Consider the following 576,716-nt stretch of genomic DNA (forward strand, 5'->3'; position numbering starts at 1 on the left):
CTAGAACAATGAACTGTCAAACCGATTTTGGAATTGAAAATGTTGAATGAAATATTATTTAAATTTGTAAAAATTGTTGAAAACGCTTATTATAATAACCTCCAATTGACGTCGTAGAGGAAAACATATAAAAATCTATTTATTTTTGAAGTAACATAATTGCAGCTCAAATTAATGCTAGGAACACAATTGGAGCGAACGACGAATTTCGCCCTACGCGGCGACAAAATGAGCCGCAAAAATTCGTCGTATGGAACACAATACCGACGAAATTATAAAACAGCTGATGAAGTTGTTTACTTTTTGCTCATTTGTTGACTACAATGAATTATACAAGAACACATAATTCTTTACGTTCTCTATTATAATTTCACTTATGTCCATCTTCTCTATTATAAATTCACTGATATCCATCTTCACTCAGGCGCAAGTACACAAATAAATAAACAAATTAATTATGTTTTTTTATACGAGTAACAGATAGTAGAGTGACCATAACAAATTTTAAAGTAAAAAGTAACTTTATTTACTGAAACACATAAAATTCGTACAAGTATGGCCACCTTGTACTGTTTTGTTCGCCGGTCGCCGGCGTATGAAATAGAAATAAAGCTAATTGAGTTCGCGGCGACCGACGAAATTTTCGCCGGTGCCGTGATTGTGTGCACTTCCATATACACATATGTGTTTTATTTTTGACGACGAACATACGCCGCGAAAAAATTCGTCGTTCGCTCCAATTGTGTTCCTAGCATAACATATGATTTGTTTGGCACCATGATTAAATCTTTTAATACAGTACAAAGCAAAAATATTGTAGCGCCATCTGTATTTGGTTACATATAACATTCATAAGAAGGGTCAGTCTTTAATGTTTTGTGTGTGTCTTGACTAAATAACGTTGGCAACTCTTGCTATTCTGTTCGCTTTGTTTGTTTTAGTTGTCTCTACGGTGGTGGGGTATAGGGTATAAACTAAATATATAGTTTTGTATTTAAAAAAAAGTTTTTTCATAAATAAAACAACAGTTTTCTTTTTTGTTTTTTACATTTTTTATTTATTAACAAATTTCCTTTTATTTTACTTTCTCATTTTCTTGTTCTCATATACTTTACTAAATTTTTAAAATTTAATGCTATTTTAATATATTTTTCTCATTTCTTTTTGTAATTCTAAAAAAACGAAAGGAAGCACAGGTTCGCTTTAAAAAATATGTGTTTTGTTGTTGTTAGTTTTTTTTATATATTTAATAAAAAACCATTTATTTGTGATGACATAAATATTGCAATTAATAATAGTAATAATAATTAAAAGAGAGAAATAAGTGGAGAAAAAGAGAGAATTGAAAGCCACAAAATGGCGGGGAAGGGGAACACAAACAAATTAAGGCGAAAGATAAAGCTAGGCTTTGTTTCTTTCACAAAAGCTGCTAACGTGAGGGGGTTTAAAGAAAGAGAAAGAAAAAACACAGAATTATTAAATGCTCTTAGTATTCTCCTTATAAATTTGCTCCCTTTACTTATTTCTCCACAAAACGTGATGTCTTTTTTTCTTTGTTGGTAATAAAAATATAAGGTTTAATCATACAATACAATAATAAATCAAAAACAATAAATGAAATACTTTAAAGATATATTTTAAATAAAAAAAGTATTTTTAAAGGAATGTTTAATCTTCGTATTTTTCTTAAATTTTCTTAATTTCCATTTAGAGTTTACAAATACAAACTTAATAAAAAGTTTTTAAAAACTTAATAAGACACATATATAATATTTATATAAAAATTTAATGAATTTAATTGTTGTTTTTTTTTTGTGTAGAAACTATGTATATTTAAAAAAAGAATGTATATGTTTTATTTTAATATATATATATATAAATTCACAACTTTAAATAATATTTAGTTATTGCTTTGTTTTAAAAAAGATGAAATAAAAAAACAACAACAAATAGAAACAAATTCTTTAGAGAGAGAGAGAGATGGGAAACAATTTCAATTTTGACGTAGCGGGATCATACTTCTTTTGAAAAAAAAAAAAAATAAATTTATATTCTTTGTAAAACAAGAGTTTGTGCAATGTTGGAAGGTCTTCTTATGGGGAAAATATTTAAATTAAATAAGAGCTTTTGGGTGATGTTATAAAATGTGATGTTTTCAATTTTAAATTACTTTTCAATCTCAGTTTTTAATGTGTATTTTTCCAATATTTAATTAAAAAGGAATATGAGCTCTGGCTCCAGACAAAATCCGCTTGTTTATTTCATTTTGAATGAAAAGATTTTATGTAAAAATTTAATTTTCCTTTTTTTTGTTAAAATAGGCTTGTCTCTGTAAAACATTTCTTGCAAAAATAGTAACTTTTATGTCAGTGAAATATTAAAAAAAGTATTTTTTCAAACCCTTTGTAAGAACCTTTCCTCCATTGCACAGGAAGGGGGTGTTGAGTTTTATAGTTGTTGTTCAATAATAATTTTTTATGTTTAAATATAATCTAGTAATAACAAAAATTGGATTTTCCAAAAAAAAAGCTTTTCATTTAACTGTCATCAACGTTTAACAAAAGGAAAAACATTGCAAATTTGTTGTTTTTTTTTAACTAAACCTCATTTTACATTGCTGCTAGTTTGTTTCTGGTTTGTTTTTAGGTAAGATTTTTGTTGTTATTTTTTTTTGCGTTTTGATTGTGTTTTTTTTATAAAAAATATATAAAATATTTAGAAAACTATTTTTCATTCTTTCTTTTTACCTCTGTTTCAATTTTTTTATACATACAATTTGTTTTTAGCTTGCATTTTCATTTTCTAGTTTTGTTTTGTTTTGCTTTTGCTCTTGGTTAATTTTTACAAAATACACAAAAATGTCTTGGGTTTTTCTTTTTTTTTCACTATATAGAGATTCTGGTTTTTGTTTTTTAAATATTGTCTTTTTTTCATTTAATTTATAATAATAAATATATATATTTTATGTATGTATATGTGATATTCTTCCCAAAAAAAAAAGAGTTTTCATTTCATCCCAATTCATACTCTCAAACGATCGATCGTTTTCTCTTGATCTAAAATAGTATAATACAGGTTCTTGAGAGTTGACAGTTGGGACTTCAAATTACATTTTGTGGCCTATATCACTATCCGTGTGTGTGTGTGTGTGGGCATCATGGTGTGTGTGTTGTGTTGTATATTTTCAAACTCAAACTTTAAGTTCAATTTTTCAAAATTTTGTTATACATCAAAGATATGTTTTTGGATTTTTTTTGTTTGTTTGTTTCTTGTTTTCTCCGTTTTTTTTTTTTTCATTCTTCCTTCCTTTCCGTTTTCCATCTTATATATTTTTTTGTTTGTTTCCTTACATAGCTATATATTTATATAAAAAAGTATGTATATATAAATAATTTATATAGTTTCTGTTCTTTTGTTTTTTTTTTCTGACGTTATCTAAGTGTTCTTATTGACATCAACGGTTGCTGTCACTTCTAGCTGTTGTTGTGGTTGGATTTTATAGTGGCTGTAATAGTTGTTGTTGTTCATTATTTTACTTTTCCTGTTCATGCTGTTGTTGTGGTTGTTGTTGCTGGTATTAACGTTATGTTAAATTAAATTTAAATTTGTTCTCTTTATCGTAGTTGTTCCACAGGTTGTTAGTGTTATTGTTGTTGCCGTAGCTAAAATCTGATGTTAGGGTTTATATCAGCATTCAGACTTATCTTCTTCCACCAAATACTGGGTATCTTTGCCATTATCGGCGGATGGATCTAATTCGCGGGTTCTTAACTGTAGTTGCGGTGAGGATTTGTGCGTTATACTGCTAGGTGCTAAAATGGCTGATACGGGTTCCGTAAATGGACCGATGGGTTTTGTTTTGGAGGGATCGTGTGGCACTTCGTAAATTCCTGGAAAATAAAAAGAAAAAAAAAACATTAGAAAAAAATGTAAATATTTATATTTATTTTCAGGTCCTATAAAAGAAAGGAGAAAGATAAGAGTATAAAACGAAGGGTACGAAAAGTACTAAAATGTACTAAAAATTGAATACCTTGTATTGGACAAACTAAATGAGCTAGAATTCTGAAATTTGGAATGAGAGTATGGAAGTACCAAAGGGTTTTGGGAAATTCGAACTTTAGGGATATAAAAAGTCCTTAAATGGTACTAAACTTCTAAAATTGTACCATTTGATATTAACTTGAAATTTGGTATGAGAATCAAGGTTGGCAAGTAAGTTTGATATATGATGGTGGTTTTGGAAACGTGTACTAAGTGTACAAACTGTACTAAATGGTACTAAAAAGATACCGTTTGGTACTATGTGAACGTATAAATCCAAGAACATGAAATTTGGTATGATAATCAAGGTTGAAAAGTACGTTTGATATATGAAGGTGGTTTTGGAAATGTGTACTAAGTGTACGAGCTGTACTAAATGGTACTAAATTTGGAATAGGTTGGTTCAGGGAGATTGGATGAAGCTAGAATTTTGAATTTTTTTACTGTGGTCCTTTTGGTGATATGTTTCTCATAAAGAGCTGGTTTTGGAAATGTGTACTAAAAGTGAACGAAATGTATTACATCGTACAATATTTGGTACAATTTGGTATTGCGTGAACGGTTACGGCTTGAAATCTGAAATTTCGCATTTATATCACTGAATCACTGAATCTGAAATCGAAATCTGAAATTTCGCATTTATATCACTGTTATTGCGTACGGTTGAGATTTGGAAGTGGTTTTGGAAATTCGTGCTAAAAAGTACTAAATGGTACTAAATTTGCAATTTGGGTAAATATTGAGTTGGATGTGTAAAATTTGGCATTAGAACCACCTTTTGTGTGGTTCGGTTGATACATGGCGGGAGATTTGGAAATACGTACCAGAAAGTGCGAAAAGTACTCAATGGTACTAACTTTTGTATTTGGGGAACGCATAGAGCTTAAAATCTAAAATTTGGACTTAGTCTTTGATGTTGTGTAGGAAGACAATCTTGAGGGGTTTTCTGAGATCCTAACAATACGTATACCAAAAGTACTAAAATGGACTAAATTTGGTACCATTTGTAATTATGTGAACGGTTAGAGGTAAATTCTTAAATTTTTGTAAGAGAATCTATTTTTGGTAAGGAGGCTGGTTTTGGATATGAGTACTAAGCGTAAGAACTGTACTAAATGGTACTAAATTTGGTACAATTTCATTTTGGATAAACAGAAGAAGAATGGAATGTTGTTACTGGGGTCAATACATGTGGGTAGGTTTAAGATAAAGATTTGGGGTCAGGAATTCGTTCAGCAAGCATACGTAAGGTACTAAATGGTACTGATATTGCTTGAAATCTGAAATTTGGTTATAGAATCACTGTTAGTGTATAAGATGGAGAATTGGTTTGGTTTTGGTTGGTTTTGAAAAGGTGTACTATGAAGTACACGAAAAGTACTAAATAGTACTATATTTGGTACAATTTGGCATTGGATGAACATATAGTGTTTAAAATCTGAAATTTTGGTATTAGGGTCACCGTTCATGTGTATCCTTGATATAAGGAGGTGGTTGTAAAAATGTGTATTATAATTGTACGAAAAGTACTAAATGGTACTAAATTTGGTATTGTGTGAAGGGATAGGATTGAAATCCAAAAATTTAATTTTGAAGTCTCTTTTGATATCTGGAATTTAGATATGGAGGTGGTTTTTGGAAATGTGTACCAAAATTGTACGAAAAGTACTAAATAGTATCAAAAATGGTATTGGATGAAGGGATAGAGCTGGAAACCCAAAATTTGATATTGAGGTCTCTGTATGTACCTGTGTTGAGATCTGGCTGTGGTAATTATTCGAAAAGTACAAAATTGTACTAATTTTGGATCACTGTTGGAATGGAGAAATTTAGATTGTTTTGGAAATGCGTACTATATGTTACCAAATTCGGTATTGAACAAATTGTGCATTTTGAGTACTAAAAAGGCCTAACACGAATGTTGGAAAGAATCTAAAAATTTAAGATGGACTTTTCGCTGACGAAATAGGAGGTACTTGCTAGCCAGGTAGAAATCCGTAAAATTTTGAAAATTTTGTTCAAGGATCACCAGGGACAATATCGTGAATTTTCTTCAAGTTTGTAATCTTGGATTTTTATAAAAAATTTCTTCAGGGTTATACTAGTGAATTTTGAAGACTATTTCTTTAGGGCTATAAAAGTGGGATTGTAAGGAATATTTCTTCAAGGATTATCAGGGCTATAATCGTAGATTTGTAAAGAATATTTCTTAAAGAATTATCAGGGCTATAATCGTGGATTTGTAAAGAATATTTCTTAAAGGATTATCAGGACTATAATCGTGGATTTGTAAAGAATATTTCTTAAAGGATTATCAGGACTATAATCGTGGATTTGTAAAGAACATTTCTCCTAAAATTAATATCCTGATCTTTTCAGTATTGTAACTGGCATGGCTAGTTATCAATTGTGTTCTTCAGAGTTTATAAGGTCAGATAAATATTTTATGTGACCGCTAAAATCTAATCAGAAATATATTTAATATTCTCTAAAACATACCTGATCCATTGCTTATGCTTGGATCCGTTGTACCCGATTGTACAGCATCGTACATGGGATTGGAGAAATCACGGGTCTTGCCCGCATTCACTGTTTGTAAATTGTAGCCTTCCAAGGGTGCAACATCGCCCGTTGAGGTACCAACTGGGGCTGTGGGTCCTGGGAAGCCAGGAGCATTGAATTCAACATTGGTACCCTGGCGGAAGGTGACACTTTGTGATGAAGTCAGCGTAGGTAGGCGGGCCAGTTTTCCACTAAAAAAAAGAAAATTGCGTTAATCATTTGAATCTTTTTCGAGAACCTTCAAAAAATACTCACAATGGCTTCTTGCGTATCACGAACCAAACACCACCGGCAGCCAGAAGCACCAATAGAATTACCATTATGGGCACCACTACGGCTGTGACATTAGCACCACCATGCCCAAACATGCCGGCAGCATTTTGTTCACAATGATCACCCTTGAAATCGGCCAAACATTCACACATCAATTCGCCGTTGTTATCCTCAACACAGAAACCACCATTCTGGCATGGGCAGATGCGTGGAGCAGGTCTGGGACGTTCAGCAGCAGCATCACAGATAACCTCAACAGTGCTGCGATGTGATGGCAAAGCACCCGAACTGTCGGGACAAGCACAACGATGTCCTCCGGGCACCAAGAGACACAAATGCGAGCAGCTGGAGCCAAAGCAAGGATCTTTCAAACTGGTATTATAACGTTTCTCGTGATATATCTTCAAACCCGAAGGATTGACAAGATTGCGATGAACCGCAACCTGGACACCACGACCGAATTTGTCTTGTTTCAGTAGCTCTCCGGTGTCACGTGTCACCCAGTACATATTCGATTCGAAAATATCCAGTGAGACGGGATGTCTAAGTTGATCGCCTTTCACAACGGTCTTGCGGGCCGAACCATCTGGTTTGATGGACTCAATGGTATTAAGTTTGGTGTCCACCCAATAGATGACATGATCTTGGGCATAATCGATGGTGAGACCAGCTGGGTGTCGTATGGCTTCGGTAATAATTGGTCGACGCTTCGAGCCATCCATCCATGAGACCTCAATCTTGGGAGCAGAACCAGCATCAGACCAATAGATACGACCCAATTGGGGATTAACGGCAATGGATGTGGGTACTTCAAGACCGGCATTGACAATTGATCTTCGGTAACGGCCATCGGTGGTGGCAACCATAACACGGCCACGAGGCTTAGATCCTGTTCTGTCCACCTCAGCCCAGTAGAGATTGTTGGCCAACCAATCAACAGCCACTGCTGTGGGTTTGGAACCTCCCTTCATATTCAAGTCCTGGGCAAAACCAATACGAGCCTGACCATCCACAGCATTTACCATGTAGGAACGTTTTATGGTCTTGTCATAGCTATCGGCCCAGAAGACAATCTGCTGTTCGGCATGATAATCCAAAGCCTCAATACGTTTCTCCGACAAGATGACATCGTATTCGTCCTTCTTTTGTAAGTCTAAAGCTCTTATCTCGGGACCATTTGAGAATATCACCACAACATCTTCCTTTTCGGCCTTGCACACCCCTGAGGTGCTGTCCACCAGGCGGAAACCATCCCGACAGGAACATGAATAGGTGCCATTCAAATTGTGACATTGGTGGGAGCAGGTGTGTTGGCGTGTGGCACATTCATCCACATCCACACATTTCTTTTTGTTGTCGTTGGAAATAATATAACCCGGATAGCAGGCACAAATGTAACCACCATCGGTCAGATTGTGACAATGATGTTGGCATCCGCCGCGGGTGTCATCCAGACAACTGAGATTATGATGGCAACCCAATTCATCGGAAGCATCACCACAATCATCGGAGTAGTCACAAACTTGGGCACGATCGATACAGTTCTTGTTGGCACACTGATACTGGGTATAGAGATCACAGGGCTTCACCTTGGAGGCACATATGGTCATATTGTTTTCATCCGAACCATCACCACAATTGTCCACACCATCACATATCTGATAACGGGCCACACAACGATGATTGTCGCATTGGAATCGTCGCAGCGTGTCACAATTGAAATCGGAACAAACTTTAGGATCTTCATCGGAACCATCACCACAATCATCAGTACCATCGCAAAGATCCGAGGGGGAAACACAGAGATTATTCGAACATTGGAAGCGTGATTCGGGGCAATAACGGCCGCCTGGGAATCTTGGAGGACAACCCATTTCATCGGACATGTCACGGCAATCCCGATCACCATCACAACGGAAGTACGAGGCAATACAGTGACCCGAGGCACATTGGAAGGTGCCGTTCTTGCACTGGAAGCCCTCACAGTTCAATTCATCCGAGTTGTCACCGCAGTCATCCTCATGATCACACTGCCAGCGTGATGAAATACATTTGCCATTGCCGCAACGGAATTCCGATTCGGAGCATTCGCGATATTTGCCCTTGCACACGGCTTCGTTTTCGTCCGAACCATCACCGCAGTCATCGGCAAAGTCACACATCCATTGTCTGGAAGAGAGAGAGAAAAAAAGGGAAGGTTAGAAAATGTTCGAAAACATTAAAAAAATCCGGGAGGATCTCCCACACTTACTTGGGAATACATCTGTTGTTGCCACACTTGAAGTCAGTTTCCGAATTACAAGATGGACAATTCTCCGGCAACTCATCACTGTTGTCACGGCAATCATCCTTGCCATCACAGAACAGCCATTTCGGAATGCAACGATAGTTGGATTGTCCAGGACATCTCTGCCAGCCAGTGGTGCAGTTACGTTGGCGACACATATAGGCAGGCTCATCGGAATCATCACCACAATCATTGTCGAAATCACACATCCACAGCTTGGGAATGCATCGGCCATTTTTGCAGCTAAATTCGGTTTCAGGATCGCAGACACGTTTATCTGTTCCAGTAGAGAAAGAAATAGGTTTAGAAAAATGATAAACTAGGGTATGAGGTTTTAAAACTTACTGCACACAGCCGGATCCTCATCGGAGCCATCCTTACAATCCGCATCGCCATCACAACGCCAGCTATCCAAAATACAACGGCCACTGGACTTACATTTGAAATCAGAATCGGGACAGGGTAGATCACAGTTTTGTTCATCGGAACCATCACCACAATCGTCGATGCCATCACAAATGGTGGCCGAAGGAGTGCAGTTGGTATTCTTACATTGGAATGTGCCGGCCCGGCAATGACGTTGCGGACAAGTGGTGGGCTCATCTGAACCATCCTTACAATCCTTTTCACCATCACATTTCCAGAACCAGGGTATACATTTCTCATCATCTCCACCGCAACGATGTTGGCCAGTGGTACAATTGGCAATACAGGTCTTACTATCACGAGCCAAATAGAACTGGTTGGGACAGGCACACTTATAGCCGGGAGCACCTTCTTCAATGTAACCCTCAATATTCAAGTAGGTCGACTCCGGGGGAGGTGAGATCAAACACAAATGTGAACAGCCACCATTGTTGGTACCACACGGGTTATTATAGGGCACTTGACGCAATGGATGATTGATGTGGATATCATAGGGACGATGAGTGGTGTTGCGTAGCACGGTAAAGTTAGCACCAGTGAATTTATTCGCCCTGGCAATTGCCTTCAAATTCCAATCACTCCAATACAAATGATCATCGAACAACGAGATGGCAAAGACATGAGGAACCTTAGCACCGGACAAGACAATGTGACGATGACGTCCTTCCAAATCAGCATAGGCTATGTAATCCAAATGAGCATCAGCCCAATAAATACGATCCGTAAAGTAATCAATGGCCAAGGCATTGGGCCAGGCAATATCATTTTCCCATGTCAAAATCCGGGTAAAGTTCGAACCATCCATACCCATTTTGGCAATGTAGGCCTGCAGATGCCATGAGGTAAAGTATAGGAAACCAATACCTGGATGGACAACAATTGCCCTAGGATCGACCACACCACTGCGCAATGTCTTGCGTTTGGTACCATCCAGCTCCGCCACATCCAGATTCTTGGAATGTCTATCTAACCAATAGAGTTTACGGCCCACCCAATCAATGGCAATACCCTCCAGGCCATGTGAATCGTGACGTATAACAGCTTCACGTGGTGGTTTCTCACTTGGATCGGTATATTTCGAACGGAATATTGTCTTGGCCGTGACATCACAGAAATACATGTACTCCTCCTTAATGTCAAAGTCCAAAGCCACAACATTCATTAGATCCTGATGCATGAGATTATATTGATGGCCATCAACGGACATGTTGCGTACATAGTATTTGTTCGTAAAGATTAACCAGGCTGAGGTATTGTCCTTACGCTTGCATGTGTGTTCATCCAGCTGGCGTTCGTAATAGCGTTCATCACATTTACAATAATAGCTGCCCGGGGTGTTGGAACAATGTTGTGAACAGGCACCGGGTAATTCAATACATTCATCAATGTCCGCACAGGCTTTGCCATCGGCCAGGAGTCTATGTGGGGAGAGGGAAGAAAATTGAAAAATGTTGTAATATTCCGAAAATTAAGTGATTTAAATAATAAAATACTTACTTATAACCCTGATTACAATCACAGTAATAGCTGGTCGGCGTATCGACACATTTATGACCACACTGGTTAATTTCCACCTTGGCACATTCGTCGACATTACAATGGGCCGGTTCATCTGAGTCATCGGAACAATCGGAGACCTTATTACACACCAGTGACATATCTATACACTGACCATTGGCACAAGTAAACTGGCCAGTAGTACATGTGGAATTATCCTTTTTACAACCGACCTCATCCGAATGATCACCACAATCATCCTCTCCATCGCAGCGATATTGATTGCGTATACATTTGAAATTCTGGCAGGTGAATTCATGTTCCGAACACGTCTTGTATTTCGAGTTACAGAATTTACCCTCATCCGAGCCATCACCGCAATCGTTGTCGTGATCACAAACCCAACCCTGGAAAGGAGAGAGAGAGAGAAATACCATTATAATTTTTGTTTTTTGAGAGAGTGAGGAGAGATCGAAACATTTTGTGTGAGAGAGAGAGGTTTTTATACCCTCCACCATACTATGGTGGTATATTAACTTCGTCATTCCGTTTGCAACTCCTCGAAATACTCATGTCGGATCCAACAAAGTATATATATTCATGATCCGCGTAAAATGCTAAATCCGTATGTACGTCTGTAGGTTGTTGAACGAATTGAGATTTGATGATGATGTTTATATTTCAGCGGGCAGGTTAGGTTCGAAAATGGGTCATATCGGTCCACGTATTCGTATAGCCACCATATAACGATACCTCCTCCCGATATTCTGTATTTTCATGATTTCAGCGACATTTTATAACGGAATTGTTTCAAATTTAGCCTTTGACATAATTTTTCGCATGAAGGTCCAAGTCTTCGAATAGCCCCCATAAAACGGCAAATTTCGTATTCAAAGTTCGTAATAGATACTACAACCTTTGCCAAAAAATTTCGTATGCAGGTCCCCGTCTTCGTATCGCGCTCATATAACGGAATCTCCTCATATTCGGTATTTTCATGATGTTACCGGCATTATTCACCGGAATTGTTTCAAATTTCATATTCAAAGATCTTAATGGGTACTAAAGCCCATGACAAAAAATTTCGTTTGCAGGTCCACGTCTTCGTATAACCTCCATATAAGGGTACCTCCCGATATTCGGTATTTTCATGATTTTAGCGACATTATTTACCGGAATTTTTTAGAGTTTCGTATTCGATATTTGTAATGGGTTAGTACCCTGCCTATGAAAAAAATTTCGTATGCCGGTTCACGTCTTCGTATAGCCCCCATATAACGGTACCTCCCAATATTCGGTATTTTCACGATTTTAGCTACCACATTCACCGGAATTGTTTTAAATTTCGTATTCAAAGTTCGTAATGGGTACTGCAGCCTATAACAAAAAATTTCGTATACAGGTCCACGTCTTCGAATAGCCCCCATATAACGGTACGTCCCGATATTCGGTATTTTGATGATTTTAGCGACAATATTCACCGGAATTTTTTCAAATTTCTCATTTGAAAATCTTAATGGGTACTACAGCCTATAACAACAAATTTCTTATGCAGGTCCAAGTCTTCGTATAGCCTGGTATTTTTTAAGATGTATTTTTCGAATTTTTTTTGAAAATTTTCAACTTCCTTCCAAATGGTGGTGGGTATTCGCCCCGCCGAACTTAGCTGTCTTGTTTATTTGTTTCCCCTTACCTTATTAATACATCTGCCATTGCCGCAGGTGAACATATCCTCACCACATGGTTGCTGGGTGGCACAGTTATGCAAAGTGACATTCTCATCGGCACCATCCACACAATCTGGATCACCATCACAAATCCATTTCTTGGGTATACACTGAGCCCTGCCCCATGATTTGTTTTCGACACAGGTAAATTCGGTTTCCTCATCACATTTGCGTTCATCTAAAAAGAAAAACAAAGAAAAATTCGGTGAAAAATCCTTTCCAATTTTTTAAAACGTTTCCAACTTACTGCACTGATGCCGATTATCCTCATCGGAGTTGTCCAAGCAATCATTGTCACCATCACAGATATAAATTCTGGGTATGCAATTGCCATTGTCACAGGTGAAGAGATCTCCAAAGCAAGTTCTTCCCTCGGATTTGCAATACTCTGGTGGCTCATCCGCCCCATCACCACAATCATCATCACCATCACAATACCAGGTGGCGGGAATACAACGATGATTGGGACAACGGAAACTATTTGCAGGGCAAGTTCTCTGGCCACAATGCAAAGGATCTTCATCGGAATTATCACCACAATCATTGTCACCATCACACAGCCAATAGGGTTCCACACAGATGTTGGTCTTTTCACATTTCAAGTGATTGGCCGGGCAAGTGGTGTTAGTGGGACATCTCTCATGTGTCTCATCCGAGGTGGCATTATCCTTGCAATCGTTGACACCATTACAAACCTGAGACATAGGTATACAACGGCCATTTCCACAAGTGAATTCACCATCAACACACGGCGGGTAGGTACAATCGATTTCATCCGATCCATCTTTGCAGTCATTTTCATGATCACACTTCCAACTCTTGAAAATACAACGGCCATTGTTGCAACGGAACTCATTGGGTGAGCAGGAGTGATAGGCACAGTAGTTGGGATCTTCATCGGAGTTATCACCACAGTCATCGTCACCATCGCAGGACCACATGCGCGATATACATTTACCATTCTGGCAATAGAATTTGCTGGCCTCACAGGTGTTGTTGCGTGGAGCACACATACGTCCCTCATTCACCACCTTGGAGTTGTCATCACATTTACATTCTGCCTTGCCGTTTGGCGCCGGATGACAGGATTGGGCACAGCCACCATTATTGATCAGGCAAGGATTGACATTACACTTTTGCCTATCGGCACTGTAGACCCTAATGTCACGCGGTGAGTCTTCCAAACGTTTAACCATTTCAATCATATTCGCCCCGGTATGCTTCTCGGCACGATAGACACCTCTCAGCTGCAAATCAGTCCAGTAGATATAGTTACGGAACACCGTTATGGAGAAGGGATAAATTGTGGCTGCCACCAGCAGTTCGCGATTTTTACCATCCAAATCGGCTCTTTCAATTTTCTCCCGCACAGCATCGGTCCAGTATAGCTTACGTTCGTCATAGTCAATAGCCAAGCCGCTGGGTTGCGACAAATCCTTATCCACAATTGCTCTCTTTAACGATCCAGCCATGGTGGTCTTGAAAATCTTGCCCGATGTACCAAATCTTCCCCAGTCGGTAAAGTACAAGGTACCATTACAGGGATCCAAAACAATGGCTCGGGGTCTTTCCACACGGGCAATCATTACCAAATCACTGCCATCCAAATTCATGGCATAAATCGAGTTATTCGAACTATCGGTCCAGTAGATCTTGTTCTGTGTCCAATCATAGGAAATACCCTCGGGATTAATGCCCTTGCTTAGAACGACTTCCACATCACTGATTGAAGGCTTGTCGGCCTTGGTGTAGGCTATCTTAGCCCATGGACGGATTTGTGTATAGAACATGTGATTGTCGTGGAAATCGAAATCCAAGCCCACAACATTGGTCAGGTTTGTCATGGGTGTGAAGGGTATCTGGGTGGAGCGGGGATCCAAATTGACGGCACGTATTTCGGTACGGGTGGCGAATACCAAGTACTCATTTACGCTTTCACATTTGCGCTCATCACTGGCCAATTTTCCGGTGGCACAATCACAGCGATAACTCAAACGCGAGGGATTGGATGCATCAACGGGGAAGCTAAAGCACAGCTGATCACAGCCTCCATTACCCAGTCGAGTACAAGGATTACTTTCATCTTGAGGCTGATTATTGATGCTATAGATGGCAATGTCACGTAGCTTGGGCAAGTTGGTCCTAACCTTGGTGGGCAGGGTATTATTGCCAGGCAATTTCGAGGCCTTAAACACCGTCATCAGATTGCGATCTACCCAGTAGACCTCTCCCAAATGTATGGCAATACCCATGGGATTCGGCAGGTTACGTCTAATAATTTGTCGATTGCCTCCTGAATAGGAAATCTTTTGTATCGTATCCAATTTCGAATCAACCCAGTACACATCATGTGTCAACATATCCACGGTCAGATCACGAGGATTGGAAATTCCGGAGGTCACAACCGGTGTCCATTTACTACCATCCAAAAAGGCCTTGCCAATGCGAGGATATTGGCCATAATCAATCCAGTAGAGTAGACGTTTAATGGGATTTACAGCCAGTTCACGGGGAGCATCATTGGTGGTCTTGACCAGAACCTTGCGATGGCTGCCATCCAACCAGCAAACCTCCACATAATTCTCATGCGGATAGACATTGGTGAAATACAAGTTACCGGCAACCCAATCAATGGTCAGACCACGGATACCATTACTTCCAATACCATCCTTGATAATGTGTTCCAATTCCGTGCCATTGGGCCTGGTACGGAAGATACCACTCCAATAGCCACGATTATATTCAGCCCAGTAAATCCATTGTTCACGGAACAGCACATCCACATGGAGTATGTGATGTCCGGTACCACTAATGGGCACCATGGCCTCGGAGCTGTCGGTCAAGCTATAACCTCTGGTCACATCCAGCTGTGAGACTACAGCAAAGGTCTTGTAGGCCACACAGTTAATATCATTCTCCTTGCGATATCCAATGCCACAGGAGCAGGTACGCGAAGCTCCATCATCCGGTATGCAAATGTGTTCACACCCGCCATTATTTGTCTGACAGGGATGCTGCATCATGGGACGTTTCTTGTAGATCATCATACTCTTCAGTTCGGGTTCATTGTCCACAATGATCTTGGGATTATCGCCTCGCGGTAAGTCTACTCTTACAATATTTTCATAGGTGGGATCCAGGAAATACAAACGGGAGTCCAGGACACCCAAGCTGCGTGGTTTGGCAATGGCATTCTCTTCGGTCAGTAGCAGCCGGAAATCATCACCATTATAGTCCATGACACAAATCGTGGCCGGGAATTGGGTGGAATAATACACCTGCTTCTTGTCAATATCCAGGGTAATACTTTCCGGTCTATCGATATCCTCCTTCAGCACCACCGGATTACGACCATTCATATTTACACGGGCAATTTTCACTGGCACTCCAAAGCCACCCTCATCGATCCAGAAAAGTTTTCCCTCATTGGGATCCAGGACAATTTGCTTGGGTTTCGAGACAGAGGTACGATTGCCATCATTGGCCAGAATAATGGTGCGATATTTGATTTTACCATCCACACGTACGGCCTCAATATTGCTGGCAATGCGATTGCCCATATACAGATTGCGACCCAACCAATCGAAAGCAATGGTGTAAGGAGCTCCCACAATACCAGTATCGAGTCCCAAAAATTGGGTCTTATTACCTCCACCATAGGGTGTGGTGAAAATGGTACAATTCTCATCATCATCTTCACGTCCCTGGATCCAATACAAAGTCTCGCCCTTGCGATCAAAGTCCAAGCCTGTCGAGCTTTCAATGCCAATTACCGGAGCCAAAGAACCAGCTCTGGCATCACCACCATTCAATGGAATATCCACAATCTGAGTGCCCTTGACAACCATCAGGAAGGGATTCTCCTCCTCCACACAACGACCTTCACTCAGCAGACGATAACCGGGTTTACATTTACACGAATAACCCTCACTGGCCGAGGGACTTAGCAGACACAAATGTTGACATTTGGAGTTCTCACATGGATTCGGATGGATGGGCTGCAGCGATGGGTGGTGGACATGTATGGACAAGGGTTGGCTTATCAAATGCGACACAACGGTTTGATTATGACCCCGGAACTTATTGGCCGACAACACACGATTCAATTGACGATCTGTCCAGTAGAGCGTATCTTCGAACAAAGACAACGAATGGGGATGCAGAAGATAATGGCTACCAGCCAAAACCTGTTGCCGTCCCGTACCATTGTAGTAGCAGAAATCAATGAAATCCAATTTGGAATCGGCAAAGTAAACCCTCTTCGTGGCGGTATCCAAAGTCAAGCCATTGGGCCAATAGATTTTCGTATTGATAATTGTTTCACGCATTGTGCCATCCATGCCGATACGTTCGATACGTGGATTTTCACCCCAATCGGTCCAGAAAATAAAGCGTGCTCCAGGACTGGGATCAATGCACATGCCACGTGGTTGGGTAATATTTTCGCGCACCAAAACCAAACGATTTGAACCATTCTCCGCCGACACTTCGATCGTATTCAGTTTACTATCCAACCAATAGAGATTCTTAGCAATCCAATCGTAGGCCAAACCCTCAACCAAATCCAAGCCTGTGGTAATAATTTCCTGGGGATCTGAGCCTCTGTCTAAACGGGAGATCTTTTTCAGTTTCATATCACTCCAGAATATCGTGCCAGTGTGCATGTTCGAGGCTGTGGCCACAACATTTTCAACATAAATCGGTACACGTTCCAAACCCTGGTCCTTCAAGTCAGCCACCAAAATCGAATGACGATTGGAAATAATCAAAAAGGCAGCGGTATGATTGACAGCCTTGCAACGATGCTTATCCGGTTCCAAAATGTAACCATCCGTACAGGAACAGAAGTACGAGCCCTTGGTGTTGGTACACATCTGGGAACACAAGCCGGGTGGATCACATTCATTTGTATCGACACAGGTATATTTATCTTCTCCAATCTCCGAGCCTGGGGGACAAACACAGGTGGCGCCCAATGGTGTCTTCTGGCAACCATTCGAACACAGACCACTTTGATGTTCACACTCGGCCAAATCACAGCCTTCACCTTCATCCGAACCATTTGGACAGTCAGGAGTTCCATCACACACCGAAGTGGTGTTGACACAACGATTAGTTACACCCGGACATTGCCATTGACCATGAGGACACCTGAATGGTGGAGGTACACAGGCATGCATGGCACTCTCATCCGACCCATCACCACAATCATCTTTACCATCACAAATATAGGCCTTAAACACACAATTACTGTTGTTACACTTGAAGAAGTTCGGGGCACAGGTTATCTGACCACACTCCTCTTCATCCGAATGATCGGAACAATCATTCGAGCCATCGCAGTGCCAGGCAATGGGTATACAAAATCCAGAACTCTTACATCTGAAATGTTTCTCGAGATTACATTGATTTGGTCCCATCGAAGGACATCCCTCCTCATCACTGCCATCGTTACAATCCGGAATACCATCACATTTATACGATTCCTCCACACATTGTCGCAAATCGGCACACTTAAATTGATTCGCCAAACATGTTATGGGTGGACAATCCTTTTCGTCCTGCTTATCGAAACAATCATCATCGCCGTCACACACCCAACTCTGAGGAATACAATGACCGGTACGTGGACACGTGAACTGGAAGTAGGCACAAGTCTTTTCGGCACAAAAATCACCCTCATCGGAACCATCACCGCAATCGTTTTCGCTGTCACATTTCCACATGTTGGGGATGCAGCGTCCATTGGCGCAGGCAAATTGTGCCGTGCCACAGGTTACGTTGCCGCATTCGAACTCGTCGGAATTGTCGCCACAGTCATTCTCCTGATCACAGCGGAAATTCAAGGGGATGCAACGACCAGATTTACATTGGAACTCATTGGAGCCGCACGTGGGTTCTATAAAAGGAAGAAAGGTGAGGAGAAAGAAATTTTAATTAAATATAAATTGTTGAATGGATAAATTATCTACCCCTTGGATACTTTATCCACGCCCTGAAATTGTCATGGATAAGTTATCCATGTGTTGGATACTTTATCCACGCCCTGAAAATGTCATAGAAAAGTTATCCACATCTTGGATACTTTATCCACGCCCTGAAATTGTCATGGATAAGTTATCCACATCTTGGATACTTTATCCACGCCTTGAAAATGTCATGGATAAGTTATCCATGTCTTGGATACTTTATCCACGCCTTGAAAATGTCATAGAAAAGTTATCCACATCTTGGATACTTTATCCACGCCCTGAAATTGTCATGGATAAGTTATCCATGTCTTGGATACTTTATCCACGCCCTGAAAATGTCATAGAAAAGTTATCCACATCTTGGATACTTTATCCACGCCCTGAAATTGTCATGGATAAGTTATCCATGTCTTGGATACTTTATCCACGCCTTGAAAATGTCATGGATAATTCATGCACGCCTTGAAAATGTCATGGATAATTTATCCACGCCTTGGATACTTTGTCCTAACCTTGAAAATGTCATGGATAATTTATCCACGCCTTGGATACTTTATCCTGACTTTGAAAATATCATGGATAAATTATCCACGCCTTGGATACTTTATCCTAACCTTGAAAATGTCATGGATAATTTATCCACGCCTTGGATACTTTATCCTGACTTTGAAAATATCATGGATAAGTTATCCACGCCTTGGATACTTTATCCTAACCTTGAAAATGTCATGGATAATTTATCCACGCCTTGGATACTTTATCCTGACTTTGAAAATATCATGGATAAGTTATCCACGCCTTGGATACTTTATCCTAACCTTGAAAATGTCATGGATAATTTATCCACGCCTTGGATACTTTATCCTGACTTTGAAAATATCATGGATAAGTTATCCACGCCTTGGATACTTTATCCTAACCTTGAAAATGTCATGGATAATTTATCCACGCCTTGGATACTTTATCCTGACTTTGAAAATATCATGGATAAGTTATCAACGCCTTGGATACTTTATCCTGACTTTGAAAATATCATGGATAAGTTATCAACGCCTTGGATACTTTATCCTAACCTTGAAAATGTCATGGATAAGTTATCCACGCCTTGGATACTTTATCCTAACCTTGAAAATGTCATGGATAAATTATCCACGCCTTGGATAAATTATCCACGCCTTAGATAAATTATCCACGCCTTGAAAATGTCATGGATAAGTTATCCACGCCCTGAAAATGTCATGGATAAGTTATCCACCTCTTGAATACTTTATCCACGCCCTGAAAATGTCATGGATAAATTATCCACGGTTTGGAAAAAGTTATCCACATCTTGGATACTTTATCCACGCCCTGAAATTGTCATGGATAAGTTATCCATGTCTTGGATACTTTATCCACGCCTTGAAAATGTCATGGATAATTCATGCACGCCTTGAAAATGTCATGGATAATTTATCCACGCCTTGGATACTTTGTCCTAACCTTGAAAATGTCATGGATAATTTATCCACGCCTTGGATACTTTATCCTGACTTTGAAAATATCATGGATAAATTATCCACGCCTTGGATACTTTATCCTAACCTTGAAAATGTCATGGATAATTTATCCACGCCTTGGATACTTTATCCTGACTTTGAAAATATCATGGATAAGTTATCCACGCCTTGGATACTTTATCCTAACCTTGAAAATGTCATGGATAATTTATCCACGCCTTGGATACTTTATCCTGACTTTGAAAATATCATGGATAAGTTATCCACGCCTTGGATACTTTATCCTAACCTTGAAAATGTCATGGATAATTTATCCACGCCTTGGATACTTTATCCTGACTTTGAAAATATCATGGATAAGTTATCCACGCCTTGGATACTTTATCCTAACCTTGAAAATGTCATGGATAATTTATCCACGCCTTGGATACTTTATCCTGACTTTGAAAATATCATGGATAAGTTATCAACGTCTTGGATACTTTATCCTGACTTTGAAAATATCATGGATAAGTTATCAACGCCTTGGATACTTTATCCTAACCTTGAAAATGTCATGGATAAGTTATCCACGCCTTGGATACTTTATCCTAACCTTGAAAATGTCATGGATAAATTATCCACGCCTTGGATAAATTATCCACGCCTTAGATAAATTATCCACGCCTTGAAAATGTCATGGATAAGTTATCCACGCCCTGAAAATGTCATGGATAAGTTATCCACCTCTTGAATACTTTATCCACGCCCTGAAAATGTCATGGATAAATTATCCACGGTTTGGATAATTAAACCACGCCTTGAAAAGGTCATGGATAAGTTATCCACGCCTTGAAAATGTCATGGATAAGTTATCCACGCCTTGAAAATGTCATGGATAAGTTATCCACGCCTTGAAAAGGTCATGGATAAGTTATCCACGCCTTGAAAATGTCATGGATAAGTTATCCACGCCTTGAAAATGTCATGGATAAGTTATCCACGCCTTGAAAATGTCATGGATAAGTTATCCACGCCTTGGATAAGTTATTCACGCTATGGAAATGTCTTGGATAAGACATCCAGGCCATGGACAATTTTCCGGGCCTTGAAAATGTATTGGATAAGTTATCCGAGCCTTCAAAATGTCTTGGATAAGTTATCCACGATTTGGAAATGTCTTGGGTAATATATCCACTCCTTGGAAATGTCGTGCATAAGATTTCCACGCCTTGGGAATATCTTGGATAATTTATCCACTGCTTGGATAAGTTACCCATGCTTTGGAAATATTTGGGATATGTTATCCAAGTTTTGGAAGTGTCTTGGATAAGTTTTTGAAGCCTTGGATAATTATCCAATGTCTTGGATAGTCACAGTTTTGTCTTGTAAAATTTATCCATACCCTGGATACATTTCCATACATTTTCTGCATTTGGGTAGATTATCCATACCCTGGATACATTAAGCATGGCTTCAAAATAATTTCAATAAAAATATCCCCCTCGCCTCTACTTACTTGTACAATTCTGCTCCTCATCACTGTTATCCAAGCAATCATCATCTCCATCACATACCCAAGATTTGGGTATACATCTCTGGTTGTTACAGGTGAAATCCCAAGAATTCGGACAGGGTTGTACCGGTGGCTCAGCACTCTCATCTACCACACAAGATACCTGATCATCAGCCAACCGCTCACCATAGGGACAGGAACATTTAGGCTGCAGGACGCCAGTATCATTCGATGGCACAGCAAAACATATCTTCTCACATTTGCCATTATCAAAGTGGCAGGGTTGGGCATCCGACACAGTTTGGACATCGTGGCTATAGACCTTGACACCATACAAACGATTTGTTTGTGGCTCGCGAACCATCATTTCCTCTTGTTCTCCAGTTAGTTTGTGTAAGCGTATAATTGCATCCAGACGCCAATCCGTTATGTACATCCAATCGTTGTGTATGACAATTGAGAAGGGATGACGTACTAGGCGGGAATTAACGGTTTTTATGTCAGTACCATCCAGTTTCGAGTGTTGCACATGATCGAGTAGAGCATCACACCAGTAGACACGATCTTCTTTAAAATCAATGGAGAGACCATTGGGCCAACCCAGGGTAACATTTTTGAAGACCAGCAAATTAGAGCCATCGGTGTTGGCACGTGTAATATTGGCTGGACGATCCCATTCGGAGAAGAAAATGTAACCCTTGTTGGGGTGGACAACAATGGCACGTGGACGTTTGAGATTCTTCAATAGCGTACGGCGATAGGTGACATTGCGGGTGGAGAGAACATTGAGGGTTCCCTTGCGGGAATCAATGTAGTAGAGATTCTTTGAGACCCAATCGACGGCTAAACCTTCCACACCTTCATTCTGCGAGGCCAAGACAATTTCACGTCCCGTTCCATTGCGATGTACCCGATAGATGACATCTTGCAGAACATCAGAGTAGTAAATGAACTCATCACGGGCATCAAAGTCCAGGCCAACAAATCGCGCCCGACGCGATACCACTGGCAAAATGGCATCACTGAAGCCCTCAATGACGGGCTCCAATACCTTGCCCTTGATGAAACGTTGCTGGGAATACATGAGGAACTCTTTGACAATTTTACAATTTTTCAGATCCGATTGCAACTGGTAGCCAGTGTGGCAGGCACAGCGATAACCCAAGTGGTTGGCTCCCTTGACGGCAGTTACAATGCACATGTGGTTACAGCCTCCATTGTTGCTACCACAGGGATTGCTGGCCTTGGGTTGACTCAATGCATGAACGGCCACAATACCCTTGGGTTCACGTATGTCCTTGGCCTTGTAGGTCACCTGGATGGAGGTGGGACCGGCATATTTATCCACTGACATAATGCCCTGTTTGGTGGCATCGGTCCAGAAGATGCGATTTTCAAATAAGGCCAATCGAGAGGGACTGGGTACCTGCTGACCCCTGAGAACCATAACACGATGATTGCCTTCATAGTCGATTGCTTCAATGTAGTCCAGCAGGGAGTCGCACCAGAAAACACGTTTGGAGATGATGTCAACGGTAACACCGCTGGCCTTGTAGGCAGCTTCGGAAACAATTGAGCGAACATGGGTACCATCCATGTGGGCCTTCAAAACCTGGCCACCATCGGCAACAAACATGAGACCCGCCGTGGGATCCAATGCCAAATCAGCAGGCCCAGTAAGATTGGAACCCAAAACCACAGCATGCCAGTTTCCGGTTAATTCGAAGACATCAATCTTTTGGCCCACCAAATCGGCCACATAGATTTTATCACCCACCCAATCGACGGCCAAGGCCACGGGAGCCCAGGTTCCGGGTAGTGTTAGATCCAAGGGTTGTATGGCACTGCTAAACACATCCAGCGGCAAACTTTGTACCTTACGCGTCTTGGTGTCCGACCAGTATAAGGTATTGCGTTGATAGTGATAGGCCACACCCGAGGCAGCACTGGCATTGGCAATGATGCGTGGATCACCACCATGCGACGACATCCTGACCACAGCACGATCATGGGCAAATATCAATTGTAAATTATTGGCATCGGGAGCAATACATTTGGCATTGTTTATCAGGGTATAACCATGCGTACAGGAACATGTGTAAGAGCCCTGGGTATTGGTACACAACTGGTCACAGTGACCCCACTCGGAACACTCATCAAAATCCACACATGTACGATTATCGGGCGCCAGAGATTGGCCGGGACGACAATAGCAAACACCACCCGTCAACGAGGGACCACATTTGTATTCACAGCTAAGGGCCGGACAGGAAGAGGTAGCTGGAAATTGGGGAAAACACACAAAACAAACAATCATTGAATTCAAATCTAATGTCTCTCCCTCTCTCTCTCTTTTAGTTAATACTTACAACATGCCTCCTCCTCATCACTGCCATCCTCACAGTCTCTTTTGCCATCACACAGCTGGGTCTTCAATATACATTTGGGGGTACCATTAACACCGCCACGAGGACAAAGGAATTTATTATCGGGGCAGGCAATCGCCGTACAATTGGCTTCATCACTCTCATCAGCACAATCGTGATAACCGTCACAATAGAAATTCGAGGGTATACACAGGGCATTGGTACAGCGGAACTGGCCATGGTGACAGGGTGGGAAATCTGTAAACAGAAATATGGGGGAGGTAGATTGGTGAGTGGGTGTTGGAGAGTAAAAATGCAAAAACTGTGCGAATAATAATAAGGGCGCTGATAACGACATTGTTGCTATTTCATTAAAAGGCATAAACGTGGAAACGTGTTGCCATGCTTGCATTTCAGCACATAAAGGACATCGTGACCATTGTTGCCCATCTTTGCACAGGGGTTCGGAATACGATATTTTCTGATGAAAATTATTTTTTTTATGTCATCAGCGATATTTAAAATATTTATTTAGAATTCGAAATAAAACATATCAAGACAAAGATAGCCAAACAAAAAATTGAACTCTATGTGGAGGAGGTACCAGAAGGAATGGTCCGATCTTCACCATCTTTTTAAAAAATCTTGTGTTGATAGAAATATTGAGATTTACCTAGTCTAAATGGAATCGGATGTTAAATTCGCGTTTTATGAGTTTCATAAATATTCAACATTTTGACCCTTTGTGGAGGAGGAGGTACCAGAACGAGTGAATTGATATCTACCATATTCTCATCCGATGTTATGTTAGTAAAAATATTGATACGTGTGAAGTTTTAAATGAATCGGTTGCTTATTTCGCATTTTATGAGACATATAATTATTCAACATTTTGACCCGTTGTGGGGAAGGTACCAGAAGGCGTTGTCCAAAATACTTTGTCTTCATACCAGAGCTTGTGCTGGTAGAAATATTGAGATGTGAAGACAATCGGACTCTTTTACATTTTAAAATTTTGACCCTTTTTGGGGGAGCTACTTGGTGGAGTGGACCGATATTGTCCATTTTCGCACCCAATTTGGCACTGATACAAATATTAGGAGTTATGAATTTTAAATGAATCGGTTGCTTATTTCGCATTTTATGACACATATAATTATTCAAAAATTTGACCCGTTGTTGGGAAGGTACCAGAAGGCGTTGTCCAAAATACTTTGTCTTCACACCAGGGCTTGTGCTGGTAGAAATATTGAGATGTGCGGAATCTGAAGATAATCGGACTCTTTTACATTTTAAAAGAGTTATGATTTTTCATTCCCACCCAATCTAGCACTGATACAAATATTAGGATTTTCGACCTTTTGTGGGGGATGATTTACCACAAGGAGTGGACAGATATTGACCATTTCCGAGTTCGATCTAAGTTAGACAATAATGCTACGATGTACCAAGTTCGGATCAAATCGGATATTCCTTTCGAGAGTTATCGTGCCCATCAATCCGAAACGGATTTGGTCCAAAGAGACCTAGGGAGACCTAAATCCGTTATTTCGAGTTCGATCTAAGTTAGATATATTCCCTTCGAGAGTTATCGTGCCCATCAATCAGAAACGGATTTGGTCCAAAGAGACCTAGGGAGACCTAAAACCGTTATTTCGAGTTCGATCTAAGTTAGACAATAATGCTACGATGTACCAAGTTTGGATCAAATCGGATATTCCCTTCGAGAGTTATCGTGCCCATCAATCAGAAACGGATTTGGTCGAAAGAGACCTAGGGAGATCTAAAACCGTTATTTCTATGAGGTAGCCATATGGCTGAGGGTATAAAAAAATTGGTAACAATATTTTAAGAAGAGGGTGTAGTCTGCTCCCCATGAAGCGTACTCTCTATTAGAAGTATGGATTTCATAAAACCAGAACCTTTTCATACCTTTGCAGCCAGACTTATCTTCATTCCAAATTTAAGAGTCTAAGCTAATATCGTTTTCTTAGTAACAATTTTGTACGTTTTAGTACCTTTGGAAGGCTGCTTTGAAAACTGCAGTTTAATGCAACAAATTTCTTCGTCCCTTTGCGGAAAGGTTACCTCCATGCAAAATTTCAAAGATCTACATATTTTCGATGGCAATGTTGTACCCTTTGGTACTCTTTGTACCTTTAAAGTACAAATTTCAAAAAGTCCTACATTATACCACTCTTTCTGACTCGCCATGGTGGCCTGCTCGCTAAGACGCCTACTCTTTCTTAGAATTCTGGATTTCATAAACCCGAGATTTTTTCATCCATTTGCAGCTGGACTTATCTTCGTGCTAAATTTGAAAATTCTAGCTCCTATCGTTCGCTTAGTAACAATGTTGTACTTTTTAGTACTTTTCATATCTGATTTTCAAATGCAGTTTTATGCAACAGATTTCCAAAAATCCAGACTTGATTCGTCCCTTTGCAGCAGCTATACCCTCATGCAGAGTTTCAAAGATCTACATGTTTTCGACGGCAATGTTGTACCTTTTAGTACTTTTGTACCTTTAAAGTACAAATTTAGAAATTTCCTGCTCGCTAAGACGTCTACTCTTTATTAGAATTGTGGGTTTCAAAAATCCAGGCCTTTTTCATACCTTTGCAGCCAGACTTATCTTCCTGAAAAACGTAAAAATCCAAGCTCCTATCACTCGCTTGTTGTACCTTTTAGTATTTTTCGTACCTTTGGAAGGCTGATTTTTAAAATTCAGTCTCAAGCAACAAATTTCCCAAAAATCCAGACTTCTATGGTTGATTTTTGAACATATCTTAAGTATGATATAATTTAAGTTTATTCTCCACTATTTCATTTTATGCGGGAGGTCTTGCGATTCATTCCTGTTTGAAGAATGAGGGTCGATATCCTACTTGAATTCGAGCCAGCATTTCTGAGATAGGGTTTTAAATATTGAGTTTTGAACCACTGTGCATCGTTAGTTCGCTTGCTCTCCCCCATACATTTGCTGCTCCATTTATGCGTTTGCCTTTGTGAATTTTAAGCCAAAGATGTAAAAAGGATAGGGGAGGGGTCGCTGTGAAGGGAAGATGCGTCTGACTTGCTGCTATACCGATGATAATGATTGTTGTAAAATATGTTAATGGCATCGTTGCCATTACGCATCAAGATGCGCACAAATTTACCTGTATTGAAGATGCAGGTGCAGAATACCAAAAACAAAAAAATCCTGCTACGATGACACAACAACAATAGCAAAAAAAGTCGTGAAAAACTGAAGAAAAATTAAATATTTAATTTGAATTTTCACAGTTGTGCTCGTTGCATAATCACTTTGTAATTGCATCTTTCGAGCAGATTGATGACGTGGGGGTGGGGGTGTGGAGAAAAATGCTTGGTTATGACATTGATTGACATTCCGGGAAGACGGTAATGACAGGGAATTATGTCAACAAGTGAACTTATTTTCGCTGAGTCCGAAAAAGAGACAAAGCCAAAGGATACTTCATTAAGTTTAATAAAATCATACTTGGGATGTCTTCGTTTGACTTTGTGGTCAGGAAATGTATGTCCTTCATTGAAAATCACTGTTGTCTTAAGGATACAAGAGTAAGGGGGAGGTGTGGTGGAAAAATTATTTAAAAATGTAAAGGGTTTACATTTTTTTCAGGGTTTACATATTATGACCTGGGACAATAATATTTGCATTGTGGTAGGACATCTTAAGGAAAAAGAAGCCAATAAATCAACGCTCAGACGAAATATGTAATCCTGAAATTTGGTACAAAGGTAAGCCTTGGTGCGTAGGTGTATTATAAAGCTGGGGTTTTTTGAAATTTGTACCAAAAAGGAACAAAAGTATTAAAATGTACTTAAAAATGGAAACCAAATGAGCTAGAATTGGGAAATACGAAAGTACTAAAAAGGTATTAAACTTCTAAAATGGTACTATTTGGTATTATGTGAAGGGGTAGAGATAAAATCTTAAATCTTGAAATTTTGCACGAGGGCAGTCTTCATGTGTATGCGTGTGACAAGGCTCGGTTTTTGGAAATTCGTAATAACAGGGTACGAAAAGTACTAAAATGTACTAAAACTTGAATACTTTGTATTGGAGAATTCTGAGAGTCACTGATGGAATGCAGTATATATATACCAAAAGGTTTTTGGAAACTCTTAAAGTTCGAGTTTCCAAAAACCTTTTGGTATATATATACTGCATTCCATCAGTGACTCTCACGAAAAGTTATAAAATGGTACTAAACTTTTAAAGTGGTACCATTTGGTATTATGTGAACGGATTGAGTTAAAAACTTGAAAGCAAGTTTGATATTTGAAGGTGAATTCGGAAATGCTTACTAAATGTGCGAACTGTACTAAAATGGTACTAAATTTGGTGCAGGTACTAAATAGTACTATATTTGGTAAAAATTTGGTATTGGCTGAACAGATAGTGCTTGAAATCTGAAATTTGGTATTAAGGTCGTTGTACATGAGGCTACACATCGACTAGTGGAGGTGTTTTCTGAAATTTGTACTACAATTTTACAAAAATTACAGAATGGTACCATATTTGATTTTGGGTGAAGGAATAGAGATAAAATTCTGACAATTTATATTCAGATCACTGGTGGTATCTGTGTTTGAGATTTGGCGATGGTTTGGAAATGCGTTCCATATTTGTACGAAAAGTATTAAATGGTACTAAATTTGGTATTGGGTGAAGGGATAGAGCTGAAATCCTCAAATTTGTTCGTATCGTGAATATGAAGGTGGTTTCGGAAATATGTACTATATATGGATGCAGGGAAAGACCTAAATTTGATATGGATGTCACTGTTGGTGTCTTTGGTTGAGAAAAGAGGCTGGTTTTAAATATACAAAGTGGTGGTAAATTTGGTAATAGGGGAACTTAAAGACCTGAAATCATGAAATTGTATATTGATGTCACTGTTGGTATCTGAGGTTGGAATTTGGAGGTGGGTTTGGAAATTTGTACTATATTTGTTCGAAAAGTGCTAAATTGAACTAAATTAGGTATTGGGTAAAGGAATAGAGCTGAAAGTCTGAAATTTGATATGGATGTCACTGGGTTTGGATATGCGTAATATAGTTGTACTAAATGTACTAAGTAATGGTAATGGGGGAAATTACAGAGCCTTTTAATTATTACAAATTTTTACCCGTTGTGGGAAGTGGTCCAATAGGAGTGGTAGAAGATCTTGTGTTGGTAGAAATATTGAGATGGGCGAAATTTAAAGGTAGTCGGACTTTTATTTAAAATTTTATAGAAGTTATAATTATTCAAAATGTTGACCTTTTATGGGGAACGTATTTGGTTGAGTGGAACGATGTTGTCCATTTTTGCACCAGATCTAGTACTGCTAAAAAGGGCCGATGTCGCCCTTCTCCGGACTTCACCTAAGATATACCAAGTTTGGACCAAATCGGATACTCCCTTCGAGATAGAGTGCACCAGCCACTCACGTAGAATAGATCGACTCCAAATGTCCTCAAATAGATTTGGTTCCAAGACCCCTGGGTCTAACACCATTATTTCGATAAAGTACGTTTTGGCCCTATCAAAATCGATATACACCATCTCTAGCCATATGGTTGAGGATATAAAGAAATATCCTCGATTTTTCGACAAGGATCAAAAACTCTTTAAAAAAAATTATTACAAATCCATTTTTTTGGGCATAGAATACAAAAAAATCCTAAAAATACAAAAATGTCTCAACAAACATTTTTGAGCCTGAAGTCCTTGAATCTTAAAAAATTACAGATTTTCATGGAGATTTCAAAAAATTTAAAATTTTGAATAAGTCATGTTCATTATATCCTTAAAAATCTGATTAAAAAAATATTCCTAAAAAATCTAAACATCTCTTGAAAAATATTAAGACCTGTAAAAATTGCACCGTATTGGACATCTCTTACTCATAATACAATATTCAGGTATATCAAAAATTTTATATTTTGTGATGGAAAACTTAATTTTTAAAATATTTAACCTAAATATTGGGGTGTTCCCTTTTGCCGTTAATGTGGGAGATGTCAGAAGTAGTAAACCCCATTCTTTCTTTAAGTTGGTTTTACATACAGTTTGGCTTCTTAAGCATTTTGAGTGTTTGTGGGGACGTACCAGAAATTAAAGGTTAATATGGGTCATCTACAGAAAATCTAACATTGTCGAAAATATCAACGAAGTTCGAAGAAAATTGGTCACTTATTTCAGATTTATTTATGAGGGGTTTGGAGGGTACAGTTTAAGAGTTCAGTTTTGAGAGAGGAGTATGAATAGGAGTAGCAAAATGGTCCATTAAACAGGTGGAATTATTTTTTTTTAAATCGTGGTAGCGATACCAGAATGTGTGGTGTGATATTTTCCGTTTAAAGACTTGACCTAAAATTGATAAAAAATATTATAATTTGGACCAAATCGGATACTCCCTTTGCGAATTATTGTTCGCACCAGCCAGGCAGATAAACGGATGGACGGTATTCACAATACCTCTATTAATTTTGAAAACCATTTAAAAAATCGTGAGTTTTTTGTCTGAAAACATTTAGTTCCTTTTTTCAATGTAGTTTTGAATATCACCAAACATGTAACATGCACGTGTTAGCAATATATTCCATTAACATAAAAACAAATACTTTTTATTTATTTACTCAATTCCCGTTTCGATTATTTCAAATTTTTTGTCTCATTATTCCATTTCGTGCCCTCCCCATGGCGTATAAGTGTTGCCAGTATGTATACGTCACCACACAAAAAATTCACATAATATTCGTACACGACACACACCCAACCAAACAAATTTGACAGGTGACATATCAATAAGTACGAAACATTTAATGGATTATAAATGAATTTTGACATTTCAATTTGGTTGGTTGAATGGCGAAGATACTTATTTGCCAGCAAACAAGCCATTAAATGAAACTAAATTTTTGGCTTGTCAAAGTCAATACAAAGCAATTAGGCTTCTGTGGCGTTGATTTACAAGTTTATTAATCCAACAAGTAATTTATTTAAATATCAATATGGATGTATGTATGTTTGTTTTATTTCATGATGTATTATGACAAACATGTCACCTGCAACATTAATATTCTCTTTAAATGCGATATAAATCAAAGCTTATATGGTTTTTTGTTTGTCGCATGATTAAATCCAAATTAATGGCAACGAATTACTACAGCTGTAATTATAATAGTCATTTCGATAACGACAAATATTTCCATTAATTTGTCTTATTAATTATGACAAGTGACAAAAAAAAAAAAAACAAGTAAAAAAGCTGTAAGTTTGGCCGGGCCGAACTTTGGATACGCTCCACCATTTGGAACGAATTTGAAAATTCTCAAAAACAATAAAATCCATTAAAAATTCTGTTAAAATCTAAAAAATGTCGAATGTAGCTCTTATATTAGGGTCTATACGACGACATGGACCTGTATGGGCAACTTTCGTCATAAGCCATTACAAAATTCAAATGTGAAACTTGAAAAAAAATTCGGTGAATAATGTCGCTAAAATCATCAAAATACCGAATATCGTGGGATACCGATATACGAAGACGTGGACCTGCACAGACAATTTTCTCTCTTAGGCTGTAGTATCCATTTCGAACTTCAAATGCCAAATTTGAAACGATTCCGGTGAATAATGTCGCTAAAATCATCAAAATACCGAATATCGGGAGGTACCGTTATATGGGGGTTATACGAAGACGTGGACCTGCACAGACATTTTTTTCTGTGATAGGCTGTAGAAACCATTACGAACTTCAAATACCAAATTTGAAACAATTCCGGTGAATAATATCGCTAATATCATCAAAATACCGAATATCGGGAGCTACCGATATATGGGGGCTATACGAAGACGTGGGCCTGCACAGACAATTTTCTCTCTTAGGGTGTAGTAACCATTTCGAACTTCAAATACCAAAGTTGAAACGATGCCGGTGAATAATGTCGCTAAAATCATCAAAATACCGAATATCGGGAGTTACCTTTATATGGGGGGCTATGCGAAGACGTGAACCTGCACACACAATTTTCTGTCTTAGGCTGTAGTATCTGTTACGAACTTTAAATACATAATTTGGAACAATTCCGGTGAATAATGTCTCTAAAATCACCAAAATATCGAATATCGGGAGATACCGTTATATAGGGGCTATACGAAGACGTGGACCTGCACAGACAATTTTCTGACTTAGGCTGTAGCATCTATTTCTAACTTCAAATACCAAATTTTAAACAATTCCTGTGAATAATGTCGCTAAAATCATCTAAATACCGAATATCGGGTGGTACCGTTGTATGGGGGCTATACGAAGATGTGGACTCGCACACACAATTTTCTGTCTTAGGCTGTAGTATCCATTTCGAACTTCAAATACCAAATTTGAATCGATTTCAGTGAATAACGTCGTAAAAATCATCAAAATACCAAATATCGGGAGTTACCGTTATATAGGGGCTATACGAAGACGTGGACCTGCACACACAAGTTTCTGTCCTAGTCTGTAGTATCCATTTCGAACTTCAAATACCAAATTTTAAACAATTGCGGTGAATAACATAGCTAAAATCACCAAAATACGAATATCGGGAGATACCGATATATGGGGGCTATACGAAGACGTGGGCCTGCACAGACAATTTTCTGTCTTAGGCTGTAGTATCCATTACGAACTTCAAATACCAAATTTGAAACGATACCGGTGAATAATGTCGCTAAAATCATCAAAATACCGAATATCGGGAGGTACCGTTATATGGGGACTATACGAAGACGTGGACCCACACGACCCATTTTCAGTACCAAAAGTCCTGAAGTCATAATATACATTTGAGTAAAATTTTATCAATCTACTTCATTTCGTTCGGAAGCTAGAGTGATGTCCACAGACGGACGGATATTGCTAAATCGACATAGAATTTTATGCTGATCAAGAATATATATACTTTGTAGGGTCTAAAATGTATATTTCGAGGTGTTACAAACGGAATGACAAACTTAATATACCCTACATACTATGGTGGAGAGTATAAAAATAAAAACTTCATTTATACGCACAGGACTTTTTTCGGATGTGCAACGAAGGCAAATAAGCAAGCGTTAAAGAGGAGGGGATCATCCACTAGCCATGGATGTCGATTTCCCATTTTGGAACAAAAAGGAAATTTTTTTGTCAAAAGTTGTGAAAAATCTATTCTATGCGTTATATGTGAGCTACATCAAAAGTGGGTCAATTACAATATACCTGAATGTCAGGCAGACTTTATCGAAAATCAAATAGCTCTATTGTTATTCTGTTAATATTTCTAACTCCACCAAATTTCTAAAGAAAAAAGTTCTTTCAAATTTTCCACAAACTTTGAAGTTTAAATAAATTTAGTTTAATTTCCATTTCTGGCCTTTACATAATGATTGCCGGCCTCATTGTATGAGTGCCCTGTCACAACGTATACGCCCAACCGTCATCATCAAGTTGATTTTTTTTCTTTTTAGGTTGGTACATTTTGCAACAAAGTGCCACATCAATTTGTAAATTGCCAAATGGATTACAAATGACATTTGACATTTTCAGTTAACTGCACATGTAGACCCAGTACAGTTGTATGTGTTCAAAAGAATTCAACTGTCAATAACAGTGACTGAAAAAAAAAGTGACTGAAAAATGAAACATATTTCGTTTGGGGATCATTTACAATATAATTGAATGTGAATTTTGTTTTCCCAAAACAAACCTTTCCAGGCTCATACCGTGACTCAGATAACGTTATAAAACGTCTTGGTGTAAAAATACCAAAGTTATTGGTTGGCAAATTTTGAATTTTCCCTTTGTCATGTTTAAAATCGAAATTGGTGCATTGAGAGGCATAATATTATTACAAAATCAAGAATGTCTTTGCATTTTTGAATACTTCTAAGAACATTTCTTATTATTCTTCTCATTATTTTAAGAAATCATGTAATACTAAGTGACCTTTGCTTCGGCTATACCGGCTGGGCGTTGAAAATGTGTCCCTCAACACCTCAAAACCAATCTCATTTAAGTAAATTTGTTTTTTTTTTTTAATTCTGTAAGCTTAACACATTTTTCGAATTTCATAATATTGTTGACCTTGGTAAGGAACAAGACTATATCCTTCAGTGAGTGTGGAACAATATTAAAAAATTCAATTGACAAAGTTAATCTTTAAGAAAAAATTTCACTCCATCAGCCTTCTTCTTGATTAAAGCAGTTTTGTCCTTAAAGAACTTTGATAGTTTGAAATAACCTATTTTTGTATTAAAACCCCATATTTTTGATCGATCTGAATCCAGGTGTGTGATACCACATGGCTATCTCCATCGTCTATTTTAAATTTATGTTGAATATTTTTTGGAATTTTTTGCACAGCGTATTAGTTTCAGCATAATGTATAAGCCACTCAGCAATTCAGAATTTGAACTTTCTGGCCGGGTAGCCAAAAATGTCGGTTAACATATTTTAAGGCATGAAAGTGTCTTACTTCTAAAAATAACGATTATCTTATTTTGGAAGAAAATCTTAATCTTTGTAAATTTCTGGTGGCAGTTATTTCTCGAAAACAATTATCCATATCCGGTTTCTCTTTGTATGAAAAGTAGGTGCTACCTTTGTCTTTCTGGAACTATTTTTGGTCAAATTCAAACTTCAAAGAACTAGAACTTTAAAAGGATCAGAAGATATATTTTTGGTTAAACTTTTCGATCTTTTGGCCCTGCCTAGACCCGTTCGATAAAATTTATAATTTTATTTAACATAGTTTTTAGCGAATTTTGCCTTCGGAACTACCCTTGAATAATTGTGTCCGTTTTTTTATTCTAACTGAAGGAGGCCACCCTTATTGCCCTCTTCCGAACTCATAATAATATTACGATGTATAAAGTGTGGTTGAAATTGGATACTCCCTTTGAGGGTTATCGATTGCACCAGACAGACAGAAAGACGGACTGAAGGACACCCATAGGTTGACACCAAATGTCCTGAAATGGATTTCATCCAAAGAGATATGCATCTTTTGGTCGTATCAAATGTAGCTATATTGCTGATGGTATAAAAACATAAGTGTTGAGCCCACTGTGCTTTAAAAATATCTTAAGCCGTCTAATGTGTCTAAAAAATAAAGTTCCATTCCCTAGTAGGCTTCGAAAAATTTCTTAAAAAATATATATTGCCATTTTTTTTTTAAAAAGCAAAAATATTGCCAAAGTTGTGAAAATTCCATCAACCATTCCTAAAAAAATGTTTAAAAAATCTTAAAAACCCTGAGTATGTCGAAAAATAAAAGATCTTCAAATTAAAATTCTCATCCCATGTATTTATATATCCCACGTATATTCTTAAAACTCCACGAGTATTACCCTTAAGGTATCTAACAAATATCATTTTAAAACTTAGATTATTGGTCTCAATATATTTCTAAGGGAACCCATTAAATCCACTAATACTGCTACCAACATCCACAAGTATTACTCCGAAAGCCATAGTCATAAGACAACTACAGTATTACGCCTTATATATCTCTAATTCCCAAAATAATTATCATTGATCTGATTATTTTAATCGCACCCATTGAAAAACCTCTCAAAACTTATTCTTGAAAAAAAAATCTAAAAAAATAACTCCCCCCATGGCATTTTAGATATCCATAATTTCTACAAAATCCTGCATTTTTCTGAGTCTAAGTCTTCCTTGAAGATTTTTCTTCACAACAAAATTTCCTGTCCCATTTCAACTAAATTTGGATAAAAATGCCAACTCCCCCCTAGATCCTTCTTTATTTTCCCAAAATTTTCATATAGTTTGTATACATTTACATAATACATTGTGATTGATCATTTCCGGCTATGACTCAATGCCATTTATCGTATAAGAAATATATTACTTATACCATAATACATTATAATACTCATACGCCTCTTTTGTCACAGATTATTACCCATACGCCCCCTACACACTCTAGCATTTGTTTGCCCCCAAAACCTTAAATGTCAAATACACCCACAGAAATCTAACAATCTCTATTATCTTCCAACGAAGCCTAATAGTGTTGCAGTCATCACACATGCCATATTGTCCTTGGTCACCCTGGCTCTGTCATCATGTCTGGGCCGTGCCTTCTTAGAATTGGAAATCAATCAATCCAATGCACTGTAATCAAACAAATCTTCTTAAAAGCAATCACTCGGCAAAATATGCATGACCAAAGGTTGGAAATGCATGGGATTTTCCCTTTTTGACATTCCGTAAATTTTCCACAACATTAAATTCGTTGCCAGAACACCGCATGGGCAGCGGCAGCAACAATAACAGCAGTGGCAGCTTCAGTATCTGTTTGTGAGCAAACGAAACAATGCCGTACCAAAATCAGAATCAAAGGACACAAACACAATGGTCATGTCAAATGGACGCCACAAGCCATGGCCGACAATAACAACAACAACAGCAACGACAATGGCAACTGCCGGTGCAGCTAAACAAATGATGATAAAACGAAGCAGCAACATAACGGGGAGGAAACCAAAGGACGTACTCGCAGCCATCCATTCATTCATACGCACACATATACACGTACATATCGTGCATAAGAAGATATTGATAACATAAGAGACATATATATACTTACTGCATCCCTGTTCATCAGAATTATCGCCACAGTCATCCTTGTGATTGCACTTCAATGAAGCACTAATACACTTTAAGCCATTGGCACAACGAAACTGATCCAGGCGACAGGCGGTGCCCAGGCAGTCCTCTTCATCACGACCATTGCGGCAGTCCAAATAGCCATCGCAACGTTTCTCCGTGGGCACACATGGACCGGACAAACGACTGCCATCCGAGGGTGGTAAACCGCCGGGTTGATTGCAAAATACATCGGTTCTTTGACATTTTCTATAAGCTGCAGTTGCAATGGCGAGAGTTGAGGATTCGGTAGACGAGCCAAGGCCAGATGGAGTAATGTAATCGTGGAAGTGGTAATGGTGATGGTAGTAGTGGCGGTGGCATTGTCAGTATCAGCAGTTGCATGTTTGGTTTTTTTTTCGCAAAGCCCATAAAAAATGTTTGCAGACGTTGAAAGAATTCCAGAGATGGAGCAAAAAAAATTATCGAAATGAACAAATGAAGAATTGGCATCCAGACAAGTAGAATTATATATAAAAGGCGAGAGCGAGAGATATACCGATATGTATGTATATGTTTATATATAGATTATTGACAATTTATTGCATCAGATTGCATTGCATTGGGTGTGTGTGTGTGTGTTTGTGTGTGGAGTGTTTGGGTGAGGGCATGTCGTTAAGATGGGATTGCACAGTTGATTGTTGACATGAATGCAGTTTGTTTTTTGTTTGTTTGTTTGTTTGCAAGTTGCAGCAACAGCAAACATAATCGAAATATATTTGCCAAGAGGAGTGTCATCATCATCAGCAGCAGCAGAGGCATCAGCCACATTGTGAAGAGTTACAAGAGAGCATAAGGATGTCAAACAGATAATATTTTTGTTGTTGTTGTTTTTGTTGACATAAGCCAAAAGAAAAATTGATATGTAAAAGAAACAAGCGACAGATGCCGTTAAAACAATGATGATAATACAGTAAAGGAAAACAATAAAATGGAATGGAAGGGAGGAAGGATGGAAGGAATCGAGGAAGGATGGCAAACGAAGGAAACGGAAATGATAGTTGATTTCATATTGACCAAAAGAGGTAACGAAAAGAAGCAGCAATTCGCGGAGTAACAGCATCAGCGTCAGCATTGATATCAAAGTTGTCATCGTCATCATCAGCATCATCGAGGAGTAGACAGCAAACATGAAATGAAAAAAGAGAGAAGAGAGAAAAAAAGAGAAAAAAAAAAACAATTAATAAGAATGTTTGTTTGAGAAAATACAAAGAATTAAAATTACATTAATAAACAATTTAAATTAATTTAAATGATAACAAAAATTAATTATTTTTCATTAATATTTTTTTAATTATTAATATTAATACATTAAATAAAAAATTATAATAAATAAAATTTAATTTATCTGATTGGAAAAATTAATTATTTTTATTTATATATTTTTTAGTTAATATTATTGTATTTAATAACATAAATGAATATACATGGCAAATAAATTGATGTGTAGTATTTTGTACCCTTGATTGAGTCAAGTAGTTTGTTACAATTCAAAATATTTGGCCTTCCAGAGCTTATTTCCTCGAAGAAGACTCTCTAAAGAAGTACTTTCCCAGATTAAAAACTTTAGAGATACACGAGAATTTATCACATATTTGCATAAAATATTGAGTCCAAATATGGATTAGTATGCCGACATCCATAACCTTTATAAATCTTTTTTAATTTTTCAAAATTTTCATATATAAAATGTATATATTTTCATATTTTGTGATTGACATCCTCCGGCTGTGTAAAAATCTACGAGTATACATCTGAAATTTCTTAAAGAAAAAAAAAATCAAGTAAAAGATAAGCTAAGTTCGGTCGGGTCGAACTTTTTATACCTTCCACCAATTGAAAGGAACTTGAAAAAATAAAAAAATCCGTCCAAAAATACAGCTTTAGCGGTATAGGTCCCTATACGAGAGGTATGTAACTATTTTCTAATTTTCTGTAACTAATTTTCTGCCATAGCCTATTGTACCGATTCTGAACCTTAAATACGAAATTTTAAGCAATTCCACTATCCTATAATCATCAAAATATCGAATATAGGGAGGTATAGTTATATGGGGGCTATACAGACACTTTTTGGTCATTCATTGTAGTACCCGTTACGAAATTCAACTACGAAATTTGGAACAATTCCGGTTAATAATGTCTCTAAAACCATCAAATTACCGAATATAGGGAGGTATCGTTTTAGGGGGCAATACGAAGACGAAATTTCACTCCCATACGCTATTTTTAGTCGTAGAACTTTAAATACGAAATTTGAAACAATTCTGGTCTAAAATTCTACACAAGGAGTTCCTTCTGAGAAGTTTGCCGCCTGAAAGAGAATTTTCTATATAGATCCTCGATATCGTATATCCCCCATACAATGGTGCCCCCTGATATTCGGTATTTTGATGATTTCAGATACATTTTTCAATGGAATAGTCTGAAAACCTACACAAAGAGTTCCCTCTGAGCACTTCATTCCCTGGAAGAGAATTGTCGATACAGGTCTGCGTTTGGTATAGCACCCATGGTATAGCATACCCGAGATATTCGGTATTTCCAGGATTTTCGCTACATTATTCACCGAAATTGCGTCAAATTTCGTATTTGAAGTTCGTAATGGGTACTACATTTTTCTATTGATTTTTTTGTTGACAATTTTCAAATTCCTTCCAAAGTTCAGCCCTGCTGAACTTAGCTGATTTTTTACTTGTTTTTTTTTTAATTCACGATTTTAGTTCATATGGCCTCGCGAAGAAATATTTTTAAACATAATAAATATTTGAAGGAATATTAAAATTAAAATCACTCCAAAATCTAAAAATCCTCATAGTCCTCTAGAAAAGACTCTTTAAAATCCAAAATTATTACTCTGAACAGACCCTACCCTGTTCTACTTATTTCCTTAATAATTGAAATCAAAGCTCTTTGTTCCTCAAAGACGTGGACCTGCATCAAAGCTCTCTCTTTTTCTCCTGTTCCACTTATTTCCTTAATAATTTAAATCAAAGCTTTTTGTTCCGCCAATAGTTTCCTATAATCAAAATCCATTTAATTAAGTTATTTTTTTATTGACATTACATAAAGGCAGTAACTTTTCTAATTAATTAATTGCTGCATACACGGTTTGTTATCGTCCTTATCCTTCTCTATCTTCTTCAGCCATCGTCATCTATCATGTCATGTGCAGTCGTAGTGCATCTAAAAGAACTTCATTCTCTTTGTTGTGTGTATCTGTGTGTGTGTGTGTACGATGTATTTTTTATTGCAACATTTCAATTTTTCAAATGTGCTCTCTATCAACCAGACGACGACTATAAGTCATTAGTAACATTCAGGTTATTGTTGTCGTTTTTGTATTGTTTTTTTTTTTGTTGTTGCTGTTGTTTCTACTGTCAGTGCAAGGAAATAAATCCTTTTCAATTATTTCCTTGTAACGAATATTTCTCTTTTGATTTTTCCATTTGGAAAAATGGCAAAAGTTATTGTCGATGTCATTGCAAGGTACAGAGTACGTGAGTTACGGAACTTGAGTTTGTCAGTGTGTGTATGGGTGTGTGTGTGTTCGATGCCATTGCATACCAACCGTTTCGGTTCGATCTTTTCGAAACAAGTCTTTGGAATCAACTTAGATTTCTTGTCTTATGATTGTCATGCTACGGTTGTTGCCTTAACTCTTGCCTTCTTCTGGCACCATTCAACTTAAAAGTTATGTTGTAGTAGTTGGTGGTATTGTTGTTGTTTTTGTTAGATATATATATTTCTGCCTGTCAGAGTTTTGTCCCACTTCATCGTTTTGATAAAGTTTTTCTTGAGTTCTGTGTTCTTCTTTGGTTTTGTTTTGCTTATCCTGTTGTCAGATTCATTCATTCGTTTCTTAGTTATTTCCTTCCGCTCTCTACCGTTCTCTATGATGCCCTGTCATTTCATGCTATTTCTCTTCTTGGCATTTTTTTCTCCTTTCTATACCAAATGAGTTTTCTATTTACTGGGGTTTTGTGTGCCCGTTCTCCACGTTCACTTTTTATTTTGTTGTCGAAGAAAAATGGTACAAATCAAAAGCACATTCATCGCAAACTATTGTGTTGTTTATTTCACCGGCTTTAGTTCTTCTTTCCTTCGGTTCTGTCGAAGTTTACTTCTTACTTAGTTTACTGTTTGTGATTTCTTAATGTTTATTGTTGTTGTTGTTTTTTTTTCTGTTTTTTTCTTCTTCTACTTCGAGATAGGAATAAGATAGAAAACTGCATCGTAGAACTTTATTTAATGAAAATTGAAAATGCTACCTCTAAACTTTGATTTTACTTCAGAAACAATTTTGTGTTGAGCAATGTATCTGCAGGAATTGTTTTGAATCGATAAATTTAAAGTTGTCATGTTTTGATTTAATTTTTTATGAAAATTAAATAAATATTAAGATGAGATTTTAAATTTCAAGAAACCATTTGAATTTGAATAAATATTTTTTGTTAGAAAATATTAAAACAACATTCAAAGGATTAAAAGACTTTCGTTACTACCGACATTTATATTTGTGGGGGAGATACCAAAAGGAGTGAATGGGCATAGGTCATTTACTGCTCAATATTTATTGCAAACTCTCTTTCTCTCTCCTCTCTGTCTTATGTTTTGATGCCGCAAATTCTTAATTTGGCCTCTTAATTCTTAATTTGAGATGTGAGATAGACATCAGGTATGTTATGTTTAAAAATTCATTGATGTAAAATTTGAAAATTTTGAATTTTAACTCAAATATTTTTTTTTAATCTGGGTCTGGATTGTTTTTCTACTGAAATATGAAATGAAGAATATCTCCTTTTAATTTTGAATTTTAATTCAAATATTTTTTTAATCTGTGTCTGAATTCTTGTTCTATGGAAAAATGAAATGGAGAATATCTCCTTTTATATGTTTACTTCTCTTTCGAGATGAGCTAAATTATCTGAAATCTACAGTGAAAAGGAAAGCCGGAGAGACACCAGCACACGCTCACCACTATATGACTCCTTTTGCTGTTGGTTAAGCCATTTCGTTCCAAGATTTAATTTTTGTACCCTCAGCCCTATGGCTCCAGAGGGTATACAGGGTGAGATAAAAAACTGCAACAAAGTCAAACGCCATAATTTTTACATTTTTTTAATTTTATTGAATGAAAGGAAAAAAAAGATCGGAAATAGCATCAAATTTTAGAATAAGTTTAGATTAGTTCCAATTGGTCACCTTTGGCACGAATTATGCCCTTCAAACGGCCAATGAAACCGTTAAACGCTGCCCGAATGTTGCTCTGCGGTATTTTGGCCCATTCCCGGCGAAGTGCTTGCTTGAGGTGATCGACACTTTGGTATTGTTTTTAGTGCCAACCTTGCATTCCAAAATACTCCAGACACAATAGTCGAGCGAAGTGGTATCGGGAGATTTTGGTGGCCATTGTTCGCTGGAAATGAAGCGAGGAACCTCATTTTGTAACCATTTTTCGGTAGCCCGTGCCCAAGGCTTTAATACACCCTCCAGACTATTTTCGCGGTAATATTCGGCATTTATTCTGATGCCATGGTCGATTAATACGAGCGGAGAGCGACCATCGGCTGTTATGGTGGCCCACACCGTCACCATGGTCGGCGCTTGAGTTCTGGTGGCCAACCGAAGGTGCACATTTTCAGCTGATCTCTTTGGCGAGTAGGTAAACCCGATCATTTTGTTTGTTTACAAACTGCTGGACAACGAACGTTTTCTCATCGGAGCGGAGACAACCAAATTCGGCAGTTCACAATATTTGGCCAAGCGATGCAACTTTTTAGCTCTTTTGAGTTTATTTTCTTTCTGTTGCGGTGTAAGTTCTTGCACTTTTTGGAATTTCAATGGCTTTACCCCGAGCTCATTTTTCAATATTTGCCGAATGGAATATTGCGATATGTTCAGCTCACGAGCCATTTTTCGGCCACTGCGACGCGGGTTTTGATCAAGTCGCTTCTTTACTTCTCGAACCATTTCTGCTGATGCTGCTGTTTTCTTCCCTCCAGGTCCTTGCCGTCGGGCTACGCTATCAGTTTCGCGGTAACGAGACACAAAAGATTTATTCACATTTCAATGCTGGAGTTCTCTAACGATAGCCACTTGTGGTTTCCCAGCCAAATATTAAGAGATCACACTATCACGCTTGAATTCCATTACGAATAACTTCTTGTCTGGAAAATTCTCACCAAAATTCTTATGTACGCTTGTAAACAATATAATATGTTGTCACTGGAATATCTTCAACAGCTGTCGGATGAGTGGCTTAGAAATGACAACAGTCTGAAGTTTACTGCAGTTTTTTCATCTAACCCTGTATATCAAAACGTGCCTTTGTCGCTTTGAACCAACTCCGTTTCAGGATATTTGGCATCCATCGAAAGATGTCCGTGCGTCTGTCTGTCTGGCTGGCTGGTATGCACGATAACACTCCAAGGGAATATTCGATTTGATCCAAACTTTTACCTTACTATATATCTTCGGATTTTTTTTATCAAATCCAATTTGAAACAACTTATTTTTAATGATTTGCTAAATTTCTCTTTCATTTAATTGTGTGGAACGCATATTTTTAATTTTTTTTATAAAAGTTGTCTTTTCTCTTCTCTTCATTTTCCTATTGTCAAAGTTTCAAAATTAAACAAACGAAGAGAATATCACATTTTATTTTATTTATATAAACTTTTTGATGGTAGTTTTTGTGTTAATTACTTTTTAGTTAAGATTTTAAGATTGTTGTTTAAATTGTTTAAGAATTGTCAAGTTTTAATGGGGTTGAATTTCGACAAAGCACTCAAGGAGATAAAAATAGCATGAATTAAAAAAAAAAGATTTTTTCAGGATGCAGCCATACATAATAACAGAATTTAGATAATGGAGTGTTTGATAGATGTACAAAAGGTTTTTTTTTGGATATTTACACTATATGTGTACGAAAATTACTAAAATGTACTACATTTGGTACCATTGAACGGTTCGAGCTAAAAACTAAAAATTTGAAATGCGATTCAACGTTGAGGAGTAGAGTCAATTTAATTTATTACAATTTGAAATTTGAGGAACGGGTGGAGCTGGAATCCTGAAAGAGTGTAGAATATGGAGAAAGTTTTCGAAATGTGTACTTTTTATCACGAAAAGTACTAAATTTGGTATAATTTTGATTTTGGTGAACTGATAGAGGTGGAATTCTCTAATTTGGAAATAAAATTAGTCTTTTTACATTGTAGGACTGAGGTGAGGTGTGTACTAAACGGTACTAAATTTGGTACATTTTTTTTTTGTAAACCGGTAGAGTTGGCCTCCTGAAAATTTGTACTTCAGTTTACTAAGTGGTACTAAATTTGGTACAAATAGGATATGGTTCACCTAAATAGAGATGGTATCCTTAAAAATTGGAAATATGATTTTTTTCGGAGTGTAGAATTAGGATGTGTAGGTAGTTTTGGAAATTTGTTCGATGAGATAAGATCAAGTTAGAGAAGCTGTGATATAGTTGGAAAACTTGGATTGAGCTCCAACGTTTATAGATTTTCAACAAATTTGACAGAGACTGTTGTACCTCTAGTACCGGATAACATTGATGCATAGTGCATCACCGAGCTTTGCCGAATGGTAAAATTCGGTTGAATATGAAGAAATCTATTCAATTTGGGCTGATATTACATATATGGTGGGCAATAACCGTAAAATCGGATGAAGATTTATATCGAAGCTGCATAAAAATCTGAACCGATCTCGATAAAAATTGGCATACGCATTTTCGAGCAGGATGTGATGCTCTGTATCAAATATCATTGTTGTGGAGTGCATATTACGAATGTGAGGGACTTCAACACCAAATCGGAAGAAACATATGTGTAGGAGCTATAGCTATATCTGAAGGGATTTCCACCAAATTTGGATATATGCTTCTAGGTTGCATTCAGCCGGAAGTGCCACAATTCACTCCATTTGGATTGATATTGGCCATTTGGTGCACAATTAACCCGAAATCGGTTGAAGATATATATGGGAACTATATTCAAACCTGAACCGATCTTGATAAAATTTGGCAGAGGTATATCTAAGCTGTATCTGGTACCAAATGTCATTCTTGTGGAGTGCATATTACGAATGTGAGGGACTTAAACACCAAATCGGAAGAAACGTATGTATGGGAGCTATAGCTATATCTGAACCGATTTTCACCAAATTTTGATGTAATGGCTTCTAGACTGGATTCGGTCGGATGTGTCAAAATTCAGGTCATTTGGACGGATATTGGCCATTTGGTGCACAATTAAATGGAAATCGGTTAAGGATATATATGGGAGCTATATCTCAATTTGAACCGATTCTCACCAATTTCAATGGGGTTCGTCCTTGGGCCAAACAAATATTTTTATCTCAATCGGATAATAAATGCGACCTACATTTTATTCACAAAAATACATGTATAGACGGATGGACGGATGAACGGAAGGACACGCGGACTGACATGCATAAATCGACTCAGAAATTGATCCTATTAAGATCCTTATGGGTCAAACTCGCTTCCTTCTCCATGTTACAAACAAATGCACAAAGACATGATACCCTTACCTCTATGTGGTGTAGGGTAAAAAAATCACCCCAATGCCTCTCTCTCATTAATACGATTCCGATTGCTATAATTTTCAACATATTGGTTAGCGACGTGTTGAAATGTTTGTTCACACTTTTGCGATGCGGTGTAAATGCTCATAGTCTGGTCTCCTTTGTTACATTGTTGTCGCGCTATTCTCATTGTGGCAGCTCGTAGTTGAACGTTGAATGCAACACTTTATTGTCAGTGTTGCAATGTTAGATAGTTGTGCTAGTGCTGTTGTTGTTGTTGTTGTTAGTGTCGTCGTCGTTGTTTTTTTTTTTTTTTTTTTTGGCACAGTTTAACTTCTTGTTCTCTCAATGTTTGTTTTTCTGCTTCATTGTTGAAAATGGAGAACAGGGGAGAGGGAAACTAGTTTTTTTGTCTAGTGGCGTTATTGTTGTTGTTCAAGGAATTCTTTCACTTCAATGTCATTACTTGGTATAAAATGCTTGCGGAACGTGCAAAACTTTGTATAGCTCAGGCTGAATGTGTAAACATGAATAGTTTGATGGTGCTCCCTCTCGGGCACTTTTCCCCTTCCCCTTAGGAACACATGACTTTTTATATTTTCCCCCTTGCTTTGGTTCGGTTACATTGCTTTTGTTGGAGCACCAGGATAGGGTCCTGTCGTTCGTTTGTTTGTTTGTTTACCATTCGCCAACCACCAGCAGCCACATTTCGTGGCACTTGTTCAAAAGGTTGTTAAATTATTCACAGGGAAAAACCAACACACACACATAAAAAATGTAAAGAAAACAAACCATTTCACCACCTCATCTAACCCTAGTTTTTGGTGTGAGGTGGCGGAGGGGTGAGGGAGAGAGATGGAGAATGAGAGAGGATTCTTATTCTTCACATTGCATCACATTCATTTAATTTGAATTATAAAAACTTAATGTGGCAACGAGAGCATGTCTTCAAAATTACAATGCAGGGCGAAAAAGTAATGAAGGACAGGGAGATTTCCAAAAAAAGGGAACAGAGACACAAAAAGTTGGCAACAGTTTTTCCTATGTTTTTTTTTTATTTTACTCTTTCTGTGTGGCATTTTGAACATAGTTAACTGCTCACTGAAGTGAGTGAGTGTTTTGTCACACTTTCAACACTGCCGGCCGTGGCGCTGATGCTGTTGCAAGACATGAAAGAAAGAAAAACGAAAACAAACGTTGCAAGGTATTTGACTGAAGAGGAAACTGCAAGTTGAAGTACTGACTTGATGAATGAGGAATTATCTAGTGCTAAGTTTATTAAGGAAGCTGTTGTCAGGACTACTTAGCCGGCACAAGGTACAAAAAGATTATCGCGCGTTGTTTTTTACTTTAAGATGAAAAGAAAAGTTTTTGGTATTTTAATGTTTTTTTTTTTTGCATTTTCAATTTTCCACTTAATGTTGAAATGATTTCTATTTAAGCAATTAGAATTAAGATAGTAGACAGCGTCTTCAAGAAGCCATTAGGGTTTTATTCTAATCCTAATTAAATAATGGTAAGGGTGCAGAGTTAAAGAAATTTTTTTTAATATTGCATTGAAATTTGCCTCTCTTTTCCATTACTCTTTTTTTTCCTTCCACAACCAACGAGGCTAATTAAAAAAGAAAAACTCACAACATATGCTTTCCGTGACAAACATAAATAAACGCTATTTCGAAATTGAATAAAGTTTTGACTAAATCAACAGAATATGAAACTAAAATAAAACATATTTACCAGAGCAAACAAACCGTCGCAACAACCATAATTATGAGCTATGCAAATATGGTAAATAAAAATGGTATTAGAGTCAGTCGGAACTTATTCGGATGCCATTGAAAACCGATCTTTGGCAAAGACAACGAATAATAAATTCTAATGGCTTTCAAAATCTCAATGATAGCCAAGTCATATTGCATTTAAAAAAAAACTCAAATACTTTCTTCAGTTTACTCTTAGAGTCAAAGCGCCATGCTTTGCTGTGAAATTTTGGAATTATTTTGATTTTAAGCCATTAAAATCCTAAAAAGAAGATGATGGCCAACTGTCAAAGTCACAATGGCTGTCAAAATCTCAAAAGAAAATGATGGCCTTTGAATGAGTGAATTCCAACTCTCACAGTTACGATGGCACTCAAATTTTCTCTTACAATTAAAGCAACTCTCATATCGAAATAGCTCTCAAAGAGGAAAATGGCTCTCATAGTCGCAACGAACTCAAATATTATCTACTAAGTTTCGTAGATTTAATGGCCAGATCGTCAACATCGAATCGCTGCAGATATCTCGAGAGGTTGTCTGGAAGAAGCAGAGGGCGGATGAAACTTGAACGGGTTAATTCTCAAAGAACCCAAGTCCTGTGGATACCTCAAAGGATAAAAACAAAAGATCCCGAAAACTATTGACATCTCAAGGGGTTTAATCACGTAGGCTCTAAGGCTGTTGGAATCTTAAGATGTACATTTTAGAGGCCCAAGAGCTTTGAATACCTCAAGTTGTTAATATTCGAAGAACCCAAAGCCTGTGGACACCACAAAGGCTACAAAATGAAGGCTGGGGACAGATCTTGGGTTTGAAACCAGAAAAACCCAAAGCCAACGAACTTTTTTGGAGGTTATATTACGAAGAAAAAGAAAAGAACCAGAGGACATTTGACCTCAAGGGGCTAAGTCACGAAAGAGCAATGGGTTTAGGACACTCAGAGAGGTTGAAACACGAAATTCAAGGGCTTCGAGTGCCTCGAGAATAGTTTAAGGGGTAAAATCTAATGTACGTGAGTAACAGAGGGGCTACGAACACCTCTATATACCTATGATTAAATCCTCAACTTTGTTTTCATTGTCTCCTTCACTGTAGCACACTATTGGTTTACTATCTTTCGGCGCAATGACTTCTGCAGTCATAATGACTCCTAAAGTCATAATGACTCCCGTAGTCATAATGACTCCCTTAGTCATAATGACTGCTCCAGTCATAATGACTCCTCAAGTCATAATGACTCCTAAAGTCAATATGATTCCTGTAATCATAATGACTCCTGAAGTCATAATGACTCCTGAAGTCATAATGACTCCTGAAGTCATAATGACTTCTGAAGTCATAATGACTCCTGAAGTCATAATGACTCCTGAAGTAATAATGACTCCTGAAGTCATAATGACTCCTGAAGTCATAATGCCTCCTGAAGTCATAATGACTTCTGAAGTTATAATGACTCCTGTAGTCATAATGACTCCTGAAGTCATAATGACTCCTGTAGTCATAATGACTCCTGAAGTCGTAATGACTCCTGTAGTCATAATGACTCCTGAAGTCATAATGACTCCTGAAGTCATAATGACTCCTGTAGTCATAATGACTCCTGAAGTCATAATGACTCCTGTAGTCATAATGAGTCCTGAGGTCATAACGACTACTGTAGTCATAATGACTCCTGTAGTCATAATGACTCCTGTAGTCATAATGACTCCTGTAGTCATAATGACTCCTGTAGTCACAATGACTCCTGTAGTCAAATTGATTCCTGGAGTCAAATTGACTCCTGTAGTCAATTTGACTCCTGAAGTCATAATAACTCCTGTAGTCATAATGACTCCTGTAGTCATAATGACCCCTGTTATAATGACTCCTAAAGTCATAATGACTCTTGAACTCCTAATGACTCCTGAAGTCATAAAGACTACTAAATAATGACTCCGGGAGCCATAATGACTCCTGAAGTCATTAAGACTGCTAAAGTCATAATGACATCAATAGTCATAATAACTTTTGAAGTCATAATGACATCTATGTTCATAATGACTTCTGTAGACAGCAGAATTCAGTAGGAGTCGATATGACTTCCTATATTCGAAATTATTTCTGAACTCTTAATGGCTTCTACTATAGTTTATAACCCTATTATTATTTCCCCTCATACTGAATGGATTCAATTCTATTTGGTAATCCGGATTTATGTTATCTTCCACATCACTAAAAACTTATAGTTAGCAAAACCCGTTAAATGTTCTGTCACATCTTAACATGCATGTATACACGTGTTCTATATATGAAAATGGAAATTCTAAACTAAATGGAAATATCCCCATTATATTAGTGTAGACAATTTTCCTAGTTTATTTAACAACTTATGTTGTATGTCATCAAATTAAAACACCCACTCACACACGAACACACACACACACACATTTACATGCATGTTAAACGGGAGGAGAGGTTTCAACGTTTGCATAACTGTCGAATTTGACGGAAGTATAAAAACAGAACGATAACATCTTCTGGCAGTCACTATGCAGTGCAGACACATGCCAAAAATTTCCATTAAACTGCACACTACAAAATTTATGCTCTTTCGTCTCTCCTTTCTCTGCCCCACTCTCTCTCTCCGTTATGATAATAAAGTTAAGAGTGAGAAATAGTTAGCATTGTTGTTACATCTTTATGATAATGATGTTTCTTTAAACGAAGACAACACAACTAAAGAGAAACATGCACACATATGTACATACATGTGCATGTGAAAGAGGATAAAAGTAAAGCATGGTTTTAGGAAAATGTCATTTAGATCCATGTTTGTATGTCGACAATGATGTTAAAGGAAATGTTCGAATAGCATGTATTTACAACTGTCATACAAAATAAAAAGAGAAAAGCAAAAGGAAACAAGAAACAAAAGCAACCAAATTCGACTTAACTACTTAGTATGTTTATCTCTCTCTCCTACTCTTTGACTTTCTTCTTCTCCATCATCTTTTCCTGTCATGAATTCATGTTGTTGTATGTTTATATTGTGTTTGTGTGTTTCGTAGTTAGGTCCTATTGTTCCATAAAGAGAACATAACAATTTTTGTTAAAAGTAATTATAATAGTTTTCTTATCTTGAATCATTGTTGTTGTTGTTGTTGCTGTTCGTGTTCGTTATGGCTATTGTTGACTTAGTATCCGTTCGTTCCAATTTCATTATATTAAGTTTAATACTACATATATTGTTTCCTTTCGAAGTACATGTGTGAGTGTGTGCATCCGGTATTTGTTCGAATGGAGTGACAACAAAATTGATGGCAAAATTTAAAAGCAGATAGTTCAATATATAAAAAATATATATGTACCCATTAAAAAAAAATTGAAAACTATTGTATTTCTTCTCAAAATCTTCTTTCCTAAATTTGTTGATTTTCATTACCCCCTAATGTATGCATCCTAATGGATCTACAATAATAGTTTGTGTACACTTTCCGTAATATTCTATGACATTTTGCAAAGAACCATTTAAATGTTATTTGTTAACAATAATAGGGATGATTATGGGAAATACCCTCGATGTAAGACAATGCGAAATAAAGTACACAATTAAAGGATACTTTAAGTTATGTGTGTGTGGGTGAGTGTATGGGTGCGTGACAATTACTTAAATTACATTGGCAAGGAATAAATACATTACAAGAAATGTGTGATGTTAAATATAATTGGTCTTATTATTAGAGGAGTTTAAACTGGGGGATACATAGTGACTATATAGGTAGTTTTGACTTTAGGAGTCAATATGATTACAGGCGTCATAAACTACAGAAGTTATAAAGAAGAGGACTTAAAATAATTCCAGGCCCCGGGAGTGATTCTGATTACGGCAGTTTTTAAGAGTTCCGTATTCCTTATGCCTACAGAAGTCATTATGGCTTTAAGGGTCAGTATGACTACAGAAGTCAATTTGGCTAAAGGAGTCATTATGATTATAGGAGTCTTTATTACTATCGGAGTAATTATGACTTTAGGGGTCATTATAACTTCAGAAGCCATTATGACCACAGGAGTTTTGACCGCAGGGGTCATTATGACTACTGGAGTCATTATGACTACAGGAGTCATTATAACTACAGGAGTCATTATGACTACAGGAGTCATTATAACTACAGGAGTCATTATGACTACAGGAGTCATTATGACTAAAGGAGTCATTATGACTACAGGACTCATTATGACTACATGATTCATTATGACTACTGGAGTCATTATGACTACAGGAGTCATTATGACTACTGGTGTCATTATGACTACAGGAGTCATTATGACTATAGGAGTCATTATGACTACAGGAGTCATTATGACTACAAGAGCCATTATGACCACAGGAGTTATTATGACTACAGGAGTCATCATGATTACAAGAGTCATTATGACTACAGGAGTCATTATGACTTCAGAAGCCATTCTGACTACAGGAGTCATTATGACTACAGGAGTCATTATGACTACAGGAGTCATTATAGGTACAGGAGTCATTGTGACTACAGGAGTCTTTATGACCTCAGGAGTCATTATGGCTACACCGAATATGAAGTAAGTGCTCACGATTTCTTTAAATGGAAGGATTCGGCATATAAGGACTTATTGTGAAACATTTGTTCTAATTTGTGCGAAGAAATCCTTCAGAAAAATTCACAATCTCTGAAGAACCAATTGATTATGTTACAGGCGTCATATACGGTAGCCCTGCTTTTGCGAGTTTGTTTTTATTACTAAACTGACGAGGTCCATGGGAGGATAAGGCGACGGTATGATTGAGGAGATAACCACTAAATTAAGACCTTTTCGAGTACTTAAAAAAATGAAATAAGATATTCCTGAAAAAAATAGTTAGTGTAGAGAATACTTTTTGAATATAGCCTCGTTATTATTATTATTCAAAAAAAATTCCGTAGAAAAATCTCCTCAATTGATATGGGGTTATACCAAGACGTATTATATGGGGTTATACCAAGACGTATTCCTTCATAAGTAATTTTTTGTCACAGGCTGTAGTACCCATTACGAACTTCAATTGCGAAATTTAAAACAATTCTGGTGAATAAAACCGCTAAAATCATCTGAATACCGAATATCTGGAGGTATCGTAATATGGGGGCTATACGAAGACGAGGTACAGCTTACGCGATTTTTTTGCGATACAAAACTTGAAAGAATTCCGGTAAAAAATGTCGCCAAAACCATCCAAATACCGAATAGTGGGAGGCACCGTTATATGGGGGCTATACGAAAACGTGGACCTACATGGCCCAAAATTCACAAATACATGTGTGCAGAATTTTAGCCATCGATCTCAATTCGTTCGAAAGAAACGTTGTTACAATAGAAAGACAGACAGACGGACATGACGAAATTTGCTCAGAATTTAACACTGATTAAAAATATATGTAGTTTGTTAGGTCTGACATGTGTATTTCGAGGAGTTACAAGCGGAATGACAAAGTTAAAATACCTTCCATAGCATGGTGGAGGGTTAAAACATTAACTAAAAAAGGCCAATATGGGGTATTCCCAAAAACCTATATTTGCATCTGATTTTGAATGTCCTTTTAATGTGTGTGTGTTTTTTTGGATCCTTTTTTCAGATATTGGCAATTTTGTTAAACGAAGAGCCTAATTTCTTCCATTTTTGATTCTCAGAGGATAGATATTCCCTGTATGTATTATTGGCTGTGGAGACATAGTTTTATTCTGATCTAAGTTCATAACACCCACAAAAATGTTTCGATCCTTTAAAAAAATGTTTTCTATAATATATGCTTTGGGTGCTCTTCCCCGATGTATGTCTTCATAAATACACCTATTAATTTATCCTTTTATTTTTTATTATTTAATTTTTTATTTAATACCTTTTTACGCACATTACCTTTAATTTTTCCTAATCTTATCTTTTAATATCATCATTATTGCTCGTTATTATTTACAGAACATACATCCCTTGAGGGATGGAACAAATGTACTTAAATTATCTCCATATTAATAAGTATTAAATACACAGAACACACAGCTACATAAACACGCACGCACACACATACGCCCACTCCAAACACACAAATATTTGCGCAGAACTCTAAGGCTTATAAAAGTAAAGCTGTAATGCATGTAATAATTGTCGTTGCCTTCATCTTCGGCATCTTTAAATATTACAAATAATAAATTACAAATAATAAATTATAACACAAACACATGCACATATAGGTGTATGTGTGTGCATTTAGGGTAAATATTGTATGCATGTACAAGAAATGTAGGAGGGAGTGTGTGGAAAAGTGTTGTCATTTAAAATTTAATTTGAATTTGCAAATAAAAAATTTCTTGAAAAGAGGTCCAAATACTACTTTGAGGTCCTTTTAAACCCTGCAAAGGTCCTAAAATATATTCCACTCCCATTTCGAGGAGAACTAATAGAAAACTTTTTCATATCAAACGTATAATTTTCAGAGGTTGGATTTTAGAGTCCCCAGGACAAGACTAGGGAACCTAGTCAAAATATGGCCTTGGAAATCAGGGGGCCGATTCTCAGGGTCCTCCTGCGTACGTTCCTGATTAAAACAATATTAAATATCGATTGTGTTCAACAAAAGTTTATAAAGTTTAAGAAAACCTCAAACCATTTTAACTCCAGTTCAAATTCTTATACCTTCCACCATGCATAGTATGGAGGGTATATTAAGTTCGTCATTCCGGTTGTAACCCATCGAAATAATAAATTTAGACATAACAAGGTATATATATTCTTGAGCAGCGTAAAATTCTATGATGATTTAGGAAGGCCCAGACCTTCGTATAGCCTCCATATAACCGTATCCCCTCGATATTCGACATTTTGACGTTTTTAGGGACATTATTCACCGGATTTGGTTCAAATTTCGTATTTAAAATTTTTAATGGGTGCTACAGCCTATGGCAAAACATTGCGTATGTAGGCCAACGTCTTCGTATAGGCCCCATATATCATTACCTCCAAATTTTTTGGTATTTTGACGATTTTAGGTACAATAATCACCGATATTGTTTGAAATTTTCCTATTTGAAGTTCTTAATAGGTACTACAGCCTGTGATAGAAAATTTTCTATGCAGGTCCAGATCTTCGTATATCGCCGATATAAAGGTACCTCCCTATATTCAGTATTTGGACGATTTAAGGTACATTATTCACCGGATTTTTTTCAAGTTTCGCATTTGAATTTTGTAACGGCTTATGAAAAAGTTGCTTATGCAGGTCCAAGTCTTCGTAGAGACCCCAATATAACGGCTATATTCGATATTTTTAAAATTTTAACCAAATTTTTAAGGCATTTTATTTTTTTTTGGAAAATTTCCAAATTTGTTCCAAATGTTGGATGGTATTCAAAGTCCGTCCCGGCTGAACTTACTGCTTTTTTAGTTTTCTCTTTTTTTTTTTTTAATTTGACATTGCCACATTGGTCCCTTTTATTCGAAAATTAGTTTCTATTGGCAACCCTGTAACGAGTTTTTAGATGAAAATTCACACCAAAAAGTCAATATGTTCTGGGCTATAAATAAGACACTCACACTACTCTTAACAAAATAGACAGGAGATGAACAAAAAGAGTATAATTGGGCGAAGGAGTGGGAGTAGGTAGGATATTTCTAATGACAAAATATTAATGCCTCGATGTAAGGTAGTAGTACCTTCCATACATCGAATTATGTACAAGGAAGACTACCAACATACACACACACCCATACCAGCCATATGACTAAGACCACACGAGCTGGCGACATTGTCATGGAAAGATCAAATTTCACAACAGTTTGATATTTACCAAACTAAATGTGTGTAAGTGTGATTTTCAGCAGCTACATAACTATTTACTGATGTCACTTTGTATATGTGTGTGTGTTTGTTAATATTTTGCAAGTAATTTATGTAATTAATATTCGATTTTGCCTAATCCTGCTATCTGTATCTGAGTTTATTTTAATCATAACGATAATTACCAAATGGAAAAATAATATCAAAAGTGAATGGATAGTTGAAGTAGAGCAAAAAGGAAATTAATATCACATACACAGTTGTTGTTGTTGGTTTTAGGTCCTTTTGAAGAAATTCGAGTAGTTTTAATTAAATTTTGCTATTTGTTTAAGGGCATGTTTGTGAGTGTGACAGCTGCAAATTTAGAGAGTAATTTGAAAATTTCTGTAAACAAGAGACAAGTCCTGACACTCAGTTCAAATTGGGGTTGGCAAAGGAGAATGTCAATACATTAGTGCGATTTATGGCTAATTTTGAATAGCAATTGCCTATTTTAGTTCAGCACATAACTAATAAATTAACAAACTCCTTTTTGTAAAATATCCAAAAGTGGGTCTTCCTAACTAAGCAGAGACATACGTTTTGGAATATGTATAAACGAATAGATTATATCCTATATTTGAAAACCCCCAAAAAATGTTCAGAAAACAGGACTTCTATATAAGGTTTTAAACAAGTAGAAGATTCATGAAACGTCCTCTATATAGGACCCTTTGAACTGTAACTGTAGATCTAAAGATAATTTTCTTTCTTTGCCTCTAAAATCTTGTAGTCAGATACTACCTTAAATAGTCTTCTGTCTGTATAAGCCCCAAGAAAGTCATTTATGTTTGAGAGGTGTCTGGAAAAGTCGTATATTTATTCGTATAATCCATTCAATATACAAGAGATGTTTGGAAGGTTTTTCTTGGTTTCTAAGACAGTCTCCTCAGAGAAAACTACTTGGGAAGACGTTTTGTTACTAGAAGACATCCAAAAGGTTTTAAGTTTCAAGATTGCTCCAAAAAGGTCTTCTAAAGGACTAAAGACGAAGAAGGGAAGACCAAGAAGGGTGCCTATAGACTTTCTTTAGAAGACTTTCCGGTCATGAAACACCCTTCAAGTCTCTCTAAATAGAAGAGATCGAGAAGATCTTTGGTCTACATAGGGATTATAGAGTTATATTACAAGAACTTTTGTCTCTTACCTCTATAGAAGACCTCTCAAAGAACTTAGAGCTAAAGTTGTGGCAGATGTCTTCAGTCAAAAGAAGGTATTTTTTCGTCTATGCCTAACCTTTCAAGTCTTATGAAATAGGTGACCTTTCAAATTTTCATTCATTTCATCAAATTTTCAAAGGACGCCTGTCAATAGATCAGCTTTAAATTGTCTTAGGTCTATTAAAGACCTTTCCTAGGTCCATAGATGACCTTTTAAAGATCTTCTGTATGCAGGTGATTTTTTAAAGGTCATGAGTCAACAGATACCCATTAACGTGTTCAGTCTACAGAGGGTATTGTTTTTAGAAAACCTATAGATGATCTTTCAAAGGCTTTGTTTCTGTAAATGGCCGTTCGTAGGCCCTCTGTCTCTATATGACCTTTGGAAGAACTCCTTTCTATTGGAGAACCTTCAAGAAGCTACTGTTTATAGAGAACATATCAAAGGTTTAATGTATATGTGTAAACCTCTAAAGGTCTTCGAAATAAGTCACTTCTTCGAGATGTTCCGCTTATAGTTGACTTCTCAGAGTTTTCATGTATATAAAACCCCTTTCTGGCTATACAGGTCTTATCAAAAGTCTATAAATATCTTAGCATTAAGATGACGTAGGTCTAATCTCCACAGAAGACTTTAGGAAGGTCTTTTGAGGCTTCCAGTCTTCAACATATTTTTGTAAAATCTGATGTCTATAGAAGAGAGAGAGAGAACCTTCGAAAGGGGTTTTTTTTTCCTAAAGTAGACCATTTAAGGTTCAAAAGCAGGTCTTTAAAAATATTTTACCTATTAGTCTATAGAAGACCTTTATAAAATGTTCTTACTTAAAGGACTTCTGTTTATAAAGGACTCTCGAAAGTGCCCTCTGCAAGGACTTCTGTACATAAACAAAAACCCCTTGATAATTATAGATTTATGATAGACCTCTAGAGGTTCACATCAATTGGAAACCTTTAAGAGTCTTTTGTCTTTTGCCAATTAAAAGTCATTGAAAGGATCTCTAGAGAGCCTTTTTTAAGTAAGGGAATCTAGAGGGATCTTATGGGTATAGAAGATCTCTACGAGATATTTTACAGAGGGAAGTTTTAAAAGTACTGTTGATAAAAGCCTCTGGAAGTTCTTCAGGGGCATTTTTTTCTGTGGAAAAAATCAGGACTTAATTTCGGAGAAATTTTTTTCTAAAGAAAAGAAAATCAGGGTACAGATTTGAGTCATGTTTTTTATAGACAAAAATCAGATCTAGCTTCGGAAGCATTTTTCATGAAAAAATATGCCTAAAGTGCTGAGACATTTGCTTCATATAAAAAAAATCTTGTCTCAGTTACACACAGACCACAGACAGAATATGTACCTCTAATGACATATATATCAATCAAGGGCTAAGGACATACTTCCTCTTCATATTTGTCCATATATATCCTAAAGTACTGAAGGCATATATTTTTTCTTTCAAATATGTTGCTGGGTATTCTATCAACATATGTCCCTTGCCATCAATTCTCTTACCGATTTACAATCATCCAGACATATGGTGGGCCCCTTGTCGTATTAGATAGATATTGGTCATTTGTCCATAACTAAACATCTGCATATGTGGCACACACACGTACACAACTCAGCAACCACATCAAATATGGACACATACATTTACTCACACACACTCACACACATCAAACTTCACCACCACCACAATTACTTATTCACACTTGGCAAGTTTAATATTCAAATAGCCTTAAATTTAATGTATGCCCAGGCATGTACACAAACACTTATAAACACACACACACACACACACACTTAAACTCCTGCTGCTGCTCTTCTTGCCTTCGGACAGCCGACTGGCTAGCTTATCTAAAGGACATTTTACATTATATTAGCAGTCAGGGATCTTGTACACTTTAATGTTTATTATGCTTAACACAAGACGGAGAGAGAGAGAGTAAAGACAACATATGAAGATGTATGTGTGTGTTTGTGCCACATTCTTAGCCACGATGTATGTGTGTGAGTGCATGTGTGAGTATTTGACATTTTGTTGGCGACATCTTTCATGGGGCATTTACTTAGAGTTATGGTTTGTTGAGGTTAAAGCGATGCACACACACATAAGTCCTTGAGAGCTTCGGCTCCTGCATACCTTCAATCTTTAGAACATCCTCCTATTCTACTATCTATCTCTCCATCGTGTTGACATAATATGAATGTAATTAATTTTAATTTTGTCTTATCCAATGGGGTGTCATTAGTTATTAGTGTTAATGGAAAAGGAGAGAGAGAGAGAGAGAGAGAGGGAGAGAGATCCCTTTTAAATATTCTCTTTAAAGAGTACACTCAATGCAATCAGCTAATGGTCACCAAAACTATTGTAAATTTAACTGAGAAGCAGGATTTTGAATTTTTAAAGAAATTTAAAAATTTCGAAAAAAACTAAAATATTTAAAATAATAATACTCATTTACAGTCCTTTCACCACACGCACACAAAACCTACATTAAAGAGAAAATATCCTTAAATTTATTTTCAATCATAAATTTTTCATTATTTAATTTTTCCTTTTTTTCCTGAGAACCCCTCTTGAGTACTTCCCAGAATTATTCAATATCCAATAAAACCAATTGAATAACTTCAAACGAAAAAAAATCAGTAATAATAAATAGATTTCCTCTTTGTTTAAATTCATCACATCAAATATTTATCAACAACAACAATAACCGTAACTACCGTAGAAAGTCACAACCCCCAAATAGCGATAAATGAATTTCCACCAACACTTATTGTCACCGGAAGTTGTTTCATTACATTTTATACTTTACCATCAACGGAAGAAGCAGAGTGAACGAGAGGAGCGGGGAGAGAGAGAAAAAAAAACTGAAAAACCAACCAATACACATTCATATATAAATTACAATGTTCTTCCTTCCTTCCGTCTGTCTGTCCGTCATCAGATATATGAAATACAGAGAGAGCGAGCGAAAACAACAACGAAATGGCAAAGTGTCAGCGTGTGTGTGTGTGTCTGCACATGCACATTGACACATTCCCCAGTGGTTGCACACAATGCGTATGATTAATGTGGTATTGTTCATTCGCACCATGGGTCGAAATGGGGTATGCGCCCAGAAATTATCAATATGCTGGTTATTTATATGCCGGTTGTCATCTTGTAAATTTTTATGACATTTTTTAATGGGTTCTCCAAAAGAAAATGACACATAATTTATCATATTTTCTATCAATCCATAAAATGCGTGTCAGAGTGGTGTATGTAAAAGGTTATTAAGAAATGTGAATGTAAGGAGAAAGAGGCTTTTGGGCAGAGACATTTTTTCTATGGAAAAGTCGAGCCTTACCTGTTTAAGTATTTCGTTTCTTATAGAACAAAAATTGGGGTTTAGAGACTGAGGCAATTTTTTCCAGAGAAAACAAAACAGGTCAGACTTTTTATAGGAGGCATGATTTGTTATAGGAAAAATAGCTTCTAAGCAACTGAGAATTTTTTACAGAAAAATCTGGCTTCAAGATTGGCCTCAGTTTCTCGGGTATTTTGTTGTAGAAAAAATCAGTTTTTTTTTTTATTTTTTAATGGGTTCTCCAAAAGAAAATGAGACAAAATGAGAAAGGTTCTACAAAATGCATGTCAGAGTGGTGTCTGTAAATGGTTATTAAGAAATGTGAACATAACGAGAAAGAGGACTTAAAACAGCGACAATTTTTCTTAAGAAGAAATTCGGGTCTGTTCAAGTATTTTTTTCATATAGAATAAAAATCAGGCCTTAGGGACGGAGGCATTTTTTCTATAGAAAAAACCAGGTCCCAGCATGTTTTTCAAGGAAAAAGAGATCCTAATTTTTTACATAAAAATGTGGGTTCAAGTTTGGCCAAAGTTTTTTTGTTGAAAAAATCTGGTTTAATTTTTTGAGGCATTTTTTTATTTTGTAGAAAAAAAAAATGTGGTGTCAGTTTCCGATATATTTTCTTATTTCTATGAGAGAAAAATCAGGCCTCAACTACTAGGACAGTTTTTTTTCTATAGAAAACAAGTAAAAAAGCTGTAAGTTCGGCCGGACCGAACTTCGAATACCCTTCACCATTTGGAACAAATTTGGAAATTTTCCAAAAAAAAGATCCGTTAAAAATTCTGTTAAAATCTTTAAAATACCGAAAGTAGCCCTTATATGGGTCTATATTACAACGTGGACCTGCATAGGCAATTTTTGTCACAAGCCATTACAATATTTAAATGCGAAACTTGACAAAAAATCGGTAATAATGTAGCTAAAATCATCAACATACCGAATATAGGGAGTCACCAAGGGGGCTATACGAAGACGTGGACGTGCACAGACAATTTTCAGCCTTAGGCTGTAGTATTCATTACGAACTTCAAATACCAAATTTGAAACAATTCCGGTGAATAATGCCGCTAAATTAATCAAACTATCGAATATCGGAAGGTACTGTTATATAGGGGCTATACGAAGACGTGGACCTGCACAAATAATTTTTTGTCATAGGTTGTAGTATCCATTGCGAACTTCAAATACCAAATTTGAAACATTTCCGGTGAATAATGTCACTTAAATCAACAACATACCGAAAATAGGGAGGTACCATTATATGGGGGCTATACAAAAGTCCACACTATGGTGGAGGGTATAAAAAAGTATAATAATTCAATAAAAAAATGATTTTTGGGTTCAGGATGTTTTTTACAAAAGACAATGTCAGTGCTCGGATTCCGAGGTTTTTTTTCTATAGAAAAAAATAGATCTCGGGTCTGAATTTTTTTCGGGTGCCTAAGAAATTTTTTTATTGAACAAATCAGTCCCAGTCACAAAAAAAAAAAACGAAGAATGTTTTCTATAGGCCTCAGGGACTTGGAATTTGTTTTATTGAAAAAGAGAAATTTTTCGGTAAAAAAATGGTTCTTGGGTTGAGGTTTTTTTTCTTCAAAAGAAAATATCAGTACTCGGTTCTGAAGTATTTTTTCGTATAGAAAAAACAGATCTCGGATCTAAGAATTTTTTTCTATTAACAAAAACCAGACCCCGGGGTCTAAAGCATATTTTTTATATTAAAAAACCGAGAAATTTTTCGCTACAAAAATTGTTTTTATTTTGATATTTTTTTCTATAAAAGAAAATATTAGTGTTCGGTTCTGAAGTATTTTTCCTATAAAAAAATGAGATTTTTTTCTTTGGATAAAAATCAGGCGCCCGGTGAGACATATTTTTATTGAAAAAAAGTTTTAAAGGAGTGAGGCATTTTATATAAAAGTGGTCAGTGGCCTTACTAAGGCACAGGCAGAATATCTTCATCATAATTTTTTATTTTTTACTTTAAAAAAATATTAAGTTTTTTTCTCTTACTCCTATTTCGTTTCGCTTTCCTTAGAAAAATGATTAAATTCAAAGTATTTTCTTATTCACTTCTCACCAAGGTAAATGACTTTTATTTAAGTTCATAAATTAACCTTACAGCCAACATTCGAATACATTTTACCCTTCGAGAAGAAGTTTTGTTTCCGTTTCCTGTTTTTACCAGTTAATTTGTGAGGTTTGTTATTGGAGTGCAAAACAACAAGAGCTCAAAGAAAAAAAAGAGTAGACTCCAACAAAACTTAAAAATTTCCGGTTGTGGTAGTTTTTGTTTCACAACTTCCCTCCCTGCCCCCTCCAGTTACAATTTTGTCCAATGCCCAACATTGTGGCAAATATTTGCCAATGTAAAAAAATTTCATTAAATACCAGTTTAAGCTGCCGTTTGGAGGGCGATATTAAGGACTTTGTGTCCCATTTGCTGTCGTTGTTGCTGTGAGAAACTGGCAAACTGTTTACCCGCCACCATGGGTTTCGGTGTAAAAATAACAAGGACTTAAGGAGTCAGTCACCAACTTACAAACACTCGGTTTGCAAACTCTCAACATTGTAATCCTTTCAAGCACTCCCACACACACATATGCATGGGGCCGCACTAATATTGGCCACCACACCTCACCCCCTGCCTAAGCTCGGCGAAAGTATTTATGGTGACAATAATTAATGGTATTAGGGTTAAAAATGTCACAAACAATTAGTGTTTCATTTGTAGCGAGCGTATAGTGTAAAAATAGAGCTAGCTACATGCCATCACGTCAGCATTCAGGATTCCTTTATGGCCGCCCTTGCACAACAACAACACCAGCAGGCTGGCAGCTGGGTTTTTTTGTTGTTGCTGCTGCTGCTGCTGCTATTGTGTTCTCTTTCTCTGCGTTTATGTGGGTTAATGTGTTAGCCTTTTGCATGTTTTGTTGTTGTGTGGGTAAGAGGGGAGGGGCAGGGCAGAGGGTTTATTTTGAATGATTTTAAAATTGCATTTTTACTCGATGTAAACAACACCAGCTGGTGCTGAAATTTATGGTACCCCCCCGCCCCCATCTCCAACGACTGGTTCATAACAACGGGCCGCATAAATTAGATTGTTAATGAAAATACCAGATCCCCGGAAGAAAAAAAATGAGGATTTAAGAATTTTAATTTTACAAAATGAAAAACTTGAATAGGAGAGGAGAGCATGGTAAGGATTAAGATCATGTTAAAAAATTTTCCCTAGGTACTAAAAAAGCGCTTTAATAGCAAAAATACGAATTTTTAGGAAGATTTTACATGAAAAAAATGTGAGGCACTGAAAAATCCTTAATTATAGAGGACTTAATTTTTTCATAAAAAAAATTCTAAGGGTCGGACTAATTCTTTATTGATATGTGCCATAAAAAAGTACCTTTGACCCTGAGGATGAATTTTTTCTTTAGAAAATAGAAACTCATTCCATGAGGACAGATTTTTTCTATAGAATACCTTACTCTCTAAGGATGGATTTTTTTTAGAAAAAAGAAACTCAGTCCATGAGGACAGATTTTTTCCTTGAAGATAGATTTTTTCTACAGAATACTTTACTCCCTGAGAGCAGATTTTTCCATACAAAAAAGTACCTTTGACCCTGAGGAAAATTTTCAATGGACAAAAAGAAACTCAGTCCATGAGGACAGATTTTTTCCTTAAAGATACATTTTTTTCTATAGAATACCTTAGTCCCTAAGAACAGTTTTTTTTTCATACAAAAAATTACCTTTGACCCTGAGGACATGGTTTTCTATAAAAAAAGAAACTCAGTCCATTAGGAAAGATTTTTTCCTTGAAGATAAATTGTTACCTAAGTCCCTGAGGATGGATTTTCCATACAAAAAAGTATCTTTGACCCTGACGACGGATTTTTTTCTTTAGAAAAACAGAAAATCTGTCCATGAGGACAACTCTTTTTATACCCTCCACCATAGTATGGAGGGTATAATAGGTATGTCATTCCGTTTGTAACACCTCGAAATATACATATATAAAATTCTATGTCGATTTAGCGACGTCCGTCCGTCGTCACTCTAGCTTCCGAACGAATTGAAGTAGATTGACTTTACTCAAATGTATATTATGTCTGCAGGACTTTTAGTATTGAAAATGGGCCATGTAGGTCCACGTTTTGGTATAGCCCCCATATAACCTCCCGATAATCGGTATTTTGATGATTTTAGCCACATTATTCACCGGAATTGTTTCAAATTTGGTAGTTGAAGTTCAAAATGGATACTACAGCCCAAGACAGAAAATTGTCTGTGGAATACTGCAGCCTATGACAGGATTTTGTGTGCATGTCAACGTCTTCTTATAGCCCCCATGTAACGGTATCTCCCGATATTTGGTATTTTGATTATTTTAGTGACATTATTCACCGGAATTGTTTCAAATTTAGTATTTGAAGTTCGTAATGGATACTGCAGCCTAAGGCAGAAAATTGTGTGTGCAGGTCCACATTTTGGTATATCCCCATGTAATAGTACCTCCCTATATTGATGATTTTGGCTACATTATTCTCCGATTTTTTTTGAAGTTTCGCATTTGAATGTTTCATTGGCTTATGACAAAATTTGCCTATATAGGTCCACGTCGTCGTTTAGACCCTAATAAGACGGCTACATTTGGTACAGAATTTATATCGAATTTTATTTTTTTGAGAATTGCCAAATTCGTTTCAAATGGTGGAACTTACAGATTTTTTACTTATTTTATAAAATAGTACCTCAGTCCATTATGACCAATTTTTACTAAAAGAGACCTGAGGACGGATTTTTTCCGTGGGAAAAAGTACTTTTGTCCCTGTGGAAAAATGTCTCTTTCTCTGAGGAAAGAGATATCCAAACCTGAACTATTATTTGGTTTTATAGACAAATTTGCCGAAAATGTCAGGTTGGTATTTTCGTCATATGTTAGATCCAACGTTTTTCTGTAGAAAAAAATCGACAAATCCATGCTTCAATTTTTTTTTCTATAGAAAAAACTGCAGAATATCAAGTTCGAAATTGTTTCTATTAAAAAGTTGGCAAATCTGAGGTTCAAATTTTTTTTATAAAAAAATGTCAAATTTGATATCTTTGTCCGATTTCGGGTTAATTGGCCAATATCTGTCCAAATGACCTGAATTTTTGGCACATCCGACTGAATTCACCTTAGAACCAAGTACTTCAAATTTGGTGAAAATCGGTTCAGATATATCTATAGCTCCGATATATATGCTTCATTCGATTTAGGATTTTAAGTCCATCTCATTCGAAATGTGCACTCCACAAGAATGATATTTGTTAGCAAATATCAGATACAGTCCAGAAATACCTCTGACAAATTTTATCAAGATAGGTTCAGATATAGCTTTCATATATATTTTGGCACTTCCGACCGAATACAGCCTAGAAATATTTTCTTCAAATTTGGTGAAAATCGGTTCAGATATAGCTATAGCTCACATATATATGTTGCATCCGATTTTATGCTAAAGTCCCTTGGACAAATATGATATTTGATATCGGACATCAGATACAGCTCAAAATAATTCTGCCAAATTTTATCGAGATCTGCTTAGATTTTTATATACCTTCGATATACACAAATATATCTGAGAAAAAAAAAATAAAACAAATCTAAAAACTTTTTTTTGGAAAATATTCGGTATTCGTATTTCTAGACCTCTACAAGAAAATAAGAAACACTATGGGATTACCAAGCTTAGACCTCCAAATATTGGGGAATAATATAGTAATTTTTGCCTACGAAAGTTTATTTTAAGGACTCCTCCAGGAATCTGAAGTCTCTAACAAGCTATCAATTGATTTGCCATTTAATTTCCAATTATAAATATGCAGAAAAAAAAAATAAATAAAACAATTCACTTACTGCACTGTGCTTCATCCGATTTATCCTCACAATCATCGGTCATATCACAACGGAAATGCGGTGGTATACAGTAGGTCTTATTAAATACATATTGGCCACAGTTTATTTGGCCGGCCTCACATTCGGGGGGTGCTGCACCGAAAGAAATTAAATTAAAGCAAATTATGTAACGAAATACGTAAAGCTCACAGGAAATTAAAAACAAAACAGAATCTCAACTTACGACACGATTGCTGTTCATCCTCGCCACCCTCACAATCCTTCTGGTAGTTGCACACCCACAGCGATGTTATGCACTTGCCATCGTTGCAGCGAAACATACCGGGTGGACATGGCACATTTGGTGGTGTAAAAATACCGCCTCCAATGCTGCCACCACTGGTGCGTTCGTCACTGAAACCGATGCGTCCTCCATCGGCTAAGCCACCTGAAATTGAAAAAAAGGAGAAAACAAAAAATTAAAAACCTTGTGTAAGTATAGTTTTTGTTTATTTAAAAACAAAAATGTTGCATTATTTTATTTTTTTTTTTGTTTTGTTTTAAGAAAACAATTTTTGTCGTGTTATGTGACTGGAATTCTTGGTAGCTTTCCCAATTCATGGTCATTAAGGGAGCAGGGAGAAGCTTTATTCTGTTTGCCTGAAAGTGTGCTGTGCACAATCTGTGAGAGAATGTATGTGTGTGTGTGTGCGAGTGCGAGTGCACTATAGCCATGGGAATTTCAGAGAGTATATGCAAAACTGATTGCTTTGGTGATTTATTAAAATGTAAATCCTGACGACTGGTTAATGCCCTCGATATAAAGGAAAATTTAAATGGGAATAGTACGTTGCAAAGGACTGATTCTAAAAAATATCCCAATACTAAGTTTTGATTTTTTTCTATAGAGAAAAATATTCAAAACCGGGTTTTGAATTTTTTTTCTATAAAGAAAAATCTTCAAATCCGAATTTTTAATTTTTTTTTCTATTCAGAAAAATTTTTAAAATCGAGTTTTGAATATTTTTCTATTGAGAAAAAATTTCAAAATCGAGTTTTGAATTTTTTTTATTGAGAAAAATCTTCAAAATCGTGTTTTGAATTTTTTTCTATGGAGAAAAATCTTCCAAATCGAGTTTTGATTTTTTTCTATTGAAAAAAATCTTCAAAACCGGAGTTTTGAATTTTTTTTTCGATTGAGAAAAATCTTCAAAACCGAGTTTTAAATTTTTGTTCTATTGAGAAAAAATTTCAAAACCGGGTTTTGATTTTTTTTCTATTGAGAAAAATCTTCAAAACCGGGGTTTTGAATTTTTTTCTATTGAGAAAAATCTTCAAAACCGAGGTTTTGTTTTTTTTTCTATTGAGAAAAATCTTCAACACCGGGGTTTTGGATTTTTATTTCTATTGAGAAAAATCTTCAAAACCGAGGTTTTGGATTTTTTTCTATTGAGAAAAATCTTCAAAACCGAGGTTTTGAATTTTTTTCTATTGAGAAAAATCTCCAAAGCCGGGGTTTTGAATTTTTTTCTATTGAGAAAAATCTCCAAAGCCGGGGTTTTGAATTTTTTTCTATTGAGAAAAATCCCCAAAGCCGGGGTTTTGAATTTTTTTTCTATTGAGAAAAATCTTCCAAGCCGGGGTTTTGAATTTTTTTCTATTGAGAAAAAAATCTTCAAAACCGGGATTTTGAATTTTCTTCTATTGAGAAAAAAATCTTCAAATTCGGGATTTTGATTTTTTTCTATTGAGAAAAAAATCTTCAAAACCGGGTTTTGAATTTTTTTCTATTGCGAAAAATCTTCAAAATCGGATTTTGAATTTTTTTCTATTGATAAAAATCTTCAATACTCCTTTTTTTAATTTTTTTTCTATTGAGAAATATTCAAAACTGAGTTTTGAGAATATTTTCAAGGATGACACCATCCCTGTGTATTGTAGTGTAATCCTATAATATACTATCCACATGTTTGAGTATAACTCAAATATGCAACTCTCCAAACAACGGTTTTATGATTGTGCAGCATGCCGAAATCGTGTATTGTTTGTGTATTGGTAGCATTGTATTGTTGTTGTATTTTTTGTTTTGTTTTTTTTTTTTTTTTTTTTTTTTTTGGGAAAAAGGACGCCGGTTGTGGTTGGATTACTATGGCGTTATTGCAATCTCTCCAAGTGTTGTAAAAGAGTATTCCACTGTTGTTGGCCATATTTTTTTGTTGGTGTTGCATCCATCAGCATAACAAAAGACAGCCAAAAGGGGAGTTTTGTTTTGTTTAATTTCCAACAAAAGACAACATATATAACGTAGAAAAATAACAGCAGCAACAACAACAACTACAACGAACGAGACAAAACAATCACAGTTAAGTTTACAATATCTCGGCCACAAGAGCAACAGCCAACATCGTTGCCGTCATCAACAATGGTATTATTGCCATGGATATGCCACAGAGTGTATGTGTCTGTGTGTGTATGCGTATGCTACTGCATATCTGTTACGCTGTAAATAAAATCCTATCAGTGTGTGAGTTACAAGATTTATTCATTTACACAACATGGATTTGTGTGGCAGTATTCATGTTTCTCCGATAGTTGGGATTTAAATAAAAAAACCAAAAAAGTTGTAAATAAAATAAAATCGAAGATTCAAAACCAAATTATATTCGCCTCTTCCTCCCTTTTTTTGACAATCGTAAACAAAGCAATCTCTCTTTCTTTTGTTCTTCATTGAATCTCTTTTCTGTTGCTGGGAAAACTTTACTTATTGCCAGTCGTTTCTTTTGAGACGTTTTTTCATTGGAATTTGTTTTGGCAATTTGTTGTCTTAGAAAAGATAACACAATCAGTGAAGGATTGTTTTTCCTCCTTTTCTAAGTTATTTTTGTTTTCGTCTCCTTCTTTGCCTTTGTCTGCGTCTCGCCTTTTCCAACTAAATTCAAAACAAATTGTGTTTATTTTCATAGGATTTACAGGGCAATTGAGTGAAAAGTAGGCTGGAAATTGAATGAAATAAATCCGAAAAATTACAAGAGCTTTATTTTGGGAAAATGTATTGATTTTATTTCTTTGTCTCGAGGAGATTAGGGCAAATGATGTCGATTAGAGAAGATTAAAAAACAAACAACAGGGAAGATTAAAAATGAAATACAAGAAAATAAATTTAAAAATAATTTAATGACCTCCAATCTGTCAAAGATTTAAAGTATGAAATGTGAACACAAATTCATTACTTAAAAAATAATTTCATTGAAATACAGATGGCGCTCAGTGTGATTTTCAATTTAAGAAAAATGACATTATTTTTTCCTTTCGGGGGTGAAATGACAAATAAAAACTCATTTTTAAAAAACAAAAAAAAATCTTTATTTTTAAACTCTAAATCACACGAAAATAACAATTTTAACATTGAAATATAGGTGGTGCTTTTCAAGGTGATACCTCTAAGAGCTTGGTGGCTTGAAATATAAATAAACAAGTAAAATAGTATCAGACCGACAGATTTATACCCCCCAACTTTGAGTTATGATCATTCAAACTGTTGACTCTTTATGGGGGAGGTTCTGAAGAAGCTGACGAATATTTAACAATTCATTTCTGACCTAAGACTGATATACAGGGTGAAATGAAAAAAACTGCAAACAACTTCAGACTGCTGTCATTTCTATGCCACTCGTCCGACAGCTGTTAAAATTATTCCAGTGACAGCTCATTATATTGTTTACAAGTGTACAAAAGCATTTTGGTGAGAATTTTCCAGCAAAAAAAAAAATAATTCGTGATAGAATTCAAGCGTGATGGTGTGATTTCTTTATATTTGGCTGGAAAAGCACAAGTGGCTATCGTTAGAGCACTCCAGCATTTAAATGTGAATAAATCTTTTGTGTCTCGTACCTTCGCTCGTTACCGTAATACTGGTAGCGTATCCTGACGCCAAGGAAGTGGACGGAAGAAAACAGCAACATCAGAAGAAATGGTTCGAAAAGTAAAGAAGCGACTTGATGGAAACCCGCTTCGCAGAAAATGGCTTATGAGCTGAACATATCGCAATATTCCATTCGACAAATATTGAAAAATGAGCTCGGGGTAAAGCCCTTGAAATTCCAAAAAGTGCAAGAACTTACACCGCAACGGAAAGACTGAAAAGATCTAAGGAGTTGCTTCGCTTGGCCGAAAGTGGTGAACTGCCGAATTTGCTGTTCTTCGATACGATGAGAAAACATTCGTTGTCCAGCAGTTTGTAAACAAACAAAATGATCGGGTTTACTTGCCAAAGAGGTTAGCTGAAAATGTGCTCCTTCGGTTGGCCACTAGAACTCAAGCCGCCATAACAGCCGATGGTCGCTCTCCACTCGTATTAATCGACCGTGGCATCAGAATAAATGCCGAATATTATGGCGAAAATATTCTGGAGGGTGTTTTAAAACCTTAGGCACGCAGACCTTGGACATTCCAACAGGACTCAGAATGGGTACAAAATGAGATTTCTAGCTTTATTTCCAGCGCATAATGTCCACCAAAATCTCTGAATACCAATCCGTTGGTCTATTGTGTCTGGAGTATTTTGGAAAGCAAGGTTGGCATTAAAAAATACCAAAGTATCAACCACCTCAAGCAAGCACTTCTCCGGAAATGTGCCAACATACCACAGAGCAACATTCGGGCAGAATGTGGCGGTTTCATTGGCCGTTTGAAGGCCATAATTCGTGCCAAAGGTCACCAATTCGAACAAATCTAAACTTATTCTAAAATTTGATGCTATTTCTGACATTTTTTGCTTTCATTCAATAAAATTTAAGAAAAACGTGTAAAAATTATGGCGTTTGACTTTGGTGCAGTTTTTTTTTGTATCTCACCCTGTAATTAGTGATTATACTTGAGGAAGTCCAGTGGTTAATAATTTACTCGAGTGTAGTCGATGTATACTTTTTCACATGAGTAGAATGATTTTTTCTTGTAAATATTTTCAAATCATTTTTGGAAGAGCCCGAGCGCCCTCAATTGGTAGCGTCTATAAACTTTGTTTGGAAAATTGTGAAATTGCAATCACGGATTCAATATAACTCTCATGGCTCTCAGTTTCACTTCATTGCTGATATTGCAAAATTATGGCGCAATTTCTATGGATAATCTATAATTTGATTGCTCCACAAAATTTTAATTACGTTTTTAAATCTTAATTTCAATTTTATTTACCACATACAATTTTTACTTACTATGGAAGTGGTACCCATTTTCATCACAATTCCGTTTTATTATTTTTTTCTTCATAAAATTTAATAATAAAATCGTTAATCTTCTATTCACAGCCTCTCCTCCTTCATTTATATTAGCCCGGGTGCCACCTCGTTTGCAATATTGCAAAATAATGGACACATTATTAATGTCACAAGTCGAAAACAAAAAAGATAAAGCAATACTGGGGGAAATCACTGTCATAAAAAGACATCACAGCATTATCATCGTCTTTGATTGATGATTCGACTAGATATTGTGGTGATGATATTTTTGTGATGTTTCTTGCACTTCGGAAATATGTACCGAAAAAAATAAATAAAAACAGCAACAACAAGATATTAAATGTCACGCTAATGGTCACAACGGTGACATTATTGGAAATTGGATATTAAAAATTTGGTTGGGAGGGGGAAGGCTGGATAAAAAACGCAATTTAATAATTTTTAAAAATGAAAATATTGTTAATAAAAGATGAGAAGGATGCCCTTGGAAGGGGCAAGGGGGAAGGCAGGAGAAAAAAGAAACGCAATGTAATAATTTTTAAAAGCAAAAAATTCTTTAAAAAAATATGAGAAGGCTTTGGGTAATGACAAATTAAACAATATATTTTTTCATTTATGGTATGACTCAATAGTTAAATCCAACATAAATATTAGTATGTTGGATATACTTTTCCTAAAAGTAGGCTAATCAATTTATAGTGAGTTTTGTTTTTTCCCAGAATCAATATTAAGATGGCGCTCGTGAGCATATTTGGTTCAGCAAGTAATTATTGGAGGCTATCGCAATTTAATAATTTTTAAAAGCAAAAATTTTTTTAATAAATTATGAGAAGTAATGACAAATTAAAAAAATGTTTTTTTTTTTAATTTTTGGTATGACTCAATAGTTAAATCCAGCATTATGTTAGTATGTTGGATTCACTTTGCCTAAAAGTAGGCTAATCAATTTGAAGTGATTTTTTTGTTTTTCCCAGAATCAATATCAAGATGGCGCTCGTGAGCTTATTTGGTTCAGCAAGTAATTAATGAAGGCTATCGCAATTTAATAATTTTTAAACGCAAAAATGTTTTAAATAAATTATGAGAAGCCCTTAGGTAATGACAAATTAAAAAAAAACATATTTTTTTCATTTATGGTATGACTCAATAGTTAAATCCAGCATTATATTAGTATGTAGGATTCACTTTGCCTAAAAGTAGGCTAATCAATTTAAAAGGTATTTTTTCTTTTACCCAGAATCAACATCAAGATGGCACTTGGGAGATTATTTGGTTCAGCATGTAATTAATGGAGGCTATCGATATTTTCTTTCCTTCTTTAATATAAATTGCTTGTTCTGAAAATGCTAATTTAAGAAAATTATTTTCAAAATATGTATTCAAAATAGTGCAATGGCTGCAGTTTGCTAAAACTTTGCCTAAAAGTAGGCTAATCAATTTAAAGTGAATTTTTTGTTTTTCCCGGAATCAATATCAAGATGGCGCTCGTGAGCATATTTGGTCCAGCAAGGAATTAATGTAGGCTTTACGTCTTAAATATTAAGTGCATGTTCTGAAAATGTTAACTTAAGAAACGAATTTTCAAAATATGTTTAAAAAAGTTAGAGGACAACAGTGTGATAAATGCAGTTTGCTAAAATTTTGCCTAATTTAACGTGATTTTTTTGTTTTTCCCAGAATCAATATCAAGACGGCGCTCTTGAGGATATTTGGTTTTACAAATAATTTATGGGGGATATCTAGATTTTCCTTTCCGTTTCAATATCGTACATTTTTCTAAAATTTTTCATTTGAAAACGGATTTAAAAAAGGAACATTTGTAAAAAATACAACAGTGTGTTGGCTACAAATTGCCTTAAAGTCAATTTAGATTTTATTTCTTCAAAGACTAAAAACAACAAGAAGATGGCGCTCGGCTAAATATACAACCTTAATTTTCGTTATCCGTATTTAAAAAAGTTATAAAGTATCACCCAGTTTGGTCAGCCAAAGTTCGATTATTTAAATATATTTTGACTTTTATTATTACTATTCAAATGATTGACCCTCTATGGAGTAGGTTCCGAAGGAATGGGCCAATACTGTCCATTTCGTATCGGACCTAAATAAATAAAATATAAATATTGCGACGTGCCAGGTTTGGACTATATTGGTTACTTCCTTCAAATTTATTTGAGATATGTCATAATTTTTAGAAAATGTTAAAATGTGCATACCCGATAAATTCGACCGAAGTATTCCATTTTCATACTTCAAATAAAAAAGAGGGTACTGGCAAAATTTCAAGAAATCGAACATTTATATCCAATACCATATCCGTTTCAGGTTTCTTGTTGAGACAAATATTTAGATATAGCAAGTTGTAAAGAATCGCCGACTTGTCATGACAGATAAAAGTACTGAAAATTGTAACCCTTTGTGGGTGAGATACCATAAGTGGTTCGCAGATATACAGGATGAAATGAAAAAAATGTAACCAACTTTAGACTGCTGTCATTTCTAAGTCACTAGTCCGACAGCTGTTAAAATTATTCCAGTGACAGCTCATTATATTGTTTATAAGCGTACAAAAGCATTTTGGTGAGAATTTTCCTGAAAATAAGCTATTTGTGATGGAAATCAAGTGTGATAGTCTGATTTCTTTATATTTGGCTGGAAACCACAAGCGGCTATCGTTGGAGCACTCCAGCATTTAAATGTAAATAAGTATTTTGTGTCTCGTAAAATCGCTCGTTACCGTGATAATGGTAGCGTAGCCCGACGTCAAGGAAGTGGACGGAAGAAATCAGCAAAATCAGCAGAAATGGTTCGAAAAGCAAAGAAGCGACTTGATCGAAACCCGTGTCGCAGTGGCCGAAAAATGGCTCGTGAGCTTCCTTCAATATTCCATTCTGCAAGTATTGAAAAATGAGCTCGGGGTAAAGCCATTGAAATTCCAAAAAGTGCAAGAACTTACACTGCAACATAAGGAAAATAGACTAAAAAGAGCTAAAGACTTGCTTCCTTGGCCGAAAGTGGTGAACTGCCAAATTTGGTTTTCTCCGTCTCCGATGAGAAAACATTCGTTGCCCAGCAGTTTGTAAACAAACAAAATGATCGTGTTTATTTGCCAAAGAGGCCATGGGCCGCCATAACAGCCAATGGTCGCTCTCCGCTCGTATTAATCGTGGCATCAGAATAAATGGAGGGTGTATTAAAGCCTTGGGCACCCAAACATTTTGGCCGCAGACCTTGGACATTCCAGCTGAATTCAGCACCATCGCACTAAGAATTCTTACAAAATGAGGTTCCTTTCCTCATTTCCAGCGCGCAATGGCCACCAAAATCTCCGGATACCAATCCGTTGGACTATTGTGTCTGTAGTATTTTGGAAAGCAAGGTTGGCACTAAAAAATACCAAAGTATCGATCACCTCAAGCAAGCGTTTCGCCGGGAATGGGCCAAAATATCGCAGAGCAACATACGGGCAGCGTGTGACGGTTTCAGTGGCCGTTTAAAGGCCATATTTCGTGCCAAAGGTGACCAATTTGAACAAATCTAAACTTATTCTAAATGTTGATGCTATTTCCGAAATTTTTTGCTTTCATTCGATAAAATTTAAAAAAATGTAAAAAATATGACTTCTGACCTTGTTCCAGTTTTTTTTATCTCCCCTGTATATCAACAGATCTTGTGTTAGAAAAATGTTTGTGTGTGTGAAATTTAAAGAAAATTGAATGCTTATTTTGCTTTCTTTGAGCGTTTTGTGTTTCAAAATCTTGAACCCTATGTGGGGGAGGTACCAGAAGCAATGGTCCGATATCCACCATTTTTATAAAATATCTTGTGTTGATGGAAATATTGAGATGTGCAAAGTCTGATTGGAATCGGAAGTTAATTTCCCGTCTAATGAGCCTCATGGGTATTCAAAATTCTGACCCTTTTTGGGGAAGGTACTTAATGGAGTGGAGCGATATTGTCCATTTTCGCATCTGATTTAGCACTACTGCAAATATTAGGATTTGCCAAGTTGGAGCAAAATAAGGTAATCCTTTCTCTTTCTGTGCAGTAAAAGATTTTTTTTTTGAAAATTTCGGTTTTTTGTGGCGGAGGTCCCAGAAGGAGATGGCCTATGTTGTCCATCTCCGAACTCGATAAACCAAGTTTGGACCAAATCGGATACTCCGGACGGACGGACGGAAGGACGGACGGACATCGCCAGATCGACTCCAAATGTCCTGAAACGGATTTGGCCCAAAGAGACCAATGATCTATAACCTATATTTCTATGAGGCACCTTTTGGCCGTATCAAATGATATGTATCTCCTCCAGCCATATGTCTGAGGGTACGAAAACTTCTTGTTTTGTTGGCTTATGTCTCTTTTTAGAAAATATTATTAAGGAGAATCTGTCACAAAAAGGTTATCTTAAATAGCCATTGAGTACATATCAAAGCCAAAATCTCAACAAAGTAACAGAAATCCATTAAAAAAGCCTACTCATTAAACATTAAATATAATGACAATACAAATACAAGTTTAGCCAAAAATTAATCTAATCATCATTGCTTTGTTCACAGGCCTGAACAGAAAAAGAAGTCAAAAGAAAACACAAAAGAACTGTTATCAAAAATCATAACTCATTCCGTGAATAAACAAAAGAAACAAAGATAGAAAGACGGAACAAAAAACCCCTCTGATTGCCACAACTCAATTTAGACAATTAATCTAGTCAGAGATACCTTCCCACCACCACTGCCACAACTGCGGAAGAAAGCCTTTGGAAAATAGATAGACTATAAAACACAATATGGCCCAGCACCGGAACTAAATGAGAATAGGCCAAGGTTGAGAAGTGAAAAGTTCTGCTTTTTTGAGGCTGTCTCTACTCTTGTTTTTTTTTCTCCTCCTTTGTTGTTAATAGCTCCAGAAAAAAAGGATAGAACTCGTTAAAAGCAACCCAAAATGGGAAAAGAAAAAGAGGAAATAAAAGGAAACAGCCTGTAAACAATGAAGACAAAACAAAAAAGTTTTTTTTTCTATTTTTTTCTCCTTATTTGAGAAATTAGAATATTTCCCCTTAAGCCATCTCTCGCTTTTACTGCTCAGCTGGCTAGAAAAATGGTGCCAGGAAAAGAGTATTTAAAAGCGAACCATTCAAAGGCAAATAGACAATGTAGAGAGAAAAAAATAACAAACTAAACTGCAAAAGTTCACAGAATTAACAATAAAAAATTGTTTAACTCGTAAAATAAACGCTTTAGGTGTTTTGCATCTAAATGCCGGACTAATTGCATGAAAAAAGAAAAACGGATGAATAGCTTAGCATTTTGTACAGAGAGTTTGATAAAATGGAAAAAATAAATGTTTTTAACAGGTAAATGGTGGGGGAATATGGGAACAGAATCGAGGACAAAAATATTTAAGGAAATACATACGATTTCACTTTTTTTTAATTTAAATTTAAACTTAGTTTCATCATTTACCTTTTTTTATTAAAAATAAAATATTTTATTTAATAAAAAATATCCCCTCTTTAAAGCAAATTTAATTTTAAGCCCATTTTTATTTTAATTGATAAAAATGTTGAGGCAGATACCATTCCGCATGCCGCTTTTGTAATTAAATTATTAAAACGCTTCTATGTTTGTATTACCATGGGTTATATGCGAACAAAATTTCCCTGCTACTCGTATTTGTAAACAAAATAGCGAATGTAAACAGACACCACAAAAACATGGGGATGGAACGGACTAAAAATTCTACAATTCTATTATTTCGAAGTCTCAGAGAAAAAATTGGTGTAGTATAAAGAGGGAAGAACTCCCATAAATGTTGGGTGGATATTCGAAGTTTTGGGAGTATTCGATGTTAGCAGAGCATCTGCCATTGGCCTTTGGTGGGTAGAGGAACCTCCATGGGTCTTCTATAAAGAAAATACTTTATACAGGCCTTACATAGGCAGACGTACATCCACATGTCTGATACAGAAAGAAATATTTGAAAGTCTTATAGACATGAGCTATTGAAAAGTTTTCTAGGACAAGATATCTTCCGAAGGTTTTCAATGACGAAGTCCTTTCCCAGGTGTTCCATATGGAAACCATTATCCAGGCAGAATATATTTAGAGTCTTCCATAGGAAATTAACCATTTACAAAAACTTTACACACAGGGTCCTTTTACAAGTATTTGAAGGATAGAAGGACTTTCACAGACTTTCTATGGACAGGAGACCTTTGACGGGAAACAAAATAGCTTTTACCGATATTCTCTATGGAGAACATTTTTTTCAGACCTGTTAAGATCTTCTATAGACAGAAAAACTTTTAAGGATATTTTATAGACAGAACTGCTTTGAAGGTCCTCTCTAGAAGACTATCTTCCAGGCCATTTTATAGACCGAAGACCTTTTACAGGTTTTCTATAGATATTAGACTCTTTGCAGGATTTCAATTGTCAGAAGACCTTTTAAAGGTCTGAAGACCATTTACAAGTCTTCTGGGGTCAGGAGATCATTGAAAGGCCTTCTGTGGAATAAAGAAAAAAAAAACTGTAAAGTTCTTTAGAACTTTAGAAGACCTCCAAAAGCTTTATAATGGACACAAGACCTTCTAAAGCTCGAGTGTTGTAAAAGAATGTTTCTGTAGCCGCAAACCCGCTCAGGTAAAAGACCTTTAAAATATCTTCTTGGGAAAGAGGGCTATCTAAAATCTTTTGGGACCAAAAGACCATCTCAATCTATTTTGGCCTTAGATTACTATCAAAAGTCTTCGGGAGCCAGAAGACACTTTAAATCTATTTTGAAGGTTGAATACCATCTGAAGCTCTTGTAAAGCTCTTCAGGACAAAGAAAACTATATAAAGCTTTTTCTGGAGCCTAAAGACATTCTGAAGTTTTTCGGAAGCTGGAACACCTTATAAATGTTTTCTGGAGCCTAAAAGACTTCTAAAGCTCTTCTGGAACCAGAACAATTCTAAAACACTTTTGGAGCCAAAACTGCTTTTCTGGGGTCATATGATCTTCTAAATCTCTTCTGGAGCCAGAAGACCAGAATACACTCTTGTTCTTCTGGCAACACGAGACCTTCTAAGGCCAGAACATTTTCTAAAACTCTTTTGGAGCCAAAAGAGATTTTCTGAAGTTATTTGATCTTCTAAAGCTCTTCTGGAACCAGATGACCCTCAGAAGCACTTCTTGAGCCAAAAGACCTTCTTAAGCTCTCCTGAAGGCAGAAGACACTTTAAAACTCTTTTGTGCACAGAGGAGCCTTCTAATGTTCTTCGGGAAACACGAGACCTTCTAAAGCTTTTTTACAGCCAAAACATTTTCTAAAACTCTTTTGCAACCAGGAGACCTTGTTAAGGTCTCTCTCTTCTGAGTACAAAACACCTTGCCATGCTTTTCTGGGTATGGTATACATTTTCAAGCTCATGTGGGTACTAAAGACCATCTGAAGATTCTCTGGGGACAGAAGAACTTATACAAATCTTTTGTGGTCAGAAAACCATTTAAAGCTTTTCTGGAGCAGGAACACATTTGAACATCTTATGGGTACAGAGTACCAGAAAACATTTTCTAGCTCTCTTGGGGTCAAAAGACCATTAAAAGTTCTTCAGGGGTCATGAGAACTTCATAAACTCTTTTGGAGTCACAATAACGTCTAAAGCTCTTATCGAGGTTGAAGATCCCTTGAAGCTCTTTTGTGGATAGAAGATCCTTTAAGTAGTTTATACGGACAGAAAAGCAAAGGCTGAAAAAAAGCTTTAGAAGGTCTCGTGTTTCCCGAAGAACATTAGAAGGCTCCTCTGTGCACAAAAGAGTTTTAAAGTGTCTTCTGCCTCCAGGAGAGCTTAAGAAGGTCTTTTGGCTCAAGAAGTGCTTCTGAGGGTCATCTGGCTCCAGAAGAGCTTTAGAAGATCATATGACTCCAGAAAAGCAGTTTTGGCTCCAAAAGTGTTTTAGAATTGTTCTGGTTCCAGAAGAGCTTTAGAAGTCTTTTAGGCTCCAGAAAACATTTAGAAGGTGTTCCAGCTTCCGAAAAAAATTTTGAATGTCTTTAGGCTCCAGAAAAAGCTTTATATAGTTTTCTTTGTCCTGAAGAGCTTTACAAGAGCTTCAGATGGTATTCAACCTTCAAAATAGATTTAAAGTGTCTTCTGGCTCCCGAAGACTTTTGATAGTAATCTAAGGCCAAAAGAGATTGAGATGGTCTTTTGGTCCCAAAAGATTTTAGATAGCCCTCTTTTCCAAGAAGATATTTTAAAGGTATTTTACCTGAGAGGGTTCGCGGTTTTCAAGCTCTTCTAAGCATAGAAGATCTTTAAAGTGTACTGCATGTTTAGACGACCTTTTGTAGCTCCTCTGAGGACGGAAGACTTTTGCAAGCTATTTTGGGAACAAAATACGTGTTCAACCTGTTTTGGGTACAGAAGACATTTTTATTATTATTTTCTGGGGGAAGATCTTTTCAAAATCTTCTGGGTACAAGAACCCTTTTTCAAAATATCTTCAATGGGTAGACAATTGAAACACCTGGAGAAATACACCTTTAAAAGCCATTCTGTCCACAAAATATCTTTGGGGCTCGTTTTAAAGCTCTTCTGTAGATGAAAGACCTTTTGAGGCTTTTTCGTGGACATATTAAACTTTCATGCTCTCCCAGGGACAGAAGCTCCTCTGAGGACAGAATATTTTCAAAGCTCTTCTATTAAAGTTCTTCTAGAAGACTTTTTAAACTATTTGGTGAACATAATAGCTTCTGTGAAATCAAGAACTTTTCTATAACCGAAGGTCTTTTAAAGCTTTTCTGTAAACAGAATTCCTTTGAAAGCTCTGCTATAAAGTTCTTGTGTGGAGAAGTTTTCTTTTAGGGTCTTTCAGGTTGGAGATGTAATTTGCGATTCGTTTCACCCTAGTACCCCGTAATGTGATGTGGAATATAATATACATTTCACATTGCGTACATGAAGATATAAAGTATTGTTTGAATTATACCAGTCAGCCAGTTATGCAGCTATACAGCCAAACCGACAGCCAGCCCACCACCCAGACCGGCAATGCGTAATAAAAATTTCACGGAGGTTTGCTTTATAAATGAGTTATCCCAAAGGATGTTGGTTAATAATTGTGTGTGCCATAATGATAGGAGCGAAAACAGTGGGTATTGTGGGATTAAGTATTTAACAAAAATAAATAAATAAAAAATAATATATGTCACAACATATATATGACATATAATAAAAAAAATGGTCGATTTATGTGACCTTATCCTTTGTCATTAATAAAATTATGAAAATTTTATAGAAATTTTGTAAATTTCTTTTCAAATTCATTCCACCACTGTTTTCCGGTATCCATTGAAAATTGTGCCCTTCTTCCTTCAAGCCTTTTCGATGGTTGTTTTTTTACGTGTCTTCCCACATTTTATATAAAATTTCATACTGAATTTTATTTTTCTTTCTCTCATGTTGATTCTTAAGAGTCGAAATGAGAAAAATACAAATGTTGTAGCTTTGTTGTAACAGCAAACAACAACAGCATACGGAATAATGACAATCGTCTCATATTCACATAATAATGTTTGTATACTTTCTTTTGGTGTCTGTTTGTTTCGTTGTTGGCTGGCTCCCGGTTTATAAACTCATCACTGTCATTATATGGAGTAATGTAATGTTATGAAAGAGTCAAATGAAAAAAAGCAAATAATAAAAGGAGGAGGGAAAAACAAATACCAGGAAAGGACGACTATGTGTAACGACGGAAAAAACAAACCAACCAACCAACCAGCCAACCAAGCATCACAATAATAGACCCCAAAGACAAATTAAATCAAGTAGACCATGGTGTATAGAATGCTTGCACATGTATACAGATATGTAGCTATGTAATTGTTGTTGGTGTAGGTTTGTAATTTTACCTTAATATGACTGGGGTCCATATGAAGAATATTTTTTTTTTATTGTTTAGCTCCCACATGTAATTATTCACGTTGGCATAGAATTGTTGTAATTTGTAATATTTTTCCAAATGAGCATCATCTATTTTTATTTTAATTATCCAGAAAATAGTTAATGAAACATGGCGTGACGTATGAGTGACGTTATTGTTCATACGACAGAAATACCAGAAATATTATATTATTGTAAGAAGAGGAGATTAAGAGAAATAGGTTTTGTTCTACATGTATTTAAAGATAATATAATTTTTTCTTTAATTTTACATTTGTTTTGGGACTTTTTACAAATTTTCTTAGAAGGAAAGCTTTTTTTTTACTGGGATAGAGGTAAACGTAATGATGAATTTTTAAATTTACTAATTGTTTTTTAAAATTAATTATTATTTTTTTAATAAAACATCTCCAACTAAGCAGCAAGCTAAAAGGGGGTACTTTTAATTCAATGCTTATTGTCACTTTTAGTATGAGTTTAAATCGTATACAAAAGCAGCGTATGAGTATTGTCATTAGTTATACGCCATGATGTACGCTTTAAACAGTCACTCTGTGCTACAAAATTCAATTTTATTATATTATTTTATTATATTATTTTATTATTTATTATATTATATTATTATATTAAGTTCGTCACTCCTTTTGAAATTCATCGAAAAAAAGACCTAAAAAAGACCTTGTTCAACGTAAAATTCGAAGGCGATTTAGCCCTGTCTGTTGTAATCACGCTAGAGTCAAAGATAATTAGGAAGATAAAATTTTTGCACAAATCAGTCTTTTGTCTGAAGGCAGGTCAAGTTAGAAGATGGGCTTATCGGTCCACGATATCGTATAGCCGATATAGAATATCGGTACCCCCGATATTCGGAATTTTGATGATTGTAGCCAATTTTTTCAAATGAAATTGCTAGAAAATCCCAAAAAAGGAGTTCCTTCTGAGTACTTTACTCCCTGAAAGAGTATTGTCTATATAGATCCACAATATAATATATCCCCCATATAACGGTACCTCCCTATACTCGGTATTTTAACGACTTAAGCTACATTTTTCAATGGAATTGTTTAAAAATCGATACTAGAAGTTCTTTCTAAGAACTTTACCCCCTGGAAGAAAAATGTATATACAGGGTGAGATGAAAAGGCTGCAGTCAACTTCAGACTGCTGTCATTTTTAAGCCACTCGTCCGACAGCTGTTAAAATTATTCCAGTGATAGCTCATTATATTGTTTACAATCGTACAAAAGCATTTTGGTGAGAATTTTCCAGAAAAAAAGTTGTTCCTGGTGGAATGCAAGCGTGATAGTTGGATTTCTTTATATTTGACCGGAAACCCACAAGTGGCTATCGTTAGAGCACTCCAGCATTTAAATGTGAATAAATCTTTTGTGCTAGTTACCGTGATACTGGTAGCGTAGCCCGACGTCAAGGGAGTGGACGAAAGAAAACAGCAATATCAGCAGAAATAGTTCGAAAAGTAAAGAAGCGATTTGATCGAAACCCGCGTCGATACCGAAAAATGGCTCTTGAGCTGAAAATATCGCAATATTCCATTCGGCAAATATTAAAAAATGAGCTCGGGATAAAGCCATTGAAATTCCATAAAATGCAAGAACTTAAACCGCAACTGAAAGAAAATAGACTCAAGGGAGCTAAAGAATTGCTTCGCTTGGCCGAAAGTGGTGAAGTGCCGAATTTGGTTTTTTCCGCTCCGATGAGAAAACATTCGTTGTCCAGTAGTTAGTAAACAAACAAAATGATCGTGTTTACTTGCCAAAGAAAATGTGCACCTTCGGTTGGCCACCAGAACTCAAGCGCCGGCCATGGTGATTGTGTGGGCCTCCATAGCAGACAATGGTCGGTCTTCGGTCGTATTTTTCGACCGTGACATCACAATAAATGACGAATATTATCGCGAAAATATTCTGGAGGGTGTATTAAAGCCTTGAGCACGCAAACATTTTGGCCGCGGACCTTGAACATTTCAACAGAACTCAGCACCATCGCACTCAGCACGCGCCAACCAAGAATGGTTACAAAATGAGGTTCTTCACTTCATTTCCAGAGCGCAATGGTCACCAAAATCTCCGGATACCAATCCGTTGGACTATTGTGTCTGGAGTATTTTGAAAAGCCAGGTGGACATTAAAAAATACCACAGTGTCGATCACCTCCAGCAAGCGCTTCGCCGGGAATGGATCAAAATATCGCAGAGCAAAATTTAGGCATCGTGTGACTGTTTCATTGACGGTGTGAAGACCATGATTCGTGTCAAAGGTGACCAATTCGAAAAGATCTAAACTTATTCTAAAATTTAATGCTATTTCCGACAATTTTTGTTCTCATTTAATAAAATTAAAAAAAATGTGGCGTTTGACTTTGTCGCCAGGTTAGATTGTGGAACATTCTAAATGGATTGATAATACTTGTTTGTAAATCAAAAGCTTAAAGGAATATCGGGTTCTATGGTCAAACTTTGTTAAGACCTTTTCCATATACAAAGGGACCGCAATATTTTCAGATATATTTCGTAGAATTTATGATAGAGCTTTGACATTTGACAGAGTTATTTGGATTGCATCTACGAACATAGGCAAATAAAATGGGTCATATCGGCCCACATTTTGAAATAGCCTTCTTGTAAGGATAACTCTTTCCATTTAATTTCGCCAAATTCTAGCATTTTAAGTTCTTATTATTGGGAAACGTTATTTACAAAAGCTTATGAATGTAAGTCCAGCTTTTAGTATTTCCGTTATATAAAGATGCCCCTGCTTCTTATTGTTGTGAAGATTTTGGACATATTTCCCTATCCTATTTGGGTAAAATTTACTTTCATAAGCTAAATTTTTTAATTATATCAGTGTTTATTTTTTTTAAATTTTCAAAACATACTGAAAAAGAAAACTAAATTTTAAAATGAAGATGTTTGTACTAATATGGCACAAAAGGCACGAATGCACTTTTTGAGCATTTTCAATAAGAAATTAAAATATTCCTTGCATTTCCCTTTAAAATATTCAAAATTGAATGCATTTTGTTAATTCAATGCATTTTATCTTGCACTTGCATTATCAGTTTAAAGCTTTAACAAAAAGGAGCGTATGAGTACTGCCATTAGTCATACGTCATGACGTACCGTTTGAATAATTATTTTCCTATTCCCTCTGGCTATTTTAAAAACGTATTTCAAATTGGTCATACCGGATTAAAATGTCTATATTTTTAGATTTTTCCAACATTTTATTTTAAAATTTATTGTCTAAATTTTTTTCTTATTTCCCGAAAGCTATGAATCAAATTTTATGTTTGTTTATGTCTGTTTTATTATCGAGTGTACAAATACATTCACACACAAAATAAACAATACCTGTGACTAAATAATTAATTATTTTAAATGATTTTTAAAAATCGTTTATTTATTTATTCATAAAACAAACATAAATTCTATGCCCAATTCCCCTGACATTGGTGAGGAAAATAAAGATAACAATACGAATGATAATAGATAAAATAAGAGAGAAAAAAAATAGAAATCAATTTTGGTATTGTTGGAAATTGCGAGAAATTGAAATTTAATAAAAATTATTTTGGGAGAATTTAAATTAAATTTATACAATAAATTTATAAAATACAAGAATAATACTTTAAATTTCCAAGACAGAAAAATATATTCAAAAGCAATTATTTGGGTGTATGGGGCGTATGAGTGTTGCCAACACTTATACACCACCTTGGAAGTATGTTTTCTCAAAATATCTATTAATTCCCCCTAGAACACAATTTTTAAAGGAAAATAAATAAATTATTTATTTAAAAATATTTACCAAATGTTGTTTATCTAATCTGAGAAAAAACTCTCCCTACAGGTGCCCTTTAGCAGGACCACTGAATCGCTTTTATTTCTCAATTTTTTTTGTTCCTTTTCATAAATTTTCCTCCTCTCTTTTTTCGGTTTCCGTTGATGCGAATGATTATGACGACTGTAAATATTGTTGGCACATTCTATCATCGAATATCAACCGTCCGTCCATCCATCCGTCCATCCCTACAACAACTTTGTATAATGGCTTTTGGCAATGCGGATGGATTTTTAATGACCTTCTAATGGTTCCGGTCGTAGCATCGACTTTAAAGGTACATGTTCCCTTTTTTTCGTTGTGTGTACATAAAATCTCAATTTGCTGCCAGCTTCTGCAGGACCATTATTGTAAGGGAGAGCAACAAAAATAAGATAAACATTTTAAATATCGTTAAAGATGTTGATTTCTGTAGCATACTTTATTTTTCCTTGTATTATGAAGTTGTAAAGTTTGAATGGTCTTCTTGAAGTTTTGATGGGGAAGTTTGAATGGAAATATATATTTTTTTTTTGAAAAGCGCTGGAATAAGTGAATTAGAAGTATGCTTGAATAGTTTGAAGACATAACATCTTAACATTGCTAGAATGTTCAATATTGGTATAAGAAAATAAGTATTACAGAATATTTAAATTGTCCAAAAAGGTGGGAGGGCAAATAGTCCACAACGAAGTTATATAAATGACAATTTCTGTAAAAAAATTTAAATGAAAAAAAAAAAAATGATTGAGAAAATATTTTTTCATAATTCCATGGAACAAGGCATCAATTTTGTAGAAGTTATATTGGAGATTTTCTTAAGATACTAGAATCGGGTAATTCTTGAAACCCGAAGAAGCGTTAGGAAAATACGGTGCGAAATGATATTCCGGGAAATGACATTCTAGCCGGAGATGATTTCTATAAAATTGTCCTTTGGGGGGAAATTTAATAAAAAAGACCCCCATATCCATTGTCCATAGAATGTCTGAAGACCGTATTTTACCAATGGAAGACACCCAGAAGGACTACTTCCTATTCAGAGTCTGTAGAAAAAAGAAAAATTAAAAATGAAAAACGGAGTCTGAAACAATTCCGGTGAATAATGTCCCCAATAGAAAGACGCATATCGCTAAATCGTATTAGAATTTTACGATGATCCGAAATATATATTTTGTAGGGTCTATCATAAATATTTCGAGGATTTATAAACGGAATGACAAAGAAGGGTATAATAAAAAAAGGGTTTGAAAAATTGTAATTTGAAAAGTTTGCTTTTACAGATGACAATTTTATGGTTTTCGAGCGATAGGGTACTGGTATAAGACCTTGCGATCCGAGAATCCTAGCCGAAGGTTTAATAGCTACACAAGTCCTAGGAAATTTGCAATACTTCTCCAATTCACTCTTCCTATAGAATGCCTTCTACTTTCCATATAGGGTCAGGAGGAAAATTCCATGCGTAGAAATGAATTTTATTAAAGTCCCACTGTTAGATCCCTAAGAGGGGTTTTCTGTAGAAACCTCCAGGAGATGTTTAGAAAAGTAAAAGGCCACCTTTCTACCCGTAAATATCTGTAAAATAAATTCAAAGTATTGAAGATACTTGCAAAGGTGTCTTATGTACCGGAAATAATCTTCCATCTGTGGTAGACCATATTTTCTTTCTCACTCTCTATTATAATAAATAAATCCCGAAAATTTGCAATTCATACCGAATTGTCTCTTCTTATTGAATGTTAATAAAACACATTCTACTACACATACAGGACCAATAGAAAAAAACCACGCATAGAAATGTCACTTATTAAAGTCCTACTAAGATCCCTAAAAGAGTTTTCTTCAACAACCTACAAGAGATGCTTAGAAAAGGTAAAACCCCTCCTTTCTACCTGAAAAAAGCTGTAAAATAAATTCAAAATATCGAAGACCTATACAAGGACTTGAAAAGGTTTCCCGTGCGCCGGAAACAATGAAATAATCCTATATTTCTGAAATAATCCTATATTTGAGGACGACCCAAAAGGCTTTCTTTGAGCATCACCTGCCACTTTTCTTGTACCTATAGAGGATCGGAAAACTCCTCTTGCCAAAAGAAGGATATGCAAAAAGAATTTAAAGGGAAAGAGGTCCTGTAGAAGGTATTTTGTATTTAAAGTAGCAATGAAATGCCTTTTGTACACTGAAGACTTCTGAGAGGTCTTTAGTCTACAGAAGCCCTATAAACAGAATTTTGTCCATAGAAGACCTGTAAATGGTTTTCCGAATAGAAAAGGTATTTTAAATGGCTTCCACTTTTAGAAATTCCTCTCCAAGACCTTTCCTATAACAAAAATCTCGAAAGAGATTTCTGATGTTTGCAGAAGCCCTGTAAATAGTATTCTGCCTAAAGAATACCAATAAAGGCTTTCGATTAATAGCAAACATCTAAAATCTGTTCGTTTATCGAAGACTGAAAAGATTTGTACGAAAACTTCTGTCTAGAGAAGACCATAGAGACCTGTATGAGGTCTTCTGTTTTTAGATGACCTACTTTAGGTTTTTTTTGTATAAAAAAGGCCAGTAAAACCACTTTCATTCATAAAAAATGTTCTTCGTCTATAAAAGGCCTATAGAGCGTCCTTTATCTCCAGAAGACAGAAAAAGACCTGTAAGATTATATTATCTATCGAAGGCCCCTAAAATATCGGGTCCACGAAATATTTACTTGTACCTATAGAGGATCTGAAAATTCCTCTTGCCAATAGAAGACATGTAAAGAGATTTATAGGGAAATAGTTCCTGTGGAAGGAATTCTGTACTCAAATGCCTATGAAATGCCTATTGTCCACAGAAGACTTGTGAGAGGACTTTTGTCTACAAAGAGGTCTTTTGTCCCAAAAACACAATTTTGACCATAGACGACCTGTAAATGGTCATCAGACTAGAAAACGTCTTTTAAATGGCTTCCACCTTTAGAAATTCCCCTCCAAGACCATTCCACTAGGGAAGACGTCTAAAGAGATTTCTGATGTAAATGGTATTCTGCCTAAAGAATACCAATAAAGGCTTTCTATTAATAGAAAACATCTGAAATCTGTTCGTTTATCGAATACTGTCTTTAAAAGACTTGTGCGAGGTCTCCTGACTAGTGAAGACCATAGAAGACCTGTATGAGGTCTTTTTTTTTTTTTGGATGGCCTACTTAAAGTCTTTTATATATAAAAGAAGGCCAGCAAAACCACTTTCATTCATAAAAGAGGTTCTTCGTCTATAGAGGGTCCTTCATGTCTAGACTTTACCTTATTTCTTCCATAGCCTTCTTAAGATTACAAATTTTTTTAAATTTCTTTATTTCACAATTAAGATTATATTTCACTTTCATGACACCCTCACAGCAACATTTTCCAAAAACTTTTCTCAATTTGGCAGGCCATTCTGCCTTTAAGACCTCAACATCAATGCCATTGTTGAAGACGACCTTAAAGTTCTGCTTGCCAAACCACAATTACACTTTCGTTTTGCAGTGGCGCATTATTTTCGCAGTCAAAAAATATATAATTTCTGTTCTAATGACACAATTCAACATTTGAATTGGAATTTTCTGGGTTAGTTTGCCACGGAAATGCCTCCATAGCTGCTGTTGCTTCTTCTTCTCCACCACCACTTTAAACATCATTTGGAGCAACAACAAAAACGAAAATTGTGTAACAAGTATTTAATTTATGAGTCACACATATTCTCACACTCACACACACACACAACTGTGGCATTTGAGTATGTGTTGAAATGTGTATTTAGCTCACAATAATGTCTCTGGCTATGGAAATGTAAAACCAAATATGGAACAAAAAATAAAATGAAAAATTCCCTCTAAGTACTTAAATTGTTACAACGAAAGATCTGTGATTTGTTACAGCAGCTGCTGCTGTACCGTTTGTTCGTCCCCTTGCTGATGTTGCCAGGACATGCTTAATGTTGTACAATTATTCTGTCAGTGGCAGTTTAAATGAATGCCTTCCAGTGAAATGTTTATGTATGTATGTAGAATACAAATTATTTCTTTACACAAATTGTACGGAATTTCGGAAAAATTGCCTTTTTTTCTTCTTCGTCTTTGTGTATAAATTTCCATTGCAAAAAACAAAAAGGAAAAGGCAATTTGAGTTTAAAATAATTCTGTTTAGAACAGAAATTATTTTCACAGTTAGGATAAGCAAATGAGATGTAAACATGACATAATGCCATTAATGGCCAAGTTTTTTATTTTTATTGGGATCAAAAATAAATCTCCAAAATTTTGTAATAAAAATCAATATTTTCACTAAGATATACCAAGTTTTCAGATTTTCAAGATCTTTGAAGGGTCTTATATGTGGAAGCTTACCTAATGCCGACGTTTCTATTACGATGGTCTCTTAGAACAATTCAATAAAAAACAAGTAAAAAATCCGGACCGAACTTTGAATACCCTCCACCATTTGGTACAAATTTAGCAATTTTCAAAAAAAATAAAATACGTTAAAAATTCTGTTAAAATCTTAAAAATATCGAATGTAGCCGTATATTAGGGTCTGTACGAGGACGTGGACCTGCATAGGCAACTTTTGTCACAAGCTATTACAATATTCAAATGAAAAAAATCTGTTTATAATGTCGCTAAAATCATCAAAATTACGAATATAGGGAGGAACCATGGGAGTTGTAAAACATGGACTTGCACAGACAATTTTTAGTCATAGGCGGTAGTATCCATTACGAACTTCAAATATCAAATTTGAAACAATTCTGGTGAAATATGTACCTAAAATCATCAGAATACCGAATATCGGGAGGTACCGTTATATGGGGGCTATATGAAGACGTGAACCTGCACAGACAATTTTCTGTCATAGGCTGCAGTGTCTTTTACGAACTTCAAATACCAAATTTGAAACAATTCCGGTAAATAATGCGCTAAAATCATCAGAATACCGAATATCGGGGAGTACCCGTTATATGGGGGCTATACAAAGAAGTAGACCTACGTGGCCCATTTTCTGTTTTATGCTGTAGTGTCTATTATGAACTTCAAATACCAAATTTGAAACAATTCCGGTAAATAATGTCGCTAAAATCATCAGAATACCGAATATCGGGTGGTATCGTTATATGGGGGCTATACGAAGAAGTGAACCTACATGGCCCATTTTCAATACCAAAAGTCCTGCAGACATAATACACATTTGAGTAAAGTATAAAAAAAATCTTCTATAAAAAGACTACCTTTTCCACAAAAGTGTTCTGAATATCATTTAGAAGCCTATCTATAGACCGAATACATTTTAGAGATTTTCTATAAAAAATAGGTCTTTTCTACAGGAGTATCTTTAAGGGGTCTTCTATCGACAGGAGATATTTTATCTATAATGCATTCTATAGACTGAAGACCTTTTAAATACAGAGGATTTTACAGGTTTCCTTTAAACAGAAGGCCTTAACAAGTAAATGCCGATAGATAAAATTCTCTCCCAGGTCTTCTTCTGCGTTTTGGGTATACATATTCGTTTTTACAGACAAAAAAATTATACAGATTTTCTAAGGTTACAAAACTTTTACTTGTTTTCTATGGATGGAAGAATTTTCGTGGCTCGTCTATAGACAGAAGAGCTTTAACAGGCCTTCTGAAGAGTTCCTTCTGGAGAGGGCGCAAAATTCTCTCCAGCTCGATCAGATTTTACTTTTATCCTTTTTACATTTTTTTTTTACTTTAAGCCTTTTTACATCTCGGAAATACTTTCTCGATTTCGAGCAAAGAGTTAAGTTCGGTGAGATCGAAAGAGAGCGCTCCTGGGCGTAGAAAAAATATCGAACATACTCTATTTTCTATGTCGATGTTATTTTCCTAACCCCCAGTTGTAAACGAATCGAAACCAATCTATCGCCATTTAGTGAACAGCAATATTAAATCGGTGAAGAGTAAATAACTCGTGCACTTCGAGCACTCCCACTCGCACTCGTTTCCGAGTACAAACGAACATACCCTTGGTTTTTTCAAAAGTAATAGGTAAAATATTCAGTACTTATAGGTATTGACACCGCAACATTTAATGTTATCTCCAAACTTCAGGGATTTGAAGGACACGCGGTTTGATCATTCTTTGAGTTTTTAGAAGACGTTAAAAAAGGCTCGTTTGAACCTAGAGCTTTTCACAACCCTTTTATTGTATAATGCTAAGAATTTGAATATTTCGAGTGGCATAATTGAAAATTTTCGAGTAGCATATTTGAAAATTGAAAGTGAATTAACTTACTAATATCTGCTTCGATATTTTTTTTTACCTGTAAAGAGAAGATAAATATAAATTAGAAAAAAATTATATTAAAGAAGAAATCAATAATTCTTAGAATATTGAATTACATGTACAAAGAGTGTCCTACTAGGGAGTGATATTCTTCATTTAATTCACTGTCATTGTTAATCCCCATTTTTAGCTTTTGTTGTAAGGAATGGTAGTGGTAGGAATGGACTGGTAGAAATACTAAGATATGCCAAGTTTTAAAAGAATCGTTGAGATATATCGCAAGATATGAGCGATATAAGTATTGGAAATGTGAGGAAGGTACCAGAAGAGGTGGGCCAACAAAATTTGACCATTTGTGGCGGGAGGTACTTGATGGAGATTTCCATTTTCGCATCTGAACTAACCCTGATAAAAATATTAAGATTACCGTCAAACGGAATTTGATGATCCTTGTTTGTTCTATGAGGTAAATTATTTTCTGAGAAAATGTTGACCTTTTGTGGGGGAGGTAACAGCAGAAGATGGCCTATATTGGACCAAATCGGATTGTCCTTTCGGAAGTTATCGGAAGCGGTTTTGGTCCAAAAAGACAAAAATAATCTAAAACCGTAATTTGAGTGAGGCACGTTTTTATGTAATTTGACCTGTCAAATTTTTCGAAACTATAAAAGACAACTTAAATTTAACCCTAAAATAAATTACGTGTGGCTGGAAAAATCCCCAAAATTGTAACATATGTTGCTAATAGTAATTCAACGTCAAATTTAAGCTAAGCTCATCTACAAAACAAAAAAATATAAAAAATAAATGTATTTTTTCCACATTTATTTTTTAACGAAGGTAAAATGTGTCTGTCACTTGATTTTCTCTCACAACATGATGGCAGATTTCATATTTTTTCCTCTAAATTCTATTTCGTCCGTGACTGCAGAATAACAACACACTGTCATATATTATTAAAATAATTTATAGCCAAATGTAGTTTATCCGATTAAAGGGACATAATTTTTGCATAACACATAACAATGTCCTGTCCTGCTCTGTCCAGCCAGTAACGCGACAACACACGCCAAATGTGAATGCCGTAACAACAAATCCAGGCAAAAATGTTGCATAAATATTTCGTTTTGAATTTTAGTTTTTGTTTTTTTTTTTTTCAAAACAGATGTCGTCATTTTGTGCATATAAATCACATCGCATAGAGATTTTGTTGCTGTTGTCTCTGTTATGGGGATTTTTGAAAGGATATGGATTTTTGGGGTTTGCGTTTGGTTTATTTTGTGTTTCGTTTTTGTTTTTTTTTTTTTTGTGGGGGATGTTGTTTTGATGGAAGGATCTAGTAGTTTGGTTTAGTTTTTGTTGATAAATGTATCAAAAAAAAAAAAAAAAAAAAAAAAAAAAAATTAAAATTGAAATGAAATATTTTGTTGTTGCAAAATGGTCTGGCTTTATCCCTTTATTGTTGTTTTTATAAAAACAATGTTTGTTTATTAGTGGAAATTAAATATTTAAAAATTGTGAGGTAAAGGGATTTAGGAAGAAACCAACATTGGTCCATTCTTTATAACATACATTTACGATAAAGCCATTAAATTGATGAGTAGCCCCTATGATATAATTACAGATATTTTTTGATAACAATTATAGCAATTTCACATCTGACGGCTACATCGTTCCGAAATGAAATTTTTATTTTTGTTTTTAAAATATTTACTTTTTTTAGGAAGATATGGGCCCACTAGTGTCAAGAGTTTGCTCAGGTAATTTTTCTGTTTCTCGTTTCTCCGGAAACCATTGTTAGAAATTTCGAAGAGTTAAGTTCACACATATGTAAAGTCATGCTCGTGCATGAAAATCTTGCTTTATTATACCCTACACCACATAGTGGTAAGATTATTATGTCTGTGTGGATTTGTTTGTAACATGGAGAAGGAAGCGAGATAGACCCATAGATACATTTGAAGATCTTCTTAGAATCACTTTCTGAGTCGATTTATTCATGTCAGTTCGTCCGTTAAAGTATTCTTGTGAACAAAATGCAGGTAGCATTTATTATCCGATTGAGATGAAAATGTCCATAAAATATTAGTTTGGCCCAAGGACCCATATATATCTTCAATATCTGTCCAAATAACCTGAATTTTGGCACATCCGATCGAATTCCGAGATTGACCCATAGTTACTTTTGAGGATCATCATAGAAGCACTTTCTGAGTCGATTTATGCATGTCAGTCTGTCTGTCCACCTGTCTACATATTTTTTATAAACAAAATGCAGGTCGCACTTATTATCCGATTGAGATGAAATTTTCCAAATAATATTTGTTTGGTCCAAGGGTGAAGCCTATTGAAATTTGTGAGAATCGGTTCAAATTTAGATATAGCTCCCGTATATATTTTCAACCAATTTGAGGTTAATAGTCCACCAAATGATCAATATCAGTCCAAATGAGCTGAATTTTGGCACATCCAACCGAATTCAGTCTGGAAGCAAGTTCGTCAAATTTGGTGAAAATCGGTTCAGATATAGCTATAGCTTCTATATGCTTGTTTCATCCGATTTGGGGTTTTAAGTCCCTCACATGCGTAATATGCACTCCAGAAGAATGATATTTAGTACTAGATAGCAGATACAGCCTAGAAATACCTCTGTAAAAGAGATCGGTTCAGATTCGGATATCGCTCCCATATATATCTTTGTCTGATTTCACGTTTTTTGTGCACCAAATGGCTAATATCAGCGCAAATGGACTGACGGAATTCAGCCTAAAACCAAGTGCTTCAAATTTTGGTGACAATCGGTTCAGATATAGCTAATAGCTCTCATATACATATATTCTTGGTTAGCATAAAATTATATGTCGATTTAGCGATGTGCGTTCGTCTATCCGTATGTCCGTCTGTGGAAATCACTCTAGCTTCCGAACGAAATGAAGTAGGTTGATAAAATTTTACTCAACTGTATATTAAGTCTGCATGATTTTTGGTATTGAAAATGGGCCATGTAGGTTCACGTTTCGGTATAGCCCCCATATAACGGTACCTCCCTATTTTCGGTATTTTGGTGATTTAAGCTACATTATTCACCGGAATTGTTTCAAATTTGGCATTTGAAGTTCGTAATGGATACTTCATTCAGCCTAAGACAGAAAATTGTCTGTGCAGGTCCACGCCTTCGTATAGCCCCCATATAACGGCACCTCCTTATATTCGGTATTTTGAAGATTTTAGCGACATTATTCACCTGAATTCTTTCAAATTTGGTATTTGAAGTTCGTTATAGATACTACAGCCTATGACAGAAAATTGTCTGTGCAGGTCCAAGTTTTGGTATATCCCCCATATAACGGTTCCTCCCGATATTTGGTGTTTTGATGATATTAGCGCCATTAATCACCGGAATTATTTGAAATTTTTTATTTGAAGTTCGTAATGGATACTACAGCCTATGACAGAAAATTATCTGTGCAGGTCAACGTTTTGGTGTAGCCCGCATATAACGGCACCTCCCTATATTCGGTATTTTGTTAATTTTATCGACATTTTCAACGGAATTCTTTTGAATTCTTTGGTATTTGAAGTTCGTAATGGATACTACAACCTATGACAGAAAATTTCGTATGCAGGTCCACGTCGTCGTATAATTCCCATATAACGGTACCTCCCGATATTCGGTATTTTGATGATTTTATCGACATTATTTAACGGAATTGTTTCATATTTGGTATTTGATATTCGTAATGGATATTAAAGCCTATGACAGAAAATGCTCTGTGCTGGTCCAGGTTTTCGTATTGGATGATTTTATCGACATTATTTACCCGAAATGTTTCAAATTTTGGTATTTGAAGTTCGTAATGGATACTGCAGCCTATGACAGAAGGTGTGCAGGTCCGAGTTTTGGTATATCCCCCATATAACGGTACCTCCCGATATTTGGTGTTTTGATGATATTAGCGCCATTAATCACCGGAATTATTTCAAATTTGTTATTTGAAGTTCGTAATGGATATTATAGTCTATGACAGAAAATTGTCTGTGCAGGTACCTCTCTATATCCAGTATTTTTTCAAGTTTCATATTTGAATATTATAAAGGCTAATGAAAAAGTTGCATATACAGGCCCACGCTGTCGCATACGGCTACCTTCGGTATTTTAAAGATATTTAACGGATTTTATTTTTATTGAAAATTCATTTTAATTAATTTTTTTTTAAGTTCGGCTCGGCGAATTTACAGCTTTTTTTCTTGTTCTTTAATAAAATCATGCGTTATTTGGTACTAGAGGTACAAACGCCTCCGTCAAATTTGTTAAAAATTGATTCAGAGTTGGATATAGTTCTAAAATTGTGACTAATTTAAATCCATGATACGCATTCAAATAAGGTTCATAGTTTTCTTTTTGTTACGGAAGGTCATATAGTCTGTTCCGCCCGCCTTTTGAACTTTCCTTACTGATTTTATTTAGTGGGACGGTTATCGACAATAATTCCTCATCATTATTTTTTTATTTATTATTTTTTGTTATTTAAAAGTATCCAAAAATATGTGTTTCAGAATTGTACCCCAAGGGGGTAGGGTGGTGTGAGTATTTTTAGAGAGGATTTTTCAATTACTGACAGATGACTCTTACACAAAAATTTGTTAACAAATTTTACCCTTTTCATACAAAAATATTTTTTTTTTGAAAAAGGATGTTTTTACTGTTCGAAAAACCGAATTGAGGAGGGAAATGGGTTAAGAAAAAATATTTTAAAATTTGAACTTTAAAAAAAATATATTTTTCTTAAAATTTTCCCAAGGATTTAGGATTCATATAGACAGCCATAATCATAGACTGCTTATATTTTTCAAAAATATATAAAATCCAATAAAATAAGTTCATAAAATAATGTTTTTGGAGTTTTCATTAATTAGCAAATCATTTTTGTTTGAATCCGCAAAATTGACCATCAAAAACCATTAAATGACATCTCATCCCCAACAGGATATTAGCATGTCAATCATAATTCTAGTTGTTCTTTTTTGCAGAATTTGCGAATATTTTGCTCACAAAGCCTGTCGAGGCTTTCTATTTCCATCAATTTTTAATATTTAATTGAAAACATTATCCTAGAACACACAAAAAAAATGAAAAAAATCGATAATAAATCATTTACAAATCAATTTATCACGTCGCATCTTAAAACCGCTGCGTGACACAATGTCACTTGAAAAATTCTATTTTAAACTAGGCCGATTCGATTACAGCCACAGACAAAATGAAAAAAAAAAAATGTTCAGACTTGTAATGGCATCGAGTGGCAGCATGTGTTTTGTTTTGCCACCATCAGACGCAGCTCAAACCCAGCAAAGTGAAATAATTGACAACCTTTCCTTTACCAGGCATCAACATAATCGACACCTTCGTTTGGTGTCATGTCCTCCCATCTATCCATCCATCCATCCGTCTATTCATCCTTCTGCCAAGATGTCAGTGTGTGTGTGTGTGTGCGTTTCTGAATTCTCCTAGCAATTTAATTAGATATTACAGTCACGTCTGACAATTGTAATACTGCTGATTATATTGCGTACATATGTTTCTCGACAGCGGATTTTCCTTTCGGGGAGGATAATGTTTGAAAATACAATTTACACGCAAATACGTTAATGCGAACGCGAGAGAGGGAGAGAGAGAGAGAGAGAGAGAGACAGACACAAACGTCTATTCCGTCTAGAAATATGTTGAAAACGTGCCTGAAATATGAATGGGAATATAAGTGGCATATAATTGCCAATTTTTATTTATGTGGAGTACTTTTCTTTTTAAAGGGGACATTTTTAAATGGATATTAAATTTTAGGGAGAGTTTTGGGAAAGGTTTCATATTTTCAGGGGAAAATGGGTTATTGAAAGGATTTTTTTTAAGATAAATTAAAAAATTAAAAAAATCTTTCCGGTAGATATATAACCTCAGCCTATGCTCTTTTATCTATATATAAAAGAGTAGTGAAATATATGACTGACTGAGACTCAACGCCCAGACGAAATGACTGAAACTAGAATCTTGAAATTTTACACGAGGGCCAGTTTTGATGCGAAGCCGTGTGATAAGGCTGGATTTTTGAAAATGGTGCGAAAAGTACTAAAATGTACCAAAAATTTAAATGAATTTGACAAACGAAATGAACTGGATTATCAAATTCCGAATAGGAGTCACTGATATAGTGCAGGATATATGTACCAATGGATTTTTGGAAATTCGAACTTTTAGGCTATGAAAAGTTCTAAAATGTACTACATTTCGTACCATTTCGTATCTTGTAAACGGTTAGAGCTAAAATGGGAATCAAGGTTGAGGAAGGAGTACAGTCGATGGAAGAAGGTAGTTTTGGAAGTGTGTACTAATGTATACGAAAAGTACTAAACGGTACTAAATTTAGTACAATTTGAATTTGTAGGAACGGATGGAGCTGGAATCTTGAAACTAATATTATTGGCGGAGCGTGGAATTGGGAGGCAATTTTTCAATATTTGTAGGTGTGTGCACGAAAAATACTAAATGGTACTAAATTTGGTACAATTACGATTTGGATGAAACGATAGAGCTGAAATGCTGAAATTCGGAAATAAGATTACTATAGCATTGAGAGACTGAGGTATGTAGGAGTTTTTCCTGAATTTTCTTAATAAAGTACAATTTTTATTTGGGCGAACCAACAGGGTTGGAATCCTAAAATTTGGAATTGGGATTACTGTGGGAGTGCAGGATTTGGAAATTCGTATTTTTGAGTAATAAATTTTACAAAATTTTGTACAAATTCGAATTGTGATGAACCGATAGAGCTGGAATTCTGAATTTGGAAGAGAGTAACTAATGGAGTCCAGGATAGATGCACCAAAGGGTTATTGGAAATTCGGACTTCAAAGTGAGGAAATATTCTAAAATGGTACCATTTGGTATTATTAATACGGATAGAGCTAAAACTTGGAAATTTGGTATGAGAATCAGGGTTGGAAGATTAGAGGTTTCGGAAATGTGTACTAAATTGGAACAGTTTGGTTTAGGGTGAACGGCTGAAGCTGGTATTTTGAAATTTTATATTGGGGTCCCTGTTGGTGGTAGTTTTGTGATAAAGAGGTGGTTTTGGAAATGTGTACTACAAGTGCACGAGAAGTGCTAAATAGTACTTTATTTGGTACAATACTGATAGTGCTTGATATCTGAAATTTGGTATCAGGGTCGCTGTTCATCTGTAACCTGGACATATGGAAATGGTTTTGGAAATGTGTACCATAATTGTACGAAAAGTACTAAATGGTACCAAATTTGGTATTGGTTAAAGGGATAGAGATATAACTCTGAAATTTGATATTTAAATAACTCTTGGTATCTGTGATTGATAATTGGCGGCGTTTTGGAAATTTGTACCATAATTGTACGAAAAGTACTAAATGGTACCAAATTTGGTATTGGGTGAAGGAATAAAACTGGAATCCTCAAATGTGATGTAGATGTCACTGTTGGTGTCTATGATTAAAATATGGAGGTGGTGTTGGATATGTGTACTGTATTTGTTCGAAAAGTGCTAAGTTGTACTAAATTTGGTATTGGGTAAAGAGATTGGAGTTGGAATCCCGAAATTTGATATTGAGGTTACTGGTTGCGAGAAATATTTAGATAAAACAATTTAAAAAGATTTTTTTTTCGCACATCGTGAGAGGTATAAGAATCGAACCTTTCAACCCCTTTGTGGGGAAGGTTATAGATATTTTGGGATGTTCTGATTTTGAAAGTAGCCATATTCTCTCTTCGCGTTTTATGAGCTTCAAATTCCAAATTTTGACCCCTCTGTGGGGGAGGTACCAGAAGAAGAGGACCGATATCTACCTTCCTTACACCATCTGCATGTGTTTTAGTAAAAATATTGAGATTTGTAAAATGTAAAGAAAATGGGATGCATTTTTAATTTGCGTTATTTAAAAATTTAACCCCTTTGTGGAGGAGATACCAGAACGAGTAAGTCGATATTTACCATCTTCACACTTCGACTTGTGCTGATAGAAATTTTGGAATGTGTCGAATTTGAAAGGGGCCGGATTATTATTTCATTCTTTAGGAGCTTCATGATTATTGACCCGTTGAGGGGGAGGTACCAGGAGAAGTGGTCGGTTTTCTTCGTTCTACATACCAGATATTATTTTGGTGAAAATATTGAGATGTGTGAAATTTGAAGACAATCGGACTCATATTTCACATTTTATAAGTGTTATAATTATACCTTTGAGCCTTTGTGGGGGAGGTACTTGGTGGAGTGGACCGATTCATTTTCTTACCAGACCTAACCCTGATGTATATATTAGGATTTACAAGTTGGAGCAAAATCGTATTATCCTTTCTCGTTTTGTGCAGTAAAATATATATATATTTTTTTAAATTTCGGACATTTGTGGGGAAGGTATTAGAAGGAGTGGACCGATATTGCCCATCTCCGAACTCGATAAAAATTTTTATAATAATATTTCGGTGTACCAAATAGGGATCAAATCGGATACTTCCTTTGAGAGTTGTCATGTGCACCAGGCAGACAGAGAGACAGACAAATGTCCTCCAACGGATTTGGGCCAAAAAGACCCGTTATTTCGCTAAGGCACATTTTGGCCGCATCATATGATACATACCCTCTGTGGCCATATGACTGAGGGTATGAAAATACTACACTTTTCAATGGGTTAATACTTAAGGAAGGTGTGGGCTTTTCTGAAATTTTGAACTTTCAGGAAAAGGACACAAAAAAGCCAGGCAGACAGAGGGACGGACGGATGCCCCTAGATCGACTCCAAATGTTCTGAAACGGGTTTGGTCAAGGAGACCTAGAGTCTTAAATCGTTATTTCGCTGAGAGACGTTTTGGTCGTATCAAATTCTATATACCCCAGGTAGGAATTCTCAGGGGGTGTCAGGAATTTCTGGATTTTCCTGAAATTTTAAACTTTCAGGAAAAGCACATTTACTGATCCGTTTATCCCCAAAATAAAATTGGCACTCAGAAATAGTTAATAGTCGGTGTAGCATATCATTCCCACTATAATTTTCATTTCCAGGCCATTAAACCCTTTGCCATCCACCCCATTGCACTTGCCAACATGTGTGGCCAACCAGTTGGGTGTGTTAGTGTGTGTGTGTGTGTTAAATTGCTAGCATTCAAAGATTACTGGACTACACATATATCATCGCTAATATTAACGGCTTTACAGATGTTCATAAGTCGATACTTTATGTGTTCGCTTTATTGCCATCGGTGGTAATAAAGAGTTATGATAGCATTTTAGGAACAATTAAACGGTTATGTCCTTGATGCACTTGTTGGAATGCAATCTTCATTTGGAGATTATTGGGTGGCAGTTAAATGGGAGTGTTTTGAGAAATAAAGTGATAAATAAATATAATGCCAAAACCGAACAACTAGATTAAAAAGAAATTTTTCTAATTTTATTTTTTTGTTTAATTAAAAATTAACAAACATTATTTACGTTTGTGGCATCAAATATTTAATTTTTGCATTTAAATTAAGGCTTTATTGTTTTTTAATTTTTTGGAATTTTAATTAATGGCGGCTTTGGCATTAATTAAAATTCCCAAATGAAAAACAATAAATCGTATATTTAGTTATATAAACATTTATTTTGCATTAATATATCATTGTATAACATTAAGCTAAAAATGTATTATTTATTTCATTAGTGTATGGTCTTTTGACATTAGAAAACAAAACAAAATAAAATAAATTTATACAATTTAAACTAAAATTCGAACAAATTAAATTTCTGAAAATGTTAGATCCACCACCACCTTGTTTTTCTTACTCTGCTGGTGGGCATATTCGGACAACAATATATACCAGCAAAATTTATAATTTATTGCCAAAAACGTAGCATTCTAACAACAATAATAACGACAACAATCGTTTAGTTATGTTATTGTCCCCACCCATTTGTTGGTGGTGGGTGGCAGTGTTGGCGGTGGCAGTGGCAGTCGTTGGTATTGGTGGCATACCAAACTCGAAATCAAAATATGGTCAATATTTTAGTTACATGAAATATTTATAAAATCCATTGGTAACAATGTTCGTTTTATTGTCGTTATGGTCAAATGACAGTGCACATTGCCACAGGAGACAGAACAATTGTTATACTTCAAAAAAAAAAAAAAAAGACAAAAATGCTATGACAAAAAAAAAAAAAAAATAAAACGAATAACCACAAGAGCATGAACGTTTTGTAAACTTTTTTTTAGCAAATAATAGAAAATCAAAAATCAAATAAAAAATATTTTGCCAAACATTTTAATAAACAAAATGGGAAAATTGAAAACAATTTTAAAGAAATTGAATTGTTTAGAGAAATATAATCATTGCCTCATTTTTAAGGTAAATATATTTTATTGATAATCAAGCTCTACATCCTTCATTGTATTTTCCTTACTTCTTCTATCGATCTATTCTTACTTAGATTCTTTAGTCCACTTTAGTCTAAAACATTTGTAGATATGACGGTACTTTAATGTTCATGAAAATATTAAAAACTAAAAACTATTTTTTTCTTTCCCCTAATATATCTGATTACCTGCAAAACCCTAGCCCTTTCAACCTCTCACAGGTATTATTAAAAACTGTACGTCTGTAGATAAGATTTATATTCAAAGTTTTAACAAAAATCTACGATTTAAAATTTAAATGGCTCGATCCCACAATCTTTTTATAACCTTAATTATATGGAAACAGAGGGAATATATCATTTGATACGGCAAAAACGTGCCTCAACGAAAAGCCGGTTGTAGACCAAAGGTTTCTTTAGGCCAAATACGTTAAAGGACATTTGAAGTTGATCTAGGTGTGCGTACGATAGCTCTCGAAGGGGCTATCCGATTTAATCCAAACTTTTTTACATCGTAATATTATTATCAAAATTAAATGGAGTTCGGAAGTGGACATAGGACTACCCCTTCTGGTACCTTCCAACCAAAAGGCTAACAATTTCACAGACAATAATTTACCTTATAGAGCAAAAAATTATTATAGAGAAATGAAATGATGATGTGCAAACATTAAAAATTCTAATATTTTTATGACCCGCAAAGGGTAGTAATTTAGAATAATTATAACTCTTATAAAATATGAAATAAGAGTAGGTTTGTCTTAAATTTTTGCACATCTCAATATTTTTTGGCTCAAAACCAGGTCTAAAGATGGGATGTATCGTTCCATTCTTTCTGGTACCTCTCCAACAAAAGGGGTCAAAATTGTGAATAAGCAAAAGACTTACAAAAAGCAATGTAAGCTTTCGGTTATCTTCAAAATTTACACATATCAATTATTTTACTAACAAAAGATTTAGAGTGGAGAGTACCTCCACCACAATAGGTCGAATCCGACTGTCTTAAAATTTCACTCATCCCAATATTTTTACAAACCCAAGATCTGGTGTTAAGATGGAATATATCTGCCTACTTCTCCCCCACAACAGGTGAACATTTTCAATGTCTATGAAGCTTATAAAACGAGAAATTACCATCCGAATTCATTCTGATATTTCCATCAACACAAGATCTTTTATAAAAATAGTAGAGATCGGACCATTTCTTCTGGTACCTTCCCCACATACGGTTCAAGTTTTGAAAGTCAAACGCCAGAATTTTTACTTTTTTTAAGTTTATTGAATGAAAGCAAAAAGTTTCGGAAATAGCACAAAAAATTTAGAATACGTTTAGATTTCACGAATTGGTCACCTTTGGCACGAATTATGGCCTTCAAATGGCCAATGTAACCGTCACACGCCGTCCGAATGTTGCTTTGTGGTATTTCGATCAGGTCGCTTCTTTACTTTTCGAACCATTTCTGCTGATGTTGCTGTTTTCTTCCGTCCACTTCCTTGACAGTCCGACATCGCTACCAGTATCACAATAACCAGCGATGGTACAAGACACCAAAGATTTATTCACATTTAAATGCTGGAGTGCTCTAACGGTAGCCACTTGTGGTTTTCCAGCCAAATATAAGGAAATCACACTATCCCGTGGGAATTCCATCACGAATAACATTTTTTCTGGAAAATTCTCACCAAAATGCTTTTGTACGCTTGTAAACAATATAATTAGCTGTCACTGGAATAATTTTAACAGCTGTCGGACGAGTGTCTTAGAAATGACAGCAGTATAAAGTTTGTAGGAGTTTTTTCATCTCACCCTGTATTTCTCATAATAAACTCAATCGCATAAAGTTCTCCTATAGATAATCCTTACAGAATTTTCTCAAGGAATCAGTTGTTGCAGCATTTTCGGCGATTTTTCTTCAGAATAGAATTCTTCCCTGTCCTTAACTCTCTTCACAGGCGTGTCGATTGGCTTCAATTGTGTGATTGGAAAAACATTTCTGTTTTTGGTTAATTTGAATTTGAAAATATTTGCAATCATCTCCAAAAGTAAGGGCCCCTCTGTATCACCAAATTTTGACTCATCTATAAGATTCGATTGTCTACGATAATTGGCTATATTCGTCAACGAAATCAGCATAAAAAGCCAGAAGTTCGCATTTTGTGTATTTCTGATGTCGCCTGTAAGAAATGCTTGTATTTTTTCACACAAAATTAGTGGTCCATTGTACCCGCTATCCTAAACTCTAACTTTATGCGAGATTCCGTGTCCTTTGGTTTCTATTTTTGACCTTTATTTGTGACCTTTCTAGTTGTTGGTCCATTTCAACTCCCTAATATATTGCGGACATATTTGAAAACAATAGGCCTAGCCCTTCTGAGCCCAACCCTACCCTTGTGAAAATTTTCGTGAGGATCGGACGATATTTGCAATACTTAGATAATATCCCCAACCTGTGTTGTAAGGCGAAAAAATATTACAAAATATTAAAAGTCAAATTGAAAAAATCGTATGCGATAAAAAATATGAAAAATCAAAAAAATGTCAAAAAATGCTACAAAATCTATATTAACATCATTATTGGAATATTTTTCTGGTATTTTTTTACATTTTATACTTTTATGTCAAAAGAGCATTCTGAATTGACAAAATTTGTCAAAAACGTTCCAGCCATTCTTGAGATATAAGTATTCTAACTAACATCCCCTTCCTTTGTATATACACATTGTATATATTTCACTATATATAACCGATATATGTACTATCGGCATCTACGTAACGGTCAGAATTGACCTGTTCGTCTATTTGTGATTTCGCCGGGATTAAAAATATTCGTTGTTTTATGGAACATTTGACTTTTCTTTAACACAAATGTTGTGGCCTTTTTCACCCACTAAATATTACCCGATGACCATCAGCATTGGAAGGTTTCTGCCCAGCACTAAGCTCTACCCCCTTGCTAACTTCGGCGTCGACCGGTATATAATTGCGGCCTGTATAGCAACTGCAAAATCAGGAAAATTTTCAGTTTTTGGTCCATTTCGACCCTAGCCCCACCTCCATTCTAAATTTCGTGAAGATCGGGCCATAATTGCAACCTGTGGAGTGATTACAAATTAATATGGACAGACGGACGGACGGACATACATAGCTAGATCGACTCAGCTCGCCGAGATAGGAAGATCCATATATACTTTTTCGTGGTGTTACATAATTTTTGGCCCAATCAAACTTATAACAACAACACATAGTGTTGTAGGATATAAATATAATGGGCCTGGAACAATTCGTTTCTTTAAATTCACTATTATTGCTATGCGAGAATTTGAAAAAAAATATTTGAATAATTTAAAAATTTAAAAAAATAAGTTTCACACAAAAGTAGTGCATCATTAATGCTGAATAATTAGAAATCAATAATGATTCGATTTTCGTGGGCCTTCTGGGAATAACGAGTCACGTAATTTCAAATATTCCACATAGCAGGATTTTCCACTCATCGGATATAAAGAATGAAGCACTCATTGGCAATTTCATTAGGGCAAATCGTCAATATCATTTGGTTCATTCATTATATCCGATGAGTGTGCAAAAGAAGTGAAAAACAATACAACTCCTGAAAGTTGGCAATTATTTTGTTATACCATGGCGTGCAATGAATTAATTTTCATTAAAATTCATTAAAAATACAAAAACAATGAGGAAATAAGAGATTCTATATTGTTACTCGTTCCTGAATTCTAAGAAATTAGAAAAAAAAAAATAATATTTTTTTAATTTTTATATTTATTTTAATTTTTTTTTTTAGTTTGGTGTTGAAATTAGTTTGAAAATGGATTCTTCTCTAAAATTTAAAACAAAAATACCCAAAATCAATCACTAATCTACCAAGAAACCCCGATTTTGTCCGCTTTAATAGTACGATAAAGCAAAGTGCATCATTTAAATGCCCACTTATTCGCTGGCATACATTTAGGCATAACGATGATGATAATACATATATACGCTTACATCGATGCGATACAATGTTCCGGCAAAGACATTTTAACCTTATAATGTGGTTTAAGGCAACGTTAGTCTTCTTGTTGTGGTGTGGGCGCACCACCCACAATTTAGTTTTCAGCAGGACAATGAATAATTTAGCAGGCTATAATTTTGAGCATGTAATTGCGAGAAAGTGGGCATGTGTGGGTATGCAAGTGTGTGTAAAGTAATTTAAACTGTTCAACAATTGAACACTTTAGTTTGGCCTGGAATAACGAAACAATGAAATCCATGACCGCCCAACCATCATTTCCTTGAGGATATGAATTTGAGTGTGTGTGTGGTTGTGTGAGGGAGAAAGAGCCCATTCAGTGTTGGATTATTCATAACATTGACTCCATGAAATCCATATGGATTTTTGTGCCTCACGCACCGCTTCGCCCCGCGTAGAGGGCTGGCGTTAGATTTACACTGCATCTGATTATGTAGCGTAAAAATACAATTGAGGGGATCTGAAGATAGGCATCGCCAATACATTGATACGCACACACACACACGCGCGCACACACTCATATATTTACACAAAAAAGCGGAAGGATATGGAACTTTTGCACTTTTGGCCGAGCCACATCACAATGCCACGCAACGCTCCGGACACTTTTGTCATTGCTTAAAACTATAGAAAAAGTGAATGTCCTCCGGATATGAGCTGGTGAGTGCAAAGGATGTACGTACGTCTGTCTGTATGTATTGTGCGAGTACTCTGTTTCGTCCCAACATGCATGGATGTAGGTGTGTATGTGTTGCGTTATTGAAAAAGTTTTTTTCTTACCACAGTTTTACAGAAAAAAAAAATTACAAAAAAACTTTTGTAGTGATTTTTACTTCGTTGTCTGGGCGTGAGGGCCAAGGCATGGCTTGGCTACTAGTGGCAGTTAATAGGAACATGTTGAGTAGTTTACTGCCCTCAATTCCGGATATTGTTGTTGTTGGGAGTATATTAAATTTTGTAATTCCGTTCGCAAAACCTTAAATGATATTCTGAGACCCAATAAAGTACGGCTATATTTGATAACAAAATTCGAAGTGGATTTTGATAAGTTCTCCTGTTTGTCAATTTGTCCGCCTATTTGTATACCTGTCAGTAGAAATCAAGTTCTTGACTTTAAGCCCCATATCGAAGGACTCTAGGACTATAATCATAAAATATATTCACGAATAAAAAAAATTCAAACGTTTTAATTTCGAATTTTTAAGAGAATTTCTTCCAGGACTATCCGAGCCAAGATCGAGGATTTTTTTTAAGGATTTTTAATTTTGAAAATTTGTAGGACAATCTAAAATGTAATCGTGTTTAAAAAATATGTACTATCTGGCCTAGAAACGGAGTGATTTTCGTGGGAGATCTATTCTTTTTGCAACACCTCAAAATATTCGCCTGAGACCCAATATTCTTGGACAGTATCAAATTCTAAAACATGAGGATGTATCGGCTATGTCTGCCTTTTTGGCCGCCTATTTCTGAAAACCAAGATAGATGCCATATTCTTCTCTGTAAGGCTGTGAATTTTGTTAAAAATGTAATAATTATTCCAGGGATGTGCCATATTGTGCCACATATAGTTAAAGTCTCTACTTTTAATGGAACCTCCTGATTCTTGATATTTTGAATAGTTTCGGTACATTTTCTTGTCGAATGAATAGTTTTTTTTTTGACATTTAGGGTTCTGAGGGTATGAAGAATCCCATTCTGGACATGATCTTTGGTCTGGTACCTTCATACGTAAGTATTTTAAAGTTGTTAGACACATTTTCGAATAAAATTAATTGTACATTGGCCTATCAGGTTCGAGTAGGCTATATCCGATTACTGTCCAACATTTTCAGTATTGAGTCATTATTTTTGAGTACAGCCCCCAATTACGATACATCCTTATGTTTTATATTTCTACAGAATTTGCTGTTATTAATGCTCGATTTACGGAAAATTTTCAATGTAGGTTCACATTAACGCCATAAAGTGCCATACTGAACACTTTTAAGCGTTTTGAAGGTCTTGACTTTAACTTCCGCCCATTTTTTTTTTTTTTTTGAAATCATATTTTTATACCCTCAGCCATATGGCTAGATATACAGGGTGAGATAAAAAACTGCAACAAAGTCAAACGCCGTAATTTTTACATTTTTTTTAATTCTATAAAAATTTTTTTCGAATTGGTCACCTTTGGCACGAATTTTGGTCTTCAAATGGCCAATACTTCTGACACAATAGTCCAACGAATTGGTATCCGGAGATTTTGGTGGCCATTGTAGGCTGGAAATGAAGCGAGGAACCTCATTTTGTAAACATTCTTGGGTGGCGCGTGCTGAGTGCCATGGTGCTGAGTCCTGTTGGAATGTCTAAGGTCCGCCAAAATGTCTGCGTGCCCAAGGATTTAATACACCACCCAGATTATTTTCGCGATAATATTCAGCATCTACTCTGATGCCAAGGTCGATTAATACGAGCGAAGATCGACAATCGGCTGTTATGGCAGCCCACACCATCACCATGGCCGGCACTTGAGTTCTGGTGGTCAACCGAAGGTGCACATTTGCAGCTGACCTCTTTGGCAAGTAAACACGATCGTTTTGTTTGTTCATAAACTGCTGGGCAACGGATGTTTTCTCATCGGAGCGGAAAAAACCAAATTCGGCAGTTCACCACTTTCGACCAAGCGAAGCAAATCTTTAGCTCTTTTGAGTCTATTTTCTTGCTGTTGCGGCGTAAGTTCTTGAATTTTTTGGAATTTCAGTGGCCGAATGGAATAATGCGATATATTCAGCTCACAGCCACTGCGACGCGGGTTTCGATCAAGTCGCATCTTTATTTTTCGAACCATTTCTGTTGATGTTGCTGTTTTCTTCCGTCCACTTCCTTGACGTCGGTCTTCACGATAACGAGCGATGGTACGAGACACAAAAGATTTATTCACATTTAAATGCTGGGGTGCTCCAACGATAGCCACTTGTGGTTTTCCAGCCAAATATAAAGGAATCAGACTATCACGCTTGAATTCCATCACGAATAACTTTTTTTTTTGGAAAATTCTCACCAAAATTCTTTTGTATGAGCTGTGACTGGAATCAGTTTAACAGCTGTCGATCGAGTGGCTTAGAGATGACAGCAGTCTGAAGTTGGTTGCAGTTTTTTCATTTCACCCAGTATAACTCTTATAAGACGTGATGTGTTTTTACTAACATAAGATCAGGTGTGAGGTTGAGTTATGTCGGAGCAATACATCAAAGATTTTAGATTCAATTTTCAAAAGAATTGACTATAATTTATCATTTCAGTTTTCCATTGAATAAAAATTCGATCTGAACAAAATTTTAAATTTTTCAAGATCGCTGGTGAAATATCCCATAAAGAGCAAAATTATAGATTTTAAATTTATTGAAGGTCCTGAAGCTTCCGACCACTTCTAAAGCCCCTTAATTAATGCTCTTTAAGATTCAATATTTAAAAAAGTGTTCAATATTTTCAAAATGTCTACGGTCTCTGCTTGGATATTAATAACGAAAAATTTGTCCATCGCAGCGACAGAGTTAGATAATCAAAATTTATTCTTTTAACAATTTTACAGACTTACACATGTTAGCAAGTTGATGTAAATCCTTTTAAAATCTTAGATTTCAATGATGTTGAATATTTACCTGCAATGAAAAAAACATTTAAATTAATATAAATTCTCAAAAAAACCTAAATAATTCCCAGAAATAATTATTTTAATTAAATTATTTACTGGTCATTTGAAAAAAAAATGTAATAGTATTAAAATACAAACTGAATTTAAAAAACAAAGGAAACGTTATTGCATACCTATAGGGCATGCAAAAAAATGTTGTATGGACTAAAAAAAAAACATTGCATATCATTAGGCTTTATTAGAAAAATTCCACTGAACAGTTTTTACGCAATTAAATCTATTAGCAACAATTAATTATTGAAATGTTTGTGGAGTTTTTATTAAAAATAATGAATATAAAAAAGATTTTTCATTCGTGCTATAATTAAATTACGCAACAAACTTTCATACATTTTTATGTTTATTCACCGAAAGTCAAGGAAGTCATTTCAGTGGTCAGCATTGAAAAAAAAAGGAATCTGCCTCATGTTGATTTGCACAACTCTGTGTATTGTTAATAAAATCTGTGGCTGTGGGTGCGAATGGTGTCATCGCGCCATCATCACCGTCAACAATATCGCCATTGTCAACATTGGTGCCATATATCCCTTTGCCTTCCACCCGAAAAAAAGAAGAAGAATATTGCTTATTGTTGTGACTGTTGTTCGTGGCAAATTGAATGGAACCTATGAAATTTTTATAATTGCTGACAGAAAGGTATACTGACGATGGGTTCTTTCAATATTTCGACTGTTAAAAAAAAACACACACAAATACACAAAATGTGAGGACCTTGAATGGATGTTTGTTGTCGTAACAATTTCACCATAAATTGAGAAGGTATGAATATGAATGGAGAGGAATGTGTTGGGGTTAACGAGGCATTTGTCAAATAAAAATTTTTGGGACTTTTTTTTTTGTTAGAAAATTTGTCAGAGGAAATATGGGTCACGAATTTTTAATGCAAGGATACAGGTGTCATAATCAAGGATTTTTAAGAGTATTTATTGACTGGTTGTTTCCAAAATTGAACTTTAAAGATAAAATACACGTTCTTAAAGTTGAGTTTATTTTTTATTTTTGATTTATTTATTATAAAAATGACCTCAAGCTCGAAAAAATGTGTGTCCTGTTAAAAACCTAAAAGGTCGAAATATACCATTTAACAAAGGAATATTGGAATTATAAAATACTCAAATAACTATGAACGTTCTTCAAAAAATATTCTAAAAATATGCTATGCATCAACTTCAAAAGGCATATTTTTAAGAAATATTCTAAAAAATCTAAGGCTTCAGCTTGGATAGTCACTGAGGAAAAAATGTATACGATTTTTGATCTGTTATTTTAAAATTCGATTATATATAATTCGTTTCTTTAAATATATTTTAACTAGTGTTATGATTATTCTAACTGAAGACCCTTTTTGGGCGAGGTTCCGAAGGGCCTATATTGTACATTTCATATCACACATAAGTCTGATATAAATATTAAAATATGCCAGATTTGGACCATATCGACTACTTCCTTCACTATGTTATAATTTTTGGAAAATATTGGAGAGTACAGCAGGTATCAAATATAGTGGACCGAAGTATTCCACTAATCATCCAAAACTGATAAAAAAATGGGATATACAAAATTTAAAGAAAATCGGACCCATATTACCAATTTTTTGTCAATAATTGTTAATGAAAATGTTAACTTTTTGAGGGTGAGAAGGATTGTGCCAATAAATTTAATTTCAGATCAGATCTTTTAAAAATATTGGCATGTGTGAAATTTGAAGAGAATCCGATGATAATTCCACATTTTATGAGAGGGGAAGGTTCCTGGAGGACACCCCCTGATCGACTAAAAATGTCCTAAAACGAGGGAGAGGTTCCAGAAGGAGTTATCTGATATATTCCATCTTCAGGCCACATCTTGTGGACACACCTAGTTCGCAAAACATGTCTTGAAAAGAATTTCTTCCAATTTTTTTTTAAAAAGTTTTCCAAGTCCCTTAAAATATCCACATATATTTTATTTTATTTATATTTAAAAATCCACAATTATAGTTCAGATAGTTCTTCAAAAAATGTCATAAAGATCCATTAGATAGTCCTTTAAGAATATGTCCTTAAAAATCTTTAAAAAAAATCCACAATTATAGCTCATATAGTCCTTCAAAATATATCATTAAAGATCATTCAAAATGTCCTTAAAATCCTTTAAAATATGTTCTTAAAATTCGTTTTTAGAAATCGACGATTATAGTTCAGATAGTCCTTCAAAATATGACCTTTAAATATTTTTTTTAAAAATCCGCGATCATAGCTCAGATAGTCCTTCAAAAAATATTCTTATAAATCTTGTTAAAATCCAGGACTATTATTCAGATAGTCCTTAAAAATGTCCTTTAAAATTACAGATTATAACTCAGACCGTGCGTTAATATATCTTAAAAATCCACGATCATACCTCAAATAGTCCTTCAAAAATGTCCTTAAAAATCATTTTTAAAGATCCTTGTCCTTCCAGTCCTTCGAAATATGTAATTTAAATTTTTTTTGTAAAAATCGACGATTATAGTTCAGATAGTCCTTCAAGTTATGTCCTTAAAAATCTTTTTTTAAAAATCCACGATTAAAACTTTGATAGTCCTTCAAAAAATGTTCTTAAAAATCCACAATTATATCTAGAATAGTTTAAAAAAATATTCTTAAAAATCCACGATTATGGCTCAGATAGTTCTTTAAAAGACGTCTTTAAAATACCTTTAAAATCCAAGATTATTGTTCAGATAGTCCTTCAAAAATATCCTTTAAAATTCAAGATTATAAATTAGACCGTGCTTTAATAAACCTTAAAAATCCACGATTACAGCTCAAATATCCCATCAAAAATGACCTTAAAACTTCGGGATTGTAGCTCAGATAGTTCTTCAAAAAATATCCTTAAAAATCTTCATTCAAAAAATTTCCCTAAAAATCCACGATCAAAACTCAGATAGTCCTCCAAAAAATATAAAAATCTTTTGAAAAATCCACGACAGACAGTCCTTCAAAAATGTCCTTTAAAATTTAAGATAATAACTCAGACCTTGCTTTAATAAATCTTAAAAATCCACGATTATAGCTCAAATATTCCTTCCGAAATTTCCTTAAACATTTTCGATTGTAGCTCAGATAGTCCTTCCCAAAAATATCCTTAAAAATCTTCATTCAAAAATTGTCCCTAAAAATCCACAGATAGTCCTCCAAAAAATGTCCTTAAAAATCCACGATCATAGCTCAAATAGTTCATAAAAAATATTCTTATAAATCTTTTTAAAAATCCTCGAATATTGTTCAGATAGTCCTTAAAAATATCCTTTGAATTCAAGATTATAGCTCACACAGCGCTTTAATATATCTTAAAAATCCACAATTATAGAAAAAATCCAAGATTATAGCTCAGATAGTTTTTTAAAAAATTTCCTTAAAAACTTTTTTAAATCCACGATTAAAATATATCCTTAAAACTTGCTTAAAACTTCAAGCTCTGAAAATCCTTTAAAGAAAAAAATCCTTTAAATTTCCCTAAAAATCCCCATAAAAATCCACGATTATAACTCAGATATTTATTCCAAATCCACGATCATTACTCACATAATCCTTTGAATTATGATGCCCTTAGAAAAGTCTGATAGTCCTTCAAAATATATCCTTTAAACCCCAAAATTAAAAAAACATCCTTGAAAATACACGATTATAATTCCTCTAAAAGTTCTTCTACAAAAAATATCCTAAAAATACACGATTATAATTCCTTTAAATGTTCTTCTACAAAAAATATCCTTAAAAATCCACAATTTTTGCTCAGAAAGTCTTTAAATAAGTAAATTAAAAATTTTCGATTTTTTTTATTTTTAACAATCGACCATTAAAGAGAATTTAATTCTTCAAAAAATTGGATTAAAAATCTGTTCAAAATACTTCAAATAATATTCTAAAACATTCACGATTATTGTTCGAAAGGCTTTTCAAAACTATTTTTTAGAATCCGATATAATATTTTTAAAAGTAAAATCCACAATTTTAAAAATCCGCGATTATGACTCTGAGGGTTCTTCAAAAACTATATAAAAAGAATCCATGTTTATAGCTCACAGACAACTTTGAAACTTCAAGATTATAGTTTTGAATCTATTTGGAAACTATTATAGATCTAAATGTTATTCAAAAACTATTTTCAAATATCCACGTTATCGGAGCTACTATCTCTGATAAAAGGACATTCCTTTGAAATTTATGATTTAAGCTTCTTTGAATAATATTTTTAAATTTTACAAAATAGTCCATCAAAAACTTACAGTTATAGCTCTGAAGATGAGAATATCTTTTATGAAAATTCCAAAAGTCCTTCAAGAAATTATGAATATTAATATCCTTACCCGCCATTTAATTTCAACAACTTTGTAGTTTTTTCGTTATTCTTAGTAGGTCAGAGACACATTACCATATATGTATATATGTTTTTAGGCCAACATTAAAAGCATACTTTTGGTGTGCCCAATTAAGTATGCTACACAAAATAAAAATTGTGGCTGATAAAATAACAATCCTTCGTTGTTCCACTTTGCCAAAAAATAAAATCAAGTGAACAAAAGAAATGAGAACATAAAATTTTTCTCCAATAATAGGCAAGCAAAAAAATGTGGGCCATGTGGCCCAAAAAAAAAAAAATATCTCAACATCATAAAAGCTAAGCAGTTATGGATCGAAATTTTATGGACCAGTCGGTCGACATAAAAATTTAAAACATAATATTATGATAGCCGAGCAACTTCGGTGCTGTGAATGGGATATAAAATTCCATATATATTTCATGTATATGTATGCGAGAGTATATGGTGTTAAATCAGCTGGAACTCCATAAAGCCTAAAAGTATGCAGACATTATGGGAAGTATTCAATGTGTTTGCAGTAAAATATGCTCAAATATTAGTTTACTCTTAAAAGTATAATGGCATGTGAATTATTTATTGACTCTCTTTTTTCAAAATTAATGACAAACATTTTAATTTATATTGAATTAAGTTTGCATACATATTTTACCAAAAATTTTTATTTTGGAATAAAATATGAAATTGACATATTGATATTTTCTAGAATTTTTAAATATCCAATGGAATAACAAATTAAATTTCTTGTCATTAATTTTAAAGAGTCTTAATTTATTATTTAACAATAACTTACAAAGAAAATTATTTTTGCCAAAATTTTGCAACTTTGCATCTGTTTTCGACAGCAAGTTTACAAGGATAATGGCTAGGATATTGGATAGCTTTTGTTTTTGTAAAATATCATAATTTTATTTACAATGCACTTTACTAAAGTTAAGTAAACGTTTTCTCTTTGATGCCAAAGCATACCTTACGGCGCTCTGTAATATTATGGCATAACAAAGCAAACAAACTAGGAAATATAATTTCCATTGCATACTTTTAGTCGCAACCATAATTCAAAATGCAAGGAAACCAAATTTTTATGAGATGAATACTAAGTATGCACTATTTTCCAAAGTTTTTTTTTTTTTACATTAAAAAGAGGAAATCGACTTCCCCTGCTTCCCCGCATAGTCCAAGAAAAATACTTTTGAATCCCATCGCAAAAAAAAATGAAGACTCCAACGCCTTTACAAAATAAATCCAATCAAGCATGAACAACAATCTCACAGAAATGCAACAAAAAAAATTGACAAAAAGAACAGGAAATGAAGTTTAAGTTATCTGCTTTGCTTTGCCATTTTTTCGACATTCGTCTCTTCTTCAAAATGTCTCCCTTTTGAAATCAGCTAAAAAATACAGCACAAAATCGTGGAAGAAGCAGAAGAAAAAATCGATACTACCTTAAGCGGATAAAATGATATTAGGTATTTCAGTGGCAAATGATTGCGCCGAGCAAAGGAAAATGCAATGCAATTTCCCGTTATTTTCAAGAGAAAAGGTGGAGGGAAAAAGAAAAGCTCTGCAATATCGAATACATGGTTGAAGGTATCTGTGATAGAAATTTAGTAAATGTAGCGTAAAAGAGCTGGGGGTTTTGTACTTTTCTTAAGCAGCTTAAAGTAGAACATTTTCGGGGAAATAATTTAAATAGAGTGTTAATTAGGTAGTATTTACAATTTTTCGGAGAATTAACAGCGTCAAAAATCGATAACTAAATATTTATTCTGTAAAACATTTGTTTGCTTGTTCTTTTTAAGGGTTGGGCAGGAGTAATGAAGTTTTTACTTTAAATGTTAGCTGTTAAGGAATTCATTGGTTAAGGCATTTATCTACTAAAGTTACGACAATAAGTACCTTCTTAGATCACTGATTGGAAGAATTACTCACATCAACACTGGTCCAGAATGTGCAGAATTTCAAATGGGGTCAATAAGAAAAATGTCTAAACTTTGGAAGAATTAGACAATAAGTTCGGAACATGAACTGGCAAGTGGTCTGTTCATCTCTTCCTAATAAAATAGTTTAAAAACGAGGTTTTTACTTCTCTTAGTCCTTAAAAATATTTTTTTTTTAACTGATCTTTTGGCTTTATTCGTCTTGAAAAGATTTACTTAAAAATCTCCCTTTCTAGCTCAGTTAATGCTTAATAAAAATTATTAAACAAATCCAAATTTTAGGATGTTTTTGTTCCGCTTTTGTTTTCTTGGTTCTTAAACAAAGTGTTTTTAGTCAAAAATAATTCAGTTATTGAAAAAATGCTCAGTTGATTTTTGAAAATGTGATATGATACGTAAGCAAGTGCCCGGTACTTCGAAAAGTCCACTTTAAAATGTTTTAATGGAAACAAACATACATCGTACTAAATTTTGGGACTTTCAAGATTTTCTCCTCAATATCAAATTTCGGGATTCCAGTACTATCTCCTCAAGCAAAACCAATTTCAGTTCAATTTAGTACTTTTCGAACAATTATAGAACACATTTACAAAACCACATCTATGTTTTAATTCTAGATACCAAAAGAGACCTCAGTATCAAATTTGAGGATTCCAGCCCTATCCCTTCACCCAATACCAAATTTAGTACCATTTACCACTTTTGGGACAATTAAAGTACTTATAAACAAAATTTAGTACCATTTAGTACTTTTCGAACAATTCTCTAAAATTATTTCCCTATCTCAACCTAAGACACCAACAGTGATCTCAATACAAAGTTTTTCAGCTTTGTAATTTCCTCCATTACCAAATTTCGTACCATTTAGTACAATTATAGCACACTTTTCCATAACCACCTCCATATCTTAACCACATACACCAACAGTTATATCGAATTTCAGGATTTAAGTTCTATCCCTTCACCAACACCACTATTTGGTACTTTTCGTACAATTATAGTACACATTTAAAAAACCAACTCCATATCTCAATGCCAGATACCAATAGAAACTTCAATACCAAATTTGAGGATTTCAGTCACATCCCTTTACCGAACAGTACATTTAGTACTTTTCTTACAATTATAGTACACATTTTCGAGACCAACTGCATATGTCGAGGCTACACATGAACAACGATTCTTATGCCAAATTTCAAGCTCTACTGTTTACCCAATACCTAATTGTACCAAATATAGTACTTTTCGTGCACTTGTAGTACAAATTTCCAAAACTACCGCTTTTTCACAAATTTACCAGCAACAGGGACCTCAATACAAAATTTCAGCTTCATCCGTTCACTCTAAACCGAAGTGTTTCAAATTTAGTCCTATTGAATACTTTTCGTACAGTTATAGTACACACTTCCGAAAACCACCTTCATATATCAAACTTATTTTGCAACCTTGATTCTAATACCAAATTTCGAGTTTTTAGCTCTAACCGTTCACATAATATCAAATGGTACCATTTCAGAAGTTTAGAACCAGTTTAGAACTTTTCGTAACTCTAGAGTTCGATTTTCCAAAAACCTTTCGGTACATCTGTCCTACACTCTCATCAGTAACTCTCATTCCAAATTTGAGAATTCTGGCTCATACTCTTTGCCCCATACAAAGTATTCAATCTTTAGTACTTTTCATACCGTTTTAGTAAAAACCAAGAGTGACTGGTGGGAGGTATTAAAAATCGCATTTTTGGATACTGGTTCTTAAAAATAATTTGATTCAAAAGTGAAAGTTTTTGAATCAATAAAATTGTTTAATAACTGCAAGTTTTGGCTTTACTTGTTCTTTATAGAAAATTGGCGAGTTTTTCTTCATTAGTCCTGATTGATTTTTATAAATTCAAAATTTCGGTTATGTTGGTTCTCGGAGAAATTTGTTTAAAATATGAAAATTTTCAGCTGTGTATATCCTTGAAATAAGTTGCTAAAAATCCAGGTTGTTGGCAATTCTATCAAAAATTATCGCTTGCCAATATAACTGAAACCCCACAGCGTCCTTTGACTCCTTTTGAGAAGCCTCAATACCAATACCACTTTAAGGTTTAACTTTTTTACCCAATTTATCACTCAAGATATTTATCTTCCATCTTTTTAGTGCCATTGTTTTCGGTTAAAGCAAATATTGAATTAGAAGTAAGTCTAAGATTTAACCTGCAAACTATGGTTGTATGTATGTGTGAGTCACTACTAATACTAGAAATTTGTTTGGATGTGTAAATCACTGGTAATCCTCCAACAGTTATTTGTAATTCAAATGACTTATGTCTCTCACTCTGCAGTCTCTCTCTGATATTGGCAACGTCCAACATTGACATTGCAGACAAAACGAAAAAAAATTGATAGGACATTGACACCGACAGCAGGAGAGAAAAAAGTAGATGAGATGAATTTATTATAAATGTGAAGGTAGATTTAGGCACAGTGGGGGATATATTATGAAAAAACTGATTTCATTTTTTATGCATATATTATTTCTGATGCATATATTTAATATGTACACAGGGTGAGATAAAAAAACTGCAATCAACTTCAGACTGCTGTCATTTCTAAGCCACTTGTCCGACAGCTGTTAAAATTATTCCAGTGACAGCTCATTATATTGTTTACAAGCATCCAAAATCCTTTTGGTGAAAATTTTCCAGAAAAGAAGTTATTCGTGATGGAATTCAAGCGTGATAGTGTGATTTCTTTTTATTTGGTTAGAAAACCACAAGTGGCTGTGTGGTGTGGGCCGCCATAACTACCGACGGTCGCTCTCCGCTCGTATTAATCGACCGTGGCATCGGAATAAATGCCTAATATTATCGCGAAAATATTCCGGAGGGTCTATTAAAGCCTAGGGGACTCAAATATTTTGCCCGCAGACCTTGACATTCCAAAAGGACTTAGCACCATCGCACTCTTGGTTTGCAAAATGAGGTTCCTCGCTTCATTTCCAGCGCACACTGGCCACCAAAATCTCCTGATACCAATTCGTTGGACTCTTGTGTTTGGAGTATTTTGGAAAGCAAGTGTCGATCAGCAAAATACCGCCGAGCAACATTCGGGCAGCATGTGACGGTTTCATTGGCCGTTTGAAGGCCATAATTCGTGCCAATTGTGATCAATTCGAACAAATCTAAACTTATTCTAAAATTTAATGCTATTTCCGGCCATGGTTATGGTGTGGGCCGCAATAACAGCCGATGGTCGCTCTCCGCTCGTATTAATTAGAATCAGACCGTGGCATCAGAATAAATGCCGAATATTATCGGGAAAATATTCTGGAGGGTGTATTAAAGCCTTGGGCACGCAAACATTTTGGCCGCAGATTTTGGACATTCCAACAGGACTCAGCACCATCGCACTCAATGCACTCTTGGTTTACAAAATGAAGTTCCTCACTTCATTTCCAGCACACAATGGCCACCAAAATCTCCGGATACAAATCCGTTGAACTTTTGTGTCTGAAGTATTTTAAAAGCAAGGTTGGCACTAAAAAATACCAATACGATCACCTCAAGCAAGCGCTTCGAGGGAATGGGTCAAAATACCGCAGACCAACATTCGAGCAGCGTGTGAAGGTTTCATTGGTCTGTTGAAGTCCACAATTCGTGCCAAAGGTGGCCAATTCCAACAAATCTATACTTATTCTAAAATTTCTATTTCCGCTATTTCCGACATTTTTTGCTTTCATTCAATAAAATTAAAAAAATTAAAAATAATGCCGTTTGACTTTGTTGAAATTTTTTTTTTATTATTTTTTCCAATAGTTCTCCCATTGTTTTACATCGAATATTACTTATCGGCCATAATACCAATGAGAAAAAAAAAAAAAAAACATGACAATACAAAGTTAAGTAAATACGAAAAATGACCCCATAAGGTCAATGTATGTAAGATACACACATATATATTAAACAAATATATAATAAGCATATATAAGAAAAAATACTGAAAACGAACCAGACACAACAGAAGATGGATGACCAAAGCCATAATGTATCTTTGTAACAGCCATCTTAAACAGGATATGTTCATAAGGATGTGTAAAGATGTGGCCATACATAATCGAAATCAAAACCAATAAAAATAATCGATTCCTTTTTGGTGTTCCTACGTTTGTTTGAACATGCTAGTTATGTAGCGTTAAAGATCTTATTCTTGGCTTAGAATAATAAAACGCTTGAAGACAACCGGCTTTGCACATCTTCTTCGTAGTCTCTGCGGTTTAACTTAGTATTCAAGCAAAAACAAAAAGAAGAATGCCATTAAATTTTTATTATCCATAACAATCATAAAACACACACATACACGTATATATGAATATAAAGCGTGTGAGTGTGTGCGGGTAGGAGTGGCTATCACATCATTCAGCAAAGCTGTCTGCAAGGAATACACATGAAAACCCTTGGGAAGATAAGAAGGAAATTGAGCGAACAATTGAAGGTTTCGGTAAGTGGGTCTGGTGGCGACATAAAGGATTCTTCAGTTTTGGGGTCATTAAAGGATAATATTTTTATTGATATATTGCGTTGTTGATTTTTCTCTCATTGAAAAAATGTTTAAAAATGGTAATTTTATTTGGGGATTTTTGGGTCGTATTAATAACATTTTGGGTGGATATATTGAGAGTTGTATAGGTGTCGTAGAAAGCATTTTTATGAAAGTTGTAGTACCTATAATTCTGTAAAGGATTTTGTTTTCAAAAATATTCGTAATTTACTTTCCAAGTCGTGGATAAGATAAGCTTAGTTCGAAGGAATAAATCCTACAATATTTTTATACCCTACACCACAAGGTGGTCAGGGTATTATGTCTTTGTGCATTTGTTTGTAACAGGCAAAAGGAAACGAGATAGACCCATAGTTCCTTTTGATGATCTGCATAGAATCACTTTCTGAGTTGATTTATGCATGTCAGTCCGTCTGTCCATGTATTCTTTTACAGGACGCATTTATTATCCGATTGAGATGAAATTTTCCAAGCAACATTTGTTTGGCCCAACGACGAACCCTATTGAAATTGGAGATAATCGGTGAAAATTTAGGTATAGCTCCCATATATATCTTCGTCCGATTTGCCTTTTATTGTGCACCAAACGTGTAATATCAGCCCGAATAGTATGGACATATAACCAAATTACATATATAACCAAATTAGGCCTGAAAATAAGTATGCCAAATTTGATCGAAGTCGGTTCAGATATAGCTATATCTCCCATATATATTGTTCATCCGATTTGTTATTTTTGTCCTCCGCAGCCGTAATATGCACTCTGTAACAACAATATTTGGGGAAATATATCAAATGCAGCTCAGAAATACCTTTGCTAAATTTTATCGAGATCGGTTCAGATTTGGATATAGCTCCCATACATAACTTCGTCCGATTTACGTTTTATTGTGTACCAAACGTCTTATATTTGCCCAAATGGGATGGAATTTTTCACATATGAGCGAATTGAGTCTAGAAGGTAGAATGCCAAATTTAGTGAAGATCGGTTCAGTAATAGCTATAGCTCCCATATATATTGTTCATCCGATTTGTTGTATTTGTTACCCACAGCCGTAATATGCACTCCATAACAACGATATTCAGGGAAATATATCAAATACAGCTCAGAAATATATTTTCCAAATTTTATCGAGATCGGTTCCGATTTGGATATAGCTCCCATAAATATTTTTATCCGATTTCAAATTGATTATACACCAAATGGGCAATACAAGTCCGAATTTAAAAGATACAAATGCTTCGGCATATTTAGTCCTTTGAATTTCAAATTATAATTATAATCATAGGGTGTATGATTGAATTCTCCCATAAAAACTTTTAATTGTTATGTGGAGGCCCCGCCCGACTTTAGGACTTTCTTCTCTGGTTTTAATGATTTTTCCTTCGAAATTCTATTTTCAGCCCGATTTTTTAAATATGATTTAAACATTCAAAAAATTTCACCCAACAACTTGTGTGAATTAACTATGAAACACACTGATGCAACCACTACAATGCAACCGCAACAGAAAAAAAACATGTGAGTAAAGACATGAATTGAGAGAAAGAAGAGCATTTGTCGTTGTTATCGTCTCATGTGGCGGTGATGATGAGGACGACTTTGGATAAAGAGGCTTATGTTTTTCTTTCTTTTATATTTTACCCAGTAATGCTCGTGTGTGTGTGTGCAGTCGGTCTATCTGTCTCGTCCCTGCAAGCATTTGGATGTGAGGTTTTAACTCCATCACCTAATATTACACTACTTTGTCGCTTCCTGCTTGTGAAACGTCGATAGTTGGTCGGTTTACAATAACAATTCTATTGCCCCACTACAGTCAACTACTTTTCATCTCCAATAGTAACTTTTTTGACACTTCCCGTAGATTAAAGAGCGATTGTTTTGTTTTACTCCCAAAACGGAGAACAAAATTAAACAGTTCAGTTTGTCGGAGATCGGCATAGGTGCACGAGTGAAAGAAAACTATTAAATGAAAAAATATATTTAAATTATTTAGCGAAAAATAATTGTGCCTTTTTTCAGTATTTTTTAGTGTATGTGTTCAAATAATTTTTTAAAAATTAAAAAAGAAGTGATATACAAAAATAAAAACATTATTATTATTTAGTGAAAAAATAAAATTTAATTTTGTGTTAATAACTGTGTTTTACTTATGTTTTTTGTATGCGTTTTACCTATTGCTTAATTACGCTTATTTATTTGAAATTATATTAATAATGTTATACAAATAATAATTTTATTTTAAAGACTTCCAGCTCTTTTTTACTTTCTGAAGGCATTGCATATCGCATACAAATCAATAAAGTCACCAACAGTCGATGAAAACCCACGCCCTCAATCTCGAATCTTTAACGAAAAAGGTAATCCGTTCGGGAAGAAATGAACCACGCTCTCGTTACTTCCTTAAATTATCTTTATTTTAACGACTGAACGTTACTAAGTCGTCAATTTCATCTGCCACTTAAAAGTCAATATTAAGAAGTAACGAGTGCGTGGTTCATTTCTTCCCGAACGGTTTACCTTTTTCGTTAAAGATTCGAGATCGCCGGCGAGGGTTTTCATCGCCTGTTGGTGACTTTTTAGTTATGTCAGCGACAAAAAATGCTTGCTGGGGTTTGTCGTCTAGAATTAATCCATGAATAAATTGTGTGTGTGTGTGGGAATTGTGGGAATAATGGCATCCCCAAAGACTTGTAAAGTTAAAATAACATTGAAAATGGCAGCGGGTGTGTGTGCGTACATTTCATAATATTAGGGGAATTTAAGGGGAATTCTTCTTGAGCGGAAATGAGGAAAAGGAGAAGGTGTGCCACTATGGACATGTGTATTTATAAATAAGGAGAGGCTATAAAAATTGGCAAATTTTTATTGCTTGAATATAAGTCTAGTTAAAAAGTTTGACTATGTCCTTCAAAAATATTGTTTTAAAATCCAATTTTTTTTAAATACTTTTAAATTTTTTATAGCCTTGAAAATATTTTTTTCTAGAATATTTTCAATTGAATTTTTTATTCTTTTTTTTTAAACTTGTAAAAAATACAAGTTTTTGCCTTATTTTTTTTTCTTGGATAAAGGATTGGCTTTTATCTAACTCACAATTGAAGATCTTTTTATGTTATATTATTACAGTGCTATTGCTTTCAGTTAAAACAAGGAATTTAAGATCTAAGCTACATATTTGGCTGTATATACAGGGTGAGATGAAAAAAACTACAACCAATTTCAGACTGCTGTCATTTCTAGGCCACTCGCCGGACAGCTGTTAAAATTATTCCAGTGACAGCTCATTATATTGTTTACAAGCATACAAAAGCATTTTGGTGAGAATTTTCCAAAAAATAAGTTATTCGTAATGGAATTCCAGCGGGATAGTGTGATTTCTTTATATTTTTGGCTGGAAAACCACAAGTGGCTGTCTTTAGAGCTATCCAGCATTTAAATGTGAATAAATCTTTTGTGTTTCGTAACATAGCAAGACGTCAAGGCAGTGGACGGAAGAAAAACAGCGACATCAGCAGAAATGGTTCGAAAAGCGACTAGATCGATACCCGCGTCGCAGTGGCCGAAAAATGGCTCGTGAGCTGAACATATCGCAATATTCCATTCGGCAAATATTGAAAAATAATCTCGGGATAAAGCCATTGAAATTTGGTTTTTGCCGGTACGATGAGAAAACATTCGCTGCCCAGCAGTTCATAAGCAAACAAAATTATCGTGTTTACTTGCCAAAGAGGTTAGCTGAAAATGCGGACCTGCGGTTGGCCACCAGAATTCAAGCTCCGGCCATGGTGATGGTGTGAGCCTCCACAACAGCCGATTGTCCGCTCTGCTCGTATTAATCGCACGTGGCATCAGAATAAATGTCGAATATTATCGCGAAAATATTCTGGAGGGTGAATTAAAGTCTTGGACACGCAAACATTTTGGCCGCAGACCTTGGACATTCCAACAGGACTCAGCACCATCGCACTTAGCACGCGCCAACCAAAATTGTTTATAAAATCAGGTTCCTCGCTTCATTTCTAGCGCACAATTGCCATTCAAATCTCCGGATACCAATCAGTTGGACTATTGTGTCTGGAGTATTTTGGAAAGCAAAGTTGGCACTAAAAAATACCAAGGTGTAATGGGCCAAAATACCGAAGAGCAACATTCGGAAAGGGTCTGACGGTTTCATTGGCCGTCTAAAGGCTATAATTCGTGCCAAAGGTGACTAATTCGAACAAATCTAAACTTATTCTAAAATTTGATGCTATTTTCCGACATAAAATAAAAAAAATAATAATAATAAAAATATTGACGTTTGACTTTGTTGCAGTTTTTTTATCTCACCCTATATGATTGAGACACTGAAGGACCAATAGAGCCATAAACGTGGACTTTTAAAATATTTTTTTTAAAGGACCAACAGAGCCATAAACGTGGATTTTTAAAATAATTTAGAGAGATACACTACTAAGCTCTCTTTCTATTCCCGAAAAATTTGAAAAATCCACGTTTTATCCACGTTAAATTCGGCATTCTTTTAAAAAATCTTGTCTCAAAAATTTACAATTTATCCTTGAAAAATTAATAAATTAAAAAATCTGCTAAAAATAATGTTTAATTAAAAAACAAACATCTATCCTTGGTCCTTGGAAAAAATAAAAAAACAACTATCATAAAAAATGTTTATAACATCCTATGTCCTTAAAAAATATTAAAAAAAACATTCTACCTAAGTTCTGAAAAATATTTAAAAAATTCACGTTCTATTCTTGGTTTTTAAAAAATAAATGTTTTATCCTTGGTCATTAAAAATGTTTTTAAAAATTCATGTTTTGTTCTTGGTCCTTGAAAAATATTATAAAAATAGCTTTTTTCATTTAGATCTTTTGGCTCTTTAAAAAATTTTGTGAAAATTTTGAAATCGCAAATATAATCCAAGAGGTCAATTTAATAAGTCACACACATAATTCATCTACTCCATATAAACTTTGTTCCGTAATCGTATCAAAATCGGACATTTTAACGATTTTTGTATCGAACTCGCTGGGGTGTTATTTTTCTTTCTTTAATTTTTATTGCCTACTTTTGGGATCACAAAGTTTTCAAATTCTAAGCCATATATTTGATGGCTGCAAATTGTGCTTCCGATTTTCATTTGAGCTTGGGGAACTCATTTCCTATAGCTCATATTCCTAGCAACTTTTCTAGAGTATATATCATAAACTTTTGCATTCCACTCTGAATTCATATTTCCTTCCTTCCGTGTCTCTTTGACCACATACTCACACACTCACTCACAACATGTATCAACCTCATGATATGCATCGCTCGTTATATATGTATGTTACTAGGTATATAAATAACCTGAGCTTTATTTGGCATCTGCAGATAACTAAACTATAATGCGACGATGACACAGAAGCACGCTGTTGAGGTCGAGCGCGCATTATGTACGTGAGCAAGTCACCGGGTGAGTTATGAAGAACAACAACAACATAATACATACGTATGTATGTATTTAAAAGTGTCGCTGTAAATGTATTTTACTCGTTAATAATTGCAACAAATGCAATTGACAACATAAACATCGACAACGTGTGCCATTATGGCGGCAATATGTTCTGATGGCAAAAGGGAGGGGGAGTGCATGTGAAGAGGACGAAGTAGTGGTAGAAGCGACAGCAACAGCCACATCCGCAACAATGACAGCAACGAATGACAGCTTATACCTTTGAGGGTTAACACTTTGCGCTGCAGTGCATAATTTCCTGGCAACTTACGAGCGTGACGTGTGTCTGTCCGACTTTCTTTTGCCTTTGTGTATGCCATGATGAAGGAAATTTTGTGTGAGCAAAAGGATTAACCGTTTTACAATGAAATTGCTCATTTTAAGGCGAGATAAAATATTTTCTTTACAGTTTATCTTTGTCATGAATGCGATAAGGGTGTGTAATTAAAGGTGAGAAAAGAATACTTTCAGGACACGCACCTAAGTTGATAATTTTTGGTACAATAGTCGTAGTCTGAAAAATGTCTGAAGGACCAAAAAAGCCATAAATGTGAATTTTTTAAAAGAATTTTTTTGAAGAACCAACAGACCATAAACGTGGATTTTTAAAAGAATTTTTTGAAGGACTATTTGAAACATAAATGAGGCTTTTTTAAAAGATATTTTTGAAGGACCAATAGAGCCATAAACGTGGATTTTTACAAGATTTTTTTTTCAAGGACCAACAGAGCCATAAACTTGGATTTTTAAAAGATTTTTTTCAAGAACCAACAGAGCCATAAATGTGGATTTTTAAAAGATTTTTTTTCAAGGACCAACAGAGTCATAAAAATGGATTTTTAAAAGATTTTTTTCAAGGACCAACAGAGCCATAAACGAGGATTTTTAAAATAATTTTTTTCAAGGACCAACAGAGCCATTAACGTGGATTTTTAAAATATTTTTTTTCAAGGACCAACAGAGCCATAAACGTGGATTTTTAAAAGATTTTTTTTTCACGGACCAACAGAGACATAAACGTGAATTTTTAAAAGAATTTTTTTTCAAAGACCAACAGAGCCATAAACGTGGATTTTTAAAAGAATTTGTTTCAAGGACCAACAGAGCCATAAACGTGAATTTTTAAAAGAATTTTTTGAAGGACCAACAGAGCCATAAACGTGGATTTTTAAAATATTTTATTTCAAGGACCAACAAAACCATAAACGTGGATTTTTAAAAGAATTTTTTTCAAGGACCAACAGAGCTATAAACGTGGATTTTTAAAATAATTTTTCAAGGACCAACAGAGCCATAAAAGAATTTTTTTCAAGGACCAATAGAGCCATAAACGTGGATTTTTAAAATAATTTTTTCAAGGACCAACAGAGCCATAAGCATGGATTTTTAAAATAATTTTTTTCAAGGACCAACAGAGCCATAAACGTGGATTTTTAAAACAATTTTTTGTCAAGGACCAACAGATCCAGAACGTGGATTTTTAAAAGAATTTTTTTCAAGGACCAACAGAGCCATAAACATGGACTTTTTAAAGAATTTTTTTCAAAGACCAACAGAGCCAGAACGTGGATTTTTAAAATAATTTTTTTTTTCAAGGACCAACAGAGCCAGAACGTGGATTTTTAAAATAATTTTTTTCAAGGACCAACAGAGCCATAAACGTGGACTTTTTAAATAATTTTTTTTCAAGGATTAACAGAGCCATAAACGTGGAATTTAAAAAAAATTTTTTGAAGGACCAATAGAGCCATAAACGTCGATTTTTTAAAAACATTTTTTGAAGGATTAACAGAGCCATAAACGTGGAATTTAAAAAAAAATTTTTTGAAGGACCAATAGAGCCATAAACGTCGATTTTTTAAAAACATTTTTTGAAGGACCAACAGAGCCATGAACGTGGATTTTTAAAATAATTTTTTGAAGTACCAGCAGAGCCATAAACGTGTATTTTTTTATAGAATTTTTTTAAGGACCAACAAAGCCATAAACGTGGATCTTTTAAAAGAATTTTTTGAAGGACCAATAGAGCCATAAACGTGGATTTTTTAAAAGAATTTTTTGAAGGACCAATAGAGCCATAAACGTGGATTTTTTAAAAGAATTTTTGAAGGACCAATAGAGCCATAAACGTGGATTTTTTAAAAGAATTTTTTGAAGGACCAATAGAGCCATAAACGTGGATTTTTTAAAAGAATTTTTTGAAGGACCAATAGAGCCATAAACGTGGATTTTTTAAAAGAATTTTTTGAAGGACCAATAGAGCCATAAACGTGGATTTTTTAAAAGAATTTTTTGAAGGACCAATAGAGCCATAAACGTGGATTTTTTAAAAGAATTTTTTGAAGGACCAATAGAGCCATAAACGTGGATTTTTTAAAAGAATTTTTTGAAGGACCAATAGAGCCATAAACGTGGATTTTTTAAAAGAATTTTTTGAAGGACCAATAGAGCCATAAACGTGGATTTTTTAAAAGAATTTTTTGAAGGACCAATAGAGCCATAAACGTGGATTTTTTAAAAGAATTTTTTGAAGGACCAATAGAGCCATAAACGTGGATTTTTTAAAAGAATTTTTTGAAGGACCAATAGAGCCATAAACGTGGATTTTTTAAAAGAATTTTTTGAAGGACCAATAGAGCCATAAACGTGGATTTTTTAAAAGAATTTTTGAAGGACCAATAGAGCCATAAACGTGGATTTTTTAAAAGAATTTTTTGAAGGACCAATAGAGCCATAAACGTGGATTTTTTAAAAGAATTTTTTGAAGGACCAATAGAGCCATAAACGTGGATTTTTTAAAAGAATTTTTTGAAGGACCAATAGAGCCATAAACGTGGATTTTTTAAAAGAATTTTTTGAAGGACCAATAGAGCCATAAACGTGGATTTTTAAAAGAATTTTTTGAAGGACCAATAGAGCCATAAACGTGGATTTTTTAAAAGAATTTTTGAAGGACCAATAGAGCCATACACGTGGATTTTTTAAAAGAATTTTTTGAAGGACCAATAGAGCCATAAACGTGGATTTTTTAAAAGAATTTTTTGAAGGACCAATAGCCATAAACGTGGATTTTTTAAAATAATTTTTTGAAGTACCAGCAGAGCCATAAACGTGTATTTTTTTATAGAATTTTTTTAAGGACCAACAAAGCCATAAACGTGGATTTTTTAAAAGAATTTTTTGAAGGACCAATAGAGCCATAAACGTGGATTTTTTAAAAGAATTTTTTGAAGGACCAATAGCCATAAATGTGGATTTTTTAAAATAATTTTTTGAAGTACCAGCAGAGCCATAAACGTGTATTTTTTTATAGAATTTTTTTAAGGACCAACAAAGCCATAAACGTGGATTTTTTAAAAGAATTTTTTGAAGGACCAATAGAGCCATAAACGTGGATTTTTTAAAAGAATTTTTTGAAGGACCAATAGAGCCATAAACGTGGATTTTTTAAAAGAATTTTTTGAAGGACCAATAGAGCCATAAACGTGGATTTTTTAAAAGAATTTTTTGAAGGACCAATAGAGCCATAAACGTGGATTTTTTAAAAGAATTTTTTGAAGGACCAATAGAGCCATAAACGTGGATTTTTTAAAAGAATTTTTTGAAGGACCAATAGAGCCATAAACGTGGATTTTTTAAAAGAATTTTTTGAAGGACCAATAGAGCCATAAACGTGGATTTTTTAAAAGAATTTTTTGAAGGACCAATAGAGCCATAAACGTGGATTTTTTAAAAGAATTTTTTGAAGGACCAATAGAGCCATAAACGTGGATTTTTTAAAAGAATTTTTTGAAGGACCAATAGAGCCATAAACGTGGATTTTTTAAAAGAATTTTTTGAAGGACCAATAGAGCCATAAACGTGGATTTTTTAAAAGAATTTTTTGAAGGACCAATAGAGCCATAAACGTGGATTTTTTAAAAGAATTTTTTGAAGGACCAATAGAGCCATAAACGTGGATTTTTTAAAAGAATTTTTTGAAGGACCAATAGAGCCATAAACGTGGATTTTTTAAAAGAATTTTTTGAAGGACCAATAGAGCCATAAACGTGGATTTTTTAAAAGAATTTTTTGAAGGACCAATAGAGCCATAAACGTGGATTTTTTAAAAGAATTTTTTGAAGGACCAATAGAGCCATAAACGTGGATTTTTTAAAAGAATTTTTTGAAGGACCAATAGAGCCATAAACGTGGATTTTTTAAAAGAATTTTTTGAAGGACCAATAGAGCCATAAACGAGGATTTTTTAAAAGAATTTTTTGAAGGACCAATAGAGCCATAAACGTGGATTTTTAAAAGAATTTTTTGAAGGACCAATAGAGCCATAAACGTGGATTTTTTAAAAGAATTTTTGAAGGACCAATAGAGCCATAAACGTGGATTTTTTAAAAGAATTTTTTGAAGGACCAATAGAGCCATAAACGTGGATTTTTTAAAAGAATTTTTTGAAGGACCAATAGAGCCATAAACGTGGATTTTTTAAAAGAATTTTTTGAAGGACCAATAGAGCCATAAACGTGGATTTTTTAAAAGAATTTTTTGAAGGACCAATAGAGCCATAAACGTGGATTTTTTAAAAGAATTTTTTGAAGGACCAATAGAGCCATAAACGTGGATTTTTAAAAGAATTTTTTGAAGGACCAATAGAGCCATAACGTGGATTTTTTAAAAGAATTTTTTGAAGGACCAATAGAGCCATAAACGTGGATTTTTTAAAAGAATTTTTGAAGGACCAATAGAGCCATAAACGTGGATTTTTTAAAAGAATTTTTTGAAGGACCAATAGAGCCATAAACGTGGATTTTTTAAAAGAATTTTTTGAAGGACCAATAGAGCCATAAACGTGGATTTTTTAAAAGAATTTTTTTTCAAGGACCAACAGAGCCATAAACTTGGATTTTTAAAAGATTTTTTTCAAGAACCAACAGAGCCATAAATGTGGATTTTTAAAAGATTTTTTTTCAAGGACCAACAGAGTCATAAAAATGGATTTTTAAAAGATTTTTTTCAAGGACCAACAGAGCCATAAACGAGGATTTTTAAAATAATTTTTTTCAAGGACCAACAGAGCCATTAACGTGGATTTTTAAAATATTTTTTTTCAAGGACCAACAGAGCCATAAACGTGGATTTTTAAAAGATTTTTTTTTTCACGGACCAACAGAGACATAAACGTGAATTTTTAAAAGAATTTTTTTTCAAAGACCAACAGAGCCATAAACGTGGATTTTTAAAAGAATTTGTTTCAAGGACCAACAGAGCCATAAACGTGAATTTTTAAAAGAATTTTTTGAAGGACCAACAGAGCCATAAACGTGGATTTTTAAAATATTTTATTTCAAGGACCAACAAAACCATAAACGTGGATTTTTAAAAGAATTTTTTTCAAGGACCAACAGAGCTATAAACGTGGATTTTTAAAATAATTTTTCAAGGACCAACAGAGCCATAAAAGAATTTTTTTCAAGGACCAATAGAGCCATAAACGTGGATTTTTAAAATAATTTTTTCAAGGACCAACAGAGCCATAAGCATGGATTTTTAAAATAATTTTTTTCAAGGACCAACAGAGCCATAAACGTGGATTTTTAAAACAATTTTTTGTCAAGGACCAACAGATCCAGAACGTGGATTTTTAAAAGAATTTTTTTCAAGGACCAACAGAGCCATAAACATGGACTTTTTAAAGAATTTTTTTCAAAGACCAACAGAGCCAGAACGTGGATTTTTAAAATAATTTTTTTTTCAAGGACCAACAGAGCCAGAACGTGGATTTTTAAAATAATTTTTTTCAAGGACCAACAGAGCCATAAACGTGGACTTTTTAAATAATTTTTTTTCAAGGATTAACAGAGCCATAAACGTGGAATTTAAAAAAAATTTTTTGAAGGACCAATAGAGCCATAAACGTCGATTTTTTAAAAACATTTTTTGAAGGATTAACAGAGCCATAAACGTGGAATTTAAAAAAAAAATTTTTGAAGGACCAATAGAGCCATAAACGTCGATTTTTTAAAAACATTTTTTGAAGGACCAACAGAGCCATGAACGTGGATTTTTAAAATAATTTTTTGAAGTACCAGCAGAGCCATAAACGTGTATTTTTTATAGAATTTTTTTAAGGACCAACAAAGCCATAAACGTGGATCTTTTAAAAGAATTTTTTGAAGGACCAATAGAGCCATAAACGTGGATTTTTTAAAAGAATTTTTTGAAGGACCAATAGAGCCATAAACGTGGATTTTTTAAAAGAATTTTTTGAAGGACCAATAGAGCCATAAACGTGGATTTTTTAAAAGAATTTTTTGAAGGACCAATAGAGCCATAAACGTGGATTTTTTAAAAGAATTTTTTGAAGGACCAATAGAGCCATAAACGTGGATTTTTTAAAAGAATTTTTTGAAGGACCAATAGAGCCATAAACGTGGATTTTTTAAAAGAATTTTTTGAAGGACCAATAGAGCCATAAACGTGGATTTTTTAAAAGAATTTTTTGAAGGACCAATAGAGCCATAAACGTGGATTTTTTAAAAGAATTTTTTGAAGGACCAATAGAGCCATAAACGTGGATTTTTTAAAAGAATTTTTTGAAGGACCAATAGAGCCATAAACGTGGATTTTTTAAAAGAATTTTTTGAAGGACCAATAGAGCCATAAACGTGGATTTTCTAAAAGAATTTTTTGAAGGACCAATAGAGCCATAAACGTGGATTTTTTAAAAGAATTTTTTGAAGGACCAATAGAGCCATAAACGTGGATTTTTTAAAAGAATTTTTGAAGGACCAATAGAGCCATAAACGTGGATTTTTTAAAAGAATTTTTTGAAGGACCAATAGAGCCATAAACGTGGATTTTTTAAAAGAATTTTTTGAAGGACCAATAGAGCCAAAAACGTGGATTTTTTAAAAGAATTTTTTGAAGGACCAATAGAGCCATAAACGTGGATTTTTTAAAAGAATTTTTTGAAGGACCAATAGAGCCATAAACGTGGATTTTTTAAAAGAATTTTTTGAAGGACCAATAGCCATAAACGTGGATTTTTTAAAATAATTTTTTGAAGTACCAGCAGAGCCATAAACGTGTATTTTTTTATAGAATTTTTTTAAGGACCAACAAAGCCATAAACGTGGATTTTTTAAAAGAATTTTTTGAAGGACCAATAGAGCCATAAACGTGGATTTTTTAAAAGAATTTTTTGAAGGACCAATAGCCATAAACGTGGATTTTTTAAAATAATTTTTTGAAGTACCAGCAGAGCCATAAACGTGGATTTTTTAAAAGAATTTTTTGAAGGACCAATAGCCATAAACGTGGATTTTTTAAAATAATTTTTTGAAGTACCAGCAGAGCCATAAACGTGTATTTTTTTATAGAATTTTTTTAAGGACCAACAAAGCCATAAACGTGGATTTTTTAAAAGAATTTTTTGAAGGACCAATAGAGCCATAAACGTGGATTTTTTAAAAGAATTTTTTGAAGGACCAATAGAGCCATAAACGTGGATTTTTTAAAAGAATTTTTTGAAGGACCAATAGAGCCATAAACGTGGATTTTTTAAAAGAATTTTTTGAAGGACCAATAGAGCCATAAACGTGGATTTTTTAAAAGAATTTTTTGAAGGACCAATAGAGCCATAAACGTGGATTTTTTAAAAGAATTTTTGAAGGACCAATAGAGCCATAAACGTGGATTTTTTAAAAGAATTTTTTGAAGGACCAATAGAGCCATAAACGTGGATTTTTTAAAAGAATTTTTTGAAGGACCAATAGAGCCATAAACGTGGATTTTTTAAAAGAATTTTTTGAAGGACCAATAGAGCCATAAACGTGGATTTTTTAAAAGAATTTTTTGAAGGACCAATAGAGCCATAAACGTGGATTTTTTAAAAGAATTTTTTGAAGGACCAATAGAGCCATAAACGTGGATTTTTTAAAAGAATTTTTTGAAGGACCAATAGAGCCATAAACGTGGATTTTTTAAAAGAATTTTTGAAGGACCAATAGAGCCATAAACGTGGATTTTTTAAAAGAATTTTTTGAAGGACCAATAGAGCCATAAACGTGGATTTTTTAAAAGAATTTTTGAAGGACCAATAGAGCCATAAACGTGGATTTTTTAAAAGAATTTTTTGAAGGACCAATAGAGCCATAAACGTGGATTTTTAAAAGAATTTTTTGAAGGACCAATAGAGCCATAAACGTGGATTTTTTAAAAGAATTTTTTGAAGGACCAATAGAGCCATAAACGTGGATTTTTTAAAAGAATTTTTTGAAGGACCAATAGAGCCATAAACGTGGATTTTTTAAAAGAATTTTTTGAAGGACCAATAGAGCCATAAACGTGGATTTTTTAAAAGAATTTTTTGAAGGACCAATAGAGCCATAAACGTGGATTTTTTAAAAGAATTTTTTGAAGGACCAATAGAGCCATAAACGTGGATTTTTTAAAAGAATTTTTTGAAGGACCAATAGAGCCATAAACGTGGATTTTTTAAAAGAATTTTTTGAAGGACCAATAGAGCCATAAACGTGGATTTTTTAAAAGAATTTTTTGAAGGACCAATAGAGCCATAAACGTGGATTTTTTAAAAGAATTTTTTGAAGGACCAATAGAGCCATAAACGTGGATTTTTTAAAAGAATTTTTTGAAGGACCAATAGAGCCATAAACGTGGATTTTTTAAAAGAATTTTTTGAAGGACCAATAGAGCCATAAACGTGGATTTTTTAAAAGAATTTTTTGAAGGACCAATAGAGCCATAAACGTGGATTTTTTAAAAGAATTTTTTGAAGGACCAATAGAGCCATAAACGTGGATTTTTTAAAAGAATTTTTTGAAGGACCAATAGAGCCATAAACGTGGATTTTTTAAAAGAATTTTTTGAAGGACCAATAGAGCCATAAACGTGGATTTTTTAAAAGAATTTTTGAAGGACCAATAGAGCCATAAACGTGGATTTTTTAAAAGAATTTTTTGAAGGACCAATAGAGCCATAAACGTGGATTTTTTAAAATAATTTTTTGAAGGACCAATAGAGCCATAAACGTGGATTTTTTAAAAGAATTTTTTGAAGGACCAATAGAGCCATAAACGTGGATTTTTTAAAAGAATTTTTTGAAGGACCAATAGAGCCATAAACGTGGATTTTTTAAAAGAATTTTTTGAAGGACCAATAGAGCCATAAACGTGGATTTTTTAAAAGAATTTTTTGAAGGACCAATAGAGCCATAAACGTGGATTTTTTAAAAGAATTTTTTGAAGGACCAATAGAGCCATAAACGTGGATTTTTTAAAAGAATTTTTTGAAGGACCAATAGAGCCATAAACGTGGATTTTTTAAAGAATTTTTTGAAGGACCAATAGAGCCATAAACGTGGATTTTTTAAAAGAATTTTTTGAAGGACCAATAGAGCCATAAACGTGGATTTTTTAAAAGAATTTTTTGAAGGACCAATAGAGCCATAAACGTGGATTTTTTAAAAGAATTTTTTGAAGGACCAATAGAGCCATAAACGTGGATTTTTTAAAAGAATTTTTTGAAGGACCAATAGAGCCATAAACGTGGATTTTTTAAAAGAATTTTTTGAAGGACCAATAGAGCCATAAACGTGGATTTTTTAAAAGAATTTTTGAAGGACCAATAGAGCCATAAACGTGGATTTTTTAAAAGAATTTTTTGAAGGACCAATAGAGCCATAAACGTGGATTTTTTAAAAGAATTTTTTGAAGGACCAATAGAGCCATAAACGTGGATTTTTTAAAAGAATTTTTTGAAGGACCAATAGAGCCATAAACGTGGATTTTTTAAAAGAATTTTTTGAAGGACCAATAGAGCCATAAACGTGGATTTTTTAAAAGAATTTTTTGAAGGACCAATAGAGCCATAAACGTGGATTTTTTAAAAGAATTTTTTGAAGGACCAATAGAGCCATAAACGTGGATTTTTTAAAAGAATTTTTTGAAGGACCAATAGAGCCATAAACGAGGATTTTTTTAAATATTTTTTTTTAATTTTTGTACGCTTGTAAACAATATATTGAGCTATCGCTGGAATAATTTTAACAGCTGTCGGACGATGATCAGAATTAACCATTTTTGCTTCTATGATTTTTGCCACTATTTTCGCTTTGACCGAAAATTGCATTTTCTAATGAAATTTATTTTTTTTTTCTTAGAAATTATTTGGAAAGTTAAGGTCAACCCGATTCTAAGAATTGTGGTAAAATGTTATAATATTAAATTTTTATGATAATTTTCAATTCATTTATATTTCTGTGGCTTCTTCATTGAAAACATAACCACCTAAAAACTTTTTCAAGAAAGTTCAAGGTCAATTCCCTTCGAAATAATTTACCAAGAAAATATTAATGAGATTATATGGCTTTTATTAATCAATACATGATTTGATTGAAATCAAGAAAATGTCTAGACATTTACTTATGTTAAAATAAGAAAACAAAAAAAAAAAAAAAAAAAAAAAAAAAAGACAAAAAAAACAAAAATGATTAATAAAATCCGAAGACAAATCAAGCAACATCTGTTATTTCGAATGACTTATGTAGATTATTGGAATATCTTTCTCTTTGACATTTTTATCACAAAGAATTTTTGCATGAGACAGTTGCAAGTTTTCAAAATTGAAAAAAAAAAAAAAAAAACAAAAACTTTGCTTGACATTTTATGTCAACAACGATTGGACTAATATCAGAAATAGCAACACACGACGGCAAAATGACAAGAACCTATTTGCAAATGAAATCGGGGTCAATCGTTTTGGCTTTTTTGTTGGTGATTCAAATTCCAGCAGAATGACAATAGCAACATCAACCTCTAGCATTGAAAAAAAAAAAAAAATGGACAAAAACACATACCCAGCAGGACATTTCAAAGTGACAATATTCAGTGAACAGTGAAACACCATTTTTGTCATCGCCAACATCGTTTCGTTCTATCATCAGCCCAGCCAGCAATGGCATCGAATTCAAAACTAAAAAAATTCAACGAATAACTATTTTTTTTTAACAAAAAAAAGGAAATCCAAAATGATTGCTAAGAACAACAAAACGGCGAAAAATGTCAAACACACAAAAACAGAAAGTGTCAACAAAAATATTATACAACTGTCAAAAAATAGAGAAAAAAGCATTGCCGCTCTCTACAAATGACTTGAAACTAAAAGTTGATGGGGATAGCATAGTTTGAAGATAAACCTCGTTTTTATGACGGGAGGTGACTTGGCATGTCTGTGAATTTCGTATTTGGGCTAAGGAGTTGTCATTGTAGCTGTCATCATCATCATCACCTACAACAACAACGACAACAAAACATCATCGTTGTCGTTATTGTCACCATTTTGCCTAGCAAAAGTCATCAGTAGTCCTAATTGAAGTCATAGTTGTTGGAAGAAATGTTAGACTAGTTGTTAGATCCAGTTAACAGTTTTTTGTCTGTCATCCGACAACACAAAAGGAGGTCGATGTGAAAAGTAGAGGAAAAATGATGAAGATTTTTTTTAAAGAAATTTCTGAGCCTAAATTTAGAATTTGTTGAAGGACCCACTCATCCCTAAGTCAGATTTTTTTAAGAATTTTATGAAGGACCACCTGCTTCATAAACCTGGATTTTTTAACAGAATTTTTTGAAGGATTCATTTTTTTAAGCAATTTTTTGAAGGACCAACTGAGCCATAAATTTGGATTTTTTAAAAGATTTTTTTGAAGAAAAATAATTTTTTGAAGGACCAAACAAGGCATAAACATGGATTTCTTTAAAAGAATTGTTTCAAGGAACCACTGACTTGGATTTTTCAAAAGAATTATTGAAAGACTATTTGAGACATAAACGTGGATTCTTAAAACACTTTTAAGAAGTATTGGATGATCGGAGCCATAATCATGGATTTTGAGACAATTTTCGGAAGGACTATTTCTGACATAAACTTGGATTTTTTTGAAGGAGCCATAAACATGGATTTATTAAACAAATTTTTTGAAGGAGCCATAAACGTGGGTTTTTTGAGCAATTTTTTTGAAGGATCCACTAAGACATAAACTTGGATTTTTTAAACAAATTTTTTGAAGGACCCACTAAGACATAAACGTCGATTTTTTAAAAGAATTTTTTGAAGGACCCACTAAGACATAAACGTGGATTTTTTAAACAAATTTGTTGAAGGACACAATAAGACATAAACGTGGATTTTATAAACAAATTTTTTGAAGGACCCACTAAGACATAAACGTGGATTTTTTAAACAAATTTTTTGAAGGACCCACTAAGACATAAACGTGGATTTTTTAAAAGAATTTTTTGAAGGGCCAACTGATCCATAAATGTGGATTTTTTAAAAGAATTTTTTGAAAGACCAATAGAGCTATAAAAGTGGATTTTTTAAAAGAATTTTTTGAAGGGCTAACTGAGCCATAAATGTGGATTTTTTTTTAAATAAATGGGGATTTTCAAAGAATTTTTTGAAGGACCAACTGAGACATAAGTGGGGATTTTCAAAGCGTTTTTTGAAGAACCAACTGAGACATAAATGGGGATTTTCAAAGAATTTTGTGAAGGACCAACTGGGACATAAATGGGGGTTTATTAAAGAATTTTTTGAAGGACCAACTGAGACATAAATGGTGATTTTCAAAGAATTTTTGAAGGACTAATTGAGAAAAAAATGTGGATTTTTTATACAATTTTTTGAAGGACCAACTGAGATATAAATGGCGACTTTTTAAAAGATTTTTTGAAGAACCAAAAGGGCTTTGGATCTGGATTCTTTTAAATAATTTTTAAAACATTTTTAAAGGACTTACTCAGCCATAAATCAAAATAATTTTTTGAAGGATCTACCGCGCCTTAAACTTGGATTTTTTAAAATATTTTTTTGACCTTAAGTTTTTTAAAGAAATTTTTTGAAGAACCAACTGAGCTATAAACTTTGATTACTGAATTGAGCCATAAACGGTTTTTTGAGCCATGAATTTGAATTTTTGAAAAATTTCTTCTTTTTTTCGGATCTGAGCCATGACCGTTAATCAAAGTCCTTAATTTTTTAAAAAAAAAATTAAATTTAATAATATTTAAAACCAAATTTTAAATTCTCCACCCTTTTTGACCTCCTATGAGTCTTGACGATGTAACAACCCACCAAGAAACAAATGTTAAAGGGAAATTGAAAAAAAAAATGGAAATTGTAATACCACTTATTTACAACGCTTTGAAATAGCAGCATAGGGATACCTAGCCGACAAAGAAATTGGATAACAATGTTATGGAACAAAGTTAATTTCAGAAAAAATAGCAAATATGACACCGCATGCAAAACATAGACAAAGAAAGAGTGAGACATGTAAAATAAAGGAAATTGCTAGACAACAAGAAAAAGAATATAAAAAGAAATAATGGAAATAACTTCAAACATCTATGTCGTCTAGAAAATGTGGCTGGCAGGTCTTTGGCCGGAATAGAAACTCAGACACACAAGTCAAATAAATATGTAATTTCCAGCGATTTCTGTTCTTTAAGGCCCACCCACATGACATCGTCCTCTGACCTATGATTTCCCTTTTCGTTCAGATTTCTGTGTCGAAGAATAAGTTGACTTGGTAGCTGGTAGACCTTTTCCGTTGTCATGTCACGGCAAAATTATTTCATATCAAATTGACACTTAAAGTTGACACTTCATTATAATGAGCTTTTCGTTCGACCATTGGAAGTGAAAAGGACATGAAAAGCCATGAATTATATTTCAAAGGAAACAACAGAGAAGGGCCCACATATACATATTATCAAGAGGGTCATTATAAATCTCCATTCTTGCGTTTGAAAAGAACCTGAACAAAGCCAATTTGTTTTCAAAACAAGATTATTTGAGAAAATTACTTTATTTCTTTTGTTTTTCCAGCCAAGAAATCTGCCTGCAGGTCCTTGGGGTATAATAGAACAAGAAATTTTGTTGAAAAATTAAAAGAAGATTATTTGTGTAAAATGACTTTAATTTGATTTTGTATATTAAAAACAGAAAAAATTTAAAAACAAAAGCTTCCCTTAGGGTGTCATAAAGTGTGTTGTTGAGAAAGTAAATCTTGTTCTAGAATACTGAAATTTGAGGCGTTGAGACAAAAAAGGGGGAATACAATGGCGACTGTCTGCCAAGTTTTTTTTACTATTTTTTCGTATTTTTTTTGTTCATCCCTACTCCTTGCATAAACAAAATAATAAAAGCATAAAAAAAACGTTAAATGCCACACAATGGGCAAAGTTGACAGGATCATCGTGTCAATTTGTCACTATTTTCAAAAATTTGTTGAACTACTTCTTCCACTTTCTGCCGCTCCTGTTTCCTGCCAAGTGTAAACTTTAGCCAACTCCTTTTGTCGTTTTTTATTTTTGTTATGGTGTTTAGCTGTGGGTTTTGTTGGGTTAAATCGTCATTGTTTGGCCATTAGCATTTTTGTTGTAGTTATTGTTGTGTTTTTGTTGAATGGTGCCAAAGCGAAATATTTGCAAAACTCATTTAAATTTTTATGACAAATAAAGAGGTGTCAATCCGCCCACCTCAAAGAAAATGTGACCAAAAACTTGACTAGTAAACCTAAAATTTCAACATAATTTTTTAAGGAATATCAAAAGCCATTGAGTCTTAAACGTGGATTAAAAAAATAAGGATAAGGAACTGAGGCATAAATGTGGATTTGTCAAAAGAATTTTTGGAAAAATTATCTGAATTTTTTAAATAATTTTTTGAAAGACCAACTGAGCCATAAGCGTGGATATTTAAAGAATTTTTTTTCAAGGACCAACTGAGATATAGACGTGAATTTTTTAAGGAATTTTATAGAACTATTGTGGCCATTAACATGGATTTTAAAAAGACGTTTTTTAAATGACCTACTGAGCCATGAGTGTGGATTTTTAAAAAGAATTTTTTGCAGGACCAAATATCCTATAAACGTGGATCGTTAAAAAGGACCAACTGATATATAAATGGGGAATTTTTAAATGGTCAAATGCGACATATACGAGGATTTTTAAAATAATTCTTTGAAGGACCAAATGAGCCATAAACGTGGATTTTTTAAAAGATTTTTTCGAAGGACTAACTGAGCCATAAACGTGGATTTTTTAAAAGAATTTTTTTGAGGACCAACTGAGCCATAAACTTGGATTTTTTTAAAGAATTTTTTGAGGACCAACTGAGCCATAAACTTGGATTTTTTTAAAGAATTTTTTGAGGACCAACTGCGCCATAAATGTGGATTTTTAAAAAATATTTTTAAAGGACCAATAGAGCCATAAACGTGGATTTTTAAAAGATTTTTTTTTAAAGGACCAACAGAGCCATAAACGTGGATTTTTAAAAGATTTTTGTTAAAGGACCAACAGAGCTATAAACGTGGGTTTTTAAAAGATTTTTGTTAAACAGACCTATAAACGTGGATTTTTAAAAGATTTGTTTTTAAGGACCAACAGACCTATAAACGTGGATTTTTAAAAGATTTGTTTTTAAGGACCAACAGAGCTATAAACGTGGATTTTTAAAAGATTTGTTTTTAAGGACCAACAGAGCTATAAACGTGGATTTTTAAAAGATTTTTGTTAAAGGACCAACAGAGCTATAAACGTGGATTTTTAAAAGATTTTTTTTAAAAGACCAACAGATCCATAAACGTGCATTTTTAAAAAAAATTTTTGAAGGACCAACAGAGCCATAAACATGGATTTTTAAAATAATTTTTTTAAAGGACCTACTGAGCCGCGTGGATTTAAAAAAAAAATTAAAAACCAACTTAGCCATAAAGAATTTTTTGAAGTGCCAACTGAGCCATAAACGTGGATTTTTTAAATAATGTTTTGAAGGACTATCCAAAAGCAGAAACTTGATTGTTTTAAAAGAAATCTGTGAAGAACTGACGTAAATTTTTAAAATTTTGTTTTGAAGGCCTTTCTGTCCTATGACCGTGGATTATTTTAAAGATTTTTTTTAGGGACTAACTGAGGAATATTGATGGATTTTTGAAAGAATTTGTTCAAGGACCATCTGAGACATAAACCTGGATTTTTTGAAAAGAATTTTTTGAAGAACTATCTCAGACAGTAAATTGGATTTTTAAAGTATTTCTTGAAAGACTATCTGAGACAAAAACTTTTATTCAAAAAAATAAATAAATAAAATAAAAATGAAAATCTGTTGAGAGATGACATGGATTTTTAAAATATTGCTTCGAAGGACAAACTGAGCCATTAAGTTAGATATTTTTTAAAATTAAAAAAATTCCTAATAGAAATTTTGAAGAAATTTTCGGCACATAAACGTGGATTTCTTTTTTAAGACTATTTGGCCAAGGCCAAGTACTAACTGAGTTTTAATTTTTTTTGAAAGAATTTTATGAAGGACCAATTGATACATTGACATGTATTTTTTGAAGGGCCCTCTGAACCATTAAATTATTTTTTTTAGGATTTGTGAGAAATAAACGTAGGTTTAAATAAAGAAGGGTTTTTTGAGACATGAACGTGGATTTTTTAATAGATATTTTGAAGGATTTTTTTTGGACAAAAACGTGGATTTTTTAAAAGGACTATCTAAGTAATAAATGTTATTTTTTTAAAGAATTTTTTGAAGTACTATCAGGCCACAATATTCGATTTTTAAAATAATTTTTTGAAGTACTATCAGGCCCACATTCGTCGATTTTTAAAGAAATTATTTTGAAGTAAAATTAGGACCATAAGCTTGGATTTTTATCAACAATTTTTGAAGGACTAACTGAGCTAAAATCATTGATTTTTAAAGGAATTCTTTGAAGACATTTTTTTAAGCAATTTTTTTGAAAAACTATCGAAGACATAGATTTAGCTTTTCCTTATGAACTTTTGAAGAACAATCTACAAAATTGGATGCTTTAAAACATGACGAACGGAGCTTTATACCTTGATTTTCAATTCAATTTTTGGGGCCTTTCCGAGCATTATACTTTCAAAAAAAAAAAAAAAAAAAATTGAAGGCCAGTTAGAGGTAAACATTTGGGTATTATGAGGGGTTTTTTGTAGGGCTAACTGACCTAAGAATAATAATTTTTTAGAATATTTTTTTGGACTATACAAGCTGGAAATGCCACTTTCCTGAATTTTATACCTTTCAGTATTAGGAGCAACTTCCAGAACCACACATAAATTGGGCTTTCTTTCGGCAATATTGTCTACCTATTCAAAAAATATTAAATTACCAACGTTTCGGGTGGAAATCTTCAACATATCTAAAATCGGATGGAACTTCTTTTTGGAGACTTATGTCAAAATTTGGTTTGATTTGGAAAATTTTTGTTGACAAAAGTTTTATTCAAGGGCATTAGTTGGGGGATTCGGAAAGAACTTTAAAACGGCCATAATAAACCCGGATGTCAAAGCCGAAACCAATGTTGAAGAATTTTCATCAATAATTGGTGAAAAAAAATCCAAGGCCTTAAAATCTTGAAAATCTTTCGTCAAGAAGTGTCAAAAATGCAAAATTAGAATAAAATTGTGGTAGACACCTTCAAAATACCGATATCAGGGGAAAAAAATATCGGTACATTGGCCTGTGCATAAAAAGTGTACTTATATGGACAATTTTCATCGGAGTGTATAATTGTCTTCTAAGGACTCGAATTGTAGGACCATTTTGGCTAGAACTGTCAATGAAGTATTAAAATATTACAAATCGGGAAGTCTATTAATGAGCGCCCATTGTGGATTCAAATTGTGCACCGAAAATTTGAAAACGCAAGATGCCAAAATAGATCGTCGCTGAAGCATTTGAAAAAAGCCCCCTGCAAATAATTGATTTTCTATTACATTTTTGACAATCGTAAATACTTACAAATCATCTTATTAACACATTACTTTTACATCCACAGTCCACCTCCAGAATCCATTAGTTTCAACTGGTAATGCAGATGGCACTTTGTTTACATTATCTTTAAGGGGTTACTATGCAGCTCCCAAGTTTTTAATGGGCGATAAGCTATATGCGGGATTGTGGTGCATTTCGCACCTTTTGCGTCCTCTAACAAAAATTATTCATATTTTTCATATTTTTCAAAAAATGTCCAAGTATGTTAAATTTCAAATTTAGCGCAGAGTATCCTGTTTTAACTAACGAAAGGACGTTATTAACTAATTAATTTACCGGAGTTTAATTTCCAACCCCAATTTTCAGATTTTTTTTGCTACCATGTATTTAAAGCCCTCGGCTAAATAAATTACCAAAAAACAAAAATATTATATACCATGTTCACAAATTTGTAGGTTCCTTCAACACTCCATTAACGTTAAATGTTTCCCCCCTCCCACATGGGATTGAGGGCGTAAGGTGTTTATGGATGCTTAAAGTAGCAGCCACCACCGACTCACATACCTTCCTACATACATACACATATGCATAATAAATGAGCACAGTGTATAAACCCATGAAAACAATAATGCTTAAGGCAAATAGGAGAAAAATATAAAAAAATATGTGGAACACACACACACATGTATATACAGAGATATGTTACATACATATGGTTTTTGGCATAACCCAGAAAATGAACAAAACGAGAACAATTGAAATATACTTTAAATGAGAGCACACAAATAATACTCTTGAGACCTCGAAGTGGAAAGAAATGATGAGAGGAGAAGAAGACGTTTGGAAAGTACAACTTTTGTAGGTGGATGGATGCTCGTTTGAAATCAGGTGAATATAATTCATATGAAAAAAAAAGAAAATAAAACACTCGTACCGAAAGTGAAGACAGCATGAGGCGTTTTTCACGAAGAAAACTAAAGAATGAAAGTAATAAAATGACTACTATTTTTCTTCTACTCACTATGCATATTTGGTTCGTGAAGCTTATATGCGTATATATGAATGTAAACCTGCTTGCATTTTGGGAGAAAAAGTGCAATTTTTCCTAACAAATATTATGAGAAAAATATTAAAATGCATTTTGCATTCTATTTTTTAAATGAACTCTTCTCAACATCATTATCACCCACAGCGTTTGAGAATATTTTCGGGGAAAGAAAAAAAATTCTAAAGAATAGTTTACATACATACGTTCGGCATGCCTCCAGAAGGTAAGTAAATTGAAATTAAAAAATCTTTCACTAGAATATATTAAAATACATAAATAATAAGGAGCAGCAGCATGGCTCAAGGAGTCACAAGGTGGTTGAAGAAGAAGTATTTCCGGAATATATCTATTGAAATGTTGATGGTGTTAAATATCTTTGGAGCTGTTGCAGAAGTAATATATTAATGAAATATTTCTAAGTGCTTTCATTAAATTGTGAGATGAAAAAACTGAAACCAACTTTAGACTGCTGTCATTTCGAAGCCACTCGTCCGACAGATGTTAAAATTATTCCTGTGACAGCTCATTAGTTTTTCAGAAAAAAAATTTATTCGTGAAGCGAACATGATATTGATCGAAATGATCTTGCCAAAGAGGTCACCTGAAAGTGTGCGCCTTCGGTTGGTCACCAGAACTCAAGCGCCGGTCATGGTGATGGTGATGCCATAACAGCCGATGATCGCTCTCCGCTTGCATTAATCGATCGTGGCATTAGAATAAATGCCGAATATTATGGCGAATATATTCTGGAGGGTGTATTAAAGCCTTGGACACGCAAACATTTTGGCCGCAGACCTTGGACATTCCAACAGGACTCAGCACCATCGCAATCAGCAGGCACCACCCAAGAATGGTTACAAAATGAGGTTCCTCGCTTCAATGGCCCTCAAAATCTCCGGATACCACTGTAAGATACCAAAGTGTCGATCACCTCAAGCAAGCGCTCCGCCAGGAATGGGCCAAAATACTGCAGAGCAACATTCGGGCAGCGTGTGACGGTTTGATTGGCCTTTTGAAGGCCATAATTCGTGCCAAAGGTGACTAATTTGAACGAATCTAAACTTATTCTAAAATTCGATCCTATTTCCGACATTTTTGCTTTCATTCAATAAAATTTAAAAAAGGTTTAAAAATTAGGGCGTTTGACTTTGTTGCAGTTTTTTTTATCTCACCCTGTATGTTCAAGATCAGCATAAAAGTCCAATTAACGATGCCCACATTTTTTGTCGTAGAGATTCACAATTTTTGCAGAACAATTTCTATTGTTTCTAGGATGGTTGGTATTGAAAATGAGGTACATCCGTCTTCGTTTTTTGTATAGCCCCCAAACAGCGATACCTCCCGATATTTGGTATTTTGATGATTTTAGACAACTTTTTTCCCACGGATTTGTCTAAAAATTGGTATTTGCAGTTCGCAGTGGGTTCTAGCTGCGGTGGCGGAACATAGTATATATTGGTCCACGTTTTGGTATAGCCTCCTCATAACGGTATCTCCCGATATTCGGTATTTTGATGATTTTTGCCACATTTTTCCATGGATTTGTCTAAAATCCACGTTTTCCTAAACCTCACATTAACGATACCCAACGATATTCGGTATTGTGATAATCCTAGTCACATTTACCTACGAAATGTTTTCAAATTTGGTGGTCTCTACCACATATAACGGTCTTCACCGGAATTGTTTCAAATTTGATATTTGATGTTCGTAATGAATACTGCAGCCTAAGGCAGAAAATTGCCTGTGCAGTTCCACGTCTACGTATAGCCCCCATATAACGGTACCTTCCTGTATTCGGTGTTTTGATGATTTTAGCGACATTATTCACCGGAATTGTTTCAAATTTGGTATTTGAAGTTCGCAGCCTATGACAGAAAATTGTCCGTGCAGGTCCACATTTTGATATAGCTCCTATATAATAGTACCTCCGATTATTACCGATTTTTTTCAAGTTTCGCATTTGAATATTGTAATGACAAAATTTGCCTATGCAGGTCCACGTCGTCGTTTAGACCCTAATATGACGGCTACATTATTTTTTTATGATTTTAATAGAATTTAAGACGGATTTTTTTGAAAATTGCCAAATTCGTTCCAAATGGTGGAGGGTATTCAAACTTACAGCTTTTTTACTTGTTTTATATAAAAATGTTTTTTTTACCCAAAGTTGGAGGGTATTAAAAGTTCGGAGCGGCCGAACTTATTTTTTTTACTTTTTTTTGTAGGTATCGTTGTGTTTAAATTTTCCACTAGAAATTTTTATAATTGTCTTACATACCCTGTTCAAAATTCCACACAATTACGGTTGTATGAGACCCTCCAATATTTTGATGTTACAAGTTACATACCTGAAAATATAGAAAAATAAAAAATATTATAGATAACTTCAAAACAAGAAATATAAATCAAAAGTAAAAAATCTCAATGTGTTCACCATTAAACTTAAATATTTGAAAAAAAAAAAATACAATTAACACTCTTTAAAAAAACTTTCAAAATAAACATAGCAATTTATTGTTTAAAACATTTTCACAAAATATTTCAAAAATGTTGTGAAAACTCCACTCTATTCTTCCATTTGCAATTTGGTGCGAAATTCTCTTTTGTTAAATATGAGCCAAGTTTTGAGCACCAGCATAGAATTCTCTATAACTCCCCTCTCCATTTCTTCTCCATTTCCCAGAGAGCAATTTACGTGAACTATTCTAACAATGACCCAAGGTATCATTGTTACAAAACAATAACTGTTGTAAATTAACAAACTGTGAAAAAGAGGAAGAGCAGAAAAAACCGACAAAAATGGGGAAAAAGCTGCAGAGAATCGGCCAACGCTAAAAGCATCAACAACACAAAAAAAGAGGGGAATTAAATTTTCCACTTGGTTTTTACAAAGCCTGAAGTGAACTCAACACAACTAAAAACCTTAGAAACGAAGATGTGAAATACCAAAAAAAAAAAAAATCAACTCACAGATTGTTGATGATAAGGTAAGTGAAAAGAATTTTCTTTTTTTTTTTTTGGGAAAATTGAAAGTGTTGCAATTGAGTTTGTTTTGGGTGTGCGAACAATTGGTTGAAGTTGGAATGTGTTTTTTTTTTTTTTGGTTTATGGAAATAGTTTTCGAAATTGAACGAGAGCGCACAGAATGAAATTATTTGAAATGAATGGTTTTATTTTGCAAAAATTTTTTAACTGGTATTGGATTCAGAAAGACAATTATTGGGTCCGACTATTATCGGAATTTAAATATGTGTATAGGAATTTAAATTTTCGAGTTTGAATATGTCGAGGAAGTTTGGACCATATTGAAAGCTTATATTTTGGTTATACTACAGGGTTGTCCATATTCGACGGACCCATCTGGCAACGCCATAACTTTTGACAGAGATGTCACACCGCTTAATGACATACCGCGTTTGAAGCGTCAGTCCAAGCAGATTTTTACCATGAACCAAGACACGCCACGCGAGCGCTCTGAAATTTACATTGAACAGAGGAAGTCAATTGTGAAAACTCAACGTGCTTTTAAAACATTAAAAAATGTGAGAAGTGTGCCTTATAAGAACACCATTAAGCGTTTATACGAAAAAATTTCGACTGGTAAGGCTCTTTATAATCCGAAGAGGCCATATAGAAGTCGACCAAGGCGATCGGCCGAGAATATCGCTGCCGTACGAGCCAGTGTTGAGAGGTCCCCAAGAACATCCCAAAAACGCCGTTCTCAGCAGCTGGGCATGGCTCGGTCTACTTTATAACGGATTATTCGCATTGATTTGCATTTGTTCCCGTACAAAATTCAATTGACGCAAAGAATGTTGCCTGCGGACAAGCCTCGTCGATTGGAATGGGCCCAAAAAAAAAAAAAAACATGGGTCCGTCGATAATGGGCAACCCTGTATATGCCCAGGAAAACATAGGACTTAAATAATTTTTTTATACCCCTCCACCATTCATAGTATGGAGGGTATATTAAGTTCGTCATTCCGTTTGTAACTCATCGAATTATTTATTTTAGACATAACAAAGTATAGATATTCTTGATCAGATAAAATTCTAAGACGATTTACTCCTGTCCGTCTGTCTGTCATTCTATTCTAATCACGCTAGAGTCAAAACGAATAAAGATAGGAAGCTAAAATTTTACACAGAACAGTCTTTTGTCTTCAGAAAGGTCAAATTTGGAGATAGGACATATCACGTACAACGGTACCTCCCAATATTAGGTATTTTGATGATTTGAGACACATTTTTCAATTCTCTGAAATTCTACACAAGGAATCCCTTGCGGGTACTTTGCCTCCTGGAAGAGAATTGTTCACGATATCGTAAATCCCACCATATAACTGTATCTCCGGATATTCGGTATTTTCATAATTTTAGCAACATTTTTTAATGGAATTGCCTAAAAATCCATTCTAGAAGTTCTTATTAAGCACTTTACCCCTAGAAGAGAAATGTCTATATAGGGGGTGAGATGAAAAAACTGCAATCAACTTCAGACTGCTGTCATTTCTAAGCCACTTGTCCGACAGCTGTTAAAAATACTCCAGTGACAGCTCATTATATTGTTTACAAGCGCAGAAAAGCATTTTGATGAGAATTTTCCAGCAATAAAGTTATTCGTGATGGAATTCAATCGAGATAGTGTGACTTCTTTATATTTGGCTGGAAACCACAAGTGGCTATCGTTAGTGCACTTCAGCATTTAAATGTGAATATATCTTTTGTATCTGTACCTTCGGTCGTTAGCGTGATACTGGCGTAGCGTAGCACGACGTCAAAGAAGTGGACGGAAGAAAACAGCAACATCAGCAGAAATGGTTCGAAAGGTAAAGAAGCGACTTGATCGAAAAGCGACTCGCAGTGGCCGAAAAATGGCTCGTCAGCTGAACATATCGCAATAATCCATTCGGAAAATATTGAAAAATGAGCTCGGGGGTAAAGTCATTGAAATTCCAAAAAGTGCAAGAACTTACACCGCTACAGAAAGAAAATAGGCTCAAAAGAGCTAAAGAGTTGCTTCGCTTGGCCAAAAATGGTGAACTGCCGAATTTGATTTTCTCCGATGAGAGAACATTCGTTGTCCAGCAGTGTGTAAAAACACAAAATGATCGTGTTTACATGCCAAAGAGGTCAGGTCAGCTGAAAATGTGCACCTTCGGTTGGCCACCAGAACTCAAGCGCCGGCCATGCGCTCGTATTAATCGACCGTGGCATCAGAATAAATGTCGAATATTATTGCAAAAATATTCTCGAGGGTGTATTAGAGCCTGGGGCACGCAAACATTTTGGCCGCAGACCTTAGACATTCCAACAGGACTAAGCACGCTCCATCAGGACTCAGCATGCTCCACCCAAGAATTCGTGGGTTACGTAAAGAGATTCTTCGCTTCATTTCCAGCGCACAATGGCTACCAAAATCTCCGGATACCAATCCGTTGTACTATTGTTTCTGGAGTATTTTGGAAAGCAAGGTTGGCACCAAAAAATACGAAAGTGTCGATCACCTCAAGCAAGCGCTTCACTGGGAATGGGCCAAAGTTCCGCCGAGCAATATTCGGGCAGCGTGTGACGGTTTCATTGGCCGTTTGAAGGTCATAATTCGTGCCAAAGGTAACCAAATCGAACAAATCTGAACTTATTCTAAAATTTCATGCTATTTCCGAAATTTGTTGGTTTCAATCAATAAAATTTAAGAAAAATTTAAAAATTATGGCGTTTGACTTTTTTATCTCACCCTTTATACAGATCCACGATAACGTATATCCCCCACATAACAGTAACTCGATATTCGGTATTTGAATGATTGTAGCCAATTTTTTAAATGAAACTATCTGAAAATCCACGCCAGGGGTTCCTTCTGAGAATTTCAACCCCTGGTAGAGTATTGTCTGTATAGGTCCACGATATAGTATACCCCCATATTATGGTACCTCCCGATATTTGGTATTTGGATGATTGTAGCCAATGTTTTTTAGTGGAATTGTCTAAAAATCCATACTAGAAGCTCTTTTTAAGCACTTAACCCCCTGGAAGAGAATAGTCTATATAAGTCCACGATATCGTATAGACCACATACGACGAAACCTCCTGAAATTCGATATTTTTGCGATGGCTAACACAGCCTATGACAAAATATTGCGAATGCAGGTCCAGGTCTTCGTATAGCCCCCATATAATTATACCTACCAATATTGCGTATTTTGACGATTTTAGCGACATTGTTCACCGGAGTTCTTTCAAATTTCGTATTTAGAGTTCTGAGTGGGTACTACAGGCTATGACAAAAAACTGCGTATGCAGGTCCAGGGCTTTGTATAGCCTCCATGTAACAGTAGCTCCTTATATTCGGTATTTTCATGCTTTTAGGTACAATATTCACCAATTCACCATTCGTACTTGAAGTTCGTAATAGGCACTACAGCCTGTGAAAGAAAATTGTCTATGCAGGTCCAGGCCTTCGTATAGCCTCCATATAACAATACATCCCAATATTCGGTATTTTGATGATTTTTGCGACATTATTCACCGGAGTTGTTTGCAATTTCATATTTGGAGTTCCTAATAGGTACTACAGTCTATGTTAGAAAATTTTCTCTGCAGGTCTATGTGTTCGTAAAGCCCCGATATAACGTTACCTCCCTATGTTCGGTATTTCGAGGATTTTAGCTACATTATTATTCACCGGATTTTTTTCAAGTTTCGTAATTAAACATTGTAATGGCCTATGACTTAAGTTGCCTATGCAGGTCTCCGTTATTGTATATACCCAAATATATCGGCTATATTCGGTATTTTTAAGACTTTAACAGAATTTTTTAAGGATTTTTTTTGTGTTTGAAAATTTTCAAATTCGTTCTAAATGGTGGAGGGAATCCATAGTTCAGCCCGGCCGAAATTACTGCGTTTTTACTTGTTTTTTCTAATTTGGGTATAAAGTGAGAACTTGGCGGGAGTCTTTAATTTTATCAGAGATATGTTAAATAGACTTCCAATATATAACAATTTATTGTAAAATTACATTTCAAGCAAATTATATGCATCCTCTGGCTATTGACTTCCTTTCAAAAATTCGCCAAACTTAATGCAAAAAAAAAAAAAAAATACTCTCAAATTTCAAAAAAAGAAAAAGAAATAAAAGTTTTTCATTTTATTTCATACCTAAATTAATACACCATGCAAAAACCCTTAATTAAATCAAAAAGTTTAATAAAATTAAATAAATTTTAAATAGCCATTTTATGGGGGGTTTGGTGGGTAGGGCAGAAATCCAACCTCTACTTTTATTTTCATAGCAACACCGATCCGTGGCAGCACTCCAGTTTAGTCGCACTCCAGTGCGTGCTTAAAGTTAATGAAACTATCTATTAAATAGAGACACAACCGTCCAACCGACCGACCGACCAACCACCATCGTTTTGTGGTATCCCCCGTTTTCTTGGAGTAGAACAACAACCTCATCATCATCACAACGGATTCGCTGGAAAACTCGTTTGCACACCACTTCAATACGCTAACCAATGCTGCCTCCATGCCGCATCCATTCATATTCCTTTGTGTATAATATTTGAAAAAAAAAAATGAAAAACACAGAAAGAGGATTCCACTGCTGAAGCACCAACGCGAAAAATATTAAACTGGAACGGATTAAAACTTATAAATTAAATTTCATTGTAGAATTTAAGGAAATAATGGCGGCGCAGAGGAAAAAAACAGGCAATGTAGCATTAAAACTTTCTCCAGTTGTTGTTCGGGTTTTTTTTTGTTTTTGGTTCTTTTCTTCTCTTTGTTTTCTTCTGCTGCTAAGAGGTCATGTGGGTCCAAAGTGCAAAGAAGTGGATAAAATTAGTTGCTATTGTTACCTCCTCCCACACTCGCATACACACGCTCACACTCTTGCCCACATTTTTCCGGAAAAGTTTTAATTAAACGGATGTGGGTGCTCGAAATAAGTGTGTGTGTGTGCACATAATAGGGTTAAGGCCACGAAGAATAGTGGATATTGTTTTTTTTCATGAAACTGATGCCTTTTAAAAAGTTATGATTTAATATTTTTGCCAAGTTTGGGGAATGGGGGAAATTGAGGGCAGAGCACCATTGTCTCAGAGGTAAATGGAGGTCAAAGAATTTATCCAAAAATATATGCTTTCCTTGGGGTTCTAGGTACGAGTTCACTAAAAGTTCCTTATATATCGCACGCCCTCTTCTTTTCAATATGATTACTACATTTTTTTTTAGCAAATATTAAGGAATATTGTAACCTCTAATTTAGTATTAGTTATATTAGTTAGAAACCAATACATACATACTTTTTGGCACGGCATTCAGATTTCAACGTCTTTAGATATATGGGTTATTTAGAAAATAATAAGTAGTGTTACTTCAAAAGTCATCCATATTTTATGGTGCGCCATCTATATTTCACCATAAATAATACAATATAACTGCAATACATAGTGAATAACTAAGAGAGAAAGTCAATTTGCCTCTTCCAGCAAATGCCATCTATATTTTAACCTGTTCAACTAAAGGTTGGGAATTTAAAAAGGAATACAGGGTGAGATAAAAGAATTGAAACAAAGTCAAACGCCATAATTTTTTACTGAGTGCGATGGTGCTGAGTCCTGTTGGAATGTCCAAGGTCTCCGGCCAAAATATTTTCGCGATAATATTCGGCATTTATTCTGATACCACGGTCGATTAATAAGACAGAGAGCGACCATCGGCTGTTATGGCCATCACCATGGCCGGCTATTCCATCTTACGATTTTTCGTAAGGGACACATTACCGCAAATTATTAAACTTTGATATTCGGTAGAAAAGGGTGTGAATCATGAATAAACTGAATATTTAGTAGATGCTATGATACTAACGCCATCTATACCTCACGATAAAATATTTCCTCAGGATCAGTGTTATAACGCAGATTACATTGATATTCGCTACCGAGGGCTACAAAACTTAAAAAGAATATCATCAGTAACTCCTCAGTGGAAATTATCAAGTAAAGATGTGGTTCGCGCGTATCCAATCCAAATTTTGACATATCATGGCGGGAATTTCTCATCATGAGGAATTGGGCGCCATCTAAACCTCACAGTTGGGAAATGGAGTAGAAATGCGTTCATATTCATTTCTATATTTTGCAATTTTTCTACATCGAACGCCATCTATACGTCATGATATGTCTGGATCAAGCGTAGATTAGAATTTATTGGAAAATAGATTTCTAACAGTATAAGCATTTGTATTAGTAATTCTGGGCAAACAATATTAACAGGAGCTAACACGATATAGGAAGTAAAACGCATGAGAATAACGAAATAAAGATATCGTTGTTTAAGCAATGCAATTCAATGAAAAACCTAAAAAATTTTACCATATCGGTGTTTTAAATTATTCAACCTCACCCAATCAAGAGTCGCTGTAAAAAATTCAGAAAATATAAAATGGTAAATAAATGTTCGTCTCCCGTTAAACTCAATTATTTCCCCATATTAAAATACTCATTCACCTTGTACAAATGCCGACAAAAACAAGTTCCAAACGAAAAACTAAAGCATACTTTTAGTCTAGTCAAAAAGAAAACACTACTCAATGTTGCATATGTAACAGGCAAACATAGAAAGAACTGCATTGTGTACCTAACCGTGTAGAGCTTAAGGGGCTTTATTGTATTGTAAATATATGTAGTATTTCGGTTTACAACAATGGTCTTATAGTTCAATGAACCGAATCCTGACAATGTATAAAATTCTCTGGCTCATTCACTCGAGGTTGTACATGTGCAGACAACCATATAAAAGTTTTGTGTTGTAAAGAATAGGAAAAGAAAAAAAAAAATAAAATGAAATGAAAAAGCAGCAGCACATGCAAGAAGACTTGACAAAGCTGGTTGGGCACTGTGGTTAGAAGTTAGGGCAAGTTTGCTGTGTTCCAAGGCGGTGGAGATTAAAAATTAAATACTGAAGAACAACGTCATCTTTATATCATTATTGACATACATTTTACTTCCTATATCGTGTTCTCTTCTGCTAATATTTTTTGCCCAGAATTGCTAACACAAGTGTTGATAATATTAGAAATCTATTTTTATTAAATTCTAATCTATGCCTGATTAAGGCATACCACGATGTATAGATGGCGTTCGATATAGAAAAATTGCAAAATATGCTGTTTTTTAAGTTTGGATTTATCTTCAACGAATATGAATGTACTCTACTTTATTTCAAAAAGAACACTTTTTACCAAGTCGAATTTCAGGACTTTTAGTTATGGAACGCTACGTCTCGTTGCATACGGTGAGGTATAGATGGCGCTACATTTCTCAAGAATTAATAATAAATTGTTTTAAAATTTAAATACGAAATTAATTAATACAAGATATGAAAGTAAGGTAAACGTATGTAGGAAAAATGTTTCTATAAATGAAATAGTAATAGTAATAATATTTATTAGTAAAAAATACCTAGGTTCGGCTGGGCCGAACTTTTAATACCCTCCACTATTTAGAAGGAACTTGAAAAGTTTTGAAAAAATTGTCGTCGAAAAATACCTCTTAAATGAAAACACTTTATTAGGGGGTTATACGAAGACGAGAACCTGCATAAGTAGTTTGTGTCACTGGTTCCGATTCCGAACTTTAAATACGAAATTTGAAATAGTTTCGGTAAATAACGTCGCTTATATCATCAAAATGCGGAGCAAAGGTAGGTACCATTATATGTGGTCCAAGGCGTGGACCTGCGTAGACAATTTTCTGTCATACGATGTAGTAACCATTACGAACTTTAAATACAAAATTGAAAACAATTCCCGTCTATAACGTCTCTAAAATCATACAATTATCAAATATTGAGAGGTCTGTTATATGGAGGCTATACGAAAATGTGGACCGATATGATTCCTTTAGAATCTAACCCGGGTGAGATGAAAAAAACTAAGCCACTCGTCCGACAGCTGTTAAAATTATTCCAGTGACAGCTCATTATATTGTTTACAAGCGTACAAGAGCATTTTGGTGAGAATTTTCCAGAAGAAAAGTTATTCCTGATGGAATTCCAGCGTGATAGTGTGACTTCTTTATATTTGGCTGGAAAACCATAAGTGGCTATCGTTAGAGCACTTCAGCATTTAAATGTGTCTCGCACCATCGCTCAATACCGTGAAGAAATACCGAAGAAAACAGCAACATCAGCAGAAAAGGTTCGAAAAGTAAACAAGCGACTTGATCGAAAGCCGTGTCGCATTGGCCAGAAAATGGCTCGTAAGCTGAACATATCGCGATATTCCATTCGGCAAATATTGAAAAATTAGCTCGGAAAAAAGCCATTGAAATTCCAAAAAATACAAGAACTTACACCGCAACGAAAAGAAAATAGACTCAAAAGAGCTAAAGAGGTACTTCGCTTGGCCGAAAGTGGTGAACTGCCGAATTTGGTTTTCTCCGCTCCGATGAGAAAACTTTCGTTGTCCAGCAGGTTGTAAACAAACAAAATTATCGTATTTACTTGCCAAAGAGGTCAGCTGAAAATGTGCACCTTCGGTTGGCCACCCAAACTCAAGCACCGGCCATGGTGATGGTGTAGGTCGTCATAACAGCCGGTGGTCGCTCTTCGCTCGTATTTATCGACCGTGGCATCAAAATAAATGCCGAATATTATCGCGAAAATATTCTGGGGCCTGTATTAAAGCCTTGACCATGCAAACATTTTGGCCGCAGGCCTTGGACATTCTTACGGGACTCAGTCCCATCGCACTCAGCACACGCCACCCAAGAATTGTTACAAAATTAGGATCCTTCATTTTCAGCGCACAATGGCCACCAAAATCGCTGGATACCAATCCGTTGGACTATTGTGTCTGGAGTATTTTGGAAAGCAAGGTTGGCACTAAAAAATACCAAAGTTTCGATGATCTCAAGCACGCGCTTCGCCGGGAATGGGCCAAGATACCGCAGAGCAACATTTGGGCAGCGTGTGACGGTCTACGTGCCAAAGGTGACCAATTCGTACAAATCTAAACTTATTCTAAAATGTTATGCTAGTTCCAAAATTTTTTGCTTCCATTCAATAATATTGAAAAAAAAAAAAAAAATTAAAAAATATGGCGTTTGACTTTGTTGCAGTTTTTTTATACCCTCCACCATTCTATGGACGGTACATTAACTTTGTCATTCCGTTTGTAATACCTCGAAATACTCATGTCAGACCCAACAGAGTATATATATTCTTGATCAGCGTAAAATTCTATGTTGATAAAGTGACGTCCGTCTGTCTGTCTGTCCACCTGTCTGTTGTAATCATGCTACCTTTCGAACGATTTGAGATAGAAGGCTAAGATTTTGCCAATAAGTTCATAAATGGGTGATGTAGGTCCACGTTTTCATATAGCCCCCTCCCTATATTCGGTATTTTGATGATTTTAGCGACATTATTCTCCGGAGTTGGTTTAAATTTGGCATTTGAAGTTCGTAATGGATACTACAGCTTATGACAGAAAATTGCCTATGCAGGTCCACGTTTTCGTATAGCCCCCTGTGACGGTACCTCCTAATATCCGGTATTATGATGATAATGTCGCTAAACATTATTCACCGGAATTGTTTCAAATTTGAAGTTCGTAATGAATACCACTGTCTATGACAGAAAATTGTCTGTGCTGGTCCACGTCTTCGTATAGCCTCCATATAACGGTACCTCCCGATATTCAGTATTTTGATGATTTTAGCGACATTATTCACCGGAATTGTTTCATATTTGGTATTTGAAGTTCAAATTGTTGATGCAGGTCCACCTTTTGGTATGGGCCCCATATAATATCCGGTATTTTGATGATTTTAACTACATTATTCATCGATTTTTTCAAGTTTCGCCTTTGAATATTATGATTAAAGTTGCCTATGCAGGTCCACGTCGTCGCATTTTAAACGATTTTTGTTGTTTGAAAAATTTCAAATTCGTCTCGTAATGGTGGAGGGCATTCAAGGTTCGGCTTGGCCGAACTTCCAGCTTTTTTACTTGTTCCCTCTTCCCCTTCGAGTCTTTCAAACCCCTGTGCAATATTGGAAATTAAGTCTTTCATCCCCTGATATTGCCTCCCCACTTCCCCTTGAATTGCATTTCTTCCGAACTGGGGAACAGCAGAAAAAGAAAAGAACAAAACTAAAACAACAAAGCATAAAATACCAATAGCTAACGTGTGACATGCAACATGTTGCATGCTTAACATGGCTTCAACACATATATATGTGAGTATGCATGTATGTGAGTTGGCTAGAAAAATAGTGCTTCGTTGAGATAATGTCAAGCATGATTTTTATGGGGAGCTCTCTCTCTCATACTCTCTTCATACATGTTCTTTTTTTCGTTTGCTATCAAATATTACATTTTTGGCAACATTAGTCAATATGGTATGAAGTTGTGGAAACAAAAGTCGAGGAAAAACCAGCAGCAGCATCAACATCATTGCCGGCGATATCCTCATCATAAGGCCATCATCGTGTGGTGTGTATGTCTGGGATTTTTTCTATGCTGCAATATCTGTATTATCAGAACAAAAAATGGTGGTAAGACCTTCACACGAAGCCTTTTACATAAACTTGGCTTAGTTCGGAGTTAGACGATAGACCAGCAGTCAAACATCATGGCTCCTGTTATTTATAGTTCAGTTTCATTGTTGACTTAACTCTGCTCAGTTGGTTGGGTTCGTTGGTTTGGCAAACATTTTTTTGGTGCTATGACATATATCAAAATTTAGAAATTTGGCCCCCAAAGCAACACTAAAATGCAGCAGACTGACTGCACTGGGCTGTCGTTGTATATATCTGATGGATGCTTTTGTTGTACGGCAATATGCTTGTGTACCCGAGTCTACTCCTGTTTTTTGTGCTCTTGTTTGAATTTTATTGGCCAATGTGATAAAAATTTCCTTTCTCTCCAAAAAAATTTTGCAACAATTACTTTTTGTTCCAAGGATTCTGTTTTTCCATCTGACAGAACGAACAAAGGCATATTAACTTGTGCCAGGATATTGCATACTAAATTGCCATCCATGTCAATGAATTTTTAGTAAATGATAAGCCATGCAGATACGACATCCAAAGAGAAGTTACAAAATTTTAAAGTATTTAAGTTTTGTTGATGTTAATTGTTTTTTCATTTTAAATAAATCATAGTTTTCCAAACATCCCTTTGATGTCGGAAAATACCAACTTGAGCTCCGAGTAATGCATGAAAATGCTACCCAAAAGTATTTTACTTAAGGCCACTTGCTGGGGATTATTCCAGTGGTTAGATGGTAGGGATTTGTGGTTTTCAAAGTTAAGATATTTTGTAAATAATTTGAAATTCAGAGAGGGTATAGGGGGTTACATTAGACATTTTTATGACCCTCTGTCATATAGACGGCAGAGTCATATAAATATATAAAGCGTAGTGAAATAACTGACTAACTGAAATTTTGCACGAGGGTCACTCTTGGTTCGTAGGCATGTGATAAGGCTGGGTTTTTGAAAATTAGAAAGAGAGCGAAAGCGTACGCACCAAGAGCGACCATAGTCCAAAATTGCAAGATTCTAACTTCAGCCATTTCGTCTAGGCATTGATTCTCAGTCGGTACTAAATTTTACTAAAAACTTAAAACTGTACTATTTTTTTAATGAAATTTGTCAGTATTCTTGGAATGAGAGTCACTGGTGGAGTGCAGGAAAGATGTACCAAATAGGTTTTTGGAAATTTGAACTTTAAAGTTACGAAAAGTTCTAAACTGTTACCAAACATCTAAAAAAGTACCATTTGGTATTATGTGAACGGATAGAGTTAAATAATTAGAAATTTGGTATGAGAGTCAAGGTTGGAAGGTAAGTTTTATATATGAAAGTGGTTTTGGAAGTGGCGGTAGGTTTGTGATAAAGACGTGGTTTTGAAAATGTATATTAGTTCTAGTGCATAAAAAGTACTAAATAGTACCACATTTGATACAATTTGGTATTGGGAGAACAGATAGTGCTTGAAAACTGAAATTTGGTACAAAGGTCGGTGTTCGGGTGTAGGAGATGATATCGGAAATTTGTGCTATTAAAGAACGAAAATAACTAATTTCGTTTTTGTTTAAAAGGATTTCGTGGTGGTTTGGAAATGCCGCCTATATTTGTACGAAAAGTACTAAATGGTAACAAATTTAGTATTGGATGAAGGGGTAGGGCTGGAATCCTGAAATGTGGTATTGAGGTATCTGGAATTGATCTATGAAGGTGGTTTTGAATGCGTTTAATAAGTGTTTGCGAACTGTACTAATTGGTACTAAATATTGGTATAATAGTTTGGTTTAGGGAGAAGGGATAAAGTTGGAATTTTGAATTTTTATATTGGGATCCCTCCTGTTGGTGTTAGGTTTGTGATAAAGAGGTGGTTTCGGAAATGTGTACTACAAGTGCACGAAAAGTACTAATAAGTACTATATTTGGTACAATTTGCTATTGGGTGTACTAAATTGTACCAAATTGGGTATTGTGTGACGAAATAGATCTGAAATGGAGGTCAATGATATGGAAGTCAATGTTGGTGTCTGTGGTCGAGAGAAGAGCTAGTTTTGGAAATATGTCCTATAATTGATCGAAAAGTACTGAATGGTACTATATTTGGTAGTTGGTGAAGGGATAGATATAAAGTACTGAAATTTGATATTTAGATTACTGATGGCATTAGTGTTTGCGATTTGTCAGAGATTTGGAAATGTGTCCCATATTTGTACGAATTTAGTATTAAATTTGATATTTGCACGAAAAGTGCTAAATGGTACCAAATTTGGTATTGGGTGAAGGAATAGATTTGAAATCCTGATATTTGATATAGATGTCACTCTTGGTGTTTGTTTTAAGACGAAAAGCACTAAAGAGTGCCAAATCTGTTTTTGTGTTAAGTAACAGACCTGGAATCCCGAAATTTGATAAAGATGTCACTTTTGGTTCCTGTGGTTTTAGAAGTGCGTTCTATAATTGTACGAAAAGTACTGAATGGTACTAAATTTGGGCTTGGATGAAGGTATAGAGATGAGATTTGATATTTGGATTACTCGTGCTCTCTGTGTTTGAGATCTTGATATATTTGAGAATTTTAGATATGGAGGTGGTTTCGGAAATGTGAACTATAATTGTACGAAAAGTATTAAATGGTACTAGATTTGGCATTGGGTGAAGGGAGCTGGAATCCTGACATTTGACTTGGATGTCAATGTTGGCGTCTGTAGTTGACAGATAAAGCTGGGCTTGGATAAGTGTACTATAATTGTTCTAAATGGTACGTTATTTGATAATATAGCGGCAAAACCCTGAAATTTTATATTAAGGCCACTGTTGATATCCGGATGAGATATGGAGATTGTTTTGTAAATGCGTTCAATAATTGTTCGAAAAGTACTAAATGCTATTAAAATTTTGTATTGGGTGAAGGGATGGAGCTGGACCAATAAAATCTATATAGATGTCACTAATGGTGCCTGTAATTGAGAGGAGGAAGTAGTTTTAGGAATTCATACTATAGACGTACGAAAAGTGCAAAATTCTACAGAATGTGGCCTTGGGTGTTGGGATAGAGATGCCATTCTGAAATTTCATATCGAGGTCACTGTTCGAAATGTCACCAAATTTGGTATTGGGTAAAGGGGTAAAGCTGGAATCCTAAAATTTGATATGGATGTCACTGTTGGTTTCTAGGGTGAAGATAAGGAAATGGTTTTGGACATGCGTAGTATAATTCTACGAAAAGTATAGTTTGAGATTGGGTCTTAACATATAGCTGGAATTCTGAAAATTTATATGGAGACCAAAGTTGGTAAATGTATAGCATTGTGAGGTGGAGGTGGATTTGAGAATGATTGCTATGATTGTTCGAAAAGTACTAAATTTGCCTTTGAGTGAATGGATAATACTTGAATCCTGGAATTCGATATGGAGGTCATTGTTGGTCTCCTCGTAAATCGGAAAAAATTTTGTACGATGTAAGAAATTTCGATTTAAAATGTTTGTCAAACTGGGTAAATTGTGCATTTTGAAAACTAAAAAGGCCTATTTCGAACTGTTGGAATAAATCTAAAATTTTAAGGCGAATTTTCGCCCATGCAGTAGTGGGAACTTTCAATTTTTTTAAATAAAAATTTTAAATTAAATTTATTTCAAAAATATGCTATCTTAATTTTCTTACACATTTGAAAATTTCATTACAAAGAATTTTTCAATAATTTTTTATATGGTTTCAAATATAACTTCAAATTATTCCTATTTCTCGTAATATGCCCTTAGAAGCTGCAACTTAAACTTTATAACTAATTCAATTTATTTATTTTACTTTTTTCCCCTTTTCACTAGCAGATGGAAAATATCTCTTCGTCATCAATTGCAAAACTCAATCATATTTCCCTATCCTGACTGGTTTCCATGCCAAGGAAGAAACTTGGATTTAACATTTGTATCCCTCAGATGAAGAATATGGTAGCATTGATGTGAAAAGGAAATGTGTGACTTTCATGGGAAATACAGATCCTGATTAAATATTTTGTAAATTACAAAAATATGCTTTGCGGTAGTCGAAGGGAGAGTAGGGATATGAATTATGGGTGGGGGGGGGGGTTTAATAAAGAAAGGGAAATAAGATAAATATGATTTGTGATGTAGAGACCAAATCAATAAAATCATGGAGATGATATGGAGACCATGGAGGGGAAAGATTCTATTTTTCTAAATTAATATTATTTAAAGGGTTCATAAAGGACAAATTCATGGGGGGTAATATTTCACAAGTAGGTACTCGAAACATATGGAAAAATGTTAAGTCTGATTTAGGACAAAAAAATGATTATTGCCATTTTTATAATTTTGTCATTATCATTTACGAGAATTTTCTCATTCATTCATTACATTCATTCATTAGGATTTATTTTTTTTTTTTAGAATTTGGAAAAAAAAATTGTTAGGCGATAATTGTAGATAGTCCTTGGGACCAATTTGCTCAACACAAATTTCCCATTTGCATGAGCTTTGATTTATGTTGACAAATTTCCGCAAATTGACTATCTCCTATATTTTTTGTCTCACATCATGTCTCTTGAAAATTTTACCACAAAATACCATTTGTGGTGTTATTGAGAAAGGCATTTTATGGCGAAGTTCTATTGTTTAGCAGCAATAAAATATTATATTTCAATATACATACATACGATATAATTCGACTTACTTAAAATTCATTGGCTTATAACAACTGCTGCCAATGCAATAAAACCGAAAAAGCCGAATATATACTGTGACCTAAGACACAGCTGAAATATTTCCCATTATATGACAGTTTTTTGTTAGCGAACGTTTATGAACGAAATAAACGCCATTGGAAGGAGTTGGCAGTTAAACAATCTTACAGGAAGTGTAAGTTGTATTTTTCTTAAAAAAGGAAACGGAAATACCTTCTCTGGTTGTGGGAGTTTTCAAATTCAGGGTAATGAGTTTAACTTACACCAGACAAACAAGATCAAATATTTTTTGCCATGAAAAAAAGTCAGGGAAAAAATTGTCTAATACCAAAACAAGACCTTTTCAAAAGTTCTCCCAGAAGTGCAAGAATATTAACATATTTTTCTATAGCAAACGATTATCCCTGTATGATATCGAAATAGATTGCAAATATTGTAGATTCGTGTAGGTTCTAGAATATCAAAATATCAAAAACCAGCTCCTTTTCTCAACCGCAGACACCATAAGTGACATCCACATTTTTGACTCCATCTGTATCTCTTCAGCCAATATAGTACTACTCAGTACTTTTCGAACAATTATAGTACACATTTCCAAAACCAGCTTCTTCTCTCAACCACAGACACCATCAGGATTTCAAATTTCAGGATTTCAGCTCTGTAATTCCCCAATTACTAAATTTAGTAATATTGAGCACAAATATACTTCGCGTATTTATCCATATCATATTTAAGGATCTCAGTTCTATCCCTTTACACAATATCTAATTTAATAACATTTGGCACAATTATGGTACGAAATCCTTCTCTCAACCTCAGACACTAACATATAAATTGTCAGGATTTCAGCTCAATTTCTTTATCCAATACCTAATTTAGTACCATTTAGAACAACAATAGAACGCATATCCAAAACCAGCTCCTTATCATCCATATCAAATTTCAGGATTTTAGCTCTATTCCTGCGCTCAATACGAAATTTAGTACTATTTAATACTTTTCGTGCAATTATAGTACACATTTCCAAAACCACCACCAAATTTGAATTTTAAATACCAACAGAGACCGCAATATAAAATTTGAGGATTCCAGATCTATACCTTTACCCAATACTCAATTATGTACCACTTAGTACTTTTAGAACAATTATAGTACACATTTCTAGAACAGCCTCCATATCTTAATCACATAAACCAATAGTGACATCTATATCAAATTTCAGAATTTCTAAATTAAATTTCGGGACTCCAGATCAATCCCCTTTACCCCTTCACCCAAAATTTCAGGAGTCCAGAATTCCTTCACATAATAGCAAATTTAGTACTGTTCGTACAATTAGAGCACACATTTATAAAACCCCTTCTATATCTCAATTCCAGATACCAATACAGACCTGAGTATCAAATTTGAGGATTCTTCATATAATACAACATTTAGTATCAGTTAGTACTTTCCGTACAAATATATAGCTCGCTTCCAAACCACGGCCAAACCTCAAACACAGATACCATCAGTGATCTAAACATGAATTTTAAGAATTTTATCTCAACCTCTTCACCCAATACCTGATATAGCACCATTTAGTACTTTTCGTACAATTATAGTAAACATTTCCAAAAACCACTTCCATATGACAAGCCTACACATGAATGGCGACCCCAATACCAAATTTCAGATTTTAAGCACGATTTTTTCACCCAATATTAAATTGTGCCAAATATAGTACTATATAGTACTTTTCGAGCACTTGTAGTACATATTTCCAAGACCATCTCTTTGTCACACGCCTACCTCCAAAACGGATCCCAATACAAAATTTCAAAATTCCAGCTTCCTCCGTTGAACCTAAACCAAATTGCTCCAAATTTAGTACAGATCGCACACTTCGTAACCTTTCGTTTTCAAAACCCTTTTCATGTGTCCCTTTCATATTTATCCTGTTCTTCATCAGTGACTCTCGTTTCAAATTGCTAAAAAATGGTACCATTTTAGAAATTCAATACCATTTTAGAACTTTTCACAACTTTAAAGTTTGATCGAAGCCCGAGTCGCAGTGGCCGAAACATGGCTCATGAGCTGAACATATCGCAATATTCCATTCGCCAAATATTGAAAAATGAGCTCGGGGTAAAGCCATTAAAATTCCAAAAAGTGCAAGAACTTACACCGCAACAGAAAGAAAATAGAGTCAAAAGAGTTGTTTCGCTTGGCCGAGAGTGGCGAACTGCCGAATTTTGTTTTCTCCGCTCCGATTCGTTGTCCAGCAGTTTGTAAACAAACAAAATGATCGTGTTCACTTGCCAAAGAGGTCAGCTGAAAATGTGCACCTTCGGTTGGCCACCAGAACTCAAGCGCCGGCCATGGTGATGGTGTGGGCCATAACAGCTCGAATTAATCGCCCACCATAACAGCTGATGGTCGTTCTCCGCTCGAATTAATCGCCCATGACATTGGAATAAATGCCGAATATTATCGCGAATGTATTCTGGAGGGTGTAATAAAGCCTTGGACACCCAAACATTTGAGGTTCTTTGCTTGCTTTCCAGCGCACAATGGCCACCAAAATCTCCGGATATCAATCCGTAGGACTATTGTGTCTAGGGTATTTTGGAAAGCAAGGGTGGCACTAAAAATAACCAAAGCGTCGATCACTCAGGCAAGCGCTTCGTCGGGAATGGGCCAAAATACCGCAGAGCAACATTCGGGCAGGGTGTGACGGTTTCATTGGCCGTTTAAAGGCCAATTCGAATAAATCTAAACTTATTCTAAAATTTGATGCTATTTCCGACATTTTTTGCTTTCATTGAATAAAATTTAAAAAACATGTAAAAATTAAGGCGTTTGACTTTGTTGCAGTTTTTTTTATCTCACCCTGCATGTATATGCTCTTCTATACGAAGAGCCTTCTTGTTCTTGTATAGGCAGAGCTTTCTTGCTCTTCTATGAGAAGAGCTTGTTTGCTCTTCCATGAGAAGAGCCTGTTTGCTCTTCCATGAGAAGAGCCTGTTTGCTCTTCTATGAGAAGAGCCTGTTTGCTCTTCCATGAGAAGAGCCTGTTTGCTCTTCTTTGAGAAGAGCCATTTGCTCTTCCATGAGAATAGTTTTATAAATTAAAGAATTAAAGAATATCCCTAAAAATCCTGATGGCTCAAATAGTCCATGAAAAATATTTTTGAAAGCAGGATGTAATGACTTTGACTATATTTGAAAATTAGTCTTAAACATTTCTCACTTTTAGCTCTGGAAGTTTTTTTTTAATTTTCTTTCGTTTTGTTCCGCAAAAAGTTAAATAATATTCTTCCAACTTCATAAGTCATTGAAAAATATGGCTATGGAAATCCTTGTAGTCCTGTGTTTTTTATAACATTATCGTGCAGCAAGTCATATAGAAATGCTTTTGACATTCAAAGCTAAAATTTATTGATATTTTTCATTATATTAAGCCATAAGCTCTCTCTCCCTCTCTCTCTTCCCCGCCCCCTCTTGGTATGGAGCCGTAACCAAAATAAAGTCATTTCAAATAAATGGCAGCAATAGAAGAATATTCATTGGCAAATATCAAATGAAACCAAGAAATTGAATAAATATTTCGACACTTTTGAGGTTAAGCGGAGCAATCAATGCCGGAAGGCAAACATACACACACTTTCATTTGCATATTAAGTAGTTTTTAGCACCCTTTACTTTTCCTCTCTCTCCCTCCTTCTGATTTTATCACTTGGAATAATTTTAATTATACTGTGAAAATATACTATTACGATGATATGACACAAAAGGACTTCCCATAGAGAATGGCAAAGAGTCCTTTTAATTAACAATAATAAATCTTGAAAATGACACAGAAAGATGTTTTTCTTGATGCCAGCTTTTCTTGTTGGCGTTTTTTTTGGTAACCACCAACAAAAGAACGTAGAAAAAATTAAGGAGGAGAAAATATGTCAATGAAAGAAAATGAATGCTCTTTGTTTTGACTTCAACCGCAACAAAAAGCAGGGAAAGGCCTCTTGCATGAAGGCTGCTTTAACAAAAATTTACACAATTCATTGGAAGTCATCATGGCACCTAAAACGAAAACAATAGGCAGGAATTTTTCCCAACTTTTCCATTATCCTTGTGTTTTTATTCTCTCTTACTGGTCTCTGTGAGGGATGAGCCCATAATTTTAATTCATTATTTTTTTGTTTATTTTTGTTGCTCTTTTGGTAGGATTTTTTTCTTTCCTAATGATTTGTATTAGGAACCTAAATTTGTTTTTCTTTTGTCGCCTTATCCTTCTTATCCTTTACTGCTCCTTCTTCGCCGCTTATTTTTTTAACCAAAAATTAATTAATGAATTCATAGCTAGAAAATTCTTAATGAAAATCCAACATGAAACCAGAGTATCTGCCTAATGGATGAAATGCAATATTTGCTTTTAATTATATTTTATAATTTTCTTTTTTTGTTTTAAAGAAAACTTGGAAATTTAATTTTTTTTTTGTAATGGAAAAAAATGCCAAAAAATATTGTTTGCAATTTGAGAAATATGATTTTTGTTTTGTAACAAATAATATCTTTTTACAATTCTTTTAATTTATTAAGGGATAGCGTGGATAAGTAATACCCTTTTTTTTCTAAACTTAGATAAGGATAATTATTTTCTTTTTGGCTGAATTAAGAGGATACCCCGGGATCCCTTGTTTGCTAAGAAAATATGTTGTAATTAAGAAGGTCCTTCTGGGAATTTAACAAATTTATTTTTTGGAAGATAATTGCAAAATGTTGTAATTAATTAGAAATTTATTTCGAAATTTAACATTAAACTGTTTTTTAAAGGATTTAAAACAAAGGAAGATTGTTCGGAACTGTAGATTTTTTAAAGTCGGTGGACTTTCTTATAGAGAAGTTGTACATTTTTTACAGAAATGTGTAGATTTTCTCTATAGAAAATCTGGAGATTTTTTCTGCAGATTTTCTGCATAGAAAATCTGGAGATTTTCTGCATAGAAAATCTGGAGATTTTCTCCATAGAAAATCTGGAGATTTTCTCCATAGAAAATCTGGAGATTTTCTCCATAGAAAATCTGGAGATTTTCTCCATAGAAAATCTGGAGATTTTCTCCATAGAAAATCTGGAGATTTTCTCCATAGAAAATCTGGAGATTTTCTCCATAGAAAATCTGGAGATTTTCTCCATAGAAAATCTGGAGATTTTCTCCATAGAAAATCTGGAGATTTTCTCCATAGAAAATCTGGAGATTTTCTCCATAGAAAATCTGGAGATTTTCTCCATAGAAAATCTTGAGATTTTCTCCATAGAAAATCTGTAGATTTTCCCCATAGAAAATCTGTAGATTTTCTCCATAGAAAGTGTGGAAGTTTTCTCCATAGAAAATCTGGAGATTTTCTCCATAGGAAATCTGGAGATTTTCTCCATAGAAAATCTGGAGATTTTCTCCAGTGATAATCTTGAGATTATCTCCAGTGATAATCTTGAGATTTTCTCCAGTGATCATCTGGAGATTTTCTCTATAGAAAATCTGGAGATTTTCTCCATATCTCTAGATTTTCTCCATGGAAAATCTCTAGAATTTCTCCATAGAAAAACTCCATATTTTCTCCATTGATTTTTTCAATATCCAAATTTGAACCAGTAACCCTCAAATGTATATGAATGTTACACCTCTTGTTTTCGCAGCTGCACTTTAATACATCTCCCTCCCTTCGTCTCTAATATATTTACATAAGAGTTCAACTAAATTATCCTTCAAATTTGTTCCTTTTGCTGGCTTGCGTGCGTGTGTGTTTGTTCTCTTCTTTTTTTCCTAGTCATAATTCATTTTTACATCTTTTTAAGAGCTCCAAATGAATGTGTTTACAATATTTTATGTGAGATGACAGCACCGTATCCTCTTGCCCGCGAACAAACATGCATAGTAGAGATACCGCATAAATTATGCTCATCTTTCACAAAAATTCAATGGTCGTTTAACCTTCGAAGGTCACATGAATATGTGTGTCAGAAGCAGAAGCAGCAGCCGCATTAGCGTTAACTACTTCATGTCAAGAATATTTGAATGGAGAAGCGTCCTTACGAACATGCAAAAAATGCTCAGTTTCTTATATTCCTTAAAGCACTCGCTTAAAGATATTTTTGCGCAAATGAATTCATGGTCGAGTGGCTACGTAAATGAGTATTGGGTGGGGTCGCTTGGAAATCGGGGAAAAGTTCTGAATGATTTTTAAGGAAGGAGGATGGATCCTTTAGAAATATATTTAGATCGATATTGTCATCCTTAAATTTCATCGGAATTAAAATAATATCACTAATAAGCCAACTAAGAAGACAGGAGTCATGGTTCTTCACATGGAGCTTTCGGCAATTTTTAAACAAAAAATCGCATATTTCGGACAAAAAAGGATAACCAGCAAACAGGTTTACTAAGACTAATTTTGAAATCCTGACACACTGATTTTGTTTTCATCTTTAAAGAAGATTTTACTTCTCTTTTTTATATTTGGCAAAGGAAAGCTAACATCCTATTATCCTTAAATAATATTTCAAAAAACATCATTCTACAAATACAAAAGCAGCTGCTACGGTTTCCATAAATAAATATTTAGTTGGAATTAAAGATCTTCACAAAAAAAGAAGAAGAAAAAAAATACTAAACACAAAGTAAACGAGGCAGTGAACATCAAAGGCCAGTAATGCCCTCCGTTTAAAAAGTCAATGAATGGAATTCATAATATGGCTTATATAAGTACTCTCTTTAAAAGAAAAAGAAAAGCAACATACAAATGGAGGATGAACATCCACACACATATGTACAGAAAAGAGCCATCTTACATAGCTAACATGTGAAGCCAGAGCGAAAAAAAGAAACATAACAAGAAATAATAATTTGCCCAATAAAGGCAATGGAGAGTGGTAGCATATCGTAGGCAAACTGCCAAAAATATAATTGGGCAGAGTTAAGCATAAAATGGTTTTATGATTCCAATTTCGGAGGAGGGTTGTTTCATTTAAACATATATTTTCTACTATTATGAGTTCACCCAAAATGTAGAAAATCATTGAAGTGCTCTTCACATTAAATGAGGTCAAGCTATCAAAAATGATTCAATGATTAAATATGTTTCGAAAAGTCAGTATTTATGAAAGGAATCCAAAAAGAGAGGGAGAGAGGGGACTATGATTCAAGACAAAAGTATAATTTTTAATGAGAAAATCAATAGATTTTCTATGGAGAAAAACTTGAGAATACAGATTTTCTATGAGAAAGGAAATCTAGAGATTTTCTATGGAGAAAATTTAGAGATTTTCTAAGAGAAAATCAAGAGATTTTCTATGACAAAATCTACAGATTTTCTATACGAAGATCTGCAGATTTTCAGAAAAGAAAATCTATCTGTAAGAAAATCTAGAGATTTTCTATAGGAAAATTTAGAGATTTTCTATATGAAACTCTAGAGATTTTCTATATGAAACTCTAGAAATTTTCTATATGAAAATCTAGAAATTTTCTATACGAAAATCTACAGATTTTCTGTGAGAGAAAATCTACAGATTTTCTGTGAGAGAAAATCTACAGATTTTCTGTGAGAGAAAATTTACAGATTTTCTGTGAGAGAAAATCTACAGATTTTCTATTAGAGAAAATCTACAGATTTTCTGTGAGAGAAAATCTACAGATTTTCTATTAGAGAAAATCTACAGATTTTCTATTAGAGAAAATCTACAGATTTTCTATACGAAAATCTACAGATTTTCTATACGAAAATCTACAGATTTTCTATACGAAAATCTACAGATTTTCTATACGAAAATCAAAAGATTTTCTATACGAAATTCTACAGATTTACTATACGAAAATCTACATGTTTTCTATACGAAAATCTACAGATTTTCTATGGAGAAAATATAGAAATTTTCTATAAGAAAATATAGAAACTTTCTATAAGAAAATATAGAAGTCTTTTATTTACGAAAATCTAGAGATTTTCTATGACAAAATCTAGAGATTTTCTGTGAGAAAATCTACAGATTTCCTATGGAGAAAATCTAAAGATTTCCTATGGAGAAAATCTAAAGATTTTCTGTGAGAAAATCTACAGATTTCCGATGGAGATAATCTACAGATTTCCTATAAAAAATTACAGATTTTCCATGGGAAAAACTCTACAGTTTTCCTATAGAGAGATAATCTATTGATTTTCTATGGAGGGAAAATCTACCGATTTTCTGTGGAGAGAAAATCTACAGGTTTTTCATGGAGAGAAAATCTACAGATTTTCTATGAAGAAAATCTACCGATTTTCTATGAGAGAAAAACTACCATCTAAATAACTTGTATTTTTATGTTCTCAACATCCTGTTTCCAAGCTCTCATTCCCTTTGGAAAACATTCTACCAGCTATCCCTACAAATCCACGGATGTGTGTGAGTGTGAATGTAACACGAAGACATAATACCCAAAAGCGAAACACTAAACCGATAAACGTGTGAATGTTTTTCTTTTGCCTCGTTTTTTATTTATTTCATGTTTTGTTTGCATGTCATCTGTCTTCCACTACAATTCCGCATCGCAGACAATGGCGAAGTCTCGACAAAGAAAGACATCAGGAACAAAACTAAATACAAAAAAATACATCAGCAAATGGCGAGAGAACGAGAGCATTGAATTGTAATTGTTTAGCACTAACACAATGATATTTACAACACTCATACATAGACAGGGAGGTGTACATGTGTTTGAAATAATCTTTTCCAAGAGGATATGTGGAAGCGTTAGATCAGTCACAGTAATATGTAGTAACATGTCTAATACGCACACATGCACACCAACACATGTATGCAAATGGATTTTTCCTGTTAGCAGTAAAGCAGAATTAGACAAAAATAAAAATGTAACAAAACACAACAACTTAATCCATCCATAACTATTAGAGCGAACAACTAAAGCATATTATTAGTAGTAGTTGTCTCCATCTCTGTGTGTGTGAGTGGGGGGTGTGTGTGTGTGTAAAATATTACAGGGTATTTAATTCATCAAAAGCGAATAACAGACAATGACGTAGCTAGAAAGGGTTCTCTTCCAGCTGCTGGGAAATTCGTATTCATAATAGATGCGAAATTACATGTGTCTTGTGCAAATGACAGAATATTAGTAAAGACTGAGCGCCAACAAAGCTCATATTCAGATGTGCTGAAGCCATATGCAACGAAAGTAAAGGAAGAGTAGATGAGGGAAACACACACACACACCAGAGAACATAAAGATTAGATGATGTGCATGGCATTTTGAGCAGAACATCGTAATTATAAAGAAGGGAGACGAATTGCAGTCATTAATAAATGGGGATATTACGGAATTATTAACAGATTGAAGGGATTGGGGGAAAATTAGATGCATTTCAATGGAAGGGAAAATAATTTAAAAAAATGAAGATTGCAAGAGAATAGCTCCTAAAATAGTGTAGAATATATGATGGTGGTTTAATTGGACATTAGTAATATACAAACAATTTCAGAAAAAATTGAATATTGCAAAAAAAAAAAAAAAAATTAAAAAAGAGCAAACATAATCTCAGGCTTTTTATTTTTGGTATTTTCCAGTCTTTTGCCCCAACCTTAAGAAATATCTGGATTTTATTTTGTTGTATTAAAAAAAACCCGCATTTTGTTTTGCTAATTTTGTTAAGGATACTAAGCCACCCTTCAGAAAATATAACCTATCCGTGCGGTGATTTTTTTATTTATTTTGAAGGGTTGCCTTACTCACGGATTTTTGCAATAAAATAGCTTTTATTTGTAGTTACCTGAAAAAAGAGAAGAAAAGGCGATTAATGATGAATTAAAAAAAAATAATTAAAGTGAATAATAAACTAACAACGTAAAAATTATTAGTCGGTTTTGCCGACCATCAGCCGAAGTTCGTTTATTTAAATATATTTTGTCTTCCGTTGTGATTATTCAAACTGTTCACCTTTATGGGAGGGGGGTTTTGAAGGAGTGTGCTAAAAAAAAAACAAAAACAAAAATAGTTTGAAATCCGAATTTTTCCTCAGACATTTTTCGAATTGAAGCCTAAAAGTAACATAAAATTTCATTTTAGGCGGGATATGTCAAAAGAAGAAATATTCTACACAAAACTTCGCTATAAACATCAGAATAAACCATAAATTTCGGAACAATAGTTTCTTAAAAAAATATAGTCGAAATTTGTGTAAATATTGTGTATTTGCTTTTTCTACTGTTAATTTAAGACGTTTCCGATCCGAGGACAAATTAATCTAAACAAATGGGATTTGCAAGGTTTTTACAATGTCGAGTGTTCCTTTCTCTTTCGGTGAGGTACATTTTCAAAGAAAACATTAAATTTTGATCATTTGTGGGAGAGGTACCAGAAGTAGTAGACCGATATTGCCCATCTCGGAAGTCGATCTAAGTTCGATAAAAATACCAAGTACCAAGAGACAGACGGACTCCCCTGGATCGACACCATATGTCGTGAAATGGATTTGGTCCGCAGAGACCTGGTTCTGAAATCGTTATTTAGAAGAGGCACGTTGAGCAATGAAATAAGATCCTTCAAATAATTACAATTTCACAGGGGTGTATTCATATTAAAACAAGTAATGGGGCAGCTTAGTTCGGCAGGGCAGAATTTTCCAAACAAAAAGTCCGTCGAAAAATACCGCTCAAAGGAAGTCCGTTATTTGAGGGCAATATGAAAACGTGGACCTACATAGACAATTTTCCGCCATAGGTTGTAGTACCCATTAAGAGCTTCTCATATGAAATTTGAAACAATTCCGGTGACTATTGTCCCTAAAATCCTCAAAATACCGAATATCGAGAGGTATCATACCGAATATCGAGAGGGGTCTATACAAAGACGAGAACCTGCATATGACTGATCTGTGCATAATTTTGGCTTCCTATCCTTATTCGTTTTGACTCTAGCGTAATTACAAAAGACGGACGGACAGGGCTAAATCGTCTTAGAATTGTACACTGATCAAGAATATATATTGTATTATTATGTCTGAAATGATTATTATTATTATTATTATTATTTGCTCCACACACACACCCTATCCAGCTCATTAATATTTCGATTGATTACAATAATGAGGTGCTACTAATTAAAAATTTCTCTGCCAATGTAAACAATTTTTGATTGCATCGACTTAGTTTGTAATAGACTCCATTACCTATGATTTAATGTGTATACATACATACATACATACATATTTAAGTATGTATAACAACAATCAGCAGCAGCAGCTAGACAAAGGACTATAAGTTTTGACGCATAAATTGTTGTCCATTCTACTAAAGCAGCAAAGCCGTGTTAGCCCACAAATAACAATTATGAAACACACACACAGCCGGACAATGGCCAGAATGGATTGTGATGGAATTTCAGCCGTATAACAAATTGCGTTCTAATTATAATAATGCCAAATAAAACTTTGCAATAATATTCCGGTGAGTGGTGTATTTGTTATTTGAGGAAAAACAAAAAACACACACATACACACAACGAAATTTAATACAAATATACATAATTATTTGAGGCGGACACAGGCATATATTTCAAACATGTTATATTGGGGGATGTGGGAGAATAATAATATACACCAATTTAATGGAGCTCCTCTCTCCAAAGGATATATGTATGTTAATGGAGATTAGATGATACATCAATGTTGTACAATATAATTTATATATACACAAAATTCGGACATAACATGTTGTATAGAATCTATAATGAAAGAAGTTTTTATACCCTCCACCATAGTATGGAGGGTATATTAAGTTTCTCATTCCGTTTGTAACACCTCGAAATATACATTTTAAACCCCACAAAGTATATATATTCTTGATCAGCATAAAATTCTATGTCGATTTTGCGATGCCCGTCCGTCTGTGGTAATCACACTAGCTTCCGAACGAAATGAAGTATGTTGATAAAATTTTACTCAAATGTGTATTATGTCTGGTCCATGTTTTGATATAGCCCCCATATAATGGTACCTCCCTTTTTTGGCATTTTGATGATTTAAGCGACAGTATTCACCGCAATTGTTTCAAATTTGGTATTTGAATTTCATAAAGGATACTACAGCCTAAAACAGAAAATTGTCTGTGCAGGTTTACATTTTCATATAGCCCCCCTATAATGGTACCTCCCTTTTTTCAGTATTTTGGTAATTTAAGCGACATTATTCACCGGAAATGTTTCAAATTTGGTATTTAAAGTTCGTAACGGATACCACAGCCTAATACAGAAAATTGTCTGTCCAGGTCCACGTCTTTGTAAATCCCCATATAACGATACCTCCCGATATTCGGTATTTTGATGATTTTAGCTACATTACAGGGTGAGAAATAATTGCAACCAACTTCAGACTGCTGTCATTTCTAAGCCACTCGTCCGGCAGCTGTTAAACTTATTCCAGTGACAGCCCATTATATTATTTACAAGCGTACAAAAGAATTCCGGCAAGAATTTTCCACAAAAAGAAGTTATTCGTGATGGAATTCAAGCGTGATAGTGTGATTTCTTTGAATTTGGCTGGAAAACCACAAGTGTCTATTGTTAGAGCACTCCAGCATTTAAATGTAAATAAATCTTTTGTGTCTCGTACCATTGCTCGTTATCATGATACTGATAGGGTAGCCTGACGTCAAGGAATTGGATGGAAGAAAACAGCAACATCAGCAGGAATGGTTCGAAAAGTAAAGAAATGACTTAATCGAAACCAGCGTAGCAGTGGCCGAAAAATGGCTCGTGAGCTGAACATATTGCAATATTCCATTCGGCAAATATTGAAAAATGAGCTCGAGGTAAAGCCATTGAAACTCCAAAAAGTTCAAGAACTTATACCGCAACGGAAAGAGAATAGACTCAAAGCAAAGAGCAAAAGAGTTGCTTCGTTTGCCGAAAGTGGTGAACTGCCGAGTTTGGTTTTCTCCGCTCCGATGAGAAAACATTCGTTGTCCAGCGGTTTTTAATTTAAGCAAACAAAATGATCGTGTTTACTTGCCAAAGAGGTCAGCTGAAAATGTGCACCTTCGGTTGGCCATTAGAACCCAAGCGCCGGCCATGGTGATGGTGTGGGCCGCTATAACAGCCGATGGTCGCTCTCCGTGGCATCAGAATAAATGCCGAATATTATTGCGAAAATATTCTGGAGGATGTATTAAAGCCGCAGACCTTAGACATTCCAACAGGACTCAGCACCATCGCACTCAGCACGCGCCACCCAAGAATGGTTACAAAATGAGGTTCCTCCCTTCAAAATCTCCGGATACCAATCCATTGGACTATTGTGTTTGGAGTATTTTGGAAAGCAAGATTGGCAATAAAAAGTACCAAAGTGTCGATCACCTCAAGTAAGCACTTGGCCGCGAATGGGCCAAAATACCGCAGAGCAACATTCGGGCAACGTGTGACGGTTTCATTGGCCATTTGAAAGCCATAATTCGTGCCAAATGTGACCATTTCGAACAAATCTAAACTTATTCTAAAGTTTGATGCCATTTCCAACATTTTTTGTTTTCATTCAATAAAATTAAAAATTATGGGATTTGACTTTGTTGAAGTTTTTTTTTTATCTCATCCTGTATTCATAGTAGGTCTGGTTTTCTGTAACCTTGGGTTTCCTTTGAGTGCTTCTTTTTACATACCTTCCATTAGAATGATGAAGTGGCTTTTATTCAAAAAGTGCCTTTTATAGGTTTTCGATTTGTCTTCCATTTAAATGCTTTCAATTTTTAATGGAAAGATCTCACATAGAGTAGATACTGCCTTGAGAGTAATTTTGAAAGAAAAACTCTTTGTAGTTATTGTAGATATTTTAAAACTTAGTAACGGTGCGTGCTTGTTTCAGTTTCCACTTCAAGATTTTCATCTTTTATTTCTGTTTCTTTAAAACAAGTTACGCTGAAGTAATTTTTTTCGTCGTTTTCTTTTTGCTGCCTCTCACATCTAGGGTTGTCGGTTTTGAATAAATATGGGGAACAAGAAAATTTAAATTTCAAAACCGATGGTTATTTTTTCAATGTTCTAGGGGATATTTTGAAGTTATCTTTTTTGTGAAAATAAAATCGCCATAACAGATTTCTTTAGCAGAGGCCTATGTTTTAGGTCAGGACCCTAAACATGTTCCGGATGTAAATAGTGTAATAACAAACTATGCAGTTCTTTAGAGACAACTATCTTAGAACAGCATTGGCATGTTTGTTCGGGATACCGTAGTATTTTTTTGTTGTAAAATTGTCAGGCTTAACATCATTATTGTTGTTTTTATAAAAACAACGTTTGTTTTTTTGGTGGAGAACGATGGCAATGTTTACCAGGGGGTAAGACAGGGAATACTAGGTTTCGGACTGAGCCACCAATCCTCATCTGTGCGCTTGTTTTTTTGTCTGGGAAATTCTCCGCAGAAGTTATTTAAAATTTTTTTGTTTTATTCAAGTGACGAGATCGTAATCTCAATAGAAAATCCTCTAAATCTTACAAGCGTACTTATAAACATTTTTATCTCTTTCCACTTGTTATGATTTCGTTTCAAAGCCCCACTGTGACGTTTTATAAAATGAGCAGTTCCTCGCAAAGTTCGATAATATAATATAAAGTTTTGAATATAGTTGACCAGATTTGTAAAATCTTGAAATATTCGTCTAAAATTTGGATTCGCAATAACAAGGTTCGTCTGTCTGCCCGTTTGTTGAAATCATGAAAGTGCTAGCACAATAAAATATCAAGCTAAACAGAAGGAGTTGATCGACATATTCCATCTTTACAGCAGATCTTGTGTTATGAAAAATAATGGAATGTGTAAAATCTGAAGAGAACCGGATACTTATTTTGGATTTTATAATCGTTTTTGTTATTCAAAACTTTGACACTTTTGTAGGAGTTACCAGAAGGAATGGTCCGACCTCTCCCATTTTCATAATGGATCTCGTATTGACGCAAATATTGAGATGTACCAAGTCTGAATGGAATCAGATATAATTTTCGCGTTTTATGAGCTTTATGGATATTCCAAATGTTGACCAGAAGAAGTGGACCGATATATTCCAACTTCACACCAGGCCTTGAGTTAATATAAATGATATGATGTGTGTAATTTGAAGACAATCGGAGTCTTACATCACATTTTATAAGAGTTGTAATTATTCAAAATTTCGACCCTTTGTGGGAGTGGCCCGTCAATTTTGTCAATTTTCGCACCTGATTTTACCATCTTCAAACTCCATCCAAGTTTGATAAAAAATATTACGATGCACCGAGTTTGGACCAAATTGGATACTCTCCTTGAGAGTTATCGTGAGCCCCAGCTACCTGACGGACGGACATCCCTAGGTCGACTCCAAATGTCCTGAAACAGATTTGGTCTTGGGTTAAAATCCGTTATTTCGACGAGTCACGTTTTGACCGTATCAAATGATATATGAAGGTCCGGCCAGTTCCTAGGTATATGGTCATTTCTGGAGGTATCCTTGGAACAGCATAACTCCATTGGCCAATATGCCTTCCAGGACAATTCAGCCGGTACAATATGGGTATCTACGGAATGCTTTTGAAGTCTACTATCCATTGGCATTAACAAAATTATAGGAAGGTCCGGCCAGTTCCGAGGTATATGATGATTTCTGGAGGTAACCTTGGAACAGGATAACACCATTGGTCAATATGCCTTCCAGGACAATTCTGCCGGTACAATATGGGTATCTACGGTACAATATGGGTATCTGTTTCCATCCAAATTCCTTAACTAATTCCGATATAATTTTAAATTTTGGTTTCTCAGAGGGTTGTTTTGTTCCTCTCAAAAATATTGTCGAAGTAATGCTTCCAATTTTCAACAAAATCGGTTATAAATAGTTATTTCGGATTCTCAAATGGTAGTTTAACTCCTTGTAAAAAATGTTCAATGTGGGCCAACTTTTGCTGCCTCCAGATTTGCGATATTTTGGAGGATTCGGTCCCTAATTTCCAACCAAATTAACTTTAATTTGACATTTGGGTTCTCTGTGGGTAGATTAACAAAAACATCAATGTATAGGTCCCATAGAAAGAAACTCCCACATTTTAGGGATTTGGAGGATAACCAATATATATGGTCATAAGTTTACTTTTCACGTGGTGGCGGGTATAAAAAGTTCGGTCCGGATAAATTTAATTTTAGAAAATAAAAAAAAAAAATAGAAATCCAAAAATAAATTTGATCTGTAATATTGGAACTTTTAGATATTCTTAAATTTCTGATCTGTAATATTCCGTATTTTCCCTACGACATCACTACTTTTACTTCACATGCATTACTACTAACTTAAAAAAAAAAAAGAAAACCAAAAAAGGTTGCGCTGTGGAAACTTTACTTTACCTAGCCAGTTAGCATCTTGTCGATATTTTTTCTTCTTTTTTTTTCTTGGTTGCTGTGTTTTTTCTGGCAATCACGAAAAGCTTTTCCATTTTTTCAACCGTTTCTGTGTGTGTGTGTTGGCAAAGCCCACGCCAAAGTGAGTAGAAAAACGTTTTATTAAATGGACGACGCACTCCGGCGAAAAACTATGAAGAAGTGTGGAGAAGAAAATGTTGAAAGTTTAAATGCAAGTGGAAATCTTCTAGTATTTGCAAGTAGCAGCTGTAGCAGCGACGTTTTTCTCATATTTGTTTTTTCTATTTTTTACAGCAGTGGCTACACTTGCTTTGGCAATTGGTACTTGTCCGTCTGACAGCCAACTTCCAGTGTGGAAGTTAGCTAGTGTTGACGGGAAGGAGGGAGGGTTGTGTGTAAGTTTGGTTTTTCTTTCTGGAATACCAAATGTGGTACTCAAGCAGAAAAACACTTTTTTTGCCTCTGTTTTGCTTCGAGGATTTTTTCTTCTTTGGTTGGCTGTTGGAGAAGTGTAAAACGCAAATAGTAAACGCTCATCATCAAAATAGCCGCAACCGCATGAAACACTGTACACCAACCATCACGGGCCACAGCCAACCCAAGAAGCTACAAATGTTTAACAAAGTGTTTTTGGTTTGAACTGCAATCTATTGAATGGTGGCTTTGGTCCGCCGAACTGGCAATTGGCAGAAGAGGTAACGTGATTGCAATTTTTGTAATGTATAGCTTAAAAGAAGAAACGAAACAATGCCTTTGGGCCAATGACATTTCAGGCGATTACCAAATGTGGGGAGGAAAATACGATTTTTTTTTTTTGGAAATGGATGTTTAAGCATTCATTTTTCGAAATATGAGAGGTATAGCAAAAAATAAGAATTCAAACCTGAAAATCACTCTCAGAAACATTTATTGATATTTCTTTTTGAAGCGAGGCCTTCCCTTACGTATTGAGTATTATTTTCCAGAATCTCATTCCAATTTTGAAATCTCCACAAGCGTGTTCCTTCTTCGCCCCAATTTTTTTTTTGCAAATTTCCAAAGATTTAAGTTTCAAACTAATTTGTGAATTCATTCGATTCATACCCTCATGGTCTGAGGCATTGCAACAAAGTATAAATCCATTTAGGCTATCGGAATTCTTGGCAGAGATAACAAAGCTGAACTTTCAGAAAAAAGGCCAATAATTTTTCAGTTCAGCAGAAAGCAAAACAGTATCAACCACTGGCTATGAAAATTTTCGAAACGAGAAATCAATAAAAGTTCTTTGCAAAAGGCCATGGGGATTTGAGGTTGTGATCTCTTAAAAGTTGTTGGTCAAACATGTATGCAGACTCACACATTACGCTGCATACGCACACACAATAATGGCCACATACATGCTGGGGAGGAAACATATAAATTGAAGTATTTGTGTGTATTGATATTGCAAAATACACACAAACATATAAACCCAGAAAACAGAAAAAGCAGCGTTCGGAAATAGCTGAAGAGCTTATAGAAGAGCAGGTAATCCTTTTAAAGAAAACCTGGAGACATTATCATTGAAATCCATCAGGTGTTCTCTTTGGAGAATTATATAAAAGACCAAAATGTCTTCTCATAGAAAAGCCGAAGGTTTTCTCATAGAAAAGAAGATGGCCTTCTCATAGAAGAGCTGGAGGTCTTCTCATAGAAGACCAGGAGGTCTTCTCATAGAAGACCAGGAGATCTTCTCATAAAAGACCAGGAGGTCTTCTCATAAAAGACCGGGAGGTCTTCTCATAAAAGACCGGGAGGTCTTCTCATAGAAGACCAGGAGGTCTTCTCATAGAAGAGCTGGAGGTCTTCTCATAGAAGAGCTGGAGGTCTTCTCATAGAAGAGCTGGAGGTCTTCTCATAGAAGAGCTGGAGGTCTTCTCATAGAAGAGCTGGAGGTCTTCTCATAGAAGAGCTGGAGGTCTTCTCATAGAAGAGCCGAAGTCTATCTCATAGAAGAGCCGAAGGTCTTCTCCTATAGAAGAGCTGGAGGTCTTCTCATAGAAGAGCCGAAGTCTATCTCATAGAAGAGCCGAAGGTCTTCTCCTATAGAAGAGCTGGAGGTCTTCTCCTATAGAAGAGCTGGAGGTCTTCTCCTATAGAAGAGCTGGAGGTCTTCTCCTATAGAAGAGCTGGAGGTCTTCTCATAGAAGACCTAGAGGTCTTCTCATAGAAGACCTAGAGGTCTTCTCGTAGAAGACCTAGAGGTCTTCTCGTAGAAGACCTAGAGGTCTTCTCATAGAAGACCTAGAGGTCTTCTCGTAGAATGCCAGAAGGTCTTCTCATAGAATGCTAGAAGGTCTTCTCATACAAGAGCTGGAGGTCTTCTCATAGAAGACCAGCAGGTCTTCTCAAAGAAGACCTGGAGGAGATGTTCTCATAGAAGACCTGGAGGAGATGTTCTCATAGAAGACCTGGAGGAGATCTTCTCATATACAAGACCTGGAGGAGGTCTTCTCATATAGAATACCTGGAGGAGGTCTTTTCATATAGAATACCTGAAGGAGGTCTTCTAATATACAAGACCTGGAGGAGTCTTCTCACGTAGAAGGAGGAGGAGAATACCAGGAGGAGATCTTCTTATATAGAAGACCTGAGGGTGGTCCTCGTATATAAAAGACTTGAAAGTGGTCTTTGTATATGGAAGACCTGATGGAGGTCTTCTTCTTTAGAAGACCTGCAGGAGGTCTTCTTTTTAGTAGACCTGCAGGAGGTCTTTTTCTTTAGAAGACCTACAGGAGGTCTTCTTCTTTAGAAGACCTGCAGTAGGTCTTCTTCTTTAGAAGACTTGCAGGAGGTCTTCTTCTTTAGAAGATCTGCAGGAGGTCTTCTTCTTTAGAAGACTTGCAGGAGGTTTTTTTCCATAGAAGATCTGAGGGAGGTCTTCTTCTTTAAAACACCTTCAGGATGACTTCTTTAGAAGACCTTCAGGAGGACTTCTTCTTTAGAAGACCTTGAGGATGACTTCTCCTTTAGAAGACCTAGGTCCATTTAAAAAAATATTTTTCTTGATTCTCGAATAAATTTCCCTCCAATCTCAAACCGTTTGGTTTGCTGGGTTTTATCTTGCATATGTATGTGTTTGTGTATGTGGATATGGTGTTGAAGTTTTAGTTTCCTTTGATAGCATTAAAATTTAAGTATGCATAAACTTTAGAGGCTGGCTCGCACAAACTCACACACAAACTCACACACAGAAACACACACACACACATAGAGAAAACACACACATAGGTATACACACAAAAACAAATTTGCATGTTTAAATGAACGCTTAACAGCCTGGAAATATGTGCATGTGTGCTCGATTATCTTAAATTAGAAAACTATTCGATGCGATCGAACCCTCCACAAAGAGAACCAATACAAGTTTGATAACAAGGATTGAACTTGGATGGAAATGCTGAAATGCTGTATTTTCAATATCCTTAAAAATTTATAGGAAAATTTGGTTTTGTTAAAAATTTGAATTAGTCTGCTGAGTCTGCTGAGACGATTGTGGGAGATGCTTTACAGAGGAGTTGATAGGAGGTTTGATTTTAAATCTTTTCTACAGACAAAGGATTTGTATCTGCAAGATTTTCTGTAATTTTCAAACTTTTTTTGTTAGAAAAATAACTATTTAATATTTGAATATAAATTTTAATTTTAATAATCACTAATCATATACAAAAGATCTGACACTTGACAAAATTCAGTCAAAAAAATTATATTTGGAAAACAGCAAGGAGATGCCTTAGCTTCTAAATATTAAAAAAGTGTATAATAGGGTAAGACTCAATAGAGTAGGACTCGGTATTCAAACTCTATTAATTTTGAATCATATTTTCAAATATTCATAATATATATCTCCTGAAGAGCTATTAAAGCCTTAGTAATCCCAAACACAAAACTAAAATCCTTCTGTCGTCTCAAGCACTTAATGATGATACCATGTGTATATCATTTCTTTATGTCATATGCACAGCTAACTACAAAAACGAATATGTAAAGGTTATAATATTGCAGCAGACTCAACTGGTGATATGTTTTGTCTTTCTATTTCAAGTATAATCCCTGCGCCCCTTTTTTGTGGTGCACACAGAGACAAAACAAAGTTTGGAGGATAAGGACGAAAAATTGTAACATCAGCGAATGCAAATCACATACCAGACATAGCAACATTTACAGACACATTCACATCCACACCCTGATCATCATCATCAGCAGCAGGAGGAGCAGTCACATTTCGACTCTTCACATTTTGAGAAGGACGAAGATAGGTGCGTGTAAGTTTTGTGGTTGAGGTTGTCTTTATTGCCATGGAACCTGTATGCTGATATAAGCCAATGCTATTCTTCCTCTGCTGCTCCCCCTCACAACCATAACCATAAACTTAAGTTTAGACAGACATTTTAAAAATTTGTTTCACAACAATTTAGAACACATGTCAGGCATTCACTGGCTATGTTAGTCATGTGTCCTTTTTGCTTAAAATTTCCGTTTTGAAATGTTCGTCGTTGAAGGGAGAGGAAGAGAGGATCGAGGTGCTAGGGGTGAGAGGTTTTTATGTTTAGTTTTTGTTTTGTAATGTGGTCACAAAAGTTATGCAAATATATGTATGTGTGGGTGGTGTAGGTTGGGTTGCAATGGTGTTTGGATTGAGGAAGTGGAAAAATAACACAGAGTTTTTGCTGCTGTTTTTTTAAATGTTGCTAAAACATAAAGAGGAAATATATAAAATTTGAAATCTAGGCAAACGATAACGGAGGCCACACAGTGGGAGATGAACATTTTTTTAATATTTCCATAGAGGTCATAAAGAAGACCTAAGAGTCTCTTCACAAACTACCAGCGGGTCATCTCTTTAATTACATGGTGGCCTTCTTAGATTTTCTTTTAGAAGAGAATTTCGCATAGAACACCTAAGAATTTTAATTACAGAAGACATAGAGGTCTTCCATAGAAGATGATTAGGCATTTCATATAGAAGACCTACAAGTCTTCCAAATCTTCGAAATCTATTGACCTTTTATACGGACCCCCTAGATATCTACCTAGCGATATTCTTATTGAAACCCTTGAGGTCTTCTTTATGGAAGATCTATAGATTAAATGAATACTTCCTGGGAGTCATTTTAGAGAAGTCCTTAAGAACGTCTCATAGATTTTCTTTAAACTTTGGTCTCTTTATAAAAGTCCCAGGAGTCTTCTTTGTAAAAGAACCTGGGTATTTCTTGGAGGACACCTTGAGGTTTTCTCAAAGAAGTCTGGAAGTTTTCCTAGAAGACCTGGAGATCTTCTTCATAGAAGAGCTGTTGGAGTTCTCCTTCTTCTTAAAGGAGAGATACAGATCTTCTCAAAGAAGAGCTACAGATCTTCTCAAAGAAGACCTAGAGGACTCCCACATAGAAGAACTAGAGGTCTTCTCATAGAAGAGCTACAGTTCTTCTCATAGAAAAGCTACAGATCATGGCTGGAGGTCTTCTTCATAAAAGAGCTGCTGCATGTCTTCCTCATAGAAGAGCTGCTGCATGTCTTCCTCATAGAAGAGCTGCAGCAGGTCTTCCTCATAGAAGAGCTGCTGCAGGTCTTCCTCATAGAAGAGCTGCTGCAGGTCTTCCTCATAGAAGAGGTCTTCTTCATAGAAAAGATACAGGTTTTCTCATAGAAGACCTGGAGGTCTTGTCCTAGAAGACCTGGAAGTCTTCTCCTAAAGTACTTGGATGCCTTCTCCTAGAAGAATTGGAGGTCTTCTCATAGAAGAGCTGGAGGTTTCCTCATAGTAGAACTGGAGGTCTTCTGATAGACGATCTGGTAGTCTTCTCACAGACGACCTGGAGCTCTTCTCATAGACGGCCTGAAGGTCTTCTCATAGATGATCTGGGGGTTTTCTCATAAGAGACCTGCAGTCTTTTCATAAGAGACATGGAGGTTTTCTCACAGAAAAGCTGGAGGTCTTCTCATAAGATACCTGCAGGTCTTTTCGTAGAACATACCTATATATCTTCTTTTAGAAGACTTAGATCGCTTCTTTACAGAAGATCTTTGGAAGATTTAGAGGCCTTGTTACGAAAGACCTAGATGTCTTTTATAGAGTACCATTGAAAACTTATTTCATAAGACCTAGAGGTCTTCCTATTAAAAATTAAAAATATTCTAAAAAATATAGGATTGTAATTCGGATTGCAGTTCAAAAAATAATATAAAATAATATTTTTTTTCAGGGAGATTCTAAGCTACAATTGCAGCTTAGAATCTCCCCGAAAAAATACAGGAATATTGCTCAAAAAGTTCTTTAGAAAAAAATCCATGTTTATAGCTCAGAAAGTCTTCAAAAACTATTTTTAAAAAACTTCAAAGGTATTTGAAAATAAAAAATAGCCTTAGAAAAATATCCATTTTAACTTTTGTCTCCAATAAACATTGAATTTTGATTTTCCAATATTAAAATCCGAACAATTAAAATCCCATTTTCCCCAAAATCCACCCCACTGTGCACTTCCGAAAACATTTTCCTAGCACAACTTTAACTAAATATTGTTCCATCATTACCATTCTTATGTCTTTGTTAGTCTTGAGTATTTTTCCTGCAATCTTTTTTTTTTTTTTTAAATAATATTTTACTTGTCCTTGTTGTTGCTGTTCCTTCTCTAATATATTTGTGTTAGCTGAGATTATGTTGTACAATTTATTTTGGTTATCATTCTCCGTTGCAAGACTGCACACACAAAATATAAAACAAAAATAAATAAATATAATATTGTTCAAAATTCGTTTTGAATTAGAAATTATAACTTTGTTGGCAAAAATTGTTATTGGATTTCATTTTCCACTTAATTGGCCATAAATAAATATTGTTTACTGATGGAAATTTGTGTTTTATTGAAAACCGAGAGAGAGAGAGAGAGATTATTGAATAAGAAATAAGGAATATACATTTTTTGAGAAATAGAAAAAAATTAATATGGAAGATTGGTTGCTGTTCAATATTTTGGTAATTGGATTTGTTAGAGTAGAGAAAGGGTGTTGAAGAAAAATAAGCAGTTTAATTCAGAATTTGGATTTATTGTTATTGACGCTAATAAAGTTTAAACCCTACGAGAATAGAAATAATTTTCTAATTTTAAAAATAATTTTTTTAAAACATATAATCCTTATCAAATATATCCATTGTTGTGAAGGTCCTCTAAATTTCTTTCTTAATTGAAGAAGTTCCTCTTTTGTGCAAAAATATAAAAAATTACGTTGTAACAAAAAATCCAAGTAATTTGTTCTTCTTCCTGCGAACCTTGAACCAAAGACTGGAAATGAAATGAAAAAAGGAACTACAGAACAATTACTTGCACAATGACTTTTTGTCTAGGCAATTAAATGAAGTTTCTGCAGAAAACAAAAAATCGGAAAGAAATTGGTAACGATTAAGGAGGAGAAAAAAATTGGTAACGATTAAAGAGAGTAGAAACCAAAACGACAGCCAAAGGTTTAATGGGAAAAAGGAGCTGTAAATGCCAGCAAGATATAACCGAGGAGACCAGTTAAGAAAATTTCTGCCACGGATTAATTTATAATTTAAAACCTATAAAAATATATAGATATTGGAAAAGAAATACAAAAGCTTTTATATAAGACGAGCTGATTGGAAGTTTTTTGGGCGAACTGGCATGATGAACAGGTCTTCATAGAACAGTCAAAATCTATAAGTGCATCCTATAAACGAACTGAGAGGAGCCTCTATAGACCTGTTGTAGGCAGAAGCCCCTATAGACTATCTGAAGTCCCTACAGGCAATCTGAAGCCCCTATAGACGATCTGAAAGCAGGGTAAGTCTTTATAGACATGTTGCTACCAGGGGAGATTTTATAAAAGTGTTATATGTAAAAGAGTCGTTGTAGACGAGCTGAATGCAGGCAGTCTCTATAGTAGTGCTGGAGCAGGGCCTTCTAAATAAATAGATCGAACGAAAAAAGTTATCTGAAGACGAGCTGAAGGCAGATGGTATGAAGGTAGAGATTATCCCTATAGATGTCAGGAAGGTAGGAAATCCTTTAGAGACAAAATTAAGGTAGGAAGAAAACAGGAAGTCTTCATAAACGAGATTGACGGCAAGGAATTCTTAATAGATGAAATAAAGGCCGAAGGTATTTCTATGGACGATAAAGCCGTGGAATCCTCCATATACAAGCAGAAGGCAAAAGGAATCTCTATCGACAATCTGAAGAACATAGCTGATTTCAGAGGGATTATCTATATATGAAATTAAGGCAGGGAGTCCTCTAGAGACGAATTGAAGGTATTAAGTTCTTTAGATATCCCTCGATAGACTAACTGAAAGCCGGGAGTCCGCTAGAGACGAATTGAAGGCAGGGAGTCCTCTAATGACGAAAGGAAGTAAGATAGTTATATAGAGACAAACCGAAGGTGGAGAATCCTTTGGAGACAATTTGAAGGCAGGGGAATTATAGAAACTGAAGGCAAAAAGTCCTCTAGAGACGAACTGAAGATGGGAAGTATTCTAGGGACAAACTGAAGGCAGCCAGTTCACTAGCGATGAATTGAAAGCAGGAAAACCTCTAGAGACGAACTAAAAGGAATGAAGCCTTCTAGAGAATCTCTATAATCGCACTGAAGGCAAGGGTTCCCCGAGAGTCGAAATGAAGGCAGAGAATGCTCTGGAGGCGAATTGAAGGAAAGGAGTCTTCAATGGACGAAATTAAGGCAGGGAGTCCTCTAGAGGTGTACTGAAGGTAGGAGGATCTTTCACCTCGGACTGAAGTCTTCTTCTAAAGACTAACTGAAGACCAGGCGTCCTCTGGAGATGAACTGAAGGCAAAAAAGGCTCTAGAAGCAAACTGAAGACAAGGAGATTTCTAGAGACGTACTGAAGAAAGGGGGTCCTCTGGAGACGAACTGAAGGCAAGGAGACCGCTAGAGGCGAACTGAAGAAAGGGAGTCTTCTGGAGACGAATTGAATCCAGGGAGTTTTCTAGAGACCAATTGAAGGCAGGGAGCCGTCTATAAATTATATGAAGGCAAAAAGTCCACCACAGACAACTTGAAGGCAGGGAGTAATTTAGGGACAAACTGAAGACAGGAAGTATTCCAGGGACAAATTGAAGGCAGGCTGTTCTCTAGAGACAAGTTAAAAGCAGTTAATTCTCTAGATCCGCACTGTAGGTACAGAAAGAGGGAGTCTCTTGCCTATAGACGAAAGAAAGAAAGGAAGCCTTTCTAACTTCTGTAGAAGATACGAAGGCTGTCTTTGAAATTTTGCATGATGATTACTATTGGAGCGGAGGTGTGCCACAAAAAATTCCTACTGAAAAGATAAAAGTACTAAATGGTACATCAGCGTTGGAAAAAGACAAGACTAAAACTGTAAAATTGGTTGAGATAAAATGGAATTTTTGAAAATTCGTACTTTAAGGATGCGTAGTTTACTTTGAGTACAAAATGCTACAACATTGCTATAGGGAGATCAATGATGTATAATTTTGTTCCTACTAGTAATTTTTATCTCCTTAAGGTACGAAGTTCCAAAACTATCGCCATATCTCACTCCTTTACACAAGAGTGTACCTTAAGCTACAAACGATTGTCCGATTATTTCTCCGCCTTAAGACTGATCTCTTATTGTACTTTTTGGCACTTTTTGATAACGAATGTGTGGCCTTATATCACACCGGTACATTTTGTGTAAGCCCCTGCCAAAATTTTAAATTTCTAGAAAATGCGTCGGCCATGGTGATGGCGTGGGCCGCCATATCAGCCCATGGTCGACCGTGGCCTAAGAATAAATGTCGAACATTATCGCGAGGTTCCTCGCTTCATTTCCAGTGCACAATGGCCACCAAAATCTCCGGATACCAATCCGTTGGACTATTGTGTCTGGAGTATTTTAGAATGCACTAAAAAGTACCGAAGTGTCTATCACCTCAAGCAAGCGCTTCGACGGGAATGGGCCCAAATACCGCTGACCAACATTCGGACAGAGTATGACGATTTCATTGGCCGTTTGAAGGCCATAATTCGTGCCAAAGGTGACCAATTCGAACAAATCTAAACTTATTCTAAAATGTGATGCCATTTCCGATATATTTTGCTTTGATTCAATTAAATTTAAAAATTATGGCATTTGAGTTTGTTGCAGTTTTTTATCTCACCCTGTATAGTGTTAGAAATTTAGAAATTTGTATAAGGATCACTCAGGGTCGCTGTACTAAAAATGCACGAAACCAAGAGGTATGCGGTATAAGGTATCTTTTGAAATTTCGGAATAAAATTGATGGTGTGTAGGTTTAAATAAGGAGACGATTTGTGAAATTTTTACAGTGGGGACAAAAGTACAAAATATTACAAAATTCTTATACTTGTCGTAAGGAGGGGGATTTTCAAATGGTATTTTCACAGTGCGGACAGCACGAAATGACTGAGTTCTAGTGGGAAACTGTATAGGGTTAGTAATCAAATGATACTTTTCATAGCAAAAGCTAGATTTTGAATAAAGTGGATCGATCCTTAGACAATTTTTGTAAAAAATTATAATCCTCCAATTTTTACTAAACAAATATTAACGTCTTTAGGGTGACACTATAAACATATGGGTACTTATCGCTCACTTGTAAATTTGAAAACGAAGCACTATTATATATTTAGTTATTAAAATTGGTTCTCTAAATTCAAAATACATCATTTTTCTATCAAAAAAAAAAAAAAAAAAAAAAAAAAAAAATTGCCAAATTTGGGCACTCCTAAATTTGGCAAAAATATTTTTTCGATGATAATTTGAATTTAGAGAATGTTAATAATTGAATATAGATAAGTGCTCTGTTTTCAAATTTACGAGTTTTTCAATAGTTCTTAAATTCAAGAAAGGCTTACAATTATCCCTAAATACAACAACAAATTATCATTTAAATTATATAACTAGACATAATTTGTAATTATAATATTTAGTATATTATAAAATTGATTATTTTTATTTGATACGATTTATTCATTTCCCCTCTTTGAAAAATTATGTGAAATTACAAAATTTCCAATATCCACTGCACTACTTGCAGTTCCAATTAATTGCAATTTTAATTAAAACATATCGAAATTTAATTGCAATTTAATAAAATGGCAAAATTTCACCATTCACGTTTCAGGTTAAATCAACATCCGGCAAAGTATTCGAACAAATTAAAAAAAATCGGTAAATTATCGACATTTATTGTAAACATTTAACCACAGCCTCCTGGTAATGGTTGCGTGTGTGTACGTATTTGTATGCAACCCCACCTTTATCTTATTTCGTATATCCTGCAGCACTGCCACATTAATTTTTAATACTGCAATACAAATAATATATAGACACACACACACACGCATATTTGCAACTGCATATCAGTGTATGCTGGTGTCATTGTGTACATGCGTTCGCATATGTGTGTGTTTGTGCTTTTGTTTTCTTTTACGTTTTCTTTTGAATGGCTTTATAATTCAATGTGATTGGAGCAGACACTGCAGCATTCAATTGTTAGTTCGGCATTATTGGGTGCTTACCAACCATACCAAATAAAATGCATTTTCAAATATATTTGTGTGTGTGCATGTAAATGTGGGTTTTTGAATTTCAAAGAATTTGTTTTTTTTTGTTTTTGAGGTAGACAATAAAGGTAAATGGTATTACGGGAATAATGAAATATTTTGTAAGAACTATATAGACAAAGTATATCGAAGAAAATGTTCGTATATGGGTAAAAAACATGTCAAAAAAAAAAAAATAAAATAAAAATTAAAAAAAAAAAAAATTAAAAATTATTGATGTATTTAATTGTAATTGTAAGCCACTCATCCGTCAGCTTTTAAAATCATTTCAGTGACAGCTCATTTATAAGCGTACAAAAGAATTTTGGTGAGAATTTTCCAGAAAAATAGGTATTCGTGATGGAATTGAAGCGTGATAGTGTGATTTCTTTATATCTGGCTGGAAAACCACAAGTGGCTATCGTTAGAGGAGCACTCCAGCATTTAATTGTGAAAAAATCTTTTGTGTCTCGTACCATCGCTCGTTACCGTAGCGTAGCTCGTAGCGTAGATCGTCGTCAAGGAAGTGGACGGAAGAAAACAGCAACATCAGTAAAGAAGCGACTTTTTCGAAATCAGCGTCGCAATGGCCGAAAAATGACTCATGAACTGAACATATCGCAATATTCCAATCGGCAAATATTGAAAAATGATCTCGGGGTAAAGTCATTGAAATTCCAAAAAGTGCAAGAACTTACACCGCAACAGAAAGAGAAAAAAATAGACTCAAAAGAGCTAAAGAGTTCCTTCGCTTGACCGAAAGTGGTAAACTGCCGAATTTGGTTTCTCCAATGAGAAAATATTCGTTGTCCAGCTGTTTGTAAACAAGCAAAATGATCGTGTTTATTTGCCAAAGAGGTTAGCTGAAAATGAACATATTCGATTGGCCACCAGAACTCAAGCACCGGCCGCTAGCATTAATCGACCGTGGCATCAGAATAAATCCTGAATATTATGACGAAAATATTCTGGAGCCTCAAGCAAGCGTTTCGCCGGGAATGGGCCAAAATACCGCAGAGCAACATTAGGGTAGCGTGTGACGGTTTCATTGGCCGTTTGAAGGCCATAATTCGTGCCAAAGGTGACAATTCGAAAACATCTAGATTTTTTCTAAAATTTGATGCTTTTCCGACTTATTTGCTTTCATTCAATAAAATTTAAAAAAAAGTTAAAATTATGGCGTTTGAGTTTGTTGCAGTTTTTTTTTTATCTCACCCTCACTGGTAAAAGAAAGAAAATAGACTCAAAAGAGCTAAAAAGTTGCTTCGCTTGGCCGAAATTGGAGAACTGCCGAATTCAGTTTTCTCCTATGAGAAAAAATTCGTTGTCCACCCGATGGTCGCTCTCCGCTCGTATTAATCGACCGTGACATCAGAATGCCGAATATTATCGCGAAAATATTCTGGAGGGTGTATTAAAGCCTTGGGCATGCAAACATTTTGGCCGCAGTCTTTGGACATTCCAACCGGACTCTGCACCATCTCACTCAGCACGCGCCATCCAAAAATGGTTACAAAAAGAGGTTACTCGCTTCATTTCCAGCGCACAATGACCACCAAAATCTCCGGATACTAAACCGTTGGACTATTGTGTCTGGAGTATTTTGAAAAGCAAGGTTGGCACTAAAAAATACCAAAGTGTCGATGACCTCAAGCAAGCGTTTCGCCGGGAACGGGCCAAAATACCGCAGAGCAACATTCGGGCAGCGTGTGACAGTTTCATTAGCCGTTTGAAGTCCATAATTCGTGCCAAAGGTGAACATTTCGAACAAATCTAAACTTTTTTTAAAATTTAATGCAATTTCCGATATTTTTTACTTTTATTCCCCCTTTGTGGGGGAGATACAAGAAAAAAAAATGTCGTATCTCTACCATCTTTATAACAGATCTTGTGTTGATAGAAATATTAAAATGTACCAAGTCTGACTGGAATCGGATGCTAATTTCGCGTTGTTTTAAGCTTCATGGAAATTCGAAATATTTACCCTTTGTGGGGGAGGTACCAGAAGCAGAGGACCAATATATACCATCTTCACAGACGATTTTGTTTTAGTAGAAATAATGGCGTGTGTCAAATATGAAGAGAACCGGATGCTTATTGCGGATTTTATCATCGTTTTTGGTTATTAAAAATTTGATCCTTTGTGGGGGAAGTACCAAAAGGAATGGTCCGATCTCTACCATCTTTATAACAGATCTTGTACTAATGGAAATAGTGAGATGTGCAGAGTTTGATTGGAATCGGATGTTAAATTCGTGTTTTATGAGCTTCATAGATATTAACAATTCTGGTCCTTTGTGGGGGAGATACTAGCAGGAGTGGACTGGCTTTTCCCATCTTTACACCAGATCTTGTGTTAATAAAAATATTGTAGTGTGCGAAATTTGAAGACAATAGGACTTTTACATCACACTTGATGGAGTGGATCGATTTTGTTCATTTTCACACCTGACCTAGCATTGACGCAAATATTAAGATTTGCAAAGTTGGAGCCAAATCGGATTATCCTTTCTCTTTCTGTGCAAAAATATATTTTTTGAAAATTTCGATCTTTTTTGGGGATGGTACCAGAAGGAGTGGAGTGATATTCCCCATCCCCGAACTCGATCTAAGTTTGAAAATAATATTCCGATGTACCATGTTTGGATCAAATCGGATACTCTTTCGAGAGTTATAGTGTGCACCAGCCAGACAGACGGACGGAGGGACGGACATCGCTAGATCAACTCCAAATGTACTAAAATTATTTCGTTATTTCGATGAGGAATATTTTCTCTGCCAATGCCCAGCGTTTGGAAATATCAATTCTTAGGGAACGACTCCATACCAGACCTCAATCAGATCATGGTAAGTTATATAAAACCGTTAATGAATTTCATAAAGGCAACTGAATTTCAAATATAACAGACTGTAAACTGTCCGTCTTCTTCAAAAATCCTTCGTCTAGAGCGCCCAAACAGACCTATACTGGCTTAAGTGTATGCCCAATAGGGCCTGCGGCGAATTATTTTGCCCCTCTTTTCAACCTAACCTATTTCGATGAGGCACACTTTGGTCGTATCATGTGATGTATGCACTCAGTAACCATATGGCTGAGGGTATAATAATAAGAAGTGGATCATGTCTTCAAGCTTGTTCTATAATACGTATACGTTATGTAAATTGTTAAGATAATATTAATTATACGCCACAAGGAAGCATTATTATTTATTGTTCTTATTGCCACAGAATTGACAAAAACGTTATTCCTAATTTATCCAAAATTTTTCTTGGCTAAAAAATGTGTTTTTATTAAAAAACTCTCTTTTTAGAAAATATAATTATTTTCTACAGATTTTAAAATTAAATTTCCAAAAAATATGATTTTGTAAATTTATGTGAATTTTTTTTATATCAAATCATTAAAATCATGAATTATTTATATTTAAATATTCAATTTTATTTTGAAATGAACATTTCTCATTTAATTTGATATAGTCTATTCACATTTGTCCCTTTCATCTCTTAATAGAAAAGTCTCTTCTTTTATTTGTTATGGAGAAAAAACGTAAATTAGAAAACATTAATCACCTCTTGGGGATATTCAGGTGTTTTTCTCTGCACCTGTAGGTTCTCACTCTCTGCATGGGTGTGTGTGTGTGAGAGAGTGAATTCCATGCAATGTCCTGTGTTAACAGAGATGCAAAGCCAGTTGAGCATAAAAAGGGTTTCGGGCAGAGAGTCGTTTTGTGAAATTTTAATTTATGCCAAACCATAAATCACATTGAAGAATTATGATATCCTTTGGTGTTCAAGAACCGGTAGTTATCTATGTGTGTCAGAGAGCTAGGATGGGAAAACTCCGGAGTCATAAATATGAAAATAAAATAGTAGGATATTAAAAGACCATTTACCAACCGACAAATGTGAAAATTTCATAATACCATGGTTGGGATTTGATAAATTTTTCATTTGAATTTTTCGATTTAATGAAAATTGAATATGAAGATGTGTTAAGGATTTTGGGGAGAATGTGTGTGGGTGTACGCACCTCTGTGTGAAATGTTTTGCTATCTGTTGACAGACAAATCATGATAGTCAGTGGGGAAAGAAAAAAACCCTTATCCATTTCAATATTTGAAAAGTACATAGCCTTAGATGGGTACCAACAACAGAAGAAGAATTCACAAATGAATTGATGTTTGATCTGTAAAACTGTAGCAGAAATCATTGACTGGCATCATTTTCTATTTTGAAATGTTCAATTTATTTCCTGACATGGCATTGAAGTTGTAACAAAATCATTTGTAAAATGGGTGAAATAGTTCACATTATGTGGAGGAGAGAAAAAATGAGAAAAAGAAAGGATTTTAAGTTCGTATGACTGCTTACAGCTACCCAACAAATGTTAGGTTTAGCTGACATAGTAATTAACTAAATTGCATTTTTCGAAACGATTCTCCATTATTTCGTCAATAAACATGCCAAGTCCATTCATAATAAAAATGATAATACATTGTTGACTCTTTGTGGGGGAGGTACCAGAAGGGGTAGGGGGATATATACCATCTTTACACCAGATCTTTTGTTAGTAAAAATATTGGTATTGGAGAATTTTGAAAAGAATCGCTTAATTCTTACCTGCTTTTATAAGCGTTTTAGTTTTTCAAAATTATGTAGATACTTGACGGAATGGGGCGATATTGTTAATTTCCGCACTGGAACTAGCACTGACAAAAATATTGGAACTAGCAAAGTTTACACAAAATCGGATGATTATTTCTTATTCTATGAGGTAAATTATTCTCTGTGAAAGTTTTGACCTTTTATGGTGGAGATACCAGAAGGAGTGAACCGATATTTTCCATTTCCCAACTCGATTTAAATTTGATAATAAAAATACGATGAACTATTTTGGAGTAATGAGAGTTATCGTGTGTACCAGCCAGTTAGTGCGACAGACGGACGAACTCCGATAGATCGACTACAAATGCCCTAAAACGAATTTGGCCCAAAGAGGCTCTGAAAGCGATATTATGTTGAGATACGTTCTGTCCGTATAAGGCTTACCAAATGATTTTCGTATGGAAGAACAAATAGTGTTATCGGTTTTCGCATAGAATATTGAAAGTTTTCGGATAGAAGGCGAAATATCTTCGGATAAGAGGTCGAAGGGTCTTCGTATAGGGGGCTGAAACGTCTTCGTATAAGTGGCCGAAAGGTCTTTGTACAAGAGGACGAAAGAGCTGCGCGTAGGAGGCCTAAAGGTCTTAGTATAGGATGTCGAAAGATATTCGTATAGGAGACCGAAAGGTTTTCGTACAAGAAGCCGAAAGATCTTCATATAGGAGGCCGGAAGTTTTTCGTATAGGAGGCAGAAAGGTCTTCATATAGGAGGCCGAAAGGTCTTCGTATCGGGGCCGAATGGTCTTAATTTAAGGGGGCCGAAAGGTGTTCGTACAAGAAGCCGAAAGTGCTTCGTATGGGAGTTCGAAGGATTTTCGTATAGGAGGCTGAAAGGTCTTCGTACAAGAAGCCGAAAGTGCTTCGTATAGGAGGCAGAAATGTCTTCGTATAGGAGGCCGAAAAGTCTTCGTTTAAGAGTTTGAAAGGTCTTCGTGTCGGGGGCCGAAAAGTCTTCATTTAAGGAGCCGAAAGGTATTCGTATCGGAGGCTCAAAAATCTTCGTATGGGAGGTCGAAAGATTTTCGTATTGAGGGCCGAAAGGTCTTCGTGCAAGAAGACGAAAGTGCTTCGTATAGGAGGCCGAAATGTCTTCGTATATGATGCTGAAAGCTCTTCGTATAGGAGGCCGAAAGGTTTTAGTACAAGAAGCCGAAAGGGCTTCGTATGTGAGCCGAAGGGTCTTTGTATAGGAGGCGAAAGGTCTTTGTATAAGAGTTTGAAAGGTCTTCGTATAGGAGGCCGAAATCTCTTCGTGTAGGAGGCCAAAATGTCTTCATATAGGACGCCAAAAGGTCTTGGTATAGGAGGCCAAAGGTCTTGGTATAGGAGGCCCAAAGGTCTTCGTATAGGAGACCGAAAGGTCTTCGTACAGGAGGCCGAAAGCTCTTCGTATAGGAGACCGAAAGGTCTTCCTTAGAGAGGCCGAAAGGTCTTCGAATAGTGGACCGAAATGTCTTCGTATAGGAGGCCAAAAAAACTTCGTATGGGAGGTCGAAAGATTTTCGTATTGGAGGCCGAAAGGATTTCGTATAGGAGGCCGAAAGGTCTTCGATTAGGAGACCGAAAGGTCTTCGAATAGGAGACCGAAAGGTCTTCGAATAGGAGACCGAAAGGTCTTTGTATAAGAGGCCGAAAATTCTTCGATTGGGAGGTCGAAAGATCTTCGTATGGGAGGTCCAGAGGTCTTCGTGTAGGAGGCAGAAAAGTCTTTGTATAGGAGGTTGAATGGTCTTCGTATAGAAGACCGAAAGGTCTTCGTGTAGGAGACCGAAAGGTCTTCGTATAGGAGACCGAAAGGTCTTCGTATAGGAGACCGAAAGGTCTTCGTATAGGAGACAAGAATACCAGAAGATCTCTAATGGTAGACCTCTATAAAATACAGAGGATTTTCAGCCAGTCAAAACATTGATTTAATAGGTATTTATTTGTATGAAGAATTTATTTTTTGCAGTTCATTAATGGAGATTTATTCCTCGAAGGGAATTGAGTAATCAAATTTACCATCAACTACCTATACTACTTATCTATACTACTTATATTTCGTTTATCCTACGATATTCTTAATTGCATGGTTCTCTACTTTCACTGACCTTGAAGACGAAATAATTTGGGAGTAAATCATGCCTTGGGTAGTGCATGGGATCGGGAGGAGTTATAAAATAATTTATGTGAATGTGTTCTCGTCTTTGTTGTGGCAATTCAACTAACAACGAGTATCAAGGATGGAAAGTTGAGTGTACCCATGGCGCTCAAAAATGTAATTAGGACCTTGACTTTTATTATTTTTTTCCAATCAAGTACCCCCACCTCATCGGCAATATTCTCTTTTCTTTTGTGCTTCCACTTTTTGGTTGTGGTTTGTTGTAGAATTTTATTTCTGTTTACCACTTACCTCACTGCTTTCTTAATTAGCATCAATGATTGCTAATAGTTGTTATTAATTACGGCTTATAATTGATAAACGTACCTGAAATGAGATAAAAAAGCAAATGATAATTAATTATAATTATTTGAAATTGAAAGAAAAGCAAATAGAGATAATTGTATAGATGGCTAGACGTATGAGTAATTTTAATTAATTATTTCGCTGTGGGGTTTATAATAATTATACGCACTGTGGGTTAAAGTTTAACATGAATTTTTAGGTTTTCTTACTAGAATTAAATTTCAATTTCTATCGACATTAATAATTTCTAATTTTTAGTAATGCCATTGTTCACCTCCTGCCTTTGGAATCTCTTTAAAATACTTCTCTGAAAACCCAAAAATATTATTTAATCCAAACATTATATTTGGATTAAAACGTAAAAAATAATAATCAACATTCTTTTGTGACACAACACAACAAATGTTAAACCGCAAAAATGTTCACTGCAGTCAGATAATTATGAATCTGCAAGAGGATATAGAAAGGAAAACACACATACACATTTTCCCTCATTTACATACACACAACATATTTAGAGAACAAAAAAAAAAAAAAAAACCGTAATTAAAGCAAATAAGTTTTTGTTTTGCCCCCCCGAAAAAAACGCATTGGATAACAGCTGTGGTATCAACAACAAACATCAACCGACGGCTTTGTACGAAAAATGTTGAAAAGTCATTTAGCATTAAAAACCCAACAGAAATCCTGCAAAATTGCTCATTAACTAGAATAGCAAAAGAAAGAAAAACAGAGCAAAAAAATAGGAAATAAAGCAGCTCAAATGCGAAAAACGTTCTTAGAAGAATAACTGGAAAAAAGGGAAATAGAAAAGTTAGACGAGGTAGAGTTGGAATTATTTGGAAATTATATGATGTCTAGATGATTGATATGTGTTTGTCATAAGCCATTGCATTTGGGAAAAGTATTGACCCTTTGTGGGTAGGTACCAGAAATATCGATGGGCTTCCATCTATGTTTTATAAAAATAAAATAATGTCTAAATTTTTAACTGAATCATGGAGCCCCATCTCAGCTTTGATTTTTGAAAATGTTGACAATTTGTATACCCCAATAGCTGAAGCTACTAAAACAATTAAAATAGACGGTTTTGTCAGCGGGTGTATACCCCCAGCCTTGAATTATGATTATTTACACTGTTGAGCCTTAATGGGGGAGGTTCCGAAGCAGTTGACTAATATTGCCCAATTCGTATCTGACCTAAGTCTTCCTATACTTTATATGAGATATGTGCAAATTGTTGGAAAATGTGGAAATAACGTGAGGTACCACATTGAGCGGACCGAAATATTCCACTTCATTTAATACAGATAAAAATATTGGTATGTGCAAAATTTAAAGGAATTCGGACATTTACATCCTATTTTATAAGAAATCATAAATTCCGATAAATTACATACTTATATCTGATTTCTGGTTAAGAGAAAAAAATTAGACACAGCAAGTTATAGAGAATGGCCGACTTGTTTCGCAAGTTATGCCAGATATGAATATTGGAAATTGTGACCCTTTGTGGGTAAGGTATCAGAAGAGGTTGGAAGATATCTATCATCTTCGCAAAAGATTTTGCGTTAACAAAAATGTTTGGATGTGTGAAATTTGAAGAGAGTTGGATATTTTGTTTGTCAAAATGTTTAACCCTTAGTGGGGGGAGTACCAGAAGAAATGGTCCGATCCCTACCACATTTTTAAGAATTCCTGTGTTGATGGAAATATTGAGATGCACTAAGTCGGAATGGAATCATATGTTAATTTCCCATCTTATGGGCTTCATCGATATACAGAGTCGTGACCCTTTGTGGGAAAGGTACCAGAAGGAGTGAACCGATATATCCCATCTTCACACCAGATCTTGTGTTATCAAAAATGTGGAGATTTGTAGAATGTGAAGAGAATCGGATGTTTATTTCGCATTTTATGATCGTTTTGGTTATTCAAAACTTTAAACCTTCATGGAGTACCTCTTCGAAGAGGTACCAGAAGGAGTGATCCGATATCTTTCATCAAAATATCTAATGTTGAAAGAAATATTGGGGTGTGAGGAGTTCGAAAGGAATCGGATACTTATTTCCCATTTTACGAGCTCCATGGGTTGTGTGAGAGGTACCAGAAGGAGTGGATCGATATATTCCATTTTTATAACAGATCTTGGTTTGATAAAAATGTTGGGGTGTGTAAAATTTGAAGACAATCGGACTCTTATTTAATATTTTATAAGAGCTGTAATTATTCCAAATTTTGACCGGTTGTGGGGAAGGTACCTGAAGGAGTGGGCCGATGTCATAACAGATCTTGTGTTGATAGAAATATTGAGATGTGCCAATTTTGATAGGAATCGGATATTAATTTCGTATTTTATTATCGATTCAGTTATTTAAAAATTTGAACCTTTGTGAAGGTGTGGCCGGATATCTACTATTTTCATAACAGATCTTGTGCTGGTAAAAATATTGGGATGTGTGAAATTTGAAGACAGTCGGACTCTTATTTCATATTTTATAAGAGCTATAATCATTCCGAGCCGATGTATACAATCTTCAGAACAGATCTTGTTTTGATAGAAATATCGATATGTGCCGAGTTTGAATGGAATCGGATATTAATTTCGAATTCTATGATCGTTTCAGTTATTTATTAATTTGAACCTTTGTGGGGGATGTACCAGAAGGAGTTGGCCGATATCTACTATTTTCATAAAAGATCTTGTGTTGATAAAAATATTGGGATGTGTGAAATTTGGAGACAATCGGACTCTTATTTCATATTTTATAAGAGCTATAATTATTCCAAAGTTTGACCCGTTGTGTGGAAGGTACCAGAAGAAATGGACCGATATCTACAATATTCACAACAAATCTTGTGTTGATAGAAATATTGATATGTGCCAAGTTTATGGACGTTTCGGTTGTTCTAAATTATGACCCTTTGCGTGGGAAGTACCAGAAGGAGTGGACCGATATATCCAATCTTCACATTAGATCTTGCGTTGAGAATCGGATGCTTATTTCGCATTTTATGAGAGATATAATTATTCAAAATGTTAACTCTTTGTGGGGAAAAAATTGAAGGGGACAGAGTGGGCCGATATGGTCCATTTTCTCTAAGTTTGCTCAAAATCGAAGTATTCTTTCTCCTTCTATGAGGTCAAATATTTTCTTTGGAAATGTTGGCCTTTTTTGGGAAGGTACCAGAAGGAGTAGGCCGATGTTGCCCATTTCCGAACTCGATCTATGTTTGACAAAAAATACTACGATGTACAAAGTTTGGACCAATCGGATACTCCCTTCGAGAGTTCTAGAGTATGCACCAGCCAGACAGCCGGACAGACGAACGAACTCTGATTTTTGAAAATTTTTAAAATTTGCAACCCAAGACAGCCCTAAAGACGAAGGCACTAAAATACAATCGAGTTAGAAAAACCTTACCTTTGCAAATTTATTTACGTGACGAAAAGCCCATTCCATCCTCAATATCACATTTCAGAATTTCAGCTTTATCCTTTCAAACAAAACCAAATTTAGTAATATTCAGGACGAACATCCAAAATAATCAGTTAAGTATTTTAGAACGTTTCAAACGCATTTTCAAAACCCATATGTGAACCTCAGACATCAATAGGGATATCTATATCAAATTTCAGGATTTCAGATGCATTCCTTGATCCAATACCAAATTGAGTACTTTTTAGTACTGTTCGTACAATTAACACAAACACATTTCCCTTCACCCAATACCCAATTTAGTACCACTTTTCGAACAATTTTTGTACATATTTCCAAAACCACCTCCATATCTTAACAATAGGCAACAACCGTGACATCCATGTCACATTTCAGGATTTCAGCTCCATTACTTCACCCAATACCAAATATTGTACGGTGTAACGTATTTCGTAAAAATAAAGTACGCATTTCCAAACCCATCTTCAAATTTCAATCTCAGATACCAAAAGTAATCTAAACAACAAATTTCAGAATTTCTTTTTTATCCCTTCAATTATGACCAAATTTAGCACCATTCAGTACTTTTCGTACAATTGTAGGATACATTTTTCTCAGTACACAACCTCAGATACCAACAGCTATCTGAATATCAAATTTCAGAATTTCATTTCCATCTCTTCAACCAAGGCCAAATTTAGTACACATTTTCGAAAATATAATCTTATATCCGGTTTATTTCAGATTTCAAACACTATCTATTCACCCTATTCCAAAATGTTGACAATTTTTATACCCTAATAGTCGAAACTACAAATATGCAATAAAATTCCTCCTCCTTTACCTTGCCTCCTTAAAATCATTTACTTGACGAAAAAACTCAGCTCACAAGTAAATTACTTGACCACTTTGAAGTCGACATCAAAACACTGCAGACAAATGCAGAAAAGCAACGCCAAAAGCAAAAAAAAAAAACATGTTCTCTTATTCGTACCCTACATTCACACTGATTCTCTCACACAATCACAGTCCAAAAGTCCTACACAAATAAGTGCATACTCGGAAAGTGGTATTAACGAAAATGTCCTTGCCGGTTGGTCGACGTTTTTGCATTTATCCTTTACCACGAGGACGAGGCTGTGGCAAAGAATTCAAACACCAAAAAAAAAAAAAAATGGAAGGGAACAAAACCTGCTGTTAAGTTGATGTTAAAGGACAAACAATTTGAGAGCTTACGAGTTTTTCTTTTTTGGTTGTTTTTTGAATTTGTCCCCTACTAAAATTACTGACCCTCTCCTCTCTCCCCCTGCTGGCTTTCTTTGCAACTTTCAATTGCCTGCTGGCCAGAGGACATACAAAGCGAAAAACGTGTATGCTTTCCAAACAAAGTTTATTTTTTCCGCTTTATCACCCTCCCCACCACTGCAACACGCTCTGCATTGAGAGCAATTGTATTTTTGCCGCTTTTACCCGTATACCCACAGGGGTCTTAATCTCAGCTTTACCTTTTTTTCTACTTTGGGGCCAACTCAAGTTGTTTGTAATCGTTTGACCGTTTTGCTTTTTTCACACGATTTGTTTGCGTAATACGACAAAGTATTATTCAAGGAGATAGAGAGGGGTGGGGTTAAAACGTTTTGAGTTTTAAGCTTAAAGGCTTTTGAAGAAAAACAACAACAGCAACACATCGACAACATTTATGTGAAGCAATTCCCATACGCTTCGGAACGTTAAGAGCGTAAACATGCATGTATTGTTTGTTTACATCGCTTTCGAGAGAGTAGAGAGCTTTTGCTGGAGAATGAACTGTTCTTTCTATTTCCCAGGAATTTGACAAGTGAATTTAGCAAATATTTGTTAGCATGACAGGGTGGTAGAAATGTTGATCCTGTAATTCAGAGGTTGTGAAAAGAAAGTTCCATAGAAAAAAACATTTAAAGAAGTTGTTGGTGAAAAATCCACTTAAGTGGACAATAGAAATTATTATTTCGTGGAAAAGCACAAGCACTCAACAGTGCAACTTAACGCGCTTAGTCCAGGTTGAACAATATTAGAAAACCAGGACTCGGCAATTTAAGCTATATAAAAAATATAAAAGTGATTTTTTTAATTATAACAATTTATTTGTCATAATGAGGATTAGTAGCTTCTTCCTAACACAGCATAGGAGTCAAACTGTGCGATAGGAACTTCCTAGTTCGTGGGGTAGTTTTAGAGTTGTGAGGCACATTTTTTTCATGGATCTGGATTTAAAATCGTTTATGCTTTAGTATAAACTAGCAAACTAGCTCGCTACTTCGTCAGCGAACAGGCCACCTTTAAATTTTAGATTCGTTCCAATAGTTCGTGTTTCTGGAACTCAAAATGCACAATTTGTTCAGTTTAGCAAAGACTTCCAATCAAAACTTCAAAAAAGAAAAAAAAAAAAAATCGACTAAATTCTGAAACAATCACTGTTTAATTCTTTATTCCTTTCATTCCTTATTCGGAAAGAATAATAGGAAAATGTCTTCAAAATCTTTCAAATTTGACCAATTTTCCTGCCCAAAACTATTCTAACGTCTCAAATTACAGGTCTAACATCACCCAAGACCGAATTTAGTACTTTTCGTACAACTAAAGTAATTATTTCCAAAAGTACCTCCATATCTCAATTCCAGATCCAACAGAGATCTTAATATCAAATTTGATCATTCTATCTCTTTTCTTTCTCCTAATACCCAATTTAGTACTTTCCGAACAGTTATAGTACACATTTTCCAAAACGCATCTTCATTTCTTAACCACAGGTTCCAACTACGACATCTATATCAAATTTCAGGATTTCGGTTCCATTCATTCACCCAATACGAAATTGAGTACTATTTAGTATTTAGTTCAGTACTATTTAGTACTATATATAGTACATATTTCCAAAACCATTTTCATATCTCAACTCCAGATCCGACAGAGACCTCAATATAACATTTGAGGATTCCAGCTCTTTTTCTTCACCCAATACATAATTTAGTCCCACTTAGTACTTTTCGAACAATTATAGTACATATTTTCCAAAACCACCTCCATGTCTTAACCACACACCAAATTTTCAGGATTCAGTCCCATTTCTTAACCCCATACCAATTTGAGTACTATTTGGTACTTTTCGGACAACAGAGACCTTAATATAAAATTTCTGGGTTCCAGCTCTTTTCCTTCGCCCAATACCCTCATTTTAGTACCACTTAGTACTTTTCGAACAATTGGTAGTACACATTTCATAAATCAAATCCATATCTTAATCACAGACAAGATTCGAGATTTTAGCTCCATCTTCCTCCAATACCTAATTGAGTACTATTTAGTACTTTTCGTACAATTATAGTACATAATTCCAAAACCACCTTCATATATCAATTCAAGTTCCAACAGTGACATCAATATCAAATTTCAGGTTTTCAGCTCCATTCCATTCCATACCAAATTTAGTACCATTTAGCACTTTTCGTACAACTAAAGAACGCATTTCCAAATCCACCTTTAAATCTCAATATCAGATACCAACAGTAATCTAAACATAACATTTAAAAATTTCATCCCTATTTAACCAGGACAAAATTTGGTACCATTCAGTACTTTTCGTACAATTTTTGTACACATTTTCCTCAGTACACAACCTCAGATACCAACAGTAATCTAAGTACCAAATTCACACTTAGTTCACATTTCCAGAACTACCTGTTAATCGAAAACCCACCCAAAAATAAATTTCAAAATTCTTGCTTCATTCATTCACCCTAAAATTTAGTACTATTTAGTACACTTCGCATAATAAGTACACGTCCTTAAACTAAACTTATATTCCAACTCGATTCTCATACCAAATTTCAAGTTTCTAGCTCTTTCCGTTCACATAATAGCAAATGGTACCATTTTAGAAGTTTTGTACGATTTTGGAACTTTTCGTAATCCTAAATTTCGACATGCCCTATTTTCAAAACGTTGAAAGCCTAATTATCTTAGAATTTCCAGATTTTTTTGTATGAACACATTATTAAAAAATATTTTTTTTTACTTCTTCATTACCACAAAGGCTCTGTCCGGAATATATATCCCTTAAATGGAACCCAAAAACATTTTTCATCTCACACATGGCTACTTTATGTGCTTGAATTATGTTTTCAAACACCTTCGAGTGGCCAGCCATAACAAAAGCAACACTAAACCACAATATAGGCTATTACATAGGTGTCGGGTGGATATTAATCAAAACAATTCCGACGCCCCCCATCTTTGCTAGCTGCCACTTATAAACAAAAAAAAAAAATCATTCGAAAGGATACTCTGTGGTAACATGAAGCCACACGCCACCACACTCAAATATTTGCTTGAAGCACCGACCATATTATTATAAAAATGGGCACGGCTAGAGAGGAAGAAAGAGAGAGAGAGAGAGAGTGGGTGCAGGAAAAACAAAACGTGTTTACATTATAATATATGGTTACAACAACAAAAAGCCAAATGATTGGTGTTCGCCTGGTAGTAGTCATCATGTGACATTTAGGTGCGCTTTTCGAGAGGGTACTTATTAGTGGCAGTATCAGCTAGCATCTAACGCCTTCATTCTCTCTTCACCGCAATTTGATGGCCATTCTCTTCATGATGTTGGCATGCAAGCCATTGAACAGCATTTTACTGGAGCGAACATAAGTAATGTTTTCGCAATGTTTGTTTTGTTGTTGTAACTGGAAGAAATAAAAAACCAGCCAAGGGACACGTTCTCATATTAGCTATATATATGTATATAATATATCTAAGAACGTGCCCACATCAGCCCCACACACACATACGCATTTAAGCAATGACAACTCCATGAAGTAGGTGTTTGTTGGGATATCATTTTGCCATGGGGGAGACCGGGTGTGGACTACTGCAAATGATGGAAATCCTTTATTGGACACATCCTTGCCTAAGGTTAATTAACTAAATTTTTGTCTGGTATTTATTTGAGGGTGGGAATACTTGTGTGTGTGTGTCTGATGATGAGTTAGTAATTAAGAGACATAAAGGAAATAGAAAGGATATGTTAATATAAGTCCTTGATGAAGCTAGCCACATAAACTTTAATTAAAAGCATTGATGGGGTTTATAATTTGATATTTATTTGAATTGGAGTATTAAATGAATTTCTCTTGGCGTGTAAGATGCCTGGGGGACGATAAGTGGAATCAATAATAATTAATAAGGGTGTGGGACGTCAGAACAAAATAATATATTGATGTTTGATCAAACATATCATACCTGGAAAGATTTTTCAATATAAGACATAGAGAAGGTAGTCCCTCATGAAAAAAGACGAATTCTTCAATGTACCGAAGACTTGTAATGATTTTCTGTACCAAGAACACTTGTATAAGGCCTTCAAGATAAAGAACACATAAACCCCTTTCTATGGCACCTACAGAATCTTAGTTTCGAATTCCAGCAAATATTATCGACTCCAGATTTTTTTTTTTAATTTTTTGGACAATCTTATTTGGATGCCACAGCTATATCAGAACCGATTTTTGAAACTCATTTCACTAGGGTTCGCTTTTGAGGTGTTTTTTTTTTTCGAACAATTGAAAAAATATATAAAATATTTTTATACCCGCAGCCATATGGCTACAGAAGGTATATATCATGAGCTCCGAACAAAACCTTTGGGCCAAATCCATTTCAGGACATTTGAAGTCGATCTAAGAATGCCCATCCGTCTGCCTAGCTGGTGTGTACGATAACTCATCGTACATTGTAATATTATCAAACTTACGTCGAGTTCGGAGATGGGCATAATCGGTCCATTCCTTCTGGTACTTCCCACACAAAAAATTTAAATTTTTACAGAAATATTTATTTTATGGAACCATCATTAAACTTTGTTCAAACTTGGCAATCTCAATATTTAAATCAGAACTACGTCAAGTTCGGCCAACTCCTTTAGATACCTCCCCCGCAAAGAGTAAAAATTTTTAATAATTATAAGTCTCATAAAATGCGAGCTGGGCATTAGATTCTCTTGAAGTTTCACATATCTCAATATTTCTAGTAACACATCTGGTGTGAAGATGGGATGTATCGGTCAACTTATTCTGATACCTCCACCACAACTGGTTCATTGACTTATAAAAAAACTGTGGTCATGTTATGCAAATGCTGATAGTATAGAGGGTAAGGGTCCGAAAGCTGTTAAAATTATTCCAGTGACAGCTCATCATATTGTTTACAAGCGTACAAAAGCATTTTGGTGAAAAATTTCCAGAAAAAAAGTTATTCATGATGGAATTCAACCGTGATAGTGTGATTTCTTTTTATTTGGCTGGAAAACCACAAGTGGCTATCGTTAGAGCACTCCAGCATTTAAATGTAAATAAATCTTTTGTGTCTCGTACCATCGCTCGTTACCGTGATACTGGTAGGGTATCTCGACGTCAAGGAAGTGGACGTAAGAACACAGCAACATAAGCAGAAATGTTTCGAAAAGTAAAGAAGAGACTTGATCGAAATCCGCGTCGTAGTGGCCAAAAAATGGCTCGTGAGCTGAAGAAATCGCAATATTCCATTCGGCAAATATTGAAGAATAAGCTATTGAAATTCCAAAAAGTGCAAGAACTTGCACCGCAACAGAAAGAAAATGGACTCAAAAGAGCTAAAGACTTGCTTCGCTTGGCCGAAAGTGCTGAACTGCCGAATTTGGTTTTCTCCGATCCGATGAGAAAACATTCGTTGTTCAGCAGTTTGTAAACAAACAAAATTATCGTGTTTACTTGCCAAAGAGGTCAGCTGAAAATGTGCACCTTTGGTTGGTCACCAGAACTCAAGCACCGGCCATGGTGATAGTGTGGGCCGTCATAACAGCCGATGGTCGCTCTCCTCTCGTTTTAATCGACTTTGGCATTAGAATAAATGCCGAATATTATCTCAAAAATATTTTGGAGGGTGTATTAAATCCTTGGGCACGCAAATAGTTTGGCCGCAGACCTTGGACATTGTAACAGTACTCAGCACCATCGCCCTCAGCACGCGCCACCCAAGAATGGTTACAAAATGATGTTCCTCGCTTCATTGCCAGCGCACAATGGCCACCAAAATCTCCCGATAGCAATCCATTGGACTATTGTGTCTGGAGTATTTTGGAAAGCAAGGGTGGCACTAAAAAATACCAAAGTGTCGATCAGCTCAAGCCTTCGTCGGGAATGGGCCAAAATACCGCAGAGCAACATTCGGGCAGCGTATGACGATTTCATTGGCCGTTTGAAGGCCATAATTCGTGCCAAAGGTGATCAATTCGAACAAATCTAAACTTATTCTTAAATTTGATGCTATTTCCGACATTTTTTTCTTTCATTAAATTAAATTTAAAAAAGTAAAAATAATTGTGTTTGACTTTGTTGCAGTTTTTTTATCACACCCTGTCTGTCAATGAAAGACCCGTGCAGAATCTCTTTCATACTAAGAATAGCATTTTCCATCCTAGGAATTTCACCATGGACCTCCAAATGATTTATGGAAGGACTGATTGTTAAAAACGTCAAAGAAATTTTAGTTTTTAATGCTTTCTACCATGTTACTCTTCCCCCGTTGAACGTTGGTCATACTCAGGGAGCAACATTTTATTTAAAAACACATATACACCATATGACCTCTTCTAAGCTCACACCTACACCAAGCACATAATAGTTTAACAGCAAACCACTTACACTACTTGTAGCTTTAGGAAAACGCTCATTTCCCCTACACCTTAGGGTGCAACCCATTTCAGGTTGCCGAAGCAACAACTAAAGTTTGAAAGTGCTTTCGAGTGCATTTAAGCATGTCAAAAGGTATTTATTTCTCCCACTTTCTGTTTTTGTCCTGTTGTCTAATACCGCACAGGGATATGTGTGTGTGTATTGGTATTAGTTTGTTTTTTATGTAGTGCTATACACATACATATGTGGAAGTAAAATGTTCATAGTTTATGGATAGTGAGGAGTAGGAAAACCTGGATCCAATATACAAACAGGTAGGTGAAACTCATCGTAGGTGTTGTATAGGGATGTCCACAGTTATATTTTCAACATAAGGACAAGAATGTCCTGTGGAAGAAGTTTATATAAAATTAAATGTTTTTAGACACCCTAGCCCAACATGAAGGAAGGAACTAGTATTTCTGGTTACCGACAACGTTGTAGATGAAAATATATCCGTTTTGGAATCCCTACTAAGCTATGCAAGTTATTTATATGCTGGAATGTGGGTGTTAATACTTTAATTAAATGCTAGTTGCATTTTCTTCCTTAGTACTACAGGATGGGATTATTTTTACCAATACAAAAGCAGAATTTACCAACAGCAGGAAATAACTATATCTGGACAAAATTCATAAATCATGAGGATAGGAACAAAAAATTTACATGTCTGAAAAAATAGTCGGGGGAATACCATAAACGTTAAAATCCATAACTGATTAAATTATGATTAACATTGGTAGAGTATCCTTAAATCCTTGAGGGATTCTAGTCGTCTACAATGATATTTTGGAGGAAAAATGTACGATCGCTGTATTGCTTTACTTTTTTGGCGTGACCTCCAAATAAATCACAGGATCGAATTGAATCAGCGGTTAGTTTAAATCTAGGGTATGCAATAGCAAAAATCTCTTCTTGATAAGTGACTTCATATCAGTTTCATTATTTTAGGAGGCAATATACCCCATCCTTACAAAATTTCAAAAACTTTCTCTATTTGATATAGACATTATATATTACTAGGGGGACCCTTATGCAGGTTGAGATAAAAAAAAATGCAACAAAGTCGAACGCCATAATTTTTATATATTTTTTTTTAAATTTCATTGAACGAAAGCAAAAAATGTCGGAAATGACACCATATTTTAAAAAAACAGTTTAGATTTGTTCGAATTGGTCACCTTTGGCACGAATTATGGCCTTCAAACGGCCAATGAAACCGTCACACGCAGCCCGAATATTGCTCTGCAGTAGTTTGGTCCATTCCCGGCTAAGCGCTTGTTTGAGGTGATCGACACATTGGTATTTTTTAGTGCCAACCTTGCTTTCCAAAATATGGCAGACAGAATATTCCAACCGATTGGTATCCGGAGATTTTGGTGGCCATTGTGCGCTGGAAATAAAGTGAGGAACCTCATTTTGTAACCATTCTTGGGTGGCGCGTGCTGAATGCGGTGTTTGCATGCACAAGGCTTTAATACACCCTCCACAATATTTTCGCGATAATATTCGGCATTTATTCTAATGTCACGGTCGATAAAGCGGAGCGGAGAGCGACCATCGGCTGTTAGGGTGGCCCACACCATCACCATGACCGGTGCTTGAGTTCTGGTGGCCAACCGAAGGTGCACATTTTCAGCAGACCACTTTGGCAAGTAAACAGATCATTTTGTTTGTTTACAACCAGCTGGACATCGAATATTTTCCCATCGGAGCGGAGAAAACTAAATTCGGTAGTTCACCACTTTCGGACAGTCGAAGCAATTTTTAGCTATTTTGTGTCTATTTTCTTTTTGCTGCGGTATAAGTTCTAGCGCTTTTTGAAATTTCAATGGCTCATTTCAATATTTGCCGAATGGAATATGGCGATATGTTTGGCTCACGAGCCATTTTTCGGCCACTGCGACGCGGGTTTCGATCAAGTCGCTTCTTTACTTTTCGAACCATTTCCGCTGATGTTGCTGTTTTTTTTTTCGTTCCCTTCCTTGACGTCAGGCTACGCTACCAGTATCACGGTAACGAGCGATGGTACGAGACACAAACGATTTCTTCACATTTAAATGCTGGAGTGGTCCTCTAACGATAGCCACTTGTGGTTTTCCAGTCAAATATAAAGAAATCACACTATCACGCTTGAATTCCATTACGAATACCTCTTTTTCTAGAAAATTCTCACCAAAATGATTTTGTACGCTTGCAAACAATATAATGAGCTGCCACTTGAATAATTTTAACAGCTGTCGGATGAGTGGCTTACAAATTACAGCAGTTTAAAGTTGGTTGCAGTTTTGTTTATCTCACCCTGTGTTCCATATTTGAGGTTCTTAAGTAATTTTGAAAACCTCCACTATTTGATATTACCTCGATATATTTCTATAATTCCTTATATTCCGTATTTCGAAGTTTTTTTCATCCTCTCACATTTCTTTTTAGATTTTTTTTGTCTCCTAGTTCATGTGCCATCCATGAAGTTTTATTAGAAACAAATTGCAAAAATCTCCATGACGGAAAACATTACAACAAACTATTATTGTAATTTATTGTAAAAAATAAACTATACGAAAACAACTACCAGGGAAGCAATATTTGCCATAATAATAAGAAAAACTCAAACTTTGAACAGCCATCAAAAGCAAAACACGAAAGATAGAAAGGTCTCAACATCCTTTCTGCCTGGCCATGAAACATTTTAATAGGTATTAACGAAACTAACAAAAAACATCACACACACACGAAGGAAGGATGATCAAAAAGCAATAAACGAAATTAACCAACAAAAAATCGAGGGAATGAGAGTGAAAAACCTCCTAAACCAGAGGCAGCCAAAGCAGGCAAAATTTAAGTGGAAAACTTTAACAATGATTACAATTTTGAGAGTTTTGATTTTTTTTTGTTTTAAAACTTTTAGAGCAATAACGAGGAAGTTTTTTTTTTTGGCTTCGAAAAATAAAATATCTAGAAAATTGGTTGAAGGTATAAAAAGTAACAACAAATTTAGTAACAGTATAATATTAACCATCAGAGAATTTTCAGTGGTTGGTATGGCGGTATTTTGAAAAAGGAGTTTATATATGTTGAGTGAATTTATAACTGATTTTTTACCTCAAAAAAATAGTAGCTAATTTTACTACACATCGAAAAAAGTTACCTTAAAAACAACCTTCTTATATCAACTCTACTTCCCAAACATGACGGAATTTCTAAATTAAGTAAATTGTAGTACGTTTGGTTAATTTATTTTTGGAATTTCGTCTATCCTACACAACATCAAAGATTCCAAATTTCAGATTGTTAAGCTCTATCCATTGCCCAAATGCTATTCGTACTTTTTAGTACAAAAAGTGACCCTAATACCAAATTTAGATTTCCAACTGTATCACTTCCTCATATATGAAATTTAGTACGATATAGTTTTTTTTTCGTACTTTTGTCGTACATATTTTCAAAGTCACCTTCAAATCTCATACCTACTCACCAATAGTGGCACCAACATTAACGAAATTCCAACTCCATTTGTTCATCCTGACCCATCATCCCTACAACGCTATGTGTTGGGGGTATTATAAGATTGATTGGGCCAGAATTTATGTAACACCACGAAATATTGGTTTCCCACATAGGAAAGTATATATGGATCTTCCTAGCTCGCCGAGCTGAGTCGATCTTGCTATGTATGTCCGTCCGTCCGTCTGTCCGTATGTCCGTATGTCCGTCTGTCCGTATATCCGTCTGTCCGTATGTCCGTCTGTCCATGTTAAATTGTAATCACGCTACAGGTCGCAATTATGGTCCGATCCTTACGAAATTTTGCACGAAGGTGGGGTTAGTGTCAGAATATTTCTTTTGGAGATGATCGCCAAATGTTAAGGGGTTGAAATGGACCAAATACTGAAAAAAATGTCGGATTTTGCAGTAGCTAAACAGGTCGCAAATATAGACCAATCGACGCGTAATTTCGCATGTAGCTAGAGTTTAGGGCAGGGAAGAAGCCTACCAATTTGGGTGGTCATCGGATAATATTTAGCGGGTAAAATAGACCATATCTTTTGTGTTGGTAAAATTCAAAATTTTTCATTAAACCGCAAATATTTTAAATCCCGGCGAAATCCCGAAGCTATGACAAGGTTACTTCTGGTCTTTACATTGATGTTAACATCCAACAAATCGGATATATATCAAAATATGTGCGATATATATGTCTATCAAAGAAGATATGCTTGAAAGATCTCTTATATGTCGAGAACGGCTGAACTAAAAAATCGCATAAAATTATCTCTCTAAAGATGAAAATATTGATTTTGTAACATTTTCTCATATTTTCTCTCAATTTTGTCATATTTTTGGCATATTTTTATTTTGAATTAAACATTTGGTAATATTTCTACAGCTAACAAATTTAAGTAGTTAGGATATCAGGATATCATATACAGATCGCATTTATGGCCCGATCCTTACGAAATTTTGCATGGGGATAAGATGAGGGTCAGAATAGAAGCCTACTCTTTTTGGAGATGATCGCCATATATTTAGGGGTTGAAATGGACCAAAAAAACTGCAAAATTGTCAGCAGGTCGTAATTATCGCCCGATCCTCACGCACATTTGAATGGGGGTTACCAATAAATTGGAAATGAGCAAATTAGTTTAAGTTGCTATTATTCGAAAATTAGAGAACGAAACCTGATGGTTTTCTTTTATTATTTGTCACAATATCTTGTGGAATTCTTTCGAGTATCTCGCCTATATAAACTGTATCGTATTTTATAGTGTTGTAGGGTATTCAACGGTCGGCTCGCTCGACTGTAGCCTTTGCTTACTTGTTTTGTATAGATTTTGCACTCAGTACACATTTCCAAAAACCACCTCTTTTTATTAACACTTCCCCAAACTTAATTCTAATACTAAATGTTAAGATTTTGGCTTCATCGGTTTAATAATACTAAATTATACCAAATTTAGTGCTATTAGCACACTTATAGCTCCAAACAACCTTTGATACATCTATCATCATTTTTCATTTAATTTCATAATTCTGGCTCTATCTGGTTTTCCATATAAGAAAAGTTCATAAGGAAAAGTTAATTGGAATTGACTCTTCCTCTAGAAGATCGGTAACGATTCATCATTCAGAAGAATTCAACGATTATGAATATTCCTATAGAAGGGTTTATCAGATATGACTTTTCCCACTTCGAAAAGTTAAATCAACCTGAATTTTCATAGAAAAGAATTTGGATAAGCATTTTCCCAGAGTTCATCGGTTCACGCCATAGAAAAGTTCGTCATAAATGACTTTTCTTTTAAGAGAGTAACACGGAGTTGGATCTTCTTGTGGCAGTGAAGAGATGACTCTTTTTGTAGAAAAAAAAAAAAAAAAAAAACATCGGAAATTATTCTTCTCTAAAAGAATCCATTGGACATGACTCTAACCACATCGAAAAGTTATTCAAAGGTGAATTCTAGCTCCATTCGGCTTTTCATATAAGAAAAAGTTCATGAGGCATATATTCTTCCTATAAAAGGGTTTATCAGATATGACTTTTTCAACAGCTCTACCGAAGAGTTCATTGGTTCACCCCATAGAGAAGTTCATCGAAAATTTCTTTTCCTTACATCGAAATTGTCTCCTCCTAAAGAGGTGTTCTTAGAAGATGACTCTTTGTATATAAGAAAAAATTCGGAGATGACTCTTCACTTTTTCTTACCCTTTTTCTAAAAGAGTTTATCGGAAATGACCGAAAAATGGCTCGTGAGCTGAACATATCGCAATATTCCATTCGGCAAATATTGAAAAATGAGCTTGGGATAAAGCCATTAAAATTCCAAAAAGTGCAAGAACTTACAACGCAACAGAAAGAAAATAGACTTAGAAGAGCTAAAGAGTTGCTTCTCTTGACCGAAAGTGGAGAACTGCCGAATTTGTTTTTCTCCGATGAAAAAACATTCGTTGTCCAGTAGTTTGTAAACAAACAAAATAATCGTGTTTACTTGTCAAAGGTCGATGGTCGCTTTCCGCTCGTATTAATCGACCGTGCCATCAAAATGCCGAATATTATCGCGAAAATATCTTGGAGGGTGTATTAAAGCCTTGAGCACGCAAACATTATGGCCGCAGACCTTGGACATTCCAACAGGACTCAGCACCACTCCAAGACTCCAACATCGCACTCAGCACGCGCCACGCAAAAATGGTTACAAAATGAGGCTTCATTTCCAGCGCACATTGGCCACCAAAATCTTCGGATACCAATCCGTTGGTCTATTGTGTCTGGAGTATTTTGGAAAGCAAGGATGGCACTAAAAAATACCAAAGTGTCGATCACCTCAAGCCAGCGCATTCAACATTCGCGCAGTGTTTGACGGTTTCATTCGTGCCAAAGGTGGCCAATTCGAACAAATCTAAACTTATTCCAAAATTTGATGCTATTTCCGACATTTTTTGCTTTCATTCCATAAAATTAAAAAAAAAACAACAAGTTAAAAGGGAGAAAGTTCGGCCGGGCCGAACTTTGAATACCCACCACCATTTGAACGAATTTGGAAATTTTCAAAAAATAAAACCGAATATAACCGTTATATAGTGGTATATACGTCGTGAACCTACATTGTTGTCATAAGCCATAGCCATATTCAAATTCGAAACTTGAGATAAGCGGTGAATAATGTAGCTAAAATCAACAAAATACCGTATACAGGGAGGTACGATTATATCGGAGCTATACGAAGACCTGGATTTGGATAGACAATTTTCTGTTACAGCCTGTAGCATCCATTACGAACTTCAAATACGACATCTTAAACAATTTCGGTGAGTATCGTACCTAAAATCATCAAAATACCGAATATATGGAGGTACTGATATATGGGGTCTATACGAAGCCCTGTACCTGCATAGACAACTTTCTGTCATAGGCTGTAGAATCCATAACGAAATTCATGTATCAAGTTTGAAACAATTCCGGTGAGTTATGTCGCTAAAATCATCAAAATACCGAATATCGGGAGGTACCGTTATATAGGGGCTATACGAAGACGTGGACCTGCACTGTCAATTTTCTGTCTTGGGTTGTAGTACCCCTTTGGAACTTTAAATATCAAATTTGAAACAATTCCGGTGAATAATGTCGCTAAAATCATCACCATGCCGAAGATAGGGAGGTACCATTGTATGGGGGTTATACCAAAACGTGGATCTACATGGTCCATTTTCAATACCAAAATTCCTGCAGACATAGTATTCATTTAAGTAAAATTTTATCAACCTACTTCATTTCGTTCGGAAGCTAGAGTAATTTCCGCAAACGGATAGAGGGCCGGACATTGCTAAATCGACATAGAATTTTATGCTGATCAAGAATATATACTTTGTGGGGTTTTAAATGTATATTTCGAGTTGTTACAAACGGAATGACAAATTTAATATACCCTTCATGCTATGGTGAATGTTATAAAAAGGAAACATATCCCAAGATACAATGGGGAATAATTCCGTTATTCTACAATGATCGTACAAGAACCCATCAATTTTTTTTTATAATTTTTTTTTTATAAAATTTTCATCAATTTCCCTATTTCCTTTAATTTGATTGGGCAATCTATACCTTTTCGTGTTACTTTTAACAGCCAATTAATGCCAACTATATTCAAGTGCATTAAGCCAAAAACAAAGGACGCCCTCCTTGTTACAAACTAATTATTGAAAATCAAATCAAATCAAACAATCAAAAACGATTCATTCAAATTAATTTCGAACAGAAAAGAGAGGAAACATCAAATGGCAAAAAGGAGCAAAAAATTACAAATCCAACAACAAATAATTGCAACAACTATCAACAATCACTTGTGACTAATAAAAGTGGCTTCGAGTAGGAATTTCTCCAGTGATTTTGTTTGGTAATGAGTTTAGTTGCAGTTTCGTTGGGTTTGGTGAGGTTGGGTTGGGTTGGTTCCCATAATGATTGCCCAAAAAGCAAACACTTCTGAAATGATTTCAGTTTTCCTTTTTGCCAGGGGTGAAAGTACAAAGCAATGAAAAATAAAACAAAGAAGGACCCAATGAAATGAAACCCAAACAGTAGTATTTCCTGCAAATGGAAAACATTTTTAATTAAGAGGAAATGGCTGCACCATCTCTCATTACGTGAAATGATTTCGTTTTTAGTTTTTTTTTTTTGGAAGGAGGGGATATTATTTCCAATTTTCATTTTCTGTAATTTCCCTTTGTCTATTTGCTGTTGCTGCTGCTACAACTACTTATGGCTAACAGGAGAGAAATAAAATTGCACAGAAGGAAAATGAAACAAACAAATACCAACAAATACTGTAACAAACAGCAAGCGAGGTAATGTTCATGTGAATCCTCCAAAAAAAATATAGAGTAAAGCAAAGCTTGTTGTTTGCAAATACCAGATAATGCCAGACACAATTTAGGTATCCAATGCATTGGAGGGGTATTACATTGGAGATATAGACAATTTGGATTTTTCGATAAACAGTCTTGAGAATACGGGATGAGATGAAAAAAACTGCAACCAAATTCAGACTGCTGTCAATTCTAAGCCACTTGTCCGACAGCTATTAAAATTATTCCAGAGACAGCTCATTATATTGTTTACAAGCGTACAAAAGCATTTTGGTGAGAATTTTTCAGAAAAAAGTTATTCGTGATGGAATTCAAGCGTAATACTGGGATTTTTTTATATTTGGCTGGAAAACCACAAGTGGCTATCGTTAGAGCCCTCCAGCATTTAAATGTGAATTAATTTTTTTGTTTTTTGTACCAGCGCTCGTTACCGTGATACAGGTAGCGTAGCCCGACGTCAAGGAAGTGGATGGAAGAAAACATCAACATCAGCATAAATGGATCGTAAAGTAAAGGGCGACTTGATCGAATCCCAGAGGACGAAAAATGGCTTGTGAGCTGAACATATCGCAATATTTCAGTCGGCAAATGTTGAAAATCGAGATTGGGGGTAAAGTTATTGAAATTCCAAAAAGTGAAAGAACTTACACCGCAAGAGAAAGAAAATAGACTTAAACGAGCTAAAGAGTTGTTTCGCTTGGCCAAAAGTGGTGAACTGCCGAATTTTGGTTTTCTCCGCTCCGATGAGAAAACATTCGTTGTTCAGCAGTTTGTTTAATGGTGTTTACTTGCCAAAGAGGTCAGCTGAAAATGTATACCTTCGGTTGGCCACCAGAACTCAAGCGCCGGCCATGGTGATGGTGTGGGCCGCCATAACCACCGATGGTCGCTCTCCGCTCGTATTAATCGACCGTGGAATCAGAATCGATGCCGAATATTATCGCGAAAATATTATGGAGGGTGTATTAAAGCCTTGGGCTCGCAAATATTTTGGCCGCACACCTTGGACATTCCAACAAGAATCAGGACCATTGCACTCAGCTCGCGCCACCAAAGAATGGCTACGAAATGAGGTTCCTCGCATCATTTTCAGCGCTCAATGGCCAACAAAATCTCCGGATACCAATGCGTTGGACTATTGTGTCTGGAGTATTTTGGAAAGAAAGGTTGCTACTAAAAAATACCAAAGTGTCGAACACCTCAAGCAAGCGCTTCGCCGGGAATGAGTCAAAATACCACAGAACAGCAGCGTGTGACGGTTTCATTGGCCGTTTGAATTTTTAATTCGTGCCAAAGGTGACCAATTCGAACCAATCCAAACTTCCATTAAAAAAAAGTAAAAAAAAAATAATTAAAAATTATGGCGTTTGGCTTTGTTGCAGTTTTTTTTTGGTTATTTAAAACTTTGACCCTTTGTAAGGGAAGGTACAAGAAGGAATGGTCCGATCTCTACCATTTTTATAACAGGTATTGTGTTGATAAAAATATTGAGATGTTCCAAGTGTGAATGGAATCAGATTTTGATTTCGCGTTTTATGAGCTTTATAGATATTCAAAAATTTGACCCTTTGTGGTGGAGGTATCAAAAGGAGTTGACCGATATATCCCGTCTTCACATCAGATCTTGTGTTAGTAGAGGTACTTGTGGTGGAGGTACTTGATCCATTTTTGCAGCTGATGTAGCACTGATGTAAATATTAAGAGTTACAAAGTTTGAGCGAAATGAGATTATCCTTTCTCTTGCTGTGCAGTAAAATATTTTTGTTGTTGAAAATTTCGACCAATTATAGGGGAGGTTCCAGAAGCAGTGGACGTGTAGCCTAACTCGCTCTAAACTTGATAATAATATTACGATGTAAAAAGTTTGGACCAGCCAGCCAGGCAGACAGACAGACAGACAGACAGACGGACATCGCTAGATCCACTCCGAATTTCCTGAAACGGATTTGACGTTTTGGCCGTATCAAATGATATATGCCCTCTGTGATATATGGCCCTCTTAGGGTATGAAAAGATCACTTGGTAGTCATTTATCCATCGAAGACTACTTGAATTGCTCTCTCTCTCTCTCTCTCTCTCTTTATCTCTCTCTCTGTATTTTAAATATTAAATTCGAAAGTCTTTTCAATATCCCTCCTCATTTCTAATTATCTAACATGGAAGGAGAAAAAATTCTCCATGTTTTTTCCAAATTGGTCTCAAAGTATCAAAATAATCTCTGAAGAAAATATATGATGCCATACAAATAAATATCCACCATGGAACCAAGGTAAACATCACATACCCAAACATGGCCTCTCTCAAGCACACACATGCCGTGACACAACAAAGACAAATTGCCAACGAACTTAAAGTAAATCACTTTTGATCTTCGAAGCAAAGGTGGAAGATAGAGACGGGCAAAATTTCTTAAAGAAGCATATGCCTTACAAGAGTACATGCCTAACTAAAGAAGAATCCAAAGAAAATAACAAAAAAAAAAAAAAAAAAAAAAAAAAAAAACGTGAACGGATTAGGACTACAACTGAAAACAGTGTAAAAGACAATCTCCCCACCCGCCACAAAAAAAAAAAGTTGCGAAAAAGTTTACAATTTCATGCAGGCCATGGAAAATATAAGAAATTCGCAAAAGTAACAACAAATTACCTTCCAAAGACGAGGAAAGTAAACAAAAGCTCCTTGTTTGCAAAAAAAGGAAATAATGGCAAACAAAGACAATTTTCCATTGGTTATGGGTGATGATGTCAGCGTAGGTAATCCCACTTTCAATCTCTTCATTTTCAAAATTCTCTTCAGCTTCATTTTGCCAGTAATCTGTGGACAATGGTGGAAATTTTAATATATTTTCCACTGTAGTGTAGGATCGGACCCATCCTTAGCTGGCAGATTATGTCAGATGGCAAATAAACTCATGGGGTCGTGTGGTTAAACCACCAACAAGTTACTACTACTAATAGCTGTTCGTTTGGCAAAAGCTATGGATGAAGTTGTATTTTATTTTTAAGAAGATTAGGTGTTTCTTTGTGTCGGTGGTTAACGATTTGGAACAGTATTTGAATGGCATGGAAAAACGAAATTTACTCTCAAAATTTTTTGAATTATATAGTACTAATAATTTGGAAAAATCAGGTGGTTTGCCTTCGGAAACATACCCATTGTCCACAAATATTTACCTTAAAAAATTTCAGACGCCAAAACATCCATTGCAGAGAAATGTAAACCATTTAAATTTTGGATTGAAAATAATTAGTTTTTTTTTATTACAAATTCAAAACAAAATACCTTGATTACCTCCTTACCAAGTAATAAATAACGTTAAGATTTAAGACCGAAAAACACTTCCCAGCAAAAATTTGGAAGCAGTATATGTGTCAAATAACCCATTAGGGAAATATAAACAAATTAGCTTCTGCATTACCAATTGGTCGCAAATAATGGGTTCCACCTTTAAAATTTCAAAGTATTTTTACTGACTGTTACTGAAAATCGCATTTTGAGCAATATATCTTAATTTGATTTCTATAATTCGACGATTTCTTGTCGGATATTCCTTAAATGAGGTTTATTTCTAAATTAAGATTTTTAGGGATGATGTTCTTGAAACTATTTTTCTCCAACTTTTTTCCCAGGAAGTCCTTCTAAAATAAATTTAAAAAAACTCATAAAAATATGTTAAATTTTTCTGCGATTTCTTGTCGGAAATTCTTTTAATTTTTTCGACGATTTCTTGTCGAACAATTTTTTCGAGGATTTCTTGTCGGAAATTCCTTTAATTTTTTCGACGATTTCTTGTCGGAAATTCCTAAAAAACAATTTTTCTTTCCTTCGACTAATCAATAGCTGGGAATCTTTTTTTGTAACTGGCTCTTGTTAAGAAGTTTCGATCCATCTGTAAAGGTTGCCCAACCTACCATCGATTGCAGAACCTACCTTCAGCGAGTTTCCGAACCGGAACGAGTGCCAATCCACCTGCAAAGGCCTAGACATTGGTCCCCGAAACCATCTACGGCGGTCATCTGCTCTTAAGCATATCTACAGTGAATTGCCGAACCAGAACTAATACCGCCCTTCTACGTAGACCTGGGTAACTGCCCCCGAGCATATCCACAGTCAGTTGAGGAACGCGAACGAATTCACGAACGAATTATCGAAGACTTATACAAGTGCCCATGATTATCTCTACATGAACTGCTAACGATTATACTACGAGTCCCCAACCCGTCATCGAAGACCTGGTCATTAACATCCCAACCGTCCGACCGATGACCGTTCACTAAGGTTCCTGATGGTCTTAAAATCTTCAACATCCCGAACGCACCAATCGACATAAATAAGTTCCCGATAACCTGAAAATCGTCACCATCCCGATTAGACTCTTAGTTAAGAAGTCTTTTTTATTAAATATCTAATTTTTTTGGATGAATCGATGTCTTGATGATAGTCACCTCGAGTTAAATGGTAATCAATGTTTTCTTAAATAAAACAAGTACAAAAGGCTTGCCTGAACTTTGAATACCCTCCACCATTTGGAACAAATTTTACAATTTTCAAAAAAAAAAAAAAATAAATAAATAAATAAAATAAAAATAAAATAAAATCCGTTAAAAATTCTGGTAAAATCATCAAAATACCGAATATCGAGAGGTACCGTTATATGGGGGCTATACGAATGCGTGCACCTGCACGGAAAATTTTCTATCATAGGCCCTTATCCATTACGAACTATTTAAAGTTCCGGTGAATAATGTCGCTTAAATCACCAAAATGTTGAAAATAGGGAGGTACCATTATATGGGGTTATACCAAAACTAGGTCCACGGCCCATTTTAAGTACCAAACGTCCTGAAACTTGAGTGATTTCCACAGACGGAAGGACATCTCTAAATCGACATAAAATTTTATGCTGATCAAGAAAATATATACTTTGTGGGGTCCAAAATGTATGTTTCAAGGTGTTACAAAGTATTAAATGAATCTAGACAAAAGTCTATTTTATATTTTCTCTTGTCTGCAAAAGACACCAAGGAACTATCATTTTGGAATTTTATATGAAAATAATTATTAAACCATCCACGTTATGACCCTACCCGAAAATAGATTTTCCACAGTCTTAAAGAGAAGAAAGAAGTCTATGCTCTGGCAGAGCTACATATCTTCCCCTTGAAATTTGGCTAACTTCCACTATGAACATTTCGATTTTAAATTCTCAGTACCACACACAATGTAAAAATTATGGCATTTGACTTTGTTTGCAGATTTTTTTATCTCACCCTGTATGAACATTTTTTATTTCCACTATGAACTTTTCGATTTTAAATTCTCTATAACACACACACAATTATTTCCTAAAATTTTTCATCACTTCCTATTTCTCAAAGAATACTGTGCACGTTGTTGCAATCTTAAGATGATTAAGTTTTGATTTTAATGATGTTGGTGGTGTGGAAAATCTCATGAAGGAGAAACACAGAAAAACAAACCAACAACTAGGCAAAAACCTCAAAAAAACACAAGCAACCAATGTTAAGAAGTCGTGTGAACGAAACTCACAAACGAAAAACATAAAACAAAACAACAAACAAAATATCACACGAAAATAAAAAAAAAAAACGAGAAAAAAATGAATTTTCGTGAAAAGCCACAGCACAGCCATAAATACCAAAGAAGAAGATGACGAAGTAGAGGAAAACCCCCGAAAAAAACGACTTAAGCGCCAAACCAAAAGCCACAAACTAATTTGAAAATACAAGGCAAAAAAAAAAAAAAAAATCGAAAACACTACATTTGCTAAGCCAAGCAAACCAAGCTATCTTAAATGCAATGCCATGCTGTATGAATCAGTTAGTCAGTCGGGTTGGTTGGTTGGATAGATGGCAAGCAGAATTAAAATGTTGCATCAACTAGCCGAATTGAATATCATGTTGATGATGACTGAGATATAGTTGTTTTTTTGCTGCAGACATGCAGAATGCCAACAGTCATCATCGTCATCGCCATCAGACCATGTGAAATGTTTGAAATACAGAAAAAATACCCAAAAAAAATTGGAACTAACAATCCACCAGACAAATGAAACAATTTCAAATTATCATTCATTGCCTGACTGAAACTGCTAATCGAAAAAAAAAAATGGTTGCCAGCCAAAAACAATGCCAAGAAATAACCGAAAAGGTGGTGTGGAAATAAAAAGGAAAACCATTTTAAGATGCCGTGCAAAGTAAAGTTGCTATGGAAATGTCGGCAAAGGTTTGTGGTATTTTAAGCTGGAAAATTAAAAATTTTATAGCAAATAAAGGTTAATTTGAATAAAATACCAAGTAGTCAAAATCGAAATATGAAATACCTAGAAGAAGTTTTTATATTTAACTCTGGGATTATTCGATGTTATTTACTCATCACTATTTAATTGGGTTAAATTAACGATTTCCGATGAAAGTCAACGTGCTATAAGACATATACATATTGAAATTGATAAAAATGGAAAAGGGTGCTATTAATAGTCAGATCCAGTTCCTATCCTGACATGACTATACTGTGCAACACAAAAAATAATTGCAAGGAAAATCTGGCAGATTATGAAAGTAGAGCTAAAAATAGAAGAGACGTGCATGGGCGTTTTGAAATTTTACATTACAAAGTAACCTAAAAAGAGGAGTCAACCCTTCACCCCTCTTCCAAATCTTTTGATATGTTTGGATTAAGATTCCTTGGAATCATGTGATTTTAGGTATATAGTGCTTTTGGCGATATTACAGACAAGAGGAAGGAGATTATTTTGGTAGAAAATGTTAATCCTCAATCGGTTCACCAAAATGGTCATAACTCTTTAATTAGCTATTATTTGCGATCAGTTTATTAAAGAGCAAAAAAACACATTTTAAAATGGCCATAACTCCTTAAATATCAATATTTCGGGGATTTTCGCAAAGTAACCTAAGAAGAGGGGGGCAAATCTTCACCCCTCTTCCAAATTTTTTGATATTTTCGGATTACGATTCCTTGGATTTATTTGATTTTAGGTATATAGTGCTTTGGGGATATTGCAGACAAGAGAAATGAGATTATTTTTGTAGAAAATGTTAATCCTCAACCTGTTCACCAAAAGGGTCTTTTCGGCACATTTTTTTTAAATATGACTAAAATTCTAGTTAAATATTCCACAAAATTCTTTGTCATAAAATTCTACTATAGGTTCTAGAAGACAACAAGAGCGTATCTCGTACCTTACAGCCAAGAATTCAAATATACTAAAAACACACATGGCGTACTTAACGTGACTTTATACAAAAATCTCCTACAAAGCATCATTTTAGAAGGATAACGTCCAAGACAAAAATATTCTTCATCAAATTTCACTTAAAGTCACTAAAGAAAAGAAATCTTTATTTCCATTGCATATCAAAAATATTGATGCATCAATGTTCAAAAAAAGAGCGGCAAATATATTTCTCAATTTTGTGATCACTTTTTTTCTTTCGTCTTTTTCGCGTTCGCACCTTAAAATTGCATAAAAACTCATTTTAGCTAAAAACTGTCAAAAGAAGAAATATTTAAAACTAAATTTCACCATGAATCGGTAAAGAAAAGAAATCTCTATTTCTACTGGATATCCGAAAAATATATGCAGCAATGCTCCCAAAAAAAAACCTTAAAATTTTCCCTAATTTTTTGATGCATTTTCCCGGACCTTTTTCGAGTTGGCACCTGAAAATTGCATAAAATCTCATTTTAGGTAAAAACTGTGAATAGAAAAAATATTCTTCACTAAATTTCACTATGAGTCGCCAAAGAAGAGAAATCTCTATTTCAATTGCATATCCGAAAAATGTATACACCAAGATCCCCAAAAATCTTGAAAATTTTCTATAATTTTTGGATGAATTTTTTCTCGTATTTTTTTCGATTTTACGTCGGAAAGTAACATAAATCTCGTTTTAGGTAAAAACTGTCAAAAGAAGAAATATTCTACACCACGCACCACCCAAGAATGGTTACAAAATGAGGTTCCTCGCTTAGTTGCCAGCGCACAATGGCCACCAAAATCTCCGGATACCAATCCGTTGGACTATTGTGTCTGGAGTATTTTGGAAAGCAAGGTTGGCACTAAAAATAGCAAATTGTCGGTCAGTAACTGGTGCAAGCGCTTCGCCGGGAATGGGCCAAAATACCGCAGAGCAACATTCGGGCAGCGTGTGACGATTTCATTGGCCGTTTGAAGGCCATAATTCGTGCCAAAGGTGACCAATTCGAACAAATCTGAAGTCATTCTAAAATTTGATGCTATTTCCGTTTTTTTCTTTCATTCGATAAAATTAAAAAATAAAAAATGTAAAAATTATGGCGTTTGACTTTGTGGCTTTAATCCTGAAATGTATTTTTTTTCGTTTAGGTAAGATTAAGATTTTTGATATCTTCTAGGATCTATAACGTAGCATAACCATGTAAGTTGGTTTTGTCTGTTACAACAAAAACCCCTTCGTCGACCGTGCCTTGTCTAATAAACAAACGTTGTTTTTATAAAAACAACAATAAAGGGATAAGCCTGACCATTTTGCAACAACAAAATACTACGGTATCCCGAACAAACAAGCCACACTGTTCTATTTATAGACAAGGCACGGTCGACGAAGGGGTTTTTGTTGTAACAGACAAAACCAACTTACATGGTTATGCTACTTCGTTCAGGTTGGACGAAAGCATAACAAGTGGAGAAAGATGAAAATGTTTATAAGTGCGGTTGTAAGATTTAGAAGACTTTCCAAAAGAATTTTAGTTTTATATAATTCTTTGGTTCCTCTTCTATTGAGCTTACGATCTCGTCACTTGGGTAAAAAATGTTTTTTGTCATAGAAGTTATTTTTAAAATAACTTCTGGGGAGAATATCCCAGACAAAAACATGGGAACTGATGAGGATTGGTGGCTCTTTCCGAAACCTAGGTATTCCCTGCCTTACCCCCTGGTAAACATTACCATCGTTCTCCACTAATAAACAAACGTTGTTTTTATAAAAACAACAATAAAGGGATAAGCCTGACCATTTTGCAACAACAAAATATATTTTAAAACACGACCCAAAAAGATCCCATTTTTGACTCGCTCGAGGGTTAAAATTTTCTACCAAAATATTCCAGGTATTTGTATCTACAATTTTGCCTGATATACTAATGCGAAATTTTCAAAAAGCGTAGAAGAGATGGGATCTTGCCCCCTCAATTTAGGTTACTTTGCAATGTACACTTTACAAAACTCCGATACACATGTCTTCTTTTTCCGTTCTACTTTTATAATCTGCTAGATTTTCCACGTAATTATTGTTTGTGTTCCACAGTTTTATTATATTCCAACAAGTCGTGGTTTGAACTAATATAACTTGAGTACATGTCCTTTTCCAAAGTGAGAGAGATCCTTATCCTTGTTCCCATTTTTATTAAATTGCATGGCAACATATTTCCCTTAAGTCTTACACCACAATTATATTCAATTTCTTAAAAAAACTCAAGAAAGAAAGAAAAAAAAAACGAACAAATCCAATAATAATAAACAATTTCTCCCTGGCGAGTGGCGCCCAACATGTGTACGTATGAGTGTATGCATGTCTCTTTGCTTAAGCCTTAAACGGATTATAACCATGGAATAATCCAAAAAGCATTGCCAGCAGTTGCAAGCCCAGGCATTTGTCTGAAAGATTTCATTCTCGCATTATGTTTACAGCAAGGCGACTGCGGCTCGGGCAAGCATGTCTTAAAGAAATCGAAGAAAATCCACAATAGCATCATCATCTTATTTTCTTTAGCTATTTTCATTTTTTTTTTTTCGCCTTCTCAGTGACTGGCACACAAGTATGGCCCACACCACACCATAAACAATGTGTGTGTGTGTTTTTCACACAGAAGCTAAGCCATAGAAGTGAAATGCAAATTGTCGGTCAGTAACTGGTGCAAGCGCTTCGCCGGGAATGGGCCAAAATACCGCAGAGCAACATTCGGGCAGCGTGTGACGATTTCATTGGCCGTTTGAAGGCCATAATTCGTGCCAAAGGTGACCAATTCGAACAAATCTGAAGTCATTCTAAAATTTGATGCTATTTCCGTTTTTTTTCTTTCATTCGATAAAATTAAAAAATAAAAAATGTAAAAATTATGGCGTTTGACTTTGTGGCTTTAATCCTGAAATGTATTTTTTTTCGTTTAGGTAAGATTAAGATTTTTGATATCTTCTAGGATCTATAACGTAGCATAACCATGTAAGTTGGTTTTGTCTGTTACAACAAAAACCCCTTCGTCGACCGTGCCTTGTCTAATAAACAAACGTTGTTTTTATAAAAACAACAATAAAGGGATAAGCCTGACCATTTTGCAACAACAAAATACTACGGTATCCCGAACAAACAAGCCACACTGTTCTATTTATAGACAAGGCACGGTCGACGAAGGGGTTTTTGTTGTAACAGACAAAACCAACTTACATGGTTATGCTACTTCGTTCAGGTTGGACGAAAGCATAACAAGTGGAGAAAGATGAAAATGTTTATAAGTGCGGTTGTAAGATTTAGAAGACTTTCCAAAAGAATTTTAGTTTTATATAATTCTTTGGTTCCTCTTCTATTGAGCTTACGATCTCGTCACTTGGGTAAAAAATGTTTTTTGTCATAGAAGTTATTTTTAAAATAACTTCTGGGGAGAATATCCCAGACAAAAACATGGGAACTGATGAGGATTGGTGGCTCTTTCCGAAACCTAGGTATTCCCTGCCTTACCCCCTGGTAAACATTACCATCGTTCTCCACTAATAAACAAACGTTGTTTTTATAAAAACAACAATAAAGGGATAAGCCTGACCATTTTGCAACAACAAAATATATTTTAAAACACGACCCAAAAAGATCCCATTTTTGACTCGCTCGAGGGTTAAAATTTTCTACCAAAATATTCCAGGTATTTGTATCTACAATTTTGCCTGATATACTAATGCGAAATTTTCAAAAAGCGTAGAAGAGATGGGATCTTGCCCCCTCAATTTAGGTTACTTTGCAATGTACACTTTACAAAACTCCGATACACATGTCTTCTTTTTCCGTTCTACTTTTATAATCTGCTAGATTTTCCACGTAATTATTGTTTGTGTTCCACAGTTTTATTATATTCCAACAAGTCGTGGTTTGAACTAATATAACTTGAGTACATGTCCTTTTCCAAAGTGAGAGAGATCCTTATCCTTGTTCCCATTTTTATTAAATTGCATGGCAACATATTTCCCTTAAGTCTTACACCACAATTATATTCAATTTCTTAAAAAAACTCAAGAAAGAAAGAAAAAAAAAACGAACAAATCCAATAATAATAAACAATTTCTCCCTGGCGAGTGGCGCCCAACATGTGTACGTATGAGTGTATGCATGTCTCTTTGCTTAAGCCTTAAACGGATTATAACCATGGAATAATCCAAAAAGCATTGCCAGCAGTTGCAAGCCCAGGCATTTGTCTGAAAGATTTCATTCTCGCATTATGTTTACAGCAAGGCGACTGCGGCTCGGGCAAGCATGTCTTAAAGAAATCGAAGAAAATCCACAATAGCATCATCATCTTATTTTCTTTAGCTATTTTCATTTTTTTTTTTCGCCTTCTCAGTGACTGGCACTCAAGTATGGCCCACACCACACCATAAACAATGTGTGTGTGTGTTTTTCACACAGAAGCTAAGCCATAGGAGTGAAATGCAGCAGCAAAAAATTGAAAAAAAAAAAAAAGGAAAAAAAACAAAAAGTGTGAATGACCAAGAAAAGCTGGATGACACGCATAGCCAGTGAGTAGTGCATCCAACCCACCAAACGACCAACCGAACGAAAGAAAATATATATAATGCCGTCAATGCTATATAGACAACGAAGAAGACAGGCCACAACAACCCACGCTGGGTAATTATATCATATGACGAAGAAGATGTTGACGCTGCCGCCCAACTGCAATACGACTTTAAAGTCTCACATTCAATTTTCTTCAATGGCATGGTATGTCCATAGAGAAGGCAAGGGGGTGGTGTTTTCTTCGAGATGAAAATAAAGTCAACTCTTTTGAATAAGCTGTTGGCTGTGTTTTGCTGGAGATTGGTTTTTATATCCCCATGGCTTTATGGTGGCAATATCTGCTGAATAGGTTTGCCACAGATAGCCATGACTGTGATGGTAAACAACATCATTGACTGTCTGCAATAGCTTTAAATATGTTGGAATACAAGGATGTGCCTAGGCTACCAGAAGCGTCATGTAATAACTGTAAATATTTTAAAGGAAGACATAAAGGAAGCAGGAGGATATATTCAATTTATTTATTTTGTGGTTCATATTAGGTTATTATTTTTATAAATACGGGAAAAGGGGTGAAGATTTATATTTTTTTTGCTGTAGATGTATAATACCTGCTCGAGGACTTGTATGTCTCGAAGGCCAACATAAAGTACCAGCATTTTGAAACAATTCGACCTAGGCGGGTGTATTATCTGCATAAAATTAACTTGTCAAAGTAAAAAATGAAAAACAGAAAATTTGGTATTACAAAGAGGTCTGCCCTGCATCAGTCACCTTAAGGTATTATACTTATGGAAAGACCAAGGTGAAAACCTTAAAACCTTATTAGCTAAAAATCTGAAATATCTAAAAAGTATTTTTTTTATAAAGACAAGCCTAACAAGACTACCCAGAGTATTTTGAAGTTCTTTTGCAGATAAATAGCCCATTCATGGTATTGTGGGAGATCTATAAATGTAAGATTGGGCAAGACCCTCTTTTTATATTAGACCCCTGTCTACATAAGACTTATGATAGATCTTCAATCCATTTTGGACATGATAGATAAACTAATTTGGTATTCCACCCCAAGGTTTTCCTATTCAAAAACTTGAACCACAGAAGTTTTTTTAGCAAAATCTAAATTTTGCTAGGTATTACATAGATACAATACCATTGGGAGATCTTCTATCGCTAGATACCCTTTGGTGGGCCTTCTTTGAACTGAAAACAATTGGGCCTTCTTTAAAAAAAAAACCTTCGACTAGTCCTTTTTGAGAAGATTTTCTCTGAGAAAAAACTGGTCTTCTAAGAACCAAAGATTTTCGAGAGGTTTTCTATGGGCAGTAGATTTTTGATACAAAATTTATGGACAGAAGATCTGCGATACGATTTCTATGGGCAGAAGAGCCTTGGCTGCCATTCTATGGAGGAAATTCTTTTAAAGAACGACTCAAGATCATCATTCGGTGAAAGATCTTTTACAGGCCTTCTAAGACTAGAAGACTTTATACAAGTCACTTAATATTAGAAGACCTTCTGCAGCTCTCCCATGCATAAAATACATTTGAAGGCCTTTAAGCAGAAGATTATTTGCGGCCTTTTTTTTAAAAAAAACAATACCTTTGACGATACTTCTTTGGGAAAATGCATTTGGGAAATGAATGATCTTTGAGAGGTTTTTTATGAGCCGAAGATTTTTGATAACTCTTTTTTTGGAGAGAAGAGCCATGACGGGCATTCTCTAGATAAAATGCCTTTAAATGGCTCCTCAAGGCCATCAATTGGTAGAAAGGGTCTTTTACAAATCTTCTTAGATATTTTGTACAAGTCACCTAATGTTAGGAGGCCTTCTACAGCTCTTCCATGCATAAAATCACTTTGGAGACCTTTTTTGAACTAAATACCTTTGGCAGATCTTCTTTGAAAAAACTACCTTTGACGAATCCTGTTTGGGAAGGTCTATTTTGGGAAAGGGTAGGTCCTAAAAAATTAAGGATCTTCTATACAAAAAAAGCTATGAAGTGCAATCTATTGAGAAAATTCTATTAATAAGCCTTCTATCAGCAGGAGAACCTCTCAAGATCATTAAACGGTGGAAGATCTTTTACAGGTCATGTATAGATGGGATATCTTCTGAACATCCTTTACAGATATAGGACTCAGGATAGATCTTCCATATCTGAAAGACCTCTAAGAGATGCTTCATGTACATCAAACCTCGAAAAGTTTTCTTTAACAATATACACCACAGGGTTTCTATTTATGGAGGATTTACAGGATTCCACTGATAGAATACCTTTTTTGCGATAGAAGAACTTCTATAGGACGGACAAAATACCATCCACTGCTCCTTTATGGATAGAAGAGCTTCTATTGGACTTCAGAGAACATAAGACCTTGTACACGAATAATATGAAAAGAAGACATTCATGGCTTCTACGGTAGAAAGCCTTCTGCAGGTAGAAGACCTACTGGAGTTTGTATATAGATAGAGAATACCTTCTTCTACAGGTCTTCTATGACAATGAAACCTTCAATAAGCTTTTTATGGATAGAATTTCCATACGTTTTCTATGGATATAAAAGCTTTTGTAGATCTTCAATAGTACACCTTTTGTAGGCCATATAGATTGAAAAGACCTTCTACAGGTAGCCTAGAAGGTACAGGTAGTCGGAAGACTTTCCACAGGATTTGAAGATACAAAAGACTTTCTACAAGTCTTCTACGGCTAGAATACCTTCTATATGTCTTTAAAGACCTTTTACTGGCCTTCAATGGATATAAGACCTTGGAAAAAATCTAGTTTAGTAAAAAACTCTGGGATGGTTTTGACATTTTCCAGAGGTAGGCATTTGTACCCTGATTCCATAAAATCACTTTTTTTTTCTTGGGGACCCAAAAGTCAGATTCCAGGACACACGTTAGTCCAGGAAAGATAATATCACATTTGCAGCATTTTGGAAAAGTTAAACTGTAAGCTATAATTTGGTTTATATTTGATAGGCCCTTCTCCGAATTATTGGGGGTTTTATAAAAAACGAAGGTAATTTCGATATAACTCTCACACCGTTTCAAACAAGCATTAGGTGTTGGATCAGGGCATATACTATATTAACATTTCCGGAATTTAAAAAAAGTCCGAGAGTTATTACTAAACTAGAGTTAAGGTAAGACCATCTAAAGGACGTTTATGAATGGAAGTCCATTTAGAACTTTCTACGAAAGGAGACCTTCTGGAAGACCTATAGATAAAGAAGATCTTGCACAGGTCTTTTGTGGATAAAAGACCTTAGAAAGGTCTTCCATTGTTGAAAATCGGGTCTACGGGTCTTTTATGGAAAAACGCCAATAAAATACCCTCTAGTTTCCTCAGAAAAGACAAATCGAGATTGGGTGCTATACCTATTATATTACTTTTAAAAATGCTAAAAGGGCTAAATTTTGGTTTTGGTTATCATATCATATACTCCTCATCGTATAGTTAAGGTTATAAAAATATCGTATATCTTACAAAAGGTAATGTATTTATAGAAATTTTTAAAAAGTTATTTTACTGACGATACAAAAAGTCATCGAATCCTAAAAGTAGGCACCATAATATTTTATATTTATACTTTTGTAAGGGGTTGAAAACGTTCAAGTCTTTCCTCTTTGGAATATATCCCTAATTTTCAAAAAAGAACTCCACCAGCGACAAAATCAAACCAAAATCATATGCTACTCATCCTAAAAATATGCATCATATTCCGTATGCAATTATAATATTTTGCAAAAAGTTCTCGATGTTTTTGTGGGCCATATCTATTCAATATTACTTCCTTCCATATGTGTCAAAAATAAACGCCTTGAAAACCTTTAAACTTTACTGTTTTAAATATATATCCCTAATTAAAAAATAAAATAAAGCCAGCAGAATTTCCTACTCATCCTAAAAGTATACACCATTCATCGTACATAATTATGACAATATGGAGTCTTGTAGACGATCAAATTTTCCTCTTCCCAAAATGTCTCTAATTTTGAACAAAAAACCATCAGCTTCAATAAAATGAAGCCCAAAATCGTATGCTACTCATCCCAAAAGTATGCACCATACTTGGTGGATAATTATAATTTTTACCCCCAAAAAACAACTCACATGGTTTTTGTGCCCCATAGCGATTTCAATATTCGACCAAAAACCACCTCACAAAAATCTATAATTACTTAGCAGGTTATAGCTTTTTTTGTTTTTTTGCCATCATTCGCAACCACTTTCGCAAACAGATGAAAAACAAAATCAACACTGCGAATGGGAAAAAGTTAATGAAATAATTTTTGTTGTTGTTGTTGGTGGTGTTGTTATTTCAAAGCTGCAGTTGCAGGGTTTATTTGTTTTGTGGGAAATTTTCATTAAGCTGATGCTGATGTTGATGCTTGCAAAAAACTTGGTGAAGAAGAAGAAAAAAACTCAAAGCAAAATAACGTAACGCACTAACACACCAGCACCAGAAAGCAGCTTGGGGCGACAATGGCAGCAGCAACAGCGACGAGCTCACTCTGAAAGTCAGACAGACTGTCCGACAGACGAATAAAACTGTACATAATTGGAAAATTGCTTAGATGCATGTGAGAGTGTGTCTGTGTGTTCGTGGTGTGTGCAAAACAAAATAATGAAAATACTTAGTAGACATTGGGGTGGAGTGATAAGAAAATTTATAATTTTAAATGGATTTATGGCTAAATTTTTAAATGTGCATATTTTTTAAACCCTCAGCCATATGACTAAAGAGGGTATATATCAGTCGATACGGCCAAAACTTGTCTCATCAAAATAACAGTTTTAAACCCTAAGTCTCTTTGGTCCAAATCCGTTTCAGGTCATTTGTAGTCAATCTAGCGGCGTCCATCTGGCCATTTTTCTGGCTGGCTGGTGCGCACGATAACTTTCGAAGGGAGTATCCAATCGACTTCGGAGATGGGCAAAATCGGCCCACTACTTCTGACAAGCCCATCCCCCACAAATTTCGAAATTTAAAAAAAAAAAAAATTGTAATCCGACCTCCCAAATCTTAATATTTGCATCAGTTCTAGGTCAAAGGGTCAAAATTTTGAATAATTATAACTCTCACAAAGAGTAAAATTTTTGAATACCCATTTAACGCGAAATTTACTTCCGATTCCATTCAGACTCATTATTTCCGTCAACATAGGATCTGTTATAAAGATGGTAGAGATCGGACCATTTTTTCTGGTACCTCCACCACAAGGGGTCAAAGTTTTGAATAATTATAATCCTTATAAACGGTTAGAGTCCGATTGTCTTCAAATTACACAAAAGCAATAAATTTTCATCAACCCAAGGTCTGGTGCGAAGATGGAATATGTTGGTACTCTTCTTCTGGTACCTCCCCCACAAAGGGTCAACATTTTGAATATCCATGGAGGTCATAAAACGCGATATTAACATCCGATTCCATTCAATTATCATTATTTCCGTCAACGCAAGATCTGCAAGAATGGTTACAAAATGAGGTTCCTCGCTTCATTTCCGGCGCACTATGGCCATCAAAATCTCCGGATACCAATCCTTTGGACTATTGTGTCTGGGGTATTTTGGAAAGCAAGCTTGAAACTAAAAAATACGAAAGTGTCGATCACCTCAAGCAAGCGCTTCGCCGGGAATGGGCCAAAATACCGCAGATCAAGATTCCGGCAGCGTGTGACGGTTCATTGGCCATTGGAAGGCCATAATTCGTGCCAAAGCTGACCAATTCGAACAAATCTAAACTTATTCTAAAATTTGATGCTATTTCCGAAAATGTTTGCTTGCTTTGAATAAAATTAAAAAAAAATGTAAAAATTATGGCGTTTGATTTTGTTTGCATCTCACCCTGTATAGGCCCACGATATCTCCCATATAACCGTACCTCCCGCTATTTGGTACTTTAATGATTGTAGCCAAATTTTCCAATGGAATTGTCTCAAAATCCAAATTCCTTCTGAGTAATTTACCCCCTGGAAGAGAATTGTCCATACATATCCACGATATCGTATAGCCCTCATATAACGGTACCCCCCGATATTCGGCATTTTGATGATTTTAGCGACATTTTTGACCGGACTTGTTTTAAAGTTCTTATTTAAAGTTTGAAGTTCGTAATGAGTACTACAACCTATGACGGAAAATTGTCTATGCAGGAGGGCACCTCCCGGTACCTCCCGATATTCGGTATTTTGATGATATTAGCAAGATTATTCAGCGGATTTTTTTTCAAATTTGATGATATTAGCGATATTATTCAACGGAATTATTTCAAATTTCGTATTTGAAGTTCGAAATCGCTACTACAGCCTATGACAGAAAATTGTCTGTGCAGTTCTAGGGTTTCGTACAGCCTCCATGCAACGGCGCCTCCCGATATTCGGTATTTTGACGATTTTAGCGACATTATTTACCGGAATTGTTTCAAATTTGGTATTTGAAGTTCGTAATGGATACTACAGCTTATGACAGAAAATTGTCTGTGCAGATCCAGGTCTTCATATAGCCCACATATAAACGGTTTTTTCAAGTGGTATTTTTTGAGGGATTTTGTTTTTAAATTTTGGAAATGATGGAGGGTAATCGATCCAATCGACCTTAGCTGATTTTTTACTTCTTTTGTCCTAAATCATTATTTTTTTAGTTCGAAATTTCCATTCCACCCTGGTATATGTTTTGTGGACAAATACAACTAAATTTATTTTGCAGACATGAATGCTGTTTGGTATGCTTGCTGCTGACTAGTGTGTCCCCCTGTCTGTCTGTTCCTCGCTTGCTTTGTCCGTCCGTCCGTCTGCTTGTACATGAAAGAATTCAATGACACAACCATAATTATGGGCTATGAACACGGTCATAGCCGTATACGGTGGCATACAAATCGGCGCACACAAATGTTCAGTGGTTTTTTGGGATACCTACCACTACCTACTCGGATGATGATGATGATGATGCGATTCCCTCCTCCACCGCCACCAGCCACATCATCTTTGACTCCACCATAATGACATTACAAAAGCAAACAATTGTTGCCAGTGGGAAAAAATGGTTTCTTTGGCACAATAAACAAGGAACAAATACAGAAGAAAGACGACTCTGTTTAGCTCTGCTGCAGCTGGAACAGCTAAAGAAGATAATGCTGGTAATTGTGGAGAAAACAACAACAGCTACAGCAACGACAACGACAACAATATTAAATAGTGAAATGGAAAAATGTTCCTTTAGAGAAATCTTCATGAAGTGGACAATTTATAATGGCTGTTTTTCATTTTCTTTGAGCTCCGTTTTTTTGTTTTTCACAGACAAAATCCATAGAAAGGGAGAAAACTTAGTTTATGTATTATTTTTGTACATTTTCACAGCACAACAACAACAACGACAACAATAAAATTGCCTAATTAGCAAAATGACAATGTTGTAGGAGTAGCTGACGTGATTACAATAACGACAACGAGAAGATGATGATGAAAATAATGCTGCTGCTGGTGCTGTTGGAATCATAAAAATGAGATTTTCACTTTTTCATAGAAAACGAAAAACAAAACTGCGTTTGTTTTTATTGTTTCCTACTATCGTCCTTACAAGGGGAGCGGACCGAACCGAAATTGTTAAAAGTATTGTTCACAAACAAAGAACAAAGACCATTAAAAATGTAAAGTGTAATAAAGGAGACATTTAAAACTTTGTTTCTTCTGTCAAATGATTCCAAGTAAATAACAACAATTAAATATCATTAGATAGTCGAGAGAGAGTGAAAGATACAAAGGAAGAAAAGTTTGAAAGATTCAAATCTATTACAGGAATATATTACCTTTAGTTATGTACAAATGAGCTTTGTTTTTATTTCACATACCTGAAAAGATAGCAGAAAAGAATGAAGTTAAAATTAGAACGCATATTACTTGAGAAATGTAAAAATATATAGAAATACAGATTTACAAGAGTCGATTAATATTCTTGGTATTGTGGTTTTGCTAAGAATACTTAAAATATGCACCATTGGGCCTATCACCAAAGGAAATCACTAGAGGAATATTTCCAAATTTATAATTGTTTTTCATTTTTATAACCTCGACCTTTAAAAGGAGGGTACATTAACTTTGTCATTCCGTTTGCAACATCCATAAATATTCGTGGTAGACCCCATTAGGTATGTACATATATTCATAATCAGCATAAAATTCTAGGTCGATTTAACGATGTCCGTCTGTATGTCTGTCTGACCGTTTGCCTGTTGAAATCACGATACAGTCCTCATTATTTGACGTGGAGTTTCAAAATTTGCCACAATAATTTGTATTGTGTCTAGGATGGTTGGTATTGAAAATGAGATATATCGGTCCATGTTTTGGTATATATATATATTCCCTCACACAATACAATATTTAGTACCATTTAGTACTTTTCGTATAAATATAGTACACATTTTCAAAACCACCCCCATATCTCAAGTTGAGATACCAACAGCGACATAAATATCAAATTTAAGGTTTCCCGCTCTAACAATTCACTCAATAACAAATTTAGACATCAACAGCGACCATAATATAAAATTTCGGGATTCCAGCCCTATTCCTTCGCCCAGTACCAAATTTACTACCATTAAGTACTTTTCGAAAAATTATAGTACAAATTCCCAAAATCACATCCAAATCTCAATTATAGATATCAACGTTGGCCTTAATATCAAATTTCAGGATTCCAGCTCTATCGTTTCACCCAGTACCAATTTTCGTACCAATATTACACGTATTTCCAAAACCACATTCATATCTTGACCATAGACACCAACTGCGACCTAAATATCGATTTTCAGGAATCCAGCCCTATCCCTTAACCCAATACTAAACATAGTACTATTTGGTACTTTTTGTACAAATATAGCAGGCATTTCCTAACCACATCCAAATTAAATAATCTTCACCCAATACCAATCATAGTACCATTCAGTATTTATGTACAATTATAGCACATTTCAGCAACTACCTCCAAATGTTCAGAACTTAGTACCAAATCTCGGATTTTAAGCACTATCTGTTCAACCAGTACCAAATTTGGTAGTATCTAGTACTTTTCGTGCACTTGTGGTATACATTTCCAAAATAACTTTTTTATTGCAGACCTATCATCAACAGGGACCCCAATACAAACTCTTAAAAATTTAGGCTTCTTTCGTTCACACTAAACCAAACTGTTCCAAATTTAGTACAGTTTAATACAGTTCGCACATTTAGTACATATTTCCAAAACTACCCCCATATCTAAATTGCGGACACCAGGAAAGACCCTAATATCAAATTTAAGGATTTCAGCCATATCCCTTCACCCAATGCAAAATATAGTACCATTCAGTACTTGACATACAATTATGGTACACATTTCCGAAACCACCTGTATATGTTCGGGCTACTGAAGAATAGCGACCCTATATTTCAGAGTTCAAGCATTATCAATACACCCAATAAAACTTTGTTTCAAATATAGTAATACTTAGTACTTTTTGTGCACTTGTAGTATAAAGCTGGAATTTTGAAATTTAGTATTTGATATGTTTGATAGTGATAGGTTTTAAGATAAAGAGTTGTTTTGGATATACCTCACTATCTCAAACCAATCACCAACAAAATACAAACCTATCACTATCAAAAACAACATTTCAAAATGCCAGCTTCATACGTTCACCCTAAACCAAACTGTTCCAAATTTAGTACCCTTTAGTGCAATTCGCACACTTAGTAGACATTTCCAAAACTACCTTCACATATCAAATGTAACTTCCAACTTTGATTTTCATATCATTTTTTAATTTTTTTACCTCTATCCGTTCACATAATACCAAACGGTACCTTTTTAAAAGCTTTGTACCATTTTAGAACTTTTCGAAACCCTAAAGTTAGAATTTCCAAAAAACCTTTGGTACATCTATTCTGCACTCTATCAGTGGCTCTCATACTCAGAATTCTAGCACACTCCATTTGTTCAAGTCATATGATTAGATTAATTAATTATTAAAAACATTTCTATTCCTGGGAATCCATGCTTATTGAAATTTTAATTTTAACTAGCTGGTCCGCGTTGCCGGCCCGTACTTTTAATCTTTAACGCATAATAAATCACAGATCTGACTTATGTAGGCGGCACAATTTTGATTATAAGTAATGACGCCATTATAATTACTCCAATTTTGATTATAAGTAGTGACTTGATTATGAGTAATGACTCCATGACTAAATATAAATTAATATTCATGTCAAAAATTATAATTACCGTCGGTTTTAAATATTTTGAATAGCCTGATCTTATTTTTCAGCTATAGGCTTTAATTTGAGTGTTAAATACCTATATGATAAAGAACATCTATAATAGCCCCATGTGAAAATTCAGCTCAATTTTTGATATTGTAAAAAGCATTCAAATGAGCTATAATTTGAAATTTGTATTTCCAACGTTTAAAATCCCGTACTGCGTGGTATTCAGTTTTGTCCACCTCATACTTGAAGGCAGAATGTTGTTAGAATAGCCAAAAAAATTACTCTTTTGCTCCGATTACAGTAAGATGGGCATTAATTGTTTGGCATTTAAATTGGGCGGTGAAGATCCAATAAAGTTACTTCACAATTTCTTATTTTTTTTTTTTCATTTTACGACTGAATGAGTCCCAGATTGACATTTCAGAGTTTATTTCATATAGACGTATATCCCAAATCTACGTTCCCAACCAACATTCTCTTGGGGGTTACAAATTCAATAGAATATCAAATTTTCTTTTCTGACCACACATTGGTTGGGAAAGTGGACTTGGGGGTATACTAATGTGGGGACTATACTTAAATAAATTTCTATGAGGATAATTATCTGTAAGATGATTTTCTACCCCAGGTAGCCTCAAGACTAAGATGCACACTTTTCCGAAAAATAAACATTTATAAGGAGAGGTTTTCTTCCCCCTTAGAAACAAAGATGTCAAATTAGGGCCAAAAAATGAAAAAAGTGGCCAAGACCCCGAAAATACCTTAAATCATATGATGGTGATACCAAAACGTGATAATTTTTTGCAAAGATGGTTTCTTCTTAAATTATCAACATAAGCTAAAATTAGTACGAAAAATATGGTTAAAATGTAGAATATACTTAAAATCGGGTTGTTCCGTTATCAGGGGTTATGATCCATATCATGACCTGCCAAAGCGATTAAAGGTATCTTGAATGTTTAGGTAGAATTTCTATTTTGCATTCTTTATAGTCGGTATTTGACTGATTGCAGTCCTTATGTACATTGCATTTTGTGTTCTCATTTGACAATTTATTGTCATATGAAAGAAGAAGGCCCACTTTTGAAATTAACCCCATAACGCTTCTTTGGTCATTTTTGTTTGTTTAAATGTGTTCGCATCTTCCAGCTGTAGCACGATGTAGGTCCTGGAGTAGAAAGCATTTAACATCGTACTGCACCCTCATTTCATTTTTAATATTATTCATTCAGAATTCAAACCAATAAAAAAATATACACTTCAATATAGAAAAAAGAAAAATAATCTTCAACTGGTTCGCTGAATTTTTTTGCGGCAAATTTTTAAAGGTCCTTACGAAGTTTGTCGGTAGAATGTACTATTATTTTGAAATTCGATTCCATTGAAAAATTGTCGATTTTCCCCGATTTTAGAATTTTCTATAAAGCGACAACGGATAAAATTTTTATTTATAGATTTTATGTATTTATTGGGTATTACGAATAAATACATAAAATCTATAAATAACAGTTTTATCCGTTGTGGCTTTATACTACCCAAAAAACATACACATCATATTAGAATTCAAAAAAAAAAAAAAAAAAAAAAAAAAAAACACTACAAATGTACATTCGAAAATAGTAAGTAAAAATGGAAAAAATGAAAGTCAAAATGAAAATGTTCAAATTTCACATATTTACGCGATTTTTTTTTGGATTTTTTTGGATTTTATTCTTTTCTGCCAAGAGGCAATTCGGAATTTGTCTAAATCGTTAAAATCAGACCGGCGGTCTTTATGTTATAAGAGTAGTAACTAACACAACTTTTCTTTACATATAGAGAGATAGATTTAAAAGTAGGCGCGTTCCTCAGCCCCTAAATAAGTACTTAGGGTTGGATGTAAAGCCAATAGCATCTCGTGTAATAATTCTCAAACCGATATCTTCACTATTTTGGCAAATACAAAGATTTTAGATAAATCGTAATAGTCGGCGTTAAAGGAGGCGTGGTCAATACTTTTTTTCTTTTAAAACCTAACTCGGGGTATGACGAACGTTTGTACAAAAAATTATGCAAATCGGTCCAGCCGTTTTCAACTGATTCCGTTACCAACAAACAACAATTGATTTTTATATATATAGATATTCGAAATCAAAAAAATTATTGTCAATGGATAAACAGAAATATTAATTAATTTATATTTTTGCAATTCTCCTCTTGTTGTTTTGGTTGCTCCGAACCCCCCTCCCAAACGTCATGGCTTAGATCTATAATTGATTTGGGGTAAAGGGGGTTGAATGAGTTTTTGCCAAGGGAAATTTTCTGCAACATGTTTTGAGGAATGGGTAAATTATTGTTTATGGCTGCAATAGCAACGACCATGGTGCTGACGATGATGGAGACCGTTGTTGACAACGACAATGATGATGATGTTGCTGGGGATGACGATAATAATTATAATAATGCTGATGCAAGCCATTATTGAGTGCCGTGAAACACTCACTAATCCAATTAAAACACCATTTCCAGGAACGTCATGGAATTATGCAACACAAATAAGCGCAGCTAATGTCAAGCTCTCTCCCTCTCCGTTTGCGATTTTTTTTGTTTTGGTTTTTACTCATTTATTTTTATCCATATGTTGTGAGTGATGTTACGTAAATTATTATGAAATTAGGGGGTGCAGGGTGTTTCTGACTGTTAGTAGCAGTGGGAGAACAGCATGGTAAACATGTTTAACGGGATTAAGCAATAATTTAATGGGGATTTAGAAGTGAAGGTTTTTTTGTGTACAAAGGAACCTTGTGAGACTCTTTTTATAAAAAATATCATACTATTAAAGTATAACAAGTTAAAAGTATACGTCGGTTAAGCCAACAGGGATTCCGAAGGACCAGACCAATATTGTCCTCTTCGTATCGGACCTAAATATATATAATATAAGTATTGCGACCTGCCAGGTTTGGACATTTATATGCAATTTTATGCGAAATCATAAATCCCATATTCACCTCAGATTTCAGGCTGAGAGAATATTTAGATATAGCAAGTTATAAAGAATCGCTGACTTGTTTCGCAAACTATGACAGAAAAAATATTGAAAATTGCGACCCTTTGTAGGTAAGGTACCAGAAGTTGGTTCGCAAAAATATATATCATCTTCACAAGAGATCTTGGGTTAGCAAAAATATTTGTGTGTGTGTGGGAAATTAGAAGAGAGTTGGATGCTTATTTCGCTTTCTTTGAGCGTTTGGCTTTCCAGAACATGAACCCGATGTGGGAATATTGAGATATTGAGATGTTTAAAGTCTGGATGGAATCGGATGTTAATTTCGCATTTTATGAGCTTCATGGGTATTCAGAATGTTGATCTTTTGTGGGGGAGGTACCAGAAGGAGTGGACGGATATATTCAACCTTTACAGCAGATCTTGTGTTAGTAAAAATAATGGGATGTGTAAAATATGAAGGGAACCGGATGCTTATTTCGAATTTTATAATTGTTTTGGTTATTCAAAATATTGACCCTTTGTGGGGGAGGTACCAGAAGGAGTGGACATATATATCCCATCTTCACTGCAGCTTTTGTGTTAGTAAAAATATTGGGATGTGTAAAATATGAAGAGAACCGGATGATTATTTTGGATTGTATAATTGTTTTAGTGATTCAAAACTTTCACCGTTTGTGTGGGAGGTATCAGAAGGAATGGTCCAATCTCTACCATTTTTATAATAGATCTTATGTTGATGGAAGTATTGAGATGTGCCAAGTCTGAATGGAATCGAATGCTAATTTCGCGATTTATGAGCTTTATGTATTTGTAAAATGTTGACCCTTTGTGGGGGGTGTAACTGAAGGATTGGACGGATACATTTCACCTTAACAGCAGATCTTGTGTTAGTAGAAATCGTGGGATGTGTGAAATATGAAGATAACCGGATGTTGGTGATTTGAAACTTTAACCCTTTGTAGGGGGAGGTACCAGAAGGAACGTTCCGATCTATACCATTTTTATAATTGATCTTGTGTTGATAGAAATATTGAGATGTGCGAAGTCTGAATGGAAATGGATGTTAATTTCGCGTTTTATGGGCTTCATGGATGTATTAAATTTTGACCCTTTGTGGGGGAGGTACTTGATGGAGTGGACCCAGATTTTCTGTTTTTTTGCACCTGACCTAGCACTGACGCAAATATTAGGATTTGCAAAGTTGAGCAAAATCGGATTGTGGTTTCTTTCTCTGTGCAGAAAATATATTTTTTGAAAATGTCGATCTTTTGTGCGGGAGGTACCAGAAGGAGTGGACCAATATCTTCCATCCTCACGCCAGACCTTGGGTTAATAAAAATATTCTCATGTGTGTAAATTGAAGACAATCGGACTCTTTCGTCACATTTAATAAAAATTATAATTATTCAAAAGGGGTGGGGGGGAGGTACTTGATGCAGTGCAGTCCATGTTTGTAACTGACCTAACAGTGATGGGAAATATTAGGATTTGCAAATTTGAAGCAAAATTGGATTATCTTTTCTCTTTCTGTGCAGTAAAATTTCGTACTTTTTTGGGGAAGGTAAGAGAAGGAGTGGACCGATATTGTCCATATCCGAACTCGAACTAAGTTTTATAATAATATTACGATGTACCAAGTTTGGATGAAATCGATAACTCCCTTCCAGAGCCAGACAGACACACTAACGGACACCTCTAGATCGACTCAAAATGTCCTGAAACGAATTTGGTCCAAAGAGTCCCAGGGTCTAAAACCGTTATTTCGATGAGGCACGTTTTGGCTGTATCAAATGATATATACCCTCTGTAGCCATGTGGCTGAGGGTATTAAAAATAAGCAGTGAATTTTCTCCATAGTTCCGTTATAGATACAAATTTGTCTTACAAAGGTTCTCCAGCAGTGAAAATATAATATCATCCAAAGTCGGATGTTCACTGATAGAAATTGACGTGCTATTCTCAATCCCCCTTCCATTACTACCAAGCTAATTTTAATTTCAGAACTCATTTGCATATATAAATGCTTAACTTCCAATTCAATTTCTAAAGATACATCTCTTTCACAAAGAACCACTTTCTTTTTCAATGCCATTTATATTCGGAATATTTTTCATATTTTTCAAAAGTGAATGGTATTTATTGTTCGGCATTAATTGTTTGCTTAAAACATTGACATATTTTCCACTCGTCTTTTCGCAAAACGTATGGCGGTCGCTCAATGCCATTGTCATTGGTCATGGTATTTGCTGAGGCTTATAGTTAACTGGCGATGATTATCGTCATCATTATTGTCACCATCACCATCATCGCCATTCTTTATCATTTATGAACTCTCCGTGTTGGCGTTTAGCAGCAACAAATTAATACTGCATAAATTATTGCGGAATACGTTTAATAAGGTTAATTAATGTATGTTTAGATTTCACTTTAGAGACGAATGACTATCGCGCCATGACTATTTTCAATGGACGGGTTTTATGGTTTTGCAAACATAATTAATCAATGAAGTCGTTTTGGTTCTGTTCGAGTGCGAATGTGTGTGTGTGTGTGCGTGTGTGTGTTTGGAAAAAGAGAAATTCTCTTTGAATTGGAGGATACTTTGTGAAATGTCTTTCAATGGCTAACATTAACAAATTAGTCATGAATAATTGAGTTGATAATTGATGATTAAATAAGACTGCCGATAAGATTTGCTAACGACCATTTGAGTTAATGATTTAATATGGAATTTAATAATAAATATGTATCTGCAATATGAGAAATTTAATTGCAATTAGGTAAATTGTAAAGCATGAAAATAATGTTGATGGGGATATTTCCATAGTAATTTTCGGAAATAAATACTTTTAGATTCCATAAAGAATTAAGAAAAAGGAAATATAGGCCAAATATTGATAGCCTCTAATATAAACTTATATTTAAAAAAAAAAAAAACATAAAATGAAAAATTAGTCTCGGCGAAAATATAAAAAATGTTATTTTATAACCCAAAACTGATGATATTTTTTTATGAAACATTTTACATTTCTTACACAATTACTTACACATTTACACATTTCTTTTTTCAAAGACTCATAATGAAATTTGAAATCTAGAATATTTCCTCCTTTGACATTTTCCCCAAGGTATGAAGTATTAAGGTAGAAATAGACTCAGATTAGATACATATAAAATTAGCACTCAAAAACGCAAACCTATGATTTTACTTGTAATATAAATTCGGAATGTAATTTTCTTAAAAACTATTACACCTAGATATATAGTATATTCCAAGACTCATAGTAAAATTTAGAGTAGATTATTTCCTCTGTTAAGACTTTCGGTCGAAAATAAAGTTTTAGCTTACTTTCAGGCATAAAATCGAAAAAGGCCAAGAAAAAATTGACAAAATTGAAATTAGAAAAAAATTCGTTTTCTTTTTTGACAACACTGATACAAATATTTTTCGGATATATCACAAAAATAGAGATTTCTCTTCTTTGATGACTTATAGTGAAATTAAATGAAGAATATTTTTGTCTTTGACGACATTCTTCTAAAATTATGATTTGTCGGAGAATTGTGGACAAACTCACACAATGCCCAGTGTTTATTCTTAAATGTCTCTTTAATATAAATGAATTCCTGGCGTTTAGGTAATATTTAGGCTATTGACGTCTTCTGGGGCTTAGAGTACAATTTGCTGCTGCTAATATGGTTTAAACTTCCTTTAAGCGGGGTAGCTTAAAGGAAGTTTAAACCATATTCCATTTATAAAAAAATAAGAAAATATTTTCAGTTATTTTGGCAACACTGGTACAAATATTTTTCGGAAATATAAGAAGGAAATATAATAGGAAAGAGGAAATATAATAGAGATTTCGTTTCTTCAATGACTTATAGTGAAATTTTATGAAGAATTTTTTTGTGGTTGACGTCATCCTCCTAAAATGATAATTTGTCGGAGAATTTTGCACAAACTCACACAAAGTACGGCTTTAACCCCAAAATGTGTTTTTAATGCATATGAATTCCAAGCGTTTAGGTAAGATGTAGACAATTGACGTCTTCCTAACATACAGTAGAATTTTGACGAGTAATTTTGTAGAATATTTTCACTTGCTCGATACCGCTTAAAGGAGTTTTTAACCATATTCTGTCTAAAATGAAGTTATTTGTTACTTTCAGATGTTAACTCGAAAGAAGCCGGAGGAAAATTGACCCATTAAAAAGCAAATATTTTTTTTTTTTGGACAAGATTTATACAAATATTTTCCGGATGTATAAAAAAAACAGAGATTTCTTCTCTTTGATAATTTATAGCGAAATTTGAAGAAGAATACTTTTGTCCTTTACGCCACCTTTAAAAAATGATGTTTTGCAGGAGAATTTTTCACAAACTCATACTTTAACCCTAAAATTTTGTTTTACCATTGAAGTGTTCCGACATATATAGTAGACTTTTATGATGAGTAATTTTGTCGAATATTTTGACTTGCTACGATCCCGATTAAAGGAAGTCTATATCAATTTTTTAGAAAAGCACAAAGAAAACCACTTTGTTAAATCTCTTGAGGGTTGAAATATTCAATGAAAATATTTCCCATTTTTATCTGGAAAATAGCATAAATTCCGAGGAATCTTATTTCGAAAATATTCCAAATGTGTTGAAGAGGGGGTGCGGGGACCTTGCCCCTCTATTTTGATTTTTTTCTTTGATGTAAACTTTCAAAACTCCGAAACACGTGTCTCTTTTATCTAGCTCTAAACTCATAATAAGAAGATTCTGAAAGTAGAGCTGTAATCCTCAGCCATATGGTTATAGAGGGTATATATGATTTGATATAAAACGTGCCTCATCGAAATAGTGGTTTTAGACCCAAGGTCCCTTTGAACCAAATCCGTTTCAGGGCATTTGGAGTCGATCTAGCGATGTCCGTCCGTCTGTCTGGCTAGCTAATGCACACAATAACTCACGAAGAGAGTATCCGATTTGGTACAAACTTGCTACATCGCAATATTATTGTCAAACTTAGATCGAGATTGGAGATAGGCAATATCGCTCCACTCCAATATCTTCCATCCCAAACCCAAAATTTTGAATACTTATAACTCTCTTTAAAATGTGATGTAAAAGTTCGATTGTCTTCAAATTACACACATCATAATATTTTTATTAACCCAAGGTCTGTCTGAAGATGGAATATATCGGTTCACTCCCTCTGGTACCTCCATCACAAATTGTCAAGGTTTTGAATAAAGAGCGAAATTATCATCCGATTCAATTCAGACTTGGCGAATCTCAATTTTTCCATAAACACAAGATGTGTTATAAAGATGGTAGAGATCGGTAATTCCCCCGCAAAGGTTCGAAATTTTGAATGAGCGAAACTATCATAAAATCCGAAATAAGCATCTGGTTCTCTTCAAATTACACACATCACAATATTTCTTTTAACCCATAGTCTGGTGTGAATATGAAATATATCGGTCTACTCCTTTTGGAAATTCCCCCACAAAAGGGTCAAAATTTTGAATACCCATGTAGCTCATATAGAGCGAAATTAACATCCGATTCCATTCAATCTTGATGCATCTCAATATTTCCATCAACACGAGAACTGCCCCACAAAGGCGTCAAAGCTTTGAATAACCAAAATGAATTTAAAATCCGAAATAAGCATGCTGTTCTCTTCATATTTCACACATCTCATTATTCCTGCTTATACAAAATCTGCTGTGAAGATGGGATATATCGGCGCACTCCTTCTGATTCCATTCACACCTGCTACATCTAAATATTTCCATTGTCACAAGATCTGTTATAAAGATGGTAGAGAATAAACCATTTCTTCTGATACCTCCTTCACATAGGGTTCAAGATTTTGAAAAGCAAAACGCTCAAATAAATCGAAATAATTGGATGCTCAAATTTCAAACACACAAACTTTTTTTGCTAACACAGCGAAACCCCTTCTGGTACCTCACCCACAAAGGGTCACAATTTTCAATGCTTTTATCTGTCATAGCTATAACGAAACAGGCCGGCGATTTTTTATAACTTGCTATATAGGCGGCGAAAAAGTAATCCACCAATCAGAAAATATTATAAATTTTACGATTGGCCCCTAATATCTTAATTACAGCCAAAAACATCGGAAGTTTATTTTTGCGCCACCTTGTACATGCATATGTACTTGACATACATTCCGATGTTGTTTTGGCTGTAATGAAGATATTATGGGCAAATATGATGATCTCTTATGCGCTACCTTATATTTCTCTCAACCAGAATCCTGAGATGAATATTGAATTTATGATTTCACATAAAAATGGATACAAATGTTCGATTATTTTTTGGACTTGTATCTGTATTATATGATGTATTCGATGTAATTTTTGGACTTGTATCTGTATTATATGAAGTGTGAAAATGGAATACTTCGTTCGACCATATCTGGTACATTTTCTAAAAATTATCGCATATCTCATATAAAGTGAAGAATGTAACCAATGTAGTCTAAACCTGGCACATAGCAATATTTATACCATATTTATTTAGGTCCGATACGAAATGAACAAGATTGGTCCATTCCTTCGGAACCTACTACATAGAGGGTCAACAGTTTGAATAATCATAACAAGTCAAAATATATTTGAGTAACCGAAAATTGGCTGAGGCAAAACCGACTGATGTTTCTTAACTTGTTTAAAAATATTTTCAGGAGTACTTATATTTTTAGAACAGATTTTGAATATATTTTTAAGGCAATTTTTCGATTTACGAGGATTTTTTCGATTTTCGACCAATTTTTATTTTATATCATATAAAGAGATGTTAAAAAAATTAAATAAAATCAAAAACAAATTCCATTTTTTATACCAACATCACTTCTCATTCTCCTTCGCCAAACCCTGATATGAATGTGAAATTAAGCTTATAAAAATCATTCGAAATAAATTTTTTGAAGAATATTTGTAAAGACATCACATTACACTTAAAAAAAGAAAACAACCATTCCATTTCACAGAGGGAATCAAAGTGCCACTGAGAAGCATAATTTGCTCTTCATGTTTCTTGGATTTAATGGGCCATTACCTTTGCAATCAGTGAACTGTGGTGCTGAAAGCTCGAGTTAACTGCCTGTCAATAAACGTGTGGCACGTAAATACGCAATATTATTGTGTGTGTGCGTCTGTTTGTTTGGTTGGTTCTCTTTGTGAAAATGTAAACTTTTATTTGCATTTTTTTCGGTTTGCCTCCGCTTCTCTCCGCATGGATCTTTATTTGTAATATTTGCCATTTTGGGTACATGTATATATAAAAAGGGTTATTTATTTTATTACAAATGGAAAATATAAACGAAACACAAATGCAAACCAACCAGCAGAACAGAGTAAAAAAACAGCAATACAAACAGTCATCAACAAATAAACACAACAATATCGTTGCTTCTTTGTGTGGGTAGGTATTACATGCAAGTGCGAGTATGCGTGTGTGTGTGTGTGAATGCCTGCGTCGGTGTATTTGCCTGAGTTATGCAGTGTGGAAATAAAATACAGCTGTTTAAATAATTGTTAATACAAACAGGCAGCAAAAACCTATTGGGCCATTTAGATATCTTCCAAGAATTGTTATTTTCGATGCCAAGTAGATTCATTTCGATTTGTAAAAGTGAGTAGGTTCTACTCTCTTAAGCTCAAGTGTTAATATTTATTTTACAAATTATCTTTAAAAATAATATGCAAAAAAAAAGGTTTTTATATAAATGTGTATATTTGTGAATAAAAAGGCTCGGGAATATCAAACAAAAATAAACAAGGTGTTTTTTTTTTTTTTGTTTTCAATCGAGCTTTGATTGCAAAAATGACGCAAATTAAGCAATTAGGAAGCGTCTGATGTTAGAATTTTGAAATTTTCCACTAGGATTAGTCTTGATGTGTAGGTGTGTGATAAGGCTGGGTTTTACGAAAAGTACTAAAATGTACTAAAAATTTAATACTTTGTATTTCATAATCGGAATGCGCTACAACTCTGAAATTTGGAAATGGAGTCACTGATGGAGTGCAGGATAGATGTACCAAAGGATTTTTGGAAATTCGAAATTTAAGACTATGCAAAGTTATAAAATGGTACTAAACTTGAAATTTATTTTGAGAATCAAGGTTGGAAAGTATATTTGATATATGAAAATGATTTTGGAAATGTACGAAAAGTACTAAATGGTACTAAATTTGGCAACGAGTGAAGAGATCGGGTTGGAATCGTCGAATTTGATATTGAGGCCTGTGTTGACATCTGGAATTAAGAAGTAGAGGTGGTTTTGGAAATATGTGCTAAGTGTGCGATCTGTACTAAATGGTACTAAATTTAATACCATTTAGTTTGGGTAAATGGATAAAGCTGAAATTGGGTTAATAATAAGTGCACAAAAAGTACTAAAAACTACTACATTTAGCACGGATTGGTATTAGGTGGACAGATATTGCTTGAAATCTGAAATTTGGTATTAGGGTCGAAATCCTCAATTTTGATATTGAGCTCTCTGTTGGCATCTGGAATTGAGATATGAAGATGATTTTGAAAACGTATACTATAATTGTTTGAAAAGTACTGAAAGGTACTCAATTTGGTATTGGTTGAAGGGATGGAGATAAAATTTGATATTTAGATAACTGTAGGTATCTTAAATTAAAATTTGACAGTGGTTTCGAAAATTTATACTAATTGCGCGACCGGACTGTACTAAATGTTACCAAATTTGGAACAGTTTGGTTTGAGGTGAACGGTTGATACTGGAAGTTTTGGTATTATAAAGGTTTGTGTTAAAGAGGCGGTTCTGGAAATGTGTACTGTAAGTGTACGAAAAGTACTAAATGGTACATTGTTTGGTACAATTTGATATTGGGTGAACTGGTAGGGCTTGCAATTTGAAATATGGTATTAGTGTCGTTTTTCGAGTGTGACATAGATATGTGGAGGTGGTTTCGGAAATGAGTACTATAATTGTACGAAAATTGTACTTAATGGTACTATATTTGGTATTGGGTGAAGGAATATAGATAAAATTCTGAAATTTGATATTTAGATATGTTTCGGTACCTTAGATTGAATTATGGCGGTTGTTGTGGAAATGTGACTAACTGTACTAAATGGTACAAAATTTAGAACAGTTTGGTTTAGGGTGAACGGATGAAACTGAAGTTTTGTAATTTTTTATGGGGGTCTTTTGTTGGTAGTAGGTTTGTCATAAAGAGGTGGTTTTTGAAATGTGTATTATAATTGTACGAAAAGTACTAAATAATATTATATTTGGTTCAATTTGGCATTGGGTGAAGGAATAGGGCTGGAATCCTCAAATTTGATAGTGAGGTCTCTTCTGAAGTTTGGAATTGAGATGGGGAGGTGGTTGTGGAAATGTGTACTAATTGTGCGAGCTGTACTAAATGATACTAAATTTGGCGCAATTTTTTTAGGCTGAACGTATGGAGCTGGTATCTTGAAATTTTGCATTTGGGCCCCTATTGGTGGTGGTAGGTGGATGATAGAGAGGGAGGTTTTGGAAATGTGTACCCAAGTGCACGAAAAGTGCTAAAGTACTATATGTTGTCAATTTGGTATTGGATGAAGGGATAGGCCTGTAATCTTCAATTGCTATTAAGGTCTCTGTTGGTATATGGAATGGAGATATGGTGATGTTTTTAAAAATATGTACTATAATCGTTCGGAAAGTGTTATATGGTACAAAGTTTGGTATTGTTTTGAAATTTGGTATTTTGGTAAGTAATAAGTGGTACTAAATATGACATTGAATGAAGGAATAGGGCTGGAATCCTCAAATTTGATATGAAGATCACTGTTTGTATCTGAGGTTGAGATTTGGAAGTGGTTTTGGAAATGTGTACTATAATTGTACGTTTTGTGTGGGATGAAACAACAGGATTGGAATACTTAAATTTGATGTTGAGGTCTCAGCTTGTATTTGAAATTAAGATATGAAGGTAGTTTTGGAAATGTGTACTGTAATTGTTCGAAAAATACTAAGTCTTGTGGGAAATTAAAAATCTGAAAATCTAAAAAATTGGTATTAAGGCCGCTGTTGATACCTGAGTTTGAGATATGAGATTGTTTTGAAAATGCGTCTTTTAATTGCTCGAAAAGTACTAAATGCTACTAAATTTGTTATTGAGTAAAGGGATAGAGCTGGAATCCAAATTTTATGTGAATGGTTGAGAGAAGGTACTGGTTTTGGATATTCGTACTACATTTGTACTTAATGACACTAAAGTTGGTATTAGCAAAAATTATAGAGCTTAAGTCCTGAAATTTAATATTGAGGTCACTGTTGGTACCTGAAATTTAGATATGGACATTTTATATAATTGTTCGAAAAGTACTAAATGGTCCTAATTTTTATAATGGACGAAATTACAGAGATGAAATCTTGAAATTTGATATTGAGGTCACTGTTGGCTTCTAGGGTTTACATATGGAGATGTTGAAATAGTTTTTGACAGAATAATTTGGTGTGGGTCCATTGTGAAAAAATTCAATTAATATCCGTCTCGGAAAAATTCAAAATTAAAGGGTTTGAAGACTTTTTGGTAAAAATAGTAAACATTTTCCTTTTATTTTTGTCGAGAAAGGAAAAATTTAAATAAATTATAAAACCTTAAAATTCTGAAAATTTTGAAGATGATAGTGTGCACTTGCTACTTTTAACATATAGCTCTCTATGACAATTTTGAAAAAAAAATATGAACACCATGCCTTTGTTTCAGAACTGATTTTTTAATAAAAAAACGAGTTTATAGCTATCAACTTTTTGACAACACTCACGCACATATCGTGTTATTTTTTCTCTACCAAGCATCTTTAGTTTGGTCTATAATTTAACCATCAATCGTCTTACAAACGAACAAAGTTTTCACATCATTGAATTTTATTATCAAAATGCGTTAAGAGAGTCCATCGCTTGCTTCTTCAATACAGCGACGAAGCTCATTTTTGTATCAATATGTACGTAAATAAGCAGACCTGCCCATTTTGGAGTAGAGACTAGATTTTTTTGATTTCATCCATTTTTCTGATTTTTGAAAAAAAAACTCTCTCTGTTTTTTTTATTTTACGAATTTAAATAATATTCTCTAATAGCTACGATTTGAAAACAATTTAATTTTAAATCAATTTTCTGGTCTCATTTGAAAAAGTTAAAAGAAATCTTAGAAACCTTGCAGAATATGCCAATTCGTTGTATAGGCCATGATGATTCTCAACGCCTTTTTTGCAGACACCATGATGATGATGTTGCTATTCGGTTTGCCTGCAGCCCTGTGTAATTATTTTCACTTTTTGTTCTCTTTTATATTATTTTGTGTGTTTAAGGTGTTTCTTTTTTTTTTCTGTTTTCAGATACTCTTTGAATGTGTAGCTGGGAAAGCAAGAAATGAAATTAAAAACTTCTTTGTTCTTTTCAATTTGTATATGACCTAAGGTGTTATAGCAAGCAGACAAAGAAAGAGTTAAAAAAATATATATGAATATAATTTGGCATCTTTTTGTTGTTTGATAAACTTGATATTAATGAAAATGCTAAAAACTTGACCTGTTTAATTATTGGTTTGTTCTACTTTAAGACAAATGGGTCATTAGATATTTAAAGAAAAAAGTAGAGAAGCGTACATTTTTATACCCTCAGCCATATGCTTAGAGAGGGTATATATCACTTGATACGGCCAAAACGTGCCTCATCGAAGTAACGATGTTAGACCCTAGGTCTCGTTGGACCAAATCCGTTTCAGGACTCGTTCTAGTGATGTCCGTCCGACCGTCTTGCAGGCACGCACGATAACTCTTGGTCCCAACTTGGTACATCGTAATATTATTATCAATCTAAGATCGAGTTCGAAAATGGGCGATATCGGTCCACTCTTTCTGGTGCCTCCTGCACAAAAGCCCAAATTTTCAAAAAAAAAACAAGGAAAAAAAAAAGAAAAGGACTAAATACGCCGAAGCATTTGTATCTTTTAAATTCGGACTTGTATTGCCCATTTGATATATATAGGAGCTATATCCAAATCTGAACCGATCTTGATAAAATTTGGCAAAGATGCTTCTGAGCTGCATTTCATATATTTCCCTGAATATCGTTGTTACGGAGCGCATATTACGGCTATGTGTAACAAATATAACAAATCAGATAAACAATATATTTGGGGCTATAGCTATATCTGAACCGATCTTCACCAAATTTGGCATACTAACTTCTAGACTCAATTCGTAATTGCCAATTCGTAAGTGCCAAATTTCATCCCATTTGGGCAAATATGAGACGTTTGGTGCACAATAAAAGGTAAATCGGACGAAGTTATATGTGGGAGATATATCCAAATCTGAACCGATCTCGATAAAATTAGGCAAATGTATTTCTGAGCTGTATTTGATATATTTTCCCAAATATTGTTGTTACAGAGTGCATATTACGGCTGCGGAGGACTAATATAACAAATCGGATGAACAATATATATGGGAGCTATAGCTATATCTGAACCGATTTCCATCAAATTTGGCATACTTATTTTCAGGTCTAATTTAGTTGTATGTGCAAAATTCCATACTATTCGGGCTGATATTACACGTTTGGTGCACAATAAAAGGCAAATCGGACGAAGATATATATGGGAGCTATATCTAAATTTTTACCGATTATCTCCAATTTCAATAGGGTTCGCCCTTGAGCCAAACAAATGATTTGTGCAAAATTTCATCTGGATCGGATAATAAATGCGAACTGTACTTTGTTCACAAAAATACATGGACAGATGGACGGACGGACATGAATAAATCGACTCAGAATGTGAGTCTATGCAGATCATCAAAAGAAACTATGTGTCTATCTCGTTTCCTTTTGCCTGTTACAAACAAATGCACAAAGACATAATACCCTTATCACCTTGTGGTGTAGGGTATAAAAAAAAATTCTGCGCAGAATCCGATTTTCCTCTAACTTGCTAATATTTGCTCTAGTGCCAGGTCAGGTCAGGAAAAATGTAAGGTAAAATTCCGATTGTCCCCAAATTAAACACATCACAATATTTCTATTAACCCATGGTCTGGTTTGAAGATGGAATATATCGGTCAACTCCTTCTGGTATCTCCCTCACAAAGGGTCAAAATTTGAATATCCATGATGCTTATAAATTGCGAAATTAACATCCGATTCCATTCAGAATCGACACATGTCAATACTTCAATCAACACAAGATCGGTTATAAATATGGTAGAGATCGGACCATTTCTTCTGGTACCTCCTCCACAAAGGGTCGAAGTTTTGAATAACCAAATCGATTATTAAATCCGAAATAAGCAGCCGGTTCTCTTCATATTTCACACATCCCATTATTTCTACTAGCACAAGATATGCTGTGAAGATGGAATAAATCGGCCAACTCCATATCTTAAGAAATCGTATTTGTCGTAAAAAAATTAATAACTACGAGATTACTAGGGTTAGAGGTTAACGTGATGTTAACACCAAAATACATGCTATAAATCATTACCTATATAATTTTTGGGAATATTCCATATCTTGAAATCTGTTATTAATTACCAAACATCCAACAACATCCATAATTTCGCTGCCGAAACTTATCTTTTTTGTAATATCTTAAAACTTACACGTTCGCATTATGTCAAACTAATAACAGTTTGCCCAACCAAAGTAAATTGTTTTATTTGTCGGCGTATATGTGTGTGTATGCGTGCGTGATTTTTTTGTAACTTTTACTGCACTTTCCAAACATGGGCGATGGACGGATGGATGGATGGCTGTCTGGTTGGTCGGTTCGTTAACATTTATTTAACCATAAAAATTAACATAAATTTATTTAACAACATCCAACAACGCACAAAAGTCAAACAAATATTTCCCCACGACACGAAAGTGAGATCAATGACCGGAACGGACTGCAGACTGTAAGTTTTTTTTCAAGTAACATAAATATATATATTTTTTAAATGCCGAACTTTCCGTTTTAATGATAATTGTTTTTTTTAAGGGCAATGGGATTTTTTCTTAAATTGAAATTCGAATATTTATTGCTACTGCACCAATGAGCATAGGTTGGTTGATGACCGAAGGGGTCATCTGTTTAAATATTGGCTAAATGGAGAATTAATTAAGAGCAAAATAGGAATAGATGCGGGAGAATGTATCGCCACTTAAATTTGGTTACAAATTTGATTTTCATGAATGCCTATATAACTTCGGACGCATTAAAGCTGCAAAAATCATCTGCTTCAAAAGTAGATCAAAATATATGTCAGCTTTTCGTATTTGATTGTATTGGCGGGTAAATGGGATGTGTTTAAGAAAGTTAAAAAGTATCAGTCGGTCATGCCGACAGATGTATACCCTCAGCCAATGTTCAGTTATTTGAATATATTTAGACTTCTGTTATATTATTCTAATAATTGACACTCAATGAAATAAGTTTCGAAGGAATAGGCCAATATTCTCAATTTCGTATCGGTCCTAAATAAGTATGGTATAAATTTAGCGACGAGCCAGGTATGGGCTATATCTACTACTTCCTACACTTTATACTTTAAAGAAAATATTAAAATGTGCGAGAGGTACGAGATATAGTCAGCCGAAGTATTCCATTTTCATACTTCATCTAATACAGCTAAAAATATTGGTATGGGCATGGGTATTGCAAGAAAATCGAACATTTATATCCAATTTTATGCGATATCAGAAATGCCATATTCATCTCAAATATCTCGTTGAGATAAATATTTATATGTAGAAAGTTGTAAAGAATCACTGACAAGTTTCGCAAGTTATTACAGATTTAAGTATTGAAAATTGTGACCCTTTTTGGATGAGGTACCAGAAGGGATTCGCGGATAGATATCATCTTCACAATATATCTTGTGTTAGCAAAAATATTTGTATGTGTGAAATTTGAAGTGATTTGAATGATTATTTTGCTTTCTTCGGACGTTTTTTTTTTTAAATCTTGAACCCCATGTGGGGGAGGTACCAGAAGGAATGGTCCGATCTCTACCATCTTTATAATAGATCTTGTGTTAATTAAAATATTGAGATGTACCAAGTCTGAATTGAATCGCATGTAAATGTCGCGTTGTATGAGCTTAATGGAAATTCAATATTTTTGCTCTTCGTGGGGGAGGTACCAGGATCACAATTTTGACCCCTTTGTGGGAGAGGAATGGATCGATATATCCCATCTTCACATTAGATCTTGTGTTAGAAGAAGTGAAATGGGATGTGTGAAATATGAAGAGAACCGGATGCTTATTTCGGATTTTATAATCGTTTTGGTTATTCAAAACGGTGACCCTTCGTGGGAGAGGTACCAGCAGGAATGGTTCGATCTCCACTATCTATATTACAGATCATGTGTTGATGGTAATATTGAGATGTGACACGTCTGAATGGAATCGAATGTTAATTTCGCGTTTTATGAGTTTCTTGAATATTCAACATTTTGACCCTTTGTGGGGGAGGTATCAGAAGGAGTGGATCGATATATTCCATCTTCACACCAGACCATGGGGTAATAAAATTATTTTGCTGTGAGTTATTTGAAGACAATCGGACTCTTATATCACATTGTATAAAAGTTATAATTATTCAAAGTTTTGACCCATTGTGGGGAAAGTACTTGGGGATTGATTCACTCCCTCAAGTACCTTCAAGGTACCAGAAGGAGTGGATCTATATATTCCATATTCACACCAGACCCTGAATTAGAAGAAGTAATGGAGTGTGTAAAATATGAAGAGAACCGGATGCTTATTTAAGATTTTATCTTCGATTTTATTTTGATTTGGTTATTTAAAACTTTGACCCTTTGTGGGGGAGGTATCAAAAGGAGTCGACCGATATATTCCATCTTCACACCAGACTATGGGCTAATAAAAATATTGTGGTGTGTGTAATGTGAAGACAATCGGACTTTTCATCACTTACATCACATAGAAGTTATAATTATTTAAAATGTTGACCCTTTGCAAAGTAGGTACATCGGTGCACCGATATTGTCCATTTTCGCACCTAACCTAGCACTGATGCAAATATTAGAACTTTTGAAAATTTCGACTTATTGTGTGCGAGCTCCCATATGTCTATATCTTCGTCCTATTTGCTTTATATTGTTCACCAAATGTGCTAAATTAGCCCAAATGGGATGGAATTTGGCACTTATGGCCGAATTGTCTCTAGAAGCTAGTATGTCTAATTTTGGTGAAGATCGGTTCAGATATAGCTATAGCTCCCATATATACTGTTCATCCGATTTGTTATATTTGTTACCCACAACCGTAATATGTACTCCGTAACAACGATATTCGGGGAAATATATCAAATACAGCACAGAAATACCTTTTCCAAATTTTATCGAGATCGCTTCAGATTTCGATATAGCTCTCATATATATCTTTATCTGATTTCAAATTAATTTTGCACAAAATGGGCAATACAAGTCCGAGTTGAAAAGGCAAAAATGTCTCGTCAAATTTAATAGAAATTTCTTGCACAAATATATCGATCGATTGTCGCAGATAGGAAAATTCCTTTAAAAAAGATTCCGAAAATAAATTTTTCAGGCAAAAATATGCCAACCCTCATCTCAAGAACTGAAGCTCAAATTGATTTCTTTTGCAAAACTTTTGTGTTAACCGACTTCTAACAGCTAGAATTTTCAACAATTGTTGCATATTTTTTTTTTGGTGACCAGACAGACCTATTGTTAATCTTAAATATAAAATTTTCAAATTCCAAGAGAATTTCCATTGATGCCTTTCGCATTAATATTCTTTACCTATTTTAATTTCACAATTTAAATAAATCTAATAATTTTTTTCCCATAGAAAGTCTACCATTTCTTGTTGACCTCCATTTATAGCCATTAAAAGAAGATGAACAGAAAGAATGAAACCCAAATTCTAAGCCAACGCATTTGTTGTTGCAGTGGGCTCTCCAGACATTGTCTTCTTTGCAGACAATTGACAAGCTGTGTGGAGGGCGAAAAAAAAAACGAATGCTTTGTTTTATGAGTTTTTTTTTTTTTTTTTTTTTTGGAAATTTTAAATAATCGTGACTATTCAAACAATCAAACAAACCAAACTGAAATGCCGACGTATAGCAATAGCAACAACAACTGGAGTCATTAAACTTTTCAGCGGTCATTGTGCCAGATTTTTGGTAGCCATTGCAAACATTGTTGGCGTTAGGTTTTTTTTCTTCTTCGGCGTTTTTTTTTTTGCTAATTTGTTATGTGAAACGCCATCTCACCAAAAATCATCATCATCATCGTCAGCATAGCCGGTAACGTCATGTGTGTAAGTATATGTATATGTATACCTATGTGATTTTTTTCTTCTGTTCGCATTCATTCACATGTGAAATGTGAATAGCCAGCCCAACCACCACCGGCATCGGCGGTAGATTATGAATTTGAAATTTTTTGAGTATTTTACACAATGAATGACTCTAAAAAATTTAAAAAAGCTATAAGTTCGGCCGGGGCGAACTTTGAATACCCCCCACCACTTGGGACGAATTTGACAATTTTCAAAAAAAAAAAAAAAAAAAAAAATCCGTTAAAAATTATGTTCAAATCTTAAAAATACCGAATGTAGCCTTTATATTAGGGTCAATACGACGATGTGGACCTGCATCATCAATATTATCAAAATACCGAATATAGGAAGGTAATATCATATGCGGCTTTTCCAAAACGTGGGCCTGCACAGACAATTTTCTGTCTTAGGCTGTAGTATCCATTACGAACTTCAAGTTTCAAATTTAAAACAATTCCGGTGTATAATGTCGCTAAAATCATCAAAATACTGAATATCGGGTGGTACCTTTATATGGGGGCCATACGAAGACGTGGACCTGCATAGACAATTTTCTGACATAGGCTGTAGTATCCATTACGAACTTCAATTACCAAATTTGAAACGCTTCCGGTGAATGATGTCGCTAAAACAATCAAAATACCTACTATCGGGAGGTACGGTTATATGGGGGCTATATGAAGACGTGAACCTGCACAGACAAATTTCTGTCTTAGGCTGTAGTACCCATTTCGAGCTTTGAATACGAAATTTGAAACAATTCTGGTGAATAATGTCGCTAAAATCATCAATGTACCGAATATCGGGAGGTGCCGTTATATGGAGGCTATACCAAAACGTAGACCTGCATGGCCCATTTCAATACCAAAAGTCCTGCAGACAAAACATGCATTTGTGTAAAATTTTATCAATCTACTTCAATTCGTTAGGAGGTTTGAGCATCAAAATACCGAAATCATCAAAGTACCGAATATCGGGTGGAACCTTTATATGGGGGCTGTAGGAAAACGTGGACCTGCACGGCCAATTTAAACGTAGTCCTACATGGCCCATTTTCAATACTTAAAGTTCTGCAGACATAATATACATTTGAGTAAAATTTTATTTAATTTTTATAAAATTTATTTTATATAATTTTATGTAGCTTCGTTCGGAAGCTAGAGTGATTTCCACAGACGAACGGATAAATCGATATAGAATTTTATGCTGATCAAGAATATTTATACATTGTGGGGTCTAAAATGTATATTTCGAGGTGTTAAAAACGGAATGACAAGCTTAATATACCCTCCATACTATGGTGGAGGGCAAAAAAAATGTTCAGGCAATAGTTATGGGTGCTAGACCACCCCACACTCCCTTTTTTGGCCAAAAATAAAATATTTTTATGGTTTATGACAACAGCTTTGTTGTATTATTTGGTGGAAGGAGGGGGGAGATATCCATGATTGTCTGTAATTTTGCCCAGTCTGTGGTCCCAAAATAAATCCAAAGCCCAAATCAAACGTTATTTTACATGATGATGCTAAGTGGTTAAGAGATGGCCGGCAGATTAACACAAGAACTTTATAGAATAAACAAACAAATACACACACACACCCAGAGACACAGTCTAACATAGCCCGACTATAAACTTGCAAAATCACGTCTAAATCGCTGAAATAGCAAAATATTGACCAATAGAGTAGTCACTTAACAACAGAACCAGAATGGCTGGCCAACAACAACAGCCACTACCACCACCAACGCCGCTACCACTAACACCGCCACCACCACTTGATTAAGTTAATCTTCATTATCTTCCATCATCAGCAAATGGACAACGGCAGCAGCAGCAGTAACAACAACAACAACCACATTATCGTGTCCGCCATGAATTTCAAAAAGTTTTTGCAACAATCAAGTGCCCAATGACTGAATATTTTTTTTTGTGGACTTGTTGTTGTTACTCGAGCTACTGGTATTTTTGTTGCTGTTGTTGTTGTTGTACTACCCATCGTATGGCTTCTAACGAAAATTTGATCATAATTTACTCACCATCAAGTCAATGGCAGTTGTTGAAAAAGTTATTTTTTGAAATTAAATTTTCTCTTCCAAATATTGAATATTGATCAAATTTTCCGAGGGAGAGCAAAAAAAAAAAAAAAAAGGAAGAGAACGAAAAACATGTTTTTAAAGAATTTATTTTTTATGGGTCTAGCTGATGAAGGAGGAATATTTTTTTATAGAATTAAAGCAGTTGAATATGAGTGGCATCAAGATAGGTGGCAAGGTGATTTAAATAATTTAATTTTGCAAATAGACAGAAAAGTCCAGTAATGGAGTTAAAAATATTAATACACTTGTTATAATTGATTTTAGAAGATGAGAGGCCAAAATAGTTTAAATGGAAAATTTAGCAGTTTCCAGCCAGCAAAAGGGTGGTATATACATGCCAAACATGTCGACAAATAATGAGTTTTTCCATGGATTCTAAAAATGGTCAACTTATTGTTTACTTGTGAAAATAATGGGTAAATTATTGGATATGTAATGAGACATTTGCTCGTTGAAAACAAAATTGATTATTGCGTCTGATTTTTACACCCTCAGCCATATGGTCAAAACGTTCTTCATCGAAATAACGGTTTAGACCCTAGATCTCTTTAGGCCAAATCCGATTCAGGACCTTTGGAGTCGATCTAGAGATGTCTGTTTGTCCGCCAGACAGGCAGGAAAACTTGGAAGTAACCGATTTGGGTCTACTCCTCCTGGTACCTCCCCCACAAAAGGTCGGCATTTTCTATAAAATATTTTACTACACAGAAAGAGAAGGGATAATCCGATTTATCTCCAACATTGCAAATCAGGTGTGAAAATGGACAATGTAGGTCCACTCCATTAAGTATTTCCCCCATAAAGGATCAAAATTTTGAATAATTTTAACTATTAAAAAATGGCACAAAGGGACAAAATTTTGACTAACCAAAACGATCATAAAATCGGAAATATGCATCCGGATCTCTTAATATTTCACACATCCTATTATTTCTTTTCATACAAGCTCTGCTGTGAAGATCGATATATCGGACCATTCTCCAAAACGATCATAAAATCGGAAATATGCATCCGGATCTCTTAATATTTCACACATCCTATTATTTCTTTTCATACAAGCTCTGCTGTGAAGATCGATATATCGGACCATTCTCTGTGACACCTTCCCCACAAAGCGTCAACATATTGAATACCCATGAAGCTCATAAATCCGGACTTGGAAAATTTGTAAATTTCTATCAATACAAGATCTGTGACCAAAATTGTAGAGATCGGATCATTTTTATGGTACCTCCCCCACAAAGGATCAACAGTTTGAATAACAATATAACATCCGATTCCATTCAGACTCGGTACATCTCAATATTTCCATCAACACATGATCTGTTATAAAGACGGTAGAGATCAGACCATTTCTTCTGGTACCTCTCCGACATAGGTTTCAAGATTTTGAAAATCTCAAGCACCTTTTAACATTTTCTAAAAATCATCACATACCTCATATAAAGTGAAGGAAGTAATATAGTCCAAACCAATATAGTCCAAACCTGGTCCGTTGCAATTAATTTAGGTCCGATACGAAATGGACAATATTGGCCCATTCCTCCGGATCCTACTCCATAGAGGGTCAACAATTTGAATAATCATCAGTCAAAATATATTTAAAAAATCGAACATTGGCTGAGGAGATACAATAAGCAATGGGTCAATATTTTTCATGTCCACCCCGGACCTAAGTTTGATAAAAATATTATCTTCATTCGTCTTAATTAAAATATTTATATCGTATTCTATCCGATATTTTTTAGGTTTTGTGTTAGAGGTACCCGAAATATTTTCACATTAGATAAATGTTGTCCAGATTATTGGGTTGTGAAAATTTAAAAAAAAAAAAACGGTATTGATTTCCCAATTCAAGGGCGTTATCCCAATCCCATTTTTTGAAATTTATAGGAATAATTCGACGAAATCAATTCTGTTTCGATCCTAACCTATATCTTTTCAGATGTATTCCATTTTACTTGTTTCTAACATAGGCTTAAATACTCAAATGTGTTAAATTTAGGAAATTTGGACTTCTATGTCACATATTATCAGATTGTTATTATTATTATTATTATTATTATTATTATTATTATTATTATTATTATTATTATTGTTATTATTATTATTATTATTATTATTATTATTATTATTATTATTATCATTATTATTATTATTATTATTATTATTATTATTATTATTATTATTATTATTATTATTATTATTATTATTATTACCATTATTATTATTATTATTATTATTATTATTATTATTATTATTATTATTATTATTATTATTATTATTACCATTATTATTATTACCATTATTATTATTATTATTATTATTATTATTATTATTATTATTATTATTATAATTATTATTATTATAATTACTATTATTATTATTATTATTATTATTATTATTATTATTATTATTATTATTATTATTATTATTATTATTATTATTATTATTATTATTATTATTATTATTATTATTATTATTATTATTATTATTATTATTATTATTATTATTATTATTATTATTATTATTATTATTATTATTATTATTATTATTATTATTATTATTATTATTATTATTATTATTATTATTATTATTATTATTATTATTATTATTATTATTATTATTATTATTATTATTATTATTATTATTATTATTATTATTATTATTATTATTATTATTATTATTATTATTATTATTATTATTATTATTATTATTATTATTATTATTATTATTATTATTATTATTATTATTATTATTATTATTATTATTATTATTATTATTATTATTATTATTATTATTATTATTATTATTATTATGGGTGAGATACCAAAAGCAGTGTGTCGATTTTTCCTCGAGAGTTATCATGGGCCTAAAATGATATAAATTTGTTATTTTAATGAAACACATTTTCGGTACATCGCTTGATATGCACACTCGGAAGGCATATTTCTAAGGATATACAAATTTTGAATCAATATGTGCTATATAGTTAGTTCCTAATGCACCGGAAGTTGACAGCGTGAAGCCACGTAACATCAGAGTAGGAGGCTCTGACGATAAGGTGGTATGTATGTATATTGCAAATGTCCCCAGATTCGAAATATTTCTCCCCAACTGCATCGGTCAATTTTTGTTGAATTCATTATATCCAATTCTTAGACCAAATTTTGCAACGGAATATCTACTTACGACTCTCTAATAAAATTAAAAATTCCTTTTTTATTACCTGAAAATAGAGTAAAAAAATAAATGATATATTAATAGATAATTAATTAAAATATTTTGATTTTTAAATATCTAAATTAAAAATTTATAATAATATTGGTATGAACAATTGTTACTCATTTTTTACAGATACCCCATAGAATCACCATTTATCTCTCCTTACAACAAGCAATATAACTGTCTTATTACGAACAAAATCTTTAAGTGGCAAATGCTGTCAAGTGAAACTCAAGATCTATTTGTGACCAGTCGGTCTAAATTTTGGCTTCCCATCCAAGTGATGATTTTTGTTTGTTACATGAAAACCAACACACACACAAAACAAAATTACCAAACTAATTTATTTATTCGCATCCATCATGTGCTCACTAAACAATTTTCCTAACTACCTAACCACCTTCATCTCGCTCTTGCACTACCACCCCCTACTCTGCCACCCCTCAAGCAAATCCACTCATTACTGAAAATTTATTTTATTTGACAAACAAAAATAATGTCCGAAATTAAGTTCAAGGTTAATGTACGCCAAACAATGTTGACGCTAATGTTGCTTGTGTCGATTTTTCTGTCGCCGTCTCCGTCGTTGTTGGCGCTGGTGTTGGTGGTAATAGGTCGTTGCTATTGCTGTTATTGTTGGTTTATTTTATTGTCGTTTTTTTTATTATTCTCCTTAAAAATATATATGTAGACATATTTGTATGTAAAATAAAAAAAAAAAAAATTTTTTTATTCAAAGTGAATTTAAATGGATTCTTTGTGGTTGTGTATGTGTGTGTGTGTTCGTTTTTTTTGCAATCTCCTTTTGTGCTCAATAAATCACCCACGAAAATTATTAATCACGTTGATGTGATTGGAATATGTACCAGGAGATTAAGGCGGGTGCAAAGTGTGCGGCATGTAGGAGGGCGAGGGGGTGATTTGCACAAGTAAACAACACGTTTTTATTATATAATTTATTAAGCCGGTCTTTTTTTTTTGGCTGCGGCTGCGTTCAATATTGAATTAATGGCCTACCAATAATATAAATTAGTTTGCGGAGTAGATTTTGCGTTCTGATTTCAATACGACACGAGTCTGAATGGCGTTTGATGAAGTTGTTTTGTGGGTTTCGCATAATTTGGATGGTGATACATATATGGATAAAACTTATAAACTTTCTTAAGTAATTTGATGAATTGGATGAGAATTAGAAGGATTTGGGATATTATTGATAAAGTTTATGAAAATAATATGGATACAATCATAAAAATGATTTCCAATTACTAAATTAAAAAAATAATATATCACTAAATAAATTTAAATATAAAATGTACAACTTTTTTAATTTCTACAATAGAGGAGGCCAGTTTCCCCTTTTCCTCACTTTTGGAATTTTTGGATCAAGATTCCTCGGAATTCGTAAATTTTAGATATATATGTCTTCGGCCATTTTGCAGATAGAAATATGAGAAATCGGAAACCAAAGCGTTTCTTCCTTGTTTTACAAAATATAATTAAAAACTCCCACTAAACGGGATCGTGCGAGTCAAAATATTCTAAAATATTATTTGTCATAAAATTTTACTCTAGACTTTAGGAGAAATCAAAAGTCTAAATCTTATCTAAACGCCAGGAATTCACATATATCTAAAAACACATTCTCGGGCTAAAGCCGTACTTGGTGTGAGTTGGTGCAAAAATCTCCAACAAAACATTATTTTAGAAAGATGTTCTCAGAGACAAAAAAGAAATCTCTATTACCAAAGTATAATAAAAAAAATATTTGCATCAAGGCTGCAAAAAAAAAATTGATGAGCTTTTTCGACTTGACATCTGAAAGTAACATACAATTTCATTTTTGGCGGAAAGTATCACGAGAAGAAATATTTTACACCAAATTTCTCTATAAATCCCCGAATAAACAATACATCTAGGTACGATAGCTTTTATGAAAATTACATTTGAAATTTATGTACTACAAGTGAAAATTATGTACAGGGTGAGATGAAAAAACTACAACCAACTTCAGACTGCTGTTATTTCCAAGCCACTCGTCCGACAGCTGTTAAAATTATTTCAGTGACAGCTCATTATATTGTTTACAAGCGTACAAAAGTATTTTGGTGAGAATTTTCCAGAAACAAAGTTATTCGTGTTGGAATTCAAGCGTGATAGTGTGATTTCTTTATATTTGGCTGAAAAATCACAAGTGGCTATCGCTAGAGGACTCCAGCATTTAAATGTAAATAAATCTTTTGTGTCTCGTACCATCGCTCGTTACCGTGATACTGGTAGCGTAGCCCGACTTCAAGGAAGTGGACGTGAGAAAACAGCAACATCAGCAGAAATGGTTCAAAATGTAAAGAAGCGACTTGATCGAAACCCGCGACGCAGTGACCGAAAAATGGCTCGTGAGCTGAACATATCCCGGCAAATATTTCATTCGGCAAATATTGAAAAATGAACTCGGGGTAAAGCCATTGAGATTCCAAAAAGTGCAAGAACTTGCACAGCAACAGAAAATAGACTCAAAAGAGCTAAAGAGTTGTTTCGCTTGGCTGAAAGTGGTGAACTGCCGATTTGGTTATCTCCTATGAGAAAACATTCGCTGTCCAGCAGTTTGTAAACAAACAATAGTGTTTATTTGCCAAAGAGGTCAGCTGAAAATGTGCACCTTCAGTTGGCCACCAGAACTCAAGCGCCAGCCATGGTGATGGTGTGGGCCGCCATAACAGCCGATGGTCGCTCTCCGCCCGTATTAGTCGACCGTGGCATTAGAATAAATGCCGAATATTATCGCGAAAATATTCTGGAGGGTGTATTAAAGCCTTGGTCACGTAAATATTTTAGCCGCAGACCTCGGACATTCCAACAGGACTCAGCACGCGCCACCCAAAATAGTTACAAAATGAGGTTCCTCGCTTCATTTCTAGCTCACAATGCTCACAAAAATCTCCGGATACCAATCCGATGGACTATTGTGTCTGGAAAATACCAAAGTGTCCATCACCTCAAACAAGCGCTTCGCCCGAAATGGGCCAAAATATCGCAGAGCAACATTTGGGCAGCGTATGACGGTTTCATTGGCCGTTTGAAGGCCATAATTCGTGCCAAAGGTGACCAATTCAAAAAATCTAAACTTATTCTAAAATTTGATGCTTTTTCCGACATTTTTGCTTTCTATCAAAAAATTTAAAAAAAAAGGTAAAAATTATGGCGTTTGACTTTGTTGCAGTTTTTTTTATCTCAACCTGTATATCTTTATCCGATGTCAGTTTTTTTGTACACCAAATGGCTAATATTAGCCCAAGAGGACTGAATTTTTAAACTTCCGAAGGAATTCAGCACAGAAGCAAGTACTTCAAATTTTGGTGAAAATCGGTTAGTTATAGCTCTCTATAGCTATAGCATTTGATTTGGTGTTTAAGTCGTTATATGCACTCCACAAGAATGATATTTGGTATCAGATATCAGATACAACCTAGAAAGACATCTGCCAAATATTGTCAAGATAGGTTTAGATTTAGATATAGCTTCCATATATATCTCTACACGATTTCAGATTTTTTGTGCACCAAATTGCTAATATCAGTCCTAATGACGTGTAGAAGCAAATACATCAAATTTGGTGAAAATCGGTACAGATATAGCTATTGCTCCCATATATATGTTACATCCGATTTGAAGTTTTAAGTCCCTCACATTCTTAATATGCACTCCACATGAATGATATTTGATACCGGACATCAGATGCAGCTCGAAAATACCTCCGTCAAATTTTATCGATATCGGTTCAGATTTGGATATAGCTCCCTTTATCCAATTTCAGATTTTTGTACACCAAATGGTGAATATCAGCCCAATTGGATTGAATTTTGACACTTCCGATGGAATTTAGCCCAGAAGCAAGTACTTCAAATGTTGGTGAAAATCGATTCAGATATAGCTATAGCTATATATGCACTCCACATGAATGATATTTAATACCGGACATCAGATACAGCTCGAAAATACCTCTGTCAAATTTTATCGAAATCGGTCCAATTTCAGATTTTTTGTACACCATATGGCTAATATCAGCCCAAATGATCTAAATTCTGACACTTCCGATGGAATTTAGCCCAGAAGCAAATACTTAAAATTTTGGTGAAAATTGATTCAGATATGGCTATAGCTCCTAAATATATCTTTCATTATCTTACATTCCTAAAATGCACTCCAAAAGAACGATATTTGTTGCCGGACATCAGATACAGCTCGAAAATACCTCGGCCAAATTTTATGAAGATCGGTTTAGATTTTTATATACCTTCCATATACATCTGCATCCGATTTTACGGTTATTGTCCACAATATATGCAATATCAGCCCAAATTGAATGATATCTTTTTCATGTTCAACCGAATTTTTCCATTTTGTTAAATTCTGTCCTGTATATCTGTATATAATATTTTTTAATATAAATTTTATCGAAGTCATACCATGAGCTATTTGGTACTAGAGGTACAAGAGTCTCCGTCAAATTTGTTGAAAATCGATTCAGAGTTGGATATAGTTCCCAAATTGTGACCTCTCCGAAGCCATGATGCGCATTCAAATAAGGTTAATAGTTGGTATGATTTACTTCACATAAATTCCCAATATAAACTTTTTTTGTTACGGGAGCCCTACTAAATACGCATGGTGGTGTAGGGTATCATATAGTCGGCTCCGCCCAACTTTTCACCTTTCCTTATTGGTTAAAACTATAGTTGCATATTTCAAGGGAATTTGTTTACATTTTGTAATTTTTTTCAAATGGTGAAGGTCTTTAAAAGTTTTTTCCACTTGTATTATCTAACATTTAGATATGAACTTTGAGTACTTCAATTTAAGTTTCCGTAAGAATATTTCTATAAATTCAATATTTCTTATCCCACCAGATTGTTTTTGAAAAGGTTCCAAGTTTTTTTTAATTAAAACTTTTCGCCAGTGAAAATTTTCCATTCACCCATCAAATCGAAATACTTCCCGTTCATATCATTTTTAACGAGTTTTTCCCTTATTTGGGTTCCACTATAACTATAAAACTTTATATGCCGGCCAGGATTAAAATTAAGCTCTGGAGGCCATTCAAGGCAAAGTAAAGCAAAACAGCTGTTATTGGCCTCCACAAAATGTTCAATTTGTAATAACACATTAAAGCGCCAAGCCAAGTTACAAGAGTTTAGTAATTTAACAAATCAACTCAAGTGGTAAACACCAATAATAATAACAACAAACAAACAGCAAACAACAACATCCAACGACTATATGACACAACTGATTACTTTAGTTAACTTGTCCGTTATGGTTGTCTGTCTGTCCGGTCGTTCGGTCGCTGGGTGTCCATTTTATCATTACCACAGACATTTTGTAAATAATCCAAAATCAAATTAAATTGTTGTGGCTATGAATAGAAACAAAAACAAAAACAACGATTTCGGGCCCTCCAACCAATCCAATTGGTTACAAATTCAAAACTGTAATACTGTTGCGCTCTTCTTCCGGACGGATCAATTGATGTGTAAACAGTTGAAAACCAGGAGGGCAGTGAGGCAGACAGTCAGTTGTTGTGGAGCCAACGGGCTAACGGATGGGCTACAAAGTGTTAGTTGTATTTGGCCACAGTGATAACATTAATATTTACCATTGCAATAATAACAATAATAATAAAAACAAGAACAGTTATAGTCGGAGTAGTTGTAGTAGTGGTAGTAGCAGTTGGAATTACAAGCAAATACAAACATTTACATACTATAGCGGGGGGAAAATACGCGCATACACACGCACTTATATTCCCGGCCAGGATTTGCATAACACAAGCAAACAACAGGCCACCACAAGGTAACATTTTTATGGCCCATAACATTATAGACTTTATAATACAGGGTTGCCGCTAGAATTCTTTATTGTTGACCAAAATTAAAAAAAAAATGCATGACAACTTTAGATAACGAGGAGAAAAAAAATCTTCGCTAAATTTAAATAAATATTAATTAAAGAGTAAAGTAATTTATTGACCGACTTAACGCATCATCAACGCCCAGACGAAACGGCTGAAGCTAGAATCTTGAAATTTCGGGTGAGGATCACTCTCGGTTGGAAGGGGTCAGATTAGGCTGGGTTCTTGGAAATTCGTAGTAGAGCGGCGTGAAAAGTATTGAACGGTACTAAATATGGTACCCTTTTTGTTTGAGGAAGCAGAAGAGCTACAATTCAAATTTGGAATGAGGATCACTCCCATTCCCATTAAAAATGGCCCATGTAGGTCCACGTTTTCGTATAGCCCCCTTATAACAGTACCTCCCGATATGCGGTATTTTTTGATTTCAGCGACACTATTTACCGGAACTGTTTCAATTTTGGTATTTGAAGTTCGTAATGGATACTACATTCTAAGACAGAAAATAAGCCATGTAGGTCCACGTCTTTGTATAGCCCCATATAACGGTACCTCCCGATGTTCGGTATTTTGATCATTTTAGCGACAATATTTACCGGAATTGTTTCAAATTTGGTATTTGGAGTTCGCAATTGATACTACAGCCTATGATAGAAATTCGGCTGTGCAGGACCACGTCTTCGGAACCCCGATATTCGGTATTTTGATGAATTCCGCTACATTATAAACAGATTTTTTTCAAGTTTCGCATTTGGATATTGAATAGCTTGTGACAAAAGTTGCATATGCAGGTCCACGTCGTATAGACTCTAATATACGGCTACATTCGGTATTTTTAAGATTTTAACAGAATTGTTAACGGATTTTATTTTAAAGCAAAAAAAATTAAAAAAAAAAAAATAAAATAAAATCAAAAAAATAATGAAAGCAAAAATGTCGGAAATAGCACCAAATTTTAGAATAAGTTTAGATCTGTTCGCATTGGTCACCTTTGGCACGAATTATGGCCTTCAAACGGCAAATGAAACCGTCACCCGCTGCCCGAATGTTGCTCTGCGGTATTTTGGTCCATTCTCGGCGAAGTGCTTGCCTGGGGTGATCGATACCTTGGTATTTGTTAGTGCCAACCTTGTTTTCCAAAATACTCTGGACACAATAGTCCAACGGATTGGTATCCGGAGATTTTGGTGACCATTGTGCGCTGGAAATGATGCGAGGAACCTCATTTTGTAACCATTCTTGGGTGGCGCGTGTTGAGGGCGATGGTGCTGAGTCCTGTTGGAATGTCCAAGGTCTGCGGCCAAATGTTTGCGTGCCCAAGGCTTTAATACACCCTCCAGAATATTTTTGCGATAATATTCGGCATTTATTCTGATGCCACGGTCGATTAATACGAGCGGAGAGCGACCATCGGTTGTTATGGCGGTCCACACCATCACCACGGCCGCCGCTTGAGTTCTGGTGGCCAATCGAAGGTGCACATTTTCAGCCAACCTCTTTGGCAAGTAAACACGATCATTTTGTTTGTTTACAAACTGCTGGGCAACGAAAATCGGAACGGAGAACACCAAATTCGGGAGTTCACCACTTTCGGCCAAGCGAAGGAACTCTTTAACTCTTTTGAGTCTAGTTCTTGCACCTTTTGGAAATTCAATGGCTTTACCCCGAGCCCATTTTTCAATATTTTCCGAATATGGAATATTGCGATATGTTCAGTTCACGAGCCATATTTCGGCCACTGCGATGGGGGTTTCGATCAAGTAGCTTCTTTACTTTTAGAACCATTTCTGCTGATGTTGCTGTTTTCTTCCGTCCACTTCCTTGACGTCTGGCTATGCTACTAGTATCACGGTAACGAGCGATGGTACGACAAGACACAAAAGATTTATTCACATTTAAATGCTGGAGTGCTCTAACGATAGCCACTTTTCAAGCCAAATATAAAGAAATCACACTATCACGCTTGAATTCTATCACGAATAGCTTTTTTCTGAAAAATTCTTAGCAAAATCCTTTTGTACGCTTGTAAACAATATAATGAGCTGTCACTGGAATAAGTTTAACAGCTGTCGGACGAGTGGCTTAAAAATGACAGCAGTCTGAAGCATGTTGCAGTTTGTTAATCTCACCATGTACATACTTCTTCCTCCTTAGAACATTTTTATAATTTCTGGACGATGTTGATGATTTTATTATGCCTATAAAATACTTCGCAAAAATATTTTTGGTAGATTTAAATTTAAGAAATTTTATAAGTTTTTTTTTTTTTTAAATCACCATCCTTCCTTATTACATTTTTTTTTTCAAATATGGCAACTTTGTCGACAAATTATGTTGGGTGTTAGTTATGCAAACATCGCATTTATTCGCTATTTTATCCATGCATTAAATTTATTCCTGATGTTGTTGTTGTGTGTATTTGTAGTCTTAAATATGATATGGCGCCCAACGTTAATGCTGGGCTCCATCGGCCTGGTAGTGTGGGGAAATGAAATTGTTTATAAAAGAGATTTTTTTTGTTTGGTACACAAATAATGTTGGTGATAATTGTGGTGGTTTATGTGGTAACGGGAGGGAATGTCGAAAACAACGTCAGATGATAAAATTGTTATTCCTAGAGGGGACAGTTTTCAAAAAAAAATTCTAAACATTGCCATGGCCGAAGCATCCTATTTGGCCATTTTGTAGCTATATTTATTTTTACATTTAGACATAATGGGTAACAGAGTACATTAAGCGTAGTTCGGGGGGAGTGAGGAATATTAGGATCGATGGGAGAAAATTAATGGATTTTCCAAAATTTCCCTGAAAATTAAAGCAAATGGTTGTCTTTCTCACTCCACCCCATGATATGTGTGTGTGGGCAATAATGGCCAGCAAATTTATATTTGTTTGACTTCATGCCCGGTTTATTTGCCTAAATGTTTAGTGGCCTAAACACCTCGCTGCACTCTATGCAGAAATTTTTCCCCAAAAAATTCCATTTAGGTAGGAAATTTTATTGATGATGCACAAAAATATTTTTATTTTTCCGTTTTCAAAATATTCACATGACTGGCCTGGTGCAGTTCTCCACCTCTTTCTCCCTCTCTTCCCCAACATTTTTATTTTTAATCTAAATAGAACTACCGATTTGTGTTTGCCATCCACCAACATTGTTCTAATTTAGATAGGAATTTGTTTTTTTGTTCGGTTGCCAGCCAGTTTGTTTCTGGTCAATGGATTTTTATTTCCGCCATTTTTAACCAAAGTTTGTGGCCAAAATTACATTTGGTTTATTATTATTAAAGAAACAGACCACAAATCTAGGTAGATAATGAACAAACTTGTATACATGGTGTGTGTGTGTGTGTTGTTGGTGCTGCTGTTTTTGTTGTTGTTGTATGTAGTGTAATGAAAACAAAAAACGTTGTTAAACATTGATTATGTTTAAATATTGCGGTGAATGTAATCAACTGCTTTTTAGGCATTTGTGTGCGCCCAGAAACATATGCGGGGATAGCGAATTTTTTAGATTTTTAATAAATGTTAACGATTTAGAAAATATATATGGATATTTGGGATTAAAGAGGCTATAAAAATTTTGGAAAATTTCGAAATTATTATAAGGTGAACGGAGATTGAGTGGAGTTTATAGGGCTACTCCAAAACGAGAACCCATGTTGATACTTTTTGCTACTCAAAATATCAGCATCTGGACCAATGTGTCAACCAGTGAATATTGGAGTAATCCAAGGTTCTCTATAATTTTTAAAAGCTCTATATTGGATGTTAGGATATCTTAAAATAGATCCTAACATAGATAGATCTTAAAATATTAATTAATATCTCAAAATATTAAAAATAAAAAAATGCGTTGAATTCGGAAAAATTTCAAACTTACCAAAGATAAAAAAGTTTTTTTATAACACAAAATTGATGATATTTTTTCATGGTACATATTAGGTATACAAATTTTCCTTGTTAACCCTTTCAGTGTTTTTGTCAAATATATTTGACATTTAAAAGTACTCTCTTTCTTTGCCATTTTTTGTTTTTCTTACGAACCGTTATTTTTGATATTTTTTAATAACAGACACGTACGCTATTTAAAAATATTGCAGTTCTATTCTATTAGTTTCGTTTTCGAATTTCTGAGCACATTTTAGTAAATTAGTACGGAATTTCAGATTTTTATCTCGACAAAAATTTTCATTGACACTGAAAGGGTTAAGAGACTGATAATGAAATTTGATCTTGAATATATCTTCCTTTGAGATTTGCCACAAGAAATATGATATTGTAGGAGATTTTGACTCAGAATGGAAATGTGTTAAATTAAAATTTTTAGAAAAATGTAAACATATAATTTTCACATGAAATATGTAAATTTCGAATGTAATTTTCTGAAAAACTATTAAATATCCAACTTTTGTTTGTTCAGAAACTGACAATGAAATTTGATCTAGAATATTTCTCCCTTTGACACTTTCCTCAAAAAATTACGTTAAAAGGGAGGTTTTGGCTTGAAATATAAACCTGTTGAATTAGCAGTTAAAAATCGTAAAAACATAATTTTCACGTCCGTCCGTCTGTCCATGCGCACGATAACTCTCGAAAAGATTTTCCAATTTGATGCAAACTTGGTACATCGTACCATCATGCATCGGAGATGGGCAATATCTATCCAATCCTCCCCCCACAATAGGTTGAAATTTTCAAAGAAAATATTTTATTGCACAGAAGGAGAAAGGCTCATCCGATTTTGCAAATCTCAATATTTGCATTAGTGCCACATCAATTTTTTTGTTACCCTATGGTCTGGTGTAAAGATTGTATATATCGGTCCACTCCTACCGGTACCTCTACAGCAGAGGGTCAATATTTTGAAAAACCAAAACGTTTATAAAATCCAAAATAAGCATGCGGCTCCCTAATTACTTCACAAATCCCATTATTGCTACTAACAAAAGATCTGCGGTGAAAATGAAAAAAAAAAAAAACAATTTTACCCTCAGCCATATGGATATAGAGTGTATTTATCAGTTTATACGGCCAAAACGGGGACTAAATCCGTTTCAGGATATTTAGAGTCGATCTAGCGATGTCTGTCCGTCCGTCTGTCTGGCTGTTGCGCACGCTAACTCTCGAAGGGAGTATACGATTTCGCCAAAACTGAGTACATCGTAATATTATTATCAAACTTAGATCGAATTCGGGGATGGGCAATATCGGTCCATTCCTTCTAGTACCTCCCCCATAAAATACCAATATTTTTAAAGAAAATAATTCACTTTACAGAAAGGGAACGGATAATCTGATTTTTCTCCCACTTTGCATATCCCAATATTTGCATCAGTCTTAGGTCAGGTGCGAAAATGGACAATATCGGTACACTCCATCAAGTACCTTCCCCACAAAGGTTAAAAATTTCGAGTAATTGTAACTCTGATGAAATGTGATGTAAGTGTCCGATTGTATTCAAATTACACACCTAACAATATTTTTACTAACCCAAGGTCTGGTGTTAAGATGGAATATATCGGTCCACTTCTTCTGGTACCTCCCCCACAAAGGGTCGAAGTTTTGAATAAACAAAACGATCATAAAATCCGAAATAGACATCCTCTTCAAATTACACATATCACAATATTTTTATTAGGCCAAAGTTTTTTATGAAGATGGGATATATCGGTCCACTCCATCTGGTACCTGCCCCACAAAGGGTCAACATTTTGAATATTCATGAACCTCATAAACCCAAAATTAAATTTCATTCACACCTGGCACATTTCAATACTTCCATCAACTCAAGATCTGTTATAAAAATAGCTGAGGACCATTGCTTCAATTAACATCCAATTCCATTCGGACTTGGTACATGTCAATATTTCCATAAACACAAGATTCGTTATAAATATGGTGGAGATCGGACCATTCCTTCTGGTATCTCCCCCACAAAGGGTCGAAGTTTCGAATAACCAAAACGACCATAAAATCCGAAATAAGCATCTGGTTCTCTTCATATTTTACACATCCTATTATTTCTACTAATACAAGATTTGCTATGAAGAAGGGATATATCTTCTGGTACCTCCCTCCGAAGGTGGGATATATCCTTCTGGTACCTTCCCCATAAAGGGTTACAATTTTGAATAGAACACGAAATTAAAATCCAATTCCATTGGCAGATCTCAATATTTCCATAAACAGAAGATCTGTTAGCATGATATTAGTGTTTGGACCATTTCTTCTGGTACCTCCCCCACATAGGATTCAAAACGCTCAAAGAAAGCTAAATAAGCATCCAAGTCCATCCATCCATCTCCTCAAATTTCCCACATACAAACATTGTTGCTAACATAAGGTCTGTTGTGAAGATGATATATAGATGGCAACCCCTTCTGGTACCTCAACCACAATATGTAATTTATCGGAATTTATGATTTCGCATAAAATTGGATATAAATATTCGATTTTCTTGTAATTTTTCCCATACCAATATTTTTATCTGTATTAGATGAAGTATAGAAATAGAGCACTTCGGTCGGATATATCTGGAACTTCGCGCACATTTGACATTTTCTAAAAATAATCACATGTAAAGAGACGGAAGTAATCAATATAGTACAAACCTGACGCTGTGGTAATATTAATATCATATTTATTTGCGTCCGCTGCGAAATGGACAGTATTGGTCAATTCCTTCGGAGCTTACGCCACAGAGGGTCAACAATTTGGATAATCATAACAGAAGTCAAAATATATTAAAACAATCGGACATTGGATGAGGGTGTACAAAAAGTTGGCGGCGGAGCCTCTATTACCATCTGATTCTGATTCTCTACATGAAATTATGCCGTGATCATTATCTCACAGAAAAAATTATCACTTTATTATATTTTATTTCTTTATTTATTTTTATTTTATTTGTTTTTTTTTTTTTTTTTTTTTTTTTTTTGAGATTTCTGAACGTCTCCAGTGGCAAATTTGTTACTCTATTCTGTTCTGCCTTATAATTATAACGATTTTTCTTCCAAATCAAAATATTTAAATTTTTTCCATTTCTTCCCAAGTTACTGCCTCAAAATGGGTTAATTTCTTGAATTCTCTCGCCAAACTGAATTTATTGATGACTGTCAACCCAGAGGTTCAATGTGTCAAAGTGATGAACAAATTTGTATTGGCACACAAAAGTTCATCATATGTACATACATATATATGTTATATAGAAAATGTCATTTATTTGCAACAATTAAACGAGCATTGCAACAACAAAGTATTGTCGTCGTTTGAGTGTGTGTGTGTGTGTGTGTTTGTGTGTTTGTGTTATTGGATTTAAATTTGCAATCACCTTTCACTTGATTGAGTTGTTGTTTGTTGAACGATTGAATGAATGAATGACACAAGCACTGGGGGTGATTGACAGTTACTGTGACTAAATGGTCGGTCGTCGGTCACAAAGGGAAAGTGTGCTGTCGGGAAAGCTAGCCAGCCAGACCAGCAACGGCCACTTCGATAGAAAATGAAATACTTTTATCGAATTTCGAATTGAAAGCAACAAATTGCATTGCAAAGGTATTGGAAGGTTTCAAAAGCATGTTTTGGGGGGCCATTGTAGTGACATTTTTGGGGAGTAAAATTCTAGTAGGTTTCGTGCTTTCCAGCTGCTAAACGGTTAAAGGAGTGTCCTTAGCAGCTTAACCGATTTCTTAGAATTATGTTCGAGAGTTGATGACTGAAAACAGACCAAAAATTTTCAATCCCCTATTTGGTCCACAAGAATTCCATTCCAATTCCAAAATGGATTTTTAGTGTTCAATTACGTAAAGATTGATTTCTCGAATTGGAGGTTTTTTCTCTTTAATAAAACTAAAGTAAATTTTAAAATTGGAATACCTCTCCATCACCTTTTGTATCCCTCACCGAAAAACAGTCAATTTATTTTACAAACAATACCTCTTCAGTTGGTGGCATTTACTCCATTTCACCTTGTGACATCTTTACACGCTGCTCATCCACACAGACGAAAGCAAATGTGATCTGCCACCTTCACCCTCTACTGAATTCTAGAGATTCGTGTTTTCCACCCTTCAATTGTTTATGGTGGCTGTAAATCTTAAATTGAGTTTTGTTTTTCTTTTCTTTTTTTGGGCTCTATTGAAGTTCTTCAGGATACTACTTTTTTTGTCATACTCATTTTGTTCACAAAATACAAAAGAAAAAGAAAAACAATACAAACAAGACTATAAAACCAACAAAGGCAACAAAAACAAGACACACACGTAAATCTGAAAATTGAAATGGTTGTAGTTTCAGTTTTTCATTTCTTCTCCCATTTCTACGAAATTCCAATTAACAAAAGCAGACATTTGTAAAATTGCGTTTAAACGATGCTTGAAGTGCAGGTCGGTGGGTACGAATGGATGTGTGTATGAGAATGTATGTCCGTGTGTGTATTTGTAAGGTACAATGAGGTACTAAACCAGAACACAATGTCTTTTGTAAAGTTATTCCGAAAAAAGGGTTATAAAATTTATGTTCGTTCGAATCAATAAAATTAGAAAATAATAAAACAAAGGGTTAAGGATCGCTCTTTGATTTGAAGTAGATTTTTATGGACCCATAACAATGTGATATGCCGTCAATGGAAAACGCTGTGATTGATATCTTAGAGAAGAATTTGTAACGAGTACATTGAACTATAAGATATTGGATCTGAAAACCAATATACAAATTTGAAAATCAACTAGAAAATGGAAACCTATTTGAGATGTCATAGCAAAATTGCAAATAAAAAATTGGCTTGGAAAAATTCAGTTTTGGTAAGATATGAGGTTGAGGTATTTAATTTTTAAGGAAGTAGATCGTTTCAGGGCCTAAAATTAAAAAAAAAAAAACTTCTTTATTGCGGAATCACGAACAATAAAGGCGTAAGAATCTCCAGAAAAAAAAAAAAAAAATATTTGTTGAACTGGATTAGTGACATAAAAATGCATATTTCTCCCACCAGGGTGAATTTTTTAGTCTTTGGAATTTTATGAAGTTATTTATTTATTAGCTAGATTGTCGATTAAATATGTAATAAATATTAAAACGATGAACGATTTAAGATTTCACGGTGATGGACAATTTTATAAAAAATAGACGAATTTAAAAATACATGTTTATGGATCATGAGAAATACGAAGAAAATCGAGTGGGTAGTTCCTTTCGACCTTAAGAATTAAAGTCAAGAATTAAAGATACTCACAATAAAAAATCAGTTTGTAATAAGAAAATGTCAAATCCTACGACTTTAAAATTCACATCCCCTTAAAAATATAAACGTCATGAAAATACATAATTTAAATAATTACTGATTTAAAAAAAAGATATGAAACAAATCACTGAAAAAAAAAAGTTCAACGGCTTAAAATAGATATATATCATCTTCACAACAAATCTTGTGTTAGCACAAATGTTTGTTTGTGTGAAATTTGAAGTTGAAGTTTTTCAAAATCTTGAACCCTGTGTGGGGGAGTTACCAGAGGAAATGGTCCGATCTCTACCATATTTACCTTGTGTTTCGGAAATATTGAGATGTACCAAGTCTGGAACGGAATCGGATGTTAATTTCGCTTTTATGGACTTCAAGGATATTCAAAATGCTGAGCCTTTGTGAGGAAGGTACCAGAAGGAGAGAACCGATATATTCCATCTTCATAACTGATCTTGTGTTAGAAAAAATAATGCGATACGTGAAATATAAGGAGAACTTGATGCTTATTTCGGATTTTATAAATGTTTTGGTTATTCAAAACGTTGACCCTTTGTTAGGGAGGTACCATAAGGAATGGTACGATCTCTACCGTTTTTATAAAAGATCCTGCGTTGATAGAAATATTCAGATGTGCCAAGTCTAAAAGGAATCGAATGTTAATTTCGTGTTTAAAGAGTTTCATGAATATTAAGATGTTGACAATTTGAGAGGGAGGTACCAGAAGGAGTGGACCGATATTTTGACCATTTGTGGGGGAGACACTTGGTGGAGTGGACCGATATTTTCCATTTTTGCACCTGACCTAGAATTGACGCAAATATTAGGAGCAAAATCGAATTATTGCATCTTTTTCAGTGCGTAAATATTTTTTTTTTAAATTTCGAACCTTTGTGGGGGAGGTACCAGAAGGGGTAGACCAATCTTTTCCATCTTAACACCAGACCTTGGGTTAATAAAATTATTGGGTGTGAGTTGGATATGTGAAATTTGAAGACAATCGGACTCCTACATCACATTTTATAAGAGTTGTAATTATTCAAAATCGCACTCCTACATCACATTTTATAAGAGTTGTAATTATTCAAAATTTTGAACCTTTATGGGGGAGGTACTTGGTAGAGTGGACCGATAATGTCTTTTTTCGCACCTCACCTAGCACTGACGCAAATATTCGGTTTTGCAAATTGGAGCAAAATCTCCTTGTGGTAGTACTGCCCACATTGCCCATCTCCGAACTCGATCTAAGTTTGACAATAATATTACGATGTACCAAGTTTGGATCAAATCGAGAGTTATCGTGCTCACCAGCCAGCCAGACAGACGAACGGACATGGCTAGATCGACTCCAAATGTCCTGAAACGGATTTGGTCCAAAGAGATCTAGGGTCTAAAACCGTTATTTCGACTAGGCACCTTTTGACCGTGTCAAATGATATATACCCTCTCTACCCACATGGTGAGGGTATAAAAATCGTAATGGATATTACAGCCTATGACAGAAAATTTCCAAATATTCGGTATTTTATGAGTTAGGAGTTGCCGGAATTGTTTCAAATTTCGTAATTGATGTTCATAATGGGCACTACAGCTTATGACAGAAAATCACCTGTGTATGTTCACATCTTTGTATAGCCCCCATAAATTTCGTATTTTGTAGTTCTTTTTTGTTCTAGACATTAATACCCATATTATTAATGTCTAGAACAAAAAAAGTACCAAGTACCGTTTCCACACCTAAACCCCCGTAATTTTGCTTTTTTTTAACCGATTACAAAAATCTATGATCTTTGATAATAGAAATCCGTTGTGTTATGTTCTCTTAAAGTTGTAAATCCAAGAAATTGGGATTACTGTTCCAAGAAATCTAAAAAAACTCTTATATCAATACCCAGAAAAACACGCGGGGAACTGATGAGTATTTGTGCCTCTTTCACAAATTATGGTATCCCCTGCCTAACCTCTTATAAACGTTAAATTTTGTCCAGTGATATATAAAAGTTGTTTTTATAAAAAACTACACTATAATAAGATTGCGCTTAATTATTTTGCAACAACTAAATATTTAATCCTTGAGACTTATTCATAATTATATATATATATTAATATTTTAAAAAAATCCGAGTTCATTCCTTAAGGGAGGAATCCAGTCATTGACCCTACAAAAATATTCCCAAAAACCCCACGTTTAATCCTTAAAAATATTCCCTAAAAACACGAACATTTTGTAGTGTTAGACTTTCTTAGTCCTTGAAAAAATATTGGAATATGTTCCAACAGTTTCAGTTTTCAATAGGATTTTCAAATTGTACTGTAAAAACGGACATAAATATCCAGTATTCAAAAAAACCCTAAATTATGAAATTAAAATTTATAAATAAAAATCTACGTTCTTTGGAGGTCCTTAATACCGTTAATATTTACATATTTTTAATGGCACCCATTAAAAAAATTTTAGAGATGTATTTCTGAAAGTTCTGGAGTACTCTAATACCGTCACTATTTACATATTTTTAATGGCGGCCAACGCTAAATTTTAGAAATGTATTTTTGAAAGTACTGGAGGTCCCTAATACCGTCAATATTTACATATTTTTAATGGTTCGCAAAGCAAAATTTTGGAGATGCATTTCCGGAAGTTCTGAAAGTCCCTAATATTGTCAATCTTTACATATTTTTGCTTAATGGCGCCCAACGCTAAATTTTAGAGATGTATTTTTGAAAGTACTGAAGGTCCCTAATACCGTCAATATTTACATATTTTTAATGGTTCGCAAAGCAAAATTTTGGAGATGCATTTCCGGAAGTTCTGAAAGTCCCTAATATTGTCAATCTTTACATATTTTTGCTTAATGGCGCCCAACGCTAAATTTTAGAGATGTATTTTTGAAAGTACTGAAGGTCCCTAATACCGTCAATATTTACATATTTTTAATGGTTCGCAAAGCAAAATTTTGGAGATGCATTTCCGGAAGTTCTGAAAGTCCCTAATATTGTCAATCTTTACATATTTTTGCTTAATGGCGCCCAACTCTAAATTTTTGAAATGCATTTCTGGAAGTTCTGAAAGACCCTAATACCGTCAATATTTACATATTTTCTTAATGGCGCCCAACGTGATAACCCTTTTCGGTGATAAGCAATCCTGCAGCAAATGACAAAAAGATGGATGGCAAAGATGCCTTTCCATATGGCCACCCCATAGTATTACGGATTTCGTTGTGTTTTTCCCCTATCGGTAAGTACAGTTTCTTTTCTTTCTTTTTCGATTTAATTAAGACTTTAGCCACGTTCTTTCTTTTTTTGTTTTGTTCAACATACAACTGAACTCTTCATCCTGCTCCCGTGGCTTCATTTTGTATTGTTCCTATTATTGTCCTTGTGTGAGGGAATGTGATGTGTTTTTGTAAAATGTTGTTGTTGTTGTCAATAATATTGTATTATTGTAGCAAATTATGTTGCAAATGCTCGTGCCATATTATAGCTCAAAAAATTAAACAAAAAAATCCACATAACTCTGTGGATGAATAGACGACAGATGAATGCCAAGATTTGGCACGACTTGTAGCCTCCTCCATTGTTGTTGTTGTTGCTGCTGCATTGTTCTTGGTATGGTGACGCAAAAATTTGTCATAAATTCAAATTTAGCCGACATTCGTTTTTTTTTTCCTTTTTTTCGTTTGCTAGCCATTGTAATGAGTTGACAATGACTGAAGATGACATTTCATTGTAATGCAATTAAAATAAAATTTTACGACATGACTTGACGACGACGATGATGATGACCCTGCTGCCAGTCATTCATTCGTTGGGTCGTTCATTTGCTCTCCTTGTAGGCCAGGCTATGGATAAATGAACAACTGAGTGAGCGACTGATTCTTTGTCCATTTGTTAGATTGAAAAAAAAAAAACTGCGAGTTTTATTGGTTCATTCATTAGGAGATTTATTATCATTTTTTATTTCTGGTCAAGGAAATATGGGGACTTTATGAAAAGATTGTAGCTTTAAGTTGCTAATTGTTGGAATTACTATTCATGTGTAAGGTCAAAGGGATTTAAAAGAAAATATTTTCGATTGAAAAAGTAAAAAAGCTGTGCAGGGTGAGATAAAGAAACTGCAACAAAGTCAAAAGCCATACTTTTTACATTTTCTTTTAAATTTTATTTAATGAAAGCAAAAAATGTTGGGAATAGGATCAAATTTTAGAATATGTTTAGATTTGTTCGAATTGGTCACCTTTGACACAAATTATGGCCTTCAAACGGCCAATGAAACCGTCACACGCTGCCCGAATGTTGTTCTGCGGTATTTTGGTCCATTTCCGGCGAAGCGCTTGCTTAAGGTGATCGACACTTTGGTATTTTTTAGTGCCAACCTTGCTTTCCAAAATACTCCAGACACAATAGTCCAACGGATTGGTATCCGGAGATTTTGGTGGCCAAAATGGTGCGCTGGAAATAAAGCAAGTAACCTCATTTTGTAACCATTTTGCTGAGTCCTGTTGAAATATACAAGTTCTGCGACCAAAATGTTTGCGTGCCCAAGGCTGTAATACACCCTCCAGAATATTTTCGCGATAATATTCAGCATTTATTCTGATGCAACGGCTGACTATTACGATCGGAGAGCGACCATCGGCTGTTATGGCGCCCACACCATCACTATGGCTGGCCTATGAGTTCTGGTGGCCAACCGAAGGTACACATTGTCGGCTGACCTCTTTAAAAAAATAAAATCCGTTAAAAGTTCTGTTAAAAGCTTAAGAAACCGAATGTTGTCGATACGATGACGTGGACCTGCATAGGCAACTTTTGCCATAAGCCATTACAATATTCGAATGCGAAACTTGAAAAAAAAATCGGTGAATAATGTAGCTTAAATCATTAAAATATTGAATATAGGGAGGTATCATGGAGGCTATACCAAAACGTGGGCCTGCAGAGACCATTTTCTGTCATAGGCTGTAGTATCCATTACGAACTTCAAATGCCACAATTCCGGTGAATAGTGTCGTTAAAATTATCAAAATACCGAAACTCTGGAGGTACTATTATATGGGGACTATACGAAGGCGTGGACCTGCACGGGCAATTTTCTGTCACGAACTTCAAATACCAAATTTGAAACATTTTCGGTGACTAATGTCGCTTAAATCACCAAAATGCCGAAAATAATGAGGTGCCATTATATGGAGGCTATACGAAGACGTGGACCTGCACAGACAATTCTCTGTCTTAGGCTGTATCATCCATGACCAACTTTAAATGCCAAATTTGGTGAATAATGTCGCTAAAATCATCAAAATATAGGGAGGTACCATGGGTTTGTGGACCTGCACAGACAATTTTCTGTCTTAAGCTGTAGTATCCATTACGAACTTCAAGTGCCAAATTTGACACAATTCCGGTGAGTAATGTCGCTAAAATCGTCAAAATACAGAATATCGGGAGGTATCGTTATATGGGCGCAATACGAAGACGTGGGCCTGCATACAAAAATTTTTGCCGTAGGTTGTGGTACCCATTAAGATCTTCCAAAACGAAATTCGAAACGATTCCGGTGAATAATCAAAATACCGACTATCTGGAGTTACTGTTTTATGGGGGCTATACCAAAACGTGGACCTACATGACCCATTTCAATACCAAAAGTCCTGCAAACTTAATATACTCTACATACTATGATGTTCGGTATAATTTAATACGGCGTATGAAAAACTGTATATCACAGGAACTCTTCAGATTTTCCAAGAGAGAGGAAAAAATTTTTCAGATATTTATTAATTTGATGTTTTAATAATGTTCCTTCTTGTAAGCTCTTTATGTGTTCAATGGGGCGTATGATTGCCATCAATATCCATTGCTACGAGGGCGTATGATTTTCGCCAATACTCATACGCATTGTTCTTCTATCTTCGTTCGTGATTACAACAGACAGATTGGCGGACATCGCTAAATCGACATAGAATTTTATGCTGAACCAGAATATATACCGTGTAGGGTCTATTAGGAACATTTCAAGGAGTTACAAACGGAATGACAAAGCTAATATACCCTCCATAGAATGGTGGAGGGTACAAAAAGGGGTTTTTTTTTCGGAAATAATTTTCCATTTACATTAAACTGCCACTAAGTGAATACACTCCCACAAAAAAGTGGCCTCACAGGATAACCTAAAATATCCTGTTACTCCAAAATATAGAAGCTATTAATGAATACCGCACACCATTGCACAAAACTTCCAGACCATTAAACCAGGGAACTTACAACATTAAACTATTTCATGCTCCAACTCATACACGCACACATGCATACACATATACAACCTTGCATGCAACTCAAAGGAATGCATACAACTCCAATGTGGTTTTACCCGAAGACGAAATAAACAAACAACTCTTTCTATGAATTTATGTACAGCAACTTATGTGCGTTACAACACATCCTTTGAAAAGAAACATTTAAATTATTTAACAACAGCAAACAGACAAAAAACCTTAACTACTTGCAATAACCTTTGAAAGGACTTTTCATGCGTTAAAACAAAATGTTGAATGTGTGAGTGTGTGTGTCTTCGGTACTGCAGTAAATAAAACTATGAAAAGGTAAAGTTTAGTTTGAAGTTTTTCCGGTTTGCCGTTTTTTTTTTTTTTTGTCCGATTCACATTCTTTGGGTCTTAGTGAAAGGAAGAAACAGAGAAGAGTTAGAAAAAGGGAAAAACAACACGCCTTTGGCCAATGAGTTATTAGAGCTTTCCTTAATGGAAGTAAACAATTTAAAATGTTTTACTTTTTTATGGTCAGTTTTAAGAGTAAGGAAAATGTAAAAGGGATTTTTTCCCATTATGGACATATGGGGAAAATTTAAAGTGAATTGAAATGCCTGAAAGAGATGTTTTGTTTTTTGAACATTTGAAGTTAATAAAAAACAAAAAAAGGATAGACTTGTAATTTTTCATTTTGTTCTGTGTTCTATTTTGAGTTCTTTAAATAACTTGGAGGGTTTTTCTTATTAAATATGGTCTTTGGCCAACTTTAACACTAAATTCCTATAGGCGTATGACTACGATCAATAATCATACGCCATATTTTATTTTAGCCTCCACCATATTATAGAGGGCATATTATGTTTGCCATTCCGTTTGTAACACTTCAAAATATGCATTTTAGACCCCACAAAGTGTATATATTCTAGATCAGCATAAAATTCTATGTCGATTTAGCGATGTCCGTCCGTCTATGGAAATAACTTTAGCTTCCGAATGATATGAAGTAGATTGATACAATTTTACTCAAATGTGTACTATGTCTGCAGGACTTTTGGTATTGAAAATGGGTCATGTAGGTCCAAATTTTGGTATAGCCCCCATATAATGGTACCTCCCTATTTTCGATATTTTGGTGATTTAAGCTACATTATTTACCGGAAATGATTCTAGTTTGGTATTTGAAGTTCTTAAAGGATACTACAGCCAACGACAGAGAATTGTCTGTGCAGGTTCACGTCTTCGTATAGCCCCATATATCGTTACCTCCCGATATTGGTTATTTTGATGATTTTAGCTTCATTATGTACCGAAATTGTTGCAAACTTGGTATTTAGAGTTCGTAATGGATACTACAGCCTAAGACAGAAAATTGCATGTGCAGGTCCACGCCTTCGTATAGCCCTCGTATAACGGTACCTCCGGATTTTCAGTATTTTGATGATTTTAGCGCTTCATTCACCAAAATTGTTTCAAATTTCGTATTTGAAGTTCGTAATGGTTGCTAAAGTCTATGACAGAAAATAGTCTGTGCAGGTCCACGTCTTCGTATAGCCCCCATATGACGGTACCTATCGATATTCGGTATTTTGATGATTTTAGCGACTTAATTAACCGGAGTTGTTTCACATTTGGTATTTGATGTTCGTAATATATAGTGCAGCATAAAATAGAAAAAGAGTCATGTAGGTCCACGTCTTCATATAGCCCCCATATACCGTACCCCTCGATATTCGGTATTTTCATAATTTTAGCGACATTAATTACCGGAATTTTTGTCAAATTTTGCATGTGAAGTTCGTAATAGATACTTCATCCCATGCCAGAAAATAGTCTGTGCAGGTCCACGTCTTCGTATCGCCCCCATATAACAGTACCCCCTATATTCGGTATTTGATGATTTTAGCTACATTATAAACAGATTTTTCTTCAAGTTTCGCATTTAAATATTGTAATAACTTATGACACAAATTGCCTATGCAGCTGCACGTCGTCGTATAGGCATTCGGTATTTTTAAGATTGTAACAGAATTTTTAACGTTTTTTTTTTTTTTGAAATTGCCAAATGGTTGAGGCTGTTAAAAGTTCGGCCCGGCCGAACTTGCAGCTTTTGTTATTTGTTCTGTTTTTTTTTTTTTTTTTCAAATATTTATTAATTTCATGTTCCCCTCTTATAAGCTCTTTATGTGTCCAATGGGGCGTATGATTACCACCAACACCCATTGGCATGAGGGCGTATGATGAACGTCACCACACATACGCATTGTTAATCCATCAAAGAAATTGCAAATTCCCCGGCAATAATTAATCTAAATAAAGTCTTTTTTTAATTCTCCATTTGCTTCTTTTACAGAATTCCCTCAACACTTATTGCATTCACCTCAAAGTTCCATTAAAATAACAGCTTAAAATAAATACATGTTTACAACATTATTTTTGTATTAACTTTTTCCTTGCTTTGACTATTCATTCATTCATTTGTTAAACACAAGGCCTTCGTAGTTACGAAAAAAAAAAAACTATTAATTGGAAAACAATGGCGGAAAAGAAAAGAAAGAAAAACAAAATTAATTGAATTGTAAAGCGTTTTTATGCACCATCGAAGTCACTATAATGTGTTATTAAAGGGGGTGGAGAGGGGAGGATGGTGTGGCACTAAAGCACTAACCAAGTTTCCTCCTTGTTTGCCTCTTTTTTCTTTGGGTTAATAAATTAATTTTTGCATAAAGTGTAGTGAACCAGTAAATACTAAAATTAAAATCAGTTTACCACCTTGCAGAGGAGTGTGTGTACACATAGGGGACCCATATGGTTTACAAGGGTGTGAATCTTACTGGCCCCATTAAAAGTTTTTTCTCTTTGTTTGTTCGTTGTTTTTTTAACCAGAACTTACCAAAGTGTTAATACAAACATTGAATACAAGCCATGAATGTATAGGGGGAGCTTATATTGGATTTTTGCATGGTATCCGGTTTTTGTTTTTTTTCTGGCCTGGTGTACCATATATGGCAATATCCAATATTTATCAATCGATATATGTGGGATATCAAAACAAAGTGAAACAAAAACAAAATAAAAAAATTCAAAAGGGTAACACCTTACCACAACATTTATGTTTTTAGCCTGCCTCAGTAATGGGGTCTGGCTTAAATAAATGGAAATTGTACCTCTTGCAGTTGCATGGATTACCACCATTATATCCATTAAGTGCATTTAATGGCCAACACATTTGAAAGCATAAAATGCACTTGTTTTCAGTTTCGTTTTTTTTTTTTTGTTATTGGTGTTTGCATTTTGCACTTTGTTTGCTTTTGGGAAAGTGTACAACATACCTAAAAAGAAAACAACAAAAGAAGAGAGAAAAATAAATATATTTGTATATGTGTACGGTTTTATTATACAAAAATTTCAATTTTATTATGGTAGTTATTTTTTATTATTATTAATTGAATAAAATATGGTTTTTGCATTTTTAAAAGGCTGCACAAGAAAGGAGCGGGTGGAGGTGGGAGTTTCGGAAGGAGAGCTTTTGTATCAAAAGGATTAACATGCAAGGCAATGTTTGGAAATAAAAAAATATATTGGAATCAATGAAAAAAACAAGTAGAAAAGCAGCTAAATTAGGCTGGGTCGAACTTTTAATACTCTCCACCATTTGGAAGAAACTTGAAAAAATTCAAAAAAAAAAAAAAAACGAAAACGAAAACTACCACTTTAATGAAATCTGTTATATGGAGACTATACGAAGACGTTGACTTGCTTACGAAATTTTTTGTCATAAGCTGTAGTACCCATTACGAACTTCAAATGCGAAATTTGAAAAAAAAAATCCGGTGAATAACGTCGCACAAATCACAAAAATACCGAGTATCGGGAGGTGCCGTTATATGGGAGCTATACGAAGACGTAGGCCTGCACACACAAATGTTTGTCATAAGCTGAAGTGCCCATTATGAACTTCAAATACGAAGTTTGAAAAAAATTCGGTAAATAATATCGCTGAAATCAGCAAAATACCGAATATCGTGAGGAACCGTCATGTGGGGGCTATACGAAGACATGGACCTGCAAACAAATTTTTTTTTGACATAGGCTGTAGCACCCACTACGAACTTCAAATATGAAATTTGAAAAAAAAAATTAATAAAGTCGCTAAAATCATCAAAATACCGAATATCGGGGGTACCGTTATTTGGGGGCTATACGAAGACGTGGACCTGCATAAAAATTTTTTGTTATAGGCTGTAGCGCCCATTACAAACTTCAAATACGAAATTTGAAATAATTCCGGTGAATAATGTCGCTAAAATCATGAAAATATCGAATATCGGGAAGTACCGGTATTAAGAGGCTATACGAAGACAAGGACCTGCTTAATTTACGAAAATTATGGTTAGAGCATTCCAGCATTTAGATGTGAATAAATCTTTTGTGTGTCGTACCATCGCTCGTTACCGTGATACCGGTAGCGTAGCCCGACGTCAAGGAAGTGGACGGAAGAAAACAGCAACATCAGCAGAAATGGTTCGAAAAGTAAAGAAGCGACTTGGCCGAAACCGTCGCGGTGGCCGAAAAATGGCTCGTGAGCTGAACATATCGTAATATTCCATTCGGCAAATGTTGAAAAATGAGCTCGGGGTAAAGCCATTGAAATTCCAAAAAGTGCAAAAACTTACACCGCAACCGAAGATAACAGACTCTGAGAGCTAAAGAGTTGCTTCTCTTGACCGAAAGTGATGAACTGCCGAATTTCGGTGAGATGATGGTGAGAAAACACTTGGTGTCCAGCAGTTTGTAAACAAACAAAATGATCGTGTTTTCTTGCCAAAGAGGTCAACAGAAAATGTGCACCTTCGGTTGGCCACCAGAACTCAAGCGCCGGCCATGGTAATGGTGTGGGCCGCCATAACAGCCGATGGTCGCTCTCCGTTCATATTAATGGACCGTGGCATCAGAAAAATTACGAATATTATCACGAAAATATTCTGGAGGGTATTTTAAAGCCTTGGACACGCAACTATTTTGGCTGCAGACCTTGGATATTCCAACAGATCTCAGCACCGTCGCACTAATCACGCGCCACCCAAGAATGGTTACAAAATGAGGTTCCTCGCTTCATTTCCACCACACAATGGCCACCAAAATCTCCGGATACCAATCCAGTGGAATATTATCAGTGACTGTCATTCCAAATTTTCTTGACTCATGGGGGTCATCCAAAGCATCACTTCGCTACCCCAGGCGTGTCAGAGAGAACCTTAGATGATATAGAGAGGAAGGTTTTATGCTGTAAGAGATGGTCTCCAGATCAAGAAGCCTATCAGGCAAGTCTGAGTCGCATTCGTACTGATGTAGTCACAGATTCTATCAACAATTACAGTATGGATGCCGTCCTTGGAGTCCACCCCTAACATTGCAGGTGAAGAATGTCGGCTGCCTAGACAAACTACGGTATTTCTGGACCACAAAGTGACGAAAATTTGCCTAACGTTCCGCCGGCATGCGATATATGCCCGCTCAAAAAAATGCGACCTCTTTTGTTGCCCTGCCAAATATTAGGACACTCCTATGAACCTCCTCCATAAAGAGTCAACAATTAGAGCAATCATAAAGCAAGTCAAAATAAATATTTAAATAAACGTACAAGGCTAAGGCTATACATCTATCGGCTTAACCCACTGATACTTCTTAACCTGTTAATGTACTGTTACGTATTCCTCAAGTCTTTGTGGCAATTAAAAAATATCAGAAATACATTGTAATTCGCAAAAACCACTTCACCATTATTTCAAAAAAATTAACCACAAGTAGCTTTCCTCATTTTTTTGGTATCTCAATTCCAATTCAAATCCCGCCAAATCTCACAAATCTAAAAAAATTCAAATTGTTTGCAATTTTCCCATTACTACCTTTTTGACACAATGTCCGCATGGTTTAAACATCACAACATGTACTCTCGACGAATTGAATCCCAATTGTTATTTTTGTTGTTTTTTTTTACTTTTCTACCACACTGACCCATTATTACCATTTGCTATGAAACTTTTATAGAATTTTACAATAAATATTGCAAAGACCTACAGAAACTGAAAAAAATGTTAATGTTTAATAACTTTTAAGTGCCATTAGTTGCTGCATGTGCCAAAAACAGAAAATAAAGTGAGAGAGAGGGTGAGGGGATATATTGTAAAGTGGTGTATGGTGGGAGTAAGGAGCCAGCGAATGAAGTGTTCGAAAGTGCATCGGGGATGTGCGTGAGGACAGTGTTTTGAAATTATGCAAAACACTGATACGAACAAAATGTATTCAACAAATATTTCGTGTCAAGATCTCCTACAATAATCCTTTTGGAGGTGTTCCAGAAGTAGAATATATAATTGCATCTGACATTCAAAGGGTGTCTTAAGAAAGAAAAACTTTTAGAGGTTTCCTGAAGAGAAAAACAGCTTCAACAGATCAAAATTTTGAATAACTTCTATAAACCTTCTGAAATAATCAAGAAGTCTTGTCTAAACAAATACCTTCAAGGGAGTACCAACAGATAGGATATACTATACAAGACTTCTAAAGATATCAAACCATAAGGTCGTTCTTAAAATGAATTACATTATAGAGAAAAAACCATAAACTTCTAAAGGAAACTTCTCAAGGAGCCTTCTATATGTAGAAGAGCTCCAAGAAATCGTCTGTTAGTAAAATACATTCCAGGAATAGTTAACAAATATATCTTCAAATCTTATTCTCCAGAGAGAAGTCTTTATAAACTTCAGTATGTAGAAACCCTTCTAGATATCACTTTCCACAAGAAGGCATTTCAGAAATAGTTTACAGATAAATACTCTTCGAGAGGTATTTGGGAAATATAAGACCTATTAACGGCTTTACCTCTGTAATCAAAGAACGAGGTACTCAACTGATAGAGGGAATTTTATATATGTTTTTCACAGGCAGAATACCTCTAAATAACCTTCATAAGGTCTTCTGCATAGATTTTTTACAAACAGAAGGCCATAAAGAAACTGATAGACAGCAAACAAGGTGTATTTTAGAGAAAGAAGGCTTTCAAGAGGACTTCTACATGTAAAAACCAGTAAGGAAAAGTCAAAAGTCGGGCGGGGCCGACTATATGATACTCTACACTACCATGCATATTTAGTAGAGCTCCCGTAACAAAAGAATTTATTTAAAGTAGATCATACCAACTATCAACATTTGGTTTTAGAGCACTTATAGTTTGGTTTCAGGGGGAACTAATCGGATGAAACATATGTATGGGAGCTATAGCTATTTCTGAACCGATTTTCTCCAAATTTGATGTCCTTGCTTCTAGACTGAATTCGGTGTGATGTACCAAAATTCAGGTCATGAGGACTTATATTGGTCATTTTGTTGAAGAAATATGGAAGATATATCTAAATCTGATCCGGTTAACAGCAATTTCAATAGGGATCGTCCTTGCGTCAAACAAATATTTTGTTGCAAAATTTCATCTCAATCGGATAATAAATGCGACCTGTATTTTGTTCACAAGAATACATGGAAGGACGGACAGACTGACATGGATAAATCGACTCAAAGAGTGATTCTATTAAGATCCTCAAAAGTAACTATGGGTCTATCTCCTCTTCATTCTCCCTGTTACAAACAAATGCACAAAGGCATAATATCCTTACCACTGTGTGGTGAAGGGTCTAAACATTCGCAAGGCCTTTTGCAGACAGAAAACCTAAAAATAACCTTTCACCGATAGAACAAAATCAGTATGTTTTCTACAGAAAGTAGACACAAAAGAGGCCTTCCATAGAGGAATACCTTCACAAGGCCTACTGCATGCAGAAATCCTCTTAGAGATTTACTGTGAATACATGACATTTATTGATAGAAAAATTACTTTTGCGCCCTTAAAAGATGGAAGATCTCCCGGCATAATTTTAAGGAAATCAAACATTTTTAACAATTTTATTCGAATAAATGATAATCAACATTTTGTGGGGTAGGCATGACAAGGCGTGGACCCATAGATTCCTTATGTGCGAAATATGAAGATAATTTTTGACCCATTATGGGGAGGTTCCATAAAGAGTAGACGGATGTATCCAATCTCCATACTATAACTTGTGTTGGTGGAAATATTAGAATGTGCCATGTTTGAAAATAATAGGATGCTCATTTCGCCTTTTATGAGCGTCATGGTTATTCGAAATTTTGACCTGTTGTGAACCGGAGTGGTTCGTTCTATCCGCTCTGCACCAGACCTTGTGTTGGTAAAAGAAGTGGGGTGTGTGAAATCTGAAGAAGACCGTGAAACTGTTAATTCACATTTTATAAGAGGTATTAATTTTTAAAATTTTAACCCATTGTGGGGGAGGTACTGAACAATCGATAGTCATTCAATATCTTGACCCTTTGTGGTGTAGGCCGATATTGTCAACCCCTTTCGTGCTCTAGAAGATCAATTGTTTTCTGTGAAATTTTTAAACTTATGTGGGGGATGTACCAGAAGGAATGGACCGATATTGACCATCTCCTAACTCGATATGAGTTTTCTAAAAATATTTCGATGTTAGAAGTTTGGACGAGTCACTGAGTGCACCTGTAAGCCAGACAGAAGGACGGACACCCCGGACTCGACTCCAAGTGTCTTGAAACGGATTTGGTCCAAAGAAACATAGTCATTTCGAAGAGTCACCATTTTGCCTTATCAATTGATGTATACCCCTTATAGCCAAAGACTAAGACTAAGAGTATACAAAACATTTTTAAAGAATCTGTTATTATCTGCAGGGGCTCAGACAAAACATCTTGGTCTTGAATGGCTAACCATCCCTCTGAGAATTTTTATAAATAATATGGCTTTTACAATTTTACTATGCGCCCTATTTCAATTATACTGTGCGCCATATTTGTAATATTCCTCCAAATAGGATGTATTTCAGTACCCTCGACCGAATTCAGCCTAAAAGCCAGTACTTCAAATTTGGTGAAAATCGATTCAGATATAGTTATAGGTCCCATACATATTGTTCATCCGATTTGGTGTTTCAGTTTCTCATATTCGTAATATGCCTCTGCCAAATTTCATCGAGATGGGATCAGATTTGGATGTGGGTCCCATATATATGTTTTTTTTCGATTTCATGTAAATATCAGCCTCAGAATTTTGGAATATGAGATCGGATTCAACCTAGAAAAAATTACCTGAAAAATATTTAAGATATGGCTATAGCTCTAAAGCCATAATAGACATTCAAAAGTATGATATATTTTCCATAAATGTCCCATATTTTTTTACGGGTAGCTCTACTAAATATGGTTTGGTTGTGTAGAGTATCATACTGTCGGTCAGTTAAATTTTTATAGCCTCCACTATAGTATGGAGGGTATATAAAGTTTCTGATTCCGTTTGTAACACCTCGAAACCTGTCCATCTGTGAAAATCACTCTAGCTTCCGAACGAATTAAAGTAAGTTGATAAAATTTTACTCAAATGTATATTATGTCTGCAGAACTTTTGGAATTGAAAATGGGTTCACGTAGGTCCTCGTTTTGGTATAGCCAACATATAACGACACCTCCTTATATTTGGTATTTTGATGTTTTCAACAACATTATTCACCGGAATTGTTTCAAATTTCGTATTGGAAAATTTTAATGGATACTACAGCCTAAACAAAAAAAAAAAATTGTCTGTGCAGGTCCATGTCTTCGTATAGCTACCATATGGCGGTACCTCCTTTTATTCGGTATTTTAATGATTGAATTTGAATTTTTTATTTCAAGTTTCGCATTTGAATATTGTAATTGTTTATGACAAAAGTTGCCTATGTAGGTCTACGTTGTCGTATAGACCCTTATATAACGGCTACATTTGGTACTTTTAAGATTTTAACATAATTTTTAACGAATTTTATTTTTTGGAAAATTGCCAAATTCGGTCCAAATGTTGGAGGGTATTCAAAGTTTGTCACGGCCGAATTTACAGGTTTTTTAGTTGTTTTAATTGTTGTTTTTTTTTAATTACTCCCTGTATTTTTGAAATGTAAGCCCCACTCTAGGTTTCCTACCCTTTCCTAAGAATAGTACACTACAAAAATTGTCCCTCGTTGATTTTTAAGCCACTGTCACAAGCAGTTGTTGTTTTAGTTTAAATAACAACGAAAATAAAATAAAGTTCTCTTTTTCTCTCTCTCTCACTGGCTTTCTGTTATTTTCAATATTCTGATGTTTTATGCTACTTGAAACGATGTTGAAAAACAAATACATTTGCACCACTTTAAATAAATGTATAGATGGGTGGCATCTATGTGGTATACCTTGGCATATTTGTTGTTGTTGTTTGTTATTGTTTTACTTTATGGTGTTGTTGCATTCCCCGCCGTTCTTGTTGCTGCTGCTGTTACTTATACAGGCATATGTAAACGCATTTATGCAATCAATCTGAGCGTGCTGCACATATATGTGTCTATATGGGTGAGTGTGCGATGTAATGGTACTTGAAAACAAATTTCGCATACCAACAGCATCACATACATAGTAGTTCGAAATGCATTTGTTTGTGTATATGTTTGTTTTTTCATTTGCATTGAAATATTTTTGTGCATTTTTAAAATAGTATACAAAACAAAGTTACAATTTTTTTCTTGTTTCGATGAATTTATAGAAAGAATTTTTGGAGCCTCTGAAGAGAAAAAAATATGGCATTTTTTTATGAATTTATAGAAATATTGCAGACCTTAAAATAATATTGAAGAGATGGGGGACAGAGCAAATTTTTCAAATTTTAAGGGTCTCAGTTTTGTTTACAAATATTTCGGCATTAATATTTATACCCTCCACATACATATGTATGAACATGTGAGATGAAAAAACTGCAACCAACTTCAGACTGCTGTCATTTCTGAGCCACTCGTCCGACAACTGTTTAAATTATTCCAATGACAGCTCATTATACCGTTTACAAGTGTACAAGAGCATTTTCTTGAGAATTTTCCAGAAGTAAAGTTATTCGTCATGGAATTCAAGCGTGATAGTGTGATTTCTTTATATTTGGCTGGAAAACCACAAGTGGCTATCGCTACAGCACTCCAGCATTTAAATGTGAATAAATCTGTTGTTCGTAGCATCGCTCGTTACCGTGAGCGTAGCCCGACGTCAAGGAAGTGAACGGGAGAAAACAGCAACATCAGCAGAAATGGTTCGAAAAGAAAAGAAGCGACTTGATCGAAATCCGCGTCACAGTGGCCGAAAAATGGCTCATGAGCTGAACATATCGCAATATTCCATTCGGCAAATATTGAAAAATGAAATCGGGGTAAAGTCATTGAAATTCCAAAAAGTGCAAGAACTCACACCGCAACAGAAAGAAAATAGACTCAAAAGAGCTAAAGAGTTGCTTCGCTTGACCGAAAGTGGTGAACTGTCGAATTTGGTTTTCTCCGCTCCGATGAGAAAACATTCGTTGTCGAGCAGTTTGTAAACAAACAATATGATCGTGTATACTTCATAAAGAGGTCAGCTGAAAATTTGAACCTTCTGTTGGCCATCAGAACTCAAGCGCCGATCATGGTGATGGTGTGAGCTGCCATAACAGCCGATGGTCGCTCTCCGCTCGTTTTAATCGACAGTGGCATCAGAATAAATGCCGAATATTATAACAAAAATATTCTGGAGGGAGTACTAAAGCCTTGAGCACGCAGACATTTTGGCCGCACAGCTTGGACATCCCAAAAGGACTCAGCACCATCGCACTCAGGTTACAAAATGTGGTTCCTTGCTTCATTTTCAGCACACAATGGCCACCAAAATCTCCGGATACCAATCCGTTGGACTATTGTGTCTGGAGTATTTTGGAAAGCAAGGTTGGCACTAAAAAATACCAAAGTGTCGATTACCTTAAGCAAGCGCTTCGTCGGGAATGGGCCAAAATACCGCAGAGTAACATTCGGGCAGCGGTTGACGGTTTTATTGGCCGTTAGAAGGCCATAATTCGTGCCAAGCTGACCACTTCGAACAAATCTAAACTTATTCTAAAATTTGATGCTATCTCCGACATTTTTAGCCTTCAATCAATAAAATTAAAAAAGAATTAAAAATTGTGTCAATTGATTTTGTTGCAATTTTTCTATCTCATCCTGTATGTATGTATTTTCAAACAGAATAATTTAAAATTTGGTATTTAGAGTTTTTATTGCTTATTTTTCATTGGCAGTTTGAAGGCCATAATTCGAGGCAAAGGTGACCAATTCGAACATATCTTAACTTATTCTAAAAGTTGAATCTATTTACGACCTTTTTTGGTTTCATTCAATAAAATTAAAAAAGAATGTGAAAATTATGGCTTTTGACTTTGTTGCAGTTTTTTTATCTCACCCAGTAAGTATGTTTTTTCAAAAGAAATAATTTAAAATTTGGTAATTAGAGTTTGTATTGCTTGTTTTGATCAATTTCTTTATAAGTCAAAATTTTTCTATAGCCCCTATCCTTTCGATAAAAAAAAAACTTTTTTTTACAGAATTGAAATTCAACTCTAAATTTTTTACAGAATTGAATTTCAATTGGATGTTTCAAATAGCAGAAGTGGCGCATACCATGGTACAATAAAAAGGTAAGGTTGAGCTACCAGCTGATTACAATATTTTCTAAGAGAACCCGACTTCTGCCAATTTTGTGTGTGTATTTATTGTTTTGAAAAATAAAAACAAAATATTTTCAAAATCAAGGATTGGAAGAAACTTAAATTCTGTGGCGCACATTTATGATATTAACCATTAGCCACGGAATTTAAAAGATTGAAGGGTTAGGATCATATTTTTGAGAGAATATCCAGGCATTTCATTCATCTTCCGCGATATTAGACTCATTTTAAAAACAAGTAAACAAAGGCTACAGTCGAGCGTGGCCGACCGTTGAATACCCTACAACACTACAATAAACGATACAGTTTATATAGGCGAGATACTCGAAACAATTCCACAAGATATTGTGACAAATAATAAAAGAAAACCATCAGGTTTCGTTCTCTAATTTTCGAATAATAGCAACTTTAACTAATTTGCTCATTTCCAATTTATTGGAAGATGTTGCACGTAAATGGTCTTCCTAGATCTGGAACCAATATTTCCCAAACACCTATAATCTCTTAGAAGTGGCAAAAGATTAACATTTATTATTGGTTTTTGACTGAAACGCATCCATATGAGATACAGACATTTGACTATATTCTTCAACGAAATCAGCGTTAACGAAATAGTCAGAAGTGCGTCTTTCCTGTATTTGTGAATTCTCCAAAAAGTCACTGGAATGGTCATTTTCGTATTTTGTCTACAAAAGTTGGCAAACTATTTCACACATTGGAAACTGCTTGGCTTTTTGCAATGCCCGTAACCCCCATTCAAATGTGCGTGAGGATCGGGCAATACTGACCTGCTGACAATTTTGCAGTTTTTGGTCCATTTCAACATTTTTTTGGTCCATTTCAACCCCTAAATATATGGCGATTATCTCCAAAAAGAGTAGGCTTCTATTCTGACCCTCATCTGATCCCCATGCAAAATTTCGTTCGGATCGGGCCATAAATGCGATCTGTATATGATATCCTGATATCCTAACTACTTAGTTTTGTTAACTGTAGAAATATTACCAAATGTTTAATTCAAAATGAAAATATGACAAAATTGAAAATATATGAGAAAATGTAACAAAATCAATATTTTCATCTTTAGAGAGATATTTTTATGCGATTTTTTAGACGTTTTTTCTTTCCTGCCAAGAGGCCATTCAGAATTAAACACAACTGTCGAAATCAGTTCAGCCGTTCTCGACATATAAGAGATTTTTCAAGCATATCTTCTTTGATAAACATATATATCGCACATATTTTGCTATATATCCGTTTTGTTGGATGTTAACATCAATGTAAAGATCAGGAGTAACCTTGTCATGGCTTTGTGATTTCGCTGGGATTTAAAATATTCGCGGTTTAATGAAAAATGTTGAATTTTTTCAACACAAAAGATATGGTCTATTTTACCCGCTAAATATTATCCGATGACCACCCAAATTGGTAGGCTTCTTCCCCGCCCTAAACTCTAGCTACATGCGATTGGTCTATAATTGCGACCTGTATAGCTACCGCAAAATCCGACATTTTTTCAGTTTTTGGTCCATTTCGACCCCTAAATATTATGCGATCATCTCCAAAAGAAAAGAAAAAAAAAAAACATTGCTGTGAAAAAGATCTGCCAATAGAACTTGAGTCGAACCTGGAGAGTTTCTAGTGTATAATTCGCATATGCTAATTTGCAATAAGTTCGAAATATATACTACTTTCCAGAGAACGGCCCTTGTAAGCCATCATCCACACCAAATATGCCTGATGAGCCGCTTAACCAACGGCGAAACGCGTCGCATAGTGGTGAGTGTGTGATAGTGTCTATCTGGCTTTCCTTTTCACTGCAAATTTCAGATCATTAAGCTCGTCTCGAAAGAGAAAACAAACACATAAATAGGGTTCTATTCTGACCCTAGCCCCACCTCCATTCTAAATTTCGTGAAGATCGGGCCATAATTGCAACCTGTAGAGTGATTACAAATTAACATGGACAGACGGACGGACAGACGGACGGACGGACATACATAGCTAGATCGACTCAGCTCGGCGAGATAGGAAGATCCATATATACTTTCCTATATGGGAAATCAATATTTCGAGGTGTTACATAAATTCTGGCCCAATCAAACTTATAATACCCCCAACACATAGTGTTGTAGGGTATAAAAACATTCACAACAAATTGTAATGAAAACTTAAACCTTTCATGTGGTTAAGCCTCTTATGTCTCTATATGAATTTATTGTTTTATTTGTTATTTTTATTTTGTCGAGCAATTTAAATTGTCGAATGTCCCTCCATACCAACAACAGCAACAAAAAGAGTAAATAAATATAACAAAATTCCTATACAATCTGCATTTATACTGGATATTTTTCAGCGAATGAATTTAAATCAGTCGTTTTTTTTTTTTGGATTCCTGTGCGGAATTGTAATATATATTTTTTTCGTTAATAGAAATGTAATAAACAAGAAACAAATAAAAAATAACGACTTTCTGTGGATTTTTTTTTGCCATATTTGAAGAAATTTAATATCGTTGATTATTTACAGAGTTTGGAATGTAAGTTTGAAAAATATTTACATGGAAATTCCAATAGTTTCTGTCGATTACATTTATTAGCTTACGGGGACAATTTCAGGGGAAATAACTAAAATAATATCATATATTTGCCAATAATAAATACAAACAGTTGGGAGTACAAGGACATAGGGGGCTGGAAATTTGTCTAATATCATGGACGATTCCAACATCACATACATAATAATAAATTTTCTATTTGTGTTAAAGGTCATTTGTTGTGTGTGTTTATAAAAAGTTTAAAAAAAAGTAAAAAAAAACAGTTAATTCCATCCACAATTTGGAAGGACAATTTTCAAAAATTAAGTAAAAAAGCAGCAAGTTCGGCCGGGCCGAACTTTGAATACCCTCCACCATTTGGGATGAATTAGGAAATTAAAAAAAACATAAAATAAAATCCTTTTAAATATCTGTTAACTGTACTCATACGGAACTCCTTGTGTGCAATTTCAGACAATTCCATTGAAAAATGTTGCTGAAATATGTCAGGAGGTAAAGTACTCATAAATAACTCCTTGAGTGAATTCTGTTGAAAAATGTGGCTAAAATCATCAAAATACCGAATATTGAGGAGCACCGTTGTATGGGGGATAAACGATATCGTGGACCTATATAGATAATTCTTTTCCAGTGGATAAAGTACTTACAAGGAACTCCTCGTGTTCATTTTCAGACAATTCCGTCGAAAAATATGGCTAAAATCTCTTCTAGGGGATAAAGTAATCATAAGAAACTCCTTGTGAATTTTCAAAAAATTCCGTTGAAAAATGTGGCTACAATCATCAAAATACCGATAAATATACGACATCGTGGACCTATAAAGACAACTCTTTGTCAAGGGGGTAAAGTACTCACAAAGAACTCCTTGTGTAGAATTTCAGACAATTCTATTGATAAATGTGGCTAAAATCGTCAAAATACCGAATATCGGGGGTGCTGTTGTATGGGGGCTATACGATATCGTAGACCGATATAGCCCATCTTTGATCTTGATCTGCCTGCAGACAGAAGACAGATCTGTGCAAAATTTTAGCTTCCTACCTTAATTAGTTTTGACTGTGGCGTGATTACAACAGACGGTCGGACGAAATTTTACGCTTATCAAGAAAACATAAACTTTGTCGGGTCTAAAATTATTATTTCGATGAGTTACAAACGGAATGACGAACTTGATATACTCTCCATACTATGTATGGTGGAGGGTATAAAAAACCGAAAACTACCACTTAATTGAAAACCTTTACATTGGGACTATACGAAGGCGTGGACCTGCTTACGAAATTCTTTGTCATATACTGTAGTACACATTACGAACTTCAAATACTAAATTTGAGACCATTTCGGTGAATAATGTCGCTAAAATCATCAAAATACCGAATATCGGGAGATTCCGTTATATGGGATGGACCGATATAGGCCATCTTCGAACTTGGCCTGCCCGTAGACAAAAGACTGATCTGTGCAAAATTTTAGCTCCTATCTTTATTCGTTTTGACTTTAACGTGGTTCCAACAGACGGTCGGACGGACAGGGCTACATCGTCTTAGAATTTTACGCTGATCTAGAATATATATACTTTGTAGGCTCTATTATGAATATTTCGAGGAGTTGACTGGTGCACACGACAACTCTCGAAGGGAGTAGCTGATTTGGTACAAACTTGGAAGATTGTAATATTATTACCCAACTTGAATCGAAATTCGAAAAATTGCGAATATTTGAAAATGTGGGATATATATCTGGCCAATTCTGGTACCTCCACCATAAAGAAGTCAACTGTTTGAAAAATTAAACGCACATGAAAGGCAAAAAATGCATCAGATCCTCTTCAAATGACACACATTTGATCTGATATAAAGATGATAGATATCGGTTCACCCTTTTTGTACCTCTCCAGGGAGGGTTAAAGTTTCAATACTTATGACCTTCATAACTTGCTAAAAAAGTCAAACATCTGATATGAATATAATTTTTATCGTACCAATCTTTCTGGTATTTCACCCACAAACGGTTAAACTTTTGATAAACAATTATTTGCATAAAATTGAAGATTAATTTTCGATTTTCTTTACATTTTCCACTCAATCTCAAAATTTTTATGATGTGGAAAATTTCGTTCCACTATATCTGGAACCTCAAGCACATTTCCCATGATCCAAATAGATTCGATGTAGCCCAAATCTGACACGTTGTAATATTCATGTTAGGAAACTCCACCATAGAGGGTCCACATTTTGAATAATCATAGCACAAATCAACGAACATTGACTGAGGGTATACATCTACTGAAAAAACCGACTGATACTTCTTAACGTTTTTTTTAGTTGTGAATTTTATTCCATTCGAATCCAAAATACTTTGTGCTAACTTTTAATTCACTTTATGTGTCATATATCAGATTTCGTTCTTTGCAACTAACCATCATCATTTCATTAAGTTTAAGTGACATAAGCTAACCATAACTGCACAAGAGGTTTTGAGTTAAAATCTTTTGAAAAAGAGAAAAAAATAAAACAAAAAGTATATTTTGTTCTATTTACCGCAAAAAAGAAAAGATAAAACTTATAGAGTATGTAAATGAAAGCCAAGATGGTTTGGGGTAGATACAAAATAAGTACAAAAATACACACTGAGATTTCAAAAAGTTATGGTGTAGTTATGATGTGCTAAAGGGTTACAACCTTAGAATACTTTAAAATTTTCGAAAAATTTTGAGTTTTTTCAACATTTCAGTTAAAAAGGCAAAAAGACAGGCGGGGCCAAAATTCACTGCGTTTGGGCTGTTATCAACCATTTGGTGCATATTAAACGTAAAGTTGGACGAAGATATACAGGATGACATGAAAAAACTGCAGCCAACTCCATACTGCTGTCATTTTTAAGCCACTCACCCGACAGCTGTTAAAATTATTCCAGTGACAGTTTTTATATTTTTTACAAGCGTACAAAAGCATTTTGGTGAGAACTTTCCAGAAAAAAAGTTATTTGTGACGGAATTGAAGCGTGATAGTGTGCTTTCTTTATATTTGGCTGGAAAACGACAAGTGGCTATCGTTAGAGCACTCCAGCATTTAAATGTGAATACATTTTTTGAAGAAAACAGCATCATCAGCAGAAATGGTTCGAAAAGTAAAGAAGCGACTTGATTGAGACACGCGTCACAGTGGCCGAAAATGGCTCGTGAGCTGAACATATCGCAATATTCCATTCGGCAAATTCCATTTGCCAAAGAGTTAAGTTGAAAATGTGCTGCTTCGATTGGCCACCAGAACTCAAGCGCCGGCCATGGTGATGGTGCGAGCCGCCATAGCAGCCGATGGTCGCTCTTCGCCCGTATTAATCGACCGTGGCATCAGAATGAATGCCGAAAATTGTCACAAAAATATTCTGGAGGGTGTATTAAAGTCTTGGGCACGCAAACATTTTGGCGGCAGATCTTGGACATTCCACAGAACTCAGCATCATCAGCACGCGCCACCCAAGAATGGTTACAAAATTTCCGGATACCAATCCGTCGCACTATTGTGCCTGTAGTATTTTGGATAGTAAGATTGACTCTAGAAAATACCAAAGTGTCGATCACCTCAAATAAGCGGTTCACCGGGAATGGGCCAAAATACCGCAGAGCAACATTCGGGCAGCGTGAGACGGTTTCATTGGCCGTTTGAAGGCCATAATTCGTGCCAAAGGTGATCAATTCGAACGAATCTAAACTTATTCTAAAATTTGATGCTATTTCCGACATTTTTTGTTTTCATTCAATAAAATGTAAAAATGATGGCGTTTGATTTTGCAGTTTTTTATCTCTCCCTGTATATATATTCGGGATCAGCGTAAAATTCTAAGACGACTAAACGATGTCTGCCTGTCTGTTGTAATCACGCTATCTTTCCAAATAATTGAGATAGAAGGCTAAAATTTTGCATGCATGCATAGTCGGTCCACGTTTTCGTATAGCCCCATATGACGGTACCTCCCGATATTCGGCATTTTCATGATTTTAGCCACATTACTAACCGGAATTAAGTCAAATTTCGTGTTCATAGTTTGTAATGTGCCTTTGACAGAAAATTTCGTATGCAGGTCCAGGTCTTCGAATAGCCCTCATATGACGGTATCTCCCTATATTTTCATGATTTTTGCGACATTTTTCACCGGAATTGTTTCAAATTTGGCAGTTGAAGTTCGTAATGGATACTACAGCCTAAGACAGAAAATTGTCTGTGCAGTTCTACGTCTTCGTATAGGTCCGATATTTCAGTACCTATATTCGGTATTTTGACGATTTTAGCGACATTATTCACCGGAATTTTTTAAAATTTGGCAGTTGAAGTTCCTAATAGATACTACATCCTAAGACAGAAAATTATCTGTGCAGGTCCACGCTTTCGTATAGCCCCCATACAACGGTACCTCCCGATATTTGGTATTTTAAGGATTTTAGCAACATTATTTACCGGAAGTGTTTCAAATATGGCAGTTGAAGTTCGTAATGGATACTACAGCCTACGACAGAAAATTGTCTGTGCCGGTCCACGTTTTGGTATAGCCCCCATATAATAGTATCTCCCGATATTCGGTATTTTGAGGATTTTAGCGACATTATTCATCGGAATTGTTTCAAATTTGGCAGTTGAAGTTCGTAATGGATACTACAGCCTAAGACAGAAAATTTTCTGTGCAGGTCCACGTCTTCGTATAGCCCCCATATAACAGTACCTCCGGATATTCGGTATTTTGAGGATTTTATCGACATTATTCAAAAAAATTTCAAATTTCATATTTGAAGTTTGTAGTGGGTGCTATAGCCTATGACAAAAATTTTGTATGCAGCCCCCACATAACGGTTCCTCACGATATTCGGTTTTTTTGATGATTTCAGCACCATTATTAACCGGAATACTTTCAAATTTCTTTTTGGAAGATCATAATGTATACCACAAACTATGGCAAATTTTTCGTATGCAGGTCCACATCTTTTTATAGCCCCCATATAACGGTACCTGCCGACCATTGATTTTAGCGACATTATTCAAATGGGTACTAGAGCCTATCACAAATAATTTCGTAAGCATATCCAGGTCTTCGTACAGTCCCTATATAACGGGTTTCATCGAAGTGGTAGTTGTCCGATTTTTTTTTTTTTTTTTTTTTTGAAAAATTTCAAATTCTTTCCAAATGGTGAAGGGTATTAGAAGTTCGTCCCCTGCCGAATTAAGTTCCTTTTTACTCGTTTTTTTTTGTGGTAAATTTATGTATATATATTTTCTTTCCAAAATAACCCCACTTCCATTTTTATCCAATTGACTTAATGTCTCAGAAAAAAAGAAAACATTATTTTTGTGTCAACTCAAAATCAGTTTTCATGTCGTACATATCAGATTAAAAAAAACAAAACACCATCAACATTTCATCATGTAGCTCATGTAAAACAACTAACCACAAAGCTATACAACATGAATTTGATTCAAATCCATTTTCAAAAGTAATTCAAAACAAAGTTCTGCCACAAAAAAAAATATATAACCAGTAAGGAAAGCTCAAAAGTCGGGCGGGGCCGACTATATGATACCCTACACCACTATGCATATTTAGTAGAGCTCTCGTAAAAAGGTTTATACAGTGCATTTCAGAGCTCTATGAGATATTTGGTAAAAAATCAAAATCTATCTAATTCTATCTAATTCTATAGCTATCTCTGAACCGGGGTTCTCCAAATTTTACGTATTAGCTTCTAGACTGAATTCGGTCTTATGTACGAAAATTCAGGTGATTTGGGCTGATATTGACCATTTAGTGCACATTTAACCCTAAATCGGATGAAGATATATATGGGAGCTATATTCAAATCTGAACCGATTTCGATAAAATTTAAAACAGCTATTCCTGTGCTCCATCTAATACCTGGTACCAAATATCACGGTTGTGGAGTGAATATTACGAATGTATGGGACTAAAACACTAAATCGGATGAAACATATATATGGTTGCTATATCTATATCTGAACCGATTTTCACTAAATTTGATATACTTGCTTTTAGGCTGAATTTGTTCCGATGTACTAAAATTCAGTCCATTTGGACTTATATCGGCCATTTGGTGCCCAATTAACCCGAAATCGGATGAAGATATATATGGGAGCTATATCCAAATCTGAACCGATTTCGATAAAATTACAAACAGCTATTTCTGGGCTGTATCTTATATCTGGTACCAAATATCATTCTTGTGGAGTGCATATTACGAATGTGAGAGGCTTAAACACCAAATCGGATAAAACATATATATGGGAGCTATAGCTGTTCCTGAACCGATTTTCTCCAAATTTGTTGTATTTGCTTTAAGGCTAATCTCGGTCACATGTGCCAAAATTCGGGCCATTTGGGCTGATATTGGCCATTTGGTGGTCAATTAACCCGAAATCGGATGAAGATATATATGGGAGCTATATCCAAATCTGAACCGATTTCGATAAAATTTAAAACAGCTATTTCTGTGATCCATCTAATACCTGGTACCAAATATCACGGTTGTGGAGTGCATAGTAGGAATGTGAGGGACTTCAAGATCAAATCGGATGAAAGATATATATGGGAGCTATAGCTATATCTGAACCGATTTTCTCCAAATTTGATATACTTGCTTCTAGGCCGAACTCGGTTGGGTGTGCCAAAATTCAGGTAATTTGGACTGACAGTGGACATTTGGTGCACATTTAACCCGAAATCGGATGAAGATATATATGGGAGCTATATCTAAATTTGATCCGATTCTCACCAATTTCAATAGGGTTCGTCCTTGGGCCAAAAAAATATTGTTTGGAAAATTTCATCTCAATCGGATAATAAATGCGACCTGCATTTTGTTCACAAGAATACATGGACAGACGGACGGACGGACGGACGGACGGACAGACGGACGGACATGCATAAATCGACTCAGAAAGTGATTCTATGAAGGTTCTCAAAAGTAACTATGGGTCTAACTCGTTTCCTTCTCCATGTTACAAACAAATGCACAAAGACATAATACCCTTACCACTATGTGGTGTAGGGTATAAAAATAACAAAAACCCCTGCATGCAAACGAATGGAAGGAAGTTCAAGATAGGTAAATTCAGATAAGTTTGCTTGATTGATATATATGTTGTTGTTGTCTTTGTTGTTCTAAACAAAAATTCATTTCAAAACTGGACAAACTTATCAACAGATGTACAAGGAAATCTTGTTGAAACATGATGTTGTTGGTGATGATGTTGGTGATGATGTTGGTGGTCAGGAAGTTAGGCAGAAACTTCAACTAAATATAGCCAATATAGGGCGCACATTACACTGCCTGTCACTTTAGCTGTCGTAGTATCGCTGTTGTAGAGGAAACTTCTTATGTATGTAAAAATGGCCGCAAAAATGCTTTCAAAATAATTGAATGACAGTTTGAGTTGGAATTCCCATAGAAGAAGAAAAAAACCTCCCGCCAGCCCACATAAACCTAACACTCAAAATGACACACAGACTCACCCACCAAAGGAGTCTAATGCGTTTATTTCCCCAACATCGTTAACAGCAGCAACAACAGCTGGAGCGGCATAACTGCTGTGCCGGAGCCATAGCACCGACAACAGTGCAGCAACAGTTATCATTATCATCGTCATCATCATCATCATCGTCATACTTAGAATTTATAACAAACTTTTGACACTTCGATTTAACTACAATTTCCATTGCAACAATTTATCAAAGTAACTGTCACTCACAACTGTCACAAGGCATTAAATGAAAGCAATCGTCGTAACAGTCGAAAGAACGGGAACAACAGCAACGACAACAACAACCTAACCAACGATGATATGTGAATACATTTTCATATTTAAATGCCAACTGCAAAATACACACAGAACTGCATTCGCAGTTACACAAACACACACACATACACTTATACACACATATATTGATATATGTTCACTTTTTCCCAAATACATGCAACAGAGTGACTTTTCTTTCATCTACATACCAGCACACACACACACACAAACGTAATCACACACACACACGGAAATAATGTGAAAATTTTAAACATAACCTTAGGCGTTTTAGAAATTTCATATTTAAGAGTCTACATGTCAATGTGGTTGTGTGTGTGTTTGAGTTTTACATATACTTTGTGTCTGTGAGCTTACGTATGTCAAATTCAGAGAAAAATGAGAAACTGCAACATGCAATAATCGCTGGCAACATTGATATGAACTAAGACCACATACAAATATATATAAAAATATACTAACTATAGCAGATATGATATGGGGAAAAAATAAAATATTTAAAAATTATACAGAGCTGGCAAATCTGTAGCACAGTTATGTGAGAGCATATTGGAATAACATAACAAGAAGATAGAAAGTAGAGAGTATGAACAATAGGAATTACGATTTCTTGTCAGGAAGCCATCAATGAGAAGACTCATTAAGGGATTCTTTTTAAAAATTTTGACAGGAATACTCGAAAAATATTCCAAAAAAATCATATTTTTTCCACTAGAAGTATTTGAAAATTACATGATTTTTTTAGAAATCTAGCTTTATGAGTCCTAAACAAGGAAAAAAGCTCTAATTCCACGTTTTGATAGTCCTTGAAAATCGATCGTTCTTGAAAAAATGTCTATAAAAAATCCACGTTTATAGCTTGTGAAAATATCTTAAGAAATGTTCATGGCCTTAAAGTAAATTTAAAAAAATCCTTAAAAAATCTAATTTATCCTTAAAAAATATCCATAAAAAATGCAAGTTTATAGTCCTCATAGTCCTTTAAAAAAATCTTTAAAAATCCTCTATTATAGCCTTTATGGTCGTTCAAAAATATCAATATTCAATTCATATGAAAGGCGGATCAAAAGAATTGCCTGCATTACAGCATCAAAGCAGACACTTCCGGTAATCCCTAATAAAACATAAAGTATGAAATCATTAATTTCCACAAAAAAACTTTCAAAATAGTATTTAAATCTCCAATATTGGAACCCCGAGGCAGCAGATGGCAGGATCACCGTAAAATGAATGATCTCAAAGAATTTGAGGAAAATATAACGATAATACCATAAAAAAAAAACAAAAAAAAAAAAAACAAGTATAAAAGGTGTAAGTTTGGCCAGGCCGAACTTTTAATACGCTTCACCATTTGGTACAAATTTGGCAATTTTCAAAAAAAAACATAAATAAATAAATAAAATTCGTTAAAAATTCTGTTAAAATCTTAAAAATACCGAATGCCTATACGACGATGTGGACCTGCATAGGCAACTTTTGTCATAAGTTATTACAATATTTAAATGCGAAACTTGAAGAAAAATCTGTTTATTTTGTAGCTAAAATAATCAAAATGCCGAATATAGGGGTTACTGTTATATGGGGGCTATACGAAGACGTGGACCTGCACAGACAATTTTGTGACATTTGCTGAAGAATCCATTACGAACTTCAAATACCAAATTTGCAATAATTCCGGTGGATAAAGTCGCTAAAATCATCAAAAGGCGGAATATCGGTACGTACAGTTATATGGGGGCTATACGAAGATGTGGACTTGCACAGATAATTTTGTGTAATAGGCTGTAGTATCCAATACGGACTTCAATTACGAAATTTGAAATAATTCCGGTTGATAATGTCGCTAAAATCATCAAAAAACAGAATATAGGGAGGTACTATTATATGGGGGCAATACCAAAACGTGGATCTGCAAAGAAAATTTTCTGTCATAGGCTGTAGTATCCATTGCCAACTTCAAATACCAAATTTGAAACAATTCCGGTGAATAATGTAGCTAAAATCATCAAAATACCGAATATCGGGAGGTACGTTATATGAGGGCTATATGAAGACATAGATCTGCACATGCAATTTTCTGTCACAGGCTGTAGTATCTATTGCGAACTTCAAATAAGAAACTTGAAACAATTCCGGTGAATAATGTCGCTAATTTCGTCGAAATACAGAATATCGGGAGTTATCGTTAATGGGGGCTGCTATCCAAAGATGTGGAGATGCATTTGTATATTTTTTTTTTTTATAGGCCGTAGTACCCCAGCGAATTTTAAATACGAATTTTGAAACAATTCCGGTGAATTATGCCACTAAAATCATCAAAATACCGAATATAGGAAGGCACCGTTATATGGGGGCTATGCGAAAACGTGCACCTCAGTTTGGTTGGGAATATAAGGTTACAAGTAGTTCTAAAATTGTACTTAACTTTAAAAATGGTACCATTGAGTATTATCAGCATGGATAGTGATAACAACTTGAAATTTGTCACGAGAATCAAAATTGGAAAGTAAGATTGATATATGTGGTCGGTTTTTGAAATATGTGCTAAATGTGCGACCTGTACTGTAAATTGTACTAAATTTGAAATAGTGTGCTTCAGAGTGAACGGATGAAGCTAAAATTTTGAAGTTTTGGTATTGGGATCCTTGTGATCAGTTTGCAGTTTGAAATTTGGTATTAGGTTCGCTGTTCATGTTTACCCTTGACATCTGGAGGTGATTTTGGAAGTATGTATTATAATTGTACGAAATGTACTAAATGGTACTACATTTGGTCTTTCTTGAATGAATAGAGATAATTTTCTGCAATTTGATATTTACACAAACTGATTGTAAATGAGGTTGAAATATGGAAATTATTTGAATAAATTTGGTACTGGGTGAGGGGGTAGAGCTGAAACCGTGAAATGTTAATGGCGATAAGTGTTGGTGTCTAGAATTGAAATTTGGCACGGTTTTGCAAATTAGTTTTAAAATCACATGAAAAAAGTACTAAATGTTTCACAAATTGGTCTCGATCAGGTGAAATCCTAAAATTTGATTTTGAGGTCTCCTCTTGATACACTGGTGGCCAAAACTAAAGCAACTTAAATGGCAAAGACAATAAATGTTCTGTAACTTTTACAAAAATAAACAAATCGTAATTATTTTTCCAGTTTTAAATGAGGGGTTTCATTCACTTTCAAGAAACTAAAAATAAAAATACAAAAATAATTTTGAACGAAAAATAATATGTGAAAAACTAAAATGACCTAATTTTTGCTTGGTCAAAACTAAAGCAACTTTTGATTTTTTATTTTAAAATAATTAAATTTTGGCTAGTAGTCGACAGCATAAGCATTATTTTTGATAGCAGCTGCACATCTACGACGTATTGAATCTATAACACGCTCAATTTGATCCTTGGGTGTGCTTTCCCAGGCACCCCGAATTCTTTAGAAAATGTTGTGCTTATTTATTTCCGAATCTCTCTTGATCTTCGTATCTACGATACTCCAAAGGTTTTCTAAGGAGTTTAGGTCAGGTGATTGTGCCGGCCATAACAAAACATGAATTTTTGACTCCCTCAACCAATATTTGACAAGTTTTGATACAAGTTTGGGATCATTGTCATGCTGAAACACCCAAATCAGTCTTATATTTTACTCAGCGTAATTTAACAACGTGATGTCCAACATATCTTTGTAAACAAACCGATCCACAACTTCCTTTATTTTATGGATAGACCCAAGTCCATAGAAAGAAAAACAGCGCCACGCCATTTTTGACCCTCCCTCATGCTTCACTGTACCTTTGCAATACTGCGGCTTGAGTCCTTCATTTTTTGGTCTTCTCACCGTAAAATTTTTCACATCTGAACCTTTAATATTAAACGTAGACTCATCGCAGAAATAATGTTTTTTTCATTGAGCTTAATTCCACTTAATATTATCGTTTCCGAAAGCCTTTTTGATTTTTTCAGATATAAATGGTTTTCTGATGTCTTACGGACATGCAGACCTGCTGCAACTATTCGTCTACGCACTGATCTCGAGCTTATATCCAATGATTGCTCTCTCACCAATCCAGTTGAACTCTTAAATAGTTGTTTTTTATTTCTCTCACAATTTGTGGATCAGTATGGGCTGAAGTTTTTCACGGCCTTCATCCATTATAGACTGTTACTACTGATCCAGTTTCAAAAAACCGACTTAGTATACAGAAATAATTATGAAATCACATAAATATTTATGAAATATTTCTAGGAAATCATTTTCTGTGATATGTTGTTTTGATAGTCACTGATAATTTGCTGTTTTATTCAGGTACTGTGTTTGCTTCTAGCCATTTTTAAAATTTTTTTGGGCAGTACGAAAAGAAACACACATACTGTTGTAAAAAACTTCTCAAAAAGGATTTATGACAAGCGAAGTGGTCGAAGGAAGCAAAAAGCGATAAATATCACAGTAAAGACAACTGAAATTGCAGCGGTTATATGAATGTACAACAGAGTTGCTTTTGTTTTGTCCAAGCCAAAATCGGGTTAATTGACTTTACCAAACATTATTTTTAATATAAAAATGAATTTTGGTTTTATGTTTTAGGTTTTTAAAAAGTGAATAAAGTACCTAATTTAAAACAAGAAAAACTTTCTCATTTTCTTAATTTTTGAAAAAGTTACAGGGCATTCATTCTCCTTGTAATTTCGGTTGCTTTAGTTTTGGCTACCAGTGTATCTGGTGGTGGTTTTGCAGATGCGCACTAAAATTGTTCGACAGGTAAGAAATTATACTAAATTTGGATCACTGTTGATGTCTAGGATGTAGAGGTGACTTTTGGTTTCACATGGAGACGTTGAAATAGCTTTGAACTGAAAAATTGTGCAATGGTTTTCCTAATGCTCCCCTCGGTAAACTTCAAAGATTTTGAAGACCTCTTGGTAAATATTTTTCGATTATTCTTTCCGAAGCAGAAAAAACTTGAGTAATATCTTTATCATTTTGAGTACTAAAAAGCCTTAATACGAGCTGTTGAAACGGATCTAAAATTTAAAGGTTGACTTTTTGCTGAAAAAGTAGCAGGTACTTGCTGGTAGTTCCCATAAAACATAGATATAGACTTTGATATGCCTACATTCGGATCGAACGGAAAAAATGGACTAATTTTTAGCTTTGGGCTTACATTGTTTTTTTTTTTTTTGAAATTCGGTTATAAAGTGCAGGTGAAACCTTCAAAATTTGGGAATTGAGTAGGCACAGATGTATGGTGGAAAAACCAAGTAGTAGACCAATCTGCGAAAGTTTTAGAAAGGAGGGGTTTAAGACACAAATTCATAGATGGGAGATATAACCATATCCGGATAGGACTCAAATGGACTCAAATGTGGTTTCAATATTTCCAATGAATTAAATTTTTATGTTTATTTAATATGGAATATGGTCCAGAAATAACTGTGCTTTTACCTGAAACTAAATGTTCTTCCACACTTCCTTTTTTAATGAAATGAAAACGTATCTCACCTCATATCCTCTCTAATATTTAAATTTACGCAAATTGAACCATTCTTCTTTGAAGGTTGGCCACTCTTAGCCACAGCACATGTCATGCAGCAACTAGTCAACTTGCCTCTAACCAAAAAAAGGGCTACATATGTATGTGTAGAACATTACTTGAATTGTTTTGAATAAAAATACATTTGCCACACACAGTAAATGTGGTTTGAATGAATGCAAAGTGAAATTCAGCAAAAAAAAATAGATTGTTTTGATATCAAAAACCAAAGAGAAATGAAAAAAAAAAATAAAACTGAAAACTTTGCACTTTAAATTGTTTTAAATGCGTTTTTGGGTTGGATAAACACAACAGCTTTAAAATAATATTTAATGTAATCTTTATGGGGGAAACACTGTAATTTTTGACATTAAAAATGCATGGAAGGTATTTAGGAAATATGGTAGAGGATAGGAAAAAATAGGAAGGACAGGCTAATTTGGAAATAAGAAAGGGTTAATTGAAAACTTTAGGAAAAATTCTTAAAAATAAATTTAGTGCAGGTGAGAATTATAGATCTCTGAATTTATTCCAATGAACCGTTTCAAATTATATAGCGTCATCAACATATATATAAATATATAATAGCAGCTATGTTTTCCAAATATCCTTCCAAATGCCATAAATTACATCGATTTCCACAAAATTTATTATTCAAAGCCTTGAATTTGTTAATATAACATTTTTATAGAATAATTAATTATTACTACAAAATATGCCATCTACAAAAATTACCTCTTCATTCTGCCAGTCCTCTCCCAAAATAATAATCTCTAAATAAATGTCTACTGCAGTTCGGCAAGTTTCCACCTCACCAAAAGATAGCAACCTCTTGCAACAAATATTTTATTTAATAAATATTTTATTATATTTTTCTATGGTAAATATTTAACATCTTATCGGTGTCAGGGCAGAGCAGAGCGCTCCAATGTTGTGTGTGTGTGAGTGTGTGTGGACTTCTGAAATGGACTATTTATTTGTTGTTCTCATTTCGATGTAAACTTTTGGTCTGGTTTTGTTGCCATTGTTGTTGGTGCTGTGTGTTTTGTGTTATTGGTCAAGAAACAGCAGCAATGATGGTATCGGTCGGTTGTGGTGGTCAGTGAACGACAAGGGACACATATGTATGTAAATACGAATATACATACATATATGTATGTATGTAAATATTGTATTGTATATTGCAAATATTCAACGAAACCAAACATTCTCTCTGCGGTTAACTACTGATGTTACTGTTACTTTTCCACAGAACGATAAACTTGGCCAAGAAAGAGGATTGGTATGGCAAATTGGTTGGAGGGGAGGGTGTATTTTCAGTGACAGAAAATGTTTTCTCCAAACTGTTTAATACTTATTTTAATATTCATACATACCAGATTCTAGGGATAGTTATTTTTTTAGAAATTTACCTGAAAGGAGGAAAGAAAGAAAAGTTCAACGTTAATAAATGATTTAATAAATGTATTAAAATAAATAATAAGTTAGGCTGGAGGTCACATACGGATCTTCTCATAGGAGATCTGGAGATCTTCTCCTCGAAGATGTGGAGATCTTCTCCCAGAAGCTTTGCAAAACTTCTCCTAAACGATCCAGAGATATTGGTACAGAAGATCCATAGATCTTCTAAAAGAAGATCCATATATCTTCTCATAGAAGATCTGGAGATGTTCTCATAGAAGATCTGGAGATGTTCTCATAGAAGATCTGGAGATGTTCTCATAGAAGATCAGGAGATGTTCTCAGATCTGTTGAACTTCTCATAGAAGATCTTCTTATAAAAGATATGGAGACCTTCGCATAGAAAATTTTCTCAAAAGAGATCTGCTGATTTTCTCATAGAAGGTCCGGATATATTTTCCTTGAAGATCTGTAGACCCTTTGAAGATCTGTAGATCTCTTCATAGAAGATTTGTACATGTTCTGATAGAAGATTAGAAGATCTTTTCAAACTAGATCAGAAGATCTTCTCATCGAAGATCTGGAGATCTTCTAGAAGATTTGGGATCTTCTAGAAGATCTAGAGATCTTGTTATAGAAGATCTGGAGATCTTCTCCTAGAAAATCTGAAGAGCTTTTCTTAGAAGATCTGGAGATATTCTCCCAGAGGATCTGGAGATGTTGTCGTAGAAGATCTGAAGATATTATCATAGAAGATTTGGAGATCTTCTAATAGAAGATCTGAAGATCTTCTTCTAGAATATCTGGAGATCTTCTTCTAGAATATCTGTAGATCAGCTTCTGGAGATCAGCTCCTAGAAAATCTGCAGATCTGTAGAGCTTCTCATAGAAGATGTGGAGATATTCTTCTTTAAGATCTGAAAATATTCTTCTAGAAGATCTGGAAATATTCTAATAGAAAATCTGGAGAGCTTCTCCTAGAAGATCTTCTAATAGAAGATCTAAGATCTTCTCTTAGAATATCTGAAGAGCTTCTACAAGCTTCTCCTTCTAATAGTAGATTTGGAGATCTTTTAATGGACGATTTGTAGAGCTTCTCATAGAATATCTGGAGATCTTCTCATAGATCTGGAGACCTCATACAAGATCCGAATATCCACTCATAGGAGATCTGGAGATCTTTTCATTGAAGATCTGGAGATTTTCTAGCAGAAGGTCTGGATATATTTTACTTGAAGATATGTAGATTCCCTGAATATATGTAGATCCCATGAAGATCTGTATATCATTTCATAGAAGATTTGCAAATCTTCTGATAGAAGATCTTGTTATTGAAGATCAGAAGATCTTCTCATAGAAGATCTTTAGTTCTTCTCATAGAAGTTCGGTAGATTTTCTCCTTGAAGATTTGGAGATTTTCTCATAAGAGATCTACAGATCTTCTCATAGGTGATCTACAGATCTTCTCATAGAAGATCTGTACATCTTCTCAAAGAAGATCTGGAGATTTTCTAATTGAAGATCAGAAGTTCCTCTAATCGAAGATCAGGAGATCTTTCAATTGAAGATCTGGAGATTTAATAATAGAATATCAGAGGATCTTCTCAGTGAAGATCAGCAGATTTTCTAATAGAAGATCAGATCTTCTCAGTGAAGATCAGGATATCTTTTCAGTGAAGATCTGGAGATCTTCTCCCAGAAGATTTGTATAACTTCTTCCAGAAAATCTTCTCATAGAAACTTTTGTAGATCTTGTCATAGAATATCTGTAGATCTTCTCATAGAAGTTCTGTTGTTCTGCGGAGGGTCTTATATGCGTATGTTTGTGTAATTTTTAACCTAATGGAACATTATACCCCGCTCCCGAAAATTTCGTCAATATAATCGACACCAGCCGAGATTGCACCCCAAACACTTTTGTGGTCTCTCTAAACTTTCCGAAATGACAACAAGAGAACGTTTACCACGCCAACAACGAAAACAGCAACTACGCAAGAAGATATACAATATTGGTCGGTACAAATGTAAATGTACAGCCGCAAAAACAGACACGCAAACCCACAAACACACACATACCTATATACATATACTTTTGAAGCCATACACACACATATGTGTGTACGGTTACTTGAAGTGATTGCTTGTGAAGGGTCATTATGTGTTGTATGTCTTTCGAATACATTTGTGTGTCTGTATGTACTCGTATGTAAGTGTGTCTGGGTATGTGTTGAATGATGGCTTTCAATCTCAAATTAAATCCCAAACAAATGTAGATCTTCCATACATATATATATATGAGGGTACATATATGTATATAAATTGTTGCCTATGTGTGTGTGTCTGATGATGTTTAGATAGAGAGATATATACTTTACAATGAGATTATCTTCATGTTCACGTGCGACATACGTCTACGCATACATACACTTAGACACTTTTGACCGACATAAAAAAAAAACATAGGATAATGTGTTTCTTAATATAAATAATAATTGAGACACATTTTCAACATCAAAAATTGTAAATGACATGAAAAAGAAGAAAAAAGAAAAAAACTTATTTTGCAGTCTTATTTCGTTCTTCCAGGCATTTTGTGAATACCCGGAAGTCTTAATAAACATTAAAGTTACATTCTATAAATAAGTATATTTGTGTGTGTGGGGGATGGTGGTGGTGGGTACATATGTTTGTACAATGGATTGACTAGTACCCAGTTGTACGATAAACGTTTATTACAATTCCCTCATTTTTTTCTTCTCAATTTAACTACTACTACTACTTTCTAGTGGCTTCCGAGCCGGCATTGTAGTAAGTGTTAAATTTAGCGCACAGTATTTGTTGCTGTTGTAGTTTTTTGTCATTAAATGGATTAAGTTTTTATTTAATTATTATTATTTTTTTTCGAAAAGGGAAGAAGGAATGTATTGTATTTTTGAAAAAAAAAATATCACAAAAATAATTTGGGGTAGAACAACGATATACGGTCAAGCTTGTAAAAGTGGAGCCTTGTCTGTCTACGAACATAAGACTTCAGGTACATGAGAGTTCTGGAACTTTTTATACCTTACACCACACTATGGTCTTTGTGCCATGGTCATAGTTAATGTTAATGATCTTCATAGAACCAGTCGATTTATACATGTCCGTCCGACAGCCTATCCGTACGTCCGTATGTCCATGTATTTTTGTAAACAAATGTATTTTTATTTCCCGATCGAAATGAAATTTTCCCCAAATCATTTCTTTGGCCCAAGGACTAACCTTGTAGAACTTGGAAAAAAAAATTGAACTTTTTGCGGATGAGGTACAAGGATGAATTCTAATATCTGATATCTGTCTCCGGATGAATTAAGATATACCAAGTTTGAAGCATTGCTGATTATGAGGGATATAAATAGTGAAAATTGTGACGCGATGTGGAGAAAGTACCAGAAGGGGTGGACCGATATATATCATCTTCGCACCAACTATTGTGTTGGTAAACATATGTGCCAAATTGGAAAAAACGCATTTTGTGAGAATTTTGGTTGTTCAAAAATTTGGGGGAGGTACCAGAAGGGGTGGGCAGATATCTACCATCTCCACGAAATATCTTAAGTTTGTAGAAATATTGGAATGAGTAAAGTTTCGAATGATTCAGCTGCTTATATGGCATTTTATGAACGATGAAATTACTCGAAAATTTTAACCCGTTATGTGGGAGGTACTAATTATGTGGGAGTGGACTAATTCATCCCATCTTCACACCTGATATTGTGCTAAGAAAAAGATTGGGATTTGTGAAACTGGAAGACAATCGAACTCTCATTTCAGATTTTTTTAATAGTTATAATTAATCCAAATCTATAACCTTTGTGGGGATGGTACCAGAGGCAGAGGTCCTATATAATCCATCTCCATAAAAGATATTTTGTTTGTAGAAATATTGAAAATTGTGAAGTTTCGCATTTTATGAGCGATAGAATCATCCCACGTTGTGGGAAGGTTCCAGAGGGTGTGGAGTGATACATACCATCTTTATACCTGATATAGTGCCAATAACAATTTTTGAATTTGAGAAATCGGATGCTTATTTCGCATTTTATCAGAGAAGTAATTATTCAAAATTTTACCCTTCGTGGGGGAGGTCCTATTGGTCCTATTAATTCAATCTTTACAGAAGATCCTCTCTTAGTAGAAATATTGTGTAAAGTTTAGATTTTCTGAGCGATAGAAGAGACGTACTAGAGGGAGAGGACTGGAGGATATACACCTCATCTTCACACCTGATATTGTGCTAACAAAAAAATATTGGAATTTGTGAAATTTGAAGACAATCTGACTCCTATCTCAGATTTTATAAGACATAAAATTATTTCAAATTTTCGCTCTTTGTGGGGGGAGTTACTTGATTTTTTTTCATTTACGCACCTGACATAGCACAGAAAAAAATTTTGAGCAAAATCGGTGGAGCCTTTGCATTTTCATGAGGTAAATAATTTTCTTTGAAATTTTTGACATTTTTTGGGGAGGTGCCAGAAGAAGTAGACCGTTGTCCCCCATCTCTGAACTCAATCTAAGTTTGACAATAATATTACGATGTGCCAAGTTTGGATCAAATTGGATAATCCCTTCGCAGCAGCCAACCGGACAGACAGACGGACGGACCTTCGGATACACCCAGATCGACTCCAAATGACCTAAAACGGATTTGGTCCAAAGGGACCTAGGGTCTAAACCGTTATTTCGATGACGCACACATTTCAATATTCAAAGAAATCGCTATTTAAAATTCAAAATAAGGTCGAAAATGGTTGAAACTCTCAATTCACCATTTAAACCCAGAATATAGGATTTAAAAATGAAGGGGAGACTACTTTCCGAATATATGGACCTTATAAGCAAAATAATTTCCGAGTTAGGAATTTTTCGAATTTTATTTACTTTAAAATACCTCTCTCTCTATTGACCGTTTCGGAACCGGAGAAAAAATTCCCTTGGTTTTCGCCCTTGCCAATTTAAGTTTAATTTCTTCGTGACGGATATCCGAAGGTCTCTTAACTATATAAGACCAATAAATTATATTGTATCTATAGACGTTAAAAGGAATATCTTTTTAAACATAAGACCTATAAAAGTCCCTATTTTACTTTCACAAGAAATATTTTTTTTTCTGTTTTCAAATACTTAATCAATACGACAAGTGAACCATACCGTAATTATATTATGCATATTGGAATTGTCTTGAAGCTTTTACGATGATTAATATTGTCATGGCGACAATGATGAGGATAAAGTCGATGAGCACCAGCATCCGCATTTACATCATCCTCATCTTCGCCGTCATCAAGTTAGTTATTTAAGTTGATGCGTAGTTTGATGAGGGTACAGCTTTTTTTTTGTTCATATTCATTAATGCTGATGTTGCTGTTCCAGGGGAAATTGTAATTTTTTGTTCGAAATTACGTTTTTTTTTTTGTTGCCTCAGAATGTTAATCTCTATTTTACTTTCCTCTCTAGCCGGATTACAAGTGATTAAATCCTACAATTGTTGAGATTAATTTGAACGGTGTCTATTAGGTTTATCGCTTATTTGTTAGATATTTGAATTGCTACTGAGACTTGGTAGCAAATAAATGCGGGCGGGTTTAATGAACGCTTCTCAAATGTAAATAATATAATCTGACATGAGTTTTTCTACGGACGGCTGAATGTGTGTGTGTGTGGGGAAAATCCAGTCGAATCGATATATTAATAGCATTTATTTTAGCCATTGTCTTATTATTGCTTTATTATTGTTATTATTGAAGTTCGTGTTACTTGTGTTGGAATTAATTAAATGTGCTGTCAACACTTCAAATTGTTTATTAATACAAAACAAAAAAATATGTATTCATATGGAAATATTTAAGAGGTCTTCGCAGATTTTTTATAGAAAATAAGTTAAAAAGTATTTGGCGGTTTTGCCAGCAGATGAAAACACTCTGCCAATGTCCTTTTATTTAAATACTAGCAAGTGCCTACTCCTTCGTCAAAAGTCCACCTTAAGATTTTAGATTCTTTCCACCATTGCTCGTTAGGCCTTTTCAGTACCCAAAATTCAGAATTTCTTCAGTGTGACAAAAATTTTTATCAAAAATTCATACATCTTAACAAGTTTTCAGACTTTCAAGGTTTTATACGTTATTTAAGTTCATTCCTTTTCCGGAAAGAATAATAGAAAAATCATTACCTCTTATTCGAAAAAGTCTTCAAAATCTTTTATTTTGAGTTTATCGAGGAGAATATTATTATAAGCAGTATACAATGGAAACACATTCAAATTTTCTGTTCAAATCGTCAAAACGTCTCCATATGTAAAACCAATGACCTCAAACAGCAAATTTCGGAATTTCAGCATCCTAGACACCACCGGTGACCCAAAATTTAGTAATTTTCAACGATTATAGTACACAGTACCTAAAATACCTTCATACCTCAGTCTCAGATACCAACAGAGACCTCAATATCAATTTCCGGGATTCCAGATCATATCCCTTCACCCAATATCTATTTTTGAACCACTTAGTACTTTTCGTACAATTATAGTACACACTTCCAACACTAATTCCATATTTCAATTCCAGTTACCAACTGAGACCTCAATATCAAATTTGAAGATTTCAACCCTATCCATTCGCCAAATACCAAATTTAGTACATTTCGATCAGTTCTAGTACGCATTTTCAAAATAATCTCCATATCTCAACCTCAGATACAAATAGTGAGTGACCTTAATATCAAATTTGAGGATTTCAGCTCTTTAATTTTCCCCGTTGCCAAATTTAGTACCTCCACTCAATACCAAATAAAGCACCATTCAGTACTTTACCAACAGAGACCAAAATTTAGTACCATTTAGTACTTTTCGCACAAAAATAGGACGCCAAAGGTGGCATCCATTTCAATTTTCTGGTTTTGAGGTCCATTCCTACAACCAATCCCTTCACCTTAACCCAATTGTACTATTTAGTACTTTTTGCAATATTATAGTACACGTTTCCAAAACCACTTCCATATCTCAATTCCAAATACCAACAGAGACCATAATATTAAATTTGAGGATTCTAGTCCTACTATTCCTTCACAAAATACCAAATCTAGTACGATTTAGTACTTTTCGTACAAATAAAGGGCACATTTCCAAACAACGCCAAATCACAGACCCAGATACCATTTGAAATCGTAATATTAAATTTAAGAACGTTATCACTTTACCATTCTATACTTTTCGTACAATTATAGTACACATTTCGAAAACCACCTCCACAAATCCAGGCTACACATGAACAGTGATACCAATAACAAACATCAGATTTCAAGAACTAACTGCTCATCGAACACGAAATTGTACAAAATATAGTACTAATTACCACTTTTCGTGCACTTGTTGTACGCATTACCAAAACTACCTCTGCTTCACCAACTTACCATCAACAGTGTCCCTAATACAAAATTTTCATAATTTCAGCTTTATACGTTCCCCCTAAATGAAACTGTGGCAAATTTAGTACTTTTCGCACACTTTGTACACACTTTCAAAACCTCGCCTTCATATATCGAACTTACTTCCCAACATTGATTCTCATACTAAAAATTTCAAAAATTCAATTTCCCACTCGAAAATGAGAAAAACATACTCGCTCTCTTTCGAGTAGTTTAGAGGGGAGTATACTTGATTTCATTTATTTACTCTCAGATGCTCTTCCGGTGGGATTTGGGCCTTTTTCACTCTCTTCTCGAATTCTTGCGAGCATTTCGGAGATCCTATTCTGGTTTCTTGTAAAAAAAAATTCCGTTCCACGATTAACATAATATTTTGTTAAGAATACTTATTGTAAAGTTTTGAAATTTGTCAACAAGTATTTATTACGTTCCGGATCATTGGTATTGAAAATTAACGAAACCGGGCCTATTCCTGCCAATAAAAAATGTTCAATATCGGTCCACTGCTTGGTATAGATCCTACATGTGGCTGTACCTTTAGATGTAAAATATACTGAAGGTCTAGAAGTTTTCTTTGGAAATCGGTGGTGATAAAAATTGCAGCCTCTTGGCCAGAAAAATCCATTTTTTACCCACTGTATGTTGCAGTTCGTCACATGTCTGATTTTTTTTTCAGCATCTCGATTACCTCTCTATTAGCTGCCAATGCAAAAAATCCTCGTCTTAGCCCGTTAAGTTATTGTAATTTATTCATAAGAATAACGGCTGACTATTAGAAATGCATTTTATTAGCAGATATGTCTATGGCGAATAGAGATTTCCAACACACACACATAAATTTTAACACTTTATGTGAAAATGCATTTTGACGAAGCTTCAGCGACAGCAAAAAAATAATTACTTAAAAACTTTACACGGATTTAATCGCAACTTTGTTGTCTCTGACAGCCATAAAAAAGCCCGCAGAGAATACGCATCATCTTGTCTGGCGACGGCGTAACCAATGTAATTGCAAAGTGTCTATTTGCCCCACTTAAGTTGCTCTTGGTTCACCCTAGGCAGGAAGGCAGTGAGACAGACAGGCAACTTACGACAGAAGCAACAGCCGCTCGCTCAAATGCCAAGGATACAAAATACCAATCGAATTGAATGATAAGTCTTTAACTCTGCCAACTCAATTAACTAAAGTAGGATGATATGATTTGTATGGATGTGTGTGGGGGGGGGGCAATGCTGATGACGATGAGGATAAACTTTGAAAAATGCATTGGTTTTACAGCAAATGCATGGCAAGAAGAGTGGAGAGGAGGGAGGATGGTGTGTGGGGTTGCTGCAATGTAATGAAGTGAAATAAGACGGTAAATACAACAATTTGCCATTAACAAGTGAGACATGTTGCAGAGAGGGAGAGAGAGAGAGAGAGAGAGAGAGAGAAGGGGGAGGGAGGGGCATGAAGCAAATGTACTAGATATATCAACGACACGCTGACTGCTGTACATCGATTGCCATATCATGGCCTCCAAAACGAAAAGAGAGGAGTGAGAGCCAAGGCAGAGGCAGACAGTTAAAGGAGCAAAAGTTATACAACTTGTATTACTGTGGTTTGCCTTTGAATAATGCCTGCTGCACGGGGGTTTGAAGGAAACTCTTTGATACCACTCAAGTCAGGCAGCCAGTTAACCTAGCAGCCAGCCAGTCAGCCAGTGAAGCAGTCAGCCATTGCTTCTCGTGGCTTTGGAAGAAGAATGCGAACTGATGCTGGCTGGCTGGTTGGTTGGTTTGCCTTCTTGAATGTTGAATAATGATTTCCTGGCATGTTAACGCCATGGTTGTTGTACGGAATGTAAATGTCTGTGTGTGTGTGGGTTGCATTTGTATGCATATACGACGACGACCTTTTGCTATTACCACCGCCATCAACGTTTTGAAGGAGTTATGCCAAATGTCAAATGTTGCAAATTTGCAACAAATTGTTGCAATGCCTGACAATACTGGCAGTGTTGTGGCATTAAACTGCATTCAATTTCAATTAAATTTGATTAACATTTTGCTCTATAAGTTAATGACTGACAGGGTGGAGGGAGAGAGAGAGGGAGACAGAGAAAAGCCTCGAAAGTAAATAATATTTATGATAAACATTTCAATTAGGAAATTATGAAAAGTGAAGCAGGGAAGGAGGGAAGAGGTTTAAACGAGGCAGAATGGGGAGTGTTGAATCAGAGGTGTAATGGGGTAACCAAAAAGGGGTAAGACAAGTAAAAAAGCCGTAAGTTCGACCAGGCCGAACCTTGAATGAAAAGCTATGGGGGGGAAGTTTGGGGGCATAAAAGAGGCTGAAAGGTGAGTTTTGAATCTTACCCCAAAAGGGGTAAGATAAGAAGGCAAGTAAAAAAGCTATAAGTTCCGCCAGGCCGAACCATGAATACCCTCCACCATTTGGAACGAATTTTTCAATTTTAAAAAAATAAACACCGAAAAAAATACGGGGACGTGGACCAGCATAGGCAACTTTTATCATAATATTTAAATGCGGAACTTAAATAAATCTGTAAATAAGGTAGCTAAAATCATCAAAATACCGGATGTAAGGAGATACCATTATATGAGGGCCATAAAAAAACCTGCACAGACAATTTTCTGCAGTATCCGTTACGAACTTCAAATCGAAATTTGAAACAGTTCCAGTGAATAATGTCGCTAAAATCATCAAAATGCCGAATATCGGGAGGTACCGTTTTTTGAGGGCTATACGAAGACGTAGACCTGCACTGACAAATTTCTGTCACAGGCTGTATTATCCGTTACGAACTTCAAATACGAATTTTGAAATAATTCCGTTGAATAATGTCGCTAAAATCATCGAAATGCCGAATATCGGGAGGTACCGCTATATGGGGGCTATACGCAGACGTAGACCCACATGGCTCATTTTTGTATTAGGCTGTAGTATCCGTTACGAACTTGAAATATCAAATTTTAAACAATTCCGGGAAAAATGTCGCTAAAATAATCAAAATACTGAATATCAGGAGGTACCCTTATTTGAGGTCTATACGAAGACGTGGACCTGCACTAAAAATTTTCTGTCACAGGCTGTATTATCCGTTACGAACTTCGAATACCAATTTTGAAATAATTCCGTTGAATAATGTCGCTAAAATCATCGAAATGCCGAATATCGGGAGGTACCGCTATATGGGGGCTATACGCAGACGTGGACCCACATGGCTCATTTTTTGTATTAGGCTGTAGTATCCATTACCAGCTTCAAATACCAAATTTTTAATAATTCCAGTGAATAATGTCGCTAAAATCATCAAAATACCGAAAACCGGGAGGTACCGTTATTTGAGGGCTATACGAAGACGTGGACCTGCATTGACAATTTTCTGTCACAGGCTGCAGTATCCGTTACGAACTTTAAATACCAAATTTGAAACAATTCCGTTAAATAATGTCGCTAAAATCATCAAAATACGGAATATCGAGAGATATCGCTATATGGGGGCTATACGAAGACATGGACCTGCACAGACAATTTTCTGTCATAGGCTGTAGTATCCACTACGAATTTCTAATACCAAATTTGAAACAATTCCGTTGAATAATATCGTTAAAATCATCGAAATACCGAATATCGGGAGCTACCGTTATACGGCGGCTATACCAAAACGTGGACCGATATATCTCATTTTTAATACCAACCATCCTAGACATAATACAAATTTTTCTGCCAAATTTTGAAGCTCTATGTCCAATAATGTGGGCTGTATCGTGATTTCGACAGCAGACAAACCGCAAACGGACATCGTTCGTAGAATTTTATGCTGATCATGAATATATATACTTTATGGGGTCTACGATGAATATTTATGGATGTTACAAACGGAATAACAAAGCTAATATACCCCCCTTTTTAAGGTGGAGAGTATAATAAAATCTCAAAACTTTACATTTATCCATGCCTTTTCTTCAGATTATTTAAAATGCCCCAATGAAAAGTGCAAACTACGCCTATGATCGCAAATTTGAAATTTAAGTAAAAATGAGTTTTTTGAACTCATTTTTGTTTGTCTTTTCAAAAAAATGTCACACATGTTTTGTCTACTTCCAAACACAAAATATAAATAAAAGTCATAGAAAACATTTTAAAATTGTTTAAATTGCACCTGTGTTGAATGACTAACTGTTGTCATTGACTTTGAATGCGACGACCTTCAAAATGAGTACAGCATGTGTGCGGAATGTGTAAGGTTGTTTCTTACTTCAATGGGTATACAAATATTTCTTTATTTTGGGAAAGCTCAGAAATATGCAATGGAGCAATGTGGGCCAGAATTGTATTTTACTGAAGAAAATCCAGTTTTTTTATATTTCCGATTTAGAAAATAAAAATGCAATTATTATTAATTATAAAATCGCCAATATTAGAAAATGGTATTTTTGTCTGCAAAACAGATATCTGAAGCAATATATTTCCCTATCATAAATATAGTCAATTTGAGGTAGCAAAAATTAAGTCCAAATATGTGAGGCTATGGAATGTATGTTAATAAAAGAGTAAAGTTATTGACTGACTGATTAACTGACTGGCTTACTTAACGATTCATCTACGCTCAGACGAGAAGGCTGTCACTAAAATCTTGAAATTTTGGGTGAGGGTCATTCTTGGTCCGAAGGCTGGGATTTTGGAAATTCGCACTACAATGATACGAAAAGTATTGAAAGGTACTTAATATGGTACCCTATTGTATTCGAGGAAGCAGTGAAGCTAGAACTCTTAAATTTGGAGTGAGTGTCACTGATGGACTGTATGATAGATGTACCAAAGGGTTTTTAGAAATTCGTACTATAAGTGTACGAAATGTACTACATTTGGCACCATTTCTTATCATGTGAACGGTTAGAGAAAAAATTTGAAATTTGGGATGATAATCAAGGTTGAGGAATAGAGTCGATGTAAGGAGGTAGTTTTAAACATGAGTACTCATGTATACGAAAAATACTAAACGGTACTAAATGTTATGCATTTTATATTTGGAGGAACAAATGGAGCTGGAATCCTGAAATATTAAATTAACATTACCGGCGGAGTGCAGTATTGGAATACTATAGCTGTTCGAAACTTACTAAGTGATACTAAAATTAGTATTGGGTGAAGGGAAAGAGCTGAAATTCTGAAATTTGATATTGAAATAGTTTTGGATAGAAAAATAGGATGTGAGTACTTGGTTTTACAAACCTCCCTTTCGGTCAACTTCAAAATTAATAATTTTGAAAGTTTTTTTTTTTTTTTTTTTGGTATAAAAGGTTAATATTTTCCTATTTATCCTTCCGAAAAAAGAAAACTTGAATAATACAAAAAAACTTGAAAGTGTGAACATTAATACGATGTATAAAATTGGCCTCATATTCCAAATATATTTTTAAAAACAAGTAAAAAGTTGTAAGTTTGGTCGGACCGAACTTTGAATACCCTCCACCAATTTTCAAAAAGAATAAAATGCGTTAAAAACTTTGTTAAAATCTTAAATATACGACGACGTGTACCTGCATCATCAAAATACCGACTTTAGGTAGGAACGTGGACCTGCACAGACAATTTTCTGTCATAGGCTGTAGTATCCATTACGAACTTCAAATACCAAATTTGAAATAATTCCGGTGGAGAATGTTGCTAAAATCATAAAAATACCGAAAAGAACCTTTTGAATAAACAAATCGACAATTATTCTGGACTTTTAATAGAAAAAACACAGTCTTAGGCATCGTGAGGTTTTTATAAGAATATACCTAGTTAACGTTCAGTCCTAGCAGGATTTTCTTCATATACAATTTTCATGCATGTCCGTCCGTCTGTCCATGTTTTTTTTTTTTTTGTAAACAAAGTACAGTTCGCATTTATTGCCCTATCCAGATGAAATTTTGTACAGATCATTTGTTTGGCCCAAGAACGAACCATATTGAAATTGGAGATAATCGGTCAAAATTTAGATATAGCTCTCATATATATCTTCGTCCGATTTGCTTTTTATTGTGCATCAAACGTGTAATATCAGCCCGAATAGTATGGAATTTTGCACATACAACCAAGTTAGGCCTGAAAATAAATATGCCAAATTTGATCGAAATCGGTTAAGATATGGCTATAGCTCCCATATATATTGTTCATGCTATTTATTATTATTGTCTTCCGCAGCCGTAATATGCACTCTGAAACAACAATATTTGGGGAAATATAGCAAATGCAGCTCTGAAATACCTTTGCTAAATCTTATCAAGTTCGGTTCAGATTTGGATATAACTCCCATATATAACTTCGATGTGGTGTTTAAATCTCCATCTTTCGGAATATACACTCTACCATAATCATTTTTATATCAGATATCTCTCAGAAATGCCCAATATAAACCTTTCTTTTACGAGAGCTCTACAAAATATGCATAGTGGTGTAGGGTATCATTTAGTCGGCCCCGCCCGACTTTTGAGCTTTCCTTACTGGTTTGTATTTAAAAAAATTATTAAATCTTTAAATTCCAACCGAACAATGCAAAAATGTATTTTTTCAACACGCCACATCATTTCATGCAAACTCCACGAAATAAATAAAAAAAAAAAACAACAACAAATAATACAAAATAAATTCACTTCCATGCACTCTACTCTGCCATCCAATATTCTGCGAAGTGCAATTTAAAATTGCGTTTTAAATAAAAATTGAATTCGCCGCCAAATAGAAATGTGGCAACGAGTTGAGCTCCCCTCCGTCACCCAACCCCCAGATGCAATGCTTTGTCAATCGTCACAATCAATTGAAATTGTCATTCACATCATTGGCATTCGATTACCGTCATTTGGAAATGGAAACCGGTTATTCGCACTTGTGCCAACAGCAGCAGCAGCAACAACAATAGCAACTACAACAACAGGAGTCAAGTAGACAACAATCATAATCTGCAACCCAATATCTGTAGAACACTTTTTTATGTTTTTCTCAATTTTTCTAATCATACACACATATGTATTTACATATGTATGTATGGATTCTAAAATATGTATATAATATTTCGTTTTATATATGTATGTATCGAAATATATATATTTCGTTATGTATGCACTTTGTATCGTATATTTAATATGCATAAACTTTAACTTCCCAAAACAATACAATATTTTCTAATGTGTTCGGATACGATGTGAATACTAATTTTATCCGTTTGCCATTGCCGTGGATGTTGGTGTTGGAAGTGCTGCTGCTGCTGCTGCCGCCGTTGCGGCCTGGTTTACTATGGTCGGTTGGATGGTTGGTTGGCTGCTTGGTTAGTTGGCTGGCTGACTGTCTGTCTGTCTGCTGGTTGGCCGGGTTAGTTTGTTGGAATAGTTGGGTTTCTGGTTGGTTTGTTGGATATCTGGATGGATGGACGAATGAATGAATAAGTGGCTTGAAGGGAATTGCCTGTGGCTCGCTTGCCTTCGTTAGAATCTCCACAGATTGTGTGTGTGTGTGTGTGAACATATGTATGTATGAATTTCTATGTTTGCCATTTGACTTCTGTGGGCTGTGGGCTTTTCGTCGGCTGCCAGGCAGCAGCAACGATGATAATTTTGAAACATTTCGGCCAATTGTTGAGATAATAATTATAATCATCATAATGATAATGACAATCTATCCAGCCATGACAACGACACTCTGAAGCGGGGCGACGTGAAGTGAAGATGTGTAAGACAAATGATAAAAACGTGACATGCATAATAATAGCAATAATAACACAATAATTTGAAGGGTTGAAAGGGTTAAACTTTCTCTGGCAATAACTATTTGGCTTCAAATCCAAAGACTCCGGTTGAACCAATTTCGAAATACAGGCCAAAACGAGAAAGTCTGCTAAATCTGTAGGTTGATAAATTTCTAATGAAATCAACTAACCAGTCAACCAACCATTTGAACTTTGAACTTTGGAGTATATTACAAATCCCTTCACTCTTTTGTATTCTGTTTACACAGAGGCTAATAAAAAATAAATATATTTTTATTTTAAATTCCTCGTTGTTGTTGTTATAACATCAAGTGTAAATGAAAGGATATGTGTGTTGAATATTAAATAATTTCTTTAGGGGTTCCATTGGTATTTGCCCAACAGAAATGATAACTTTACGGTATGCACATGATTGTTATCCCAAATACGAGAGTGGTGTTTGAAGTGGAAATGGAAGAGAAATTTTATTTTCAGAACTTCAGAAAAAAAAATCCGCGGTCACCCTGGGACAGATTTTTTTCTATAGAAAAAAGGAGGCGCCCCCCAGGGATTTTTGTCATTGGATTTTTTTTTCTATAGAAAAACTCTGTTCCGAGGGGGAGGCTTTTTTCTATAGAAAAAACTCTATCCCGGGGAACAGCGGATTTTTTCTATAAAAAAAAAAAAATGTCCCATGGGGGGGCCGCTTTCTTTTTTCTATAGAAAAAAAATTCTGTCCTGGGACAGCATTTTTTCCTATAGTCCACGGCCCCTTCTGGCTACGGATTTTCTTTGATCGATAAAATACCTCCACCTCTTCTATGGTCGATAGAAGACCCCAGGTCGTCTATGGTCGCTAGAAGACCCCTAGGTCGTCTATGATCTATAGAAGACCACTAGGTCGTCTACTATAAGCAGAAGACCTCCATCTCTACTATGGTCGTTAGATGACCTGAAGGTCGTCTACTATAGGCAGAAGACCTCCAGCTCTTCTATGGTCGTTAGAAGACCCCAGCTCTTCTATGGTCGATAGAAGACCCCCAGGTCATGTATGGTCTATTGTGTGTGGTCGATAGAAGACCTCCAGATCGTGTATAGCCGATAGATGAACTCAGGTCGCCTATTACTAATGCAAAGCCTCCAAGTCTTTTATGTTCGATGAAAGACCTCCAGGTCTTCTACAATCGGGGTTCTATGGCCTATTAAAGACCTCCTGGTCGTCTAACACGATGGAATTATTCCCTTTTCATACTTCATCTAATACAGATAAACATATTGGTGTAGGCAACATTACAAGAAAATCGAAGATCTATATCCAATTTTATAGGAAATCATAAATTCCGATAAATTCCATATTTATGTCAGGTTTTTGGTTGCGAGAAATATTTAGATAAGGCAAGTTGTAAGGGGTCGCAGAGGCAGTGGATCAATATATTCCATCTTCATAACAGATCTTGTGTTAATAGAAATAATGGGATATGTGGTATATAAGACCAATCTGATGCTTATTTCGGATTTATTAATGTTTTGGTTATTCAAAACATTGACCATTTGTGGGGGAGCTACCAGGAGGAATAGTCCGATCTCTATCGTTTCTATAACAGATCCTGTGTTGATAGAAATATTCAGATGTGCCAAGTATAAATGGAATCGGATGTTAATTTCGCGTTTTATGAGCTTAATAAATATTCAAAGTTTCGACCTCTTGTTGGGGAGGTACCAGAAGGAGTGTATCGATGTATTCCACCTTAACACCAGACCTTGTGTTAATAAAATTATTGGAGTGTGTGTAATTTGAAGACAAACGGACTCTTACATCAGATTTTATAAGAGTTATAATTATTCAAAATTTTGACCTTTTGTGGGGGAGGTACTTGATGGGGTGGATCGATATATTTTCGCGCTAGACCTAGCACTGACGTAAAAATTAGGATTTGCAAAATTGGAGCAAAAACTAATTATCCTTTCTCTTTCTGTGCAGAAAATATATTTTTTGAAAATTACGACCTTTTGAGGGGGAGGTACCAGAAGGAGTTGACCGATATTTCCCATCTAAGAACTCAATCTAAGTTTGACAAATATATTACGATGTACCAAGCCAGACAAGTGGATGGACGGACGGACATCGCTGGATCGACTTCAAATGTCCTGAAACGGATTTGGTCCAAAGAGACCTAGGGGCTAAAACCGTTATTTCGATGAGGCACGTTTTGGATGTATCAAGTGATATATATTCTCTCTAGCCATATGGCTAAGGGTATAATAAAAAACGACATAAAAACGTCTAAAGGTCCTCCTAAAACTCATTAAAAATCCATGACTAGAGCTGCATTGAAACTAAGATTCATTAAAATTCAACACATCAAGTCGTCTCAAAAACTTTAAAAGTACATAGAAATACGCCTAGGATAACCTTAGTATTCTTTTAAAATAAAAAAAACTCAAGGCTCTCCAGAATTTATTTAATGTCCTCTTATGAATTAATTAACGAAACAACCTCTTGAGTTATCTCGAAGTTCTCTTAACATATCTCGGTCTGAGTCATCCTAGAAATACCCCTTAAATCATGGGAAAGTTCCTTATCATTGTCCTTTGGAACCCTTGTAAATGACTTATTTAGATTGACGTCAAAGGTCGTCAAAACTTCTCAAAGACCAGACGATTTTTTGTCTTGTCTTCAAATGGAGAGAAGTTCTTTTGAAAGTCTTCTGTTAAAAGAAATCGTATTTAAGGTTTTCTTTAATAGGTTTTATTTGATATTTGAAGTATTCGATTGTTTGAAGACCTTCGTTGAAGATATTTTGAAATTATTCTTTTAACCTTTGGGGTGATTTTTTTTGAGAATTTTTTGGAGGTCTTTTATTGGTGAAAGGCCCTTTGAAAGGTATTTCCTTGATAGAAGACTTTTTAAAGGTCAGAACACCTTTAGAAGTTCTTTTACAGACGAAAGAAATTATAAATATCAGGTCAGAAGGCATTTTGAATGTCTTCAATGGGCAAATAGTTTTTTTGGTTTTCTATAGCTTGAAAAAAAATAAAGATCTTCAGGGCTTAGAATACGTTTGAAGATCTTCTATAGTAAGGAGATTTGAAGGTCTTCTATATTTCCTAAAGGGTTTTTATGAAAAAATACTTTCAAAATACTGTCAATTAAGGCCCCTAAAAGTCTTCCATTAAAAAAGGTTCTTCGAAATGTTATCTATTAAAACTAGATCTCCACAGGGCCTTTCGCCAAGACCTAAAAAATATATTTTTAGAAAAACGGCCATTGGTATTTTGCTCTCGTCATGGAAGATCCTATAGAGATCCCTTTGATAGAAAATTTTATCGGTGGAAAATCTCTTGACAGAAAAATTTATCGGTAGAAAATCTTTTGATAGAAATACATTTGGGATGTCTTCTGTTTACTGAAGACCCTTTAAAAGTTCCCTATAGACAAATGCCTCTCAAGAGTCATCTCTAGATATAAGACCTGTTTCCATAGATATAAAACCACATAAAGCTAAAATTTTGAAAATCTTCTACAAAAAAAAGACGCTTTTAAGATCTTTAATAAAAATAAGGCATATTGAAGGCCATCTATTACTAAAATACCCTTTAAAGGTAATTTAGATGTCTTCCTATCAAAGAAAAACTTTTGCAGTTTTTTTTTCTCTATTAAAAAAAAAATGGAGGATTTATTAACAATTTTATACCGATTGATATCTGTGGACCACCCGAACAAAAATCCTGCGTTTGCAGTAAAGGTCCTTATACAACCACTTACAATAGAATTTTGTTCAGGCAGCAAAAAAAACTGACAAAAGTGAAAGGGGAGTTTTTTAGACATTTCAATCGAAAAAAATCTACAAATTTGGCCTGGGGACATATAAAGCTCATCTTGTATTCCCGGAAAATATTGAATCCACATCAAATATTCACGAAAAATATTGTGCCAAAAAACAAAAAATCCCTTTTCAATAGTAATTAATTTTTAAACACCAGATTTAAACCTATTTCAAACAAAAACAAAAAATAAAATTTTCGTTTTAAATAAATTACGACCTTTTTAATTGTTTTCAATCCATCCTTTTTGCAACTAGCCCTCGTCCTCTCAATTTTAAATTCACAATTGTTGCTGTGCGTTTTACGAATTGCATTTGTAAATATTGCTTTGCTTTCCACGGGGGAGACTGTATGATTATTTATTTTATACACTTTTTGGGTTTTGCCATTTGAATATTCACTTTAGATGAATATTAAAGTGAAATGAACAAATCCGAAAATGAAACCCCTTTTTTCAAATGGAGGGCGGGCGAGCGAGCGAGAGAAAAAAAAGGAAAGGATACACATGCAAATTAATATGCAGCACCAAATGCCAAGAAAATATAAAATGAAAAACAAAAGGAAAAAAATATGAAGAAAAAAAAATACAAAAATTAAATACACAAGCTGTTACAATCACGGGGACAGAGAAAAAAAGAAATATCCAAAAATAAGAAAATATGTTTTAAGGAAAAAAAAACCACCAAAAATATGTTGTGCAAAAAAATATGTGGGTATTCGACCCCCCAAAATTCAAACGAAATGACCTCTTTATCAATTTACTCACAACTTTTTTTTTGTTACTTCTACAGGGTGAGATAAAAAAAACTGCAACCAACTTCAGGCTGCTGTCATTTCTAAGCCACTCATCCGACTGCTCTAAAAATTATTCCAGTGACAGCTCATTATATTGTTTACAAGCGAACAAAAGCATTTCAGTGAGAATTTTCCAGAACAAAACTTATTCGTGATGGAATTCAAGCGTGATAGTATGATTTCTTTATATTTGGCTGGAAGACCACAAGTGGCTGGGAGAACACTCCAGCATTTAAATGTGAATAAATCTTTTGTGTCTCGTACCATCGCTCGTTACCGTGATACTGGTAGTGGAGCCCGACGTCAAGGAATTGGACGTAAGAAAACAGCAACAACAGTATAAATGGCAGAATTCGAAAAGTAAAGAAGCGACTTAATCGAAACCCGCGTCGCAGTGGCCGAAAAATGGCTCGGGAGCTGAACATACCGCAATATTCCATTCGGTAAATATTGAAAAATGAGTTCGGGGTAAAGCCATTAAAATTCCAAAAAGTGCAAGAACTTATACCACAATAGAAAGAATATAGACTCAAAAGAGCTAAAGAGTTGCTTCGCTTGGCCGAAAGTGTTGAACTGCCCAATTTGGTTCTCTCCGTTCCGAAAAGAAAACATTCCTTCTCCAGCAGACTGTCAAGGGGTCCGCTGAAAACGTGCACCTTCGGTTGACCACTAGAACTCAAGCGCCGGCCATGGTGATGGTGTGGTCCGCCATAACAGCCGTGGCATCGTGGCATCAAAACAAATACCGAATATTATCACCAAAATATTCTGGAGGATGTATTAAAGCCTTGGGCAAGCAAACATTTCGGCCGCAGACCTTGGACATTCCAATAAGCCTCAGCACCATCGCACTCAGCACGCGCCACCCAAGAATTGTTACAAAATGAGGTTCCTCCCTTTATTTCCAGCACAAAAGGGCCACTAAAATCTCCGGACACCAATCCGTTGGATTATTTTGCCTGGAGTATTTTGGAAAGCAAGGTTGGCACTAAAAAATACCAAAGTGTCGATCACCTTAAGCAAGCGCTTCGCCGAGAATCGGCCAAAATACCGCAGAGCAACATTCGGGCAGCGTGTGACGGTTTCATTGGCCTATGAAGGCCATAAGTCGTACCAAAGGTGACCAATTCGAACAAATCTAAACGTATTCTAAAATTGGATGCCATTTCCGATATTTTTGCTTTCATTCAATTAAATTTAAAAAAAAATTAAAAATGATGGCGTTTGACTTTGTTGCAGTTTTTTTATCTCACCCTGTCACCTTTGGTACGGTTTCGACCCCCAAAAATTCCAACGAAATGACCTCTTTATCAATTTACTCACAACTTTTTTTCTTGTTACTTCCACACATATGTCTTATAAATAGGAAACCACAAAAATCCAAAAAAGAAATATTCATCTTCGACTTCTTCTCAATTTTCATTCCTGAAAGAGTTCTTGAAATACCAAAGATTATCTCCATACGCCCCCAAAGCAATTTGATATAAAAGTCCTTGCTGAGTTTTAATTTTGAAATATTTATGGATTATGTATTGAGGGGGGAGGGGGAGGACTAGAGTTGGGAATGGAAAGACCATGACCATCGCCATGACAGTTGAAAAATGTTTCAACTTTCCCTCCATGGCCATGGACCATTAGATGTGGAAAACCCTTTTTTGCGGAAGCAAACCGCAAAACTGATGTTGTTTTGGGAGAATTCCTCAAACATAAAAATTGATGAACGTGTATGTTGTGGTTGCTTTCCGTTTTCCCTACCCCATCCATGGTTCCACCATCAGCATCATCTTCGCCACACCCCCCCCCCATTACATGATTACTAACAATTCTACTACTATGGTGATATAATGATAAATATTACAAATTTAAATAAAATATAACCATGGCTACATTTTTTCCCATTTTGGAGAGAGGGGAGGAATGAGAGCAGCTTCTTTTGCATATGCTGAAGGATATTTTATGAGTTCATATGTTATTTTCTTAGATTATATGATACGTTTAAGGACCACCTCTTTCCGTTGGGGGTAATGTTCCACATTCGTCTTAGATGTTGACATGAGTACATATGTCAAATATTATATTTGCCATGGTAGCTTGCTTAAAATGAAATTTCGTAAATTGCAATAAAAAAAGAAGGAAAGCAGATTATAATATAATTGACAATTTCGTAAAGTTGTATTATTTTGAGATTTTTTTTCAGGAAAGGTATTATTTTACGATATTTATTTTTTAAATTTTTGCATTTGAGAGTCAAGTGACTTTTTGTCAAAGTCGAATTAAAATTGAGACCAAAAATTGAGCTCAAATTCTGGGTTGGGAAACATTTTCTTTTGGAATCGGCATTTTTGTCGTTTGCTATAGAATTTTGAAATTTTGCAGGAGGATCAGAATTATGGGTAGGCATGTGAAAAGCCTGATTTTTTGGAATTTAGTACTAAAAGTCTACGAAAAGTACTAAAAATTTAATACTTTGTATTGAAAAAATGGAATGAGGTAGAATTCTGGAAGTTGGAATGAGAGTCACTGATGGAGTGCAGGAGAGATATACCTAACAGATTTCGGAAATTTGAATTTTAAGTGAACGAAAAGTTCTAAAATAGTACTTAACTTCTGAAATGGTACCATTTTGGCTTTATGTGAACGGATAGAGACAAAAACTTAATATTTGGTATGAGAATCAAGGTTTTAAAATACGTTTGATGAACGTGTGTAACAAGTGTGCGAATTTTACTAAATGGTACTAAATTGGGAACAATTTGATCAGGGTAAAAATATGAAGTTGAAAATTTGTTTGGTTACCCTGTTAGGTTTGTGATATAAAAGTGGTTTTGGAAATGTGTCCCTATTTTTACGAATAGTACTAAATTGTACTAATTTTTGTACTGGGTGAATGGATAGAGCTGGAATTCTCAAATTTGATATTGAGGTATCTGTCGGTATCTAAAATTGAGATTTGGAGGTGGTTTTGAAAATGTGTACTAAATGCGTGAAGCTGGAACTTTGAAATGTACTGGGGTCCCTGTTGTGAAAAAGTGGTGGTTTTGGCAGGTGTACCACAAATGCACGAGAAGTAATAAATATAATATTTGGTAGAATTGGGTATCAGGTGAATATATAGTGCTTGAAATCTTAAATTACAAGCACCTCAATTATGGTTACACCTGGGCATATGAAGAAGGTTTCGGAAATGTGCACTATTAGTGTACCACAAGTACTAAATAGTTTTATATTTGGTACAATTTGGTATTGGGGGAACAGTTTGGTTGAGGGTGAATGGATAAAGTTGCAATTTTTAAATTTTGTTTTGGGGTCCCTGTTGGTAGTAGGTTTGTGATAAAGATGCGACTTTAGGAATGTGTACTACAAGTGCACGAAAAGTACGAAATTGCACTTTATTTGGTACAATTTTGTATTGGATGAACAGATAATACTAGATATCTGAAATTTCGTATTCGAGTCGCTATTCCAGGATATATGGTGGTGGTTGCGGAAATAAGTACTAGTATGAAAATTGCTATGTGGTTAACATAATATATTTTTTTACGGAAAGTATTAAATTGTACTATATTTGCTAATGGGTGAAGGGTTAGTGCTGGAGTCCTCAAATTTGATATTGAGGTCTCTCTCGTTATCTGGAATTCAGTACTAAATGGTACCAAATTTGGTATTGAGTGAATGGATAGAGATAAAATTTACAACATTAATATTTGGCTTACTGATAGTATCTGTGTTTGAGATTTGGCGGTGGTTTGGAAATGCGTCCTAAATCGTACGAAAAGTACAAAATATTGTATTGGGGGAAGGAATTGATCTGAAATTTTGAAAACTGACATAGATGTCACTGTTGGTGTCTGTGGTTAAGACATAGAGGTGGTTTTGCAAATAAAAACGATAAATGGTTGGAAAAGTACTATGTGGTACTAAATTTGAATTTGATGTTTCTGTTGGTGCTTATGGTTGAGAAAAGAAGTCAGATTTGGAAATGTGTACTATAAGATCATGAAAAGAACTGAATAGTACCATATTTTGTATATTTTTGCTATTGGGTGAAATCTGAATGTTGGTATTAGGATCGCTTTTCATGTGTAGCCTGGACATATGGATGTGGTTTCGGAAATGTGTCCTATAGTTGTACGAAAAGTTCAAATGGTGTTTGATATTGGATGAAGGGATACAGATAAAAGTTTGAAATTTCATATTGAGATTACTCATGGCATCTGTGTTTGAGATTTGGCGGTGGTTTGGAAATGCGTTTTGCGAAAAGTACTAAATCGTACTAATTTAAATTTTGTGGTGGAGTAGAGCTGAAATCCTAAAAAAAATTATGTAAATGCCACTGTTGGTGTTTGTGGTCAATACATAGATATGATTTTGGAAATGTGTACTATAATTGTATGAACGGTACTAAATAGTACTAAATTTGGTATTTGGTGGAGGCAGAGATCAGAAATCCTGAAATTTGTTGTGGATGTCACTAATGGTATCTAGTGTTAAGATCTGGTGATGGTTTTGCAAATACATACCATAGTTGTAATAAAAGTACTAAATAGTACTAAATTATGTATTTTGTGAAGAAATAGAGATAAAATCCTGAAATTTCATATGGATGTCACCGTTGGTGACCATGGTTTAGAGGAACTGGTTTTGAATATGCGTACTATTATCGTAGTAAGTAGTACTAAATTTGATAATGGGGGAAATGAAAGGCTGAAAGGCTGAAATCCTGAAATTTGATATTAAGATCACTATTGGTTTTTGAGGTTGAGATATGGAGATAGTTTTGAAAATGGGTACTTCAACTGTACGAAAAGTGTGCTAAGTGCTACTAGATTTCGTAAGGGGATATAGCGAAATTCATGATATTTGACATGGATGTCACTGTTGGTCTCTGTGGTTGAAAGTTCCTTGGATGTAGATAAGCGTACTATAATCGATGGTTATGAATATTCAAAATGTTTACCCTTGGACTTATAATCATTTTCCGATGAGCCTTTCACTCTCTCCGAGGTATATTATTTTTTGGACAATTAAGAACCTTTCCAGGGGAGGTATATTATGATGTACCAAGTTTGGGCCAAATCGGATACTCCCTTCGAGAGTTTTCGTGACCAGCCAGCCAGAGTACATCTCTCTGACGAACAGGCTGACACTGTTGAATCGACTCCAATATGTTTTTAAATGGATTTCTTCCAAAGAGGTCTAAGGGTTTAAACTGTTATTTCGATGAGATGTCGGCCGATTTACTCATCAAATGATGTATACCGTCGTCGGTTGCCATATGGCTAAGGGTATACAAATTTCCTTTGCCCCCTGTGACTGAGTTTTGTTTTCCACAGAATAAAAACTCAAAGTCTCCTTAAGACTCAGTTTTTCTTTTTTGGAATAAATTCAACCAAATCCGAGGCCGCAGTGTTTTGTTTTTGGAATGGACCGATTTGGCATCTTTTAAACTATGTAAATTTTTTAATTGTTTTTGTTATACTCACAAACATTTCTTCTACATTTTCGTGTATATTATATTATGATATTTACCTAAAATGAAAAAGAAAGAAATCATTAATATATATATAATATAAAGTTAAATTATAAAAATAAAAGATAATTTTTATACCCTACAACACTATGTGTTGGGGGTATTATAAGTTTGATTGGGCCAAAAATTATGTAACACCACGAAATATTGGTTTCCCACATAGGAAAGTATATATGGATCTTCCTAGCTCGCCGAGCTAGGGCGGGGAAGAAGCCTACCAATTAGGGTGGTCATCGGATAATATTTAGCGGGTAAAATAGACCATATATTTTGTGTTGAAAAAATTCAACATTTTTCATTAAACCGCGAATATTTTAAATCCCGGCGAAATCACGAAGCCATGACAAGGTTACTCCTGACCTTTACATTGATGTTAACATCCAACAAATCGGACATATAGCAAAATATGAGCGATATATATGTCTATCAAAGAAGATATGTTTGAAAGATCTCTTATATGTCGAGAACGGCTGAACTGATTTCGACAGTTCTCACAAATTCAGAATGGCCTCTTGGCAGGAAAGGAAAAACGTCTAAAAAATCGCATAAAAATATCTCTCTAAAGATGAAAATATTGATTTTGTAACATTTTCTCATATTTTTTCAATTTTGTCATATTTTTGGCATATTTTTATTTTGAATTAAACATTTGGTAATATTTCTACAGCTAACAAAACTAAGTAGTTAGGATATCAGGATATCATATACAGATCGCATTTATGGCCCGATCCTTACGAAATTTTGCATGGGGATAAGATGAGTGTCAGAATAGAAGTCTACTCTTTTTGGAGATGATCGCCATATATTTAGGGGTTGAAATGGACCAAAAAACTGCAAAATTGTCAGCAGGTCGTAATTATCGCCCAATCCTCACGCACATTTGAATGGGGGTTACCGGACATTGCAAAAGCCAAGCAGTTTTGGATGGCCATCCAAAAATATTCAATGTGTGAAGTGGTTTGCCAACTTTTGTAGACAAAATACGAAAATATCCATTCCAGTGACTTTTTGGAGAATTCACAAATACAGAAAAGACGCACTTCTGACTATTTCGTTAACGCTGATTTCGTTGAAGAATATAGTCAAATGTCTGTATCTCATATAGATGCGTTTCAGTCAAAAACCAATAATACATGTTAACCATTTGTCACTTCTGATTCCAGATCTAGGAAGACCATTTACGTGCAAAACCTACCAATAAATTGGAAATGAGCAAATTAGTTTAAGTTGCTATTTCGAAAATTAGAGAACGGAACCTGATAGTTTTCTTTTATTATTTGTCACAATATCTTGTGGAATTCTTTCGAGTATCTCGCCTATATAAACTGTATCGTTTATTATAGTGTTGTAGGGTATTCAACGGTCGGCCCCGCTCGACTGTAGCCTTTGCTTACTTGTTTTTTTTAAATTGATATTTTTTTTTTTTTTTTGAGTTGAGCTATTTGTCTGGTGTTCCGTTTGTAACACCTCGAAATATACATTTTAGACTCTACAAGATATATATATTATTGCCTTACTCTCTGGTAAACATCAGTATCCTTGTTTTTATAAAAACACCAATAATGGGATAAGCCTGGCCATTCTGCAACAACAAAATTTTTAATCAGCGTAAAATTCTGTGTCCATTTAGCGATTCCCGTTCGAAATCACTCAAGCTTCCGAACTAATTAAGGTAGGTTGATAAAATTTTACTCAGATATGTTTTTAGTCAGCAGGACGTTTGGTATTGAATATAGACTATGCAGGCCCACGTTTTGGTATAGCCCCCAAATATTTTGATGATTTTAATAGCATTTTTGACTGACTTTTTTTTTTTTTTGAAAATTTGTCAAATTTCTTCCAAGTGATGGTGGTGATATTCAAAGCTCTACCCGGCTGATTTAACTGATTTTTTACTTGGTTATATTTTCTTTGCAATTTTTTATTACAAAAAGTAATAATAAATTGCGATAATTTTTCTACTGTTGAGCCCATATACTAATATTCCACGCAATCTTCTTTCCTCTTAAACCAAAAAAAAAAAAAAAAAAAAAAAAAAAAAACAATAGACATGTTATTTTTCGAGACACCACCAAATGCTATCGACTTTCTTAAATCTGTAAAGCAGAAAAACAGCCGAGAATAACAAATTATTTATTGGTGGCCTACTATTATTACTACCTATAGCTGTTGTCTCCCCAACAACAACAACACCAATTAGTAGCCTGTCATGTTTTTAATTATAAATTTGCTGTTTTTTGTTACTTGTTTCCCATAACCAAAAACACCCAGCCGGCAAATGGAGACAAAAACCAAGCAGCGAAAAAAAAACATAATTTTAATCTCAACATTGCTTGCTGCTGCCACACAATAATTACAATATTTTCTTCATTTTTTTTTTTTTCAACATTTCTAGATGACTGAGTATTGTTGCCGGTTTTTGTTGTGGTTGCATGAATGGAGGAAAATCCAGCAGAAACCACTTGTACCACAGATTCTGGACTGGTTAGCTCGATTGGTTGGCCAAGAGAGAGAGAGAGGGGGGTTGAAATACATGTAATATAGACAACAAATAACTAACAACCAACAACTAGAAATGCTTCATTGGAACCGCCTATTTCCCGCTTCATGATCTGTTTCTTTTTTTTCTATTTTCCTTTCGAAACACACTATTTTTTTTTTATCCGACATATTTCATTTATCTTTTGATTTTTCGTTTTATTTTCATTCAAAGAACAAAGTGAAAACCATAAAAAACTAAAGAGGAAAATTACCAAGCCTATAAAATGAACAAACCCAACAGAGATGAAGCCCAGAGACAAATCAAGTCAGTGGAGAGAGAGGCAAAGAGAGTGGGAGAGAGAGAGCTCCTGCTACTGCCATGGATTTTCTATCAAAAGAACCACAATTAACAACTAGCTGCTCGATGGCTGGTTGGTTTTAATCGGAATGGCAACATGAAAACAACCGGCAGAATTTTACTACCAAACCCAGCTCTAAACCCCAAGCAAATGAACTGCAACAACAACCACACATTGGAATAAAATGTTGATGGTTTGGTGATGTGTCGGTGTGTTCTAAAGAATACTAATCGTTGTCTGAAAACCATCCACACAACCTATCTACCTAACATGACATTATTTCTGTTCATTATGTGAATACATACATACATACGTATGTATGTAATAGGAATTACATAGCATCCATATACACAAAATATAGGTATGTAGAACTGAAATTTCTCGTCAGAGAACGGGAGATATTCCGTATTTTAACATTCAATATAAAACTTCGATGCTTAAGTTGTTATGAATGCCACTGGTTTTACGGTGTTAATTTAAAGGGACTGCTGTTGTTGTTTAATTAGAGCCTTCGAAGGGCCTCGCGCAATGAGGGCTTGACAGGAAAGTGTTAATTATAGGAGATATATGAAAAAAGAGGAACTTAATGTGAGTAAGGTTTAAACAAACCGAACGAATTTTAATAAAAAGGAAATATTTTAAAGTGCCATTGACTGTAGCCTATTAAGGCACAACGTAATAATCCCTCAGGATAGCTTTATTCTATAAACAAGTAAAAAAGCTGTAAGCTCGACCGGGTCGAACTTTGAATGCCCTCTACTATTTAGAACGAATTCTCAAAAATAATAAAATGCTTTAAAAATTCTGCTTAAATCTTAAAACTACCGAATGTAGCTGTTACATTAGGGTCTACACGACGACATGGACTAGCATAGGTAACTTTAGTCATAAGCCATTAAAAAAGTCAAATGCTAAACTTGAAAAAAAAATCGGTGAATAATGTCACTAAAATAATCAAAATACCGAATATCGGGAGGTACCGTTATATGGCGACTATACGAAGGCGTGAACCTGCACAGACAATTTTCTGTCATAGGCTGTAGTATCCATTACGAACTTCAAATAACAAATTTGAAACAATTCAGGTGAATAATGTCGTTAAATTCATAAAAATACCGAATATTATAGGGTACCGTTATATGGGGGCTATACGAAGACGAGCATCCTGCACAGACAATTTTCTGTCATAGGCTGTAATATTCATTTCAAACTTCAAATACACAAATTTGAAAGAAATCCGGTGAATAATTTCGCTAAAATGAACAAAGAACCGAATATCCGGAGGTACCGTTTTATGGGGGCTATACGAAGACGTGGACCTACATGACCCATTTTCAATACCGAAAGTCCTGCAGACGTAATATACATTTATTCAACCAATTTTAATCAACCTACTTCATTTCGTTCGGAAGCTAGAGTGATTTCCAGAGACGGACAGACGGACGGACATCGCTAGATCGACATAGAATTTTATGCTGATCAAGAATATATATACTTCGGGGGTCTAAAATGTATATGTTGAGGTGTTACAATGGAATGACATATATGATGGAGGGTATAAAAATAGAGACTCCCTGAACTGAACTGAACTGAGCTTTTCAATAAAACAAGATATATTGTCTCTCAGGACCTAGTTATACCTTAGCTATATGGCTACAGAGGGTATATATAATTTCATACGTCCATAACGTGCTTCATAGAAATAACGATTGCAGAACATATGGAGTCGATCTAAGCGTGTTTGTTCGTCCGTCGGCCAAGTTGGTTGATGCTCATGATAACTTTTGTAGGAAGTCCCCGATTTGGTCCAATCGTAATATAACTACAAACTTAAAACGAGTTCAGAGATTGACAATATCAGTGCAATCCTTCAGGTACTTTTCCTAACACAAGATCTGTTGTGAAGATGATATATATCGGCCACCCCTTCTGGAACTCCCCACACAAAAGGTTACAATTTTTAATACTAATAATAAAATCGACCGTCTTCCAGGGACTAAGTTTTTCTATAGGAAAAAATTCCTCAGAAACTAAGGTTTTTCTATAGAAAAATCGGACAGTTCAACCAGGGACTAAGGGTTTTTCAATAGACAAAAATCCTACAACTACGTTTTTTTCTATAGAACTAGGTACTACGTTTTTTCTATAGAAAACAATCCGACTGTCCACTTAGGGATTAAGGTTTTTCTATAGAAAAAATAAACAGTTCCCCAGGGACTTTTGTATAGAAAATAATTCGACAGTCCAACCAGGGACTACGTTTTTTTCTATAGAAAAAAAGGTCGACACTCTCACCTGGCACTAAGTTTTTTCTAAATTCCATAATCCCTCCAGGGACAAAGGGTTTTCCATTGAAAAAATCTGACAGTTCCTCCATGGTTGAATGGTTTCCAATACAAAAAAATCGACTGTTCCCTTTATCTCCAGGAAAATTTTCTCAGTCTCTCTGGACTATATTTAAAAAAAAAAAAAACATCAAGTCAACATTTTTTCTGTTAAAAAATTTCGGGTACCATCAAGGTAGACATCTCAGTGTCCCCAGTAAAAATATTTGTTATAGAAAAAGTCCTCCTGTGCACCAGGACTGAGTTTTTGTTTGTTTTTCTATAAAAAATTCTTTGTGCCCTTTGAAACGTTGTTTCCCTTGGGCCGAGTCTTTTCTATAGAACACAATTTTTACTATTCTTTGGACAATTTTTTACGATAGACAACATTTCAGTGTCTTCTTGTACAAAGTATATTTACAGAAAAAAATCACCAAAATATTGAGAACGAGCTTTTTCTACAAAAAATAAAATAACAATTCTATAGAAAAGGCTGATCACCAAGACAACTCATAAATAAATCGTTGTGTCCCTGGACTTATAATTTTCATAGAGAAATGAATTGCCCAGAGCGCGTTTTCCAGAAGACATAATCACCATTTCCCATTGAGAAGGACATGTCCCATAAGGGCACAGTTTTTCGAAGAAAACAACAGACTACAATGGCGCCCAATGCGCCATTGAAAAAAATAAAAAAATATTGTGGCGGATTTTTTTTTCAACCATGTCCCCCAGCAACCAAATTGTTCAATAAGCAAAATATCTGCGACCACCAGAACATATATTTTCTATAGAGAAATTCCAGAGTCCTCCAGAGACCCAATTGTTGTTTAGAACAGGTTCCAATGCCTACAGAAAAAAAACATTACCTAGGACTCAGTTTTTTTATAGAAAAAAAAACTATCGTGTTCCCTCGGAGACCGTATATTTTTTCTATAGAAAAAAAATCGCCTTCCCCCTAGGAGCATGTTTTTGTATAGAAGCAATTTTATCGTCTTGAAGCACTCAGTTTTTCTAGGAAAAAATCAATGACCTGTTTCATTGACCACTTTGGCATTAAAGTAGAAATTTCGTTTTCCAGAATACTGAGTTGTTTTTCAATTTCCTCTTTAAAATACAAAACTTCCTTATTTAAAATTGAAGTGAACGTTCTTGCACCTTTGACCTTTGGTAAAAAATTTTCGCTGCTATTGATTATTTTTAAAACGGGGCCTGACACTTTGATTTGCAATTGCTGCAGTTGGTTGGCAGTCATGCATACTCACATACTTAGATGAGTAGCTTATTTTTGCAACAGGCCAATCAATGGTGGTCGGTTGACGATGGTGAGGTTAGTGGCAACAGTTGAGTTGTTGCTGTTATTGTTTTTGTTGCGAACATTTGTGTATTTGGCTTAGATGAATTGTGTACTGTACGAGTAGTATGTTTAAAGTTTATTACTGGGTTTGGATTTTGTTGCAACAATTTGAGGTTAAAGTAATACGAGGAAAATCGGATACTTGAACAAATAACTAAAATTCACAAACACACAGCAACACACCCATACACTCACATACAAATGCGATACTTGCTCACTTTGAACGGCAAAGCCATTTGGGCTGAGCTGGCAAACAAACAACTCACGATGGCAAAAGCAAGGTTTACAGCCACAACAAATACCGCCGCACTGCCAACCTACCTTCCTACCTGTATGATAATTACTAACGGTTCGTAGCGAAAACTACATAAAAAAAACAAAAACTAGAAAAAGTTGTTCAAAGAGAGTTCAATTGGAAAGAAAAATAAATGACTTGTTTGTAATCTGCAGAATGTTGGGCAAGTAACGAGGAGGGAGTTGTGAGGGGGTGGGGGTGTAGGCGAACAATTGCAGACTTTTGGGTGTGAATGCAATTTATAAAAATATAAATAAAGACCCTTGGCCCTTTTGGTATTCTCACGTGTACGATAGGGTCGAATTCGCAACAACAAGGAGTGCTTCAATTGTCTGCTTTGTAGTTGTATATATTTTTGTTGTTGCTGGTGTGTTATTATTGCTTGTTGACTTCTAGTCTCTTCGAAAAGTTTCGCATGGCGGGGCATTTAATAAAAACATCGCCAGGCCACATGTGAGTTGGTGTGTAGGTATGTGTTTGGAATTAATAACAATATAATGTGGATAATCAAGATCACATGATCATCATCACCATCATCGTGGGGAGAAACAAAAACAGACCCCACACATTGTCTCCCTCCCCTTTTCTTCTCTTTTTCCACTTGATGGCATGATGATTTTGTAATTGATATCCATGATCACCGGCTTAGCTCATTATGAAGTTGGGCATGACTCTCTAGGGTGGCAAGAGTTACCATTTCTTAAAATATTTTCTGTAAGGGAAAAAGGGATTTTTTTCTATAGAAAAATATAGATTCAGGGAGGCAGTGGATTACAGAGGAGACTAGATATGTTTTCTACAGTAAAAACTCAGTTCATAAGAGAACAGCGGAACTATAGAAAGACTGACTGACTGAAAATCAACCCCCATACCAAACGGTTGAAGCTAGAATCCTAAAATTTTGCACTGGGGTCAGTTTTGGTGCGTAGACATGTGATTTGGAAATTCGTACTTAAAAATTTAATAATTTGTATCAGACAAATAGAATGACCTAGAATTCTGAAACTTGAAATGAGAGTCACTGATGGAGTTCAGAATAGATGTACCAAAGGTTTTTTGGAAATTCGAACTTTAAGGTTACGAAAAGTTCTAAAATGGGACCAAACTCCCAAAACGGTACATTTTGGATGGAGCCAAAAACTTCAAATTTGGTATGAGAATCAAGGTTGGAAAGTAAGTTTGAAGGTACTTTTGGAAATATGTACTTAGTGTACGAACTGTACTAAATGGTACTAAATTTGAAACACTTTGGTGCAGGGTGAACGGATAAAACTGAAATTTTTTATTGAGGTCCCTATTGGTGATAGGTTTGGGATAATGAGGTGGTTTTGGAAATGTACTAAATGGTACTATATTGGTACAATTTAAACAGATAGTGATTGAAATCTTAAATTTGGTATTAGGGTCGCTATTCATGTGTACCCTGGACATATGGAGCTTGTTTTGGCAATGCCTACCATAATTGTACGAAAAGCACTGAATGGTACTCTATTTGATATTGTGTAAAGGAATAGGGTTGGAATCTTCAAATTGGGTACTGAAATTGATATATTAAGGTGGTTTTGGAATTGTGTACTATGTGTGCGAACAGTACTTAAGTGGTACTAAATTGGGAAAGTTTAGGGTGAACCGAAGAAGCTGGAATTTTGAAATTTTGTATTGGGGTTCTTGTTGGTGGTTGGTTTTGTGATAAAGTTGGCGTTTTGGAAGAAGTGCAAGAAAGGTACAAAATAGTACTATATTTGGTACAATATGGTATTGGGTGAAGTGATAGAGATACAAATCTGAAATTTGATATAGAATTTGAATATCTGGATTTGAGTTATGGAGGTTGTTTTGAAAATGTGTACCATAATCGTACGAAAAGTACTGAATGGTATTTAATTTGGTATTGGATTAAGGGATAGTACTGGAATCCTTAAATTTGATATTGAGTTCTCTGTTTGTATCTGGAATTGAGATATGGAAGAGGTTTGGGAAATGTGTACTAAAAGTGAAAATTGTACCAAATTTGGAACAGTTTGGTTTGTTCGAAAAGTACTGAATGGTACAACATTTTGTATTGGGTAAACGGATAAAGATAAAATTCTTAAAATTGATATTTAGATTACAGATGGTATCTGGAATTGAAATATGGAGGATGTGTGTGAAAATGTGTACGAAAAGTACTAAATGGTACTAAATTTCTTATTAGGTGAAGATATAGGTCTGGAATCTTATAATTTTATATTTAGGTCTTTTCTGGTGTATAGAATTGAGATATGGAGGCTGTATTGGAAATGTCTTAAAAATGTTAACTTTAATGTCGCCGTTCATACGTAGCCTGAACATATGAAGATGGTTTCGGAAATGTGTACCATAATTGTACGAAAAGTACTGAAAGGTACAATATTCGGTAGTGGATGAAGATATAGAGAAAAAACTCTAAAATTTGATACGTAGATGACTGTTGGTATCGGGAATTGTGATTTGGGTACTATAGATGTACGAAAAGTACAAAATGGTACCAAATTTGGTATTGTGTGAAGGAATAGGGTTAGAATCTTGAAATTGAATATTGTCGGTCATTGCTGGTGTCTGGAATTGAGATATGAAGGTGTTTCGGAAATGTGTACTAAGTGTACGAACTATACTGAATGGTACTAAATTTGGTATTGGACGAAGGAATGGAGTGAATTTCTGATCTATGATATTCAGGGGTGTACTGGTATCTGTAATTAAGATAAGGAGGTATTTTCGGAAATGTGTGCTATAATTGTAGAAAAGTACTAAATTGTACAGAATTTGGTATTGGGGAAAAATAGAGTGGCAATCCTGAAATTTGATATTGAAGTCTCTGCTGGTGTCTGTAATTGAGATAACGAGGTAGTTTCGGATATGTTATGGTACATAATTGTACGAAAAGTACTAAATGTGATATTAAAGTCTCTGCTGGTGTCTGTAATTGAGATATGGAGGTGGTTTTTAAAATGTGTACTATAAATGTTCGAAAAGTACAAAGGGGTACTAAATTGGGTATTGGGTAATGGGATAGAGTTGGAATCCCGACATTTGATATTGAGATCTTTGTTGGTATCTGAGATTGAAATATTAAACCAAAAGTACTATATAGTACTAAATAGTGACGGCGGATTTTTGTCTATAAGAAAACTCTGTCCCAGTGGGATTTTGGATTTTTTCTATAGAAAAAACTCTGTCCCGTTGGGACGTCGCATTTTTTTCTATAGAAAAAACTCTGTCCCGTTGGGACGTCGCATTTTTTTTCTATAGAAAAAACTCTGTCCCGTTGGGACGTCGCATTTTTTTCTATAGAAAAAACTCCGTACCAGGGGGACGTTGGATTTTTCTATAGAAAAAAGTCTGTCCTAATAGGACGCTGGATTTTTTTCTATAAAAAAAACTCTGCCCATGTGAGGCGTTTGATTTTTTTCTATAGAAAAAACTCTGTCCTGATGTAAATCCGATTTTTTCTATAGTAAAAAGTCTGTACTGGGATACAGAGGTGATTGATTTTTTTGTATAGAAAAAACTCTGTCCTGATCGGATTTTTTCTATAGAAAAAAGTCTGAACCCCAGACGTCGGATTTTATCTATAGAAAAAAAGTTTTTCCCAAGAGAACCTCGAAGTTTTTCTATTAAAAAAATCAGTCCCGTTGGGGCCCAGGATTTTTTTCTATAAAAAAAAATATTCCTCCCATGGGAGACGTTGAAATTTTTCTGTAGAGTCCATGTGGGTTATGGGGTTTTTTATTTTAAATTCTTTTCAAATGGCAACCCTACCTTCAGTTCCAACGTGTGTGTTTTGTTTTTAAATTAAATTCTGCTTTCTCATGACTCGTTGGAGGTTTTAAGGAGTGGAGGTTCCACTACAAAAAAAAGTAAAATAAAATTAAAATGCCGGTGTTTTTCTCTCCTCTTTGCTCTTTGGCTCTCTAAAGTGGCCTCTTGCACGTTGTGTGACTTGTCATTATGTTTGTTTTGTTTTCTTCTCTTTTTTTTTCAAAAAAAAAAAAAAAAAAAAAAAAAAAAAAACTGTGATCGTTACATGTAATATTGCTGTTGTTGTTGCTTTTTTATACAATTTGCAAAGCCGTACTAAGAGACAATTGTTGTTGTTGCTGTTGGATTTAGTTGATCTACGTTGGAGTACAAACATACAACCGTAGGAACACAACAAATAAAAGACAACAACAACCACACTGATGATGATTGTTTTGATGCTTTTGTATGGCTGTTTTCTACTTGGTGGATCAGTAGATGTTTGTGTGTGTATACCCTGTAGTTTGTATGTACCCCCTCTGTATATAGCACTGGTTGTGTGTGATTTCATACGATCGCTGTTTGGTGCCTGGTACGGTGATCACCGTTTCAGGCAAACGACTTTACTTGGCATCCATATTTCAGGTTTTTATTTAGTCAGTTTCGTGTTGTTGTTGATATTGTTGTTGCTTTTTGTTTTTGTAGTTCGTCGCTTTGACTGCTACTTTTTTTGCGGCAATTGTTGTTATTACGGCTATGGCTGATGCTGATGATGTTGCTGCTGCTGCTATTGTTGAATTATAGTAGCAGATACATATATAGCAAATAATAAACAAAAAAAGCAACAACAACAACAACTTAAAACTCAACAGTACTTGTATCCATAGGTTGTTATTATTGTTATTGTACTGTTGTTGTTTGTGATTAGTATAATAGTCGGTAGGTAGATATTTAGGTATGTTGTCAGTTATTGTCGAGTGGCATTTGTTTGTCTCTCTTTTTAGAATTCTTTGGCTGTGACGTTTTCCAAGTGACACAATGCACTTTGCAAAATACCAAAAAAAAAAAAAACATTACAACAAAAAAACTTAAAATATTTTCTAGAAAAAGAATTTATGGCATTTTATGGTTACCTACTATTGATTAAAAGTAGTGGCAGCCAGCGGTTATAAAGCAGGTTCACATACAGAAATTGCTAAGTTAGTTGTTTGTATTAAACGCATACGCTTTGCACCAGCATATGACGATGACTGGTTTTGGTCATCAAATTATTTAGGCTAAATATTTGGGTTCTTGTGCACTGGGGCGCAGCTGTAACTTGAGGTTTCGTATGTACCCACTTCTTGTTTTGAAATTTATGAGTGTCTCAAAAAAAATTCAATTTAAATGCTAATTATTATTTATACGAGTTTTTTTTTTTTTTTTTTTTGATAAATATTAATAAATTACATATGATAACGGGTTATTGAAATTGTGAACAGTGTTTTAAAATCGATAGGTATTTTGAATTCTCATCCCAGTGCATGTTTTGAAACGTTTCACAGAAGTGAGTTTCTTATTAAAAAACTCTGTCACGAAGATCCTCATTGATACAGAGCTAAGATATTTTATAGAGAAAATACATTTTGTTGTTTTTTTTTTCCTATAAAAAAGTCTTCGCCGAACTTTGAATACCCTCCACAATTTGGTACAAATTTGGCAATTAAAAAAAAAAAAAATAAAATCCGTTAAAAATTCTGTTAAAATCTTAAAAATACCGAATATAGCCGTATCTTAGGGTCTATACGACGACGTGGACCTGTTTATAATGTAGCTAAAATCATCAAAATACCGAATATGGGGAGGTACCGTTATATTGGGGCTATACGAAGACGTAGACCTGCACTGACAATTTTCTGTCATAGGCTGTAGTATCCATCACGAACTTTAAGCACCAAATTAAAAAAAAATAAATAATGTCGATAAAATCATCAAAAGACCGAATATCGGAAGTCACCATTACGAACTTCAGATACCAAATTTGAAACATCTCCGTTGATCAATGTCGCTGAAATACCGAAAATACCGAAGAATTGTCTTGGGCCGAGTTTTTTTGTGTAGAAAAAAATCCGAAGACCCTTCTGGGACCGAGTTTTTTTGTGTAGAAAAAATCCGAAGAACCGTCTGGGACCGAGGATTTTCTATAGAAAAAAAATCCGAAGACAAGTCTAGGACAGAGGTTTTTCTATAGGGGAACTACTTTTTCCTGAAGAAAAAAATCCAAAAACACATCTGTGACCGAGGTTTTTTTTATAGAAAAAAATCCGAAAAATCGGTTTTGTTTTTCTGTAGAAAAAAAAAACAAGCAGGGCGCAGGTTTTTTCTACCAAAAAGAAAAAAACCAATGAACCGTCCCGATCGATTTTTTTTCTGTTGAAAAAATACGACGATCCGCCCGGAACGAGTTTTTTTCTCTAGAATAGATTTTGAACCCAGAAACGGAGGTTTTTCTATGGAAAAAATATATTGTCCCATTAGTTCCCAATGTTTTTCTATAGAAAAATATCAGTATCCTTCCGAACATATGTTTTTGGGGCTGAGTTGTTTTCTGTAGAAGAAATCCGAAGTCTCTCAGGGTAGAGTTTTTTTTTTTTTCTAAAGAAAAAATAAGTTAGACAAAATGTTTTTACGTTATTACAAAAAAAAAAAACCATTGTCCCCTCGGGGACTAAAACTTCGTCCTCTCTGGGACTTAATGGCTCACTAAGACTATAATGTCCCTAGTAAATATACCGGGTCTGATTTTTTTGAAAAAATAATTTTTGGTTCTGAATCTTCCTTTTCGATAGACATAGTTAGAAAAATCTGGAGGGCCCAAGGACTGACTTTTTGTTAAATCTGGAGGTCATAAGAACTAACAATTTTTCGAAGAATATTTATTGTTTTTCGGGTCTTCTATTGAGAAATTTCTATTACAGAATCCTATAAACTGAAGATATTTTACAGACTGAGTTGTTCTGTGGGTCTTCTACAGACTAACGATTTTTTAGGTCATTTAGGGGCAGTACCTCTTACAGATTATTAAAACAAATTTAGCAGCGTTCTGGGGACGAAAGACCATCTTCATGAGGTTTATAGACAGAAGACATTTTTCACGATTTCAAAAGTTTTTTGTTTTATCTGCCGGTTTTCTGCTGAAATGAAATGTATAGACGGCTTCTATAAGCTGCAGGTTTTCCGCAAGCAGATAACCTTCACATGTCTTCTCTTTGGACAAACGACCTCTTACAGGTCTCTTTTAAATGAAAACTTTTCAGGATTCTTCTACAGACAGAAGGTCTATCTATAGAGAGAATACATCTTACAGGTCCTTCTATAGATGGAATATCCTTTACAGATCCTTTTCAAACAAAAAAACTGATATATGTATTCTATAGACCTGCGACCCAAGTCTTTTGTACATGAAAAACCTATTGTGAACAGAAATAATTTATTCTTGTCAGCCTGTCTACAGTTCAGCCAGCTTCCTTGATAGACAAAAGATTTCCTACAGATATATGACCTTTAACCTTGTTCTCTATAAAGAAGAGAAGATTTTTTTAACGTTTTCTGAGTACTACCTATAAACAATTTGTTGTCTCTAGGTTACAGTTTTTTCTCTAAACTAAATCTGCTGTCTCGCTGTGATCAAGCTTTAAGTGTCAAAAAAATATCCTCCGGTGCCCACTGGGAATGAGGTTTTCTCCCCATTTCCCCCATGACCCTTTTTCATCTATTTCGTTTTCTTTTTCTCATCAGAAACCGACAATTAAAAAGAGTTCTGGGTGTTTACCCCTTTTAATGCCTTCACAAAAGTCAATAAATAAACAGCTTCATTACGTCATTTTTTCTTTATTTATTTATTTTATTTTTTTTGTTTTTTTTTTTGGTCTCTGTCACAACATTTAAGTTAATTTAAAGCGTTGACATCTGGACATCATGTCATAAATGTCCATGGCCAATATTATAATTAATTGCCAGATTTTGTCTTTCGTGTCATTTCATTTACTTCATGTTCTCCGATTTCTTCCATGCTTTATTTTGTATTTTCCCCCTGTTGTTGTTATATACCCCCATCTCCGTTCGCCGTCACCTGACAAAAAGGGTCATTATCCAGTCATGTTTTCAATTTGATTAATTATTTCTATTACCTTTCAGATCTGTCGTTTAACATTTACATTTAACATTACAAAACGATTGAAAGATAGATGGATGTCTTGCTGTGTCGGGGCGATAAAACCCAGTGAACAATTTCAGTACAAAATAGAGGAAATGAGAATAAAAAGGAGGGGTTTTCGGTTTTGAGAATAAATTTTAATGAAATTTTAGTGGAAGGTCTGTATGGGAAAAAATAATATAATTAATAGAAGATTCCACTATGGGTGATCTAAAAAAAAACTGCAACCAATTTCAGACTGCTGTCATTACTAAGCCAGTCTGACAGCTGTTAAAATTATTCCAGTCACAGCTCATTATATTGTTTACAAGCGTACAAAAGCATTTTGATGGGAATATTCCAAAAAAAACAGTTTTTCGTGATGGAATTCAAGCGTGATAGTGTGATTTCTTTGTATTTGGCTGGAAAACCACAAGTGGCTATCGTTAGAGCACTCCAGCATTTAAATGTGAATAAATCTTTTGTGTCTCGTATCATCGCTCGTTACCGTGATACTGGTAGCGTAGCCCGAAGTCAAGGAAGTGGACGGAAGAAAACAGCAACATTAGCAGAAATTGTTCGAAAAGTAAAAAAGGCGACTTAATCGAAACTCGCGTCGCAGTGGCCGAAAAATGGTTCATGAGCTGAACATATCGAAATATTCCATTCGGCACATATTGAAAAATTAGCTCGGGTAAAGCCATTGACATTCCACAAAGTGCAAAAACTTACACCGCAACAGAAAGAAAATAGACTCAAAAGAGCTAAGGAGTTGCTTTGCTTGGCCGAAAGTGTTGAATTTGGTTTTCTCTGCCCGATAAGAAAACTTTCGTTGTCCAGCAGTTTGTAAACAAACAAAATGATCGGGTTTTCCTTGCCAAAGAGGCCAGCTGAAAATGTGCACCTTCGGTTGGCCACCAGAACTCAAGCGCCGGCCATGGTGATGGTGTGGGCCGCCATAACAGCCGATGGTCGCTCTCCGCTCGTATTAATCGACAGTGGATCAGAATAAATGTCAAACATAATTGCGAGAATATTCTGGAGGGTGTATTAAAGCCTTGGGCACGCGAACATTTTGCCTTTTTACCGCAGACCTTGGACATTTCAACAGGACTCAGCATCATCGCACTCAGCACGCGCCACCCAAGAATTGTTACAAAATGAGGTTCCTCACTTCATTTTCAGCGCACAATGGTCACCAAAATCTCCAAATACCAATCCGTTGTGTCTGGAGCATTTTGAAAAGCATGGTTGGCACTAACAAAAATGCCAAAGTGTCGATCACCTCAAACAAGCGCTTCGCCGGGAATGGGCAAAAATACAGCAGAGCAATATTCGGGCAGCGTGTGAGGGTTTCATTGGTCTTTTGAAGGCTATATTTCGCGCCAAAGGTGACCAATTCGAACAAATCTAAACTTATTCTAAAATTTCCGACATTTTTTGCTTTTCTTCAAAAAAAAAAAAAAAAAAAAAAAAAAAAAAAAAAAAATAGAAAAACATGGCATTTGACTTTGCAGTTTTTTTATCTCACCATATTGGTCTATTGGTCCCGCCGAATTAATTTGTAATCACTCAGGTCGCAATTATGGCTCGACCCTCAGAAAATTTAACAGGGTCAGAATAGAAGCTTGTGGTTTCGCCTTTGTTTACTTGTTATACCCTCCACATCCGAAAGGAGGGTATATTAACTTTGTCATTCCGTTTGTAACATCCCTAAATATTCATCGTAGACCCCAATTCTAAGTCGATTCAACGATGTCCGTCTGTCGATGTCATCGATGTCTGTCAGCCTGTTGAAATCACGATACAGCCCAAATTATTTGACGTAGAACGTCATTGCCACATTTTTTTGCGGATCTGCCTAAAAATTGGAATTTGTATGTTATAATAGGTTCGTGTGGCGAAACATTGTATGTATAGGTCCACGTTTTGGTATAGCCCCCATATAACGATACCTCCCGTTATTCGGTATTTTGATGATTTTTGCCACATTTTTTCACGGATTTGTCTAAAAATTGGTATTTGTTGGTCATAATAGGTTCTAGTTCGTTTGGCGAAACATTGTATGTATAGGTCCATGTTTTTGTGTAGCCCCATAAAGCGGTACCTCCCGATATTCGCTATTTTGATGATTTTTGACACATTTTTTCGCGGATTTGTCTAAAACTTGGTATTTGTGGTCTTGGTCTTAATGGGATCTAGCTCTGGTGGTGATACATTGTATTTATAGGTTCACGTTTTTGTATATCCCCATATAGCGGAACCTCCCGATATTCGCTATTTTTATGATTTTTGCCACATTTTCCCACGAATTTGTCTGAAAACTGGTATTTGTGGGTCATAATGGGTTCTAATGTTTCCTTTAAGGGTATTAAAAGTTCGGCCCGGCCGAATATAATGTTGTTTTTTTTTACTTCTTTTATAATAGAATTCCCTTCCAGACATAGATTATTGGAAGGTGTCTACTTTTTTGGGCAGATTCTGGCAGAATCATTTTATTTTTATCATATTCTTGCAAGTCTTAATGAACAATTCCGATTTGTTAAAGTTTAAAACAGAATTCCCTTCTTCCCCATGAAGACCTCTCACATTTTATCTGATATACCATGAAATTCGAATAAAAATGTTTGCTGGGCCTATAAATAAACTTCAATTGTCGAGCAATGAGTAAATTCTAGGCAATAGAGAGGTGGCTGTGCAGAAGAAAGAAATAATTGGAATTACACTGGGGTATTCCAATTGAAAAGAACACCTCTTCCAACGGACAACAACAACAACAACGACGACAACAATGATGATGCTGCTGTTGATGCTTCTACTGGTGGTGGTGATGATGATTGGATTTTATGTACGTAACGAATTCATTTGATTACAGCCACTTATTTTCCATTAATTAATTATATTTTGTGTATGTGTGTGTGTGTTGAACATTTGTACATAGTTCCTCTTTTTTATACAATGTGGTCTTGCTGGCAATTCATACGCCGCAGCGTCATTTCATTCCATTCCGCAGCAAATGCAATTAGCATTGCAAATGTTAGGCGGTAACAGCAAAAAAAACCCAGCCTTCCCAAATGACAATCAATCATTTATTTGTTGTAGCATTAAACAAATTTGTTGCTGGTTGATGTCCTTGCAGCTGGTGCGATGGATGGACAGACAGACGGGCAGACTGATTGACAGCGGTAAACAGAGCTTTATTACAATTTAAGTTGAGAACTAACAAAACTAAATGAAACATGCTTGAAAATTAAGGATAATTATGCAATTAAAGGAGGAAATGAATGAAGGCGTCATGAATGAGTGAATGTGACTGTGTGTGTGTGGGGCGTGCGTGCGTTTGTATGGTAAATTCAATTAGAATCGTTATGTGTGCGCGAAATGTAATTGGCTAGTGGCCAATTGCAGAGGTCAGCGGTATTGTGAATTATTGTATAAAAAATACTATCTTTAAAAAAGGATATTTTATGGTGAAAATAAATTAAATTTATGAAAAATTATTAATTTTGGATGGGGAGAAAATATTACGGTTTCATTTTTTAAATATTTGTTAAAATGAAATTTCTGAGTTCTACAAGCGTGGATTTTTTTAAAAATAATCGGAGGCCTTTAAACGTTCATTTTTTAAATAATTTTGAAGAATATTCAGAGACCTTTAGACATGAACTTTTTAAAATATTTTTAATAAATATTCAGAGGACTTTAAAAAGGATTTTTTAAAAATTTTTTATCAAATATTCAGACGCCTATAAACGTGGCTTTTTAAATATTTTTCCAAACTTTTTGGAAGAACTATAAACGTGGATTTTTAAAATATTTTTAAAGAATATTCAGAGGCCTTTAAAGCGGATATCAACGTGGACTTTTTAAATATTTTTGAAGAATATTCAGACACCTTTCAATGTGGATTTTTAAAATATTTTTAAAAAATATTAAGAGGGCTTTAAAGTGGATTTTTAAATATTTTTGAAGAATATTCAGATACCTTTAAATGTGGATTTTTAAAATATTTTTAAAAAATATTAAGAGGCCTTTAAAGTGGATTTTTAAATATTTAAAAAAAAAATATTCAGATGCCTACAAACGTTGATTTTTAAATATTTTTCCAAACCTTTTGGAAGAACTATAAACGTGGATTTCTTAAAATATTTTCCCAAAATTTTCTAGAGAACTATAAACGTGGACTTTTAAAATATTTTTTCCAAAATTTGCTGGAGAACTATAAACGTGGATTTTTAAAATATTTTTCCAAAATTTTCTGGAGAACTATAAACGTGGATTTTTAAAATATTTTTCCAAAATTTTCTGAAGAACTACAAACGTGGATTTTTAAAATATTTTTTAAAGAATACCCCGAGGCCTATAAACGTGGATTTTTTAAATATTTTTTAAAAAATATTCAGAGGCCTATAAACGTGGATTTTTTAAATATTTTTTAAAAAATATTCGGAGGCCTATAAACGTGGATTTTTAAAATATTTTTTAAAAAATATTCGGAGGCCTATAAACGTGGATTTTTTAAATATTTTTTAAAAAATATTCGGAGGCCAATAAACGTGGATTTTTAAAATATTTTTTAAAAAATATTCGGAGGCCTATAAACGTGGATTTTTAAAATATTTTTTAAAAAATATTCGGAGGCCTATAAACGTGGATTTTTAAAATATTTTTTAAAAAATATTCGGAGGCCTATAAACGTGGATTTTTAAAATATTTTTTAAAAAATATTCGGAGGCCAATAAACGTGGATTTTTAAAATATTTTTTAAAAATATTCGGAGGCCTATAAACGTGGATTTTTAAAATATTTTTTAAAAAATATTCGGAGGCCTATAAACGTGGATTTTTAAAATATTTTTTAAAAAATATTCGGAGGCCTATAAACGTGGATTTTTAAAATATTTTTTAAAAAATATTCGGAGGCCTATAAACGTGGATTTTTAAAATATTTTTTAAAAAATATTCGGAGGCCTATAAACGTGGATTTTTAAAATATTTTTTAAAAAATATTCGGAGGCCTATAAACGTGGATTTTTAAAATATTTTTTAAAAAATATTCGGAGGCCTATAAACGTGGATTTTTAAAATATTTTTTAAAAAATATTCGGAGGACTATAAACGTGGATTTTTAAAATATTTTTTAAAAAATATTCGGAGGCCTATAAACGTGGATTTTTAAAATATTTTTTAAAAATATTCGGAGGCCTATAAACGTGGATTTTTAAAATATTTTTTAAAAAATATTCGGAGGCCTATAAACGTGGATTTTTAAAATATTTTTTAAAAAATATTCGGAGGCCAATAAACGTGGATTTTTAAAATATTTTTTAAAAAATATTCGGAGGCCTATAAACGTGGATTTTTAAAATATTTTTTAAAAAATATTCGGAGGCCTATAAACGTGGATTTTTAAAATATTTTTTAAAAAATATTCGGAGGCCAATAAACGTGGATTTTTAAAATATTTTTTAAAAAATATTCGGAGGCCTATAAACGTGGATTTTTAAAATATTTTTTAAAAAATATTCGGAGGCCTATAAACGTGGATTTTTAAAATATTTTTTAAAAAATATTCGGAGGACTATAAACGTGGATTTTTTAAATATTTTTTTAAGAATATTCGGAGGACTATAAACGTGGATTTTTTAAATATTTTTTTAAGAATATTCGGAGGACTATAAACGTGGATTTTTAAAATATTTTTTGAAGAATATTCGGAGGCCTATAAACGTGGATTTTTAAATATTCGGAGGCCTATAAACAAAGATTTTTCAAATATTTTTTTAAAGAACATTCGGAGGCCTATAAACTTGGATTTTTTAAACATTTTTAAAGAGTAATCGGAGGCCTTTTCCAAAATTTTCGGGAGAACTATAAACGCGGATTTTTTAAATATTTTGAAGAGCATTCGGAGGCCTTTTCCAAAATTTTCGGGAGAACTATAAACGTGGATTTTTTAAATATTTAATTTTTTTGTTTTTAAATATTTATTAAAAATTATTCGGAGGCATATAAACCTGGATTTTTTAAATATTTAAAAAAAATATTCGGAGTTTTATAAACATGGATTTTTTAAATATTTTTAAAGAATCTTCGGCGGCCTATAAAAGTGGATTTTTAAAAAATATATTTTTTTAAATATTCGGACACTTATAAACGTGTATTTTTTTTAAAAAAAATAAAGAATATTCAGAAGCCTTTAAAAGTGGAGTTTTTTAAAATTTTTTTAAAGAATATTCAGAGGCTTTTAAAAGTGGATTTTTTTAAACATTTTCCCTAAATTTTCGGGAGAGCTTTAAACTTGGATTTTTTTTAATTATTTATTAAAAATGTTTGGGAGAATATTAAACGTGGATTTTTTATTTATTTTCACAAAATTTTCGGGAGAACTTGAAACTTGGATTTTTTAAATATTTTCCCAAAAATTTTGGGATTTTTAAAAGGTTTTTTTATTTATATCCGTCTTAGGCTGAGGTTATACATCTGTTGGAAAGAACCGACTAATACTATTTTACTTGTTTATATAGATTTCGTGGGATATGGCTAGATGGACTGCTAATATGATGAAACCCAAAAAAAATCTGGGATTTAAAACCGCTTGTGGATAGGGACCTTTTTGGCCCTACAAAATTGTATATATATATGGCCTCTGCTAAGGATAAAAATAGTCTCTACTTAAGCAATTTTGAAATAAAACGATAACATTCGAAATCGAGTAAATATACTTTGCTCTTGGAAATTTTGCCTTCTCGAACCTCCCTTCCGAATGAAATTGGAAACAAAGTTAAGAAAATATGTTAACGACAGTAGGAGTAGCATAATAGTCAAGAATAATGGTGCCATAACTGTCAAACAGTAACATATGTGACACTTTTACACAAGAACAAAAAAAAAAAACAACAACAAGAAGAAAAAAGTACAACTTTCTAGATACAAAATGTCTTGAGCTTCTCTTTTTAACTTTGTTGGCAATTACCATCATTCACTAGCCCCTAACGCCATTGCAAAATGCAATAAAAGTGGCCATTATCATGGCGTTTTTCTGGAAAACTTTGCCATTTTATGCTCGAAATAAAAAAAATATATTCCAGAATAGGACAGAAAAACTAGAAATGCAGAATAAAAAGAAGAAAACATTTTTCCAACTCACCTGATTGTAATGGTAGAATGCGCGTATTTTCACGATGGGCGGATGCAGCTGCGTATACTTGTGTCGTTGCTGTTGGACTGATGAGACAACCGAAATTATTTAAAATAACAACGGCCATCAATGTCAGGACAAAACTAAGACTACCGACTTGATGCCGCATTCGAGTCATTGTCGTGGCGCGGGGGACAATTGATGGCGTTTGTTTTCCTGTAAAACCTTTGGCTGCCTTAAGTTGGTGGGTTTGGGTGTGGGCGTGGGCATTGTGACTCCTGGAGCGGGGTTTATTGGCTGCTGATGACACTGTTTGATTATTTCTACTGCCGGAAACAACATTTCGTTTGCGGTGGCATTTTGTTGTATTGCACATTGTTGTTGTTGTTGCTTCTGGTGTGGCCGTGGTTGATGGCGCTAATTTCAAGCTTGTTGGCAGCCGGTATCCATTGCCAATAGGCGGATCCATGGCTGGTTAACAATGCAATTCGCGCGCTCTCTTCAAAAAAGACGCAAATGGCGTTTTAATGAATTTTCACGCCGTTTTCTTTTCGTTTATTTCTCTCTGATTTTTTATGATTTTCTTCTTTTTTCCACAGCCAACAAAAAAAAATTCCAAAATAAAATAAAAAAAGTAAATTTGATAAACGAAAAAGAAAATGTTTAACTTTAAACACGTAGCCAGCTGGAGTTTTCACACATAGATACCCAGGGAAGTGGGGTGGGGTGAAAACCAAAAGTGGAAAACAATCAACTTTGATTTTTTCCTCTTCTGCTGCTTCTTCTCACGATCTTTTATTAAATTTTGCACAAATATTTGAATTTTCTTGCAATTTTGATTCACTAGATTTTTCTTTGCTTTTTTGGGGGGGGATTTTTCTTTTTTGCTTTTTTGATGTGAATAGCACTGATTTTTCACTTTTCTCTCTTCTTTTTTATTATTATTACTATTTCATTTGATGAGAAATTGCACTTTCTGGATGAAGAAGAAAAAAATGGAGAAGAAAGAAAAAAAAAAATAAATAACTGTGATATTAAACCCAGAAAGATTTTAAATTTTTAAATCCAAAGGCAAGAAATGTAAATATTTAAGAAATTTTTTTTTAATATTTTTTTTAAATATTTAGTTCCATGGTTATTAATTTCTTTTGGTTGCATGCGTGTGTGTGTGAGTTTTATTGCCGCTTTATTTTTCAAACGATTCTACCAGTTGCAAGTTCTGCCAGTTTGCTTTGTAGTTCTTTATTTTTATACACATAGTTTATGTTTTTATTTTTGTTGTCTTTTGTACCAGCCAGGAACCGGAAATTCATGTTAGCTGTATATTCATTGTTTGTAACGTGCAAAGAATCTGTAATGAAAAGAACAGAGAAAAAAACAAGTTTTGATTAATAACTAAAAGATTTATGTGGAAAATAGAATTATGAATAAATAACAAGGCCAGACAGAATAGAAAACCAAACATAAAGAAAGGGATAGAGCTGGAGGGGAACTACAGGAATCGCGTGGTAAATATTGGAATACCTCGCCGGTGAATGAGTTAAAATAACAATTTTAAAGAATTTGTTGGGGTTACTAAATTGGAATACTCTGAATAGGAAATCTTGTAGGAGTAGCATAACTACAGACGGACATGGCGCCCAACATAAATTTTGGGCAATATAACCTCTCAATTCAACTTTTTAATATGTGTTTTCTAAATAGGTGATACTGTTACATCGGAAGCATGCCAAGCCATGAACGTATCCTGACAATGATCTGAAAAAAGTCGAATACCCAGCAAAAATACTCACTACAAATCGGATTACCAAGCCATTATCTTAACAAAGCCATGCAACTTGATAAAAGTAGCTCCTCCTCAGTCATAATAATGAAAACTTTTTGATATCAGGATCATTTTGGAAAAACTCTCCCTTCCTACCGTGGAAAATTTGACTTCCTTTATACAAGACTTTCCATTTATATACCCTCCACCATGCATATTATGGAAGATATATTAAGTTCGTCATTCCGTTTGTAACTAATCGAAATAAAAATTTTAGACCCAACAAAGAATCAAGAATATATTAGCGTAAAATTTTAAGACGATTTAGCCCTGTCCGACCATCTGTTGTAATCACGCTACAGTCAAAACGAATTCAGGTCAAACGGGCAGGTCAAGTTCGAAGATGGGCTATATCGGTTCACGATATCGTATATCCCCCATTGTCTGAATTGTCTGAAATTCTACACAAGGAGTTCTTTGTGAGTACTTTACCCCCAGAAATTGAATTGTCTATATAGGCCCACGATATCCCCCATATATCGGCATCTTCCGATATTCGGCATTTTAAGATTTTTATGGATTTTATTTATTTATTTTTTTTTTTTTTGAAAATTTCCTAATTCATTCCAAATGGTGGAGCGTATTCAAAGTTCGGCCCGGCCGAACTTACTACTTTTTTACTTGTTTCAGTTCGGAATTTCCCAGACTTCGAACATTCGCACTGTTGTTATTATCATAACATCAGTCATATGGCTAGAGAGGGTATATATCATTTGATACAGCCAAAACGTCACTCATTGAACCAAATCCGTTTCAGAACATTTGGAGTAGATTTAACTATGTCCGTCCGTCCGTCTGTCTGTCTGGCTGGTCGCACGATAACTCTCGAAAGAAGTATCCGAATTGGTCCAAACTTGGTACATCGTAATATTATTATCAAACTTAGATCGAGTTCGGAAATGGGCAATATCGGTCCACTTCTTCGATCCATAAAACGTCAAAATTTTCAAAGAACATATTTTACTGCGTAGAAAGAGAAAGGATAATCCGATTTTGCTCCAACTTTGCAAATACTAATATTTGCATCAGTGGTAGGTCGGGTCTACATAAGTCAGATCTGTGATTTAATATGCTTTAAAAAAATATGCATTAAAGACTAAAAGTACGGACCGGCAACGCGGACCGTGACAGCTAGTTTTGAATAATTATAATTCTTATAAAATGGAATATATCGGTCTACTCCTTCTGGTACCTCCCCCACAAAGGCTCAAAATTTTGAATATCCATGAAGCTCATAAGACAAGAAATTATCATCCGATTTCATTCAGGCTTGGTACATCTCAATATTTCCATTAACACAAGATCTGTTAGAAATATGGTAGAGATGGGATTATTTCTTCTGATACCTCCCTCACATAGGGTTCAAGATTTTGAACGCTCAAAGAAATCAAAATAAACACCCGATTCTCTTCAAATTTCACACACATACAAACACTTTTCTAGTACAAGGTCTGTTGAGAAGATGATATATATCTATCAACCCCTTCTGGTACCTCACCCACAAAGGAACATAATTTTCAATACCTTTATCTGTTACAACTTGCGAAACAGGACAGTGATTCTTTACAATTTGTTATATCTAAATGTATTGGTTATAAATAAATACTTCTTTTGTGTCTCGCTGGTCACAACTACATCAGAATAATGCCGAATATTATCGCGAAAATATTATGGAGGGTGTATTAAAGCCTTGGGCACGCAAACATTTTGGTCGCAGACCGTGGACATTCCAACAGAACTCAGCACCATCGCACTCAGCACGCCCCACCCAAGAATGGTTACAAAATAAGGTTCCGCGCTTCATTTCTAGCGCATAATGGCCACCAAAATCTCCGGATACCAACTGTTGAACTATTGTGTCTGCAGTATTTTTGAAAGCAAGGTTGACACTAAAAATACCAAAGTGTCGATCACCACAAACAAGCGCTTCGCCGGGAATGGGCCAAAATACCGCAGATCAACATTCGGACAACATATGACGGTTTCATTGCCCGTTTGAAGGTCATAAGTTGTGCCAAAGGTGACCAATTCGAACAAATCTAAACTTATTCTAAAATTTCTATTTCCGCTATTTCCGACACTTTTTGCTTTCATTCAATAATGGCGTTTTAATTTTTTGCAGTTTTTTTTTCTCACCTAAATTTAGCTAATTTAAATTTTCTTAATGCATATATTGAAGTTTGTATAAACTTCTCCATATCATTTGTAACAACACAAATATTCTTGATATTCATTGAGTTCTAAGTAAATATATCCGGTATAATCCTCATATCGTCATAACGAGACATCCTAATTTTAGGAATTTTTTAATATACCCGAATAGACAATAAGTTCAGTTTTCACATGGTGGAGGTTGTAAAATATCACCCCGCGTCCTAAATCTTAGGCGTTTTTACTTGATTTTAAATAAAACTCCAAATATTATCACCTGGGTTCTGCAACACATGACGAATAAAAAAACACACACTTGTTGGTTTATTACCATTAGATCTTTTATGGATCCATATCTGGCATTTCTTACACAGAGAAACCAGTCGTCACTTTCATTTCATAAAAATTACACGAAATTTAAAGAGCATTAATCTATTTTAAATATTCCTTGTTATAAGGGCACTACTTGGTTAACAAATTTCTTTAATATTCCAAAAAGCCGTTTTATCGCCTACATTCTCCGAAAATAACATTAAATTTTATTTCACTTTTTTAGGAAATTCACCCTTTTTGTTCTCCTCCAAAGAGGATTCTCACAAACAAACACATTAATAAATTTATAGCTTACTCCATTAAATTTCACAACATTTTGTTTCTTCTTTCTTTCTTTCTCCAAAATCGAATATTTCCTTCGTCTTTAAATTCGATTAAATTTAAAATCGAAAAGACAGACTGACAACCCTTGTCACTGGCTGACACTAGATTTACTTACTAACTGACTGACTCACTCACTCCGACACCGGTTGGAGGACGGACGTTGGAAAACGGACTCATGTTTTTCCCTCTTTACCGAGAGCATTACATTAATGGATCTTCCGTGTAATTCTATGCGGGACTCATTTGGGAGAGGGAGAGAGAGTGGAAAAACAGAAGAGAAGCAACCCTTTTGCATGTCTATGCTTTTCCACTCAATTTTCTACTTTAGACTATTAAAATCAACAACAACAGTAACACCAACAACATTATTGAGTTTTCTTCTTCATCTTCGACAGCAGAAAAATAAGAAAATCTATGATACACAGGTAAATAATGCATTATTAACCCATATTCTTGGCAGGTAGGTACTGGTATGCCCAATGGGTGTCTATGTGTGTGCGCGAGTATCAGTGTGAGAGTGTATTGTAACGAAACCTCATTGATACCAAATCTCTCCTTCTTTGCTTTTTTTTTGTAGCCAAAACAACCGAAATAGTCCATATTAGATAAATCTCCAATATGGGTCTGTCTTTTGCACGGCATTTGCCAAATCGAAAAGGCAAAGAAACCTGGCAAGTGATACATAACAAAACTCTTGGATGTGGAAAATTTGCACACAAAAGCAGCTTTCTTAACAGATTTTCGTTTCGTTGGAGGTGGTAAGGTGCCTACCTTTATGTCTGGTTGGATGGCTGTTGACAGCACAAAACCAGTCGACTATACCAGCGACCGACCAACCAACAACCTATTGTGAAGAAAATTACAGATACTTTCACGGATGCCAAGATATTCTCGATGCGATACACATAAAATCAAAATAACAAAAGATTTGTATATCCGCCTCCCCCTTTCACGCTCTGTGAGATACAGGTATGGTAAGTTGGGTGTACTATGGACTAATGACAACAAAGTGCTGAGCTCCACAAACGACGGGTATGGAATGTGAAAGTGGGGGAGAACGAGTGTGATAGATTAAATGTATTTGGTAGGAATTCAAAATTTGTGGGGAAATTGTAGAACAAGAAAATATTGGGATATTGGAAAAAATTAACAAGACCCGGGGTCCGCCAGGAACGATTTTTTTTTATGGAAAAACCATGTATCTGCCAGGACCGAATTTTTTCTATAGAAAAAATTATGTGTCCAACAGGACCGAAAAAATTTTTTCTATAGAAAAAAACGTAGTCCTCCAGAACTAAATTGTTTTCCATAGAAAAAAAACCCAGGTGTGGATTTTTAATGGATTTTTGAGGGACTTTAGGACGACTCCAGTCGTGAATTTTTTAATGAATTTTTTGAGGGACTTTAGAACGACATCAGGCGTGGATTTTTTAATGAATTTTTGAGGGACTTTAGGACGACTCCAGGCGTGGATTTTTTAATGAATTTTTGAGGGACTTTTGGACGACTCCAGGCGTGGATTTTTTAATGAATTTTTGAGGGACTTTTGGACGACTCCAGGCGTGGATTTTTTAGTAAATTTGTGAGGGACTTTTGGACGACTCCAGGCGTGGATTTTTTTAATGAATTATTGAGGGACTTTTGGACGACTCCAGGTGTGGATTTTTTAATGAATTTTCGAGGGACTTTTGGACGACTCCAGGCGTGGAGTTATTAATGAATTTTTGAGGGACTTTAGGACGACTCCAGTCGTGGATTTTTTAATGAATTTTTGAGGGACTTTTGGACGACTCCAGGCGTGGATTTTTTAATGACTTTTTGAGGGACTTTAGGACGACTCCAGGCGTGGATTTTTAAATGAATTTTTGAGAGACTTTAGGACGACTCCGCCCCTGGATTTTTTAGTGCATTTTTGAGGGACTTTTGGACGACTCCAGGCGTGGATTTTTAAATGAATTGTTGAGGGACTTTTGGACGACTTCAGGCGTGGATTTTTTAATGAATTTTTGAGGGACTTTTGGACGACTCCAGGCGTGGATTTTTTAATGAATTTTTTAGGGACTTTTGGACGACTCCACGCGTGGATTTTTTAATGAATTTTTGAGGGACTTTAGGACGACTCCAGGCATGGAATTTTTAATGAATTTTTGAGGAACTTTAGGACGACTCCAGGCGTGGATTTTTTAAAGAATTTTCGAGGGACTTGAGGGCGACTCCAGGCGTGCATTTTTCAAAGAATTTTTGGGGGACTTGAGGGCGACTCCAGGCATGCATTTTTCAAAGAATTTTTGGGGGACTTTAGAACGACTCCAGGTGTGCATTTTTCAAAGAATTTTTGGGGGACTTTAGAACGACTCCAAGCGTGGATTTTTTAATGAATTTTAGAGGGACTTTAGGACGACTCCGTGCGTGGATTTTTTAAAGAATTTTTGGGGGACTTTAGGACGACTCAAGGCGTGCATTTTTCAAAGAATTTTTGGGGGACTTGAGGGCGACTCCAGGCATGCATTTTTCAAAGAATTTTTGGGGGACTTTAGAACGACTCCAGGCGTGCATTTTTCAAAGAATTTTTGGGGGACTTTAGAACGACTCCAAGCGTGGATTTTTTAATGAATTTTAGAGGGACTTTAGGACGACTCCGTGCGTGGATTTTTTAAAGAATTTTTGGGGGACTTTAGGACGACTCAAGGCGTGCATTTTTAAAAGAATTTTTGGGGGACTTTAGGACTACTCCAGGCGTGGATTTTATAACTAATTTTTGAGAGACTTTAGGGCTATTCCAGACCAGAATTTTTAAATAAATTTTTGAGGAATTCAAAGACGTGGATTTTTAAAGAATTTTCAAAGGATTCTAAAACTACTTTTGGCGTAGATTTTTAAATCATTTTTGAAGGATTCTAAGACTACATTTGGCGTAGATTATTAAATAATTTTTTAAAGATAATTGTTTGTGTAATTTAAAAAAAAAATGAAGAACTTTGGCAGGACTCTAGTTATGGATTTTTAATTTGATTTTTGAAAGTAATTTTTGAGTGGTTTTAATACAACTCATGGAGAGGATTTTAAGAGAATTTTTAAGCGACTGTAGGCAAAATTTTAATCTGACTCCAGAAAGAAATGTTTAATAATTGTTGAGGGTGGCCTTATAATTTTGACGCACTTTTTAATGAATTTTAGTTGCAATTGATTTTAAGTCGTTCCAAAAAATGATTTTTTGGGGCTTATGCAGGACTCCGGGTTTAGTTTTTGATACATTTTTTGGGGCGATTTAAGAAGAACTAATTTTTGTGGTACATTTCAACGTTGCTTTTTTTTATTTTTAACTTTATATAGTTTTTTTTTTTCTTTCTTTTTTTGGTCGAAAAGTATTTGATCAAAATCTTAAGAGTCGAAACGGCAATACCAGCGAGTCGTAAAACACTTACAGCAATGAAAACCGTTTCGTCAACAATAAATTCGTCTTTACTCTCCCTCCCTCCTTCCTCCTTCTAAGAGCCATAAAATGATACACCTTATAAAACGTTTATGGTCGCCGAATTCCTTCATACCAATGCTACGTTTTCAGATACTACTACAGCAACAACAAAAGGGTGTACCGTCGACAATTCACATAAAATAAAGAAGAAGAAGAGGATGAGAAAAAAGCGAAACACAATTGTATTTCATTAGAGTTTTCAGTTATTTACAAAAAACAGAAAGAATACATTTGAGATGAAAAGGAATGCGTTTGTATGAGACATTGAATGCACGCCTAGGACCAAACGCCCTCTCACGCACACACACACAAACACAATCAAGGCACACACACACGCCATCATGTATGTATGCATATTTAGGAATTGTGAGTAAACAAATAGTAACAGCCAGGGTGTACATGTGTGTTGGGTGAAAGGGCTTACCGGTTGCCTAGTCCGTATGGAACAGGTAGGTAAACAGGTTACCAAGAACAAGATGGAAAAGCAACAACAACCACAACAAATTGCCATAAAGCCGAGGGAAGCAGAGGAAGATGAGAAGGAAAAAAAAACACTTAAAAAGTACTCAAATAGTAAAACACGTAACAGATAGGAAACATAAGCTGGCGGCAACGGCGGCAAAGTATTAAGGCCCAAACCATCTGTAAAACGCACTCCACGAGCAAAAGGTGGCCGGCCGATTGGGTCGTTTGCCTGACTTTGCCTTACATTTGTTTACATTTTCTGTTCACGATTCCTCGTGTAGTTTCCTTCAATGGGACCAAGGAAGAAGATAACTTATATTTCATAGGACACACTAGTCGCCCCCAGACTATATTTACATATCGACATGGCCCTTCACCTCCCCCACCCACCCCTGGTTAAGCATAAAACGGAAATGTTAACTCGATGAAAGTTAAACGATTCGTTTGCATTTCAAATGGGACCCTTGTGTAAGGCATTCAGTCATCAAATTGAATTGAAGAAAATCATATGATCCACGTGCCTCAGGGGATGAGGAGGTGGAGTAGGAGAAGAATGGCGATATTGAGATAAATGCTGCCACTCGCTACTTGAAATGAAAGGAATATATGAACACACATGTATACATACATACATATGTATGTATGCATATGGAAACGACACACATACGATCATTATTTATTATTTTGTAAGGAGATGCAGCATCGTCTGCGAACGCTGTGTAAGGCTTCCGGTAATTGAAAGCAAATTATTTTCTGTTTTTTCGGAGGGGGAGGGGGAGGGCAGAGGAGGGAGGTCATGGAAAGCACCAGCCTGTCTTTAAACGTGATTGGCTTTGATTGTCCTCGGGGACCAGTTTTGTGTATTTTCGTTTTTTTTTTCAAGGAATGACATTTGCTCAGGGCCCATTGGATTTTTTGTATCAATGAGATTCAGAATTTTCGGAGCGAAGTAAAAAAGTAGCTGATAGAAAGTCTTCAGAATCGATATACAAATAAAACGGATAATTATCGAAAGATAAGCATTGAACACTAATTACACAATTTATGAATGATATAGGGATTCATAATTAAGATCCTTTGGGGGGAAGAATGAGGAGCTGTGGGACAATATTCTCCATGTTTACTCCCAACCTAAGTCAGCAGTAACGAGTATGATATATACCCGCAACTCACTGCTCAATGTTTATATGAGATATATAAAAATTTTTTGAAAATCTGAAGTTTTTTGGAGGACGTACCATAAAGGGAGCACCGATACATTCAGTTGATTCTCACTTTAAGACGATTTTTAGAATGATTTTAAAATCTAGCCACATTCCACACTTGATCCAATAACATCCAGAGGAAACCTGGTGGGACTTAAGGGCGAGACTCGGGACTCGCGGGTCACGGATTTTTCAATGAATTTTTGGCGGACTTCAGGCGTGGATTTTTAATGAATTTTTGAAGGACTCCAGGCTGGATTTTTTTAATGAATTTTTGAAGCACACCAGTCGTGGATTTTTTAATGAATTTTTGAAGGACTCCAGGCCTGGATTTTTAATGAATTTTTTAAAGACTTCAGACGTGGATTTTTTAATGAATTTTGAAGGACTCTAGGCGTGAATTTTTTAATGAATTTTTGAAGGACTCTAGGCGTGAATTTTTTAATGAATTTTTGAAGGACTCTAGGCGTGAATTTTTTAATGAATTTTTAAAGGACTCCAGGCGTGAATTTTTTAATGAATTTTTGAAGGACTCTAGGCCTGAATTTTTTATTGAAATTTTGAAGGACTCTAGGCCTGAATTTTTTAATGAATTTTTGAAGGACTCCAGCCGTGGATTTTTAAAGAATTTTTGAAGGACTCCAGCCGTGGATTTTTAATGAATTTTTGAAGGACTCCAGGCGTGGATTTTTTAATGAATTTTTCAAGGACTCCAGGCCTGGATTTTTTAATGAATTTTTAAAGGACTCCAGGCGTGGATTTTTTAATGAATTTTTTAAGGACTCTAGGCGTGAATTTTTTTTTAATAAATTTTTGAAGGATTTCAGTCGTGAGTTTTTTTTATGAATTCTGAGGGATTTCAGGCGTGGATTGTTTAATAGATTTTTTAAGAGACTTTAAGACGACTCCATGCGTGGATTTTTAATAGATTTTTGAGAGACTTTAGGGCGATTTCAGTCGTGGATTTTTCTTGTATAGATTTGTGAGAGACTTAAGGACGAGTCCAGGCATGGCGTGGATTTTTTTTAATAGATTTTTGAGAGAATTTAGGACGACTTAAGGCGTGGATTTTTTAATGAATTTTTGAAGGACTTCAGGTGTGGATCTTTTATGAATTTTTGAAGGACTTCAGGTGTGGATCTTTTATGAATTTTTGAAGGACTGCAGGTGAGGACTTTTAATGAATTTTTGAGGAACTCCAGGCGTGGATTTGTTTGATTTTTTAATGAATTTTTGAAGGACTGCAGGTGAGGACTTTTAATGAATTTTTGAGGAATTCCAGGCGTGGATTTGTTTGATTTTTTAATGAATTTTTGAAGGACTCCAGGCGTGGATTTTTTAATGAATTTTTGAAGGACTCCAGTCTGGATTTTTTAATAAATTTTTGAAGGACTCCAGGCTGGATTTTTTTAATGAATTTTTGAAGGACTCCAGGCTGGATTTTTTTTAAATAAATTTTTGAGGGACTTTAGACGACTCCAGGCGTGGCTTTTTTAATAGATTTTTGAGAGACTTTAGGACGACTCCAGGCGTGGATTTTTTAATAGATTTTTGAGAGACTTTAATACGACTTCAGGCGTAGATTTTTTAATAGCTTTTTATTTATACTTTAGGACGACTCCAGGCGTGGATTTTTTAATAGATTTTTGAGAGACTTTAGAATGACTTCAGGCGTGGATTTTTAATAGATTTTTGAGAGACTTTAATATGACTTCAGGCGTGGATTTTGTAATAGATTTTTGAGAGACTTTAGAATGACTTCAGGCGTGGATTTTTAATAGATTTTTGAGAGGCTTTAATACGACTTCAGGCGTGGATTTTTTAATAGATTTTTGAGAGACTTTAATATGACTTCAGGCGTGGATTTTTAATAGATTTTTGAGAGACTTTAATACGACTCCAGGCTTGGATATTTTAATAGATTTTTGAGAGACTTTAATACGACTCCAGGCTTGGATATTTTAATAAATTTTTGAGAGATTTTAGGACGACTCCAGGCTTGGATTTTTTAATAGATTTTTCAGAGACTTTAGGACGGCTCCAGCGTGGATTTTTAAATAGATTTTTGAGAGACTTTAGGAAAGACTTCAGGCGTGGAGTTTTTAATAGATTTTTTAAGAGACTTTAAGACGACTCCAGGCGTGGATTTTTAATAGATTTTTGAGAGACTTAAGGACGACTCCAGGCTTGGATTTTTTAATAGATTTTTCAGAGACTTTAGGACGACTTCTGGCGTGGATTTTTTAATCGATTTTTGAGAGACTTTAGGAAAGACTTCAGGCGTGGAGTTTTTAATAGATTTTTGAGAGACTTTAGGAAAGACTTCAGGCGTGGAGTTTTTAATAGATTTTTGAGAGACTTTAGGAAAGACTTCAGGCGTGGAGTTTTTAATAGATTTTTGAGAGACTTTAGGAAAGACTTCAGGCGTGGAGTTTTTAATAGATTTTTGAGAGAGTTTAGGAAAGACTTCAGGCGTTAAGTTTAGGAAAGACTTCAGGCGTTGATTTTTTAATAGATTTTTGAGAGACTTTAGTACGTCACTAGGCGTGGATTTTTTAATAGATTTTTGAGAGACTTTGGGACGACTCCAGGTGTGGATCTTTTAATAGATTTTTGAGAGACTTAAGGACGACTTCAGGCGTGGATTTTTCTTGTATAGATTTGTGAGAGACTTTAGGACGACTCTAGGTGTGGATTTTTGAAAATATTTTTAGAGACTTTTGGACGACTCCAGGCGTGGATTTTTAAATAGATTTTTCAGAGACTTTAGGACGACTCCAGGCGTGGATTTTTTTTAATATATTTTTGAGAGATTTTAGGACGACTCCAGGTGTGGATTTTTAAATAGATTTTTGAGAGATTTTTGGACGACTCCAGGCTTGGATTTTTTAATAGATTTTTCAGAGACTTTAGGACGACTTCTGGCGTGGATTTTTTAATCGATTTTTGAGAGACTTTAGGAAAGACTTCAGGCGTGGAGTTTTTAATAGATTTTTGAGAGACTTTAGGAAAGACTTCAGGCGTGGAGTTTTTAATAGATTTTTGAGAGACTTTAGGAAAGACTTCAGGCGTGGAGTTTTTAATAGATTTTTGAGAGACTTTAGGAAAGACTTCAGGCGTGGAGTTTTTAATAGATTTTTGAGAGACTTTAGGAAAGACTTCAGGCGTGGAGTTTTTAATAGATTTTTAAGAGACTTTAGGAAAGACTTCAGGCGTGGAGTTTTTAATAGATTTTTGAGAGAGTTTAGGAAAGACTTCAGGCGTTAAGTTTAGGAAAGACTTCAGGCGTTGATTTTTTAATAGATTTTTGAGAGACTTTAGTACGTCACGAGGCGTGGATTTTTTAATAGATTTTTGAGAGACTTTGGGACGACTCCAGGTGTGGATCTTTTAATAGATTTTTTAAGAGACTTTAGAACGACTCCAGTCGTGGATTTTTAATAGATTTTTGAGAGACTTTAGGACGACTTCAAGCGCGGATTTTTTAATGAATTTGTGAAGGACTTGACGTTAATTTTTTAATGAATTTTTAAAGGACTTCAGATGTGGACTTTTTATGATTTTTTAAGGTATTTATGGCTTGGATTTTTAATATATGTTTGAGGGACCCAGGTGTGGATTATTTTCATGAATTTTTAATGGACTTCAGGTGTGGACTTTTTATGAATTTTTGAAGGACTTTAGGCTTGGAATTTTAAATTACTTTTTGAGGTAGGTCGTGAATTTATACGAACGATTTTCTTTCATAGGATGTAGCACCCATTTCGAATTTCAAATTCCAAATTTGAAACATGTCGGGTGAAAAGTGGAAAATACCGAATATACTATACCAAAACTTAGAACTATATTAACAGTTCTATGCAAGGATGTTTCTTATATAATCTTAATCGAAGACTTCTAAAAGGTCTTTTGTCTATAGGAGACCTCTAGAAGGTATTCTTACTATAGAAAACCACTAGAAGCCTTCTCTCTGTAGAACAGTTTTTACAATGCTAATCTAACCACAATGAAATGGTTACTATTCTCCTTTGTGTTTTGTTATTCAAACCAAAAGTATGATGCATACTTTTAGGCACAAGCTGCCTTAAATATGATCGAGTACACATTAGGTAACCTAAACATCTTTTGAAAAAATTGTCTCTCATTTTCCGATTTCGATCATATGGAGCATTGGTTTCTCCCAGTCATTTAGACTTTCATACGTTAAATGCCATGAGTGGTGCATACTTTTAGGATGCTCCCAGACACGTACAAGTGATTGCGTGCACCTAGAAGACCTTTATTTGACAATATATCGTGTCTCATTACTCAAAAGCAAATTTAATATCTTAGAAAATTCCAGACTTTTGTATTGAAATTCTTTTCTATCGTCTTCTTGTCTTCTAACGACAACAACAACAAAAACATAGATAAACAACAAGTAAATATTTTAATTTGATTTTCACTTTCATTGCACTCAACTCATCTCCAGCAGAAAAGCGTTCCTTTTAAGACAGAACAAATTTAACACGATAGCATAAAATTATTTGTCATATCTCCTTCATTCAATTCAAGATGTTGTCTCAATGATAGTACTTTATATTCATGCATATTTTCCATTTTCCTTCTTGGCAAGAGGTTCTAACAAGAAAAATAAAGAAGAAAAGAGAAAAAAACCTCTCTCCACGAGAGATTATATTTCTTTCAAGGTGTAATATCCATAGATAGCGCTACTCAAAAGCTATGCAGTATGGTTTTTCTCGTTCTCTACTCAAACCGCTAACGAAAATCTTTAACGTTGTCTTGTCTCATGTTTTCTTATTGTAGTTGCTGTTGCTGTTGTTCATCCTGACATAGCATGAAACAATGCCGCTGACACGTAAATAACATGATGGGCTTTTCATTCCGATACAATTGAAAATGTCTTTCAGTTATTTGTCTGTGCCTTTCTTTTTCGTCTTCTTGCTTTTCTTCTGTAAAATAACACACAAACACACACAAAGAGCCTTTTATCGTTACTTCGCTTTTCTCTTTGCTTTCTGCGATGAGCATGAAATAGATGGAAAATTACATTAATGGCATGTGATATATATCTTCTATATAAATAGGGTAGACAATGGGGGGAAAGTATGTCCATCAGGGGGTTGTGAGAAATAGGAGGATATGGCGTAAGCTCAAAGGCAGACTGCAAGGGAACAAAGCAACAAAATACAAATTACATTTCATTGTCATTAAATTCAGGTCCAATTTTGATTAAATAATTGACTGACAGAAAAATGTGAACCAGACTTGGGGATGAGGGTTAACCTTAGAGATAAGGGCATAGAATGAGGAGGTCTTTAAAGATTTGAATTTATGTTTGATAATTTTACAATTTCTTTAAATTTCATTTCATTTTCCAATTATTGAGAATATGTATGGCTTTTTTCATCGCTTAATTATCTTCCAATTGTCCATTGTAGCTGATGAATGCTCCAAATTCCAAAGGCAGGTCGTTTTACTTTTGAACGCCTAAAAGTATGCAAAATTCATGAATGTTTTTCAAAAAATGCAGTCAATTAATTCCCAAATCTGTAGTCTTATGCGGAAAAACTGAAACAAAATTAGCATGGAGTACGTTGATAGAATTTTACTCAAATGAATTTTAGGTCTGCAGGACTTTTGGTTTTGTTTTGGTATAGCCCCCATATAACTGTACCGGGAAATGTAAGGGTTTTTGCGTGTTTTAGTCAAGCTATTAACCGAATTCGCCGTAAATTGGCAGCAGAGGTCTTCTATAGAACGAAGACTTCAAAGACCTGTTTCAAGTCAGGAGACTTGCCCAAGGTTCTTTCTAGACAGAAGATCTTATAAAGGCCTTCTATAGCCAGAAGAACTGGCAGAGGTCTTTTATAGGCCGAAGACCTAACAAAGGTCTCCTATAGACAAAACACCTGGCAAATGGCTCCTATAGACAGAACACCTGTTAAAGGTCCTTTTGTTGACAGAAGACCTGGCAGAGGCTTTCTATCGCAAGAAAAAAAGGTCTTCTATAGTCAGAAGACCTGCCAAAGGCCTTCTTTAGACAGAAGACAGTATAAAGGTCTTCTATAGCTAGAAGAACTGGCAGATGTCTTTTATAGGCCGAAGACCTGGCAAAGGTCTCCTATAGACCGAAAACCTGGCAAAGGTCTCCTTTAGACAGAAGACCTGTTAAAGTTCTTCTTTAGACATGAGACCAAGTAGAGGCTTTCTATAGGAAGAAGACTTGAAAAGGGTCTTCTATAGTCAGAAGGCCTGCCAAAGGCCTTCTATAGATAGGAGACCTTGAAAAGATTTTCTATAGACAGAATACCTGCTAGAGGTCTTCTATGGAAAGAAGACATTTTAGAGGTATTCCATACATAATAACTTGTAGAGGTCTTCTGTAGACAGAAGGCCTTCTTCTATATGCAGAAGACCTTGCAAAGGTCTTCTATAGACAGACCTTTTAAAAATGTTCTATAGACAGAAGACCTTGTAGATGCCTTCTAAAGACAGAAAACCTTGAGGTTTTCTGTACAGACAGTGACTTCACAAATATCTTCTTTAGACAGAAGACCTTATTGAAGCCTTCTATAGACAGAAGAACTTCTAGAGGTCTTTTATAGACAGAAGACCTTCTAGAGGTCTTCTATAGACAGAAAACCAGGCAATGTCTTCCATATACAGCAGATCTGCAAAGGTCTTTTATAAAAAGAAGACCTATAAAAAGAAAACCTTGCGAAGGTCTCTATAGACAGACGACCTTCGAAAGGTCTTCTATAGATAGAAGGCTTTGTAAAAGTCTTCTATAGAAGAAGACAGCAGATCTGCAAAGCTCTTTTATAAAAAGAAGACCTTGTAAAGGTCTTCTATAATAAGAAGGTCGTGAAGGTCTCTATAGATAGACGACCTTCGAAAGGTCTTCTATAGACAGACGACCTTCGAAAGGTCTTCTATAGACAGACGACCTTCGAAAGGTCTTCTATAGATAGAAGGCTTTGTAAAAGTCTTCTATGGAAGAAGACCTTGTAAAGGTCTTCTATAGAAGGAGACCTGCCAAAGGACTTCTATAGACAGAAGACCTTATAAACTTCTTCTATAGCCAGAAGAACTGGCAGAGGTCCTTTATAGGCCGCAGACCTGACGAAGGTATTCTATAGACAGAAACCCTGGTAAAGGTCTCCTATAGACAGAAAACCTTGAAAAGGTCCAAAGAGGTCTTGTCTCTTGAATCGATTTTATTCGAATTTTCTTCTCATTAAATCGAAAAACAAGCCCTTTCCTATCTTCTTTAAATAATTATATTCGTACTGCGAAATTTGCGGATAATTTACGCAAAAATATTTTCCTTTTTAAGTTTTCCATCCCTATTTTTACATTGTATATTTTTCATTACTTAATTGAATTCCAAATTTTAATAACACCCCTCCCCTTCTGAACACGGATTTAGTATCCATATTTCTGGGTTTCGGGCAAAATAGAAAAATATTCCTAATTTATATTTAAATTTAACCTCAAAAATAAAAACTTGAATAAATTGCGATTACTCACACCTGTGTGGTGTGGTGCTGGTCAAATATTTGAGATTTTTTTTGCCAGATGAGATGAGATACTGGCACTGCCATCGCCAATGATGCTATCATTTGAGCATTTTTTGTTAATTTAAAATGAAAAAAATTGCCTTTTGCATATTTTATCCGCAAAATATTATAATAATGACAAATTTCAGAAGAATTAATTAAACAATTTCATAAATTTTTGAGACACAAGATAAATTGCTTGAAGTTAGAGAGGATGGGGAGAGAGAGTGGGGGGAATATAATGTTCCCTTGAAATAAGCTTTATTTCTGATATTGCTGCAGGTAACATCTGTGTTTTTATTACCCAAATATCTCATATATGTAGCATATGGACCCCAAAGTCATGTCACCTTTTTCTAATGGTAATCTTACCTTGATGTTTCATATGCAAACAAAATATTTAAGGACAACAAATTTTAAAGGCTGCAGAGTACCTTTTCTTAATATATAAAAAATATAAATTTTGCAGAAGAAAAATAATTCATAAATATTTTTTTGGAATATATGGCAATTTTTAGACAGGGAATAAACCAGAACCTCAATAAATATTAACAACTCATTGATTTCACCTTTGATTATCAATCAGTTAGTCTCTGATGACATATCTATTTATAGGGTATATACTGACAATTTGTCAAGTTTCTTGCCCACACAATACGAATATGTGCAAACTATACATTTTATCCTGCAGATTTGTCTCCGAATTAAATAAACATTTTGAGATAAAATCAATCGCCATGAGCCTTAGGTAAATTCTGTTAGAAATAAAATCATTCATTTCTTCTTAGCACATATTTATTTAGGCAGTATTTTGGCCTCTTCTTAGAAACAGATGATGTCAAATACTGACTCACAAAACTGTTTGATGTCAGAGCTATTTTTATTGGAACAACAAATGTTACTAAATATTTATTTTACGCACGTTCAAACATACATAATCATGAAGGTAAATATAAACAATACATACAATTTGTTAAATAACATCTGGCATTTGGGAAATCGCCTAAAAGTAGGCAATTTTCAGTATAAGGGAAATATTAGAAAAAGTGTGCGTTGAACGCACGTGAATGCTTTATTTTGCATTCATATTAGGTGGACGGTTTTTATACCCTACACCCCAAGGTGATCAGGATATTATGTCTTTGTGCATTTGTTTGTAACAGGCAAAAGGAAACCAGATAGACCCATAGTTCCTTTTGATGAACTGCATAGAATCACATTCTGAGTAAAATTATGCATGTCCGTCCGTCTGTCCATGTATTTTTGTAAACAATGTGCAGTTCGCATTTCTTGCCCTATCCAGATGAAATTTTGCACAAGTCATTTGTTTGGCCCAAGGACGAACCCTATTGAAATTGGAGATAATCGGTCAAAATTTAGATATGGCTCCCATATATATCTTCGTCCGATTTGCCTTTTATTATTCACCAAACGTGTAATATCAGTCCGAATAGTATGGAATTTTGCACGTACGATCAGATTGGACCTGAAAAAAAGTAAGCCTAATTTGATCGAAATCGGTTCAGATATAGCTATAGCTCCCATATATATTGTTCATCCGATTTGTTATTTTTGTCCTCAGCAGCCGTAAAATGCACTCTGTAACAACAATATTTGTGGACATATATCAAATACAGCTCAGAAATACATTTGCGAAATTTTATCGAGATCGGTTCAGATTTGGATATAGCTCCCATATATAACTTCGTCCGATTTACCTTTGATTGTGCACCAAACGTCTAATATTTGTTCAAATGGGATGAAATTTGGTACTTACGACCGAATTGAGTCTAGAAGCTAGTATGTCAAATTTGGTGAAGATCGGTTCAGATATAGCTATAGCTCCTATATATACTGTTCATCCGATTTGTTATATTTGTTACCCACAACCGTAATAATGACTCCGTAACAACGATATTCAGGGAAATATTTCAAATGCAGCTCAGAAATATATTTGCCAAATTTTATCGAGATCGGTTCCGATTTGGATATAGCTCCCATATATATTTTTATCCGATTTCAAATTAATTGTGCACCAAATGGACCATACAAGTCCGAATTTAAAAGATACAAATGCTTCGGTATATTTCGTCCTTTGAACTTCAAATTATAATTATAATCATAGCGTGTATGACTGAATTCTCCCATAAAAAGTTTTAGTATATATGCGGAGCTCTACTAAATTAGCAAAGTGGTGTAGGGTATCATAAAGTCGGCCCCGCCAGACTTTAAGATTTTCTTTACTGGTTTTTTAATATTTTCGTCGGATACTCAGATACTAAAGCTTTTTAATGTGGTAAAAATGGAAAAGAAGCCTTGCCCATGGTCTACCATAGACGGAAGTCCTTCTAGAGGTCTTCTATAGACAGAAGACCTTCTGGAGATCGTCTATAGACAGAAAACCTTCTAGAGATCGTCTATAGACAAATGATAATTTCTACGGACAGAAGACCTTCTATATGTTTCTTATGCAGACATGTGAATTGACAAATTTTTTCTATAGACAGAACAACTTCTAGAGGTCTTTTATAGACAAAAGACTATAGACTGACATTTGGGAAGTCGCCTAAAAGTAGGCAATTTTCAGTATAATTTCATTTCAGAATATTAGAAAAAATATACGTGGAACGCACGTGAATGTTTTATTTTGCATTCATATTCGGTATATGGATTTTTTTTAATATTTTCGTCGGATACTCGGAAACTAAGGCTTTTTAATGTGGTAAAAAATGTAAAATTTTACAAAATTTTTAAAAAAGATATAAATCTAACTTTTATATATATAACTTGAATTAATAGACTAGAACTACTGAAGGCATTTAAGAGGTCACCCATATAGACAAAATCCTTTACAGGTCTTTTATTAGCTATATTGGCGCAGCATAAACTTGTAGCTTTACTATGTTGACACTTTAGACCGGTTTTCTGTTATAGAACAAAGACATTTCCCCCTAAAACCTCCAAGAGAATAGCAGAGTTTTTAATCAAAATTTTTAAGGATATCATACTTACTCCAAAAGTTCATCTTTAAAAGAATTGAAACATACCTGAAAATAAAAGAAGTTTAAATCTTCATTAGCCATTTGCTACACGAACATTTAGATTAGTTGAAGTCATATTTAATAATGCTTTTTTCACATTTTTATAGCATACTTGCAGGTGCTGTCTTGCATTTTCAAAACTGCATCAGCAGGACATGTTCTTACGTTCCACGTTGGCTATAGCCAAAATCTGGACCTATATTACGTTGGGACATGTTCTAGCCATTCAGGTATCAGTACAACAAATGGCGGTAGTTACAGGTAGAAAAAGGAGACCCTCAAAATATCCAAAATCCTGTAGACCATGTAAACGGGGCTGACGATCAAAATGTGGACTAAAAATTAAAAATTTGTAGAAGACGTTCAGGCTTTATCCCTTTATTGTTGTTTTTTTTATAAAAAAACAACGTTTCTTTATTAGTGGAGAATGATGGTAATGTTTACCAGGGAGTGTTTTTTATAAAAAACAACAGTAAAGGGATAAAGCCTGAACATTTTGCAACAACAAAATACTACGGTATCCCGAACAAACAAGCCAACACTGTTCTATTAATAGACACGGCACGGTCGAGGAAGGGGTTTTTGTTGTAACAGACAAAACCAACTTACATGGTTATGCTACTTCGTTCAGGTTGAACGAAAGCATAACAAGTGGAGAAAGATGTAAATGTTTATAAGTGCGGTTGTAAGATTTAGAAGACTTTCCAAAAGAATTTTAGTTTTATTTAATTCTTTGGTTCTTCTTCTATTGAGCTTACGATCTCGTCACTTGGGTAAAAAATGTTCTTTTGTCATAGAAGTTATTTTTAAAATAACTTCTGGGGAGAATATCCCAGACAAAAACAAGGGAACTGATGAGGATTGGTGGCTCTATCCGAAACTTAGGTATTCCCTGCCTTACTCCCTGGTAAACATTACCTTCGTTCTCCACTAATAAACAAACGTTGTTTTTTTTATAAAAAACAACAATAAAGGGATAAAGCCTGAACATTTCGCAACCACAAAATACTACGGTATCCCGAAGAAACAAGCCAACACTGTTCTATTTGTAGAAGACTTATTTGTATTCCATGAAAACCTCGTATGGCTTTTTGCAATTGTTCGGATTACAAATTATGATCAAAACCTTGAATTATAAGGGCATTTTTCTGCGAACAGTCAAGTTGGTTGGAAAGTAAACCCGAAACTTCTTTTTAACAGTAACTGGACCTGGAAGCTCTGTGAGTGGAGAAATTTTGATTTTCTAATAATTTTTAAGCACCTCCAGAGTCGCAGTGCCCGAAAAATGACACGTGAGCTGAACATATCGCAATATTCCATTCGGCAAATATTGAAAAATGAGTTCAGGGTAAAGCCATTGAAATTCCGAAAAGTGCAAGAACTTACACCACAACAGAAAGAAACTACACTCTATAGAGCTAAAAGTTGCTTTGCATGGCCGAAAGTGGTGAACTGCCGAATTTGGTTTTCTCCGATGAGAAAACATTCGTTCTGCAGCAGTTTGTAAACATACAAAATTATCGTGTTTACTTGCCAAAGAGGTCAGCTGAAAATGTGCACCTTCGGTTGGCCACGAGAACTCAAGCGCCGGTCATGGTGATGTTGTGGGCCGCCATAACAGCCGATGGTCGATCTCCGCTCGTATTAATCGCCCGCGGCATCAGAATAAATGCCGAATATTATCGCGAAAATATTCTGGAGGGGGAATTAAAGCCTTGGGCACTCAACGTTTTGGCCGCAGACATTGGACATTCCAACAGGACTCAGCACGCGCCACCCAATAATTCTTACAAAATGGGGTTCCTCACTTCATTTCCAGCGCACAATGGCCACCAAAATCTCCGGATACCCATCCGTTGGACTATTGTGTCTGGAGTATTTTGGAAAGCAAGGTTGACACTAAAAAATACCAAAGTGTCGATCACCTCAAGCAAGGGCTTCGCCGGGAATAGGCCAAAACACCGCAGAGCATCATTAGGGCAGCGTGTGACGATTTTATTGGCCGTTTGAAGGCCATAATTCGTGCCAAAGGTGACCAATTCGAACAAATCTAAAATTATTCTAAAATTTGATGTTATTTCCGATATTTTTCGCTTTCATTCAATAAAATTGAAAAAAAATAAATAAAAAATGATGGCGTTTGACTTTGTTATAGGCTTTTTATCTCACGCTGTATGTGACATTTTTTATTAAATAGTAATTTGGTCTCTACGAAATATTCTAAAAGCATTTTTCTTCAAGAAAATACGGCCGTCAGAACGGTTATTTGGATTTGACAAATCTTTGTTCATAACCATATGACAAAGAATATAACTAATGGTTGTCGCCAAAAAGTATGCACCAAATATTATTTAAACATCTTATATGTTTCTAAATAATTTTTAAGGAAGCCAAATCAAAACCGTTTTTTTTTTTTAAATTGCACATTTTTTATTGCAACCAAAGGCTAAGGCCAGAAATAAGGAGGAACTCCTTAAGGTATGCATAAGACATCTCTGACTTTTTCAACTAAGAATAATTTTTTTTTTGATCTCAAACCAATTAAGCCAGAATAGTTATTTTGATACGATACATATTTGATGCCTACGAAATATTCAAAGAGAGTGCTACATTGTGGGTCATAACAACATGGCTAAAGATATAACAAATGGATGTATCCTAAAAGTATGCACCAGACATAATTTTTAAAAAATTGTCATCTCGTAATAATTGAATGTTATTTCGAACGAAATTAAAACCAAACCAATTACCTTGAAATTATTGCAAACAAAGGCTGAGGTCAAAAATATAGAATAGCGCCTTAAAGTATGCATCAGACATCTTTCACATTTACAATTAAATACGAATATGATTTCAAACCAATAAAATCAAAGCTATTATTTCGATACGAAATAAATTTCATTCCTGCCATTAGCTCAAGAATACTTTAATAATAAAGGTCTCCTAAAAGTATGCACCATACAATATAAAATTATTCTTAGTATTAAATCCATCTCTATAGTGATTTAAAATTAAATTTATTTGAAATTGTTACAGATCTACATGATATCTCTAAACAATTTAAACAAATTTCAGTTCCAAATATCTCTCTTTTTTTAATTAAATAAAATTAGCTTCACAAATGCTTTCAAGTTTCAAAATGGAAAAGGTAAACAAATAAACTGTTAGCAAAACATTTCAAATAATGGCATTTCTGTTGGTAATTGTTTGCCATGGCTTTGCTTTCTCGGGGCAGATACAATTTTTGTGACAATTTCCATTGTAAATTCCAACCTACACACCTCTCTCCCCGCCCCACCCCAGGCCACAGGTCATAAAGTGTTTATTTGGAAATTCTTTTAATTTACTGTAAAAAGGTAATGACATCAACGAGCCATTTGGCAGCGGGGGGATATGGCTCTGCTTTTAATTCCAAAATTTAAAATTAAGTTTTGTATTTCTCCCCAATGTTTGCCTTAAGTGATAATAATATCAAAAGCATGACCAAGCCAAGGGATGGCCAAGAAAATTCAGAGTTTTCAAATAACAATTTTCCACAAAAGGTAGCAGCTAGCACCCAAGGATGACGGCAAGGACGGTAAAAATAAAGGATATCCTTATAACAAATTAACACTTCGACCCCAAAGGCAGGAAGGACCATCATAATAATCCGTTAAGAGAAAATCCCAACAAAGATTCGTTGCTTTTCTTTGGTTCTTTTTTTTTTTTTGTATTTTGACTTGCCACAACAAAAGCTACGGCAACAAGGTAACCTGTTCAAATACAGCTTAACTGGCCAAGATGACAGATAGCCAGCCACCCAATAACTGATGACTACTGGTGTTGGCGAAGGTCTTAAAATAGGAAACGGGGGGAGGTGTGTGGTTTTCCCACCCTTTGGTGCGCAGTAATGGATAAATGATATTCAACAGCTTTGTAGAACTCAATACGCCAAATTGTCTTTGTTCTCCGGAAAGACCAACCAGCAAAGACAATGTCAACAATATTATGTTTTTTTGTTGTTACAAATTCTCCAACAATGGCACCGGAAGGGGTTAAAAGAAATTTGAGTTAAGATTTTACAAAGGACAACATTTCATTTTAATGTCCATAAAACGAAAGGGTCCACAAAGGACGTAACGTAAAAAGACGTATGACAAGAATCCGTTCTCTTACTTTTTTTATCTTTATGCTCAAAACTAAAAGTGGCAAGACATTTTACATTGAAAAGGTAAGGGGTGGGGGAGGATAAGAAGGTAGCGGTCTAATGTTGACGCAACAATATGCTGTGCCGACATCATGAGTAGACAACAATATTTTTCCTCTTAAGTTCCAAGACAAACAATGCCATCAAAAGAATCTCTAATGCGTCGTTCAAACGCAGGGAAAGTGAAAGAATTATGAACACAAGTGGGGGTAATAAGAGAGCATTTTTCTGGGGCATTAAAGGGAAAGAGATATCTTAAAGCTCTTCTATTGAAAGAGAGGACTTAAAAGCTCCATTGACATAAAAGACCTTAAAGCTCTTCTATTGACATATAACATGAAGACCTTAAAGCTCTTCTATTGACATATAACATGAAGACCTTAAAGCTCTTCTATAGACATAGAAGACCTTTAAGCTCTTTTATAGACATAGAAGACCTGTGAGCTCTTCTATTGCGATAGAAGCCCTGTGAGCTCTTCTATTGCGATAGAAGCCCTGTGAGCTCTTCTATTGCGATAGAACCCCTGTGAGCTCTTCTATTGCGATAGAAGACCTGTGAGCTCTTCTATTGAACATAGAAGCCCTGTGAGCTCTTCTATTGCGATAGAAGCCCTGTGAGCTCTTCTATTGCGATAGAAGCCCTGTGAGCTCTTCTATTGCGATAGAAGCCCTGTGAGCTCTTCTATTGAACATAGAAGACCTGTGAGCTCTTCTATTGAACATAGAAGACCTGTGAGCTCTTCTATTGAACATAGAAGAACTGTGAGCTCTTCTATTGAACATAGAAGACCTGTGAGCTCTTCTATTGAACATAGAAGACCTGTGAGCTCTTCTATTCACATAGAAGACCTTGAAGCTCTTCTATTCACATAGAAGACCTGTGAGCTCTTCTATGGACATAGAAGACCTTGAAGTTCTTCTATTCACATAGAAGACCTGTGAGCTCTTCCATAAACATAGAAGACTTTTGAGCTCTTCTATAGACATAGAAGACCTTTGAGCTCTTCTTTAGACATAGAAGACCTTTGAGCTCTTCTATAGACATAGAAGACCTTTGAGCTCTTCTATAGGCATAGAAGACCTTTGAGCTCTTCTATAGGCATAGAAGACCTTTGAGCTCTTCTATAGACATAGAAGACCTTTGAGCTCTTCTATGGCGATAGAAGACTTTTGAGCTCTTCTATGGCGATAGAAGACCTTTGAGCTCTTCTATAGGCATAGAAGACCTTTGAGCTCTTCTATAGGCATAGAAGACCTTTGAGCTCTTCTATAGACATAGAAGACCTTTGAGCTCTTCTATGGCGATAGAAGACCTTTGAGCTCTTCTATGGCGATAGAAGACCTTTGAGCTCTTCTATGGCGATAGAAGACCTTTGAGCTCTTCTATGGCGATAGAAGACCTTTGAGCTCTTCTATGGCGATAGAAGACCTTTGAGCTCTTCTATGGCGATAGAAGACCTTTGAGCTCTTCTATGGCGATAGAAGACCTGTGAGATCTTCTCTTGTCCATAGAAGACCTGTGAGCTCTTCTTTTGACATAGAAGACCTTAAAGCTCTTCTATTGACATAGAAGACCTTAAAGCTCTTCTATTGACATAGAAGACCTTAAAGCTCTTCTATTGACATAGAAGACCTTAAAGCTCTTCTATTGACATAGAAGACCTTAAAGCTCTTCTATTGACATAGAAGACCTTAAAGCTCTTCTATTGACATAGAAGACCTTTGAGTTCTTCTATGGCGATAGAAGACCTTTGAGCTCTTCTATTGCGATAGAAGACATGTGAGCTCTTCCATGGAAGACATGTGAGCTCTTCCATGGAAGACCTTTGAGCTCTTCTATGGACATAGAAGACTTTTAAGCTCTTCTCTTGAATTTGTCCCCCCAGTTTCCCAAGGTAAATTTTTACCCTGCTATATTTCCCTACACAACTGTATTGCTTTACGACATAATGTTGACGGAAATCTTTAACATCAACAACACACTTTAAAAAGACTTTAAGTTGGGAATCTGGGTAAAGCAAAAATCTTCAAAGACACACACACATACAGAAAGAGGATGTAAAAAGGAATCAAGGAAAACACATCGAAAGAAAGAAAGGAAATCCTTAAAATATACACCAGAGGTGACACAAAGCATGCCATAACGATCAAAGGAGTTGAAGCGACCATGAAAGGTAACAAACAACAGCAGAATGTAAGACAGACCGAAAATACACGCACACACACCCACACACAAGTCGACACATATCAAATGTAAACAAAAGGTAAGCAGGTGTGGAAATTGTGTGCGTAATATTGCGAGGAGCAAATGTTGGAGGTGATTTTTGTAATAAATGTTGACAGAGGGATAATTTGGAGGTGGTGTGAGGGGGGTGGGTGGTATTGTATTCCTGGAAAGTTAAATGAAACGCCCAAATACTAAAGCCATTTTAAAATTGCCTCAGGGCATTGCAAGGCAAATAAATGAAATTTTCAATAATGTTGCCCCGGGGGACAGCCGAATCCCATTTGTCTGCAAATTTTATCATTGGGAATTATTGAAAATTGATAAAAAAAAGAAGGAGAATCGAATGGAAGATTATTAAATTTTGTATTGAATTTTAGGTTTGTGTGGTCTGCTTCTGTGGAATATTTTCTACAGAACTCTATCGCACTATGGGAGGTATTAAGGATTGATGGCTTTTTGGAAGTTTTTTTTCATAAAAAAATATTAAATTCTTATTTCGCCCATTTAAGGGTTAAATGACATTTGCAAAAACAGAACTGAACTGAGCCGAATTGCAAACTGGCAATAAACCAACCAGCATTAAACTTCACCTATTAACACACATACGAGTGAATTGTTTGGCCCAGAATGAATTGCTGTTTTTAGCTCGTTTTCGGTTTTTAGAAGTTTTCGTTTATTTTGGCTTTTTCCCCCAGCAGTAGCAGCTTATTCGTTGTTATTGCCTTTTCGGATTTTAGTTACTGTTCTCATTTTACGTTTCTTTTTTGGCAAATGCTACGTTTTTAACCCAAATTGTCAACGATATTTTGCCGAGCCAAACAGAAAAAGGTCTTCTTAACGTAATATGAGTTGCAAAAAGAAAAAAAAAAAAACGAAACAACCAACCACAGCAAAAAGTTTGTTTTTGGCCAACAAAAAAAAAGCACCAACAAAATTAAATGCTTAACGTCTGTTTAAACTAGGTGCTTGCAAAGAGACACACACAAACACACACACAAATATTAAACCAAAACACCAACATTTGCTAGCTTAGTCACTAAAACTTTTGGGTAAACATTTAAAACTATGGCAAATAGCAGACAAAAAAAAATCTGAAACGAAACGAACAACAAAACGTAACGGGTTAACATTTGGTTGTGGTTTTTAGGTTTCTTTTTTTGTTTGTGGTGGAACCGAAATAGCTTAGACAAGTTACTTTCCATTTTAAAATGAAAAAAAAAGAAAAGATTTAAATAAGGATTTGGTAACCTTAATTTTGAAGGTTGTTTTTCTTTCGTTTGTTTGGAAAATGGACACATTTGGGGCTAATATGAAAACTAAGCTGTACTTGACTTGTTTCCTTCATTTTCAATCATTGTGAAAGGGTGAGATATAAGCTAGGGCTCACAGTGGTTCAAAGTTCGATTTTTGGTGACCAAAAGCACAAATTTCTAAAATATTTATTATTTTCGAAAGCAAGGCAGCCAAAAATAGTTTAAAATATGCGAGAGTGTAGGTATTCTGGCATCTGGTGCGATATATATTTTATACCCTACACAGAGAGTGGTTCTTTGAAGATCCTGAAAAGTAACTATGGGTCTATCTCGCTTCCTCCTCCCTAAGGGTATTATGTCTTTATGCATTTGTTTGTAACAGGCAAAAGGAAGCGATATAGACCCATAGATACTTTTGATGATCTTCATAGAATCACCTTCTGAGTCGATTTTTGCATGTCCGTCCGTCCCTCTGTTCGTCCATGTATTCTTGTGAACAAAATACAGGTCGCATTTATTATCCGATTGAGATGAAATTTTGCAAACAATAATTGTTTGGCCCAAGGACGAACCCTATTGAAATTGGTGATATTCGAATCAGATTTAGATATAGCTTCCATACATCTTCAACCGATTTCGGATTAATTGTGCACCAAATGGCCAATATAAGTCCTAATGAGCTGAATTTTCGTACATCCCACCGAATTCAGACTAGAAGCAAGTACATCGATTTGGGGTTTTAAGTCCCTCACATGCATAATATGCACTCCACAAGAATGATATTTGATACCGGAAATCAGATACGGCTCGAAAATACCTCTGTCGTATTTTATCGAGATCGGTTCAGATTAGGATATAGCTCCCATATATATTTTTATCCGATATCAGGTTTATTGTGCACCAAATGGCAAATATCAGCACTATCAAATTTTTCGAGATCGGTTTAGATTAGGATTTAGCTCCCATATATCCGATTTCAGGTTTATTGTGCATCAAATGGCTAATATCAGAATAATATCAAAATGGACTGAATATTGGCAATTACGACTGAATTCATCCCAGAAACCAATACTCCAAATTTGGTGCAAATCGGTTCAGATTTGCTATAGCCCCATACATATGTTTCATTCGATTTGGGGTTTAAGGTCCCCCACAAGCGTAATATACATTCCACAGCAATGACGTTTGTTACCACATATCAAATACAGCCGGCCTGGAATACCGTTGCCAAATTTTATCGAGATCGTTTCAGATTTGGATAAAGCCCCATGCATATCTTCAACCGATTTCGGGGTAATTGCGCACCAAATATATAACCAATTTCAGTCCAAATAACCTGAATTTTGGGCTATCCAACTGAATTACTGTGGTTTAGCAGCTGGTGGCATCATTGGACCGTACTTCTTCAAAGAATCCTAATATAGCTATGATTGGAGATGGCTACCGTGAGATGATACCGAACTTTTTTCCACAAACGCAAGAGCTTGACTTTCATGGCATATGGTTTGAACCAGCAGTGCCATATGCCACACAGCACACGTAACAATAAACTTATTTAGAGGAGAGATCGGTAAACATTTTATTTCATTTTCGGGAAAGGTCAATAGACCGCCCTGCGTCGTGTGATGAAATGCCTTAAGACTGGGGCAATGAAAAAGCTCATGTCTATACAGACGAACCCGCTTCAATTGAGAGGTATTCAATTTTTCACAGAAAATATTGCAGATATTGCTACTAAAAGGCAGGACTTTTGAGCTCTTGAGCTTTTAAGTCTTTTTCTTTAAGAGAAGAGTTTAAAGGTCTTCTATGTCCATAGAAGAGCTTAAAGGTCTGCTATGTCCATAGAAGAGCTTAAAGGTCTGCTATGTCTACAGAACAGCTTAAAGGTCTTCTTTGTCCATAGAAGAGCTCACAGGTCTTCTATGTCCATAGAAGGGCTCACAGGTCTTCTATGTCCATAGAAGGGCTCACAGGTCTTCTATGTCCATAGAAGGGCTCACAGTTCTTCTATGTCCATAGAAGGGCTCACAGGTCTTCTATGTCCATAGAAGGGCTCACAGGTCTTCTATGTCAATAGAAGAGCTCAAAGGTCTTCTATGTCAATTGAAGAGCTCACAGGTCTTCTATGTCCATAGATGAGCTCACATGTATTCTATGTCCATAGAAGATCTCACAGGTATTCTATGTCCATAGAAGAGCTCACAGGTCTTCTATGTCCATAGAAGAGCTCACAGGTCTTCTATGTCCATAGAAGAGCTCACAGGTCTTCTATGTCCATAGAAGAGCTCACAGGTCTTCTATGTCCATAGAAGAGCTCACAGGTCTTCTATGTCAATAGAAGAGCTCACAGGTCTTCTATGTCAATTGAAGGGCTCACAGGTCTTCTATGTCAATGGAAGAGCTCACAGGTCTTCTATGTCAATTGAAGAGCTCACAGGTTTCATAAAAATGCATTCCAAAAAATTACCATTTCCCTCGTTGTTGCTGTCCCTTCTAGTTTTTATTGCGTTGCATTAAATGTTAAACTTTTTCGCTGACAGTTTGTTTTGTTTATTTTTAATTCCGTTTGTTTTTGTTCTTTTTTGCTATTCTGAGACTGTTTTTATTTTTCACAGGTCTTCTATGTCCATAGAAGGTCTCACAGGTCTTCTATGTCAATAGAAGAGCTCAAGAACTTCTATGGAAATAGAAGAGCTCAAAGGTCTTCTATGGAAATAGAAGAGCTCAAAGGTCTTCTATGGCAATAGAAGAGCTCAGAGGTCTTCGATCGCAATAGAAGAGCTCAGAGGTCTTCTATCGCAATAGAAGAGCTCAGAGGTCTTCTATCGCAATAGAAGAGCTCAGAGGTCTTCTATCGCAATAGAAGAGCTCACAGGTCTTCTATCGCAATAGAAGAGCTCACAGGTCTTCTATCGCAATAGAAGAGCTCACAGGTCTTCTATCGCAATAGAAGAGCTCACAGGTCTTCTATCGCAATAGAAGAGCTCACAGGTCTTCTATCGCAATAGAAGAGCTCACAGGTCTTCTTTCGCAATAGAAGAGCTCACAGGTCTTCTTTCGCAATAGAAGAGCCCACAGGTCTTCTTTCGCAATAGAAGAGCCCACAGGTCTTCTATCGCAATAGAAGAGCTCACAGGTCTTCTATCGCACTAGAAGAGCTCACAGGTCTTCTATCGCACTAGAAGAGCTCACAGGTCTTCTATCGCACTAGAAGAGCTCACAGGTCTTCTATCGCACTAGAAGAGCTCACAGGTCTTCTATCGCACTAGAAGAGCTCACAGGTCTTCTATCGCACTAGAAGAGCTCACAGGTCTTCTATCGCACTAGAAGAGCTCACAGGTCTTCTATGTCAATAGAAGAGCTCACAGGTCTTCTATGTCAATAGAAGAGCTCACAGGTCTTCTATGTCAATAGAAGAGCTCACAGGTCTTCTATGTCAATAGAAGAGCTCACAGGTCTTCTATGTCAATAGAAGAGCTCACAGGTCTTATATGTCAATAGAAGAGCTCACAGGTCTTCTATGTCAATAGAAGAGCTCACAGGTCTTCTATGTCAATAGAAGAGCTCACAGATCGTCTATGTCCATAGAAGAGCTCACAGGTCTTCTATGTCCATGGAAGAGCTCACAGGTCTTCTATGTCCATGGAAGAGCTCACAGGTCTTCTATGTCCATGGAAGAGCTCACAGGTCTTCTATGTTCATGGAAGAGCTCACAGGTCTTCTATGTCCATGGAAGAGCTCACAGGTCTTCTATGTCCATGGAAGAGCTTACAGGTCTTCTTTGTCCATGGAAGAGCTCACAGGTCTTCTATGTCCATGGAAGAGCTCACAGGTCTTCTATTTCAAAAGAAGAGCTTAAAGATCTTCTATGTCCATAGAAGAGCTTTTCCCTAACCCAACATATGTGTATATCTTGTTGGTCAATGGAAGACCTCTGCAGCTTGTTCCCCCTCCACAATTTCTAAACTCCGCCATATTTTATAAAAATGCATTCCAAAAAATTACCATTTCCCTCGTTGTTGCAGTTCCTTCTAGTTTTTATTGCATTGCATTAAATGTTAAACTTTTTCGCTGACAGTTTGTTTTGTGTTTTTTTTTTTCTATCCTCAGTCTGTTTTTATTGCAGTTTTTATTTTAGTTTAGAGAGAAACGCACTTCAGTGGATTTTTTTGAATTCCAAAAACAATGGCGAATGTTGTTGAATAGAATGAAATTAAGCGAGCGGCGACAGTTATGTTAACATGTAAATTTAGTTAAGGAAGATGAAGTGATGACAAAACATAAAATATATGTGTCTAAGTGTTGACAGTTGAGAAATAAGTATTTAAATTAAGAGAGAGAGTGTAATTAAAAAAAACTGTTGCTTCCGTCAGCAGATGATTGGGGTTTAAGTGATGATGCTGATGCCTATCATGGCCTTTGTACAAAAGATGGTTGGGGACATTGGGATGTTGGAATATTGAGGAGGGAGGGTAAATTTTAGTTAAATTTGGTTCGAATCGAATTTGTGGTTTCAATCATAATTAAAATCTGAACAAATCCGCCAACCAACAATTTGGAATACCGACACAAATCCATAATTTTTTCCCATGTGAATTGAAAATTAATTTCGAAATACATTTATAATTTTTTATACACTCCACCTTACAGAGTATGGAGGGTATATTAAGTTCGTCATTCCGTTTGTACCTCATCGAAATAATAATTTTTAATCATTTTTCTTAATTTTATCGAATAAAAACAAAAAATTTCGGAAATAGCATCAAATTTTAGAATAAGTTTAGACTTGTTCGAATTGGCCACCTTTGGCAGGAATTATGGCCTTCAAACGGCCCATGAAACAGTCACACGCTGCCCGAAAGTTGCTCTGTGATATTTTGGTCCCGGCGAAGCGCTTGCTTGAGTTGATCGATACTTTGGTAGTTTTTGGTGCCATCCTTGCTTTCCAAAATACTCCAGTCACAATTGTCCAACGGATTAGTATCCGGAGATTTTGGTGGCCATCGTGCTCTGGAAATGAAGCGAGGAACCTCATTTTGTAACCATTCTTGGGTGACGCGTGCAGAGTGCGGTGGTGGTAAATCCTGTTGTCAAAGGTCTGCGGGCAAAATATTTGCGTGCCCAAAGCTTTAATAGACCCTTCAGGATAACCATGGCCGGAAATAGCATTAAATTTTAGAATAAGTTTAGATTTATTCGAATTGGTCACTTTTGGCACGAATTATGGCCTTCAAACGGCCAATGAAACCGTCACATGGTGCCCGAATGTTGCTCTGCGGTATCTTGGCCCATTCCTGCCGAAGCGCTTGCTTGAGGTGATCAATACTATTGTGTTTTCCTTGACGTCAGGCTACGCTACCAGTATTACGGTGACGAGCGATGACACGAGACACAAAAGATGCATTCACATTAAAATGCTGGAGTGCCCTAACGATAGCCACTGTGGTTTTCCAGACAAAAAATCAAAGAAATCACACTATTACGCTTGAATTCCATTACGAGTAACTTTTTTCTGGAAAATTCTAACCAAAATGCTTCAGTACGCTTGTAAACAATATAATGATATAACACTGGAATAATTTTAACAGTTGTCAGACGAGTGGCTTAGAAATGACAGCAATCTGAAGTTGTTTGCCGTTTTTCTTATCTCGCCCTGCATATATTCCTGATCGGCGTAAAATTCAAAGACGATTTAGCCATGTGCGTCTGTCTTTTGTAATTACGCCAGAGTCAAAACAAATAAAGATAGGGCGCTAACATTTTGCAAAGATCAGTCTTTTGTCTCTAGGCATGTCAAATTCGAAGACGAAATATATCAGTCCACGATATCGTATAGCCCCCCGAAATTCGGTATTTTCGTGTTTTTAGCCACATTTTTTAATGGAATAGTCTGAAAATCCACACCTTATGAGTACCTTATTCTCTGAAATAGAATTGTCTATATAGGTCGACGATATCGTATAGCCCCAATATAACGATACCTCCCGATATTCGGTATTTTGATGATTTTAGCCACACTTTTTACTAGAATCATTTCAAATTTCGTATTTAAAGTTCGCAATGGGTACTATAGTCGATGACAAAAAATTGTTTATGCAGGACCACGTCTTCGTACAGCCCCATATATCGGTAGCCCCCATATATTCGGCATTTTGATAATTTCAACGACATTATTCACCGCAATTGTTTCAAATTTCTTATTTGAGGTTCCTAATCGGTACTACAGCCTACGACATAAAAAATGACGTTTAAGGAATACGTCTTCTTATATCCCCCATATATGGAGTTTCATTTGAGTGGTTTTTTCTAGGGAATTGTTTGAAATTTTTCAGGTTCCTTTGAAATGGTGGAGGGTACTAGAAGTACGACCGGGACGAACTTAGCTTCGTTTTTACTTGTTTTTTTTTCCATAGAAATCATTTTTGCATTCCCCCAAAAACGGCATTTTGTTTTCCATGTGAATTGAAATTTGATTGCGAAATAAATTTATATATTTTTCTTAATATATCCAAGCAACACCTTCGTGACATTGGTTTGTAATTTGCGGTGCAGGGCAATTCCAGTCATTTTAATACTGCCATAAATTTTATTTTCACACGATTTATGATGGTCAATTCGACCGGTGGAGAGAAAGGGGAGGGGGGGAGTAGAAAAAACCCCCAGGTTCCAAACACGCACAGCCGACTTTCGTGACAATCTGTAATGTATTAGGAAACTGACAGAACAGTACCTACAATCCCAGCCAAATCTACATGATGCATGACAGCCAAACAAGTAAATATGTATGTGTGTATGCATGCAAACGAAAAAATATATACCACCTACATGCACTTAAGTGGAATCATGCTGGATTATAATTGTTGAATTAAAATGGAATTTAAAATAATTCAATCATGAAAGCCGCCAGAATTCTATTTTAATACAAAAAACCAAAAAAAAAAAAAAAAAAAACAACAGATCGCATTGAGATATGGTTTTATGTAATTTGTTGAACATAGGAATGAAAGCTTGATGGAGTGATAAAAATATGTATACCTCTGATCAAACAATTTGTGGAGTGATGGAAATATGTCTTCCTATGGTCCAAAATAAAAACTGTCTGTTTCCCCAATATTTCTATATCCTCAGCCATATAGCCACAGAGGCCATTTGATATGGCTAAAACGGTCCTCATCCAAATAGGTTTTCGGACTTTTGGTCTCTTTGGACCAAATCCGTTTTGGGAAATTCGGAGTCGTCCATTCGTCTGCCTGTCTGGCTGGATGGTGCATACCATAACTCTCGAAGGGAGTATCCGGTGTGTCCCAAATTTGGTACATCGTAATATTATTATCAGACTTAGATCGAGTTCGGATATGGACAATATCGGTCCACTCCTTCTGGTGCCTCCTCTACAAAAGGTCGAAATTTTAAAAGAAAATATTTTACTGCACAGAAAGAGAAAGGTTAATCCGATTTTGCTCCAACTTTATAAATCCAAACATTTCCATCAGTGCTAGGTCGGGTCCGAAAATGGACAATGCCGGTCTAGTCCATCATGTAACTCCCCCACAACGTGTCAATATTTTAAATAATAAAAACTCTTATAAAATTTGATGTAAGAGTCCACATTTTTATTAACCCAATGTCTGGTGCGAAGATGGAATATATCGGTGGACTACTTCTTATACCTCCCCCCACAAAGTGTCAAAATTTTGAATATCTATAAAGCTCATAAAACGCGAATTTAAGGTCCAGTTCCATTCAGACTTATCACAGCTCAATATATCTATCGACACAAGATCTGTTGTAAAGATGGTAGTGATAAGGCCATTCCTTCTGGTACCGCCCCCAAATAGGGTTCCAGTTATTCGTAATGGATTTCAAGCTTGATAGTGTGATTTCTTTATATTTGGCTGGAAAACCACTAGTGGCTATCGTTAGAGCACTCCACATTTAAATGTGAATAAATATTTTGTGTCTCGTACCATCGCTCGTTACCGTGATACAGGTAGCGTTGCCCGACGTCAAGGAAGTGGACGGAAGAAACCACCAACATCAACAGAAATGGTTCGAAAAATGAAGAATCGACTTGATCGAAACCCGCGTCGCGCAGTGGTCGAAAAATGGCTCGTGGGCTGAACATATCGCAATATTCCATTCGGCAAATATTGAAAAATGAGCTCGTGGTAAAGCCATTGAAATTCCAAAAAGTGCTTACCCCGCAACGGAAAAAAAAAGACTCAAAAGAGCTAAAGATTTGCTTCGCTTGGCCGAAAGTGGTGAACTGCCGAATTTGGTTTTCTGCCGATGAAAAAACATTCGTGGTCCAACAGTTTGTAAACAAACAAAATGATCGTATTTACTTGCCAAAGAGGTCAGCTGAAAATGTGCATCTTCGGTTGGCCACCAGAACTCAAGCGCCGGCCATGGTGATGGTGTGGGCCGCCATAAAAGCCGATGGTTGCTCTCCGCTCATATTAATCGACCGTGGCATCTGAATAAATGCCGAATATTATTGCGAAAATATTCTGGAGGGTGTATTTAAGCCTTTTGAATAAATGCCGAATATTATTGCGAAAATATTCTGGAAGGTGTATTTAAGCCTTTTGCTCGCAAAAATTTTGGCCGCAGACCTTGGACATTCCAACAGGACTCAGCACGCGACACTCAAGAATGATTACCAACTAAGTTTCCTCGCTTCACTTCCAACGCACAAAGGCCACCAAAATCTCCGAATATCAATCCGTTGGACTATTATGTCTGGAAAATATTTTGGAGGGTGTATTAAAGCCTTGGACACGTAAACATTTTGGCTGCAGACCATGGACATTCCAACAGGGCTCAGCACCATCGCACTCAGCACGCGCCAGCCAAGAATGGTTACAAAATGATGTTCATCGCTTCATTTCCAGCGCACAATGTCCACAAAAATCTCCGGATACCAATCCGTTGGACTGTTGTGTCTGGAGTATTTTGGGAAGCAAGGTTGGCACTAAAAAATACCAAAGAGTCGATCACCTCAAGCAAGCGCTTCGCCGGGAAGGGGCAAATATACTTCAGAGCAACAATCGGGCAGCATGTGACGGTTCATTGGCCATTTGAAGGTCAAAATTCATGCCAAACGTTACCAATTCGAACAAATCTAAACTTATTCTAAAATTTGATGCTATTTCCGATATTTTTTGCTTTAATTCAATAAAATTAAAAATTATGGCGTTTGACTTTGTTGCAGTTTTCTTTATCTCACCCTGAATATGCTACCACAAGCATATTTTGATATTTTCTGAAAATTATCACATAACTCATATAAAGTACAAGAAGTAACAATTATAGTCCAAATTTGGCACGTCGCAATATTTATATCTTATTTATTTAGGTCCGATACGAAATGGACAATATTCGCCCATTCCTTCGGAACCTACTCCATAGATTGTCAACAATTTGAATAATCATAACAGAAGTCAAAACATATATAATAAACAAAAATTGGATGAGGGTATACATCTCTCGGGGAAACCGTCAGATATTTTTTAACTTGTGTTTTCTTTTTTTAAATTTATTAAATTTATTGTTAACATAAATTTCATATCTCAAATTTCCAATTTTTATTTCATTAAATCCCTGTTTAATTTCCTGAACTGAAAATAAAAAAAAATATAAACAAATTTTCACTGAATTTCATAATTCCACATCATCAGAAAAATATATTGAGTCGTTCCCACACTTCAAACGCCAACCGGTTGGCAGCCAGTTAGCCACTTTGTCTGTCTGCCTGCCAATCGATTATAACCTCTCTGCCCAAGGCACAAATATCCGCCAAAATGACAGACAGTTTGTGAAATGAAGTGACTAAACAACAACTATGCAAAAAATTGTTGCTGCTGCTGCTGCTGCTTTTTTTTATTAATTTCTATTTAAAGCCAACAATTTTTATTTTTTTGCCTTGTGTTGTATTCATTAAATTATTTGTTGTAGCAACAATTCTCACATACAGTACTACTATATTTACATTCATCACCGTTAATGTTTAAATTTCCGTTTTATTGAAATCACTTCCGCTTGCTCATGTTTATGTTTTATATAATGGTCATAAATCTTCATTACAAACGCGACTACTAAATGACAGATTTGTTGTGCGATATATGTGTATGGCAAGTATTGTATGTTCATATGAATATTTATACATATATAGTAATGTGTATATAGGAAAAATTAAAAATATGCAAAATGAAATGCGAGAAAAATAAAACAATGTTCATTTATTGTTGAACGAAGTTCAATGTATTTTTAGGGATTAAATTTTCATTTCATTAAAAGAGTTTTTTTATTTTAATATTATTTTTAAGGTCTCTATGGTGTTAATCCGTAATTATATTATATCGGTTGCAAATGTATGCACTTTCCATTGGGATAAATTTTATAATTTTAAATTTAAATTTCATTGCAATTCAATTTTAATTAAATAACAAGTAAAAAAGCTCTAAGTTCGGCCGGGCCGAACTTTTAATACCCCCCACCATTTGGTACAAATTTGACAATTTCCAGAATAATAAAATCCGTTAAAAATTCTGTTAAAATATTAAAAATACCGAATGCCTATATTTAAATGCGAAACTTGAAGAAAAATCTGTTTGTAATGTAGCTTAAATCATCAAAATACCGAATATAGGGGGTACCGTTATATGGGGGTTATACGAAGACGTGAACCAGCACAGACAATTTTCTGGCATGGGCTGAAGTATCCATCACGAACTTCACATGCGAAATTTGAAACAATGCCGGTAAATAATGTCGCTAAAATCATCAATATACCGAATATAGGGGGGTACCGTTATATGATGGCTATATGAAAACGTGGACCTACATGGCTCATTTTCTGACTTAGGATGTAGTATCCATTACGAACTTCAAATCCCAAATTTGAAACGATTCCGGTGAAAAATGTCGCTAAAATCATCGTAATACCTAATATCGGGAGGTACCGTTATATGGGGGCTATACAAATACGTGGACCTGCACAGACAATTTTCTGTCTTAGGCTGTAGTATCCATTACGAGCTTGAAATGCCAAATTTGAAACAATTCCGGTATATAATGTCGCTAAAATCATCAAAATACCGAATATCAGGAGGTACCGTTATATGGGGGCTATATGATAACTTGGACCTACATGGCCCATTTACGAACTTAACCCTCGTCTTAGAATTTTACGCTGATCAAGAATATATATACTTTGTTGGGTCTGGCATGAGTATTTCGAGGAGTTACAAACGGAATGACAAAATTAATATACCCTCCATAGTATGGTGGAGGGTATAAAAAAAGTATATCGCCTTGTTTTTTTTTGTAGGTCTGGTTTTCAAATTTTTACTGGTCTTCCGCTTAGCTACTCTCTATACAAAGTTGTTCTCTCAGAGAGAAATTCATATTTGTTCCCATTGACATAGTGCGAAAACGGGGTACTTGTCGTGTACGTGTCACAACGAACGCCATCTATATATCAGGATTTCAAATTTCATCTTTAGCAACGTTCTAAAATATATGTTGCATACTTTAAGGCATACACTGTCGTTTGTATCCAGTGTTCCGCAAATAAGACTATATCTTTTTATATATATATATATATATATATATATATATATATATATATATATATATATATATATATATATATATATATATATATATATATATATATATATATATATATATATATATATAGTCAAGTTAAGGATGCTCAATCTTTACTATTTTGTACTGGGACCCCGTTAACGTATCTGAACATGCCAGATTTGTTCGTGAGGTGTCATATAAAGTCGACCGAAGTATTCCATTTTCATTCTTCATCTAATACAAATAAAAATATTTGTATGGGCAAAATAACAAGAAAATCGAACATTTATATCCAATTTTATGAGAAATCATAGATTCCGTATTCATCTCCGGTTTCTGGTTGAGAGAAATATTTTTGGGTAAAGCAAGTTGCGAAGAATCGCTGACTTGTTTCGCAAGTTATTACAGATAAAAGTATTGGAAATTGTGACTTTCTGTGGGTGAGGTACCAGAAGTACGCAGGTATATATCATCTTCATAGTAGGTCTGCTGCTTTGAGCGTTTTGTTTTTCAAAATTGTGGACCCTGTGTGCCCCCACAGGAATGGTCCGATCTCTACCATCTTTATAAAAGATTTTTTGTTGATAGAAACATTGAGATACTCCAGTCTGCATGGAATCGGATGTTAATTTCTCGTTTTATGAGCTTCATGGATATTCAAAATGTTGGTACAAGAAGAGGTGGTCCGATCTCTAACATCTTTACACCAAACCTTCAGTTAATAAAATTATTGTGATGTGTGCAATTTGAAGTCAATCGGACGCTTATATCACATTTTATAAGAGGTATTATTATTCCATATTTTGATCCTTTGTGGTTCTTGATGGAGTGGACCGATATTATCCATTTTCGCACCTAACCTAGTGTGGATTTGCAAAGTTGTCTTTCTCTATAGGTGCAGTAAATATTTTATTTTTTTGAAAATTTCGAATTTTTGTGGGGGAGGTACCAGAAGGAGAGCACACAAGCCAGACACTTATTTTTATACCTTCCACCATAGTATGGAGGGTATTGTAAGTTTGTTATTCCGTTTGTAGCACCTCAAAATATACATTTCAGACCAAAAAGTATATATATGCTTGATCAGCATAAAATTCTATGTCGATTTAGCGATGTCCGTCCGTCTATGGAAATCACTCTAACGAACGAAATGAAGCAGGTTAATACAATTTTACTCAAAAGTGTACTATGTCTGCAGGACTTTTGATATTCAAAATGGGTTATGTAGGTTCACGTTTTGGTATAGCTCCCATATAATGGTATTTCTCTTTTTTCGGAGTTTTGGTGATTTTAACGAAATTATTCACCGGTATTGTTTCAAATTTGGTATTTGAAGTTCGTAATGGATACTTCAGCCTAAGACAGAAAATTGTCTGTGCAGGTCCACATCTCCGTATAGTCCCATATTCCGGTACCTCCCAATATTCGGTATTTTGATGATTTTAGCTACATTATACACCGGAGTTGTTTCGAATTTGGTATTTGAATTTGGTGATGGATACTACAGCATATGACAAGAGATTGTCTCTGCAGGTCCTCGTCTTCGTATAGCCCACATATAAAATAGTATATCCTTATATTCGATATTTTGATGATTCTAGCGCCATTATCCACCGGAATTGTTTCACATTTTGTATATGAAGTTCGTTATAGATACTACATCCTATGACAGAAAATTGTCTGTGCAGGTCAACGTCTTGGTATAGTCCCATGTACCGGTACCTCCCAATATTCGGTATTTTGATGATTTTAGCTACATTATTCACCGGAGTTGTTTCAAATTTGGTATTTGAAGTTCGTGATGGATACTACAGCCTATGGCAAGAGATTGTCTGTGCAGGTCAACGTCTTCGTATAGCCCCCATATAAAATAGTATCTCCTTATATTCGATATTTTGATGATTTTAGCGCCATTATCCACCGGAATTGTTTCACATTTGGTATATGAAGTTCGTTATGGATACTACAGCCCATGACAGAAAATTGTCTGTGCAGGTCCACGTTTTGGTATTTTGATCATTGTAGCTACATTATTCACCGGTTTCTTTTTCACCTACAACAAATTTTTAAGTTGTTTTTATTTTTCCATAAAGGTCACATATAGTACTTTGGTCTTTAACTGGTTTTACACATACACAAAATTATGAAAATAATAGAAAATTTAAAATTGTGTTTCCAACAGCTACTCCTCCTCCACCACATTCGTCATTCAGTACATCCAGCGAAAATCAACATAATATGTCATGTAATCATACCAAATATAGACATCATTAACATTAAGACAATTTGTAAAGACATTATCAAGACATAATAATAAATGATGATTTCGAGCAATTTTTGGTTGTATAAGGAGAAATAACAACGTCGCAAAAAAAAAAATAAAATAAAAACAGAAAAAGCTGAAGAAAAAAAACAAAAAAAAATCTCAACACTCAAATTGCTTATTACTCCCCAGACAGGCATTACGGTGACAAGCTGCCACTATGCTAACTGACATTCAGGCAAAAACACATGGATGACATTCACACACAGACATACATACGCGTATGAATGTATTTGGAATATTTGAAATTTATGTAAATTGCAGAGGGTGTGTAAGATATGGGAAAATAATTCGTAGCTATATAACATTTACAGATTTGCTATTCGGTTCTGTGTGGATTTCGTTTTTGCCGCCCCTCCTGCCTTTTCACATAAAGATTTTTATTAGTGAGTTATGTGATTTCTTCACTCTGTATTTTTTTGCAGACACAAAAATGTTAGCTTGATTTGAAAGCAATTACAGAGATTTTATGAAACTCCAGAGAGTCGTATACAAATATTTTACAACAATTGCGTTTGGGGCGATTATGGAGATTTGTAACAGCCCTAAATTTAGGTTATTTGCTTTTATTTTTTTTTTTTATCTGTGTTCTTTTTCCATTTCTGTTCTCCGCCGCAGCCAACTGTGACCCCGACAATCATTAACGCATTTACCCGCATTTTTATGGCTAGAATTTAAAAACCACAATTTATAACTCCAATAATTACATTTGACCTCCGCCCATTTTGGCAGCGTCGATCAGCAAAGCAAACGGAAAAAGACAACAAAAAGCAGTTGCATAAATACATATTCCCAAGTTTCCATATTTTTAGGTTTTTTTTCCTTCTTTTAGAGAGCAATTGTGAGTTTTCCATCCTGTCTGTGCTTTTTGGTAATAAATATTCATTTATTTCAATTTTTAAAATGCCATTGACATTCAGTTTCAGTTTTTTACTTCAGATTGTTCGTTGAAACTACCAACAAAAAAAGAATTTATGTTAAATGGCCTGTATGAGATCTACTGGCACTCTCGTATTGGGCCATATATAAAATTTTAGTTTAAATGGCAAACAGTTTATGACTTCGTATAGGTTTTTATAGTAATTGTAAGAAATTGACTTTAAAGGGAAGTGAGGGAAGTGAGGGAAGTTTTATGGTTTTATACCAAGACTAGGGAATGGCAGGGTTGTCCGATGGAATACAAAATTATCTGCTTATCAATATGGGTTGCTACATACAGGCTATTAAAAAAAATCCTCCACAGGGCTAGAATAATCCCAATATAAGAATCATATGCAAAACTAATTTTTCACTTATATTAATCATCTTCATAAAAAACTTCAAAGCGCTTCACAAAATGTATTATCTGGAAGGAAACCCTTTACATTGCATAATATTTAATATATTCAAATGCTCAAATACCTAAGTTTAATTAAATATATCTGCTCCAAAACTATTTTAAGTATGTACATGAAATTGTTATGAATAAAATTTAACTAAAAACCCAGTAAAGAAAGTCCTAAAGTCGGGCGGGGCCGACTTTATGATACCCTACACCACTTTGCTAATTTAGTAGAGCTCCACGTAACAATTAAAAGTTTTCATGGGAGGATTCAATCATACACGCTATGATTATAATTATAATTGAAAGTTCAAAGGACCAAATATGCCGAAGCATTTGTATCTTTTAAATTCGGACTTGTATTGCCCATTTGGTGCGAAATTAATTTGAAATCGGATAAAAATATATATGGGAGCTATATCCAAATCTGAACCGATCTTGAAAAAATTGTGCAAATATATTTCTGAGCTGTATATGATATATTTCCCTGAATATCGTTGTTACAGAGTGCATATTACGGCTGTGGGTAACAAATACTAGAAATCGGATGAACAATATATATGGGAGCTATAGCTATATCTTAACCGATCTTCACCAAATTTGGCATACTACCTTCTAGACTCAATTCGGTCGTATGTGCCAAATTCCATCCCATATTAGACGTTTGGTGCACAATAAAAGATGAATCGGACGAAGTTATATATGGGAGCTATATTCAAATCTGAACCGATCTCGATAAAATTTAGCAAAGGTTTTCTGTGCTGTATTTGATATATTTCCCCAAATATTGTTGTTACAGAGTGCATATTATGGCTGCGGAGGACAAAGATAACAAATCGGATGAACAATATATATGGGAGCTATAGCTATATCTGAACCGATTTCGATAAAATTTGGGAGCTATATCTAATTTTTTTACCGATTATCTTCAATTTCAATAGGGTTCGTCCTTGGACCAAACAAATGTTGTTTGCAAAATTTCATCTCAATCGGATAATAAATGCGACCTGCATTTTGTTCACAAGAATACATGGACGGACGGACGGACCGGCGGACAGACGGACTGACATGCATAAATCAACTCAGAAAGTGATTCTATGCAGATCATCAAAAGGAACTATGGGTCTATCTCGTTTCCTTTTGCCTGTTACAAACAAATGCACAAAGACATAATACCCTGACCACCTTGTGGTGTAGGGTATAATGATTGCATAAATATACAAATAAAGCTTACTCACATTTATGTTGGTATATATCACAACGTTGAAAAAAATATTTACCTGAAAATACACAAAAAAAAAAATATATATATAATTAATTATATACTTATAACACTGTACAAATCAAAAAATTATTGGAAGAAAAATCCAGCAGATTATGAAAGTAGTGCTCAAAGAGAAGACACGCGTATCGCCACACTGACAATTAACATCTTCTATCTTAACATTTTTGGAAATATAGGAGGATTAATTTTAGCCTTCTAGCGAGTCACCAAAGTGTCTTTTTGGTCATTTTTTTTTTCAAAATATGGTTTAAAATATTTTTTTCTTCTTCACATATCTTATATAGGAAATATATTTTTTTGACAAACAATCGATTATAATATCAAATGCTTGTTATACCCTCCACCTTGGAAAGGAGGGTATATTAACTTTGTTACATTTGTAACATCATAATGGGTGATAGCTCCGATGACGAATTATTGTATGTAGAGTTCCAAATTTTTGTATAGCTCCCACATAACGGTACCTCCAAATATTCGGTATTTTGATGTTTTTCCACATTTTTCACGGATTTGTCTAAAAATTGGTATTTGTAATTCATAATGGCTTTTAGCTTCCGTGGCGAAACATTGCATGGATAGGTTTACGTTTTTTATTGCCCCCATATAACCGTAACTCCCAATATTCGGTATTTTGATTATTTACCACATTTGTTCACGGGTTTTTCTAAAAATTTGTATTTGTAGTTCACAGTGGGTTCTAGTTCCGGTGGCAGAACATTTAATTTTTAGGTCCACGTTTTCCTATAGCGCACATATAATAATTCTAGTCACATTTATACACGAAATTGTTTGAAATTTGTTATTTAAGAAGATTTGGTAGATGACAATTCATAAAGTATAAAATTTCCTATATAGGTTCCCGTTTTGGTACGGCTCCCATATTACGGCCTCACTCACTTTATGTTTTTTTTTTTTTTTTTTTGAAAAGTTTGACAGCATTATCCAAACGGTCTTATTGGTATTTGTAGTAAAAAACTTAAAAAAATCGAGATTATACCTCCTTAAAAAAATACCTTCAAAATATTTTCTAATCAATCCACGGGTGAAGCTCTGTTGATCCTTGAAAACTTTTCTTAAAAATTAAATGTTATAGTTCTGTGAAGGATTGAATAAATATTAATACTCTGTTGGTTCTGAAGAAATGTTTTTAATAAAATACACGATAGACTTTGGAGAATCAAAGATTATTGCTGTAAGTCCTAAAAATATATTGCCGAAAATCAGAGGTTTTGGCACTGAGCATTGCCCTATACCGGAAAATATAAGGTATATCTGGTTACTTTTCCTACAGGAATTGTCCACCAACTTATTTTTGAGAGAGTAAGGTAATTATACCCTCAGCAACATGTTTAGGCCAAAGCTTGCATCACCGAAATACCGGTTTTAGACCCTAGATCTCTTCGAACCAAATTCGTTTCAGGACATTTGGAGTCGATTTAGAGATGTCGGTAAATCCGACCGCCCGTCTGTCTGGTTAGGGCGATAACTCTCGAAGGGAGTAACCGATTTGGTCCATGCTTGGTACATCGTAATTTTATAATTAAACTTAAATTGAGTTCGAAAATGGGCAATATCGGTCCACTCCTTTTGGTAACTACACCACAAAAGGTCGAAATTAAAAAAAAAACTACACAGAAAGGGAAAGGATTTTGCTCCAACCCAGCAAAACCTAATATTTGCATTAGTGCTAGATCAGGTGCGAAAATGTGCAATATCGGTCCACTCCATTAAGGGTCAACATTTTGAAAAAAAATATAACGCTTATAAAATGTGATGTAAGAGTCCGATTGTCTTCAAATTTCACACATAACTATACTTTTTTAAAAACCCAAGGTCTGGTCCACTCCTTCTGGTACCTATCCCACAAAGGGTCAAAATTTTAAATATTCATGAAGCTCATGAAACACGAAATGAACATCCGATTCCATCTAGATTTGGTACAAAGATGGTAGATATCGGGCCATTACTTCTGATACCTCCCGCACAAGTGGTCAAGATTTTCAATAAGCAAAACGATCTTAAAATCGGAAATAAGCACCCTGCTCGCTTAAAATTACACACATCACAATATTTTTCATTATCCCAAGGTCTTGTGTAAAGATGTAATATATCGGTCCACTCCTTCTGGTATCTCCCCCACAAACGGTTAAAATTCTGAATATCCATAAATCTCATAAAACGCGAAATAAACATCCGATTTTATTCGAACTTGCTACTTACAAATAATTCCATATTTTCATCTGTTATAAAGATGGTAGAGATCAGACCATTTCTTCTGATACCTCCCCCACATAGGGTTCAAGATTTTGAGAACAAGACGCGCAAGGAAAGTGGAATAAGTTCCAACTCTCTCTCTCCCTCTCTCTCTCTCTCTCTCTCTCTCTCTTAAAATTTCACAAATACAAAAATTTTTGCTAACACAAGATCTGTTCTGAAGGCGATATATATCTGTAACCTATTTCTGTTACCTCACCTACGAAGGGTCATAATTTTCAATATCTTCATCTGTCACAACTTGGTAAAAAAATATGCCATTTTAACAACTTTCAATATCTAAATATTTCTTTCAACCAGAAACCTGAAATGAATATGGAATTTATGATTTCGGAATTTATGGAATTTAAATTTTCGATTTCCTTGTAATTTTTCCCATACCAATATTTTTGTCTGTATTGGAAGAAGTATGGAAATGGAATACTTCGATCGACTATATCTGGTACCACAGGCAGATATTACCATTTTCTAAAAATTAGCTCATATAAAGTGAAGGAAGTAGTCGATAAAGTCCAAACATGGTATGTCGCAATATTTATATCACATTTATTCAGGTCCTAGGCGAAATGGACAGTATTAGCCCATTCCTTCGGAACCTACCCTATAGAGGGTCAACAATTTGAATAATCAAAACAGAAGTCAACATATATTGAAATTATCGAACATTAGCTGAGGGTATACATCTGACTGATATTTTTTAACTTGTTAAAGTCCATTTCAATCAATTCCACACTTTAGTGGGTATTTAAAGTTTTTTCAATTTATGCTTAACCTTGAAATTTCTTATAAAAATATGCTCCCAAATATCGGAAAAAAAACTCGCCCAAAAATATTTCATAAATGAATATTATCCAACGTTCCTGCTATTATTATTTTTTTAATTAAATCCTTAAGCTTTTACGATTTAAAACTCAAGCCATAATATGTGGAAAGTGGCTCTCTTAAAGAGATGTGGTCGCGGTGCAACGTCGATTTTTTTTGTCCTGTCCTTTTTCTCCTATTCGCCGTTGCTTCAAACAAAAAGCCGACCTCAAAATCTCATTATAGCCATATAATGTAGTAAAGCCAACCACTCTATACGGATACGGCAGCATAAACAATGTTATTACAGAATCTTTGTGGGATTCACCGCCAAATGGCTGAAAGGAGAAGAATGTGGAGTGCAAAGAGAAGAACGCAAAAAAAAAAAAACATGCGAAAAAATATAGCGCACAGAGGAAGAAAAAAAGAAAGAGAGAAGCAAGTAGAATTGAGACGACGACGACGAGATGTGGCAACCAAACACTGACATGAATATTACTGTTGGCGGTATTTATGTGTGTTATTTGGTGTAGTTGTTCTGGAGGATGATGTTGTTGTTACTGCCATTCCATGTAGCCATCCATGCTTGGGTGTTATTGTTGATGTACTATCCCGCTGTAGCCGCCTCAGCCACAACTACTAGAAGTGCCGTCGCTGTCGCTGCCGTTATGTTGTTGATTTTATTATAAATATGTTAAAAGGGTCGTTCACACGAAAACATCTACATATGTGTGTACATATGTATGTATGTATGTGCACATACATGTGTGAGTACACGCGTTATTACAAAAACTACAATGTTGGCATAAAAACCAAAACAACAACACCAGCTAAATCCAACAGCATGTTTTTGAGTAGAGAGCCACGTTACTATTTAAACCATGAAATGATAAACGAGTAGTAATTAAACAGATATTAGAAATTAAATCGAGTGGGGCGGATTCAGGAAATCCCGAAATAAGCTATGACATCAAAAATTTGTAACTTCTCGAAATATTTATATCAGCATAAAATTCTACGTCGATTTAGCGATGTTCGCCCATCTGTCTGTCTATCCGTCTGTGGAAATCACTCTAGCTTCCGAACGAATTGAAGTAAGTTGATAAAATTTTTTGGTATAACCCTCATAGAATGGTACCTCCCTATTTTCGGTATTTTGATTATTTCAGCGACTTTATTCACCGGAAATGTTTCAAATTTGGTATTTGAAGTTCGTAATGGATACCACAGCCTATGACAGAAGATTTTCTGTGCAGGTCCACGTTTTGGTATAGCCCCTATATAATGATTAGATTTCCGGTTAAAAGAAATATTTAGATATAGCAAGCTATAAAAAGTCGCCGATGACTTTTTCGTAGTTCATGACAGATATAAATATTGGAAATTGTGACCCCATGTGAGTGACGTATCAAAAGGGCTTGGCAGATATACAGGATGAGAGGAAAAAACTGCAACCAACTTCAGACTACTGTTGGCTGGAAAACCACAAGTGGCTATCGTTAGAGCACTCCAGCATTTAAATGTGAATTAATCTTTTGTGTCTCGTACCATCGCTCGTTAGCGTGATACTGGCGTAGCGTAGCCCGACATCAAGGAAGTGGATGGAAGAAAACAGCAACATCCAAACCCGCGTCGCAGTGGCCGAAAAATGGCTCGTGAGCTGAACATATCGCAATATTCCATTCGGAAAATATTGAAAAATGAGCTCGGGGTAAAGCCATTGAAATTCCAAAAAGTGCAAGAACATACACCGCAAAATAGACTCAAAAGACCTGAAGAGTTGCTTCGCCTGGCCGAAAGTGTTAAACTGCCGAATTTGATTTTCTCCGATCAGTAAACATTCATTGTCCAGCAGTTTGTACACAAACAAAATGATCGTGTTTACTTGCCAAAGAGGTCAGCTGAAAATGTGCACCTTCGGTTGGCCACCAGAACTCAAGCGCCGGCCATGGTAATGGCCTTGGGCACGCAAGCATTTTGGCCGCAGACCTTGGACATTCCAACAGGACTCAGCCCCATCGCACTCAGCACGCTCCACCCTAGAATGGTTACAAAATGAGGTTCCAAAATCTCCGGATACCAATCCGTTGGAGTATTGTTCTGAAGTATTTTGGAAAGCAATGTTGGCACTAAAAAATACCAACGTTTCGATGGCCTCAAGCAACTATTCGCCGAGAATGGGCCAATATACCGCAGAGCAACATTCGGACAGCGGGTGTCGGTTTCATTGGCCGTTTTAAGGTCATAATTCGTGCCAAAGGTGACCAATTCGAACAAATCTAAATCTATTCTAAAATTTGATGCTATTTCCGACATTTTTTGATTTATTCAATAAATTATAAAAAAAAAAAACAAGTAAAAAAGATGGTAAGTTCGGCTGGTCCGAACTTTTCATACCTTCCACCATTTCGAAGGAAATTGAAAATTGTTTTAAAAAAATTTCCGAAAACTTAAATGAAAACCGTTATATGGTTACGAAGACTTTGACCTGAATACGATTTTTTTGTCATAGACTGTAGTGCCCATTACGAGCTTCAAATATGAAATTTTTTAAAATTACGGCGAATAATGCCGCAAAAATCATGAAAATGTGGAGTATCGGGAGGTACCGTCCTTTGGAGGCTATACGAATAGGTGGACCTGCACAGATAATTTTCTGTCATAGGCTGGAACATCCATTATGAACTTTAAATGCCAAAATTGAAATAATTCCGGTGAATAATGCCGCTAAATTCATTAAAATACCGAATATCGGGAGGTACCGTTATATGGGGGCTATACGAAGACGTGGACCTGCATATAAAAATTGTTTTCATAGGCTGTAGTACCCATTACGAACTTCAAATACGAAATTCGAAATAATTCCGGAGAATAATGTCGCTAAAATCATGAAAATGCGGAATATTGGGAGGTACTGTTATGTGGGGGCTATTCGAAAACATGAACCGACATGGCCCATTTACGAACTTAATCTGCCTACTGGTAAACTATGCATGTATGAACAATTTTAGCCTTCTATCTAAATTCCTTCGAAAGAGTGATTACAACAGACGGACGGACGGACAGACAGACAGACGGACATCGCTAGATTGTCTTAGAATTTTAATCTGATCCAGTATATATATATTTTGTAGGGTGTTTTATGAATATTTCGAGAAGTTACAAACCGAATAACAAAGTTAATATACCCTCCATAAAATGATGGAGGGCATAAAAATGTAAAAATTATGGCGTTTGACTTTGTTGCAGTTTTTTTATCTCACCCTGTATACCTTCCGCTGCCATATGGCCTAGTGTATTGTAAGACCTCTCAAGTTCTCCCATATCTATGTCCTATGTTTAATTTTATTTCCTTCAATTTTATATTCCCCCACCTCGTATATAGTAATCAAGTTACATGCCAGGCAAACTAATTAGGTATGCCACCCCGGCATCACACTTCTGCACACTTGGAGCAACAACAAAAAAAAAAGGAGAAGCATGTTCAACTACAGGTTTCTTTTATCTGCGCAAATAAGAAATGTATTTCATGCGGTTTAAAGGCAAAACGAGCTGCTGCCGCTGCAACTGCCATTGACAACACGACGTCACTAACAGCCGTCAAAGCTGGCTATAACCGACATTGGCTTTACAGTCAGCCAGCAAGCAAGCCAAACAAACAAGCCATCCAACCAGCCATACCATGTGAGATTACAGCTACTTTGCCACATTTTTCCACTTTGCTATTTTCCTTTATGAGATTTCCATTTTTTCCCTCAAGACGGGAGAGGAGAACAGTGGCGTTGTTGTTGTTGTTGTTGTTATTGGTGGTTTCGAGGCTTGCTGATAGTTTCTACTGAAAATATAAAATTTCTGAAGAGGATATATGTGAGAGAGTAGTGAAATGTTTGGAGGATGTCAGTAAGGACCCCCTCTTCCCCCACTCTCTCTGAGGCCCAATGATGCTTAGAAATAGAGGTGGAGTTGTTGTGTTTCTTAACCAAAGACCCATGAATTCATTAAGTCAAGTAGCAAACGCAAGTTATTCACAGTCAGGCAGCCATTGAAGCATTCATTCAGGCAACGAACAAAGGCATTCATCCATAGAATTAATAAGTTCCAAGCCACACAATAATAACAAGAAGTTCTCATATTTTTATGGTCGTCAATGCTAGGCTAGTCTGTCGTTACGTCGATTAACTGTGCTGCTGTGATTTCAATTTGAACAGTAATTCAGGCGTTAAGGTGAGATTTTTCTGGGCGACGCAAAGTTTGGAATAACAGAAGAAGAAGAAGTGGGGGGGGTTGTTTTCAATAAAAGCTACAACAAAGGCTGGCGACTACAACGACTTAATGGAAATCGAATTTAGCAAGGAGGAGCAAATCTAGTTTCCCAAGACTTGGATGGGGAGAGACCACCTTTCCTTGAAGGGCCTTTATTTGGAGAGAAAATATTTACAATGTCCTGGCTGAGTGGGATATACAAGAATTGAATGCTGAGGGGTACATTGAAGCCCCCTTTAAAACAAATTGAAATGCTCAAGCACTTTTTTCCGGTTTTCACATTCCTGGCATAATTGGAACTGGAGAATTTTCTTTTGTCTAAAGAGGGGAGGAGGAGAAGGTGGAAAATGGAAAACAATCCATTGAAAAATAATTCATAAAATAGGTAGGTGTCTCTCTCATTCTCTCCCCCTCTCTCCCTCAAGCGAAGCATGGAGGGCAAGTCCTTCGCCTTTGCTTTTCGAATTAATAACATTTTTATTGATTGATTTTCTAATGAAAAGCTGCACAGATGAGTTTTCATTGTTTGCCATATGAAAATATATAACACGATTGTGTCTGTGTGTGTATATGTTTACAAATTGTTTTCCTTTCTAAGAATAGAATAAAAAAAAAGACAAAAACACAGCATTTACTACCCAGCAATAGGAAAAAATGCAAATTTGTTTGCTTGTATCCAATTTGACGAGAAAGAGAAAAAGCAAAGAAAAATAAAAAAACGGAAATGGAAATGGAAAATTGCTGGGGATTTCAAATGTATTTCACTCCCCAACAATTTGCATTTTTATTCATTGGAAAACTGTGAATGTATAATTACAACAACAGCAGCACCAACAGCAACAATCGAACATAACAAAAGAGTTCACAAGAACATCAAAAATATATATGCAATTTCCAAGAAATGCGCCATGGCAGAGCTAAATGTCGTCCAAGAGGGCGAATTGAAAAAAAAAAAAACAAACAAAAAAATGGTTGGAAAATTTTAATAAAAATTTCTAATGAAATTTGATAAAGACAATGTTTTTTTCGTACAAAAATAAGGCTATTTTAAGGATATACATAAAAGAATGTGCGCTGCATACTTTTAGGCTAAGGAAAATAGAAATAAATTAAACATATTGTATGAAGTAAACCCGAGATATTGGAAAATAGTTGGGACGTCCCTTATATAACATAAAAAGACTGTAAATTTGGCCAGGCAGAACCTAGTATACCCTCCACCATTTGGAAAGAATTTGGCAATTTTCAAAAAAAATCCGTTAAAATTTTTGTTATAATCTCAACAAGTTAAAAAAGCAGTAAGTTCGGCCGGGCCAGACGTTGAATACCCTCCACCATTTGGAATGAATTTGAAAATTTTCAAAAAATAAAATCCTTAAAAAATTCTGTTTAAATTTTAAAAATACCGAATATAGCCGTTTTATTGGGGTCTGTATGACGTGAACCTACATAGGCATTGTTTGTCATAAGTCATTACCATATTCAAATTCGATAGCTTGAAATATACGGTGAATAATGTAGCTAAAATCATCAAAATATCGTATATAGGGAGGTACCGTTTAATCGGAGCTGTGCGAAGACCTGGACCAGCATAGACAATTTTCTGTCATAGGCTGTAGCATCCATTACGAACTTCAAATACGACATCTTAAACAATTTCGGTGGGTATTGTACCTAAACTCGTCAAAATACCGAATATTGGGAGGTGCCCTTATATGGGGGCTATACCAAAACGTGGACCTGCATGGCCCATTTTCAATACCAAAAGTCCTGCGGATATAACATACATTTGAGTTAAATTTTATCAATATACTTCAATTCGTTCGGAAACTAGAGTGATTACCATAGACGGACAGATGGACGGACATCGCTAAATCGATATAGAATTTTATGCTGATCAAGAATATATATACATTGTGAGGTCACAAATGTATATATATCGAGGTGTAACAAACGGAATGACAAACTTAATATACTCTCCATACTATGTTGGAGGGTATAAAAAGAGTAGTTAAATAACTGAGTTGCTCACTGATTTTGAATCAACGCTTAGACCAAACAGGTGAAGTTAGAAACTGGACCTTCGGGCAGGTCAGTCTTGTCAATTACTTCTGAAACGGTATGAAAAGTTCTAAAATGTACCAAAAATTTAATATTTTGTATTGGATAATTTGCACAAAACTAGAATTCTGAAATTTGGAATGCGAATCTCTGATGGAGTGCTGGATAGCTGTACCAAAGGATTTTTGGGAATTTGAACTTTAAGGTTACGTAAAGTTCTAAAAACGGTACTAAACCTCTAAATTGGTACCATTTGATACAATGTGAACGGATAGAGCTAAAAAATTTAAATTTAGTTTGAGAACCAAGGTTAGAAAGTTTACTTGATATATGAAGGTGGTTTTGAAAATGTGTGCTAAATATATAACAGTTTGGTTTTGGATTAGCAGATGAAACTGGAATTCTGAAATTTTGCAATAAAGACCCTACTGGGGTTGGATTGTGATAAAGAGGTGATTTTGGGAATGGGTACTGAAAATGCACGAAAAGTACTAAATAGTACTGTGCTTAGTACAAATTGGTATTGGATAAAGGGATAGAACTGGAATCCTGAATTTTTATATAGAGGTCTGTGTCGGAATCTAGATATGGAGGTGGTTTTGGAAGTGGTACTAAATTGCGTAAAAAAATTCTGAAGTTGAGATTTGGCGGTGGTTTTGGAAATGTGTATTAAGTGTGCTAGGTTTACGGTCAACGGATGAAGCTAGAATTTTTAAATTTTGTATTGGAGTCCTATACTATAGTACTATATTTGGTATAATTTGGCGTTCGGTTAACAAATAGTGCTTCAAATCTGAAAATTTATATTAGGGTCTCAATTCAAAAACTCATATCTGATTCCTGAAATATTTGAGATTAAAATGAATTGGGTGCTATGAGTGCTTTTCAGAAATTGTATATAGTATATATTTCCGATCTTACTTGGTATGGAGAAGTATGCTCTATATCTGACTCCATATCACCTGAAAATGTATGGTGTATACTTTTGGGTAAATTTCCGAAACTGGTGCTGTTCTTTTGTACTAAAATAGGTTCCGAAGGTATCTGACCTGAATCCGATAAATTTGTTCGGCATGCCAGATTTAGAAAATTTTATATGAGAAATAAAATTGTTTAAAATTTTAGCGCTTGTGGAGGAGTAATCGAAAGGAGGGGTCCGATATAATCCATATTCACACCTGGTTTTATGTTGATAGAAAAATTGGACATTTATAAGTAATTGGAAATTCATTCCACGTTGTATAAACTTCATGGTTATATAAAATATTGAGCTGATATGAGGGAGGTACTAGAACGAGCGGCTCGTTTTATCAATTGTTCATGCCAGATCTTGCGTTGGTAAATATTTAGAAATGTGCGAAATTTGAATACAATAGGACTCTCATTTAAAATTTTATAAGAGTTATCTTTCTTCAAAATATAAACCCTTTGTGGTGTGGCCCAATATTGTCCATTTTTGCACCTGAATTAACACTTTTAAAAATATAAACACTAATAAAAATATAAAGATTTACAAAGTTTGCACAAAAGTGGATAATCCTCTCTTGTTGTATGAGGTAAATTGTTTTCTATGAAAATTTTGGGGAGCGGAAGTAATAGAAAGAATGGACCCCTATTGTCCATCTCCGAACTCGATCTAAGTTTAACAATAATATTACGATTACCAAGTTTGGATGAAATCGGATACTCCTTTCGAGAGTTATCGTGCGCACCAGATAGACAGACGGATGGATGGACATTCCTAGATCGACTCAAAATGTCCTAAAATGGATTTCACACAAAGAGACCTATTTTTTTATTTATAAAAAATGGGTGTTCTATATGCAGAAAACCTGTAGGATTTCCTTAATATACGGAATATATAGGATATGTCTTAAAAATGATCCGCTAAAGGCTAGGTTTTCTTATATAAGACCTGTTACAGGCCTTCTAGCTAACGATGAAATACAGCATTTTACCTATAAAATATGTACTATTTTAGAAGAACTGCTGGAGTTTTAAATTTTTAGAAGACCATAATAAGGTCTTCCAAGTAGGCTTAACGATGTCTAGACAATATAATAGTTGCCCGGAAATTATTTTATTCTGCATGTATGTATGGACTTTAATTCGAAAGTATTTGCTTTTATATCCTAAATCTTTGCATTTTTTAAATATCAAAGTATTTTCTTTTTAATTATCCTACATTTTCATCCGATTTACCCCTCCCCCCTCAAATTTCGATTCTAAACGGCAAATTTTCACAATCATTACGAGACATGTAATTTTAATTAAACTCACCAACTCCAAATACACCCATTTCTCTCAATGCCATCATTGCGGAACAGAAAATACCCACTCCCCCCACAAACTTTTTACCAAAACAAATTGACAACTCTTAGCATTTCCAAATAACAAGAAGTGATAACACAACTAACTTTGATATTGCAAAACATTTGCCAAAAACGGAGAAAAGTTTGTTGGCAAAAATATGGAGGGGGGGGCTGGAAAAAGTTTCGTTTTTCATTTCGCCATGGTTTGTTTTTTGCGCAACTCAATATAACATCTCGATCCCCAGCCAATGTCAAGCATAGAGTCCCACATGGATTCTATCAATGCATAGTATTACGCACAAGATTTGGAAGTCAACTTGGCAAATAGAGTAGAACCAAAGCGAAGGCAACCATCCCACCCAACCATCCAACCCGTGTCGCAACAATATTTAAAAACTTTCTCCCTTTCTAAACAATATGTTGCACTCATTGTTCACATTTTGCAATTGTTTGGAATACAAAATATTTTTGTTTGCCACTTTTTGAGAGTTTTTTTTACGGAGTGCAGCTGTTTTCCAAGCACGAGTTTTCCCTTCACGAGCCTCTCTCCTCTCTCTCTCTCCCTACCGTGCCTTATCTTAAATGTATGTTTTGTTGAATAAGAATGAGCCAACAGGAAGAAAAAAATTGTAATGTCACAAGTTTTGTTTTTGGTTAAAGTTGCGGAATTTTTGGTTAATAAAAATGTATTGCGTTTGTTGCTACTTTTTGTTGTTGTTGTTGTTGATGACATGTGTCAAATGTTAGCAATTCAGGAAAAAAAAGTTTTGTTCCTTTTGTAATTTTTCTTCATTTATATTTTGTCAAAGGAAACCCAAATGGAGAAAGGGAATGCCTTAAAAGACCATAAATAATAATGTTTGGTGGCAAATTTGACAATCGGTGATTTATTATTGCACATTAGATATTTTTCTACAAAATGGGCGTACACGCATCGCGAATTGTTAGGTATAGGGCATACTTGAGGTGGTCTATTGGCAGAATAACTCATACATGTTTCTCCTTGATTGAAAATACCTAAACGTTCTTTTAAGTGGAAGACCTTATCCTATATATCAAATAACTCGAAGAGATCTTTTATAAATGAAGGATATCCCCCAGATATACTATGGATCTCCTGCACATACTTATAGGTAAAATGTGTTCAAAAAAATCTTCAGCAGATCGACTATAGAAGGAAGACTTCTGGTAGGATATCGATTATGGTACAAATCTTCTTAAAGAAAAAAAAACTTTCGAAAAAATTATATTAAAACCCACGATTGAACTACAGAGAAACTACAGGTGCGAGAAAAAAATATTGTTCTTAAATATCCTAACCCTGATAGTCCTTAAACAAACTGAAATATTCCTTGGAATTTTTTTTTAATCCTTATAATACATTTTTATACCATCAGCCATATGGTTAGATAGGGTATATATCATTTGATATAGCCAAAATGTGCTCATCGAAATAACGGTTTTAGACCTTATGTTCCTTTGGACCAAATCCGTTTCAGAACATTTGGAAACGATCTAGCTGTGTCCGTCTGTATGAGTCAGAATCCAATTTGGTCCAAACTTGATACAATGTAATACAGGGTTGCCCATATTCGACGGACATTTGGGCCCATTCCAATCGACGAGGCTCGTCCGCAGGCAACATTCTTTGCGTCAATTAAATTTTGTACGGGAACAAATGCAAATCAATGCGAATAATCCGTTGTAAAAGGGACCGAGCCATGCCCAACTGTTGAGAACGGCGTTTTTGGGATGTTCTTGGGGACCTCTCAACACTGGCTCGTACGGCAGCGATATTCTCGGCCGATCACCTTGGTCGACTTTTATATGGCCTCTTCGGATTAGAAAGAGCCTTACCAGTCGAAAATTTTTCGTATAAACGCTTAATGGTGTTCTTAGAAGGCGCACTTCTCACATTTTTTAATGTTTTAAAAGCACGTTGAGTTTTCACAATTGACTTTTCTGTTGAATGTAAATTTCAGAGCGCTCGCGTGGCTTTTATTGGTTCATGGTAAAAATCTGCTTGGACTGACGCTTCAAACGCGGTATGTCATTAAGCGATGTGACATCTCTGTCAAAAGTTATGGCGTTGCCAGATGGGTCCGTCGAATATGTATTATGCAACCCTGTATTATTATTAAACATAGATCGAGTTCGGAGTTTTGCAATATCGGTCCACTCCTTCTGGTACCTCCCACACAAAAGGTCGAAATTTTCCAAAAAAAAAAAAAATATTGTTTTACCGCACAGAAAGAGAAAGAATAATCCGATGTGGCTCCAACTTCGCAAATCCTAATATTTGCGTCAGTGCTACGTCAGGTGCGAAAATGGACAGTATCGGCCTACTCCATCAAGTACCTCTCCCAGAAAGGGTCAAGATTTTGAATAATTAAACCTTTATAAAATGGGATGTAAAAGTCCAATATTTTTATCCCATGATTTGGTACCTCCCCACAATGGGTCAAAATTTTAAATATCCATGAAACTTATAAAAGGCGAAATTAGCATCCGATTCCATTCAGACTTGGCATATCTTAATATTTCCATCAACACTAAAACTGTTACAAAAATGGTAAACATCGGACAATTCCTTCTGCTACCTCCCCCACAAAACGGTCAAAGTTTTAAATAACCAAAACGATTATGAAATCCGAAATAAGCATCCGGTTCTCTTCATATTTCACACATCCCATTATTTCTACTAACACATGTGCTGTGAAGATGGGATATATCGGCCCATTCCTTTTGGGTCCATTCAATATTTGCAAAATATTTAAAAAAGGAGTAGACCCATATATTGCATCTTCAAACCAGATCTTGTGTTTGTAGAAATATTGAGATGTGAAATAATTGAAGATTATCCGACACTTATTGCACATTTTATAAGATATATAAATATTCTTAATTTTGACCCGTGGTGGAGAACTTGATGGAGTGAGGCGATATTGTCCTTTTTCCACTATACTTGGCACTAATAAAAATATTGGGATTTGCAAAGTTTGCAGAAAATCGATTAATCCTTTTTGACCTTTTGTGGGATTGAGGTACCAGAAGTAGTGAACCGATATTGGCTGCCGCCGAACTCGATCAAAGTTTGACAAAAATATAACGATGTACCAAGTTTGGACCAAATCGGATATTTCCTTCGAGGTATATCGTGCGCACCAGCCAGCCAGTCATATTGACCGACGGATGGACACACACCTCTACATCAACTACAAGTGTCCTGAAACGGATTTGGTCCAAAGGGACCTAAGGTGTAACGCCGTTATTTCGATGAGGCGCGTTTTGGCCGTATCAAATTATATATACCCTCTGTAGCCGTACGTTTAAGGATATACAAATTATGATCAGAGATGTTACATGCAGACTTTTGATTAATTGTCGGTACCTTTTACTAAATATTCCCAAATGCTTAGCCATGTTTCGCGGTTGTGTACTAATAGTATGGTCAGTATGGGAAATACATATCCACCTTTCCCCCCGAAAAATGTTTTCCTTTGTTCAATTTTCTCTTTGAAACACTAAATAACTCAAAATATAATTACTTCAAATACCCTAGAATACAATACATTTATACCTTGCCTCACACAGAACACACACATACCAACTACCTCAACTAATAGCAGCATCCGCCGAACAAACTCCTATAAATATCTAAAAGGATTACAAAGAATATTTCTTATACTAGACGTAGAGAATCTTTTGTCTTCTCACGCACACACACACACACTCGAAGGAATCAATGTAATTTTTGGAGAAGAGAATTGCTAATGGCAATATCAGATACAACACTACCACAAGAACAATGATTATGATATTACAACATCACACAACAATTACAAGGCAACATTCTATTCTGTTCGATGTTCGTTGTATGGCCCAGGGGCATACAGCGACGTCTAAGTGAATAAAAATTCTACCTGTTTTTGGAGAGTCGTTTCGCAATTGTCGTTTTAATTTGATTGCAGGTTACTTAGACTCCTCTCCAGCACCTCTCTCTCTATCTCTCTCTCTCCTTACCTAATCACACAGTGTCTCTCATTACCAAAAATAAAACACCTAGTTATTTCCTGGTCATAACAAATTTACACATACTCAAATTGTACAACTCATTTTCAGGTGCTAGAGAAAACTCATATTTGTATGTATGTATATATTCTCGTACGAAATTTCACACTTTCTGTACTTAAAAAACTCAAACTCACACACAAATACATACGTAGCACATAGATTAAGTCCTTCTAAACACTTACAAGTACTTAAAACGCTTTCTCGGTGTGTTTGTGTAAAAGATATCCTCATTTAACTGTAACTCCTACTTTGGTTTATGACAATGTTCTATAGCCATAAAAGGGATGTTCTGCTCAGATTGTACCAGCATAACTTGTTTCTTTTTCGTTGTTGTATTTTTGGGAAGAGATAAACAAGTGTTAAATTCTAACAACAAAAATCAGCAGATTAACATTTTTGGGTGAAAAAATCTACCTGTTTCAGCAAGGCCATGTGAGAGGATATGATGGGCAATCTGATTTCTTTGCACTTGGCCAAGCTGGATGGGGAATTAATGAGTTTTAATGGACATAGAAAATTCAAGTGGAAATAAATTGTTCAACTGGAAATAGGACCTATTCAAATTTAGTTTCAGTTTTAAATGAAAAAATACTTCCTGAAGGATATATTTCAAAGGATATTCTGGAGGTAGTAGAGCTTTTAAAAGAGTATTATGCAAAGAGATAAGATAGTACTCTGAATAGCTTTTACCTTCAGTATGTAGGCATCAATATTCTCTCATTCGATTTTAATTTTTGTAAAAAAGGACTTTTTAAATTTTGGCCCTAGATCTTCTATAGATAAGAGACCATTTATAGGTTTCTCCTTGAGAGAAAAGATCCTTCTATAGGCATTACAGCTCCTGTAGCCTTTTCCAGATAGCAGATCTGGGTTACGAAGAACTCCAATTCAAACCACTTTTTTAGGTAAAAGATATCAAACAGGTGTCGTGTAAATTGGATATCCATAAAAGGTTGTGTAGATAGATAGGAGGCTTTCTACAGGATTCCTACAGGTCGTCTATAGTCTTCAGATCTTTGAAGAGTCTTATATATAGAAGAAAACATACACGTCATCTGAAAGATAACAAATGAAAGTTCTTATATTAATCTGCAGGACCTTTCCTAAATGTGAAGCTCTTTTGGTTACCTAGAAATTGAAACACTCATTTAAGACCCTTTGAGCTCAAAAGACCTGTCTTCCCTAATGAAAGATCCTACAAGTATCCTACGAGTGGCAAAACTTCTATAGGACCTTTCATATACGAAATCCAGAAGACCTTCTATAAGTAGGAGATTTCCCATTGGTCTTATATATAATTGACCCCATACAGGCCTTCCTTGGAAGGAATATCTAGATAGGAGGATTTCTACAGGATTCCTACAGATATTCCATAGTCTTTTGACCTTCGAAGAGACTAGTATATAGAAGACAAAATACAGGTCATCTGTGAGATAGTAAATCATCTATAGATCTTCTCTAAATGAAAGATCCTACAAGTATCCTACCGGTGGAAAAACTTCTATAGGACCTTTCATAAACGGAGACCTCCTTCTTGTCACCTACAAATAGAAACACTAATTTACGACCATTTGAATTCAGAAGACCTTCTATAAGTAGGAGATTTTCCATTGGTCTTATATATAAATGATCCCATACAGGCCCTCCTTGGAAGGAATATCGCCCAGATATCGTATATAGATAGGATACCTCCTACAGCCCTTTTATAGATTAAAGATTAATACAAGATCACATGTAGGTAGGGGACATCGTAGATGTATTATATAGATAAGGGTTCTCCTACGGGTCCTGTATAAATGGGAGACCCCTACAAGCTTCCTACAGATAGAGGACTGCTAAATTCTGCGTTATACAGGTCCCTTTGATATATGAGAGATCAAAAAGTTGTCCTATAAATAGGAAACCCATTACAAGTCCATTTCAGATTTTCTTGAGAAGGTGAAATCGTGTTACAGTTCGGCCATAGCTTGAACATGTCGTATATGTCTCTATAAGAAAATAAGTTTTTAACAGGTCTTGTGGAAAAATGGCCTCAACAAGTATTCTATAGGAGTATAGGGCTTTCGTTGAAAGTAGATCTCTTTCAGGTCACCAGTTAAATAGCCTTCATATCAGATTCATAGAAGTCCCACAGGATATAGGAGACCTTCTAAAGGACTTTGAGGACTTCTAAAGCTGATATATACATTTAAGGTTTTCCAATTTTATAATATCTGACACAGTCCTGAACAAGGTCTTCTTCTTTAGATAGAAAACTTGATCTGAAAGTCAAAGATGTGCTATAATTCATTTTTATCCCAATTTACACTTTTATGTCTGATCTAGCTTCCGCTGTTTTTATAACCTAACCTCTTCCGATTTTCTTGAGAAGATGAAATCGTGTTACAGTCCGGCCATAGCCTGAACACATCGTACATGTCTCTATAAGAAAAGAATTTTTCAACAGGTCTTGTGGAAAAATGTCCTCAACAAGTATTTTATAGGAGTATAGGACTTTTGTTGAAAACAGATCTCCTTTAGGTCACCACTTAAATACCCTTCATATCAGATTCATAGAAGTCCCACAGGATATAGGAGACCTTCTAAAGGACTTTTAGGACTTCTAAAGCTGATATATACATTTAAAGTTTTCCATTTTTATAATATCTGATACAGTCCTGAACAAGGTATTCTTCTTTAGATAGAAAACTTGATCTGAAAGTCAAAGGTATAGTATAATTAATTTCTATCCCAATTTAGGTAGTTAGGTTTTTATAACCTACACCACATATATAGTGGTAAGGGTATTATGTCTTTGAGCATTTGTTTGTTGTTACTACGTCCGTCTATCTGTCCATATATGTTTGTGAACAAAATGCAGGCCGCATTTATTATCCGATTGAGATGAAATTTTCCAAACAATATTTATTTGGCCCAAGGACGAACCCTATTAAAATTAGTGAAAATCGGTTCAGATATAGCTATAGCACCCATACATATGTTTCATCTGATTTGGGGTTTTAAGTCCCTCATAGGGGTAAAATGCATATTACCTACAACAATGATATTTGGTACCAGATAAGAGATACAGCTCTGAAATGAGAGTATCAAATTCTGTCAAGATCGGTTCAGATTTGTATGTATCTCCTCTATATATCCTCAACCGATTTCGGTTTAATTGTGCACCAAATAGCCAATATCAGTTCAAATGACCTGAATTTTGGCATATATGATAATAATATGCCAATGGTGTTTAAAAAAAATCTCTTCACATAAATATTTATATTTATCTTTGTGTGCAACCTGTCCCAACCACAAAACAAGACATTGGCAATGGTTCTACACAACAATTACGATTCTTTTTTTTTTCTTCCAAACAAAAATTGCCACAATTGTTACTAATGGGATTCTTATCTTGTTTCCGACATTAGTTTAAATGTTTTGTTGTAGTTTTTTAAGGGTTTTATTTGCATTCGGTGTATCATCATGTCTTCTAAATGATATTTGATACTTGTTTTTTCTTTTTAGTTCAAATAATTTCCTTCGAAAGCATATTTTCCTGTGGCTTAGATATTCTTTGTTTTTATGACATTGCTATGCAAATATTTAAAATTGTATTTCTGTCATTTGTGTCATTTCCAAAATCTGATTGCTTTGTTAGTGTTACAAATGATTTGGTTTTGTTCTTGGGTTTTTTGCCTGATTTTTTATTTTTGTGGCCAATAGAATAATTTGCCAAAAAAAAATTAAACATGTGTCAGTAACATTATAGAATTGTGTTTATTTTTTGATAATTATTATAAATTGCAGAATATGGACAGGGATGTGCATATTGTAAGGAAGTACTTTAAAAAGCAGGATTCAAGATAATATGTTGAAAAAATAAAATTGTAATTTCTTTATCTGTGTGTGATGGCAGAAGGAATGGGAAGAACTAGAAGTATACACTATGCTAATATAAAAGTAGAGGAGCGAAATGTTTCTAGTTGGAAATATTCCAAGAAGGACATGTATCCTTCTTTCTAATATCAATAGTTGGTGGTTTGAAGGCATCAGACACAATTTTACCATAATTAGTATTATATCATTTTATGATGAGGGTAAAAATAAGCTCGATATGAGTCAAAAAAAAATATTTTACCTTGTCATTTATTTATTGCTATTGCTGGAGTATCATTTTGCTTCCAAGAATTTCATCTTACCTGGAAAAAATAAAAACAAAAGTCAATAAATTTAAAAATTCTCTTGATCATTAAATAAGTTCTACAAAAAATATAATTGAAACTGGTTTTTATTATTTGCTAAAGTAAGAGTCATGTCTCAGCTTTTTTTTTTTTTTTTTGAATAAACAACAAACAATTAGTATTTGTACACTAAACAAAACGAATATGCAATTCGAATCGTTGGATTTAATCAATTGCTAGTTTGAAGCATAAAGGTTCTCGGGTAAAATTATTTTTTTTTTTCACAAGTCTCCCATATTAAAATATACATTAAAAATAGAGGTGAAAAACAATCGAATACAGCGTTACAATCAAACACATCGAATATATTGATAACCTTTGTTTTTCAAAACCTAAAGTTTTTTAAAGGAATAAATCTAAACAAGTAAACTAGTAAACAAAGGCTATAGACGTGCGGGGCCGACCATATGATACCCTACAATACGACAATATGTTAGAAGCCCCCCTTATGTCCACATCTATTTTGGAAGATTTCGCTTTTAAAATTATGTCACGGAGCACTGCTCAGATATTGCCCTTAGCATTTGGACCAGGTACATTTTCCTAATATTTAGGCACTCCATCGTGCTGTTGGTTGTTGTGGCCCATTTTCCAGCTAAATATAATCCAATCCCAGTAAATATTACTCGATGTTCATGAAAATTGAAAGGCTTCTGCCCAGCCCTAAGCTCTAGCCCGGTGCTGACTTCCGTGTCGATTGGTATATAATTGCGACCTGTAGAGCAACTGCAAAATCAGGAATTTTCTCAGTTTTTGGTCCCCTAAACATAGTGCGATCATCTCCAAAAGCAATAGGGTTCTATTATGGTTCTAGCCTCACCTCCATTCTAAATTTCGTGAAGATCAGGCCATAATTGCGATCTGTAGAGTGATTACAAATTAACGTGGACAGACGGACGGACATACATAGATAGATCGACTGAGATCGGCGAAATAAGAAGATCCATATATACTTTCCTATGTGGGAAACCAATATTTCGAGGTGTTACATAATTCTTGCACCAATCAAACTTATAATACCCCCAACACATAGCGTTGTAGGGTATAAAAAACCTCTTTTTCATTTTGCGATAATCACCCTGAAACGAAAACTAAACCAATTCAACAGTCATTAGGATGGCGGCAATCCTGAAGTAGTACGGATTGTACAACTTAACCGACAGCATCGATCTTATCAATATTTTAAAAATTTTGCTTCCGAAAATATCTAATAAAATTCCATGTCGATTTAACGATGTCCGTTCGTCTGTAGAAATCACTCTAGCTTTTGAACGAATTGAAGTAAGTTGGTAAAATCTTACTCACATGTATGTTTGGTCTTCAAGACTTTTGGTATTGGAAATAGGCTATGTAGGTCTACGCTTAGGTATAGCGCACATATAACTGTACCTCCCGATATTCGGTATTTTGATGAATTTAGCGATATTGTTCACCAGAATTCTATCGAATTTCGTACTGAAAGTTCGTAAGGGATACCACAGCCTCTGACTGAAAATTGTCTAAGCAGGACAAGGTCTTCGTATAGCCCTTATACAATGGTACCTCCTTTTATTCGGCATTCTGATGATTTCTAAAGTATTATTCACCGAAATTGTTTCAAATTTTGTATTTAAAGTTCGTAATGAGTACTACAGCCCTCAACAGAAAATTGTCTAATTAGGTCTACGTCTTCGTGTAGATCCGAATATAACGAAAACTCCCCATATTCGATATTTTTACAGTATTAGAATAATTCTTAACGAGATTTTTAATAATAATAATAATAATAATAATAATAATAATAATAATAATAATAATAATAATAATAATAATAATAATAATAATAATAATAATAATAATAATAATAATAATAATAATAATAATAATAATAATAATAATAATAATAATAATAATAATAATAATAATAATAATAATAATAATAATAATAATAATAATAATAATAATAATAATAACAATAATAATAATAATATTATATAATTATAATAATAATAATAACAATAATAATAATATTATATAATTATTATTATTATTCTAATTATTATTATTATTATTATTATTATTATTATTATTATTATTATTATTAATATTATAATTGTTATTATTATTATTATTATTATTATTATTATTATTATTATTATTATTATTATTATTATTATTATTATTATTATTATTATTATTATTATTATTATTATTGTTATTATTTTTTTTTTTTCTTTGAAAAATTTCAAATTTATTCCAAATGGTGGAGGAAATTCTAAATTCGCCTTAGCAAAACATTTTTGCATTTTTACTAGTTATTTTAATATTTTTTAAAATAACAAATCAACTACTTTTTTTAATGTTTTCTAATTCTCCACGGAACATAAACTTCTGTTTACAATTAGGAAGAAAAATCGACAAAAGCCCAATAGACTAATTGTTTTCATAAATCTGTGCTAACAAAAAATCAACAACATTTGGCACAAAGGCGTAAAACAACAGCAACAATGGCAAACAAAAAACCACAATCAATCCTCACAAAAGCACAAAAAAAAATTAAAAAATAAAACTAGAAATGTTAATTGCTTTTTAGGTGTTAAATAAACACTTGAAGCAGATGTGATGCGCTCTCTGGTATTAAAAGTGTGTGGGTATTATTTCTAGGAAATATGAATTATGTGGAAGCAAAAAAAGAGAGAAAAAAATTTTAACTCGTTTGATGGGTAATGAAATCATCGAGATGGGGAATTTTTAAAGATGTCGAAGAAACAATGAATAATACGAACGATATTTATTTAATGGATTTAATGGAGTTTAAGCAAAAAACTATTTTTTGGATGTTTAAGCTCTTCTCGAAAGAGAAACAAACAAATAGAATCATAAACATGTGATCTACGCTTTAATAAGGCAGTACTCAATTATATATAAAAATAATCCTAATTGTTCTTATAAGGTTTTAAATGGAATTGGTGAATTCATAAAAATACGATATTTGTACTACAGTCGATATTTGAACTCCCTTTAAACATATTCCAATAACAAGTCCAAAGGTATCTATCGATTTTGCCGACAGGTGTATACCCTCAGCCAATGTTCGATTATTTAAATATATTATGACTTCTGTTATGATTATTCAAATTTTTGACCCTCTATGGAGTAGGTTCCGAAGGAATGGACCAATATTGGCCATTTCATATCGGGCCTAAACAAATATGATATATTTGAAATATATCGACTACTTCCTTCACTTTATATGAGATATGTGATATTTTTAGAAAATGTTAAAATGTGAGTGAGGTATCAGTTATAGTCGACCGAAGAAATCTATTTTCATACTTTATCCAATACAGATAAAAAAAAAATTTGATTTGGCCACAATTACAAGAAAATTGAACATATACAGGGTGAGATGAAAAAACTGTAAAAAACTTCAGACTGCTGTCATTTCTAAGCCACTCGTGCGACAGCTTTTAAAATTATTCCACTGACTGCCCATTATATTGTTTATAAGCGTACAAAAGCATTTGGGTGAGTATTTCACAGAAAAAAAATGGCTCGTGAGCTGAACATATCGCCGCAATATTCCATTCGGCACATATTAAAAATGAGCTCGGGGTAAAGCCATTGAAATTTCAAAAAGTGTAAGAACTTACACCGCAACAGAAGATTCAAAAGAGTTAAAGAGTTGCTTCGATAGGCCGTAAGTGGATCGGATTTTATAAACGTTTTTATGTTATTCATAACTTTGATCTTTTGTGGGGGAGGTACCAGAAGGAGTGCTCCGACCTCTACCATCTTTATAACATAAGGAGATATTGCGATGTGCCAAGTCTGAATGGAATTGGATATTAATTTCGCGTTTTATAAGCTTCATGGTAGTTCAAAACTTTGACCCTTCGGGGGGAGGTACCAGAAGGAGTAGACCGATATATTCCATCTTCACAGCACGTCTTGTGTTAGTAGAAATAATGGGATGTGTGCAATATGAAGAGAACCGGATGCCTATTTTCGATTTCATAATCGTTTTTGGTAATTTAAAACTTTGACCCTTTGTGGGAAAGGTACCAGAAGAAATGGTCAGATCACTATCATCTTTATAACAAAACTTGTGCTTATGGATATATTGAGATGTCCCAAGTCTGAATGGAATTGGACGTAAATTTCGCGGTTTAAGAGCTTCATGGGTATTCAAAACTTTGACTCTTATTGGGGGAGGTGCCAGAAGGAATGGTCCGATCTCTACCATCTTTACAACATATCTTGTGTTTATGGAGATATTAAAATGTGTCAAGTCTGAATAAAATCTGATGTTACTTTTCGTGTTATTTAGTTGACAATTTGTGAGAGAGGTACCTGAAGGAATGGACCGATATATCCCATCTTCACAGCAGATCTTGTATTGATGGAAATATTGAGATATACCAAATCTAAATGGAATCGGATGTTAATTTCGTGTTCTATGGCCTTCATGTATATTCAAAATATTAGCCCTTTATGGGGGAGGTACAAGAAGAAGTGAACCGATATATCCATCTTAACACCAGAGCTTGAGTTGATAAAAATATTTCGATGTGGCCTCTTATATCACATTTTATAAGAGCTATAATTATTCAAAATGTTGACCCTTTGTGGGGTAGGTACTGGATAGAGTGAGCCGATATTGTCAATTTCCGCACCTGGCCTAGCACTGATAGGAATATTAGGATATGCAAAGTTGGAGCAAAATCGGATTATCCTTTCTCTTTCTGTGCAAAAAATATTTTTTTGCAAATATTGACATTTTGTACGGGAGGTACCAGAAGGAGTGAAGCGATATATTCCATCTTTACACCAGGCCTTGGGTTCATAAAAACATTGTGATTTGTGTAATTTGAAGACAATCGGTCCCTTATATCACATTTTATAAGAGTTACAATTATCCAAAATGTTGACCCTTTGTGGGGGAGGTAGTGGATAGAGTGGACCGATATTGTCAATTTCCGCACCTGACCTAGCACTGATGCACATATTAGAATTTACAAAGCTGAAACAAAATCGGATTATCATTTCTCTTTCTGTGCAGTAAAATATTTTTTTTTAATTTTGGATTTGGAAGGAATGGATCGATATTGCCCATCTCCGAACTCGATCTAAGTTTGATAATAATATAATGATGTACCAAGTTTGGATAAAATCGAATACTACCTTTGAGAGTTGTTGTGCGTACCAGCCAGAGAGACAGACAGACGGACGGACATTGCTAGATCAACTCCAAATGTCCGGAAATGGATTTGGTCCGAAGAGACTTAAGGCACGTTTTGGCATTGTCAAATGATATACTCTCTCTCTCTCTCTCTCTATAGCCATATGGCTGAAGGTATAACAAGTAAAAAAAAAAAATAAGTTCGGCCGCTCCATCTTAGGGTAATGGAAACATTTGAACCAATTATAACCCACAAATACCAATTTTTAGACATATTCGTAGGAAAATGTGGAAAAATCATCAAAATATCGAATATCGGGAGCTACCGCTATATAGGGCAATACAAAAACGTGGGCCTATACATACAATGTTTCGGCAACGGAGCTAGAACCTATTATGACCTACAAATACCAATTCTCAGACAAATCCATGAAAAAATGTGGCAAAAATGTATTGTATGGGGGCTATACCAAAGCGAGGACCTATACATGCAATGTTTCGCCATGCGAACTAGGATCCATTGCGACCTACAAATACCAATTTTCAGACAAATCTGTGAAAAAGTGTGGCAAATATCATCAAAATACCAAATATCGGGAGGTACCATTATATGGGGGCTATACCAAAGCGTAGACTAATATATGCAATATTTCGCCACCGGAGCTAGAACCCATTAAGGCCAGCAAATACCAATTTTTAGACAAATTCATGAAAGAATGTGGCAAAAATCATCAAAATACCAAATATCGGGAGGTACCGTTATATGGGGGCTATACCAAATCATGGACGGATATATCTCATTTTTATCAATACCAACGATCCTAGATACAATACAAATAGTTTTGATAAATTTTGACGCTCTACGTAACATAATGTGGCCTGTATCGCGATTTTAACAGACGGACGGTCAGACAGACGGACTTAGGATTTTATGCTGATTATGAAGATATATGCATTATGGGGTCTACAACGAATATTTAGGGATATTACAAACGGAATGACAAACTTAATATACCCTCCTTTCCAAGGTGGAGGGTATAAAAACGAGTGGTGGAGGGTATATAAAGACGAGTGGTAATATGCTTGGTCGGGCATTACTTCTTATATGTCATACTAAGTAACTTTCAAATCTCCCTTGCATAGCATGGTGGTAACTTATTTCTAACTGATTAAAATAAAAAAAATTTTAAATTAATTTTTTACATAAATTATATCACTCGTAATGCTTGTGATATAATACCCGACATATCTCTATAAAATTTAAAAAAAAACTACATCCAATCATGTCAAAAAATTGCGATTATTTACGGATCATTGATATCAACATGTTTATCTGGTTTTAATAAATATTATAAAATAAAACTAACCCTTCACGGCACTATCTGCAGCTAAAGTACTTTTTTTGTTACAACTATTTTTTTTTATCGTAACTATTTAATAAAAAAAAAAACAAATTAGCATTGTTAACTGCTTCTCCACCACCGCCGCCACTGTCGTGCCGATAAACAAAGAACAAATTATTGAAATTTTACCAGCAACTCGGCGTTTTCCATCAAAAATCACGCTGCTGATGATATCGAAGGCAGTCAACAATTGCACTATGTCACGTAAAGTATTTAATTTGCATTCGCATAGCATTTGATTATTTGCAATTGCAACAAAAAACTTAAAATAAAAATAATTTAAAAAAATTATGACAAAAAACCAAACTGCAATAACTTTGTTATATACAAATATATCTGAGTGGAAAAAATTACATATATTTTGCAATAATAATTTTTTTATTGTTAAAAAAAATTGTTGTTTATCAAAAAATGTGGAAAAAATTCCTACTCCCCAACAATAGTTCGTGATGTTTAACTCCGTGTGTGTTCCGTCGTTAATTATGAAAATATTGATGATGACGATGCAGCAGCAGCAGCAGTTGATGATTACTCTACTCATTATTACGTTGATGCTGTTTGCTGATCACAAATTGATACGGAACAAACAACCAGCGAAATGACAACAACAAAAAACAACAGTCGTACAACCAGACAACGGACAACCAACCAACCAGCCAACCAACTACCACAGCTACAGCCACAACAAATATAAAATTAATTATTAAAATAATTTCAAGTTAATGCAGTCTGAAGTTGCTGTTGTTGTTTTTTTTTTATTTTTTTTTCTGCGGTGTTATAATGCCATTATTTCAACGGCCATAATTTTTATATCCGCTTTAGTTATAAAATATTTTTTTTATAAAAAAAACATCACATCACGATATGGGAATGTGATATAACATCGGTATGGGAGGATGGAGAAGATGTAACCTTTTTTTTAAATAAAATAAAGCAAAAATTAAGCTGTAAAGCATATTAATGGAATTTAGATGAGATGTACCTAAATACAGGGTGAGATAAAAAAAAAATCCAACATGTTTTATACCCTACAACACTATGTGTTGGGGGTATTATACGTTTGATTGACCCAAAAATTCGAATATTGGTTTCGATTGGATTCCCACATAGGAAAGTATATATGGATCTTCCTATCTCGCCGAGCTGAGTCGATCTAGCTATATATGTCCGTCCGTCCGTCTATCCATGTTAATTCGTAATCACTCTACAGGTCGCAATTATGGCCCGATCCTCACGAAATTGAAAATTGAGGTGGGGTGAAGATCAGAATAGAACCCTATTTCTTCTGGAGATGATTGAAGTGTATATTTTGCAATATTTTTTCAACCTACAACACAGTTTGGGGTTAATTTTTACAGATTGCATTTATAGTCCGATCCTCACGAAAATTTTCACAAGGGTAGGGTTAAGCTCAGAAGGGCTAGGTCTATTGTTTTCAAATATGCCCTCAATATATTTAAGGGTTGAAATGGACCAACAACTAAAAATGTTCCTGATTTTGTTCCGTTATAAAGGTCACAAATAGTAACCAAAAGACATGAAAACTCGCATGAAGTTAGAGTTAGGACAGCGGATAGAAAGGACTAATACTTTTGTGTGAAAAAATACTAACATTACTTACAAGAGATGATCGCAACATATTGAGGTGTTCACTGAAGAAGGACACTGAAGAATTCTAGCATTTTGGATGACCATTGGATTATATTTAGCTGTAAAATGGAGCACAATAACTAACAGCACGACGAAGTGCGTAAATATTGGGAAAATGTCCCTGGCCAAAATGCTAAGGGTAACATCTGGGCAGTCCTCCATGACATAATTTCTAAAGCGAAATCTTAAAAAATGGATTTGGACATAAGGGTGCTTCTAACATGTTCTAGGGTATCACATGGACCGCACGACTACAGCCTTTGCCTACTTGTTTTTTTTTACACTTTATTGAATGAAAGCAGAAAATGTCGGAAATAGCATCAACTTTTAGAATTTAGTTTAGATTTGTTGGAATTGGTCACCTTTGGCATGAGTTATGGTCTTTAAACGGCCAATGAAACCCTCACACGCTGCCCGAATGTTGCTCTGTGGTATTTTGGCCCATTCCCGGCGAAGCGCTTGCTTGAGGTGATCGACACTTTGGTATTTTTATACCCTCCAACTTGGAAAGGAGGGTATATTAACTTTGTCATTCCGTTTGTAACATCCCTAAATATTCGTCGTAGATCCCATAGAGTATATATACTCATACGATTAAATGATTTCCCCCCTCTGTCTGTTGAAAGTACGATACAGGCCACATTATTTGACGTAGAGCGTCAAAATTTAGCAGAACAATTTGTATTGTGTCTAGGATGGTTGGTATTGAAAATGAGATATATCGGTCCACGTTTTGGTATAGTCCCCATATAACGGCAACTCCCCATAATCGGTATTATTTTTTCATGGATTTGTCTATAAATTGGTATTTGTTTGTCATAATGGGTTCTAGTTCGCCGGTGGCGAAATCTTGCATGTATAGGTCTACGTTTTGGTATAGCTCACATATAACGGTATCTCCCGATATTTGGTATTTTGATAGTTTTTATCACATTTTTTCATGGATTTGTCTAAAAATTGGTATTTGTTGGTCATAATGGGTTCTAGCTCCGGTGGCGAAACATCGCAAGCATAGGTCCACGTTTTGGTTTAGCCACATATAACGGTACCTTTAGATATTCGGCATTTTGATGATTTTTGCCACATCTCTTAACGGATTTTTCTAAAAATTAGTATTTGTGGGTCATAATGGGTTCTAACTCCATTGGCGAAGCATTATATGTATAGGTCTACGTTTTGGTATAGCCCCCATATAAAAGTAGCTCCCGATATTCGGAATTTTCATGATTTTTGCCACACCTCTTCGCGGATTTGACTACAAATTGGTATTTGTGGGTCCCAATGGGTTTTATCTCCCTTGGCGAAGCATTGTATGTATAGGTCCACGTTTTTGTATAGCCCCACATAACGGTACATCCCGATATTCGGTATTTTGATGGCTTATGCTACATTTTCCCACGAATATGTCTACAAATTGGTGTTTGTGAGCCATAATTGGTTCTAATGTTTCCATTACCCTAAGGTGGAGCCTATAAAAAGTTCGGCCCAGCCGAACTTAAAGTTTTTTTTACTTATTTAGTGTCAACCTTGCTTTCGAAAATACTCCAGACACAATAGTCCAACGGATTGGTATCCGGAGATTTTGTGGCTATTGTGCGCTGGAAATGAAGAGAGGAACTTCGATTAATATGAGCGGAGAGCGACCATCGAGTTTTATGGCGGCCCCACACCATCCCCATTGCCGGCGCTTGAGTTCTGGTGGCCAACGGAAGTGCACATTTTCAGGAAAGTAAAGACGATCATTTTGTTTGTTTACAAACTGCTGGACAACGAATGTTTTTTCATCGGTGCGGAGAAAACCAAATTCGGCAGTTCAACACTTTCGGCCAAGCGAAGCAACTCTTTAGCTCTTTGTGATTTCTTTAAAGAAATCACACTATCACGCTTGAATTCCATCACGAATAACTTTTTGTCTCGAATATTCTCACCAAAATGCTTTTGTACGCTTGTAAACAATATAATAAGCTCTTATTGGAATACTTTTAACAGCTGTCGGACGGGTGGCTTAGAATTGTCAGCAGTCTGAAGTTGGTTGCCGTTTTTTATCTCCCTATCTGTTTCTCTTCAAATTTCACATATTCCAATATTTTTAATTATACAAGTTCTGGCGAAAAAATTATGGTTTATGTACCATAATTTGTCGTTCCGTTTGTATGTTCTCGAAATACATGTCTGCGTAAAATTCGAGGGTAATTTAGCTATGTCCGCTATCTTTCGAAGGAATTCCGATAATAGGCTAAAATTTTGCATACATGTGCATTTTGCCAATAGGCAGGTTATGTTCATAAAAGGCCCATGTCGGTCCACGTTTGCGTATAGCCCTAATAAAACGTTACCTCTTTTAGGTACTTTATTTACCGGAAAGAATTTTAGATTTAAGAATTTTGCGAATTTTCTGAAAGATGATCGCTCAATTTTAGGGAAACTACAAAACAATAATTTGTGTAATTAATTCGCCCTTTCCTTATTGCAGCCATATTCTCTAAATTCACATCAGGGTTGTAAGAGAGTACCTCAGATTGTGCCCCATTTCCAACAAAATTATACTCTTAAATATTTTTATTTTTCAATTCCCCCCCCCACTCATTTAATCCCCTCCCCCATTGCATTGCAGTAATCCTCATCACTGACACATAACAGGGTCAAAGACTAGCAACAATTGTGGGTCCGTCAAAAAATTCATAGGAGTAGGAAGAAGAAGAACAGGAAAAAACTTCCACTAGTCGTCGATAGTATGCCTGTCATGTGGATTGGATCCTCTCCCAAAACATTCGTCCACTAATCTGACAAACGAGTTGTTTTAGTTGTTGTTTTGTTGCAATTAGGTCTAGAAGTTGGCACAATTCTCCACCGCCATGAATGTAACACTTATGTTGTGCCAACAACAACAACGACAAAAACGAAAAAATAAAGGATTTTTTCTTTGCAGAATTCTTGTTTTTGTTTTTTGTTTGGTTTGTTTGTTTGTTGCGATGTTGCCAACATCATTGCCATTGCTGTTAACAGCATTGGGATATGGGGAATTGCAGTTGTTGTTGTTTCATCTTTCGTTAGAAATTTCTATTACAAATCCCCTGTGACATTTGTGACAGACAGACGGACAGACATGCCATGAATGTTTGTTTATGTGATCATTACAATCATCATCATGCATGGGCTCAACGAATGGCATCGTTAACTTTCAACAGAACAGAAGAGAGGTGGGGTGGGGAGAGGAAGAAGGGACCTACTCCTGCCAGAAATTATGGTCAAATGAAAAGAGTTATGTCCTTCACTTACTTCAAGCTGGCTGATTGACACGCAGGCAGGCAACATTTTTTTTGAAGTATTTGCTGGAATGCATGTTTTGTAAATTGAGGTTTTCTTTAGCAAAAGGATTTCTTTCCAATTTCAACTTCACTTCGGGCCCTAAATCCTTGTGATCCTTGTGTGTGTGTGTGTGTGAGTATTTGTAGAGGAATTTCCCCTTAGTTTTTTGCCTTCTGGCATAATTCCATCGAGTACAGGATACAATTGTGGCCTTTCTATATTGTGTGGCTGCTAATGTTCCTGTTGGGATGCATGGGGCCTTTTGTAGGTGTCTATGTAAGCATGTTGTTGTGTGAGTGTGCGGTTTTTTCTGTTTGTTTCAACAACTCCTTCAAACATAACAGCCACAAGAACCCTTCCAGCTGGAGTCTATTTTATCGACTGCTTTCAATGCAAATCTGTTTTTAAAGAGTTTTGTAATTTTTTGCTGTTCTTCTTTATTTTTATACCCTCCACCATAGTATGGACGATGTATTAAGTTTGTCATTCCGCTTGTAACACCTCGAAATAGACATTTTAGACCCCACAAAGTATATATATATTCTTGATCAGCATAAAATTTTAGGTCGATTTAGCGGTGCCCGTCCCCCTGAGGAAATCACTCTAGCTTCCGAACAAATTGAAGTAGATTGATAAAATTTTACTCAAAAGTATACTATATCTGCAGGACTTTTGGTATTGAAAATGGGCTATGTAGGTCCACGTTTTGGTATAACCCCCATATAACGGTACCTCCCGATATTCGGTAATTTGATGATTTTGCCGACATTATTCCACGGAATTCTTTCAAATTTGGTATTTGAAGTTCGTAATGGATACCACAGCCTATGACAGAAAATTGTCTGTGCAGGTCCACGTCTTCGTATAGCCCTCATATAAAGGTACCTCCCGATATTCGGTATTTTGATGATTTTAGCGACATTATTCACCGGAATTGTTTCAAATTTGGTATTTGAAATTCGTAATGGATACTACAGCCTACAACAGGGAATTGTCTGTGCAGGTCCACGTCTTCGTATAGCTCCCATATAACGGTACCTCCCGATATTCGGTAATTTGATGATTTTGTCGACATTATTCAACGGAATTCTTTCAAATTTGGTATTTGAAGTTCGTAATGGATACCACAGCCTATGACAGAAAATTGTCTGTGCAGGTCCACGTCTTCGTATAGCCCTCATATAAAGGTACCTCCCGATATTCGGTATTTTGATGATTTTAGCGACATTATTCACCGGAATTGTTTCAAAATTGGTATTTGAAATTCGTAATGGATACTACAGCCTACAACAGGGAATTGTCTGTGCAGGTCCACGTCTTCGTAAAGCTCCCATATAACGGTACCTCCCGATATTCGGTAATTTGATGATTTTGCCGACATTATTCAACGGAATTCTTTCAAATTTGGTATTTAAGGTTCGTAATGGATACTACAGCCTATGACAGAAAATTGTTTGTGCACGTCCACGACTTCCTATAGCCCCCATATAACGGTACCTCCCGATATTCGGTATTTTGATAATTTTAACGGCATTATTCACCAGAATTGTTTTAAATTTAGTATTTGATGTTCGTAATGGATACTACAGCCTATGACAGAAAATTGTTTGTGCAGGTCCACGTCTTCGTATAGCCCTCATATAAAGGTACCTCCCGATATTCGGTATTTTGTTGAGTTTAGCAAATTTTTTCACCGATTTTTTTTTAAGTTTCGCATTTGAATATTGTAATGGCTTATGACAGAAGTTACGTATACAGGTCCATGTCGTCGTATATACCCTAATATTACAGCTACATTCGGTAGTTTTGAGATTTTAACAAAATTTTGAGCGGATTTTATAGAATTGCCAAATTCGTTCCAAATGGTGGAGGGTATTGAAAGTTCGGCCCGGCCTTTTTACTTTTACTTTTTTACTTGTTTTTGCCTTCTTTTTTTTCATTATGCCTCTCAACATGTATGAGCATCTGCAGCCTTATCTGGGAGGGCTGCATCAAGAAATTTGTTGGCATTTCAAACAATATACATATACCGGAAGATTGGCAGATCTCATCTGCCATAATGGCCATTAATGTTCTGTTGCAGTTGAGAAAGTGGGTGCCAACACAATTTGATGTTTGGCAGCCGGCACGTATTTCTTTTGTTTCCACTGGGCGTTTTTTATGAGGCTCTCTTTGGTGTTGGTGTTGTTGCTTTTGTTGGTTGTGGCCAAAACTTTTTCTTTCATATTCTAGACCACCACTCACTCACTTCATCATCATTGCACTTTTGTGTTATCATTTTGTTGTTGTTATAGTCCTCATCATCATCATCTTGAGTTTCTTGTTCGTTTTGAGTTGTGTAAGTTTACCCAGAGAAAAAAAAAAGAAACCAGGCCCTATGCTCACAGTTCCTACATCATGCCTTTGTTAATTAAAGTCTTTGAAATTGGGTTTCTATGACTGTTCAAGGCAAAGACAACATATTGCCATTTTCCTTCCTGAGCACTCAGACACACCCACCCAGCCACCCATCCGCCCACCCACAAAACTCACAGATGACCAAAGAACGACTTCCGCAACAAAAAAATTGGAAACAATAAAAAATTACTCTCATCCATTCATTGTTCGGCTAACAAAGAACAGCAAAGAAACGCTTTGAAACTTTGATTACATAATTGTCTATGTTTGTTCGTTAGTTAGTTAGCTGCCGGTCCATGCGTCCATGATGCTGGGCTACTACTACTACTACTCTCATTATTCTTGTACTTGAGCAGATTATAACTTTTTAAATGACACTTGATGTTCATTTGAAATTAAATTCAAAGTTCTTCGAGCAGCTCCAAACATCAAAAAATCTAAGAAACAAAGGGAGACAAAAGGATAACAAAAGAAGACCGGCAAGTTTTCTTTTTGGTATTGTTATAAGAATCTCCATGAAATTCTTGCCAGAGTAATTTGTCCTGAAAACAAGTTTAAATTTGAGCTACAACTTTAATTTGTCCCTACTTGGTGATATTGGTGCCATGAAAAATTAGAAAATTTATACGCTTAGCAGATGTTGAAAGTAATTTTTCTTTGGCAAATTTTTAATGGCACTAGATAAAGGATAGGGAGAGCAGAGGCGTTAACAAGGCGTTAACAAGTATAACTCATACATTGTTTTTCTTTTTTGTAAATACATTGCTCATTTTCTCGAAGTGTGTCACTTCTTCAAAATTAACAGCTTCAAAAAAATCATATCAAGTTATCGATTGAATTTTAATTTCCTAAATGTCCAAGATTATCACACACAAATTTTAAGTTAGCAAGTATCGGCCGGTTTTGTCCATAGATGTATAACCTCTGTCAATGTTCGATTATGTAAATATATGTTGACTTCTGTTATGATTATTTAACTTTAGAGAAGGATCCGATGGAAGGGCCCAATATTGTCCATTTCATAACGGACCCCAATTAAATATGATATAAATATTGTGAAGAGCCAGGTTTGGACTATGAGATGAAAAATCTGCAAACCAACTTCAGACTACTGTCACTTTTCTAAGCCACTCGCCCGACAACTGTTAAAATTATTCCAGTGACAGCTCATAATATTGTTTACAAGCGTACAAAAGCATTTTGGTGAGAATTTTTCAGGAAAAAAAATTATTCGTGATGGAATACAAGCGTGATAGTGTGATTTCTTTATATTTGGCTGGAAAACGAGTAGCTATCGTTAGAGCACTCCAGCATTTAAATGTGAATAAATTATTTGTGTCTCGTACCATCGCTAGTTACCGTGATACTGGCAGTGTAGCCCGACGTCAAGGAAGTGGACGAAAGAAAACAGCAACATCAGCGGAAATGGTTCGAAAACTAAAGAAGCGACTTGATCGAAACCCGGGTCGCAGTGGCCGAAAATGGCTCGTGAGCTGAACATATTGCAATATTTCATTCGGCAAATATTGAAAAATCAGCTCGGGGTAAATGCCTTGAAATTGCAAAAAGTGCAAAAACTTACACCGCAACGTGTGACGGTTTCATTGGCCGTTTGAAGGATATAATTCGTGCCAAAGCTGACAATTCGAACAAATCTAAACTCATTCAAAAATGTGATGCTATTTCCGACATTTTTTGCTTTTATTTAATAAAATTAAAAAAAAAGTAAAAATTATGGCGTTTGATTTGCTTGCATTTTTTTTATCTCACCCTGTATGTGTGAAATTTAAAGAGATTTGGATGCTTATTTCGCTTTCTTTGAGCGTTTTGTTTTTCAAAATCTTGAACCCTATGTGGGGGAGATATCAGAAGAAATTGTTCGATTTCTATCATCTTTATAAGAGATCTTGTGTTGATGGAAATATTGAGATGTACCAAGTCTGAATTGAGATGTACCTACTCTGAATGGAATCAGATGTTAATTTCGCGTTTTGTGAGCTTCATGGATACTCAAAATTTTGAGCCTTTGTGGGGGAGGTACCAGAAGGAGTAGACCGATGTATTTCATATTTACACCAGAACTTTTTGTTAGTAGAAATAATGGTATGTGTTAAATATGAAGAGAATGAGGTGCTTATTTCGAATTTCATAATCGTTTTTGTTATTCAAAACTTTGACCCTTTGTGGCGAAGGAATGGTCTGATTTCTACCACCTTTAAAACAGATCTTGTGCTGTAGAAATATTCAGATGTGCCAAGTCTGAATGAAATCGGATGGTAATTTCGAGCTTAATGGACATACACAATTTCGACCTTTTGTGGGGGAGGTACCAGAAGGAGATGACCGATATATTCCATCTTAACGTCAGACCTTGGGTTAATTAAAATATTGGGATGTGTGAAATTTGAAGACAATCGGACTCTTACATCACATTTTATAAGGGTTATAATTAGTCAAAATGTTACCCCTTTTGGGGGAGGTACTTGATGGAGTGGACCTATGTTATCCATTTTTGAACCTGACCTAGAACTAAAGCAAATATTAGGATTTGTAAAGTTGGAGCAAAATCAGATCATCTTTTTGTTTCTGTCCAGAAAATATATTAATTTCGATCTTTTGTGGGTGAGGTACCAGAAGGAGTGGACCGATATTGCCCATCTACGAACTCGATCTAAGTTTGATACGATGTATCAAGTTTAGAGCAAATCGTATAATCCCTTCAAGAGTTATCGTGCACACCAGTCAGACGGACAGACTGACGGGCGGACATCGCTAGATCGACTCCTATTCTCCTAAAACGGATTTTTTCAAAGAGACCTAGGGTCTAAAACCGTTATTTCGACTCTGTAGCTATATGGCAGAGGGTATATATATTGAGCATTTAGGTAAGGGATTAAATTGGGAGTCTTATATTAGGAAATTAGGATGACCTTTTGTGCGGTTTGGCGGGGGATTTGGAAAAACGCACTAAAAAGTACGCAAATTACCAAACAGTAATGTCTTTTGTATTTGGGGTAGAATAGAGCTGGAAATCTTAAATTTCTTTTTTCGCATGCGAAGTAGCGGGCATTTACTAGTTGCTCAATAATTGTGATCTGCAAAACAAAGTCTATCTTTGGTCCATTTCGTTTCATAAATATTTTGAGATCCACTCCATAAATTATTGACTTTTATTCTGACTCTAACCGAAACTCCAAGAACAATTTATTGAGGATCGATCGATAAGTGAAACCTCTAGATTGCCTAAAAATTAAAATGTCTAGAGGGTTCCATATAGCTAGCTCGACTCAGCTCTATGACATATTCTAATCGATATACTACATGTAAATCTGCACTTTTGGGTAGAAACCGTTTTGTTATCTCACCAATTCCGTCAATTTTAGAAACATTTGAAGCTTTCGAAATTTTCAAAATTTGAAAACTTAAAAAAAAACAAATTCCAGAGAGAGGTTTTCAGCGCATTTATTGTTTACTATACGCTATTTTTCTAAATCCCTGAGGGTAGACACCTCACCTTGTAGTTTTTCCATAGAATTCTGTTATTGTTGTCGTGCATCCATTCATTCATTTGCCGAATAGGTCACTGTTATGGTCATTGTTCGCCAAATGCACAAAACGTGCAAATTCTACCAAGTGTTGTTTGGGTCACACCATTTCGGCGGGCCCGCATTATGCGGTTATGCTGGGCTGATTGTCGTTAGGGTCCATGACGTTAGTTAGGTAATGTGTTAAATGGATCATATCCATGCTGCTGATGATGATGATGGTGACGATATGAATGTGGCAATTGTTGTTGTTGTTGTTGCTGCTGTTACCCCCATGCAGATCCCCAAAAAAATGGTGGCATTACTTTGCAGCATACAACAACAACTCTCTGAAATTCTCTGCGTTAGCCCGTATTTCATTCATGTCTTTTTACGAGAGATGATAATGAATAAACGTTTTAGCCATCTAAAAGACAACGTGATTTGTTTGTTTAGCACTTTTTCTTCACACACACGAACACACATCCCCCCATCATCCCTTTCTGTGCTAATGGGCTGCTAGCTACAATGCAACGTGGCCTGATGGTATCATGGAAAATGTGACCAGGCCACTTTTTTTTTTTGTTTGTTGTATTGCTGTTCAAAGCTGACTTTGCCACACTGGCAACACTTTACACAATCGCACATTCCTGGCAATCATGAAAACAATTTTTTTTTGCTGTTGTTGTTGCTTTTGTTGTTTCGTTTTGGCTTAGAAAAATGTGCATTTATTCTCGTCGCAGTAGTTGTTGCTGTTGTTGCTGTGTTTAAACTCGTTTGAATGCTGTTACCATGAACTAACTGCCTGCCATACAGAACAAGATTTGCGTTTCAAATGCAACTTGAACAAGGTGGAGCAGAGCAAAAAAGAAAAAAAGACAACAACAAAAAAAGAAATACAATTTACGGACATTGTCTCGTATTCGCACTAATGTGTAGTGCTGGAAAAAGGTAAAAAAATACAAGTTAAAAAGCTGAAAGTTCGGCCGGGCCGAACTTTTAATACCCTACACCATTTGGGACGAATTTGGCAATTTTCAAAAAAAAAAAAAATTCTGTTAAAATCATAAAAATACCGAATTAAGCTGTTATTTTGTCATAAGCCGTTACAATACTCTAAATCATCGAAATACTGAATATCGGGAGGTACCGCTGTATGGGGGCTACTAGAAGATGGGGATTTGTTCGGACAATTTTTTTTTCATAGGCTGTAGCATCCATTACGAACTTCAAATACCAAATTGGAAACAATTCCGGAGAATAATGTCGCTGAAATCATGAAAATACCGAATGTCGGGAGGTACTGTTATATGGGGGCTATACGAAGACGTGGACCTGCACAGATAATATTTTGTCATAGGCTGAAGTATCCATTACGAACTTCAAATACCAAATATGAAACAATTCCGATGATCAGTGTCGCTAAAATCATCAAAATACCGAATATGGGGAGGTACCCTTATATGGGGGCTATGCGAAGCCGTGTATCTACACAGACAGTTTTCTGTCATAGGCTGAAGTGTCCATTACGAACAGAATAATGTTGCTAAAATCATCAAAATACCGAATATAGGGAAGTACCGTTTTATAGAGGCTATACGAAGACGTGGACCTGCACAGACAATTTTCTGTCATAGGCTGAAGTATTTATACGAACTTCGAATAACAAATTTGAAACAATTCAAGTGAATAATTTCGCCAAGACCATCAAAATACCGAATATCTGAAGGTACCGTTATATAAGGGCTATACGAAGACGTGGACCTGTACAGACAATTTTCTGTCATAGGCTGAATTACCCACTGCGAACTTCAAATACCAAATTTGAAACAATTCCGGTGAAGAATGTCGCCAAAATCATCAAAATACCGAATTTCGGGAGGTACCACTATATGGGGGATATAAGAAGACGTGAACCTGCACAAACAATTTTCTGTCACAGGCTGCAGCATCCGTTATGCACTTCAAACACCAAGTTTGAAACAATTCCAGTGAATAATGTCGCTCAGACCATCAAAATTCAGAATATCGGGAGGTGCCATTATATGGGGGCTACACGAAGATGTGGACCTGCACAGACAATTTTCTGTCTTAAGCAGTAGCATCCATTTCGAACTTCAAATACCAAATTTGAAACAATTTCGGTGAATAATGTCGCTAAGACAATCAAAATTCGAATATCGGGAGGTATCGTTATATGTGGGCTATAGCAAAACGTGGACCTACATGACCCTTTTTCAATACCGAAAGTACTGCAGGCATAATATACATTTGAGTAAAATTTTATCATCCCACTTCATTTCGTTCGGAAGCAACATTGATTTTCACAGGCGGATAGAAGGACGGACGGACATCGCAAAATCGACAAAGAATTTTATGCTGATCAAGAATATATATACTTTGAGGGGTCTAAAATGTGTATTTCGAGGTGTTACCAAAGGAATGATAAACTTAATATACCTTCCATACTATAGTGGAGGGTATAACAAAATCAGGGAGAGAGAGGAAAAAAACATGGAAAACAAACTACCGCCAGTTTGTCATTGTTGTAAGTTTTTTTGTTGTTGCCATTGTTGCTGTTGCAAAAAATGCATTGAATATTTTTTCCACCTTTACAAATCTATTTTGGAAAAAGGTTACAAAAACCAAATGCTAGCTGTAATTGAGGGAGGAGGAGGCTTATAAGAAGCTTTCAAGTTGACAAGAAAAAGAAAAAAACAAGCGGCACTGCAAAAACAAATTTGATATCTAAACGAAAGGTAAAGAAAAACTCCCAAATACCGGTATTTTTCAACGTTTTTTCTTTTTCATTTTGTTTCACTCTAACTGGTTTTAACTAGTTTTCCACTTACCTTAGAGGCCGAGAGACAAAACGGCAAACGAGTTGCAAAAAACATAAAATCCGCTGCACTCACACAGCTTAGGCGGCAACCACCCAGATTTGATCCAGCACCGTACGTACATATGTCTGCCTACTCCATGCCTCCATGAAATCACGAACTGGTGAAATTCAAACATGAACTTGAAAAAGCCATGCCAGGAGAATTCACATTGCACAAGAAACACAGAAGAAAAAACACAGAAGAAAAAAAACCAAAATCACACACACACACACGCACGCACGAACGCACAGATTTGTAGATATAAAACGCACAAAGTTGGGGCAAAAGCATAAAAAATACACACGCACATATGGAGGAGTTTTTTTTTTTGGTTTTTTGATTTGGTAGGTTTAAGTTTTCATTTTTATGATTCGTTGTGTGATTGGAAGGAAAGTTTTAGAATTTTTAAGGTGACGTATTGTTATTCCAAAGTTGAAGGTTGGGTTTTTTTTTATTTTTCAGAGCACAGTATTTTTTTAAAAATGACGAAAAAAAATTGGAAGAAAAATAATTGAAGACTTTCTGTAGTCCAAATAAAAATATGCTTTATTAGGATTTTTTCATATTTGCATACTTCGAAGATGCAAAATAAAAAAATTGGTTGGATTGAAGGAGATTCACAAACATATTTTCTAATTGTTTTTTCATATAGTGCATATGCAAAATATGTAAAAAAGTATGCACAGTAAGCGAAAATAAGCAAAACATACGAAATTAAAAGTAAAGAAGAAGAAGAAAAAGAACATTGAATACCCTCCACCATTTGGAACGACTTTGGCAATTCTCAAAAACAATAAAATCCATTAAAAATTCTGCTCAAATCTTAAAAATACCGAATGTTGCCGTTATTTTAGGGTCTCTACGACCTACGTGGACCTGCAGGCAACTTTTGTCATAAGTCATTAAAATATTCAAATGTGAGACTAAAAAAAATTAGGTGAATAATGTCGCTAAAATCATCAAAATACCTATTATCGGGAGGTACCGAAGACGTGGACTTGCACAAACAATTTTCTGTCATAGGCTGTAGTATCCATCACGAACTTCTAATATCAAATCTGAAACAATTCCGGTGAATAATGTCGCTAAAATCATAAAAATACGGAGTATCGGAGGTATCCTTAATATAGGGCTATAGGAAGACGTGGACCTGCACGGAGAATTTCCTGTCATAGGCTGTAATATCCATTAGGAACTTCAAATAACAAAATTGAAACAATTCCGATAAATAATGTCGCTAAAATCATCAAAATACCAAATATCGGAAGGTACCGATATTAGGGCAGCAATACAAAGACCAGGGCCTTCATAAAAAAATTTTGTTGGTCACAGGCTGCAGTTTCTATTACGAACTTCAAATACCAAATTTGAAACATTTCCGGTGAATAATGTTGCTGACATCATCAGAATACCGAATATCGGGATGTATCGTTGTATGGAGGCTATACGAAGACGTAGACCTGCACAGCCAATTTTCTGTCATAGGCTGTAATATATGTTACGAACTTCAAATACCAAATTTGAAACATTTCCGGTGAATAATGTTGCTGACATCATCAGAATACCGAATATCGGGGGTACCGTTTATAGGGCCTCTACGAAGACGTGGACATGCACATCCAATTTTGTGTCATAGGCTGTATTACCCATTACGAACTTCACGTACCAAATTTGAAAGAAATCTGGTGAAAAATGTCTCCAAAATCATCAAAATACCGAATATCTGGAGATACTGTTAAAACGTGGACCTACATGACCCATTTTCAATGCCAAAAGTCCTGCAGACATAATACACATTTGAGTAAAATTTTATCAACCTACTTCATTTCGTTAGGAAGCTAGATTTCCACAGAGGGACGGACATCGCTAAATCGACATAGAACTTTATGCTGATAAGGACCACAGGATGAGATTACAAAAACTGCAACCAACTTTAGACTGCTGTCATTTCTAAGCCACTCTGCCGACAGCTGTTAAAATTATTCAAGTCACAGGTCAATATATTGTTTACAAGCGTTCAAAAGCATTTTGGTAAGTATTTTCCAGAAAAAAAGTTATTCGTGATGGAACTCAAGCGTGATAGTGTGATTTCTTTATATTTGGCTTGAAAACCACAAGTGGCTATCGTTAGAGAACTCCAGCATTTAAATGCGAATAAATCTTTTTTGTCTCATACCATCGCTCGTTACCGTGATACTGGTAGCGTAGGCCGACGTCAAGAAAGTGGACGGAAGAAAACAGCAACATCAGCAGAAATGGTTCGAAAAGTAAAGAAGCGACTTGATCGAAACCCGCAGTGACAGTGGCCGAAAAATGGCTCATGAGCTGAACATATCGCAATATTTCATTCGGCAAATATTAAAAAATAAGCTCGGGGTAAAGCCATTGAAATGCCAAAAATTCAAGAACTTACACCGCAACAGAAAGAAAATAGACTCAAAAGAGCTAAAGAGTTGCTTCGCTTGGCCGAAAGTGGTGAATTGCCGAATTTGGTTTTCTCCGCTCCGATGAGAAAACATTTGTTGTCCAGCAGTTTGTAAACGAACAAAATGATAGTGTTTCCTTGCTAAAGAGGTCAGCTGAAAATATGCACCTTCGGTTGGCCACCAGAACTCAAGCGTCGACCATGGTGATGGTGTTTGGCCGCCATAACAGCCGATGGTCGCTCTCTGGTCTTATTAATCAACCGTGGCATCAGAATAAATGTCGAATATTATTGCGAATATATCCTGGAGGGTGTATTAAAGCTTTGGGTACGCAAACATTTTGGCCGCAGACCTTGGACATTCCAACAGGACTCACCATTATCGCACTCAGCACGCGCCACACAGGAATGGTTACAACATGGGGTTCCTCGCTTCATTTCCAGCGCACAATGACCACCAAAATCTCCGGATACCAATCCGTTAGATTATTGTGTCTGGAGTATTTTGGAAAACAAGGTTGGCACTAAAAAATACCAAAATGTCGATCACCTCTAGCAAGTGCTTCGCCGGGAATGGACCAAAATACGAAAAGTATAGCAACATTCGGGCAGCGTGTGACGGTTTCATTGGCCGTTTGAAGGCCATAATTTTTGCAAAAGGTGACCAATTCGAACAAATCTAGACTTTTTTTAATTGTTTTGTTATTTCCCTGATTGGCTGGTTCTTTACATTTCAATATTCTTATAAAAACAAGTAATCTCTAATTTTAGGGGACACTTTTCAATAATTGCTCTTTTTTATGAACATGGACTCTAAAAAACCGAACAAACTTTACAGATCCAAAAGATTCCATTAAATTAATTGTTCACTTTTATCTTTTCAAAAAAAAAAAAAAAATAATAATAATAATTCAAATTTAACATCACTTTGCCGACAACAAAAATCCTCATTTCAAATTCTCCAAGCAGTTACGTGTTCGCTTTCAGAATTTTAAAAATACAAAATCTGACTTTAACTCCGGATCAACCAAACGGAGAAGTAGCTTTACGTCATGTTGTTTAAGTACAGCTTGACATCATTTGTTTAATTAAAAATTCTTTAGAAATTTTTAATTTTTGTCTAAACGATTTGAATATTTTAGATTTTGAGTTTTTTTTATTTTGGTATAAAACCGGATAATCTGATTAGATATGAATCTAGACCAGATGAGCAAAAAATACCGCTTGGAAACAAGTTTTAGAGATTTTTATTTTTTCATATTTAGTTTATTGCAATGCTCGTGTTACTCCATTTTTCAGGGGGTTGGGGGAGGTATAGAAGATATGCAGTTATTTATATATATATATATATATATATTTTTTTTTTTTAATAATTCTGCCTTTTTAAATATCTTTTGCAAAAATATTAATTATTGCTTGAATGGATAAACTTTCACCGCAAAATTCTCTTTTCCTTATTTTTTTTCTCAATAACGAATTCAATTTTATGTTTATATTTTTTTCCACATTTAGTTTTTTTTTATAAAAAAAAATTTCATTAAAAATTTTTATGGTGTTTTTCAATTTTTTTAAATTATTTTTTTTTTAAATTCCATAGTTGTTTTCAAATTTAACATTTTTTTTAACATTTAATAATTTTTTTAAACATGGTATCATTTTATCATCTCACTCATTGACTTATAATTTTAAATTTAAATTTCTTTTGAATTTAAAAATATTTAATTATTAATTTGTAGAAGTTTTCATAATATTTTTCAAACTACATATATTTTGTCAATATTGAAACAATTATAAAAATATTTTTCAATTTTTCCCGAATTAAAAAAAGTAAGAAATTTTTTTTATTTATTTATTTATTTATTATTTTTTTTTTCTAAAGAATATTCCACACTTTGTCACTCTGCAACTTTTCCTTCCAATCAGCACGTCTCAGCTCTAGAAAAATCACATTTTTTATGAACGTTTTATTATCATTTTTAATTATTCCATATTTTTTGATTAAAAATTCCACGAATTTCGTTTTTAATATCATTTCCTTACATTTTGTTTAATTGGCACTTTTTCCCCAGAGACACTTTCAAATGAAATGATTTCTTTCAAACCACAATGGGTTCTTGAAAAAAAGATTCTTTCTTTTTTGTATTTTTCAAGTTTCCGTTCGATATTTCTTTTTTTTTTTGTTTTCCTTTCTTTCGGTTGTGTCGGAAAATATCCAAAAAACGCGCTCTATCTGTGAAACGTTTGCATGTTTCAACCACGTCTTTACACAAACTGATTTAAACCAACGCGAACGATGTTGGCTTAACTCTGGCCTATCTCACACTAAGCGTTTCATGTGTATTGTTGTTGTTCGACAGTCATAAATGCACACACACACACACACACACGAGAGCAGCGCACTCAAAGATAAATACCCACACATAGATTTTTGATTTTTTGACTTGACGTGTTACTAAAAGACAACAACTAACTACTAAACAAAAGTGGAATAATTGTAACCTATACTGAGCCTCTCTCATATTTGGGGAGAGAAATGAGAGTTATCAATAATGGTTATTCTCTTAATGATATATTCCCTCTCTGTGTGTCTCTTTATCTTTGCTATGGTATCAAACATCATGATGATCTTCAACAGGTAGTGTTAGTGGAGGAATTCTCGCTCTCAGAGATAAATTTTAATGTGATAATTTGTATGTAGTGTTGCCAGATTGTTGGGCGAAGAGTAGTTAAAATTAAAATAAAAAACAACCGAGATTTGGTGCCTTAGAATGCCTTGGAGTCAAATCGATGGGGTTGTACTATATATAAACAATCTTTAATATAAATTGGATTCAAATCATCGGAATGAGGAACATTTCCTGATACCTTACAATAAAGCCGAATTGGGCGCCATAGAGTTGCAATAGTTAATGTGCCGCTTTGTGCACAGAATGTAGTCGTGCCGTACTCTTATACAAGCACCTCAATAAAGGTGGCAACTTTACAGAATGGCCAAGCCTTGAAAACTCCAAAATTGAAAGCTTCGACCCAACGTAAAGAAACGGAGCACTGCATATTTTCGCAAAAAAAAAAAAAAACATATTTCAAATCCAAATTCCCAAAATAAATAGATCTAAGCCAAAATATAAGCCGACATTGACATTAGCTGATAGAGTCCACGTTTTTGTGTTAAACTTTGGATTTTGTCAAAAAATGCACAGATTGGTCCACAATTATATTAAACTTCCATAAATAATCTTTAGATCGGAAAAATGTTCTAAAAAGATTTGACGTTGTATATAAATCCCGCATAATGATACCTCTTTATCAACGGCATTTTCCTTCGCCTTCAAACGGCCAATGAAACCGTCACACGCTGCCCGAATGTTGCTCTGCGGTATTTTGGCCCATTCTTCGCCGGGTTACTTGAGGTGATCGACACTTTGGTACATTTTAGTGCCAACCTTTCTTTCCAAAATACTCCAGACACAATAGTCCAACGGATTGGTATCCGGAGATTTTGGTGGCCATTGTGCGGTGGAAATGAAGCCAGGAACCTCATTTTGTAACCATTCTTGGGTGGCGCGTGCTAAGTCCTGTTGGAATGTCCAAGGTTTGCGTGTCCAAGGCTTTAATACACCCTCCAGAATATTTTCGTTATAATATTCGGCATTTTTTATAATGTCACGCTCGATTAATACGAGCGGAGAGCGACCATCAGCTGTTATGGCGGCCCACACCATCACCATGGCCGGCGCTTGAGTTCTGGTGGCCAACCGAAGGTGCACATTTTTAGCTGACCTCTTTGGCAAGTAAACACGATCATTTTGTTTGTTTACAAACTGATGGACAACGAATATTTTCACATCGGAGAAAACCATATTCGGCAGTTCACCACTTTCGGCCAAGCGAAGCAACTCTTTAGCTCTTTTGAGTCTATTTTCTTTCTGTTGTGGTGTAAGTTTTTGCACTTTGGAATTTCAATATTTGCCGAATGGAGTATTGCGATATTTTCAGCTCACAAGCCATTTTTCGGCCACTGGGACGCGGGTGGTGATCGATCAAGTCGCTTCTTTACTTTTCGAACCATTTATGCTGATGTTGCTGTTTTCTTCCGTCCACTTCCTTGACGTCGGGCTACGCTACCAGTATCACGGTAACGAGTGATGGTACGAAACACAAAAGATTTATTCACATTTAAATGCAGGAGTGCTCTAACGATAGCCACTTGTGGTTTTCCAGCCAAATATAAAGAAATCACAATATTACGCTTGAATTCCATCGCGAGTAACTTTTTTCTGGAAAATTATCACCGAAATTCTTTTGTACGCTTGTAAACAATATAATGAGCTGTCACTGGAATAATTTTAACAGCTGTCGGATGAGTGGCAGCAGTCTGAAGTTGGTTACAGTTTTTCATCTCACCCTGTATTTTCCATTTTCGCATCTGACCTAGCACTCATGCATATATTAGGATTTGAAAAGTTGGAACAAAATCGGATTATCCTTTCTCTTTCTGTGCAATAAAATATATTTTTTGAAAATTATGACTATTTTGCAGAAATAGTGGACCGATATTGCCCATCTCCGAACTCGATCCAAGTTTGATTATAATACAACTATGCTCCAAATTTGGACCAAATCGGATTCTCCCTTCCAGCCAGATAAACAGGCGGACTGATGGACGGACATCGCTAGATCGACTCCAAAATGTCCTGAAATGGATTTGGTCCAAAGAGAATAAGGGCCAAAAATCGTTATTTCCATGAGGCACGTTTTGGATGTATCAAATTATATATATTTTGTTTAGCTATATGGCTGAGGTTATAAAAACATCTTGCAACTACACATATGTATTTATCTCAGAATTGTATGGGAAAACTTCCTGCATTACCATTCCAATGAGATTTTCTCATTTAAAAGAATTCTTATTATATGTGAGTGATACATCTAATGAAATTGTAAAGGTTAGATGGAAGCAAAAAAAATTATCTGAAATTTTGAAAATCTCTTTTAGCAGGGGTGCTCAAAAAGAAATATCTCTTTTCAGTCAAATTTCTCTTTGCTTATTTAAATCAAGAACAAAACAGTGTTAAGTCATTATTTATACAAATATTTTTTATCCATTTGCTTTATAAATTATTAAGGCAAACATTCATGTTAAAAATAATTAAATTGAATCGTAAAATAAAAAGAAAAACAGAATTTTAATTTTCTCTTAAATTATATCTTTTATCTCTTCATGTTCTAGAACACGGGTTTGAGCACCGCCGCTTTTAGATACAATGCTTGTGTTAAGAGTTCAAAACCAGCTACACACATTTCTCTCTCTCTCTCTCTCTCTCTCTCTCTCTCTTTCACAAAAATGCTCATAATTATGGTCATTATAAGAAACCCTCATTATTTAGATTCTAAATATGATTTTAGAAAAAGAAACCCTCATGAGATTTGTTGTTTTGTTTTTTTTTTTTTTTTTTTTTTCCTTCAATTATCTATTCTTATTCATTCCACAAATATTCTAATAAAATCAAACAGGTTGAAATGAAAGAATAAATTGATGGAATTTTTGGAATGAGTTAATTATTGGAATTATATAAAAAATCCCAAAAATTAAAATAACATAAATTACACAAATTATCTAAAACGGAAATTTTAAACTTTTTAAACCATTTTATGGTACACTCCGATATTCGGTATTTTGATGATTTTAGCCACAATTTTCAAGGAAATTGTCTGAAATTCTACACAAGGAGTTCTTTGTTAGTACCTTACCCCCAGACACAAATTTGTCTATATAGGTCCACAATATCGTATATCCCCCCATATATCGGCACCTTATGATATTCGGCATTTTTAAGATTTTAACAGAATTTTTAAAGGATTTTAATTTTTTTTTTAATTTCGATATTCGGTATTTTGATGATCTCAGCAACATTATTTACCGGAATTTCTTCAAATTTCGTATTTGAGGTTCGTAACGGCTACTACAGCCTATGACAAAAACTTTTATATGCAAGTCCACGTCTTCGTATAGCCCCCATATGACGGTACCTCAAGATATTCGGTATTTTCATGATTTCAGCAACTTTATTCACTGGAATCGTTTCAAATTTCGTATTGGGAGATCTAAATGGTTACTAAAACCCCTGGAAACAAATTTCGTACGCAGGTCCACGTCTTCGTATAGCTCCCACATAACAGTACCTCCAGATATTCGGTATTTTCATTATTTTAGCGACATTTACAGGAATTATATCAAATTTTAGACTTAAAGTTCCTAGTGGGTACTACAGCCTATGACAAAAAATGTTTTATGCAGGTTCACCTTTTCGTATGGCCCCCATATAACGGTACCTCCCGATATTCGGTATTTTGATAATTTTAGCGACATAATTCACCGGAATCGTTTCAAATTTGGTATTTAAAGTTCGTAATGAATACTACAGCCTATGATAGAAAATTGTCTGTGCAGGTCGACGTCTTGTTATAGCCCCATATACCAGTACCTCCCTATATTTGATATTTTGATGATTTTAACGACATTGTTCATCGGAATTGTTTCAAATTTGGTATTTGAAGTTTGTAATGGGTACTACAACCTAAGACAGAAAAATGTCCGTGTAGGCCCACGTCTTCGTTTAGCCCCATATGACGGTACCTCCCGATACTCGGCATTTTCATGATTTCAGCAACATTATTTACCGGAATTCTTTCAAATTTCGTATTGTGAGATCTTAATGGTTACTACAACCTACGGAAAAAAATTTCGTAAGCAGGTCCACGTCTTCGTATAGCCCCCAGATAGCGGTTCCTCCCGATATTCGGCATTTTCATGATTTTAGCAACAGTATTTATCAGAATTATTTCAAATTTCATATTTAAAGTTCATAATGAGTACTACAGCCTACGACAAAATTTTTGTATGCAGGTCCCCGTCTTCATATAGCCCCCATATAACGGTACCTCCCAATATTCGGTATTTTTATGGTTTGTGCGACATCATTCACCGGAATCGTTCCAAATTTCGTATTTGAAGTTCGTAATGGATGTTACAGCCTACGACAGAAGATTGTCTGTAAAGGGTCCACGTCTTCTTGTAGCCACCTTATAACGATTCCTCCCGATTTTCGGTATTTTTTTAATTTTAGCGACATTATTTACCGGAATTACGTATTTGAAGTTCGTAATGGCTGCTACAGCCTATGACAAAAATTTTTGTATGCAGGTCCACGTCTTCGTATAGCCCCCATATGACGGTACCTCCCGATCTTCGGTATTTTTAGCGACAGTATTCCCCTGAATTATTTTAAATTTGGTATTTGAAGTTCGTAATGGGTACTGCAGCCTATGACAAAAAATTACGTAAACAGGTGCACGTCTTCGTATAGCCCCCATATAAGGGTACCTCCCGATATTCGGTATTTTGATGATTTTAGCGACATTATTTACCGAAATTGTTTCAAATCTGGTATTTGAAGTTCGTAATGGGTACTACAGCCTATGGCAAAAAAGATCGGAGGCAGTTTCACGTCTGCGTATAGTCTCCATTTAACAGTTTTCATTTTAGTGGTAGTTTCCGGATGTTTTTTTTTTTTTGAAAATTTTCAAGTTCTATCCAATTGGTGGAGGGTATTAAAAGTTTGGCCCGGCCGAACTTAGCTGTTCTTCTTCTTTTTTATAATTTATGCTCATTTTGAACCTTTGTGGTAAAGGGCACAAAAGACTGACCCAAAATATTTTCCAACTTAAAACCTTATCGGAAATGATTTGGTGGGAATGCATGAAAAAATTACTCAGGTATTTGAAAAAAGCCAATTTCGTAATTCCATGACTGTCTAACCTTTCTAAAACGGTTCTGATATCTAGCAGATGCAATTATTTGTGATTGTATACGCCACGTTTATTGTGTCACCTGTTACACATTTAACATTTTCTGTAGCGGCGGCATCAGCGGACCGGCAACAAGTGGCCTCGATTGGCCAGTAAATTGCCATGCATTTTAATGAATGGTTGGCTGGCTGTCTAGCTAATCCATTTAAAGTTGGATTTTTCTTCAATTACCGCACAAACTGTATTGAACTGATGTAAATACTTAAAATAAGCCACATTTACCAAAACAGAAAAAGAGAAGAAGACCGACCGACCACAAACGTACCCCGAGAACCCATGCAAACTGAAGGTCAAAGAGGAATGGAACAAACAAACCAACAAAAACAACCAATACCAAAAAAAAAAAACAGAGAGTGTTAAAACCATTTCAAATGTCAGAAGAGGTTCAGCGACATCCAGCGTAAGGTTTGATGTCCATTGGCCATTGGTTGATTTGGTTTGGAATTTGTTTTTCTGATTATTTTTTGCGGTTGCAATGTCCGGTTGAGGGTTTTCTGTACAAATATATTCTTCATAGCCATAATTCAGTGACATTTAAACAATGAACAGACAATAAACAACAACAACACCAACAAAAGATTACATTTGTGGGGCTTGAGTAATAATAAGATGAATGTAAAATGGCTTTCAAGTCATCGTTATACCTGTCTGTCCGTCTGTCTGTATGTATGGTGGGTATTATAAAAAAACACAAATGTTTGAGAACAATGTCGAATAATGACTATGTGGTCTGCATGTTAAATAGATATTATTTTTTACGGGTTTCAGTTACCTTCTCTCTCTCGTACCGTTCTCTGGGCTCTCTCTGTTCTTAGCCATATTTGCTTATTGGCCTACATCAAGTTATCGATAACAGAAAATACAAATAATTTATTCAATTTTTTTCTGGGAGGGAGAAAGAATTGTTCTTTTTTCTCTCTCCCTGACCATTACTTTTAATAAAATCTACGTAAATATTCAATCAATTTGCTTAGGAATAATGCAGGAGAGCCAGCGACAAAGAATCGTGATGACGAAGTCAAAACTAGAAACAGGTAGAAAACACCGACAAAATCTTAGAACAAAAGATATGAAAGAAAGAAAAAAAAAATAAAAAAACAAAGCATTAAAAAGCAGTGAAACCCCTCAAGAAACGTCATTATGACAATAAATGACAGACGAGTCAACACGCAAGCGCAAACGCACACGAACGCCTTGTTTTTTTTTATTCGATTCTCTTTGCTTGTACAGAGCAGCAACTGTGGCCTATTGGAAACTACCACGCCATTTCTCTAAGCCATGTTCCTCAATGGTGCTGAAGTCATACCAAGCAACTACAACAAAATGTAAATTTTTCGGTCAACACAAAAACCGGCTAAAATGGTGAGCAGGTTTACCGAGAGAGAGGGAGAGCTCATTAATAGTACAATGATCTCTTTTTCGGAGTGTGCAGAGAAAAAGAGAAAACACACATTTTATCTACTCAGTTACCTACAATTTAAAATTTATTCAGAGAGTAATTGAGAAAACATGAAAAGAGCTGAAAAAGGCTCTCTTAAAATTGCATCACATTAAAATCCAGGGATGGGAAACTTTATTATATGTTCTAGTTTGAGAAAAATTATGTTGATTGTGCAATATTGTTGCATGGGAGAAAAAACTCCAGACCATACAATAAATACGAATTGACCTGCCACGTTGTACGATAGATGTCGCGGTTCCTGGACATAATCCCCATTGCAATTATGGGAATAGTGTCTTATTTTATTTCAGCCATAACATGGGCGTTTGCTGTAGGGAAAGAAAAAAAGGCTTAAATTGAGATAACAAACATTTTAAAGTTTAGAAAAACTATGGATCGGCTAGCCGGTGTTAGACATACGCCAGAGCAGAGAGTGTCAATCCCCCGAACCAATGCCGTCTAATAATTCCTAATTTTTATACCCTCCACCATTCTATGGAGGGTATATTAACTTTGTCATTCCGTTTGTTACTCCTCGAAATACTCATATCAGACCCAACATAGTTTATATTCTTGATCAGCGTAAAATTCTAAGTCAATTTAGCCATGTCCGTCTGTCTGCCTGTCTGTTGTAATCACGCTATCTTTCGAACGAATTGAGATAGAGGGCTAAAATTTTGCACACATGTTTTTTTTGCCAGTAGACAGGTTAGATTCGTAAATGGGTCATGTCGGTCCACGTTTTCATATAGCCCCCCTATAACGGCACCCCTCGATATTCGGTATTTTGATGATTTAAGCGACATTATTTACCGGAATTGTTTCAAATGTGGCATTAGAACTTCGTAATGGATATTACAGCTTATGACAGGGAATTGTCTATGCAGGTGCACGTCTTCGTATAGCACCCCTATAACAGTACCTCCCAATATTCGGTATTCTGATGATTTTAGCGTCATTATTCACCAGAGTAGTTTCAAAATACGTATTTATAGCTCGTAATGTAAACTACAGTCTGTGCCACAAATTTTTTAATGCAGGTGCAGATCTTCGTATAGGCCCCATATATCAGTACCTCCTTATATTCGGTATTTTGACGATTTTAGGTACAATACTGATCGAAACTGTTTGAGATGTCGCATTTGAAGTTCGTAATGGATGCTACAGCCTGTGACAGAAAATTGTCTATGCCGGTCCAGGTCTTCGTATAGCTCTGATATAATGGTACCTCCCTATATACGGTATATACCCCAATATAACGGCTATAGTCGGTATTTTTAAGATTTTTACAGCGTTTTTTAACGGATTTTATTTTTTCCAATTTTGTTTTTCCAAATTGAATGACAGCAAAAAATGTCGGAAATAGCATCAAATTCCAGAGTTAGTTTAGATTTGTTCGAATTGGTCACCTTTGGCACGAATTATGGCTATCAAACGGCCAATGAAAACGTCAAACGCTTCCGGCAGCGTTGCTCTGCGGTACTTTAGCCCATTCCGAGCGAAGCGCTTGCTTGAGGTGATCGACACTCTGGTATTTTTAGGGCCAACCTTGCTTTCCAAAATACTGCAGACACAATAATTCAACGAATTGGTATCCGGAGACTTTGGTGGCCATTGTGCGCTGAAAATGAAGCGAGGAACCTCATTTTGTAACCATTCTTGGGTGGCGCATCCTGAGTTCGATGGTGCTGAGTCCTGTTGAAATGTCCAAGGTCTGCGGCCAAAATGTTTGCAAGCCCAAGGCTTTAATACACCCTCCAGAATATTTTCGCGATAATATTCGGCATTTATTCTGATGCCAGGGTCGATTAATACGAGCGGAGAGCTACCATCAGCTGTTATGGCGGCCCACACCATCACCATGTTCGACGCTTGAGTTCTGGTGGCCAACCGAAGGTGCATATTTTCAGCTGACCTCTTTGGCAAGTAAACACAATCATTTTGTTTGATTACAAAATGCTGAACAACGAACTTTCGGTCAAGCGAATCAACTCTTTAGCCCCTTTGAGTCTAATTTCTTTCTGTTGCGGTGTAAGTTTTTGCACTTCTTGGAATTTCAATGGCTTTACCCCGAGCTCTTTTTTTAATATTTGCCGAATAGAATATTGCGATATGTTCAGCTCACGAGCCATTTTTCGGCCACAGCGACGAGGATTTCGATCAAGTCGCTCCGTTACTTTTCGAACCATTTCTGCTGATGTTGCTGTTTTCTTCAGTCCACTTCTTTGACGTTGGGCTACGCTGCCAGTATCACGGTAACGAGCGATGGTACGAGACATAAAATATTTAATCCCATTTAATGTTGGAGTGCTCTAACGATAGCCACTTGTGGTTTTCCAGCCAAATATAAAGAAATCACATTATCACGCTTCTAAACAATATAACGAGCTGTCACTGGAATAATTTTAAGAGCTGTCGGACGAGTGGCTTACAAATAACAGAAGCCTGAAGTTGGTTGCAGTTTTTTCATCTCACCCTTTATATCTGTCGAAAAAAGTCGACTAATACTTGTTTTATATAAAAACAGACTTTCTGTTCCAGTTGAAGATTTTCTGGTCTTCTCCTGAATGAAGATCGTTGGGCCTATTTTGTAAGTCCTTTTTTTATTGGAGGACCGTGCGGTCCCTAAAAAGATTTCTTTCTGATTTTTATATGAAAAACTTCTAGGTTTTTGTCTTCTACAGAATGATCACTTGTTCTTCTTTGAAAATTCCTTTGGATATTCTATGGGTACACATACATTCTGATCTCGTTTTGGGAGAACTTGTGATATTCCATTGCAACATGTTCATGCCTCCAGTGTGAAGAATTCTATATTAAAATCGAGATTTTTTCTTCTACAGAAAAGTTCAGTCGTGAGAGGTCCTTTGGATTTTTATAAAAAACAACCTTCCAATAGTCTAAAGTAGACATTTAAATATTCCATATACATCAATTTTCTTTATTTTAGATGTGCGTGGAGATAAATTGTAATTTCTTTGGACGAGTTAAATTGTAATGTTATTAACATAGCACTGTTAAGAAGTTAACTGTATTGGAAAAATAAGTGATTTTAAAAATTGTTATTTTTTAATAAAAAATCATAAAAATAACTACGATTAACAAAAGGTAAAAAAAATATACTACCGACTTTGAAAAATTTGGGAATAAGGATAATTTTCGATATTTTGACATTTTGGAAGCCCTTAGGGAGGCTTTTCATTGGGTGGTATTATCTTATCCCCCGGTATCGTAGTTTTCGAACCATGAACAATAATATTGGTGTATACTTAGCCGGCGTAGCTGATTATTCGAATTTATTTTTATGATTTTTATTAAAGAAGTTAGTAAAAATTGTCAAAATTACTTATTTTTTCAATACTGTTAACAGAGCTCTGTTTATAACATTGATATTTAACTCTGCCAAAAATACAATTTATCTTCATGCACATGATTTTATTAAGGAAGTCCTTTATTATTTTCAATAAATACTATTTAAAGTCCTTCCTATTTCGAACGAAAGACGATCTTTAATCGCTAGATCTGTTCCCTTCAATAAAAATCGTTTAAAATTATTTTTTATTTCCCATCCCTGTTGACGACAATTTGTGTGGCAGGACAATTTAAGTTAGAAAAGCCGCATTAATATTCATGTGTCGATTGTGGAAAACCCCACACTGGAAAAATGCTGTTAATGAAACACCTCATATCCGCTTTGACGTAAGATTCAATTGGCACCTGTTGGTGGTGTATTTAAGCGATTGATATAAAAAATGATGGCTAACAGTTTTGCATTGTTAATAAAATCTCAAATAATGGATGCAATCGAAATGAAATATAAGATTGAGCAGCATCTAAAATATTTAGTTTTTAATTAAATAAATTTACAAATTTTAAAGTTCTCCTTCTAACGCGACCTAAGAAATTATAGATGTAATAAATTAGTGCACAAATATCAAGTACAAGGAACTGTGGGATTTGAGAAGAGAGTTAAGGACTGAGAAGAAGACTAACATTTTGGATGGCCATTGATTTTTTTGTAGCGGCATTATTAACGTGGTATTTGAAGTTCGTAATGGATACCACTGCCTAAGACAGAAAATTGTCTTTGCAGGTCAACGTCTTCGTATAGCCCCCATATAACGGTACCTCACGATATTCGGTATTTTGATGATTTCAGCGACATTATAACCGGAATTGTTTCGAATTTGGTATTTAAAGTTGGTAATAGATATTACAGCCTAAGACAGAAAATTGTCTGTGCAGGTACTCGTTTTGGTATAGCCCCCATATAACGGTACCTCCCGATATTCGGTATTTTGATGATTGTAGCGACATTATTCACCGAAATTGTTTCAAATTTGGTATTTGATGTTCGTAATGGATACTACAAAATAAGACAGAAAATTGTCTGTGCAGGTCCACGTTTTGGTATAGCCCCCATATAACGGTACCTCCCGATATTCGGTATTTGATTATTTTAGCGACATTATTCACCGGACTTCTTTCAAATTTGGTATTTAGAGTTGGTAATAGATATTAAAGCCTAAGACAGAAAATTGTCTGTGCAGGTTCACGTCTTCGTATAGCCCCCATATAACGCGACCTCCCAATATTAGGTAGTTTGATGATTTTAGCGACATTATTCACCGGAATTATTTTAAATTTTGTATTTGAAGTTCGTAATGAATACTAGAGCCTATACCAGAAAATTGTCTGTGCAGGTCCACGTCTTCGTATAGCCCCCATATAACGGTACCTCCAGGTTCACGTCTTCGTATAGCCCCCATATAACGCGACCTCCCGATATTCGGCATTTAGATGATTTTAGCGGCATTATTCACCGGAATTGTTTCAAATTTGGTATTTGAAGTTCGTAATGGATACTACAGCCTACGACCAAAAAGTGTCTTTGCAGGTCCACGTTTTGGTATAGCCCCCATATAACGATACCACCCGATATTCGGTATTTTTATGACTGTAGCAACATTATTCACCGGATTTGTTTCAAATTTGGTATTTGAAGTTCGTAATGGATACTACAGCCTAAAACAGAAAATTGTATTTGCAGGTCCACGTCTTCGTATAGCCCCCATGTAACGGTACCACCCGATATTCGGTATTTTGATGATTTTAGCTACATTATAAACAGATTTTTTTCAAGTTTCGCCCTTTACTTTTTTTAATTTTACTACATAACATAATTTTCAACTCTCCGTTTACTTTATTGTGTATCAAGAGAGATAATAAAATATAACAACTTCTACATATTTACATTCCTTGTAAGGAAACCTATTTTCTAGAAATTGCATATATTAATGTTTAATCTAATTTTCCTCAATTTATTTCTTCATAAATAATAAATTTCGTCATTTCAAATCCCTCAAGATTAACATAGACAATTTTGCATTCACATCAAAACAAAAAGGATTAAATTGTAATTTTCTCAACGATTTAATCTTTGACCATAATTGCAATAATTTTAATTACTTATTGTTAATTTTTCGTTCAACTTAATTCACCTATAATTAAAGAAATACATATTTAATTGTTCTGCTCTATTGGCATTAGTATCAAAGCAGACACATATGTATCCATCCATAAATGTGCAAAATATATCTACTTTTCTCCCAGTAACAATTCTAAATATACATACTAACAATTTAATTTTTTCCGATGTTTATTTAGGTAGAAATACAAATTATTTTATTGCTTAGTCAGAGCAAACATTCAACTAAATCACCAAGAGTCTCTAGAAAATTTATTTGCATGGCAAACAGATGGAGAGACAAACAGAAAACCAACGAATGTTTAAGGCTATGATAAATATTTAGATGCCGCTCTGATAAGAATCAAGTTCAACGCGCAAAAAAAAACGAATTGAGTTTTAAAGATATCTGGATAAAGTCAAAGTATGTCGTGTGCATCGGATATAAGGTGTTTTTTCTCGTATAAACAATAAAGGCTAATCTTTAAATTTATAATTTGTCTTTATTTTTGGCACCAAAACATTTTTATAAGACTTTTATTTTTATACCTTTCACCTCACAATGGAGACATTTATTTTTGTAATTTTCTGTGGAGTTTGGTGAAATGACAGTCATTATAATATGGTACCTCCTGATTTTAGGAATTTTTGAATGCTCCCGGCACCATTTAAAATTAAATTAACGGGGTTATGCAAATGTAAAATATATCGATCCACTTTGTAAGGTTATACCCCCCACAATTGGTCAACCTTATTATATCCTCCACCATAGTATGGAGGGTATATTTAGTTTGTCATTCCGTTTGTAACACCTCGAAATATACATTTTACACCCCACAAAGTATATATTCTAAATCAGCATAAAATTCTACGTCGATTTTGAGATGTCCGTCCGTCTGTGGAAATCACTCTAGCTTCCGAACGAATTGAAGTAGATTGATAAAATTGTACTCAAATGTATGTTATGTCTGCAGGACTTTTGGTATTGAAAATGGGCCATATAGGTCCACGTTTTGGTATAGCCCCCATATAACGGTACCTCCCAAAATTCGGTATTTTGATGATTTTATCTACATTTTTTCCGGAACTATTTCAAATTTAGTATTTGAAGTTCGTAATGAATACTACAGCCTATGATTGTCTCTGCGGGTCCACGTCTTCGTATAGCCCCCATGTAAAGGTACCCCCGGTATACGGTATTTTGATGATTTTACCGAAATTATTTAGCGGAATTATTTCAAATTTTGTATTTGATTCTACAGCCTATGCCAGAAAATTGTCTGTGCAGGCTTATGACAAAAGTTGCGTATGCAGGTCCACGTCGTAGTATAGACCCCAATATACGGCTACATTCGGTGTTTTTAAGATTTTAAAAGAATTTTTTATGGATTTTAATTTTTTGAAAATTGCCAAATTTGTACCAAATGTTGGAGGGTATTCAGAGGCCGAAATTACAACATTTTTACTTGCTGATATTTGCAGGAAAAAACCCAGTAGCTTATGAGAGCAGAGATAAAAATAGGAAACAGGCATAATTTGAAAGGTTAAAGAAGATACCAGGCTGTCTTGCCATCTTAACACCTGATCTTATGCTTATAGAAATATTAGAGTGTGCCAAGTTGGAAAATAATCGGCTGCCCATTTAGCCCATTTAAAAAATCCACTTTCATTTTTCATTCATTCTTTAAAAAAAGTTCACGTCTATTACTCTAGGAATCATTCGAAAAAAATCTTTGAAAAATCCACCTTCGTTGCCCTGGGAATCATTCTAAAAAAATTTTTTAGAAATCCACGATCGTTGGCTTGGGAATCATTCGAATAAAAATCTTTAAAAAATCCCCTGTTGTTACTGTGAAGATCCTTGGAAAAATTCTTTTAAAAATACACGTAAATTGGTCTAATAATCCTTGAAAAAATTAACTAAAAATGCACTTTTGTTGTTCTGAAGAGCTAACGGAAAAATCCTTTAAAATTCCACGCTTATTGGTATAAAGTCTTTGGAACACAATCTTTAAAAAAATCAAGTTTATTGGTCTGAAGATCCTTGTAAAAATTCTTTAAAAAATCCACGTTCGATGGCCTGAAGATCCTTGTAAGAATTCTTTAAAAAATCCACGTTCGATGGCCTGAAGATCCTTGTAAGAATTCTTTAAAAAATCCACGTTTATTGGTCTGATGGCCTTTGGAAAAATTCTTTAAAAAATCCACGTTTATTGGTCTGAAGATCCTTGGAAAAATTCTTTAAAAAATCCACGTTTATTGGTCTGAATATCCTTGGAAAATTCTTTAAAAAATCCACGTTTATTGGTCTGAATATCCTTGGAAAATTCTTTAAAAAATCCACGTTTATTGGTCTGAATATCCTTGGAAAAACTCTTTAAGAAATCCACGTTTATTGGTCTGAATATCCTTGGAAAATTCTTTAAAAAATCCACGTTTATTGGTCTGAATATCCTTGGAAAATTCTTTAAAAAATCCACGTTTATTGGTCTGAATATCATTGGAAAATTCTTTAAAAAATCCACGTTTATTGGTCTGAAGATCCTTGGAAAATTCTTTAAAAAATCCACGTTTATTGGTCTGAAGATCCTTGGAAAATTCTTTAAAAAATCCACGTTTATTGGTCTGAAGATCCTTGGAAAATTCTTTAAAAAATCCACGTTTATTGGTCTGAAGATCCTTGGAAAATTCTTTAAAAAATCCACGTTTATTGGTCTGAAGATCCTTGGAAAATTCTTTAAAAAATCCACGTTTATTGGTCTGAAGATCCTTGGAAAATTCTTTAAAAAATCCACGTTTATTGGTCTGAAGATCCTTGGAAAATTCTTTAAAAAATCCACGTTTATTGGTCTGAAGATCCTTGGAAAATTCTTTAAAAAATCCACGTTTATTGGTCTGAAGATCCTTGGAAAATTCTTTAAAAAATCCACGTTTAGTGGTCTGAAGATCCTTGGAAAATTCTTTAAAAAATCCACGTTTATTGGTCTGAAGATCCTTGGAAAATTCTTTAAAAAATCCACGTTTATTGGTCTGAAGATCCTTGGAAAATTCTTTAAAAAATCCACGTTTATTGGTCTGAAGATCCCTGGAAAATTCTTTAAAAAATCCTCGTTTATTGGTCTGAAGATCCTTGGAAAATTCTTTAAAAAATCCACGTTTATTGGTCTGAAGATCCTTGGAAAATTCTTTAAAAAATCCACGTTTATTGGTCTGAAGATCCTTTAAAAAAATCGACGTTTATTGATCTGAAGATCCTTGGAAAAATTCTTTAAAAAAATCTACGTTTATTGGTCGGAAGATCCTTGGAAAAATTCTTTAAAAAATCCACGTTTATTGGTCTGAAGATCCTTGGAAAAATTCTTTAAAAAATCCACGTTTATTGGTCTGAAGATCCTTGGAAAAATTCTTTAAAAAATCCACGTTTATTGGTCTGAAGATCCTTGGAAAAATTCTTTAAAAAATCCACGTTTATTGGTCTGAAGATCCTTGGAAAAATTCTTTAAAAAATCCACGTTTATTGGTCTGAAGATCCTTGGAAAAATTCTTTAAAAAATCCACTTTTATTGGTCTGAAGATCCTTGGAAAAATTCTTTAAAAAAATCCAATTTTATTAGCCAGAAGATCCCTTGTAAAGTTCTGTAATATAAGACTCGTTTATTGGTCTGATGATCCTTGGAAAAATTCCTTAAAAATCCACATTTATTGGTCTGGGAATCATTGGCAAAAATTCCTTAAAAATCTACGTTTATTGGTCTGAAGATCCTTGAAAAAAAATTTTTTAAAAAAATCTACGTTTATTGGTCGGAAGATCCTTGGAAAAATTCTGTAAAAAATCCACGTTTATTGGCCTGAAGATCCTTTAAAAATTTTTTTAAAAAATCCACGTTCGATGGTCTGAAGATCCTTGTAAGAGTTCTTTAAAAAATCCACGTTTATTGGTCTGAAGATCCTTGGAAAAATTCTTAAAAAAAATCAACATTTTGAGTTGGAAAAATTCTTTAAAAAATCCACGTTTATTGGTCTGAAGATCCTTGGAAAAATTCTTTAAAAAATCCACGTTTATTGGTCTGAAGATCCTTTAAAAAATCCACGCTTATTGATCTGAAGATCCTTGGAAAAATTCTTAAAAAAATCTACGTTTATTGGTCTGAAGATCCTTGGAAAAATTTTTTTAAAAATCCCTGTTTATTGGTCTGAAGATCCTTTGAAAAATTATGTAAAAAATTCACGTTTATTGGTCTGAAGATCCTTGGACAAAATTCTTAAAACAAAAATCTTAAAATTAGAAGATTTTACGCTTATGGTTCTCATGTTACTGAAAAAGAATAAAATTCTTTAATATGTCATTCGCTCTTTTCAATTCTCCAAAAAAATCCGCACTGCAGTATGATATCCTTGGCCAAGAACGAACGAAATCATATTTTTCATTGCTTCCGATGAGAATAGTTTTTGACATTAAAGTGGCTATAAATATGTGTCACTGAAGTGTGACATTCAGCTATTAGCTTATGTGCGACACACACACACATTTTTGTTGGAGTTTTGTTGTAAATGTAAACAGGCGAACTGGTGCTGGCCAGCGTTACAAAATACAACGTTGGCTGGTACTGACCATTCCCCATTTGCTATGCGTTGAGATGAGATGGCCAATGGATGCCACCACATATGATGATGGGTTTTTGTGTTTGACTCTCTTGTCGATGGTGTTGTTGTTGCTTTTGTGGTATATCGTTACTTGTCTGACTTTATTTTGTGGGTTGACCTCAAAAATGTAAATGAAGCAAATTGTTAAATTGTGAATCTTTTTACCCTCACAAGCAATAGCAACATGGAAGGCACGACCGACCTAGTCTTTCGTATATTCTATTTTTTCCATTTGGAGTTTAGATTTTCTAGGTTATCACTTGGATGAATGAAGTGCTGTGTGTGTGCGAGTGTGTGAGAGGCTCTTCTAACCATTTTATCTTTTAATTTATGGTTGCTAGTGGATGGAACAAGGACACACTTACAAAATGCTGTACGCCCAGATATTTAACATTTCTGGTTGTTAGCCTGTCTAGTGCATAGTTTTTTTCAAAATATTTTTAAGGTTTCTCTTTCTTTGTGTGTGTGTGTTTCTCATTTGAAGATGATGGCAAGATTTGAAAGATAAACCTTGAAAGAAGGATACAAATTAATATTTGTGGATAAGTTGTTTGTACTTGAGTGGATGTGTTGGAGATGGGGATTCGAAAAACAGAAAAGAGGGTTCTAATGTTTGAAAACAACATGTCAGAAAGTATACTCAGTTTACCCTGATATATATAACCTTGATATATGACCGATTACATTCTTAACAAAGTTAGATACCAAAACCAGGATGTGCTTGAATGCAGGGTACATTAACTTCGTTATTTCGTTTGTAACTCCTCAAATTACTCATGTCAGACCCAACAACGTACATATATTATCGATCAGCGTAAAATTCTAAGTCAATTCTAAGTCGTTGTTTGTCTGAATGTCTGTCCATCTGTCTGTTGTAATCACGATATCTTTCGAGCAAATGGAGATAGAAGGCAAATATTTAACACACGTGTGTATTTTGCCAGTAGGCAGGATAAATTCGTATATGAGTCATGTCGGTCCACGTCCCCAACCCCACCTCTCTATATCTGGTATTTTTATGATTTTAGCGACATTATTCACAGGAATTGTTTCACATTTCCTATTTGAAGTTCGTAAAAGACACTTCAATCTATGACGGAATATTGTCTATGCAGGTCCACGACTTCGTATAGCCCACACATAACGATACCTCCCATTATTCGATATGTTGATGATATTAGCGACATTACTCACAGGAATTGTTTCACATTTCCTATTTGAAGTTCTGAATCGGTACTTCATTTTGAATTTTGAATAGCCCCCAACATTTGTAAAGAATTTGGCAATTTTCAAAAAAAAAAAAAAACAGTTAAAAATTCTGTTAAAATCTTAAAAATACCGAATGTAGTCGCCTAGGGTTTATACGACTACGTGGCAACCTTTGTCATAATCCATTATAATATTCAAATGCGAAACTTGAAAAAAAAAAATCGGTGAATAATGTCGCTAAAATTATCAAAACTACCGAATATCGGGAGGTACCGCTATATGATGGCTTCGAAGGCGTGGACCTGCACAGACACTTTTCTGTCCAAACCAAATTTGAAACATTTCCGGTGAATAATGTCTCTTAAATCACCAAAATATCGAAAAAAGGGAGGTACAAGGGTGGGAGGGCTATACCAAAACGTGGACCTACATGGTCCATTTTCAATACCAAAAATCCTGCTGACATAATCTACATTTTAGTAAAATTCTATCAACTTACTTCATTTCGTTCGAAAGCTAGAGTGATTTCCACAGACGAATAGAGGGTCAGGCATTGCTAAATCGACATACCTCCTATCCTATGAGAAAATTAACAGTTAATTTAGAAAAAATGCTAAAAATGTCGAAAATAAAGCAGGGGTTTCATAAATAAATATTATGCATACAAGTTTCATTTGTACAGAGATTCACAATAAAAATGTCCGATGGGGATGGGCAGATGGGGAGATGGGCAATATCGGTCCATTCCTCCCGGAACCTCGCCCAAAAAAAATTTTTTTTCACAGAGAATAATTATCATCGAAATAACAGTCTCTATGGACCAAATCCATTTCATTTGTAGTCGATCTGGCGATGCCCGCCCGTCCGCCTATTTGTCCATCTGGCTGGCTTGTGGGCGCGATAACTCTCAAAGAGTATACTCGATTCCGTCCAAACTTGATACATCGTAATTTTATTATCAAATTTAGATCGAGTTCAGAAATGGACAATATCGGTCCACTATTTCTGGTACCACCCCCACAAAAGGTCGAAATTTTTAAAAATCTAGTTTACAGCATAGAAAGAGAAAGGATAATCCGACTTTGCTCCAACTTTGGAAATTGAAATATTTACATCAGTGCGAAAATGGGCAATATCGATCCACTCCATGAAGTACTTCCCCACGAAGGGGCAACATTTTGAATAATTTTAACTCTTATAAAATGTGATGTAAGAGTCCGATGGTCTTCAAATTACACTCATCACAATATTTTTACTAACTCACGGTCTGGTGTGAAGATGATAGAGATCGGACCAATTCTTTTGGTACCTAACCCCCCCTATAGGGTTCAAGATTGTGATTATCCATGAAGATTATAAAAGGTGAAATTTACCTTTGATTCTATTCAGACTTGGTTCATATGTTTCATCCGATTTGGTGTTAAAGTCCCATTTACAATCATGTTTGGTATCAGATATCAGATACAGCTCAGAAATACCTTTGCCAAATTTTATTGAGATCGGTTCAGATTTGTATATAGCTTCATTATTTATCTTCATCCATTTTGGATTTTTCCATATTTGACTGCATTTTTCTTTTTTGTGAAACTTGGTTCCCAGACATCTATAGCTCCGATATATTTTTTGATAGATTCCTTCTTCAAGTCATATCAATCTATAGCAATGTTATTTGGTACAAATGCCTCTGTCAAATTTGGTAGAAATCGATTCAGAGTTGGACATACCTTCCATATATTATTTCCTCTGATTTCAGACTATAACTAGTTTAAAGCCATAATAGGCTTTCAAAAAAGGTTCATAACTGGAGCGATTCTCAATAAAAACGTTTCTTTGTTGCTAGTGGCTCTACTAATTATGCATAGTGGTGATGGGTATCATATAGTCGGTCCGCCCGAATTTTGCCCTTTCTTTACTGGTTTTGAAAAAGGACAGACATATCTAAACGATTTCTAAAATAATTTCCTTTCTTGTATTTCGACAATTTTCCCATTTTTAAGGCATCCAATAAGAAATAACAAAATTTTGTTAAATTTCGTTTCAACACTCTGAAATGTGCTTTGACATAGGTATCCATTTTCCAACTCTATGTTCATGATTGACACAATAATTGGCATCATGTGGTCGATGTGCGATGTGATTCTCATCTTCGTTCTATCTACTCTTATTAATGGTAGCTAATCAAAAAAAAAAAAAAAGGAAAAAGGAAGTCGATCTAAAATTCACCAACAACATAATTGCCTACAAGACCTATTTTTTGGGTGGGTTCATCAATCTAGACAGAATTTATGTGGCCACCTTATGAAGTTTTCTTTCCAAGTCACTTTTATTTATTGGTCCAAATTTAAAATTACACACACACGCACGCACGCATCACATCAGATCACAGAAGACTAGGAAGATGAAACCAACCAAATTCATGTTCTACTCAAAAAATTGGGTTGCTGTTGATGCTGCTGCTTTGATTCATTGGCACGATAGAGTAATGCGAGTTTGGTAGAGATTTGAGGAAACGAGGAGGTCGGTGCGATGAAAGCATAAAAGCATGAATTTTTACCGAGATTCTGTGAAGAATAGATTTCTAAAAGAACACTCACACACACATATGCACACGCACACACTTACACATCTGCATAAGCTATGAGCCCATATTTACATATACAATAACCCAAAACACTCTGGCAAAAAGAATAGTGGCAATCAGAAACGTGTCAAAAACGAACCAGAAGCCAATAGAACTGGATTTTTTCGAAAAAGACAAGAAAAAAAAAAAAACAACAACAACTTTGAAATGCTAATAGTTGTTGTTGGCTAGATCTAACCCCCCTTTCCCTATTCGATTTCCCCTTCAGCAAAAAGGCAAGCCAAAAAGCTTTCATTTGTTCGCAGATGTTAATGGGTTATCTTTCCTTTGCTCTGCGAAAAAGGCAAAGTACCGGGAGCACCACAACAAAAACTACGGCTATGAGTTGATGGCACATTATTTTTCTTGGCTGCTCAGTGGTGTTGTTGTTGTTGTTGTTGTTTGTGTTGCTATAGTTGGTCTTTTGCTGTTGCTGTTATTTACTATTTTGCAAACAAATGGAGAAAAAAAACGGCAATGAAGAATCATGCAAAAGAAGAAAAGACGAAAACTTTCACCGAGCAACCAAACAGCAACAGCAGCCGCATTCATTCTTCGGCTAGAGCTGCTACCAACAGCAGCAACAACAACAACACCACCACAACTACTGGCACAATAATTTCCAATATAACGTATAATGGCGTAGTTTCAATGAACTTTTTTCTTTTTGCTCTCAACTACAACTTGGTTGCATACAGCAAAGGTTTCTAAACTAGCAGAGATCCTATTAAATTTTAAAGCAATAGAAAATGTGTTAAGCACATTTATATCATAATTTATATACCCTCAGGCATATGGCTAGAGAGGGTATATATCATTTGATGGGGTCAAAATGTGCCTAGTCGAAAAACGTTTTTTCACCCTAGGTATCTTTGGACCAAATCCGTTTCAGGACATTTGGAGTCGATCTAGCGAAGTGAGTCCGTCCGTCTGTCTGGCTGGTGCGCACGATAACTCTCGCAGGGAATATTCAGTTTGGTCCAAACTTAATACATCGTAATATTTTTGTCAAACTTAAATCGAGTTGGGAGTTGGGCAATATCGGTCCACTCCTTCTGGTACCTCCCCAACAAAACATCGATATTTTCTAAAAATATATTTTCTGCACAGAAAGAGAATTCTACTCTAACTTTGCAAATCCTAATATTTGCATCAGTGCTAGGTTAGGTGTGAAAATGGAAAATATCGGTCCACTCCCCCACAAAGGGTCAAAATTTTGAATAATTACAACTCTTATAAAATGTGATGTAAGAGTCCGATTGTATTCAAATTTTACGCATCCCAATATTTTTATTAAACAATGGTCTGGTGTTAAGATGGAATATATCGGCCTACTCCTTCTGGTACTTCCTTCACAAAACATCGATATTTTCAAAAAATATATATTTTCTGCACAGCAATAGAAACGATAATCCAGTTTTGCTCCAATTTTGCAAATCCTAATATTTGCGTCAATTCTAGGTCAGGTGCGAAAAATCCTCCCCCACAAAGGGTCAAAATTTTGAATAATTACAGGTCTTATAAAATGTGATGTAACAGTCCGATTGTCTTCAAATTTTACGCATCCCAATATTTTTATTAAACCATGACCTGGGGTTAAGATATCGGTCTACTACTTCTGGTACCTCCCCCACAAAAGGTATCATATTTCAAAACAAAAAAAATAAAGAAATGTTTTCTGCACAGAAAGAGAAACGATAATCCGATTTTGGTCCAGCTTTGCAAATATTAATATTTGGGAGATTGCTAGGTCAGGTGCGATGGACAATATCGGTCCACTCCGTCAAGTACCTCCCCCACAGAGGTTCGAAATTTAAAATAATAAGTCTTATAAAATGTGATGTAAAAGTCCAAGTGTCTTCACAATTCACAGATCTCATAAAATTGGATATACAGGGTTGCCCATATTCGACGGACCCATCTGGCAACGCCATAACTTTTCACAGAGATGTCAAATCGCTTAATGACATACCCCGTTTGAAGCGTCAGTCCAAGCAGATTTTTACCATGAACAAATACACGCCACGTGAGCGCTCTGAAACAGTTGAAATTTACATTTAACAGAAGAAGTCAATTGTGAAAACTCAACTCCTGATTTTAAAATATTAAAAAATGTGAGAAGTGCGCTTTCTAAGAACACCATTAAGCGTTTATACGAAAAATTTTCGACTGGTAAGGCTCTTTCTAATCCGATGAGGCCAAGGCGATCGGCCGAGAATATCGCTGCCGTACGAGCCAGTGTTGAGAGGTCCCCAAGAACATCCCAAAAACGCCGTTCTCAGCAGTTGGGCATGGCTCGGTCCACTTTACAACGGATTATTCGCATTGATTTGCATTTGTTCCCGTACAAAATTCAATTGACGCAAAGAATGTTGCGTGCGAACAAGCCTCGTCGATTGGAATGGACCCAAAGGTCCGTCGAATATGGGCAACCCTGTACATGTTAGATTTTCTTGTAATTTTGCCCATACCAATAATTTTATCTGTATTAGATAAAATATGAAAATGGAATACTTCTGTCGACTATACTGGGTGAGATAAAAAAAAACTCCAGCAACGCCATAATTTTTACATTTTTGTTTTTTATTAAATCAAAGCAAAAAATGTCGGAAATATCATCAAATTTTAGATTTATTCGAAATGGTCACCTTTTGCATGAATTATGGCCTTCAAAGGTCACTGAAACCGTCACACGCTGCCCGAATATTGCTTTTCGTTATTTTGGCCCATTCCTGGCGAAACGCTTGCTTGAAGCTTTGGTATTTTTTAGTACAAACCTTGCTTTCCAAAATACTCCATACCAATAGTCTAACGGATTGGTATCCAGAGATGTTGGTGGCAAATGTGCGCGTACTGAGTCCACCCATTCTTGGGTGGCGCGTGCTGAGTCCGATGGTGCTGAGTCCTGTTGGAATGTCCAACGTCTGCGGCCCAAGGCTTTAATACACCCTTTTGAATATTTTCGCGATAATATACGGCATTTATTCTGATGCCACGGTCGATTAATACGAGCGAAGAGCTACCATCGGCTGTTATGGCGGCCCACAACATCACCATGGCCGGCGCTTGAGTTCTGGTGACCAACCGAAGGTTCACATATTCGGCTGACCTCTTTGGCAAATAAACGTGATCATTTTGTTTGTTTACAAACTGCTGGACAACGAATGTTTTCTCTTCGCAGAAAACCAAATTCCGCAGTTCACCACTTTCGGCTTAGCAAAGCAACTCTTTAGCTCATTTGAGTCTATTTTCTTTCTGTTGCGGTGTAAGTTCTTTCACTTTTTGGCTTTGAAAAATCAGCTTTACCCCGAGCTCATTCTTCAATATTTTCCGAATGGAATACTGTGACATGTTCAGCTCACGAGCCTTTTTTCGGTCACTGCGACGCGGTTTTCGATCAAGTCGCTTCTTTATTTTTCGAACCATTTCTGCTGAAGTTGCTGTTTTTTTCCGTCCACTTCCTTGACGTCGGGCTACGCTACCAGTATCACGGTAACGAGCGATGGCACGAGACACAAAAGATTTCTTCACATTTTAAATGCTGGAGTGCTCTAACGATAATCACTTGTGGTTTTCCAGTCAAATACAACGAATAACTTTTTTTCTGGGAAATCCTCATCTAAAGGCTTTTGTACGCATGTAAACAATATAATGGGCTGTCACTGGCATAATTTTAACAGCTGTCGGACGAGTGTCTTAGCTATGACAGCAGTCTGAAGTTGGTTGCAGTTTTTTCATCTCACCCCGTATCTGGTACCCCATACACATTTTAACATTATCTAAAAATTATCACAAATTGCATATAAAGTGAAGGCTGTAGTCGATATAGTCCAAACCTGGCACGTCGCAATATTTATATCATATTTATTTAGGTCCTATGCGAAATGGATAATATTAGCCCATTGAGGGTCAACAGTTTGAATAATTATAACACAAGTCAAAATATATTTAAGTAATCGAACATAGGCTGAGGGTATAAATCTGTCGGCAAAACCGACTGATACTATTTAATTTGTTTTTGCTGATTTGTGTGAGATGCGTTTAATTTCAATGTTCCAAACATAGATTTCCACGAAATTTGTCATTTCTATTAAATAAAATATATATATATATATATATATATATATATATATATATTTTTTTTTTTTTTTTAAATTTCACTTACCTGTTTATTATCGGCGTTGCTTTTCAATTGACGAATCCAAAGAAGATAAAAAGGATTTTCAGTTGATGAGTTCACTATCTGTTATAGGATATTAATCAATTCGAAGTTTGATTACACGTTGCACTTTCTATGAATAATTTTCAATTAGTTTAGAGTGTTTGACAGGATAGCACATTTATAAGAGATGTATAATAAAGTTTTTGAACTTTTATGGTAATAGAGTTAAGTTTTTAAAATAGGAGGATTTTCCGAGTCGAAGACAGTTTTATTATCCTAATTGAACCTAAACTCACGAATAACTATTAAGTTGTTTGGAAAATGCCATATTTGGGTTTGAAACCCCTAATTTTAGAATGCATTTTTCACCTTAACTGTTTAAGGTTTCTGAGGAAGGTAAAACAACTAGGATGGGAGCGATATAAGTTGTGCTCAAACCTTATCTATTTTTGGTACAAGATCGATGAATACTCCTGAATTTCAACTAAATCGAATTATCCTTTTGCATTCTATAAGATATATGAGGTTTGATCGTTTGTTGATGGAACTGAGGTGATTCTAAAACATATATTACGATGGTCCGACATATCCAAATTCCCACAGGATCTACTGTAGGTATATTGAGAAGTGTGTGAGACGTTTGAAAAAATTTATGCAATTATTTATGAGAGTTAAAGATATTCAAAATTCGGGAAGCAGTGGAGGACGTTGCAGGAAAAAAGTGTTCCAATATTGCCCAAGTTTGTAAATGTCCAAATAAAAATGTTTCAATTTGCGTAGCTTTAAAATCGAAAAGTTACATTATCTTCGTTAAATATGTGATTTTTTTATACCCTTCACCATATTATGGAGGGTATATTAAGTTTGTCATTCCGTTTGTAACACCTCGAAATATACATTTTAGACCCTACAAAGTAAATATATTCTTGTTCAGCATAAAATTCTATGTCGGTGTAGCGATGTCCCTCCTTCTGTCCATCTATCCGTCTGTGGAAATCACTCTAGCTTCCGAACGAAATGAAGTAGGTTGATAACATTTTACTCAAATGTATATAATGTCTAAAGGACTTTTGGCATTGAAAATGGGTCACGTAGATCCACGTTTTGGTATAGCCCCCATATAACGGTACCTCTTGATATTTGGTATTTTAATATAACGACTGCATTCGGTATTTTTAAGATTTTAACAGAATTTTTGACGGATTTTATTTATTTATTTATTTTTTTTTTGAAAATTGCCAAATTCCTTCCGGCCGAACTTACAGCTTTTTAACTTGTTAATATTGCCGGCTTATGGAAAGGGGACAGAATGAATGGACCAACACATCCCATCTTCACAAAGGATCTGGCATTGATAGAAATAAAAAATAAAAAAACGATGCACCTTTTCACCTTTGACAGAGATATCTAAAGGAGCGGGAAATGGAATACTATCGTTGAGAGTCATAGTGCGCCTCAACCCGTCAGACAGACTCCAAATGTCCAAAAAATTAAATTTGTTTATTGAGACATATTTTTCTGATCGAATCGAGAGAGCTACATGAATTCTGCACTGATGTTTCCTTGTCTGTTGGAATATCAAATAGAATGGTGGCATACAGAATTTGAAAATTGAAAATTATTTCGATGAGTTACAAACGGAATGACGAACTTAATATTCCCTCCATACGGGTATAAAAATATTCGTGGTTGATCCGATGACCATACAAAACGACAGAGTACACTATATAACTTCGAGAAGAGTTATATTTAAAAAAACATATATCGGAGCCGAGTTGCAAAAAATGGAAAAATGCGTCCCAAAATATATCTGTGAAAGCTATATCTGAACCCATTTTCTCCGAATTCGATTTACTTGCTTCTAGACTGAATTAGGTCGAATATGCTAAAATTCAGATCATTTGGACTGATATTGGCCATATGGTACACAATTAACCCGTAATCGGTTAAGATATATGTGGGAGCTATATCCAAATCAAAACCGAACTTGATACAATTTGTCATAGGTATTTAGGAGCTCTATAAGCTGACTGGTACGGAATATCATTCTTGTCGAATGCATATTACGAATGTGCGGGACTTAAACACCAAATCGTATGAAACATATATATGGAAACTATAGGTACATATATCTGAACTGATTTTCTCTGAATTCGATGTACTTGCTTCTAGTCCGAATTCGGTCGGATATACCAAAATGCAGGTCATTTGGATTGATATTGGCCCCTTAGTGCACAATTAACCCGAAATCGGTTAAGGATACATAAGGGAGGTATATCTAAATCTGAACCTATCTTGACAAAATGTTATACACTTATATCAGAGCTGTATCTGATATCTGATAGCAAATATCATTGATGTGGATTGCATATTACGCTTGTGAGGGACTTTGAACCCCAAATCGGATGACACATATATATGGGAGTTATAGCTATATCTGAACTGATTTTGTACCAAATTTGAAGTGCTGGTTTCTAGGATGATTTCAGTCGTAATTGTCAAAAATTCAGTCCATTTTGGGTGATATTGGCCCCTTAGTGCACAATTAACCCGAAATCGGTTGAAGTTATATATGGGAGCTATAGCCTAATCTGAACCGATCTGGATAAAATTTGATACAGGTATTTTCGAGTAGTATCTGATGTCCGGTACCAAATATCATTCTTATGGAGTGCATAGTACGCATGTGAGGAACTAAAAACCCCGAATCGGAAGAAACATATATATATGGGATTTCCTACAAAGTTGATGTACTCGCTTCTGGACTGAATTCGTTGTGATGTACCAAAATTCAGGTCATTTGAATATTGGCCATTTCGTGCACAATTAACCCGAAATCGCTTGAAGATATATGGGAACTACGTCTTAATCTGATTCGATTATCATAAATTTCAATAGGGTTCGTTCTTAGGCCAAACAAATATTTTTTGCAAAATTTCACCTTAATCGGATAGTAAATGCGGATAGTAAATGGACGGACTGACATGCATAAATCGACTCAGAAAGTGATTCTCGCTATGTTACAAATATCTCTATCTCCATGTTACAAACAAATGCTCAAAGACATAATACCCTTACCACTATGTAGTGTAGGGCATAAATATTAATGTAGGTTCAGGTTTTGAAAGAAAGAATCATATAACGATATTGTAGATATTTTAAAGATATTGGTCACATTTTAAGCCCAATGGGCTGTAATTGGGTATTTGCTAGCTGTAAGGGCTTAGAAGTCTATCTTACTCAAATATATTATATTATTTCTGGTTTGGATGTATTATCCATAAGGTAGTCGTAATCCAGATTTAAGGTTCTAAAGTCCTAAGTTACATTTTCCACCGATTTTATTATTAGTTATTTTAGATTATTTATTTTTTTAATAGCAAAAAAACTTTCTTCGAACAAATTCCTATTAAACAGCCCTCTCCACAAAAAAAAAAAAAAAAACACTTGTTGCACTGCTATTTACTCAAACAACACTGTATTGCTAACTATTTTGAATGTGTGTGGCATCCGCACGTACCTACATACGTACGTACGGTTTGTTGTCTCTCTGGCTCTTCCAAACACGCTGAGGCTAAGTTTGGTCGGATGTTAACCTCATTTTTCGTAGAATTTTAAAGTTTTTTTTTTCACTTCTTTCTTATTTTCTTTACCGGGATATTTCTTCATTCTTCGTTTGGTTGTTTTTTTTCTTTCAACTTTGTTTTGTTTATTATGATATTGCTGCTGTTGCTGCTGCTACTACTCTTACAGCCTTTGTTGTTCTTTTTGAGAAGAACATTAAAACTTTGTTTACAAATCATTTCCTTCCCCACGCCGTCTTTGAAGGTTGGTGGGGGATTGGGGAAGGAAGGGGAGATAGTCAGAGAGTGACGAATGAATGTGATTTAGGTTTGGCTGGCTGGTGGCGTTGTTTGGTATAGGTTTCATTGTTTTGATTGAAGTTGTACACACAATAGGTTCGTTTGCCCGTTTATCCTTTGGATCCGGTTTCAGATTTTGTTTAGGTTTTGTAGCGACAAAAAAATCGGAGACACTTTTTGAGATAAATTTGTAGTAACTTGAGTTAATGAATTTAATTTGTCACACAAGGAATGTTAGCGGAGCACGGAGAGAGAGGGAGTTGAGCAAAATAATTATTACGCACACACACACACACACACAACCGCACATAATTGCAGCTTCAATTAAAATAAAGACACAATTAAGGCTGACAACTTTTCGCTTTGGGCGCCACTGACATCCAACAGGATGTGCTTGATTTTCTTGCAATTTTTTCCTTTTTCAAAATCCATTTTTAATTGAAAAACGTGTTTCTTTTCCCAGACTCGTTGAGAAAATTTCGTTGGGGAGTTTCTTAATTATTTGCAATTTTTATTTCAATTTTTCTAAAGCTCACATGAAATTCCATTATCACTGACTGCTGCTGGTGGGCAGTGGACACTTTCTTTTTTGCCAAACGAAAAAATGCAGAAAATATTCACTAGGCCGCTGTCCACTTGAGAGACGCACTTCTTTTGGAACCGCTACCACAGGCAAAGCAACATTTATCACTTTACGGCACACACTTACACACACACACTCTTCCATGCAATCTAAGGTTTGTCAAAGCAACAGCGACAGCTTTCTTTAAAACTTCCTTTTTTGTTTTGGTCTTGAAATTTGCGACTGGCTTGACTTGTCACAACAATTTTGCTGTGGCGAATTTCTTCTTGCCTTTGGCTTTGCAATTTGCAATAGCTATTTTTTTTTCTCTTCACCTTTTGTTTGATTTTTTCAGCTGCTGCTGCTGCTGCTGTTGTTTGATGTCGTTACGAACACAGAAACAGGTTTGTTTGGTTGGTTGTTGTTTTTTTCTTTTTTGTGACACTGTTTGGATTTCTTTAAAAGCGACTTTTCACTTCCTGCAATCGCTTGCAATTTTTCTTTCCTTTTTTTAAAGAAGAAAACTCAAAAACATACTGGAGAAATTTTTGCGATTTTATTTCGAACAAAAATTCTTTCCGTTATCCGTTTTTACAAAAACCGTTCACGTTCACGCTCGGAGAGCGACTAAAGCTCATGTTGCCGCTGAGTTAGTGAAATTGCCAGACAGACTGTGTGTTGTCAGCAGCGTAAGAAATATGTTGCTGGCCACAAGCACATGCAGCAGCCAACATGCATCGAACATGGATCAAGCCAACACTCAAACCCCATCACCACATGTGTGATTCCCCCCAGCAAAGAAACGAACAGCAAGTTTCTGTGCAACATTTTTATCAACATCCCCCTAACGGGGGGTCTTAAACTTGTTGGATACATTTATTGCTCTCAACATTTTTTTTCTGGCATACCTGTCGATGTTGTTGTCAAACTCCAAGTGCAACCTGTTTCAAACCAAGTGCTTCAATCGTCAGTGTTTACTAGTTGCTTCCCTGTGTTGTGTTGTTGTTTATTTTCTTGGACTTGTTGCTGGGACTCAACGTGTGTGTCATGCTTTTGGTTGGCAAAAATATTAGCTTTGTTGTACGGACCAGTGTTGGTAAGCGTTAAATTAATAAATTAAAGATGGGGCAGCAATTTTTTGGGCAGTCAATATTATTTAATTGAATACATCTGTCAGTCATGCTACGACTGCAAGACGTTCAAGTTTAGGGGTTTAAGAACATGTGGAGTTGTTGAATTAAACGTAACTACAATATTTCGTACTGGTATGCCTCTTTACGGTAGCAAAGCAATTTAAAAAAAAAAAACAAAAAAATATTTATTAAAAAAAAAAACAAGTAAAAAAGTAGATAAGTTCGGCTGGGCCGAACTTTTTATCCCCATTTATATATATACCATTTGAAACAAATTTGAAGAATTAAAAAAAAAAATCGTCGGAAAATGCCTCTCAATAGAAAACCGTTATATGGGGGCTATACGAAGACGTGGTCCTGCATAAGTAATTTGTGTCCAAACTTTATATACGAAATTTTAAACAATTTCGTTGAATAACGTTGCAAAAATCATCAAAATACCAAATTTCGGTAGGAACAGGATATATATGATATCATGGACCTATGTAGACAGTTCGCTTTCACGGGGTAAAGTACTCACAAGGAACTCCTTGTGTGGATTTTCAGACAATTCCATTGAAAAATGTGGCTGAAATCGTCTAAATACCGAATATCGGGGGGTACTTTTATATGGGGCTTATAAGACATCGTGAACCTATATAGAAAATTCTCTTTCAGGGGGTAAAGTACTCAAAAAGAACTCCTTGAGTGAATTTTCAGACAATTCCATTGAAAAATGTGATTGAAATCGTCTAAATACCGGGTACCGTTATATGGGGGCTGTACGATATTGTGGACCGATAAAGCCCATTTTCGAAATTGACCTGCCTGCAGACAGAAGACGGACATGTGCAAATTTTTAGCTTCCTATCTTAATTCGTTTTGACTGTAGCGTGATTACAACAGACGGATGGGCGGACAGGTCTATATCGTCTTAGAATTTTACGCTGATCAAGAATATATGTACTTTTTTGGGTCTAAAATTATTATTTCGATTAGTTACAAACGGAATGATGAACTTAATATACCCTCCATACTATGTTTGGCGGAGGGTATAAAAAACAAGTTAAAAAGTAACAGTCGGTTTTGCCTACACATGTATATTATCAGCCAATGTTCGATTGCCTAAATATATTTGACTTCTGTTATGATTTTTTAAAATGTTGACCCTCTATGGACTGGGTTCTGAGGGAATGGGCCAATATTGTATATTTCGTATCGTACATAAAAAATATGATATAAATATTACGACGTGCCAGGTTTGGGCTATATCGACTTCATCCTTCACTTTACATGAGATATGGAATAATTTTTAGGAAATGTTAAAATGTGTCTAAGGTGCCAGATATAGACGACCAAATTATTCCATTCCAAATCGAACAGTTATATCCAATTCTATGCGAAATCATAAATTCCATATTTATCTGAGGTTTCTGGTTATAGAGAAATATTTAGACATAGCAAAGTATAAAGAATCGCTGACTTGCTTCGCAAGTTATGACAGATAAAAGTATTGAAAATTGTGACCCTTTGTGGGTGAAGTACAAGATATATATCATCTTCACATCAGATCTTGTGTTAGCACCAATGTTTGTATATGTTAAATCTGAAGGGAGTTGAATGCTTATTTCGCGTCGTATGAGCGTTTTGTTTTTCGAAATCTCGAACCGTATGTGAGAGGGGTACGAGAAGGAATGGTCCGATCTCTACCATCTTTATAACAGATATTGTGTTGACGGAATTATTAAGATAAACCAAGTCTGAACAGAATCGGATATTAATTTCACGTTTAATGAGCTTCATAGATATTCAAACTTTTGACCCTTTGTGGGGGAGGTACCAGAAGGAGTGGACCGATATAACCCAATTTCACACCAGACCTTGGGATGTTTGTATTTGAAAGAGAACCGGACGCTTTTTTCGGATTTTCGCTCGTTTCGGTTATTCAAAATTTGAACCCTCTGTGGGGGAGGTACCAGAAGAAATGGCCCGATCTTTACCATCTTTACCATCTTTGCGTTTTATAGGGGGAGGTACGATGTGTGTAACTTGAAGAGAACCAGATGCTTATTTCGGATTTTATGATCGTTTTGGTTATTCTAAATTTTGAACCTCTGTCAGGGAGGTACCAGAAGAAATTATACGATCTCTACCATCCTCACAACAGATGTTGTGTTGGTAGAAATATTGAGATGTACCAAGTCTGAAGGGAATCGAATGTTAATTTCGCTTTTTATGAGCCTCATGAATATTTAAAATTTTGAGCCTTTGTGGAGGAGGTATCAGAAGGAGTGAACGAAATGAAGTAGATTGATAAAATTTTACTCAAATATGTATTATGTCTGCAGGACTATTGGTATTGAAAATGGGCCATGAAAGTCCAAGTTTTGGTATGGCCTCCATATAACGGTACCTCCCGACATTCGATATTTTAATGATTTCAACGACATTATTCACCGGAATTACAAACTTGGTATTTGAAGTTCGAAATGGATGATACGGCCTATGACAGGAGATTTTCTGTGTAGGTCCACGTCTTACTATAGCCCCATATAACAGAACCTCCCGATATTCGGTATTTTAATGATTTTAGCAACATTATTCACTGATTTTTTTTTTTAAATTTCGCATTTGAATATTGTAATGGCTTATGACAAAAATTAACTATGCAGGTCCATGTCGTCGTCTTAGGGTCTAATACAACAGCTCCATTCGATATTTTTAAAATTTTAACAGAATTTTATTGTTTTTGATAATTGCCAAATTCGTTAAAAATGGTTCGGCCCGGCCTAACTTACAGCTTTTTTACTGGTTTTACTAACGACATTTATGAGTCAAAACATATTTAATGAACTAATATTCGGCATTTTTATGATGTTAGCGATATCATCGCGTATAAAGATCTGCGCCTTCGTAAAGTCCCCATACCCCATAACGATAACCCAGATATTCAGTATTTCCATGATTTTAGTGACATTTTTCACCGAAATTGTTACACATTACGTATTTCAATTTCGTAATGGGTATTACCCCTATGGCATAACCACCTTCCAAATGGTTGAAGGTATAACAATTTTGGCCTAGTCAAACTTAGCTGCTTTTTTAATTGTTCCAATTTTCGTTCGTAATATGTACCACAGGCTATGACAGAAAATTTCGTATGCAGGTCCACGTCTTCGTATAGCCCTATTATAACGATACCTTCCTATATTTTGTATTTTGATTATATAAGCAACATTATTCACCAGAAATATTTCATATTATTATTTGAAGTTTGTACTGTGTACACGAACTTACGACAGAATATTGTCTATGCAGGTCCACGTCTTTGTATAGTCCCCACATAAAGGGTTTTATTTCAGAGATATTTTCCTACCGATTTTTTTGAAGTTCGGTCCGGCTGAACTTAGCTTCTTTATAGCTGTTTATTCTCTGTTAGTTGTTCCTTTTTTTTTTAAAAAAATCGTATCTTCTAAACTTCCTCTAATCTGCAGGGGCTAAGGCTTCTTTTTTCTTAATTTTATAAAAATTAGTTTCGATTCGAAGGATTTTGAGACTTATATACCTGGGTCCAAAAACGAAAAATATATCTGGTGTAACTATGATCGCATAACATGAACATTTAATTTCCTTTCATTTCCCACAAGAAAAAGTAATTTCCTGTAATCAGGGCAAAAATATGTTCATTACATGGCCCTCAAAATCAACATCGGACACAATATACAGAGAAGGTGGGTTCTGCACTTTATAATCAATTCTTTTTTGATGCTCACACTTTTCCTGCATGTTTTGTTTAAACTATATTCCAGAAACATTAAAGCAAACAATTTCTCTGATATTCAAAGCCTATATGCATTGACAAACAATTTAGATATTTCCGCAAAAAACAACTTTGACAACAATCAATTAACACTTTTGTCACAAAAAAAAAGTTCAAAATTAATTAACACTTTTTGTAAACATCAAATTATTAATTCACAAAAAAATTAGAATTATATTTCAATTTGCAAACAATTCTAAGAAAAACAACACCGTAGAATTGGTGCCAGGCACGTTGTTGTTTTCAATCACTGGACATTGGCAATTAATAATATTTTGGATTCCCCAATAGCGTAATGGCTTTGAAACGTGACGAAGATGAATTTGAATAACATCGCAGAGCAAAAAAATTATTGATGTGTAGACCAGATTTTACCTAACTGAGTATTTAGGTAAATATATTCTTATGCACTTTTGGTATGGAAATAATTTCATTTCATTTAAATGAGACATAATTTACGTGTTATTCTTAAATTTGTTGATTTGGTCTTAAAGCCATCAAACATGTTTGACATACATGTTGGATTGAACTACAAAATGCTTACCTATGCAACATAATTGTTGATGGGGAATAATTGTGGAGCATTTTGTGCTGGGAGAGCGAACATGAGAGTAACTCTCTCTGCTGAGAGTTAACATTTTCCACTATGTCGCACTCAGCCATCGTTTTGTTTATATTTGTTTACATTCTCAGTGCAAAAAAATGCCGGTAATTTAAGCTTTAGCTTATTTATTGTTTACCTTCCCCACAACCGTCTATAGACGACGAGTCGAATGTTTATGTTGAAAACAGATGCCAGTTAAATTGAGTACCCGTAATTGGTGTAGGTTGGTTGCTTGGCTGGCCATCAGACAGCTACGAGAAAACTTTGGCAACAAAGAACAGACTTGGCCCTTGGCTGACTGAGAATGTCGTAAACAGAAAAAGAAACTTATTTAAATATACAAATAAATAATTAAGTAAATAGTTTAAGAAAAGCAAAAGATAAATATGGAGGTATTGTTGTGGGACATTTATTGAGATATATATGAAACATGTTACGACCATAAATATTCCTGTTAAACGTTGAAGAAAAATATTGATATAAAAACAAGAAAAAAAAAAACATTAAGTTCGACCGGGCCGAACTCTTAATATCCTCCACCTCAGGGTAAAGGAAGCATTTTAATCTATTATGACCCACAAATACTAATTTTTAGACATATTCGTGGGAAAATGTGCCAAAAATCATCACAATATCAAATATCTGGAGGTACTGTTATATGGGGGCTATACCAAAAAGCGGTTCTATACACACAATGTTTCGCCACCGGAGCTAGAACCCATTATGACCAACAAATTTCAACTTTTAGACAAATCCCTGAAAAAATGTGGAAAAAATCATCAAATACCTAATATCGGGAGGTACCGTTATATGCGGGTTGTACGAAGACGTGGACCTGCACAGACACTTTTCTGTCATAGGCTGTAGTATCCAATACGAACTTCAAATACCAAATTTGGAACAATTCCGGTGAATAATGTCGCAAAATCATTAAAATACCGAATATCGGGAGGTACTGTTATATGAGTGCAAATTTAATATACCCTCCTTTTCAAGGTGGAGGGTATAAAAATACGAAAATTTCCACTAAACCGCGAATATTTTTAAATTCCGGGCAAATCACAAAGTCATAAAAAAGTCACTTCTGACCATAACAGTGAGGCTGATAGCCAAGATATCGGATATATTGCAAAATATATACAATATACGTGCAAAAGAAATATATCTTAGTTACTCTGATTATTCGGAATGGCCCCTTGCCAAAAAATATAAAATCAAAGAAAATCGTGGAAAAAATCCAGTTAACATTCGAACTTTTTGTCAATTTATTATCGCATGCGATCTTTTGATATCTGTCTCACACTTTTGAATTAGGTTTGGCCCTAAGGATGTTTTCAATTTATTGTAGTGTTGTAGGGTATCACATGGTCTACCATGCACGGCTATAGCCTTTGCTTCCCTGTTTTTATACCCTCAGCCATATGGCTAGAGAGGGTATATATCATTTGATACGGTGAAAACGTGCCTCATCGAAAAAATGGTTTTAGACCCTAGGTCTTTTGTCTGTCTGGCTGGTTGTTGGCGAGGATAAATCGCGAAAAGGTGTATTCGATTTAGTCAAACTTGGTACATCGTAATATTATTATCAAACTTAAATCGAGTTCGGAGATGGACAATATCGGTCCACTCCTTCTGGTACCTCCCCACAAAGTGTCAAAATTTTGAATAATTTAACTTTTATAAAATTTGAACTAAGAGTCAGATTACCGTCAAACTTCGCACATTTTAATATTTGCACTAACGCAAGGACGGACTACTCCTCCTACTACCACCCCCACATTTGGAATACCGATTAAACATATAAAACGGGAAATGAGCATCTGATTACTTTCAAACTCGGCACATTCCAATACTTCTATCAACACAAGTTCTGTTGTGAAGATGAACAATATTGGACTACTCCTTCCGGTACCTCCCCCACAACAGGTCAAAATTTAAAATAATTATAACTTAAGTAGTTCCATGTAACACATAAAGAGTTCCTTGTAAGTACATTATTCCCTAGATGAGAGTCTAAATAGGTCCACGATATCGTATAGCCACCATATAACGGTACCCCCCAATATTCGGTATTTTTATGATATCAGCCAAATTTGTCAATAGAATTATGTTAAAATCCACAAAAGTAGTTACATGTGAGTAAATTCCGCCACGATATCTTATATCCCCTATATAACGGTTCCTCCCGATTTTTGGTATTTTGATGATTTTATCCACATTTTCAACCGAATTGTCTTAAAATCCTCACAAGGAGTTCCTTGTAAGTACTTTATCCCCTAGATGAGAATTATCTATATCGGTATACCTCCCTACCTCCCATATAACGGTACCCTCCGAAATTCGGTATTTTGGCGATTTTAGCTAAATTTTTAAGGTAATTGTTTTAAAACCCACAGAGTTCCTTCTGAGTACCTTCTCCCGCAAAAGAGAATTATCTAAATAGGTCCACGTTTTAGTATAGCGCCCATATAACGGAACGCCCAGTTAATCAGTATTTTCCTGATTTTTGCGACATTATTCACCGGAATACTTTCAAATTTCGTACATATAGTTCGAAGCTGTTACTACAGCCTATGAAATGAATTACTTATGCAGGACCATGTCATCGTATAGCCCACCCATATAACGGGTTTCATTGGAGCTGTATTTTTCGACTGCATTTTTTCTTTTTTTTGAAATTTTTCAAGTTTTTTCCAAATGGTGGAGGGTGCAAAAAGTTTAGCTCGGCCGAACTTAGCTACTTATTTACTTGTTTTTTTTTTTGCTTTGTAAATTTTCTTAGAAAGATCCCATCATTTTTAACTCATCTAAGTGTCCAATTTAATTACTAATGAGTTATTCTGCTCATTAGATGTGGACTGGCATCACCGACGAATGTGCCAAAGTTTTACAATAAAATTTAATTTCATTATTTTTCAAATATCCTTAATTCTATAGTGGAGGATAAGCGAAAAATGTATACTCATCTATATTTCTCTTAGTGTATATCTAATGGTCAATTCTATCAATGTATGAAAGAAACATACATTTTTTTTGGCAAAGACATGACATGTGAGAGAAAAACTAAACATGAAACAAAATCCGAATCTGATTCTAACGAAAACGGAAAGTGAAACACATCAATGCCATTAAATACTCGTGTGATGGCTACAAAGTCCATCCAAACGTGTCAAAATGTTGAACGAATGTTTGTTGTGCTTCTCCGAAACTACAGTTGTTGCAAGTCACCGATGTTTACTCGTATCGCTTAAAGCCAAACAAAAATCCTGATGGTGTGTACTTCCTTTGTACTCATCGGCCATATGTTAACCGGCTGTGGCAGGATAGAGGGAAATGAACAGCCGTTAGTGTAGGATGGCTCAAAACGGATATAAAGGCAATGTTGTTGTTTAGATGTGAATTTTTTGGTGAAGAGACCTTGATCCATTTTAATCTTCCCTGCACAGGAAAAACATTTATTTCCCTTAAAAAAAATATTTTGAAGTTGGCTTGAAAGTTAGCTTAACTAAGGAATTAGAAGCGAACATCGAACCGTCGATGGTAATGAATCTACTGTAGCTAGAAATTTTTCAAGTGGCTCATAGTCAGTTTGAAGGCTTTGATTATTCGAAATAAAATGGGAGTTAAATGCACTGAATGCTAATATCAAGTGCCATGTCCTTAATAAAATAATGGGTCAGAATTGTGACGAGTACTTTGCTGTATCGCTACATATGTTAGGTCGTTACGAATTTCCCAAAGCTAACTTATTCTTTAAAATTCTAAACAAAAAAAAAAAAAAATAATAATAATAATAATAAATAAATAAATAAAATAAAAATTTTAGGCAGTTTAAAGTCAAATTTCCACTGATCTAGTTGAACACTTCTTTTTGAAGGCTTGCCTTAAAGTGGATCGATGTGGAAAATCTTCAATACCATTTTTTTAGGCGCAGTATAAATATGTGCCCCAAATTTTAACAATACACTTGGTCCCGGCGTCCTGAAAGTTGACATCACAAAGTAACATAAACAGAGGGGAAAAGTTTCCCCTTCTCTCACATTTTTCGAATTTTTATACCCTCAGCCATATGGCTACAGAGTGTGTATTTCATTTGATACGGCCAATATATGTCTCATTGAAATAATGGTTTCAGATCCTAGGTCTCTTTGAACCAAATCCATTTCAAGAGGGTTGGAGTCGATTTAGCAATGTCCGAACTTGATACATCGTAATATTATTATGACACTAAAGATTGAATTCGGAGATGGGCAATATCGGTCCGCTCTTTCTGGTACCGCCCCTATAAAAGGTCGAAATTTTCAAATATATATATTTTTACTGCACAGCAAGAGAAGGGGTAATCGGGTTTGCTTCAACTTATATTGGCCAATATTGACATTATCTATCTCCCTCGCAAAGGGGCAATATTTTGAATAATTATAACTCTGAAGAACCTCTTCTAACCCATACAATAGCTACAGGACCTCTACTATGGAAGAGCTGCAGAAACCCTTCTAACCCATACTGGAGCTGCAGAACCTCTTTTAACCCATAGAAGAGCTGCAGAGGCTCTTCTAGCCCATAGAAGGTCTGCAGAGGCTTTTCGAAACTTTAGAAGGGCAGCAGAGCCTGTTGTAGCCCATAAAAAGTCTGCAGAGGCTCTTCTAACCCATAGAAGGGCTGCAGAGGCTCTTCTAACCTATAGAAGAGCTGCAGAGGCTCTCTTAACCTTTAGAAGAGCTGAAGAGGATCTTCTAACCCATAGAAGGGCTGCAGAGGCTCTTCTAACCTATAGAAGAGCTGCAGAGGCTCTTCTAACCTATAGAAGGGCTGCAGAGGCTCTTCGAAACTTTAGAAGGGCAGCAGAGCCTGTTGTAGCCCATAAAAAGTCTGCAGAGGCTCTTCTAACCCATAGAAGGGCTGCAGAGGCTCTTCTAACCTATAGAAGGGCTGCAGAGGCTCTCTTAACCTTTAGAAGAGCTGAAGAGGATCTTCTAACCCCTAGAAGAGCTGCAGAGGCTCTTCTAACTTCTAGAAGAGCTTCAGAGGCTTTTCTAACCCCTAGAAGAGCTGCAGAAGCTCTTCTTATCCATAGACGAGCTGCTCATAAAATGCGAAATTAACATCCGAATCCATTCAGACTTGGTACATCTCAATAATTCTACCAGCACAAGATATGGTTCAAAATTTTGGAAAAAAAACGCCCAAAGAAAATTGGGATGAGCATTCGACCCTTAAAATTTCAAACATACATACATGTTTTCCAAAGCTCGTATTAATCGACCGTGGCATGAGAATAAATGCCGAATATTATCGGGAAAATATTCTGGAGGGTGTATTAAAGCTTTGAACACGCCAACAGTTTGGCCACAGACCTTGGACATCCCAACAGGACTCAGCACCATAGACTATTGTGTTTGGAGTATTTTGGAAAGTAAGGTTAGCACTAAAAAATTACAAAGTGTCGATCACCTCAAGCAAGCGCTTCGCCGAGAATGGGCCAAAATACCACAGAGCAACATTCGGGCAGCGTGTGACGGTTTCATTGGCCGTTTTAAGTCCATAATTCGTGCCAAAGGTGACCAATTCGAACAAATCTAAACTTATTCTAAAATTTTAAGCTATTGCCGAGATTTTTTGCTTTCATTCAAAAAATAAATAAATAAATAAAAAATAAAAAAATGTAAAAACTTGGCGTTTGACTTTGTTGTTGTTTTTTTAACTCACCCTATATATCTGGTACCTCAAGCAGATTTTAAGATTTTCGAAAAATTATCACATATCTCATATAAACCGAAATAAAGTCCACACCTGGCACGTCGCAATATTTATGTCATATTTATTTAGGTCCGTTACGAAATAGTGAATATTGACCCATTCCTTCGGAACCTACGGAACCTCCTTAGAGGGACATCAATTTGAATAATCATAACAGAAGTCAAAATATATTTAAATAATCGAACATTGGTTGAGGGTATACATCGGTCGGCAAAACCAACTGATACTTAACTTGTTCGGATTAGAATTCTTTGAAATATGCTGATTTTTTGCCTCCAATAATATTGCAGGATTATTATTCAAAAATTTCATAATATTCTACAAAATTATGATAAAATTCGACTAATGGTTCTAGAAGACGTGAACACGCCAGAAATTATTAAATATCATAAAATACGCATTTTAGGGTTAAAGCTGTACCTTATGTGAGAAAATGCAATATTCTCCAATTAAGCATTATTTTAGAATGACGATGTCAAAGGCAAAATTATTCTAAATTAAATTTCAATATAGGTCACCAAAGAAAAGAAATTATTATTTCAACTATATATCAAGAAAAAAAAATCGAATCTAATTTGCCAAGAAATGCGAAAATATTTTCCAATTTTCTTCAATATCTCAATACTGTATTAATGCAAACATTAAATATCCACTTGGCCATCATTCTTGAAAAAGGTTTAAGGTCTCGGACAGTAAACCCCATCAAAGTTAACAAATTCAAACCATGTCCTGCAAAAAAATGCGCTTTAACTCCAGTTATCTTTTACCCACAGTGACATGTCACTGCCACTGTCTTTTATTCTATTGAGACCAAAAATAAACATGGCAAAATAGAAAAACAAAAAAAGAACCCAAACCAAAGTATGTAAACAGAAATGTGCAAATATTTCTCCCACACACACACGCACACACTCAAAATATAAGAGCCACACGAAAAAAACAAACTTAAACTGTCAACATTTAGCAACAATAAAAAGCTGAGGGAAAGAAAAAAGCCAAAACTTTAACAAAAAACCAAAACTGGTGTCAACAGACATTTAACAAAAGTTGGTGTTATGCAAATACCAAACAAACGGACGTGAAAGACCTCCTCACTCCCCCACGAAAAAAACACCAAAAAACCAACAACAAAAAAGCAAAACTAAAATATTTTTATCTCTTCTCTGCAACACGAACAATATCAATAAATTTGATTTAAAGATTTAATTCTTTTCAATGTTACTACTCTGTGCGAGAGATAAAAAAGGGGATTTTGTTGGTTTGAAACGTGATGACATCCGCATAGGGCTGTGGCCTTTAGCCAATTGAATAAAAGGGGGGAGCAAGAAATAACTTAAAATAATGTGAAAATATTTAACAATTTTCTATTTTTTTAATTTAATATGAAACTATTTAAAACAGAGACAAGTAAAAAAAAATAAGTAAGTTCTTGCGGGTAGATCTTTAAATACCATCCACGATTTAAAAACTTAAACAAAATCGTCGAAAAAAAGTTTTAAATGAAAACTCTTTTATGGGGGCTCCACCTTGGAAAGGAGGGTATATTAACTTTGTCATTGCGTTTGTAACATCATTAAATATTCGTCGTAGACCCCATGAAGTATATATATTCATAATCAGCATAAAATTCTAAGTCTGTCTGTCTGTTGAAATCACGATACAGCCAACATTATTTGACGTATAGCGCCAAAACTTAGCAGAGTAATTTGTATTGTGTCTAGGATGGTTGGTATTGAAAATGAGATATATCGGTCAACGTTCTGGTACAGTCCCCATATAACAGTACCTCCCGATATTCGGTATTTTGATGATTTATGCCACATTTTTCCACTGATTTGTTTGAAAATTGGTATTTGTAGGTCATAATGGGTCCCTGTGAGTGTGGCAAAACATTGCATGTATAGGTCCACGTTTTGGTATAGCCCCCATATAAAGTTACCTCACGATATTCGGTATTTTGGTGATTTTTGACACATTTTTCACGAATTTCTCTGAAAATTGGTAGTTGTACATCATAATGGGTCCCAGTTCGTGCGGCGAGTCAATGAAATTATAGGTCCACGTTTTGGTATAGCCCCAATATTATGGTACCTCTCGATATTCGGTTATTTGATGATTATTGCCACATTTTTTCACGGATTTGTCTGAAAATTGGTATTTCTATGTTATAATGGGTTCTAGCTCCTTTGGCGAAACATTGGATGTGTAGGTCCACGATTTGGTATAGCCCCATATAACGTCACCTCCCGATATTCGACATTTTAATGGTTTTTGCCACATTTCTTCTAATGTTTCCTTAACCCTAAGGTGAAGGGTATTAAAAGTTTGGCCCGGCCGAACTTAATGTTTTTTTTTTTTTTTTACTTGTTTTGTCATAGGTTGTTGTACCCATTAACATTTTCCAATACGAAATTTTGAACGATTTCAATGTATAATGTCGCTAAAATCATTAAAATACCGAATATATAGAGGTACCTTTATATGACGGCTATACGAAAACGTAGGCCCATATGACGCATTTTCGAACTTACCCCCAAAATAATTTATAATTATAATTTTTTAACTTTATCGAATGAAAGCAAAAAATGTCGGAAATAGCATCAAATTTTAGAATAAGTTTAGATTTGTTCGAATTGGTCACCTTCTGCACGAATTATGACCTTCAAACGGCCAAAGAAACCGTCACACGCTGCCCGAATGTTGCTCTGTGGTATTTTGGCCCATTCCCGGCGAAGCGCTTGCTTAAGGTGATCGACACTTTAGTATTTTTTAGTGCCAACCTTGCTTTGCAAAATACTCCAGACACAAAAGTCCAATGGATTGGTATCCGGAGATTTTGGTGGTCATTGTGAGCTGGAAATGAAGCGAGGAACCTAATTTTGTAACCATTCTTGGGTGGCGCGTGCTGAGTGCGATAGTGCTGAGTCCTGTTGGAATGTCTAAGGTCTGCGGCCAAAATGTTTGCGTGCCCAAGGCTTAAATACATATTCCGCTAATATTCGGCATTTATTCTGATGCCACGGTTGTATAATACGAGCAGAGAGCGACCATCAGCTATTATGGCGGCCAACACCATCACCATGGCCGTCGCTTGAATTCTGGTGGCCAACCGAAGGTGCAAATTTTCAGCTGACCTCTTTGGCAAGTAAACAGGATCATTTTGTTTGTTTACAAACTGCTGGAAAACAAATATTTTCTCATCGAGCGGAGAAAACCAAATTCGGCAGATCACCACGTTCGGCTAAAAGAAGCCACTTTTTAGCTCTTTCGAGTCTACTTTCTTTCTGTTCCCGTGTAAGTTCTTACACTTTTTAGAATTTCAATGGCTTAACCCCGAGTTCATTTTTCAATATTTGCCGAGTGGAAAATTTCGATATTTTCAGCTCACGAGCAATTTTTGGCCACTGCGACGCATGTTTCGATCAAGTCGCTTCTTTACTTTTCGAACTATTTCTGCTGATGTTGCTGTTTCCTTTCGTACACTTCCTTAACGTCGGGCAACGCTACCATTATCAAGGTAACGATCGATTGTACGAGATACAAAAGATATTCACATTGAAATTCTGAAGTGCTCTAACGATAGCCACTTGAGGTTTTCCAGCCAAATATAAAGAAATCACGCTTGAATTCTATCACGAGTAACCTATGTTCTGGACAATTCTCAGCAAAATGCCTTCGTACGCTTATAAACAATATCATAAGCTGACACTGGAATAATTTTAACAGCTGTCGGATGAGTGGCTTGGAAATGACTGCAGTCTGAAGTTGGTTGCAGTTTTTTCATCTCACCCTGTATATACTTTGTGGGGTCTAAAATGTATATTTCGAGGTGTTACAAACGGAATGACAAACTTAATATACCCTATATAACTAGGTGTATGGTACAAAAACTAATATCTGATGGGATATTCAGGATAAATCCATTTATGTGATTACTGTGACCAATGTCTTTAAAGATGTATACACTTTTGACATTAGTGACCCGGACTCTCAGCCACCACCGCCACCATCATCTAAACACAGGCACTCACAATGAATGACATTCCACTTCTTCAAATATTGTCACCCAACAGCCAAAATGTCACACTTTAAGTGTGGCCCATTTCCCACAGGAAGACTATTAATCAAAAGTAAGAGCAATCTCCACTACTGCCCGCACTTCACCCACTATGCCGTGCATAAAACTGAGACAATTGCAAGTCATCGAGTCCACGCCCTCATCGAGTCCATTAATTTAGCATATTTTGTTGTGATTTGTGGTAAATTAACTTCCAAGTGTCATAATAGAAATATAAATTAAATAGATCTAAAGATAAACATCGTAACGAAGAAAAATGCAATTGTCCCTTCCTCCCTTCCTCTGCCCAAAGGAGGTCCATTGTCATCTCCAGTGTCACAGCAGTGACGGTGGTAGTGGAAGTTGCAAGCATTTGCATTTTCTAAGAAAAGATGTGGGTGTTTTAATTACTTTCACGACCGAAACTCAAAACACATGCCCATACCGTGAGATGTAGATTTTACACTGCACCCCGCCTCATTTCTATTCTTCTATAAACCGCATTTTGCTTAGCTGGACCACAATAATTGCCTCTCCTGGCTGGCTGTCTGTCTGTCTGACTGTTACAGTAGGGGTGGCAAAGTCAATGACTTGTGAAACATAAACTGTCACTGTCATCGGCACCGTTCCCACTGCGACCGGGAGGAAATAATTGAATGGCCATAAATTAGAATGGAAACAATCTAAAATGAATTCTGCGGGCAAATACACAAATATTTTCAATTCAAATGAAATTAAGTGGAATGAAATGTTGGGGAATAGATGTACGTAGCTGGAGTGATGTATGAGAATTGATTTTGTTATGGATTGAAAAATGCGGAAAAATTAACTTCATACAGAGTTCAGTAACCTTCAATGCAATTTCCCTTGGCTTGTGGGAGAACGAGGGGTTTTAAAGTCTTCTATTTGTCCCATTTAATATCACCTTCATATCGATAATCTTTCGAGTTTTCTATAGAGAGAAAACGTTACGAAGTTAGACAACTTTCGAGGTCATTTATGGATAAAATATTTCTAAGGTATTCTGTAGAGAGAAGATTTAGAATAAAGTTCTCCACAAATCTTCCTTATATGGAATAACTCCTCTTTTCGAATAATCATAGATTTGGACCAAAATTTTCAAAAAAAAAAAAAAAAAAAAAACAGACGTTCCTACTATGTCTAGATAAACGACCTAGTAGGAAAGTCTATTTTTATATCCTCCACCATAGTATGGAGGGTATACTAAGTTTGTCATTCCGTTTGTAACACCTCGAAATATTCATTTTAGACCCCACAAAGTTAATATATTCTTCATAAAATTCTATGTCAATTTAGCGATGTCCGTCCGTCTATCCGTTCGTCTGTGGAAATCACTCCAGCTTCCGAACGAATTGAAGTAGATTGATAAAATTTTACTCAAATGTATATTATGTCGGCAGGACTTTTGGTATTGAAAATGAGCCATGTAGGTCCACGTTTTGGTATAGCCCCCCATATAACGGGACCTACCGATATTCGGTATTTTGATGATTTTTGCGACATTATTAATCGGAATTGTTTCAAATTTGGTATTTGAAGTTCGAAATGGATGCTACAGCCTAAGACTGAAAATTGTCTGTGCAGGTCCACGTCTTCGTATAGCTTCCATATAACGGTACCTCCCGATATTCGGTATTTTGATGATTTTGGCGACATTATTCATCGGAATCGTTTCAAGTTTGGTATTTGAAGTTGCTAATGGATGCTACAACCTATGGCAAGAGATTGTCTTTTCAGGTCCACGCCTTCATATAGACCCCATATAACGGTACCTTCCGACATTCGGTACTTTGATGACTTTAGCGACATTATCCACAGGAATTTTTTCAAATTCGGTATTTGATGTTCATAGCGGATACTACATCCTAATACAGAAAATTGTATGTGCAGGTCCACGTCTTCGTATAGCCCCATATAACGGTACCTCCAGATATTCGGTATTTTGCTGATTTTAGCCACAATATTCGTCGGAATTATTTCAAATTTCGTTTTTGAAGGTCGTAATCGGTGCTACAGCCTATGACAAAAAATTTTGTATGCAGGTCCACGTCTTTGTTTAGCGCTCATATCCCCCAGTACTCGGCATTTTTATGATTTGTGCGACATTATTCACCGGAATTGTAACAAATTTCATATTTAAGTTCGTAATGTGTTCTACAGCCTATGACGTAAGCAGGTCGACCACCTTTATATAACATTTTCGTATAGTCTTCATATAACATTTTTCTTTTTAGTGGTAGTTTTCGGAAGTTTTTTTTCCAAAATTTTCAAGTTCCTTCCAAATTGTGGAGCCTATTAAAAGTTCGCCCCGGAGGGTGTTAAAAGCCGAACTTTGCTGGTTTTTCACATGTTGCTGCCTATTCATTGCTTTTTAGGTGCTAAAGAATATTTACTTGTTTCTGGTAGCATGTCCTTAAACAAATAATGCGCTAGTAAGCTGATTTGTAGGTTTATACAGCTGCCGAATTATGGTTAGAAATCCCGTAATCTGGTCATCTCAATTTTTTTTCTTTGACCCCATAAACTGGGATGTATTCAGATGTGTCTTTCGAAATCATATTTTGTGATTATCTCCAAAAAAGATGCTTTTATCATCACCAAAAAAAAAAAAAATTGTGTGTATCGAAGTATAATTACAATTTAATATGGGCAGACGGCCGGAGATACATAGCTAAATGGACTAAACTCGGCGAACGGAGTATCGGAACATCGTGGATCTGAAATCTCAAGATGTTACAAACTTCTTCGAAGATTCAAACTTATAATACTCCTCCAACATAGTGTTGTGGGCTATAAAAATCTCTTCTTCGGCTAACCATCTTATTTTCTCACTTCAATTACCACCCAAAACACAGGGTATACACAGTGTTATTCATAATTTTTTTATATTTTGAAGTTTGTCCAAATTTATTTTACACAACCTCAATTCTTGTTTTTTCGCTTCTTCTGTCTTCAATTAATGCTATTCCCAGTCACTCTACTTCGTTTAATGATGGTGGTCTTCGTGACGGCCATTGGCGGAAAGAAATGAGGGGTAACATTAAAATAAAATATTGTCATTATTTATGACAACAACAAAAACCAAAAAATGTTGTTGTGAAGCTATTTTTATGTTTGTCGGTCAGTGGATGCTGTTATTTGGGTGTTTTGGTTTTCTTTCCCATTTTTTATTTTCTTTTTTTTTCAGTTTTATTTTTTTTTTGCTTTGGTAATTAAATTTAATGTTGATGACAGAACATTAACTTTATTTCATCATATTTTCAGAATTCCCTGTGCTTTTTCATTTCGAAGAAAATTTTGGAGGTTTCAAATTAAGTGGTAATTGGGTTACGGCCAAAACAGGAAAATGGTTCTTGCCGTTTTTCTCGGGGGAAATGGAAGGAATTAATAATTTCAGGGAAACACACATTCAGAGTTAATTTTTAATAAACTTAAATTATTTAATTCTTCTTTTTTTATGATTTGAGTAATTAATTTTACTTTCACAATTAAGTAAACAACAAGAAAAAAAAAAACAACTGGCAAATAGATCTGAAAACATTTCCGCAAATCTCTACAATTACTAGCAGTGGCAGCTGACAACAACAGCAGCAGCATCTTCATCAAGTTCATTATCAACGGAAAAATAGCTGGAGAAACATCACGAACAGTTAGTCGGTGTGAAATTCAATAAATCAAGTGTCTGACATTGCAGTTAATTAAATGCCACGATAACAGTCAGAATGGCATTAAAATAATTATCAGTAGGAAATCACAGAATTTTGTGTTAAGTTTTTTTAATAGATATGCACTTGTAGATGATGGTGGGCGTACGGGCGGGCATGGTGGCTGTTTGTAATTTTTGTAACTGAATACTGCAAATGATAGGCATATGTCTGTTACCATATTTGATTGTGCCAACCGACAAATGCAATAAACGTCCATTTTGTGCAGTTATATGTTCAGAGAGAACATAGTAACAGTTACGAGTCGAAATATGAATTTTTGGAGTCAACATACGGAAAGAATGCTGGAATTATTATCATTATAAAAAAGTAAGCAAAGGCTATATGCGTGCGGGCCGACCATGTGATACCACACAACACTACAATATGTTCGAAGTCCCCTTATGTCCAAATCCATTTTAGAAGATTTCGTTTTTGAAATAATGTCGAAGAGCTCTGCTCAGATGTTACGCTTAGGTTAGGTTGACACGGCGAATTTGGCCAATATTTACGGTATTCAAAACAATTTCACACGAAAGTTGTTGTCATCCAAAATTCTAGACTTCTTCCCTGTATTTGACTCTCTTCTGATGCGAAATTTGGTTTCAATTGTGGCCTACAAAGGGACTACAAAATTATAAAAATTTAAAATTTTTTAGTCCATTTGAACTCCTAAATGTACATCTTAAAAACAATAGGCTTTAATTCTGACCCGATCCCATTTCGTGAGGATTGGATGATAATTGCGACCTGCATAATACCCTCAACACATAGTATTGCTGGGTATAGAGAAATTTTAGAAAATTTACAGTTCAAAATTGTAAGTCAAATTGAAACCAGTAAAGAAAGTCTAAAAGTCGGGCGGGTCGACTTTATGTTACCCTACAATTAGTAGAGCTTAACATAACAATTACAAGTTTTTGTGGGATAACAAGCTATGATTATAATTATAAAATGCTCTGTCATAGGCTGAAGTATCCATTACGGACCTCAAATACCAAATTTGAAACAATTCCGGTGAATAATGTCGCTACAATCATCAAAATACCGAATATCGGGAGGTACCGTTATATGGGGGCTATAGGAAGACGTGGGCCTGCACAGAAAATTTTCTGTCATAGACTGAAGTATCTATTACGAATTTTAAATACCAAATTTAAATCAATTCCGGTGAATAATGTTGCCAAAATCATCAAAATACCGAATATCGGGAGGTACCGTTATATGGGGGCTATACGAAGACGTGGACCTACACAGACAATTTTCTGTCTCTGGCTGTAGTATCTATTACGAACTTCTGATACCAAATTTGAAACATTTCCGGTGAATAATGTCGCTTAATCATCAAAGTTCCGAAAATAGGGAGGTACCATTACATGGGGGCTATACCAAAACGTGGATCTGCATGGGCCTCTTTCAATACCAAAAGTCCTGCAGATATAATATACATTTGATTAAAAATTTATCAAGCTACTGCATATCGTTCGAAAGCTAGAGGGATTTCCACAGACGGATAGACGGACGGAGATCGCTAAATCGACATAGAATTTTATACTGATCAAGAATATATATGCTTTGTGGGTTCTTAAATGTATATTTCGCGGTGTTACAAACGGAATGACAAACTTAAGGTACCCTCCATACTATGGTGGAGGATGTAAAAAGTTTATGTTGCGCGCTTCTGGTATTGAACTCGCAATCTACCAATTTGTGGCCAACAGCACTACCCTCTCTTATCACGGTTGAGGACATTAAAGTTTGTTTCGATGCTTACATCTAAGTCAACAACTCCTAGTAATTTCGTTTTTTTATTTTGGCCGACATACGCTCTGCTGACGGTACTCATTATTTGATTATCAGGAGCATACGATTGTTGGTTGATGGTTTTCAATCTTTTGGAAATGCATTACCTTCGAATGGATTGCTCGGTATATATATAGTTTTCACATTTTTACTGGATTAATACGAGAATAAAAAAAATAAAATATTTATAAAAATATATATTGGCCATAATATGTACCACACTGAAAACACAAACCTGCAATAACAATTGGCATTACATAATTAACATTTAATTAATATATAAATTGAATAACAAAAAAAAAAAAAAAAAACGAACCGAGTGCCACACAAAGCAGATAATTATTGAATGAGAAGCATAATTTCATTTGGACATCCGAGTGTTTCAATGGATTACATAATTGTCATGGATCTCTTCTTAGCAATTAAATTGAATTAAATGAACTGAGCGAAATTTGAGTTTATGTTCATTTCGCGATACTATATGGGTGGTAGATTGATATCTATATTCATTGTATATATTGATATATTGACAGACAAGGTAATGCAATTAAAACAAAAAGTAAAAAATAAATAAAAATTTAACAAATGAGTGAAAGCAAGTTCCGTTGAATCCCTGTTGTGCTTATGGGGAATAAAATGTGAATGAAATCGACATTTAAGGTTCCGATGTTTGTCCTGGACGTTTTTAAACCTGTAAGATATCTTGTTTAAAACCATTCAGTTGTTATGGTTAGGAAAGGTGTACATTTATCATTGATACGGCCAAAATGTGCCTCATCGAAGTAACGGGTTTAGCCCCTAGGTTTCTTGGACCAAATCCGTTTAAGGACATTTGGAGTCGATCTAGCGATGTCTGTCCGTCTGTCTGTCTAGCTGTTGCGCACGATAACTCTCGAAGGGAGTATCCTATTTGATTCAAACTTGGTACGTTGTAATATTTTTGTCAAACAGATGGAGTTCAGAGATGGGCAATATCGGTACACTCCCTCTGATTCAACACCCCCCCCCCCCCACAAAAGGAAGACATTTTCAAAAACAAATTTTGCTGCACAGAAAAGGAAAGGCTAATCCGACTTTGCTCCAACTTTAAGAATTCTACTAGGTCAGCTGCGAAAATGGACAATATCGATCCACTCCATCATGTACCTCCCCCAAAAACGGTCTAAAATACAATGTAACAGTCCGATTGTCTTCAAATTACATACATCGTAATATTTATATTAACGCACGGTCTGGTGTGAAGGCGGAATATATACATCCACTCCTTTTTGTACCTCCCCCATACAGGGTCAACATTTTGAATTCCCATGAAGTTCATAAGTCGCGAAATTAATATCTCAATATTCCTATTAACACAAAATCTGTTAAAAAGATGGTAGAGATCGAAATATTCCTTCCATTCATTCTTCAGTTTACAATAGTTTTGAATAAACAAAACGATTGTAAAATCCGAAATAAGCACCCGGTTCTCCTAATATTTAACACATTACATTATTTCTACTAACACAAGAGCTGTTGTTCTTTCCTTCTTGTTATCTCCCCCACAAAGGGTCAAAATTTTGAATATCCATGAATCTCATAAAATCCAAAATGAACATCCAATTCCATTCAGACCATCTCTATATTCTCTTCAGCACAAGATCTTTTATAAAAATAGTAGATATTGGACCATTTCTTCTCGTACCTCCCCTCCATAGGCTTTAAGATTTGAAAAACAAAACGCTCAAAGCGAATAACGCTCTTCAAATTTTATACATACACATGTTTGCTACCACAAGAGATACACAATTTGCAACCAACTTCAGACTGCTGTGATTTCTAAGCCACTCGTCCGACAGCTGTTAAAGCTGTTCCAGTGACAGCTCATTATATTGTTTTCAAGCATACAAAAGCATGTTGCTGAGAATTTTCCAAAAAAAAGTTATTCGTGATGGAATTTAAGCGTGATAGCGGGATTTCTTTATATTTGGCTGTAAAACCACAAGTGGCTATCGTTAGAACACTCCAGCATTAAAATGTGAATAAATCTTTTGTGTCTCGTACCGTCGCTCGTTACCTTGATACTGGTAGTTTAGCCTGACGTCAGGGAAGTGGACGGAAGAAAACAGCAAAATCAGCAAAAATGGTTAGAAAAGTAATGAAGCGACTTGATCGAAGCCCGCGTCGCAGTGGCCAAAAAATGGTTCGAGAGCTGAACATATCGCAATATTCCATTCGGCAAATATTGAAAAAAGAGCTCGGGGATCGGGGTAAAGCCATTAAAATTCCAAAAAAAGCAAGAACTTGCACCGCAATAAAAAGAAAATAGACTCAAAAGAGCTAAACAGTTGCTTCACTTGGCCGAAAGAGGTGAACTGCCGAATTTGGTTTTCTCCGCTCCGATGAGAAAACATTCGCTGCCCAGCAGTTTGTAAACAAACAGAATGATCGTGTTTACTTGCCAAAGAGCTCAGCTGAAAATGTGCACCTTCGGTTGGCCACCAGAACTCAAGCGCCGGCCATGGTGATGGTGTGGGCCGCCATAACAGCCGATGGTCGCTTTCCGCTCTTATTAATCGACCGTGGCATCAGAATAAATGCTGAATGGTATCGCGAAAATATTCTGGAGGGTGTATTAAAGCCTTGGGCACGCAAACATTTTATTTTGGCCGCAGACCTTCGTCATTCAAATAGGACTCAGCACCATCGCGCTCAGCACGCGCCACCCAAGAATGGTTACAAAATGAAGGTCCTCGCTTCATTCCCAGCGCACAATGGCCACCAAAATCTCCGGATACCAATCCGTTGGGCTGGTGTGTCTGGAGTATTTTGGAAAGCAAGGTTGGCACTAAAAATTACCATAGTGCCGATCACCTCAAGCAAGCGCTTCTTCGGGAATGGACCAAAATACCGCAGAGCAAAATTCGGGCAGTGTGTGACGTTTCATTGGCCATTTGAAGGCCATAATTCGTACCAGAGTTGACCAATTCAAACAAATCTAAACTTATTCTAAAACTTGATGCTATTTCCGATATTTTTTGCTTTCATTCAATACAATTTGAAAAAAATGTAAAAATTACGGCGTTTTACTTTATTGTAGTCTGTTTTATCTCACCCTGTAAATGCAAACACCTATTAGTACATCACCCACAAAAAGCCACAATTTTCAAAACTTTTATCTATCCTTACCTCACGCACAAAGGGACACAATTTTCAATACTTTCATTTGTCATAACTTGCGAAACAAGTCAGCGATTCTTGACAACTTGCCATATATAAATATTTCTCTCAACCATGAACCTGCAATGAATATGGAATTTATGATTTAGCATAAAATTGTATATAAATATTCGATTTTATTCTAAAATTGCCCATACCAATATTTTTATCCGTATTAGATGAAGTGCGAAAATGGAATACTTCGGTCGACTATATCTGGTACTTCACAAACATTTTAACATTTTCTACAAATTATCACATATCTCATATAAAATGAAGGAAGTGGTCGCTATAGTCCAAACCTGGCTCATCGCAATATTCATATCATATTTATTTAGGTCCGATAAGAGATGGAGAATATTGGTCCATTCTTTCTGAACCTATTCTATAGAGTCTCAATTATTTCGAACATTGGCTGACGGTATACATCTGTCGGCAAAATCGACTAATACTTTTTAACTTGTCCTATAGCTCTTTTGAGTTTACAATTACAATTTCTCAGAGTGTATTTCATAAACATAATTAAAAACACTTAACACAACAATCATTAGCATTTGGAAATGCAATAAAAACATTTGTTAAAACAAAAACCATATCGCATAATATATATGTTGATTTATGCTTTATATTATTAATGTAAATAAATTACCATTAAAAGAGGCGCTGGCAAGTGCACTTTTGATTTACAACATTTTGCAAAACACAATAATTAGCAATTGAATTGAATTGCCATTTGTTGAAGGACACTCAAGGCTTCATAAATATGACAACACTGGTTTAAATTGTAATGCTATGCAAATAGAGAAGAAAAGCTAATTATGTTATACTCACACGACTCGTTGTATAGATATTAGCATCAATTAAAAGAAACACTTGAGTTATTCTTTTTAAGTGTATGATAGAAACTTGGAGTGGCAGAATTTAAATGTATTTTCCTAGAACATATAATAAAGAAACCCATTTTTTGGAATTTCTTGCAATATGAAGAAGAAACATCCGGAAAAAATAGAAATTGCTGAAAAGATAAAGAAATTTACATTTTATAGGAGGTTATACGATATCGTGGACCGATCTAACCCATCTTCGAACTTTACCTTTCTTAAGTCGTTTTGACACTAGCGTGATTGCAACAGACGGATAGGTTGCCAGACGGACGGACAGGGCTAAATCGTTTTAGAATTTTACGCTCATCAAGAATGTATATACTTTGTCTAAAAGTCTAAAACTAGTAATGAAAAATGAAAAGTCGGGCGGGCCGACTATATGACCTCCTATACCATTATGCATACTTAGTAGAGCTCCCGTAACAAAAGAATTTATTTGAAGTAATTCATATCACCTATTAACATTTTGCTTTGGAGCAGTTATAGTTTGGTTTCAGAAGGAACTAATAATATATGGGAGGCATATCCAATTCTGAGTGGATTTTCACTAAGTTTGACGGAGACATTTTAATCTTTTATACCAAATAACATTGCATGTGTAGGATTATATTAAAAAACAAGTAAGCAAAGGCTACAGCAGAGCGGGGCCGACCGTTGAATACCCTACAACACTATAATAAACGATACAGTTTATATATGCGAGATACTCGAAAGAATTCCACAAGATATTGTGACAAATAATAAAAGAAAACCATCAGGTTTCGTTCTCTAATTTTCGAATAATAGCAACTTTAACTAATTTGCTCATATCCAATTTATTGGAAGATGTTGCACGTAAATGGTCTTCCTAGATCTGGAACCAATATTTCCCAAAGACTTATAATCTCTCAGAAATATTAAATGATTTAAATTTATAATTGGTTTTTGACAGAAACGCATCTATATGAGATACAGACATTTGAAGTCAGAAGTGCGTCTTTCCAGTATTTGCGAATTATCCAAAAAGTCACTGGAATGGACATTTTCGTATTTTGTCTACAAAAGTTGGCAAACTATTTCACACATTGAATATTTTTGGATGGCCATCCAAAACTGTTTGGCTTTTGCAATGTCCGGTAACCCCAATTCAAATGCGCGTGAGGATCGGGCCATAATTACGGCCTGCTGACAATTTTGCAGTTTTGTTGGTCCATTTCAACCCCTAAATATATGGCGATCATCTCCAAAAAGAGTAGGCTTCTATTCTGACCCTCATCTTATCCCCATGCAAAATTTCGTAAGGATCGGGCTATAAATGCGATCTGTATATGATATCCTGATATCCTAACTACTTAGTTTTGTTAGCTGTAGAAATATTACCAAATGTTTAATTCAAAATGAAAATATGCCAAAAATATGACAAAATTGAAAAAAATATGAGAAAATTTTAAAAAATCAATACTTTCATCTTTATAGAGATATTTTTATGCGATTTTTTTAGACGTTTTTTCTTTCCTGCCAATAGGCCATTCTGAATTAAGGAGAACTGTCGAAATCAGTTCAGCCGTTCTCGACATATAAGAGATCTTTCAAGCATATCTTCTTTGATAAACATATATATCGCACATATTTTGCTATATATCCGATTTGTTGGATCTTAACATCAATGTAAAAATCAGATGTAACCTTGTCATGGCTTTGTAATTTCGCCGGGATTTAAAATATTCGCGGTTTAATGAAAAATTTTGAATTTTTTCAACAAAAAAGATATGGTCTATTTTAGCCGCTAAACATTATCCGATGACCACCCAAATTGGAAGGCTTCTTCCCCGCCCTAAACTCTAACTACATGCGAAATTCCGCGTTGATTGGTCTATAATTGCGACCTGTATAGCTACTGCAAAATCCGACATTTTTTCAATATTTGGTCCATTTCAACCCCTAAACATTTGGCGATCATATCCAAAAGAAATAGGCTTCTATTCTGACCCTAACCCCACCTTCGTGCAAAATTTCGTAAGGATCGGGCCATAATTGCGACCTGTAGCGTGATTACAAATTTACATGGACAGACGGACGGACGGACATACATAGCTAGATCGACTCAGCTCGGCGAGCTAGGAAGATCCATATATACTTTCCTATATGGGAAATCAATATTTCGAGGTGTTACATAAATTCTAGCCCAATCAAACTTATAATACCCCCAACACATAGTGTTGTAGGGTATAAAAATTGCCAAATTATATTGAGATTAGTTGAGGTTATATCTCCTATATATATATTCGGCCGATTTTATGTATGTTATTCACCAAACACGATATGTAAATCCGATTCCAATGAAATCCAAAATGTGTGGCGGAATTTGATTACAATAATAAATTTGGCAATCAATTAGAAATCGGTTAAGATTTGGATATAGCTCCAATACATACATTCTCGGCCAATTTCACATAGTTGATGCACCAAACTCGGTATATACCTCCAATTTCAATGAAATATGGAAGGTGTGACGAAAGGCTTCTTTGGCACAGTTATCTTTTGATATCAACTTTTCAGACAAACAGGGGTTTCTCACCAATCCTCACCTTTTGTGAGACCTCTACTGGTTTCACTACTGTCTTGCGTGTGGGGATTCTGCTTATCGGAAATTCCCTTAAGGGTGCTTTAGGATACGTCTTAACGAACATCAGGTTCGAGCTGATAAGTTGCAGTTTCTTATCAATGAGCATTGGTGGATCCTCATCGACTTATCGACTACAGTAATCTACTGCTCGCCAATATGCCTCTTTATCCCTCATCTACTCGGATTTGGCGCTCTTGGTGTGGGACACTGCTGCTGTCTTTTAGTACTGTCGTTAAGAAGGTCAGGAGTCAGATCATTGTCTCATCTGAGGCTCCTCGCCTGCTTCGTCGTGCTGGTGTTAGCAGACAATCCTGAATTGCTATTCGAGCCCGATCTTAAGGTCTTTTTTGTTGAGGTGGGGGGTAATGTTCGCTCTTGAACCTTTGTTGACCGAGGTTGCCAGCATCAGTGGAAATATTTTTTTAAAAGGGATGGTTTCTTTTACTTAAATTTTGTCTTCCATAGGTCATTTTTTTTTCGTTGAGGCGCACAGTCAGTACAATGATAGGCATAGGTCGGACAACACCCCAGCGTTAGGATATCATCTTTATGTGGGGACCAGCAAAAAGTTTTGGCTACTTTAAGGGCGCCGAAACATCGCCTTGTCAGTCTAAGGATCATTGGCACTCGGGTATTTCAGATGACACTTTCAACCCAGACCCAGTCAGCGACTGCCCGTGATTGATTATTTGAGTCGCAGTTACCCAATATATCTTCTGAGCTTTCCACTATCTGCAATCTGTGGACGCATTCGATAGCAATCAGTTATGCTCCGAAGGTGGATTCCCCCACCAAAATTAAAAAAAAAGAAAAGTTAGCAAAGGCTATAATCGGTCTGGACAGACAATTTGATACCCTACAACTCTACAATTGGCGGTAAGGCTTCTGCAGATATGAAAGATTCCCCTAGTAAACATCTCCATATCTACTCCATAAAAAAGCAAATTTTGAAACTAATTGCTCCTCTTTTGAATAATCATCATCAATCATCGCTCGTTACCGTTATCAAGGGAGTGGACGGAAGAAAACAGCAACATCAACAGAAATGGTTCGAAAAGTAAAGAAGCGACTTGATCGAAATCCGCGTCGCAGTGGCCGTAAAATGGCTTCGGCAAATATTGAAAAATGAGCCCGCGTCGAGAGCCATTGAAATTCCAAAAAGTGCAAGAACTTCAACGCAGCAGAAAGAAATAAATACTCAAAAGAGATAAAGAGTTGCTAAAACATTCGTTGTCCAGCAGTTTGTAAACAAACAAAATTATCGTGTTTACTTGCCAAAGAAGTGTGCTGTAAATGTGCTCCTTCGGTTGGCCACCAGAACTCAAGCGCCGGCCATGGTGATGGTGTGGGCCACCATAACGGCCGATGGTCGCTCTCCGCTCGTATTAATCGACCGTGGCATCAGAATAAATGCCAAATATTATGGCGAAAATATTCTGGAGGGTGTATTAAGGCCTTGGGCACGCAAACATTTTGGTCGCAGACCTGAGACATTCCATCTTGGCTGACGAAGCTGTCATATATATATAGTCCAATAAAAGAGAACTTTTATTTATTTTTTTCGAACAGAGAGGAAATCTTTTTTTTTAAGATGAAAATCAGTTCATTTCAGATATTACACACAAATAACTGAATTCGTTGAAAATAAAACATAATGCATAAATAAATAAATATTAACCGTTGTTGTCATACGACTAAATCAAATTTAATTGTGCTAATTTTACATTTTCAAATTCTAAATAATTTTGTAGCAGATCATTTAATACCCCGTACACACACACACAGACAATAGACATTTTACATACGCTGCAAACAAAAGGAAAAAAAAGAACGTTGACAACAACGGTCGGTCACCATCGTCGTGACCAATTAAAATGCGCTCTCGTCGTCCACAAACAATTCAATCGTACCTGGTACTGCAAAATACTATGACACAGTATACGATCCCGTGTCGTGGCAGTCTGCCCCCGCTAATCTGCTGCCAGTCAGTCAGTCAGCCAATCGTTTACATTGAAATTGTTTATTGTTAGGCAAAATAATTTCCATGGCTTGTGATTGTGTTCAGATTTTATTCAGATATTGATGATGTTTATATTTATCACAATTCACATTTAATTGATGTTAAATTGCATTCCGGCGGATGAAAAACGAAAGTCTATTTTCAGAATTTGTTAAAATGACTATTGTACTTTTCTATGGAAAAGGGAAAAGAGTGTGATATTGGATTATTTTTAAAAATTAGTCTATAATCTATATTAATAAAAGGATGGGGTAATTGTCTAACTCATCAGCGCATAGGCAAAACGACATAAGACGATAAAATGTTTTAATTCGTAATGATAGTCAAATAGGAAATAATGTGGAAATAGTTCGAAAAATCATAATGTAAGGGATCGAAAGGTACTTAAACGTACACAGTGGAACAAAAATTGCTATTGAATTGCTACATTATAAAGAAGCTAAAATCTTGAAATTTTATATGGTGGCAAAGATATGGCGTAATTTTTGAGTTTCCTGTTCTAAGTCCGCGAAATGCACAAAAACGAGTCTAAAAGTATCAGTTGGTTTTGTCGACAAATATGAACCCTCAGCTTTTGTCTGATATTAAAATAGACTTCGGCTAGATTATTCAAAATATTTACTCTTTATGGGGTATGGCATGGTACTGAAGGAGTGGGCCAATAATTCTTATTTCGCATATGACCTAATTCCGTTTTATGTTCTTCGTAGCAATTCAAAATTTGTACGTGTTGTGTTGGAGGTACCAGAAGGAGTGGACCGATATATACCATCTACACATCAGAACTTGTGTTACATGATATATTAGAAAGCGTGAAGTTTAGAGTGAATCGACTGCTTCTTTCGCATTTTTTTGTGGGTTATGATTATTCAGCCCCAGAAGGGCTGGTCCGACGTATTTCATCTTCACACCAGCGCTTGTGAAGGTAGAGATATTGGGACGTGCGAAGATTGAAGACAATCGGAATCTTATTTCACATTTTATAAGCGTTTAGATTATTCAAATGTTTGACCTTTTGTAGGGGGAGGTATTTGATGTAGTACACCGATATTGTACATTTTCGTACCTCAACTAGAACTGATTGCAATATTAGGATTTGAAAAGTTTGAACAAAATTGGATGATTCTTTCTTGTTTTATAGAGTATATTATTTTATATGCAAATTCTGTCTTTTTTGTGGGAGAGGTACAAGAAGGGGTAGACTGATGATGCCTATCTCCGAACTCGATCTAATTTTGACAATAAGATTTCGATGTATCAAGTTTGGACCAATTGGAATAATCCCTTCAAGAGCTATCGCGTGCACCAGCCAAACACACAGACGGGTGGACGACGGACAACCCCAGATCGACTTCAAGTGTCCTGAAACGGATTTGGTCCAAAGAGACCTAGGGTCTTAAACGGTTATCTCGATGAGGCATGTTGTGACCGCATCAAATGTTATAAACCCTCTATAGCCGATGAGATGAGATCGATGAGAGCTAGAACTAAAACAAAAGCTTTTACTTTTTACGCGTGCCGTTCTTTGTTTCAAAAAATAAAAACGTAATCATTTGGAACTTTCAAAAAATAGTAAAAGGTATAATATTAGTCTGTTAATACTAGAGCTGCGGTGTTAATAGGTGTTGTTTTTGAAATGCATTTGTAATGCCTAAAACACTTACTTGAAGGTACAGGATCGAACTAATCTGTTATGAATTAGTCGATACGAGCTTAAACTTTGATAATTTGCATGAATATCTCTCTTTAGGTGGAGAGGTGAGATACTCCGTGATTTTCGGGATTTCTTCGTATTATTTTTATTATTGCTTTTTTTAAGGAATATCTTGAAGAACTGTTTAGCAAACAGCAGTTTGTTAATCCTAGCACACATCCTATAATTCTGGCTAAAATTATTTCAACGTTTTTATACAATACACCACAAAGTGGTCAGGATATTATGTCTTTGTGCATTTGTTTGTAACATGCAAAAGGAAACGAGATAGACCCATAGTTCCTTTTAATGATCTGCATAGAATCACATTCTGAGTCGATTTATGCATGTCCGTCCATCTGTCCGTCTGTCCATGTATTTTTGTGAACAAAGTACAGTTCGCATTTAATACACGATCCAGATGAAATTTGGTACAAATCATTTGTTTGGCCCAAGGACGAACCCTTTTGAAATTGGAAATAATCGGTAAAAAATTAGATATAGCTCCCATATATATCTTCGTCCGATTTGCCTTTTATTGTGCACCAAACGTGTAATATCAGCCCGAATAATATGGAATTTTGCACATACAACCAAATTAGGCCTGAAAATAAGTATGCCAAATTTGATCGAAATCGGTTCATGTATAGCTATAGCTACAATATATATTGTTCATCCGATTTGTTATTTAATTCCTCCGCAGCCGTAATATGCACTCTGTAACAACAATATTCAGGGAAATATATCAAATACAGCTCAGAAATACCTTTGCTAAATTTTATAAAGATCGGTTGGGATTTGGATATAGCTCCCATACATATCAAAAAATCATAGCGTGTATGATTGAATTCTCCCATAAAAACTTTTAGTTGTTATGTGAAGCCCTACCAACACTGACCATAATATCAAATTACAGGAGATCAGCTCTTTAATTTCCCCCATTAGCAAATTTAGTACCATTTAGAACGATATAGTACGCATTTCCAAAACCAACTCCTTCTCTCAACTACAGACACAACAATAGTGATATCTATAACAAATTTCAAAATTTAAGTTCTATCATTTCATTCAGTACCCAATTTAGTACCACTTCGTACTTTTAGGACAAATTCAGATACCATCAGTGATATAGATATCAAATTTCATGATATCACCTCTATTCCTTCACCCAATACCAAATTTAGAACCACTTAGTACTTTTCGTACAAGTATAGTACATATTTCCAAACCATCGAAATTTAAAACATAGATAACATAAAATTTCAGAATTTTTCCTTAGTACGAATATTGTGCCTACGCATCAAGACTGGCCCTCTTACAAAATTCCAAGCTTTTAGCTGCAGCCGTTTCTGAGCGTTGATTCTAGAACAGTTAGTCAGTCTTGTATTTCACTAATCTATTATAAAATGGGATTTTAGGAAATTCGTACTCCTATCATGTGATGACCTTCAAACGGTCAATCAAACCGTCACACGCTGCCTGAATGTTGCTCTGCGGTATTTTGGTCCATTCCCGGCGAAGCGCTTGCTTGAGATGATCGACACTTTGGTATTTTTTAGTGCCAACCTTGCTTTCCAAAATACTTCAGACACAATAGTCCAACGGATTGGTATCCGGAGATTTAAGTGGCCATTGCAAATGAAGCGAAGAACCTCATTTTATAACCATTCTTGGTTGGCGCATGCTGAGTGCGATGGTGCTGCGTCCTGTTGTAATGTCCAAGGTCTGCGGCCAAAACGTTCGCACGCCCAAGGCTTTAATACACCCTCCAGAATATTTTCGCGATAATATTCGGCATTTATTATGATGCCACAGTCGCTTAATGCGAGCGGAGAGCGACCATCGGCTGTTATGGTGGCCCACACCATCAGCATGGCCGGCGCTTGAGTTCTGGTGGCCAACCAAAGGTGCACATTTTCAGCTGACCATCGGCTGTTATGGCGGCCCACACCATCACCATGACCAGCGCTCTGGTGAGTTCTGGTGGAGAACCGAAGCTGCACATTTTCAGCTGACCTCTTTGGCAAGTAAACACGATCATTTTTTTTGTTCACAAACTGCTGGACAACGAATGTATTCTCATCGGAGCGGAGAAAACCAAATTCGGCTGTTCACCACTTTCGGCCAACCGAAGCAACTCTTTAGCTCTTTTGAGTTTATTTTTGTCCGTTGCGGTGTAAGTTTTCGAATTTTTCGAACCATTTCTGCTGATGTTCCTGTTTTTTTATGTCCATTTCCTTGACGTCGGGCTACGCTACCAGCATCACAGTAACGAGCGATGTTACGAGACACAAAAGATTTATCCACATTTAAATACTGGAGTGCTCTAACGATAGCCTCTTGTGGTTTTCCAGCCAAGTATAATCAGGCTTAAATTCCGAATAACTTTTTTTCTGTAAAATTCTCATCAAAATGCTTTTGTACGCTTGTAAGCAATATAATGGGCTGTTACTGGAATTATTTTAACAGCTATAGGACAAGTAGCTTAGAAATGACAGTAGTCTGAAGTTGCTTGTAGTATGGGGGTGGAATAAGAATGGGTTTTCAAAACTTCGTACTTTAAGAGTACGAAAAGTACTAAAAGTCCAAATAAAAATTCAGTGTTATATGGTTATTAATTTTGAAATTTTGAGAGGATCGTAACTTGAAAATTTAACTTTTCCAAGAAGGCCATGCTACGTGTGAGAGAGGTTATGAACAATCTTGAAATGCACAAACAGGTACAACATTTTTTATAATTGACAGATTAGAACTACAACATTAAAAATATACATAGGGACCATCCTTTTTCTACTGTGTCACGATAAGAGTGGGTTTTTAGAAATTCGTACTATTAGGGTATGAAAAGTAGCAAAAGGTACAAAAGTCAAATTGAATTCAGTTTTTAATGAATTCAAAATCGGTCTAGTATATTCAACATTTTTCAAGTTTTTTTTTTTTTTAATAAGCCTCATAGGCGTATTTCCCAACCTGAAATGCAATAAAGAATATCTCTCAAAAATATTCAATATTTTTCAGCGCCCTTTTAATTGTTACCTGAAATTATAGGTATTTTCAAACACTTTTTCACCCATTTTAAACAACTTGGTTATAATATATGCAGTATCCGGAGAAGAGGGACGTGGAATTATCTTGTAATTTATAACCTTAATGCATTTTCAGCACTTATTCTTAATGCAATCATATTTCAAATATATTTCCCATTAAATCATAAAATTCATAAAAAAAACCCCACAAACTTCACTACTTACATCGTAACAATATAAAAAAATTACACCTGTCGATATTTTTGCAATAAACTCTGGTATATCGGCCCATAAACAATAAATCAACATCCTTAACAATTTTATTTTTATGTTTTTTTTTACAATTTTATATTTGATTACAACGCCGGCAAAAGGTCATTGCTGTCGCTGTCCTGCATGCGGCAAATGATTCATGGTCACTTTTGTGCAACCTATTAAAAATAATAGATACGGAGATGATAATGGCTATTATATTTTTTTTTTACAAAAGTTATTGCATTCACAAAACAACAACAATAAAAAATCAGAAATAAATGTCAAAACATGTTTTACACATGTTTTGCATGCTATACGATAAACGGATGTAGTTTTAAAGAAATTATGATTTATACAATACCAATGAAAAGTTTATCAAACGAGTATATCAATAAATTATTTATAATATTTTTATATTTTTTAAACAAATATTTTTTTAGGTAAAAATCTGCATCTGTATTTGATGTAGGATGAATTAATAGATGTTATGGTGTTGTGTGTGGGTTTATGTCATTATTTTTGAAATAATTAATAAGTGTCTGAAAAGTACGAAAATGTAAAAAATTGTATGGGCCTGTCTGAGCGACTGTTTTGGAGTGGTACAATAACATCGGATCGTAGGAATTCAGTTCTTTAAAGACGAAAAACTAAATTCCGACGATCCGATGTTATTGTACCACTCCCAAATGCTAGACTTCTTCGCCGTTATTAACTATCTTCTCATGCAAAATTCCGTGTCGATTGGTTTCAACTTTGTGATCAGGAACATTTTTCTGTTTTTGGTTCATTAGAACCCCTATATATTTTGCGATCATCTTCAAATGCAAGAGGCCCCTCTGTATCTTCAAGTTTAGACTCATCTATATAATGTGCTTCTTCAACGGAATCAGCATAGAAAAGCCGCTTTTTTGTATTTTGGATTTCGCCTATAAGTTATTTTCATGGTTTCATCGGTAAAATGGAATGTTGGTATTGTTCTCACACAAACGTAGTGGTCCATTCTACCCGCTGTCCTAAATTCCAACTTCCTGCGAATTTTCGTATCCTTTGGTTTCTATTTGTGCCACTGTAAAATCAGCAAATTGTTCAGTTTTTAGTCCATTTCAGCCACTAAATATTAAGCAATCATCTCCAAAAGCAATAGGCTTCTATTCTGACTATAACCTCATCTCCATTTAGTATATCGTGAAAACCGGGACAAAATTGCTACCTGTAGTTTGATTACAAATTAACATAACACTTATAAGTGTACCCTACATTGTATTAGAATATCACTTTTGCCTGACCTCAATCGATATTTTTCCTTACTTTAGCATTGGTGAAAGTGGAAGATTGCAAACCCGTTTCTTAAGGCTGTCTTAAGTACTAAAAGGTACAAACTTGTAAAACTTTGAAGTTCGCTTGATGTTCGCTATTGATGCAGTGTGGTAATATACCCTGAATTTTTGGGAATGTGTACTTCATGTGTGCGAGATTATTATTGTGTAATCAATAAGAGTCAGAATTCTAAAAATTTGTATAAAGACCACACTACAGTGGGTGATATGTGGGATCTTTGGAAATGTTTTATTTAAGGGTGCTTATAGAACTCAGAGGCAAGACATTGTTATCAATCTATGAAAAAGAGCTAGAACACAAAAATGTTGGTGTACTCGTGAACTGAACATATCGCAATATTCGTTCGACAAATATTGAAAAATGAGCTCGGTGTAAAGCCATTGAAAATTCAAAAAGTGCAAGAACTTGCACCGCAGCAGAAAGAAAATAGACTCAAAAGTGCTAAAGAGTTGGTTCGCTTGGCCGAAAGTGGTGAACTGTCGAATTTGGTTTTCTCCGAGGAGAAAACATTCATTGTCCAGCAGTTTGTAAACAACCAAAGTGATCGTGTTTACTTGCCAAAGAGGTCAGCTGAAAATGTGCACCTTCGGTTGGCCACCAGAACTCAAGCGCCGGCCGTGGTGATGGTGTGGGCCGCCATAACAGCTGATGGTCGCTCTCCGCTCGTATTAATCGACCGTGATATCAGAAAAAATGCCGAATATTATCGCGAAAATATTCTGGAGGGTGTATTAAAGCCTTGGGCACGCAAACATTTTGGTCGCATACATTGGTCGTTCCAACTGGACTTCATCGCACTTAGCACGCGCCACCCAAGAATAGTTACAAAATGCGCACAATGACTATTAAAATCTCCGGATAACAATTCGTTGGGTTATTGTGTCTGGAGTATTTTGGAAAGTAAGGTTGGAACTAATAAATATCAATATGCCGATCACCTCAAGCAAGCGCTTCGCCGGGAATAGGCCAAAATATCACAGAGTAACATTTGGGCTGCTTGTGACGGTTTCATTTGCCGTTTGAAGGCCATAATGATCGTGCCAGAGGTGACCAATTCGAACAAATCTAAACGTATTCTAAAATATTTCCGGCATTTGTTCATTAATTCAATAAAAATTTGAAAAAAATGTAAAAGTGACTTTGTTGCAGTTTTTTATCGCACCCTGTATGTGTTGGGGTTATTATAAGTTTGATTGAGCCAAACATTATGTAACACCTCGAAATATTGTTCCCCGAACTCTATATGGATCTTCCTATCCCATCAGGTGCCGCAGGACGGATTTTGACGATTTTCACAAATTTGCAATGGCCTCTTGTCAGAAGGATGAAACCTAAAAAATTTTTGTAAAAATCTACCAACAAAAAAGTGAATGTGTTTTGTTATTTTTTTATCCGTTCAATTTGACGTACAATTTTGAATTATATATTTGGTAATGATTTTCTGCACCTCACAATACAATGTGTTGAGGGTATTATATACAGGTCGCAATTATCGTCCGATAACAACGAAATTTTGCATGGGAGTAGGCTTAGGGTCAGAATTAAAGCCAATTGTTTTTGGAGATATTTATTTAGGTGTTCAAATTTCAGGTCGCAGTTGAAAACCAAATGTTACGAAATTTTGCATGTGCCGAATGTAAAGGACAAGACAGAGGTCTAGCATTTTGGACTACCATGGGGTTATAGTATTTCGTGTGAATTTTTTTAAATACCTAACAACACTACGGGGTGTGTAAATATTGCGCAAATGTTCCCGGTAAAAAAAAAAACTAAGAGTAACATCTGGGCAGTGCTCTATGACATCATTTCAAAAAACGAAACGAACGATCTTCGAAATATGGATTTGGACATAAGGGGGCTTCCAACATATTGTAGTGTTGTAGGGTATCACATAGTCGGTCCACTACGACTATAGCCTTTGCTTACGTTTTCACAATATTTCCCTTAAGGACTTTTAAGCAAATATTTGGAATTAAAAATATTTTAATAAACTAATTCCCATAAAAATGGAATTTTAATTGACTTCCAGACTTTTTAGGCCTTCCGGAGACAAAATTGGTTTTTTAACATTCAATTGCTAAAATCGTCGTTTGATAAGAAAATATTTTTTATAACCTCTTTTGCATTAACAAAAATATCAAAAATTTTTGAATTTTGACATTTTTCAATCACCTCCGTATCAAAAAACAAAGGATATTTTAAAATGACCTCTTGACATTGTGAGGTTTTTATAAATAACATTTTCAATGACCCCTTAATGTCCTTAAAAAATTGTGCACCTAATAGACCTCCTAACCAATTGTTGTGTGAAGAATTCTTGCCTTTTTTTCAAATATCCTTCTGATTGATGACCTACAATGACCTTGCAGTTTCCTAAAAATATATTTTTCAATTACCCCTTGATCTTTCATGATTTTCTGGTAAAACACCAGGAATTTTTATGAATAAAGATTCTAACAGAAGCTTTGTATATTTTTCCTATAAATATTAAGGAAAAAAATATTTTTTTTTAAAAAAAATATATTTTTTAAAGACTCCTTGGGAAAAGTCCTTGAAATCTTTAATAATATTTAAGAACCTTTTATAAATACTTATTTATAATTAAAACAAACAATACATTATTTACTTTTTTTTTGCCCAACAAATATACAATGACCTTAAATACTTATGTGGTGAATAAAGAATTATTAAAGCGCTTAAACAAACCCCTTCGGATTTAATTAGCATTGTAATTTATTCTATACTTACCACCTCAATTACCACAATTTAGAAAATTTAGAAAACCAAATCACGCAATGGCATGCATAGCGGATTTAATGTAAGCTTGGCAATTTCACTTCACATCGTCGTTGCGTGACACAATTTTTTCTATTCAATTTTGGAACATAAAACGGATATTTGTGGATCCTAATTACCTGTTATTATGGTCAAATAATTGATAAGCAAACACTTGATGGCTGGTGACATTCGCCAGAGTAAAACTCACGAGGATTTTTTGTGAAAACAAAAATATCCTCCCATGGCCCACAACCACATTAAGCTTGGCCAAAAGGTATTTAATTTTTAAACGTATTTTCTACAAAAAAGAAAAAAGGGAAAATACGGCCAAAAAGAAAATACTACCAAAAGAACGTGCCAAAACACCTTCATACATATTCATGACACCGCATGTAAGCGGATGCTTCTATAGTTGTTTCTACACCAAAACACATAAATATCTCAGCTGCTTTTTTCCCAGTCACAATTGGAAGCGAGAAGCGAGAAACAAAAATTCCTCCAGCAAAAAGAAGTTTTTCAGTTGGATTCAGGTCGACGAAAAGAAAATGTTACATGCGAAAAAGGTCTTGGCATCAGCAGACGAAGAATGGTGTAAGTATGTATGTGGATACATGCAAATACACACACACATAAACATTCATATTTATGTGTTCTAAGGATAACATGCAAATTTCAAGATGGAATTTAAGACAATGTTTTTGTTGTTGTTTCTTCTACGCTCAGTTTTAAATGTTTTTGTGGTTACATTCGTTCCATGCCATTTCCATTGCATTATTTTTGGGGTTTTCAGGGTCTTGTTTTTTGTTTGTTTATTTATGAGTTTCAGATTTGACCATTGGCGGTGATGAGGATAAAAAGGTATTAAGTGTGGAAATTAAAAAAAATAAAAAAGAAAAGATTACGAAATTTCGGAATTTTGAAACAAGGAAAAACTTTCCTAAAATCATTTTAGGACAGAGATTAGTGGTTGACTTGTCGTGAATCAACACCCAGGCGAAACGGCTGAACCTAGAATCATGAATCTTTGCACTATGGCCAGTCTTGTTGCGTGGGCGAGTGATAGGGCTGGGTTTTGGAAATTCACACTGAGAGGATACGAAAAGTACTACAATGTACTAAAAATGCAATGCTTTGTGTCAGACAAACGGAATGAGGTAGAATGCTGAAATTTTGAATGAAAGTCACTGCAGGATAGTTGTACCAAAGAGCTTCTGGAAAATCGAACTTTAAGATCATGAAATGTTCTAAATTGGTAATAAGCTGAGTGGTTATTTCGGCCGACTATATCTGTTCGTGAGGTACCAGATAAAAAAAAAAAATATTGGAATGGGCAAGATTACAGAAAAATCGAACAATTATATTCAATTTATGGGAAATCATAAATTCCATATTCAACTCAGGTTTCCGGTTGAGAGACGTATATTTATGGCAAGTTGTAAAGAATCGCTAAGTTGTTTCGCAATTTATGACAGCTGAAAATATTAAAAATTATAATCTCTTGTGGGTAAGGTACCAAAGGGGTTCGCAGATATATATCATCTTCACAACACATCTTGTGTTAGCAAAAATGTTTCTATGTGTGAAATTTGGTCCGATCTCTATCATCTTTATAACAGATCTTCTGTTGATCGAAATATTTAGTTGTACCAATAGCATCGAATATTAATTTCGATTTTTATGTGCTTCATGGATATTCAACATATTGAGCCTTTGATGGGGAAGGAAGACGTGGATCGATATATCCCATCTTCACAATATATATTGTGTTAGTGGAAATAATGGGATATGTGAAATATAGAGAGAACCTAATGCTTATTTCGGATTTTACAAACGTTTTGGTTATTCAAAACTTTGACCCTTTGTGGGAGAGGTATCAAAAGGAATGGTCCGATCTCTAACTTTTTTTATAACAGATCTTGTGTTAATAGAAGTATTCAGATGTGCCAAGTCTTATTGGAATCGAATGTTGAATTCGCATTTTATGAGCTTAATGTATTTTCAAAATTTTGACCTTTTGTGGGGGAGGTACCAGAAGGAGTGGACCGATATATTCCAACTTCATACCTGACCTTGTTTTAATGGGGATATTGTGATGTGTGTAATTTGAAGACAATCGGACTCTTACATTACATTTTATAAGAGTAGTACTTATTCAAATTTTTTACACTTTGTGGAGGCGGTACTTTATGGAGTGGACCGATATTGTCAATTGGAGCAAAATCGAATCATCCTTTCTGTTTCTGTGCAGAAAATATATATTTCAAAATTTCGACCTTTTGTGGGGGAGGTACCTGAAGGAGTGGGTCGATATTGCCCATCTCCGAACGTGATCTATGTTTGACAAATATATTACGATGTACCAAGTTTGGACGAAATTCTCCCTTCGAGAGAGACGGACGGACATTGCTAGAACGACTCCAAATGTTCTGAAACGGAGTTGGTCCAAAACAGTTATTCCGACTAGGCACGTTTTGACCGTATCACATGATATGTACCCTCTCTAGCCATATGAAATCTGAAATTTGATATTAGAGTCGGTTAGAGTGGTTGAACGGATAGATATGTTTTTAGATTTTGGGGGTTTAGAAATGGTTATACGAAAAATATTTAATATTGAGGTCTCTGTTGGTATTTGGAATTGAATTGTTTTTAAAAAGGTGTACTATAATTTTTCGAAAATTTCTAAAAGGTACTAAATTTGGTATTGGAATCCACAAATTTGATATTGGTTAGTATCTGATACTGAGGTACTGCGGTGGTTTTGGAAATGTGTACTATAATTGTTTGATAAGTACTAAGTGTAAGAAATTGGGTAAATCGATAGAGACAAAATTCTGAAAAATGATATATAGATTACTGCAGGTATGTTGAGATGTGGACATTTTTTCGATATGCTGCTTCTCTTGTTTCTCATGTTTGGAAAATTTCATCTCAATCGGATAGTAAATGCGACCTGAATTTTGTTCACAAGAATGCATGGACAGACGGACGGACGGACGGACTGACATGCATAAATCGAATTAGAAAGTGATTCTATGAATATTCTCAAAATCAACTATGGGTCTATCTCTTTAGTTAACACTATGTGATGTAGGGTATAAAAAGTACAAGTAATAGTAATTGGGAAAAAAGAGTGGAATATTGAAAAATGAAATTAAATGAAAACACTTTTTGGTACCCAAAATTGAAGTGTCCAAAAATCTCACCAGGGGTTCACCAGATCAGGTGAAGAACTTTTATCATCTTCATTGATTTTAAAGAGTTTTCACTAACCGTAGTTAGCTATTTAGTTTCTTTGCCGTTTTCTTCACTTCCTTAACTTTTAATTTTTCACAATTAAACTATTTCTTGCTTTCCAACAAAAGTCGGTTAAGCTTTTTCTTTGCAATTCGGTTTGACCATCAAAGCTTTTATTTTTGGTTTTCCTTTCGTTGTGTTCTGTGGTAACACATATTTCTCTCACTTTTGGTCTTTACATTTCGGCCGCAAAGAAATAAAAACATTTTGTGGTAAGTGTTGCAAATGCAACACCCAATGCCGGCAATGCTATAGACAAGTGTGGCAAGAACCATAAAAATGCTGCTACTGCTGTTGTGTAGAGTTGCATGCCACACACACATTGGAACGACGTCGTTCGTTCGCTCGTTTAACTGTCACTGTGTTGTGGTTTGTTTACTTGATATTTTTGTTGTTGTTGATTTTTGGAGTTTCTGTTGCATTTGAAGTTTGAAGGCGGTATTGTGATGTTATTTTATTTAAAATTCTAAATTAAAACTTAAAAAAATACAGGGTGAGATAAAAAACTGCAACAAAGCCAAACGCCATAATTTTTACATTTTTTTTTTCACATTTTATTGAATGAAAGCAAAAAATGTCGGAAATAGCATCAAATTTTAGAATAAGTTTAGATTTGTTCGAATTGGTCACCTTTGGTAAGAATTATGGCCTTCACGGTCAATGAAATAGTCACACGCTGCCCGAATGTTGTTCTGCGGTATTTGACCCATTCTCGGCGAAGCGCTTGCTTGAGGTTGGTATTTTTTAGTGCCAACCTTGCTTTCTAAAATACTCCAGACACAAAAGTCAAACGGATTGGTATCTGGAGATTTTGGTGGCCATTGTGCGCTGGAAATGAAGCGAGGAACCTCATTTTGTAAACATTCTTAAGTGGCGCGTACTGAGTGCGATGGTGCTGACTCCTGTTGTTGGCCAAGGCCTTAATATACCCTCCAAAATATTTTCCGCGATAATATTCGGCACTTATTCTGATGCCACGGTCGATTAATACGAGCGGAGAGCGACTATCGGCTGTTATGGCGGCCCACACCACCACAATGGCCGGCGCTTGGGTTCTGATGGCCAACCGAAGGTGCAGATTTCCAGCTGACCTCTTTGGCAAGTAAACATGATAATTTTGTTTACAAACTGCTGGCCAACGAATGTTTTCTCATCGGAGAATACAAAATTTGGCAGCTACCACTTTCGACCAAGCGAAGCAACTCTTTAGCACTTTTGAAGTCTATTTTCTTTCTGTTGCGGTGTAAGTTCTTGCAAGTTTTGGAATATCATTGGCTTTACCCGAGCTAATTTTTCAATATTTTCCGAATGGAATGTTGCGATATGTTAAGCTCACGAGCCATTTTTCGGTCACTGCGACGCGGGTTTCGATAAAGTCGCTTCTTTACTTTTCGAATTCTGCCATTTCTGCTGATGTTGCTGTTTTCTTCCGTCCACTTCTTTGAAGTCGGCCTACGCCACCAGTATCACGGTAACGGGCGATGGTACGAGACACAAAAGATTTATTCACATTTAAGTGATGGAGTGCTCTAATGATAGCCACTCGTGCATTTTCAGCCGAATGTAAAGAAATCACACTATCATGCTTGAATTCCATCACGAATAACTTTTTTCTGCAAAATTCTCACCCAAATGCTTTTGTACGCTTGTAAACAATATCATGAGCTGTCACTGGAATAATTTTAACAGCTGTTGGACGAGTGGCTTAGAAATGACAGCAGTCTGAAGTTGGTTGCAGTTTTTTCATCTAACCCTGTATATATAATATTTAACATATTTTGTACTAATTTTTAATGTGAGTTCAAGGTAATGTGTCCAAAACCCATCTCTTTAAAAAGTATCCTGAAAATGTTTTTTTCCAATCCTTCCCAGAAAGTTAGTTTCTTAAATTTATAAGGGTATATAAGTTTCGGGATCACCTACCTTCATTTCCATTTTTCCATGTCTCCTTTACGGGAGTTGCCTTCATTCACTCAACCATCATTCTAATTCCAAAAAAACTGTCCTAATTAAACTCTTCCATCTACCCAACTCACTTTCAACCATCTAATTAACTCTGGCAGAACAGAACTCAGAATTTTATTGTTGGTAGTAATAAAAATTTAAAATCATTTTCATGTGAAAATAATTAAAAGTTATGAAAATGTTAATGCAGATTTCTTCTGTCCTCTATTGTGGAGAAAATTATAAAGCCATACTGCAGAGAAAGTCATATAAACTGGAACATGAACAATAAAACGGAACACACATACACACATGCAGGCAAGTTTACGTATATGCTACTGATGAAAGGAAGTACTTGTGGATGAGTTAATTTTCCGTATAGATGAAAGGATATTAAAGAATTCCTTTGTGTTGAGGCCAATCACAGAAAGGATTATTTCAAGTATTGATTAAACTGTTTGGTTATTACAAAACAATGATTATGTTCATATTAGGTTCAAAATTAAGAATTCCTAAGAAATATAAGTATGGAGTCAGAAATGGAAATATTTAAATTATTTAGATTTAAATTTAGATAGTACAAAAAAAATTATTTTGTTATCGGTTTGAATTTCGATCTAAGCAACTGAAGAATTTAATTAAGCCTTCCTTTTGCGGGAATGGAACCAACTTCACATCAGATTCAACAATAGTACAAATTATGCAATTTGCGAATCAATTTGTTACAAACTAATGCACATAAATATAAAACCCAGACCATCTTGTGGCGTAGGGTATAAATATGCAACGAATATTTTTAAAGTAATACACATACTTGTACAGCATAAAAATTAATAATCTGTAAATCTTTTTTTCAGTCTCAACCATTTCGATGGTCGTTGGTAACCAGAAGGAATGGGCCAATATTGCCTATTTCTCAGGTTTCTGGTTGAGACATATATATTTAGCTATAGACAGTTGTAAAGAATAACTGAGTTGTTTCGCAATTTATGACAGATAAAATTATTAAAAATTGTGACGACCGTTTGGGGTGAGGTACCAGGATGGGTTCGCAGATATATGTCATCTTCACAACAGATCTTGTATTAGGAAACATGTTTGTATGTGTGAGACTTGAAGAGAGCTGGATGTTTATTTCGCTTTCTTTGGGCGTTTTGTAGTCAAAAATCTTGAACCCTATGTGGTGCAGGTAACAAAAGAAATGGTCCGATCTTGTGTTGATGGAAATATTGAGATGTTATAAGTCTGGAATGGAATCGGATGTTAATTTCGCATTTTATGAGCATCATGGATATTCAAAATTTCGACCTTTTGTGGGGGAGGTGTCAGAAGGAGTGGACCGATATATTCCATCTTAACATCAGACCTTGGGTCAATATAATAATCGGACTCTTACATCACATTTTATAAGAGTTGTAATTATTCAAAATGTTGACCCTTTGTGAGGGAGGTACTTTATGGAGTTGACCGATATTGCTCATTTTCGCACCTGACCTATGAATTATCAGGAGTTACAAAACTGGAACAAAATCGGATTATCGTTTCTCTTTCTGTGCAAAAAATTTCGACTTTTTGTGGGGTAGGTACCAGAAGGAGTGGATCGATATTGACCAACTCCGAACTCGATCTAAGTTTTACAAAAATATTACGATGTACCAAGTTTGGACCAAATCGGATACTCCCCTCGATAGTTATCGTGCGCACCAGCCAGATAGATGGACGGATGTCGCTAGATCGACTCCAAGTGTCCTGTAACGGCACGTTTTGGCTGAATCAAATGTTATATACCCTCTGTAGCCATATGGCTGATTTACGAACTTAACTTGTATATTAACAATATACAAAGGTGGACCAAATTTTAGACTTCTTTCTCAATTCGTTTGAAATAAAGTGTGATTACAACAGACATACAAACAGCCGGACATCCCAAAATCGACTTAAAATTTTACGCTGTTCAGGAATATATATATACTTTGCTTGGTCTGACAAAGGTAGGCTTCCCTTCCGATCGTAACCTAAATTTAGAGGAAAATTTCGTGAAGATCGAATATGAAGATCTATGACATGATGGGTATAATATCAATATTTCAAGGTGTTAAAAAATTGTTGGCCCAATAGAACTTAAAATACTCAGTCGAGTTTTCGATAAAATATTCAAATATTTTCCTGTTTTTATACCCTCCACCATACTATGAAGGGTATATTAATTTTGTCATTCCGTTTGTAACTCCTCGAAATACTCATGTCAGACCCAACAAAGTATATATATTCTTGATCAGCGTAAAATTCTAAGACGATTTAGCCATATCCGTCTGTCTGCTTGTGTGTCTGTCTGTTGTAATCACGCAATCACATCTTTCGAACAAATTGAGATAGAAGGCTAAAATTTTGCACACATGTATATTTTGCCAGTAGGCAGGTTAAGTTCGTAAATGGGCCATGTAGGTCTAAGTTATCATATAGCCCCCATATAACGGTACCTCCCGATATTCGGTATTTTGATGATTTTAGCGATATTATTCACCGGAATTGTTTCAAATTCGGCATTTAAAGTTCGTAATGGATACTACAGCCTAAGACAGAAAATAATCTGTGTAGGACCACGTCTTCATATAGCCCCTATATAACGGTACCCCCCGATATTCGGTATTTTGATGATTTTAGCGACATTATTTCAAAGTTGGCATTGGAATCGTTTCAAAGTTGGCATTTGAAGTTCGTAATGGATACTTCAGTCCATGCCAGAAAATTGTCTGTGCAGGTCCACGTCTTCGTATAGCCCCCATATAACGGTCCTTCTATATTTGGTGTTTTGATGATTTTATCTGCATTATAAACAGATTTTTCTTCAAGTTTCGCATTAAAATATTGTAAAAACTTATGACATAAGTTGCCTATGCAGGTCCACGTCGTCGTATAGGCATTCGGTATTTTTAAGATTTTAACAGAATTTTTAACGGATTTAATTTTTTTTTGGAAATTGTCAAATTTGTACCAAATGGTGGAGGGTATTAAAAGTTCGGCCCGGCCGAACTTACAGCTTTTTTACTTGTTTTTTTTATTATTTTCGAATATTTTAATAGAGTTTTTCGAAAAATATGTTCGTAGCATGCAAAAGATAATGAGATAGTTGCTTCCTATGATCTACATAGAATCACATTTTGAGCCGAATCTCCGCCCGCCGTCTGTCCGTGTTCTTGCGAGGAAAGCAGCATTTGTTGTTCAATTGTCATGAAGTTTTACACATTTTGTTTGGGCCAAGGACGAACGCTATTGAAACTTGCAGATTTGGATATAGCTCTCATATGGCTCTATGGCTACAGAGGGTATACGATATTTGATACGGTCAAAACGTGCCTCATCGAAACAACGGTTTTAGAGCCTAGGTCTCTATTATTGTCAAACTTAAATCGAGTTCGGAGATGGGCAATTTCGGTCCACTCCTTTTGATACCTCACAAACAGTGAAAATTTTCGAAGAAAATAATTTATCTCATAGAAAGAGGAAGGATAATTCGATTTTTTGCAACTTTGCAAATTCCAATATTTTCATTGGTGCGAAAATGGAAAATATCCTCCCCCACAACGGGTCAAAATTTTGAATAATTATAATACCTATGAAAAGCGAAATAAACATCCGATTCCTTCCAAATTTTACACATCCCAATATTTCTGTCAACATAAGTTCTGGCGTCACTATGAATCTTATCGAACTACTCCTGATTGATTTACATCTATTCGCACAAAATCGGAAATAAATGTTAAATTTTTATTAAATTTTGTACCCAATATTTTTATTAGTATTAGACGAAGTGGTCTACTATATCTGGAACCTTACCCACATTTTCCAAAAATTATAACATATCTTATATAGAGTGGAGGAAGTATCCGATATGGTTAAAATCTGGCACGTTATAATCTTTAAAGGTCATATACGAAAGGGAAAATATTGGGCCTCTCATTCGGTAACATCCGGGGTAAATGTTCACATATTCATAACGCAAGTCAAAATTTATTTTTATAAACGGACATTGGCTTGTGGATTAAATTCTGACTTATAAAAATATAACTACATTTGAACCACAAACAGATATGTAGCAATTTAAAAAAGACTTGAGTGTTTAACTACTGTCATGCTAATCTTCTAACCGAAGTGCATTTACAAAGTCAATATTGGCCAAATTCATTTTTACACATTTACTTTTCCAATCCAGATGTTGTAGACACGGCAAACTGGGTCATTGTAATTCATGTCAACGTCTATTTGGCGTCTGATCTAAATTTAAAATTCTATATGACCGGTGGTCACGTTCAAATTTACAGTTCAGTGCCAAACAAAGTTTATCATTCTATTTTTGAAAATTTTACTTTTGTTTGATTAGTTGAAATTGTCTGTGTGTTCGCATATATTTGAGTTTGAGCTTTGCTGACTTTTTGTTGCCTGACCCAGACTTGTTGAGGACTAACTTTTTCATGCCAACATGTGGAAATAATGTTTGTAACGTAGCAGTCGAACATATGTTTTTATTTATTGCAATTTAATTTCAATTTTAATTAAGGATCATTAGAGACATAATTCTATTTTGGTGTGGACAGATGGTTGATAATGAGTACAACAAGAGGGGAATCGTATACAGGGTTGCCCATATTCGACGGACCTTTTGGCCCTTTTGGGCCCATTCAATCGACGAGGCTTGTCCGCATGCAACATTCTTTGCATCAATTGAATTTTGTACGGGAACAAATGCAAATCAATGCGAATAATCCGTTGTAAATGGACCGAGCCATGCCCAACTGCTGAGAACGGCGTTTTTGGGATGTTCTTGGGGACTTCTAAACTCTGGCTCGTACGGCAGCGATATTCTCGGCCGATCGCCTTGGTCGACTTTTATATGGCCTCTTCGGATTAGAAAGAGCCTTACCAGTCGAAAATTTTTCGCATAAACGCTTAATGGTGTTCTTAGAAGGCGCACTTCTCACATTTTTTTTCACAATTTATTTATTCTGTTGAATGTAAATTTCAACTATTTCAGAGCGCTCACGTGGCGTATATTGGTTCATGGTAAAAATCTGCTTGGACTGACGCTTCAAACGCGGTATGTCATTAAGCGATGTGACATCTCTGTCAAAAGTTATGGCGTTGCCAGGTAGGTCCGTCGAATATGGGCAACCCTGTATTAGGGGCTGGATTCTAATTCTGCGAAAATATAAAATGAAAAATATTTTCTTTATGAAATTTTTAATAAAGAGAATTGACGACTTTCATAACGAGAACTGTTATCTTATTCAAGAAATTAATATAGTAAATTATAAAATTTGTTGGTTATACCCAAATTTCTTGTCATTTTGAAAGAAACCTGGTCCATGTTGAAAACATTTTTATCGCTCGTCTTGGCATAGGCCCTTTAAAATAATTTTTTATACCCTCAGCCATATGGGTAGACAGGGTATACATTATTATATTATATAACGTACCTCATCGAAATAACAGTTTTCGACCTTAGGTCTCTTTGGGCCAAATCAGTTTCAGGATATTTGGAGTCGATCTAGCGATATCCGTCCGTCTGGCTGGCTGGTGAGCAGAATAACTTTCGAAGGGAGTATCCGATTTGGTCCAAACTTGGTATATCGTAATCAAACGTAGATCGAGTTCTGATATGGGCAATATCGGTCCACTCTTTCTGTTACCTCCCCAACAAAATGTCGAAATTTTCAAAGAAAATATTTTTCTTCACAGAAAGAGAAAGGATAATCTGATTTTGGTCCAACTTTGAAAAAACTAATATTTGCATCAGTGCTATGTCAAGACGGACCATGTCCATCAAGTACCTCCCCCACAAAGGGTCAAAATTTTGAATAATTATATCTTATATAAAATGTGATATAAGAGTCTGATTGTATTCACAGTACACACATCACAATGTGATTATTACTCACGGTATGAAGATATGAAGATGGAATATATCGGCCCCACCCCTCTGGTGCCTCCCCCACAAGGGGTAACAATTTTTAATATCCATGAAACTCATAAAACGTGAAATTAACTTTCGATTTAATTCAGACTTTGCAAATCTCAATATTTCTATCAACACGAGATGTGTTATAAAGATGGTAGAGATCGGACCATTCCTTCTGGTACCTCACTCACAGAGGGTCAAAGTTTTGGATAACTAAAACGATTATTAAATTCGAAATAAACATAAGGTTGTCTTCAAATTACACACCTCACAATATTTTTATTAACTCAAGATCTGGTATGAAGATGGAATATATCCGTCCCCTCCTTCAGACACATCCCCCACAATGGGTCAAAATTTTGAGTATCCATGAAGCTCATAAAACATGAAATAAACTTTCGATTTTATTCAGACCTGGCACATCTCAATATTTCTATCAACACAAGATCTTTTATAAAGATGATTGAGGTCGGACCTTTCCTTCTGGTACCTCCCCCACAAAGGGTCAAAGTTTCGAAAAACCAAAACGATCATAAAATCCGAAATAAGCATCTGATTCTCTTCAAATTAAACAAATCGCCATATTTTTATTAACCCTAGGTCTGGTGTGAAGATATATAGGTCCACTCCTTCTGGTAACTCTCCGACAAAGGGTCAAAATTTTGAGTATCCATTAATCTCATAAATCGCGCAAGTAACATCCGATTCCATTCAGACTTGGCATATCTCAATATTTCTGTCAACACAAGATCAGTTATAATGGTGGTAGAGGTCGGACCATTCCTTCTGGTACCTCCCCCCTCAAAGGGTCAAAGTTTCGAAAAGCCAAAACGATCATAAAATCCGAAATAAGCATCCGTTTCGCATTAAATTTCACACATGTCATTATTTTTACTAATACAAGATCTGCTGTGAAGATGGGATATATTGGCGAACACCTTCTGGTACCTCCCCCACAAAGAGTCAACATTTTGAATATACATGAAGCTCCTAAAATGCGAACTTAAAATTCGATTCCATCCAGACTTGGCAGATCTCAATATTTCTATCAACACAAGATCTGTTATAAAGATGGTAGAAATTGGACCATTTCTTCTGGTACCTCCCCCACAAAGAGTCAAACTTTTGAATAACCACAACGATCATAAAATCCGAAATAAGCATCGGATTCCCATTAAATTTCACACATGCCCTTATTTTTACTAATACATGATCTGTTGTGAAAATAGGATACAACGGCGAACTCCTGCTGATACTTCCCCCCACAAAGGGTTAAAAATATTGAGAAACAAAACGCTCAAAGGAAGAAGAATAAGCATCCAACTCTCTTTAAATTTCACACATCCAAACATTTTTTCTAACGCAAAATCTGTTGTGAAAATGATAGATATTTGCCAACCCCTTCTGGTACCTCAACCACAAAGGGTCACAATTTCCAATACTTATATCTGTCATAACTTGTAAAACAAGTCGGCGATTCTATACTATATCTAAATATTTCCCTTAGCCGGAAATCTGATATGAATCTGATATGAACCTCCCCCATAAAGGGTCAACATCTGTTTGTATATATCTGTCTGCAAAACCGACTGATACTATTTAACTTGTTTATCTAGCAGCAAGGTATGAATGTAAATATTCGGATTAAAAACAAAACTTTCCCTGAAATTTAATCATTCATTCAATATCACATTGTCATTTGTGAAAAATAACAATAATATTATTTTTAATTGCAATTCTGTTTCCACCATTTCTTTTTTTGTTCCAAATGACAACAACAACAATATAATTTGTTGCATTTTATTATCAATTTCACACAATTTAATACAATTATATATTCGCATCGCTAGCGCAGAGTATCACAAATCATTTTCAGTTATTCGATCTGTCAAATGACAATGACAAAATTAAAAGTTATTCGGAAACTTTTGTTTGACAATTTGGTTTTTATTTAATTTTGTTTTTGGGGGACAAATAGAGAGATTTTAAGCGAACAGTTTTACAGCCATCAATTAAATTGAGCGTGCTGGAATGATATCAAATTTATTGACATTCTACACGAACAGAGCAATTTTAGAGGAAAAAATATCAATTTTGGAATATTACAAATACCATTAGAGTTATGCAATAACATGCCAATGCAATAAATGTAAATTGGTATCCAATGGCACAATAGATGTGTGTGTGTATTTGGGCGATTAAAGGCATAAAAACCGTAATTGACTACATGTAATTTGACAAGTTTTTTGTTTTCTTTATATAAATATTTGTTTTAGTAGTTTTTGTAACAATACTCGGTATTGAAAGAGGCGGAGGGCAGGTGGTTGATTGGAAATTTGTAAACTAATTTAGAAATGTAGTTTTCAAACTGCTTAATCGGGAGTTTGATTGGGCATGGAGAAGGATGAAATTAAACAAAATTATTTTTATACCCTCAGGCATATGGCTGCAGAGGGTATATATAATTTAAAAAAAGGGTCAAAACGTGCCTAGTCGAAATAACGATTTTTGACCCTATGCCTCTTTGTCCGTCCATCCGTCTGTCTGTCTGGTGCGCACGATAACTCTCGAAGGGAGTAACCGATATGATCCAAACTTTGTACATCATAATACTATTGTCAAACTTAGATCAAGTTCGGAGATGGGTAATATCGGTCCACACCTTCTGGTACCTCCCCTCCAAATGTCAAAATTTTCAAAAAACATATTTTCTGCACAGAAAGAAAATTGATAATCCGTTTTTTCTCCAACTTTGGAAATATTAATATTTGCGTCAGTGCTACGTCAGGTGCGAAAACAGATAATATCGGTTCTCTCCATCAAGTACCTCAACCACAAAGGGTCACAATTCTGAATAATTATACCTCTTATAATGTGTGATGTAAGAATCCGATTGTCCTAAAATTTCACACATCCCAATAATTTTATAAACCCAAGATCTGGTGTTAGGATAAAATATATATCGGTCCACTCCTTCTGGTACCTCCCCTACAAAAGGGCGAAATTTTCAAAAAATATATTTTCTGCACAAAAAGAGGATCGATAATCCGATTTTGCTCCAACATTGCATGTATTAATATTTGCGTCAGTGCTACGTCAGGTGCGAAAACGGATAATATCGGTCCTCTCCATCAAGTACCTCCCCCACAAAGGGCCAACATTTTGAATAATTATAACTCTTATAACATGTGACGTAAGAATCCGATTGTTTTAAAATTTCACACATCCCAATATTTTTATAAACCCAAGATCTGGTGCCAAGATCAAATACATCGGTCTACTCCTTCTGGTATCTCCCCTACAAAAGGTCGACATTTTTAAAAAATATATTTTCTGCACAGAAAGAGTATCGATAATCCAATTTTGCTCCAACTTTGCAAAAATTAATACTTGCGTCAGTGCTACGTCAGGTGCGAAAACAGATAATATCGGCCCTTTCCATCAAGTACCTCCCCCACAAAAGGTAAAAATGTTGAATAATTACAAGTATTATAAAAAGTAATGTAAGAGTCCTCAAATTTCACACATCCCAATAATTTTATTAACCCAAGGTCTGGTGCCAAGATGGAATACATCGGTCTACTCATTCTGGTACCTCCCCTAAATAAGGTCGAAATTGTCAAAAAATATATTTTCTGCACAGAAAGAGAATCGATAATCCGATTTTTCTCCAACTTGGCAAATATTAATATCTGCGTCAGTGCTACGTTAGGTGCGAAAACAGATAATATCGGTCCTCTCCATCAAGTACCTCCCCACAAAGGGTCAAAATTTTGAATAATTATAACTCTTATAAAATGTAATGTAAGAGTCCGATTATCTTCAGATTTCACACATCCCAATAATTTTATTAATCCAAGGTCTGTTTTTAAAATGTAATGTATCGGTCCACTCCTTCTGGTACCTTCTTTTCAAATTTTCAAAGAAAATAATTTATTGCACAAAAAGAGAAAGGATAATCCGATGTTGTTCCAACTTAGCGAATTCTAATATTTTCATCAGTGCTAGGTCAGATGCGAAGATGGACAATATCGGTCCACTCCATCAAGTACCTCCTCCACAAAGGGTCAACATTTTGAATAATTATAATTGTTATAATAAGTAATGTCAATCGGATCCTTATTGTCTTAAAATTTCACACATCCCAATGTTTTTATAAACCCAAGACCTGGTGTTAGGATGGAATATATCGGTCCACTCTTTCTGGTACCTCCCCCACAAAAGGTCGAAATTTTAAAAATATCCATTAACCTCATAAAACGCGAAATTAACATCCGATTCCATTTAGACTTGGTCAATATGAATATTTCTATTATCACAGGATCTGCTATAAAAACCGTAGAGATCGAACCATACCTTCTGGTACCTCCCCCACAAAGGGTCAGAGTTTTGAATAACCAAAACGATTATAAAATCCGAAATAAGCATAAGGTTCTCTTTATATTTCACATATCCCATTATTTCCACTAACAAACGATCTGTTGTGCAGATGGGATATATCGGTCCACACCTTCTGGTGCCTCCCCCATAAAGGCTCAGCATTTTGATATCCATGGAGCTCATAAAACGCGAAATTAACATGCGATTCCATTCAGACTTATCACATGTCAATGTTTCCATCAACAAAAAATATCCTATAAAAATGGTAGAGATCAGATCATTTCTTCTGGTACCTCTCCCCTTGGGTTTCAAGATTTTAAGAAACCAAACGCTCAATGTAAGCCAAATAAGCATTCAACTCTCTTCAAATTTCACACATACAAACATTTTTGCTAACACAATATCTGTTGTGAAGATGATACATAGGTGCGAAACCCTTCTGGTACCTCACCCACAAAGGGTCACAATTTTCAATACCTTTTTTTTGTCATAATTTTCGAAATCAGTCAGCGATTCTTTACAATTTGCTATATCTAAATATTTTATTTAGGTCCGGTATGAAATAGACAATATTGGCCCATTCCTTCAGAAGCCACTCCATAGAGGGTCAAGATTTTCAATTTAACATAACAGAAGTCAAAATATATTTAAATAATCGAACATTGGCTGAGGGTATACCTCTGTCGACTGAACCGCCTGATACTATTGAACTTGTTTTTTTTCTTTTTTTTTTTTGGTTTTTATCTAATCAATTTCATATATTTCAAATATGGCGTAGTTTTAGAAGCCCTTCGCCTTGCTGGACCCTCTGCATCATCTTAACAAAAGCTATATTCTACCACAGATTACACAAATGCTAAAAATTATAACTCATTTATATTCTCAGATACCCCCGTACAACTAAAAACAGTACTTACAAACTAAAGTAAAATGTATTTATTGTTGCCTTATCTCTGGAAAAAACTAATAGTGTTTTAATTAAAATTTCCTTTTTCTTCTTCTTCTTCTACATGCTGTGGTTTCCTTTGCATACCTAGAACCACGAATTTATTATTCATTATTCGCATTTTTTTCCGCTCCTTCACCTTGTTTTTCTACAATTATGTATGGGTGGAGTGGAAACGTTTAGCAACAATGTATAAATGATAGAAAAAATATATTACGGACTTGGTTAGAGAGTTAGTGGAAGTGGCATTTTTTAAGAGTTACGGACTCATAATTAATGTTTAAAGTGAGAGAAAAAAAGATTTGTGTTGTAAGTTCCTAATGAGACCCATTCCCATTCACTTAAGATGTATATTGTAATAGATTTTGCATTTAGAACAAGGAATCGCCAAGTGAAAATATGAAAATGAGCTTTAAAATATTTTTTCTGCTATGATTATTCAAATTTTTGGCCCTTTATGGAGTGGGTTCCGAAGGAAATATGAGGTATGTGATAATTTTCAGAAAATGTTAAAATGTGAGTAAGGTACCAGACGTACTCTATTTTCATACTTCATCTGAGACAGATAAAATAAATATTGGTTCGGGCAAAATAACAAGAAAATCGAAGATTTATATCCAATTTTATGCGGAATCATAAATTCCATTTTCTTCTCAGGTTTTTGGTTGAGAGAAATATTTAGAAATATATAGATATAGTTTAGATATAGTTGAAAAGAATCGCTGACTTTTTTCACAAGTTATGAGAGATAAAAGAATTGAAAACTGTGACCCTTTGTAGGTGAGGTACCAGAAGGGATTGGCAGATATATGTCATATTTATAACTGATCTTATGTTAGCAAAAATATTTGTATGTCTGAAATTTGAAAAGAGCTAGATGCTTATTTTGCTTCCTTTGAGCGTTCTGTTTTTCAAACCTTGAACCCTATGTGGTGCAGGTTACTAAAAAGTGGTCGGATCTCTACCATCTTTATAACAGATTTCTTGTTGATGGAAATATTGAGAAGTGTCAAGTCTGGATAGAATTGGTTTTTCATTTTACGTTTTATGAGCTTCATCGACATTCAATATGTTGACCCTTTGTGGTGGAGGTACCAGAAGGAGTGGACCTAAATATTCCACGTTCACAGCGGTTCTTATGTTAGTAGAAATAATGGAATGTGTGATATATGAATAGAACCGGATGCTTATATCAGATTTTATGATAATTTTGTTTATTCAAATTTTAACACTTTGTGAGGGAGGTACCAGAAGGAATGTTCCGATCTGTACCATCTTTATAATAGATCTTATGTTGATGGAAATATTGCGATGTGCCAAGTCGGAATGGAATCGGATGTTAATTTCGTGTTTTATGAGCTTTATGATTAATCAAAATGTTTTATCCTTCGTGGAGGAGGTACTTGATGGAGTAGACCGATATTATCTAGTTTTGCACCTGACCTACAAGTGAACCAAATATTGGGACTTGCAAAGTTGGAGCAAAATTGGACCATTGCTTCTCTCCCTGTCCAGAAAAAAAAATATTTTTTTTTTTTTGAAAATGTTGACCCTTTGTGGGGGAGCTACCAAAGGAGTGCCCCGATATCTTCCATTTTAACACCAGACCTTTTGTTAATAAAAACGTTAGGATATGTGAAATTTTCAGATAATCGGATTCTTATATCACATTTTATAATGATTATAATTATGCAAAATTTTTACGCTTTGTGGGGGATGGAGTGGACCGGTATTATCCATTTTTGCACCTGGCCGACAACTGAGGCAAATATTAGGATTTGCAAAGTTGGATTACTGCTTCCCTTTCTGTAAAGAAAATATATATTTTTTGAACATTTCGATCTTTTGTGGGGGAGGTACCAGAAGGAGTGGGCCGATATTGCCCATCTCCGAGCTCGATCTAAGCTTGACAAGAATATTACGTTACACCAAGTTTGGACCAAATCGGATACTCCCTTCGACAGTTAACGTGCGCAACAGCCAAACAGACGGACGGACATCGCTAGATCGACTCCAAATGCCCTGAAACGTGCGCACCAGCCAGACTGACTGACGGACGGACGGACATCTCTAGATCGACTCCAAATGTCTTGAAACGGATTTGGTCCAAAGAGACCTAGGGTCTAATACCGTTTTTGCCGTATCAATGATATATACCCTCTCTATCCACATGACTGATGGTATAATGATAAGAATCAATCGGATCCTTATCACATTTTCTGTGCATTTCGATTATTAAAAATAGTAACCCTTTGTGGGAGGTACCAGAAGAAGTGGACCAACATATTCCATCTTCTTACTAGATCTTGTGTTAATAAAAATATTGAGATATGTGCAATTTTATGAGAATCGGATGTTTATTTCGCAATTTATGATATATATAATTATTTAAAAGTGTGACCTGTTGTGGGGGAGATAGCAGAATGAGTGTTGCGATACAACCCTTCTACACACCAGATCTTGTGTTAATAAAAACATTAGGAGGAGTGAAATGTTAAGATAATGGAACTCTAATTTCACATTTTTAAGAGTTATTGTTATTCCAAATGTTGGCCCTTTGTGAGGGAGGTACTTGATGTGATATCCATTTTCGCACCTGAACTAGCGCGAACAAAAAATGGGATTTGCTAAATTTGAGCAAAATCGGTTGAGCCTCTCTCTTTTCAAGAGGTCAATTTTGACTTCTTGTGGGGGGGGGGGGGGGGGTGTATCAGAAGGTGTGGACCGATGTTGCTCATCTCCGCACTCGATCTAATATTACGATGTACCAAGTTTGGATCAAATCGGATACTCAATTCGAGAGTTATCATGTGCACCAGCCAGAGACACAGACAGACGGAGGGACACCCTTAGATAGACTCCAAATGTACTGAAACGGATTTGGTTTAAAGATACCAAGGGTCTAAGATCCTTATTTCGACGAGGCACTTTTTGGTCATATCAAATGTATGATTCTTTTTAAATGGCTGAACTACTTATGACAAATCATAGACAAACAGATTTATAGTTATATTCTGATATTAAAATTCTTTTTTAATAAACCTAGAATACGTAATATTTTCTGTTGCTGTAAATTTTTTCATGCATCCTTCGTTATCTCTGTAATTCTTTCTTCCTTCGAACTTCATACCTTCCCATGGAAAGAACTATCACACGTTGCATTTCATTGACAATTTGACACTTATTGAAATATATTGTCCAACTAGTTTATTAACAATGACCCAGTTCCACACATCAATTCAAAGTTAAACCTGTGTCATTTTCAATTATGCCAGCGTGCAATATTTACACTTTGTGCTACTGATGCTGATACCTTTTGATGGCGTTAACATTACACACCGAATTTCGCGTTAAATCGCACGTACACATCTACATACATCGACTACCACACAACGTGTATGAAAGTCAGTTGCTCTCGTATATGCAAGAATTATATGCGAAAGGTAGATTTTACACAGGTTATTAATGTGGAACTCATAGCTGTGCTCGTATGACATTTTGTGAGATCCTTGTGATGTAAGTATTACCATTGGTATGATTCATGAGGTTGACTTGTCTACGGTACTAAAAGTTAAGTATTTGCAAACATAGCAATGAATATGAAAACCTATTTGAAGTTTAATATTGGTTATACTGTTGCCAAGAAATAAGATTAGGCCACCAAAATGAAAAGCCCAGTATTACTACGGTCTTTGTAGAAAAATTTTTCAAATCTTCCTTGATTAATTAAATAAGGTATTTTTCCTATCCTAACATAAGTAATTATCTCTTCATATCTATAATTTCATATGTAGCATAGAACATGGTATAGTTAAATCGTCCCTTGCTTGAATTTTCGTTAAGTTCTCTGAAGCATAATCTTCTCGTATTTTAATTTATTTTTCATGAGAAAGAGTTAATGACAGGGAAGAAGCCTAACATTTTGGATGAGCATTGGATAATATTTAGCTGTAAAATGGACCATAAATTTTGTGTGAATTTGCTTTGAATACCCAAATTGGGCAAATGCCCCTGGTCAAAAACCCAAGGGCAACATCTGAGCAGGGCTCTATGATATTGTGTTAAAAACGAAATCTTCCAAATTGGATTTGGACATAAGATGGCTTCCAACATATTGTAGTGTTGTAGGGTACCATACACGACTGTAGCTTTTACTTCCTTGTTATATCCTACAAAACTATGTGTTGGGGGTATTATAAGTTCGATTGGGCCAAAAATTGTGTTACATAATTGAAATTTATTGAAATTTCCATGTTAATTTGTAATCACACTACAGGTAGCAATTATAGACCGATCTTGAAGAAATTTAGAAGGGAGGTGGGATTAGGGTTAAAATAGAAGCCTATTGCTTTTGGAGATGATCGCATAATATTTAGGGGTTGAAATGGTGCAAAAACTGAAAAAATTCCTGATTTTGCGATTTTAGGTCGATCGAAGCGGAAGTAAGCATCGGGTTAGAGCTTAGGGTTGGGCAGAAGCCCTCCAATTTTGATGGTCATCGGGTAATATTTACTCGGTGAAATAGACCATAACATTTGTGTTAAATAAAAGTCAAATTTTCTATTAAACCGCGAATATTTATACCCTACACCACATAGTGGTGAGGGTATTATGTCTTTGTGCATTTGTTTGTAACATGGAGAAGGAAGCGAGATAGACCCATAGTTAGTTTTGAGAATATCCATAGAATCACTTTCTGAGTTGATTCTTGCATGTCAGTCCGTCTGTCCGTCCGTCCGTCTGTCCTTGTATTCTTGTGAACAAAATGCAGGTCGCATTTATTATCCGATTGAGATGAAATTTTGCAAACAACATTTGTTTGGCCCAAGGACGAACCCTATTGAAATTGGAGATAATCGGTAAAAATTTAGATATAGCACCCATATATATCTCCGTCCGATTTGCCTTTTATTGTGCACCAACCGTGTAATATCACCCCATAGTAGTATGGAATTTTGGACATACAATCAAATTAGGCCTGCAAATATGTATGCCAAATTTGATCGAAATCGGTTTAGATATAGCTATAGCTCCCATATATATTGTTCATCCGATTTGTTATTGTTGTCCTTCGCATCCGTAATATGCACTCTGTAATGCACCTCAGAAATACCTTTGCTAAATTTTATCGAGATCGGTTCAGATTTGGATATAGCTCCCATATATAACTTCGTCCGATTTACTTTTTATTGTGCACCAAACGTCTAATATTTGCCCAAATGGGATGCACTTTGGCACATGCGACCGAATTGAGTCTAGAAGCTAGCATGCCAAATTTGTTGGAAATCGGTTAAGATATAGCTATAGCTTCCATATATATTGTTCATCCGATTTGTTGCATTTGTTATCCACAGCCATAATATGCACTCCGTAAAAACGATATTCAGGGAAATATATGAAATGCAGCTCAGAAATATCTTTGCCAAATTTTATCGAGATCGGTTCAGATTTGGATATAGCTATATGATTTCAAATTAATTTTGCACCAAATGGGCAATACAAGTCCGAATTTAAATATTACAAAGGCTTCGGCATATTTAGTCCTTTGAACTTTAAATTATAATTATAATCATGGCGTGTATGATTGAATTCTCCCATAAAAACTTTTAATTGTTATGTGGAGCTCTACTAAATTAGCAAAATGGTGAAGCTTATCATAAAGTCGGCCCCGCCCGACTTTAGAACTTTCTTTACTGGTTTATACTGATTTCGTTGACGAATATAGCTAAATATCGTAGACAAGCAAATCATATAAATTTAGGGATACAAAGAAGCCTCTTGCTTTTATTTAGGGCTTCAAAGGAACCAAAAACAGAAAAAAATTTCCTGATCACACAGTTGAAGCTAATCGACACGCCTGAGAAGATAGTTAAGCACTGGGAAGAATTCTGGCATTTTGGATGATCATTGGGTTATATTTAACGTAAATATTGGGTAAATGTCCCTGGTCAAAATGCTAAGGGTAATATCTGGGCATAATTTCAAAAGCGAAATCTTCCAAAATGAATTTGAACATAAGGGGCTTCTAACATTTTGTAGGGTTGTAGTGTATCACATGATCGACCCCGCACTGCTATAACTTTTGCTTACTTGTTTTTTAATATAATCGTTCTCGAAGTGATATCATGCACTCCATAGCAATGTTCTTGTTAGAAAAGATTAAATTTAGTGAAAATCGATTCAGAATTGGATATGCCTCCCATATATATTAATTCCCTCTGAAACCAAACTATAACTGCTCTAAAGCCAAATGTTGAACGGTGGTATGATCTACTTCAAACAGGAAACATATAGTCGGCCCCGCCCGACTATTGGCTTTTCCTCACTGGTTTTTATATGTACATATTTGCGAGAGCACACAACGCCTTAGTTTCTTTTAATTTTTGTCTTTCTACCCACTGTGAAACTAAGTCTACAATCCAAGTATTTTCCTTCCCATCATGAGCCGTTCAACAATTACCTCCGCATATTATTATATGTATAACAATAAATTAAAATCTAACACCCACAAAAATAATTGCCTTCGATAACTTAATTTTCATAGCCACATGATATGTCAATTCTAATCTAAATTACAATGGCTTTATTTAAAATTTAATTAAAATTTGCAAAGAAGATTGACAACAAACAGTTGGCTTTTAATATATATTTATACAGCGTCGTTGCATAAACACAGTACAATTACAGCTTTCGAGGTTGCCAAAAACGCTTCATGCACACAGACACATACAAACACTTTTCCCATTATTGTTGCAAGGTTGTTCACATGACACATCCGCACTAAATCATTACGGGTGGCTGGCTGAGTGTGTGTACAGATGCTTAGATGTATTCATATGTACGTGCCTGCGACTGACTGACTGACTGACATAAGTTAAATATTTTGTTCGTATTAATTATAGCAATTCATTGGTTATTGAACGCATATTGACATGACTGTCAACTAAATTAAATTGAACTTCCAAAAGTCAAAAGATGCTGCAGAGCAGAACAGTAGAGCCCAGCAGAGCACATCTCAACGACCCCATGTGCATTTCATTTTCAACACAGCACATCAGGAATATTGTGTTATAGCAACAAGGACCCATAAATATGTACGAATGTATGTGTACACATAAACACGTACATATTCTTGTGTCAGCAAATGTCTCATTCATTTAATTTGTATTCAAAACGTATGCTGACAATTTTGAAGATTTTATATTGAAATTGCATGAGTGTTTGCGTTTTAAGTACTTTAATATTATTTCCAATATTTATTACTGCGATCCTGTTTGTGTATTGATATTTGGAATATTAAAGATATTGTAATTGACAGTTTTAAAGGGATTGATTATTTAATATCATATTAAGAGAATAGAGAATGCATTATTTAGGAAAAATAATTGAGATTTTTTGTGAGAATGGGGACTCAAGAAAATGTGGAACTGTTAAGGTTTTTCTGAGATTTTGAGAAAAGTTTCATTTGTTTGCAAATTATGAAGATATAAAGTCCCTAAAAATAGATCCTTTGCTATATTGTACAGTGGTCTCAACCCATGACAAAAATAAAAAATCTAATTGTTTTTTTTTAAGGTAGGCTGTTAAAAGAGGTAACGTTGTACTGCTTGGGACATTCCCTGGTACTCTCCAAGTTTTCCCAAAATACTGAAAAAATATTTAAATTATGAAATATTGATTAACATTTGTGGATCTTACTAGTGTGGCGGTATCTTTACATGGGAGGTTTACCAACGATTGAATTTTTTTTGACAATTTTTTACAGGATGGATTACATCAAAATCTGAAAATCCCTAAGGGTAGGTTTCCATGGGAGCCATATCAAAAATAAGTTCAATGTTGAAACATTTTGGCACATCAATTCATAAGATTTAAAATCGGGGTTAGAATTTTATGGGAACTGTATCAAATAATTGACCCATATTAATCTTACAGGGTGAGATGAAAAAACTGCAACCAATTTCAGATTGCTGTCATTTCTAAGCCACTCGTCCTACAGCTGTTAAAATTATTCCAGTGACAGCTCATTATATTGTTTACAAGCGTACAAAAGCATTTTGGTGAGAATTTTCCAGAAAAAAAGTTATTCGTATGGAATTCAAGCGTGATAGCGTGATTTCTTTATATTTGGCTGGAAAATCACAAGTGGCTGTCCATGTTTACTTGCCAAAGAGGCTGAAAATGGGCACCTTCCACTTCCGACCACCAGATCAAGCACCGGCCAGATTGATGGTGTGGGTCGCCATAACAGCCAATGGTCGCTGAAATGAAAATTTGCACCTTCCAGTTCCTGTTCTGACAATCAGAACTCAAGCGCCGGCCATGGTGATGGTGTGGACCGCCATCACAGCCGCTCTTCGCTAGTATTAATTGATCGTGGCATCAGAATAAATGCCGAATATATTCTGGAGGGTGTTTTAAAGCGAATAAATTCTGGAGGGTGAATTAAAGCCTTGGGCCCTTGTGGGCCGCCATAACAGCCGCTCTTCGCTAGTATTAATTGATCGTGGCTCAGAATAAATGCCGAATATATTCTGGAGGGTGTTTTAAAGCCTTGGGCACGCAAACATTTTGGCCGCATACCTTGGACATTCCAACAGGATTCAGAACAATCGCACTTAGCACGCGCCACCCATGAATGGTTACAAAATGAGGTTCCTCGCGGAATTTCTAGCGTACAATGGCCACCAAAATCTCCGGATATCTATCCGTTGACTATAGTGTCTGGAGTATTTTGGAAAGCAAGGTTGGCACTAAAAATTACCAAAGTGTCGATCACCTCAAGCAAGCGCTTCGCCGGGAAGGGGCTAAAATACCGCAGAGCAACATTCGGGCAGCGTATGACGGTTTCATTGTCCGTTTGAAGGCCATAATTCGTGCTAAAGGTAACCAATTTGAACAAATCTAATCTTTTTCTAAAATATGATGCTATTTCCTACATTTTTTGCTTTCATTCAATTAAATAGAAAAGAAACAAGTAAGTTCGGGCAGAAATTTGAATACTCTCCAATTTTCTGTCACAGGCTGTAGCTTCCATTACGAACTTCAAATACGACATCTCAAACAATTTCGGTGAGTATTGTACCTAAAATCGCCAAAATACCGAATATAAGGAGTTACTGATATATGGGGCCTATACAAAGACCTGGACATGCATAGACAATTTTCTGTCACAGACTGTAGTTCCCCTTTCGAACTCTGTAGTTCCCATTACGAACTCTAAATACCTAATTTGAAACTACTACGGTGAATAATGACGCTAAAATCATCAAAATACCGAATATTGGGAGGTACCGTTATATGGGGGCTATACGAAGACGTGGACCTGCATAGACAATTTTCTGCCTTAGGCTGTAGTATCCATTTCGAACTTCAAACGCCAAATTTGAAACAATTCCGGTAAATAATGTCGCTTACATCATCAAAATACCGAATATAGGGGGGTACCGTTATGTGGGGGCTATACGTAGACGTAGACCTACATGGCCCATTTACGAACTTAACCTGCCTACTGGCAAAATAAACATGTGTGCCAAATGTTAGCCTTCTATTCCAATTCGTTCGAAAGATAGCGTGATTACAAAAGACAGACAGACGACATGGCGTCTTAGAATTTTATGCTGATCAAGAATATATATACTTTGTTGGGTTTAAGAGCATTATTATGGAGGGTATAAAAAATGTAAAAATTATGGCGTCTGACTTTCTTGCAGTTTTTTCATCTCACCCTGTATTTTCATTTGCAAAATGTCACTTTTAAGCTTTACAATCGGCCAATATGTTTTTTTAAACGGGAGGTATACAGTTGCCTAGGTTATCATATGGTCGATTACATATTTATAATAATTACTTTTTTCAGGATATTATTGTTTTATATTCATAATATTATTTTTGCCAACACCTATGCCCTTAGAATTTTCTCATTTCATGGCAACCAAACTTAAATTTCATTAAAATTTTGCCACAAAAAATTAGCACTACTACATTTGCTACTATCTGACAAGTAAATTAATTGGTTCTCTTCGATATTAGCTCTCGTGGGCACTTAAACCCAACTGGAAAACAAAAACGCTAAAACTCGCTTACTTTTGCATTCATTTTTAGCGGATGTTCTGTAAATTGAACTCATTTCAAGGATTTCCCGTTTTCCAAGTCACTGCAGGGGATACGATTTGTGTTCAGGTAAAAAGCAAAATAATACAATTGCAATGGAGAGTAAATTTATAAAATTTGAATTTATCGACATTGAACAAAAAAAATACGTTTTTTCTTTTTTTCACTGTTAGTATATTTTGCACTTCAACTGTATGCTATGTTGCCACGTAAGAGCATTAAATGAGCTGGTGGGTGTTTTTCACTATTTTTACGACTTCACCGGAGCGCACAAACGCTTATCAGTGCAAAATATGTATGTACAGCATTTGACCATGCTTTACTCGGATGTTTTATACCAACATTTTATCGGTAATGAATGTAACTAAACGCTAGAGATGAATATTCATTGAGGAAGAAGCAGCCATCGGTGGAAGTAATTGTTGTTATATTCGTATATAAAATAGTTTCATAATGAGTTACTTACCGATTGACTGATTGCTTTATCACAGGGCAGAACTTAAATGTTCGAAAATAGAAATTCGAAATTTTTTAAGGAGAATAATTATGTTCGGTAATTTAAAGGTCTTGGTATAGGGTAGGGAAATTGAAATTAAAAGTAAGAGTATTTTGGTGTTCTCGGGCCAAATTTGGTTTATTGTAGATATTAATCCCCACCGTTCTTAAAGTATTTATGGGACTTTATGGTATACATATTAATACTAAAGTTCAGTAACAAAGTCGGAATATGTTATCGATTCTGATTTGAAATGATTTGAATAGGTTACTTTTAAGGAACAGTAAAACGAATTACTCTAACGTTATCACAAGATGAACAATTTGATTTTTGCAGGCATTACACTTTGTTTTTATGTCTGTCTGTTGTAATCACGCCATCTTCGGAACGAATTGAGATAGAAGTCTAAAATGTGGCACCCATGTGTATTTTGCCAGTGGGCAGGTTAAGTTCGTAAATGGGTCCACGTCATCGTATAGCCCACATATAATAGTACATCCCTTTATTCGATATTTTGATTATATTCGCGAGTGATTTCAAATTTCGTATTTGAAGTTCGGAATTGGTACTACAGCCTATGACAAAAAATTACATATGCAGGACCATGTCTTCTTATATCCCCCATATAACGGTTTTAATTTGAGAGGTACTTTTCGGGGGATTTTGTTTTTTGAAAAATTTCAAGTTCCTTCAAAATTGTGGAGGGTATATTAAATTTGTCATTCCGTTTGCAACTGCTCGAAATGCTAATGTCGGACCCAACAAGGTACATACGTCAGCGTAAAATTCTAAGGCGGTCTAGCGATGTCCCTCTGTTTGTTGTAATCACGCTATCTTTCGAACGAATTGAGATAGAAGGCTAACATTTTGCATACATATTTATTTTGCCAGTAGACAGGTTAAGTTCGTAAATATAGGTCCACGTTTTCATATAGTCCCCATATAACGGTACCTCCCTATATTCGGTATTTTGACAATTTTATCGTACTTAATTAACCGGAATTGTTTCAAATTTGGCATTTGAAGTTCATAATGAATACTATAGCCTAGGACAGATAATTGTCTGTGCAGGTTCTCGTCTTCGTATAGCCCCCTATGACTGTACCTCCTAATATTCGGTATTTTGACGATTTTAGGTACAATATTCGCCGAAATTGTATTGAAGTTCGTAATGCATGCTACAGCCAGTGACAGAATATTGTCTATTCAGGTTCAGGTCTTTGTATAGCTTCGATATAACGGTACCTCCCTATATACGGTATTTTGTAGATGCTACCCGTTTATAATATGGTAATGGCTTATAACAAACAATGCCTATGTAGGTCCACGTCGTATAGACCCCAATTTAAGGCTATATTCGGAATTTGAAGATTTTAACAGAATTTTTAACGGATTTTATTTTTCGAAAATTTTCAAATTAGTTCCAAATGGTGGACGGTATTCAAAGTTCGGTACTTACTGCTTTTTAACTTGTTTTTGTTTTATACCCTCCACCATACATATTATGGAGGGTATCAGAGGGCTGCAACGAGTATGCAAAAATTCAAGCATACTCGGTTTCTTACATGATTTTTGTTGATGCAGTCGTTTAGTTTGATCTGAATGAAATGACCGTTTTCGCTTCTGATCGAATCGAACGCTCAGTTTGAATCACTTCACCCCCAATCAAACATGAGCGTTCGAGACGGTTTGATGTGTTCAGCAACATGAGTTGATCGAACACATGAATGTAAATGAGCAATCACAACCGTGATTGTCTTCTTTGAATCGAGTTCGCTCAGCGTCATTGTTTATTCAACCATTTAATCAAGTTGGGACAGTTTATTTTGACTTTTTATACCCTCCACCATACTATGGAATACTCATATCAGATCCAACAAAGTATATATATTCTTGATCAGCGTAAAATTCTAAGTCGATTTAGCGATGTCCGTCAGTCTGTCCGTCTGTCTGTCTGTCTGTTGTAATCACGCTATCTTTCGAATGAATTGAGATAGGTGGCTAAAATTTTGCACACATGTTTATTTTTCCAGTAGGCAGGTTAAGTTCGTAAATGGGCCATGTAGGTCCACGTTTTCATATAGCCCCCATATAACTGTACCTCCCTATATTCGGTATTTTGATGATTTTAGCTACATTGTTCACCGTTTATTTCAAGTTTCGAATTTGAATATGGTAATGACCAACAATGTCTATGTATGTCCACGTCGTATAGACGCCAAAATAACGGCTATATTTGGTATTTTTAAAATTTTAACAGAATTTTTTAAGGATTTTATTTTTTGAAAATTTCCAAATTCGTTGCAAATGGTGGAGGGTATTAAAAGTTCGGCCCGGCCGAACTTACTGCTTTTTAACTTGTTTAATATTTGAAATGGAAGAATATTGTGATAGTGCGACCGAAATTGTTGCAAGTAGAAACTACACAGGTGTAGGTAAACGAAAAGGTCGAAGTTTGTGAAAAATCTTGACCAATATTGTAAAATAAAAAAATATTTAAACATTTTTAGTTTTCTAAATACCAATGATGTGTTTCTTTATTAAAAAATTTAATTTTTTTTTTTTTTTTTTCAAATAAGTTACTGAAGTCTAGCCTACCAAAACCCAAATAAAATGAAAAATTGTATGCTTATTAAATACAATTTGTACAAATTTCTTTAATGGGGACATCTTTTAGTTATGAAATCCTTAGTAAAATTTCAATCATGATTTCGCTCAAATTCGAACATTTGTGTTTTAATCAAATCAAATCACTCACTTAACTAGGATAAATAAAACCGATCAGACTCATCATAGATGATCGACCCGTTATGAACAATTCAACATAAGTTCGTAAACAAATAACTCATGTGAGCTGTTTGATTGCGATCACAAAACTTCGATCAATACATGTTTCATCACAACTTTTTCGTTTGGCTTGAGTAACTCGAATGAACATGTTGCATCTAACCGACTGATTGAGTTTGATTGTATTTCCACTGTGTGTGATCAAGCCTACTCAATCATACTCATTGCAGCCCTCTGGAGGGTATATTAAGTTCGTCATTCCGTTTGTAACTCATCGAAAGAATCATTTTAGACCCAACAAAGTATATATATTCTTGATCAGTGTAAAATTCTAAGACGATTTAGCCCTGTCCGTCCGTCTGTCTGTCTGTTGTAATTACGCTACAGTCTAAACGAATTAAGATAGGAAGCTAAAATTTTGCACATATCTCTCTTTTGTCTGCAGGCAGGTCAAGTTCAAAGATGGGCTATATCGGTCCACGATATCGTATATCCCCCATATAACGGTACCCCCGATATTCGTTTTTTTGATAACTTTACCCATATTTTTCAACGGAATTGTCTGTACCCCCCGATATTCGGTATTTTGATGATGTTAGCCATGGAATTGTCTTAAAATCCACACAAGTAGTTCCTTGTGAATACTTTACCCCCTGAGAGAGAATTGTCTATATAGGTCCACGATATCGAACATCCCCCATATAACGGTACCCCCGATATTCGGTATTTTGATTTGTCTGAAAATCCACTCAAGGAGTTCCTTGTGGGTACTTTATATCTCGGCAGAGAATTATCTATATAGGTCTACGATATCGTATAGCCCGCATATAACGGTACCACATTTTTCAACGGAATGGTCCGAAATTGTAGACAAGGGGTCCTTTGTGAGCACTTTACCCACCGACAGAGAATTTTCAAAATAGGTTAGCGATATCGTATAGCACCCATATAACGGTACCCCCTGATATTCGGTATTTTGATGATTTTAACCACATTTTTCAACGGAATAATCTGAAAATCCACACAAGGAGTTCCTTGTGAGTACTTTACACCCAGACATAGATTTGTCTTAATAGGTCCACGATATCATATATCCCCCAATATAACGGCACCTTCCTATATTAGATATTTTAAAGATTTTAAAAGAATTTTTTATGGATTTTATTTTTTTTTTTTGAAAAATTTCTAATTCGTTTCAAATGGTATTCAAAGTTCGGCCCGGCCGAACTTACAGCTTTTTTACTTGTTTTTTTTCGAATGCATAACAAAACGGCGGAGTGTGTAAATAAGGTTAACATCCAGGCAGGTCTCTATGACATTATTTCAAAATCGAAATCTTCCAAAATGATTTTGGACATAAGGGGGATTCCAATTTATTGTAGTGTTGTAGTGTATCTCAGGGTCGACCCCGCACGTCTGTAGCCTTTGCTTACTTGTTAATTGTACATTTTGTAATTTTTTTTATAAACTTGCAGCACTCTGTTATAATCCGACCTTCACGAATTTTCGCAAAATATTTAGGGTTTAAAAAGCACCATAAACCTAAAACTTGTCTAGATACTGCATTTGTCCTACAATTTTTAAACTAAGGAGCAATAGATATGATCCCAAAAAAGACTATCTCAACCATCTCAACTATACTTGAAATCATTACCCAGAATTATATTGGAGTGACAAAAACTTACTTACATATTTAGCGAAGTCTTTATATTATAATACATGACGCATTAAGGCTATATGGCACTTCCTTCTCACCCTATAATTCTTCATCGTAATTTTTTCTCTTGAAAGATAAAAAAAGAATTAAACGTGAGTAACAGCTGAAAAATAAACTCATCATTCAGAGGCTACAAAAATAAAATCACTGTACCATAAAAACAACAAAAACAACCCGTCATAACGACAAAGAGAAATAAATTTTGATAATGAAAACATGACAAATTATATTCACTTTTCCTTTCGCACTACTCACTAATGAATGAATGAATGCAGTCTGACAAGGGAGAATGCGACGCCGGGCAAGTGAAGCTAAACGTCGAATGATATTGAAACATATTGACTTTTGATGCAACAAAGTTCAAGGTGAAGAGTGCAACTTGATCCAGAAAATATTCAACAGAAATGGGGACAATGTCGGCGTCTCTGATTGCGTACAGCATTGAAGCCAGCGGCGAGTGATGAAATTCACGCCAATCAAAGTGAAAGTCATTTGCCTTTTCATGTAAATTTTGCCAGCGAAGCGAATATTGTTTTATGCAAATCTGCAGAACAATGTACTCGGTGGGTAAGTGAGGCGTAAAAAAGAAAGATCCATGACGTATGCAGTAATAAGTGGGCAGGGTATAATTGTTATTTCCTTTTATCTATTGGATGGCGATACCTTAAAAGTTAGGGTCTAGAAGTTCCTTATACAGGATGAGATGAAATAACTGCAAACAACATCAGACTACTGTCATTTCTAAGCCACTCGTCAGACAGCTGTTAAAATTATTCCAGTGACAGCTCATTATATTGTTTACAAGCGTACAAAAGCATTTTGGTAAGAATTTTCCAGAAAAAAGTTATTAGTGATGGAATCGTAGGGCGTTGAATCTGATATATTTGTTGATGTATCGAACAAGTTAAAAAGAATCAGTCGATTTTGTCGAAAGATATATACCCTCAGCTTATGTCTGATAATAAAATATATTTTGACTTGATCATTCAAAATGTTTTTCCTTTCTTGGAATGACATCAAAGGAGTGGTCCAATATTTTCAATTTCGCATAAAATCTAAGTCTGATATAATTATTGCGACGTGCCACGCTCGGACTATATCGACTACTTCTTCGCCGTTATTTTGGGTAGTTTCACATATTTATACCCTACACCACATAGTTGTAAGGGTATTATGTCTTTGTGCATATGTTTGTAACATGGATAGAATCACGTTCTGCGTCGATTTATGCATGTCAGTCCGTCCGTCTATCCATGTTTTTTGTGAACAAAATGCAAGTCGCATTTAATATCCAATTGAGATGAATTATTCCTTTTGAAGTTTGTAAGAATCGGATCGAATTTAGCTCCCATACATATCTTCAACCGACTTCGGATTAATTGTGCACCAAATGGCCAATATATGTCCAAATGACCTGAATTTTGTCAAATTTGGTGAAAATTGGTTCAGATGTAGTTATAGCACCCATATATATGTTTCATCCGATTTGGTGTTTAAGTCCCTCACATTCGTAATATGCATTATGCCCAGAAATACCTCCGCTAAATTGTATTAAGTTTGGATCAGATTTGTATTTAGCTACCACCGATTTCGGATATATTGTGCTTCAAATAGCCAATATAAGTCCAAATGACCTGAATTTTGGTACATCCCACCGAATTCAGTTTAGAAGCAAGTATATACATCAAATTTGGAGAAAATCGGTTCAGATATAGTTATAGCTCCCATATATATGTTTCTTCCGATTTGGGACTTTAAGTCAATCATATACGTTAAATGCACTCCACAACAATCATATCTGGTACCGGACATCACACTGCTCGAAAATACCTCTGTTAAATTTTATCAAACCGGTTAAGATTTTGATATAGCTTCCATATATTTATTTATCCGATCTCAGGTTTATAGTGCACGAAATGGCTAACATCTGTCCAAATGGACTGAATTTCGGCTATTGCGACTGAATTCATTCTAGAAACCAGTACTTCAAATTTTGGTGTAAATTGGTTAAGATATAGCTATAAATCCCTTATATATTTTCAACCGATTTCGGGTTAATTGTGCACCAAATGGCCAATATCAGTCCAAATGACCTGCATTTTGGCACATCCAACCGAATTCAGTTCAGAAGCAAATACAACAAATTTAGTGAAAATCAGTTCAGATGTAGCTACAGCTCCCATATATATGTTTCATCCGATTTAGTGTTTAATCCCCTTACATTCATAATATGCACTCCCAAAAAATAATATTTGTATCAGATTCAGCCCAGAAGTATCTCTGCATAATCAAGATCGGTTCAGATTTGGATATACCTCCCATATATATTTTTATCCGATTTCAGGTTTATTGTGCACCAAATAGCTAATACTCAAATGGAGTGAATTGTGTCATTTTCGAACGAATTCAGCCTAGAAGCATTTACCTCTAATTTGGTGAAAATCGTGTCAGATATATATGTTTCATCCGATTTGGTGCAAAAGTCCCAAACATCCGTAATACGACTTCCACAACAATGATATGCGATACCGGACATCAGATAAAGCTCGAAAAAAACTCTCCCAAATTTTATCGAATATGGTTTAGATTTTCCGCTTGGCGAATCTCTTTCTGGTATATATATTGCTCCAATAAATATTTTAATACCCTCAGTCATATAGCTAGCCTGTATATCATTTAATATGATTGAGCTCGGAGATGGACAATATCGGCCCACTCTTCCTGGTACCTCCCTCACAAAAGGTCACAATTTTCAAAGAAATTTGCCTCATTGAAAGAGAAAATATTTTTGTCAGTGCTAGAGGTGCGAAAAGGGACAATATCGGACCACTCGATCAAGTACCTCCCCCATAAAGGGACACGTTTTGAAAAACCAGAACGGTCTTAAAATCCGAAATAAGCCTCCTGTTCTCTTCGTATTACATACATCCCAATATTTTCACAAACACAAGATCTGCTGTAATGATGGTATATATCGGTCCACTCCTCCCGATACTTCCCCCACAATGGGTCAAAATATTGAATAACCGTAAAGCTTGCATCCAGACTTGGTAACTCTTAATATTTCCATCAACACAGGATCTTCTATAATGGTGGTAGAGATCGGACCATTTCTTGTGGTACCTCCCCCACATAGGTTTCAAGACTTTGACAAACGAAACGCTCAAAGAATGCAAAATGAGCATCCTACTCTCCTCACACACACACACAAACATTTTTGCCAACACAAGGTCTGTTGTGTAGAAGATAGATATCTGCGAACACCTTCCAGTACCTCGCCCTCACCTGTCATAACTTGTGAAACAAGTCAGCGATTCTTTACAACTTGCTATAGCTACATATATCTATAAACCAGAAACCTGTGATGAATATAGTATGATTTCGCATAATATTTAATACACATTTTCGATTTTCTTGTAATTTTGTCCATACAAATATTTTTATCTTTTTAGATGCAGTATGAAAATGGAATATTTCGACCGACTAAATCTGTTACCTCACACAGATTCTAACATTTTCTAAAATTCATCACAGTTCTCATATAAAGTGAAGGAAATAACCAATATTAACCCAAACCCGGTACGTCGTAATATTTATATCACATTTATTTAGATCTGATACGAAATGGACAATATTGGACCATTCCTTCGGATCCTTCTCCATAGAGAGTCAACAATTTGAGTTATTATAACAGAAGTCAAAATATTTTTAAATAATCGAACATTGCCTGGGGTATACTTCTCTCGGCAAAGCCGACTAATACTTTTTGACTCTTTGTATCTTTTGGATGATAGAACCTTCAAAGTTTGACTTTAGAATGAACCTACTCCATTTTACATATCGTGAGGAGTTCAATCCGGAATGTCTGTCAAGTACATATGCATATACAAGGTGGCGCAAAAGTAAACTTCTGATAGTTTTTTGGCTGTAATTAAGAAATTAGGGGCCAATGGTAAAATTTATAGCATTTTCTGATAGAAGGATTCCTTTGGGCCACCTTATACTTGTGGATGTGTTATTTTTTCGTAGATATCGAAACATGGAAAAATTTAAAAATTAAATATGACTTATTTTATTCAACATTTCTCATGTTTTATGACATTGTATAAAATTGTATTATTTATATACTTATATATATACTTTATATACTTATATATATACTTTCCGAAACCCCAATTGTATTAAGAAATTGTAATAGCATCAATTCTTTGTTTCCAATTCAGTCCTTCGAAGCATTACCTTACATTTTACCAAATAGTATTTTATTCTCAGTCCGAATTTCCCCATCGTCTTCTCAATTTTTATTAACTGTTGAATTAAGACTGTAAGTGACCATAAAATTATTTTATAGACAGAACGTGCCAATCGGAATGCAGAATTGATATAATAGCAACAACAACAAGGCAAGTACTTATAGTTTTGTGCAAACGTGGCAACTACATAGACGCCAACCGAATTCAAAAAACGGAGAATGTATTTTGTAAAAAGGAAATGTTGAATTGCTTTATTTATTGTTGATAGATGGATGTGAGAAGCATTTCTCTTCTTCGTGTACAGTAAGAGGTCATGAAGGAAAATAAGTGAAAGCTAGGCCGAATTTTTATTACATCAATTTTTATGAATACAATACTATTTACCAAGGACGTGAATTGTTACAAAGATGACAAAGGTTAAACGTCCATATTCCAAAAAGTGTAAGGGGATGAATGATGGATATATCAACTCTTAGATTAAACAGCCGGAACTAAGATTTCGATATTTTTCATGACTGTCGCCATTGGCTTGAAAAGGTTTTTCTTTTTTTTTTTTTGGAATAAAAGTGTAATTGGTATAGGACCCAGAGTACTCATATACAATTTCTGATTATTATACTTATACTTGAATGGGTTCGGTGATAATGTACCTAATATCGATAAAGGGGATCTTGGCGTCTGTGGTTCACGTAAAAATGGGGATTCTTACAATTCGTATTATAACAATACCGAAAGGAACTAAATATATTACCGCTGGTATGGTTAAGTTCACAGTTTTATACCCTCCAATATTAGAAAACTTAAATTCTGTGATGTCAAGTGCCTTTAACTCCATATAAATTGCGGCTGGACCATATGTGGAAAAATGTAAAAATTCTGACTTGTAGTCCATTGCGTTAAAAATGTGGCTGAGACCTATAAAAAATATATTAAATTATAGCCATTTTACTTGAAAATTTTGACTAAGACATAGTTACCTTCAAAATTTAAGAAATGAAAATTTAAGAAAAAGACGAACTGATAGAGATTTGCTATACCTCCACCATACAAAATATGGATGGTATATTAAGTTCGTCATTCTATCATCCAAATAATCATTTTTGATATAACAAAGTATATATATTCTTGAACAGCGTACAATTCTAAGACGATTTAACCCTGTCCGATCGTCTGTTGTAATCACGCTAGAGTCAAAACGAATAAAGATAGGAAGCTCAAATTTTGCACAGCCCTCATACAACAGTACCCCCGATATTCGGTATTTTGATGATTTTAGCCAAATTTTTCAATAGAATTGTCTGAAATTCTACAAAAGTTTTTTGTGAGTACTTAATGCCCAGGAAGAGAATTCCGTTACACCGGAATTGTCTAGAATTTCGTACATAAAGATTGAAACCGTTACTACAGCCTATAACACTAATTACTTATGCATTACCACGTCTTCCTATAGCCTTGTTTTTATTTAAGCGGTATTTTTCAAGGTTTTTATACCCTCCACCTTGGAAAGGAGGTTATATTAACTTTGTCATACCGTTTGTAACATCCTTAAATATTCGTCGTAGACCCCATAAAGTATATATATCCATAATCAACATAAAATTCTAAGTCGATTTAACTATGTCTGTCTGTCTGTCTGTCCGTCTGTCTGTTGAAATCACGATACAGCCCACATTATTTGACAAAATTTAGCAGAGCTATTTGCATTGTGTCTAGGATGGTTGGTATTGAAAATGAGATATATCGGTCCACGTTCTGGTATAGTCCCCATATAACGGTACCTCCCGATATTCGGTATTTTGATGATTTATGCCACATTTTTTTTCACGGATTTTTCTGAAATTGGTATTTGTAGGTCATAATGGGTCCCTGTGCGTGTGGCAAAACATTGCATGTATACGTCCACGATTTGGTATAGCCCCCATATAACGGTACCTCCCGATATTCGGTATTTTGATGGTTTCTTCCACATTTTTTCACGGATTTGTCTCAAAATTGGTATTTGTTGGTCATAATGGGTTCCAGCTCCGGTTGTGAAACATTGCATGCATGGGTCCATGATTTGGTATAGCCCCCATATAACGGTACCTCCCGATATTCGGTATTATGATGGTTTTTCCAACATTTTTCACTGATTTTGTCTAAAAATTGGTATTTGTGGGTTATAATGGGTCCTAGTGAAGCGAAACATTGTATGAATAGGTCCACGTTTTGATATAGTACACATATAACGGTACCTCCTAATATTCGGTATTTTTAAGATTTTTGACACATTTTTTCAAGAATTTCTCTGAAAATTTTTAGTTGTAGATCATAATTGGTCCCAGTTCGTGGTGCGATTCATTGTTATTATAGGTCCACGTTTTGGTATAGCCCCCATATAACGGTACCTTCCGATATTCGGTAATTTGATGATTTTTGCCACATTTCTTCACGGATTTGTCTGAAAATTGGTATTTGTAGGTCATAATGGGTTCTAGCTCCGTTGGCGAAACATTGCATGTGTAGGTCCACGATTTGGTATAGTCCCCACATAACGATATCTCCCAATATTCGACATTTCAATGTTTGTTGTCACATTTCTTCTAATGTTTCCTTTACCCTAAGGTGGAGGGTATTAAAAGTTTGGCCCGGCCGAACTTAATGTTTTTTTACTTGTTTTTCAATAGAATTGTCTGAAATTCTACACAAGTTGTTTTTTGTGAGTACTTTATGCCCAGGAAGAGAATTATATCCCACATATAACAGTACCACCCTTTATTCGGTAGTGTGCTGATTTTAGCCACATTTTTATTGGAATTGTCTGAAAATCCACACAAGGAGTTCCTTGTGAGTACTTTATGCCTTGGAAGAATATTGTCTATATAGATCCACAATATCGTATAGCCCCAATATAACCCCTGATATTCGGTATTTTGGTTATTTTAGCCACATTTTTCAATTCACACAAAGAGTTCCTTGTGAGTACTTTATGCCCTGGAAGAGAATTATCTATATAGGATCACGATATTGTATAGCCCTCATATAACTGTACCCCTTATATTCGGTATTTTTATGATTTTAGCCACATTATTCACCGGATTTTTTTAAAATTTCGTATATAAAGTTCGGAACCGTCATCACAGCCTATCGCACTAATTACTTATGCATTACAACGCCTTCGTATAGCCGCCATGTAACAGTTTTCATTTGAGCGATATTTTTAGACTTTTTTTTTTTTTTTTTTTTTTTTTTTGGAAATTTGAGCTAGAAGTGAAATGAAAGATCGATAAAGGTTGAGTTAAGGGGACATATGCCGCTTACCATCTTTACCATACGAAGAATATTTTAGGAACATGAAAGACGCTGTTTATTAGTAGATCTGCTGAATTTTAAAGATGTAAATGAGTGCCATGGTTATTTGGAATTAAAATTGCCCCTTAAGTTTGCAACAGCATGCAGTAAACTTTAGAGCCCCTTTCGTTATAACTAGCTCAATATGACCGTTTTTCGATTAACCCCGCTGGCAGTACATCCCTATTACCGTCTTCTTTAACAGTTTTCCATAACGCATGCCATGGCATGGACTCAAATTGCAAAAAAGAATGCATAATGTCAAATATGGAATTTCAATGATTTCATAGAAACGCCCAACTCATACTACCCAATACTATTCAATGTGCCGATAAAATCGGCAAAAAAAAAAGCAAATCATCAAAGGCATTGACGATATTACCATTTCCATTTATTTTCCTTGGCCTAAAGACATTTTTATGGAAAATGATTTTCAAATATTTGCATTTTCCAAGTTATTGCCCACACAGAAAAGTATCATCAGCATCGTTCTCCTAAAATGTGCATAGCTAAAAGCTATTCGACAAGAGCACATATTTGCTTTGCCAAACTAAATCTAATCTTGAAAATAAATTCAAATGACATCATTTACGAAAAACTTTTGTTAAGCAGTTGTCATAACATAAACCAAGAAAAAAAAAACAGTAAGGAAAAGTAAAAAGTCGGACGGAGCCGACTATATGATACCCTACACCACCAGGCATATTTAGTAGAGGTCCCGTAACAAAATAGAATAGAAGGATGATATTAAAAAAAATATATATATCGGAGCCGAATTCCACAAAATGGAAACATACGTCCCGAAATTCACTTAATTTTAACTGATATTTAGCCATTATTTGTACAATAAACTTGAAATAGGATTAAGGATATATAGAGTGAGACTCGTCCGACAGCTTTTATTCCACTAACAGCTCATAATATTGTTTACAAGCTTACAAAAGCATTTTGGTGAGAATTTTGCAGAAAAAAAGTTATTCGCGATGGAGTTCAAGCGTGATAGTGTGATTTCTTTATATTTGGCTATAAAACCAAAAGTGACTATCGTTAGAGCCCTCCAGCATTTAAATGTGAATAAATCTTTTGTGTCTCATACCACCGCTCGTTACCGTGATACTGGTAGTGGAAGTGGACGGAAGAAAGCAGCAACACCAGCAGAAATGGTTCGCAAAGTAAATAAGTGACTTGATCGAAACCCGCGTCGCAGTGGCCGAAAAAAAAGGCTCGTGAGCTGAACATTGGGCACGCAAACATTGTGGTTGCAAACCTTGGACACTCCAACAAGACTCACCAACATCACACTCAGCACATGCCACCTAAGAATGGTTGCAACATAAGGTTCCTCTCTTCATTTCCTGCGCACAATGGCCACCAAAATCTCCGTATACCAATCCGTTGACTATTGTGTCTGGAATATTTTGGAAAGCAAAAATACCAAAGTGTCGATCACCTCAAGCAAGTGCTCCGCCACCAAAATACCGCTGCGCAACATTCGTGCAGCGTGTGACGGTTTCATTGGCCATTTGAAGGCCATAATTCGTGTCAAAGGTGACCAGTTCGAACAAATCAAAACTTAGTCTAAAATGTGATGCTATTTCCGCCATTTTCTGCCTTCGTTCAATAAAATTAAAAAAAATATATTGCGTTTGACTTTGTTGCAGGTTTTTATCTCACCCTGTACATAGGCATTGTTTGTCATAAGCCATTACCCTATTCAAGCAGCTAAAGTCATCAAAAATCCCTTATATAGGGTGGTACCGTTATATCAGAGCTATACGAAGACCTGGACCTGCACAGACAATTTTCTGCCGCAGGCTGTAGTATTCACTAGGAACTTCATATACGACATCTAAAACAATTTCGGTGAGTATTGTACCTAAAATCGTCAAAATGCCGAATATAGAGAAGTACTGATATATGAGGCCTATACGAAGACCGTGATCTGCATAGACAATTTTCTGTCACAGACTGAAGTTCCCATTACGAACTCTTAATACCTAATTTGAAACTACTCCGGTGAATAATGACGCTAAAATCATCAAAATACCGAATATAAGGAGGTTCCGTTATATGGGGGATATACGATATCGTAGACAGGGGATGAAGTACGCAGATGAAACTGCTTGTGTGGATTTTCAGACATTTCCATTGAAAGATTTTGTTGCAATCATCAAAATACTGAATATCGGGGTTAAGGTATCAGAGGGTATGGTATTCAGAAGGAACTCCTTTTGTTGATTTTCAGACATTTGCATGGAAAAATGTGACTAAAATTATCAGATTACCGATGACCGAGGACCGATATAGCCCATGACTACAGACAAAAGACTGAACTGTGCAGAATGTTAGCTTCCTATCTTAATTCGTTTTGACTCTAGCGTGATTACCACAGACGGACGGTTAGAATTTTACGCTGATCAAGAATATATATACTTTGTTAGGTCTTAAGTGATTATTTCGATGAGTTACAAACGGAATAAAGAACTTAATATACCCTCAATACAATGTATTGTGGAGGGTATAAAAAGTAACTACATCCAATGGAAGTTCTGGTTAAAACCTTCAAAATATCCCAAATCGGGAACTCAAAAAAAAAGCCAAATACCAAACTGTAGTTAAATCCAAAACCTAACCAACTAAAATCGGGTAGTACCGTTGTAAGAGACCTAATACCAACCCATATAATTTTTTATCCCACAAAAGACTTTAAACAATTTACGGACTACAAGCGGGGTACGACGACGTGCGGTGTGTTGTCTACGAGTTAGGAGTTGTCGTTTAAGGTGAGCGAGCAAAGCACAAAGTTATTGGGATAGGTTCCGCGAGCTAATTTTCTTTAAACGGTACTGCTTAAAGTTAATTGGTGAGTAATGTATGTAATAATTCTTTCATTGAAAATCCTTCAAAATGCCTGGAAACTCTACTGCTCCAATGGAGTCAAACACGTCTTTTATTCTATAGAGAATAAATATAACTTTCTGTGGTTTAATATTTTCCGATATGGCTTACTTTGTTGTTTACATACGACTCTATCAATCCTTGCAAAGTTAGAGAGAATATTTCTGCCTCTTCGAAAATTTACATTTTCCCAACTACTGTTTTTCCTATTTGACTGTCACAGACCAAAGTTTGTTCTCTCTTTGCACATGAAAAATGATTTTTATTGAAAATCAAATTTTATTTAAATAAATTCCTAGTGGAATCCCAACTAATCCCATAGAATTAGAAAATGTCTCCCTCTCTTTACAAGGGACAATTCCTTCGTTTATGGAAAAATCTCATTATTTATTGTGGTTCTTGAATTCTGACATGCGGATAAGTATTTTTGGAAATTGGTTCGAAAATAACAATGTGTGTGTGTGTATCTGCTGTTCCTCGTTGTTTTGTTTTCGATACTAGCAATTTATGATTTATGTATTTTATTTCTGTTTGACAAACCACAAATACAAACGTTCCCTAAAAAGGGGTAGTTGTTATTTGGTCAATACTAGTTTTTTTTTTTGGCATTTGAAATGTGGTCTTCGAATGACATTTTGTTGTAAACAATAAGCATGCTGTGTCATTGTTGTCTTTCGTTTGCTGTAGCATCCCAGTTCCCCTATTTTCGTTTTGTTTTTTAATTTGTATACAAATAGACTACATAACATGATATGAAATTGCTGATTTTTATTTATGTATATTTGGATGTATTTGGTTAAATGTCAAAAACTTTTATCTAAATTGTCTGAGAAAGGTCATTCGTTCATTTTTTATTTATAGTCGAGATATTTTGATTTATGAACGGAAATAGAGTTTTACAAAGGAATTTTTGGAATGGTCAAGGTTACAGACAAATGAATATATTCGTATTTTGAATATGAGGCTAGAGCAGAATTCATTTGTAATAAAAGGAGGTAGATGAGAAAATAAACAATGCGTAGATAAATAGAATTCATTGACTATTTGAAGCCATTTCACAGAGTGAGACCAAATGCTATTTTTTTGGACGAGTTAGCGTATACTTATTATTTAAAGTGCTCATACGATATGATAGACTAGATAATTAATGTCAATGACTTACAGTAAAGCTACATACCAATTACAGTTCAAAACACTATAATAAATTATCTCCTCATATATTTAAGCTGAGCCTTCAGAGAGGCGCCATCATATGTTTGCCCCCCCCCCCCCCCCCCCATCGAACATGTTAGTTCTCTTTAGCAATTCACCACAACTGTTAGTATTTCAAATCTCAACGAACATAACCAGGTTTGCAATTCAAATAATTTTCTTAAAATTCTATAAACATTTTTCCTAGCATATATAAATAAAACATACAATTGGCATATAAATCTTTCAAAGGCATGCCCAACGATTTGAATTGCATTTGCATTTTGAGATATCAATACTATCCGAAACAGCAAACAAGACTGTGGGGCATTTATGATTTATGTTCTAAAAAAATATTTTAAAATAGTTTACAAAAATCCAATTGATTTAGCTTGGGTGTTTTTCATTTTAATAATACAAATTGTTTCAATTTATCTGAAATGGTATCAAGAAAATTAAGAGGCTCTTTGAATTTAGTTGAATAAATTTATTTGCATTTACTGACGGAGATAGTTTGCTTTAAGATATTGACAACAGCGGATATTGACATTTGACCAATATTCTAGCACTCCCTCGTGCTTTTAGTTGTTGTGGTCCATTTTACAGGTAAATATAATCCAATGTTCATCCAAAATGCTAGAATTCTTCAATGCCCTCAACTCCCTTCTCAGGCGTGTCGATTGGCTTCAATTGTGTGTGTATGTTTTTGGTTAATTAGAACCCCTAAATAGTATGCGATCATTTCCAAAAGCAATAGGGTTATATTCTGACCCTATCCCCATCTTCATTTTGATTTAATATTAACCGGCCATAATTGCGACCTGTAGAATGATTACAAATGAACATGGGCAGACGGACGGACGGACATACATAGCTATATCAACTCAGCTCGGTGAGATAGGAAGATCCATATATACTTTCCTATGTTACATCATTTCTGGCCCAATCAAACTTACAATACCCCCAACACATAGTGTTGTAGGGTATAAAAATAAAATAATGTTGGAGTCCGAAATGCATATGGATTTGAATGGTAGGTTGTGTACAATATTTTTGTTCACAATCCGGAATCGTAGCAATTTAAAATTTCTTTAAATTTATTTGTCATTAAATTTTATTATACCACATAGAAGATCTCAAACGTCTAAATACCACTAAACGCCAGGAAATTATACATATTAAGAACACGTTAAAAGGTTAAAGCCGTGCTTTTTGTCAGTTTATGCTGAATACTCTTACAAAACATCATTTACTGTAGGTACTAAATAGTATTATCTTATGGTCTCTATTCATGTGTTGACATATGGAGATGGTTTCGGAAATGTACGAAAAGAACTAAATGGTACAAATTTTGGTATTGGAATAAGAGATAGGGCTGGAATCCTCAAATTTGGCATTGAGGTCTTCGTTCTTTTTTGGAATTGAGATATGGAGGTAGTTTCGAAATTGTGTACTATAATTTTTCGAAAAGCACTAGACAATATTAAATTTGGTCTTGGTTGAAGGGATATATGTATATAAAATTCTGAAAGTTAGTGTCTAGGGTGAAAGACGTATATTGTTTTGCAGGCGCGTACTTAATGTTACTAAATTTGGTAATGAGTGAACGTACAGGGTTACCCATATTCGACGGACCCATCTGGCAACGCCATAACTTTTGACAGAGATGTCACATCTCTTAATGACATACCGCGTTTGAAGCGTCAGTTCAAGCAGATTTTTACCATGAAGCAATACACGCCACGCGAGCGCTCTGAAATAGTTGAAATTTACATTCAACAGAAGAAGTCAATTGTGAAAACTCAACGTGCTTTTAAAACATTAAAAAATTTGAGAAGTGCGCCTTCTAAGAACACCATTAAGCGTTTATACGAAAAATTTTCGACTGGTAAGGCTCTTTCTAATCCGAAGAGGCCATATAAAAGTCGACCAAGGCGATCGGCCGAGAATATCGCTGCCGTACGAGCCAGTGTTGAGAGGTCCCCAAGAACATCCCAAAAACGCCGTTCTCAGCAGTTGGGCATGGCTCGGTCCACTTTACAACGGATTATTCGCATTGATTTGCATTTGTTCCCGTACAAAATTCAATTGACGCAAAGAATGTTGCCTGCGGACAAGCCTCGTCGATTGGAATGGGCCCAAAGGGCCCAAAGGTCCGTCGAATATGGGCAACCCTGTATATAGCTAAAATTCTGAAATTCGATATTGAGGTCACTGTTGGTGAAATAGTTTTGGACTGAAAAATTAGATGCGGGTTCATTATGCAATAATGTTACTAATATCCTCCTCGGTAAACTTCAAAACTGAAGAATATAAAATTTTCATTATTCTTCCGAAAGAAAAACTTGAAAAATATATAAAACCTTGAAAGTCTGAAAATTTCGTCCGATTTATGAAGTTTTTATTGAAAAACAAAATTGTCTAACTGAGAAAATTGTGCATTTTGAGTTCTAAAAAGGCCTAACACGAACTTTTGGAACAATTTGAGACTAGTGCGAAGATCGGCATTTCGACCAACTCCTCTATATTTGGGATAAGTAAAACTCGTACATATTTTTATACCCTCCACCATGCTATGGAGGGTATATTAACTTTGTCATTCCGTTTGTAACTCCTCGAAATACTCATGTCAGACCTAACAGAGTGTATATATTCTTGATCAGCGTAAAATTCTAAATCGATTTAGCGATGTCCGTCTGTCTGTTGTAATCACGCTATTCGGTATTTTGATGAATTTAGCGACATTATTCACCTGAATTTCCGAAATTTTGAATTCCGAAATGGATACTACAGCCTAAAAGAGAAAATTATATGTGCAGGTCCACGTCTTCGTATAGCCCCCATACAACGGTTCCTCCCCATATTCGGTATTTTGATGATTTTAGCGACATTATTAGCCGGAATCGTTTCAAATTTGGTATTTGAAGTTCGTAATGGATACTACAGCCTACGACAAAAATTTTTGTATGCAGGTCCACGTCTTCGTTTAGCCCCCTTATAACGGTACCTCCCAATATTCGGTACTTTGATGATTTTAGCGCCATTATTCACCGGAATTGTTTCAAAGTTCAAAGTTCGCAGGTCTTCGTATAGCCCCTATACAACGGTACCTCCCTATATTTGGTGGCAAACTTTAAATTTGTCCTAATGTTTTCTGAAACACATAATTATATATTTACATATTTATTCGAGAACATAATAATTGCAACATAAAAAAACGTTTAAAAAACGTTTAATTTCCACGGTGCTGAGCCTCAAACTTTTGAAGTATGTTGATTAAATTAGTAAAATTATGTAAGCAGCTTTGTCGTGTTAAAATTGACAACGTTGGCTGGAGAGATGTGTGTAAATATCATATGTAGCTCCAAGGTGCGATTGTCGAAGTAAAGTTGATAAACTTCAAACATGTTCTTTAAAGCTTCATGATAAAACAAGTAAGCAAAGGCTACAGCCGAGCGGGGCCGACCGTTGAATACCCTACAACACTATAATAAACAATACAGTTTATATAGGCGAAATACTCGAAAGAGTTCCACAAGATATTGTGACAAATAATAAAAGAAAACCATCAGGTTTCGTTCTCTAATTTTCGAATAAAAGCAACTTAAACTAATTTGCTCATTTCCAATTTATTGGAAGATGTTGCACGTCTTGGTCTTCCTAGATCTGGAACCAATATTTCCCAAAGACCTATAACCTCTCAGAAGTGGCAAAAGATTAAGATTTATTATTTGTTTTTGACTGAAACGCATCTATATGAGATACAGACATTTGACTATATTCTTCAACGAAATAGTCAGAAGTGTGTCTTTCCTGTATTTGTGAATTCTCCAAAAAGTCACTGGAATGGACATTTTCGTATTTAGTCTACAAAAGTTGGAAAACTATTTCACACATTGAATATTTTTGGATGGCCATCTGAAACTGCTTGTCTTTTGCAATGTGCGGTAACCCCCATTCAAATGTGCGTGAGGCTCAGGCGATAATTGCGACCTGCAGACAATTTTGCAGTGTTTTGGTCCATTTCAACCCCGTAAATATATGGCGATCATCTCCAAAAAGAGTAGGCTTCTATTCTGACCGTCATCTTATCCCCATGCAAAATTTCGTAAGGATCGGGCCATTCATGCGATCTGTATATGATATCCTGATATCCTAACTACTTAGTTTTGTTAGCTGTAGAAATATTACCAAATGTTTAATTCAAAATGAAAATATGCCAAAAATATGACAAAATTGAAAAAATATGAGAAAATGTTACAAAACCAATATTTTCATCTTTAGAGAGATATTTTTATGCGATTTTTTAGACGTTTTTTCTTTCCTATTAAGAGGCCATTCTGAATTAATGAGAACCGTCGAAATCAGTTCAGCCGTTCTCGACATATAAGAGATCTTTCAAGCATATCTTCTTTGATAGACATATATATCGCACATATTTTGCTATATATCCGATTTGTTGGATGTTAACATCAATGTAAAGGTCAGAAGTAACCTTGTCATGGCTTCGTGATTTCGCCGGGATTTAAAATATTCGCGGTTTAATGAAAAATATTGAATTTTTTCAACACAAAAGATATGGTCTATTTTACCCGCTAAATATTATCCGATGACCACCCAAATTGGCAGGCTTCTTTCCCGCCCTAAACTCTAGCTACATGCGAAATTCCGTCGATTGGTCTATAATTGCGACCTGTATAGCTACTGCAAAATCAGACAATTTTTCAGTATTTGGTCCATTTCAACCCCTAAACATTTGGCGATCATCTCGAAAAGAAATAGGGTTCTATTCTGACCCTAACCCCACCTTCGTGCAAAATTTCGTTAGGATCGGGCCATAATTGCGACCTGTAGCGTGATTACAAATTAACATGGACAGACGGACAGACGGACGGACGGACATACATAGCTAGATCGACTCAGCTCGGCGAGCTAGGAAGATCCATGTATACTTTCCTATATGGGAAACCAATATTTCGAGGTGTTACATAAATTCTGGCCCAATCAAACTTATAATACCCCCAACACATAGTGTTGTAGGGTATAAATATGAAGCTCATAAGAGACAGACCCTCCGTTCGTCGTTCCTAATTTCGTTGTGCTAATTTAAAAAAAAATGTATTTCAATAATTCTACACCTTTGTTGCCTCAACATTACAATTCATAATGTGTAGGTAGTCAAATAAATATGCGGGTATTTAAAAGGATGTATTAAATGCTTGAACACAATACCCACACACCTACATGTGTGTATGTGTGTGAGTGTAATGTAGCTTTGTTTAATAGACACACCTTTAAGTTAACTATGTACGTGCCAAATAAAATTGTTATTACCTTGCGACAACATAATTTAATGATTTTGTTTAATAAAGTGTTAACAATTACCTAATGGAGTGCAATGGTGTCTTGCGATGCGCGTAGACCTATGTACAGCTTTAATTAGAACAATATATATTTTGTGGCGTTAAAGATGGCGTAGTTGGAAGAGATAATAGTTGATATGAAAGAAGGTATCAAAAGATAAATTAATGCAGGTGAGATTGAAGTCACCAATTGCTTTAGGTTTAAAATTAGATTTTTCCCACGAAATAAGTCGGCATATGAACATCTTTATTTGAGGCAACTTGAACATTAAATTACAAATTATGGCGTTTGACTTTGTTGCAGTTTTTTTATCTCACCTTGCATATTTATGCAAATACATGTACACATAAAACTTCACTGTGACACCTTCAAAAGATCTTCTAATCACCGTTCCGAAAATATTGAACAATTTCATTCATATTTCGCACTTCCTTGATGTGGCCATAACTACAATCACATCCTTCAACAATTGCATGTGTTCGTACATGTTCCGCTCGCATTCTTCAATCGAACAAGCATGATAGAGATAACGCCATTATTCTTCTATGCATGAATTGGGAAAGCAAAATTATGCGTTAACATTTTTCGCATTCCTGCCAATAAATACGTGTCTTATTTTTGAATTGTTCGCGATACACATTTGGATGGCTACGATATGTATTTTTGGCAATCCATGTGGATCATAAGTTTACCTGCATAAGAGGATGTGGACAGGTGTGCAGCATACACAAATGGATGTTGAATAATGCATTATATATAAAACGTTATTAGTGGTGGCAATGCAAACGTACATCTCCTATATAAAACAATGCATGTTCAGATTTTTGGGGGCGAATAAAGGATAACGACATAGCACAGAGATACACAGAAAAATAATTGAAATATTTTAACATAAATAAGTAGAAAGAATGTGTTTGTACCCTGCGTCCAGGTACAATATATATGTTTATAATATTGATTTTGTTTTTTCTGCTTATAAATCAAGAACCACTGGGCCGATTTTCACAATTCCCATCAATTCGGAATGGCCTCTTGCCAGAAAACCAGACAAAAAAAAGTGAATATTTTTTGTTCCACTTTTTCAATTCTTGTCATATTTTTTGTCGCATGCGATTTATTCAATTTGACTTACAATTTTGGATTGTAAATTTTCTAAATGTTTACACCCTTCAACACTACGTTTTGAGGATATTATATGCATGTCGCAATTATCGTCCGATCCTCACGAAATTTGGCGTGGGTGTAAGGGTAGGGTCTGAATTAAAGCCTATTGTTCTTAAGATGTACATTTAGAGGTGCAAATGGACTAAAAAAATTATTTTTTTTCTTATTTTGTAGTCGCTCTATAGAGCCACAATTGAAACTAATCGACACGGAATTTCGCATCGGAAGAGAGTTAAGGACAGGGAAGAAGTCTAGCATTTTGGATGACCATTGGATTACATGATGACCATTGGATTACATTTTGCCAAATTCTCCGGACCAAAAAACTAACGGAAACCTCTGGGCGGGGCTCTTTGACATTATTTCAAAAACGAAATCTTCCAAAATGGATTTGGATGTAAGGGGACTTCGAACATATGATAGTGTTTTAAGGTATCACATGGTCGGCCCCGAACGAATATGGCCTTTGCTTACTTGTTTTTTTCTGTTGCGGTGTAAGTTCTTGCACTTTTGGAATTTCACTTGGACTTAGTCAAATCTATAAATTTGATTTTTCGAAACATTCTCATTTGTAGTGAGGGAAGTACCAAAAGTGGGAGTATTGCCCATTCCCGAATTCGATCTAAATTTGAAAAAAAGTTACGATGTTCCAAGTTTGGACGAAATCGGGTGTTACCTACGAAAGTGAAGAAAATTGTTTACCTTACAAAAAGAGAACTAATCATCAAATTTGGTCCCAGCTTGCAACGTTTTAACATTTTTAAAGGGTCAATCGCGAGAAAGGACAATATCTTACAACTCCTCCCGGTTGCTCTCCCACAAAGGTTCAGCATTTTTAATTTCCTTGACCCGCATAAAATGCCCAATATTACAACAGAAGATCTTATGTGAAGATAATATACGTTGGCCCACCCCTTCTGATACCTACCCCAGAGAGGGCCAAAATTATGAATTTCCATTTCAAACTTAGCACATATTTATTTATCCACTAATACAATATCTAGTGTGAATGTGGGAAATATCTGTTAACTTATTCAGTTACCTCTGCTTCACATGGTGAAAATCTTCAATAATTATGACTCTCTTAAAATGCAAAATAATTCAACGTTTTTTTTATACCCTGCACCATAGTATGGAGGGTATATTAAGTTTGTCAATCCTCGAAATATACATTTTAGACCCCACAGAGTATATATTCTTGATCAGCATAAAATTCTATGTCGATTTATCACTGTCCGTCCGTATATCCGTCTGTGGAAATCACTCTAGCTTCCGACCGAATGGAAGTGGGTTGATAAAATGTTACTCAAATGTGTATTATGTCTGCAGGACTTTTGGTATTGAAAATGGGCCATGTACGTCCACGTCCTCTTATAGCCCCCATATAACGGTACCCCCCGATATTCAGTATTTTGATGATTTTAGCCATATTATTTACCGGAATTGTTTAAAATTTGTGTATTTGAAGTTCCAAAGGGATACTACAGCCTAAGACAGAAAATTGTCTGTGCAGGTCCACGTCTTCGTAAAGCCCCCATGTAACGGTACCTCCCGATATTCTGTATTTTAATTATTTTATGGACATTTTTCACCAGAATTGTTTCAAATTTGGTATTTGAAGTTCGTAATGGATACTACAGTCTAAGACAGCCCCCGTATAGCCCCCATATAATGGTACCTCCCGATATTCGGTATTTTTATGATTTTAGGAAATATATACACCGGAATTGTTTCAAATTTGGTATTTGATGTTCGTAATGGATGCTGCAGCCTTAGACAGAAAATTGTCTGTGCAGCTCCACGTCTTCGTATAGCCCCTACATAACGGTACCTTCCGATATTCGGTATTTTGATAATTTTGGCGAATCTATTCACCGGATTTTTTTCAAATTTGGTATTTTTAGTCCGTAATTGATACTTGTCAAATTCGTTCCAAATGTTGGAGGGTAGTCAAAGTTCGGCCTGGCCGAACTTACAGCTTTTTCACTTGTTTTATTTTAAACAAGTAAGTAAGCGGCAGGAGCCGATCATATAATACCATACAACACATTTCAGTTATGAAATGGACTGAGCTCTTACAAATGCAACAAAAGGAAAGTAAAGTATATTAAATGTGTCATTCAGTTTTTACCCATTTTCATCCCAAAGGTTATCAGCATAAATTTCTAAGTCGATTTAAGGATGTCCGCTTGTTTTTTTAACATTTAAGCCACATTTACTATCGGATCTGTCTAAAATTTGGTGTTTGTAGTTCGCAATGAGTTCTATCTCAGGTTGCAGAACATTTTATATATATGGACATGTTTTCATACAGCAGTACGCGCCGATATCCACTATTTACATTTTTTCTACGGACAATTTCAAATGTTGTATTTTAATATAGCAATAGATAACCGTGGAAAATTATATAACCGTTCTACGCACTTTATTGTGTTTTTGAAAACTCTAACTGAATTCTCCAACCGATCTCAATTGAATTTGGAGTGTAAAGTGGAACACGTTTTAGTTTAGATTAATTTATTTGAAATTGAAAGTTTGGCCAGGCCACATTTAACGTTTATTTACTTTAATCTATTATGTAATTTTCAGTATGTTATGGTATCAGCATTAAATTCTCACAGCAGTGACATACATTGTCGATATGTGGAAGGCACAATTATCTGCACAATATTAGCCCCGGAGGATAATTTCAAAGATTTCTATTTCAGCGGACCTTAGAAGAATAGTAAATGTGGACGTCGCGGAGAAACAAAGGGATTTTTAAACATCCTAACATTGAGCTGTTGCTACCAGAGTAACAAAAGACTACAATTGGCCATTAGTTTCATGACAACAACGAAGCGAGCGTAATATGAACGTACGTATGCACGCATTCATTATATGCTTAGACGCAAATGATGCCCATGACTATAATGCCATGATTTGATTGAAGTCATTGTTAAATCACATTATGGCCAGTGAATGCCAAAGACGAGTTTCTGCGAAAGTTTTGGATTTGAGATCGTATATTTCGGGCAGCGAAACGGATGCCATTCTCAGTTTAGATGGATTCCGGTAGTTAAATGCAAGGCTATTGAAATATTGCACATTTTTGGTTTCGGGGCATCGGATTACATTGCCATCATTATTGCTAAGACTGTTAGGAAATTTTGAGGGGGATGCTTGCGAGTAATTCATCTACACACATACATCGATGTGAGCCTATGTGCGTCTTTGTATACGTATGTATTGTATTTAAATATGATTTTATATGAGATCTTTTCGTCGGATGAGAATGATACAAATATTTAGGGTTTTCAAATTTAACAGAAGAGTGATGTGTGATAAACATAGTGGTAATTAATATCCCCTTGAAACTGATACAATTTACAATTTCGAGCTTATTTTCCTGGCACCATATGTTGGGTCAGTGAAGCGATCCGGTCCATCTAGTATTTATGGTCCTGATTGAATGTGATGATTTCTTCACATACATTAGTCATAACATACAACCGCACCCAATGTATCAATAGTAACAATAACAACAACGGTCATAGCAAGACCCCAAAAACGTACGACGATTACAGCACCAACCAATAACCACAGTATTCGTTGGGCGCGTAATAAGGCGAATAATTCTTATTGAATTGATAGGGCCGGTCACATATAGCGTTCGGTTTGCGATACCGTGAGACAGGCTTGTTACTGCAGGGGCCTTGCAATAGCGTAACTTTTGTTTCCTGAATCATTTGCGGTCCTCCAACTAACAAAAGCGTTAGCTGGGAATACTTTTTTCAAGGCTGGCACTCACTAATTTGAGTACCTTGTAATTCATCTACACAGAACCTTGGTCTTTCTGTTTCGCGGGAGTTTCGCCTCGCTGTTCGGCAGGAGTTTCGGCTAGCTGTCCCGCAAAAGGTTCGACTCGCTCTTCCGCAGAAGTTTCGGCTAGCTGTCCCGTAAGAGTTTCGACTCGCTCTTCCGCAGGAGTTACGGTTAGCTGTCCCGCAAGAGTTTCGGCTCGCACTTCCGCAGGAGTTTCGGCTCGCTGTTTCGCAGGAGCCACGGCTCGCTGTTCCGCAGGAGATTTGGCTAGCTGTCCCGCAGGAGTTTTGGCTCGCTCTTCCCCAGGAGTTTTAGCTCGCTGTTCCGCAGGAGCTTCGGCTCAGACTTTGGTGGGGGAGTTGAGGTATTTATAAATCGTACCTAGAATTTTTACCTAGCAATTGCAGACGTCCCGAGTAGCTAAAACCCGAATCTATCGTCAACCCGAACGATTCCCTCTCCATCTACAAAGACCTAGACATCGAACCTGCACTCAGTAAGCTGTCATACCTGGACGAATCTCAATCCATCTACGAAGACCTGGGCAGCTGCTCCGGAGTTTTTCCTCAGTGAATTGCTAATGTTTGTACCGCAAGTCTCCTATCCGCCTCCGAATACCTGCACATCAACATTCCAACCACCTACATCGCAAACATCGATTGTCCACCGCCCGTTCGCCCGATAAAGTTCCCGATTAATTCAACATCAACAACATCTCTAACGCAGACGTGACCGAGCTCGCCGACAACCGGGGACCACATGTTTCCGATTACCTTCAAATCGTCAACATCTGGAACGTCTACATCTCTACCGATTACATTCAATCCATCGACACCCGACGAGCATAAATTCAAAATTACACCAGACGATCATAAATGCCCCACATTACCGAACGCCATAATCTCCAGAACACAAACGTCGTAATTCCTGATAACAATCGAACCGCTGACAACCGACGACCACAGGTTCCCGATTATTTTCAAATCGTCAACATCCCGCATCACCCGAATATGTTCCAATCGTCAACATCACTACCTCGTAATTCCCGATTTCATTCAATCCGTTGACACCCGACGACCATAAGTTCCCTTCATCGTCAACATTACCGAAATCCAGAATCAGCCGAACACAAACGTTGTAATTCCTGATAACAGTCAAACCGACGACCACAGGTTTCCGGTTATCATCAAATTGTCAATATCCCGCATCACTCGAATACAAACAACGTAATTCCTGACAACAGTTCAACCGTCGACAATCGACGACCACAAGTTCCGGATTCCCGAACGTCAACATGACTACCTTGTAATTCCCGATTACATTCAATCCGTCGACAGCCGACGACCATAAGTTCCTGATTACCTTCAAATCGTCAACATTCCCGAACGTCAGAATCACCCGAATATGCTTCCTTAATATTCCTAATAACAAACAAGCCGTCGACCGCAGGTTCCCGATTATGTTCAAATCGTCAACATCCCGCGTCACCCCAATACAAAAATCGTAATTCCTAACAACAGTCAAACCGTCGACTACAAGTTCCCGATTGCCTTCAAATGGTTAACTTCCCGCTTCGCTCGAACGCAACATCGTAGTTCCCGATCTTCCTTAAAAATCAAAATCTGACGGTCATCCACGAGTACCCGACCACCTCCAAATTGTCCACGAGTCGTTCACCTTCTTGCCTACCAGGCATCGTAAACCTTCGAATTCCCTATAATCAATTGAAAGACACTTTTATGAATTCCCAAACATCTCTTAAGTCCGTTCGCTATCCTATATCCCATATTTATCTTATCGTATTTCAACCCGAGTAGATTGTAATTTAAATCAATAAAGTCCCCGATTTTTACCCACAGGAAAGAGAGAAATCAGCTCTTTTTATTTCATAAGGTTAAGTGGATCCTTATGCAGACCCGGGGTAGAGCTGAGCTTACCTCGGCCGACGAAAAAAACACGT

The 576,716-nt window shown here is 35.3% G+C and overlaps 1 protein-coding gene across 3 annotated transcripts; it reads right to left on the reverse strand.

Annotated features, from left to right (window-relative positions):
* Positions 1 to 1,682: 1,682 nt before the first annotated feature.
* Positions 1,683 to 483,074, reverse strand: LOC101890934 (low-density lipoprotein receptor-related protein 2). Of its 3 annotated transcripts, none has more exons than XM_059120925.1 (15): positions 482,774 to 483,074; positions 363,281 to 364,247; positions 65,696 to 65,899; positions 65,473 to 65,604; positions 36,806 to 37,081; positions 24,152 to 24,406; positions 21,786 to 24,062; positions 13,064 to 18,715; positions 12,783 to 12,994; positions 11,090 to 11,496; positions 9,512 to 11,010; positions 9,131 to 9,443; positions 6,862 to 9,048; positions 6,544 to 6,797; positions 1,683 to 3,890 (listed from the first exon to the last, which is right to left on the reverse strand). In XM_059120925.1, exons 2-15 carry the CDS (start codon positions 363,738 to 363,740, stop codon positions 3,688 to 3,690), a joined length of 14,331 nt encoding a protein of 4,776 aa, XP_058976908.1. In that variant the 5' UTR covers positions 363,741 to 364,247; positions 482,774 to 483,074; the 3' UTR covers positions 1,683 to 3,687. The 3 variants fall into 3 exon arrangements, with proteins under 3 accessions (XP_058976908.1, XP_058976907.1, XP_058976909.1); XM_059120924.1 differs by lacking the exon at positions 482,774 to 483,074 and adding an exon at positions 452,642 to 452,979; XM_059120926.1 differs by lacking the exon at positions 482,774 to 483,074 and adding an exon at positions 364,479 to 364,521.
* Positions 483,075 to 576,716: the final 93,642 nt, after the last annotated feature.

The sequence above is a fragment of the Musca domestica genome, unplaced genomic scaffold (genome assembly GCF_030504385.1).
Source record: "Musca domestica strain aabys unplaced genomic scaffold, Musca_domestica.polishedcontigs.V.1.1 18, whole genome shotgun sequence".
NCBI lineage: Eukaryota > Metazoa > Arthropoda > Insecta > Diptera > Muscidae > Musca > Musca domestica.

Excerpts from the sequence above, each read along its gene's own strand:
- LOC101890934 (XM_059120925.1), bottom strand. The coding sequence starts at position 363,740 with ATGGATCCGCCTATTGGCAATGGATACCGGCTGCCAACAAGCTTGAAA. Across the intron at positions 65,605-65,695 it reads GGATGAACAGCAATCGTGTC|CACCCCCCGAATGTGAGGCC; the intron begins GTAAGTTGAGAT and ends CTTTCGGTGCAG. Across the intron at positions 3,891-6,543 it reads AAGCATAAGCAATGGATCAG|GAATTTACGAAGTGCCACAC; the intron begins GTATGTTTTAGA and ends TTTATTTTCCAG.